Genomic DNA, 573,842 nt, shown 5'->3' with positions numbered 1-573,842 from the left:
ATCATTTAAATACTAACTTGATTTGCTATAATTTTTATTTTAAATTTATGAGTGTTTTAATAATGTTTTGTACGTGTTGTTGTTTTATCTCGTATATCTCTACATTTTACAACCTGTAGACGCGAATATGTATTTTAGACTTATCCTGTCACTGAAGTTCAAAATTGAAGAGTTTTTGTTTTCTCGTGGTAGTCAAATATTGAAAGGAAATTCAGTGTTCCATCACATCAACTTTGGTATGATTTTATTAACAACAAACTAGTGTTTATAAGTTTTAGTCAGTTTACAGGGCTGGATCAGTATATACGATAATGATACTCAATACAGTTTGTGTTATTTATTGAGTTTTTGATTTTCACACGAATTTCACGATTGTCAAAATTATTCTTACATAACTGATTTATAACCTAACCAACTAAACTAAAGATTAGATTAATTTACGTTAATGTAAATTATCTATGTTATCAATGATATTTAAAAAATAAAACAGTTTTAGAATTGATATTGTTGCTGTAAATAAAGTCTAGGATCTAGGCGGCGATTCTACTTAATTTTAGTAATAAAATTACTATTTTAACACACATGTCGTTTCATACGTATAATATTATTACGAGTTGAAATCTAGTTTACAGTCAAAATTGAAACGCTTGCCTCTATGCGCTATATAAAAATGAACTATTATTATGTTATGTTATTATGTTAACTAACATGCCTCAATAATAAAGACAATAAATGCATGGTCGATTGACAATAGGGAACAAAGATGGCATATTTCCAATTATAATGTTATTATGAGATTACATTGAATATTTCAATATTATTTTTATATAGTGCTTTCTTAAGGAATCTACTTCAATTTACGTATTTGTTTTAAGAAAAAATGATCTTAGTTCAGTTCAGTTTGAGTTGTAGGGCTTACTCGTCATCCAATTCTTGTAACCTAACGCTTTTGAAAAAAAGGCCATGTATCCTACTACTTTCAAGAAAGTCATAACTATTAGAGATGGTTTCAAAACAATTGTTGCTGTAATTGATGCCACCCAATTCTGCAGTTGCCATGAGATAGAACAGACGCATTTCATCAAGAAAGGAGTTTGCTGTACTAAATAGTATATTGTCTGACTCTGAAAGATAACTTAAAAGTACTTATACTATAGTTAGACTCGTTTCTGATGACTTGCGATAGTCAGTTAGAATCTATCTCATGACAGCTGCAGAATCACTCTGACAAAAGTTGACTCCTAATATTGTGGAGAACGCCATTTCAATGAAATAATCAGTGTGAGTATCTAAAGTTCAATATTTTAGCAACATTTCTTTTCAAATGAATATAGTCTGCATGGGTCTTATCAGGAATTCGGATATATATCTCTAACCATCATTAGGGGCATTCACTTTGCGATGACTAGGACCTATATTCAGATTTATTTTTTTCAGCGACGACCGTGTACATAGTCTGGGATACAGAATCATAGGTTATCACTTGGACCTAATAATCGACAAAACAGTACATTTATGAACGAAGTTATCGACCATGCAATAAGATTTGTAAGCAACTTGAATCTGTACAATGAATGAATTTAACGTAAATGAAATATAAACAAATTACATCAAAAGGATAATGTATATGTTTTATTGTTGCATCCTTAACATCGTCAATTCCACTCAAGTTATCACCTTAATCATGTTTGGTGTATTACTAGAATTAACAGATTAATAGAAATGAGTTATTACTCAAGTTCACAAACAAAGTTACTTGCACGTACTTATCAGATAATATCCATCAATATTGAGACTTTAAGGTTGCGTGTGTGTCACTTCATAAATAAACCATGTTTCTTTAAATTATTGTGAGTTAATTATCATTGCACCGTTGATTTAATTCAACGTAAATCAAAACATAAAATGACAATACCATCAATAGGACATCATAATGTTTTATTTTATATCCTGTTAAGCGGAAATATATACAGTGCTGTCTAAATTACACTGGCCTAGTGTACTACTAGAACGAATATATCAGACGACAACTATAAATCATGGTGAATCTGTTACATTACGTTATTATTTCAAGTCTAGCTATTGGCAATGTGTATTCAGGTTGGTATTCTGTAGTCATTTACCCATAATTTCTTTACCCGTGTATAGGTCCTGTTTCTGCTTCAAAAAAAATATTCGAATCTAGCATAGCTCATTGGCGAAAGTTCCGTATTTTTAGTTGTATAAAAAATGTCTCCCGCCGTCTCTGTAATGATGATGGAATTTTCAATTTAATTAGAGTATTATAATTATTATTTTCTGAATTATTAAAAAATGAAGCAGATTATGAGGTTGTGAATGGTTGTCCGGTGGATTTCACATTACCAACAGATGACGGCGAACCAGATCGAGTTACCTACTGGACAGAACCAACAGCAATCGATAACTCAGAAAGTGTTTCTGTCGCTCAGTCACACACAAATGGCTCAACATTTTATCTTGGTAACACTACAGTTACATATAATTTCACATACCGTCCAGGAAACATAGCTTTATGTGAATTCACAGTAACAATTATTGGTAAGATGTGAGCTTCGAAGTATTATATTAGTTTATTTCGATATCTATATATCTTGTATTTTATTGACGGTGCAATTCTTTGAATTGTGATTACTTATGCCTATACATATATGCAGATTGTAGTGTTTCTTATTTTATTTTTATCTGGACATTGAATTCAAATTTTGTTTAATTATAATACTTGTAATTACAGTATGAAATTTTTATATTTCAAGACACTGAAGATCCTATAGTAAGTTGCCCGAGTAACATCGTCGCCAACTCAAATGATGACAGTTCTACGATGACATATACAGCAGCGTCAACTGACAACGTTGGTGTAACTTCTGAAAGTTTTAATATTCCTTCTGGGTCGATCTTTGAATCTGGTGAAACTACTGTGATTTTTACGGCGTCAGATTCGTCTGGTAACCAGGCAACCTGTTCGTTCACTGTCACAGTCAAAGGTAGGGTTTGCGCTGGCAAGGTAAACGGTGTCAACATACATATACCGTCTACAAAAAAGTTGGTGGTGCTACTACTGTTATAACGACGACTTACAATAAAAAGAATGACGCTTCAAAATGCTGATGAACTTATTGTAGAAGGCTATGTGAGAGACTAAGACATTAACAAAGCAGTGGTCCGATTTTAGACAAATATAGTAGAACTATGATGCTACAGTTGTAGACGACACAAACTAGGTCTACTACAGTCACTGGCCTCACAAATCCTCTACAACGTTTAATCTGAACGTCTACTAGTACATAATCAGCATTAAATACCACTTTTCCGTTCAGTAGAACTAATACTGAACAGCACATGGTTTGTAATTAACCAATCAAATGGTGAAGTTCTGGTTTAGGCCTACCTGAGTAATTGCATAATAAAACATTTATGATACTGTAGACGTACCACAATATTAAAACTGAAAACCACAACAACTCTTGTGCAACTTTCACATATTTCCTTTTTACAGCTTCTTCAAGTTTGATAACAATAGTATTAGTATGGTTATTTGCTATTTTTATTATTGGAGTGTTGGTGGTTGTTGCTGGAATTGCATTTAAATGCAAAAAATCTACAAAGGAGGTTTGTCACTATTTGCATATCATTTGTCTAGAAGTAGACTAGACTAGATTTTACGTAACAAAATCGACTAGGCCTATTCAGAGTACAAGGTCGGGTTTGACAACACTTTCTGTACAATCCCACTTTATTCAAATTTGATACGTCATGTCAATCGAACAGTGTTGAATTGACAGACCATCATTTTGTCTTTTTTTAATTCACAATAAGAAAATATATTTGTAAATTCATGAAAAAAAGTATTTCAAATAATTTGTTATCCTCAGAGTAGGTAACGAGGATCTACTTATTTAAATCATTTTATTACTTTACATTAAAAACGGTACCTTATTCACATTACGTAACCCTTTTAAAATAAACATTCTACTCTTTCTATTTCTCTTCACACCTCGTTATTTACTGTAACCTTTATTTCAAATATTTTATTACAATGTTCTAAAACGTTTTTGTTTTAGCAAACGCCGCAAGTGGAGATTAAAGACACGACAACCATAGAACCATGTGAAATAGACAAAAATAGATCTACGAATTCAAGTTCAAGACAACCTGATGTAAGTTTATAACTTTACTCCACTCGGCCAGGTTAAACCACTGCGCCCCGCCCACTCAATTACATAATACAGAATACACGTTCCACCACTCTAGGTTACACAGAGTAATAAATACTTTCATTTAGATGCAATGTACAAGCGTCTCAATTGTTTTACTTTGTTGTCAAATGTTCACTTCAAAACAATTGAGGCATACAATCGGTGAAAATTCCGTCTTTCTTCTCATACAAATTTAAATTTCCTCCTTATCTCGTTCTTTAAAATAATAATTTTTATGATTCTTTCGACATTTTTTCGAACCTTTGATTTAATTATGTTCTAAATGTTCTATAACACATTTTTTAAAGCCACAGCCACACACAGCTGCACTGGTGCACATGGAGCCGGAGACTAGATCATTACATGAATACATGACAACTATTCAGCCAGGTGGCTTAGTCAATGCCACTTTATATATAACTGTAGAAGATACGGTTGAAGAAACAAAGAACAGGGAAACGGTTTACATTAATCTTAAGTCGACAAAGAAATGAACGCAATTCTGTAAAGAATTATAATTGTACTATTGTTTTTATTTTAGCATAAAGCATTACGGTTGTGAGCAATCTTTTTTCATTCATTCATTCAAGTTAACATTTTATTTTTTTCAAATCAATATAAAAATAAAAAACATTTCTTTCAATTTACAAATAATTGACATTAAAACAGACTTGAAAAGAAAGAAGTGGGAATAAATTTCTTTAAGTTTTTAAGTGGCAAAGTCCCAAAAAGTAAAATCAAAAGGAAAAACCAAGAGAAACTTGTGTTGTAAACAATAACTTGGCATACGTTTTATATTATAACTTTTCTACATATACAGTTTTAAAGCTACGTTTCGTCGTCGTTGTTACAGTATATCTCTTCTTTTTATGTTACATGTTTTCAGCTTAGGCAGCATAATACCCAGCAGATTATATTCCGGTGTTTTAAATTTGAATTTGGGAGTATTACAAAATTCTGAGACAAATATGTATATATAGATGGGTCACTGAAATCCGAAAATGAGGAATTTTTGTTTGCTCGATGGCCAACAATTAGGGAATACGATGAGGATTATCATTAAACTTTGATTAATGAAAATGTGATTGTTTTTCATATTTAATTCATGATCGTCATATTCTTACATCAGGTGCACAGTACAAACTGAAATTATAACTATAATTGATGTAGTTTTATTAAAATTTTGTTTTAGAATTTAGGTTATCAATTAGAAAATAGTTAATGCATTTTCATTTAATTGTAGTTATCTGTATATTATATTTTACTTCTCTTTACAGATATTAACTAGCTATAGAAGTAGGTTTCACGACATGTAAAAATTGTTATTTCACGGGAACTCAATCAAAATACATTTTGTCTTTCTTCTGTCTTTGCAAAAGGTTACATGATTCAGGGAGATGTATCTCTCTGCCTGATTTAACAGTAGTATACCTACAGTATACTGGATTTTACCTGTCACCTACATGTCTAAAATGTAGGCCCGAAGTCCGGAAAGATTTCACTTCGGTATATTCGTAGACTTTCAATGTTATTGTGTTGATATTTGTGTTAGAATTATAATGTTACTGTTTTATTAAGAATTATATAATTGTACCTATACTGTACTAATAATTGTATTCTTAACCAACTGACGTCACTAAAACACATGGCCCTACTAAAAGCAGGTTAAATTAACAGAAGGAAATACAAATGTGATAGCACCAAATATTTTTAAATGTTAAAACAATTTATATCTTATGAAAATGTGATATATAATGGAGTACTTCGATGACGATCAGCATTAAGTTTTTTTTTTTAATGTATTTAAATTGTCAGTACATATGGCAACAACAACAGCAGTATTTTGGAAAGATGCACACTAGATAGAGTTATTTGAACATTTTATAATCACAACCAAAAAAGTGCCAAAATAACAAAATACAGAGTATAGTATATACAATTGTGAAATTGTTAGATTATATCTTTGTGCGTTTTTTTAGTACAATAAAGAAGATAAAAACAATATAGTCGTCTTACAACCCTCGACTCGCCGAAGACAATTATGTATCCGTTAGAGGGGGTTATAAACAATTGTTAATAATACTGTACCATTATCTGACAATCGTTTGCGCCAATTAGCCAGTCGTCATAGAGAGCGCCCTTTCGATCACCACGGAGCATTGAGACAACATGTTGGCAATGAATCAAGAACCATGTCAATCACACTCAAGTTATCCTCAATATCATTACATATTGATCATTTTTAGTCTCGTGCAAACTATGTTGGTAAACGCTAAACTCAAATTTGTGTACGCGACCGCAGCCATGTATATGGCCTCGTTTTCGTTTATTTGAACTCGGGTTTTATTTTTAGAATTATTCATCAAAATAGTTACTTATATATAATTGGCTACTAAACACTATTATTGTAAGTCGATCATTGAAACAGTGATCATTATAACTTTATCATACTTGAAAGAGTAGGCCAACGAAGAGAAAGACAAATATGAAATATTCTACTTATGGACAAAGTGATAGCCCAAGCATATCTTATGCATTATTATTACTTTTTAAGCAAATTAAATATGCACAATATAAATCTAAATAAATAAACGAAATTACAAAGCTCAGATTAAAAGGACACAACGATGTTACTATAGGCCTATAGGGCCTATTATTTGACTATTTCCTGTAACGCCAGTGGAATGTTTGACGTTATATTAAGCTATATAAACATTATTCATCATTTGTACCGACAATTATCTTCAATATAGTTTGTTATCAGACGAAGAAAAGCAAATAAAATATGCTGGCTTTGTTACATTACATTATGCTAAGCCTAACTGTATATTATGTGTATGCAGGTAAGATTCTTCTTATTCGTTCAGCTATGTTTCTATAAATATAATACGAGTATCTAAATATATGCACTGTTTTTGTACAGCTCCTCCAGTATGGTCAAATTGCCCGTCAGATATTGAACAAAATACAGAACCTTATTCAAATCAGGCGACGGTCACGTGGACGGCATCAACTATAACTGATGATACTACACCATTGTCTAGACTTGTTATACAAGTAATATACAATCCAGCGTTGGCGACTCCAACTGTATTTTTTATTGGAACTACCGAAGTTCGTTATGTTGCTACTGATGAAGATTCAGAAGTTGGTTTATGCTCTTTTATGGTCACTGTCAATGGTGAGTGTTGTATTTATTTCTGCACTTTGAACACCATATTCCCAAGTTTAACATTGATACAATACCTTGTAGTGTGCCGTGGATTGTTAAATTTAGTGAACAAATGTTTGCTACACTGCACACCTACCCTGGACTACTGGATACACAATACTTATTCATTCATATATAAAGTTAATAATACGATCAGGTATACAAAGAACCATAAAGATAGAAAGAATAATGAGTAAGAGTCACAAATACATTTTTATAAGTGCGATGGTACAAATAATTTCACGAGGTGAAAGATGAAATTCCATTTTCACGAGGCGTGAAGTGAAAATTGAATTTTATATTTCACCTAAAAAAGACATTATTTGGACTAATACATGAATACATTATTTGTATACCTACATGTCAACAACCGAAAGGAATGCAATATGATACGCGCTGTGTAGATGCAATTACGTCAAAGCTCGCAAGTAAAATACACCTTGTTTTAAGCATCGTGTGAACGCTCATCGGAAGTAACGTGCGCGTAAAACTTTACGTTTGATGTAACTTTCTTCAGAGGTAAGGTCGTCTGAACCTAACTATTTATTCATGCCAAAGTCAAGAAAAACAACTGGCGGCGGAAAGGAGGATTTTGGCAGTTGGCCATGACATTTTTGTACACGAACAGATTTTTTTTTGTACAAACGAAGCTGGATAAAGACACGATCAGTGAAATTACTAATATACTACTTCTTTTGAATATCCTTTCATTTTTCAGATACATGTAGTGAATTCCAGTGTGTATCGGGTAAAACACCATGTGTTCCAGATAACTCTACATGTGATGAGAACATTGACTGTATAGATGGAGCAGATGAATCAATGTGCTTAGGTTTAAAACCATGGAACTTTGCTTCAATCAGTAAGTTTACAATAATCCTTAGAAAATGTAAAATTAGTTTAGTTCATATCCACTTATTACTTATACTAAGTTACAGTGTAGAGTACTTAGTTCACAACTGGGAAACGTTAATTTGCCGAATAAGTTTTACCTGCTAAGTTTCAGTTTGTGTACTATTTCTACAGTTTACAAATTTACTTCAAGTTTCAGCTGGTGAAAATAACATCATACTGACATTGGATCGTGAATACGGAGCAATATACGCAGGACGGTTAACCAACGGGACGTCTGAATTACAAACTTACTATTTCAACAGTACATATGGATTTTCTGGAATCGACTATGATCCAGTTTTACAAGAAATTTATTTAACAGATGTTGATAATGGACAGATACTAAAGACGCCCCTTAGCGGAGAAAGCTTAACTGTTGTTGTCAGTGAAAACATAACATGTAGGCCTAAGTATACCATATTTAATTGGAAGTAAATTTAATAATTTAAACTTTCACCAGAAATGAGTGAAGAGCAACATTATCATAAGAAACCCGATTTTTTTGTTTCAGATCCAGAGGGAGTTGCTATTGACCACGTATCAAGAACTATTTTTTGGACTGACTCAGCAACCGATAGCATTGAATCTGTGCAAATGGATGGAAGTAATCGCAAGACTATACTTACAGGCATTAATCCAAGAGCAATAGTTGTGCTTCCATCAAACAGGTAACTATAATGCTCAGCTTTATTGCTTCGTGTATAATTCCAGAAATAACACTAGGTCTTACAAACGTGTTGGTGTGTGTGATACGTGAATGAACGACCGTGAACAAATTATCTAGTCTGATACGCACAAACAAACTCATTCGAGTCGTGACTTTGGAATTGTTGTTTGCCTGACATTTTCAAAATATAAATGTAATTTATGAGAACCTACCAGCTCTATTTTTCAAAATGTTCTTAGCTCAGCCCCAATCATGGTAGGGCTGGTCTTGGAGACTTATATTTCGTTTCGTATTTCAAAGTATAAGTGCAATTTCTGGAGACCTAACAGCTCTATTTTTCAAAATGTTCTTAGCTCAGACCAAACCATGACAGGATGAGACTTAAGTATAATAATAATAATAAGTCCAATTTCCGGGGACCTAGCAGCTCTATTTTTCAAACTTTTCTCAGGTCATCCCCAAGAAGAGAGACGGTCAGGGGGAAAGTTCCGCATTTACAATTTTCACGCAGACAGCAACCAGCTTACTCCTCTGAAGTGGTAGCACATTACAGCAAGAGGGACAGTACTGTTTTTATTTAGGCCATATCAAAATGTGACATTTGTTTGTCCCCTTCCTACCAACGAACAACTGGACATATGTGCATAATTATTATTTATAATAATGTAGGACCAGTGAGCTGAAAGATTGGTTTAGCTGTAGAACTAGAAATAATTTACAATTATTTTAGTGATTGGAATGGATGACAATGGATGATGTTTTCGTTACTGAAGTAAACGTGCTACTAAAATTCCGAACGTAGGCAAGCAGTAAACAATATCGTGATAGTTGCACAAGGAATAAATAATGTTGGTTGATCCTTATTAATAACTAAAAAAGAAGGTCTTATGCTATAGAGTTGAAATATTCTGTATATTTTCTCTAGAACAGTATTTTGGTCTGAGGGTAGTTACGTTGATCGAAGTACATACGAGGGTCAAGATAGACTAGTGCTAGTAAACGAATTACTTGGATATTTTAATGGTCTATCATTGGATGAGCAAGGTACAGTATTTTATATCAAAGAAAGTTTTGAAAATATCGTGAAGGCCCGTTTAATGAACGACGATAAATGTAAATAAATGTCGTTTGTTTTATATATATAGTCCTAGCATTTAAACGTGACTTAATTCTTAAAAGATTCGGCGGAGGAAGAATGAAGGAGGCCTACATCACCTCCGACTACCTCTAAAAACAAGTCAAGATCATGGAAAGATTAACAATCCATATAATACTTTATCAAAAGCCATCCCATTCAATACAGGTTCCTGTGACTAATGTTATTAGTTCACTGTTGTAATTTATATAAACATTCACATTTTTACAGTGAAATACGGTTACAGTAGATCAATGTTATAATCGTGACGATTCTTACTCCAATCGATACAAAGATGCACTGTCAAGAAACACTTAACACATTGAATAATAATAATAATAATAATTGACCCACAAGAGAAAAAAAACAGTTGAGAACCTACAGATTTTCACACGCCACTGATGTCGCATTAGTCCGTATGCTTAATTTTAATGTTTTGTTGACCAATTTGAAGTTCATTATGACTAGTAAACAAGTATGCATATATATATATATATATAAAACTGTTTTCTTAATGTTGTATTTTAAGGTGGTTGGCTGTATTATAGCACTGCTTTTTTGGGTAATCATGGATCCGGTATTTATAGAAGTGATTACTGGGGTAATTTTTGGCAGATTGTTTATGAATCACCCGTTGGTAGATTCTTTGACGTGTTTTACTATCAAGGCTTCATTTATTATACGGATTTGGACGAAGAAGACGTGAAGATAGTTGCAGCAACCCAAAACGCTAATACACCAACACCAGTCACTACAAAGTTATTTCAACAAACTTCATCGAAAGCTGCAGGGGTTATCATTATACCTTACAAAGGTTTGTCATCATATTTTTTTGTTTAATAAATAATTTCATTCGTAATCTTGATTTTTTAATTTCAGTCAGTGTAGTGTTTTCAATTATATACTTTATTAATATTAGTAATGTATCAATACCAACAACACTTTCAACGAATGAAATTATTTTCACAACAACATACCTCCTAGGCTAGCAATGCGAAAAATCGCTAGGCAACTGAAACTGATGTAGGATACCTCTGTTTTTCCCCACCGTTTCCACGTACTTCTTTTAATTAAATCAAAATCATACAAACGATCTGAAGCTAATTGAAGTAATTTTTTGGTCAAAATAAGTATATCTATATCTGTTTTGACCAATGGCACCAGAGTTACTACTTGAGTCATTGATGACAAGATCATATTATCTTTAAAGTCGATCACGTTATTCCGAATCATTTTTATAATCCTAGTCCTGAATCATTATACAAAGTATATTTTTATTTAAGACACTGAGTATCCTGTTGTAACTTGCCCGAGTGACATCATCACCAACTCTAATAATGGCACCACTGCTCTAGTGGCATACACCGCAACGTCAACTGACAACGTTGGTATTGCTTCTGAAAGTTTTAATATTCCTTCTGGGTCGATCTTTGAGTTTGGTGAAACTACTGTAAATTTTACGGCGTTAGATTCATCTGGCAACCAAGGAACATGTTCATTTACTGTTAAAGTCGATAACGGTAGGTTATACTTTAGTTTTACAAAGTATCATAGGAATGTTCGGTAAAGTGGGGATTTTGTACGGATTAATCAGGTGTACACAATGTTTAGCATGGTTAGGCTGATGCTATATTAGTTTTAGACTGTACTAGCCTTCCCAATCTGATTAACAACTAGACCTAGGTTGGTACATATGATTTTCAAAACTTAATGGATACACTGTAACTATAACGTGATTGACAGTAAATTATCTATTTAATAGGCACGAATGCTCAGAATGTAACTGATTGTCTATGTCGCCGTCGGAACTCGTCTACAAAGTACAATTGAATAGAAGGAAGCGACAAATATGTGGTAGAAGAGAATGAGACTGACGAGTTCCTAGTTCAACTGGACAGATAGAGAAGGAGATTATCAAGTTTAGAATTTAGTTCCATAGTCGCTATTATTAATTTTATTAATTTACAAAGTTAGCTATTATCGCTAAAATAGAATCTTTTTTTTTCTTTGTAATGTATTATACCATAGGGACAATTGTCTGAAATAAAAGTTGAATTGAATTTAATTGAATAAACGGATGCCAACTAATAAGGTATTCAATGAACCAATTAACTTTATTCAACAAAAGCTATTTAGAATAAAACTATAATTCTATCAATATTTATTAAGTGTAGTTTCCAAATAAATTATATTTATTATTATTATTATTATTATTATTATTATTATTATTATTATTATTATTATTATTATTATTATTATTATTATTATTATTATTATTATTATTATTATTATTATTATTATTATTATTATTATTATTATTATTATTATTATTATTATTATTATTATTATTATTATTATTATTATTATTATTATTATTATTATTATTATTATTATTATTATTATTATTATTATTATTATGATTATTATTATTATTATTATTATTATTATTATTATTATTATTATTATTATTATTATTATTATTATTATTATTATTATTATTATTATTATTATTATTATTATTAAGAAAACTTAACATCTAAATTAGTTAAACCAACACAGACTAATTAAATAATACAACATTACATCATTATTGAGGAGCTCCGGTGACTTATAACATCGTTAAGCACAGATATCTTCCCAATACACTCTACAGTGTTCAGTATCATAATGTATATTATAACACACCTGAACTTTTCTTGTCATTTGACTGGACGATAGTGGGTCACGTGGTGTTTCTTCTTGCACATGAAAGAAAGCTCCTAAGTTAGCTTCAGATCGTTTGTATGATCGCTTGTGATTGGTCAATTCACTTGAGTTGCGCCTACGTCATTGAGAACCAAGCTTTAACAAATCATGTAAGTATAATGTTAGTATATCAAAAATAAATACACAGAATTAGTTTACTTTTATTTTGTTATATATTATTGAACATTCAAAGCGTCCAAGTGTTTATGTGCAATGCAAGCTGATCTGAGACTATACGCGAGATTAAAGAGAGGCAGATGTAATTATCAAATGGCAAATCTATCTCTAAATATCTTCAGTGCCTTCAATTTAAGGCACTTCTTTCGTACGAATAATAAAAATACGCTATATTCTCTATATTATTTTAAAATACTCTATAGCAGCAACGCAGAAAATATGAATTGGTTGATACGTTTATTTCCGAGATCTTATTCAAGTTCACAATTATTCATCTTACTCGCATAAAATAAGCTAACCACTATAGATTAGTCAATCATCAAACCAATGAAAATTACCATGTCATCACACGTGACAGAGCAATAAGAGAAGAGAGAAAAATATTGAAATATCGTACATGGATAAAGTGATCGTCGATGCATATGTCCATGTATTATGTTTTTTAAAAGAAATTTAAATATGTACAATACAAATCTACCAATTCCGAAATTACAATGCTCGGATTAAAAATTGAACCATGTATAGTATTTTATATATTATTTCCTGTTCTAAACGCCATAGGGAGTGGCATATATCAAAGGGTGTTGATTTAAAACGATTATTCATCATCGAATTAATTTACCTTTGATAAGTAGGCCTATTTGTAATCATGGTGGATTTGATACATTACATTATGTTAAGTCTAACTATAGGCAATGTTTATACAGGTAAGATTCTTCTTATTCGTTTTGCCATATTCATTTTATCGGTATTGTGACGTTTTCATTCACAGAATAAGCACTCGGGTTTGTTTTTCAGCTCCCCCTGTGTGGTATTGCCCATCAGAGATCCAACAAAATACAGAACCTGGTTCGAAAAACGCAATTGTCAAGTGGGCGGTACCAATCGTAAGTGATGATACTACACCGGTAGCAAGGCTTGTTACACAAGTATTATACAATCCTGCGTTAGCGACTCCAAATGTATTTTTAATAGGATCTACAGAGGTTCGTTATACTGCTACTGATGAAGATACAGAAGTTGGTTCATGTTCTTTTATGGTCACTGTCATTGGTGAGTATATACAGTTTTTAACACACATTGAACACCATATTATTCCCCAGTTCAACATTGGTATAATAAGTCATGGTTGGCCGTATGTAAATGTGCCGTGGATTGTTACTTTTAGTGACCGAATGGTTGAGGTTTTTATTTCATCATATCAATTTCATTCTTCAGCTACATGCAGTGAATTCGAGTGTGTCTCGGGTACAATACCATGTGTTCCAGATAATTCTACGTGTGATGAGAACATTGACTGTATAGATGGTGCAGATGAATCAATGTGCTTAGGTTTACAACCATGGAACTTTGCTTCAATCAGTAAGTTTACAATTATTGGTTTCTTAAAAAACAGATAGCGTGGAAAAGTTTATGCTGACCATGTAGTATAGTAATCCAGGGACTGATACTTTATACTACTTACACTTTAGAGTAATTAGTTCACAACCAGAGAACGTTACTTTACTGGGTAAGTTACAGTTTAGTGCGCCTAGTTCATAACCAGAACGTTACTTTACAAACTAAGCCCTACCCGCTAAGTTACAGTTTGTTTGCTATTTTTACTACAATTTCTAAGGTTTTTTACTTTTACATTTTTAAGTTTCAGCTGGAGAAAATGACATAATACTGACATTAGATCGTGAATACGGAGCAATATACGGAGGAAGGTTAAGCAACGGGACGTCTGAATTACAAACTTACTATTTCAACAGTACATATGGATTTTCTGGAATCGACTATGATCCGGTTTTACAAGAAATTTATTTGACAGATGTTGATAACGGACAAATACTAAAGACGCCCCTTAGCGGAGAAAGCTTAACTGTTGTTGTCAATGAAAATAACAATACATGTATGTTATTTTAATAAACACACAAAAGTGTAATTTATCATTAGTTACGGAATGAAGATAATGCTCTATTGGTTTTCATTTTATACAATTCTAATCGCCCACAAAGAGTGTGTGTTGGAAAATCCAAGTCGAAACCTGTTTCCTAGATTAAAACTCTGTTCAGCAGGGTCAATTTTGTATCTGTTTTCAAGCTATATTCTTCCTATCTCTGAGATTGTATATACGTTCAACCTGATTACACTCAAATACATGCTTTCTTTAAGCCCATGGCCCATGGTAACTGTATCTCTCAAAAACTGCTCTAGTGTCAAGACACTTTTTAAAGCTTCCAATAGGCCTACCTTGAAAGTCTTCACATACCCCATGAAATGCTCATGTGGTGTTACATGTCATCTCTTAGGTCGGCGATATTCTTCTACTTGTTGAACCCAGATTTACACGTTCCTTTGGTCTTTTTCTGTTGCAGCTCCTGTCTTTGGAAAGTTACCCCTTCACATTCGCAAATCTACTATCACATTTTTATGTTGTTGGCAATAAATAATTGTTTGTTTTAAATTGTCTTGTTAGATGCTCACATAAGTGAGAACACCTACGAGTTATATGTACCCGATGTAAGCATTCCTGGCAAACGTAATGCAGTTATGTGGGGTTTGTCAAGATTACGGTAGTTTTTAGGTTTACGGATTAGTTTCCTTTTTCATATGAGCACTTTGGTGGATAATGTATGTGCGTTAACAAATCTTATTTGAGTATTATAGAATTAGTATTATAACAAACGTGATTTTCAGGTCCAGAGGGAATCGCTATTGATGAAATATCTAGAACTATATTTTGGACTGACTCAGCAAACGATAGCATTGAATCTGTGCAAATGGATGGAAGTGAACGCAAAACTATATTTACAGGCATTAACAATCCAAGAGGAATTGCTGTGCTCACGTCAAACAGGTAACTAACACAACACAACATAGATTTATATCTCTACTGCATTGTATTTAAATAAATAAATAAATACAGAAAGAAATAACAATACTATTGTTAGTATTGTTAGTAATTGCATCCAGTCGTTTTAACTTGTATTTATTTAACTTTTTTATTGATACGTGAATAAACGAATTAATAAATTCATATATTCGTGACTTTTGAGGGTTTCACAATAATTAGAAATATCCAATTCAACAATTCACGCATACCGTGACGTGTACAAGTGAGGTTTTTTCACCGTTGCAAAGTTGAAATCACTTCACATACTGTATTCAATTGGAAACGGATACATGTTTTTTGTTACGTTTAGAACCATTTTTAGACGATTTCGTCATGCCGCTGTTTCAATACTAACTCATTTGTATTATTGACACTGAGAACCTTTAAAGTTGACCTATTGGGTGAAGAGATATTTTGAGTACTGTACTTTTCGTTAATTAGCAATAATATTTTCTATAGAACATTGTTTTGGTTTGATGACAGTTCTATTGAAAGAAGTACTTACGAGGGTCAAGATAGGCAAACGGTAACAATGCGAGAAGATATTAATGGTCTGTCATTGGATGTGCAAGGTACGGTAGATCAAGACAATTTGGTGAACATAAAAAGAAAAAAGGAACTTAGAATGAAACATTTGTAAATCCATATTATAAACCATCCAATTTTTCTATTTTATACGTTTCTATGATTTTGTTTAAATTATAGGCATTCAAACATTGTCCTGGTTTGAAATACTGTTAGGCCTACATCTAGACCCATTCTTTTTATTTCATTTATTTGGCACATCAATATATAATAAATATAAATACATTAAACATTAAAATACATCAATAAAAACAAATAAGGCGGTATTTATGAAGTTATAAGGGATTCACGCACAATCGTTAAAAAAGGCAACTTAGTTGAAATGTTTTCAATTTAATTTTAAAATTGAATTTGCCCATCTTTATCTTAGGTTTATAACTGTGTATCATTTAATAATTTTGTATTTTAAAGGTGATTGGCTGTATTATGCTGCCGTTGAACATTATTTTCATGATACCACGATTTATAGAAGTGATTACTGGGGTAATTTTAGGAAGTATGTTACTAGCATACCTTCTGAAAGAGTACTTGACGTGTTCTATTATAAAAGCTTTATTTATTATACGGATTGGGACGGAGATGACGTAAAGAAAGTTACAACCGGTAACGTTAACGGTTTCAAAATACACACACCAGTCACTACAAATGTATTTCAACGAACTTTATCTCAAGCAGCAGGGGTTACAATTATATCTTTCAAAGGTTTTTCATTCATGTTCTTTTGTTAATTATAAATAGGGCCTAAAACCCATACATAACACACTAAAGTGTATTATAGGCCTAGGCCTAGGTTTGTTGTGAATATTATTATAATAAATTGTACATTTTCATAACAATTGTGGGTAGGGAAAAATGTTTCAAATTGTTGAATTACTACTCGATGTTATGGTCCCTATCTAAGTATTTCAAACCCTATTTTAATTCTACTAATCCTAGTAAATTATTATAATAACATATTGTCTGGCAATTAAACAAATAATCAATGATTTATTCAAGACACTGAAAATCCTGTTGTAACTTGCTCGAGTGACATTGTCACAAACTCAAATGGGAATACTGCTCTAGTGACATCTACAGCAACATCAACTGACAACGTTGGTATTGCTTCTGAAAGTTTTAATATTCCTTCTGGATCAATCTTTGAATCTGGTGAAACTACTGTGATTTTTACGGCGTTGGATTCATCTGGTAATCAAGGAAACTGTTCGTTTACTGTCACAGTTGAAGGTAGGTTTCCGCACTCGTAGGTATACCCTTCAGTGGTGAACGTTTAAGCCTTTGTTTGATGACGATGCGTCGTAGCAAATGTGGAAATTGTGTGGACATTTTATATTACTAACAGATGATGATTTCAACATTGGTCCTTGGTACCCGAGTCATATTTTGTGAAAAAACTCTAAAAGTCTAAATAATATTTAGAATTTTATTCTAGTCAATCTACTAGAATTTTTTAGAAGATTACTTTTATGAATCGTTATACAAAATGAATTTCATTTAAGACACCGAGAATCCTGTTGTAACTTGTCCGAGTAACATCACCACCAACTCAACCGATGGTGGCACCACAACTGCTGGAGTGACATACAACGCAACCGCAACTGACAACGTTGGTATTGCTTCTGAAAGTTTTAATATTCCTTCTGGATCAATCTTTGAATCTGGTGAAACTACTGTGATTTTTACGGCGTTGGATTCATCTGGCAATCAGGGAACCTGTTCGTTCACTGTCACAGTTGAAGGTAGGTTTCCAGACTCGTAAGGTAGACTACTATACTCTTTAGTGGTGAACGTTTGTTTGATTGTAAATGTGGAAATTGTGTGGAATCAAAAGCTCTTCGTCTGTACTGTATATAATTTCTAAACTTTGTTTTACAGAACCCATCTGTGCTAAGAAATGCAGTAATGGTGGAACATGTATGGTAAACAATGGCGTAGAAGAATGCCAATGTGCGACGGACTTTAAGGGTGATAACTGTGAAAACAAAGAATGTACGTAATTCAATTAAATGTTTCAAAAAAATGTATAAAAATATAACCTATATTTTGATGTCCCTTCATTGACAATCCAGTAAGGCATTAATGATTCTTTCAAGGGACGTGCATGGCTTTTGTTACACTGCAAGGCCAAGACGAATACGCTTTTAAAATTCATCGTCTGTTACATGTCCTAGAATATGGAGCAAACTTCCAGAAGAAATTAGACAATGTTCTACAGTATCAGACTTTAGCTCACCAAACATGTTATCTTGAAGTACTAACATAAGTTTATGTGTTTTGGTTGAATTATTACTACTTTCTATGTATTTCAGTATATATGTTACTTGTGTTAATTTTTTAGTAAGATTACTCCTTGCAAATGTTTTAACCTACCGAAAAATATTTTTTCATCCAGTTCTTTCTTTCTGGCAACATTTAAAACGCTACTTGTTTAATTTCCTCTACACTCGTGTGGTGTTCATAACTTGGGGTCAAAGATCAAAAGAGGATTAGTATAGTACAAATTACAGAAAATTGATAAAAGACTACTCCTCCCCACAAATGACATACTAGTAAAGTTTTGTCTTTCGCACATGTGTATTGTTATGATAGTAGTGTATGAGAAAGAGTTTATATGGTGTTCAAAGATGTTGGATCAATTTCGATTTCAATTTTTCGATGGGTAAAGATATTTTCAATTTCATATACAACGTCATAATTTGAATGATAAATTATCGTATTTTACAGCTTCATCAAGTTCAATAGAGATTGCAATAGGATTGTTCTTTGCCGGCATTGTTATTGGACTGTTGGTTTCTGCTGGAGTCGTATTTAAACACAAATGGTCTACAAAGGTGCGTAAGAGCCCGTTCGGACGTAGCAATTTACACGTGTAATGGTTGCGTGTGGTGTAAATAATTGAGATAAACTTTCAGCAAGATAATGAACAATTTAAATTGCTAGTTTATCTCAAAATTTACACCACACGCGACCATTACACGTCTAAATTGTTACGTACGAACGGGCTTAAAGAAAGAAGAGGACGGAAATAAATTTCAAACATTATACAGAAAGGAAATTCTGCTATAAAAACACTACTATTTTTTTTCAGCAGTAGGTAGTTAACTGATCTTACCATATCTCGTGGTTCCTGAGAAAATGCAAACAAAAAATGTTGAGTATTTTTTATACAGCGCGAAAATTGAATGTGACTAACCGATACATAGTACCTTCATTTTGTCTTATTTGTGCTTCGAGATTCCAAGGTTCTAAAAAACTATGATTGTTCAGCTGGAGCGACGTGCACGCAATGAAGATTAACATCATGAAGTAGTAATTCATTTATTTAATTTTTTTTTTTATAATTCACAGAAGAAATCGGCCGAAAACGGATTTACTGATTCAAGCAATCCCGATGTAAGTTGTTAACTTTACAAAAACTATATTATATCCTATGCACACCATGTCATCCCTTTCTAAAATAAATCCATCCCTTTCGGATTCCGATTCTGTTGGTGAACCATTCTTCGCTCACTTTATCATTTACTGTATCCTTATTCTAATGATATTAATAATTATTTAACCATTTCTTCGGATCCTCATTAAGTGCAAGATCACATCCACACTTAGGTATCGTGTTATTAAAACGTTCTAATTGGCTGGGTTTTTTTTCAGGCACACACGGACACTGGGGAACTGCATGAATACATGGCAACCATACAGCCAGTTGGCATAGACAACAATGATACTCTGTATATGACTGTAGAAGACACGGTTGAAGAAGAAACAAAGGAAAGGGAAACTGTGTACATTAATGTAAATAAGTCGAAAAAGAAATGAACGTAATTCTGTAAAAGAATTATAATTGTACTATTGTTTTTATTTTTAGCATAAAGCGGTTTTGGGCAATCTTTTTTCATTCATTCATTCATTCAAGTTAACATTTATTTCTTTCAAATCAAAATAACAATAAAAAACATTTCTTTCAATTTACAAATAATTAATGAAATTAAAACAGACTGGAAAAGAAAGAAGTGGTAATAAATTTGTTTAAGTTTATAAGTGGCGAAGTTTCAAAAAGTAAAATCAAAAGGAAAAACCAATAGAAACTTGTGTTGTAAACAATAACTTGGCATACGTTTTATATTATAACTTTTCTACATATACAGTTTTAAAGCTACGTTTCGTCGTCGTTGTTACAGTATATCTCTTCTTTTTATGTTACATGTTTTCAGCTTAGGCAGCATAATACTCAGCAGATTATATTCCGGTGTTTTAAATTTGAATTTGGGAGTATTACAAAATTCTGAGACAAATATGTATTTTCATGTTTATCCTGGATAGATGGGTCACTGAAATCCGAAAATGACGAATTTTTGTTTGCTCGATGGCCAACAATTAGGGAATACGATGAGGATTATCATTGAACTTTGATTAATGAGAATGTGATTGTTTTTCATATTAAATTCATGATCGTCATAATATTCTTATTCAGGTGCACAGTACAAACTAAAATTATAACTATAATTGATGTAGTTTTATTAAAATTTTGTTTTAGAATTTAGGTTATCAATTAGAAAATAGTTAATGCATTTTCATTTAATTGTAGTTATCTGTATATTATATTTAACTTCTCTTTACAGATATTAACTAGCTATAGTAGTAGGTTTCACGACATGTAAAAATTGTTATTTCACGGGAACTCAATCAAAATACATTTTGTCTTTCTTCTGTCTTTGCAAAAGGTTAGATGATTCAGGGAGATGTATCTCTCTGCCTGATTTAACAGTAGTAGTCCTACAGTATACTGGATTTTACCCGTCACCTACATGTCTAAAATGTAGGCCCGAAGTCCGGAAAGATTTGACTTCGGTATATTCGTAGACTATCAATGTTGTTGACTATTGTGTTGATATTTGTGTTAAAATTATAATGTTACTGTTACTGTTTTATTAAGAATTATATAATTGCACTTATACTGTACTAATAATTGTATTCTTAACCAACTGACGTCACTAAAACACATGGCCTCACTAAAAACAGGTTAAATTAACAGAAGGAAATACAAATGTGATAGCACCAAACATTTAAAAAAAAATTATATTATAAAAATGTTATATATAATTGAGTACTTCGATGACGATCAGCATTAACTTTTTAAAATAAGGGTATTTAAATTGTCAGTACATATGGCAACAACAACAGTAGTTGTATTTTGGAAAGATGCACAATAGAGAGAGTTATTAGAAAATTTTATAAGAGGATATCAGCACTTAGGTCTACATAACAACGATGTGCCAAGCTCTCCAAAATAACAAAATACAGAGTACAGTATATACAATTGTGAAATTAAGATTCACAAGTTAAAATATATGCGTTTTTTAGTACAATAAAAAAGATAAAAACAATATAGTCGTCTTACAACACTCGACTAAGACAATTATCCGTAAGAGGGGGTTATAAACAATAGTTGTATATACCACAGTAAGGCAAATGCTCTGACAATCGTTTGCGCCAATTATCCAGTCGTCATAGAGAGCGCCCTTTCGATCACAGTGAATAAAATTGTTATTTTATTCATTTTTATTTCAACATTATTGAGTGTGGTCCATCCAGCTAAAACTGATCATCAGGGACTTCACAAAAATACAATATGACAAGACATAAACATGCAACAATTAAACATTAAAATTAATAGAATTTATAAAGTTTAACAAAATAAAATAATGCACAGAATGATAAGAATCAAAAGGGAAATCAATTAAAACATTGAATTAAATTAAATTGGCCATCTCAGAGAGAAAAGACAGGAAATAGGAAGTAACTAAACAAGGAGAAGATGGTTCTTGAGCAACAATTTGAAAGAAGAGTAAGATGAAGCAAGACGGGCATCTAAAGGAAGAGAAATAATCAAAATTGAAGCATTGAAGCTAAAAGACTGTTTGAAAAGTTCCAAGTAAAATCTGGGTATAAGAAGAGATCACTGTCTGCATGCATGAATCAAGACCCATGCCAATATCATTAACTACTGATCATGTTTATTCGACCATTTGATCCAGTTTTAATCTTTTTTCCCCTTATTCAATTTCACAATTATTCATCAAAATAGTTACTTGCATTATAATGACTACTAATCAAAGTTAAATAATTGTAGCGGTGCTCATTGTCACTTTATACGTGAGAGAGCATGGAGAGAGTACAAATATTCAGGAAACACTGTATCGTACAAAGTGATCATCCATGCATATATATATATAATATTTGGTAACTTTCAAGCAAATTAAATATGTACAATATAATTTTAAATAAACAACGAAATTACAATGCTCGGATGACAAGGACACAAACCATGTCTATTTGTATATTATTTCCTGTTCTCAACGTCAGATTGGTTTGAAGCTCATAATACAACATAGGGCCTATTTATCATTTTTGGAGCGCCTTTTATCTTTAATAATTAGTTTGTCATCAGGAAGAAAATGAACGTAAACATGCTGTTACATTACATTATGTTAACCCTAACTATAAGTAATGTGTATACAGGTAAGATATTGAACTCGTTTCAAAAGATAAAATCTCATATTTTATTAGCGGCGGACGATTGTGCAAACATGTACGGGAAACGTTTCCCCTCGTTAGTGTGAAGCTTTTTAAAATGGTGCATATATTTATACAAACTTCGACCGGTATTCAATTACGTTAATGCTTTGTTTTTAAAATTATCCAAACATCTGAATAGCTGCTGACAGCGTATTATAAATAATAAAAAGTGCTGTGTTTTAGTTGTGTAGATTGTTTATTTATAGCTCTGTCTATCAAACTAGTTTGAAAAAAGTGTGATGTGCCCAAATATGGTAGTGATATGCTTAAATATGGTAGTGATATGAAAGCATGTCCATATATCGGCACATCACATTTTTTCACATAAAGTTTGATAGTGTAGACAGAGTTTAAGCCAGTTAATATGTAGTTCTTTTAGTTTGAGTTGATAAGGTGTATTTGCAAAATCCCGAAGCAGCTTTTATCAGATTGCTGATGACACGTTTCTGAATTTTGCAAATGTTGGAAAGTTATAAGCTTCTTCTTATTCGTTCAGCCATATTTCTTATCGGTATCTACGTTTTCAATGACAACAAAATAAACATCATTTTTTGTTCAGCCCCTCCTGTATGGTCAAATTGCCCGTCAGATATCGAACAAAATACAGAACCTAATTCAAATCAGGCGACGGTCACGTGGACGGCACCAACTGTAAGTGATGATACTACACCATTGTCAGGACTTTCATTCAAGAAATATACAATCCTGCGTTGGCGACTCCAAGTGTATTTTTAATTGGAACTACTGAAGTTCGTTATACTGCTACTGATGGAGATACAGAAGTTGGCTCGTGTATTTTTAATGTCACTATCATCGGTGAGTATAATAATAATGCTAATAATTTATGTCATTTCAACACTATAGTAATTCGGGTGGTGTTTTAGAATGAATTAAAGAAGCCTTGCGTGTTATACTTAGATACATCGTATAATTGTATATACTGCTTCCGCCTGGAGAAAGACCCGGAACTTGACAATCATGGGCCAATATTATAAAGAAACTCGTACCATTTACAAAAATACTAAATGATTAAATTTAAAATGCTTATATAATTTATTTTTCCAGTACCATGCAGTGATTTCCAGTGTGTTCCGGGTACGATGCCATGTGTTTCAGATAGTTCTACGTGTGATGGGAATATTGACTGTATAGATGGAGCAGATGAATCAATGTGCTTAGGTTTAAAACCATGGAACTTTGCTTCACTCAGTAAGTTTACCATGTTTACACTCTATAAACTCTAGGCATACAAATCTATTTAAAGAACACCAAGAAAAGTGTATGTTAACTACAGTTTAGATAATTACTTCAGTTCACATCGTAGCCTAAGCTGATTAAGTTACCGATACAGCTTAGAGTAACTAAATACTTGAGATGTTTCTAATGAATAACTCGCTAAGTTACTGTGTCTGCTGCCCTTGATATTTAATGTCTAAATGTTACAAATTGTATCTAAGTTTCAGCAGGCGAAAATGACATCATACTGGCATTTGAATACGGAGCAATATACGGAGGGCGATTAAGCAACGGGATGTCTGAATTGCAAACTTACTATTTCAACAGTACATTTGAATTTTCTGGAATTGACTACGATCCAGTTTTACAAGAAATTTATATAACAGACGTTGCGAACGGACAGATACTAAAGACGCCTCTAAGCGGAGAAAGTTTTACTGTTGTTGTCAGTGAAATAAATAGTAAGTTCTAGTTCTTTAGTATAAATCACATTCTCCAAATTAAGTGAAACGTAACATTAATATATGAATATACATGATGATTATTTTACTATTTCAGATCCATGGAGTATTAGTATCGCAATTGACCATATATCTAGAACCATTTTTTGGGCGGGTGGTTATGACATTGAGTCTATGCAAATTGATGGAAGTGATCGTAAAACTATAATTACACAGATTAGTTCCGGAACCAGCATTGCTGTACTCACGTCAAACAGGTAACAACAATACTTGATTGATATCTTCGTGTAATTTCAATAATACCCAAAACAACAAAATAATTATGCTCTATACTGCAGTGCTAAATACATCCTGTTATATAAACCTGTCTACTTATTTATATCCACTTTTATACAACCAATTTTTTCTCAACGTAAAAAGCTGAAATTCATTGCTTGCCTTCAATTCAATCCAAATATATTCCAACCTAAGAAGTCTAAGTTCTGGTCAAGAAGGGCACAAAGGCATTGATTGTAACCATGTAATGGAAAACAAAATTAGCATAGTACGATGAGGGACCTCTATACAAAACAAAGCAGAGGACAGATATGTATAAACAAGGCCAACAGCCATTAAGTCGCGTGCTACAATGCATAGTGATACCGGACCGACAGACAGACCGACAGACCGACAGACAGACCGACCGACCGACCGACATAGTGAACTATAGAGTCGCGTCCACGCGACTAAAAACATACAAACAAAAAACCGATAATTTTTTATATTAAAATAATTCCCTTTTTTAAATATTTTTGAAAAGTCTTAGTGGTGGAATTTAAATTTGTAAATACCTATCCTTCAAATAAGCAAGATTTATTCAATTGGAAACGGGTCAAATTATGTTTTGTTATATTTTAATATTGTGTATTTTTTAGTACAGTTATTCGCTATGTTGTGTATATTAGTCTACTCTACTGCATTTGTAATCCTGGCATTGAAACTTCAAATTGAACCATTATAAGTTGACACAACATTGAACTGGACCTTTCTAGTACTGTATTTCTTGATATATAGGCCTATGTGATCAATGGTTTATATTAATATTTTTATAGAACATTATTTTGGTCTGGTGACAGTTCTATTGAACGAGGTACTTACGAGGGTCGAGATAAGCAGCGGATACTGGACCGATTGTATGGGGTTGATAGTATATCATTAGATGTGGAAGGTATAACCGATATGTTTCTTAAAGGATTTTGACAGATGCATGTACAGTAGACCTACGGATGATACATCCATATTCTGGTTATTTCAGTAGGCCAACAGTGGCACTAAATTAAAACCAATATAATAATAAATTTGAATTTTATAATTAGATAGTGACAGCATATGGTTTTTCCAAATGTGGCATACAACGTCTATGGTTGTCGATGCTAAAATATAACCACACAAAATTATACAGGCTTCGTTTGGGAATATCTCGTTTACAATAATTCAGTTTCAGTTTTATTATCCATTTTACAAATAATATAGACAAAACTCCAAACAAATAACAGTAACACCAAAATAAAGTGCAGATGCTCGAAGGAACTTCGCCGGAAAAAAATAAATATAACTATAATAGGCTGCATAGGCAATTGTTTTGAATTGATGATGTTCGGTAAAAGCTCATGTACAATTTCATCATAATTTCAATAACGACCTAAGCAAAAAAAGCATCTTCACAACTTTTTATTTTAATTAGGTGGTTGGCTGTATATTGTTAGTGACGTTTTGTATGATGATGGCAAATCCATAATTTATAGAACCGATTACTGGGGAAACTCAATGCAGAATGTTCATAAAACTGAACCGAATATATTCAACGTGTTTTATTATCAAGACTTCATTTATTATACGAGTTGGGGAAAGGATAACATAAAGAAAGTTAAAGCAACCATAAACGCAAATATATCCACATCAGTCACAACAAAGGTATTTCAGGACATTGAACTGAATTACTCACAAACTGGAGTTATCATTATATCTTACAAAGGTGTGTCATTATTATTATTATGTTCATTCCATTCGTAATCGTGTGTATTTGTTATTTATGTGTGTATTGTAATGTAATTAATGTAGGCCTAAATAATAAATATTGTTAAGCACTATTGGAAAACAACTTGACATTTTCCCTACGACAATTGTTTTGAAAAATACCATTCATATTCTCATCATACTTGCCGGTGTACAGTAATCAAGGCGATAAAGGGGTTTTCCGTGGCTGCATGCGGCATGATCAGTTTCACGCCCCTTACAGACAACGCGCGGAGAATATGTACATAGTACAGTACTGTTGGTATCAGACATAAGGTGAAAGGACTGTTACGTCGAGTTCCTATCTTGGCAAGGCGAGCTCATCAGGGTCCTGTTGTTATATTGCATTGGTGTATCCACATGAGATATCTGTGTACCATCAAAGACCAGTACGGTAACGACTACAAAATGTCATAATCCGAGATTAGCATGCATGTTCCTCAGAAATGAATGGTTGTCTGGAAGATTTTATATTACCAACAGATGATGGTAAAACCAATCGACCAGTAACCCATTGGATAGAACTAAAAGCAACATTATGTTCATTAGATAACACTACAGTAACATATATAATTCCACAGACACTTTCAAGAAAATATAGCGTCATAAAATGATATTGATAGTAATACATTTCTAGGAACCGTTTGAAGTAATCTTTAAGTTTGTTTGTTTTTCTACGGTAACCGTGTTCAAATTTTCATACCGTGTTCCATTTTTACCATTGGTCATTGGTACCCGAGTCATATTTGGTAAAAACTCTAAAAGTCTAAATAATATTTAGAATTTAATTCTAGTCAATCTACTAGAATTTTTTCTTGTATAAAATAGAAGATAACTTTCATGAATCGTTATGCAAAATGAATTTCATTTAAGATACCGAGAATCCTGTTGTAACTTGTCCGAGTGATGACATCATCACCAACTCGACCGATGACACCACAACTGCTGTAGTGACATACAACGCAACGTCAACTGACAACGTTGGTATTGCTTCTGAAAGTTTTAATATTCCTTCTGGATCAATCTTTGAATCTGGTGAAACTACTGTGATTTTTACGGCGTTGGATTCATCTGGTAATCAAGGAACCTGTTCGTTTACTGTCACAGTTGAAGGTAGGTTTCCAGACTCGTAAGGTAGACTACTATACTCTTCAGTGGTGAACGTTTGTTTGATTGTAAATGTGGAAATTGTGTGGAATCAAAAGCTCTTCGTCTGTACTGTATATAATTTATAAACTTTGTTTTACAGAACCCATCTGTGCTAAGAAATGCAGTAATGGTGGAACATGTATGGTAAACAATGGCGTAGAAGAATGTGCGACGGACTTTAAGGGTGATAACTGTGAAAACAAAGAATGTACGTAATTCAATTAAATGTTTCAAAAAAATGTATAAAAATATAACCTATATTTTGATGTCCCTTCATTGACAATCCAGTAAAGCATTAATGATTCTTTCAAGGGACGTGCATGGCTTTTGTTACACTGCAAGGCCAAGACGAATACGCTTTTAAAATTCATCGTCTGTTACATGTCCTAGAATATGGAGCAAACTTCCAGAAGAAATTAGACAATGTTCTACTGTGTTTTGGTTGAATTATTACTACTTTCTATGTATTTCAGTATATATGTTATTTGTGTTAATTTTTTAGTAAGATTACTCCTTGCAAATGTTTTAACCTACCGAAAAATATTTTTTCATCCAGTTCTTTCTTTCTGGCAACATTTAAAACGCTACTTGTTTAATTTCCTCTACACTCGTGTGGTGTTCATAACTTGGGGTCAAAGATCAAAAGAGGATTAGTATAGTACAAATTACAGAAAATTGATAAAAGACTACTCCTCCCCACAAATGACATACTAGTAAAGTTTTGTCTTTCGCACATGCGTATTGTTATGATAGTAGTGTATGAGAAAGAGTTTATATGGTGTTCAAAGATGTTGGATCAATTTCGATTTCAATTTTTCGATGGGTAAAGATATTTTCAATTTCATATACAACGTCATAATTGGAATGATAAATTATTGTATTTTACAGCTTCATCAAGTTCAATAGAGATTGCAATAGGATTGTTCTTTGCCGGCATTGTTATTGGACTGTTGGTTTCTGCTGGAGTCATATTTAAACACAAATGGTCTACAAAGGTGCGTAAGAGCCCATTCGGACGTAGCAATTTACACGTGTAATGGTCGCGTGTGGTGTAAATAATTGAGATAAACTTTCAGCAAGATAATGAACAATTTAAATTGCTAGTTTATCTCAAAATGTACACCACACGCAATCATTACACGTGGAAATTGTTACGTACGAACGGGCTTAAAGAAAGAAGAGGACGGAAATAAATTTCCAACATTATACAGAAAGGAAATTCTGCTATAAAAACACTAATATTTTTTTTCAGCAGTAGGTAGTTAGCTGATCTTACCATATCTCGTGGCTCCTGAGAAAATGCAAACAAAAAATGTTGAGTATTTTTTATACAGCGCGAAAATTGAATAAATACTGAGTATTTTGAACTATCGATCCACTGCTAAGAACGTGCAACACAAAAAAATATAGAAATAGAAATGTGACTAACCGATACATAGTACCTTCATTTTGCCTTATTTGTGCTTCGAGATTCCAAGTTTCTAAAAAACTATGGTTGTTCAGCTGAAGTGACGTGCACGCAATGAAGATTAACATCATAAAGTAGTAATTCATTTTTTTAATTTATTTTCATAATTCACAGAAGAAATCGGCCGAAAACGGATTTACTAATTCAAGTAATCCCGATGTAAGTTGTTACATTTACAAAAAACTATATTATATCCTATGCACACCATGTCATCCCTTTCTAAAATAAATCCATCCCTTTCCGATTCTGTTGGTGAACCATTCCTCGCTCACTTTATCATTTACTGTATCCTTATTCTAATGATATTAATAATTATTTAATCATTTCGGATCCTCATTAAGTGCAAGATCACATCCACACTTAGGTATCGCGTTATTAAAACGTTCTAATTGGCTGGGGGTTTTTTTTCAGGCACACACAGACACTGGGGAACTGCATGAATACATGGCAACCATACAGCCAGTTGGCATAGACAACAATGACACTCTGTATATGACTGTAGAAGACACGGTTGAAGAAGAAACAAAGGAAAGGGAAACTGTGTACATTAATGTAAATAAGTCGAAAAAGAAATGAACGTAATTCTGTAAAAGAATTATAATTGTACTATTGTTTTTATTTTTAGCATAAAGCGGTTTTGGGCAATCTTTTTTCATTCATTCATTCATTCAAGTTAACATTTATTTCTTTCAAATCAAAATAACAATAAAAAACATTTCTTTCAATTTACAAATAACTAATGAAATTAAAACAGACTGGAAAAGAAAGAAGTGGTAATACATTTGTTTAAGTTTATAAGTGACGAAGTTTCAAAAAGTAAAATCAAAAGGAAAAACCAATAGAAACTTGTGTTGTAAACAATAACTTGGCATACGTTTTATATTATAACTTTTCTACATATACAGTTTTAAAGCTACGTTTCGTCGTCGTTGTACAGTATATCTCTTCTTTTTATGTTACATGTTTTCAGCTTAGGCAGCATAATACTCAGCAGATTATATTCCGGTGTTTTAAATTTGAATTTGGGAGTATTACAAAATTCTGAGACAAATATGTATTTTCATGTTTATCCTGGATAGATGGGTCACTGAAATCCGAAAATGACGAATTTTTGTTTGCTCGATGGCCAACAATTAGGGAATACGATGAGGATTATCATTGAACTTTGATTAATGAGAATGTGATTGTTTTTCATATTAAATTCATGATCGTCATAATATTCTTATTCAGGTGCACAGTACAAACTAAAATTATAACTATAATTGATGTAGTTTTATTAAAATTTTGTTTTAGAATTTAGGTTATCAATTAGAACATAGTTAATGCATTTTCATTTAATTGTAGTTATCTGTATATTATATTTTACTTCTCTTTACAGATATTAACTAGCTATAGTAGTAGGTTTCACTACATGTAAAAATTGTTATTTCACGGGAACTCAATCAAAATACATTTTGTCTTTCTTCTGTCTTTGCAAAAGGTTACATGATTCAGGGAGATGTATCTCTCTGCCTGATTTAACAGTAGTAGGCCTACAGTATACTGGATTTTACCCGTCACCTACATGTCTAAAATGTAGGCCCGAAGTCCGGAAAGATTTGACTTCGGTATATTCGTAGACTATCAATGTTGTTGACTATTGTGTTGATATTTGTGTTAGAATTATAATGTTACTGTTACTGTTTTATTAAGAATTATATAATTGCACTTATACTGTACTAATAATTGTATTCTTAACCAACTGACGTCACTAAAACACATGGCCTCACTAAAAACAGGTTAAATTAACAGAAGAAAATACAAATGTGATAGCACCAAACATTTAAAAAAAATTATATTATGAAAATGTTATATATAATGGAGTACTTCGATGACGATCAGCATTAACTTTTTAAAAAATGTATTTAAATTTTCAGTACATATGGCAACAACAACAGTAGTTGTATTTTGGAAAGATGCACAATAGAGAGAGAGTTATTAGAAAATTTTATAAGAGGATATCAGCACTTAGGTCTACATAACAACGATGTGCCAAGCTCTCCAAAATAACAAAATACAGAGTACAGTATAGTATATACAATTGTGAAATTGAAATTCACAAGTTAGATTATATCTTTGTGCGTTTTTTTAGTACAACAAAGAAGATAAAAACAATATAGTCGTCTTACAACACTCGACTCGACTAAGACAATTATCCGTAAGAGGGGGCTATAAACAATAGTTGTTATATACAGTACCACACTACAGGAAGGCAAAATGCTCGGACAATCGTTTGCGCCAATTATCCAGTCGTCATAGAGAGCGCTCTTTCGATCACAGGGAATAATATTTTTATTTTATTCATTTTTATTTCAACATTATTTTACGAGTGTGGTCCATCCAGCCTGAAACTGATCATCAGTGACCTTCACAAAAATACAATATGACAAGACATAAACATGCAACAATTAAACATTAAAATTAATAGAATTTATAAAGATTAACAAAATAAAATAATGCACAGAATGATTAGAATCAAAAGGGAAATCAATTAAAACATTGAATTAAATTAAATTGGCCATCTCGGAGAGAAAAGACAGGAAATAGGAAGCAACTAAACAAGGCGACGATGGTTCTTGAGCAACAATTTGAATGAAGAGTAAAATAAAGCAAGACGGGCATCTAAAGGAAGAGAATAAAAAAAAGTTAAAGCATTGAAGCTAAAAGACTGTTTGAAAAGTTCCAAGTAAAGTTTGGAGATAAAGAGATCACGGTCTGCATGCAATGAATCAAGAGAACCAAGACAATCACGCTCAGGTTACCAATACCATTACCTCTGATCATTTTTGTTTATTTTGTCATTTGAACTCGGTTTAATCTTTTATTCCTTATTCAAATTATTCATCAAAATGGTTACTGGCATTCTAATAGTAGGTTACTAACCAAAGTAAATAATTGTACTGGTGATCATTGTCACTTTAAACGTGAGAGAGCATAGAGAGTAGGAAGACATATTGAGGAAACACTGTTTCGTACAAAGTGATCGACCATGCATATAATATTTGGCAACTTTTAAGCAATGTAAATATGCACAATATAAGTTTAAATAAACAACGAAATTACAATGCTCTGATTAAAAGGTAACCAAGTACATTTGTATGTTATTTCCTATTCTCAACGCCAGAGAGGTTTGAAGCTTATTATACAACATAGGGCATATTCAACATTTTTTGGAGCAGCTTTTATCTTTAATGATTAGTTTATCAGGAAGAAAATGAACGCAAACATGCTGGCATTGTTACATTACATTATGTTAAGCCTAACTATAAGTAATGTGTATACAGGTAAGGTATTGAAAAGGTTGTAACCTCATATTTTATTAGCGACCGACGATTGTGCAAAAATGTACGGAAACGTTTCCCCTCATCAGTGTGAAGCTTTTTAAAATGGTGCATATATTTGTACAAACTTGCACCGGTATTCAATTACGTTAATTCTTTGTTTTTAAAATTATCCGAACATCTGAATAGCTGCTGACAGCGTATTATAAATAAAACAAAGTGCTGTGTTTTAGGTGTGTAAATTATGTATTTATAGCTCTGTCTACACTATCAAACTAGTTTGACAAAAATGTGTGATGTGCCCAAATATGCTAGTGATATGCTTAAATATGGTAGTGATATAACATCATCGGCACATCACATTTTTTTGTCACATAAAGTTTGATAGACAGAGTTTAAGCCAGTTAATATGTTGTTCCTTTAGTTTGAGTTTGAAAAATCCGGAATCATGAAGCAGCTTACATCAGATTGCTGACGACACGATTCTGAATTTTGCAAATGTTGGAAATTTTAAGCTTCTTCTTATTCGTTCAGCCATATTTCTTATCGGTATCTACGTTTTCAATGACAACAAAATAAACATCATTTTTTGTTCAGCCCCTCCTGTATGGTCAAATTGCCCGTCAGATATCGAACACAATACAGAACCTAATTCAAATCAAGCGTCGGTCACGTGGACGGCACCAACTGTAACTGATGATACTACACCACAAGAAGGTCTTGTTACACTCGTAATATACAATCTTGCGTTGGCGATTCAAAATGTATTTTTGGTAGGAACTACAGAGGTTCGCCTACTCTGGCCGCATTTTTTTCCTATTAGGAAACTATAGAGGGCCTGAATCCACACACGGAAAACCCTGGAAATAGTTTTCACGCGGTAATAAGCCGCATCTACGTAATAATATATCGTAAATACGTAATGAAATTCAGGTTAGTACATATCGCTCTACAAAAATGTTGTACAATTCTGTAAATGCTACTAGAGACATCAAGACGAGTATGAGTAAGCTCTGAAGTATAAGTTTGTTTGTTGGAAGTCCTCGGTAGTGCCTGTGAAGACACTCTTGTGTTTTAAGCTAATGTAATTGTGCTACTTAGGCATACACATGGAATGTATTGATACGAGCTGTGGAGATTTTTTACTTCAAGCTCACAAGTAAAATGAGTGCACCGTGTAGTGTATTAAGCATCGTGTGGACGCTAATCAGAAGTAACGCGCGCGTATAATTTCATTTTTGACGTAAGTTTCCTCAGACGTAAGGCCGTCTGAACATAAAATAGTTTCTTGATCAAGCAAAGCAAGAGGATGTTCACAGTTGGTCCTAAAGAAGATGGACTGTACTTTACTTAGATCGCAAGATGCACCGTCGCAGACTGAGCGAAGAGAAAGTAATGTTATGCAAAATATTAATATGCGCATGCCCAGTATACGGTATTTGTGGTGGATTTAAATTGGCCGCTGAAGATGATAGCGTAAACAATGATGAATCAAGATGAGATGATTTCTGATAGACTGCTGGTAACCCGTTAGTTTCGTTGCCATAAAACAATCTGTAGAATAGAGCCGAAACGATTTTCACCTCCTCCTAAAATTCGACCGGTCTGTGAGTAGCACTTCCAATCACAAATGTGATATGCAAGTGACTTTGAGGGTGATAATTTGTGAAAATAAATAAATTCAACAAATGTTTCTAAAAATTTATGAAAATATAATTATAACATACTTGAGAAATTGTATAAAAATCAATTAAAGCAATAATGTTATACTCATTGTCTACATCATAATCTTCGTTGTCCAACGGAATTACCAAAGTTATCTATAACATTATTTATAAAATAATTATTTTCGTCTTATAGTGTGTACTAAGCAGTGTAACAATGGTGGAACATGTATGGTAAACAATGGCGTAGAAGAATGCAAATGTCCGACTGATTTTGCGGGTGAAAACTGTGAATGTACGTAATTAAACAAAACGTTTCAAAAAATATAAATATAACCTATACTTACACTTTTGGATGTATCCATTGACAGTCAAATGCAGCAAAGGTTCTGTCAAAAGGTTCGTGAAGGGCGTTTGTTACACTGAAGCCAAGCCAAATAACATACATTCATTTTTAACTTCTTATGTATTTTTGTATATTTTCTCAGAGAAGAGTGTTCACCGGCACTTTAACTATTATTATATATGATTTACGACACAATTTTATACAACTTCATTGTTGTCCAAAACGGAATTAATTATAAATTATCGTGTTTTACAGCTCCATTAATTTCGATAGACATTGCAATAGGATTGTTCTTTGCCGGCATTGTTATTGGACTCTTCGTTGCCGCTGGCGTCGCATTTACATACAAAATGCCTACAAAGGTATGTTAGTTATTCCATGCATGAAATAAAACAGGTCCGTTATAACATGGAGAAATAAGGGTCCTAACTTATTTCTCCATGGTTATAATTACGTGCGTTTTTAATGTAAGTTAATGATTAGCTCAGCTACAAGCGTTTCAGATATAATATTTTGTTAAATGTACAAATATTAGAAATGTGAAAGAGAAAAAATGAAATGATCAAATAAAATTGGTCAAAAAAAAAGGAAAATCTGATATTAAAGCATGCCAGACTTTTTCAGTAATTATGTAGTTACCTGATGATACCAAACCTGGTGAAATGTTTATTTATTTTATTATTTATTTCTTTATTCGAATTCACAAAATAATATGAATAAAAGTACCACAACCCTCAAATTCAATTACATCTGATAACGATTTTTGCCACACCATTTTTCTTTTCGTTTTTTTTTAATTCCTTTCCTTACATTAGTGTACAGAAGAATAGAGATTTGTGATGATGATGTGTGAAATGTTTTTCTCCATTGATAAGAAACTGGTTTTTTTTTTCATTTTTTTAATCGTGTAAAATAAAAAAAATATGAAATGTGACTTACCGTTCATGCATGGTGCTTTCACATTGCCTTCTTGGTGATTCGGGGTTCAAAGGTTCCAAAAAACTACGTACACGCAAATGGTTTATAAATCTAATTTCTTTTACGGACAGAGAAAATAATATAGTTGCATTATTAATTCACAAATATAGATATTATACTGTATATCTCTATAATAAACATTATAAAAGAAAGTGTTTTCAAACAAATCAAATTTGTTTTTACAATTCACTATTCACAGAAGAAACGGGCTGAAACCGGATTTACAAGTGAACAGGATGTAAGTTACTTTACACAATGTCATAAAAATAAATCCAACTTGTCTTCTTTTTTTGTTGATTCATCTCCGACTTTGTCATTTAGGCGCTATATAAATCCAGGATATTATTATTATTTTTTTTTTATATTTATTTATTTATTCATTAACTACTTTGAAACATATATACTTTTTGAATTTTTTTTTTGAAAATTTAAATAAAAGCCATCTGAGCGTAAGGTTCTCCATCATAAGTACATTCTTCTAATAAAATTGAATTGAAATTTACTGTACAACTCTTTATTCTAAACAGTAATTAGACATTCTTTCGTATTTTCCTTTAGGAACGTTCTAATTGCAGGCCACAATTTTATTTTCAGGCACACACGGACACTGGGGAATTGCATGAATACAAGGCAACCATAGAGCCAATTTGCATAGACAATGACATGTATATGACTGTAAAAGACACGGTATAAGAAACAAATGAAAGAGAAACAGTGTACATTAATGTAAATAAGTCGAAAAAGAAATGAACGTAATTCTGTAAAAGAATTGTACTATTGTTTTTATTTTAGCATAAAGCATTACGGTTTTGAGCAATCTTTTTTCATTCATTCATTCAAGTTAACATTTTATTTTTTTCAAATAAAAATAAAAATAAAAAACATTTCTTTCAATTTACAAATAATTTATGACATTAAAACAGACTGGAAAAGAAAGAAGTGGGAATAAATTTCTTTAAGTTTTTAAGTGGCAAAGTCCCAAAAAGTAAAATCAAAAGGAACACCCAATAGAAACTTGTGAACAATAACTTGGCATACGTTTTATATTATAACTTTTTTACATATACAGTTTTAAAGCTACGTTTCGTCGTCGTTGTTACAGTATATCTCTTCTTTTTATGTTACATGTTTTCAGCTTAGGCAGCATAATACTCAGCAGATTATATTCCGGTGTTTTAAATTTGAATTTGGGAGTATTACAAAATTCTGAGACAAACATGTATTTTCATGTTTATCCTGGATAGATGGGTCACTGAAATCCGAAAATGACGAATTTTTGTTTGCTCGATGGCCAACAATTAGGGAATACGATGAGGATTATCATTGAACTTTGATTAATGAGAATGTGATTGTTTTTCATATTTAATTCATGATCGTCATATTCTTACATCAGGTGCACAGTACAAACTGAAATTATAACTATAATTGTTTTATTAAAATTTTGTTTTAGAATTTAGGTTATCAATTAGAAAATAGTTAATGCATTTTCATTTAATTGTAGTTATCTGTATATTATATTTTACTTCTCTTTACAGATATTAACTAGCTATAGAAGTAGGTTTCACGACATGTAAAAATTGTTATTTCACGGGAACTCAATCAAAATACATTTTGTCTTTCTTCTGTCTTTGCAAAAGGTTACATGATTCAGGGAGATGTATCTCTCTGCCTGATTTAACAGTAGTAGGCCTACAGTATACAGGATTTTACCTGTCACCTACATGTCTAAAATGTAGGCCCGAAGTCCGGAAAGATTTGACTTCGGTATATTCGTAGATTATCAATGTTGTTGACTATATTGTTGATATTTGTGTTAGAATTATAATGTTACTGTTACTGTTTTATTAAGAATTATATAATTGCACTTATACTGTACTAATAATTGTATTCTTAACCAACTGACGTCACTAAAACAAATGGCCTCACTAAAAACAGGTTAAATTAACAGAAGGAAATACAAATGTGATAGCACCAAACATTTAAAAAAAAATTATATTATGAAAATGTTATATATAATGTAGTACTTCGATGACGATCAGCATTAACTTTTTAAAAAATGTATTTAAATTGTCAGTACATATGGCAACAACAACAGTAGTTGTATTTTGGAAAGATGCACAATAGAGAGAGTTATTAGAAAATTGAGGATATCAGCACTTAGGTCTACATAACAACGATGTGCCAAGCTCTCCAAAATAACAAAATACAGAGTACAGTACAGTATATACAATTGTGAAATTGAAATTCACAAGTTAGATTATATCTTTGTGCGTTTTTTTAGTACAACAAAGAAGATAAAAACAATATAGTCGTCTACTCGACTCGACTAAGACAATTATCCGTAAGAGGGGGCTATAAACAATAGTTGTTATATACAGTACCACACTACAGGAAGGCAAAATGCTCGGACAATCGTTTGCGCCAATTATCCAGTCGTCATAGAGAGCGCTCTTTCGATCGCAGGGAATAATATTTTTATTTTATTCATTTTTATTTCAACATTATTTTACGAGTGTGGTCCATCCAGCCTGAAACTGATCATCAGTGACCTTCACAAAAATACAATATGACAAGACATAAACATGCAACAATTAAACATTAAAATTAATAGAATTTATAAAGATTAACAAAATAAAATAATGCACAGAATGATTAGAATCAAAAGGGAAATCAATTAAAACATTGAATTAAATTAAATTGGCCATCTCGGAGAGAAAAGACAGGAAATAGGAAGCAACTAAACAAGGCGAAGATGGTTCTTGAGCAACAATTTGAATGAAGAGTAAAATAAAGCAAGACGGGCATCTAAAGGAAGAGAATAAAAAAAAGTTGGAGCATTGAAGCTAAAAGACTGATTGAAAAGTTCCAAGTAAAGTTTGGAGATAAGGAGAGATCACTGTCTGCATGCAATGAATCAAGAGAACCAAGACAATCACACTCAGGTTACCAATATCATTACCTACTGATCATTAATTGTTTATTTTATCATTTGAACTCGGTTTAATCTTTTATTCCTTATTCAAGTTCAAAATTATTCACCAAAATGTTTACTGGCATTATAATAGTAGGCCACTAACCAAAGTAAATAATTGTACTGGTGATCATTGTCACTTTAAACGTGAGAGAGCATAGAGAGTAGGAAGACATATTGAGGAAACACTGTTTCGTACAAAGTGATCGACCATGCATATAATATTTGGTAACTTTTAAGCAATGTAAATATGTACAATATAAGTTTAAATAAACAACGCAATTACAATGCTCGGATTAAAAGGTAACCAAGTACATTTGTATGTTATTTCCTGTTCTCAACGCCAGAGAGGTTTGAAGCTTATTATACAACATAGGGCATATTCAACATTTTTTTGGAGCAGCTTTTATCTTTAATTAGTTTATCAGGAAGAAAATGAGCGCAAACATGCTGGCATTGCTACATTACATTATGTTAAGCCTAACTATAAGTAATGTGTATACAGGTAAGAGTCGACCGACGATTGTGCGGGAAACATTTCCCCTTATCAGTATGAAGCTTTTTAAAATGGTGCATATATTTATACAAACTTGCACCGGTATTCAATTACGTTAATTCTTTGTTTTTAAAATTATCCGAACATCTGGCAGCGTATTATAAATAATACAAAGTGCTGTGTTTTAGGTGTGTAAATTGTTTACTTATAGTTCTGTCTACACTATCAAACTAGTTTGACAAAAATGTGTGATGTGCCCAAATATGGTAGTGATATGCGAGTTTAAGCCAGTTAATATGTAGTTCCTTTAGTTTGAGTTGTATTTGCAAAATCCAGAATCACGAAGCAGCTTTTATCAGATTGCTGACGACACGATTCTGAATTTTGCAAATGTTGAAAAGTTTTAAGCTTCTTCTTATTCGTTCAGCCATATTTCTTATCGGTATCTACGTTTTCAATGACAACAAAATAAACATCATTTTTTGTTCAGCCCCTCCTGTATGGTCAAATTGCCCGTCAGATATCGAACAAAATACAGAACCTAATTCAAATCAAGCGTCGGTCACGTGGACGGCACCAACTGTAACTGATGATACTACACCACAAGAAGGTCTTGTTACACTCGTAATATACAATCCTGCGTTGGCGATTCAAAATGTATTTTTGGTAGGAACTACAGAGGTTCGTTATACTGCCACTGATACAGATACGGAGGTTGGCACATGTTCTTTTATGGTCACTGTCATTAGTGAGTATTGTATTACCATATTATTCCCCAGTTCTACACTGATACAATAGGTAATTGGTCTTTTTTAAATAGTGTGCCGTAGATTGTTATTTTTTGTGACCAAATGCTAATACTTCACGCCTACCCTGGCCGCATTATTTTTTTTCCTATTAGGAAACTATAGAGGGCCTGAATCCACACACGGAAAACCCTGGAAATAGTTTTCACGCGGTAATAAGCCGCATCTACGTAATAATATATCGTAAATACCTAATGAAATTCAGGTTAGTACATATCGCTCTACAAAAATGTTGTACAATTCTGTAAATGCTACTAGAGACATCAAGACGAGTATGAGTAAGCTCTGAAGTATCAGTTTGTTTGTTGGAAGTCCTCGGTAGTGCCTGTGAAGACACTCTTGTGTTTTAAGCTAATGTAATTGTGCTACTTAGGCATACACATGGAATGTATTGATACGAGCTGTGGAGATTTTTTACTTCAAGCTCACCGTGAGTGCACCGTGTAGTGTATTAAGCATCGTGTGGACGCTAATCGGAAGTAACGCGCGCGTATAATTTCATTTTTGACGTAAATTTCCTCAGACGAAGGCCGTCTGAACATAAAATAGTTTCTTGATCAAGCAAAACAAGAGGATGTTCTCAGTTGGTCCTAAGCAACCAAGGAAAATGTTCGTTTACTGTTACAATCAAAGAAGATGGATTGTACTTTACTTAGATCGCAAGATGCACCGTCGCAGACTGAGCGAAGAGAAAGTAATGTTATGCAAAATATGCGCATGCCCAGTATACGGTATTTGTGGTGGATTTAAATTGGCCGCCGAAGATGATAGCGTAAACAATGATGAATCAAGATGAGATGATTTCTGATAGACTGCTGATAACCCGTTAGTTTCGTTGCCATAAAACAATCTGTAGAATAGAGCCGAAACGATTTTCACCTCCTCCTAAAATTCGACCGGTCTGTGAGTAGCACTTCCAATCACAAATGTGATATGCAAGTGACTTTGAGGGTGATAATTTGTGAAAATAAATAAATTCAACAAATGTTTCTAACAATTTATGAAAATATAATTATAACATACTTGAGAAATTGTATAAAAATCAATTAAAGCAATAATGTTATACTCATTGTCTACATCATAATCTTCGTTGTCCAACGGAATTACCAAAGTTATCTATAACATTATTTATAAAATAATTATTTTCGTCTTATAGTGTGTACTAAGCAGTGTAATAATGGTGGAACATGTATGGTAAACAATGGCGTAGAAGAATGCAAATGTCCGACTGATTTTGCGGGTGAAAACTGTGAATGTACGTAATTAAACAAAACGTTTCAAAAAATATAAATATAACCTATACTTACACTTTTGGATGTATCCATTGACAGTCAAATGCAGCAAAGGTTCTGTCAAAAGGTTCGTGAAGGGCGTTTGTTACACTGAAGCCAAGCCAAATAACATACATTCATTTTTAACTTCTTATGTATTTTTGTATATTTTCTCAGAGAAGAGTGTTCACCGGCACTTTAACTATTATTATATATGATTTACGACACAATTTTATACAACTTCATTGTTGTCCAAAACGGAATTAATTATAAATTATCGTGTTTTACAGCTCCATTAATTTCGATAGACATTGCAATAGGATTGTTCTTTGCCGGCATTGTTATTGGACTCTTCGTTGCCGCTGGCGTCGCATTTACATACAAAATGCCTACAAAGGTATGTTAGTTATTCCATGCATGAAATAAAACAGGTCCGTTATAACATGGAGAAATAAGGGTCCTAACTTATTTCTCCATGGTTATAATTACGTGCGTTTTTAATGTAAGTTAATGATTAGCTCAGCTACAAGCATTTCAGATATAATATTTTGTTAAATGTACAAATATTAGAAATGTGAAAGAGAAAAAATGAAATGATCAAATAAAATTGGTCAAAAAAAAAAGGAAAATCTGATATTAAAGCATGCCAGACTTTTTCAGTAATTATGTAGTTACCTGATGATACCAAACCTGGTGAAATGTTTATTTATTTTATTATTTATTTCTTTATTCGAATTCACAAAATAATATGAATAAAAGTACCACAACCCTCAAATTCAATTACATCTGATAACGATTTTTGCCACACCATTTTTCTTTTCGTTCTTTTTTAATTCCTTTCCTTACATTAGTGTACAGAAGAATAGAGATTTGTGATGATGATGTGTGAAATGTTTTTCTCCATTGATAAGAAACTGGTTTTTTTTTTCATTTTTTTAATCGTGTAAAATAAAAAAAATATGAAATGTGACTTACCGTTCATGCATGGTGCTTTCACATTGCCTTCTTGGTGATTCGGGGTTCAAAGGTTCCAAAAAACTACGTACACGCAAATGGTTTATAAATCTAATTTCTTTTACGGACAGAGAAAATAATATAGTTGCATTATTAATTCACAAATATAGATATTATACTGTATATCTCTATAATAAACATTATAAAAGAAAGTGTTTTCAAACAAATCAAATTTGTTTTTACAATTCACTATTCACAGAAGAAACGGGCTGAAACCGGATTTACAAGTGAACAGGATGTAAGTTACTTTACACAATGTCATAAAAATAAATCCAACTTGTCTTCTTTTTTTGTTGATTCATCTCCGACTTTGTCATTTAGGCGCTATATAAATCCAGGATATTATTATTATTTTTTTTTTTATATTTATTTATTTATTCAATAACTACTTTGAAACATATATACTTTTTGAATTTTTTTTTTGAAAATTTAAATAAAAGCCATCTGAGCGTAAGGTTCTCCATCATAAGTACATTCTACTTAGAAAAAACTCTTATGTTATTATAATGATGTATCTTATGAAAATAAAATTGAATTGAAATTTACTGTACAACTCTTTATTCTAAACAGTAATTAGACATTCTTTCGTATTTTCATTTAGGAACGTTCTAATTGCAGGCCACAATTTTATTTTCAGGCACACACGGACACTGGGGAATTGCATGAATACAAGGCAACCATAGAGCCAATTTGCATAGACAATGACATGTATATGACTGTAAAAGACACGGTATAAGAAACAAATGAAAGAGAAACAGTGTACATTAATGTAAATAAGTCGAAAAAGAAATGAACGTAATTCTGTAAAAGAATTGTACTATTGTTTTTATTTTAGCATAAAGCATTACGGTTTTGAGCAATCTTTTTTCATTCATTCATTCAAGTTAACATTTTATTTTTTTCAAATAAAAATAAAAATAAAAAACATTTCTTTCAATTTACAAATAATTTATGACATTAAAACAGACTGGAAAAGAAAGAAGTGGGAATAAATTTCTTTAAGTTTTTAAGTGGCAAAGTCCCAAAAAGTAAAATCAAAAGGAACACCCAATAGAAACTTGTGAACAATAACTTGGCATACGTTTTATATTATAACTTTTCTACATATACAGTTTTAAAGCTACGTTTCGTCGTCGTTGTTACAGTATATCTCTTCTTTTTATGTTACATGTTTTCAGCTTAGGCAGCATAATACTCAGCAGATTATATTCCGGTGTTTTAAATTTGAATTTGGGAGTATTACAAAATTCTGAGACAAATATGTATTTTCATGTTTATCCTGGATAGATGGGTCACTGAAATCCGAAAATGACGAATTTTTGTTTGCTCGATGGCCAACAATTAGGGAATACGATGAGGATTATCATTGAACTTTGATTAATGAGAATGTGATTGTTTTTCATATTTAATTCATGATCGTCATATTCTTACATCAGGTGCACAGTACAAACTGAAATTATAACTATAATTGATGTAGTTTTATTAAAATTTTGTTTTAGAATTTAGGTTATCAATTAGAAAATAGTTAATGCATTTTCATTTAATTGTAGTTATCTGTATATTATATTTTACTTCTCTTTACAGATATTAACTAGCTATAGAAGTAGGTTTCACGACATGTAAAAATTGTTATTTCACGGGAACTCAATCAAAATACATTTTGTCTTTCTTCTGTCTTTGCAAAAGGTTACATGATTCAGGGAGATGTATCTCTCTGCCTGATTTAACAGTAGTAGGCCTACAGTATACAGGATTTTACCTGTCACCTACATGTCTAAAATGTAGGCCCGAAGTCCGGAAAGATTTGACTTCGGTATATTCGTAGATTATCAATGTTGTTGACTATTGTGTTGATATTTGTGTTAGAATTATAATGTTACTGTTACTGTTTTATTAAGAATTATATAATTGCACTTATACTGTACTAATAATTGTATTCTTAACCAACTGACGTCACTAAAACAAATGGCCTCACTAAAAACAGGTTAAATTAACAGAAGGAAATACAAATGTGATAGCACCAAACATTTAAAAAAAAATTATATTATGAAAATGTTATATATAATGTAGTACTTCGATGACGATCAGCATTAACTTTTTAAAAAATGTATTTAAATTGTCAGTACATATGGCAACAACAACAGTAGTTGTATTTTGGAAAGATGCACAATAGAGAGAGTTATTAGAAAATTGAGGATATCAGCACTTAGGTCTACATAACAACGATGTGCCAAGCTCTCCAAAATAACAAAATACAGAGTACAGTACAGTATATACAATTGTGAAATTGAAATTCACAAGTTAGATTATATCTTTGTGCGTTTTTTTAGTACAACAAAGAAGATAAAAACAATATAGTCGTCTACTCGACTCGACTAAGACAATTATCCGTAAGAGGGGGCTATAAACAATAGTTGTTATATACAGTACCACACTACAGGAAGGCAAAATGCTCGGACAATCGTTTGCGCCAATTATCCAGTCGTCATAGAGAGCGCTCTTTCGATCGCAGGGAATAATATTTTTATTTTATTCATTTTTATTTCAACATTATTTTACGAGTGTGGTCCATCCAGCCTGAAACTGATCATCAGTGACCTTCACAAAAATACAATATGACAAGACATAAACATGCAACAATTAAACATTAAAATTAATAGAATTTATAAAGATTAGGCCTAACAAAATAAAATAATGCACAGAATGATTAGAATCAAAAGGGAAATCAATTAAAACATTGAATTAAATTAAATTGGCCATCTCGGAGAGAAAAGACAGGAAATAGGAAGCAACTAAACAAGGCGAAGATGGTTCTTGAGCAACAATTTGAATGAAGAGTAAAATAAAGCAAGACGGGCATCTAAAGGAAGAGAATAAAAAAAAGTTGGAGCATTGAAGCTAAAAGACTGATTGAAAAGTTCCAAGTAAAGTTTGGAGATAAGGAGAGATCACTGTCTGCATGCAATGAATCAAGAGAACCAAGACAATCACACTCAGGTTACCAATATCATTACCTACTGATCATTAATTGTTTATTTTATCATTTGAACTCGGTTTAATCTTTTATTCCTTATTCAAGTTCAAAATTATTCATCAAAATGGTTACTGGCATTTTAATAGTAGGTTACTAACCAAAGTAAATAATTGTACTATTGTCACTTTATACGTGAGAGAGCATAGAGAGTAGGAAGACATATTGAGGAAACACTGTTTCGTACAAAGTGATCGACCATGCATATAATATTTGGTAACTTTTAAGCAATGTAAATATGCACAATATAAGTTTAAATAAACAACGCAATTACAATGCTCGGATTAAAAGGTAACCAAGTACATTTGTATGTTATTTCCTATTCTCAACGCCAGAGAGGTTTGAAGCTTATTATACAACATAGGGCATATTCAACATTTTTTTGGAGCAGCTTTTATCTTTAATGATTAGTTTGTCAGGAAGAACATGAACGCAAACATGCTGGCTTTGTTACATTACATTATGTTAAGCCTAACTATAAGTAATGTGTATACAGGTAAGATATTGAACTCGTTTCAAAAGATAAAATCTCATATTTTATTAGCCACCGACGATTGTGCAAACATGTACGGGAAACGTTTCCCCTCGTTAGTGTGAAGCTTTTTAAAATAGTGCATATATTTATACAAACTTCGACCGGTATTCAATTACGTTAATGCTTTGTTTTTAAAATTATCCGAACATCTGAATAGCTGCTGACAGCGTATTATAAATAAAACAAAGTGCTGTGTTTTAGGTGTGTAAATTATTTATTTATAGCTCTGTCTACACTATCAAACTAGTTTGACAAAAATGTGTGATGTGCCCAAATATGGTAGTGATATGCTTAAATATGGTAGTGATATAACATCATCGGCACATCACATTTTTTTGTCACATAAAGTTTGATAGACAGAGTTTAAGCCAGTTAATATGTTGTTCCTTTAGTTTGAGTTTGAAAAATCCGGAATCATGAAGCAGCTTTCATCAGATTGCTGACGACACGATTCTGAATTTTGCAAATGTTGGAAATTTTAAGCTTCTTCTTATTCGTTCAGCCATATTTCTTATCGGTATCTACGTTTTCAATGACAACAAAATAAACATCATTTTTTGTTCAGCCCCTCCTGTATGGTCAAATTGCCCGTCAGATATCGAACAAAATACAGAACCTAATTCAAATCAAGCGTCGGTCACGTGGACGGCACCAACTGTAACTGATGATACTACACCACAAGAAGGTCTTGTTACACTCGTAATATACAATCCTGCGTTGGCGATTCAAAATGTATTTTTGGTAGAAACTACAGAGGTTCGCCTACCCTGGCCGCATTTTTTTCCTATTAGGAAACTATAGAGGGCCTGAATCCACACACGGAAAACCCTGGAAATAGATTTCACGCGGTAATCAGCCGCATCTAAGTAATAATATATCGTAAATACGTAATGAAATTCAGGTTAGTACATATCGCTCTACAAAAATGTTGTACAATTCTGTAAATGCTACTAGAGACATCAAGACGAGTATGAGTAAGCTCTGAAGTATCAGTTTGTTTGTTGGAAGTCCTCGGTAGTGCCTGTGAAGACACTCTTGTGTTTTAAGTTAATGTAATTGTGCTACTTACGCATACACATGGAATGTATTGATACGAGCTGTGGAGATTTTTTACTTCAAGCTCACAAGTAAAATGAGTGCACCGTGTAGTGTATTAAGCATCGTGTGGACGCTAATCAGAAGTAACGCGCGCGTATAATTTCATTTTTGACGTAAGTTTCCTCAGACGTAAGGCCGTCTGAACATAAAATAGTTTCATGATCAAGCAAAGCAAGAGGATGTTCACAGTTGGTCCTAAAGAAGATGGACTGTACTTTACTTAGATCGCAAGATGCACCGTCGCAGACTGAGCGAAGAGAAAGTAATGTTATGCAAAATATTAATATGCGCATGCCCAGTATACGGTATTTGTGGTGGATTTAAATTGGCCGCCGAAGATGATAGCGTAAACAATGATGAATCAAGATGAGATGATTTCTGATAGACTGCTGATAACCCGTTAGTTTCGTTGCCATAAAACAATCTGTAGAATAGAGCCGAAACGATTTTCACCTCCTCCTAAAATTCGACCGGTCTGTGAGTAGCACTTCCAATCACAAATGTGATATGCAAGTGACTTTGAGGGTGATAATTTGTGAAAATAAATAAATTCAACAAATGTTTCTAACAATTTATGAAAATATAATTATAACATACTTGAGAAATTGTATAAAAATCAATTAAAGCAATAATGTTATACTCATTGTCTACATCATAATCTTCGTTGTCCAACGGAATTACCAAAGTTATCTATAACATTATTTATAAAATAATTATTTTCGTCTTATAGTGTGTACTAAGCAGTGTAACAATGGTGGAACATGTATGGTAAACAATGGCGTAGAAGAATGCAAATGTCCGACTGATTTTGCGGGTGAAAACTGCGAATGTACGTAATTAAACAAAACGTTTCAAAAAATATAAATATAACCTATACTTACACTTTTGGATGTATCCATTGACAGTCAAATGCAGCAAAGGTTCTGTCAAAAGGTGCGTGAAGGGCGTTTATTACACTGGAAGGTCAAGCCAAATAACATACATTAATTTTTAACTTCTTATGTATTTTTGTATATTTTATCAGAGAAGAGTGTTCACCGGCACTTTAACTATTATTATATATGATTTACGACACAATTTTATACAACTTCATTGTTGTCCAAAACAGAATTATAAATTATCGTGTTTTACAGCTCCATTAATTTCGATAGACATTGCAATAGGATTGTTCTTTGCTGGCATTATTATTGGACTCTTCGTTGCCGCTGGCGTCGCATTTACATACAAAATGCCTACAAAGGTATGTTAGTTATTCCATGCATGAAGTAAAACAGGTCCGTTATAATTACGTGCGTTTTTAATGTAAGTTAATGATTAGCTCAGCTACAAGCATTTCAGATATAATATTTTGTTAAATGTACAAATATTAGAAATGTGAAAGAGAAAAAAATGAAATGATCAAATAAAAATGGTAAAATAAAAAAGGAGAATCTGATATAAAAACATGTCAGACTTTTTCAGTAATTATGTAGTTACCTGATGATACCAAACCTGGTGAAATGGGTATACAATGAATAATTTTGTTATAATAGCGCGAAAATTGAATAAAAGTACCATAACCCTTAAATTCAATTACATCTGATAACGATTTTTGCCACACCATTTTTCTTTTCGTTTTTTTTTTAATTCCTTTCCTTACATTAGTGTACAGAAGAATAGAGATTTTACTGTGTGAAATATTTTTCTCCATTGATAAGAAACTGTGGCCGTATTCACCAATCTCACTTAGGCTAAGGGAAATACTTACCCTTAAAATTTAAGAATTCCCTTAACAAAGGGAAACACTTAAGGGGTATTCACAAATGAGTTAAGGGATTCACTTACCTAAGGAAAACACTTAATTTAAGGGTAAAACTTAAGGGTAAAAATAATCATAAATATTCATGAGTTGTCCATTGTCCAATCACAGAGGATTTAATTCCTCTATGGTCCAATCACTTTCCTCTCTAAAACTAATTTGCATATTTAAAAAAAGAGTATGGGGTTGGGGGGACGGGGAGGATGAAGAGAAAAGTGTATGGACGATGATCAATAAAAAGAAAATGGCAGTCAAAACAAAAACAAGTAAATGAATATTAAACCTAGACTAATTTGTATGAGGATCAAGAAAAATAGGTCTAGCCTAGATGTTACTAACAAACCAACATTCTGTGTAGGCCTATGCATCCTAGGCTGGTTACTGGGCAGACCAACAGGGGGCCTAGCATCTCTACCTAGTAGGCCTAGCCTACTAGAATGGGGCTAATTTCTATTACAACGAAATGGGAAGCCATCTTCCACGAAAATAATGGCAGTCAAAACAAAACAAATAAATGAATATATAGGCATAGACTAATTTGTATGGTGGGGATCAGCAAAAAAAAGGTCTAGGCCTAGATGCTACTCAAACCAAACATGAGTCCTAGGCCGGTTAGTGGGCAGACCAACAGGGGGCCTAGCATCTCTACCTATCCTAGACTGGGGCCATCTACAAGTAGGCATAGTACTCGCACATACAGAATCGTCAGCACAACCAAGGTACTGAATAGTTAAGGGAACTTTTAAGGGACCTCTGAGGTCCCTTAAAAGTTAAGGGGAAAATAGACCAAGTTAAGGGTTTCCCTTAACCTTAAACCCTTTGTGAATACCACTTAAGTGAAACCCTTAATATTTTCTTGATTTAAGGGAAATTCTTAGGATTTAAGGGAAATATCTCACTTAAGTGTGATTGGTGAATACGGGCACTGGTTTTTTTTTCTTTTTTTTAGTCGTGTAAAACAAAAAAAAATATGAAATGTGACTTACCGTTCATGCATGGTGCTTTCACATTGCCTTCTTGGTGATTCAGGGTTCAAAGGTTCCAAAAAACTACGTACACGCAACTGATTTATAAATCTAATTTCTTTTACGGACAGAGCAAATAATATAGTTGCATTATTAATTCACAAATATAGATATTATACTGTATATCTCTATAAAAAACATTATAAAAGAAAGTGTTTTCAAACAAATCAAATTTGTTTTTACAATTCACTATTCACAGAAGAAACGGGCTGAAACCGGATTTACAAGTGAACAGGATGTAAGTTACTTTACACAATGTCATAAAAATAAATCCAACTTTTCTTCTTTTTTTGTTGATTCATCTCTGACTTTGTCATTTAGGCGCTATATAAATCCAGGATATTATTCTTATTATTTTTTTTTTTTTTGTTTTTTTTTTAAATATTTATTTATTTATTCATTAACTACATTGAAACATATATACTTTTTGAATTTTTTTTTTGAAAATTTAAATAAAAGCCACCTGAGCGTAAGTTTCTCCAGCATAAGTACATTCTACATTCTACTCATGTTATTATAATGATGTATCTTATGAAAATAAAATTGAATTGAAATTTACTGTACAACTCTTTATTCTAAACAGTAATTAGACATTCTTTCCTATTTTCATTTAGGAACGTTCTAATTGCAGGCCATAATTTTATTTTCAGGCACACACGGACACTGGGGAATTGCATGAATATAAGGCAACCATAGAGCCAATTTGCATAGACAATGACATGTATATATAGGTATAAGAAACAAATGAAAGAGAAACTGTGTACATTAATGTAAATAAGTCGAAAAAGAAATGAACGTAATTCTGTAAAAGAATTATAATTGTACTATTGTTTTTATTTTTATCATAAAGCATTACGGTTTTGAGCAATCTTTTTTCATTCATTCATTCAAGTTAACATTTTATTTTTTTCAAATCAAAATAAAAATAAAAAAACATTTCTTTCAATTTACAAATAATTTATGACATTAAAACAGACTGGAAAAGAAAGAAGTGGGAATAAATTTCTTTAAGTTTTTAAGTGGCAAAGTCCCAAAAAGTAAAATCAAAAGGAACACCCAATAGAAACTTGTGTTGTAAACAATAACTTGGCATACGTTTTATATTATAACTTTTCTACATATACAGTTTTAAAGCTACGTTTCGTCGTCGTTGTTACAGTATATCTCTTCTTTTTATGTTACATGTTTTCAGCTTAGGCAGGATAATACCCAGCAGATTATATTCCGGTGTTTTAAATTTGAATTTGGGAGTATTACAAAATTCTGAGACAAAATGTATTTTCATGTTTATCCTGGATAGATGGGTCACTGAAATCCGAAAATGAGGAATTTTTGTTTGCTCGATGGGCAAAAATTAGGGAATACGATGAGGATTATCATTAAACTTTAATTAAAGAGAATGTGATTGTTTTTCATATTAAATTCATGATCGTCATATTCTTACATCAGGTGCACAGTACAAACTAAAATTATAACTATGATTGATCATTGATCATTTTATTACATTTTTGTTTTAGAATTTAGGTTATCAATTAGAAAATATTTAATGCATGGTCATTTAATTGTAGTTATCTGAATATTTCACGACATGTAAAAATTGTTATTTCACGGGAACTCAATCAAAATACATTTTTTGTCTTTCTTCTGTCTTTACAAAAAGTTACATGATTCAGGGAGATGTATCTCTCTGCCTGATTTAACAGTAGTAAGCCTAAAGTATACTGGATTTTACCTGTCACCTACATGTCTAAAATGTAGGCCCGAAGTCCGGAAAGATTTCACTTCGGTATATTCGTAGACTTTCAATGTTATTGTGTTGATATTTGTGTTAGAATTATAATGTTACTGCTACTGTTTTATTAAGAATGATATAATTGTACCTATACTGTACTAATAATTGTATTCTTAACCAACTGACGTCACTAAAACACATGGCCCTACTAAAAGCAGGTTAAATTAACAGAAGGAAATACAAATGTGATAGCACCAAACATTTTTAAATGTTAAAACAATTTATATATTATGAAAATGTAATATATAATGGAGTACTTCGATGACGATCAGCATTAAGCTTTTTTTTAAATGTATTTAAATTGTCAGTACATATGGCAACAACAACAGCAGTATTTTGGAAAGATGCACAATAGATAGAGTTATTTGAACATTTTATAATCACAACCAAAAAAGTGCCAAAATAACAAAATACAGAGTATAGTATATACAATTGTGAAATTGTTAGATTATATCTTTGTGCGTTTTTGTTGTACAATAAAGAAGATAAAAACAATATAGTCGACTTACAACCCTCGACTCGCCGAAGACAATTATGTATCCGTAAGAGGGGGTTATAAACAATTGTTAATAATACTGTACCATTATCTGACAATCGTTTGCGCCAATTAGCCAGTCGTCATAGAGAGCGCCCTTTCGATCACCAAGGAGCATTGAGACAACATGTTGGCAATGAATCAAGAACCATGTCAATCACACTCAAGTTATCCTCAATATCATTACATATTGATCATTTTTAGTCTCGTGCAAACTATGTTGGTAAACGCTAAACTCAAATTTGTGTACGCGACCGCAGCCATGTATATGGCCTTGCTTTTGTTTATTTGAACTCCGGTTTTATTTTTAGAATTATTCATCAAAATAGTTACTTGTATATAATTGGCTACTAAACACTATTATTGTAAGTCAATCATTGAACCAGTGATCATTATAACTTCATCATACTTGAGAGAGTAGGCCAACGGAGAGAAAGACAAATATGAAATATTCTACTTATGGACAAAGTGATAGCCCAGGCATATCTTATGTATTATTATTACTTTTTAAGCAAATTAAATATGCACAATATAAATCTAAATAAATAAACGAAATTACAAAGCTCAGATTAAAAGGACACAACGATGTTACTGTAGGCCTATAGTGCCTATTATTTGCATATTTCCTGTAACGCCAGTGGAATGTTTGACGTTATATTAAGCTATATAAACATTATTCATCATTTGTACCGACAATTATCTTCAATATAGTTTGTTATCAGACGAAGAAAAGCAAAGAAAATATGCTGGCTTTGTTACATTACATTATGCTAAGCCTAACTGTATATAATGTGTATGCAGGTAAGATTCTTCTTATTCGTTCAGCTATGTTTCTATAAATATAATACGAGTATCTAAATATATGCACTGTTTTTGTACAGCTCCTCCAGTATGGTCAAATTGCCCGTCAGATATTGAACAAAATACAGAACCTAATTCAAATCAGGCGACGGTCACGTGGACGGCACCAACTGTAACTGATGATACTACACCATTGTCAGGACTTGTTATACAAGTAATATACAATCCAGCGTTGGCGACTCCAACTGTATTTTTTATTGGAACTACCGAAGTTCGTTATGTTGCTACTGATGAAGATACAGAAGTTGGTTTATGTTCTTTTATGGTCACTGTCAATGGTGAGTGTTGTATTTATTTCTGCACTTTGAACACCATATTCCCAAGTTTAACATTGATACAATACCTTGTAGTGTGCCGTGGATTGTTAAATTTAGTAAACAAATGTTTGCTACACTGCACACCTACCCTGGCCTATTGGATACACAATACTTATTCATTCATATATAAAGTTAATAATACGATCAGTTAGTATACAAGGAACCATAAAGATAGAAAGAGTAATGTTATACACAATTAATATATTTTTATAAGTGCGATGGTACAAATAATTTCACGAGGTGAAAGATGAAATTCCATTTTCACGAAGCGTGAAGTGAAAATTGAATTTTATATTTCACCGAATGACATTATTTGGACTATTGCATGAATAAAAAAACGTTCATGATTTGTTTTAAAAATCACGTATACCTGCTGTGTAAATGCAATTACGTCAAAGCTCGTAAAGTAAGTAAAATGCACCTTGTATTAAGCATCGTGTGAACGCTCATCGGAAGTAACGTGCGCGTAAAACTTCACGTTTGACGTAACTTTCCTCAGAGGTAAGGTCGTCTGAACCTAACTATTTATTCATGCCAAAGTCAAGAAAAACAACAGGCGGCGGAAATATATTTCACGATGGGAGGATTTTGGCAGTTGGCCATGACATTTTTTTTGTACACGAAAAGATTTTTTTTTGTACAAAAGAAGCTGGATAAAGACACGATCAGTGACATTACAAATATACTACTTCTTTTAAAAATCCTTTCATTTTTCAGATACATGTAGTGAATTCCAGTGTGTATCGGGTAAAACACCATGTGTTCCAGATAACTCTACGTGTGATGGGAATATTGACTGTATAGATGGTGCAGATGAATCAATGTGCTTAGGTTTAAAACCATGGAACTTTGCTTCAATCAGTAAGTTTACAATTATTCTTAGGTTTCTTTGAAAATGCAAAACTACTAAAAGAAGACATTGAAAGTTTATGTAGATTATAGTTTAGTATACTTAAATCACGGAATTTATACTAAGTTACAGTTTAGAGTAATTAGTTCACAACAAGAGAACGTTACTTTACTGAGTAAGTTACAGTTTAGTGTACTTAGTTCACAACAAGAGAACGTTACTTTACAAACTAAGCTCTACCGGCTAAGTTACAATTTATTTACTATTTTACTACAATTTCTAAAGTTTACCATTTTAATTTAAGTTTCAGGTGGAGAAAATAACATCATACTGACATTAGATCGTGAATACGGAGCAATATACGGAGGACGGTTAGGCAACGGGACGTCTGAATTACAAACTTACTATTTCAACAGTACATTTGGATTTTCGAGAATCGACTATGATCCGGTTTTACAAGAAATTTATTTGACAGATGTTGATAATGGACAGATACTAAAGACGCCCCTTAGTGGAGAAAGTTTAACTGTTGTTGTCAGTGAAAACGTAACATGTGAGTAATACCATATTTAATTGAAAGTTAATTTAATAATTTAAACTTTCACCAGAAATGAGTGAAGAGCAACATTATCATAAGAAACCCGATTTTTATGTTTCAGATCCATATGGAGTCGCTATTGACCAAATACATAGAACTATTTTTTGGTCAGAAACCCATAGCATTGAGTCTGTGCAGATGGATGGGAGTAATCGCAAAAGTATATTTGAAGGCAGAGCCAATCCAAGAGCAATTGTTGTGCTTCCATCAAACAGGTAACTATAATGCTCAGCTTTATTGCTTCGTGTATAATTCCAGAAATAACAATAGGTCTTACAAATGTGTTGGTGTCTGTGATACGTGAATGAACGACCGTGAACAAATTATCTAGTATGATACGCACAAACAAACTCATTCGAATCGTGACTTTGTAATTGTTGTTTGCCTGACATTTTCAAAATATAAATGTAATTTATGAGAACCTACCAGCTCTATTTTTCAAAATGTTCTTAGCTCAGCCCCAATCATGGTAGGGCTGGTCTTGGAGACTTATATTTCGTTTCGTATTTCAAAGTATAAGTGCAATTCCTGGAGACCTAACAGCTCTATTTTTCAAAATGTTCTTAGCTCAGACCAAACCATGACAGGATGAGACTTAAGTATAATAATAATAATAAGTCCAATTTCCGGGGACCTAGCAGCTCTATTTTTCAAACTTTTCTCAGGTCATCCCCAAGAAGAGAGACGGTCAGGGGGAAAGTTCCGCATTTACAATTTTCACGCAGACAGCAACCAGCTTACTCCTCTGAAGTGGTAGCACATTACAGCAAGAGGGACAGTACTGTTTTTATTTAGGCCATATCAAAATGTGACATTTGTTTGTCCCCTTCCTACCAACGAACAACTGGACATATGTGCATAATTATTATTTATAATAATGTAGGACCAGTGAGCTGAAAGATTGGTTTAGCTGTAGAACTAGAAATAATTTACAATTATTTTAGTGATTGGAATGGATGACAATGGATGATGTTTTCGTTACTGAAGTAAACGTGCTACTAAAATTCCGAACGTAGGCAAGCAGTAAACAATATCGTGATAGTTGCACAAGGAATAAATAATGTTGGTTGATCCTTATTAATAACTAAAAAAGAAGGTCTTATGCTATAGAGTTGAAATATTCTGTATATTTTCTCTAGAACAGTATTTTGGTCTGAGGGTAGTTACGTTGATCGAAGTACATACGAGGGTCAAGATAGACTAGTGCTAGTAAACGAATTACTTGGATATTTTAATGGTCTATCATTGGATGAGCAAGGTACAGTATTTTATATCAAAGAAAGTTTTGAAAATATCGTGAAGGCCCGTTTAATGAACGACGATAAATGTAAATAAATGTCGTTTGTTTTATATATATAGTCCTAGCATTTAAACGTGACTTAATTCTTAAAAGATTCGGCGGAGGAAGAATGAAGGAGGCCTACATCACCTCCGACTACCTCTAAAAACAAGTCAAGATCATGGAAAGATTAACAATCCATATAATACTTTATCAAAAGCCATCCCATTCAATACAGGTTCCTGTGACTAATGTTATTAGTTCACTGTTGTAATTTATATAAACATTCACATTTTTACAGTGAAATACGGTTACAGTAGATCAATGTTATAATCGTGACGATTCTTACTCCAATCGATACAAAGATGCACTGTCAAGAAACACTTAACACATTGAATAATAATAATAATAATAATTGACCCACAAGAGAAAAAAAACAGTTGAGAACCTACAGATTTTCACACGCCACTGATGTCGCATTAGTCCGTATGCTTAATTTTAATGTTTTGTTGACCAATTTGAAGTTCATTATGACTAGTAAACAAGTATGCATATATATATATATATAAAACTGTTTTCTTAATGTTGTATTTTAAGGTGGTTGGCTGTATTATAGCACTGCTTTTTTGGGTAATCATGGATCCGGTATTTATAGAAGTGATTACTGGGGTAATTTTTGGCAGATTGTTTATGAATCACCCGTTGGTAGATTCTTTGACGTGTTTTACTATCAAGGCTTCATTTATTATACGGATTTGGACGAAGAAGACGTGAAGATAGTTGCAGCAACCCAAAACGCTAATACACCAACACCAGTCACTACAAAGTTATTTCAACAAACTTCATCGAAAGCTGCAGGGGTTATCATTATACCTTACAAAGGTTTGTCATCATATTTTTTTGTTTAATAAATAATTTCATTCGTAATCTTGATTTTTTAATTTCAGTCAGTGTAGTGTTTTCAATTATATACTTTATTAATATTAGTAATGTATCAATACCAACAACACTTTCAACGAATGAAATTATTTTCACAACAACATACCTCCTAGGCTAGCAATGCGAAAAATCGCTAGGCAACTGAAACTGATGTAGGATACCTCTGTTTTTCCCCACCGTTTCCACGTACTTCTTTTAATTAAATCAAAATCATACAAACGATCTGAAGCTAATTGAAGTAATTTTTTGGTCAAAATAAGTATATCTATATCTGTTTTGACCAATGGCACCAGAGTTACTACTTGAGTCATTGATGACAAGATCATATTATCTTTAAAGTCGATCACGTTATCCCGAATCATTTTTATAATCCTAGTCCTGAATCATTATACAAAGTATATTTTTATTTAAGACACTGAGTATCCTGTTGTAACTTGCCCGAGTGACATCATCACCAACTCTAATAATGGCACCACTGCTCTAGTGGCATACACCGCAACGTCAACTGACAACGTTGGTATTGCTTCTGAAAGTTTTAATATTCCTTCTGGGTCGATCTTTGAGTTTGGTGAAACTACTGTAAATTTTACGGCGTTAGATTCATCTGGCAACCAAGGAACATGTTCATTTACTGTTAAAGTCGATAACGGTAGGTTATACTTTAGTTTTACAAAGTATCATAGGAATGTTCGGTAAAGTGGGGATTTTGTACGGATTAATCAGGTGTACACAATGTTTAGCATGGTTAGGCTGATGCTATATTAGTTTTAGACTGTACTAGCCTTCCCAATCTGATTAACAACTAGACCTAGGTTGGTACATATGATTTTCAAAACTTAATGGATACACTGTAACTATAACGTGATTGACAGTAAATTATCTATTTAATAGGCACGAATGCTCAGAATGTAACTGATTGTCTATGTCGCCGTCGGAACTCGTCTACAAAGTACAATTGAATAGAAGGAAGCGACAAATATGTGGTAGAAGAGAATGAGACTGACGAGTTCCTAGTTCAACTGGACAGATAGAGAAGGAGATTATCAAGTTTAGAATTTAGTTCCATAGTCGCTATTATTAATTTTATTAATTTACAAAGTTAGCTATTATCGCTAAAATAGAATCTTTTTTTTTTCTTTGTAATGTATTATACCATAGGGACAATTGTCTGAAATAAAAGTTGAATTGAATTTAATTGAATAAACGGATGCCAACTAATAAGGTATTCAATGAACCAATTAACTTTATTCAACAAAAGCTATTTAGAATAAAACTATAATTCTATCAATATTTATTAAGTGTAGTTTCCAAATAAATTATATTTATTATTATTATTATTATTATTATTATTATTATTATTATTATTATTATTATTATTATTATTATTATTATTATTATTATTATTATTATTATTATTATTATTATTATTATTATTATTATTATTATTATTATTATTATTATTATTATTATTATTATTATTATTATTATTATTATTATTATTATTAAGAAAACTTAACATCTAAATTAGTTAAACCAACACAGACTAATTAAATAATACAACATTACATCATTATTGAGGAGCTCCAGTGACTTATAACATCGTTAAGCACAGATATCTTCCCAATACACTCTACAGTGTTCAGTATCATAATGTATATTATAACACACCTGAACTTTTCTTGTCATTTGACTGGACGATAGTGGGTCACGTGGTGTTTCTTCTTGCACATGAAAGAAAGCTCCTAAGTTAGCTTCAGATCGTTTGTATGATCGCTTGTGATTGGTCAATTCACTTGAGTTGCGCCTACGTCATTGAGAACCAAGCTTTAACAAATCATGTAAGTATAATGTCAGTATATCAAAAATAAATACACAGAATTAGTTTACCTTTATTTTGTTATATATTATTAAACATTCAAAGCGTCCAAGTGTTTATGTGCAATGCAAACTGATCTGAGACTATACTCGAGATTTAAAGAGAGGCAGATATAATAATCAAAATGGCAAATCTATCTTTAAATATCTTCAGTGCCTTCACTTTAAGGCACTTCTTTCGTACGAATAATCAAAATACGCTATATTCTCTATATTATTTTTAAATATTCTATAGCAGCAACACAGAAAATATGAATTGATTGATAAGTTTATTTCCGAGATCTTATTCAAGTTCACAATTATTCATCTTACTTGCATAAAATAGGTCAGTCAATCATCAAACCAATGAAAATTGCCATGTCATCACACGTGACAGAGCAATAAGAGAGAAAGAAAAATATTGAAATATCCTACATGGATAAAGTGATCGTCGATGCATATGTCCATGTATTATGTGTTTTAAAAGAAATTTAAATATGTACAATACAAATCTACAAATTCCGAAATTACAATGCTCGGATTAAAAAATGAACCATGTATAAGGACCTTACAGTATTTTATATATTATTTCCTGTTCTAAACGCAATAGGGAGGGGCATAATATTAAAGGGTGTTGATTTAAAACGATTATTCTTTATCGAATTAAGTAAACATGGTGGATTTGTTACATTACATTATGTTAATTCTAACTATAGGCAATGTGTATACAGGTAAGATTCTTCTTATTCGTTTTGCCATATTCATTTTATCGGTGTTGTGACAGAATAAGCACTAACGTTTGTTTTTCAGCTCCCCCTTTGTGGTATTGCCCATCAGACATCCAACAAAATACAGAACCTGGTTCGAATAACGCAATTGTTACGTGGGCAGTACCAATCGTAATTGATGATACTACACCGGTAGCAAGGCTTGTTACACAAGTAATACACAATCCTGCGTTAGCGACTCCAAATGTATTTTTAATAGGATCTACCGAAGTTCGTTATGTTGCTACTGATGAAGATACAGAAGTTGGTTCATGTTCTTTTACAGTCACTGTCATTGGTGAGTATATAAAGTTTATACACACATTGAACACCATAATTATTATTCCCAAGTTCAACATTGGTATAATAAGTCATGGTTGGTCGTATGTAAATGTGCCGTGGATTGTTACTTTTAGTTACCAAATGGTTGGGGTTCTTATTTCATCATATCAATTTCATTTTTAAGCTACATGCAGTGAATTCCAGTGTGTCTTGGGTACAATACCATGTGTTCCAGATAACTCTACGTGTGATCAGAACATTGACTGTATAGATGGAGCAGATGAATCAATGTGCTTAGGTTTAAAACCATGGAACTTTGCTTCACTCAGTAAGTTTACCATGTTTACACTCTAGACTCTAGGCATACAAAGCTTTAAAGAACACCAAGAAACACAAGAAAAGTGTATGTTAACTACAGTTTAGATAATTACTAGTTCACATCGTAGCCTAAGCTGATTAAGTTACCGATACAGTTTAGAGTAACTAAATACATGAGATGTTTCTAATGATTAAATCGCTAAGTTACTGTGTCTGCTGCCCTCAAGATTTAATGTCTAAATGTTTTATTATTTATATATTATATATTTTATCTAAGTTTCAGCAGGCGAAAATGACATCATACTGGCATTTGATGGTATATACGGAGCAATATACGGAGGACGATTAAGCAACGGGATGTCTGAATTGCAAACTTACTATTTCAACAGTACATTTGAATTTTCTGGAATTGACTACGATCCAGTTTTACAAGAAATTTATATAACAGACGTTGCGAACGGACAGATACTAAAGACGCCTCTAAGCGGAGAAAGTTTTACTGTTGTTGTCAGTGAAATAAATAGTAAGTTCTAGTTCTTTAGTATAAATCACATTCTCCAAATTAAGTGAAACGTAACATTAATATATGAATATACATGATGATTTCTTTACTATTTCAGATCCATGGAGAATCGCAATTGATCATATATCTAGAACCATTTTTTGGGCGGGTAATAATAGCATTGAGTCTATGCAAATTGATGGAAGTGATCGTAAAACTATAATTACGGAGATTAGTTACGCAACCGGAATTGTTGTACTCACGTCAAACAGGTAACAACAATACTTGATTGATATCTTCGTGTAAGTTCAATAATACCAGAGAAGAGTTAAATTACCCAAAACAACAAAATAATTATGCTCTATACTGCAGTGCTAAATACATCCTGTTATATAAACCGTTCTACTTATTTATCTCCACTTTTATACAACCAATTTTTTGTCAACGTAAAAAGCTGAAATTCATTGCGCTGCCGTTTGCCTTCAATCCAAATATATTCCAACCTAAGAAGTCTAAGTTCTGGTCAAAAAGGGCACAAAGGCATTGATTGTAACCATGTAATGGAAACAAAAATACTATAGTACGATGAGGGACCTCTATACAAAACGAAGCAGAGGACAGATATTATATAAAAAGAGAACACATACAAACAAACAAAAAACGGATCATTTTTTAAATGTTTTGGTATATTAAAATAATTTTGAAAAGTCTAATTTTGTAAATACCTAACCTTCAAAATAATAAGCAAGATTTATTCAATTGGAGACGAGTCAAATTATGTTTTGTTATATTTTAATATTTTTTAGTACAGTTATTTGTATATTAGTCTACTCTACTGCATTTGTAATCCTGGCATTGAAACTTCAAATTGAACCATTATAAGTTGACAAAACATTGTACCGGACCTTTCTAGTATTTCTTAATATATAGGCCTATGTGATTAATAGTTTATATTAATATTTTTATAGAACATTATTTTGGTCTGGTGAAAGTTTTATTGGACGAGTTACTTACGAGGGTCAAGATGAGCAGCGGATACTGGATTATAGGTGGACTAGGATTGATAGTATATCATTAGATGTAGAAGGTATATCGATATGTTTCTTAAAGAATTTTGAAAGATGAATGTACAGTAGACCTACTGATGATACACCCATATTCTCGTTATTTCAGTAGGCCAACTGTTGCACCAAATTAAAACCAATATAATAATTAAGTTGAATTACATAATTAGATAGTGACAGAAAAAGTTTTTTTCCAAATGTGGCATACAACGTCTATGATTGTCGATGCTAAAATATAACCACACACAATTATACAGGCTTCGTTTCGGAATATCTCGTTTACAATAATTTCAGTTTCAGTTTTATTATCCATTTTACATATAATATAGATAAAACCCCAAACAAATAACAGTAACACCAAAATAAAGTGCAGATGCTCAAAGGAACTTTCGGCCACCCGAAAAAAAAATAGTATAAATATAACTATAAAACACAGGCAATTGTTTTTAATTGCAGATGTTCGGTAGAAGCTTATGTACAATTTCATCATAATTTCAATAACGACCTAAGCACAAAAAATCTTCACAACTTTTTATTTTAATTAGGTGGTTGGCTCTATTTTGCTTTTGTTGGTTTAAATGATGGCATAATTTATAGAACCGATTACTGGGGAAACTCGATGCACATTGTTAGTGGAACTTTCCTGATATCAAACATGTTTTATTATCAATACTTCATTTATTATACGGATTGGAATGAGGATAATATAAAGAAAGTTGAAGCAGCCATAAACGCAGAAATATCCACACCAGTCACAACAAAGGTATTTCAGGAATTTCAGAATTTCGAGATTTCACAAACTGGAGTTATCATTATATCTTACAAAGGTGTGTCATTATTATTGTTATGTTCATTCCATTCGTAACCGTGTGTATTTTAATGTAATTAATGTAGGCCTAAATAATAAATATTGTTCAGCACTATTGGAAACCAACTTGACATTTTCCTCACGACAATTGTTTTGAAAAATACCATTCATATTCTCATCATACTTGCCGGTGTACAGTAATCAAGGCGATAAAGGGGTTTTCCGTGGCTGCATGCGACATGATCAGTTTCACGCCCCTTACAAACAACGCGCTGAGAATATGTACATAGTACAGTACTGTTGGTATCAGATCAGACATAAGGTCAAAGGAATGTCACGTCGCGTTCCTACATCTTGGCAAGGCGAGCTCATCAGTGTCCTGTTCTTATATTGCCTTGGTGTATCCACATAAGACATCTGTGTACCATCAAAGACCAGTACGGTAACGACTAAAAAATGTCATAATCCGAGATAAGCATGCATGTTCGTCAGAAATGAATGGTTGTCTGGAAGATTTTATATTACTAACAGATGATTGTAAAACCATTTCACCATTGGTCACCCGAGTCATATTTGGTTAAAAAAAACTCTAATAGTCTAAATAATATTTAGAATTTAATTCTAGTCAATCTACTAGAATTTTTTAGAATTACTAGATTATTAGATTACTTTTATGAATCGTTAAACAAAATGAATTTCATTTAAGATACCGAAAATCCTGTTGTAACTTGTCCGAGTGACATTGTCACAAACTCAAATGGGAATACTGCTCTAGTGACATATACAGCAACATCAACTGACAACGTTGGTATTGCTTCTGAAAGTTTTAATATTCCTTCTGGATCAATCTTTGAATCTGGTGAAACTACTGTGATTTTTACGGCGTTGGATTCATCTGGTAATCAAGGAAACTGTTCGTTTACTGTCACAGTTGAAGGTAGGTTTCCGCACTCGTAGGTATACCCTTCAGTGGTGAACGTTTAAGCCTTTGTTTGATGACGATGCGTCGTAGCAAATGTGGAAATTGTGTGGACATTTTATATTACTAACAGATGATGATTTCACCATTGGTCATTGGTACCCGAGTCATATTTTGTGAAAAAACTCTAAAAGTCTAAATAATATTTAGAATTTAATTCTAGTCAATCTACTAGAATTTTTTAGAAGATTACTTTTATGAATCGTTATACAAAATGAATTTCATTTAAGACACCGAGAATCCTGTTGTAACTTGTCCGAGTAACATCATCACCAACTCTACCGATGGCACCACAACTGCTGTAGTGACATACAACGCAACGTCAACTGACAACGTTGGTATTGCTTCTGAAAGTTTTAATATTCCTTCTGGATCAATCTTTGAATCTGGTGAAACTACTGTGATTTTTACGGCGTTGGATTCATCTGGCAATCAGGGAACCTGTTCGTTCACTGTCACAGTTGAAGGTAGGTTTCCAGACTCGTAAGGTAGACTACTATACTCTTCAGTGGTGAACGTTTGTTTGATTGTAAATGTGGAAATTGTGTGGAATCAAAAGCTCTTCGTCTGTACTGTATATAATTTATCAATTTTGTTTTACAGAACCCATCTGTGCTAAGAAATGCAGTAATGGCGGAACATGTATGGTAAACAATGGCGTAAAAGAATGTCAATGTGCGACGGACTTTGAGGGTGATAACTGTGAAAACAAAGAATGTACGTAATTCAATTAAATGTTTCAAAAAAAATGTATAAAAATATAACCTATATTTTGATGTCCCTTCATTGACAATCCAGTAAAGCAGTAATGATTCTTTCAAGGGACGTGCATGGCTTTTGTTACACTGCAAGGTCAAGACGAATACGTTTTTAACATTCATCGTCTGTTACATATCCTAGAATATGGAGCAAACTTCCAAAGAAATTAGACAATGTTCTACAGTATCAGACTTTAGCTCACCAAACATGTTATCTTGAAGTACTAAGTTTATGTGTTTTGGTTTAATTATTACTACTTTCTATGTATTTCAGTATATATGTTATTTGTGTTAATGTTGGAGTATTACTCCTGGCAAATGTTTTAACCTATCGAAAATTATTTTTTTAGCCAGTTCTTTCTTTCTTTCTGGCAACATTTTAAAACGCTACTTGTTGCAAACGACTACTTTAATTTCCTCCACACTCGTGTGGTGTTCATAACTTGGGTTCAAAGATCAAAAGAGGATTGGTATAGTACAAATTACAGAAAATTAATAAAAGACTACTTCTCTCCACAAATGACATACTAGTAAAGTTTTGTCTTTCGCACATGTGTATTGTTATGATAGTAGTGTATTCGGGGTGTCCATAGAATTAGGATCAAAGGTCAGGAAGGGGATATTTGTTGTTGATATCAGTTCCATTCCATTATTTTTTTAATATACACTATACATATACACTGGACTCAGTCAGTGTGTTATGGGTCAACTCAAGATTAGAATGTGTTTAAAGTTTGTTCAAAGCAATAGATAGTACATTATTTTCCGTTGCGCATCATTCTCATGAGAAAGAGTTTATATGGTGTTCAAAGATGTTGGATCAATTTTGATTTCAATTTTTCGATGGGTAAAGATATTTTCAATTTCATATACAACGTCATAATTGGAATGATAAATTATCGTATTTTACAGCTTCATCAAGTTCAATAGAGATTGCAATAGGATTGTTCTTTGCCGGCATTGTTATTGGACTGTTGGTTTCTGCTGGAGTCGTATTTAAACACAAATGGTCTATAAAGGTGTGTAAGAGCCCGTTCGGACGTAATTTACACGTGTAATGGTCGCGTGTGGCGTAAATAATTGAGATAAACTTTCAGCAAGATAATGAACAATTTAAATGGCTAGTTTATCTCAAAATGTACACCACACGCGACCATTACACGTGGAAATTGTTACGTCCGAACGGGCTCAAAGAAAGAAGAGGAGGAATGAATTTCTAACATTATACAGAAAGGAAATTCTGCTATAAACACACTACTATTTTTTCAGTAGTAGGTAGTTAGCTGAGCTTACCATATCTCGTGGCTCCTGAGAAAATGCAAACAAAAAATGTTGAGTATTTTTTATACAGCGCGAAAATTGAATAAATACTGAGTATTTTGAACTATACGATCCACTGCTAAGAACGTGCAACACAAAAACTATAGAAATAGAAATGTGACTAACCGATACATAGTACCTTCATTTTGTCGAGATTCCAAGGTTCTAAAAAACGTGCACGCAATGAAGATTAACATCATAAAGTAGTAATTCATTTTTTAAATTTATTTTTATAATTCACAGAAGAAATCGGCCGAAAACGGATTTATTGATTCAAGTAATCCCGATGTAAGTTGTTAACTTTACAAAAAACTATATTATATCCTATGCACACCATGTCATCCCTTTCTAAAATAAATCCATCCCGATTCCGATTCTGTTGGTGAACCATTCCTCGCTCACTTTACCATTTACTGTATCCTTATTCTAATGATATTAATACTTATTTAACAATTTCTTCGGATCCTCATTAAGTGCAAGATCACATCCACACTTAGGTATCGTGTTATTAAAAAGTTCTAATCGGCTGGTGTTTTTTTTCAGGCACACACGGACACTAAGGAACTGCATGAATACATGGCAACCATAGAGCCAGTTGGCATAGACAACAATGACACTCTATATATGACTATAGAAGACACGGTTGAAGATTACATTAGTACATTAATGTAAATAAGTCGAAAAAGAAATGAACGTAATTCTGTTAAAGAATTATAATTGTACTATTGTTTTCATTTTTAGAATAAAGCATTACGGTTTGGGGCAATCTTTTATAATTTATTCATTCAAGTTAACATTTATTTCTTTCAAATCAAAATAAAAACATTTCTTTCAATTTACAAATGATTAATGAAATTATAACAGACTGGAAAAGAAAGAAGTGGTAATAAATATCTTTTAAGTTTTGAAAGTGACAAAGTCCCAAAAGTAAATATATGTCCTAAAAGTATATTATGGTGTTTTAAATTTGAATTTGGGAGTATTACAAAATTCTGACACAAATATGTATTTTCATGTTTATCCTGGATAGATGGGTCACTGATAGGTAATGGGTCATGGGTCATAGATGGGTCACTGAAATCCGAAAATGACGAATGTTTGTTTGCTCGATGGCCGACAATTAGGGAATACGATGAGGATTATCATTGAACTTTGATTAATGAGAATCTAAAAATCTAAAATTATAACTATAATTGATGTCATTTTGTTACATTTTTGTTTTAGAATTTAGGTTATCAATTAGAAAATACTGAATGCATGGTCATTTAGTTTTAGTTATCTGTATATTATATTTTACTTCTCTTTATAGAAATAGAGTACAGTACATATACAATTTTTAAATTGAGATTCACAGGTTGTACCGTTTTTTAGTATAATAAAGAAGATAAAAGCAATATAATCGTCTTACAACTCTCGACGAAGACAATGGTTCACAACAGGGGGTTATAACAACAGCAATCGTTTATCCCTTTCGAGAACTCAATATGCAGGAAATGAATAAAGAACATGACAATCACACTCAAGTTATCACCTGGAACAATATCATTACATATTGATTTTGTTTGTTTGTTTACATCATTATTTTGAACTCGGTTTTTTTAAATCAAATCCATAATTATTCATCAAGTACTTGCATACAATAAGCTAATCCCTATTACTGTAGGTAAATCATTATTCCGATTGTCATTGTCACTTGACAGAGAAATATCGTATATTATGGACAAAAATCATCGTCAATGCATATCATATGTTATTTTTAAGAAATTTAAATATATACAATAAAAAAAACGAAATTACAATGCTTAGATTAAAAGTACATGAAGCGTAGGGCCTATTATTTCTAAACGCCAGTGGAATGGTTGACGTTATATTGTAAGCTGATATTTGTAGCGTCTTTTTTCTTCAATTAGTTTGCTATCAAACAAAAAGAAAAGTAAAGATGCCGACTTTGTTACATTACATTATGCTAAGCCTAACTGTGTGTGATGTGTATGCAGGTAAGATTCTTCATATTCGTTGAACAATTTTTCTTTACCAGTATCTACGGTTTCTATGACAACAACATAAACACAGCCTTTTTGTTCAATACAACCTATAATTCAAATCAAGCGACGATCACGTGGACGCTGTAACTAAAAGTCTTGTTAAATATAGTGCACGCAAGTTTACTTCATAGACTCGTTTCTAGACGACGTGAAATAGTCAGTCAAATTCTTTCTCATGGCAGACGCAGAATCTGGTGGTGATGCTTTGACAAAAGTTGACTGTCAATATTTGATGGCCATCGTCTTCCTAGAGAACGCCATTCCTATAACAGAATCGCTTCGGGAATATCTTAAGTTCAATATTTTATCAAAAGATTAGTTCTGCACGAATAAATATAGTTTGCATGGATCTCACCAGGAATCTGTATACAAATCTAAACGTCAGTAGAGGAGAATTGAATTTGCGACAAGAAATACTATAGGAAAATGTTGATGCATTGCGTCATTTACCACAAAGCCATCTTCGTGTAGCTACCGTACACCAAACAAGGTTGAAAATTAAGGTTTTTGATACATTTCATTTATTGAAATGTTTGTGAATGATACACAGAATTATATTCAGATGAGCCTAAGAATAGAAAAAATGGAGTCCGCTCTTTCCCTTTTATTGATTTTTATCGTTTCCCTCTCGTTCGTGGAGAGAGGGAAACTACTATCGTACATTATAGGCCAAAATTTATGAACAAAGTGATCGCTCATGCATAGCGACTTTTAAGAAATTTGAATTGTGTACAATAATGCAATTTGACGTAAATAAAAGTGATACCAAAAAACCCTTGTAGTTTGTCACTGCATGAGCCAAGAACCACATCAATCCCATCTCAATGTATCACTTTAAATGGTTACATCTTAAAATGTTCGTGCTATGTTACATTCATTTAATACAATTAATTAGCTACTCAAGTTCACACAATGGTAATCATAGTTACTTGCATATACTTATCACACAATACCATCAATATTGAAACTTTGACGCTGCGTGTGTGTCACTCGATAAAGAACCTATATTGTTTATTAATTATTGTGAGTTAATTATCCTTGCACCGTTGATCATTGCCATGATGATCATCATCGTCATACAGAAGGGGAAATATGAAAAAAATTAAATAGTCTATTGTACAAAGTAATCACTCATGCATTGTTTAACTAACTTGACTTTGAACAATAAGATTTAATTCAACGTAAATCAAAACAAAATTACAATACTGGGATCAATAGGACATTTAATAATGTTTTATATTATACCTGTTCGTAACGACAATATATACAGTTACTGTCTAAATTACACTGACATTGGTGTACTACTAGAAGACGAACGACTATATCAGAAAACAACTATAAATCATGGTGAATCTGTTACATTACGTTATTATTTCAAGTCTAGCTATTGGCAATGTGTATTCAGGTTAGTATTCGTTATTCATTTACCCATGTCTCTTAACCCGTGTCTAAGGTCCTGTTTCTGCTGCAAAAAATTAACGGTTAAACAAAAACAGGACAAATGTTCAATAACTGGTTAAATTGCATAGTAAAAAGAACGGTTAAAACATCCAATCGATTGCGGGTATAACGCCATTTAACTTTGCAACTGTGCAACTTTTAGCTTTAACGCAAAATGACCGCCTGATCGGATCGAATTTGGGTAATGTTAACGTTTTTTGTCAACGATGATCTACCTATTATTTAAACGGTTATTTTTGGAGCAGAAATTTAGCAGAATGCGGTCGGCCTAAACATTAAAGGGGGATTCTGGGTTTAAAATTGCTTTTAAATATCGTTTATTTATTAAATAAAAAATATCATAACAATATAGACATGTCAGAATGAAGAAGTAATAACGAGAAATTAAAAAAATTAAATTTCATATACATTTTAGGGTAAATTCATGGAAAGTCTGTTTTTCAGCAGCTTAGGGAAGCTCATTAATATTCATGAGATATTCACAAAACACGTCATCAGTGGATCCCAAACTCGCGACGTCAACCGTGTACGTTGTGTTTGTCAACTTGCATCTCTCACCCGATCATTGTGAAATATATTTTTTGTAGATGTTCTAAGCTAGGCCTAAAGTGTAATAATAACAGTAGTAGCATATATTTATTTGACATTTAATACAAAATTTAGTACAGATTACGGAGTCATAAATTATACTATTTTTATACCTCGAATAGTATAGATCGTATATCGGCTTCACGTACTAGGCTAGGCCTAGCCTAAATCATTTTATTCATGGGTGAGAGCCATTTCCGACTAGGGATTCCATGCCACGATGGCTACGTTAAAACATTGGGGTCATCATGGGCCTAGCTAGCCTACTATAAACGATTGGCCCATAAATAACAAAACTCAGTGGATTCCAAACCCACCTTATCAACCAAACTCCTAAACAATCTAAACCTAAAACGTTCTACAAAATCGGCTGTAAATATTGAGGCAAAACGAGGTCCGATCGCCTTCCGCACGTATGGTGTCCCGATCGTCTAATAAGTAGGCCTAAAATAGGCATAGTTTACTCTCCAAAAAGCGGATACTGCATCAAGCAAGTAGACCAGGTAGTAGGAAGGAGACCTAGCCGATCCGGCACAGTTAAAAATTGAGCTAGCTAGTGTAGTAGAAGACCCTATGCGAATTGATACTACCAGGCCTTTTACTATATGCTACACTTTTTAAAATTAGCAATACTTATGTTTACAAATATTCCAACTCTCTCATTCGAGCTATATTATCTATACCATTCCGGTAGGTCGAGTCGACCTTCAATCAAATACTGTACATCGTTCATGTTGTGATTATAGACGGGGTATACTCGACCCGACCAGTTTGGTATTGTATATTGTATCTGCTTATCACGTGACGATGCCAGGCATGGGCAGAGAGAGCACGTGTATCGTAGTCTCGCTCTCCTCGCTCAGCAGGAATGTATACGTTACGCTTCATTGATTTTGAAGGCTTTCCCTAAGTCAGTGCGAAAATCGGCAAACGTAAAGTGCAAACATATCTAATGTTTCACTGTTTTGATGGATTTTCATAAAAAATTGACTTTATAAATGGGAAGACCGACTAAAATTACATCAGATAAGTATAATTTAACAAAAGTAATTGATATGGTTAGTGATAACGAGTCGTCGGAAGATTGACCATTTCACGAATTTCCTATTCTGTAACCACAGTGTGATTTTGCCGTAGCTGCACTTGTAATCTGGCCTCATTTCACAGCCTTCGTTCTGCTTCACTGGGCGCTTATATAAATTGAAACTTTTACCGTTCAAGAGACAAACAAATATATTTTACATTTTTTACTATTCATTTTAAACCCGGAACCCCCCTTTAACTTAAATTAATTTAACTAGAGGGTGAGCTCGCTTCGCTCGCTCCCCCTCTAGGAAGTGTAGACGATGGTTCTCGGAATGATATAAATGTTCTCCTTGTACGTTTTCTGTCGGTTACCATTATTGAAAATTCTTGACATTCGTAAAACTAAACTATACTCTGTTTCACAGTGTTTTAGATGATTAATAACATTTTAAAGTATAGTGTTTATTGTTTGGTAGGGCCCTTTGGGGAGGCGAGGTTCATTTGAGGGAGGTGCTTATTCGAGGGATATATGTTAATTTTTTTAGTTTTAATAATATGGTAACATTTATAATCAAATGAAATCCTCTATCTAATAGATATGACAAGTGGTAAAAAAGAATAACAAATGCTTGGTAAATTGTAACAGTGCGATGAATTCTACTAATAATAATTGTGTTATTATAAATGTGGATGGACGTTTATTAGATAGTTGGGTTGGCGGGGGATTATTATTCAAATGGATTTTTTATTGGAGAGACGTTTATTCAAATAAATACCATCCTAATAATTATTAATACATTATTTAATTTAAACACCTTTTGAAACTAACTGCCGTGACAGAGTGGGCCCAAGAAAGAAGACATTACGGCTTGCAACATGGGCAGACATCTCGGTCCTAACGGGACACAGATAGCCTACAGTTATTTCTGCCAGCTTACTCAATAAAACTCAGCTATCGGGATTTCACTTGATTTTAAACAAAATGTCTTATCATCAAATCTCCCTATGTAATTTTATAATACTATTTCCCATAATATATTCCGATTTTTATGGCATATATTTAATTTGATCTTTATTCATTTGCAGTATAATTTTTATTTTTTAACTACTGTACCTTCACACACGCGCGGTCCGTTCCTAAAATAAACAAAAAAACTGAAATGGCTATGACTAATGGCCAACTTAAGCTCCAGTCCTACTATCTGTTTTTGTCTTCCTTCTTCCAAAGGGACACTGTATTGATTGATGGAAAGTGCCTGTTTCCGGTCACCTTTAGGGTCAAGTCTATTATTTTAACTGCTCCTTTGTGTATAAAAGAGAGAAAATAGTTGAAACCAGGTTGTTGCAAGGTGAACCCGGAAATGACTTTGACCGCGAAGAATTGAGATTGAGTTGAAAATCTACTGTTGAAATCATAAATTTTGTTAAAAAACTATTTATAATAATAATAGATAGAAATATGGAACAATAGCGTCGAACTGAACACTAATGTTATAAAATCTACGTTTCGCGGTACATCTAAGATAGATAAGGTAGGTATCCAAGGCGGAGATTTGTACCGAAGTTTTTGCATTGTGCTCGCCTATGTCAGAATTAACCATAATTTATATATAGATAACGGTTATTCTGAGTTATGCAGCTTATAATTAAAGGTCATATTGTTTCCATAATAAACAAAATTTTTTTAATTCAGCTCCTCCTGTGTGGTCAAACTGCCCAACGGATATCACACGCAATGCAGATACTGACTCCAATAATGCGACGGTCACGTGGACGGCGCCAACTGCAACTGATGATATTACACCGTCTTCAGGACTTGTTATTCAAGAAATATATAATCCAACGTTGGAGACGCCAGATGTATTTTTAATAGGAACTACAGAGGTTCGTTATGTTGCTAGTGATACAGATACAGAGGTTGGATCGTGTATTTTTATGGTCACTATTGTGGGTAAGTTTTTAAATGTGTCAAAACCATGCTGCATAGTCGGATGCATGTTATAAATTGCGATTAGGAGGCCATCAATTTTGATCCCAATAATTGTGCTAGAAATACCAGCAACACTGAGGTGACGTTAACGACGACGCAGAGTTTCAGTGATCGTTACTAAAAAATGCATTACTTAAAATTGCGATTGAAAGATTAAATGGAAACAATATTTCGCACAAAGGCCAATTCAAATTCTTTGTATACTCTGGTGTTCCATTGTAAAATGAAGAAAAAATATGATTTATTTATATAGATATCCAGTTGCCGGATATCGAAGATTGTCCATCTAATATCGTAAATACAACAACCACTGGAACGCCGTCTCGTGCTGTTGAATGGGACAGTCCTACAGCGACTGACAACGATGGATTAACACCTTCAGAAACAACAACTCATACATCCGGTTGGTTGTTTAACGTCGGAACCGTCGGTGTAACAATTACGTTTACGGATGATTCGGGAAACGAGGCACTTTGTGAATTTAACGTTACCATAAGCGGTAAGATAGTTTTGGTTGAATTTGTTACTCTTGTTTTCTTAAATCTCTCTATTTTACTTGGTATTATGGTCACATAATATTGTGAGCATGCGTGAAAAATCTACTTTTTTTCAAAAAGTGTTTGTACTGAGTTTACACATTTAAGTACTACTTTGATACTATTGTGGTTTTATAGGCCTAAACCTCTGATCTAAATTCATCTCATTTGTATTCACCAATAAGTTCCATTTATTTTGCTTGACGCACAAAAGTGTTTAATTAAAGCTGCATTTGTGTTTACTGATATTGTTGTATCGATAATTCCTTTCAGATGAAGAAGCTCCAATGACGTCAAACTGTCCAACAGTTGATCTTAAAATCATACCAGGTTCTGAACCCGATAAAGTCGTGAGTTGGGATGAACCAATCTTTACAGACAACTCAGGTGATGCGCCTTCTGTAAACTCAACACATTCTTCAGATGACACGTTTGGGATTGGTGAAACAACTGTAACGTACACAGCTACCGATGGATCTGGAAATGAGGGTTACTGCTATATCAACGTGACAGTAGTCCAAGGTAACCGTGATTCCAATGTTTACGCCATATAGCAGTGGGAACGGGCAAGTTGTATTGAATTCGCATTTAAAAATGGCGACATCATACTTTTATATAAATTGAGAACAGAACCCTTTGTTACAATACTACACAATCAATTAAATTATCCAGTTAAATGTTGTTAAATTGTTCAGCAATGTATTGCATAATTCTTTATTCAACAACATATAATGTATTTCAAGTTCTGGGATGTTTACAATATGGTAAAAGAAAAGATACATTTTGTCAAAAAATATAAAGATTACCACCATTGTGTGAAAATAGAAATTCAAAAACGTTTTTATTTTCCCCACCCACAATCAGTACATTACAATAATTATACTGTATTTCTTTCACTTTAGTATAATATGGAAACAGGCTAGTGTGGACCTTAAACATAAATTATGCCCATGTTCTAACAATTCTTTTTTACTAATTATACAGCCCAAACAGTATTTGTTTTAACCTTTATGAATACAGATTATCAAGGTTAAACTTTGAATTATTTATTCTACTTTTAAACAAAAAAAAACTTTTTTTTAAACATATAGACACAGTACCAGCTGTATTTGTTTTATGTCCCAGTGACATAGTTGTGGACGCACTTGAAGGTAAAAATTATACAACAGTCAACTTTACTGAACCAGTTGCTACTGACAACATCGAACTACTTTCACTAGAGCAGGCTTTCACGACTTACGATCCAAGTGGTGATACTTACTATATTGGTACAACTACTATACGTTACATTGCGTTAGATACAGTAGATCAAGGAACCAGTTGTGTATTTACTATTACTGTTCAAGGTAAAGTAGAAAAGCATAATTTAGATGTTCTAGTGGCACCGGGGTCTGTCTATCTAATTCTAAATTTTTAGTCTTTCTCAGTATAGGAATGATTATTGTTATTGTTATATAATTAGTAACAGTCCCGTGTTGCAGCTACTGAGGTTAGTTATTCTTCTACTGATAAATATAGTACAGTGTTGCCTCGTGTATTTGTAGGCTTATTATAATTAGTTGGCATTGTATTTAAATATAGACACAATTAGGTTGACGAAGAATATAATTTCAGTGATCAATGCAACTACTGCATACCTAAAGCAACCGAAAGCGCATTATATTCAAAATGTAACTGGTTGTTCCGAAAATTTCTGATTTATACATCATCAGTACAAATACAACAATAAAAAGATCCCTACCTGTGCAAATGCTATTATAACAACAAGCAGTGGATGAAACTTATAAAGTTTAATTTTGGCTTAGTTCTCTGTAAATGAAAATGAACTTCGTAACTTTTGTAACTTATTGTAAAAATGTGTGGCAAAGTTGACAACTGAAATTAAATAAATTGTTTTCGATATCTCAAAGTTTAGTTATTTTAGACTGTTTAATTTTAACATTTTTACTATTTTTAAGAAACTATGTATTATATAATTTTTATAACATCTTTTTTAACTTGGATTTTTAATTATAATTTTGTATTTTTAATATATGGTTCTCACATTTTAGTATTATTTTAGACTGTTTAATTTTAGCATTTTTTAAGAAACTATGTATTATATAATTGTGTATGTTGTTATGTTTTATGCTGGACCTTTTGAAAAACAACAATGTCCCCTTTGTGGGACAACGTTGATATTGTCATCCAGTAGAAATATGTTTATAAATAAATAAAATAAAAAAATGATGATTTAAACTGAATTTATAGATACTGAGGCCCCGATTGTGAGTGATTGTCCTGAAGATTTCACATTGCCAACAGACGACGGCGAACCAGATCGAGTAACCTACTGGACAGAACCAACAGCAACGGATTACTCGGGAATGGTTTTTGTCTCTCGGTCACACACAAATGGCTCAACATTTGATCTGGACAACACTACAGTTACATACAATTTCACAGACTCTGCGGAAAATTTAGCCTCATGTGAATTCATAGTTACAATTATTGGTAAGTATAGTATAAGGACCCTGACACCAATTGGTTGGGTTCAATTACAGTGTAAAATGTATAACTAACAATACAAATGAATTATTTTAAGTTTTAATAGCAATCAAAAAACATGTACAAAATCAATCTTGTATATTAAATACATATTTATATACTGTATATCTGTAACAAGAAATAGACAAATTATTATATTATTATTCCTTATTAAATACTGAAAACCGTTCTAGATATATGCCAATGTACAGTACTTATTTATTCATAGATATTGAAGCTCCAGTACCTATTAGCTGTCCAGGTAATAGCACCTACAGTACAGATATGGGAGTGAGTACAAGGGATAATGTCGCATGGACGCCACCAGCATTCATTGATAACGTACCTGGGCTATTTATTGATTCAGGAAATAATATTTTTCCTAATACATATACATTTCAACTCGGAACTACAGAGGTGGAGTATTACGCTACAGATGCAGCAATGAACACTGGATATTGTACAATTTTTATAACAGTTATTGGTAAGGAAACATTTTTCAGACTTTTCAATTGATACCTTTGTGTACATTAACTTTGTGATATGAAACTGCTAACCATTATTGGTTATGGCCTTAATTCATTCATTATATAGAGATTTGCATATCATTTGAATATCATTTCCATATAAGCTTTTGACTAACCTCTATAAAACCTTTATTTCATTATGTACAATTCTATTCATTAATTCATTGAATAGGATTCTCTACATTTCCTACAATTGGTTTTTGTTTACGTTCATCGGCAGATTAAAAAGGGGTCAGATCAATAGCCTTTATTCATCACTGATTTTTCTATTAGGAATAATGCATCTTTAATTTTTATGCAAAATAAATTTTATTTTATTCAAGATACTGAGGATCCTGTTGTTACTTGCCCAAGTAATATAACAGCCAACTCAACTGAGGGCGCCGCAACAGCTATAGTAAACTACACAGCAACTGCAACGGACAATGTTAATGTAACTTCTCAAAGTTTTGACATTCCTTCTGGTTCAATGTTCAATTTTGGTGATACTGCTGTCACTTTTACTGCGTCTGATGCAGCTGGGAATGAGGCTAATTGCACATTTTTTGTCACAATTAAAGGTAAACACAAAACAGTTTTTTAATGTTAATCAAATATTTCTATTACATATAATGATATGTTCAATAAAATGTTCTCAAATCCATGCCAATGATGCTCTATCTTTACTTGCATATAAAAGTGCACTTGAATAGAATAATCTTGGGGCTGACATTCATTCGTCTACGACCCTACAATCATAAACTTAATCAGCACTTTTTTATATAATTATTTGAATTTAATTGAAGCATAGATAACTTAACACTACTTCTTATACATTTTTTTTTTGTAGATCTTGAACCTCCAGAGTTTACAAATTGTCCAGGTGAATTAAACGGAACTACTGATGCCACGGTTAATTACACAACTATAACATGGGACATGCTAGTAGCAACAGACAACTCGTTAGTTACACCCACAATTGCTAGTTCACACAATCCAGATGATGAATTCTACATTGGAAGTGTTACAGTTACAGCTACAGCTACAGATAGAGCTGGCAATGAAGCAACCTGTACCTTTGATGTATTGGTTATAGGTAGGCAAACTCCCCTTAAAAACCAGATTGCAATTATATTACCAATAATGTAGATGAAAGACTGGTTGGTTAACAAGCACATGCCAGCCAGGCGCCGTTACACATTAACTTTACAATCCCCATTTTGTTATTACTGCTAATGATAAGTATATGTTTGATATAGATGATGAAGTTCCAAGTATTATGAACTGTCCTGCTGACATGACACAAATGGCAGATATGGGAACAAATACCAGTAACGTCAACTGGACAGAACTGACAGCCACTGACAATTCATATGAAGAACCAATAATGATGTCGTCTCATTCACCAAATGATGTCTATGAATTTGGGATGACGACAGTGGAATATAACTTTACTGATGGATCTGGAAATCTCGCCCAATGCATATTTACCGTAACAATTTCAGGTACTGATAGATTGATATTACTTTCATTGAATGAATGTTTGAGAGATTGGAGTATAAAAAATTACAACCCTGACACTAGGTTAGGATTGAACCCTGGACATTGGGATTTGTAGGCAAGCACATTAACCACCAAGCTACTGCTCCACTAAAATGGGTGTTAATTGCCCGGTTCATAAGAAATAATATTATTATTTTAGATGATGAACCACCAGAGTTCCAAAATTGCCCTACTGATATTGAAGACACTACTGATTTTGATGAGAACACTTCCGAGCAAAGCTGGACTGCTCCTACAGCAACTGACAATAATGGTGTACCAGACGTTAACGCATCTCATACCTCTCCGTTCATGTTTGCCATTGGGGTTACTAATGTCACATATTTGGCTACTGATAATTCTGGAAACACAGCTGTGTGTTATTTTCTTGTCAACATTACAGGTAAGTTGTAACCTACAGTATGCACTATATATGATTATGTCATTTAATGATATTGAATTTCAAATCCATTCAATTTATTTTAAAATGGGGAAGTGGTGTATAGTACAAAATAACATTCAAACGGAAGTTTGAGGCTAGAAAAGGCTATGTTTTACCTATTATTAGCTTAGGCATTCCATAATTGTGTCGAGACTAATCTGACGAGTGACGTCTATACAATTTTAGACTAAATTTACATATAGTAGTAGGCCTAGGAAAGTCAATACTCAATGTCAAGTATGATAGTGAAAATCAAGGTAACATTTGTGGTGGGCAAGTTATGGGTATTAAGGGTAGAGATTTTTAAGTATAGAGGTATACTCAAATACATTATTATTTTCTTAATGATAACTAACTCACTTTCTTCACATTTTAAGATCAACAGAATCCAAATGTAACATGTCCTACAATCTCATCAATGGACACAGCTACTGGTGATGCCACAGTCTCTGTTATGTGGGCTACTCCAACAAACAGTGATAATGATGGAGTAGCTGATGTCACATCCTCCCCTTCATCTGGAACTGCTTTCGAAATCGGCGACACAAATGTTACGGTAACAGTGACTGACAACTCTGGCAACATTGAAATGTGTACCTTCACTGTGACTATAACTGGTATGTCATTCTCATTATTCTCATGATTGTGTCTTAAAATAATAAAGAAAAATTTATAATCTAAATTATGTGTTTAAACTAATTTCAAAACATAATCTAGAAATTGTTTGCATCAAATTTTTCAGATCCAGAATATCCAGTAATTGACGGCTGTCCTGATAATATAACACAAACAACGGAATTAAATCAAAATTATACTTCAGTAACATGGACTGAACCAACAGCAACTGATAACGATGGTACGCCAACGCAGGCAAATAATTTCAGTCCTGGGGATAATTTTGAAATTGGAGAGCATACAGTTGTCTACACATTTACTGACCCATCTGGAAATGAGGCTACATGCACGTTTTATATCAATATCACAGGTATTGTATTGTTTGCTTTGATTGTTGAATTGACTTGATTACCGATTAATTTGAGATTTATATTAATTGTTTGTGTTGTTTTTCATGTTATATGAATTACTCTAAATTGTATTTGTGGGACTGAATTATAAACAGCTCATAAAGTGATGCCAATATAATGCTGATTATTTATTTTATTTTATTCAATCAAAACCAACAGTGATAAGTACCGCCACTAACAGGTTTGAAACATAAAACAATACAACATAAAAAACGGTTAACAATAAAATACAGATAAAAATATATATAATGTATAAACATATATCAACATGTCATAAACAATTTCAATTTAAAATGTATATTAATCAAACAGGTTATGCAGGCTGTTCAAGAAGTGAACACATAATCTTCCTCTTAAAATAACCATTTTTTTTACAGTATATGAATGTATGTACCTGAATGCCACTGTATAAATCTACTATATCTACACTTTATGTGACAACAAAATGTGATGTGTCCATATATGGACATGATGATGTCACATCATTACCATATATCACTACTATATATGTGCACATTGTTTGTCAAACTAGTTTGATAGTGTAGACAGAGCTTTAAAGAAGAAGAAATTCTACTGTCAATAATTCTGAATGTACTTGCTGGAATGCAAATGGTATATTACAAAAATGCTTTCTTTGTCTCATCATCAATAAATATCTAAATATTGTGATGGTCTTTGTGATAATTAATGAAATAAATTATGTACATTTATTTTGCAGATGATGAACCACCTGTGACAATGGACTGTCCTGCTGACATCACAAACACTACTGATGATATGGACGACATGGCAAATAGTATCACATGGACGCCACCAACCTACACTGATAATTCTAACCAACCAGTGACTGTTGTGATATCGGGAAGTACTGACCCACCAGCTTTCTTTCCCATTGGAATAACTAATGTTACGTATACAGCGACGGATGAATCAGGAAATGTTGATGTATGCACATTCCAAGTGGAGATTACTGGTAAGAGCTCTAATAATACCTTAAGCTTGAGTTCTTACAAGTTAATTCCACAATTACCTTTAATAAGCCTTCATTAATTTTCAAATATCAAACAATATTTCAAGACTTTATTTCTTTATAAGGTAGAACCCTTCCTTTGGAACACCCCTATTCAGGGGATATCTCTAATAAAGAGACACTTTCCAGTTAAATGAATATAGCAATATATGTTTAAACACTATTGTTAACAACTATTCAGGGGATAATTTATTGGGTCCTAAAGGTGTTCCTTTCATAGAGGTTCTATTGTAATAGCATTAATATATTGTACACAATTTTGTTGCAAGTAATCATCGTCCATCATGTCAAGAGAAAAGTCAATAATTTATTTTTTATTTGATCTATCAGATGATGAACCTCCAGTTATAGATACACCATGTCCCGATGACATCACCAACACTACCGATCACTATGGCTCCATGCCTCGCGTCTTGTGGACGCCACCAACTGCAACAGACAACTCTGGTACAGTAGTCACAACATCCACTAATATGCCGAATGACACGTTCCCAGTCGGATACGGTATTTCAACAACTGTTACATATACTTTCACCGATCCAAGTGACAACTCTATCGATTGTTCATTTGTTGTCACAATTGAAGGTAAGTCAGTCAGTGATTCTAAATTCTGTATTTGATACAGTAATTCTGTAGTTACACAAATTTGTAACAATTTAGTCACTGCTGTTACTGCAGTAGGAAAATGTTTAAAAGTATCTTTTTAACATGATGTTTATGGCATTTAATTTCAAGAGAAAATTACTCTATATTACAATAACAATAAAAAAAACTCCCAAACTACTTACTGTAGTCTATTTTACAACCATGAATTGCTAAAATGAAATATGTATACAATGACATTTACCTAAAAAATTGATTTTTGTGTTTATTGCTAATTTGTTATGGCCATTACTGTATATACATTAGTTTTATCATTAGTTTGTTTCTCTTTCAGATCAGGAAAATCCTAATATTACATGTCCTGATAATATAACAGCACAAACAGTTGCAGGGACTTCATCGGGCTTTCAAGATTGGATAGTACCTGTACCTACTGACAATGTTGAACTTATGCCTACAAGTCCAGTAGCAAGTCCTGACGTCACTCCTCCTGTAAATATACCCATTACTGGTCACAGTACACCATATGAGCAAACCTACACAGCTGAAGATACTTCAGGGAACACAGCTTCTTGTACATTTTATATCATAATTGAAGGTAATTTACCATTAGTAGGCCTACTCTACCCTGTATCCTAATAACAGTAATGAACTCTAAGTAGCCTTAAAATACATTTTCTACGGTAAGATATTAAAAAGCCAGACTAAAGCTTGGTTCTCACTAGCGACGCAACGTAACGCAACCTATGCAACGGAAGAAAATGCCCTTCCAATAATTGTGTTTGGCCCCACCTGCGTGAAATCAAAACTGCGATTTTTGCAGCACTGTTGCGTCGTTGGTTCCCACTTGTGATTACGCAATACATCACCTCGCGTCAACACGTCGCTGCGTTGCGTTCTAGTGGGACCACGCTTTAAGGGCCTTTCACACCTGTTCCGGCACGGTTCCGGTCCGGCGAATCGAACATCAATGTTTCGTTTTCACGACGCTCCACGCGGCTATGCGCCAATCGATATGCGCGTAGCCGCGTAAAAACGAAACATTGACGTTCGATTGGATTTGCCGGCGCCGGACCGGAAGCGTGCCGGAACAGGTGTGAAAGACCCTTTAACCGTGGTTCCTACTAGCGACGCAACCTACGCAACGTAAGAAAATACCCTTCCAAACATTGTGTTTGCCCCCGCCTGCGTGAAATCAAACCTGCGATTTTTGCAGCACCAGTGGTGGCACCGAATTCCCCGACGGGGTGGGGGGGCGTACGCGCAAAAGAGAGGGTGGGTTTGGGAGGGGGTATCCCCCTCCTGAGCCTCAGAAAATTGTGAAAAAATAGATGCTTACACACTGTTTAATAGGCTAGAGCAACTGTTTCCATTACATTTAATAACAATGTCACATAATGTAAATTTAAATAGATCCTTCCTAAATACTCTACTATACGGATCTTTTTCGACGAACTAATAATAAACTTTGATCGAAAAACAATTCAAACGAAATGAACATTTGGTAATGCGGTACTCCGAAAATGCCTCGATAGTGCATGTGTTTAGTGTACGACTGTGCTTTGGTGGTCTGTTAACCTCAGATATATACCCTATAGCCGGGTGAATAACTCAATGTAATTTAGTATACAATGATTGCCGTAATCGCCGTGTCACAAATCAATAAAATGCCAAATACGCCACACACGTTTTTTCGGCCGTGTACATAGAAGACATTTCATGTTTATGTTATGCCTATGAAATAATAATAAAAAGAACATCATGTTTCTCGTTTTTTTATCGTTTATACTGCATACCATTATATAAAAAACCTTCATACGCGAGAAAAAAGTTCACGATATTACACTCTACTCTGTACAGGGGTGTAAATATACAGGTCCACGCTAACGCTTGCACACGGACCAGGGCGGAAAATGGTGTATTTTTGGAGAGTGATGACTTCAGCGTTCACACGAGGAGCAAGCTAAGACAACGTGATGCTGGTAGTGGGAGCATGCATGTGTTTTGAAAATAACTCAGTTGTGGGTATTTTCCGAAGATTTTAAATCGCGTTTTCTTTTTAAACTCTTGAATTCATAAATAGTAATTAAACTCTTAGCTCTTTCACTTTGTAGGCCTATTTACACAACTATAGCTCTAGCCTACTCTTCTTAATTAAAAGAGTCAAGTGCGTCGAATCCGCGTCTAGCGACGGTCGCGGGTTTGGTGCATCTTTTTTTTCCCTTTAGAATTAAGTGGGGTGGCTAGCCACCCTATTCACCCCCTAGATCGAGATTTATGCGCGAAAAGAAACGTGACCAGACCCTGTTTTATGGTTAGGGCCAACCGCTTCCTTTTTCCCAATCGAACCCCCACCCAAACCCCTTTAATCGACAGCGAACATATACGCGGTACACCAATGGTTATTGGTAAATTGAAACAATTCGTAAACTCAACCGTGAGAACATAACTCGTACCTTTATCCCTGTATGAACGTACGTCGATGCGTAGTTGCAAATGAATTTCCGATTTTCGCCTGGAATCTGAAAAATACACATTTTGGTCCCTGGATGTAATATGATGATACAGCCCAGATATGTCGACGCGTATACCGCAGTGAGCCGGCCGGGCCATGAAAGATTCGTACAAAGAGACACCGCCAGACAAATGCGTACCACATACTGTTTACTTCGCTGTCAGTGTATCGTACGTACGTCAAAAATGGAATGCCGCAATTACTTAAAATATATAGTACACTTAATATGGTTTTATTTGTTACCAGAAAAGAAATGATCATATTTTTCTCCCCGACAAATATGGCCAATACTCCCCGACGGGGGGGCCAGCTTTCCCCGACGGTGGGATACCCCCCCCCACCCCCCCCCCCCCCCCCCACCCCCCGCTGGCGTCACCACTGTGCAGCACTGTATACGTCGTCGGTTCCCACTCGTGATTACGCAATACGGCACTTTGCGTCGATACGTCGTTGCGTTACGTTCTAGTGGGAACCACGCTTAGGCACAACACGATTATGAAACAACATGGATATCTGTATACGTAACATCACAGTTACGTCTATAATAATGTAATGTTACAGGTTTATAAATATGCTTGATTATGATATCATGATCGAACAAGAAAATAAAGAAGAATTTAATTTCCAACGCAGTAGCAAACTATTACAAAACAATCTCTAAATGATTTAAACTGATTTGATAGATACTGAGGCCCCGTTTGTGAGTGATTGTCCTGAGGATTTCACATTGCCAACAGACGACGGCGAACCAGATCGAGTTACCTACTGGACAGAACCAACAGCAATGGATAATTCAGCAGTTGTTTCGACCTCATCATCACACGAACCAGGATTAACATTTCATCTGGATAACACTACAGTTACATATAATTTCACAGACTCTTCAGGAAATTTAGCGTCATGTACATTTATAGTAAACATTATTGGTAAGTAATATGGCTAGCCTAACGTTACCTGTGAATACATTTATTCCATTTCATTATCAATGTGTCAGTGACTCAGTATAAAATGAATAATCATGAAGACATTATTGACACGAATGTATCCCTAACCAGTCGGAGAGCCGCGTTGGTAACGCATCACTGATTTCATACATTGTGAGGGCGCTGTTTGTAAACGGTCTAATAATCTATCATAACCATTTCTTGATAATATTCATTATTGCATAGAAGATTGTTTTTTCCCTTTTAATCAGTATTATAACATGATATACATTTATACGATTTAAAGAAAATGAAAAACTCTAACTTGGACTTAAACTCGAGTCTTACCATAAACTACACTAAGAACCTTCAAGCCTAATTGGACAACTACAGTATTTCTCTTTCAGCAAGGTATCAGCGGAACATGAGTAGTTCTGAATTGATACGCCCTCATCTTTAATTCTGCATCGCAGCAGAAACAACATATATTATGTAAAACTGTTTTAGATGTTCTCTGTTGTAAAGATCAAACGCATTTGTTTATTCATAGATATTGAAGCTCCAGTACCTACTAGCTGTCCAAGTAATAGCACCTACAGTACGGATATGGGAGTGAGTACAAAGAATAATGTCGCATGGACGCCACCAGCATTCAATGATAACGTACCTGGGCTATTTCTTGATTCAGGAAATAATAATTTTCCTAATGCATATACATTTCAACTCGGAACTACAGAGGTGGAGTATTACGCTACAGATGCAGCAATGAACACTGGATATTGCACATTTTTTATAACAGTTATTGGTAAGGAAACATTATTCAAATTGTATACTGTACCTTCCTCTTCACCATCCACCATGGTAGGTACTTTTAGTGACAAAATGTATCTATTTATGAGTGTTTCAAATTCCCTTAATTTCTGGTACTTTTTTTCTGGAAAATATTCGTTAATGTATAGGCCTAGAAGATTGATTATTTTAAAACATTGTGCAACATTTTATAATCTTATTCTAGACATTGAGAATCCTGTTGTAACTTGCCTGAGTGACATCATCACCAACTCGACCGATGGCACCACAACTGCTGGAGTGACATACAACGCAACATCAACTGACAACGTTAATGTAACTTCTGAAAGTTTTAATATTCCTTCTGGGTCACTGTTTGAATCTGGTGAAACTACTGTGATATTTACGGCGTTGGATTCATCTGGTAATCAGGGAACATGTTCGTTTACTGTCACAGTCGTAGGTAAGGTGTACGCCACCCGTCTACGGCAAAAACATCAAATCCGTCTACGAAAATGTTGATTATATAATGACGATGAAGTAAACACTGATGTTTCGTTCTACAGATACAGATCTTTTATTGTCATACAAACCAAAATAGTACAGTATGAAATTGTCTTCTTGTTGCGAAAAAGAATACACTGAATTAATAGAAAAAAAGTTACAACGCATGCAAAATACAAAAACATTATCAACAATGTATATACTAATAATCTTATCTAAGTTTGTTTTTATTAAATACACTGACTGCTAGAGGTAGGAAAGGAATTCCTAAATCGAGTTGTTTTAATACGCATCATTCTTAATCTACCAGACTTATTAACTATAAACTCTCCATGCAAAGGATGCGTATATCATTAGATTTAACTTTCCTATTTATAAGATCATTCCACTTTTTTTTTTCTGAGGGGTTTAAGTTTACGTTTATGATTTTGCTAGCTGTCTTCACTACCCTATTCAGTCTATTGTAATCGGTTTTGGTAATACTGTTACCCCAAACAATGCAGCAAAAACAGAGTACAGATTGTATTACAGATTCATAAAAAAGTTTCATCAAAACATTACATACATTATCTATATATTGCATATGTAAATGTATCTTAAACAAACGTAGGCAAATCATACATTATACAACTTGTGTCTTACAGGACCACTGTGTACTAAGCAATGTAGTAATGGTGGGACATGTACACTCAACAACGACATAGAAGAATGCAAGTGTGAGAGTGATTTTGAGGGTGATAATTGTGAAAACAGAAAAGATGGTAATTGCACGTTTTTAAATCAACCGAATATTTCTAAAAAATATCACAACACTAATAGCAGATATTTTAGACATCTGTGTCTCTTCATTGACAGTGCAATGAAGCAATTATTCAATCATGGAGGGGACAAATTCACCGCCAATCACATTAGTTCATTTGCCTACGCCATAATAGGTTTAATAGTAGTTCTTCTTCCAAAAAAGGGATTACAAAAGCTATCATGTTTTACAGCTTCCTCTTCAATTTGGCTCAAGATTGCAATAGGATTGTTCTTTGCCGGTGTTGTTATTGGGGCGTTGGTTGCTGCTGGAGTCGCACTTCATTATAAAAAGTCTACAAAGGTTTGTAAGATACTATTTATTGGAGAATGTTTGCTCGTAAAACAAGTGACTTTCGCGTTGACTTTCGCATGCAACGTATTTATAATCAAGTATACGTCGGGTTATTACTCGTTATCATAATTTGAGAACACGCTAACTAACGCATTTAAAAATCTACGTTGGGTTAGGGACAATACTATATAGGCCTACAATACAACCATACTGTAGTACAATAGGCTACTGAACATTCAATCTTAAACTGTAACTAATAAAGTAGTTTATATCAAACGATGTTTTCAATACTAAAAAATATATATTGTTTACTGAATTTATCTGTTAATACTGTAGTTATGTTGATAATAAATTCGTTCTTCACAGACAACACCAGCTGAAAACGGAACTATTGATTCACGACAACCTGATGTAAGTTTGATAACTATACAACATATCATAAAAATTACCATACACCACTACTTATTTTTGTAATTTTCTAAACTTTTTTCTTTGCATTTTCATGCAACAGACACATACAGAAACTCGAGAATTGCATGAATACATGACAAGTATTGAGCCAGAGGGAATAGGCAATGACACACAGCATACGTATGCGACTATTGAAGATACGGTTGAAGAAACAACAGAAAATGAAACGATGTACATTAATGTTAAATCCAAAAAGAAATGAACGTACCAATTTTGCTGTTATCAATGAGTTATGAAAACCATCTTCCGCAGAGTCACAAACTGATATTGCAGCTTTATTGTTTTTATTTGTAAATCATACATTATTAAGTTGTCAAAAAAAATTAGAACTATAAATAATTGTATTATATAGTTATATTAGTAATTGTATAGTTTACTAAAAGTATACTGAACGCATGGTCGATTATCAGAAGAAATGAATACACATGTGATATAGACAATATAAAATGTTTAAAATGGATTCTTCAGTTGTTTTAAATATAATAATAATAGATATGTGATATTGTTTACATATAAAATATGTGATATTGTTTTAATTTTTTATAATGTTTTAATATATTTTATACTATAAATAGTATAACTATAAATAATTGTGTTGTATTATATATTTATATTAGTAATTGTATAGTTTACTAAAAGTATACTGAACGCATGGTCGATTATCAGAAGAAATGAATATACATTATACAATATAAAATGTTTTAAATGTATTCTCCGGTTGTTTTAAATATAATAATAATTTATAAGATATGTGATATTGTTTACTAAAAGTATACTGAACGCATGGTCGATTAGCAGAAGAAATGAATACACATGTGATATCGACAATATAAAATGTTTAAAATGGATTCTTCAGTTGTTTTAAATATAATAATAATTTATAAGATATGTGATATTGTTTACATATAAAATATGTGATATTGTTTTAATTTTTTATAATGTTTTAATATATTTTATACTATAAATAGTATAACTATAAATAATTGTGTTGTATTAATATATATTTATATTAGTAATTGTATAGTTTACTAAAAGTATACTGAACGCATGGTCGATTATCAGAAGAAATGAATATACATTATACAATATAAAATGTTTTAAATGTATTCTCAGGTTGTTTTAAATATAATAATAATTTATAAGATATGTGATATTGTTTACTAAAAGTATACTGAACGCATGGTCGATTAGCAGAAGAAATGAATACACATGTGATATCGACAATATAAAATGTTTAAAATGGATTCTCCAGTTGTTTTAAATATAATAATAATTTATAAGATATGTGATATTGTTTACATATAAAATATGTGATATTGTTTAAAGTTTTTATTATGTTTTAATATATTTTATATTAGTGACGGGTTTCCCGCTGTCATGATGACCTAAAAACTATAGCTATAAAACCAAAGGCAAATTACTGAAAATTTGCAATGCTATGGGTATCAGTAGCTGGATCTTATAGGAGATACAGCCACTCATAGTTGATATAAATATTGATATCACGTGATACCGATAGCCAAAGACAAGAATCATCGTATATCAACATTATTATTACATCAGTTATTTTTGTAATTTTACATCCATTCGAGCGATAGTTAAATAGTTATTACAAAGTTGAATTGCATTTTACCATCATAAATACTCATCAACATTATTGTGATTGAATTATCATTGGACCGCTGATGTCATTATAACAATTCTATACGAGGGGAGAGATAAACATTTATATATCTTACAGAATAAAGTAACCATCCAGGCATATTAGATAGTTCTGCAGCATTTTAAACTTGTACAATAAGAAATAGTTTAACGAAAATAAAATCACAAGGTTCGAATTAAAAGGACATAATCATGTGTAGGCCTGTGTAATGTTTCTTTTATTTCCAATCACTGGTGTTTATAAAACTAATAAGGATATAAGTATAATATTCTGTAGCGCCTTGCATTTAAGCATTAGATTCTATTCGGCAAAAGTTATGCTGACTTTGGTAAATTACATTATTTTAAGCCTAACTTTAGGCGTTGTTTATGCAGGTAAGTTTACTATTCGTTTGCCCGTTTGTTACCTGTGTCTTATAGGTTTTAAATTTCACAAAATTATCTAAGAATCTCATGTTCTTCTGAGATAAATTTTCCTAAAGAATTAGATACATAAACTGATTCAATAGTGTGATGGTCACATGAATGATTAACTGTAACTGATGACACTGTAAGCTAATTAATTTAGTTGATACAACTAAAAACATTTTTTTTTCTACTGAAATGAATAACTTTTTTTCTACTAAAGTGAATAACTGTATTAAAACTACAAAATAACCTATTCAAAATCTGATTTAATTAATCTTCTGATTGACTCATTCATCCATTAATTTAACTTTTAGTGAATGTTACTGTTTACTCTTTTTGTTAATGTTTATCTGAGGAACTGAGCTTTACACTGCGATGCGCTTCACCTGTACAAGATATTTTATAATAATACAAATCATTTGGAGACCAGGTGATTTAGTGTATGAAAAGACAAAATGACTCTGTTTGAATCATTCGATTGTATTTTGCAGGGCACTGAACGGAAATATCATTGACTTATATTCTTCTCTTTTTCTACTTATTTATTGCAAGTAGGTTGCCCACCTGCTTGGACAACATACGATGGAAGCTGTTATTTATTCGGTACTGCCGGTAGCCACAATTGGCAAACAGCTAGAACTAACTGTCAGAGTCTTGGAGCTGATCTTGTTGTGATAAGCAATCGAGCAGAAAATGATTTTGTCGGTTCACTTATTTCCACAAAAGCATGGATTGGCTATAGCGATATAGATGAAGAAGGTGAATTTATTTGGGTAGACACCTATGTTGAATGCTCCACTTATGAAAGTAATAACTTTTTTACTTTATTTTTTTTAATATAGTACGGTAGACCTATAGCAACAACATACAGTGTTTTAAAAATAAAGGGACATAATATGGGTATAGGGATACGTAGGTACGTAGTAATGTAATTGTTACCACCTATACATGACGTCATTTCATATAGGTCTAAGCAGCAAATAATCAAACAGCTATTAAATAATTACCAGATTTTCGTGCCGGTGAGCCAAATGACTTGAAAGTCTATGAAGATTGTGCTGTGATGCACATGGATACCCACGAATGGAATGATGTATGGTGTAATGGCACGGGTAATTTTATTGGTTATGTATGTGAAATATGTAAGTAGTTGTACAATTTGTTATTTTTGGGGGTTTTTTTATACGTTTGGTTTTGGTATAACTTAAATAAATGATTTTTTTTTTTAATGGAGGAAAAAAAATGTGTTTGTCCATATACCACCCACTCATCTTAAACCTATATATAAATAGTGCATAATACTGCATGAAAATAAAAAGCATGACTGTCTATGAAGGTTTGCTGCCAAAGACAACTAAATTGTTGGAAATTAAGAAGTAGGGTTCACTCGGCAAAATAAAATTGTATTGAACTCGAATGGGGCCTAGAGTAATTGCAAAGTCATCATCGTTCATATTTTGTCTGTAAAGTATGAAAAACGGACTTACGGTGTTTCACTATCATCACTTATTATATTTTACGTTTTTTCAGTTGATGATTCGGACAGTCCAACGTTCACTTACTGTCCACCAGATCAAACTGTTGCAACGGATCCCAATGAAAACTTTGCAACGCTATCATGGGATCTACCCACGGTTGATTTGGACAACCAATGTGGCATAGTATTGACCTCAAACTATGACATTGGAGATAAAGTTGCTTTGATTTCTGGCCATACTACTACTGTCAATAATACATACAGAGCAACAGATCCTAGTGGAAATATTGGAACATGTACATTTTCTATAACAGTAACAGGTAAGGCGTTTTTGTTTTATTACAATAATTAGTTTATCTGCAGTACTTCTAAGATTAACTGAAGTAACCTATTTCTTCAGTATGTTCGCAAAATGTCTCCTTGTTGGAACACATGTCTAAATACCATTTTTGAACGGGTTGCGACATCAATTTCATTAAAATCTCTGAATATTTTAAAGAAACATAACGATTGCTACAATCAAACTTTTTATTAGTAATAAAAAGTAAAATTTAAACCACACATTTATACCACAATACTATATTGAATCGAATTATATTAGATATAGAAGATCCCATGTATTCAATTGTCCGGAAGAAGACTTCGTAACTTTTGTAACTTATTGTAAAAATGTGTGACAACTGAAATTGAATAAATTGTTTGATGATGATTTAAACTGAATTAATAGATACTGAGGCCCCGATTGTGAGTGATTGTCCTGAAGATTTCACATTACCAACAGACGATGGCGAACCTAATCGAGTAACCTACTGGGAAGAACCAACGGCAACAGATAATTCAGGATATGTTTATTTCTCTCAGTCACATACGATCGGTTCAACATTTGATCTGGGTGAGACTACACTTACATACAATTTCACAGACCCTTCAGGAAATGTGGCATCATGTAAATTCAAAGTAAACATTATTGGTAAGTATTAATAAGGGACACCGGTATTAGGTATAAATGTGTTCCTGTCCATTTTGCAGCGTCAGGTTTACAGAGGCAATGGGAAGTTTGTTCCACTACTGCAGGATTGTGATCATGCAGTAAAGCTTGGTTCCCACTAGCGACGCCAAACTTCGTTTTACAGGACCAATGTGTACTAAGCAATGCAGAAATGGTGGAACGTGTAAGGTAAACAATGGCGTAGAAGAATGTCAATGTCTGGATAATTTTGAGGGCGATAATTGTGAAACAAATAAAGGTAATTTTACGTTTATTCACCAAAAAACGCAATAATTATGGTATACAGCAGAAGAACAATGATTCGCTCGCGGGTGGCGATTCACTCACCTCTAAGTGTCTCCGTCAAAGATGCTACGCGGCGGTCAAAATTGTTTGTTGGACCTAGACGTAATATAAAAATAATCGTTGGGGTTTTTTCAGCTTTTTCCTTCAGTTACCTTGAGATTGCAATAGCACTGTTGGTTACTGCCGTTATTGTTATTGGAGTGGTGGTTGCTGCCGGATTCGCATTTAAATGCAAACAGGTTTGTGAGATCACTATTTGCCTGCAAGTAGTTTTGCGAAACAACATACGCCAATTGTTTTAATTTAGGCTAAATTAGTGTGACGTAATACTAAATAGTATGACGTAAATTAATATATAATATGGCACACCAACAAGTATTGTATTCACTATAGGCCTACCACGTCAGATTTGGAACAATACAGTGTATAGGACTACATTACGGTATACCAAACAGACGACGAATTATCTTGTCAATAACTATCTATTCAAATATTCATCTTCTCTTTATTCACAGACGACACCTGATTCGGGACAACCTGATGTAAGTTTATTTGCTAAAATATTCTTCCATATTATATAATTTTCTCTTCGATGCTATATCTGCCATCCGCCTATCCGCAATTCTTGTTACACTTCTAAAACGTTGAAATTGTTTATTTCAAGGCAAATACGGAGACTGGAGAAATTCATGAATACTCACGAAACATTGCGCCAGAAGGCGTACCAGTAGTCAATGACGTCACACATACGTACACAACTTTGTAAATGAAAAGGTGCACAGTTACAGAACTAGAATGCCGAAAAATCGAATCGAATAAGTAGACGGAAGCAACGATTTAAGTTAAATCACATTTTCGTTTTTAGTATAATTGAATTTATATATTAAGGTTTCGGGTTAATGAACGTAACAAATTTGCTGAAGAGTTATCAACACATCTGCATAGTCATAGTGATATTGCAGCTGTATTATTGTTTTTATTTGTAAATCATATACATAATTAAGTTGTCAAAATAAATTAGAATTATAAATAATTGTATTGTATTATATATTTATATTAGTAATTGTATAGTTTACTAAAAGTATACTGAACGCATGGTCGATTAGCAGAAGAAATGAATACACATGGGATATCGCCAATATAAAAATGTTTAAAATGGATTCTCCAGTTTTTTAAATATAATAATAATTTATAAGATATGTGATATTGTTTCTTACATATACAATATGTAATATTGTTTAAATTAATGTTTGTAGTATTAAATATTTTAATCCATTATATTAGTGGCGGGTTTCCAGCTGTCGAAAATAAATAATAGACATTTCACTTACCATTTACCGTGTACTTTATATAGTAATCCACTTGCAATATACGGTATAAAAAATACGAATAAAATGGTTGTTTTAAAGTTTTAATCTATTCCAATTCAGTAGCCTATCTGAGCTTAGAAGAAAATTATCCTTTTGAAAAGTTTAGAATGCAGTTGAGTTAATATTACCAGACTCAATAAACTCAGGGAGTTTTGTTAGTATTGAATTTATTTAGAGTTCACAAACATTTAATTTGATAATTACTTACTCCAGAAGACGGTTTTAGCATACGAATACCGAAACGTCGACACAGTCTCAACTTCATATCCCTTTTGGAATCATATTGTATACCGCAAATCTTAAGTATTTATTCGCATTATTATTGTTACACAGACGTTACTCAAAGTTAATACAGTATACTGAATGCATAGTGGATTCAAAGGAGAGAATACATGTGATATCCCAAAATATATAAACTTAGAGGGAATGTTCCGCCACATGTTATCATTTCGTTTAAAATAGAAATGTGATTTTCCACCTTGATACATACTTTAAAATCGAATATAATTGCCAAAAAATTATTAAATGATTTTTACAACACAAATTATTACAAATGATGGCCTAAAAACTATAGCTATAAATCCAAAGGCTTACAGCATTAGCAATGCTGTTGATATCAGTAGCTGGATCTTAATGGAGAGACAAAATAACATAAGCACTGAAAAAATGACAATGCTGTGGGTATCAGTGGCTGGATCTTAATGTAGATACAGCCACTGATAAGTTGATATAAATATATTGATATCACGTGATACTGATTGAGCAAATGAAACAAGAATCATCATATATATTTTATCACCTATATCAAAATTATTATTACATCAGTTATCTTTGTAATTTTACATCCATTCGAGCGATAATGATAACTTCTTAATCAAGTTTACCATACCATTTATCGTGAAATCAAACCTGTGATGTTCCCACTTGTGATTACGCAATACAGCACTTTGTGTCGGTAGGCTTGAGGACAGAGCAACGCCGAGGTAGGTAAGGCTTTTAACTTGTGTTCGGCTAACTAACCACTATAAATCGTGATTTCCACAAGCGACGCAACGCAGCGACGTTTCGACGCAAAGTGCTGTATATATATTGTGCAATCACAAGTGGGAACCGACGACGCAACAATGCTGCAAACATCGCAGATTTGATTTCACGCTGGCGGGGGCAAACACAATTATTGGAAGGGCATTTTTTAAAAGTTGCGTAGGTTACGTTACGTTGCGTCGCTAGTGTGAACCACACCTTGCTGTAAGTAAATAATTAATCCGGTGAACATTGTCACTTCACCATACCTGAGAGAGCGCGGATAGAGAGAGAAATATTTAAATGCTGCCGTATATTATGGACAAAGTGATCGTCCATGCATACGTTCATGTATTTGGTAAAATTTAAAAAAAATTTAAATATGAACATAAATCTAAAATTATTGCAAAAAGAAATTACAATGCTAGGATTAACGTACATGAAGCGTAGGGCCTATTATTTCTAAACGCCAGTGGAATGGTTGATGTTATAGTGTAAGCTGATTATATAAAAAATATGTGTAGTGTCTTTTTTCTTCAATAATTAGTTTGTTATTAGAAAAAAGGGAAAGTAGGCCTAAAGATGCCGATGCCGTTACATTACATTATTCTAAGCCTAACTATATGTAATGTGTATGCAGGTAAGAGTCTTCTTATTCTGTAAACGATGTTTCTTTACCAGTATCTACGTTTTCTAAAATAAACAGTATTTTTGTTCAGCTCTCCCTGTGTGTATGGTAAAAATATCCGTCAGATATCGAACAAAATACAGAACCTAATTCAAATCAGGCGACGGTCATGTGGACACTGTAACTGATGATACTACACCGCTAGAAGATCTTGTTATACATGTAATATACAATCCTGCGTTGGCAACTCCAAATGTATTTTCTTTGATACAGAATTCAATGTAGTCACCCTGGACCAAAGAATAGACAAACTTGGGCCCGCTCTTCTTCCATTTAATGATTTGTATCGTTTACGTGGGAAGAGGAAAACTACTATCGTACATTATGAATGAAGTGATGCAAGTTAAGACTTTTAAGCAAGTTTAATTTCAAATTTCACCATGTAGAGGTCTATTATGGTTTGTCGTTGCATGATCCAAGAACCACGTCAACCCACTCAAGTTATCACCTTGTTACATCTTAATCATTAATTCTTGCTATCTCATTCAAACACAATAAAAAAGTAAAGTATGGCACTCAGAAAGCGCAAATCTCCACCCGGGACATATTATCTCATATTTAATTATAATTGTATATCTTCTGCCATATTTTATTGTTATGCGTGTTTCATTTGTATGTTTATTATTGTTTTTTATGATATTCTATGCTGTTTTTAAAGGACACCATTGGAATTAAGTTGATTTTTCTTTCAACTTTATGGGCTATCCTTGGTTTCTTATTTAATGGATTTGCTTTTAAATTGTTTGTATTCATATTGTCTTGTAATCTTGTGTTGAAACCAAATCAAATCAAATCACTGTTATTAAGCTGCTAATGGTTGTATTCGCATCAGATAAATGATTTGCGTTCATAGGTCTAATTTTTGCTTTGTTCAAACATAATTAACCCGTACTTCTTTCGTATCTTCGTCATGTGCTAAAAAAGTAGATCCCAGACCATTTTTTTAACATAAATAAAAAATAATACTTTTTATTACTGTACAAGGATACTACTACTATATGCATTTGTTTTATCAATTCATAGTATTATAGAATCCACTTCTATATTATATGCATTTAGCTTGCCCGGCTGATTGGACACCATATGATGGAAGCTGTTACATATTCGTTGCCGTTAGGCCTACAAACTGGCAAACATCTAGATCAGCCTGCCAGAATCATGGAGGTGATCTTGTTGTGATAAGCAGTCAAGCAGAAAATGATTTTGTTGGTTCACTTATTATTGCTCTACCAACAAACGACCATTGGGTTTCAGCGTATATTGGTTATAGAGATATAGATGAAGAAGGAGAATTTATTTGGGTAGAAACTACTGAATGCATCACCGCGTATACAAGTAAGAATGAAGAGGTTTTTACTGTTATCATTGCAAGTCAAAACACACAATTTATATTTGAAAATAAACGATTTAGGGAAGGCTATTATTATATTTGTTAGGAGTAGATCTATATAGTGCAGAACAAGCATATAAATATGGTAAGACCTGTGACGATGAAGTAATGATGTTTATCTATCGATGAAGTCATTTCATATTTATATAAAATTAAAAACAATAACGTTGTTATAAAATTCGCAGACTTTCGTGATGGTGAACCAAATAACCGAGCCAACGAAGATTGCGTTGACATGCACGCGGACACGCACGAATGGAATGATATATGGTGTAACGGGACTCATACTGACGGTTATATTTGTGAAATATGTGAGTAATCTGTAGGCCTAAGTTCTTTATCAGAAAGAACATTTGTAGTGGTGCAATTATTCCTGTATTGGTTAATGTTGTTAGTTGTCTGAATTATTTTTATTATATTGTTAATGTTCTCTACTGAACGACTTTGGAAATCAATGCTAATCAATCAGTATAAAGACGTCAGAATAGATAAATAAATAAAAAAAATTATGTACTGGTATACGGTACCGAGTTTTGCTTTACAATTACGTTTTTGATAATTAATATACCACCTACTATTATTGTTAAGAAAATGTTCCGATATTTACCACCTCCGAGATCCTACTTTTTTGGGGGGATCGAGGTAATCATGTCAGTAAGACCTGTAGTGACGACTCACTTAATGATAGAGGTTACCTAAATGTATTCATTGCTAATTTTCAAATAAACTCAAATAGTTGCAAACGTCATCATCATTTTAATTTTCTACAATATTATCTGCTAAAAAATGGAAATACAGTAGATCCTCTAAAGACACCTTCGGGACCCCAAACATATGTCCTCTTAATAGGGCCCTCAATTCAACAAACTAACATCGTTTTCTCGGAAAAAAGGAAGAAATAAATACCAAACTGAACAGTAATTGATATTGAATAACGAAATTGAGAATAATTGAAAATTAGCAGCCAATCTTTGAACAATATATATTATTGTTATCATTTTATTTCACATTTTTTCAGTTAATGATTCGGATAGTCCAACATTTACTTACTGTCCGCCAGATCAAACAGTTGCAACAGATCCCAATGAAAACTTTGCAACGCTATCATGGGTTGAACCAACGGTAGATGAGGACAACCAATGTGGTATATCGATTGTCTCAAACTATGACATTGGAGATCAAGTTGCTTTGATTTCTGGCCTTACTACTACTATTACTAATACATACACAGCAACAGATCCAAGTGGTAATATTGGAACATGTACATTTTCTATAACAGTAACAGGTAAGACGATTTGTTTTATTATAGTACTTTAATAATTGATTGCAGTAACCCATTATGTTTGTAAACTACCACTAGTAAACTTTTGGAAAAACTCTGCCTAGTTTTTGACGACTAGATAATCTAATATTGTGCACAATTAGATGTCAGGGTAGTCATATATTCTTTTTTTATATTTTATTTTTTTTTTTAGGTTTAAAAACCTACCGTTAGATTAAATAAATTGGATTTCATAGATTTGGAAGCTCCTAATGTATTCAATTGAAAAACAAAATAATTTAATTTTCAACGCAGTATAGCAAACTATTACAAAACAATCTCTCTAAATGATTTAAACTGAATTAATAGATACTGAGGCCCCGATTGTGAGTTATTGTCCTGAAGATTTCACATTGCCAACAGACGACGGTGAACCACATCGAGTAACCTACTGGACAGAACCAACAGCAACGGATAACTCAGGAAGTGTTTCTGTCTCTTCGCCACACACATCCGGATCAACATTTGATCTGGGTGAAACTACAGTTACGTATAGGTTTATAGACCCTTCAGGAAACGTGGCATTATGTACATTTACAGTAACAATAATAGGTAAGCATTAATAACAACAAGTATATGTTGTTTTACAACAGTCAAAAGAAGGATACCGCTGTCAAGTTAGTGTCACCTGACATCAAGAGATCCGCCTACTATCATATTTAAATATCATTATTAACGAAAACATTGTCTGTGATATGATTATATCGATAACGGAGATCATGAAAACGTTAAAGGATTCAAATTGTTTGTCAGTACGTACTACGTTAATAGCTTCGCTTCTCTCAACTTCAATACCGCTAAACACATATAAGTTTTAAATTATATGGCACTGCTCTCAATGTCATTAAGCATTAACTAATCACATTCTTATCTATCATCAGTAATGATAGGCCTATAACAACATTTTAGTGTTTAGTGTTTGTACTGTCACATGACTTTGTAAATCTATGTGACAGAAACTTATCAATTATTTATTGAATAGATACATATGCTCCTGATATAATCGGTTGTCCACTGAGCTTCATATTGCCCACCGACGATAATGAACCAGATGGAGTAACCACCTGGACAGAACCAATAGCAACGGATAATTCAGGAAGTGTTCCGGTCAGATCACGGTCACACGCACCTGGATCAACATTTGATCTTGGTGAAACTACAGTTACGTATACGTTCACAGACTTTTCAGGAAACGTGGCATCGTGTACATTTACAGTAACAATTGTTGGTAAGTATATCTTAGGTTCCTAGCATTTATAAAGGTACGGTACCTCTGTCTTTTTTTTACGGCGTTCGATTATTTTGCGAAGGAAGGACATTTGTCCAACTGTCGCAGTTGAGGGTAGGGTTGTATTTGTCAGGCAGTGTAACTTGACATATTTAGTGATATATCGCTGGTGGTGAGACACACGTCAAAGCCGTAATGAACACGTTGGAGGTGATACGATCATAACGAAGGCAAAGATAGATGACAACGTTACAAAATGATTTTTGTTATTATTAATTTCGTATTATAACACCATTATATAGACACGTATTTTCCTAATGTTATCGACTGTCCACAAGACCTGACATTACCAACCGACGATAACGAACCAAGTCGAGTAACCACCTGGACAGAACCAACAGCAACGGATAATTCAGGAAGAGTTTCGGACGTAATACGGTCACACGCACCTGGATCAACATTTGATCTTGGTGAAACTACAGTTACGTATACGTTCACAGACTTTTCAGGAAACGTGGAATCGTGTACATTTACAGTAACAATTGTTGGTAAGTATATCTTATGTTCCTGGCATTTATAAAGGTACGGTACCTCTGTCTTTTTTTACGGCGTTCGATTATTTTGCCAACGAAGGAACATGTTTGTCCAACTGTCGAAATTGAAGGTAGGGTTGTATTTGTCAGGCAGTGTAACTTGACATATTTAGAGATATATCGTTGGTGGTGAGACACGCGTCAAAGCCGTTATGAACACGTTGGAGGTGATACGATCATAACGAAGGCAAAGATAGATGACAACGTTACAAAATGATTTTTGTTATTATTAATTTCGTATTATAACACCATTATATAGACACGTATTTTCCTAATGTTATCGGCTGTCCACAAGACCTGACATTACCAACCGACCATAACGAACCAAGTCGAGTAACCACCTGGACAGAACCAACAGCAACGGATAATTCAGGAAGAGTTCCGGTCAGATCACGGTCACACGTACCTGGATCAACATTTGATCTTGGTGAAACTACAGTTACGTATACGTTCACAGACTTTTCAGGAAACGTGGCATCGTGTACATTTACAGTAACAATTGTTGGTAAGTTTCTATTGTGACAATTACGCAACGACGACAATGATCGTCCAAAACGAAGATTTAACTGACGATAAACAGTTACTATTTTTAAATAAGGAAGTAAAATAACTCGTACATATTTCTGACGAGCACAATTTTGAAAGCTCGCATTTGCAATCTCTCCAAGACTGATATAGCAACACCAGGGAACCAAATGTACGCATGTACAATCAATATAAACCAAACCCTAAAGCTCTGTCTACACTATCAAACTTTATGTGACAAAAAAAGATTCATATATGGACATGATGATGTCATATCACTACCATATTTGGTCATATCACTACCATATTTGGCACATCACACTTTTTCTGTAAACTAGTTTGATAGTGTAGACATAGATTAGATTAAGTATAATCTTCAAACTTCGTCTTACAGGATCAATGTGTACTAAGCAATGTAGTAATGGTGGCACGTGTAAGGTAAACAATGGCGTAGAAGAATGCCAATGTGCAACGGACTTTGAGGGCGATAATTGTGAAAATAAAGATAGGCCTAATTGTACGTAATTTAAACAAAATATTTCAAAAAAAAATCAAATATAACTTAAAATTTAGAAAAATGTTAATATAATCCAGTCAATAATTCATGAATCATTACCATTGTCATTAACATGAGTAACCAGCTCGTGGGTCAAAGTTTTATTTTAAACTGTGATTATTCCTTGCCCTCTCAGATTGTGTATTTTTAAATTTTTATGGCTAGTAAAGAAATGAAATGTTCAATGTTCCAGGAATTACAAAAGTTAGCTTTATACAATGTATTTATATTATACAAACGAGGTTTTTTTTAGCATTGTTTTTTACAAACTTCGTAGTATTCAAAGATACAGTAGAATGTTTACTAAACAATGTAGACATGTTTGAACGTCTAGAATAATGAATACCAATGACTTTAAGGACAAATTATGAAACCAATAAGAGTATAATTAAATTCTACCATGTTCTAAATATTGTGTTTTATGTCTATTCAATAAAATTGCAAAATATGTTAAAACTGATAGAACCTGGTACAATTTGTTGTATAGATTCCTTCCATGCCCAAGACGTAATTATAAAAACTCTTTTTTACAGCTTTTTCTTTAAGTTTGATAGAGCTTATAATATGGGTTTTGTTTGCATGCACTATTACTGGGGTGTTGGTTGGCATCGCATTTAAGTGTAAAAGGGTTTGTAAAATATTTTGGCAATTATTACTCTTTTAACTATTATCATACAGTAGGCCTATATATACCAAACAGATGATCTAGTAAATAATATTAATTCACATCATAGGCCTAAAGTAATTGTAGTTTTGTAAATTTCACAAAATAGAAAATCAAATTAAAGACTTACTTTAGAAGACGATTTTAGCATAACAACCAAAACGTCGACATATTCTCGACTTAATTTATATCCTTTTTTTTGGAAACACGTGTACACGTGTACATGTGCAAATGTTACTTTATTATTACCGTAGGCCTATATAGTATGCACATTTTTATAATAACTCGTTTACTTACCTTTTATTTACAGACAACACCAGCTGATTCAAGAAAAACTGATGTAAGTTGCTAAACATGTACCACATTATCCCTTCTTCACACACTACCCTTATTATTGAATAATTTCTTATACTGAACTTCTAGTAGGCCTACTTCTCATACTCTGCGCAATGCGCATGACAGTTGTTGTTAGCGCAGAAACGTTGTAAAACGCTAAATCTGTTTTGTTTCATGCAAAAGGCACACACGGAGACTCGAGAATTAAACGAATACGCAAGGAACATTGAGTCAGCGGTCATAGTTCATGACAACCCACATACGTATGCAACTTTGCAACTGCCGAAGACGCAGTAGGGCAGTGGTTGAGATTCCGGGATTTTCACTCTGTTCGGCGTTTTCACCTTTAAAATGGAGGCAACACCGAATAAGTCGAATAAACCACAGATGTATTTTCATTTAAGCAGATAATTAAATTTGGTTTCAGGTGATTATTTAACTTGGTATATTTTTATATTTTAACTTTCTTATAATTACTATATAATATATTGAATTAGTAGGTCTACAAATTACTCGGAATCTTAATTTGAGAACACGCTAACTAATATTTAAAAATGGCAGCTGGTAGTAGGCATATAACAATTCTTATACAGTACTGTATGTGCAGTTCTATATTATTCGTGCGACGCATGATACGGTAGTACAGAACTTTGTGTTATGCACTGCAGTATAACTGTATTCATGTCGATTTTGTTTTTCTGAAAGATGAGCTAATACAAATAGTTTTATATGCATTACCAGTCTATAATAGTTTATACTAAAAAATTGGTGTTTGTATTTTAATTATAAAGTCTTCCATTTTAAAGAAAGACTTTGAGGATTACGATAATGTTGATGATAACAATAACCACAGCGTCACGTAACGATCATGGAACTGGAGTTTTGTAAGATTTGAAAACTATACAACAAATGTCATCAAATAATTTTTTAATGAATGAGATATACAGTATTACCCTATCCATGTGAAGAGGTCATCAAACCAAACAACACACTGTGAAACACATCTTTTTAAAGTAATTGCAGACTGTTTATGTACATTGCCTAGAATATTTTAATTAATTCATTCATTTCTCTAAAGTTCAAAGATCAATTCGAGGTTGCTGTTGCTTGTGACTTGGTTTCATGAAACTTTTTCATTCTGGTTTCAAGTTCAGGTCTAAAGTGACGAATTAAACCCTACAAAATAAAAAGAACAAATTATTAATGATACCAATATTGGTAATAAACAGTCAAAATTGTTTTGAATTAATTTTAGAAATTTAGTTTTTAGTAGGCCTATATTTCTTTCATTCTATATACAGTATACATTAATAATCAGACAAACATATTGGCAAGGGTTATGACAATGTTGTGGTTATCCATGGCTGGATCTCAATAGAAAAACACTAAATCTCTGTCAGGGCAAATGATAATAAAAAGACATATCTTTCTGGTAAGGTAGGGCCTATATGCTTCTATTGTTAGTGTTATTGTTTTTTTATTGCTCAACAGACTGTATTCACAAATAATTTTTCTATAGTACGAATAAAAAGGCTTTGATACCAATGACATAACATAACAAAAAGACAAGAATGTTTTCAGTCATATCGATTTTATACACAGTATATATATATAATATAGAAAGCATTGGCAACTTACTTGAACGGGCCAAGCAGCACCATCCCCCAAAGCACAAATGGTATGGCCCTCAATCTGTTTTGTTAGTTCCTGTAACATGTCTATCTCAGTTGGCTTAGCATTTCCAACAACTATAGAGTAGAAATGGTTAAACAAATAATTAAGAAAATATAAGACCCTACAGCAGTAATAATGTAACATAATATGGCATTGTTGTTGTTATTTAAAAACACTAGTAGTAGTATATTTCACACAGATCTAACAAACTGACACATCTGGTTCATCTTGCATTCATTTACATTTGAATGAGTAGCACAGATAAACCAGACGCCTGCAGGAACCGAGGTTCCTATTTGTGTGAAGTTTAATTAATGTTAAAGGTTTGTGTTTAGGTGTATAACATATTATTTTCTGTACAATGGTGAAGCAGGTTTTTGTAAATTGTGTCAGTGGGGTAATGCAGAGCCCTGAGGCCCCTGGTTTAGGAACCCTAAGTGGCCCTCCAATGCTGGTGGTCTTGGGCGTTTTTAGCTTTTTTCTTCCCAGATTTTTTCCACTGGGCACTGCTCAGGAGTCCCTGGGTTTAGTCAGTGAGCGCTCATAGCCGTTATGCCACTGACAAGTGTATTGGAACTGTGAAAGGTGTACAGATTCAGATTTGTTGGTAATAGAGCTGAAAAAACACATACAGATCATACAAAGGAAATATATATTTATTGATGGCTGACAATGTTTCAAAAAGTTACTTACTAAACCTATCCATAACTTGTTTCATCCAACCCATTCCTTCTCTACAAGGTGTGCACTGTAAAACAATCAAATTGACAATTACGTAACTGAATGAAATATATTTAACTGTTATTGTATAATAAACAAATAATAATAATAATACAAATTTGTAATGCGCCAATTCCAGCAGTAAGTGATCAAAGGCGCAGAGTATGAGAGAGCTCAATTTGAAAGAAAAAGACGAGTTTTCAAGGCAGATTTGACCTAATAGAGGCTGGTAGGTCATTCCATAAGCGAGAGGCAGCAGAAGTAAATGCACTACTGCATTAGCTCAATAAACACTGAGAATGTTTCTACATCAAAAGTTGTGTTTTCTGAAGAAAATAGAGCAATATTTGGTATAAAGTATTTTACCAAGATTATTTCATCTTTGATGTAAAATATCAACTTACTGCATTCCATTATGTACAATAATAATATTATTAATTCACATTATATTTAGTAAAAAATATATATTATTGTTATTGGCTTTTCTTGTATGTAAAGAATAAAAAAAATGATTATGACGTAACCTGTCCACAGCTTTCATGTTTGTAGAAGTCTATCAGTCTAGCAATGCAGTCAACTATATCGGCTTGCTTATCAATAACAATCAATGCAGCAGTTCCTAGAGCGGTCTGTGCTGCCACCAACGCGTCAAAGTCCATCATGACGTCATCACAAACGCTAGGATTGAAATTAAAATAATGATAATTCAGAATTTACATCATAAAATATATATGTGTACCTACAGTATGATAAACCAATATAAATCAAAAAAAATGTCTAAACTTTATTTTATATAAGTTATAAACTAGTAAGGTCAAATTGCTCCTTATCTTGTGGTTAATCAGCTTTCAATTTAAGGTTTAATTGAAAAATCCACCTCATGAGTTGAGTTTTTGAAACAGCTGGTTTATCTCAAAATTTAAATCACATGCGACCATTACATGGGCTCTTTGTGTATTTATATGCCTAAAGCAGAAAACTTACTGTTTTGGTATAAGTGGTGTTGAAGATCCGCCCGGAATGACAGCAGCAAGGTTGTCCCAGCCTCCTTTAACTCCTCCAGCGTGTCTCTCAATCAACTCCTTCAATGGTATGGACATCTCCTCTTCCACGGTACACGGTGCATTTACATTGCCCGAGATGTTGAAGAGCTTGGTACCCGAGTTACGTTCACGGCCAAACGATACAAACCATGAAGATCCGCGACGACAAATGGCCTTATATAATAATAATAACATTTTATAAAGCACTATTTACTGATGTCTCACATCGCTAAAAGACCAACAAGAATTATTGAAAAGGAGATTTACATTGACGTATATGAAGTGGAAGCTGGTTCCAAACCAGTGGCAATTGGGGTAAGATTTAAGGTGTGTTTTTGGAGTAGATAACATAAGCATATTAGCATTATATGTATTTGCATCAAATTTTTTTTTTTATTTCATACGCATCCAACAGCAAGTAACTCGCCAATTACAGGATGGATAAACTATTTTATAATTTAACATGCTTATAAACTAAGTCACATTTAAGGCTTAGGGAGTGGAATTGAAAGAGTCATGAGTTACAACCCTATCACTAGGTCAGGATTGAACACTGGCACTAGGTCAGGATTGAACACTGGCTCTAGTTCAGGATTGAACCCTAGACCTTGGTAATTGGAAAGCAAGCATATTAACCACCAACTATAGCTCCACTCCAATATGACTATGATATTGTCTCATTCTAATATTTATTCTATTAGTATTAGGAAATAAAAGACGTATGAATATTCATGAATTAGTTTGTCTCATACCGGCGCCACTGCTACTGTCTCAACATTAGCAACAGTTGTTGGGCAGCCAAACACACCGACGTCAGCAGGAAAAGGAGGTTTCAATCGGGGTTTCCCTTGTTTCCCTTCTAGGCTCTCAATCAATGCAGTCTCCTCACCGCATATGTACGCTCCAGCGCCTCGATGCATGTATACATCAAAGTCATATCCTGAACCGCAGGCATTCTTCCCAATAAGACCAGCATCATACGCCTAAATAGCAAATACCAGTTTAATAATTAGGCTGTTCATCCAAAAAAGGTAAAATGAGGTAATTTATAATTATGTTATTATTATTATAAAGAAGATTGTGATACACACATGTGCCATGTATCATGCAATGTGTCTATGATACTGCAGATTGTATCAAGGTATTTATAATATAAACTCTCAAATGCCCAATTCATTGAAATGCTATGACAAATACCATTAAATTAGTTTACTAACTTCTTGAATTGCAACTTGCATGTTGGTTCCTTCATTGTAGAATTCACCTCTAATGTAGATGTAAGCTAAAAAGATCAATTCAGTAAAAATGAATTAATTAAAATATATTAAAAATCAAAATAACTACATTATTATCAGTATGTATTTACGTGTATCATTTTATCTGTTAAGTTATAATCATGAGCCAAGTCTTCTACTTCTAATTTTGATTTTAAGCAAAGTTCAAAACTGTATTTACAAGGTAAGCATAGAATGGCAATTTGGAATTCATAAAACCATCAAGACAAGGACCAATCAATAACCTTTCTTTATTGCAATTCATATACAAATTAACATTTTATCATACATCAAAGGAAAAAATAGTCTGATAAAAAGTTATATACAGCAAATGATCAATGATCTATGAGTAAAGTAAAGCCTACATCTGATTAGGATATTAGACCTGTCATAATTTGATTGGCATATCACTATGTTACTGTTATTAACTGCAAGGCAACCTAACAGTTTTTACTTACCTGCTCTAGCCCCCATAGACATGCCTGCTACTAGGCAGCCCTCAACCAGTTTATGTGGGTCATGACGCATAATCTCCCTGTCTTTGCATGTACCAGGCTCCCCTTCATCAGCATTCACAACAAGATATTTGGGCCTAGAAAAAAGTTTAGATTTTTTAGTGAAAAGAATGTTTGAAACTCTAGGCATAAATTGCAACAAAAAAAACAAAACAAAAAAACATCTAGTTGCCATAGTTACCTGCCATCATCAGGTTTATTCATAAAGCTCCATTTCAAACCAGTCGGAAATCCTGCACCCCCACGACCTCTCAACCCTGACCCCTTTATTTCACTTAAGATCCATTCATGACCTTTTAAAAGAATTTCTTTTGTTTTATACCAGTCACCCTATTGAGATAAACACATTGAGATAAATAATAATAATAAAGTGTTAAAGTACATTAGGTTTAGTATGTTCTAAAAAATTATCATGATTTTAAGCATGTCATCCAGTCTTGGCGAGAAATATTTTGAAAAATAACTAACCCTTGCTAAAGCTCCTTTGAGTCTAAAGTCGTGACGTCCATATAGATTTGTAAAAATTCTATCCTCATCCTTTAAATTACCATATGACTGAAAAAAAAAACAACATTATTAAAAACATAATAAAACTAAAATATTGAAATAGAAATAAAAAATCACCATAATAATATTATTAGTAATACTAAGTAAGTTAAATAAACAACCAACACACAGCTAATACACTGCTAATACTAAAGATGTATTGTCTCCCAAAAACATGAAAAAGGAAGATTAATAATAAAATTAAACTCTAAATAGGCCATTTTAGTTTTAAAAAGTTAATCACTTCCGTGGAAAAGAAAACCCAAAACAAATTATTTCTCTTATCTTATAAAAAAAACAACAAAAAGTTAATTTTAATAAAAAACCTCATTAAAATATTTTTTTGCTTTAAATTACATTTTTTCAGGTAAATAATTTTGTTTTCGATCCACTTTTGGTTAAAGTGAATAACTATTATGTGATATTAAAGATGTATTGTCCCTTTGACTAATTCCAAAAAAAATGTAAAAAAAAGATTTCGAAAAAAAGTGGGTCATTTTGAAGTATCATAATACTGTATATACTCTATATAGCAGAATGAAAGAACTAAAATGGTCAAACATAATAAGGAAAAGAAAATACAAATGGACCGGACATATGCTAAGGCTTCTGATGGACACTCCAGCCAAATTAGCGTTGACAGAATCCATTCGAAAAGTTAAAAGACCAGTGGGCAGACCAAAAACTACCTGGATAGGAAACATAAATAAAGAACTCAAAAAAGCAAATACATCGATCGCAAAATTAATGACAGACCATCAGACCACCGAAAGAGAGTCATGGAAACGATTAGCGTACGCAATGTCTACCCAAGACGAATAGCGTAACGGATGATGATGATGATAATACTGTAGTTATTAACTTTCACCAAAAATTAGTCGAAAAAAAAATCATTTAACTGAAATACAGACGTTTTTTTTGTACAAAAAATAACTTTGACTTCCAGTCAAAGTTTTCAATCAAAACATATCTCATAATGCAACGCGCTTGTTTGGCTACTCTGTATGGATAATCATAAAACTTCCTCGCGATCTGTGTGAAAACACCTTCTCAACCGTGACGGGTTGTAAACAATCCTAATTAGCATATGCATAATGCATACTCATGGTTTGAAATCTTTGTTTACTTTCGCTCGCGACAATTTTCCAGACGAAATGTAATCAAATTACTTTACCTGTTAATTACGTAAACTTGTTGTTTTTGGCTCAAATTTTTGACTTAAAGTGCATAACTTTAATATTACCTTGATATGGCCAATTTAAATTTAAAATATTTTGACTTTCATTTTTTTGTGTTTCAAGGGACAATACATCTTTAAAATGGAATATTCAATTAAAACAAAATTTTCCGGTGGACAATATATTATAAAAGTTAAAGAAAGAATTGTTGTAAAGCCTCTAAAGGAGTTAATTAATTAATAATGTATAATTATTAATATTACCTTATTGTTACATCTATGTGAAGTACTTATGGATCGGGCTGCAAATGAGTTTAAACATCCTGAATAGCCTAGTAGTATAAAATGACAAAGAGCAACTCATAGAAAACAAATTCAAAATATATGTTAAAGACACTTTACCTGCTTAATTGACTTCATTAGCCTACTAGTGCTATGTCCTAATAACAATACTAGTTAGGGGGATTCCCTACCAAAATAGGGCTAGGCGCAGCTAAGGGCCTAGGCCTCTGATTGAATGAAGACAACACCAACATATCATCATCCCATATAGCCCTACACCCACAACGTAGGCAGCCTAGCCTAGCGTTTAATAGTAGGCAAGAAACAATGACAATGACAAAAGTATACAAACCAAAACTTCCTCTTGTGTAAGGTAATAATTTTCTTAATGATGCCATTGCCTCTAATAATGATTATACTATAGTTTTAAATATATTTTGCTTGACTAAACAACACAATTATAATTTAGGCCTCTCGTATTGCGGCCATTTTATTCTAGCAGCTTTGCTGGAGAACTATAGGTGGCGCTCATTATTGTTATTTACTGTATTTTCCTTTATTATCACCCCCAAAATAAAACTTTCAATACAATGCAATTTAGACAGAGTTTAAATGTATTCTTTAATACACAAAATAAGAACAATGTAGAGATTAACTGAAATAATTTATTTAATGAATTAATTTTTTTTTTACTATCGTCATATCTGAAAGTAGGGTTTGCGGGTGACTTACGTTTATGGCGTTATATTTGTTGAACTCCTTGACCGCTTTAGCCTACTTGTGTAAATGAAATGAAAATTGTGGATATCAAAAAAAATGAAAAAAATGATATCAAATACTTTATATTGTTAATAATGCAGCCGATTATTATAGGCCTACATCTACATAGATTTTTATTAGCGACATTATTAAGCTCTGTCTACACTACCAAACTTTATGTGATTGAAAAAATGTGATGTGCCCATATATGGACATGATGATGTCATATCGCTACCATATTTGGGAATATTACTACCATATTTGGGCACATTAAACTAGTTTGACAGTGTAGAAGACAGAGCTTTATAAACCTTTCTTATTTATTTTAATTTATACTAATAGACCACCAACTACACAGTTGCACTTTCTAGGTTAGACAGTTTAAAAATATTGACACGTTTTTCTTACCAAACTTCGTCGTCTCGAATATCCTTTGTCTGTCCCACGGTATAACAAGTTTATAATAAGTTATACTGTATTGTTGATTGTTTGATATTCGTCACATCACTAACCACAGAGAATGACGGATCTATTCTAGAAACATAATAGGCCTTTCATCATAGTGGCTCGCTCAGAGGCGTAAGTGGCAACACTCTTACCAAAGGTGTTCTATGTAGGCTATACCATGTTATTCTAGTCAAAATAAGGATGTATATAGGTGGTAACGTACGTAGTATTCCTCGAGAGATATGTTACACGAGGATGGATTAGTTCCTCTGTTGCCATAAGGAGAACATCCTCTTTAGACTTGCAAACCATCTAGATTAAGGACCTAGGCATGTTTACCTATACAAAACTACATTAATCGTATTATTTCGTGATAATCAGTCAATCAGTTAGTTTATAGTAGTGTAGTGTATACTTATTTATGCCTCAATTCAATAACAACACTTTAATATTTATCTTTTATTTATTTTATTTTAACACTCATTTATTTATTAAATCATATCCTGTTAGAGGACCAAACAACGGTTTTCTAAAGCTCTGTCTACACTATTATATTATATAGTTTGACCAAAGTGGTAGTGATGTGCCCAAATATGGTAGTGACATAACATCACCATGTCCATATATGGGCACATCACATGTTTTTGTCACATAAAGTTTGATAGTGTAGACAGAGCTTTACATATTTGTAATTTGTATTTTGTAAGAAACATATAGCTATTAATTAACTTTATACATTTGAAAGTCTGTTTATTCATATTCCCATATATAGCTTGATCTTTTTTTTATTTCGGTTCTTATTATTAAAGATCATTTTCGGATCCAACGGCGGCCTAATAATATAAAAGTATTTTACGCTTAAACTATAATACAATGCAGTATTTTACGCCTTACACTATTACAATGTAGGCTCTACAGTACAGTTCTTCCGATGTTCTACGATCCATGTATAGTACAGTAAGGTAAATATGAATATTTTTACTGCTAAGCAAAAATAACAGATTTAAGAGGTATGATGGTGTTTTATACAAATACATGCCTCAGCTTTAACAAAACAAAGTTCAGAATGTATACATTCAGAACTTTGTTTTGTGTAGGTACTTTCGTGTTGACACTAATAATTGAACAAATAAACACTAGGATACCTTGTTATTGCAAAGTTGTTTTGATCAATAAACAATATTTTACAATCTTTAATTCGAGATTAAAATATGTGGTATTATAAAATTACACATTCAGCCCAATACAGTAATAATTACTTAAAGATGTATTGTCCCCCAAAAACATGAAAAAATAAAGATTAATAAAATCAGATTTTGAATAGGCAATTTCACAGTTTTAACAAAGTTATTCACTTCTGTAGAAAAAAAATCATTAACAAAAATTATTTCACTTATAAAAAGACAAAAGAAATGGTTAATTTCAACCAAAAACCATTGTCTTCCAGACAATTTAGGTATATTTTGCTTTAAATTACATTTTTTTGGTGGAAAATGTTTTTTTTTTGGATCAAGTTTTTGGTCATAGTGAATAACTATTATGTGATATTAAAATGGCATATTCAACAACAAAAAATTAAATAATTATTTTTTAGGGGGACAATATATCTTTAAAATAAAATAAATTTATATTAACAATAACAGGTGACACTCGCACCTTGCACAACGTATTGTCATAATATTATAATTGAAGATTTTATTATTAGCAATATCAAAATATTGTGTGTGGGAGTATGTATCAGACTAAACTTTTTTAAAATACAAAATAAATACAATAATAATAGTTGTTTCGCTCTTTGTATTTTTGGTAGTCGTTTTTAACGTGTTTTTTAATGAATTAAATTCTATTTCCAGTAGCCACACACAGGACGGTATTACTTTAACATACGGTAATGGTAGATATATTATAATATAATACACAAAAAAACAACAAAACACCTTTTAAAATATGATAATTAATAGTATTAAATACAACAGAAATTAATAATAATAATAACAAATATGTTTTAAGCAATAAAAAAAACAAATATTATAGATAAATTAGAAGCATTAGAATTATTGTTATTGCAAAAACAGCAAGAATAACCTTGGGAGTTTTTTTCCTCTCTCTCTCTTCGTCTCTTTCTGACTCAACCCAAAGATGTTAGACAGCAGTGACGTAACGGCTATGAACGCTCACTGGCTAAACCCAAAGGCCCCGGATCTTAAAGGGCCACTGAGCAGTGCCCAGAGGAAAAAACAGCAAGAATAACTTTGGGAGTTTTTTCCTCTCTCTCTCTTCGTCTCTTTCAATGACAAGCCACTGTTCGAATGATCCATCGCTTGTGATGCATTTGTCAAATCACTTAAGCTTGGTTCCCACTAGCGACGCAATGTAACGCAACCGACGCAACGTAAGAAAATGCCCTTTCAATGATTGTGCTTGCCCCCGCCTGCGTGAAATCAAACCTGCGATGTTTCCAGCATTGTGATTGCGCAATACAGCACTTTGCGTCAATACGTCGCTGCGTTGCGTTCTAGTGGGAACCACGCATTACGTTGCGTTACGTCCTTGCGTTTACGTCGCTAGTGGGAACTAAGCTTTACATCACTATTACGTCGTCAGTTCCCACTTGTGATTACGCAATACAGCACTTTGCGTCGATACGTCGCTGCGTTACGTTGCGTTGCGTTCTAGTGGGAACCACGCTTAAGGGTTCATAAACCAGGGGCCTCAGGTCTCTATGTTACGCCACTGAGCAGCAGCATGCTTACTTCTTTTCCCCTGGCAGTACACATTGGTCGCAGCTATCCATACTATTCGTATGTTCTTCGATCTGCACCGTACAGTCGCTGATTCCGTACTTGTGTCGCATAAGACCTCGAACATCGTTAAGTAGCGTTTGTTGATTTCCGTTTGCATCATCTAAAATGTATTATAAAAATATCACATTATAAGTTTTTTGATTGACAAACAAGTATAAAAGATCAGTGGAACAAAAGCAGACATATTATTATAGGCAGTTGCGCAACGCAGAGGCCTAAGGCCCCTGGTTTAGGGACCCTAAGTGGCACTTCAACGCTGGAGGTCTCGGGCGTTTTTAGCCTTTTTGACATGTTTTAATGCCTCTGGGCATTCCCCTCCCCCTTAAGCTCAGGGGCCCCTGGGTTTAGCCAGTGAGCGCTCATAAGCCGTTACGCCACTGATTATAGAATTTAGAGTGGAAATCGAAGTGGTAACATTTATAGTAGGCCTACGTCAGGTCTAATGGACAGTAGTAAGATTGTAACGAAATCCCTATACAAAACAATAAAAATGAGAACACATATGATCTGAGTAGATAGTGGGAATGAATGTTCTTACCAATTGTAACATGAACGGAGCAAGCCACTACTTCAGTAGTGATCATCCATATTCGAAGGTCATGGAGTGACCTTACCCCCCTCATTTTTCTAATTGAACTAGACACTTCTGGGAAATCTATTCCATCTGGTTTTGCTGAAAAAACAAAATATCGACTAATGATAAACATAGTAGTTCGCAGCCGATTTGTTTCTAATATAAACAGATTTCGGAGTACATTTTGTATGATCCAATAACCGGTGTACAGCTGACATTAAATTAAAAAACATCAGGCATACATAAACTGAAAAACATCTTTTGGCTACAAATTAAATAACTTCTTAGGCTTATAATAGAATAAACGTACGTACACGCATGCGCACGTAATCGATTAATTTTTTTTGAAGGCGATCACACGTTCATAACGCTCATTATGTCTATGAGATGGCGCGTTAAATCGAAAACATTACCTTCCATTAAAACGTTGACTATGTCTTTACTGATAGTTATTGTCGTTCCAAGTACAAGTATGGAGAATACAAAGGTACATATTGGATCTGCAAGTTTATATTCAGGCTATAAAAACAGATTGAAATGTCATTAATTTTAATAAGCAGTCTACAGAAAATTACCTGAAATATTATACAAACACAATGTTCAAATTGTCGTAACTCTTTCTTATGTAAGAAAGACTTACATTATGAAAAAATGTGATATAAAAATGACAAATTGTCAACACTGATGTAGGTGAAGGCCAATTTACACAGACGAGCGGTAACGGGAAAGCGGTAACGAAAAGCGGTAACGGTAAGCGGTAACGGGAAGCGGAAAACCGCGTAGTTTGTCCCACGTAGAATCGGTAGATCTATCCTGAGCGGAAACCAGCTGTCCGCTCCGCGTTGTGTGTAAACAGTCATAAGGAATAACATACACTCTATATTATTTATTATCGTTACCGCTCGTCTGTGTAAATTGGACTTATTAGTGGAATTTTTTATAGAGATACGAATAAATAGGCAAAATTCAAAACAAAAAAGCCACATGATGAGAGAAAACACTATTCGTTCTCTTTTCTGCGAAAAAAAACTTCAGATTTTCCAGTCTGACGCATTTGCATGTAGACGTGATGCATGTGTTTATTCGTAAAGCCACTGGTGACTTATTGAGTAATTTTAATTAAGGAGGCATTATCCAATATTCAAACATCGAACAATACCAACTTGTTACTTCACCATGTAGAGGTGATCCAACAGCTGTTTCAATTCCAACGTAAAACACACATGAAACGCTTCAATTTGAAGTTGGTAAATTTGAACAGAATTCTTAAGTCGAGGCTAAATTACTCAGGCCTGCTGTTGACCACCAAAAGCCAGTTTTGTATACAGAATATATGTTGTAAAAAGGTTGTCACGTGTGTAACGTACCGTGAAGCAGATTGCCTTTTTTTTTTTTTTTGCTACAGTAATAATTTTATCAAAAATTGTTCAGCTTATTAGGGTTAGGAAGAAGAATACCTTTTATAGATCGATCATCATTTTGCAAAGATGAATAACTTATTAAAACTATATAATATGGCATATTCAACGTTTGATTTTAATCATCAGGATATAGTTTTCATTCTAATCATTTGCAAAATGAAAAAGAAGATGATGAGAAAAAGTTCCACAGATCATCATTGCCAAGTCCTTGTGGTTTTCGTCTGCAAATTTATTAAAATCGTTTAATGACACGAAAAACTATATTAAATAGCATGCATTGTGAAGTAAATATAATTATAAATATAGTTTACCTTGACATATATAATAACAGCAGCAATAAAAACTGCTAGACTTTGAAAGAAGTCACCAATGACGTGTAATATTGCAGCTCGGACATTCACATTATTTGATACAGTGTGTCCTTTCCCATTCCCTTCCTCTTGATCTATAAGATTGTGTTTGTCCCCCGTGTCGTGCCCTCCATGTGAATGCCCGTGGCCCCCATGCGAATGCCCATGACCACTGCAAGGATTGTGTAAAACTAAAAGCATACTGGAAATAAAAAAAGAAACATTTAGGCTACTAAATTAATGTCGAGATACTTGGCTGGAATAAACAGTGGTCATACAGTATAACTATTAATTAAAATTCAAAATCACATCTTCTATAAGTACAATTTGGTATACTTCAGGTAGTCCATTAAAGTGATAATGATTTTAAATAATTTTCAAGAAATGATAGAAGACTAAAGAAAGATACCCATAACTGGATCTATATCAATACTTTTTTTTTTATCTTTTGTGGTTAACCACCACCTTTATTCATTCAATGTTACATAAACAACAATTATAGAATCTCATATATGTTTACATTATTTCCTGCATATTTTTTGTTATGTTATCTATTACAAAATATATTGCATATTTAATAAAAAAGTTGTTTACTTATGAAACGTTTGTTAAATTATTTATCATAATTTGTGTGTCTTTCAGTTTATATATTTGTATATATATATATATAATACCAATACATTCATACGTATATATATATAAATACATACTATATATCAAATATATATATATATATACATACACATACGGTTGGGGCGACTTTTTCTCATTCTCACAGATTTCCTCATCTTTATCGTTTCAAATTAATTAATTAAATTTCAGTATATCACCGGGCGGTTTAGAATTAATGTTCTTTGCCTGATTTGTCTATATACATACACACATATATACCCATACAATACATACACATATGCATAAAATTAACATTAAAACCAAGAACGATAAAAAATATACACAAATATAATACATTAGACCTATATACACTGGCATAAAAAAAACTATATCAATACTTACACAACATTGGCAAAGATGGCAAACCCTGCAGTCATCATCATTATCTTAGCATTTATGGAATAAGTGTTTTTAACTATCTTCAAAATGGCCAATACAACTAAAACTGCGGTGATTGCCCAAATCATCATTACAGAAAGCAGGGCCCCGAGAATCTCTAAAAGAAGAAAAATTGGTGAATATAGTTTATACATCTCACGGCTCACCCTAAACAAGGAAGGAAGGATACATGATGCACCAGTAATTTGTGAGAATCCCAAGAAGAGTGAGACCAATCTTTGGATCCAGTCAATTTGGGCAAAGGATTCATTTGTCCTACATAATAAGGAAGGAAGGAGGTACATGATGTACCAGTAATTTGTGAGAATCCCAAGAAGAGTGAGACCACTCTATGGATCCAGTCAATTCAGGCAAAGGATTCATTTAATACATTAATGTTTCATCTATTACTAATGTAAACCTAGAAACTTAAAATATAGAAGAGTCCTTGTCCACAATGGCAAATGTGCACATTGTACTGGAAAACTAGTTTATTAGCTTAGCTATCTCATATCTTTAAAAGATAAATATTTTCACCACAGATACACTTAAGCAAATATAATTGATGGTGGGTGTGTTTGGTAAGTCGGCCTACGACTCTTCAGATATTGGTATTGTTTGTATGGTTGAGGCTATCATTCATCCCATTTTAGATGTATTGACATTAGGAATATTATCATTATTATTTATACATTGATGATAATGATATTAAGAAACAGTATCGAGCTCTGTGTATCAGAGCTAATAGATTATGCAGGTCATTCTCCAAATGTTCCGTTGAAATTTAATGTCAGTTATTTAAAACGTATTGCTTTAATGTAGTAAGTGAGTAAATTCAATGAAGGTACTGTGAACTCATTTAGAGTTTGCTTTAATAACGGGTTGCGTAAGCTACTGAAATTGCCTAGTTATAATAACGCAAGCATGATGCTTGTTACGAATAACGTTCCCTCATTCTATGAATTTTGGAAGAACTCTATACATAGTTTTAATAACAGAATTCATGACAGTTGCAATAGTCTGATTCAAACCATAGTCAATGTACTTCCACAATCCAACCTACATCAGCGTTGGTGAAAATGGTATTTTAGGATATTGTAGGTTGGTTTTGTGGAAGTTGCTTATATTGTTTTCTGTTGAAATTGTTTCTCTTTTTGTTTTTGTATGATTTGTATATGGATGTACTATCCGAAATAAAGAAAATGAATGAATTACGAATTTTATTGTTATACACAGCACAATACATATAGAGTTGATTCTACATATGCATATAATTATTATTATCTTATCCTAAATACTGTATGCAAATAAATCCTTTACTTATATAAATATATTTTTGTACGTTATTGAATGTGGAAAATAACGAACAAAAAACAAGCAAAACCCTCTTTTCGTATTTCAATCTGATAATGATGATGATTTTCTGTGAGAATGTTGGTCAATTTCGAAATTGTATTGACGATAACAAATTTGATTGCATCTAAATATTTACAGTTATTTAAATGCAGTCTTTTTGTTAATATCACCTCACAAAAATTCACTTAGATCATTCTAAAAAAGTGGAGATTACTCGATATCGGTTTAGTTAAAAGTCAAGTTATGTAGGCCTATTGTTACTTCTATGATGACAGTAGATTACAGAAATATTACATGCTTTTGATCCAGCTCAGACATTTGTATATCGTTTTAACTAATTATTGTAATTGAACAACAACACAAAAATATTGATTTTATATTACGATAGCCTAACAATATAATTATTGTTGTGACCTTGACGTATTTATAAATTCTTTTAAAGGAGAGTTTCTCGTCAATCATATAACTTTTGTGAATTACAAAGAAACTACAAACTCACCTGCTCGATGCCAACCCCATGTTAAACGTTTACTGGGGCGTTTGTCAGCAAGAATTAATGCGAAATAGCTGATAAGAAAACTTGAGAAGTCTGACAGTAAATGTGCAGCATCTGTTAATATAGCCAGACTTCCAGCTAATATTCCACCTGTAAATAGGTAGACGTATGTCGTAACAAACGTGGTAGGCCTACCCACATGCAATGTAACGACGTAGACGCAATACAAGTTACTTTCGCCCAAATAGAAACCAAACTTCAAAGTGTATTAGGTCTACGGCGTTTGATTGGGCTACACTTGGTAAGGGCATACGCATTATATACCAGTCTTCTTACCTAAAGCTCTACACTATAGTTTGAAAAGTGTGATGTGCCCAAATATGGTAGTGATATGATGTCATCATGTCCATAATGGGCACATTACATTTATTTTTCACATAAAATTTGATAGTGTAGACAAATTATAACTAAGTTTAGATTAGGTGTTCTTGATCTCGAAATGAAAAAGGACGGTGGACAAGAACACCAAAAGAGGAAAGAATTTGTAAAGTTTGTAACAATAATTTAGTTGAAAAAACGAGTTTGATTTTTTATTACAATATAAAGGAAAGAAAGAAAGAGTAGACAGAGCTTTAAATGGTTGCGCAATGTAAATGACCCAGATGAACGCGCTTCAAGCACGCAATCCAGCATTCTTAACTTATTTTTGTCTCTATTTAGTTTGAGTATAAGCCCTGTTGTTACTTGATACTATTTGTCCATACCTGTTACTTCTATGGCAATGAATAATATGCATACAATTGAAGCATATATGAGTTTTTTTCTAGCTGTTTTTCTACTAATTGAATCCAATTCCAATGCCATGCTACTATGACAATGGTCTTCTTTTCCATCAGAATGGACGGTTTCTGAGCCATTTTCATTAACTGAACCTGGTGGACTATTCGACCCATATTTGGTATGGTTTACCACGCCATTGACTTCTTCCAACTCTATATAACCATCTTTCTTTGTTGACATCTTTTCTGTAATATATAAAAATGAATTAATTTGTGGTTGGTAAAGTTTGAGAGATAGTACATTTTGAGATCATGTGCACACTTTGAGCGATTGGTGTACATTTTGAGATCAAAGGCACACTTTGAGAAGTGTAAAGATCAAAGTACACTCTCGAGGTGTGGGTGTACATTTTGAGATCACGGGTACTTCAGCATGTGGGTGTACACTATGAAATGAAAGGCATAAACTTTTTTAATTTATTTATTTGTGAACACAAGAAAAATAATAGTCAGAAAAATGATGTTAACTTAAACGAAACATTATTTTCATTCGAATTTGAACTATCGTGACCGCTTAACCAAACAACAATCGACTGATGACCTCAAAACTTGACCAGACAATAAATAGGCCTACCATACGCTTGAATTTACACTTAGGTCCATGTTTATACTATGGTGTACCTCTGTTACATCCGTGATCGTAAATGTATTACTACATTTTAAAAAAACTAATAAAACCTGTGATAAACAGTAATATCAACATGGATAAAACAACTCTTTTCATATATGTATAGGCAGACACAAGAGCAAATAATGCGGACGGAAATGTATGTTCTAACATGGTGGGGTGGGGGGATAGAGTTGGCGTACATCCCAATTTAAGAATTTAAAGAAAACAATATTTAATACGACCCTGGCGTACGTGTATTTATACAATACGGAATGCTAGGGTTAATAGATCATGGGATGACTGTAAAGACTTTTGTATATGTATCTTTATTATATTATATTGTATTGTGTCCTGTCTTGTTTGAGTTCCAAACATTGACCTCATTCATTCCAGAATAAAGAAAGTTATTTATACTTTTTTTTTAAATATAATATTATTCGGTTGTGACTTGTTAAACTGGTTAAATCACTAAAAGTATTAATACCAACAACGTTAAATAATGACTGTGGAATATCTAAGTTACTAACTTAAAGTTATGATTGTGCCACCACCAGTACCACATAACAGTATACAACGTATACAACTTGCTTTACCTAGCTTGTTTATTGTCAAGTGTTTATGAAACAAATATATCAACAAAACCGACTGTGTACATTACTACAAGACTGGTTAACACTATCAAACACTATTATCAAACAACTTTATTGAATAGATTAAGGTTATGTCCATATAATTATGAATCAATAAATATGTGTATCTCAGTTAAAGTCCTTCTCCCAAAACCATAACAAAATCTCTCTTACTTAAAATGCATTCTTAAAATGGACTTTTTAGAAAACAATTGTGTGGGAACGGACAGGTGTAATAGATGATGGTATCTGAAGTAGAGATAGTGTGTGTCGCGAGGTCGACAGCATGCCTTAACTTTGTTGTTCCGTAGGTGTAAGTAAACATTGCAGAATATTTAAAAGGATAAGGGTGGTTAGTTTAAGATAAGATAATTGTTGTCATGAAAACTGTTATTATGTTAATGATAATCAAACAAACCTCTGTAGATCTCTGTTAATAATCTTCACATTTTAGTTTTAATCAAAAATAAGGAGATTTTAAGTATTATTGAGAGAAAGAATAACTAATTCTGTAGATAATTCGAGTCTCTCGCGCGTAATACGTTATGAACATTATACTCGTATTATTGGTGTTTACGCATTAAAACTATTACTAGGCCTATAGGGTAAAGATAAATAAAATGAATGAAAATACAATATTGTTTGTACATGTTTAACTAACCTTAAATACTCTTGTTTGTAGGCAGCAGGGCCTGTGGTATACCATAAGGTAGGCCTACATGGCCGACTACCAATAATGTTTATCTAATCAAGGAGGTATGAGCTAATTGTTATTGTTAGTACTTAGACCTACTAAGGCACTTACCTCCAGTTAGTTGATGATGATACAACGTTCCTATCGTAAGAAAATGGGTGTAAGTCCTTTCACACCATGGGTTATTTAAACTTTAACATAACTTCTCTGATAATCATACCTTTATAATAATACAATATTTGTGTAAGTGCCGTGTGCACATTCATTGTCGGGACTGCATCCATTATTAATTCGTTCATGAAATACGCATTGTGTACGGTACTTTATATTATTACAACAACTTTGACAGAGGAGGGCGCTACTTTAATCACTCAAATCCTAATCCTGAAAAGTCAATTCAAATGAGTTAAATTAATAAGGACACGAAATTTCGCTAACGATGAAAATTATTACACGCGCGCATACCCATTACACGCGCGCGTACGAATGTAAGCGTTTCTATACGATCAAGACAAAGTACTCACTGTGAAGCTTGGTTCTCACTAGTACATAAACACAGTAGTTCAATATTGATTAACATCGCTACATTTTGTTGTCTAGATTTGTTGTCTAATTAGAATTTGTCCTAAACGTTGCAATCCCCGTCGGGTTACTGAACGGCTTGAAACACTTGTTGGATAGGCGCGCCTACACATCGGAGTTTTTTTTAAAGGTAATTTTTAATTCATACATAATATAATACATAATATTGTACATGATCATTGTTAATTATAAACTTGATTTCCACGAGGAGGCAGCGTAACGAATCGAAATCGCGAGCTTATACGCATGCGTATTTATGTTTCCAGCTTCCAATTCCCTCGCTACGCATGCGTAAAAGCTGACGTTTTCGATTCACGCAAATAAATTCGCCTAGTGGGAAAATCACAATGCACACCACTTACTACTACAGCTTGATTCACACTAAGTTCTAGTGGAAACTAAGCTTTAAACTTAGATGATGGTGGTAAAGGCAAATTATTGGAAAATGACAATGCTCCATGCGTATGCGTGGGTTAGAAAAAAATAATATAAAGCAGGAAGTGATGCCTGGGTAGAGACTGCTGAATAATAAGAGAAAGTACAATTACAATGGCGTCACAGGCTGGTGGAGATGATAAGAGAAATAATTAATATATCATTGTGAAAAATCGGCTCTCTACTCTACGTCATTTATTGAAAATATAGTATACATTATTCAATTTGTCAAACGTCAATTAATCACACTTTTGCGTCAATTATATCAAGCGAGTTCTTCTATCAAACTGAATTGTAAAAATGACAATGCTGTGGGTATGAGACGTGACTTAGGAAAAAAAGGAAGTAGCTGCCTGAGTGGGTGGACTGGATAATAAAAGGGCCGGGAAGTAGTAGGCTTAGTCGAGTCACAGGCTGGTGGAGATGAAAGATAGAAAAAAAACAATATACATTGATGTGCACTAGAAACCAAAATCGGCTCTCTTACGTCACATTTAATTTATTATGTCAAATGTCCAAATATGGTAGCGATATTCCCAAATATGGTAGCGATATGACATAATTATTTTTTACATCCAACATAAACGTTGATTAGAAAGAAATAGACAAAGTTTTTTTATTTCATTTGGGTAGGGGATGTTTCGCGAATGTTTTTGTTTTTTTATTGCGTGTTTCGATATTTTTCCGATTCGGTTTTTGTGTTGAAAGAAGAACTTAATGACTTGGTTAGTGAAAGCATTGAACCACATACCTTGTTTGATGACTCTTGTCTATACACGTTGAACCCGGATGTTCGGTTATTTTAACATGTTGTACATTCGTCTCCTCATCCGACTCTCCTAATTTGCAAATTAAACGTCACAATTTTGTTTTTAATATGAAGTATTCAGTTGTAAATAAAACGGTAGAAAATATAAAATAAGCATTTGAATATTTTATCAATTAAACTCAACCAAACGTATACTGCGAGTGCTTGAGAAAGATGGCGTATTTAGTTACTATGACGCTTGGGTTTGACTTGGACTGAAAGTAACTGGTTCGAGTCCTCCATGGTCTTCTTTCATTTCTTTTTTTTTTATTTTTGTAATGAAATGTTGAGCAATCGAAATGATTTTTTACAATGTTTTTTAGTCTGTCTCAAATTCAAACAAAAACAATACATCATAATAATAATAATGTTAAACACAGCTGCTAACTACATACAAATACATCATATAAATAATCATTAATAACCATAAATTAATATCATTTAGTAAACCTTGGTTCCCTTATGCGCGCGCGTCAGTGCTGGATGGTACGTGCTTGACAGTGCCCTAAATAAACTTTTTAGACTTGAGCAAAACTTACTTGTTCCAGTCGTTTCAAGGCCGTCTACGTTATAATTTCATGAACGTATAACTCCAAGCAAGTTGGCAGTTTCGTAACAGACTAGACAGATTTGTCAGCTTACACTATTAACCATTCACACTGAATGGATTTACGGTAGGTTTATTACAAGAATTAACACTATCCTATCGACACACTATGTGTTAATATAATCGATTAGGCCTAGTATGACATTACAAACAACACATAGGTCTACCAAGCCTACAGACAAAATTAATAATAAATTTCAATGTCCAGTTGCATACAATAGGTAGTTATGAATTTCTAAAAAAAATTTCTTTCTCAATTGTATCCATTGAGGTCATTCGTTCAATCAGCATAATTTATATTTTATTATTTATACACAACACCGAGTGTATCAAACATATAAAGGGACAATGGAGAGATGAACACCCTAACCCCATACATTATCTACACTACTAATTCAGCCTTCACAGAATTTGGGCCACATTTCCACCGTTCCCAGATTATACTCCCTCCAGATCCCCTCCTCGCTGATGAACTGTTTACGGGGGAGTGGACATGCCAGAAGCTTAGGCCTCTCTGATTCGGTTTCCTTTTGCTGTAAAAATAGTAATCATAGGGAGGTTGGCGTAGCCTACGTACGTACGTAGATCACTCTTTTCAACTTTCTTTCAAAATGATATTGAAAATAAGAGGACGCTCTGATTACAATAAGAGGGCGCTCTGATTACAATATGAGGGCGCTCTCATCCTCAAGTTTGTTTTTTTTTTTTATATATCGAAATACATATAAGAGAACGAGCCAAAACATTATTGATTTTGTTCTTGTTTGTTCTCATTTATCGGCGGGCAATGTGCATAGTTCACAGTTTATCATACTTCTACGGTGTTTTTCTATTTGTATTGTTGAATCCGATATGTTGAATTTTACACGAAATATACGACGAATATCACTCAAAAGCATTTCCTGGTTTATATCTTCATTTGAATCTGAAGAAAAAAAATTATTTTAGCGAGATTGTTGTTTATTCTGTACATAAATGCCCCTCAAGTTACCAACTGTACATAAATGCCCCTCAAGTTACCAACTGTACATAAATGCCCCTTAAGTTACCAACTGTACATAAATGCCCCTCAAGTTACCAACTGTACATAATGTGTCCCTTACCAACTGTTAAATGTACTGAACAGACAACATGGTCTGTTGTGATCATCCATATTCGTAGATCATGCAATGACGTCACACCTTTCAACTCCAGGATCGAGTTAGACACTTCACCAAAGTTGATGGCGTCTGGTTTAGCTGCATTGAAAAATACATATAGATAAAGCCACTCGTGAAATTTGTTATCTCTTAAAATGGGCCCTACACAATCAGTGACGTAACGCACAGAGGGCAAAGGCCACTGGTTTAGCACTCCATTGAACTGCTCACGCTCTGGGGCCACTTGAGTTCGGGACCCTTGGGGGGTGAGCGCTCATAGCTGTTACAAAATCCTAGCTTTCTCTTGCTGCTGTTGTTTAACTACTGGGTATAACTTACCTTCCATAAGTATGTTTATTATTTCTTTGCTTATATGTATCGTTGTTGCTAGAACTAGCCCGGAAAATATAAACGTACATATTGGATCTGCTATTTTATATTTAGGCTGAAAAGAAAGTAAGATAAAGTAAAATAAGAAAGCGTACCTCCGTAACATGCCCAGAATAACTTTTTTTACTCGACAACTGCGTTGCTTGTTGGTGTTATTCGCGTCGTGAAAACGAAATGTCGGTAGTGCCTCCCTCAAAACATAGCGCGCGTCTTCAAGGTGGACGTACGCGCGCGTCAAAAACAATTATTAACACAATTTGAACGCGCGCGTCAAATTATGTCTTTTTGTGTGGAGTAAAATACGTACCTGAATGTATATTATTAGAGCAGCTATGAAAACAGCTATGCTTTGAATAAAGTCACCAACAACGTGCAATATGGCTACACGTATGTTGACATTGTTCTCAGAAGCTTCATTACTACGATTCGCTGTATCGTCACTCTCCGCGTTCAAGTTATGCAAATGAATATGTCCATGACTGCCATGCGCATGCCTGCCCTTACACTGATTTTGCAGAACTACTAGCATACTGAAATTATAAAAACAAATTCGATCAGTTATATAGTTCTGAACTATTCTATACTGTGGTTATTTCAATAGTTTAGTTTATAAAGCTCTGTCTACACTATCAAACGAGTTTGACAAAAAAAAAGTGTGATGTGCCCAAATATGGTAGTGATATAATGTCATCGTGTCCATGTATGGGCACATCACATTTTTTGTCACATAAAGTTTGATAGTGTAGACAGAACATGGTGTGGGTTGAAAGCGTGAATAATAAAATAAATTCATTCCAAACTTTAAAGAACGGACGGGAAAAAAAAACTTACATAACATTTACAAAGATTGCAAACGCGGCAGTGATCATCATTATGGTAGCGTTTATTTCGTAGTTGTTTTTCATAATTTTTATGACGGCTAGAGTGACTAGTACTGCTGTAATCGACCACATCATCAGTACGGATAACAACCCACCAAGTATCTCTAAAATAAACATTCAAGAACATTTAGCAATACTTTTGTAACAGTCACACTTTATAAAGACATAGATATTTGACAATTAATTTATTATGGCGTCGCTTAATTTATTACCGTGCTACTGAAAATAATATCTGATTCATTTTACTTTTTTTTATATGTTTTATTATAACTTACAATAATAATAATGTATAATTACATTTCTATTTGTTTATTAATTTGTCCTATTTTCAAAAATGGCTAATAAAAACATAAAACGAATATCTGACACTGGAGCATCCCTTTAAGGTTTTTGAGCCTGAAACGCGGTAATTTGTACGGAATCAATGATTTTATGTCTACCTCCCTCTATATATGAAGTTTAGTTTCGCTTGAGCTGCTGGGTTTTATGTCTATCATCCCCCCCCCTCTGTCGTCACATGGTTTTTAAACTTCAGTAACCATTCTATTCCGATCCTCTGATGGTATTAAACTTAGTACTAGTAGGCTGACTTTTGCATTCTTGTTCTGCTGCGCTGCTATTGTAGGCCTATTATTTGTTTCTACATTATTTTATGTGAACTATTTTACCTGCCCTGTGCCATCCCCACGTCAATCGTCGTGTTGGACCCTTTTCTGCAACCACCAGAGCAAAATAACTGATTACAAAACTAGCAAAGTCCGAGAAAAGATGAGCAGCGTCTGTCAAAATTGATAAGCTGCCCGCTAACAAACCACCTATTAAAAAAACAATAACATGCTATATTATTATTAGGTTAATGAGACAAAGGTGTACAACTGAAAGCGTATGATCGGCATTTGAGCGCGCGCGTCAAATATAGTCGTGTTTTACGCGCAGAAATAAAAACTCACTAGCCACGTTCACATAAGATTTTATCGTGCTCTCGTATCGTGATATTGAATATCACGTTAGCAGGAAGAGCGTTCACATAGAATTGGACATCATGATATAAGTATGTTAATGAGGTGCAATGTTGCGTGACAGAGGTCAAACGTTGAAAACATGGTGTGTGACGTGGTGCGGTAGCTTCTTTGTTGGTTTGTTGTTGTTTGCGTTGCGTGAGTTCAGTTTTATACAGCAGTTATCCGAAGATTTTCGCAATGTTGCCGAAACATTTAAAAAAGAATATAACGCGCTGTCAAAATTATTGTTGTTGTTGTTGGGGTCGTCTGCTTCCGGTTGGGTCGATGAGCAACCGAGCGCTGATTGGTTGAATTTCGTCTCTTATCATGATAACTTCGTAAGATCATGATAATTAACGTGCTCTCCGAGAGCACGTTAGCCGGAATTAACGTGATATCCAAGATCACGTTAACGACTTCCTGCAGGTTCACATTGAACATCATGATAAAGAAACTCACGATAATTTCTGAATGTGAACCTAACTACTGTGAGAGAGTGTATAGGCCTAGGCCTAGTGTGAGACGGGAAGTAGTTTTTGGAAGTCGTGATTGGTCAACTTGCGTATAATTTATAAGTACGTCCTTACGTTGCGTCTAGGCCTGGGCCCTAGTGTGAACCAAACTTTAGGCCTACCTATAATTTCGATGACAATGAATGATAAACATACAATAGATGCATACACCAGTTGACGTCTGGCAGTTTGTCTTTGTACTGCATGGTCATGCCCTGCTGTCATGTTAGAATGGCAATGTGCCGATAGTTTCCGGTTCAATACATTATTACCATTTTCTCCTGCTCCATATCTGACATGTCCGTCCTCTGTTGCCCCGTATGTTGCCACATTTTTCGCGTGCCCATTCTGGTCTTCTTGTTTGATAATCATGATTGGTGTTCTTGTTGGCATTATGAATTCTGAAATAGGCCTAGCCTAGGCCTAGGTAGGTATTTTAATCATTATTAATACTTTGACATGCCTAACTAAAAAGTATCATTATTATTCAATTATTAATATAATTTATTTATTTCAACAATATTTTACGTGGGCGATCCATCTAGGCTAGCCGAAGCTGATCATTATAGGGACCCTCACAAAAATACAACATGATGAGACATAAACATGTAACAATAAAAATCAAATTAAAATAAATATAATTTATAAAGATAAAATAAAGCACAAAATATTTAGAATCAAAATAAAATTAAAACAGAAAGACGGAAGGATTCTCACAAAAACGATCAGTAAAACAAAATCACAAACAAATATGAATTATAACACTGCTGCAGAGAAACAATAATGAGAAAATATAAAATAATGCATTGAATTGTGTGTTTGTAGAATGCGTAGAAAATGAACGCGCGCGTAAACGTACACCCACCACCAACACCACCACACCACATTCCCCACGTCGCCTTTATTTTCATCCATATTATAAACAAAAAGGCAATAAAGTTAGATATGTATACATTGATTTGTGATTTGTAAACTTAGGCCTATAGTGACCAAAACTTAATATTAAATTCATTCTTGGTTGTGTGTGACGATTTATCAAAAAGTTATGTAACAAGTTGTACAGCGCCCTCATAATTTAATATTAAAAGAAAAAATTGTAATGGCTTCAATTGGAGTTCTTGCTAAAAATGCCCTGCAAAAGTCGGCAGTTTCAAAGTTGGTCAGTTATAAGCAAAATGCTTTTAAAAAGTTGATTATTACAAAGTTATTAGTTAATCATTTATGTTATAGTTCATTTGCTTGGGCAATGAATAATGTAATTGTAGGCTAGGCCGGACAGGTTATTGCCTTGTTGTCTGTGAGTGAGGAGTGAGGTTGAGGTACGGCGAGTGCATCATGAAGGGTGCCCAAACCCATTCTGCGTGGGTTTGATATACCAGGCCTAGTCTAAGTGATTTATTGATCTAATGAGTGTGTTAAGAAGTCTGATTCAGTTTTAAATACCATGCATTGGCATTGTTGATATGATATTTATTGTGTTTTTATTTATTTTATTATTTCATAATATTATAATGACATCATTTGTTACTGTATTTTTATTATCTAAAAACAGGGACAAGCCAGTGGTGCAGCGGCAGGGACTCGTTTCTTTCACTTCAACGTGAATGGCAGTCTTTCATCATCCACAGGGACTACAGCTGATAAAGTAAGACATGACGGTGAACTCAAAATATTAAATTTTACCTTTTGCATTAAAAATTTAGGGGGGCCTGGACCAGCTGGCCCCCCTCACCCTTGGATCCGCCCCTGATGTGATCATAAATATGCCTAAATCATGGTGATTAGATTAAGCTTGGTTCCCACTAGGACGGAATGCAAGGACGTACATCTCTTGCATTGCATTATGTCATATTGTATTGGGTCTCTAGTGGGAACCAAGCATTACCTCTCTGTGTGAAAAAAAGAACCCTAGTATGAAACCTTGGTTATGGGCTTTTTTAGCCATCTAGCAGTGTCTAGTAGTAGAGTTTATGCACTTGTCAATTGTATGACCCACTATACCACCCCCGGGAGAGGTGCGTCATTTGTCCGATGTGTGTCATACCTTATGAATACCATGACGCACTCATGCGTCAATAATGTGACTTACCTTTAGGTGACCATGACGCACCCATTTTGACACACTGTGACCATGGTTTTTATGATATTTTGGGTGATAAAGTGACGGACATTGACACACCATTGGTCATTGATTTGACGTACCATCTAGGTTTTTTGACGCACCCCTGCGTCAGTAATTATTTGTAAATGACGCACCTCTCCCGGGGGTCGTATAGTGGGTCATACAATTGACAAGTGCATTAGTAGTTCTTGAATAGTTTATTGTATAAAACTATAATTTTTTTTTATGTTTTAAAGATATCAAGGGATTACCCTGTGGTTGATCATACATATGATGCGGTAGTAGTAGGTGCTGGAGGGGCAGGATTACGTGCTGCATTTGGCCTAGCACATGAGGGTTTCAAGACAGCTTGTATTAGTAAATTATTCCCAACAAGGTCACACACAGTAGCAGCACAAGTAAGTCTGTTGATGTGTTTCTTAAGCCCTGTCTATACTTATCAAATAAAAGTGTATGTGCCCAAATATGGTAGTGATATGCCAAAATATGGTAGTGATAAGACATCATTATGTTCATATATGGGCACATCATATTTTGTAGATAGAGCTTTAGTGAACAATAAATTTTTTATTATTTCACTTTATTTCGGAAAACAATTATCATTATACTATGTATGAATGACTTAATAAATCGAATCTGAATCTGACTTCAAATTTATAGAAAACATTACATACAGTATAATAAGTTAATCCACAAACTAAATATGAGTTGATTTTACTAAATAAAACAACAGCTTGTTCCATTTTAATGTGTTTTTTGTTTGTTTTTGTGGAAATAAAGATTGGTTGATTTAGATAAGTGTCTAAGCTTATATTCTATATAATAACAAAATACTGTCATTTATGCTAGCAAAGCTTGTTATATAAGTTAGTCAATTATGACACCATAAGAAAAAAGTTCATTTTATACTACAGTAGGTAGGAACACCTAATGGATACTTCACTATGCAAGCTTTTAAGCTATATGATAATATTGAGTAATTCAATTCTTTATTAATACATCAAAACAAATTTTCAAATTAATAAGAAGTGAATGTGTTCCTTTGATTCCAGGGTGGGATAAATGCCGCTTTAGGAAATATGGAACCAGATGACTGGAGGTGGCATATGTAAGTAGACAAAACAAGTACATGGATTAGGATACCTACCTGGATAAAACAGAAAATGCCATTGCTTTCAAACTAGTCAACCTCTCAACAATAAATAATACCAGCCTTCAAAATTCATATTCTTATCAAAGTACCATCATTTGTTGTACAATTTACTGCATGTTTTTGACTAAACTAACTTTTTTTAAGCTCTGTCTACACTATCAAACTAGTTTGACAAAAAAAAGTGTGATGCGCCCAAATATGGTAATATGACATCATCATGTCCATATATGGGTACATCAAATTTTTTGTCACATAAAGTGTGATAGTGTAGACAGAGCTTAAACACATAAGAGAGTATCTCAAATTTGAGTACTAATAGTATTTTCTAAAGCTCTGTCTACACTATCAAACTATTTTGATGTTATGTGCCTAAATATGGTAGTGATATGCCCAAATATGGTAGTGATATGCCCAAATATGGTAGTGCTATGACATCATCATTTATATGGCGTATGTTGTTTATTAGGTATGACACCGTGAAGGGTTCTGATTGGTTGGGTGATCAAGATGCTATACATTACATGACAGAAGAAGCTCCAAAAGCTGTTATTGAGGTACTGTACAAATATTGTGATATTTTAAAGCCCTGTCTACACTATTAAACTAGTTTGACAACAAAGTGTGATGTGCCCAAATATGGTGGTGATATGACATCATCATGTCCATACATAGGCACATCACATTTTTTTGTCACAATAAGTTTGATAGTGTAGAAAAAGCTTAATGTGTGTTATAACTATTTCCTTTGAAACTTTAAATAAAGAAAAGAAAATATTCTGGGATTCTCTGACTGTTATTTAAAATTTTAAAAATTAAATTAAAGTGATAATGATATATGACTGTACCTCTGCATGAACCTGCTCTTTGATGGTAAAATGAAAAGCAACCTCTATTTTTTAACAGCTGGAAAACTATGGGATGCCGTTCAGCCGGACTGAAGAAGGTTTGATATACCAAAGAGCATTTGGAGGTGGTAGCTATGACTATGGTAAAGGTGGACAGGCACACAGATGTTGTTGTGTTGCGGACAGGACGGGACATTCACTGCTACACACACTATATGGTCAGGTATGTTAAGCTCTGTCTACACACATTATGTGACAAAAAAATGTGATGTGCCCATATATGAACATGATGATGTCATATCACTACCATATTTGGGCATATCACTACCATATTTAGGCATATCACTAGACTTGCCCCAAGTCTGTATTTATTGTCTTTTTTTTTTATTTATTTGTTTTTATTTCGACCGCGATTTTTGTCTGAAAATACAGACTTGTGAAACACGTATAGAAATCGATTTGCAGACCGCAAACATCCGATAAGAATGACGTAGATTATCATACCGTATTTGGCTATATGGGGCGGGCGGTATGTAAATATGGATTTCGAATCAACCAATGATCATTTTGTTTCAAAATGAAAAAGATCGAGTACGTACGTACAGTGCTGAATATACGATCGAGACTGAACATCTGTTGAAATATAAAATCGTGTTACCAAGTTGTTTTGTTTATTAATTGTTTAGTCCTGGCCTAGGCCTCCTTCGTAGGGCTACTCAACTCGTACGTGTGACCTGCCAAATAAAACGCCAATAAGGTACATACCACTACCGACCGGCACACAACAGGGCTACACCACCACACAGAACAGGACAGGGTCTGGACTGGGTGGGAATTAAATCAAATTTTCTCCGCATAATAAATGATCCATTCAAAGTTTGATTTGGCGGAGAAGCTAGCCTATCATATCAAGACGAGTTTTCATGTTCTTGGGAAAAATCTCATCAAATGTTTACCAGACTACTAGGCATATAAAATCATTTCTAGCCTTCAGAAACTTTCATCAATGTACCCAACCAAGTACACATTGTCTAACGTAACATACAGTAGCGCATGCGCATCGTCTTAGATGTTGAGTCTTTGAAAGTCTGAAATATGAATATTAAAACGACGTACGAGTGAGTAGCCAATGGCATGCGGCTGAAACTAGTCAACTGGATAATTTATGCACCAAGAATTCTTGGTGTCAAACCACGTGACTTATGCGTGTTTCCCCAGACGGAGTATCCAAACTCAAGTAATACACATATGAAACGCCATATGTGCAAAAATATTTATATTTTTACAAAACTCCGTCTGGAGCCCAGACTAGCATATCACTACCATATTTAGGTATATCACTACTATATTTGGGCACATCACTACTAAATTCTTTCCTGTGAAACGAACAACGGCTAATATATGTTTTTAAACTATGACCAAACCCTATTTAGGGGACACCCCTTTTATGGCGATGCTATGGATCCACAGTGACGAAAATGTCCCCTTGATTAATGATAGTTGTTACTGTATCTATAGAAACAATATTTTTTCTTTAACTTCTTGTTTAATTTCTTCAATTAAATCCTTAATAATTAAACATATACTATTTAAATTAAATAAATAGTGAAAAATTTAATTATATTTACATATTATATGTTTATCTAATTTTTGATTAAGATGTTGATATATAAGTAAATAAATATGACTTACCTTACTAAACAAACAGCTACAGGGTGAGTATGAAATTGTGTATACAACTGCCAGTAATTATGTACAGAAAATTGACACTTTATGCATCATTATAATTAGAGTTCTTCTTCCAACAGCTTATGTAAACTAATTAAAGTTACACACGACATGTATTGTTATTTAGGTGTTTTGTATGTTTGTTGTCATAGTAACTAAAAAGGTAACAATAGCGAGGTACCTCAAAGACTATAATGAATGTATAGTATTAATAGTAATTAGATGTATTGCTTTATTAGTATCAATTGTAAAGGAGATGTTCTTAGAATAATATGAACATTAAACAACTTATTAAATATTCTATTTTCTAGTTTGTCATAAATAATACAGGGTAATAAAAACCATTTGTACTTGCTTATCAAACTAGTTTGACAAAAAAAAAGAAGTATGATGTATCTAAATATGGTAGTAATATGGTCAAATATGGTAGTGATATGACATCATCATGTGTATTACTATAATGCTCTGTGTACACTATCAAACTAGTTTGACAAAAAAAGTGTGATGTGCCTAAATATGATAGTGATGTGCCCAAATATGGTAGTGATGACATCATCATGTCACATAAAGTTTGATAGTGTAGACAGAGCTTAAGAATAAAGTTGTGAGTTAAGGTAATCTCATTGGATGAAGAGTTAGTGGTGCTCTGCTTTCACATTGCGTCCGGCCGCCTGAGGAAAATATCGTGATCGTTGAGCGCGTTTTTACATCGAGCACGAATTGGTTATCCGTTGTCAAGCAGGGTCATTCATGCTCACTGTTGATTGGTCAAAAGAAAAAAAATGTACGATTTCAGCAAACAAATGGCTTCTTGATCCATTGCACCAGTTCGAATCAGATACGAATTTAAATCGTACAAATTTACTACTGAACCCATTTTCAATGATATCTTTTTCAGAGAAAGTAATAAAACAAGTTGATAATTTTTGTTTGTCTGTTATTACATACTAGTTAGTATCTGTTGGTACAATTTTCTTGAAGATGATAACGAGAAATTTTCTTTTTTTAAATTGTAATTTGATTGCCGTATATTTATTTTTACTTCTGTAATAATGGGATAAAATTACCATGCGATGATGAGAATGATATTAATGAGAATTTTAATTTGTTTTCAGTCGCTGAGATACGATACCAATTACTTTATAGAGTACTTCGCCTTGGACCTTCTTTTTGAGAAAGGAGAATGTGTTGGGGTGATTGCACTGTGTTTGGAGGACGGGTCCATTCATCGTTTCCGCTCAAAGAGCACAATTATCGCGACAGGGTGAGATTTATGGTTTTTTTTGAATAATTAAGTATTTGGTATTAGTTATTATTTTAAATGAATAAATAATAATATTAATTTTTTATTTGTTATTTTAGAGGATACGGTAGATCATATTTCAGCTGTACCTCGGCCCATACATGCACAGGGGATGGTACAGCAATGGTCAGTCGAGCTGGTCTGCCTAACCAGGACATGGAGTTTGTCCAGTTTCATCCAACAGGTAAGGGTATTATTAAAATGTTTACAATGATCACATGTCAACATTACAAATCTTAAAGATATATTGTCTTCCAAAAGCATGAAAAATAAAGATTAATAAAATCAGACTTTGAATAGGCCATTTTGCAGTTTTAATAAAGTTAATCACTTCTGTAGAAAAAAAAATTATTATTTCACTTATAAAAAGGCAAAATAAACGGTAAATTTTAACCAAAAACCATTGTCTGACAGACAATTTTTTAAGTATTTTTTGCTTCAAATTACATTTTTTCAGGTAATTTTTTTTTTTCGATCCAGTTTGTGGTCAAAGTGAATAATTATTATGTGACATTAAAATGGCATATTAAAAAAAAAAATTCAAAAAAACTATATTTTTAGGGTGACAATATATCTTTAAAATGAGATTGATATAAAATCTAAATCATAAGTGTGAAAAGAACTCTAGATACAATGCTGTCTATGGTTTGAATCCAGTGTGAATGCATCACAATGGGACAAAATGTGTGCATCAAAATGTCTTAAGCTCTGTCTACACTACACATAACATTTGATAGTGCAGACAGAGCTTTAATGTAATGTTAGTGAATGGCGTGTGTGAATGCAGCCTTCACAATGTTAATTATAATGAATGGTGTGAGGATGCATGTTATGAAGCTTATTAGCAACAAAAACAGACAATATGTGTTCAATTGATAATACCAAGTTATTGTATTAGATAGCCTGAAGCATTCATCATTATACACACTTATTCTTGTTCTTGTTAATAATACTCAAGGACAATTATTAGAAGAACAATGTTCAACTCAACTTGTACTCTTTTGAAATATAATTAGATATTCATTTTCTTGCCCATAAAAATACATTCTTTTCATAAAAATTTATCTAATTACCTGTAGTGAGTTTAGAAGATATAGAGGGAGCTATTTGCCCTCTGTGTACTTCCATTCTAATCATTTGATATTTAGATAAGTGTCAATTACCTGTAGTGAGTTTACATTATATAGAGGGAGCTATTTACCATCTGCGTACTTCCATTCGATATTTAGATAAGTGTCAATTGTCACTTTGTTTTGAAAGGTATATATGGAGCTGGTTGCTTGATAACTGAGGGTTGTCGAGGTGAGGGCGGTATATTGATTAATAGCGAAGGTGAGCGGTTTATGGAGCGCTACGCCCCGACTGCGAAGGATTTAGCTTCAAGGGACGTAGTCTCGAGGTCAATGACAATTGAAATTAGGGAAGGCCGGTAAGACACAAGTTTAATATACTGTACTTTTAATTTTGAAATTTTAACCTGTTTGGAAAAAGCACAAATTAGTATTATGCAAGCAATGTGGCTAAGTTGCAATGATTGGCTATTTATAATATGCAATATTCAAATGAGATATTGTACTGTATAAAGCTTTGTCTACACTATTAAAACAGTTTGACAAAAAAGGTGTGATGTGCCCAAATATGGTAGTGATATGCCCAAAGATGGTAGTGATATCACATCATCATGTCCATATATGGGCACATCACATTTTGTTATCACATAAAGTTTGATAGTGTAGACAGAGCTTTACAATGGTAAATTATTTTGGTCAGATGTTTTGTACTACTCTAAATTATATTCTTATAGAGGTGTCGGTCCAAAGAAGGACCATGTATACCTACAGCTGTATCATCTGTCACCAGAGCAGCTTAAGACTAGACTACCAGGCATCTCAGAGACTGCTATGATCTTTGCTGGTGTAGACGTCACAAAGGAACCAATCCCTGTGCTGCCTACTGTCCACTACAACATGGGTGGAATTCCTACCAACCGCAAAGGAGAGGTTCGTGTTAATTTAACTTTTGATGAATTAGTTTTAATGGATGTACTAGTGGTTTAAGCTGAGATAGCTACTCATTGGTTTTATAAACATGCCTAAAGCCTCGTCTACACAATCAAACTTTATGTGACAAACAAAGGTGATGTGCCTATATATGGACATGATGATGTCATATTACTGCCAGTGCCATATTTGGGCATATATCTTTTTTGTCAAACTAGTTTGATAATTTAGACAAACCTTTAAGCCTTCTGTACACTATCAAACTTTATGTGTCATCACTACTATATTTGGGTACTAGTTTTGTCAAACTAGTTTAATAGTGTAGACAGAGCTTGACTGATTTCTTCCAAAAAAAATCATATTTAAGTTTTCTGACTGTATCTTCTGTTTTATTTGATAGGTTATTTACTATGAGAATGGAGAAGATAAAGTTGTGCCAGGGTTGTATTCGTGTGGAGAGTCAGCGTGTGCATCCGTTCACGGCGCCAACCGTCTCGGAGCCAATTCACTTCTGGATCTAGTTGTCTTTGGCAGAGCCTGTGCCTTGACCATCGCTGAAAACCACAAACCTGGAGAGAGTATTCCAGATATTAAAGCGGTATTTAAACGCTACTTTAATTTTCAAATGAACTATCAACATATGAACAAAACCCTGTTAATAAATCGCACTACACATATTTCAGCTGATTCTCGGCACTCTATCTATTTCCGAAGCATCATAGGAATATTTGGTAAATACAACATCACATGTGTTTCACATGTATCTAGTAGTAACCTATAACCGTACATGATACAGGAACCACATGTGATGTAAATGAGATGCTGTATTACCAAATAATCCTACGATACTTCGGAAATAGATAGTATGTGGAGATTCAGCACTGGGAATCGGGTGCATATTTATGCATTGTTGTATTTGACTGAAAAAATAAATTATAAGTTATTTTATTTTTAGAATTCTGGTGAAGAATCTGTAGCAAATCTTGATAAGCTACGATATGCAGATGGCAAGCTACCAGTAGCAGAAGTACGCGCCAACATGCAGTGGGTGAGCAACCTTATAATAATAAAAACTTTAAATGGTGGTGGCACTATTACTCCCCATTCCTTCCCATAATGCATCGCTCACGCTATTTGCGATAAAGCTTATTAAAGTGTCTATTAAGATGTTGAACAAATCATTACATTTCAATTTCTTTTGAACCAGGTAATGCAAAATAATGCTGCAGTGTTCCGCACTGGAGAAATCCTAAAAGAGGGCGTCAAGAAAATTGATGATGTTTACCAACAATTAAACGACGTCAAGGTAAATCAGTCTTTTTTATACCTTAGATAAAATCTGTCCCATTTTATTGCAGTTTTTTAATTTATTATTTTTACAATACTTTTCGTATTTGTTTATCTGCATTAAGCTATGTTAAAACTTATTCCAGACGGTCCATAATAAAAAATGTGTGTAGTGTTTAAGAATAGAACGCATTCTGTATTCTGTATATTGAATCGAAAACGTAACGCTCTGTCTACACTATCAAACTAGTTTGACAAAAAAGTGTGATGTGCCCAAATATGGTAGTGATATGCCCAAATATGATATGACAACATCATGTATGGGCACATCACATTTTTTTTGTCACTTAAAGTGAACTATTCTGTACCAAGCAATCCTGGTTGCTTGCATATAATGTAACTAATGTGTATTACATATGTTGTTTTTCAGTTGTACGACCGAGGCATTGTGTGGAACACAGATCTAGTTGAAGCGCTAGAGCTACAAAATCTGCTTTTAAATTCTGCTCAAACCATGCATTCTGCTGAGAACCGAGAGGAGAGTCGTGGCGCTCATGCACGAGAGGACTTTCCTGTAAGATCTATTAACATTCTATCTATTATCAAGATTAAGTATAATGTAATTTACATATGTCTGAGCATTGTTGGAATTCTGTTTTTTCTCAGGATCGCATTGATGAGTATGATTATTCCAAACCATTAGAAGGTCAACAAAGAAGATCGTATGAGGAACATTGGCGAAAACACACATTAGCATATATGAATAAAGAATCGGGAAAAGTAAGTACACAACAACACATATTTAGACAGTGTCTGTATTCTGTGGTGAACCAGGGGTGTATCCCCTTCCCAAAACCCCTTCTATCTCCTCCACTTGTTTTTTTCAACTTAAGTGACATGAACTGTGTGGATCTGCCCCTGTGAATATACAGCTGGACTGCATGTCTTGTGGTTAATTGTATATGTATAAAGGTCTATCTTTATAAATAACAAAAACTGGTAATAAAAGTGCTCTTTATAAAAGCCTAGTGTATTTCATTGTAATATGTTCATTGTAATATGTTCATTTTAATACTGTATTTTCATTGTGATATGTTCATTGTGATATGTTCATTGTAATATGTTCATTTTAATACTGTATTTTCATTGTGATATGTTCATTGTGATATGTTCATTGCAATATGTTCATTGCGATATGTTCATTGCGATATGTTCATTGTGATATGTTCATTGCGATATGTTCATTGCGATATGTTCATTGCGATATGTTCATTGTGATGTGTTTATCATTGTGATGTGTTTATCATTGTTTTCTTTTCAGGTTAAATTAGATTATAGGCCAGTAATTGATGAAACGTTAGATCAAGAAGATTGCGCAACGGTTCCACCAGCAGTTAGATCGTACTAATCGCAGATCGTACTACAGTAATCGCAGCAGATGAACATCACAAACATGTACTCCCTATGATATGGCAGTGTCAGTTATTAATGACCTTTTAGCTTTCATGGCATGCCACTAGACTATGCAGCTATTGAGTCTAAAATTCATTCTGCATATGCTCATATGTTTCTAGGTGTGTGTAGAATGACCTTTTGACTCAACAGCTGTTTAGTCATGGCACATGAAAACAAAAGGTTGGTATATGTTATGGCAACCAATTTATTGTTTCCTTCTTATTTGCGTGTGGGTGGGTGGGGGCCAGAGTTGCGGGGGGTGGGGGCGGATAGTTTGTTGTGATTTGACCAATCATCAGGTAAAAAATTGATTTATTTTGTGTTTATTAAGTTTCAATACAACAATAATGTTTGATTGAATATTTTGCTCATAAATTAACTAATGTTAAAACGGAATAGTAAATTTCACAAAATATAATAATTATTTACTTACATAATATGAGTATCATAGGGGGAAATATCTGTTTTTAGTCGCTGTGTTGGTTTGAAATGTACAGTATAAAAAATTACTTTATGAATACATTAAGACGTGAAATATTCTTATTTCTTCCTTCCTCAATCAATATTACTAAAGCTCTGTCTACACTATCAAACTTTATGTGACAACAAAAACGTGATGTGCCCATATATGGACATGATGATGTCATATCACTACCACATTTGTGCACATCACACTTTTTTTGTCAAACTAGTTTGATAGTGTAGACAGAGCTTAAAAGCATATTTATAACCTGACCTGTAGTATGCTTTCCATTGGCCTGCACGATTTCATCTTAATTCGCCGTCTTAAAAAATTGCTGACTAGCATATTTCTTTACCTGTAGTGTACGCTACAAAAGCATACATAATATCACATTTCTTAATTTAGACTTTGTATGGTTTATCATTTTCTGTCGTTTTTTTAGTCTACACGATTAAATAATGACCTAATATTGAAATGTCTATTCACCCTTTTGATTAGAAGTTGGTCCCTAGGAACCACGCGCCCTGTGTCACCTGGAAACACAGCCACGTTCTTCTTCCTTTTTACGTCTAAACTCCATCCTGCCGTTTAACTTATCGTTTCATTCTCGGGTTCAAAAATGTGTGTCACGAGTTATTTGCCGATGTGTTAGGCCTACAAGTAAAATACCACCAATGACTAAAGTGGTCCAAATCGGGTCATTAGTTGGAGGTTTATCCATCGACTATAGTCATTTTGGAGGCTAAGTTTAACTGAATTGCCTATTCTATAATAGGATCAAATAAGATAGTACTTCACTGCAATGTTAAAGGATGCATTAAGCTAAGGCTAAAAAACAATAGCCGTTAAAATCATGGATAAAATAAAAGCATAAACTTCATAAGCCATGGATCAAGAATGACCAGGATCTGATCAAAAACATAGTTGAACCTTGCAAGGAAACAATTAAATTAATTTATACCGATAATACATACGATAACTGCATTCCCTTATAATATAATGATTATAATTAACCAGTGGCGAATCCAGGATTTTTTAAATCATGGGTGAGGCGTGGTTTGAAAAAAAATGTATGGACCGGATGAGTCCCCATTGGATCCGCCTGGTCAGTAGTAGAACATGACTTGTTCATGACACTTGAAGTATAGTCTACTACTAGTCACGTGGCTGGTGTTCTGTTGCTTCATGTCAACCAATGAATAAATTTGAGACTGGTGTTCGTCAAATCACGAACATTAATCAAACATGATAAGTAATAGATACATTTGTGACATTTCGTTTCTTGGAATTCTATTAATGTATTTCGTTCCGTCCTGCATCTATTATCCGTAAAGTGCGTTACTAATATACTTGGTTCCAAAAATCATAAGTAATTAATAATAATCATACGTGATTAATAATAATCTGTTCATCACGTCACGTGATTAATCTGTCATTGTTTATGAAGAATACTTACTTCTTAGAATCCTGAATAGATGACTAATTAGAATCAGTGCTTTCCATACAAAATAAATTAAAGATACAGAATATCTTTAAACGTTGGTTCCCACTAGTGCCGCAATGACGTTGACGCAACTCAGTGACGTAGACGCAACGCAAGCGAGTTGGACCAGTCACAGGCGACGACAAAACTTAATTTTAAAATCGACACCAATTACCACGGATTCAACCAATTAACATCGTTGTAATCTCGAGTGCGATCTCGTTGTAATTATCGGATTCTTGTCCGAATTCCGATATGATCATTATCATTTTGCATATCATAATTAATCCGGAGTGTTTGAAATTCCTTGACAGGACTTGGTATATTACCATTACATGGGGAATACTTAATACTCTGATGGTATGGTCACTGTGAACTGCATGCCAAATCCAGTGTACCTATAAATGGAGTAGAAATTAATTAAGGTTAATTACTTTATAAGTAAGGTTACGACTTTAAGAAAAATCATTTGACAAACACACAGAATGATAATTGTTTTCTAAATTATACCATAGATGATAGTACTGTAATATCTCTGATTATTCAAAGCGTAATACATAGGCCTATATGCTAGTTTTTAAAAAGCTCTGTCTACACATAAGGAGGCATTTATACCTCCATGGTCTACACTATCAAACTGTATGTGACAAAAAAAATGTGATGTGCCCATATATGGACATGATTATGTCATCACTATCACAGCGCTTTGAAACCTTTGTCTCTTGCGCTTTATAAATGTTATTTATTATTATTATTATTATTATCACTACCGTATTTGGGCATGTCACTACCATAGTTAGGCATATCATACTTTTTTGGTCAAACTAGTTTGATAGTGTAGACAGAGCTTAAGGCACATCTTCTATAACATCTTCAACCTATTACTAACATTAATGTTCTTTTATTAGTAATGGTTGTGGTGCACCACATCCCCTCTTCTTTCCCCCTTCTCATCGCATACTCACTTTTCCCTCTTCACACTCTGAGTCAGTCGTCGAGTATAGGCCTAGGACTACTTATCTTAACCTACATTATTTATAATCGTCCGGTTCATTCCTCGATAGATTGATGGAGGAAATTATTAATCGTCTGTAATTGCAATGATGATTTGACAGGAAAATGAACATTTAGACCTAAATAGTGCTTGAATACGTTCTTCTAACTTTTAGGAATTATAATTATTATGATTAATATAATATTAGTGTAGGCCAGTCTGTATCATGTGTTTGTTTAAAACATTTTGTTATTTTGGTAAAACCTAGTCAATAGAAAGTCTATTGACAATGTACAAAATTACGGCTCTTAAAGCTACAAAAACAAAATGCCTACAGTACAACAGTATACGTTGATTATCGTCCATAAATTGATTTTGTTTTCTCTCGTGTTATAATCCATGCCTTGTCGGACAAACGTGTAGCATATGATGTTTGTATACGTTGTGAATAATTTGTTTTTCGTTAAATCGATTTTGTTGCACAATTTGTTACGATTCGGCTGATGATATTCCCAGGTATGATCTTTCCCAGGTGCACAGAAAGTGAGGTTCTGGGGTGGGGAAAAGTCCCTTCCATCGTGTCACCTAGATATACCATGATGTTTCCAGATACTCAAATGTAAACGATAGTACCATTTCTCATTAAGAATTAGCGCGTCATCAGGTCGCATGTTTTTTTCGAATAGGGCTAAATTTAATTCGCATGATGTGATTGCCCTTACGTTCCTAAATATATAATAATTAGGTATATATCAATGAAAAACAAACAGTTGTTGACAAGCAAACAGGTAATTCGGGGAAACAACACGATACTGTGAGGGGAAGTCATATGGAACACCGAAAAGGACAATTTGATCGACTTTCACGCTCACCGCGTGGCCAATTGAATAACAAAATATCAATTATGATAAATAATTATTGTATTATCATCAGGTTAACTTATGTGTCATCTCCATTTATTTTTTCCATGCTGAACTTCATTTTGCATTTAGAAGCAACGAAGCAGTTAACTTGAACTTAAATTTCGTATGCCCTACGGGTGGTGCAAGAAGAATACAGAGGAATTATAATAATAATAGCGTGGTTCCCACTCTGGAACGCAACGTGTTGTATTGTGGGAACCGACGACGCAACAGTGCTGCAAACATCGCAGGTTTGACTTCACGCAGGCGGGGGAAAACACAATTATTAGAAGGGCATTTGCTAATGTTGCGTAGATTGCGTTACGTTGCATCGCTAGTGGGAACCAAGCTTTATAAAGCGCATATAAGCAAATACGCTGCACAAAACGCTTCTTGAATGTAGAGAGATGAATGTATTTTCATACATACTTTATTTGCATACATTTTCGTTATTTATGTTTAAACACAATCTTGAACAGCTTCCTGTGACAATGTTATCGCATGATTTGGACCACAGTGTGTACGTGCGCAATGTGGGCGTCCTGATCGAATCGGGTTAATTAACCGTAACATCACTTAAATAAGAATCACTTGCTCCGTAAAGTTAAAACGAAACTTTAATTTAGCTGTTTTTTACTTGCTATTATGTGTCAATTTCCATCTATCTTAACCTTGAGATTGTTTTCAACACTTACCAGACGGTCATCACACGCCCCTTTTGGCGCCAAAACTTATTTATAAAAATAAATAAAACTATTATATTTGATTTCGCGTGATTAAAGTCATTCAAGATCACTAAGGATTCCTGCTAGTTTCGTTGTTTACATACGAATACATTGTCAAGAGTTTATACAAGATCAATACAATGACAAGGGGTGCTTGACGGGGAACCTAGAGTGACGTCACACCAGTTATTGATTCACACTCGTTATTCTTCAAAGTCGCGTCTTGAAATTAATGGCACGTTTTTCCCTATTTGTATAGTCGGTCCCCACCACCACTAGGGGCCTACACCAACCCTAGAAATTGATCTTATGTGTATAGTCGGTCCCAACACTAGGAGATTACACCAACCCTAGCACTTGATCTTATTTGTAGGCCTATAGTCGGTCCCCACACTACTAGGGGCCTACACTAACCAATGGCAATTGATCTTATGTGTATAGTCGGTCCCCACTACTAGGGGCCTACACTACCAGTAGCAATTGATCTTATTTGTATAGTCGGTTCCCACTACTAGGGGCCTACACTAACCAGTGGCAATTGATCTTATGTGTATAGTCGGTCCCCACTACTAGGGGCCTACACTACCAGTAGCAATTGATCTTATTTGTATAGTCGGTTCCCACTAATAGGGCCTACACTAACCAGTGGCAATTGATTTAGATGGCGCAGCATTGAAGACAATTTATAATAGATTATATGGCCGGATGGATACCTGCAACGTGTTGTGGTTGCGCGCGCATAAACACGCACGCCATAACATAAATATAATTGATACATGTGCCTAAATGCAACTGACACCAAATCATTTCAATTTCCTCCTCTCTACACGTTGTAGTTTAATAAACGCAATATGGTATGTTTACATCCGTCATACCTTCAGGCGAGGTATTCAAGTTTACAACTCGACGACCGTGAATCATTCATACCTCAGAGACAGGAAGCCCATATTAGGTTTGTCAGGTATCTCAATATAGTTTGCAACAGCTCGCATTTATTTCTTGACAAGCGTGAAGCTTAGCATGCACACCATAAGAATGTGTAATGATATTAGTTCATGATATTAAAGCTGTGACACTGTGTTTAAGCGCGCGTAAAAGAACAAAATGTAAACGCGCGCATGTAAAAGAACAAAATGTAGACGCACGCGTGTAAAAGAACAAAATGTAGACGCGAGCGCGTAAAAGAATAACATGTAGACGCGCGCGTGTAAAAGTCGTACCATTGTTTATCAACATTTAAATGCGTGTGTCAAAATTTGTTTGATTCAGCCGCCATATGCTAGTATAGGTCGCTCTTATTTGTTTTTCCCATAGTATTATTTACAGTAAACGCAATTGGCTTCCTCCTCATCAATTGGACGTTAATCAAATGTTGTCATTTTGAGAAGTCACCATATCTCGTTAATCAAACTGAAGTAATTACCTCTATCATATTCATTCCTATGATGATTGTTCACCGCAGTTGTGGTATAGTGGCAATTAATATTGATAAATATCGAATTAAATTAACCTATTTGAATACTGTACATTGTCAGTAACGACGTAGGCCCTATCAAAAAAGTTAACACGCGCGCGAACAAAAGCTGTACCATTATTATCACAATTTGGACGCGCATATCATCCTTGCAATGCTTCTAAATATGGCATGAAAGTAAAATCGAGCATGGACACGTTTGCTGTGAATAGACGCACAGACGGTTGTTGATTTTTTATTTCCTTCCTTTTAAACAACACTAATTAATTTGTTTGCGAATCTTTGTTCCTAAAGTCATTTAGGAAATAGGTTTTACGCATGCCAATAAGTCATCCCATGGGTATGTGCGCCGAACGCGACAGATGATGTTGTATTACGCGATGACGTGTGACTAAGCCATATTATATATAGATTATAAAGTTTGTTTTCAACAGAAATATGAGTCATTCTTCCTTAAAACTAAACAGAAATATTTTTCTTCAATAGTTTACTTGTATTGTATCAATCACTAAAGAAATGCAATAAGACATTTTTTTCTGTAATCATTTTACAGAGAGTTTTCACAACATGATTCTGCAGCCGCAGACAGGTTATAAAAGAAACATAAACAACATCTGATACTATGAACATTTATAGACAAATTATTTACTGTCATTTTATTCTATAGTACCAATAGTCAAGTTGCTTTATGTACAATAATAAAGCTGTTTATTTCTACAGTACAAATAGTCAAGTTGCTTATTATTCTATAAGTACCAATAGTCAAGTTGTTAAGTACAATATTAATAAAAGCTGCTTATTTCTACAGTACAAATAGTCAAGTTGCTTATTATTCTATAAGTACCAATAGTCAAGTTGCTTTAAGTACAATATTAATAAAAGCTATTTATTTCTACAGTACAAATAGTCAAGTTGCTTATTCTATCGTACCAATAGTCAAGCTGTTAAGTATAATAATAAAGCTGTTTATTTTCTACAGTACAAATAGTCAAGTTGCTTAAATTCTACAGTACCAATAGTCAAGTTGCTTATATATTCTATAGTACCAATAGTCATTTTGCACAAGGTGAGTGAATACACTTTTAATCAACACACAATATTTAATGCACCAGTGATATATTTTATGTTTATATAAAGTTATATATTAATCTCAGCCAATAAATATTGGCAATAAGTGTATTTTAAATAATTATACATAATATATTAATAAATTAATTATACTGTATTTACATTTATAATTTATTTATAGTCAAAAATAAATAAATATATTTATTTTAATCTGTATAATATTTTACTATTTCACACAACTTCATCTGAAAGAATGCGTTACCCTGTAATGTTGGACTATGCTATAAAACAAGTTGACTTAATATATAGGATGTTACATGATAATACAAACAACAATTTGGACTACTTGACACTCTCTAGAAGTTCAAGATATTTTTGCACCGTGTGAACCGCTTTTTTACGGGCGGTCCTAATGTCCATTTTACCGTTTGTCTCTATTTTGTCAAGTTCCAGAAGATTTCGCATCAGCATTTCTTCCAACCTAAGATATTCCTTATCAGATTTACTTCCGCTGAAACCAACAACTAGTTTACCGAGGTTGTCAGCGTCCGCTTGAATTTTGCTGATACTAACAAGTACGGGATCTATATCCTTCGTCTTATCAGATCCTGAATCGCTAGTATTTGATTGGCTGTTTTCAGCAGAACTATTTTTCGTTCGTCTTGGTGAATTTGAACCTTTTGAATTCGGGCTGGAAGGCTCTGTAGTAGTTTTTGTACTATTTCTTGGTATGTCTGCAGTTGACAAAAATGTTTTACTTTTTGGAGATTTTGCCCTCCGAATATCTAAAGGTATACTTTGGGCACTTGGAGGTATGTGAGCTGACGAGAGAAAGGATCGTCTTTTGTTTGACATTGGTGACATAGGTGACACCGGTGACATGGGCTCTGGTGTCGATTGTTTGTCGTTCTTTGGTGACGAAGAATGTCCATTTGCAAACAAATAATTGGAATCGACTGGAGGGCGTTTTGGGATATGCAGAGCTCCACTGCGTAATTTCCTTGACAATGGCGGCGATACTATTCCTTCCGTTTTATCAAAACCATTTCTTTGTTGTTTATAATCGTCTTCAACTTCGGGAAAAATAGTACTGTTTTTACGTTCGTGAAATTGAGCATTTGAATAGACTTGAGATTGGTCATCTCCACCGTTTCTTTGTTTGGATTTTGGGTTCATTTTTTTCCAGTTTCTATCTTGAAGAACGTTATTTGAAAAAATATCACATTCGGGTATTTTTCTATCCTTACTGCGCATTCCCCTTTCATGTTGGGTATGTCCATGATGACTTTTATAGTTTCCGTTTGGTTTGAAAGGCATACTGAATCTAACGTCATCCAACACCATACCACGCCTACGTAATTCAGGGCTTTCCACGCGGAGTGGCGCTGGCGTTTCATTGCTATAAATCGCATTTGGAGATTTTGCGTTAGCTTGTCTTCTGTGAACAAGCGGATTATTCGTCGTGTTCCTATCTTCTTTCGATCTTGTTATTGGTCGATTTTTCCAATGGAAAGAGTCGGAAAACATATCCTCAAATATGTCATTTTTATCACTGAGCATTGTCTGAAAAAAAAATATTTTGATATTTAAAGAGACAACTAATAAATATTAAAACTAACATTAGTACTAGGTAGGGCATACCTAATACTGTAGGTCTATTATACTCTATAGATAGGGCCTAGGGCTAAGTAAACCAGTAACTCTAATTTTAATAATACACTTAATACTCACAGGCATAGGTTTTAACCGATCTATTTCGCCAACCATCAAAGGTCTATTCAACAATGCAGTCATGATGAATATAAGGTTCACTAACTAGTTAAGCAACTGATTGGAAAGTTCTAACCACACTTTTATATAAGTTTGTCATGCCCGAATAAGTTTAATAGTTGCTGTTTACTGATTGGTTGAGGAGAAAAGTGGGTGTTACCACTGCACTTTCTTGAACCATAAAGTTACATACAGTACTACCCAATGTTTGTTTTATTCCAAAATTCCAAACACTTTAGAAAATGTTATAAATGGTCTTTGAAATGAGTTTAGGGTAGATTTTGGTATTATTTATTGACATCATTCTTGTTTGGCCTTGAACTAGTATATGCTATTCATCAAATCATAAACCTTTACGGTCATACAGATAGCAATTCAAATACTTTGAACAATAGCACTTTGTGTTGTTTGTTAATTCTATAATATTGTATTATTGTGTGGGCATGGATCAAACAAAAATTCAGCATTTTCATACCTCCTACACCCGGGCCATGGTGAATATGGTTTAGGCTATGAATGAGTATGGAGCTTTTGTATTCGATAATATTAATATCATTATTATTATTATTACTATTAATTTATTTAATATTATAAATAACATGTTTTATTTTATTTTTTTTTTCTTTTACTTACTACTACTAGGCTAGTACTATAGTAGTAGACAGATAAATCACAATATTTTTTATTTTATCAATAGCGATTGAGGCCTAGGCCTCAATTAAATCCTAGGCCTATATTAGCTAGCGTATGAAACTAAAACAAAAGGAGAAAAAACGTGACAACCTTACCTTGTCTGAATGTGATCGAGGGTCTTCCCACGATGTTGTTTGCGAGTTGTGATCAACAAAAAATGGGCAGTTCGTTTTCTGATCAATTAGCATTTCCCAACCGGAAGGTAGTGGATCTCGTACAGATACTGGTCTGTGTAGCTTTGCTTCACGAAGATTTTGATAAACCGATTCATCATCACTCATTTTTTATACCTTTTAGCCTCTGAAGTTGAGAACATTCAAGAAACTTCGTGGGACTCCCAGCTGTTTGTGGTAATTCGAGAATCCACTGGATTAAACTCGAGCGGATGTTTATGTCGAGCGTATAAAATATAGCACGTGTGCGATTACCAAGTTAGACGAAAAAAAACTGTGCGAACAATAATATTTTCTGTTTGTCGCCCTCTCAATATTTGAAAGATTAAGTTTTCTGGCGTTTCGTATTTTTTTATGATTAATTATTAATTACAGTAATAATAATTTTCTTTTTGTAAGTTTAATATTTCGTTAATAGGAATCTATTTGTCTAATAATTAAAACAGAGGTTAGAATAAATAACTGTACGTGACACTATACGAGATAGAAACTAGGGCTAGGCCTGGCCCTGGCCCTCTACTCTAGGCCTAGCTAGCTAGCTGGAATCCTGGCAAGGCTACCGGAGCTAGCTAGGCCTAGACCGCGCCGGGTAGCACTTCTGGCTTTGCGGAAGTCTTATGCACTGCCAATAATAGTGTAGGGGTGTTGCTGTGGACTTTGCAGATTCATATTCCTACGTTATGGTGTAGGGTAGGCCTAGCTAGGGCCCTATTCCATCTAACTAAATAATAAGAAAATGATTTGTGATGATTGAATGAAGTCGCTTTTAATTTTCAGGTATAAAACTCCATAATGACTGCGAGTTTAGATTTATCCATGTCAAGTTCATTTGATGACATGGACCATCAATATAGTGCTGACTTCAGTGAAGAAATCAACACTAAAATGAGGATACCAGATCGGCTTAGCATGGGAGCTGGAGATGATTCAATGAATATGTACGACATGGACAATGATCATCACACAGGTGGCGGGATGGAGGTACCTGATAGGATCATTATAGCTGGTAAGAATGGTGGTACTCTAGGCCATGTACAGTATGTAGCCCATGTCATGATGATAGTTTTACCAAGGCAATCTAACAACAGGACTCGGAGCTCACCCTGCCAAGATAGGAAGTCGTAACAGTCCTTTGATCTTATGTCTGGCTGCAACAAATACCAATTTCCTAATTTCTTTATTCCATTTTCAGGTTCAGATGAACACGTAGGTTTGAAGCGCCCTCCGCAGTTATTAGACTTTGACACACCGAATCCAGGTAAAAAGGTTATAGTTTAAAAAAGCAATACAGTCTACTCAACCAATACCGGAATCTCTAAAAACCGGGAAAAACAGTCCAAATCCTGAATTTTCATGAGGTCGTCCAAAAACACAGAATTTCAGAATACCAGTATCAGGCCAGCCAATATTGGAAAGGGTTTACTGTACTTGTATACTATTCGTAATTCAAGCATTATATTATTCCATGAAATAATATTCTATTACAAAATGTGTGAGCTGTTTCTGCTGATTTTGTTTATTGTCATTTTCATGTTTCTGTAGTGCACACTGTTGTCGGTTTGACCACTCCACCTCGGACGCTAACGTTAGATGAATTCAACTTTCCAACAGCTGGTGAAACTGCCACCAAATCAAAACCTTCGGGTGAAAATCAGAGTAGACTAATACCGTGAGTGGCATTATTATAATCTGTTCTGTCTGCACTATCAAACTAGTTTGACAAAAAAGTGTGATGCTCCCAAATATGGTGGTGATATGCTCAAATATGGTAGTGATATAACATCATGTCTATATATGTGAACATCACGTTTTTTTGGCACATAAAGTTTGATAGTGTAGACAGAGCTTTAGTGTTCCTTTGTCTATGTATTCAGGACTTACTGTACAGTGTTCAGTAAAAGATCAGGGCTGACATTTATCAATAAGGTTTTATTTATCAAACAAGTTCTTCCTCAGTTAAAACCCCTAAACAATAAGTAAACCTCACATTACAGATACAAAATGAGGGAAAATATTCATTTTTTAGACCACTAAAATACCATGTATGTTACCTTGGAAGTACTGTGGCCGAGTGACCAAGCAGGGAAACAAAGACAAAACTTATCTTGTCTAAGTTAATACAACTTAAGGAATCCTTAAATATTATACTGACTTAAGTGAAATACATATTATTTAAGAGTGATTGGTGAATATTTATATTATTAATTTTTATGTATATGTTTATATTTAAATATTTTTAAGGCATCCTATAATTGGCGATTTTTCGCTGTTGGATGTGGTTGAAAGAAAATAAATAAATATCATCATTAGTATTATTAATGTTTATTGAATCTAATTACAGCGCTGTTGAAGAATCAAGTATTGATACAAGCCAACTACATCAACACATACTACTTCTGTCGCACAGGTTATCGCAGTTAGAATGTGAAAACGACCAGCGCCGCCAACGGGAAAAATACCTCTACATAACTGGTGCTGTATATCTAGTATATAAAGCAATGAAATATCTCTTTGCGTCAACTTGAAATCTGGCTTTTACAGTATTTACTAATGAACAATGGTGTATAATTGATGATTTTGAAATCAAAATATATTGAGACAGTCTGGTAGATGTATCTTCACATAAAGCTCTATCTAACTTTATGTGACAACAAAAATGTGATGTGCCCATATATGGATATGATGATATCATATCACTACCATATTTGGGCATATCACTACCATATTTAGGCACATCACACTTTTTTGTCAAACTAGTTTGATAGTGTACACAGGTGTTTTTTTTTTGTTGCATTCAAAAATGCTTGATGTTTAGGATTTTATCATTTCTGTGTATTTGGTTTTGTACAAACAATATGAGTATATACTATTTCTCTTTAAAGTATGTAAACATTAATATAACAGGGTTCTTTACTCAGCAGTGGAAAGTTTAGCCTAAAATATTTGGCCCCATTTCTGTGTTGCGTTGCCCTTAAAAATGCGAAATCTTTATTCCACGACATCTCAGGCAGAAATCATGATTATTGCATGAGATATATTTCCTAAATAGCCGACCTACTTCTTAAATATATTATACTTATAAATAAAATACTGTATACTTAACTTAACCCTCTAAATAATCTCTCATATTAAAAATCTTTTTCGTGCTTATTATAGCGCCCTCTATGATGTCCTAATTTTCGATAATTTATCTCATGAATTATTCATGATTTCTACCTCAGACGTCAAGGAATAAAACTTTCGCGGCCAGGTACACTATCAGGGGACACTTCTCATCCATTTTATCTCTCAAGCTCTGTCTACACATCAAACTCTATGTGACAACAAAAATGTGATGTGCCCCATATATAGACATGATGATGTCATATCACTACCATGTTTGGGCACATCACACTTTTTTTTATCATACTAGTTTGATAGTGTAGACAGAGCTTTAGGGTGAGTCGGTAACTGCAGGAAGGTCGTTACATACACATAATATAATCATAATGTATGGTAATGTCTGACACAATATTTATTAATTGATGTTTATAATTAGGAAGAGTTTGTGGTTCTGAAATTCCATTTTATATTCCTCAACCTTCATTGATTATTATAATTAAACCAAACTTTGAACTCGTTCTTCATACAATTGTTACTGAACACCTCATTTATTCACTTTAAGCATTGTTTATTCATTCGACATGAGTATACACTCTAACAATAATCCTGGTGAAATTTCACCAAGAACTGGTTTAATTGCCTGGTCCCAACCACACCTACATAATTCTGGTAAATTTCACCAGGAAATCCTGGTATAATAACCAGAATATGGTAAATTTTCCTGGTTATTTTAACCAATTTTCCTGGTAAAATTCATCAGGTTATTTTAACCAGAATTATGTATGCTCCTACAGTTATACCAGGAAAGACATAAGTAATATGCCTGGGTATTACTGTTCATACATAGCAATACGGTCTATCAAATAATGAAGTACTGTGTACATTAGAATACATTTCTCTCTTACTTCTTAAACTGCTTGATACGCTTTATTACTATATTTATAAAGTGTAAAATTGAGCGTACAAGAACGAAAATAAAACCGTACTGGGCCGTGATATTTCTTCGTACATAAGTTGGGGAACACTCATGAAAAGTCATCGAGCCGCTTAGGTAGTCGAATGGATTTTGCTTGTCCTGAATCTCATGAGCAACTTCTTTTGACTTATTGAGATTATTAAGGGGTTGGTTATTGAAGGTATATTTAGGATGTAGTTCAAGTCCCCAACGTATGTACAAAAAAAAAATCACGATCGGGTACTTTTTTTAGTATAGTGGATCCGCCGCTAAATATAATGGTATGGTACTATGTTGATGGTGATAATGATGGCAATTGTGACCAGAGTGGTGATTTTCATCATGATATATTGGTGTTCTAACGCGCGCGTAATAATATTGTTATGATCCAACACCTAATGTATCAACAATTTGTGTATCGATTGCTTATCCAGACAAAATACAAACAATTTAAATATCATTTAGAAATAGCTAAACCGAGATTATATCAACAATAAATAACATCGATTTTAACACCTATCGACGTGAATGCCTTTTTGCATTACATTGGGTTATAATCATTTCGCCCTTCGGTTCTTTTATGTGTCAATAATAATCGATAGTAATCGATAGGGTAAAATATTGTCATTTTTTTTCGTATTTGGGTTCCAGTATCGGAATGCTTAGATCCAAGCGGTTAAGTAACTAAACATGGTAGTTGGTGCTTGTGAGTTGGATTGATAATGACCTTATTTCCGGTAAGTTTTGTTATCAGTTTGATATTATTTAATAAATATTCTATCGTTCGCATTTTAAATTAGTTTGCATGAAACTTGAATCAAATGCGTATCAAAGGGGCGTCACGTAACCAGCTTTTTGTCGGAGCTAAACGCCGGTGCGGTTAAGGGGATTGGCCATATTTGCCGCCACAGATGATTTGAAGATATTTTGTTTTGGTGGGGGGTGGGGGGAGGGACAATACATCACATCTTGAATGGTTCTGTTACGAAAATAAACGAGTCGGATTTCTTTTTTTATTTTATTTGTTCAGAAAATGGACTCGGAAACGACTGATAAAGAGGATAAACCGGATAATACGTCATTGAAAGGGGTCACTGACCGAACCAAAGAAGAGGACGAAGAGTACAAAGTTATACAGCTCTTTAGAGAAATAATCGCAAAGTTTTCAAGTGAGGATGATAAGAAGGAAGAGGGAGATGCATCGAAAAATGATGACGTAACGACGTCAGACGATGTGTTAAGTCCTGACGGGTCAAGGGTCAACAGCCCTGTGCCTAACGGGGGAGGGGACGGGCAGTATGGGGTGGCCATGCCCGATGATAACAACACAATGGCACAAGATGAAACCGCTATTGATGATTCAGGTATGTTTTGTGTTCTCAATTTTAAATAGACGTGACATAAACTTTTAGAATACAGGGTTCTGATTTAAGTTGGAGAACCAATTCTGTTCTGATATGACATCATCCTGTCCATATTATATGGGCACATTACATTTGTTGTCATATAAAGTTTGATAGTGTATACAGAGTTTTACAGGATGAAATATTCACTATATCAAGGAACATAATTGTAAAAGAATGTCCCTTTCATTAACATATTAACCATTTTTCTCAGAAATTAAACAAACGGAATACGTAATGCCCAATATTCTACCGGATAAAATATTAAACTTCCTGAAAGGTAGGCTTGGTGGTTTTCCGTTATAGGTTATTCCTACCGCTCACCACCACCCCCCCCCCCCCCCCTCCAAGCGTCCCCACCTTTTTCCCACTCCTATTTTTTTACTGAAAAGTTCATCCTAATCGCACCTGCACTCTCAGTGGTATTTATTTCACCTTTCATCATATCTACGCTTTACTACCCCACCCATCCATTCCCATTTTCCACATTTTTTGTATCATTCCGAATGCTTCCATTCCAATAATTTCTTATTTTAAAAAAGAAAAATGTTATTTTGTTGTTTTTTTGTTAATCTGATGATCAAGCATTTCAAGCAATCTTAGCGCGGCTGATGATTAATATTAGTGAGCTGTAATAATGTATATGATACTTGTTTGTATCCATGTAATTCACACAACATCATACAGACCACCGTCATCATAGTCATCATCATTATCGTCTCATATTATAATGACTTAGTTTACGATTGTTTCAGCTGAAGATGGCGGAATTAGTCTAGTGTGCGTCATTTTAAACGCATCCATAATGCAACTGATATTCGGTGTAATATGCATCAGTCTCGGAATTGCGGCAATCGTCATCAAAATTCCCGCTTACCACATTGGTGATCCGATCTGGACCGGATTTCTTGTACGTATACTTTTTGTATTAAACATTGTTTTATAGGACGAATGTCGCAATTCATGAAATTAAAATAATAAGATAATATATTAGATAACACCGTAGCATAGGCTAGGATATAGGGGAAGGGTTCAGCTTGGTTCCCACTAGGACGCAACACAATGACATAAGCGCAACGTACGTAAGTGAGTTGACCAATCACAAGCGATGGATTATTCGAACTGTCGCTTGTCATTGCAACTCGATTGCGTTGCGTACGATCCTAGTGGGAAAAAAGCATTGGAAAGAAATTCACTTAATGATTAGCATGAATAACATTTTATTTTCCAGTTTTATGTAGTAACTGGATTGATTGGAGTTGTCACGTGGAGATTTCCAAAAGATGGATTGGTAAGGTTTAATAATTTACTCTTACCAATTTATACGGTGAGTGACGCGCGACACGAAAGCACGTTGGTGCGGGCATCTATGCGTCAACATCCGCGATCATCATTCGTATACGCGTCATAATATGACGCTAAACGAATCAAACTGTGTGATATCATGATAGGTATCCAAAGATGGTTTCTTATATATTTATGTTACTTACTATAAGCCTATTTTCCGCTAGGCGAATTTGCTTGTAATATTTCCAATCCTGTGACGCGAAAAATGGTTAATGTTGTCGGCGTTCCATAGGTTGTGAGCTACCTAGTAATGTCCTTCTTATCGTCGTTCCATAGGTTGTGAGCTACCTAGTAATGTCCATCTTATCAACGTTTGCTTCGATTCAATTGATGTCGATTGCGGCATTTTCTATGAGTATGGAAACCTTTTTCGACGGTGAAAATAACAGTGGGACCGCTGAGCAATTGATTCGATATCAACTATACGGTCAACAGATAGCAGATAGTAATGCAGATGGGTTTTCAGTAAGTTTTTATAGGTTATTTTAAAGCTCTGTCTACACTATCAAACTTTATGTGACAAAAAAAATGTCCATAATTATATGGACATGATGATGTCATATCACTACCATTTTTTTTGGTATCGCTATACTACTATATTTGTTGTCAAACTAGTTTGATATTGTAGACAGAGCTTAAACGAGAGACTACTTAGAGTAGAGAAAGCGGACGGCAATACGTCATTTTATGACATAGTACTTATCCGGTGTTCGAGTTGTCGAAGATCGACGCTCGCGTACAAAAGCAGACCACCTATATCAATTCATCAGTAATTTAACGCACGAACGCGCGTACGCGCAGAACAGATGGCGTGGTAAATGAGTCTTAATGATGATGGCAATGACGGTGGCTGCAACATTAATGTGTATTTATAATATTATGTTTTTATTAGTATTTTTATAATTGTTCATTTCAGAAATCTGAACGTTTGGCACTAGAAATTCTAATTTTCTTCATAGCTTTTGTAGAGATGGTATTCGTAATTATAATGGCAGTTGCTACTTGTAGTTTGTGGCCAACAAAATCCACAGTAAGTAATATACATCTCTGATCGTATGAAGCAATAAGACGTTTCTCCAAAAGTAAAATATCGGCCACCTGTCACAATATGTTAATTAAAACTATACGCAACTTGACAAACACAATGCCTTTGCTTGGTTCCCACTAGGACGCAACGAAAGAACATAGACGCAACGCAAACGAGTTGACCAATCATACGCGACTGTTCGATTAATCCATCGCTTGTGATTGGTCATAAATCACTGTGCGTTGCGTTACGTCCTTGCGTTGCGTCCTAATGGGAACCAAGCTTTAAACAGTATAGTAACAGTATTATTGCATTGATTGTGACGGCGAAGAAGGTGGCATTGCGGTATTGTTTAATACCAAAGGTAAGGGCATGCCTAAGACTAATCCCCGGTTAATTTAAAATTGAAGATACTTGCCGACATGGCGATATTAGAACGTACGTATTAATGAGATATTACATTGTGTATTTTAAGCTCTGTCTACACTATCAAACTTTATGTGACAAACAAATGTGATGTGCCCATATGAACATGATGATATCATATCATTACCATATTTGGGGATTTCACTACCATATTTGGTCACATCATCTTTTTTGTCACACAAGTTTGATAGCGTATACAGATCTAAGACATGTTGTTCTCGTTCGTCGTTTATAAGACCATACTTTCGTTTTACTTCCCAGAATGAGAAGAAAGATGAAAATCATGCTATTGATGATAAGAAAAATGATTTCGATTTAAAAAGCGACGCCATAGAAAAACCAGCATTCATTTATTAGTAGTGGTAGTAGTATTAGTACTGGCCAGGGTGTGGTTGGCCTGAATGGGGTGGGTCTGGGTGGGGTAGGAAGGCGAGATGGATAATGGCAGAAATTACTGCCTTTAACTCACCAGCTTTCCATTTTAAATGGGAACTTCTTTCTTCATAACGTGCTGTAAATTGTTTTATGGACATTATTCATTTGATATATTTTTACATAATTACCACTGTAACAGCCTCTACTGTTGGGCGTAGGTTTTTACTTGAACGATCAAATAAACAATCTCAGACAACTTGTAACGCATCAAACACTTTATTCAATTCTCAATGGCGATGGCCATGGCAACTTGCCGATGTGATGAAGATCACGATAATGACGCTGATGATGATCAGCTATTGAATAAAGACTGACTTTACTGATGGTGATGATGGTTTCAACTAGAAACAAAAGATAATAACATGTTTGTTATTATAACAAGCATTTACGTTTAAATAACTCTTACGGAGCTCCAAACATAACAATAACAAACACTTCCGTGTAAATAGCTCTTGAATAGAGCCGTGCTCAATCAAGCGGAACGACCACTGTCCGCACATCCTTCATCATCCCATGACAACCGCGGGAGAATGATTACGAACGTTACAACATTATACAACGAGCATGAACATGCTTTCAATCTTGGCCATAGATAGGCCTACACTCCACGCACCATTTAGACGGCGTTCGGAGTAAAAATTAACTATAATATAACTTCAATCAACTACTGCATTAATCATAATTTCTTATTATTATCACAATATTATTCATTAGATGATTAAACTTACGTTTGTGTCTCTTCTAGATAGACCTACGCATAGAACACATTATCTTTGTGAGCGGACATATTAGACAACTTTTAATTATAGAGGGCGAAAAAATAACAGATGAGCCGTAACATCCCGGCCCCTTAAAGGCGATTAAATCGAGCCTTTACTATATATATACACATATGTTACGGGTAACGACAAACAATAAAAAGTAATAAGTCAATAAGTCTCTTATAAAGTTCACATAAGTCAAAATCCAAATATATCACTGGCAAACATCTCACAATGTGCATGTCTAATCATTTCCGTTGACTTCTAGAAGTATGATCTTAGTGATTGGTCTTACTAGCGTTCCAACCGACGTTTTCAATCTCACAGAACGCACCATTCCATCTGAATCATTCTGGAGCACTTCTATCACTCGAGCAAGCGGCCACGAGCATCGTGGAACCGATGGGTCATGAACCAAAACAATGTCGCCATTCGCAACATTCTGCTGTTTCTTACACCATTTCTGTCGCTCTTGAAGTGCAGGCAAATATTCTCGAAGCCAGCGACGCCAGAAAACATCTGCGAGATACTGAGTTTGGCGCCAGCGCCTTCTCACGTAGCAATCGTCTGCAACAAATCGTCCTGGTGGAAGGCTGGGTCCTGCTCGCAATAGTAAAAGATGATTCGGTGTTAATGCCTCATTGTCTTTTGGGTCATCTGACACCTTTGTTATTGGTCTCCCATTCACTATTGTTTCGACTTCACAGAAAAGCGTCTGCAATGTTTCATCGTTGATTGTTTGTTCTTCCATCAGCGAGCTGAGCACCTTGCGTACCGTGCGAATGCATCTTTCCCAAACCCCGCCTTGATGGGAAGCTGCCGGAGGATTGAATTTCCATTCCACGTGATTCTGTGAGAGGTACTGGTGTATCTGTCCTTGATTCCAATCATTAATGGCCGATCGAAGCTCCTTTTGCCCCATAACAAAATTTCCTCCATTGTCAGACCGGATATGCTTCGGTACGCCTCTCCTAGCAACGAAACGTCGATAAGCATTTAAGAATGAGTTTGTGTCCAATGATGACGCCACTTCCAGATGCACTGCTCTGATTGATAAGCAGGTAAAAATCACTCCATATCTTTTCAGCACTGATCTAGCATTCTTAACCTTAAATGGTCCAAAGCAATCAATCCCCACAAAGGTAAAAGGTGGGTGGGCTGGTGTAACTCTCTCAGCTGGCAGATCAGCCATTTTCTGATGTGCTGTCGGAGCATTTCTTCTTCTGCATTGAACGCATTTCCTACTGATCCCTTTGATCATTGTTCGTCCTCCTACTGGCCAGTAAATTTGCCTTAGCTCAGATAGAACATGATTGACGCCTGAGTGCCCAGTACAGTTGTGGTAGTGTCTTAAGATGAGTATAGTCAGATCACTGGACTTTGGTAGTATGATTTGATGTTTGAGATCTTCACTAACATTGGCCATACTCAGTCGACCTCCAACCTTCAATACACCATTTTCTAATTTCGGGTCCAACTTAATTAGTGGACTAGTTGACTTTATTGTCTTGCCTGTCTCTAAGCTTCTGAATTCCTCAGAATACGAACGCTTCTGGGCACGTCTGATGAGTACCAGTTCTGCTTCCTTCAATTCATCCACTGAGAGAGGTTCCACAACTTGATTGCTTGTCCTCTTCTGGACTGTCGTTTTCTTGTGTTTGACATTCTTTAAGTTATTCGTGAATCGTAGCACCCAGCCAGTAACTCTTGACAGTGTCTTCCAACTTGAAAACTGTGAAGTTAGTTCATCCAAAGTGGTGTTGATTTCGGCCACAACTAACGCTGTTACGGCCTTCACTTCGGGGTCATTCATTCTGAGGGCGAGATCGTCTGGCATCTCTGGCCACTTGGAATCATTTTGTGTGAGGAATTTTGGACCGCAATACCACATTTCACTCGTCATCATTTCTTCTGCCGTCATCCCACGGGAAGCTAGGTCGGCCGGATTTTCAGCTGAATTCACGAACCTCCATTGGTCCTTGTTCGTCCTACTTAGGATTGCCGAAACTCGATTTCCCACGTATGTTTTGAACCTGGTTTCGTCGTTGCTCAGATATTTGAGCACACACGTGCTGTCGGTCCAGCACACGGACTGGTCAATTTTAATTTCCTTAAGCTCTTCTCTTATCATTGTGTCCAAGCGTGCTGCTAACAGTGCAGCCTGCAACTCCAGTCTGGGAATTGTTTGAGCTTTAAGAGGAGCCAATCTGGACTTTGCTGCAACAAGGGTGCGGTTTATGTTGCCAGATTCATCCTTCTGATAGAGATATGATGCTGCTCCATAACTTGTGGATGACGCATCTCCAAAGCTATGCAGTTCACGACGCACTACGGTCCCAAACTCTGCAGATTTGTAGCATCGTTGAATTCGAATAGTCTCCAACTTCTTCAGATCAAATAACCACTGTTGCCATCTAGTCTCATATTCAATTGGGATTGTTGAATCCCAATCATAACCAAGTCGACAGAGCTCCTGCATCAATAACTTTGCCTTGAGGATAAACGGTGATACCAGCCCTAACGGGTCAAATACAGACGAAACAACTGACAGGATACCCCTTCGAGTCGCAGGCTTTGTTGTTGGAGATATGGTATATCCCAAGCTATCTTCACTGACAAACCAGCGAACACCCAAGGCACGTTGCTGGTCTCCACCACATAAGGAAACTGAGTTTGAATCTCCCTTATCTCTCAGCGTGCTCACTAATTTACTCGAGTTTGAAACCCATTTCGTCAGGTTGAAGCCTCCTCTTGCCAGCAACTGTTTCACTTGAATGGCTATATCAATAGCACATTGTTCATCGTCTGTCGCATATAGAAGATCGTCAACATAAAAATGCCTATCTGCTATCTGCGTGATTATTGGATCGTAGTCCTTTCCATGGTCCTTTATTGTTTTCTTCAACGCAAAGTTGGCGCAACTCGGAGATGATCGGCCACCAAACAGGTGCACTAGCATCTGGTATTCCTGTGGTGCCTTCTTCAGATCTCCCATTTCCCACCACAAGTAGCGAAGAAAGTCTGAGTCCTGTTCCTTTACCTTGACCTGGTAAAACATTTTCTCAATATCGGCACAAAAGGCAACTGGAGAGCTACGGAATCTCATTAAAACTCCAACTAATGAATTGGTAAGGTCCGGTCCCTGGTTTAACTTGTCATTTAGGCATACTCCATGAAACTTGGCAGAGCAGTCAAAAACAACCCTTAGCTTTCCCGGTTTCTGCGGGTGTAAAACTGGGTGGTGCGGAAGATACCATTTTGGAATTGATCCATCGATGACCTCTGAAACCTTCCTGGAATATCCCTTGTCCACTAACGTTTCCATAAATTCTGTGTACTTCCTGTGGGTGTCATTACTCCTTTCCAGGCGAGCCTGCAACGTTTTGAGTCGGCGCTCGGCCAATACACGATTGTTTGGTAATGTTGATGGGGAAGCCTTCCAAGGCATAGCAACATGGTAATGTCCATCCTTGTATGTCACAGATTCCTCCATACTTGTTAATGCCTGTATGTCACTCTGTGACATTGTCACCTGATCTGATTCGAGGTCATTGAACTCGATGCTGCAGAATTTTCTGAACTGCTCGTCTAGATTCCCAACGAAGCCGCATGTCTTGTTTTCTTGCCAAGAACTCAAAGGGCCATTGACCACCCAGCCAAACAGAGTTCGAGTGGCATATGGACCGCCATTTTGCATGGCTCGCACTTCATAAGGTTGGTGTACCTCCGGTACATCTTGACCAATTAATAACTCTATTTCTGCAGTGATAGACGGAATATATATTCCTTGCAGGTGAGGCCACCTATCAACTTCTGCCTGACTTGCAATAGTGTTTGTTGACACTGGTATGGATTGTCTGGTATAAACTCTTGGAATCTTTACTTGACTTGATCCATCTAGATTTGCCACTTCTAGAGATATTGTTGTCGATTTAGTGACAGATTGACCATCCATTGTCATAAGGTTAAGGTTAACGCCTTTGCCCTTGACACCTAACTTCTGCGCAAGTGCTTCTGTACAAAATGTAATATTCGAGCCATTGTCTAGAAAAGCATAAGTTGAAATTATTGATTTTCCTCCCTCCGCCTTAACCTGGACTGGTACAACTGACAAGCCAATTCTTTGGTAGCTGCCTGCAACTGCCAATGACGTGGACGTGGCTGGTAACAAATTTGCTTGCGTCTCAGGAGGTGCTGCCTTCTGATTTTCGACAGACTGTGTTGTGGTATGTTCACCCTTTGGAGGAGAGACTGGATGTAAGAAGGACGAATGCTTTTCTGCACACATCTTACAAAAACTTGGTTTCGGACAAGACGATGCATAGTGTCCCTTATTAAAACAATTCCAACAAAGCTTCTTTTCTCTTACGAATTTCCTTCTGCTATCCACAGACTTAGCCTTAAAACCAGGGCAACGCGACAGCCAGTGTTCCTCTTGACAATAATGACACGACATCTTGGGTTTGGCTGTGTTGGATGACTGAACGCTAAATGTGGTATTTGAGCGTTTGTTCTTTTGTAGCTCTGTGGTCTCACGAGATACCGGGGTTTTGCCATAAACTGGATCATTAAGCTTTTTGGCTTCTTTCTGTGTAAAGTCTACAATGTCACTGAAGCATATGGGCCTTTGTTGATTTCGGTGAACCTCCACCACATTTCTCCAACGATCATGCAAGTATTGTGGAAGCTTCTCCATGATCATCCTTATGTTTTCAGAGAACTCTAACACACCTAGACTCCCAACGCAGAGTGTAGCAGCCTTACATTCCATAAGGAACACTGAAAACTCATCTAGAGCCTTCGGATCATTTGCCTTGATGGGTGCCCAAGATAGCAGCTTTTTTACATATGAGTTTGCGATCACCTCTGGATCCCCATAACGTCTTTTCAGCTCTTTCATTGCAGCTGGATAACCAACTTCCGCTTCCAGGTAGGAGTATCCAATAACGATTTGTTGAGCCTCTCCTGTAGTGAATTGTTCTAAATATGCCATTCTGTCATCGTTGGTGCAGCCACTTTCTATTCGTGTTTTGAATTGTCGCATGAATTTGTTAAAGTCCATACAATTCCCATTAAACTTCTTTATTTCTAATTTGGGCTTCCGCATTTCTACTATGGCGTCATTAACTCTCTTCTCTGGTTTTTTAGCAGCGGGTTGCTTGACCTTGTTAACCTTGGGTGACACTGCAACTGAAGGTATCCTTGCAGTTTGCTTCACGGAGGACTGGTCATCGCCTGACGATGGCCCACTCAAGTTGCTTGCTACTTCTTCCTCCAAATCTTGACTAAGAGAAATTTCCTCAGCTTCCAGTTCTTCTAGCATCTCTTGTCTGGCCTCTGACCTTGCCATTTCCTTATCTAGAGCATTTCTCTCTTTCTCTTGCTCTAGTTCGATTTCCAACAATTTAACTTTCTTCTCACTTTCCTGTTTTTCTTTCAGAATCCGACTCTGCTTCTTCAATTCTTCTAACCGCTTCAACTCTTCCTGTCTTCTAGCCACAGATCCCATACTACTACGAGACTTGGATGTCTTTGCCTTCCTTGCCACAGGCTGTACTACTTCCTTACTCAAGAACCACTTTTCTGCTTCCGACTTTCTATTTTCTGCATAAACAGTTTTTTCACAAAACCAATCATTGTCATGATCTTGCAGGGCATCTTCGTTAAGTGTGTTGCAATATTGGTCATTAGCCAGGATGAATGCTTCATAAGAAGTCATCCACTTTGTGTATCGTAATCTTGCTTCTGTCACTGGCGGATTCTCATTCATATAGTTTCTCAGCTCCTCCGAACCCTTCTGTAGGTTCTTCCAGGCTATACCAAGAGCTTTATACTTCATTTCGGTTGCATATTCTTGTCCCTTGATAGTGGACTTGCGTTCTCGTTCATCTGATAACGCCATCGTACTTTAGAATATAAACTTGAAACTGTAACAGCCTCTACTGTTGGGCGTAGGTTTTTACTTGAACGATCAAATAAACAATCTCAGACAACTTGTAACGCATCAAACACTTTATTCAATTCTCAATGGCGATGGCCATGGCAACTTGCCGATGTGATGAAGATCACGATAATGACGCTGATGATGATCAGCTATTGAATAAAGACTGACTTTACTGATGGTGATGATGGTTTCAACTAGAAACAAAAGATAATAACATGTTTGTTATTATAACAAGCATTTACGTTTAAATAACTCTTACGGAGCTCCAAACATAACAATAACAAACACTTCCGTGTAAATAGCTCTTGAATAGAGCCGTGCTCAATCAAGCGGAACGACCACTGTCCGCACATCCTTCATCATCCCATGACAACCGCGGGAGAATGATTACGAACGTTACAACATTATACAACGAGCATGAACATGCTTTCAATCTTGGCCATAGATAGGCCTACACTCCACGCACCATTTAGACGGCGTTCGGAGTAAAAATTAACTATAATATAACTTCAATCAACTACTGCATTAATCATAATTTCTTATTATTATCACAATATTATTCATTAGATGATTAAACTTACGTTTGTGTCTCTTCTAGATAGACCTACGCATAGAACACATTATCTTTGTGAGCGGACATATTAGACAACTTTTAATTATAGAGGGCGAAAAAATAACAGATGAGCCGTAACAACCACAAAAATAATGGACATTCGCTTTTTTTTTTTGCGAGAAATGACCGTGCAAAAAGTGCCTTTTTTACAATCGAAATGGACATTTTGCGGATTCGCCTGTTCGTGTGATGAGCGACTATATGTATATAGTTTAAAACATTAATTGATTGTATTGATTTATGCAAATGACTGTTTATTCAATCAATTATCGATTACAATCGATAAATATGGATTAATCATTGATTGATTTAATCACTCAATCGATTGATTCCAAAGTGGACAAACTTTTCGAATCAAAGAGATTTTAAAGGAATTATTTTAATTCATCCAAGATCTGAGTACTAATATAGTTCATCAGGGAGGGGGTAAATAGTCATCGGTCAATGACGTCATTGCTGATATGCCCATATTCATACGTTTATATGCAACGCCGTTTACGCAACATTTCGATGCGTTTGCGTGATTAAGCCAAAACATAACCATTATCTTATACAAAACAGTAACCAATTATTACCTTTGTGCAATATTAATTTATTGAAAATAAATGTGTTACCCATTATTTAACATTTTATGAAAAGTATTGTTAATTAAATTAAGGCCCTTTGTGCAATATTAATTTAATGAAAATAATTGTGTAACATTCTATAAAAAGTACCGTTAATTAAATTAAAGTTAAATAATATTTTTAATTAGATTAAAGTTGCTAATGAGTATACAGTATAATTTAAATAATTAACTTGTAATTAAAAGTGATACAAAGTCTGTGTATAGTACCTAAATATTGTATTATGCTCTATCTATATTATCAAACTAGTTAAGACAAAAAAAATGTGCCCAAATAAGAAAAAAAAATGTTAAATGTTAAATATGGTAGTGATATGCTTAAATATGGTAATGATATGAAATCATCATGTCCATATATGGGCACATCACATTTTTTTGTCACATTAGTGTAGACAGAGCTTTATAACCAATATTGTTGCGTTTATAATGTTAACATTGTGTTATAAGATGAATGCATAAAATCATGAAGGCATAATTAATAATCAAATATTCGTCAATGATTAAAGCTGCTACTTAATGGAATGTTGTTTCTGAATGGTATGGGCCTACTAGGTCATAGGTCCATAACCATACAGTAGTGCATAATTGTCTGCTTGTTTTCACTCAAAAGAGCATCATATCACTGCACTGGTAAAATGCTGGTGGGGCCTGCGGGTTGTTGGTTTCATAGACAACCTAAATGAACATTAAGTAGATTAGAAATAATAATTCATTTTTTTTTTCATATATTGATAGCCATCTTTATCAAGATTTAAAGTGTTTTTAAGCTCTGTCTACACTATCAAAGTTTATGTGACAAAAAAACATGATGTGCCCATATATGGACATGATGATGTCCATATCACTACCATTTGAGAATATCACAACCATATACAATTTGGGCACATCACACTTTTTTGTCCAACTATTGATAGTGTAGACAGAGCTTTATTTTGATCAAACAGACTCTGTCCAATGTTGTAATACAAAAATTAAAAGTGCAACAATATTGAATAATGATGATATGTGGTGATGAAAAAATGGTAGATAAATAAAACATACCTGCATTATAACTTTAGTATTTGGTGGTCTGTGAAAAGAAGAAAATGATTAAAATAAATTAAATAATAGTTATACATCTTTTATAATCTAATATACAGTACATGCTTTCCATTGGACTCTACAGGTGCCATAACCTGCAATGGGCTGGCATCTCATTCAGGGGCGAGTTGACCCCAGCTTGACCCTCCCATTCGCTTCATGCTAGGGAACTCTGCAACTAATCAAACAACATAGCTTAAGCTCTGTCTACACTATCAAACTAGTTTGACAACAAAGGTGTGATGTGCCAAAATGGTAGTGATATGCTCAAATATGGTAGTGATACGACATCATCATGTCCATCACATTTGTTGTCACATAAAGTTTGATAGTGTAGACAGAGCTTTAGGCAAGGATGTATAGGCTTACTCTTTTATTATAGGAATACAGAATAGAACTAAAACAACCACATAATAAATACTACTTTTTACCTGGTTGGCAATGTAACATTGACAGAGTAGACTGTTAAAGATGGCTCCCCCTTATCTGCTACTTTGGCCAAGAGTTTGAAATCCATTGTCTTGGTATCACTCATCATCACTGTAAATTGACCCTAAAAACAGAACATTTTTAAATAGACATTTAGCAAAACATGAATGTAATTATTGTGCTGGGCGGAAATGGGTGGGGACACTTACACCCAGCAAATTAATTTTGATACCACCCATCATAATTTTAACACCACACCCACACCAGAAAAACTAATCTACTATTTTCTAAATTGAAATGTTATTTATTTGTAATTTATGATTATCAGATGATTTCACAATTAATTTTCCAAATGAATGTATTGAATATATTTACTGGTGTTGCAGCTGTCCAATGGTCAAGGTTCTTCTGAAAGGAGACAGTGTAGTTACCACCAGATCTGAGTGTATTAAAAAACCAAACTTGAATTATTGATATTTAAAGAAATTTGTCAAAACTTGAGACGTCTTGGGAATTTACATAAAAGAGGATACGGACGTATTATAGAGGTCTATATGAGATACAAAACATTGAGTTAAAGCTCTGTTTACACTATCAAAGTTTTGTTTACACTATCAAAGTTTGTAACAACAAAAATGATCCCCACCATCTTTGGGCACAAAGCCACAATTTTTTTTGTCAAACTAGTTTGATAGTGTAGACAGAGCTTTATAGTTTGCACTTTATAGGTGAGCTTATATAATTATAAACTACTAATCTATACACATTTAATGAGTTTTAGATCTACATACTTTGCTCCATATTGTGGAGACATTTGGTTGCGTCCTCCACATGGTCCCTGTTCCAAACCACAGTCACTTGCCGCTAAAAATATTAAAATTAAAATATTAATATTTCCTCAATCAATATAAATCCAATCCAAACTATTTTTACTAATCAATTAAATCTGTTTTGGTTTGGTGATATTTAGGCTACCTTATATATTTTGTAAAGTTACATAAGCACGCTTTGCAGTGCAAACACAAGGCATACGTCAATACTACTGTTTAGTTAGGCCTACAGTACTTCATTCAGCCAGGCCGGCTGCTCTGGCTGTGTGAGCGCTCTAGCTGGCGGCGCATTCAGAACGCTGCAGCAGGCCTGCCAATTTGCAAAACACAAGCAAACCTTTGTTGTTGATGCCTATCATCGACCCCCGTTGTGGAGGACTTAACATGCACATATGTGCAGTTATACATCCGATAATTGTGCAAAGGATTACAAGCACACGAAGCATGTTTCCGTTTTCGTTCTTGCAAAGTACAGAAATAAAATGAGTGACCGACCAACGTTGTAGTTTGTTTTGATAAACTTCTGGTCAGGTGCTAATTACGTAACGTAAGTCCACGTGCCATGACATTAGATCGCTGATTGGCTGAAAAGTTTCTGTTATGTAATATGAGAAATTTCCAGGCACCGTCCGTGCATGCCGCGCCCACGTGATGCATGTTACCGTACTTTATTTTGATTTACTATGAAAATTATATAATTAAATGAATGATGAAGAGAACATATGAGAATAATCATTAATGAAATAGAACATAATATGAGAATAACGAAAAGAAATGTAAAAAAAAGTAAAGCAGATGTTTTATTTCATAAAACGTTTGTAATCGACATCAAATGAATATAAACAGACGTGATTATTATAGTACAGTAATGCTGTTGGTCGGTGTCTTGTCATAGAGTGACGTTCTGACATCTGATTGGTCAGTTATGGCTGTTCCAAGTTACCCCCTGGAGTAAAAGGAACTACTAACTAACTAAATCTCACTTTTCAGCTTAATATTATAACTTATTGAGAGAATGTTTTCTGTTATTAACAATTATATCCTTCATTTGTATAATAAAGAAACTTAAACTCTATCATGACAATATTAATTTAAAATTGGCAAAGTATGAATACACCAGGCTACTCTACTTGTAAGTTTAACTCCAGTCAGAGGGAGTAAGTATGTCATATTCAACCATCCCCAACCAACAGAAAAATATGACAAAAGAAAACATATTACAAAAATATATAAAGAAAAATATCTGAAAAGAGAATATATACAATTCATATTAAAAAGTCCAATGAAATCCATACTCAATATGGTCAGTTGGTCAATTCCGGTCAGTAGTCCTAACAAGGTGAGTTTCAGATGGAAGACCTTTATCTACCAAATTTTGCTTTTTTTTAAATGCACCAAATTTATATCCAATTATAATTTGTCAAAAAAATAAGTGTGTTAATAAATGATTAATGGATATTTATATGATTTATATACATAAACACAGCAGGCAAAGAACATTAATTCTAAACCGCCCGGTGATATACTGAAATTTAAATAATTAATTTTAAACGATAAAGATGATTTATATACAGTTACATATACAACAAATTTAATTTAAAAATACCTTATTTATAGTTTGTCCATAACTTTAGTACTGAGTAGACTTTATGTCCTAAAGTCTTGTTTTTTTTCTTTTATTATTTTTAAAACAGCATATCACATAAACATTCTAATAATTAGTTATTATGGAAGTACATTCAGTTAAATAAGTTTATTTTAACAAGCAGAAATATGGTGTACAGTATTTTATATTACAATATACAGTAAAATAAATGTGCTTTTACACTTTTATTCAATATATAAAATTATTTAAGTCAACATAATATTCCTTTTTATTTCTTTTCACAGGCTTCATCTTTCACACTTCAAATGTTTTTTTTTTCAAAATTTTGCTCGAAAAAAAATTTAATTTAAATCATTTTCTTAGAAAATGAATATTCAACAAGCTGCTGGAGTACTGAATCTTAATGTGTATGCACATTCACTTTCCTCATGAATATTCAACAAGCTGCTGGAGTGCTGAATCTTAATGTGTATACACATTCACTCTCCTCATGAATATTCAACAAGCTGCTGGAGTACTGAATCTTAATGTGTATACACATTCACTCTCCTCATGAATATTCATTACATGGTCATTAAGACCACATAAAAATTCAACCTGTAAAGATAAAACAAAATTGTCAAAGTCAGAATGATTCATGAAATAAAAAAAAAATTATTTTCCTTTTTTCTGTTAAGAGTTTTGGGGGACAATACATCTTTAATGTATCCTAATAATAATTCTACAGTATTTGTATTACCTAATACTCACCTGTGTTTTCCTTTGTACTCCCTCAGGGCAATGTCTTGAATCACCATTGACCATTACAACTATATTAGTACCGTCTTCCTTATTTCCTTTAATCACCGTTCTACGTCCCATGTTATAGTAGAACTCTCCATTATCTTCTCTTACATACCGATATGGACACACAAGGTAGTTACTTTTTGCAGTGTTATACTGGTAACACTCCTTGCTTAACCTATAAAACTCTCCTTCTTTTCCATAAATCTGTTTTAAATATAAGAAAAAACGTAATATTTTTTATTACCAGGATGGGAGATTTAGGTCCAACAGTGAGATTCCAATTTGTGATGACCTGTTAATCCATTGTGTGCATGTGTGGACACGACCTATGAACTGTTACGCCCTGTTAAATTATTGTGCGCATGTGTGGACACAACCTATGAACTGTTACGGCCTGTTAATTCATTGTGCGCATATGTGGACACGAAGAGCTTGCTTAGTCGATTCTATGACACAGTTTGGCTGATTCAAGTTCCAGATGATGAACAGGAACACAATAATGGGTAGGTCAAAGGTCGTCAGCTTTCACCAATCGAAAGCTTTCTACTGTTGTAACCATGAATGAAACGAGTCCTGTGATTGGTTAACTTACCCCCTCTCTGTGTCCTTTTCCAGCCTCAACATACTTTTTCTTTAGTCTCATACCAAGTCTTTGTTGTGCACTTATATACTTGTGTTCAAATAAGTCTTTACACACATTACCACATGGTGAGATTTCCAGACCTTTTACTGTTGGATTACCTAAACAAAGGGTGAAAAAGCCCAAATGTGGTAGTGATATGACATCATCATGTCCATATATGGGCACGTCACATTTTGTTGTCACATAAAGGTTGATAGTGTTGATAAAGCTTTATATAATAACCTGCTCCAAACAGTCTGGTTGTCAGTAGCATTAGAAATGAATGAACAAATAGTGAGTAATTAATAACTATATAGAAATGAGGCCAGTGATATATTAATATCATTGGTACATGCTAACCTTTGACCTTGTTAAGACTAAATGGTCTATCCCACTCATCGGAACCATCACAACAGTCGCATATCCCATCATTCACTCTGCTTGCTACGATATACTCACCACTCCCTTGGCAGTAAAACCTGAAACATTTTGAATGAAATGAATTTAGTATGCAGTATTTTTTGGAGGGAACCCCAATCATCCCCAAATACTAGGACACATTCGGTTTGTAACGACCTGATGACCTAGGAACAAGATAAGCACTGTCTACACTATCAAACTAGTTTGACAAAAAAAGTGTGATGTACCCAAATATGGTAGTGATATGCTTAAATATGGTAGTGATATGACATCATCGTGTCCATATATGGGCACATCACATTTCTTTCAGTTTCACATGATAATGTAGACAGAGCTTTAGGTCATGTTAATTCACTGTGCGCATAAAGGGAAGTTGGGACGTTCTTGCTCACTCCGTTTTTTGACACAGTTCTGTTGGTTTCCAGGTTCAGACATCAAATGATGACACATCAATGCGTACTGTAGGTCTTAGGTAGTCGCAAAGCGAAAGTGACTACATGTGATTTATTGATGGTATTGGTATTCTGCAGCGCAATAAGATTTTGTTACCTTCCATTGGAGCAGGCTGCTGTACCAGGCTCATCAGAACCATCTGTGGTACAATCACAATAGTCATCATTCACACTAGCCCATGGTACAGTCTTACCATCAACAAAACACTGAAACCCACGGTTTGACTTGGGCCTATACAATTCTTTATCCTCTAAGCGAATTCCTCTAGGTGCTTCAAAATCAAGTTCTGCCTTCCTTTGGTTCATTAGTTCCAATTGTTTCTTGGAGTCCTTACTGATAATGCGCAAGATTATGGCTTGGAATATGAAGTAGCAGATGGCCAGACCTAACAGCAATGTTAGCCATTGAAGAGATCGACTTTTTTTACGTACAAATTTCATCATTCATCTAAATTCAGTACCTTCCATTGATAAATGATAACTTTGTCTGTAAAAGGAAATAATTATTTGTGATGAAACAATTACTGTATGGTTTTATTAAACATAAACATTCACGGTACAGATTTTATTTAGAAAGATATTTAAATAAAAATGTCTAAATTCTAGGCCTATGTGTTATTAATCTAATCTATGAATGAGGACAAAGGTTTTAATTGTTTGGCTATATGAAATGATATTTATTTAAAAGACAATAGGCCCTAGTAGTAGTACATCCCCTTTTAGGCTATCTAGGCCCAGGGGTGGGACGGACTACTAAAAAAGGCTTTTACCCTAATACTAGTACAAGGATCATACTAGGCCTAGCTAGGCTATGTATGTAGTAGCAGGCAAGCTAGTTATCCGAGATGAGATAGGCTAGGGCCTAGGCCTAATAGCTAGGATAGGCTAGGCCTAGCCTAGGCCTAGTCTAGAAGTAGCCTACTAGTACTACTAGCCTAGTAGTACTACTACCCTACTAGGCCTACCTAGGCCTAGGCTAGATAAGAAAGATAGATAGGGGGAGGCCTAACTTTTTTTAAATTATAGATCTGCTAAAATTTATTAGTTTACATGGATTTCGTTTAGTTTTTATAATTTTATAAAACAAAAATATAGGTATTAAGAAATCAAAAGAACATTATAAATCACATTATAAGCGCATACACGTCACGTACGTTGTTTACGTCGAACCTCCTGTGCGCCGCCATATTGGTTAAGTTCTGCCTTTTTTATATGCAACAACCATATAATATTATAGAATTCGCAATATTACTTTTATAACTAACTAAAATATAAAATGTTAACAAAAAAATATATTCATAAATCAGTAAGTATTTATTTTAAAGATATCTGTCTGATTTGTAATATATATTTAGGCATTTTCAAGTAATAAATAAAAATACAAACAGATCCTGATTTATGATTGATTGTTGATGACGTCATAGTACTCCCACAACATTATCAAGGTTACACGAAATCGGATGACTTTTAAAACAGGTTTTCCTTGTTTAAATCATCACTTATGGTGGTGTACCGGTTTTGTACATAATCATTATTACATCAATTAACTTCACTGTAGCAAATGTAAGTATACAGGATTTATTTAACGGTATTATTAAGCCAAAATATAATTCGCCTTGTTCGGTTTAGTTAGTAGAGAAATCATGAGATGCCGAATACCCATCATGATGCTGCCCTTCTAGGCTATTGCAATCTCTCTGGCTCTGCTGCTGACCTAAATTAGAGTGACCAAACCAGCCTAGACTAGGCTCTGTATGTGTAAGGCTAGGCCGCCTATGCCTATTTTTATTACTAACCTAGAGAATGTGGCGAAGAGGCTAGCCTAGGCCTAGTTACTTTATAATTAACAACTCCCTGCTTTAACTGAGTAGTGGAAGCCACTTAAATTTGATAAATTAAAACCGTTTAATATTATTATTAATTAGCTCTACTAAAAATAATAGTATACAAAAATAGTCCATTATCTGCTTGTAAAAACGAAATGTTATACTAGAAAACAAATAACTAACACTGGAGGCCTTGTAGCTTATTTTATTTAATATTTGTTTAAATTGTGACTGTCATTGTCATTCATTGATGAATATATGTATACGGTAGTACTATAGCCCAGTACCAGGAAATAAGTATTTGTTGTTTTTAATCAATTTTATAATTTATGCAAATAAATAAATAAACGATAGATGTTATACATGCTTTAAACACTACCAGTAAATAATAGATAAAGTCTTTCTTTCATAAAGTAATGATTCAATATTTAGAATGAAAATGTGTGTACGGAAATTATTTTTAGTAAATGTTGATAATAATCTCATCATCAGGTAATAAAACAGGACTTTCGATTTCTTTCAAATGTATTAATTAATATGGTAGTGATATGCCCAAATACAGTATGGTACTTATATGCCTACATATCGTAGTGATACAATGACATCATCATGTCCATATATGAGCACATCACATAAAATTTGATAGTGTAGACAGAGCTTAAACTACTGTATCTACAGTTTATTAATTTACCAACAGATTTTTTTTAACATTTCAGACAATTCCTTTATAGATTTTCATTATCATAAACTAGTTTTTAGTTAAATTGTCACAAATGTATACTATACACTCTATACATTAAAGACATAAATAACAAGCAATTTACTAAAAGTCATATGATACTAGTACAGTGGAATGTTGGTCAACTGTCATACAGTACAGTGGTCACACAGTATTCAAATCACCAAATTCACACTAAGGGACACATTAAGGGAAACACTTTTTATTATTTTGTTATATTATTAAGTGAATTTAAGGATAATCATTAAATTAAATACTATTGACGTTTTGCGTCCCATTTCGTAGGTTACTTTTTTTTTAGAATCGTACTGTAGTGCTTTTGTCAAATGAGTAAATTTAAATACTATATGCACTGATAAGGAAATTGAAAAGAGACTAAGCCAGTAGACATAGTATTTGCATGTCTATTGTGTGGATAAATTGATCCAACAAATACAAGTAGTGGTGTGATCTGATACATGAGGTACTGTACAGTATGGTGTGAGGTCATGCATCACAATAATCCTATATTTTCAAAAAACTACAGTATGATATGTAAACACAGTAATATAATTTTCATTTAATTTGATTCTGCTGTATAATTTTTGCTTGTATTTGATTTCAATATCATACAGTACAAAAATGAAAGCCATTTTTATCTGAATACAAAATGTCCTGATTCTAAAGTATTTCCTTTTTCCTCCAATATGTAACAATTCATTTATAATTATTCTATTTTTGTATGATGTACAGTAGTACACTACAGTTACTGTAGTATTGTACACTACAGTATACCAATGTTTTGCAAACTTGGGTCACAAGCCATTTTTAAGCGCCACCAGGGTGGTACGATACTGTTCTATCATCTGAAGCGCTTTTTTTTTTTTTAACAATATGGTTTGATCTTGCCGAAAATGTTCGTAAACAAACCAAATTGATATGTCGGACTCTTTTATTTTACATTTATTACAGCTTGGTACCAGGAACAAAATAAGTAGTTTGCGGAATGCTATGCCCACTATACTAAATAATGGCCTAATTTTAACATTGTACTTCCATCAACAGAAAAATAGAAAAAGGTGAAAATTAAAAATGCATGTTTATTCAGTTTGAACTCCGTATTGCTGCACTTGTGTCTGTCTAATCATGCCAGCAGTTTACAGTGTGCACAGCATACTGATAATACATCTCATTAAAAATATGCAAATATTTATTTACTGTACATAATCTGTTCTTTCATAAAATTGTTGCGTTAGTATTTATTTTTTATTTAAATGAAAAAGAATTGATCAAATTGATACATTGCTCACTTGATTGTGCAATAAGGCAAGTAGAGAATGTACAGTAACATACTGTCATTGATGGACTTTACTATTTACCCATTCTGTATAAATAATGGTCACTCTGGATTCTTGTATATTATAAGCATCGTATTTAATTAAAAACTTGTCATGTCAGAGTTATTAATCATTTTGTAGGGCCTAATTTAGATTAATGAAATGGTAAGTGATGTATTCTGTCTGATTAAAATACACATGAGCTTTAAGATGCTGATTTAATTTTATTCTTAGCCTAGCCCCTTTGCGATTTTGTAGTTATATTAGCTTTCACTTCAGTGCCAGGCAGACAAGATGGTGTTGCCTCGTCTGAAAATCTGAGACCTTTTCATAAAAAAAAAATCTGCGTAGCTCCATCTCTATGGCCCTGGCTCACTGTAGTACTGTACTACTACTGTAGTACTGTGACTGTCCTAACTACTAGTAGTATTTCTAACATACTTTTTATAAAGCTATTTTAAAGATGTATTGTCCCTTGAAACACAAAAAATGAAGGTCAAAATATTCTAAATTTAAATTGGCCATATCAAAGTAATATTAAAGTTATTCACTTTAAGTCGAAAATTCGAGCCAAAAACAACAAGTTTACGTAATTAACAGGTAAATTAATTTGATTACATTTCGTCTGAAAAATCTTAGTGAGCGAAAGTAAACAAAGATTTCAAATCACAAGTATGCATTATGCATGATACTAATTAGGATTGTTTACAACTCGTCACGGTTGAGAAGGTGTTTTCACACAGATCGCAAGGAAGTTTTATGATTATGCATACAGAGTATTATGAGATATGTTTTGATCGAAAACTTTGACTGGAAGTCAAAGTTATTTTTTGAACAAAAAAACATCTGTATTTCAGTTAAATGATTTTTTTTTTTCGACTAATTTTTGGTGAAAGTTAATAACTATTATGATACTTCAAAATGACCCACTTTTTTTCGAAATATTTTTCTAAAATTTTTTTTGGAATTAGTCAAAGGGGCAATACATCTTTAAACTACTTTACATACTGTAGCTACTAACAATTCAGATACAAATAAAGTGTAGGAATTCTCATATTTTTAATGTTTTAAAAACAGATACAGCTGAGTATATAACAAACATTGATCTGTTTGTCTCACATTGTGTATTTATCTGTGTCAATGTGCTTGCAGATTGATAATTGGCAGACACAATGTATTATTAAATCTAAAGCTCTGTCTACACTATCAAACTTTATGTGAAAAAAAAATGTGATGTGCCCATGTATGGACATGATGATGTAATATCACTACCATATTTGGGCACATCACTACCAAAACATATTTGGGCACATCACACTTTTTTTGTCAAACTAGTTTGATAGTGTATAATATAGAGCTTACTGTTGTAAGCCTCTTATGTGATCGTAACAATAAAATTCTTATTGTTTGTTCATTTGAGTAAAAATCTTCCTTAATTGGTATGGACAGTAAAACATTCAAATGCTATAAAATGCGAATAAACGAATGACCATGTTTTTATTGACCATTTCACTTACTTGTGGTCATGCCTACATTACAGTATACTGTAGTAATAAAATGCTAGTAAAATTAATTACAATTTTCTAAGAAAGACCTGAAGGTATGTTTTTTTCTGACTGAATTACGTAAGCATTGGGAAAAAAAGATGTGACAAAAATAATAATAAGTGGTAAATGACCAGTAGAATAATTATTTAGATAATGAAAAGATTCATTGATACTATTTTTGTATTATCATCATGTAAAAACATTAAATGCTGTGTGGTGCTAATCAATCTATTTTCTTGTTTTAGCAGATGTAGAATTGTTTGAAATTCAACTATGGCCTAAATTGACTCAATCAATCAACGGCTCTCATTTTAATCTACGACGTCAACGACTAGTTCTTTGAAAACTACTAGTCGTAACGCTAACTGTATTAGTTGGAGTCAAGAATATTCAATCAAACATTTTAAAGAGATTATATTGTAGCAAAACAACTAAAACATTTATTAATTTGAAGTTCTTGAACCGAATAAATATGGGTAAAGGGGAGCCAGACACGAAGTCGATCCAGTCAACCGCCTCACAGACTACGACAAGTTCCGTGCATAGTAAAAAGCAAGGAGGGTTTTTAACAAGGATGATGTCACGTCGATCTAAGTCGCGTGGAAGCTTCGACATAGAGACCGGTAACGGAACTCCGGCTCATATACGCAAAGGAGGTTCCAGCAAAGGCGCAGGAGAGTACATCAGTTCGTCATCTAAAAGAGGAAATGCGATGGAGTGCCCGCTGTGCCTTATGGAACGACCGAAAGATCAATTCCCGGAGATAATCACGTGCGAACACCGGTCGTGTCAGGAGTGCCTGCGTCAATATTTAAAGATTGAAATCACAGAAAGTCGTGTGAACATTGCGTGTCCGGAATGCGCAGAAGTTTTCCATCCTAACGACATCAAGCGAATTCTTAACGATAATATGCTAATGAGTAAATATGAGGAGTTTGCGCTTCGCCGCGTACTTATGATGGATCCAGACTGTCGGTGGTGTCCTGCTCCAGACTGTGGGTAAGTAAACATCTGATGTAATTGTAGTCTATTTCGTGCCTAGCTTACCTGGATAAACTGACAATAGCCCATGCTCTGCAGAGTGAGGGCTTAGGTACTGAAAGTAAAAAGTTCATAGAACACCCCTGTACCATAATGGACTAGTCCACAACCACGCCCTCATGTAGAAATGTTTGGGGAAAAAAAGGAATTCTCAAGTAGGATTCGAACCCACGACCTCCTGATCACTAGCCTGCCATAACTTTATTTACAATTTGTCAATTTCACAGCAATATTAGTATTATTACTGTAGTTTTCATATTCGATAATACAATGTTTAGACTCTTCAAATATCTGAAGATCCACTGAATAATTTAAGATGGAATAAAACAAGATTCAAACAAATGCTGTTTGATAAAAAATAGAAAATAGTTTTCCTTATGTTTATGATGCTGTATTTCAGATATGCCGTGATAGCTGCCGGATGTGCAAGTTGTCCAGAGGTAGCCTGTGAGAGGAGTGGCTGTAACACTAGCTTCTGCTACCACTGTAAACAAACCTGGCACCCAAACCAGACTTGTGATGCTGCAAGACAACAGAGATCTGGACGCGCTAGGAAGTCATCACTTTCGTGCAGCCAAGGTTCCATATCTCGTAAGTAGTAACTAATATATTTTAATGTTAAACTTTGATTAACAAAAGTTGTCCACAGGATCATGATGCGTTTTTAGCAACATGGTATGTTCACAGCACCATGTCGCGTTGAAAGCACCATGGCACATTCATATCACTGTAATTTTGTGATGCTTTGCATTTAAAAATGCTTTTCAAAGGTGCTTGGTAATTGTTTTGCAATTAGTAGTGTAGGCAGAGCTTAAAATGGGTACAGTGCAGTCAACTCTCCTTTGGGCGCGCCTGAAGTGTGGTTACTGTATTTTGAACGTCAGAATGAATTGAATCCTGTTTAGCGTACATCCTTGTCACCTTTCTCCTACTAGCCTTTACTTTACATTTTACTGGATACAAATGATTTTCTACATCAAGTTGTTTTACAATTTAAAATAAATACCTTTTTCTACAGTACACTTGCCCAATATGGTAGTGATATGCTCAAATATGGTAGTGATATGACATCATCATGTCCATATATGGGCACATAACATTTTTTTGTCATAAGGTTTTTTATAGTGTAGATAGTGCTTTACATACAGTAGCCTTTACTTTATAAACACAGCCAATGTATGTTATTTTGATTACGTTTTTATCTACGCTTGCTATTTTTATGACCAACATAACTGGTATTTTGATTACCTTTTTATTCGAGGTGAAAATAATATTATATTTCATGAATAACTAGCATATTGTTGTTTTTATTACTTTTTACAAAAACTAGTAGGTACTTAATAGTATAAAAATACATGATTGAATTCTTTGAATATTGTGTCATGATACATGAGCTACTAGATGCTATTTGTCAAGAGAATGTAATCAACTTGTATGCAATGTTCTTAATGTATTTTGACGCCATAATCTATTTAACTTCACATTCAAAATAATCTAGTCAGTCATCTGACTAAAACAGTACAGCAAATCAAAAAAAGGAATTTAAATTTTTTCTCTCAAATGTACAGTACTGTACATCTTTAAAAACAATATCCAGGTCTAATACTGTGCTGTATGTATTGAATATAGACATGGTAAAAAGTCTATTGAAAAAACTTCAGAATGAAGTCAGTGTTTCCGCATTCACTATTCACACTAAAACAAGAAGATTAGAATTTTAAAAGCCATATTCTTCATGGCACCTTCTTTTTGAGATCTTAAGGTCTACACTATCAAACTAGTTTGAAAAAAAAAGTGTGATATGCTCAAACATTGTACAGTAGTGATATGACATCATCATGTCCATATATGGGCACATCACATTTTTTTGTCACATAAAGTTTAATAGTGTAGACAGAGCTTTACTGTTATAGTCTTGTTGTTTACAGTAGTACAATAGAACCACTATTCTTAAGGGGTCATGTTTCCCCCTTAAGAAGCGTGGTTTCCACTGAATAGGCCTCAGACGTAGTGTTCCCCTCATTCGTTTCGGGGTGTCCCCCTAATTATGGGTGTCCCAAAGTAAGAGAGTCCTGACATTTTAAGCTAGTCAAATTTTGAGAGAGTGGAATGATAGAACATTTGTACAGTGCAGTATAGATAGTTTATACAATATGGTAATTGTACAGTTAGTCGTCGTTTGTATTGAGTCATCGATTGTCGAATGCAAGGCAAAACATCTTTACTGTGTGAGAGATACAGGCTTTGTTGTACAAATCAGGCGGCGACGACGTTTAATATTTGATTAGTGATAACATTGCAAGGTTTATGTAATAAAGGTGTGCTAATTATGCCATTGCATCATGCATCGCAGCATACTTATCTATTCCTCCCTATTTTGTAAATGGTATGATCCTTATACCTCCATGGTATGATATAATATTTGTATAAAGCTCTGTCTACACTATCAAACTAGTTTGACAAAAAAAGTTGTGATGTGCTCAAATATGGTAATGATATGACATCATCATGTCCATATATGGGCAGAAATCCCCTTTTTTGTCACATAAAGTTTGATAGTGTAGATAGAACTTAAGGTTTAAAATGGAATAGTTTTGATTTGAATACTTTCTTGTTATACTCAATGTATAATTTGTCCAGTAATCATAGACGAATTCTGTAATAGTGTACAGTGTCGCGTACATGTATGTAATTGTGATGCCTATATTGTAGGGTAGGCCAAGCCTAAACTAAGTTTTACTATAAACATACAATTAATATTGCTGCCAGTAAAACTGTATTATTAAATAATTTGTCTTTTATACTAGACAAATTAAGCCAGAATTGGCTAGTTATACTCTGGAAAATGTTTTTTTTTTCAATTAAATTTTTCTGGGCAGCTGTCTATACAGTCCAACACTTGAATGTGTAGCCTACACTACTTGACCATGCAGATGATGTGCGCCTTAGTGAATATAGCATTATGGGGTAATAACCTTACAGTACATTTACACAATGGAAGAGAGTAGCCGCTATCTGTCTTAGTCATTTTTGTTTCTGTATATAAGTTCATATTGAGGGTAACAAACTATAGATTGTTATGATCAGGTGCAGTGTTAGTCATATCATATAATGATGAGCTATCTGTCTCAAGTAATTATGTTGACCATTTGAGTGGAAACCGTCTTATCTTAATTGAAATCTTACTATATTAACAACTAAGTTAGAATCAAGAGTTTCAGGAAATGTTACAAAGTGTAAAACTCTGTCTACACTATCATATGTGACAAAAAAATGTGATGTGCCCATATATGGACACGATGATGTTATATCAATATCATATTTGGCCATATCACTACTATATTTGGGCACACCACACCTTTTTGTCAAACTTTTTGATAGTATAGACAGAGCTTAAAGTTCTACACAAAAAAAAATGTTCTATAGAAATAATACATTAAAATATCTTAAAAGCATATCACTGTGGTATTTCACAGTTACTTTTAACAATGTGTAATTATTTATAATTTTCACTATTCTTTTGCAATTATTTAGATCAAGTAAAACCCTGCCCACGATGCACTGCTTTGATAATCAAAATGGACGACGGTTCGTGCAATCATATGACTTGCGCTGTGTGCGGTGCCGAATTCTGTTGGTTATGCATGAAAGAGATATCAGATCTACATTACTTAAGGTATGTTGTTTACTAGGGTGTTCTATTGTGTATTATTATTTTGTATTGTGTATGGAATAGGTTGTCTAAAGAAAAATAACAAATAAATTGCATGCATCCTTACATAATGGGTTTCAAAATCAATAAACACAATCGTACTGGGAATTTTTTTAACTATATATAACTAACTGTATATGGGGGCATTCTAATTTAGGAGCTTAAATTATATCCAAAACAATCTTAATAGCATTCAAAATATTAGGAATTTCCTATACGTTTTTAACCTTTTTAAAGATTATTAATATTTAATGTTTTATACATTTTTAGTCCGTTTATATATGTATCTTTTAATCGGATTTGCTGACAACCGACATTTCTTTGTTTTTTACAAATAAAGTTTCTTGTATCAATAACCAGACGATTTATTTTATCAACACTGCTGATCCAATATCTTTTTTTAAATAAGAATAACTCACTTCACTTTATAAATAGAAGATGCTGTCATATGTACGAAAAGTTTGACTTTTGTCATAGAATCTTCAGGGGTTACAGTACAGTACATTTACAGAAGCTAATAAAGTAACATTCTGTTTACGGTGCTTACAATAACAGAATAAATAACATAGAGAGACTAAGTACGAAGAGTGGTGAATATTTAAGTATGCAGCCACATGACAGCATAAGCACTTGAGTAGCTTATCGGCAAACCACTTTGTACTAAATCCCTCAAATTTTACATACATCAAATACATTATCAGTAAATCTTGTAACAATCAAATTGTTTCCCTGTCATTTTTATCCATCGCAGCTAGGCCTAGATTTTTTCATTTTTTGTATGTATGTAACTGTACATAGTAGTTACTGTAGTAGGTACAGAGCTAGAAATTTACTTTGTTGTATAAAATATTACTTACTGTAGCAAAACAACTAGCAAACAAGCAAATTTTTTAAAATGATTAATTATTATAAAATTGAATATAGAAATTGGCAGATCAAGTCTTACATTGTGTACAGTACGTTTGCTGAACTAAACAAAAACTATTTGTTATTTACTATTTATTACAACCAGCAAATATTACAGTAGGCCTAGCTATAATTAATATTAATTTTGACATGTTGTCAGGTCATAAGGTCAACTCTCCCAATATCACCGGACACCTTTGGGCTGGCCCAATATGTCTGGTTTTCTGGAAATCCTAGTATTTGGAATGTGTTTTTAGTGGTAAAAACATTTTTGGTACCTTTTGGGCCTCAAGAAAAGTCTGGTTTTGGGCGAATTTCCAGTTTTGAGAGAGTTCGGTATTGGGAGAGTTTACAAATACTACAGTATATTACTAGCAATTATTTAGTAAGAATGTTTTGTTCTTCTTATTCAGCCCTTCTGGTTGTACATTCTGGGGTAAGAAGCCATGGAGCAGAAAGAAGAAGATTTTGTGGCAGCTTGGGACATTAGTTGGTGCACCAGTTGGCATTGCACTGATAGCTGGCATTGCTGTACCTGCTATGGTCATTGGAATACCAGTTTATGTTGGACGCAAGGTAAAGGCTTGTCGGATACACTATCAAACTTTATGTGACAGAAAAATGTGATGTGCCCATATATGGACATGATGTCATATCACTACCATATTTGGGAGCATCATACTTTTTTTGTCAAACTAGTTTGAGAGCTAAGATTTTGTTGATTAATGAATTATCCAATCAAATGCTACCTTTAGTAAAAATTCACAATTGCATTTTGTCCATAAATCATGTGTAGTTAAAATATATAAAAATGGAAATATTTTGTTGGTATTGAATCGAGTCTAAAGGAGGGAACTGGTGCTTAATTTGTTACTAGCCCAGCGGGTAAAAACATAGAGAAAGCAAAGAGACCTGGCTAGTACTGAAGCCTACTATAGCCTACCCTGTAGTTTGTACTAATGGCATTGAAGTCATTAAACGTTGTCAACAACATTGAAAAACAGAGGTTAAGATCCATTTGATCCATAACATGATGTTAATATCCGTTGTAACGACTTTTAAATTCCATAATGTGCTTGCTATTGTCACTATTCAATGTGAAACACATAAAAGCTTGTATGCGCTAAAAACTGTTAAATGCAGTCATGATTTAAACGAATGTATTAATGTCATGAGCCGAGGAAGCCATTGAAGCTTTTAAAGGTTCATAAGTTGTGTCATGTCTTTAAAAAAAAAAACAATTATTTGGGAACTGTTAGACATGGTGATTACAAAAAACATTTAAAAAATACTAGGAAACATACAAATAAAATCCGTATATCCTCGGGTAAAATCCCACTTCGTGTTTAATCCCACATCCTCCTCTGATTTCACAAACAGGCATTTCCCCGGGCATAGTCCCAGTATTGACTTTTGGTCTGAATGTAGGCTTCTCTCTAGACAGTTCAGATGAGTTTTTACAAGAAATGCTTACCAATAATTTTTTATCCTGAACCAGGATTCCCTGGGTATAGTCCTACCCTCAAAGTTGGCCCAATTTTGTGTTCTACAGTAGGTGGGTGGGATTATACCACAGGATATACGGTATTTGAATTGTTGAAGTTTCAGTAGATCAAACAATTATAATACAGTATATACTGTACGCATTTGTTTTTATCTATTAATATCGTTTCAAATTAATTAATTAAATTTCAGTATATCACCGGGCGGTTTAGAATTAATGTTCTTTGCCTCTTGTGTTTAATATTATATGCTATATATATTATTACAGTACTACTATATAACTACATACTGTACATTATAATTTAACGGCATATCTTAAGTGAACTTGTGTACGCACCAATGACATTGATGACGGAACAGGCTTATCCATCTAGCACTATTTGAATTCTACCATGTTTCCTCTAAAGGTCATTCCATCTGCCTCATCTACAGGTCGTGACCTGTAAAGGTCAAAGTCTGATTGAGATAACTTTATAAGCAAAGCCTTGTCTACACTATGAAACTTGTATGTGTCAAAAAAAATATAGACATATATGGACATGATGATGTCATATCACTGCCATATTTAGGCACATCCCACTTTTTTTTTTTTTGTCAAACTACAGTAGTTCTGATAGTGTAGATAGGGCTTTAGAAAATCTTCAATGTCAATGTCTTATTTATTTTGATTTCAGAACATTGATTAAAGCATGCATAGTATAGGTTAAGAGAGGGTACTGTAACTCCCATTATAACCCCAACCATACTGTACCTAGTCTGAATACATAAAGGCTGCATTAAGCATAAACCATATCACTCCATTCAACAACATGTATTTAGAAACAGTTCAAGAAATAAAAGAAGCATACATGTACAATAACTTAAATGGTAACAATAAATAAGAACTGTTTCGGAAAAAAGAATAGATCAGAGTTTTCTCCATTATCTAGATTATTTTGACTATGTGCACTTAATTGATTTCATGTCATCATGTCTCTATAGAGAACAAGACAATTATTACTATGGGAACATATTAATACACATTAAGTAACATTGAAATTACTTCAGCATGTGTAGACTTTAATCATGCATCATCTCTGCTTACAGGTGTATTGGAAATATAGCAATGCCTCAAAACATAGGAGAAATCTAGCAATTGTTGGTAGTGTGTCCTTATCTATAGTAGCAGCTCCTGTATTGGCAGCATTGACTGTTGGTAAGTAGCATAGTGTTGAATTACAATAATATAAGTACAATATTGTTTAAATGTTTGCATAGCAAATAAACATACAGTAGTACAGTTATGTTCGCCATATCGGTTTTCCATAATGGAAATATAGTTGAGAATGTCTAAACGTTTCGGTTGTTCTGGAGGAGAACTGCCAGTGGAGTTACCAATCAAAGGGTCCTGGGTTCAAGTCCTGTCATATGTCAGGATTTTTCCTAATGACAATTTACAACTCCACTCCATAAGACTTTTTAATAAGATGTAGAGCATCTTGTGTATATTTGTCTTGTGAACGTGATTGCCACCTTTAAAAAGAATAGTGAATGAATTCGCTTATGGTTATTCTTGGCAATTTGCCTAAATATATAAAACAAAACAAAAAAAACAAAATGTTAATCTTATCGAAAAGTTAATTTATTGCACTATTTTATTTTATTTTTGTTCTTTTTCTAGGTATTGGTGTTCCTATTATGCTAACCTATGTCTATGGAGTGGTACCATTCTCTCTATGTCGTAGCGGTGGGTGCGGTGTAACAACTAGTCAAGGAGGAGGTGTCCGAATTGAATTTGACGACGATGATAATGCCACTGCTGGAGTTACCAATGCTTCTGGTAAGCTTAATCGTTTTCTGTTTTGAAATTTTATTTTTTTACCACTTTTGGTAATTTCATGGAACAGTGCAATTGAATAGTGTATGCTGTTTAACTTTAAATGGTGTGTATTTTTTTTGGTTGGATCTTGTGGACCATGTTGATGTTCTTTTGTCTTGTTTTTTATGTATTCCAGTCTGTAAATGACGGGCTCCCCCGCTGTTGATTGCGAATTGAAATAAAATAAATAAATATTATAGAAAAAATGCTTACATAACTAAAAATAAACAGAAGAAATAATAATTTTTATAGTACAGCTAAAATCATCAGACCTCATAATGTGTGACATTCCTTTCTATGACTTGTGATCTATTTATATCTGCTGCGCTTCCCTGCCAGATATCCAAGGTCAAATTGTATGCATCGCTGCACAAAGGCATGAACGCTCACAGTATGATTAAGAGTACCTTAGTCATACTGTATTGCAAGTGTGTGTCTTTGTACCGGTATGAGTGCGTCCTATTGGTGGATAATATTAAATGATCATGCATGTGTGCTGGGCTGCTACTACGAGGGTGAGATGACAAAGAGGAAGTACCCGGAATATTTGAACAGTTGCGCCATTAAGCTCTGTCTACACTATCAAACTAGTTTGACAAAAATAAGTGTGATGTGCCTGAATATGGTAGTGATATGACATCATCATGTCCATATATGAGCACATCACATTTTTTTGTCACATAAAGTTTGATAGTGTAAACAAGACCTTATACTGCTTATGATTATCAGTCGCCGTGTTGTAGCCATTATGTAAAACTCATGATCATCTTTTATGCATTCGCTCTGTACTATGACAGGATGTTGTCTGTTATAATAATTATTGTAAATGTGTAATGTACTAATTTCCCAGGAAAACAGATAAAATATGCATATCTCACCATTATATTGTTATCTATATTTTATAGAATGTCTATATATAAAATGACAAGAATAATTAATGGTTAAGGCTTAGGTCAAAAAAACGAGAATTAAACGTATAATTATATCCCTAAAGGGTAGCACAAATTTAACCTTAAAGTTAATACTAAATGTTTTATTGAGGAAGAGAAGAACAGATGCCAAAATACAGAGACAGATGTCCTCAACCTGAACCAGATGAAGAGGATAACTAACTAATACTTTACATTATGTAACACATATAAATAAACAATAAAGATTGTTTATTTACAATACAATATACATAGGAGACCCATTTTTTAAGACCTCCAACTACTAAATCAACTCTAAAGGCATTGCTAGTACCCTAAAGCTCTGTCTACACTATCAAACTAGTTTGACAAAAAAAGTGATGTGCCCAATGTGGTAGTGATATGACATCATCACTGTATGTCCATATATGGGCCTATCATATTTTGTTGTCACCTATTAAGTTTATGTAGTGTAGACCTTAAGTATAAATATATATATATCATAATGAAACACTTCTCTAAATTCTTACACTACAGATATAAACGCAGAGGTCAACAGTGCTGTTGGCAACCCAAGTATAGGAGAAGCAAGTGTAGCTCGTGAAAGCCATCTAGAGGTTGTAGGAGTCCTACACGATGACACAGTTAGTGACAGCGCTAGTACCAGAGCCATTGCTGGTTCAAGTCTTACTGGTAGTTTGTCTGGAAGTGGTGGTATTGGACCCAGCGTTATTGGACAAAATAAGTAAGTCAAAGTTTATTCATAGAAATTCAAATAAATTTTGGGATTTTTTCTTCAGAAATGAAAGGTGAAGTGCTTACCTTAAGTGATGCTTATCTTAGTGAAATAAGGAGGCAAAGAGTATTACTCGTATAGGCTGCCTCCTCTCATAGTGTTTATGTGTAAGTCATATGTTCGTTTCAAAGAGTTGAGTGTTGAAACAATGTGGTAAGGTAATGAATTCCATGTGTTTATTTATACTAAAGGTATTGAACCAAGATTTACACAGCTTAAAATGATGCCTCGTGTAAAGTTGTATAGCTTTCTTCTTCTTCCTTGTTTGCCTCATTTGGAGGTCGTGGGTTCATTCCTAAGAACGAATTTGTAGAATTGCTTTAAATCGTATGTTTAAAAGTAGCACATGGCGTGTATATGTAGTAATGTTATGTTTTTGACCAAGTTGCAATTATTATATTACTAGCATTTTTAATTAGAATTAAGTGCTGTATATGTTAGACTACCTTAGCGTATCTAGGATGCATAGACAATGAAAATTGAAGTATGTGATTTCAGTCCATGCTCATTTGCATTTGTTGCTGATATTGCTCAAAGTAAAAATATAATAGGATTAGGACTAGATATAGAACACTTGTATACAACAATCTTGAAAGACATCCATCAGTGTTGTAATTAAAAATTCCATGTTGTATGACGTTATTTGTTTTACATCAGTCTTCACTTTTTAAGGTTTAATTTTGTGTGCTAACCTTTATCGTTTTTCTTAATGATGATCATGTCATATCACTACTATATTGGGGCATATCACTACCATATTTGGGTACATCACACTTTTTTTGTCAAACTAGTTTGATAGTGTAGACTGTACTCTCCTGAAATATTGATTTGAGGAAAAAACAATAGTGTATTGTAGACAAGAGTTTTACTGTTTACATAACCAAAATGATAATTCATTAAAATTGATTGATACATTTTTAAATATTAAACTCAGTATTGCATTTAGATGACAGGATATGATCTTAATTAAGTTTTCAAATAAGTATATTTGTGTGCAATAGGTCACTGGTATTGTATTATTTTTGTACTTCTTTCAGATGATATTCTTTTCACATACATACTACTACTCAGTAGTTTGATGTATTTTTAATAAATGACATATTATATTAGTTGTTGTTATCTTTTTTTGGGATGTGACAAGAAACTTTGTTTTCTTCTACTATAGGATCCCCAATAATGGTATTTAAAATCTCTGAATTATATTATATGTATTGTTATTTTGCCATTAAAGAAATTAATGTAATTTATCAACTCATATTTCATTCCCATTGGAGTATTTTTGCTCAACATGGGTGCAACATGTCATAGTGCGTAAGACTTGTGAATGGCTATCTGATTGGTCAATTTGAGACAGCTACAGAATATTAGATGTTCCCTCTCCACAGTGATTGCATTAGAGTTGACCATTGTCTATTGTTGTACTCCATCTATTTCTACCTCATTAAGTATCCTTATTAAATACTGCTAACTAATTCAGAGTGATCAGTCTTGCTAAAAACCTCACATTTAATGAATGGTGTGACATGAAGTAATTACATGGCTATTTATAGCACATTTTCTGTCAATTACAATAGATGTGTAAGAATACAACTGATTACATAATTCACATCATGTCTCTGTTTCCTTGTTACGTATTGCGTAAATCACAATTAGTGACGTACGTTGAAAGTGCAGTTAAATTTCCCATAAATCAATCCATTATTAGTATTATATTTTCTGACATAATATTCTGTGAATATACTGAAGAACTTTTACTTTTAAATAGCTATTAAAGCTCTGTCTACATTATCAAATTTTATGTGACAAACAAAACTTGAGGAAACCACTATTCTAATTAAAGGAATACTTTCCTCCTGTGGAACAACCTAAATCACTGTCTACACTATTAAACTAGTGTGACAAAAAACATGTGATGTGCCCAATATTGTAGTGATATACCCAAATATGGTAGTGATATACCCAAATATAGTAGTAAGTGATATGACATCATGTCCATATATGGGCACATCACATTTTTTTCTCACATAAAATTTGATAGTGCAGACAAAGCTTAAGAATAGGATGGGTTTGTGACGCTAAAAACAATCGTTTAGTTTTTGATATGAATTTTATATCTGTATCATCTAATGCCTCACACTTTCCCATCATTTTATGCCATCCATATTTTTCACAATTTTTTTGTTCTATTCAATTGTTCACTCCCTCTCTTTTTCACTCTTTCAAAGCTCTGTCTACACTGTCAAACGTTATGTGACAAAAACATGTGATGTGCCCATATACATGGATATGATGATGTCATAGCACTACCATATTTTGGAATATCACTACTGGCTTGATAGTGTAAACAGAGATTTACTCTCACTCCACAATTTTTAATACTACAATACAATTATATAAAAAAACGAAAAATGCTGGGCATGGCAGCTTAAGCAAAATACATAAATACAAAATACACTGTATTTTACACATTTTATCATATTTTTAATGTTTTTATATACGTGACAAGCAATTTTTAAGCCAGAGTGCTTGATGGAATATAATAATTGAATTGAATTTGTACTGTATAAAAACAAATTTAATTTATAAATTTTATTTATTTTAATTTTTATTTTGCAGGTTGGATGTACACTTTGAAGTGAGCAGTAAGCGATGCAGCGTGAGCAGTGAGAGTACGTCGTTAAACCTACCTGACAACGCAAGTATGACCGCCATGGCAGGATCAATTAGCGAAGAAAAAGGTTAATTGATATTCTTTATTTCTACATACACTTTGTTTCCCTTTCATTATGTAATACATAATTTGTTTTCAATGTCGTCATTGCTAATTATTTTTCAATTTGATAATCACTTTTTTAGTTTTTGTTGCTTACGTATTTATAGTTTATAGTGCAGAGAAGTAATTGTTTTTCATTGAATTCACTTCAATTCACGTCTTCTACAGTACCTCATCATTTGAAGCTGTATAACTTAGCTATTTTTGAAATTATAGTTACTTAATTAATATAAATTTAAAGAAATATTTCATGCTGGTACATCAAAATAGCTTATAATAATAGTCAAGTACTATATAGAGTAAAATGTTATTTTCTCTTATTATTAATAGTAGTGGGACTTTATCCTAGGGGTTGAAGTGTTTAGATTTCAATTCTATTTATGTTCAAGTCCTGGCATACATAGGTTTAAATATCATACAGTACCTTGTACCTCATAATGATGCTTAACTTCCCATTTTTCTTTTTGAATGATGTGTTTTCAAATTTAATGATTGATATTTCTTATCAATTCCAGTATGTTAAAAATATCATAAATTAAATTATTTTGTCATAGGTATAACTAACATTTCATCAATTGTCCACGGCCCATTTGACATGCACGCTGAGGTGGTTGATAGAATCACCAAGTCACGACATTCCAGTGGAGGAAGCAGTAACGTAGACGTTGGCCAAAATGGACTCAACCCGTGGGAACCACACAAAGGGGACCGAGTAGGAGCAGGGGACAGAGTTGGGGCAATAAAGAAAAGTAAAGGTAGATCCAGAAGCAGTAAGAAAAATACTGTTAAGATCAGTGACCACGTCACGGAGACGTCATACCACGATAACGATAGCATAAATGATTCGATCCATTCGGAATTGAGTGGGAACATAGCCGATTGCGAGACACCGTCGGAGTGCGGCTCGATCGTGGTCGGTGACATCACTACCGGGAACGAAGATAAGCTATCTACCGGCGTGATCTCTCCCGTGGACAAACTGCGTAGTAATTCTGTTGACTCGACGAATTCAGCGAGCACCAATCACAAAACGTACGTGCAAGAACCGATCTCAAGTATGACCGAAGTTGAAAACGACAAACCAACAAACCATATTTTAACAATCGCACCAAAACAGAAACTGATGTCTACTGATTTATAAATGTACATTTTTTTATTTATGATAATGTCAAGATATATAATGTTATTATGTAATTAACTCGCTATTTTAGCTATATTTGTAGATAATAGTTGTAAATCAAACATTTATTTAATGAGAATTGATTGTGTAGTAAATTGTATATTCTGTCGGCGGCGGGGATAACAAAATAAAAGTTGATGTTGCAAAATTTATATGAAGAAAAAAAAAATTATTTATGTTGCCGCTTTACTGTAAGTAAAATTCCCAGTTACTACAAAAAGGTATTCAGTGTAGAGATAAAATATTAATAGTAGATGCTCCTTATTTAGGATGGTTCAGGTATCAAAGTAAACAAACAACCACAATAATGCGTATTGATGATGTAGATTAAAAACAGTCCATTTATGATGACGTATGACTTAAATTATGCATTTAGTCGTTTTCCAGTTTCTAAAAAATTTGATTTTTACACGACAAACATGCACCCAAAAATTATTAAAATGTGTGTGATGAGAGAATCCAATGTCATCGCATGGCCCTAAAATACGACCAGGTTAGGTCTGACGACGTGACATTAAACTAATTGTACCTACATGACCTCATAAGTCAAAGGTCATACTAGGTCATCCAAAGCTCTCAAGTAATGCTTTTTATTTTGATCCTAAAATCAATTGTTCAGTAATCAAAGTGTGTTGAATTGAATTTAATCAGGGAAATACTATAAGTATTTAATCTATTATTTTAAAATCTAAAATATGAATTTTAAGACAATCAAATACAATAGCATTCATTAAATATTAAAATTTAAAAAATTATAAATATACGGTATTTTTTCGGCATAAATTTTTTTTAGTTGTAAAATTATCTTAATTCTTAAACATAAAAAAAAAATAATAAAAAAATTTTTTTTTTTCTAATAGTTTTGTTTTCACACTTTTTTTCCCAACACCTTTAGTCAATCAGTGTAAACATTAATTATGAATATGTTATAAATATACAATTATACATAATGGAATGAAACTAATTGTATCATAATATTTTGAGGTAAAATTTGGTGATGGTTTTATTCATAATTACATTGGGTGTATACATGTGGATACAATGCCCAATTCCATATTATGTCCCTGCATTTCATTACTTTATCTGGAATGAATGCAAGGGATTATGTCAAATTTATTCTACTGCAGATACTGCAGTAATATATAACAATAATAATGTGTTATTTTAGTTTATTTAAATCTCAAAGATTATGAGGTGTTAACTAAAATAAACAGTGTGTATGATCACACAAAAAGGGTTTGCTAAATACATTGCATAAAGAAGTTGAGTAAAAAAAGAGGAGTGGTTACTGCAGTAACTGCAATAAAATAACTTTGACATGGTCCTTAATAGTATTCAAATACATACAACAATAATTATGTCAACATACAAAATGATTAATATTTATTTATTAAATTAAATATAACAAATATGTCCTCCTAAGTAAAGATGTATTTGCTTAATATTCAAGCACGTACTCTACACCTCCACGGACGTGCTGTTTATATTTAGCACGCTAATGACGTACTTAAAATACATTAAACGACAAAGTGGTGTTTATGCGTCATCTAATGATGTGACACTAGTACACATATAAAACACTCTACATAATATGTATAACACGTAATGTTAATGGTTTTATAACACTATGGTTAAACACTATGGCTATCGTAATTTAAAATGTAAAATAATTACATGTTCACATGTGTATATCTTTTTGTTTAAATGTTTGCTGTGTTTGAATTTTGTTTTCATTTTATTTTGTTTTCTTTTTATCAGTCTTGTGTGTATGTTATCCTTTGCTTTACCTTTCATTTATTTACTTTTATATTTCTTAACATACATCCTTTATACATATATTACCATACTTAATAAATTATCACATCATTTATACAATAATTATAAGGCTACTATTACAAGCTAAAACATATACCATTTGGCCAAAGAACATGACATAACCTATTTGATCTATGTCCATTTCTTCATTACGCATTATTCATATGTGCCCCCTATTAAGCTTTATGTGACAACAATATGTGATGTGCCTATATATGGACACAATGATGTCATATCACTACCATATTTGGGTATATTACTACCATATTTGCGCATATTCACACTTTTTCTTAATTTCTTGTGTGTTTACTGTCATGTGTAAATTATTATAATATGCCGTGCCTTTTGTTGTTTTCAATAAAAAAAATTAAAAAATTCAAACTTTACAGATGGTTTCAGTATCAAACCTATAACGTATGTTTCAAACCAATTGTATATTTATTGTATTCTAAATACATAGTAATCATCCACAAATTGATTCCATTACATATAAATATCGGGTTATTTTTCAATTGTTTCCTAAATACACAATAAAACATCACTAAACAAATCTTCAATTTAAAATATGAAAAGTATAATACCTTGATTGACGATTGAAGAGCGTTTGAGTTTGCTAGATAGATTTAAGTATAGCTATATTTGAGTTATAGTTTGTATAATTTGGGTTTATTATTATTTATATATTAGTTGAATTATGAGGATTTCTCTATGGTAATATGGAGTTTTTTTATAACCTCTATGTGGAATCTTTTATAACCTCTATGGTAATATTTAGACATGATTCAATAGGAACGTATATTCTACTACACCTTGGTTACAGTGGTGTAATACTGTAATTGGAAACCACTCGTGTTTTAATATTTTCTGTACTGTATCTAGGCAGATGGCATAATATGTGTATACAGTATCTAGGGAAATGCTATGATAGGTCTAACAGTGCATGTCACATATGACCAATTTATCAAGAATTTGTTAAATAAATACTGTGTCACTGTACTGTATGTGGCAAAAAATAGTATGGAAAAACACATGTTTTGCTGTATCACTGAATTTGCCTAGATATAATTGCTGAATCTAGATACAGTACTGAGAATCTTTTTAAGGAAGACTAGCATACTGTACTGGTTTATATGCTACATAAATATTTTGGCATATATGGCGTTTCATATGTATACTACTTGAGAACAAAAATCGAAATGTCGAGTTGTGGACTCTGTGTGTGGACCTTGGTTGTTATTGCTGCATTGTCAAATTACTGTTGAGAATTCTATTAATTACCTTTTTGAGTAAAGAAAACAGCTCAACCTTCATTTCACAATTGATGCATTTAGCGCATTTAGTTGCCATGGCAAACTGCATCTTAATAGAGAATGTATTAATAGGTTTCAATTAATTTCCAAGAAATGTGAATTTTTTCTATTTTTGATCCGCATAAATACTTCATAATCATATGGGGTGCATTGTCATATCAATGATATACAGCAGAATATAAGATTATAGTTATTATAGTGTTATATACTATTGTTAAGCTCTGTCCCACACTATCAAACTTTATGCGACAAAAAAATATGATGTGCCCATCTATGGACATGATGATGTCATATCACTAGCATTTGAGCATATCACTACCATATTTCGGCACATCACACTTTTTTGATAGTGTAGACAGAGCTTTAGATATTATATTCATCTAGTTGTTTTTTTAATCCCACCAAAAAAGTGTTACTTTTCTTTGTAAGCAAATATAAGGTTATAATTATATTTATTCATATTGTAAAGTTTAAGAGGAGAAAAAAAATATGCTCCTCATTATTAGTTATCATCCCTTTGTTTCTTAAGATCTGTCCACACTATCAAAATAGTTTGATGTGCCCAAATATGGTAGTGATATGCCCAAAAATGGTAGTGATATGACATCATCGTGTCCATATATGGGAACATTAAAAAATATGAGCACATCACATTTTCTTTGTCACATAAAGTTTGATAGTGTAGACAGAGCTTTAGAGGTTCAAATCATTGGTGGGATTGAGTTGGGGTAGGTCCCATGCTTCCACTTTTGAAGGTCCAAAACAAGAAAAGGGTTGGGGGAGGGGAGAGGACTGGAAAGAACTCCCCCCACCAATATCCCCCTTTCAAACATCTTAAATCCACCATTGCCTTTTAAACCTAGTTCAATGATCTTAAAACACAACTGAACATATTATTTTTTAAACAACAAATGTGTCTAAATTATGTTCAATGAAAAAGTTATATTTCTAGCCTTTCTATTGCATAGATAATACATAATTATAATACATTATATAAGTTATATTATTAATATGTAATTATGTAATACTCATAATTGAAAAAAATGTCCTGATTGTAGGGGGTGGGGGACTGTGCCTCCTGCTAATATTTCTTGCAGTATTTTGTTTACTACACTGATGATAAATGATATGCCTACCTGTTGTGGGAATTATGTTTATTTTTATTATCCAATATACCTTTGCACATTGATTTAAAAATTAGAAGAAAAAAAATGTTTTTGACAAAACAAATTAAAAGATATATACAAATATTTTATAGTTTGCATTTATTTTATATATTTCTCATAGATTTTGAAATAGACTGATATTACATGAATCATTTAAACATGATTGACGTTGACAATAAAATATCACCTGTCCTGATAGACACGTGACTACGTTTGATGACAGAGATCAAATGATTGACAGAAATGAATAATTTCATTTACTGAAACTAGAAGTTAATTAAACGCTTTGGATAATCTACGTTCTTTTGTTAATCATTATCTTATCAGTTTTGTTGTTACAAAATATTAAACCGATTCCCCGAAAACAATAGATAAATCGCGACCATTGAACGACATGTGGCGCGTCGAAAATCGGGTCATAGTTACGGTTGCTAGGGAATTGTTGTGGAGTCCACATGCTTGTGTTGTTATGGTGGTAAGAATCGTACTGTGTTTGTTACTTAAAAAAAGGTGTAACAAATATTTATTAAAACACTTTTGAGACCCAATTAAAGTCGGCTGTGTATGCTTAGCATCGGACACGACTGTACGAGATGTCCAGTGAAGAAAATGAGCAGGTAAGTATCGATTTTAGTCCCAGTTTTAAGTGTTAACTAGGCCTAAATACAAACTAAGTTGTGGGTACTGTGTTTGTTACACGGTATTGCATTGTTAGGCCTTGTTTGTTACAATACGTAGTGGGTATGGTGGTGTTTACTGCACCTAACTGAGGCTGAAAACAGCTTACTTACTGTTCTAGTGGGCCTGCTGTTTTTGTTGTAGGCCTCCCACCAGGATTGGAGTTATAGGCATGAAAAACAAATATTTATATGCAATGAATATTTTATCTATTAATTAAAAATGTATTGTCCCCCAAAAAACATGAAAAATGAAGATTATTTAAAAAAAAAACTTTGAATAGGTCATTTTATATTTTAATACACTTCCGTAGAAAAAAAGTAAAAATAATATATTTTTACTTTTACAAAATAAACCTGGCCTGTCAATTTGACCATTTATTGCTTTTTAAATTTAAAAATTACAGTTTTTTCAGATAAATAATTTTTTTTTTCCAGTTCCTGGTCAAAGTGAATAACTACATTAAAATGGCATATTCATTTTCAGGGAATTGTGAATTTTATATTAATTAATAATTAATATTTTATTTTAATTATTTTAGGTGCAATCAACTGAAGGGGAAACGGAGGAACCAACACAGGAACCAGCAGCACCAAGTGAAAAAAATGATGGTACACATTCAAAATAATATTTTAATAATAAAATAATACTACATACAGTAACTTGGGACGATCTTAGAATGTTTAGATTTTCAGAAAGCAAACAATTTGTTACAATACATTTTTTAAATATTGTATGTGAATCAAATATGCCCAAATATGGTAGTGATATGCCCAAATATGGTAGTGATATGACATCATCATGTCCATATATGGGCACATCACATTGTTTTTTTGTTGCATAAAGTTTGATAGTGTAGACAGAGATTAAGAAAGATTTGCTTTGCTTTCCTAGATTCAGCTCAAAATTCACCAAGAGATAAGAAGATGGAGCAACAATTCTTAGCCGAAATGAAAAGGTTGAAAACAAGTCTGGAAAGAGAGTCTACCAAAATTATGAAACCAGAATTGTAAATATTGTTTTAAATTTCTTTCACTCCTTTTTGTTAAGTGTATTGTTTTTTTTTGTTTGTTTTTGTTTTTTTATGAGATGAACAAAAAGACATTAATTTGATGTTATTATGTTTTTCAGTAAGCCATATTCACCCTTTATCTGGAGTAGTTTGGAACCTTATTACAATACATATCTGATGCAGTACATGGCTGACATGGTAAGAGAGAGAACCCTTGTAAGCCTAGGGTTCATTACTCAGTAGCAATTTAACATTCTTTGCTGGTTTAAAATGTTTACAGTAATTAATACTATTTCTGCAATTACATTTAGCCTCCTGCAGTGCGACATGGGTATATCACAAGAAAGACGGCAATAGGCCTTGTTGATCCAGAAGTCTCGCATTCAATGGACATGTAAGTCAACTCATGTGTAAAGCTCTGTCTACACTATCAAACATTATGGGATGCTAATGGTTTCTACTTTAATAACAATATACTTTTGTCCTTTTTAAAATTGTAATAATTTGGTGTTTTTCTTTTCAGAGTGGTAGACCCAGTTCCTGCATCAGTTCCATGTCCCACAAGACCAGACATTAAGAAAATGTAAGTTTATTTTTAATGTGACTTGGGATAGGATTAGAGTATTACCGTATTTATTCAAATAAACGCCACCCACCCTCCCTCTCATAGAACATCACTCCCCTTGAATAAACGCCCCAGGACCTTTATTTATTTCCTCAAATAAACGCATGATTATAAACATCATTTGGGGGAGAACCCTGACTACTGTAGACTGAACTTCAGGTAATTATTTTTGTAGCGTGTTGACAAGAAGCAGTGATAAGAAGGAGGGCAGTACACGTCTTCCAAAGTGGCCGGTTGTTTCCATCAAACGACCTGTGGCAAATAACACGGAATTAAACTGGGGAGACGTTCCTTCTCTCAGGTAAGCATATTACATACTGTTGTGTATAATAAAGTCATTCAAGTTTACAGTACTCTATTTAGATATTGTTTTGGAGTTATATTGTAGAAGAGACACTGTGGGAACCGAACAAAGCTCTTAATTACGGGTCTTTCACACCTGTTCCGGCACGGTTCCAATCCAGAGCCGGCAAATCAAATTGAACGTACATGTTTCGTTTTAAACGGCTATGCACCAATCAATGTGCGCATAGCTGTGTGAAAACAAAGCACGTTGAATTTGCCGGCGCCAGACTGTAACCGTGCCAGAACAGGTGTGAAAGACCCTTTAGTGGTGTGTATACTGAATAGGTGTATTATATATTTCCTCTTATTTGTAACACAGGAATAATTTATAGGGGTGTCCAAAAGTAGGGGCTTTACTATTTTTTATTATACTTACTTTTATCTTTATTCAAAATCATTTCAATAAATTAGGAGTGAGCTTGGAACTAAGTACAGCAGCAACGCTCATGAGCGTAAACAGAAAGATTACACGAGAACAAAACAAGATTGGAGCCGAATGGAATTATTTAAACTTAAAGAACTGCACGAAATCAACCGCGAACACATGCGAATGACGTGTAATGCTTATCTGGGGACTTCCCCCGGATCAAGGAAGGCGGTGGAAGAGCTTGCCCAAGTGTTAGAATGACAACCATTTACTATGCTTTACTTTGTTTGCAAGACAGTGTGTGAAATATTGGACTTTCTATCAAATTGAAAGACTGGATGTTAGAAAGGGATTATATATTAAAATACTGTAAATATGATGTTTTCATTCTTTTTAGATTCAAGTAGTTTTATTTTTTCATAACTGGTTATCATAATGTGACCTGCGCAGAATAACATAATCATGTGAAAAAAGCGCATGTTTCCTGAATACCAAGTTATTTTGGGCATTTTTAGTAAAAAAATGGCTATATATTGCTTTGTATCATTTTATAGAGCCATAGTAACTAGTTTTGTCGAAAAATTAAAGGGTCGAAATTTTGCCATTTTTCGAAAAAATCCTGTACTATAGTACAGGGATTTTTTCGAAAAATGCCCAAAATATGACCTTTTTAAAATTCAATTTTTATGCGATAATATGGCTATATATTGCTTTATATCATCTTATAGAGTCATAGTAACTAGTTTTGTCGAAAAATAAAAGGGTCGAAATTTTGCCATTTTTTCAAAAAATCCCTATACTACAGTACAGGGATTTTTTCGAAAAATGCCCAAAATATCACCTTTTTAAAATTCAATTATTATGCGATAATATGGCTATATATTGCTTTGTATCATTTTATAGAGCCATAGTAACTAGTTTTGTCGAAAAATAAAAGGGTCGAAATTTTGCCATTTTTTGGAAAAAATCCCTGTACTATAGTACAGGGATTTTTTCGAAAAATGCCCAAAATATCACCTTTTTAAAATTCAATTATTATGCGATAATGTATCTATATATTGTTTTGTATCATCTCATAGAGCCATAGTAACTAGTTTTGTTGAAAACTAAAAGGGTCGAAATTTTGCCATTTTTTGGAAAAAATCCCTGTACTATAGTACAGGGATTTTTTCGAAAAATGACCAAAATATCACCTTTTTAAAATTCAATTATTATGCGATAATATGGCTATATATTGCTTTATATCATTTTATAGAGCCATAGTAACTAGTTTTGTCGAAAAATAAAAGGGTCGAAATTTTGGGATTTTTTCGAAAAATGCCCAAAATATCACCTTTTTAAAATTCAATTTTTATGCGATAATATGGCTATATATTGCTTTATATCATCTTATAGAGTCATAGTAACTAGTTTTGTCGAAAAATAAAAGGGTCGAAATTTTGCCATTTTTTCAAAAAATCCCTATACTATAGTACAGGGATTTTTTCGAAAAATGCCCAAAATATCACCTTTTTAAAATTCAATATTTATGCGATAATATGGCTATATATTGCTTTATATCATCTTATAGAGCCATAGTAACTAGTTTTGTCGAAAAATAAAAGGGTCGAAATTTTGCCATTTTTGGAAAAAATCCCTGTACTATAGTACAGGGATTTTTTCGAAAAATGCCCAAAATATCACCTTTTTAAAATTCAATTTTTATGCGATAATATGGCTATATATTGCTTTATATCATCTTATAGAGTCATAGTAACTAGTTTTGTCGAAAAATAAAAGGGTCGAAATTTTGCCATTTTTTCAAAAAATCCCTATACTATAGTACAGGGATTTTTTCGAAAATTGCCCAAAATATCACCTTTTTAAAATTCAATATTTATGCGATAATATGGCTATATATTGCTTTGTATCATTTTATAGAGCCATAGTAACTAGTTTTGTCGAAAAATAAAAGGGTCGAAATGTTGCCATTTTTTCGAAAAATGCCCAAAATATCACCTTTTTAAAATTCAATTATTATGCGATAATGTATCTATATATTGTTTTGTATCATCTTATAGAGCCATAGTAACTAGTTTTGTTGAAAAATAAAAGGGTCGAAATTTTGCCATTTTTTTTTTCCATCATCTCATAGCGTCAAAGTAACCAAAATAAAAATGTTGTTACACCATAAAACGTGCACACATATCAATACAGGTATTACTATTAGTGCGTAATAAGATGATGTTTGAAAAGCGCATATATTGGCCATTTTATGTAAAAATTCCTTGTACTAAAAAATTGCCATATTTTGACCTTTTTATTTGTACACTGGTTACTATGACACCACATGATAACACATTGTACATATAGCAATATTTGTAGATGCGATTTGTCAACAAAAATTAAACGAATTGAAACACATATCCATTTAAGTATGTTTTTATTTATTTTTTTCTTATAATTTACACTACACATGTTGATTGAAGATGTAGTATCATTTTAGATATGGTAGCGACACCTACCCATTACTGTCGACGTTTGGCGGAAAATAAATGCAGTTATCAATGTTGTTTGAAATTATTTGCCTGGAAGCAGAATACCATCATACTGAAGAAAAGAATATTTTTATATATTACAATGCAATAATTGTAATTAATTTGATGCTAAAGCTCTGTCTACACTATCAAACTTTATGACAAAAAAATGTGACGTACCATATCACTACCATATTTGGGTATATCACTACCATATTTGGGTATATCACTACCATATTTGGGTATATCACTACCATATTTGGGTATATCCCTACCATATTTGGGTACATCACTACCATATTTGGGCACATCACAAACTAGTTTGATAGTGTAGACAGTGCTTAACAATGAATGGATACATACAATGATCACATGGATTTTAAAATCTGTATTTATTTTATTGTATATTTGTATTATAACTATTCTCATCTTAATAATATATGTATAGAATTTAAATTGCAATTTGTTGTGTGTTGTACCATACAGTATTTCCATCTTTAAAAAAAAATTTACTGTAAAACAAGAAACTTTTGCGCGCATTAAACGTTCGCTAATTTTGTGACTGACTAAATACACAAAAATTTCCTGCCACAAATAATTTTCAAAATGTACTGTACTATATACAATAGCTTATGCATTAGCGTCTTTATAATGCAAATGTCGCGTATATGCGATCTTGTTATAGTACTTCTTTTTCTCAAAATTGCGAAAGTTTTATGTCGCAAAAATGGTCGATGTGTAACCGATTCGCAAAAGTTTCATGTCATGAAAGCTTCTGGTTTTACAGTATATGGACATGAATGAATGCAATGAACAAATTAGTAAATGAATATGGATAAGAATGAATGCAAGATTAAATACAAGAAAGAATGAATGTACATTACCTTTTGCTGGAACCACTTCATAGCTTCCTCTTTTGATACATTATGTTTTGGTCCAACACGACCTCTCTTCTTTTTACGATGTCTTACGTTGAACCCTGGTCGTCCAAGCACGACATAGAAGTCCATACCGTAGATACCGATGCCAGGATCGTATTTGATTCCCAAATCGATGTGTTCTTGAATTCCAAAACCAAAGTTGCCGGTCTGAGAGAAGTTGCCTTTCCTCAATTCATATTCACGAACCTGTAGAGATTACAATCCATAATTTAACCATAATAAAAGTATAAGCTTTTTTTTAATAAAATGTTAAAACCGGGTAACTAGGCCTAGGCTATATTTAGAACACTATTATTTTCACTATTAGTTAAGTGTGGACAGAACCATATATATATATTACTCAAAAAGTTATTGCTCGATTTTCATAAGATGGTTTCATAGCTGTATGCCTAGGCCGAGGTTTTCGCTATCTGAGTGGCCTTCTAGTTAATAACTGTTAGTAATTAGTACATTTCAGTACCTTTTCATCATTTTAAATTTGTTTTTTGTTTGTTGGTTATCCGCACTTGGCGGATAACCCCTTATTAATATTATGTGTTCTGTTTGTTTATGATATGAATATACTGAGCAATCATGAACAACTTTATGCTGAGCTTTCATTTGAAGAAAGGGTATTCCAGTAGGTAAGATGAATTTCTAAAACAATATACCATAAGGTGAATTACCTTTAGACCTTTTTCCAAGATTTCTTCTGCCTTAGCTCCACGTACAGTACAGTGTACAGCGATCTTTTCATTTCTACGGATACCGAAAGATCTGACAGTGTAGCGGGCTGCAAATATATGTAAGAAAATAAATGAGTGTTGTGCATAAAATCAATATAAAGCTCTGTCTATACTATCCAACTTTATGTGACAAAAAAATGTGATGCGCCCATATATGGACATGATTATGTCATATAACTACCATATTTGGGCATATCACTACCATATTTGGACACAATAGTACAGATACTATATATCCACTTAAGCGGAACATACATAAGATCTTTTGTAGATGTATCTCTTAATTTGTAACACCATCATTATGGTCAATGATCATGAGTTGCAAAAGAGAATTTTCTATAGCACAGATATTTTAAAATTCTGTCAAAATCAATCAATTGAAGTTGCAGTATGCCTCTGTGCAAATGACATTATATGAACAATTCAGTTTCAATCAAGTATAGTTATTGTAGTGATACATTAAAAGAGATAGTGTCCAATTAATAAGCCACTCCTCAAACGCCTTCCTTGTGGAGTATTCAAGAGGACAGCCACAAGTACAACAAATAGGCCTAGATAGCGAGTCAAATGGCCGAGCGGTTAAGGCAGGGGCGCCATTTACCGTACCTAAAGAGCCAACAACATCGGCAAGGGTTTGAGGCCGACTCGCTCCTAGTTCTGGTGGTGGAACAAGTCTTCTCGGATAAGGACTATAAACCATAGGTCCAGTGTACACAGTTATAACCTGTGTGCACTTTAAAGAACCCAGTTCATTATTCGAAAAGAGTAGGAGGTTACCCCGGTGAACTGGTTCACAAAATAGCCCCTTTATCAGGGGGATTACCACCATCTGATAGGACAGTGATTAATTCACTATTGGTAATCCTTGGCCACATTGCCTAAAGACAGAAAAAAAAAAAAAATAAATAAAAAAGAGTTACCTTTGGAAAACACAGGTGTTTGTCCAGTAAGCTGTTCCAGCACCTTAGCAGCTCTGGTCAGCCTGTCACCGCTTTCACCTACACAAATATTGAGGCACAATTTACGAATGCGCAATTCGCGCATGACATTGACTTTCTCATTCGTCTTGTCCTATGAAAGAAAAATAATTTTGTATTAGTTTATGTCGTAAAAATGCTTAGGCCTAGTATTTAGGCTAAGCTAAGTACTTACTGTACTCCTAGGTAACTGAAAATCTGGGTTCACAAACCATGACATTAATATAGGCCTACGGCCAGGTACCAGTAATAAATTATAGTTTAGGGCCATTGTAGCCTGTAGGCCTACCAAACCCTGAGATCTCTAAACTGACCACTACTCACATCAACATTAAATGCTAGCGTAAAAGAAGAGCCTAGGCTAGCCATCACGCCACCCTACTACAGTACTACACTACACGGTACGTCGTTCGTGCGACGTTTTTCCATCCATCCATCGATCGAGTGAGCCTAGCTAGCTCGCTACGACCGGTGCAATAGTATAATACTGCAGTTGTAATGTTTCGGAAAATACTTGGAAAAATGCATAAACAATCAGGACCTGGGAAGGCCTAGCCCTTAAAACACTATTTTTTATATTAAAGTAACACTTTATCTATTTAATATCAACACAATTACTTTCTTTATTTATTCAAATTTATCATCAACTTTCATTTTTAAAGATATGAAATATATAACATGTAGATTTATTCGGATTTAAATATAGTATTATGTACAGCAATACCACTCACCGCCATGTTGGATGTCGAAAAGGCTGTTGCAATGTAACGGATGGTGAAAGACGGCTACTTCATACGACGTATGGAGGTAGAAGACTACTTGAAACTAAGCAACCCTCTAGAATTGTAAATAATTCTTACAAAAGTTATATTATTGTAGGCCAAATCTTAATTGTTTATTTCTTGATTTAACACTTATTTCATAACGAAATATGAATGTAAATGATGAAGAAGAAGATCAAGGTCCTTCGGTCGATTCCAATGATCAAGAGGAGCGTATTGCAGCAAGAAGAATAAGAATAAAGAAGAGAATTGAAGCTGCAAAACGGTAAAGCAGGTCACCTCAATATTCACACCAACATGCCCCCGAAAAACAAGCCCGAGATCGATAGTGTTAGGATCTAAACTATGCCTAGCCTAGCTAGTCAAAGCCTAGATTATAGCAATCCCCTAGTATTATCAGTAATAGTTATACACCACCAGATCCCTTTATGATTAACAGCATCAGTCTCTTTCTTTTATTGGTTGACGACGATTGTTGTTATTTATTATTATTTTATTAATTTTAAATAAAAATGAATTTTGTTTTTAATATTTTTAGACAAGCGCTGGGAGAAGATCCAAATGCTAAGAAGAAAGAAGACAAGGAGGAGCAAAGTAAAAGTAGGAAACAGATAGAAGAAAGCAGACAGGTATCTTTAAAAAAAAAAGTTTAACCAATACAACTGCCGATCCTGAAAAAAAAAATCATTATTTTAATTTTATAGCCATAACATTGTTCTGTTTTTTTTTTAGCGATTAACAAAGTTGAAGTCTGATGGGAATGAACTTGTTAGCAATGTTAGAGTGGCTGCTGATTCAAGGGAAACTCAACGTAGAAATGATGATGAAGAAAACATACGCCAAAGGTGGGTAACTGGCCATCCCCATCTCACCTTCCAAACAGGCTTTTCTTTGTATTTATCAATTCTACAAATATATCTACCATTTATTGTTGTTTATTTTAATATTCTGATGGCATCTTTTCAGGCTTGAAAGACTTGAGGCAGAAGCGAAGGCAGCTATTGAAAAGTTTGATGAAATCACAAAGAAATGGGAAAATGCAAATGGAAAAGATATTCCACAAGAATTACACGAAGTGCTGATCTCACAGAGGGCGCTGTGTGATGCAATGATAGACGAAAAAAACAAACTTATCAATGATTTCCAAATGGTAAAATAATACAATACAAGTATGGGTTACGCCGGCCTTGCAGTAGTTTGGAGAAGGCACTAACAGACTGCTTGATGAAGGAGATAAAAATCTCTAAAGCTCTATCTATACTACCAAACATTATGGACATGATGACATATCACTACCATATTTGTGCACATCACACCTTTTTGTGAACTAGTTTAATAGTGTAGACAGAGTTTTAATAACACCTGAAGAGTTATCTCCTCTCCATTGTGTAGTTTTCAATAAATGTTTGACATTTTAACTCCTTTATTTATCTGTATTGCTTTGCTTATCTATCAAGTCTAATTGGCTGATGATTATTCCATATATCTATCTGTTATTTTTTACAGGAATTAAAATCAAAAGATGACCAGTATGTAAAAGATCTTAAGAAGCAAGCAGAAGATACGGACATAATGATTGAGAGGATGGAGGAACAAATCAAGAACTTAACAAGAGCTTATCGAGATGAAATTATACAAATTGAGGTTAGTGGTACAATTGCCCAGTGAAGGCCGATTTACACAGACGAACGGTAACGGTAATAAAAATATAGAACCTATATTCTTTATCACCATTTACACACAATGTGAGGCGGATGGGCAGCTTCAGCTGAGGATGGATATAGATTCTACGTGGGATAAGCTATGTGGTTTTCTGCTAACTTACTATCAAACTTTATGTAACAAAAAATGTGCCCATATATGGACATGATAATGTCATATCACTACCATATTTGGGTATATCACTACCATATTTGGGCACATCATACCTTTTTTGTTAAACTAGTTTGATAGTGTAGACAGAGCTTAAAACTTCAATTACTTTGTTTTAGAAATCATTTGATACGGAAAGATTTGAGCTGTTGGAGAACCACAAGAAAAAGTGGGATCAAGGAATGCAGGGAAGACGAGATCAAGAAGTAGAGTATATGAAACAGAGGGACAAACGAGTGGAAGATTACGAACAACAAATCCAACATTTAAGAATACAAGATGCTGAGGAGTATAACATGGTGAAGATAAAGCTGGAGACAGATGTACAGGTAATACACTCATAAGCAGAAGAATGTCATTTCAGTATTGACATTTCATCTTATACCCTTTTCACACCCGCAAAGTTCTTAAATCTATGCCATTTTTTGTATGTTTTCATGTTTATATTTATGTCTAAATATTTTTAAGGCATCCTATAATTGGTGATTTTTTGCTGTTGGATCTGGTTGAAATAACATAAAAATAAAATGAAACAAGTTGTAACCAGGTTTGCATAGTGTGAAGACAATTTTTTTGAAAATCTCCAGAGATTTCCCCTGTGAAATCTCAAAACAAAAATTACATTAAAAAATCACACTGATGAGAGGCTTGTTTTTGCTCTGAGATGTTCCGAGTTCTTACTGCGTGCATGTGTAGTGCCCTGGTATTAAACTGACCAATCGTAGTAATCAAATAGTGTTAAGGTTGTAACTCACAGCTCTTTTTTTCTACTCCACTTTGAGATTTTATGAATAATCTCAACATTTACTAAATATTTTAATTGAAGAATTCTTCGTTTCACCTGTAATACTGTTGCATACTGTATACTACAAATTAACAATAACAATCAAGAATGATTTGTCGTATTCGAGTGGACCGTTGAGTAGTTTTTCCGTTGAGTACTTTTTAACGGAGTATTTTGAGCGTTGAGATTGTTCTTAACGAAAAAGCTTTCGTTGTCAACGTTTTCTATTCGAATGACTTTCTGTTGAGCACAAATTTACAATTCGAATACAAAAAGTACTCAACGAATCTTTACGTTGACAACGAAAGTTCCCAATCGACTACGACAATTATTAGTACAGTGCAGTAATCTTCTGTTATTTTATTGGCTGTAGGTTTTGGAGCAACAACTTCAACAAATGAAAGCTACTTACCAATTAAATCAGGAAAAACTTGAGTATAACTTCCAGGTTCTAAAAAAGCGCGATGAGGAAAATACAATCACTAAATCACAACAAAAAAGGAAAATCACCAGGTAACATTTATTACTATAACAGAATGCTTTCGCTGTCAGAAATGATTTTAATGACATAAACCCACTTTGGATTATTGCAATGGATTGCGACCTATCTTAAAGCTCTGTCTACACTATCAAACTAGTTTGACAAAAAAGGTGTTATATGGCCATATAGTGATATGATGTCATTGTGTCCATATATGGGCACATCACATTTTTTTTTTGTCACATAAAGTTTGATAGTGTAGACAAGGCTTAAGATGTTCAAATATGGTAGTCATAATGACATCATGTCCATAATATGAGCAAATCACAAAGTTTGATAGTGTAGACAGAGTTTAAAGCTCTGTCTACACTATCAAACTAGTTTGACAAAAAAAGTGTTATATGCCCAAATATAGTGATATGATGTCATTGTGTCCATATATGGGCACATCACATTTTTTTTTGTCACATAAAGTTTGATAGTGTAGACAAGGCTTAAGATGTTCAAATATGGTAGTCATAATGACATCATGTCCATAATATGAGCAAATCACATAAAGTTTGATAGTGTAGACAGAGTTTAAAGCTCTGTCTACACTATCAAACTAGTTTGACAAAAAAAGTGTTATATGCCCAAATATAGTGATATGATGTCATTGTGTCCATATATGGGCACATCACATTTTTTTTTTGTCACATAAAGTTTGATAGTGTAGACAAGGCTTAAGATGTTCAAATATGGTAGTCATAATGACATCATGTCCATAATATGAGCAAATCACATAAAGTTTGATAGTGTAGACAGAGTTTAAAGCTCTGTCTACACTATCAAACTAGTTTGACAAAAAAAGTGTTATATGCCCAAATATAGTGATATGATGTCATTGTGTCCATATATGGGCACATCACATTCACATAAAGTTTGATAGTGTAGACAAAGCTTTTTGTTTGTACACTCCATAAAATGTACCTATATAAATAAAGTCTAAAACTCTACCCAACAACAAATTATATTTTAATTTCAATATGTTTCTGTTTAGATTGCAAGATGTTTTGAACAATTTGAAAATGAAACTCGCAAAACAAGAGAAATCATACCGAGAAGAAAATCAAGCTCTTGCTGATGACTATAAAAGAATCACAGAACAATTTAAAGAACTACAAAAAAAGTCAAAGTATGACATCATTATGACATCATTGAGCTGCCACAACTCTTGTCCTTCCTCTCTTCTAATTTACACTGCATTTTTAGTACAAGTTTGTCCCAAATAATTTATCTTTAGGTAAACTTCTGTATTAAAATGTCTTCTAAAGATTGGTTCCCACATCTCACAACGTAACGCAACGTAAGAAAATGCTCTTCCAATAATTGTGTTTGCCCCCGCCTGCGTGAAATCAAACATGTAATGTTTGCAGCATTGTTACGTCGTCAGTGATTATGCAATACAGCACTTTGTGTCAATACGTTGCTGCCTAGCGTTGCGTCACTTGTGGGAACCACACCTTATATCTGGAGCTTTATAGCCATCTTTATTTTAATTTTTTCTAGACACTTCCAAGCAACTGATACTCGTAAATTTCACGATATTTGGTTAATGAATGAAGATCTTGTAAAAGAACAGGCTGATAAGGTTCTAGAACAAGATCGCATTATAATGGGACAGCAACTTGGACTGCCTTGGAAACCACCAGTTGATATGTAAGTCTAATGACTGGGGTAATAATGTGAAGTTTGTTTGTTATTTATTTATACATCTTGGGTGACCTCTTCAGTCAAAGACTTTTCTCGGCCACTCACTCCCTTAAGTGCTTTCCAAATATGGGGAATGCATCGTTCAAAGACGTATGTATTTTGTTTTTGTGCCAATTTTATTTGCAGCTCCAAGAACTCTATTATTGCATTACCTGGAGAATGGATGATACAGACTATCGTAAAATGTTCAGATATCAATACTAATTAGATACATTTATTCTCATTCATTCTACACTTCCAGCAGTACTTACTGTATTCCTATCATTTACAGGTGGTTCATGGAGAATGTTGGTCCATTATCATCAACAAAAGAGAAGCAGAAATCTGTGTCCGCCCAACAAGTCCTCATGGAAGTAATGTCAACAGAAGGCAGTGAAAAAGAAGGAGGGAGTGAGACTGATTCTGAGCACAGCCAAGTGCAGACAACAGATGAAGGACAGTTGGATGATGGTGCTGAGGAGCATGAGAGTAAAAGTTCTAAATTGTCAGTTAAAACAATTAAGCGGGTTTTGGAACTCATTTGTGATGAATCCGTAAGTATGAGGTTTATAAAATAAATGAAATGGATAAAATAAATAAAATATTATTAATTTTGTACATTTCTTGCTATTCCTAGAATGAGAAGTAATTTAATTTTAACCACCGCCTTCTTTTTTTACCTTATAATATATTTATTGTTTTGCAGGGTTTTCTAGTTGAAGCTAAGCTTAACAAGTTATTGCTTCCTCTTGAAAGAGATGAAAGGTCGCTGATGAAACTTGATGCCATATTTGCTGTAAGTAAACAGAAACTACAAGTTTAATAAAATTTACCGTCAATAAATCAAATATGCTGATTGAGAACGCCTATAGTCATGAATGAATAAATGCGCTGCTTGCACAGCATTTATTGTCAAATATATAAATATTTAAAACTTGTTGTTTGTACACAGACAAAGCTCTTAGGAATAAATATAAAAAAGTATAATAAACATAAAAAAAACATGATAATGAAAAACACATCAAAAGATACAAAAGCATACAAGCAAAAGAGAAAAGTAAAAAAGACTCTAATTAATGTTTAATTTTCTCCAATTTTGTTAGGCCTTGAATATTGAGACAGAAGAAGATATCCACCGCCTTGTACAGTACTTCCTCACAACCAGACAAGTAGGTCAGGATCTAGAATCAGAATACCTGCATCCGTTAGATGGCGTTGGTACTCCAGCTGGTGAGATACTGCCATCAGAAGATCAACAATCTGAACTGGATCAGTCTTTTACTAAGCATGTGTCAATTGCGTCGGAGAAAAGAGTTCCGACCAATGGCGAAGATGCTAGCCAGGAAGTAACTGATCAAGAAAAGGTATCAAAAATGATTTTTTTTTTAAAACCTGTGCCAGTTCATCTTTCTTTTTTGCTTCCTATCACTTACCAAAAAAAATGTTATTGTTTGGTAGGGAGACGAGGATGAGGATGCTATGACTTCCAGCAACAAACAGGACGATGCAGCATCGACACGGTCACACCGATCAACTGTCAGTGACCTTATCCACCCGAATGATGTGATCCAAGCATTGAGAGCTTTCGTTGAAGATCATAGACAGCCAGCAAAGTATGTGAAACATAAAAAATACTGGTAGCTCTATGGAAAAAAAAAACTAAACTAAAACCTGGCCATATGCAATGTTTGTGAAATACTTTATTTTTCGTTAAACTTTTTGTTTCAGGGACAAACTAAGACAACAAACATTCAATGTGATTTCAGCAGAGGAAAGAGATGACAGTAGAGATGCCGAGTACTGGGCTAGTTTCCCAACTGTACTCTTAGGACAGAAAGAGAAAGTCTGGACGGCATTGTTAGACGGATTGCAGCGATACAGGTAAAGTATTTTTTAACAATATTTTTGGGTAAACTCTTCATTTAAAAACTGGTCTCCCATAGGGCCCAGTTATGATCAGTGGCTGTGATGTACTAGTACATCGGGGTAACCTCTTCAGTCAAAGACTGGTCTCCCATAGTGCCCAGTTATGATCAGTGGCTGTGAGTGACAGTGTGTGTACGGGGTAACCACCTACTCATCTCGAAAGATGTACTAGGTTCTTTTAAAGTGCACATGAGCTAGATGGACTGGACTGGTTTATAGTCCTAATCTGAAAAGATTCGTTCTACCTCCAGAACCAACCATGGAATGAGTGAACCTTGAACCCTTGCTGATATTATGCAAAGGATACCAAATATTGTACTGTACTTCTATTTCAGACTACGCCTAATAGTTTACGCCATGTCTGAAATTTCTATGCGGAAACAACCAGTGTAAAATTTTAATTTAAACTGATGAAAGATTTTAAGCAGAAGTCTGACTACTATGTAACATAAATTTATCTATTGGTTTTTTTTCAGTGATGTTTTGACAGAGAGATCTAAGCTATTAACGGAGACGGAGTATTACCAACAACAAAATGCCGAATTACGAATGTTACTTCACCAGTATATAAACTCGCGGGTTAATAAAGAGCTTGAAATACCACCGACAAGAGTTCTCAATCTAGATATCCAATAAAATCGCCTTAATTTTTTTTAACGACTGCCGAAAATGAAAGGAACACTGTATATTTAAAAACATTTATTGTATGTAGTGTAGTTCCTGTAATTCAATAAATCTAAATTAATATTGTGTGTTAATTTTGAGACTCTTTTTTTGCGCGATTAACATGCGGAACTGGTATGTGCGGAAAAACATTTTAATTACAAAGATCCTGAGATGTAAACTGTTCATATTGGGATTTTAAAATAACGAGACACACAAAAGTTTCAGCAGAAATATGTACAAGCTTTATTAGAAAATGTACAAAATAAACAGGTTGTAAAATGAACAATATGTCAGAGCCTGCCGTCTAGTGGTCAGTTTCTGAATTAAGCATCTTGAATATGGAAGGTTGTTATACAGTGGAGAAAAAAAAAGATTATTTTGGGGCCAAACTTTGCAGCATGGTATAAAAATATATAGTCTATAATGTACATATATAACCATAGTATATATAGTATAGTATCTCTATGATATAACTAGGCCACACACAATTTTCAGATTCCTATGGTAAATATCTCTGTAATCTTCTAAGATAATAATAATAATAATAACTGGTACTTGATATAGCGCATTATGCTGAAAGCCTCAATGCGCTTTACAAAGACAGAAAATTTTGAAAAATTACAAATTAAAAAGGTGGGTTTTGAGGAGAGATTTGAAGACACTGGTGGAAGTAGCCTGACGGATTTCAATAGGCAACGCATTCCATAGAGAAACGGATGCCGAAGAAAATGAACGATTTCCATAAAACTTAGTGGAGGGATGAAATATATGGGCAAGAAGAGACTCAGATCGAGATCTCAGAGACCGCTTAGGAACATAAGGTTGAATAAGTTCAGAAATGAACTTAGATGAAGAATTATGAAGAGCTTTGAAAACAAAGAGCAGGATCTTGAATGTAATTCTATTTCCTGTTAACCCCAAAATAAACCATAAGGCTCTATAATATTGTGATATCATTATCAATATTGATGCTACACTATCTGCTGCATACACATATTTCAGGCACTGTAATTGATGTAAAGCTCTGACAAAAAATGTATGTGCCCATGTATAAAAATGATGTCATATTACTACCAATTTTGGGCATATCACACCTTTTTTGTCAAACTAGTTTGATAGTGTAGATAGAGCTTAAGTAAAGCACAAGCATGCATGCTCCACAAACATCCACTGTTCACTACTATGGCCTACAACTGTCCATCTATAGTGCATAGATGGCACAAACAATTATGATGCTAAAAAAACCTACTATTGCACAGTTTAAATATTTACTATACATCTATCTTAAAATCAGATGCTACATAATATCTATATATCAATAAATTTGTTTTTGTAAGCGGCCAAAAGGACAATTTGTCTGTGGCACTGATTGAACAAGAGGCGAGTATGATTGTCTATTTCGGTACCCAATCATTCAAAATTATTGCTTAATTCTGTCTTTGATTATCGTATTAAATATTATTTTATTTTTCTAGTTGAATCATCATTAATTAACGTCATTAAAATTAAGAGAAGACAACATCTTGCATAATTGTCAAAATCAATATTGGATTAAAGCTTTCACATTTTGGTCAAAAATCACAAAGATGTATTTATTATACTGAATATACTGTAAATTTACAATGTAGATATGTACATCAATAGAATCATTTTTTATGCGTTGATATAGTATTGTTTAAAGGTTTACATGGAGAAGACAAGTCAGGGTGGTTGTGGTGTACAATCTGTTCCAATGGGAAATAAATTTTAAGTTAAGAATGTCTTGTTTCGGTTGACTACAAAAGATTGTTGTTGAAGCGTTGAAAGTGAGGCATTCTCAACTTTACTTTACACATCTGTAGTGTACCACAAACCAGACTTTACTAATGATTTGCAGTGATGGATCCAGGATTTTGAAATAGGGGGGCCCAGGGCCTAAAAAAGGGAAATTTTAGGTGCCGAACTGAAATTAGTATCCTAATGCAATTAGCAATATTTGCTGCCACCCTTGAATCCACCTATGATTTGAATATGTAAGTAAATGTTTTTGTACTGTACTTGTAAATGTAATTTAAATAGATTTAATTGGTAAACAGTTGATTGATTGAAATATTAATTTAATTTAAGAATCATTATTTGATTGTCATACCTGAGAATTAAATGTATAGAAATGATTAATCAAAAAATAACTATTATTAACATATTTACAACTGTATAAATTGCATGACAATACAATTAAACGACGACATCCAAGAAGCCTGATAAATAACATTGAATATAATGTAGTGTCTTAGCAACAACTTGATGTTCTTTATCTCTCAGTCTTTAAGAGTTTCTTATGATCAGATTCCGAAACCAAGGCAAAGCTGGTTCAATCCGTTTTGTTCTTCTGTTTTGGTAATAACTTCCAGTAGGCCCAAGTGTTTTTCCGAACATCATGCCATCTACAAGACCATCCAATATTACAAGTTAAAATAACTGGTTCACAATACGGTTGTTCTCTTGTTTTGGCAAACAACATCCAGTAGGCCTAAGAGTTTTTCCAATTGTGATATTATTAGAGGAAGACCATGTCATCTACAAGCCCATTCCATATTACAAGTAAGTTGAAATAACTGGTTCAGTCAGTACTGTTGTTCTTCTGTCTGGCACATAACATCCAGTAAGCCTAAGTTTGTTTTTCCAATTGTGATATTATTAGAGGAACATCAACATATCACAAGAAAGTTCAAATAACTGGTTCAATCAATCAGTACTGTTGTTCTATTGTTTTGGCAAAATAACATCCAGTAAGTGTTTTCCTGTGAAATTTAAGATCACCCTCATAGTAATAGGGAAAAAGCTGTTCTATTTTGACATTGTAGGGGTTTCATTCTTTCCTAGGTACTGCGAGAATTTGCGTGCCCCATATCGTAGGTCATGGGTTGTCTAGACGCCATATTTGAACCATGTTCATCAAGCCGATACACCTATCGTTCTCAGACCACATAATTCCTCTATGTTTTGTTCTTCATCTATTATACTTTACCCTAGTAAAGTAAAGTACTACACAATTTTTTGTAGTTTTAACTGGAAAATTGATACAAAGATCAGAAATTGAAATAAATTAAGAAAATGCAGCAAAACAAGATGTCTTCTTTACAAACAATTCCATTATCTTAAAAAAAATGTTTTTGTTGAGATGTTCTGGATGAATTACTGGTATTTGATGTTTCTTTGTTCAACATGTGTTTTTATCAGCGTGTATTCATAGTTCAAAATTATCATGTGTCCCATACACTGATGTCATCCAACAGTGTGTAAGGTTACATGTGCCAACATTGTACTTTCTCTTTAAAAAAAAAATTGAGTTGAATTTATTTGCCGTCCACCCACCGTGTCTCCGAACCTGCAGACACAGACTCTACACATTTGTCAACATCATATACTAATTTATGTCCTGCACATAAAAATTAATAATAAATTTAAAAGGCACATAATTTTGGAAGTCCTGAATGAGGAAGAAGTATTTGGTTTAGTTGATGCAAATACTGCAAAACTACTGTTTGACGGCGATTCAGCATTACACACATTCCAATCACAACATGAAACACAGCGCTGAAAAAAAAACAAACAATAAATTCATGTTAATATATTTCATTACATAATATATTGTTCTGTGGTATGTTTATTAATAACTATTTTATGCCATTTTGGAGCAGGAATATACACTGATATAGCCATATATAACCATATTTCAAATCAAATTTAAATTCTTTATTGCAACAAAGTAAACATTGTTGAATAGCAATTAATAAATAATTGAAAATACAAGTTCACATTACAACATAAAAAATAATGCTTTTTCATGGTCTATATACAAAAAAAAAATTTTAAATTACACAAACCAAAAGTGGTGTTAGGCTATGAGTGCTAGCTTACCTGGATAAATCGACATTGGCCTATTCTCACTGAGAAGAGAGCTACAACTCGAATTTATAAAAAAATTACGAAACACACCTGTCAGATAATGGTACATTCCAGGTAAGCCAGACACGAAATAGACAAATGTATAGGTAACATGACTTACTTTGACGCCTGGGATGCCTGTATCAACACAGCCCACACTATTCGGTGAACACTCCCCTCCAATATCACACTTCTTGGTGATCGTCACGCTCCCCGTCGCTTCGTCAACGTGATGAGATGAGTGACAAAATTTAGTACCTGAAATGTACAATGAAATCCCTTGATTGAAATATGTGTCACTCTACATAATCAAACATCTTTTCTATAATTTATAATTGTGTTAATAAATTTAAAATACCGTAAGGTATACCACAAGCATAAATAAAGCAGGCTACATTGATATGTAGTTCATTGATTATACACCAGTAATTTTAACTTGCGTTTCAAGACAGTTTCGAAACCAGAGGAAAATGTTTTCACTAAAAGCAGCCTACATATTTTATAAAAACCGAAGAATGTCATGCATCTATTTAAAGCATTCAAACTAGTAATTCTAAAGAGCTAACTATAAAGATGTGTCTCTCTGTAGATAAAACAACATAAATTGTCAACTACTATCCACAGGGCACACCGTTTAAAACTCTCTTTCAGCTGAAGGAAATAGTAAAACTAACTTACCTCTAGGACAGAACATGTCATACGCTTTACTATTACATTCATGATTGCTGGATTTATTATCACACGTGAAACATTTCAGTGCGTTTGGAAATGGTGTACCTACAGAAAAAAATATTAAATAAATTAAGCACTGGAGATATTTGGCAAAATACAGAAGCAGAGCAGCAAAGGACGAAGTATTTAAAAAAAAAATTTAATGAGCTTTTGTGAAATCATAAATATGTATCAATTGTTGGTATGCTATGGTCTATCTATTGACAAAAATGTTGGATTTTATTGTGCAAACACACATACTACAAAAGCAATATACTTTACTTGGCATTTTTCCAAAGACAAAATAATTTATGCAAAAATGCACTGAAATTATGTGAAAATAACAATAACACATAATTTTGCATATATTCATTTAAAAACAGTATTTGAGAGTCGAGATTTACATTTTCTTTAGTATTGTTAGTTTGTAAAGCGTAAACAATAGAAATGTAGAATGGTAGTACAAACAAGATAATAAAACAAACTGTAACTGATTTGTCAGCATTGAAAGAAGCATAACATCATAAATTCAAGATATAAATATATATAAAGTTGAAAGAATTTGTTTATATAACATTTGACATAGAATTTTACGACAAATGTTGTGTATTATGCTACTTGTAACCTTTTAACCTCAAATTGAGATTTAAATATAAAGGTGTACCATACAAAGATCAAAACTATAAATTATTATATTTTTCATACTGTAGGATTTGGGTAATTCACTTTTTTTTCGATCCAATTTTCAGTCTAAGTGGATAACTATTATTATGTTACAATAAAATGGCATATTAAAAAAAAAAATTGTTGCTATTGTAATTTTGCAAATATATAGTACGTTTAGAGAGATTTTGAAACAGGTGACGCGGCAGTGTGCGATGCGCAACTGAGCGCACAATTTACAGTGCGCATGAGGATACAATAATTTCTGCGGACTGTTCAACAGACAACATGATTTGGTCGATTTGGTGTTGCCTGGCGTGCCCCGTCGCTTGTTTTCTAAAGCTCTCTATAGTAAGATATAATTAACTGTATCATATTGTACATATGTTTTTAATAGTTTATATTTTTTTTAACATTGTCATAAAAAGCGTATGTGGGAAAAATGCAGATGTTAAAAGTGCAAGTGTATTGATTATAAATAAAGTATAATATTAATACTACAAATGTTTGAAAGGAAATCAAACTGCATGTTATTGTAAGCATATACAGTAACACATACATAAAAATTTACAACATGGATATTAAACTAAATTAGTAATGCAAGAACTTTACACTCAGCATTCAAATCTAAAGAAATTAGTATTGATTGATATAATCAAATATACTGTACTCACTATCATCATATGAGAGAAGTGTCATGTCCTTGCTGGGGGCAGCAGATGACATCAATAGGGTTATCAAACCCAATAATATCACACACAGACATCTGTTAAGCATCTTGTGTTATAAGGTTTTAAATCTTCAACTATGTCGACTGGCCACAATGCATGCTCTGAAAATGACATAAATTAATGTACAAATGTAAATGGAGATATATCCTAGTAGTGGAAGAATGAGAACATATTTTCTATGATTGATGTACATGTTTATACAAAACATTCAATTCAAAATTTATTTCTCAAAAATAAGAAAATACAATGTAAACTTCAATAACTTATATTTTCACTCTCCCTGCTTATATCATGAAAAAAAGTTACCCCACTACATTCATATAGCTCCATGAATCTAGCATAACTGTTAATTTAAATAGCCAAACTCCCTCGTGAGTTTACGTTCTTTTAATATCATAAACGACATCCATCTTCATTGAAACACGGTGTGTATATCATTTTAGATTAGGAATTATCAGCAGTAGCAGAGTTAATAATTAATAGAGTAAGACAAATGGCACATATAGGATGCAATGTTTTATTCACTTAACCTTTGAAAAACATAACATCACTATAGACTGAACAAATTTGTAGTACTGTAGCATATGTTTTATTCATTTCAATACTGCATTTACAATTTAATACAGTATATAACATTAGTAATTGTATACATTATGTAAAACAGACAATACAGTATAATGACTGCACAGCAGACCCCTACATGAGGACACATTTAGGAGCCAACAGGTGTACCCTTACTAGGGGTATCCCTTCAATAGTAGTTGGTCATAGTGTTAAAACATACATTGTTTCACAGGAGGGGTTGGGCTACTGTAATTAGCAGTATTTCTTCAACAGATTATAAATATTTGGCCTAATATTAATGATAATCTTTAATGTGGATTAAATGGATTATCTAAGATTAGTTAAGTACATGTACTGGTCTAGCCATCCAGCTAATCTGCAAGTTTGGAATGTATCAATAATGTGCAAGTAGGATTAAGATAAAGAATAAGTGTGGGATTAACATGTATTAATTAAATTATTTAAAACTAGTATAGTAATAAGTGTAAGAAATACAAAATGAGCAAACTAGATAGAAAAGGCAGCTAAGATAATCCAAAAGCTATACATATGAACATTCCAGACAATCTTTAACACATCCAGAAACACCTTCTTTATGGAACAACCATCTGAACATTTTTAATTAAAATTACTTTTTTGGATCTTTAATTTGTAGGGCCTCGATAAAGCGGTTTTATAGCAATGTCCTTAAAACCAGCTCAATAAATGTCACCGATCAGGGTTTATGGAGTGAATTGAGATGTACTATGTAGGCCTAGTTCATTAATTTCGCCTGTAGATGAAATAGCTTACAGTATTTGTTTGTTTTTTAAATCCTGTATTACTTTGTTAATGTTATTTTTTATATTTTGTACATAATTTAGTTTAAGTTTCCTTGTAAATAGGCCTATTGTTAAATAATTTTTTTCTTTAACTTTTATTTTACTTACTCTGGACGCCACTGTTTCAAAAGTGTGGCTACCAAATGAATTATTTTTAGCAACAATATGGTAAAATTATATTCAAAAGTTTTATCAAACTATGCTTAAAATTAAGTAAGCCAATGCATGTTTGGTTGCTTACCAAGTAACACTCACAGATTAATAACTTTAAATATGTAATATTGTAAACCTTCAGAATTTTGTAAACAATTTTTTTTGCTCTTTTCTGCCAGTTGTTCTCATTTGTAAGACTTTCATAATTCCTACTGGATCATTTCATTAGGCCACTGTCTCGTATTGATGAGGTTTGACATTTCTCCAGGGTGTGTGCCTGTTGTTGACATCTCCCCAGGGGGTGTGTATTGTTGACGTCTCCCCAGGGTGTATAATTAGAATGACCATAGGTCACCAGACCGACTGTCACCTGTTTGACCGTCTGGAGGGAACTATCAAAGTTTTTTTTTATTCTTTGCAAATATCTTCACATTTAAAGTATGTTTTATTAAATTACGACAAAATCGGGCCTACACAGTACATGCAGATTTAAAATGGCAACTTTATATTTATAGAATAATTATATAGAACTACTGTACTCTTTTAAAAGTTGGCTGTATGATAATAATTACAGCAAATTAAAGTATTTATTTGAAAAGAACTGTAACTTCTAGATTCTTCTAACCTTGTCATAGACCACCGTATGCTTTTAAAATCCTATCAGCCTTCCATCACATACTATAACCAAGATCATTAAAACCTATGATATAATTAATTACATTTGAGTTTAATTTTGAGCCACCATCAAGTCTGGCTTGAGAACAAGTTTGTAAAGGTTAGCAAGCCGCACACCTTTCTGTGTGGTGAGCCTACCGCCTGCCTCGGGGTAACAACGGATGATTTGGTTAGATTTTATTTACCTTAAACAATATTTATGTTATGGTACAGAACCTTGCAATGAAAACCACTAAGAACACTGTCTCCAAATCACATTTAAAATAGAAAAATGAACAATCAAAATATTGTACACTCAATAGAGAAAATGATAAAATATTATTAAGTAAAGTATTCAATCAACTTTTATGCTGCAGGCCCTAACACACCCCTGGTTGTACTAATGCACCCCTAGTCGTACTAATGCATCCCTGGTTGTACTAATGCACCCCTGGTTGTACTAATACACCCCTGGTTGTACTAATGCACCCCTGGTTTAATAGGACTACTAATGCAGTACAGTAAAGGACCAAACATGGGACTGACAGACAAACCAACCTTTTATAGTAGATGTCTCTAAATTTACAGAAATATCTTTAATATTGCTGAAACATGTGAAAAGGATTAGCGATACAAAACTTAAAGGTCAGCTTATTCAACACAACATTTTGTAGAGTGTTGCAATTTGTTATATTAAATTGATTTCAAATAAAAACATGAATTACATAATGGCAATAATGCCATTAATAATATGCAGAATTTTTTTCAAAAAAAAATACCTGAAATGCAGAACAGTTATTTGCAATGTGTGAGAGCAGAAATTTCTTGAATGAAGCAAATGAGATGAGATCAGGGACGTGTTTACCAAACTAATCCGATGAAATGAAATGATAAATTTGAACTTAAATCTGATTATTATAAGGCCATCAGATTCATTTGCTTTTGTTTATTATCAACCAATCAGAACGCAGGTCTCATGGGAGTATGTTAACACCTCCATGTTTGATCAATAACATTGCAAATTGTGAATAAACAATCTTTAGAAATACAGCTAGCATCAAACAGGGTTATGTAAGCATTGTTTGTATTATGGTTTCTGATGTAGGTGCAATTGGGAAGCTACAGTTATCAAGATATAATATGTAGGCCTACAGTTTACACAAAGTTAAATTTATTTTTTTTGGCCAGTTTTAATTTTTTATAATGTTCAATCAAATGAATTTGAAATTTAGCAAGCTTTTGACATGTTTGTAATAGTTTTTATTAATTTTAATCTTAACTTTTTATCATTCTGTAATAAATCAAAATCAAAGAAAATTGAATTGATTTTTACAAAATTGCATGAAACATCATGATAAAAAAAACTATAAATTACATCATAAAATAAATATTAAGAAAAAATATTGCATAGATAAAAAAAATTAACAAATCATTTTGACAATTGTGTACTGTATATCACTATATAATACTAGGCCTATTATAGTTTAAATAATTGCAACCAATAACAATAATATACCACATTTCTATAGAGCCCTTTTCATAAATATTCATACTCAAAGGCGTTTTACATAGCACATTATTACCCTGGTAATTTTTTTAATCAAACACATATGGAAACATACTCCCATAATGCAGCTAGTAATCAGCGCAAAGTTGTGTCTTGATCTAACCAGGTACCCATTTTATACACCAATAAAGATTGCTTATAAACCAGTGGAAACATTTAAAAAACAGGATTAGTAAATGAGCAAACATGGCTATAACGTTGAATATGATTAAGCACAGCGGCCTAAAAACTACATCAAAAAAGTTAAATATTTTACCTTAGTAACCCAGGTATGAATTACATGGACACTATCAACAGCATTGACATTCTACCTTCTTATTATTATCTTATAACAAAGGATTTTTAAATGTCATATTGGACCTTGGTATAATTGCAACCAAATCGGTGGCTGATAACCAATGATTATTTGTCATAAACAAATTCAACTATAATATTTCAAACATAACATACAAACACTGATTTCATGTGGATTAATTTCGGTCACCCTCACACATTGTTGTTGTTGGTAGGCTTAGCTTTCTGGGAAATACTAACAATTTGGGTTTTTAATCATGAGGTGCATGGTTTAAATTCATTATTATTAAATGTACTAATGTACTAAAATAATTTTTCCCACTTTTATTATGTCTTGCCTCTTTTAGTAGTAAGGGATGTTCACATCACTGTTGATGGCTTTTATGCTGCTCTTGGATCTTCCTAGCAACTACTATTTAAACCTGTTTGATATGCTTGTATTGTTTTTCCTGAATAAACCTAAATTAGTGAGAAGTACATCAAGTAACCAAGATATATATTTTATGTTCTAAGCCAGTTTGCCAACTCAATTCTTAATATCTTGTATTACTTAACTTATTTGTACATCAAAGACCTTGTGGATAGGGCAGTACTACATCTAGCTTGCCTTTGATGTGAGTATGAACAATTAAATTACAAACTTCAAAGAAGCAGCCACCATTGTGGTGTTTTAGACCACACCCATACTGAGGGCTGGGTAGGGTGTGGCCAAGCAGTCAATATGATGGTACTGTACATGCTGGCTTCATTGTCCTCATTATAACGTATATAGACTTACTGTTTAGTAGTGCAGATAAATAACATCTTAAATGTTTTAAACAAAATTAATTTTGATTTTTTATGGTTTTAATTAATGTTCTTTAGATAATTCCTATTCTATTTTCCTTTTTTGTGGGAATTTCACTCAACTTTATTTCTTAGATAAATACAAATATTTAAAAGGATATTTTGGAAATTATGACTGTATAAAAATGTAAATAAAACTACTCCATTCAGGGGCGGATACAAGGTAGCAAAAATAAAATTACTAAATTGAACCTACTTTTTGATACCTATTTTTAACTGACTTAATAAAACTGTATGTTGGATTATCCCCTGCCATTATAATATAATACATAAGTAGATCATTCATTATTATAGAGGCTTAGGTAACCCAGAAATTCCAAAAAATTCCGGTTTCATGTAATAAACAACACTTACTAAGCTTAACTATTCAAACATGACAGACACATATCTCTGGTGTCAATTATTATTTTTGGGTAATTTTAGCGTCAAAGTCATTTTCAGCTTGACTGAATGTTGATCTAAAACCAGTTGAGTTATTATTCTTTACCAAATATATGATCGCCTTTATTGTCAAAATAACAAAGCCATTTAACTGTTACTCTACCTGTACTTAAAAAATAAATTCAATTGACATATTGTCCAATATTTTTATTACATTGAATTAATGTATTTTGAAGACAGTAGTCTTCGCCTGCATTGTGAATCTACGTAACTTTATATTTGAGGTTATGGTTGCTAGTTTTTTACTTCTTGTATTGATCTTCTTTCCCTTAGGGCATAGTTTAGCAGAACGAGAACAATAAAAAGCAAATAATTATTATATTTAAATGACGATTGTTGGTTAATGATGTCAATGACACAGTGTACTTTGGTATAGTCTGTAAAAAGCCACCACTGTAAAATGAATGAACTATGAATAGGTTCCATGCGGCAGCCATCAATGAATCAAAAATGCCTTTGTTGCTAAAAAATACTGCTTGAGTGAAAAGTCCAAGTAAATCTTATTACAGTTTATCCTATACTCTGCAGTACAGTAATTTCAATGGTTTTGAGTCAATTCAAACAATCTATATTACTGCAGCATGGAAATGAACTGTCCACCCTACCATATAATGCCAAGGCTTAGAAAAATGAGCTCCTAACAGCCCATTCCCCTACGTTCAGAAAAAAATATGGGACAACTCGTCTTTACCACCATAATACATACATACTATATATGAGTACTTTAGTTAGTAGAAAAGCTGTGGAATTGATTGAAATAAATAAGGGAAGACCAACCTATAGAAATATAGCACAATGAACACTTTATCAGCTCATTCCCCTATGTTAAGTCTCACCTTTGGGACTCGTCTTTACCACCATAATACATACAAACTATTTTTTGTTGTTGCTATAAGTAACAGTACTTTAGTTAGTAGAAAACTGTTGGTTGTGGCAACCGGTGGAATTGAAATAAATAAGAGAAAACCTACCTATATATTATTTGCTAAACAAGAGTAGTATAATATTAGCCAGGTGAATATGGCCTACCAAGCTCACCTATGGTATTTGCTACTATTGACAATTGCAATCATTTTTATTTATAGGCCTTGTGTAAATGTGTAGAACTATAATCTAATCGAGCATGAAGTATAATTAATTTCCAGAACCATGAATCAAAGTCACCTATGTGCCTACGTGCATTCGTGTTATTGATGTCAGGCTTGTTTCCATATGCCACTATGTTATACCACATCAAACGGAATCTTACAAAAACACTCTGAATGATGAATGGTGTTGAAACGACATCACACTCCCGAAAAATGTAGAGATAACTCACACTCTAAGATGATGGACTTATTAGCGATTAAAAAAGGCTATATTTGAACAAAGTCTTGCAGGGTAATCCGTCATTAACTGGTTTAGTATACCTATATCAACATTTGGTCCTTTCTGTCGCTAATAATAGACATTTCAAAACGTTTGGTGATACAGTATTAATGATAAAATTCAATGTGTTAAGCTCTGTCTACACAGTTATGAAACTTTATGTGACAAAAAAATGTCACCATATATAAATATAATGATGTCATATCACTACCATATTTGGGGATATCACTACCATATTTGGGGATATCACTACCATATTTGGGTACATAACATTTTTTGTCACATAAAATTTGATAGTGTAGACAGAGATTTATGATAAAAACTAGAAAATTTATGAGAGAAAGAAAGTAGGGTCACTCAAACTGGACATTCTTTGATGTATGTAAGTTTTTTACTTTGTATACAACCACTTCAGATAATGCTGTTTTGAATGTGACAGAATGTACTACAAGACCACACATTGATGAAGAGACAATTGTTACTGTATTGATGTATTTAAGCACCATCTCTAAGAAACATCATGGCAGTCTCAAAGGTTCATATTTTCCACATTACTTATCAAGTTTGTTGACACTTTCTGCCATGCAATGCATATATCCTGTGATCTTAAAGCTCTGTCCACACTATCCAACTAGTTTGACAAAAAATGTGATGTGCCCATATATGGACATGATGATGTCATATCACTACCATATTTAAGCATATCACTACCATATTTGGGCACATCACATTTTTTTGTCAAACTACTTTAGATAGACAGAGCTACAGTATGACAAACAATAGCATTAGTGGAAAGGGTACACAGTTTGCAATTGACTTTAGGAATTTAGCCCACATCATTGGAACCCTAAAATGACTACCACCACTAATGGGTCATTAAAGTCTCATAACCCCAATATTACAGCCCCATATGTCATCATCAATAAAAACAAATTGTACTTTAATCTCCTCTGAAGTGGTATCTTGGGGGCTTTTGGGAATCGCCTAGTTAAAAAGAAAATGAAGGCTTAATAGCATGAAGGAGCCAGGGTGGGTTAAGGGTGGAAGAAGTGTGGTATATCAACTGGTATGTAGGCCTAGGCCAATCTTTAAATTTATTCAGTTGTTGTGAAGGAGAAGAAGGCATATCCAAATCAATCAAAAAACCATTAAAAGTAGTTAAGTGGTTTGGGTGACTGTGGTTAAGCTAGGCCACTGGGTACTTTTAATTCCTCTTGGTAGGTAGGGAGAGGTTGTCACAGATGGGATTGTACATTTGTCAGTGACAGTTTTGGGCATTTTTAAATCAATCAAAGGGCTATTAGAACAACTTAGTGTATGTTCAGACTCACAGGATCGTTAGCGTAATTAAATATACCCCTCTGCTAGTAGAGATATAGTAATGCCGGCGGTGAGGTGCCTAATGCTAATCCGCGGCGTATTTCAGACACAAATTTTACAAAACTCTACCGTAACGCAGTGAGTCTGAACATAACCTTAGCAATTTTTGTAGTATATTCTAAAACTGCATATTTGAGATGTACAGATTGGCAAGAATTTGACTTGACTGATTCACAGGCAATAATTCGGAAGATCATTCATTCACTTGCGATTGTCAAATTACTTACTCTGCATATACAGTACATTATTACAACTCCATGATTATACATTTGGAAAACAGGTTTAGGAAACAACCAAGTCAGAACACTGGACCCCCTTGTATCAGTCCATATATTAAGTTTATAGAACAATATTGAAATAGTCAGACACAAACCCAATTACAAGCAAGATTTACGACACAAACCAATCTCAAATTCTGTACCTGAGAATTCAACCATAAATAAAGAATGGAACTATGTAAATCAACTGACATTGTTTTAACCTCAGAAATAAATATTTAACTCACTTTACATTCAGGTCTGGTATGTAGGCTACTTTTGCAGGTTCGTTGAGGGATATCCCAAGCTTTCCCAAGTGGTACAGTACATGCAAATATTACATTTTTACTCCCCGTGTTTTAGAAGTTATCAACAAACATTTTCTTAAATTATTTTTACAAATAATTATTTAAAATAACTAATTTTCAGTAAGTACAGGACATCTTATATAATGTTTACTCATTTTTACATTATGGTAAAGACATTTCCAAAAATCATATGTACCGTATTCATCAGATAAAGACATTATACAGCTTGTCAGAAGACTGTTGAGAATGGAAGCCTGGGGATTTGGGGGAGGTGGAAGAAAAGGAAATAATGACATTTTCGTTCTAAAGTTCTGTCTACACTACTGTATCAAACTAGTTTGCCAAAAAAAAGTGTGAGTTTGATAGTGTAGACAAAGCTTAACATTTGTTATCCAAGGCCATTCAGACATAACCACAAAGGTATTGACAAAAAAGGAACATATTTAAAGAAAACAGGGTCCAACCCTCCCCTGCCTTAGGTTTTCCTTTACCTTAAACTTTCGCTTAATAAACTTAGTTTCTCACTCTACAGGTCTAGTAGTAGTATGTGTAACAGTCAAATAACACAGTCACTTTGGAAAAAAAAAAAAAAACATCAATCATATAAACCTAAAAATAGTAAAAAATGTAAGTTGGAACCAAAATGATTTGGATATGAATGAAAGTGACAATAACAACACCACCTGTTTGGCAGTTCTCATTTATAATACTGTTATATGATCAACAAGATGAAAGACAAACCTATAATTGTAACTGTAGCACAGAGCTTGTAACCAAAACACAAAAGCAGGTCAGCTGGTTAAGCACCCTATGCTGCATATAACAGTACATGGCTTGGTTCAAATCCCATGCCAATTCAAAATCATTGGAAGTATGCAAAGGGCCGCATTGAATATCTCGGCCTCAGTGGCAGATCCTACTCCGCCATTTTTTTTTGTATTAATGACAATTTACTTCATAACATTGGGTAATTTTCTCAGAATGACAGGGCCTAAACATTTTTAAATGAAGTATCTTTTTCCTTGAAATTTCAGCTGGAATTTTAGGTTGTGAGTGGAGAGAAGAAAACCAACATCCCCACCCCCCCTTCGTGTCCCAATCCATCCCACTACTGTAGCCCATGGCCATAATTATTTCCCTTCTATCTGTCCCTCACTTTAGATAAGAAAAATATCCTTGGTGAAACTGTACTTTATTAAAGATCACGTTGAACTTGAAAACATTGCAGATGTAGACAAAACATAATTACGCTCACTATATGACAGAGACAAGACTGGACGTTAATCTACAAACAGTTACAAACATCAGTTGGAAAAACCTTCAAAAAGTTTCTACAAGCCGATAAAAACCAACAAGACACCAATTTGTATACCTACAAAATATGTCGCTAATTTACAACATGCTAGGATAACATTACACTTGTTACGACCCCGCACGATTTGATATGCAAACCATTTGTACTAATCAACCTCCTGCTTGTAAAAACACCATTGGATATCCTGGTACTAGGGGAGGTGTGTGTGGACAGTATGGGATGCCAACTGTGTCAATGTAACTAACAGTTTTTGGTCCAGCATGGTGTATTTCAATCTAAAAGATTAAATTCCTACCTTCAAAGTATGTTTAATAGTAAGTTACTAACGATGTTACAGGGGTTACCCTGCTTCTAACCCTCAAGAATAAAAGATTGAACAACAGCAAAAGGTAGCCTAGTCTTAATATGAATACTTCACTCTAAATCAGAGTGCCTCAAATCAGGAAAAACCTCATTTACCCTTCATTCATGTACTACAGTATCAATTTGCACCGTATTCAAGATTTGATGTTTTTTTCAAGAGGGGCTTATAGGCATAGCCTAGCCTTCGACTGCGGATCAAGCAAATGCTGAGCTCCGGAAACAAGTAAACAAGTAAGTAATACGTATTAATATCACAGCATATTTATCATATTTATTAAAATTTTACATTTTTAAATAGGAACATTTCACTAAATATCAGTTCCTCAGAAACCATTTTTAGAAAACAAAGCTATTCAACTGACGTTTATTGATCATTTCAAATGCATAAAAGAAATGGACAACATACTGTAGAGGCTGAGCTCTACACAAACTCAATAAAACCTACCAAACTAAACAAAGCATTTGACAACCACACACGGTGAAAAAAAAAGTGTATTTACAAAATGCGCCACCACCCCCAAGGGAAGGCGAGGCAACAGGGGTCTACGGGGATTTGGCAAAAATAATACAGCAACAAAGAAACGCAAACTATGATTACTTGATGACGTCTGATTATCATGAAATATTTGTAAGCCTCGAGTAAAGTAAACAAGTTGTTAATTTACTTGCTGTAAAATTTGATGAAGACATATTATTATAGGAACTACGCTTTAATTGAAAATACTTCTTCTTAAAATTTGTAGGGTAAACAAATAATCAATGTAAATTGATAAAAATAGACACTAATAGTATTTGTTCAAATGTTGTTTATACAGTTATTTAAATATTATTGCTTGCACACATTTTAAATTTTTATTGATAAATTATTAAGCTTGGGGTGTACTTAAGCAACTTTCCCATGGTTCTGAGTGCTGTTGGAGTCCATGTTGGTTTAGGAGCTATTTTTGGTCTTATTGATAAATTCGTAATTAGTTTGAAAACTCAAACAAGTTAGGGAAATAATAGTATAGTATATTTACATTTGTCTTGATTTGAATTTTCAACTTAGCCGAACCATCTTTGGACACCAACAACTTACATTTCTCTTCAATGATATCTATATTTTAAAAAAAATGACATTAGTAAATGTAGTCTACAAATTATATTAATTAATAAACATACTTATAAATCATTATTACATAAATATTAATAAAATGCAATTTAAGTCTCTTCTTAAATAAACTGCCTTCAAGTTCAAAATACTTTTGGTCTTATAGCGTTGTGAGGCAGCATGTTAAGAGCACTTATTCTGAATAAATATTATTATTTTAAAAAAAATTGAAAAGGAAGAAAAATACTTACATTTAGCGTCGCTCTTGATGTTACAACTTAAATCCAGGTTATGTTGGTAAACGATAAAATGTAATTGTTCCAATGACAACTTGCTCCTTGGCCTCTATGAAATGTTTCGGATTCTTTACAGGTAGTAAAAAGTGACTATTCCCTGGATATGATGCGTAAGTAGGACTTTACTCCAATACACTCATGTGCACTCTGCAAGAGAAAGCAAGTAAATGATTATAAAAACCAGAGTACAGTAACATTCACAAAAGGCAGTGGATTCAACCATTATTTCACAGGGGTGATGGTTTAATCATACAGATGATGTTTCTCTATTGTACAAAACACTATTTGATATGGTTGTAAGACCGGCAAAGTTTGTGCATTTTGACAAAATGGTATCAGGAATTTTTAAACAAAATCATAATTTGTAGATCAAATTACAAATATTAATATACAGTATCTTTTGATGACAATTCATGTAGGGAATTACTTGACACCAATGTGGAGCTAATTGATGATACCATGCTGTGCTAAGTATTCCAGCTCACTTTAAGCACAAGTGAAACGCACTCTTACGATATTGATACTTTGAAAAATATCTTGTCAAAGTTAAGTATGTGGATTTTTGCTTTAAGTACTACATAACTTCATCAACTTTGAAAGTGGTCATTGTATTATCAAGTGTAGCATAACAGATGACAGATACAGGATTTTGAAATAGAGGGGTAGGGGTGGGGGTGGGTGGGGGGGGGGGGATTTTCCTGGTCCTAAAAATTGTAAAATTAAGTCTTGAGCTTACCTAATGTCCTATCTTTTGCAATATATTTTTTTTCAAAATTTAGGGGAGGGGGACTCGGCCGGTTGGGATACAATTCAGTACTGTATATCAATTTATTTATTACGGTATTATTAAATAAGCAATAATGTATTAATAATGGTGATGGGTACATATATAGCCTCTGGGGTTGGTCTTTGTAAGGATTGACCACCAAGTAAATACAGCTTTACATTATGGTGAACTGTTTGTACAACAAAAACTGACCATACCTATCACGCATTATCAATATCAATTTCATGAATTTGTTGTACAACACCCCCATGTACCCCAGATAATCAGCCTTCCTACTTAGTGTATGCATGGAGTTGGTGTATGTTAGTTGCCTCAATGTAGGCCTACATATACAGTAGGGTGACTGTCCATAAACGTTTATGACATGATTACAAAGATTCAAGGAATGTACTCATTGACACACCAATCTCGCTGAAAGCATTTAAGATTTCTACCACATCCCACCTCCAAACAATCCTAATAAGTGGGACTCTATCATGAATGGGAGATGTAGTTAATTGAAAAATAATGATAATGATATGAAAATAAACATTAAACTGCCAAGGCTACAAAAGTCTATTTAAATGATTTCAAAATAAAATACTAGCTGAATACACAAATAAAAGGACAGCTGCAATCTATGAATTCAATTTATTTCTTCCTCACTTAAAATCAATTATTCACAAGTTTGTCTGCTAATTGGATGTTGAGGAAGACTAATTAAAAAATACTCTTGACAATATACAATACAGTATTGCTACTGTATTCAAATATGTGGGGCAAGGAAAAGGAGGAAAACAGTAATTAGAAAATCTATACCAGGAATAATACAGTATAAATTATATATTTATGTACATCTTTAAAAAATAGATACATTAATTTCCTGGTACAAACTGAGTAGGGGTAGATGAAAGGAGTATCGCCCGACCACTTTTTTACAAATAAAAATAATGTAGTAATATAAATTTATAATTACCATGACATTCAATATTACAATTTTTTATTACTGGTATATGTATTTATAAATAAAAAGAGTAAGGCTATTTTAAAGAAATATGCGAAATTTTCAATAGTCACGCACCTAATGCGTGAGACTTGGAAGGTATGAATCATTAATGTACTTTCTATTCTTTTGTTTAAATTTTGATTATATTGATAATTATATTTATAGCCTTTCTCTCGGTATTATCAATTCTTTCGTTTGGTATTTAGTACTTATAAGCCTTAATCGTTTATACATACATTTTCTGACTATTAAATCTCTAAGAATATCATGACTGTAATACAATATCAATAGAGCTTTTAAAACTGCCTTGATTTCAATGTTTATGCAAAGATTATAAATTCTCAGATTATAACTAATAAGTTAAAGCAACACTTTTCATCAACAGAAATTAAACTTAAGTCACATACTATAGGGCATTATCCTGCTATATATAATCCATGCTTTAAGCAACTAAGTACAGTACTTAAGAACCTAATTAGCTATTTTATACTCTAGTGAATTTACTTAATACTTTCAGCTCATGGTTCAAATCACTGCTAGCACAAAGTGATATACATGGGCCTGAATAATTGAAAAGGTGTTAAATTATGAAATAGACCGGAATTTTGCGAAAATATTAAGACCTTTTATGCCAATCATTTAAGACAGTGACCTTATTAAAATAACCTGGAATACCCTCATTATGCCCAACAGTACTTGCATTTGTTTATTGTTTTTGGAAACTCACAAATCAATTAGTAGCTGATACAGGAAATCTTCAGCATCACTTTACTACATGAAACTAGTGGCATATCATCATATAGACTTGCCCCAAGTCTGTATTCATTGTCTTTTTTTTTTATTTATCTGTTTTTATTTCGATTTTTGTCTGAAAATACAATCCAAAATCAAGTAGTATATGTATGAAACGCCATATGTGCCAAAATATTTATCTTTTTACTAATATTAAGACAAAACTCCATCTGGAACCCAGACTAATCATCATACTATGGTATTTTGAAATAATGGGAGAGGTGAGGAAGGTTGGTGGTGCAGATGAATTATTGGAAATTTATAAAACTGCTGAACTTACCTAATGCCCTATATTTTACAAAAGGTTCAATGGGAGGTGTCTCTTTTCATACCTCCACAATTTACTGGTTCATCAGAACTTTTTATTATTTATATATTGTAAAGTTTTCAATTTCAAGTTCCAGCAATATTTAAAAACAGCATTGTTGTACTGCTAAAGAAATTCAACATTTAATCAATTTAACTTATCAAAGAGTGCCTTTGTAAGAGTTATATAAACACACAAAAGTGTCTCTATTTGATAACTAATTTCCGTTTAATTCAATTTAGCAAATGAGCATCACGACTTCCAATTTAAGATATTCATTGTGAAAAAGAAAAACAAATCAATTCACATTCAAAAAAAATCAGCTAATTAAAAATACACACAAAATAAAAGATATTACAGGCCAGGGAAAATAAATATTTTGTTGGGGTTCCAGTTTGAGAGAAAACATGAAATGCAATGAACTGAAAAGTCAGAGAAGAATGAGGACAATTAACTTTCCAAATGATCTATAATAATAAAAAAATAAAAGTTAATTTTCACTTTAAAAAGTACAAATTCCAAAGGTAAAGTTCAAGATCAAATGTTATTATAATAACTTCAAGGTTAATACTGTCATGGCTACCATTAAAATATTCTATGGTTTCTTAGGACATAAAATTTAATTGGATAGTTTATGAGGTTTTAAAGAATTTTATACAGAATTAATTTGTGAGTTCAGCTTTATAATATGACACTAGGAAATATTGAATCAGAAATAATTATACATGTTGTATGGATATAAAATAATGCCAATAAAAGTATAACCTATCTTCTTTTTTCTTCAAGAGAATGAAAGCATTATGAAACAGTTACCATGTGGTAGCTTATATTTTACTACAAGAAAAAATGCGTATTTGGAAACTTGGACTTGGTATGCGCACATCCCAAAGCACGTCTGAGAAAAAGAGAGTCTATGAAAACATTTTCTGATAAATATTAAGATGCATGTAGATGGTAGTTATGGTGAGATGAGCAGTGTTTTTTGTAAGAAATATTTCTTGTTTATTCTTTATTTCAAAACTGAAACTGTGGCTTGCTCATAGCTCACATCTAATTTTTGTGGGTGATTTGAGGTTGCAAATTAAAAAAAATGAAGTTGTGAAGTCTAACCATTTTTAGATATTTCTATTTTTAAATATATAAAATTAAAATGATAAAATCATAAAATATTTGAATATTGAAATTTCTTTTTTTATCAAACCAATGGTAAAATACAAATTTAGATGGTAAATACAGACAGTTTATTAGTTTCTTTTTAAAAGTGAAATATTGAAAATTCGTAAATTTTGGTGATTTAGAGATAAAAAAGTGTCTGTCTTGTCCATCATCCATCCACTGGACAATGAATTCTGTATTGTATTCTAATTCTTTCTATCTACTTCACCACACAATAACCTGATTTGAGGCCTGTTGTCTGGCGGTACCAGCACCCTGTAAGCTGTTGGGAACAATGGTAAGATCGAGGACCCTAGCAAGAGTAGAATACAGTGCAAATATAATATAGAGACTTGTATAAACATTATATCATCCTTTAGATTGTTAACAACAATGGTAAGTGATGGATCTTGTTATTCACAATATACAAAGTAAACATTCATGTAACGCATACAATGGTTGGTAAGGGCTATGTTACTTAAAATGAACAAAATAATGTGAAGGATATTGTGCAATGTAAAAAATAGACTAACATAGGCTGCACATATATATAAAAGTAATTCATGATAAAATTTTTCTTTACTGCATTAAAAATTAATTTAAGTCTGTAGTGTAGTATTTTCACCATTTTTTTATTTGTTTATAAAAAGTATAAAATGTTTTATATAATAAGCTATAATCTTTCCGATATGTGAACGCTTGGACTTCGCAATTAAACCAAGTTTACAGAGAGGTACCATTTTCCTTACGTTATTTTTTAGAAATTTTACATTGTATTTTCTTCAAATAAATGTGTTCAATATTTTATCTTCTTGAATATGTTGATTTAATAGCTTGATTTATTAAGACATTTAACTTGTGATGCATTTAAACACGCTTTATGCACAGCATATTTTAATATATTTGCAGGTATATTAACGACATTTACAACAAGCTAATGTATTGATTTGTTTATCAATTATTATTAGTTATTTCAAAAATACCTCCAAAGGGAGAAGCAGTACATAAACAGTACATACATTTACAAAATACATAAATTGTTAATATTACACATATGATTATTTTAAAATACTTCAATTATCCATGCTTTAATGTATAGGCTACAATAAAAAAAATCTTCAAAAAAAAAAAAATATACATACAAATCTGTAGAAGTAGCCTACCTTTGGTATTTGCGGATTCCAATGATTTAAGTAATGAGCATAAAAAAACTACCTCAAAAGGAACGTTTGTGTGGAACATATCAAGGCTAACAATAACCTACAAATGGCAGTCAACCTCACGTTCACAAACACTGGGTGATCACATGTTCCGGATTGTTCATTGTCATTGGCCTGGGAAACAACACTGTGTAGTTTGTATTTACTTAAGTGATAAATGTTTGTAACAAGCATTTACTGAGTGTTGGGTGTTGTGTTAAATCTTACATGCGATTATAACACCCTAAGGCACACATAGTGTACTACCAACAGTATGTACTTTGAGGTTATAGTACTTTGTACTGTACTTAAGTACCAGGTAAAGGCCATTCTAGTTGGCCCGGTAGTCTAACATACAAAAACAGTACAATACATGCATTGTAATTTAATTATGTTGTGATGATAACGTCTGGTGTATAATAGTTCTAACTTTCGTATGTCTTATGTATTATAATTTAAGAATAATCTACCATTTACAAAGAAAATACAGACTTTTAAAAAAATGTGTAACAGTACAATTATGCATTGTAATTCAATTACGTTGTGATGATAACGCCTGGTCTATAATAGTTCTTTACTATGTCTTATGTATTATAATTTAAGAATAATCTACCATTTTACAAAGAACATATAGACTATCATACAAGTATGTGTCTTGCAAACTTTTGAAAATTTGTAATAAAATGTTTAAAAGAATAGGAAGAAAAAATGTAATATATCTTCAATGAATTAACATCTTTATGACAGCTGATGGGTCAATAGTATAAAACTCTTCCACCAAAACTTCTTCCACAACTGTATAATATTTGTCCTTAATCAGGCAACTATATTTTTCAATGAGATTAAATGAGGCTTAAATCTAGCATAGTAAATTCAAAATTCTGCAGTTACGCTTGAAATTAAGACTTTATTTCTGGTACATTACGCGCTACACCAGTCCAAGTCAACTTTAACACCAACGTTTAATTAAGCATGCCTTTACAGTTATTTGTAAACAAACACAATGGACTTTGATATGCCGACTTAGAAACACACACTAAGGGGAAATAACGCAATTATCATCTAAAGAGAAGTTGCTCTTTTGCAGTTTTTGCGGATTATATTATCATCGGTAACTTTTATTTTAAAATGCATATAAATTAAATTGTAACTATTGGAGCCAATGCTGAATTGGAAATACAATGTTTAAAATAAAACTAGAAAGAAATACATATTAAAAACAACTGGTAATCATTGAAGATTCGAACCTGGATTTCTGCTTGATATGCAGACATTCTACCTATTATGCTATTGGATAGATCTTTAACTTTGTTGTACAAACAAAAACATCTATTATGCCATTTCGGAAACACGCCATTCTTGAAAAAATCTGAAAACAGCAGATGATATAAACTACTTTAAAAATTGAAAAACCAGAGACTCCTCCACCCCTAAACAACCCAGCGGATCATCATTTATGAAATATTTAGAAACACAACTCCCCCACCCCCTAATCTAATGCTGGATTCGCCCTGAAAACATATGTCACAAAAAATGTTTAAATTGACTGTACAGTTAAACACAGAACTTTTACACATAATAAAAGTGGGTGGGACTGGGCTACCAATGTTGAATACACAGTGTACCTTCCCTGATTTCTTAACATTAATACATAACAAGCAAACATACACCGGAAATTTGCAAACACTTGTATGTATTGAGTATGAGACAAGGTGACATCAAATTGGGTTACAATGTTGAGACTTAAGAAACGTGGCACTCTAACCTTAAATTCACCTTTACCCGATTCAGCGACATCAAACCAAAGTTCATTAACTAAGTCCCTGTGCTTACACATACATTCTTCAAGGATTAAAAGCCCAGACTTAAATTAAAGCTATTCATTATAATAATAGTATTACAACCTGTGGAACTAAAACCTAAGAACATATAGAAATTTTACCAAGTCCTCCGGCCTAAGAATACCTTCTTGTTTGTTGTGCTGTGCTTTGAGCAATGCAAGTTAGTACGTTCAATGCCTAACAGCAACATTCTTATACAGTTAATGCCCTAACTATTGTTGGGAGCAAATAAAGTTGTGGTTTAGATTAATGAATTTTAGGCAAATCTTTTTTAATGACATCCTAATGCCTAAAAGCTTTAAAGCTATAAAATCTGTAAAACCTATGCAAATAAAAAGTTTATTAATAAAAAAATGCTTTTTAGCAGAATTATCTAAATTTAAACTGTTTTCATCAGAGTAATTTGTACCTCTGTTATATCATTTAAAATGAATTATTGCTGTAGTTTTAAGTATTTAGAAAATTGTATGTCAAATAAAAGTGAATTTCCTCTTAGACAAAATAAAGTTAACTCATAGTTGATAGAATTCAATTTTAAATTGTAGAAATTAATATAAATGAATAATTACTTATTGATCAATAAAATATAAATTTTAGGTTGAAAGCATGTAGGCCTACATAATATTTTTAAAAACAAAATCATACAATTTCTACACTAGTGTATTGGATTTCAAATCAAGTTTAAATTACGAAATGGTATCAAAAGAGAAATTATTTGTTCACGCCAAATTTGTTGTGATATCAAACTGGAAATAAAGCGTTAAATTGTTGGCACGAAAGCAAATCAAATTGCTGTATAATTATGTTAATATGACTCATTGTGTATCAAATTAAGGGCGGATGGATTTCTAAAACGATATTTTCATTGACAGAAATGGATGGGCTATGAAATACCACAATGACACGTTATATAAACATTGACACCATCTGAATCAATTTCTGTCGCCTTTAGTGATAAAATCTTTAAATATAATATCAATACATTGTGTGTACCATTATTCCTCGGTTGTCAAAACAAAAATACACTGTTTTTAGATTCCAAATAGGCTGAGTGAGGGCATGACTATTTGTTCTCACTATTTTGTGTACAATTGCAACAATTTAGGGTCCCTGAAAGTAAAAGTACGTTTCTTGTGAACTTTATTCAATCAATCATGAATTCATAATAATAACCATAAGAACGTGTATAGTATAGTGATTTTTACAAAAAATATTAATTATAAAAACATATATGATTATATATAATATGAATATTTACAGTAATGATAAATAAAAAAAATACTGACTATTAATTGAATTATACTGACTATTATTGAAAGAAAATACAGAATTTGAATAAAAAAAATACAAAGTTTCATTAGAGGTCTACAATCAATGGAAAAGATGAATACATATAATATTGTATCAAAAATAGCAGATTTCTAATGATGTTTAAAAAGATTATATTGGCAAAGGCCTACAAATGAAATATATATTTATTGAATCACTATAATCGCAAATACCTTTCATGATGGTATAAAACATATTCATATTACTAATATACTCCAAAAACAAAGAAATGGATTCACGCAGAAAGCCATTCCTGAATAACCTAAGAATATTTTTTTCTCTGCTACACAGCCCCTGGGAAGGTAGAGCGTGCTGAGCACACGACTTCGACCACGCCACCTGGGCGACTAATCGACGAAGTTATTCAAATTAGGTAATTCACGCCTGGCGTTTAGCTTCAAAACAATTCAATTCAATTCACATTTGATGTATGTAATAAGCAATATGTAAATATAACGACACTTACCAAAATGCAGAGTAAGGCCCACAAATCAAGGAAAACAATTCCAACTTCTTATTATTGTTCGTGAGTAAGGAGTTTGCAGTATTAGTAAGCCTTCCAATTCCAAAAATTAGGCCGAGAGCAGACTAACACGGCACACGAGCTAAGTAAAAAAACTAGCGTCCGTGACCTTTGGATTTAGAACAGACTGCTCACGTGATACAGGTGGTATTGCGCGAGCGTTTAATATTAAAACGTTTTCACACTTTGTAATTCAGCCCGAAATGTATTTTCGATTTGGTTTTCGTAGGACTTAACAATGGGATATGTACAGGAAAGCGAAGGAAATTAAAAGAATAAATTCTCTTATAAAATAAAGCAATGTTATGTTGACTATCGTAGCCACACCATAGCCTACTGTCTGTAGGCATATATCAATAAAAATATGATGATACTAATATAGATAATAATATTTATGCCTATTGTATAGATCATTCAGAGTGGATACTATTAATTATGTTTCGTTGTTGACTACCGTAGCCTATACTGTACATATATCAATAATATGAAATAATAAATAAATAAATATAAAATACAAATATGAAGCAGATGAAATGTATACCTATTTATTCGGAGAGGATACTATTATTATCTACGTAAACTTTAGTTGGTACATTACTGGAACAACTTTGTGTATAATTAATGATAAGCAAAACAATCTAATCAACCACTTTGATGATTATAATACGCGTCCTATGTGTCGACTTAAGCAAATAAGGTGACTACTTAAAGGTACCGAAACATTGGTTGAATAAATAGCAGATATAAGGCCTACTACTACTACATGGCATACATCTATCAGAATATTAGAAATACGTTTGTAGTTTATTCAGTGGCGTAACGCAGAGGCCTGATGCCCTTTTTAGCCTTTAATTTTCGAATTTGAATGCCTGTTTTTCCTCTGAACACTGCTCAGGATCCCGGGCCCCTGAGTTTAGCCAGTGAGCACTCATAGCCGTTACGCCACTGAGTTTATTATTGGAGTAGGTTGGGTATATGATTGTATTAGGTCTTATTTGCCAAATGTAGTTTATTTTCTTTATCTGATTCTTCTTCCCACCCCCTCCCCACCCGCTCTACTCAAAGTTAAATTTGTTTCCTTCTTCTCACTCTTTTTGTCTTCATATTCTCACTATCGTTGTTTGCGTCTACTAAGAAGTACACCCGGCAAGGTGGGCCTATATTTTTTAGGCCTAAAAAACTGCCATAAACCACGGTTAAGTAGATTACGCACGGAAGTGTAAATATTTGATTAAGATAAAAACAACTATAGGGCTCAACAACCCCGAGTTTCGACCGATAATATTCCTAATACTTGTCCCTGATACTAAGTGCGTTATCGGTGATAAACTTTAAATGTGTTTACTTTATAATGCTTGTCTGTGTCCAATATTTTAATTTTCATTATTTAACTTGTAAAAATCTTATTTAAAGTAGGCTAATGTCTTCTGTTCAGCCATAACTTACTTATTTCTTCATGGTTTAGCAGTAGAACTAAATTTATGTATTATAATATATAATAGCTTCGTATTTTTTAACAGCCTGTGCGATACAATTGGCCCGCCGGCGGTAAAGAAAACTTTTTGAAAAATATAGATGGCGCTATTTGTGAAAAAGAGAGCACATGTGTGTTGTGTTTACAAACCAAACCAAAACAAACATAAACTTTGGCCTGGTGTCCTCTCTCTTTATTTTTCGTGTTTATTACTACTACTAGCCATCAGCATGGGAGTGGACAAAAGAAATATATTAATGCAAAAATTGGATCATGAACGGTATTTTTGCAACTATAAATCATTTTTTCTAGAATTAGATATAGTTATTTTTAGAGGTTTAAAGTTAGGCCTAGCTATCCGTCCTAATAATACTATAGGCCTGCTCTACAGCCAGCATGCAGCAGGCCTTGCCGGTCAGTAAGCCGAGCGAGGCCTATCTTGAGCACATTAGCTGGCTCAAAGGGAGGAGCACCTCATCTTCGTGTCAAACAGGCTCCTAGTATTTGTGTTTTACCGTACTGAAGAGTATTAATTATATCAGTAATATTTATAAAATGTAAAGTTTAAATAAATGATAATATAATATGATTTATTAATTAATATTAAAAATATTATATAGGCCTATATTAATTATTTTAATGTAATACTTGCCAACAGAGTGATATATTGGACTGCTTGTGCTTGTATAGCATTTTGTACACTTTACACAATCTATTGGCTTCGTAATCAGTTTTTCATCGCAAGACGCGGAAAGTATGTGCTGATAACTGGATGTGACACAGGATTTGGAAATAAATTAGCACGAGCGCTTGATAAACAAGAATGCCATGTGTTTGCTATGTGTTTCACCGAAGATGGCATGCAGAAATTAAACGCGGATACATCAGAGAGGTTGCATTGTATTCAGCTTGATGTTAGAAAGCATGACAGTGTTTTAAAGGCATATGATGAAGTAAAACAAATCCTTCCAGCTCATAAAGGTACTCTACAAGCTTGGATTAAAGTCTCTAGTAGCCTCCTCTTTCAGGACACTGCTATTAAGGGGACACTTTCTGACCATAAAATGAACGAGGGCCAAGCCGCAATATTTATCAACACTACACAACCAACCTCTATGCAGGGGACAACCCCTATTTCTCGGGTCCCTTAATAAGAGTTCTACTGTACATCAAATAAACTAAAGTGTAAATCAAAGATAGACAATTAAAGCCCATTTACCTACAACTTGATAATGAATTTTTAAATTCTTACTCGTTTTAAAAAGAAGTCCTATAGTATCACGTATATGTTTATACATACATGTTATTAATAATTTTGTCAAACTTTATGTGACAAAACAATGTGATGTGCCCATATATGGACATGATGATGTCATATCACTACCATATTTTGGAATATCACTACCATATTTGGGCACTGTCACATTGTTTTGGTCAAACTAGTTTGATAATGTAGACAGAACTTTAGCAGTTACAAACACACTCATTCCACTAACAATTCTAAAAATCCCCTTTTTTAAAAGGTTTATGGGGGTTGGTTAACAATGCTGGAATAACAGGACTTGTTGGCATGTATGATTGGTGGACGAAGGAAGAGCTACAAAATGTGTTTGACGTTCACCTGCTTGGTGCTATAGACGTAACAAACACGTTTCTACCACTCGTTAAAAAGGCCAAAGGTCGGGTCGTCAATATGTGTAGTAGCTTAGGAATCAATCCTATTCCAAGTGGTGGATATGGAATCGCAAAACTCGGACTAATGGCGTTCTCAGATGGTTTGCGGTAAGAAACCCTCAATGATGATGTGCCATTTTCTAAAGCTCTGTCCACACTATAAAACTAGTTTGACAAAAAAATGTGATGTGCCAAAATATGGTAGTGATATGCCCAAATATGGTAGTGGTATGACATGTCCTTACATGGGTACATCACTTTTTTTGTCAATAGTTTCGATAGTGTAGACAGAGCTTAAGACAGTAATTTAACCTTTTGACCTACTGCATTGCAGTGCACATTTACAGTTTCATAAAAGTTAAGTCATATCTATTTAGAAAATAAAATATAAAATTTATAGATATCACCATTCATTAGAAGTCAAAAATCCCTATAAATACGAATGAGTCTTTATAATATACATTAACATACAGACACTACATGTGCTTCTTTGAACAAAAACAATTTTGATGAAAAAAATGTGATGTGCCCATATATGGACATGATGATGTCCTATCACTACCATATTTGGTACATCACACTTTCTTTGTTTGATGGTATAGACAGAGCTTATGTACAATTAAAACTGACTCTTGTAAATGTTTTGTTTATTGCAGAATTACCTTGAAGAAGCATGGAGTATCCATTCACATAATTGAGCCAGGTTACTTCCGCACATTTGTAGCTGATGCCAAAAGGAACATTTTACCGTCTATGAAGAAAGCGTGGGATAGATTAAGCACAGAAGAAAAGGAGGCGTATGGGCCAGATTACGTAGAAGAGTGTAAGAGATCTTTTGTTATTTCACAAAATGAAAGGTTAAAAACCAGCCATTCTGGTCTTTTAAAATTTCCTATGCTAAAGAAAATCAAAACTGTACCATACTTACCAAGCAACCGTTTGTGGTAAAGCTCTGTCTACACTATTCAATTAGTTTGACAAAAAACGGGTGATGTGCTCAAATATGGTACTGAAGACATCACAACATTCTACCCAAATTTATTTTTAAAAAAAATTTCTGTTATTTTCAGATTCGAATAAAGTTGAAGATGCGATGAAGTTGCTTTGTTCTCCACGTTTGCACTACGTTACCGACGACATACAGCACGCCCTCTTTGCACGATGGCCGTACAATCGCTACGCACCAGGCATTGATGCTAAACTAGTTTGGCAACCGTTGCAGTACTTTCCGAGTTTTATAACCGATAGGCTTTTCGAGACATTTAATCCAATCCCAAAATGTGCAAAAGAATAAAGAGTAAAACAACACATCAATACAAGACAACGAGAACAAGTTGTTTCCAAAGTTTGCTAGTGTAAACCGGTTGACACCGGTTGACAAGCATCAACAAATTGTAGAAAACTGGTTTGCTCAAGTCTACACAAGCAAACTTTATTTTGCAAAAAAAGTTTGTTAGTGCGCTGAATTTGAATGATTTTACAGATAAAGGAAACATTTTTTTAATAGAAATATACTAGATTTAATGATGATACTAAGCAGTTTTTATAATAATGAAGAATATAAATCATTCCTAGTTCAATAAACATTTCATAACATACTCGGTATTAATTATAATTCTTTATCAGGCAAAGAACTTATCTACCCTACAAAATACTTGATTGATGTATAAATCTTAGAAAAGATAGTGGTAATGTGACATAAACAGAAGTACTGTATGGTATAAAAATGGTCACCACACAAGGATACAATGTTACAGAACCGGATACAATGTTACAGAACCGGATACAATGTTACAGAACCGGATACAATGTTACAGAACCGGAAAGAAAACTATACAGAAAAGTGATTCACACTGAATAAAAATTTTTTTTTCAAGATTTCCAACTTAATTTGGCAAATGTTACCACTGTTTTTAATTAATTAATTTGACACAAGTGTTTATATATAAACTAGGAAGGTCAGTAAGATTGATCTCATGGTTAGTCTTACTGTCCAGTTAGGTAACTAACCTTACGATTTGGGTAAGTTTTGGAAGTTTACAAGGCCGTACTTCTGGTAATAAACTTTAAATAAATTGAGTATGAATAGGTATTACTAAATTATATTCTTTTTTTTTTGCATTATTATAAAGTGATTATATCCTGCAATTACATTTTGTAATTAAGCTATATTTTTTACATTAATTCTTTAAGACAAAACAAATTTATATATCATTTTAATTCTGTATTAGGCAAAACAATTACCAAAGGTTAAATTCTTTTAATAAAGTAAATACAATTTTGATCTTACTTCTGCTCATTTCTTTAAAAAAAACATAACATAAAGATATTACTTAAGAACAATTGTTAAAATGAAATAACTGAAGTATTCTATATGATAAACAAAACATACCCAGTCGTCAAAATCCTTATCATCACGGAAGCGTTTTAGAGTCTGGCAGGCACAAGGGATTTTTAATTATTTTGATTCAATTTAGATGGTTAAATATTATGATTTCTAAAACACACAAAGAATACCGTATTCCATCACATTTTGATTGGTTACCAGTCAGCGGCGTAACGCAGAGACCTGTGGCCCCCTGGTTTAGGAACTCAAAGTGGCCCTCCAACGCTGGATGCCTCGGGAGTTTTTACCCATTTTTGACATATTTTAATGTCTTTTTTCCTCTGGGCACTGCTCAGGAGCCCCCATACAATCCGGGGCCCGTGGGTTTAGTCAGTGAGCGCTCATAGCCATTACGCCACTGCTACCAGTACATACATATATTATTTTTGTCTACCGTGGTAGGTAATATATATTTGGTCACATGATGGGTTTGTATTCAAAGACTCTGCCACATTGTATTCAATCCATGTCTATAATATGCCTATATATGGGAATAACATAACCAAATATGGTCACATTATGAACAAACAGACCAATCACAAACAAATGTGAAATCAATAGCAAATAAATGATAACAATCAGCAAGATTGCTTCTTTATTTGCACAATTTTAAAATTTATTAATTTTAGTTAGTTTCCCCATAAATGGAAAAAGAAATGATTATAAGTGCTTCTGCCAATTTTAAATGATTTCCAACAAAATGGTGTTAACCAAGACTGCATTTAACTTCTGGTAAACGATCGTCCACTGAAAACAGAACAGAACAGAATTTGAATATCATAGCTTTAATTGATCGCAGAATAATACAGTCACATATGGTTACACTATCAAAATATATGTGACAACAAATGTGATGTGCCCATATATGGACATTATGATGTCATATCACTTCCATATTTAAGCATATCACTACCATATTTAAGCATATCACTACCATATTTGGGCACATCACACTTTTTTTTGTTAAACTAGTTTGATAGTGTAGACAGAGCTTAAAGATGTGTTGTCCCCCAAAAACATGAAAAATGAAGATTAATTAAATCAGACTTTGAATAGGTTATTTTGTAGTTTTAATCAAGTGAATCACTTCCGTAGAAAAAAAATCGGAAAAAATAATGTTTTCACTTATAAAATAACATGAAAAATGGTTAAATTCAACTAAAAATCCATTGGCTGGCAGCCAATTTGACCATTTTTTGCTTTAAATTCCAGTTTTTTCAGGTAAATAATTTTTTTTTTCGATCCAATTTTTGGTCGAAGTCAATAACTATTATGTGGCATTAAAATGGCATATTCAACAACAAAAATTGAAAAAAAATATTTTTCAGGGGGACAATACATCTTTAAGTCTTGTGTGCTATCAGGCTATTTCTTAATTATATGTGTCTTATAAAGCCATATTTTATATTAATTCAACATTATTGTTTAGTTGTACTTACGTTATAGTCTTCTTTTCTTTGTTCTGTGATTCTGGCCGTGCTCTGTTTAGAACTTTGAGGAACTGAGAGGTTTGTGCGCGCATTCTTGAGTGTATGTAGGCCTGAAAACAAGCATAAAAACACAAAAAATGATGATACAATCTACTAAAACTGAGACAGAAGAATTCTTACATAAAATGAATGAAGACTCTCTCTCTCAAAAAAAGTGTGCTGTGCCCAAATATGGTAGTAATATGACATTATCATGTCCATATATGGGCACATCACATATTTTTGTCACATAAAGTTTGATAGTGTAGATGGAGCTTTAGGCATTCAGTTGCTATTGACATTAGTACTGATACAACTTATTATATTATCAAATATTAAACAGGATTTTGGGACTAACAGTTAGGTAAGTACTTTACCTTTGAGCACTTGATGTGGTAGTGTAAGTATGTTCTAAATGTGTGAATCAGGTCGATTGTGTTCTCTCTCACTTTTGCATTTGTATGTCTTGATTCAAGCACTGTAAAAAATAGGTAACGTATTATTATAGATAAAACTATTGCCGAACATGGAAGCCATTAACAATAACAAGGTACATTAGTGGCTGTAGCATTTTATCGACCCATAACAGGGAATGATGGAAAGAAATCCAGAGGAAAGCAGAGAATCATGTTTATGAAGCTCCATCTACACTATCAAACTTTATGTGACAAAAATATTTGATGTGCCCATATGGACATGATGTTGTCATATCATATTTTGGCACATCACACTTTTTTTGTCAAACTAGTTTGATAGTGTAGACAGAGCTTAAGAAGCATTGCAAAGGAACTCAAAACTGAATTTGGAAATCCGTAACGTCCAACGTTCTTGTAGGATATGGAACATGAAGAAGAAGATCCATAATTATTACATGCAGAGTAGAGCATTGTCTCTCTCTGTGGTTTTGCAGGCCGCTTACCAAATGTAATATAGCCAATATTTTCTCCGGTTGCTGCATTTGTATTGCTCAGTTCAGTTGGGGGGTCCTTGTGGCTGAACAAGACTTGAGGTGCTGTCTGACTTGCCTTGCGTCCTTCTTTAAACTCCTATAACAAAAAATAATAATACAAATATCATTTGCATATTCTGTCAAAAGAAAAGAATTTTCCATGCAATTTCTGGTCTTTAAACGAACAAAGTTTTATTTGATTTGTTATATTTATATGGAGCACAAGTATAATACGTGGGTATGTGCTGAAAAGTATTGGTTTCATATATTTCATAATAATCTCTTCCTAAACATTTGGTGCATCAACATGTTTACGCTATTGATAAGGCTTAGCCGATTCTCTGTATGTATCTATCATTTGTCAAAGGCAAATTGTTTAATACAGTGTACCACATGTGATGCCTGTATCATAGGTCATGAGCCTAACCTAACACAATACAATATCATATGTGATACACCTGTGGCACTGTATTACAGAATTTGCCTACAATATTGGTAATGAAATGCAATAATGTGAAGATACAGGACAGAGTGTAAAGACATGCTTACCTGCATAAAAACTTTACCAAAAATGATGTCAACAGAGTCTTTGAACACAGTACTAAACACCACTGTCACTCTGTCCTTCCTGGCATTCACATACCTGAAATATGAAATACATTCATTAGTCTTGAAACACAATAAACAAACACATATTATTTTATAATTTATTTTTATATGGCAGTGATATGACATCATTGTGGGCATATATGGGCACATCACATTTTTTGTCACATAAAATTTGATAGTGTAGACAGAGGTTTACACTTATAAGCAGCAAATACATATCTTTTTCAATATTTATCTAAAATAAGATAACTTTTTGTCTTCAAATGTATTAAATGCACATTGATATAAAACCAAAATATAAAGTTTGTAATATCTTTCTTAATTTAGTATTCACTATATGTTAACATAATACAGTATATAAAATCCAACCACATATTTTTGGAAAATTCAATGGCAAGCTTCCATGGTTTCACACTAGTTAAAATCAAGTAATTCAAAAGTTAAGCTTTGTCTACACTACTATAAAACTTTATGCGACAAAAAAATGTGATGTGCCCATATATGGAAATGATGATGTCATATCACTACCATATTTGGGCATATCACTACCATATTTGGGCACATTACATTTTTTTTATAGTATGGACAGAGCTTAATCAAAGTATTCTTACATTGTTTCATCATCCCTGTAATGTATAACAGCCGTATCAATTGGTTTCTCCTTTTGTTGACATTCAAAGTATTTTTCAAAAACAGCAGAGAAGCAGTTACGTTTGAGGAGCGAAGCTTTAGCGACGAGATCACTGGTGTCTGCTGGAAGATTTTCCAAATCAAACTGTATTGTGAAGCTGTAGCTTTCTTCTGTACTTGTTATCCATTGCTTGTATATATTCTCTAAAAGCTTTTTGTCAAAACAAAACAAAATGAATTTTAATCTATCACTTTTTTTTTAAATCCACACAAAAGTGAAATCTAAAATTTGAATATTACTGTTCAATTTATATTCATATTTCACTTTTGGCCCATTCAGGCTTAGTTACTTCACCAGCTAAGTTGGCAGTTATTACTAACTGTTTGGTAGATAATCAACTTAACTGGAAAAATTACAATTAAGCCTGCATGCACTCTACATATCTCCTCACAAAAAATTCTAGAGACGAGTAAAAATTTGTAAAAAAACTCAGCATTTTAAATGGTCTATTAAGCTCTATCTACACTATCAAACTTTATGTGATAAAAATGTGATGTATATACATATATGGACATGATGATGTCATATCACTACCATATTTGGGAATATCACACTTTTGTTGTCAAATTAGTTTGATAGTATAGACAGAGATTTAGCATTCTTATATTTATTTGAAAAGGATTTTTAATATTAGAATAATCCATAACAAGTACCTCTTGTGCTCCATATTTTGCCAATTCATTAAAAAATTTAAGAGAAATACTGAGGTTGATTTTATTTTTCTCTCCATTTGGGTTATACAGGTGATAAAGAACACCATCAAAATCTGTGAATAAAACAAGAAAAAATGTTATCTGTAGCCTTTCACACTTCATGGATATTTGTGTGTGGAGGAGATCGGCTCAAGCTCTGTCTACACTATCAAACTTTATGTGAAAAAAAAATGTGATGTACCCATATATGGACACGATGATGTCATATCACTATCATATTTGGGCACAACACACTTTTTTTGTCAAACTAGTTTGATAGTCTAGACAGAGCTTAAGTCATGTCAAACCATTTATGATTTTATACATCCATAGTTACAGTAAACTTAAATTAAGCTTCCATGAGCCTTTTTTCAACACCACTCACTGTACCAGGATTGTCTATGTATACTAAATTACATACAATTACATACATTATAGATACATACTGTACACTCTCTATCAGTGGCAGATTTAGAGCCTAAAAGTAGTGTTGAAGTGCTGAACTTAATTTGGTGTCCTATCTTTTGCATTACAATTTGTGAAATTTAGTCCATTTTAAATATCTCCAGACAATAAAAACATCACACACTATGTATTTTAATAGGAATATGTATGTTGTATTCATATTCAATATTAGGCCTATTGGAATATGTACATTGGTGTGAACATTTACCTGCTATTGTCATATCAATGCTTTCTGGTTTACCTCTGAAACAAAATTAAACATAGAATTAAACATAAAACAAATGAAATATTGGTGTACACCAATTGCAGCCTATTTTTTTATATATACATTTTACCTTTGATATATATTTTATCTTATTCTTTACTCCATGATTTTATCTTTGTACTTTTTTTTTTCAATTTCTTATTCTATATTTTGTAAAGAATATAATTTATATATATTGTTTTATTGAATAAAGATACCGAGCATTAAAAAAGTAGTTTTCATAAAGTGACTAGATCTCAAGAAATTAAATCCTTGGATATCCACTTCCTCTTGCTGATTCATTCAAGCTGTCTACTTTACTTTTAAGTTAGTTTTAGGCTAGGCAAATTTTATTTAAAATGAACTTTTACAAACTACTGCTGAGAGTATTCAAACGGTATACTGGTGTGTAGCAAGTTAAAAACATTAAATAGTCCAACAGTTGGAAGAAGTTGAGTGTAGCCCTTGCTTGCTTTATTAAATAAAAAAAAATAAAATAAAATTAAAATAAATAGGCCTAGCTAGGCCCTCTAGCTATTATTTAGAATAAACCAACTTCCATTCATTGGGCAAATATCCTGCTAAGAAATCAATGTACATTTAAGTTATTTGTATTGATCTAGGCCTAGTAATAACGTACACGGAAGCAGAAGACTACCCTGGACACTGATCTGTCTCCCCACATGACTGTTCGTTCTCTCTGTCACCCGCACAAACCAGACAACAGAAAAGCCTAGCAAAATTTTAAAAAATTGGGTACTCACCCATCCTTTGCCGTCTTGAATTTATGAGATAATGCTTCTTCTATGATTTTGTTTTTAATTTCTAAAAGAATCATTTTTACTATTTCAGAAATATGGTATTTTAGGCCTAGAATAAATGAATGTTTTTAGCTCACGGCTACTTCCTGGGTTGGGTTGGTTTTTACACACGACGATCTCGAGCGGAAAACCAGGAAGTTCCTATTCCAATTAATGAAAAGGGTTCCAAGATCATCGTCGTCATAAACCGGCGTTTTATTATTAAATAGAACCACTGAAGCGTGACGGATTCTAGGCTGCGTTTTGAATCACTTTCATGCGCGTCTGAGTAATCGAAGGTAACGGTAGTGTTGCAATTTGAGACGGAGGATCCATCATTATAAATTTAAGCTAGCCTACAATTAAACTCTCTCTACTACCAAGCAAGGTAGGCAGGCAGGTACGGTGTGGGTAGGAATAGAAATGAGTCAGTAAATTAGGCTTGGCCAGTATAAATTAAGAATAGAGTAAACAACAATTATTACAGCAGATCCTAGGCCTAGGCCTAATTGGTAGCAATGCCTATTTTTATATAACAATTATAATAATATTTAGTAAGTACTTTTAGGACCTTAGAAGCCTAGGCATATGCCTCTCTATAAGCAAGTGGGGATACATAAACTTCATCCACCATTAATGTAATAAATGTTTTTTTACTTATCAATTATGTTTTTATTATTATTATTATTATTATGTATACTAACTAAGCCTACATACATATAGTTTTTTTCTCAGGGGTTTTGGGTTGTTTTACTAAAAAATGTTGACACCACTTAAAAACTCATAAATTAAGAAAGGTATTTGTAAATTATTACATAAAAAGTAAGTTTTGAAAGAGCCATAAACCAGAGAGGTATACAAATATTTTATACTTAATTTAACAAAAACTGTTTTTATTTTACTGTCATCATTTTGACAAAGTCACATGGAATTTATGTTTTATGGGAACATTAAATATTTACTTAAACTGGCCCTATTAGTTTTACAATTGTTTAACTTTTCGCAATGTTTTTCACATGGGCATCTCATGTTAGGGGTAAATAGGTGAATGCACAATCAATGGGGACAACAGTATCTATCTTTCTCAAAAATCCATTGTTGTACACATTTACTTTGACCTTATGCCTTTGTACAGACTACAGGCAACTGATACCAGACATTTCTTTTAGTGTAATTAAAACTGTTTTTTTTAAAAAACAAAAATGACAAATTATCACAAGGAATATTACAATGTTAACAAGAGTGATCTAATACTACAATAGAAAAATAAACCACACCCATTTTTCATTTTCATTGGTTAATAAGTTATGAAAGAAACAAATGTGTTTATTCATTACATGTTTTCACAGACTAATGTTTTAATTTTGTTGACAGGCTGAAGAGGTGTTAAGTTATGCATGATAAAAAAAGATATAGGTTATAGTGGAAATTGGTAATACAATGGTTAGTACTAATACTTGGGCAAAAAAATGTACTTGTTACTTCCTCCCCTGATTTTCCAACTGCCTCTGTTTTTAAAAAAATTAATAAATGACAAAAAATTGTGATAAAATCACAGAGGTTGATGCTGAACAAGTACTTTTTTGGCCTTACTAGAATTACTACTGAGTAATTAGAAGTTAATTATTAGACAATACATGATTTGTAGATTGTTACTTTTTTTTAACACTTTTATGCTTTTCAAATTAATTTCCTAATGAAATCTACTGTAAATGACTTGATGTGTCACAAACAATGCAGAATGCTCATATCATAATCCTCTTACAATTACACAATATTACATTAAAATTACAATTAACTTTATTTAAATTAAATTCTTTAGGCCACCTATGAACAAAATACTATTTTATTTGTTTCAGTTATTTAGAACTTTTTCTTCTTACATTCTATTTTTAACTTGATGTTAATTTTCTTTTATAAATTGGCTTCCCAATACTAAGACTGCCTTGAATGAAATATTCAATATAAACATTCTTAAATGCAATTTATCAATCAACAAATACATAAATTAATACATAATTAATATTATATGTAGCAATGTGCAACTAATTAACATTAGTCGGACAGACTATACTATTTCCTAGAACTGTTTTTCACAATTTCCCATTATGTAACAAACTTTACCCAAATATGACCCAGCGGTGCACCTCTTTAAACCACTTTATTTAAAAGCATAGATAATAAAAGCATTGTCATTGCTCTGGTGGTATTGTGCAATGGGTTGAAGGTTTCAACTATAAAAAGATAAGATCATATTCTCAACAATAGTTTCTATTTGAGCGACTTCAAAACTGGGTTCACATTCCTGCTGCACCAGTTTAGAATTATTTAGAAGTTCGCAAGCAACGGACTGGCAGTGATACAAATAGACTTTCGTATTAACAATAACATTGAACTTCTTTTGTTGATGTGAAATAAATACTGTAGCTGCAGTTTAAAACATTCATTTTGGATGGAGGTATAGACAGTTATACTTGCGTGTCAAATTGGGAGAATTTGATTGAAAATAAATTACTTCTAATCTTATTTTGTTTTTCTATGAATACCAGAATGGTAACTGAGCAGTAATTGGAAATGGATGAAAACAAGCAGAAAGGAACGGCAAATGATATATGGCTTAAGAGATCAGATTTGCAACAAGAAGGTGATGCTACAGAAAATACGGCATTAAATGAAGAGGATGTGCCAGAAGAGGAGGGGCCATGGTATAGACGGCCTGGTTTCAAGGAGGTTGAGCAAGGAGTTGAGCCAGATGCTGAGGATGTTGCAGGACATGATGATAATGTCGAATCAGGTAGGAAGATTTTAAAAAGAGGCAAGGAGGTTGGTACTTTGGTAGCAAGATTTAAAAAGATGGCAGGGAGGGTGGTAGCAAGATTTTAAAAGGTGGCAGGGAGGGTGGTAGCAAGATTTAAAAAGGTGGCAGGGAGGGTGGTAGCAAGATTTAAAAAGGTGGCAGGGAGGGTGGTAGCAAGATTTAAAAAGGTGGCAGGGTTGGTTGTGACACTTAAAATAAATGCTATATACAGTATGTATTGGTGTCACCTTGTTTTCTGAATTATGGATTTGTCCTACGCTAAAAACAGTTTTTGAAAACAAAAAATATACAAGGGTTAATCCAAGTTTATTAATTTTCAGGCTATTTTTTTTTTTGCATTTTGTAGTTTATTTTAAATAACTGTTTTATGAACAAATGTATAATTGAGTCATTAAAAATGTAAGCTTTGTTCGAATGAAGGTTAGCTAAGTTTAAGTCGGGGCTATACTTTGTAATGATTATATTTTTTATTTTAGATTGTAAAAGGATCCCAATGGAAATAAGCTGATAAGCTTTTTGGGCTATCCTGGAAAATCTCTTATAAATGTATTATTTGTAATGTCCGTAATTTATGTTATCACTTTGTATGTTTTTTTTTTATGATGATTTTCCAAATAAATTCAAATCAAATCAAATCAACTTTTCCTTCTGACTAAAAAACAACAATTGGGCAGTTATAATAGTACAGGTTAATTGAGGTTACAAGTTCAAGTAACAGTATGAGCATCCATCCATAAAACTTCAGCTTACATAGTAAGAAATCTACCTCAATTGAGAAAACTCTTTCTCAATAGTTGAACAAAATTTTGCCACACAATACCCGTCTCCCGCAGTGGTGTAACGCAGAGGCCTGGGGTATAGGAACCCTCAGTAGCCCTCCAACACTTGAGTCCTTGGCGTTTTTAGCCTTTTTTTACATATTTTAATGCATGTTTTTTTTCTTCTGGGCACTTCTCAGGAGCCCCTATAAGCTGCGGGGCCCCTGGGTCTAGCCAGTGAGCGCTCATAGCCGTTACGCCACTGGTCTCCCGTGAAGGCTATCCAACAATCTGCATGGATAGATTCAGAAAGTGTTTTATTGCTAACATACAACTTTGTCCAAATATTCGACGATTGACATTGATTAGTAGTATCCCTATTATAAGTCTAAAAAGGGCCAATCTGGCAAGTGTTTCTCAACTGATAAATACTATCAATATCAAGTTGATTACCTCTTATCATGTATGGTAGCTACTAGACCATGTAAATGACAATATTATCTTGTCTAGGTACATTATTGTACCAATACATGATAAGTGTTAGCCAATCAGAACAGAGCAGAGGTCTTGTAAGCCAAAGGCATGATGGTTAAACTCCATTACACTATTGAACAGAACTATGATGTGTTATTGTATCAACAAGTGACCTATGTCAGTCATGTTGATGTTTAGCATTAATGCATGTATGATATCAATAATTGACAAGTTTATGACCACATGACAGGTGTCAATCATGCCCCCTAAAATGTCATTTTTAACACTGGTTGGTTGTATGTCAGATTTGAGTAACAGCCAATAAATAAGTAAGCTTTAAGCCTTTTCTACACTATCAAACTTTATGTGACAAAAAAAGTATGATGTGCCCAAATATGGTAGTGATATGACATCATCATGTCCACATATATGGGCACATCACATTTTTTTTATCACATAAAGTTTGATAGTGTAGACAGCGCTTTACTCTTACTTGCCACTCCAGAAAAGGAGTATATAAAAGAGTAAAAAAACAAAAAAATTCCTGTTAGTTTTACACACAGTATAATTAAACAAACTTTCAATATAAGAATTTTACAAGATGTATTTTGTTTTAGTTGCAAGCTCCGGGAGGTGTTCAAATTTACAAGATTGGCTTCACAGCAACGCATTTCTTATCTACTGTAGCCAAGCATTATCATCATGGGTATGTTAGTGATAAACTTATAGATACAAAAATACTGTTGAAATACAAAATGTGTAATGCAGATTCAGTGAGCACCACAACTGCAACAGAGCAATGATTACCAAGATTACCCTGCAAGACGAATATAATAATCCCTAGAACATTTTTCCAATTAAATTTCATAAATTATATATCATTTATTAATATTTTTATGTAATCTTTAGCCAGCCTCATTAGATTCTTGTGTAAACAGCGTATAGAGACTATTTGTATTTTGCGCTATACAAATTTAAAACCATTAACCAATCTGTATTATCTTTTTTCAATACAATTATTTTACTCTCATTTATTTAATTTATTCTAGTAATAAAAACTTATCGAACATTTCTGAAAGTATTATATAAACACTTATATTAAGGCTTATCTGAGAATTTAACACACATCTTCTATGTTATTGTTAACCAGTAATTAAACCATGTAAAATTAAATTTTGTTTTTGTAGGGAGATCGGATGTGGTCTTTTGGAGTGGCACTTTACTTAGTACAGTTTGAAGATGGCCTACTACGGCTTACCTCAATATTTGGCTTGGCTCGTACAATTTCTGTTTTATTATTTGGTGCTATTGTTGGCGAATGGGTCGACCGGACTCCAAGACTTCGAGGTTTGATTATGTTCTGTAATAATAGTTTAAAAACATTGCAGTAATTAGAAGAAAGTTTATTCAAAATAAGATTTAAGTGGTAACTGAAATTAAATCTATCACTATTGGCTGGTTTGCATCCATAGTTAATTTCAAAACATCCTAATAATTGTTCAGAAATGTCTAATTTCTAAATTAATTTGTGTCACAAATTAATTACCATTATTATTAATTGAACTTCAAGTGCATTTATCCTGCAATAGGAAACATTTGGAACGTGTGGAAGTTCCTGAATAAAGCTTTAATATCCATAAATCAACTTATGAAAAAAACATTTTTGGATGATTCATAAGGATTAGTTCACACATTTCTTAGTGAAATACTTTAATTCGCTTTCATCCTGTTTATTTTTTTCCAAATTGAAAGATGTGTAAAGCTCTGTTTACACTATCAAACTTTAAAAAAAAAATGTGATGTGCCCATATGGACATGATAATGTCATACCACTACCATTGAGTACAACACCCTTTTTTTGTCAGACTAGTTTGATAGTGTGGACATTGCTTTATGAATGGGTAAAAATATGCATTTTGGTTTACTATACAATTTATTTAAGAAATAAATGACAATATTATTGATTTTATTCATGCAAGAAAGTTTCAAAAACCTACTATTTTTGCTAGTTATTGCGAACAAAATACATCACTTGTATTCATACAATGGTATTTTCTTAATATAGAATGATGTATGAATTCATTGATTTTTAAAAACTTTTTTCCTTGTTTTACTTTAGCTACAAGGACGTCGCTTATCATCCAGAACTCTTCCGTTATGATATGCGCCCTCTTTCTGCTCTTCTTCCTTTTATTTGAAAGCTGGCTGAAGGACCAGTTAGGTGGCGCTCTTGCCATTATAACTCTCGGGTTCATTATTGTTATCGGTTGCATTGCGGATATCGCAAGTGTAGCGCTGAAAATTTGTATTCAGAAAGATTGGGTTGTTGTAATTGCTGGCGGTGACGGAACCAGGCTTGCAGGTACTGTTGTTTTGTAGCCAATTCTTAATAATGTATCTAAATTTGCCCAATACCGTGATACAACAACACATTTATCATAGACCCTTTATTTTTTTGATTGCGCAATAACGGGACAAGTAAATTTTTTTTGGGACAAGTTAATTTTTCATATGTACTGGGAAAGTGAAAAAAAATGAAATTCTCTCAGTCCTGATGATACAGGCAACACATGTGATACATACAGTATGCTGTATTATGGCCTATGATACTGGACAAACGGCAATAGGATGTGTCTCAACATGTATTCTACTCTACTCCCAGTCTCTCAAATATTTGTAGCTCAGCATTTAAACATAGCTTCAACTAATGTCAAAATGAATTTCCTCTTGGAAAAATAAAATGAAAAAAACTATGAACAATGATATTAAAGCTCTGTCTACATCATCAAACTTTATGTGACAAAAAAAGTGTTGTGTCCATATATGGACAGAGGACGTCATATCACTACTATATTCGGGCACATCACACTTTTGTTGTCAAACGAGTTATAGTGTAGAGCTTTAGAATGATATTTTAAGGTCACAAAATGTTACAAATATCCTCACCTGATTTCTGTAGCCGCTTTGTGTTTGACGCGTACTCAACTTTTGTTAACTCAACAGAAATCAACTCGGTAATCCGCCGTATCGATCTTCTTGCCAACATCTTGGCACCAATCCTGGTTGGTTGCATAATGACGTCACTGTCATTAGAAATTGCCGCCATGTTTCTAGCTGGCTGGAATTTGGTGTCCATGTTTGTGGAATATTTTCAACTGCATAGGGTCTACAAAGCTGTACCTCAACTTGCTGTGAAACAAGTTAAGACAAATCAAGGTATTTAAATAACATCTGAATAAATTATATTAATCATTTTTAAATACTATTACAATTTTAGGCCTTATGGTGATAATGGAATTTAGCATGGAAATCACATCCCAACTAAAGCAGACTATTTAAGAAACTATAAATTGATGAAGAATTATTATACAACTTTATTATTTCAATTCTTTAGGTGATTACAATCCAATTAATTGTGTAGAGAATAGTGACATACCTCCAGGCGATTCGGGCAAGCAGGAAGGCAACGTAAGCCGCCAGAGAAGTGAAGAGCAGAAGCCGTTACTGTGGCGTATAACACAGTGGTTCACCACCACGTATCAAGGCTTCAAAACGTACAACTCATATCAAGTAGCGTGGGCCGGAATCAGTCTCTCGTTTCTCTACATGACCGTTCTTGGATTTGATGCCGTTTCTAGCGGTTACGGGTACAGTCAAGGTTTATCAGGAACAGTATTAGGCGTATTCATGGGTCTTGGATCAGTGATGGGCGTTTTGGGAACCATTATTTATCCTATCGTACAAAAAAGGCTTGGCGTGGTACGAACTGGTATATATGCAAATGCAGAGCAAGTTTTATGTCTTATGTTGTGTGTTGCATCTATATATGCACCCGGGTCATCGTTTGATCTCGGTTATAGACGGCGCCCTCCTGTACCGACGGACGAGCCCATGTATTACACAGATCCATACAATAACATTACTTCTAGTAACGTACAAGAAAGTGATGCCAATCAACATTCCTACTGGTCAGTTGGTTTGCTATTTGCTGGAATGATTTTGTCAAGAACAGGTTAGTGGCAAATATTTTTAAACATTTAACCGTTACCACACACACATTGCTGTCACAGGTTCCCCAAGAAAACCACAAAGTATATACAAAGTTAGTTAATTAGTATTTATTAGAACACAAAAATAAAACCTACTTAATAGACTTGCTTGAAATCTTGGTTCTTGTTTCTGTTCACATTGTATTCCTTTATTAGAGTCGCCAGAGTACTGTATGACACGCTATGTGTGCAAAAATGTTTCTCTTCTATTAAATCAAATTGCTTCTAGAACTAGGTCTACTTTCTACTTAACTATGTACTCAATTTTGTTCAACATTTCTTCTTTTAGGTCTGTGGATGTTTGACCTGACAGTGACACAGCTCTTGCAAGAAAATGTCGCAGAGAGCGAACGTGGTGTTGTTGGCGGCATTCAGAACTCCCTCAACTGTTTCATGGACATGTTACATTTTGTTGTAGTAATCATAGCACCGCAACCAGAATCATTCGGTGTGCTTATTTTCATATCTGTTATGTTTGTAACCATGGCAGGTATTTTGTATTCCGCATATGTCTATAGGGTCAGAGGTCATTTATTCCACCCAGAAAAACTTATTCCTTGTAAAAATGTGGTACAAAGTGAATTAAGAACGGATAAGACGGTAAGTGACGGTAAATCTGGTTATAGCGATGCTAATAAGAGTGCTAATTGTGAACCTGTATGAGAGAGCGAGTTACTGCACTTTTGTTTTTAGAATTTATATCGTGCTGCAAGAAGTGCCAAAACATTGTTTAAAAAAAAGCTTTAATTTTGGAATCACTTTAACTGTGTAACACTTTCTTAAATATGATGCACGAGTTTAACCACAGTCACAAGTACATTACATACGGAGAGCGCAATAATGAAAAGAGTCCCAATTCGAGGCAGCTCGGTGGATATTAGTGAAATAAAAGTATGTTAAAACTGTAAATATCTGTAAAATATTAGAGAAAGAATGTGAAAAGCAATAGAATCTCGAAATCACAACACTTTGAGAGTGAAAAATAATAATTCAAGGAATAAATCAGGTATTTATGTCACATTAAGTGCCTAGATCTACCAATTTATAGGTTACATACTGTATTATAATTATTTCCAATTTCTATGATCATGGAGGAAAAAATCAATATATTTATATAAATAAAAATGAATTTTTTTCTTTGTGTTAATTGTTATGATAAACATTTTGTATAATCTTGTTTTGTTACTAATGAAGCCAATTTACTGAAAAGCATAATGTAATATAATGTTATAATATATAACAATAATATATTTTTTGTAAGATATTGTAAAAATGTGCATTTAGTGTTAGTTTTAGTATACTTGATCAGTGTGTATCACATTTACCTTGGGCCTGCAATAGCTTATCAAGATATTGAGCTGTAAATCTTCATTTTATCAACATAGTCATTTCTGCAATTTCTTTTTTTGTTTATTTCATAATCATATTAATACAAAAAAAACAAAAATTTAAAGGAAAAGAAAAAATAAAAATGTTTTTTTATTGATATCGTGAATGTGTAGTGCTCTGTAATTTCCTTTATTTTCAAATGTCACAATTGCTGTATTATCATAGTATGTAAGTATGTATTTTATATTTAGAGGAAAAATTAAGTTTATGGGTGTTAATGTAAGTATTATTGTATTATGACAAATAAATGTTTAAATGCACTGCATTGCTTCTATTTTATGTTTGTTTGCTTGATGATGAAACACAATAATGAAAACATTTTTTTATTAAGTTATTTGTTTTTATTAGAAAAATAAAATGTGCTAAAATTACGATAAGTATGATACACATAAGCTTATTGAATCAATGACCGTCCCTTAAGCTCTGTCTACACTATCAAACTAGTTTGACAAAAAAAGTGTGATGTGCCCATATATGGCAGTGATATGCTTAAATTGTATAGTGATATGTCCATATATGGGCACATCACATTTTGTTGTCACATAAAGTTTGATAGTGTAGACAGAGCTTAAAGCATCTTTCACACCTCCTCCAGTCCGGATCCAGTAAATAAAACTGGAGCGGAGCAGGTGTGAAAGACTCTTTACTCTAAAGGTGCCTTTAAGCTGACATGGAACTCAACACAACTGCCTCGACATAAGCGCTCCGAGCTGACGCAACTGACAGGCACAAGAAAACATGTTGACATAAGACTAGTTGCTTTCAGTTGCCCATGTTCTATTTTTTCCGTAACTGAAAACTTTGAATCGAGTAACACGTGCGGTATGGGTAACCAAGTCCAGTAGGGATTGTACCGTAAAGTGTTCGCGCATACTGGTTTGTTGTGCGTGCTCAGAATGTCAAAATTAGTTCTTTTCAGTTGAGTTGAGTTTCGTGTCGATGGATAAAGGGCCACTTTATGTAACATAATTTTTAACTCAACACCATGAGTAATAAATAATGTTAATTGATATTTCACAATAGTTTTAGGAGAGTTAACAATGTGAGAAAAAACTGAAAACAAATTAGTATAAGTCACAAAAACAAGAGTGGATGTTATGATGAACAACTAACTTTAATTTTGGAAGCCCAACTTGGCGGCCTACTTGCCCATCCTTTGACTTCAGCAACTTCTTGTTCTTGAAACGGATTTTGAAGAACTCTAGACAAAAGTTGAACGTCACTGAAATCATCCTTTTCGGCTTTGGATATTGCAGCCTGAGCAATCCAGTTACGCAGTACGTATCGTGGATTTATATCTGAAATAGAGAATAGAGTATGAGAAAACTTAAGTGAAAAATGTTACCTAATCATAGAATTTAAACTACTCCTAATGGAAACAAGCTTTTTATTGTGGGCTATCCTGGAAAATCTTTTATAAATGTATTTACTTGTAATGTCAGCAATTTATGTTATCACTTTGTATGTATTTTTTATGATTTTCCTAATAAATTCAAATCAAAATCAAATTCGTATGCAAACACCCTACCATTATACCACTGGAATCTTTAAGATAAGATCAATAACACAGGTGTATCATTAACAACTACCTGGTGTATATATCCAGTTAAAGGTTCAGCAGTTGTTTGTTAAATTGGATAATTAGTTGACTAAAACTCTGTCTACACTATCAAACTAGTTTTACAAAACAAGGTGTGATGTGCCCAAATACGGTAGTGATATGCCCAACTATGGTAGTGATATGACATTAACATGTCCATATAGTTTGATAGTGTAGATGGAGCTTAATATGGGCACATCACATTTTTTTTGTCACATAAAGTTTGATAGTGTAGACAGAACTTTGAGGCTACTAAACATAAAACAGACACAGTAGAACTAGTGTTAAGGGGAAATGTTCAGGACCAAATAGTGACCCTTAATAGGGGTACACGTCCCATAGTGGTGACATATGTTGCGTCTCGTTTGTTATAACTCTTACTGTTCATCCTTTCTTGACGTTGTTTGTCATCATCCTGATCACCATTGAGCTTAATTCTTTCAGCATATAAAATCATCCATTCTTCAAAATCCTCATGTTTCTCAATTTGTTCCAATGCCCAAAGGCCTTCTGGGATTGACGCTGATACGATGTCATTAAAGGTCAATGAACTCATCTGTCGAAATGTCATGGTAAAATCAGCTTTGGTATCTTCCATCATCTGGCGGTAATAGAATAATTGAAATCATTTTGCAGAGCGATTGTTGTTTTAGATAAAAAATGTTTTGCCGACTTTGAATAAAATGTTGAATTGTACTGTAGTACAGTATATATGGACAGCAAAATCTCATTTTAATATATACAAAATACTGCAACTCTTCAATCTTAAGCTCTGTCTACACTATCAAACTTTATGTGACAACAAAATGTGATGTGCCCATATATGGACATGATGATGTCATTTCACTACCATATTTGGGTATATCACTACCATATTTGGGCACAAACTAGTTTGATAGTGTAGACAGAGCTTTACTTTACAAAATATTAATCCTTTACCTTATACAGAATGTTTATTAATTTGATGTCCTGGTCATGGTATTCATTTATTAACCCCAGTTTTTGACGATTTATCACGATCCACTTTGACTTATAAATATCTATGAAATACGACGATATCTCACTCAACCTTTCAATAAAAAAAATATTAATTCCACTACAGTTTCATTAACTTCTTTAAATATTCTTAATTAAAGCTCTGTCTACACTATCAAACTTTATGTGACAAAAAATGTGATGTGCCCATATATGGACATGATGATGTCATATCACTACCATGTTTGAGCACATCACATTTCTTTTGTCAAACTAGTTTGATAGTGTAAACAGAGCATTAGAATTATTGAATACTTTACGTGTTGTGTTGTTCAGCTGGCAGTAACACTTGCAGGGCTTTTTCTAACTTTTGTAAATTGTACCGCGCAACTAACGGTTGATTTTCAAAACTATATCTAGCTTCGTCATCGGAGTAGTTTGGCACAAATTTAGGATTGTAGTCATCAAGGAATCCAAACGGTCCGTAGTCAATAGTGAGTGATAGAATGCTGAAATTATCTGTATTCATTACACCTAGGAGTAAATCAAAGGAAACATACATTCACTGTTTTCTATTTGATTGAAGATATATTTTCCCCCCAACAATTTTTTTTTTAATGTGCCATTTTAATGTCACCTAATAGTTATTCACATTGACCAAAAACTGGATTGAAGAAAAAAAATTATTTAACTGAAAAAAAAATGTAATTTAAAGCAAAAAATACTTAAATTGTCTGTCAGTCAGACAATGAGTTTTTGGTTAAAATTAACAGTTTATTTTGTCTTTTTATAAACAAAATTATTACTTTTTTTTGTTTTTTTTTCTACAGAAGTGAATAACTTCAATAAAACTGCAAACTGGTCTATTTAAAGTCTGATTTTATTAATCTTCCTTTTTCATGTTTTTGGGGGACAATGCAAAAAGAAACTATTATTCAGACAAAAATGTACTCACCATGTGCAAATCCAACAGATTGCCATCGTGCAATCATATCTGCTGTCATGTTTACAACATTATAATAAAACATTAAATATTTGTCTGGATCTAGAATGTCTATGTCTTGAAAATACTGCACTAGGATAAAATCCACAAGCTTCCTATAAAAAAAATAAATATAACACATATGTAATGATGGAAACCATGGGAATGTGTTTGATGATACAGTAGTACTCACATAGTGGTGTTATACCCATACCCATACTTTAGTATTATTTTGTGGTTCACCGGGGTCACAAATAAAGATAAGTCTGATCTACAACGTGTTGTTAAGTATGCATCACGTCTTATTGGAATAGAACAGAGCACTATTGAATTCATTTTCGGGAAGCGTTTAATTAAGAAAACGCATTGTATATTGCTAGATTCAAGCCATCCCATGCATAATGTATTTGAGATGTTACGTAGTGGTAGACGATACCGGTCCATCACTTCTCGTACTAATAGGTTTCGCAACAGCTTCTATCCAGTTGCCATTCGGGTACTGAATGCTAGTTGGGAAACCGTACGAGAGTGATGTGACATAATATCATTGTAATTGTGTTTTTCTTTTTTTTATATCTGAATTTTGTGTCCCAGAGCAAACACAATTTCTATGTATATATTTTGTTTTACTGTATATGCAAATGACAATAAAAGGAAATGATGATTTCCACTAATTAATGAATGAATGAATATAGTGGCGTTATACCCATATATAGTGGTGTTATACCCATATATAGTGGTTTTATACCCATATATAGTGATGGTATACCCATATATAGTGGTGGTAAACCCATATATGGTGTTGTACCATTATGATAATAAAGCACTTCACCTATGCTAGTTCAGTAAATGAACCACATACTTAAGCAAATGTTTCTCTCCACTGCTAGCAAGTATCTCAAGCGATCCAAATCGGAACCATGTTGGAGCGAGACGAAGGACGACTGCTGCCCTCTCTTGTTTGGGATGTCCATTATAGAACTGGTCTCTTATCACAGGATCATTACTTACAATGAGGCTAAAAGAATTTAAAAACAAGTTACTGTATTGTTGCATTTGTCTGTCATTTTGTCATGTGCTACTATACTATCTCTTCGCTTCTATCTATATTGTGCCTCATTTTTCATCTCATCTTTCAAGACATGCATTTTTGGTTATGTCTTTTAATCAACTACAAGTTACTGTACTGTCCTATGCTACTATACTATCGTCTTCACTTCTTTCTATATAATGCCTCATTTTCCAACAGTCCATTTCTCAGGCTGTTTTTTCATCCCATCTTTTCTAGACATACATCTTGTAAGTGAACATTAGCCAGATGTGTACACTGGTGCTCCAGTTGTAAGTCATAAAGCTCTGTCTACACATGGAGTAAAGCACTACTGCTTCAAACTTTATGTGACAAAAAAAAATATGATGTGCCCATACATGGACATGATGATGTCATATCACTACCATATTTGGTCATATCACTACCATATTTGTGCACATTACACTTTTTTTTGTCAAACTAGTTTGATAGTGTAGACAGAGCTTTACTCTAAATATGACTGAGAAGTGCCTTGATCCTGTGGAGATATTTTGGCTCTGAGCTGGACTGCCGTACCCTGTCTAACCACTCAGGAATTTAAGTAGACTATTAATTGTACTGATAACTAAATTACCTAAGTGCTCTACTTGTTGGTATATTAAGGTAATGCATTGCTTCACTGCAAAGAAATTCTCTGACCGATGACCTTAATACGGCTCGGCCATCCCCACGCCTCGAGTAGGGGGTCAAACCAGACCCCTTTAACTGCAACTCCCAGGTTTCATTGTTCCTTTAAACAAAGATAAATAAATAATTTATTGTAAGTTAGGCCATTGGAAATTAACTCTTCTGTATCTATATATAACAGAATAATTAGCCGATTACAGCATAGACTTTATTCAGCAGTTTTTCTATGTAACCAACAGATTAATATTGAGCTGTATTTTTTTTAAACATTACCTATTTGTGTATTCACCAAGCAAATGTGCCCTTCCATCACCTAGCTGGCCAGCCCAACTGCCAAACTGAAAATTTAATTACAAAGAATTACAAATAAATCAATTTATTTATTTATTTATTTATTTAGTAGTGATTGGTTGGAGGCACATACCTAATTGGCGACTGTGGCTTAGGCTGCTTTTGTGCTTTCCTGGCAGCTAGTGACTATGATTATAGGTTTTCTCTTTGCATCGTGTTTTTTTAATTTGTTGATTTGAATTATATTTTGTAAAATGTATCTTTGCCTGAATAAATAATAATAATGTGTGCTCTAGAATTGAATGCTCTAGAATGATAATTATTTCACACCTATGTCAAGAAGACTTTTTACCTGGTGACCCCCGTAACGGTGTGCTAAAGGAGGAACATGCTGTAGGACAGTATTTCCAGACACAAATGCACGAAAGAACTCCTCTGTTGCTACTTCTGGATCTAAATCCAGTATTTTCTCCATGGCGTCGTCTGCTACAGCAACAACCTGTGTTTGTGTTTTTAATGGTGTTGGTTGTACTTTTGAGAATACTACATTCTTTACTTGTCTTACATAATTCTTGTCAATTGAATCAATTGGAAAATTTTCTATAAACAAAAGGAATATTAAAGGAATATATTAATATTATTACTGTCCCCCTAAAAATGTATTTTTTTAACATTTTTTGTTGGATATTCCATTTTAATGTCACGTAATAGTTATTCACTTTGACCAAAAACTAGATAGAAAAAAAATTATTCACCTGAAAAAAAAGTAATTTAAAGCAAAAAATACTTAAAATTAAATTGTATGTCAGTGTCACTGTCAGACAATGGTTTTTGGTTAAAATGAATCGATTCGTTTTGTCTTTTTATAAGTGAAATAATAATTTTGTTTTGTTTTTACAGAAGTGAATAACTTGATTAAAACTACACAATATGACCTATTTAAATTATAGTAAATTCCATATATTGGCCTATTATTTAATATTATCAAATATCAAAACTAGCGGTTGGCACGAATGGCGTTTCATACTACAGATAATCAAAAGTGATTAATTCATCCTTTCTATCTTTATTAACGCAATTAAATGTTTACTTACCTCGGACAGATTTGCAAGGTTTTACATTCAAAACCCAATCTCCAAAAGATGTAAATAATGGTAACTCTAGGCCTAGACCACCTGCACATTCTGAAGCTGCGTGCAGGTGCTGCTGACTGGTTTCCTCCTGCGAGCAAGTTTCGGTTGAATCGTCCGCTTTCGAGCAAAATTTACCGTCCTTATTTTCATTTGTCAATGAACAATAAATACATGATATGAATACTAACGTAAATACATTAGTTTCAAGACCACCTTTAGGACAATATATTTTCATCATCTATGTTCATAATTTGTTATTTTAAACAGTTAATTACAATCTGTCAACTTCCATTGCCAGGCCTAAATTTGCATTCCGCGAAGGTAAGAATTCCTAAAACTATGGAACGCCAAACGTGAAATATAACAGTGTATAGATGAATTTTTTTTTATCACAATATAAAATGTTTATTGATAATCTTTAAAATACACAATTAAGGAATAACATGCATACAACAATTTTGAAAGATATATAGGCCTATATGTATATTCTTATCTATACCCCATCTTGGGGGTATATTTGAATAAATTGAAAAATTAAAATCAGGTTAAAAAGCATCCAGGGCTAAAAATGACAGCAAACAGCAAAAAACATTTAGTACTTGTTAATTCCTAAACAATTAAAACTAGAAGACTCAATTAATTGTGCGATATATAAATGGTTAGCACCAGGCCAACCAGTTGAAAGAATTTCCATTGTTAGAAAACAAAATTGTTATCTTTAAAAATTAAACATCTAATGATAAACAATATCAATGCATAATAATTAATATAATATTACTCTCCCAAAACCAGACACCCTCAAGCTAGCTCACAGACAATTCTTATTGGAGCAGAGCTTCTAGTAGCCTGATAATCTATGGCCGTATTCACCATTTAAACTTAGGATAGGGAAACACCCGTAACAATTAAAAATTCCCTTAAAATTAAATATTCATGCAAATTGTAAATACCAACAATGTATTATATATTTATTTCTTTATAATTTATGTAGTACAGTACTGTTTATAGTACTGTATTGTAATTAAATAATATTTTATATATAATTAAATGATAAACAAGATAGATAAAATGAGGCTCTTGACTGGTCCACAGCAAGCACACAGATTTAAATGGATTTACTTCACTATACTTCAGCAACAACAACTTTAGTTGCAAAGGCTAGGGCAATGGCTAAGATAGCACCAACCACAGTTGCATAGTTTAGAGCCATTCCAAAAATCTGTTGAAAAAAGACAATGCACATTAGTAAAATTGTTTTACGGTGTTGCGGGTGCTAAAACCATGGGGCTCTCGGCCTCTGCGTTACGCCACTGCCCGCCTACCAAGCTTGGATTCCTTTCCAATACTGCGATAAGGTACATACCGTAAACGACAATGGAGCCTTCATAATGAAGCTGATTAGTGGCATCCTCTCTTCAGTGGGAACAATACTCTGAAATGGTACATACAAAATTGCTATTATCATGGGGGTTAAAGTTCAATCATAAAACATAAATAAAATTTATAGCAGGAACTCAAATGGGCTAAGCTACTGACAAGATATTTCAAACTATGTTTAATTAAACTTAAACTTATAGACTTATAAGCACTACAACAAATTCATCAGAGTTTTGGAAAAATGAAAGATGTTTTTCAATGTAAAGCTCTGTTTACACTATGAAACTAGTTTAACAAAAAAGTGTGATGTGCCTAAACCTGGTAGTGATATGACATCATCATGTCCATATATGGGAACATCACATTATTTTGTCACATAAAATTTGATAGTGTAAACAAGACTTTATGAAAGTCAAATACCATCAAACCACCCTAGCTGGTTTACCTTGGCAACTCTTTGACCTTCTCCGTTGACCTCTGTGGGAGCTGAGCACAAGAGTGGAAGACAAAACAATGGTATGAAGAAGATGACCATGTCCGAGACGGTAGCGTTATGGTCAATCCAATAGATCAAGTAGAATACACTCCACGATATCAAGAGAACAATCCAAGTGGCTAGCCAACGTTGGAGGTACATAGATGTTGTACGAAGGCGACACTATAATGCAAAGAATATAACAAATTATATTGGTGTTGTCATTATTAGATTATTCATAGGGAGCTTTTGTGTTTTACCAACTTATGACCTATGACATCATCTTAATTTATTTTCATCAAAATCGACAACAACAAAACAAAAGACGTAATGCATAATTTACGCAAGTCCTAAATCTATGTCTACACTATCAAACTTGATGTGACAAAAAAATGTGATGTGCCCATGGACATGATGATGTCATATCACTACCATATTTGGACACATCATTACCATATTTGGGCACATCACAGCTTTTTTTTTTGTCAAACTAGTTTGATGGTGTAGACAGAGTTTAAGTTGTTGCAGATCCAAAACTTTTTTCTTATAAAATATAGGATTTCAGATTTTCATATTATTTCTTGTGCTAACCTGTAATTTCCAATATTTGTTCAGTATTTCTTCATTTGTAAGCATCTCCATGTGTATTTCAGCTACATCAAAATCTACTTCATCTGTTCCTTCTCCATCGATACTTTTCTCTATCCTCTCTTCTGTTGACTGTAAACACAACAGAACAGTTTTATAATAAAATAAAAAAACATCAGAAACAAAGTAGAAAAGTACATTGATATAAAATAAAAATATATAAACATATACAGAAAGCATACAAACATTACTTTATTTGCATTATGTATTCTTACATTTGATTGGTTGATTTTGTATCACATGCCATTATAATGGTTCTATTAAATGGTTCTATTGAATGGTTCTATTGAATGGTTCTACATTTTACGATTCAGTTAATTACCAACCTGTATAGAATGGTTATTGCGATATTCTTGTAGATATTTGTACGGAGGTTGTGACACGTCACCAACCTTTTGAAGTAGACCGTACGATTCAAAGCTACGAGCTAATACTGCCACCGATCTACGTCGTCTAGCTCTCTCATTATGATCCCATTCAACTGAAAAGAAAAGATTTGCTTGAACTATGACCCTAATTGTAGCAAGATATGCTATTCACACAGAAAATGAAAGGCAATTGATGGCATAGATGTAGACTTGTCACTGTAATTATTGTTACGTTTTTATATAATGTTTTTTAGGCAATTTTAGCTCAAGTTATAGTTATGACATGCCATGTGTGCCAAAATGAATACTTAAAGATATATTGTTACCCTAAAAAAATAATTTTTTTAACATTTTTTGTTGAATATGCCATTTTAATGTCAAATAATAGTTATTCAATTTGACCAAAAACTGGATCGAAAAAAAAAATTATTTTCCTGAAAAAATGTAATTTAAAGCAAAAAATACCTAAATTGTCTGTCCGACCATGGTTTTTGGTTAAAATTAACCATTTCTTTTGTCTTTTTTTGATTTAGTTCGCTTTTGGGAATCCTGTCTCTCTCTATTGTTTGTTATTTTTTGTTATAAGTATATGAGACGAAATAAATGAAATGAAAATAATATTTATATATTTAAATAAATATAATAATTATTTTTGTTGATTTTTTCTTCTACAGAAGTGAATAACTGTATTAAAACTGCAAAATGGCCTATTCAAAGTATGATTTTTTCTTTATTTTTTGGGGGGACAATACATCTTTAAAGCTGAATCTGTCTGAAACCTAAAGCCTGGTTTCCATAAAATCGCTACACCGTGTCGCCGACTGCTGTCGCCGACAGAGCGTATCGATTCTATGGAAACGCTAGAATTTATCGGAGATCTAGTACGCGAGCGCTAAATATTCTTTGGTACACGCGTATACGATTCATCGGCGAAAAAAATCGGCAAAGTTGAACATGGTTGAACTTTGCCGATTTGTCTGCGATGAATCGGGGACACCTCCCCGATGCGTGTCGGCGACATCTGCGCGTGTAGCGATTTCAATGGAAACGGTGTAGCGATTTTATGGAAACCAGGCTTAAACTAAACATGATGTTGACATCTGACATAACTTACCTTCTAAATCCTGAGTGGACTGTACAGTAACATTTCTTTTTCGTTTGTTACAGTGAGCGTTGTTACTAGTCTCAAGGGTGTCCATTTGATGTATGCTCCTATCAATAGCCTTAGCATTGTCTGTTGCGTCAATACTCATCTTCTTCTTTATCTGCTTCAGTTCATACGCCATCACATCCATGTCTAATTCCATCAGGAATCTACGAATACCTGGAAATTAACAAAAATAAGTAATATGGTTACACTATTGCTTTTGGGAGTAAGCATACAGTTTTAAAATACCATGATTTACTCATCAAAGGCTGGGTAATTAACAATTTGATAATTAAAATGAATAATATTTTTGTTCTATTTTAAGATGATCTAGCATCAGACTCATTTTGCTAAATGCACTAATTTTGTTCTTAAAAATCACAATGAATGGCAGCTGGTATTTTTCGCAGTTGTTTTTCAAAATACCACAAATATTTGATTTTGTTATTTTGAATTATTTTTCAGGTGCATTTAAAGCTAAGGCGTTAGAGCAGAACTTGAATAACTTACTGTGGGTATGTGTACGACAGACAGACAAACAGACGATGCCAACAAGTAGATTCCACAACAGACAGAATACCGATAGAGTCGCATGACTTGGGTACATGATATGGCAGATGATAACAGGAGTTGAGACGTTTCGGCAATGAGCAGTCTGGAAATTCATGAATAGTTGATAATCATAAAGACCGATGAACACCAAACCTAGCACCAGGATGAGAATACCGACGTTCACCTTGAATACAGTTTTAGAATGAAGACGGACGCTAGCGGCAAGAACGTTACTCGTGAACAGTTTATAAGCGAGTTGGTTTGCGTACAAAGCGACTGCACAATACGCATAGGCCATGGTCAAATTCACTGTCCCACTTAAGACATCAAATTTTGTATATAAACTTTTAACATCAGCGCAAGTATACCATGTATTCGAGACAGCATACATCAACGCGCTGGTTAGTGTCAACATGTACAGGAAAGTGGCAAACCATGGTTTGTCTTTTTCGTGAGTTTTGATTCCCAAGGATTTAAATATGATCCAGCGGATCCACGGGGGCAAGGGTTTGGATTCGGAGACGTTATTCATGTGAATATCATAATATGAAACAGCTGTTTTATTCAGGATGGGGTCAGCATCTCCCTCATCATTGGTCAGTAGAGTAGGCATACCGTCCATCTTGCATTAATCTGAAAAAGAAATATAAATATTATAACCACGGAGAAATAATTTCTCCCGGATGTTTTATTATAATAAAATTTAAAAATGATTTTATAATAATATGTAAGAAAATATTCAGTGAGTGAGTCATGTTTTATTCAACAAGACAAACATTAAAGCATTATTAAAACATAAGGAAGTCATTTTAATATGATACTAAATAGGATAATATTCATCAGCAATTTCAGAATAAGTAACTATACTAAATTCAGTACTGGCTGTCAGCAATCTGAGACTTTGTTAGTTATAGGTGTAGTGTAGCTCATTGAGCCTAAAAGGATGGTAAACACTGCCTTAATATCCTAAGACTAGGCCTTAAAGCCTTATAGTCGGTTCCTTATATTATATTCTAGGCCTACTAGGCTAGCTATGGGGCCTCTCTAGTCTAGCATAGCATTATTAGCAAGTGGCGGTTTGGCATGAATGAGTATAAACTAGCCTAGGCATAATCTAACAAATTGCAAACTTCTCTCTAAAACCTGGCTAGGTCTACTTACCATCAGCCTCAGGTAGTCTTTTGACAAAATTATAAATTATTATTTGGCTTTCAAGGACGCTGTGTTGGTTACAAAAACGTGACAAATGCGCTAATCTCTCGACCACACAATCGATTGTTGTTGATCGATGATGATCTGTCAATATACCACAAAAAAATGACAATATGCAACAACGCCCTCTAATATTACACTAAAAAGAGAGATCAAAGATTTAAACACGCGTACCGCCACCACACCACCACCGCCCACTTTTACGTCACACGCGCTATGACTGTTACGGATGGGTGACTGCATAAATTTACGTTTAAAGATGTATTGTTCCCCCAAAAACACGAACAATCAAGGTGAATAAAATCAGACTTTAAATAGGCCATTTTGCAGTTTTAATAAAGTTTAACAAAAGAATAATTATTTCACTTATAAAAAGACAAAAGAAACAATTAATTTTAACCAAAAAAAAACCATTGTCTCTGACACTGACAGACAATTTAAGTAATTTTTACATTTTTTCAGGTAAATAATTTTTTTTCCGATCCAATTTTTGGTCAAAGTGAATAATTATTATGTGACATTAAAATGGCATATTAAAAAAAATGTGAAAAAAAAAATGTTTTAGGGGGACAATATATCTTTAATTATAAACTCATGCTTATTATTTTGCGAATCACTAAGCTTGGCTCTGCAGACAGTGAAACAATATCAAACTTTAATTTCTTTAAAATTTCTTTTTTTTTCCATTATTTGTTAATAAACTATTTTTATTAAATAACATTATATAATTACTGATAAATAAAATATTTTAACAATACATATTTCTTAATACTGCCTTCTAGGCAAAAAATAAACAGTATATCTATAGACTAATAATTATTACTGTACAAATAATATGTAACTATTTTATTAAACATATGATTAAGTTTATCTTATTGCACTCCACCCTTACTTATATTTGTTTATGATACTAGGTACTATAAAATCAGTACCTTTTTATAATAAAGTATTACAAAATGTAATACTATTGTATTTAATGCACGTTAACTTAAATAATGTATTTGTTAATTTCTCACCACCATTTTTAAATATGCAATTAAATCTTTTGTTCAATCACTATACGATAAATTATGTTTATTTAAAATTAAGGGTGTGTGGCTCAGTGTGTTGGACGTCGGATTACTGATCATGATATCATGGTTCGAATCCAACTCTCGCCACATTGCTTGTATCCTTAGGCAAGTTACTTTATTTGGGCTACACTTGCCTCTCTCCACCCAGGAGTATAAATGAGTACCCGGTTAGATCAAGACACACCTTTGCGCTGATTACTAGCTGCATTATGGGAGTATATGTTTCCATATGTTTGATCCAAAAAATGACCGGGGTAATAATGTGCAGCAGCACATTGAGAGCTTGCTTATAATGAACTATTATTATTATTATTATTAGAAAACAATGAATCATTTACTAAAACTCAAACCATTTGTCGTTTTGCCAAATGACACCTGGTTATTGTTTGAACTGTGTCGCCTCAAGTCTGTGTTTGTGTTTGTAACCGTGCCATTTCCATGCGAAGTGGATGAAAAGTCTGACACTTTTTTAGAAGCTGCAAAAGAACTGTTCTTACGATCACTGGAATACCAAGTACTACTTCTGGTTCCTCGGAAAGTCGACGATAGTGATTTGAAACGTCTCCTGGTCTGGCCTGTCCATTGCCTATACTGACGTTTCCAATATTTACGAACATCTCTACTTCTCAAACAATACATGACAAATATAAAGAAACCTTGAAGAGAATTCAGGATACAGAAGAGTATCTGGATCATCGTAGAGGCCGTACCGATTGCAAAGAACCCAATAAGCCACGTCATTCCCATCACTACAGATATACAAACTGCGTTCTGCAGTAGTTGCATGCCTTTATTTTTTTTCTGAGTTTGGTGAGCTTGTTTTGATACTTTGCCCAGTTTACTTAGACTGTATAACACCATCACAAATATTACCACGTTGAAGAGCAATAGGATTGCTATGGGTATCGCTACGCTGTAGTACATGCGGGTTAGAACAAGGAAACAACTGCAACAAAACAAAAACAACTAACAACATTGATGAAAATAGTGAAAATATTTCAGAAAGAAGAAGAAGAAAATGTTTTCACAACTAATAACATGTATTACAAAACCAGAAGTGGATGATTCAGCAGACAAGGCCTAAAAATGGTAAAATGTACTGGAAATGCTGAACTAAGCCTAATGTTCTATCCTTTTGTATTTTAAATTTCAACATTTGAGAATTAATTTGTAGTAATTTTGGGGTTTAAATAATTCAGAAATTATTCACTTACTAGTTGTCTGTATTTGCATAATTATCGACATCAATAGCTATAGTTACAACAACAATCACAACTGGTATGCCTGTAAAATAAAGATTATAACATGAATGTCATCATTATGGTCAGATGGTACTGTAATAATGATGTCATTATCATCTCTATTTTGATTTGTCATATTAAAAAAAAAATTGTTTCATTTCATACGCATCCAACAGCGAGCACAAACTCGCCAATTACAGGTAAAACTATTTTATAATTTATCATGCTTATAAACTAAGTCTCATCTGAGGCTTAGGGATTGGAGTTGAAAGAGTTGTGAGTTACAACTCTGGCACTAGGTCAGGATTGAACTCTGGACCTTTGGATTTAGAGGCAAGCACGTTAACCACCAAGCTATAGCTCCACTACTAATTATCATCAACTTAACACAAATCAGTTAGTGCACAACTGATCAACAATTTTAAATTACATAAAATACGTTTGAGTATTCCACAAATATATACGCCTTTGGATGTCTTAAGCAGCACTGATTGAATACATGGCAAAGACTTACCCCAACCAAAGAGACACGCTTTTAGGAAAAATCTAGAAACATGCGTATCCAGAACTTTAACAAATGAATAATACATATTGATAGCTTGTACAGTCATCCAAAAGATTGACGTCAGTAAAAAGTAGTGAATTAGTCCGGCAATAGCTATGCAAGAGCCCTCTTTATCATTTTTGTCAATCCCTACGAGAAAGATGATGTATAAACAGAGTAGCGATACACACAGGTGGCACAGAATCTGTTGAGGTTTACTTTTACGTAGCTTCCTGAAATAAGAAATAGTAATCATGCAAGTTAGTTTAAACTGTGAATTGGAACTTGATATTATGTAAGAGAGCTGTACAGTTGATATAAAGTTTGCGGTACACCACGTTAATTAGTTCTGAAAAGGACTGTTGAGTTTCTCGACGTTTCGATCAATATGCTTTGATCGTCCTCAGGAGCGAGAATATAAGAGATTTATTAAAGTTTAATTTAAGATATTTTATAGAGGGTACTATAACATGACCGAGTAGATTCTTGTCATTTGATTGGAGGATTGTGACATTCCATAACTACTCCATTGAACTCTTACGTCATCAAGACATCAATTTCGTTATATGTCAATTGAATTTTGTTGCCCGTTCATTCATGTTTTTTTATACACGGCCTTGCAGAAAAACAACTGCTAGTTGAGCCAAGATTTTGTGTTTAAATAAAGCATATTATTATTATAGCATTTTGGTATGCACGACACAAGACTAGGCTGTTGACTGATCGTGTATGAAAATCAACCTCTAGTGTGAGCCTTTTACTGCCTCTCCAAAGAGTTTTAGGTCTTTTCTCTCAATAAAAATAGGTGTGTTATAAAACAAATAATGAATATTTTATATACCTGCAATGGCACAAATAATTTCATTCGGTGAAAGATGGAAAATGTTCTATTTTCACCTAATTTTTTTACGCTTAGTGCACAAATATAAAAATAATTTTACAGATTTCAAACAGATCCAAATGCTTAGAGAGGGTCCTACTTATTAATGTGATATTTGTTCTAAATTACCTGTTGCTTGTGAAAGTAAAAATAGTTGCAATCAAGCAAGCAATTGATATACCAAGACCAATATATGTGATGTATTCTGCTATTTCGTTTTCCACTATTGAATCCGAATAAAAATTCTGAAAAGGAAAAAAATATAAATCAACAAATTCACTAATGACAGGAATGGGTTAACATTTGACCTTGAACCCCTGTAGGTATACAGGAAAAACCAATGAATGTCTATCATGACATATCCCTCTTTATTGTGTCCAACCAAAAATAGCTACAGCTCTGTCAAACACTATCAAACTAGTTTGACCAAAAAGTGTGATGTGGTAAAATATGGTAGTGATATGACATCATCATGTCCATCACATTTGTTTGTCACATAAAGTTTGATACTGTAGACAGGGCTTGATGACTAACCATAAGAACAGCAAAATTTGTTAAGTGATCACACTGGCAAACTTGTCTGTCACTGCCATCCATTGAGCCATTGGCTAAGTAGCAGCCATCACTTGACCAGCCACCAACATCATCGTAAAGTTTGAAATCCCAAAACACACAGGTGGTCTCATTATTATTCATGGATATCTACATACAAGAAAAATATACAGGTGGTCTCATGTTATTATGGATATCTACATACAAAGAAAAAACACAGGTGGTCTAATTATTATTCATAGATATCTACATACAAGAAAAAGCACAGACAGGTGGTCACATTATAATTCATAGATATTTACATACAAAAAATACAGGTGGTCTTATTATTATTATATATTGTCTACCATATTACCTCAGATGGTATAAATGTTGTTGTAATTGGTTCTGGTAAATTGTTCAATTCAACTCCAGGTATAGAAAGTGAAATGACTTGACCGTTGGGTCGTCTGGTTTCAGTATCAAACTGAGTGGTGGGAAACAGTGAGCTATCATTATATACTACTGTAATCACACGGAACTCGTCGCTGCCTGATACAAAAAAAAAAAGAGAAGCAATATTATATTTGCACATTAAGAAAATGAGGTAACAAAATATGTATATTTATTCACTGTGTGTATCTAGGGACGTGTTTCCTTGGTCACACAGTTTTGATAATTTCTACGTTTCATACGTGTATGATCCAAAAAATGACCGGGGTGAGAATGTGCAGGCCATTGAGAGCTTGATTATATGTGCTATATAACAATGAACTATTATTATTATTGTTCAAATAATTTAATTTGGCTTCGTATGATTATTTTTTGATGAAGTTTCTTTTTTTCTAAGCCAAAAAGTATTGTTACATATATATAAATATTATTATTATTATTTGATGTTCAGTGTCTCTCTGTGTGTTTAATAATAACACTAATATTCTAACATACCAGATGAGGTTGTAATCATTGACGAAACCCCTGGAGGAATATAAATACTGACAGACGCCAAGTTATCCAACTGTTCACTGAACTCTGTAACGTCCGTGATTTCATTGTTGTCTGATGATTGGAAAGACGCGAACCCAAAACCAAGGTCAAGTTCGTCCATGTTTAATATTTGCGCTTGTACTGCCACGTTGCTGGTAACCATTTCGTATTTATCGTTTTCTAAATCAACGATTGCTAATTGTTCTTCTAGGGATTCAATAATTCTGCTTGGAGCGTTTGATTCCATCTGACTCTCTAAGAGGACATCATCCTCAATTTCAAACAGACTAGCAACAGTGTCAACTAATGTTGATGTCACCTGTACAGGAATTATAACAAAATAAATAAAATTACTATTTCATTCGAAACTTTCTACGAGAACATCATCATACGATAAAATATTGTCACTGATGGACCATGATGCCAAAGTCATGCTAATATGTATTTAGGCAAAAAGAAGGAATGTATAAAGAAATAAAAAAAGGAAGTATTGATAGTGATAGCAGAGGCGGATTCAGGATTTTTGAAATGGGGGACAGTTAATATTAATATTCCGATTAAAATAGATATTAGGAAAGCGCTTCAAATTTAATTTTAGATGTCAAAAGGGTGGCGGGAGTGGGTGGGGAGGGGCAAAATTCTATTTTGCCAAGTAACAATGGAAACTCACTTGAGGTGATGTTGAATTTACAGCAACAATACTTTCTATAATATCTGCAGTGGTTGTTAAACCATCTGATGTAATGTTGTCTGATCCACTTGTAATGTTGTTTACTGCAGTAATTACCTCTTCTGCATTTTCTTCAGTAACTTCCACCTGGAAATAATCATTTAGGTTAGATAAAATGGGAAATATGATGTATGATGTCTCCTGAAAAAATAATTTTATTTTATTTCATATGTATCCAACAGCGAGCACAAACTCGCCAATTACAGTATGGATCAACTATTTTATAATTTATCGTGCTTATAAAGTCTCTCATTTGAGGCGTAGGGAGTGGAGTTGAAAGGGTCGTGAGTTACAACCCTGGCACTAGGTTAGGATTGAACCCCGGACCTTGAGATTGGAAGGCAAGCAAGTTCACCACCAAGCTACAGCTCCACTTTATCAATGAATCTGAAAATCTTTTGGTACAACTAACCTCATTCAATCGTTCCAAAAGTTCGTCTGCCGTAGCATCTCGACCGCAGTTTTGGTATTCAACCTGACAAGTAGCGGCTGATAGACCATCGCTATAGCAAGTACAATTGGCTTGCATCTTGTCATCTATATTAGAAAGATATATATTTTAATTTCCAATTTCAAATGTCAATTATTAGTGGTTATTGTGAGATTGGATCAAGGCTCGTTGCTTTTACTTGTGTCTTTAGGTAAAACATTTTATGTTTGCCTCTCACCACAAATTGGTGTCAATCACAACTGCAACACAGTGGGAGCAGTATGTGTTCCATATGTGTTTGATTAACAACATGGGTAATGATATGACGCACTTAGAGGCTATATGAAGCTCTGTCTACACTATCAAACTTTATGTGACAACAAATATGTGACATGATAATGTCACTACTTTTTTTAAAAAAAACTGTCATGCTGAAAAACATCTTTCATTTTCCAAAACTCTGATGAATTTGTTGTAGTGTAAACATATGCTTGTGATAACATGTCTATAAATTAAAAAAGTATATAGTTTGAAATATCTTGTCAGTAGCTTAGCCCAACATGTGCACTTGGGTCCCAATATCAATATGAAATCTCAGTTCCAAATTGTAACTTACAATTCACTGTACTTTGTGGGCAAAATTCTTGAGACGCTACGGTTTGACCGACATCAGCAGGCTCAAATGTTACATCACCTATCATTCCTCCGCTACAACGCTCTGTAAGTTAATTGAGTTTACTTAAATAATTGAATACAATTTAAGGGAAGTACTTAGATATTTATTGAGTTAAGTGAAATACCTCACTTATGGCTGATTGGTGAATACGGCCACATGTATTTCTGTAGGCCCTATGATAGTATCTTTACCATGTCTTACCAGTGCTAAATACAGCAATACTATCAGCATCTATAAACCCTTCTGTTTCAGCTAACAATGTCAATTCGTTGAATAAACCATCACTGAATTCAGTGTACGATACGTCTCCACTTGGCGTGTAGATGTTGACGTCAGCAATCACGCTTCCAGAACTTAACTTACGAACTTGTACATATATATCGCTTAATGTGCTTAGACCATTCGTTAACTTAAAAAAAAAGAAGTATATTTAGAAATTGTCAAATAGATCAAAACTGTTTTAATTACTTATTTTCATTTAAAACATTTTTAATTGGAGTAACCTGTTTAGTACATCTTTCCTAAGAGAAGACCAGATATTTTTGAGCGATTGACATTATTTATTGTCTTTAAATGTTTTTTTTTTCTGCACAAATGATTACTAACATCACTGATCAAGATTTTAAAACCAAACTTACCAAATTTGCAATGAGTGTAGATGTGTTTTTAAATTCTTCAGACGTAGTATCGGCCAATGCTGAATTATATATTAAATTCAGAAATGACATTACCACCGGTACTGTGTATGCATCTAAATGATTTTTAGAACAAATAAAAGTTAACAATGAGGTAATAATGCCAATTAAGTGGTTCCCACTCAACAAAACGCTGCGATGTATTGAAGCAAAGTGTTGTTGTTGCGTAATCACAAGTGGGAACCAACAACGCAACAGTGCTACAAACAGCGCTACGGGAAATCGAATCAGATTTCATGCAGGCGGGGGAAACATGATTATTGGAAGGGCATTTTCTTACGTTGTGTCGCTAGTGTACTGTATTTATTCAAATAATGCCCAGGGTTGAATATAAATGATATTATGGGTTTTTGATTCGAGAGCAGTATTTATTCAAAGCGGGACATTTATTTGAATAAATTCATGTTATATTTGAATTTTCTTCTAGTACTGAAAGCTTCTTTGAACATTTCACAATATTCATTCATTCAGTCATCAGTGGAAAATGACTTCCATTTATTGTCATTTGCATATAAAATTTGCATATAAAATTTGCATATAAAATTTGCATATAAAATATACATAAAAATTATGTTATAAAAAGTAGTAACCTGCAGCAATGAGAATTGCTTCCTCTGACGTTGCAGTTTCGGCCTCGTGTGGCGACACTCCAAATGCTTTGCAGTAATAATAACCTTGATTATCCAAACTCAATTCTTCAATTGTGAGATATTCTAGACTCTGTGTTTCAGATGGAAGTTCATTGTCGTCTTTATACCAACGCCAATCAACTGAGTATGTTATGTTGCAATGGAAAGTGACTGTACTTTGAAGGTCCTCTCTCACGGCTAGTGGCTGAATTTCGGCAGTGGGTGTACCTAAAACATTTAAAACAAAAATGGAGTTATATAGTTAAACAAAATGTTTTCCTTTAAGATGTAATGGTGATGTGCTTGCCTTCCAACCTTAAGGTCTAGGGTTCAATCCGGACATAGTGCCAAGGGTCAATCTTGACATAGTGTCAAGGTTCAATTCTGACATAGTGTCAAGGTTCAATCCTAACATAGTGCCAGAGGGTTCAATCCTGACATAGTGCCAGGGTTCAATCCTGACATAGTGTCAAGGTTCAATCCTAACATAGTGCCAGAGGGTTGAATCCTGACATAGTGTCAAGGTTCAATCCTGACATAGTGTCAAGGTTCAATGACATAGTGTCAAGGTTCAATCTTTACATAGTGTCAAGGTTCAATCCTGACATAGTACCAGTGTTGTAACTGATTCTACTCCACTCCCTAACCTCAATTGAGACTTAGTTTAAATGTTTTGATTAGCCATCTTTAAATTGGTGAGTTACTTGCTGTTGGATGTGTGTATGAAATAAAAAATAATGCTAATTTAAACTATGTTTAGCAGGTGTACAATTGAGAACTAGTGCTTTTCCACCAGGAAAACAGTACTATCATGTAAAATATCTACCTGGTTCAATTTCACAGTTGTCACCCTCGTACAATATCGGACATTTGCATACAAATTCTGACTCTAATTGCGCACATGTTCCACCATTCATACAAGGATTCGAAGTACAAGAATCTGGTGAAACAAATAAATTTGAATTAGACACAATCAAACAATTCTAAAGCTCTGTCTACACTATCAAACTAGTTTGACTAAAAAAGTGTGATGTGCCCAAATATGGTAGTAATATATATATGGGCACATCACATTCTTTTGTCACATAAAATTTGATAGTGTAAACAGAGCTTTATATAAGAGAATGAAAAATGGACAAAAAAGACAAGCATCTTTAAATCTAACCAATACCTCCTACTGTGATTTCAAATTGACAGGTAGCGTTGTTTCCTGATTGGTCAACTCCAGTGTATGTCACTATATACTGACCAACAGTAAATACATTCCCTGAAATTTCAGTTGAACTTAGCAGCACAGTTTCTCCAGAATTATCGGTATACTCCGGATCTTCCCAAGTAACATTTATTCCAGAGGGAGAGGTTGCCACAACAATGATTTCGCCAGGGCAGTCTAAAACTGGTGATTCTTTATCTATCAAGAAATAAACAGTGGTAAAAAGTTCAGTAGAATTATAAACTTTTTACAGAAATGTTTATGCGGTCATGCATGTAGCCGCATGAAAACAAAATATTGACGCTCTATTTGAGTGGAACCGCGTCGGAACAGGTGTGCAAGATCCTCAACAAATGCAAAAATAAAGAGTGAATTACCTTCAACAGTGACATTAAATGTACATTCGGCGGTGTTACTGCTGTTATCACTGGCAGTGTAAATGACGAGAGTAGTTCCTATTTCAAATGAACTACCAGGACTTGCTGAAGCTACAAGAGTTGCTTGACCTGAATTGTCTTCAATTACAGGAGTTTCCCAAGTTACTTGAGTGGTAGACAACATTAAATCAGTTTCCTCAACGATACTAACTGGACAAGTTTGAAATATTGGATCTTGATCATCTAGAATGAATCAATTTAAACGTCTGATTTAGTCATCAAATCAAGAGATAAATATACTTGTATTTGATTGGTTGAAGACGGTGAAATAGAAGGGCATGTGTTAGTTCTTGAAAGAGTGGGTATGGAAATCCACCATCACCACTATCAAACTTTATGTGACAAAATAATGTGATATGCCCATATATGGATATCATTATGTCATAATGTTATTTGGGCACATCACACTTTTATTGTCAAACTAGTTTGATAGTGTAGACAGGCGGGAGACAGACCTTTAGAAAGTGTGGGTTCTTATTCTGCAAGTGGCAGGTAAGTTCTACCTTACACATGGGCTAAAATAAACATGTTACCTTTGACAATAATGTTAAAAGAGCACTTGTCCATGTTTCCAAACACATCTGTAACAACATATTCTAAAGTGGTGACACCGATAGCAAACATTTGTCCAGATTGGTTGTACTGAGTACCGGACCCAGACACGCTCAAGTCTTCAGTGTTGTCTGTGATGTTAAATGACCAGCTGCTGACCCATGCAAAAGCTGACCCATCGTCAGCAAAGATATCAATATTGTCAGGACAAAATATACTTGGGTTTTCTTCATCTATACAAATTTGTCAAAATGTCAAATAGAAGATTACTATTCATAGTTAATTTTTATTTTTTGAATTTTTTTATTTTATTCAATCGAAACCAACAGCGATAATTACCGCCACTAACAGAGACAATAAAGACAATATAAATAATAATTACGCCTACCACCATTGGTAAAAAAAATTAAGTTTATAGTATGATAATGCAGACGTTGATAATAACAATATACAAATAAAGTTAGTACCAACAACTGTTGTAAGTCCTGGTACACTAAAATATAACTATAATAAAAATAGTATATCATATAATTTTAAAAAGTCATTATTATTTGTGTACATGACAATACTAAATATTCAATTCCCTAAACATTTTATTCTATAGTAGTATCTACACAGACATTCAAAGACATTAAAGTGAAGAAAGCTGAAAATCTATAGAAATGTGGAGAAGTCAGTCAGCACAATTTCCATTTTGTCAACAAAATAGCATTTAGTAGCAAACTTTGTTTCAAACTTTCTCCTGTAAAATTAAGAAATAAGAAGAAAAACACAATGCATGCTGGTATACAAACCTGTGTTTGAAAGTTATAAAACAGCTTATAAAACCGTCTTGTACAACTTTGACAAGATAATACTTGATTATCTTCCCGTAAAATGACCAAATAAAAGAAGCAATAGCAAGCCGGTCGCGCGCAAAACAAAACAGAGCGAAAAGAATAATAATATACTCGCATACAGTTATATGGCTACAAACAAAAAACTATCAGCCAGTAAATCTACACCATAACCACAACAGTAGTAGTAGTCTATGTCTACTGACAAATATGTCTCTAATTTTACGCATTCTCCACAAATAAGAACCAAACAATTGAACTTTATACCTTATATACCTCATACACATAAGTAATAAGTATAAGGATTATACTCTTCAAATATGTATTTTTCTTTATTGTTCTGATATTAATTACAATCAATGCTTTATAATGAATTTTCTTTTTTTTTTAACTCGCCATTGAAAATTCATTATTTACTGATTAATGGTAATCATATCAGAATCTATAAAAAATGTTATTTGATTGAAAACCCTGTGATCAATTCAGAAGGATAGAATAGATCACACAGTCGAAAAAAGACACTAAATATTTGGCACCATGTGTGCAGTTGGTGCCTCCTCTCCTATCTCTAAGGATAGCTAAGTATATATAGGTAGAACAGAAAATATGTAAAACAGGACAATTTTCCACCTTAAGTATTGATTTTAGACGGACTTAGAATTATCATTTTATTATAGTAAGCAAATTTAAATTCCTTACCAAACACCTTTATATAGAAAGTACATTCTGCCATATTCCCATACACATCAATAGCTTCACAAGTTACATTTTGTCTTGTCACTGGCCAGATGACATCAAATTGATCACCAGATTCTCTACTACAGGTCCAAGTTACATTGCCTGAGTTGTCACTTACTGATACATTCCATGAGACAGTGGAATATGCTTGACCAGGATCGGTTAATGCTACATCAATGTTGTCAGGACATGTTAACATAGGTTCATCATCATCTAAGAACACAAAAAAAGTTTGTTATGTATTACTAACACTGTCAAAGCCAAATTCACCTTCTGAGTCAAAAAGTAAGTTACTTGCCTGCAACATTTACTGTAAAAGAACAATTGGCCGAGTTGCCAAATATGTCTTCAGCAACATATTCAATTGTTGTTTTGCCAACATAAAATTCTTGTCCTGAACTATCGTAGTTTGTACCAGAGCCAGTCACAATTACATCATACATCTCTGGACTGTTGTCTGTGATGCTCACTGACCAGCTGACCATTGCCTTATTTGACCCATTGGTAGTGAAGACATCAACATCACTGGGACACGAAACAACTGGTTCTTCTTTATCTAAAAATATTGGACAAAAAACGAATGTGTATAAAAAAGACGATAGTAGAATTTTCAGGTGTAAAATGTTAGTTACATAATTATTAAGTGAAAAAGTAGAAAAGTCTTACCAATTACAATAACATAAAAAGTACATTCTGCCATATTTCCATACACATCAGTAGCTTCACATGTTACATTCTGTCTTGTCACTGGCCAGATGACATCAAATTGATCACCAGATTCTCTACTACAGGTCCAAGTTACATTGCCTGAGTTGTCACTTACTGATACATTCCATGAGACAGTGGAATATGCTTGACCAGGATCGGTTAATGCTACATCAATGTTGTCAGGACATGTTAACATAGGTTCATCATCATCTAAGAACACAAAAAAAGTTTGTTATGTATTACTAACACTGTCAAAGCCAAATTCACCTTCTGAGTCAAAAAGTAAGTTACTTGCCTGCAACATTTACTGTAAAAGAACAATTGGCCGAGTTGCCAAATATGTCTTCAGCAACATATTCAATTGTTGTTTTGCCAACATAAAATTCTTGTCCTGAACTATCGTAGTTTGTACCAGAGCCAGTCACAATTACATCATACATCTCTGGACTGTTGTCTGTGATGCTCACTGACCAGCTGACCATTGCCTTATTTGACCCATTGGTAGTGAAGACATCAACATCACTGGGACACGAAACAACTGGTTCTTCTTTATCTAAAAATATTGGACAAAAAACGAATGTGTATAAAAAAGACGATAGTAGAATTTTCAGGTGTAAAATGTTAGTTACATAATTATTAAGTGAAAAAGTAGAAAAGTCTTACCAATTACAATAACATAAAAAGTACATTCTGCCATATTTCCATACACATCAGTAGCTTCACATGTTACATTCTGTCTTGTCACTGGCCAGATGACATCAAATTGATCACCAGATTCTCTACTACAGGTCCAAGTTACATTGCCTGAGTTGTCACTTACTGATACATTCCATGAGACAGTGGAATATGCTTGACCAAGATCAGTTAATGCTACATCAATGTTGTCAGGACATTCTAACATAGGTTCATCGTCATCTAATAACAAAAAAAACCCTAAAAAGTTGTAAAATATATGCATTCACATTTATGGTTACCAACTCCGTCAAAGCCACATTAACTAAATTTCCAATAACACCTCAAATTAAAAAATGTTACTTGCCTAGAACATTTACTGTAAAAGAACAACTGGCCGAGTTGCCAAATATGTCTTCAGCAAAATATTCTATAGTTGTTATGCCAACGTAAAATTCTTGTCCTGAACTATCATAGTTTGTACCAGAGCCAGTCACAATTACATCATACATCTCTGGACTGTTGTCTGTGATGCTCACTGACCAGCTGACCATTGCTTTATTTGACCCATTGGTAGTGAAGACATCAATATCACTGGGACATGAAAGAACTGGTGGTTCTTTATCTAAAAACATTGGACAAAAAATGAATGTGAATAAAAAAAGATGATATTAGAATTTTCAGGTGTAAAAAGTTAGTTATATAATTATTGAGTGAAGTAGAAAAGTCTTACCAATTACAATGACATAAAAAGTACATTCTGCCATATTTCCATACACATCAGTAGCTTCACATGTTACATTCTGTCTTGTCACTGGCCAGATCGCATCAAATTGATCACCAGATTCTCTACTACAGGTCCAAGTTACATTCCCAGAGTTGTCACTTACTGATACATTCCATGAGACAGTGGAATATGCTTGACCAGCATCAGTTATTGCTACATCAATGTTGTCAGGACATGTTAACATAGGTTCATCATCATCTAAGGACAAAAAAACCCAAAATGTTTTAAATATATGCATTCACATTTAATAATACTAACAACTGTCAAAGCCACAATCCGCTTTAATTTACCAATAACCTCAGAGAAAAAAAGTATGTTACTTGCCTGTAACATTTACTGCAAAAGAACAATTGGCCGAGTTGCCAAATATGTCTTCAGCAAAATATTCTATTGTTGTTGTGCCAACATAAAATTCTTGTCCTGAACTATCATAGTTTGTACCAGAGCCAGTCACAATTACATCATACATTTCTGGACTGTTGTCTGTGATGCTCACTGACCAGCTGACCATTGCTTTATTTGACCCATTGGTAGTGAAGACATCAATATCACTGGGACACGAAACAACTGGTTGTTCTTTATCTAAAAATATTTGACAAAAAATGAATGTGTATAAAAAGACGATAGTAGAATTTTTTTCAGGTGTAAAAATTTAGTTTTATAATTATTAAGTGAAGTAGAAAAGTCTTACCAATTACAATGACATAAAAAGTACATTCTGCCATATTTCCATACACATCAGTAGCTTCACATGTTACATTTTGTCTTGTCACTGGCCAGATGACATCAAATTGATCACCAGATTCTCTACTACAGGTCCAAGTGACATTGCCTGAGTTGTCACTTACTGATACATTCCATGAGACAGTGGAATATGCTTGACCAGGATCAGTTAATGCTACATCAATGTTGTCAGGACATGTTAACATAGGTTCATCGTCATCTAAGAACAAATAAAAAAAAAATGTAATATATGCATTTACCTTTATTGATACCAAATCTGTCAAAGCCACAATCAGCTTATTTACCAATAACCTCGGAGTAAAAAAGTATGTTACTTGCCTAGAACATTTACTGTAAAAGAACAACTGGCCGAGTTGCCAAATATGTCTTCAGCAAAATATTCTATAGTTGTTGTGCCAACATAAAATTCTTGTCCTGAACTATCGTAGTTTGTACCAGAGCCCGTCACAACTACATCATACTTTTCTGGACTGTTGTCTGTGATGCTCACTGACCAGCTGACCATTGCTTTATTTGACCCATTGGTAGTGAAGACATCAATATCACTGGGACACGAAACAACTGGTTGTTCTTTATCTAAAAATATTTGACAAAAAATGAATGTGTATAAAAAAGACGATAGTAGAATTTTTCAGGAGCAAAATTTTACTTATATAATTATTAAGTGAAGTAGAAAGGTCTTACCAATTACAATGACATAAAAAGTACATTCTGCCATATTTCCATACACATCAGTAGCTTCACATGTTACATTCTGTCTTGTCACTGGCCAGATGACATCAAATTGATCACCAGATTCTCTACTACAGGTCCAAGTTACATTGCCTGAGTTGTCACTTACTGATACATTCCATGAGACAGTAGAATATGCTTGACCAGGATCAGTTAATGCTACATCAATGTTGTCAGGACATGTTAACATAGGTTCATCATCATCTAAGGACAAAAAAACCCAAAATGTTTTAAATATATGCATTCACATTTAATAATACTAACAACTGTCAAAGCCACAATCCGCTTTAATTTACCAATAACCTCAGAGAAAAAAAGTATGTTACTTGCCTGTAACATTTACTGTAAAATAACAATTGGCCGAGTTGCCAAATATATCTTCAGCAAAATATTCTATTGTTGTTGTGCCAACATAAAATTCTTGTCCTGAACTATCATAGTTTGTACCAGAGCCAGTCACAATTACATCATACATTTCTGGACTGTTGTCTGTGATGCTCACTGACCAGCTGACCATTGCTTTATTTGACCCATTGGTAGTGAAGACATCAATATCACTGGGACACGAAACAACTGGTTGTTCTTTATCTAAAAATATTTGACAAAAAATGAATGTGTATAAAAAGACGATAGTAGAATTTTTTTCAGGTGTAAAAATTTAGTTTTATAATTATTAAGTGAAGTAGAAAAGTCTTACCAATTACAATGACATAAAAAGTACATTCTGCCATATTTCCATACACATCAGTAGCTTCACATGTTACATTCTGTCTTGTCACTGGCCAGATGACATCAAATTGATCACCAGATTCTCTACTACAGGTCCAAGTGACATTGCCTGAGTTGTCACTTACTGATACATTCCATGAGACAGTGGAATATGCTTGACCAGGATCAGTTAATGCTACATCAATGTTGTCAGGACATGTTAACATAGGTTCATCGTCATCTAAGAACAAATAAAAAAAAAATGTAATATATGCATTTACCTTTATTGATACCAAATCTGTCAAAGCCACAATCAGCTTATTTACCAATAACCTCGGAGTAAAAAAGTATGTTACTTGCCTGCAACATTTACTGTAAAAGAACAATTGGCCGAGTTGCCAAATATGTCTTCAGCAAAATATTCTATTGTTGTTGTGCCAACATAAAATTCTTGTCCTGAACTATCGTAGTTTGTACCAGAGCCAGTCACAATTACATCATACATTTCTGGACTGTTGTCTGTGATGCTCACTGACCAGCTGACCATTGCTTTATTTGACCCATTGGTAGTGAAGACATCAATATCACTGGGACACGAAACAACTGGTTGTTCTTTATCTAAAAATATTGGACAAAAAATGAATGTGTATAAAAAAGACGATATTAGAATTTTCAGGTGTAAAAAGTTAGTTATATAATTATTAAGTGAAGTAGAAAAGTCTTACCAATTACAATGACATAAAAAGTACATTCTGCCATATTTCCATACACATCAGTAGCTTCACATGTTACATTTTGTCTTGTCACTGGCCAGATCGCATCAAATTGATCACCAGATTCTCTACTACAGGTCCAAGTTACATTCCCAGAGTTGTCACTTACTGATACATTCCATGAGACAGTGGAATATGCTTGACCAGCATCAGTTATTGCTACATCAATGTTGTCAGGACATGTTAACATAGGTTCATCATCATCTAAGGACAAAAAAACCCAAAATGTTTTAAATATATGCATTCACATTTAATAATACTAACAACTGTCAAAGCCACAATCCGCTTTAATTTACCAATAACCTCAGAGAAAAAAAGTATGTTACTTGCCTGTAACATTTACTGCAAAAGAACAATTGGCCGAGTTGCCAAATATGTCTTCAGCAAAATATTCTATTGTTGTTGTGCCAACATAAAATTCTTGTCCTGAACTATCATAGTTTGTACCAGAGCCAGTCACAATTACATCATACATCTCTGGACTGTTGTCTGTGATGCTCACTGACCAGCTGACCATTGCTTTATTTGACCCATTGGTAGTGAAGACATCAATATCACTGGGACACGAAACAACTGGTTGTTCTTTATCTAAAAATATTGGACAAAAAATGAATGTGTATAAAAAAAGATGATATTAGAATTTTCAGGTGTAAAGAGTTAGTTATATAATTATTGAGTGAAGTAGAAAAGTCTTACCAATTACAATAACATAAAAAGTACATTCTGCCATATTTCCATACACATCAGTAGCTTCACATGTTACATTTTGTCTTGTCACTGGCCAGATCGCATCAAATTGATCACCAGATTCTCTACTACAGGTCCAAGTTACATTCCCAGAGTTGTCACTTACTGATACATTCCATGAGACAGTGGAATATGCTTGACCAGGATCAGTTAATGCTACATCAATGTTGTCAGGACATTCTAACATAGGTTCATCATCGTCTAAGAACAAAAAGACCCAAAAAAGTTGTAATATATATGCATTCAAATGTTACCAACTCTGGCAAAGTCACAATTAGCTAAATTAGCAATAATACCTCACATTAAAAAATGTTACTTGCCTGCAACATTTACTGTAAAAGAACAATTGGCCGAGTTGCCAAATATATCTTCAGCAACATATTCTATTGTTGTTGTGCCAACATAAAATTCTTGTCCTGAACTATCATAGTTTGTACCAGAGCCATTCACAATTACATCATACATTTCTGGACTGTTGTCTGTGATGCTCACTGACCAGCTGACCATTGCTTTATTGGACCCATTGGTAGTGAAGACATCAATATCATTAGGACAGGAAAGAACTGGTTGTTCTTCATCTAAAAACATTTGACAATATCATTCATATATATTTAAAAAAAACATAAAGGGATATTTTGCTTGGTATAAAATTCATGATTAGGTAAAGTACTTACCAATTACAATAACATAGAAAGTACATTCTGCCGTATTTCCATACACATCAGTAGCTTCACATGTTACATTCTGTCTTGTCACTGGCCAGATGACATCAAATTGATCACCAGATTCTCTACTACAGGTCCAAGTTACATTGCCCGAGTTGTCACTTACTGATACATTCCATGAGACAGTGGAATATGCTTGACCAGGATCAGTTAATGCTACATCAATGTTGTCAGGACATGTTAACATAGGTTCATCATCATCTAAGAACATAAAAACCCAAAATGTTTTAAATATATGCATTCACATTTAATAATACTAACAACTGTTAAAGCCACAATCCGCTTTAATTTACCAATAACCTCAGAGAAAAAAAGTATGTTACTTGCCTGTAACATTTACTGTAAAAGAACAATTGGCCGAGTTGCCAAATATGTCTTCAGCAAAATATTCTATTGTTGTTGTGCCAACATAAAATTCTTGTCCTGAACTATCATAGTTTGTACCAGAGCCAGTCACAATTACATCATACATCTCTGGACTGTTGTCTGTGATGCTGACTGACCAGCTGACCATTGCTTTATTGGACCCATTGGTAGTGAAGACATCAATATCACTGGGACACGAAACAACTGGTTGTTCTTTATCTAAATGGAATGAAACAAATGCAATAGATGGTGATGAAGAAACCTGAAAGTGCATAGTATAGATATTTTGAAAACACATTAGGATGGAATAAAGAAAAGAAGTTTGGTTAAAAAACATAAACAAACGATTTTAAAGAACCTAGTACATCTTTCGAGACGAGTAGGGAGTTACCATTACCATTGAAATAAGCTAAAATTAAATCACAAACTACTTTTTGATATCTATTTTTGAGACACAATTTATATGTTAGTGCTCCTCCGTTTAACAAATCTTGGATCCACCCATACCTTGTAATTTTGGATTCAATCAGTGGCGTAACATAGAGACCTGAAGCCCCTGGTTTAGTAACCCCAAGTTTTAGCCTTTTCCGACATATTTTAATGCCTGATTTTTCCTCTGGGCTCTGCTAAGGGCCCCTGGGTTTAGCCAATGCTGTAATATATAAAACAGATTGCTTGTAAATAAATCTGTGTAGAAATCATGATTGTGATCAAGAACAACTGATTCAAACGGCGAGTAATTTGAAGCAGTCCTCCTTTTCAACATAATGCACAATTCTACATTGCAGATTCAAAGCAGTTTGCTGAATTTATATTACAATTTGGATAATTCTAACTGGTTGTCTTTACACAATGGCAATGGCCAAACAAAAATTACAGCCTAATGAAAGATATTTGCCATGTAAGTTCACCAAGGTGTATTCCTGAACTAACAACTAAAGACATATAGCAAAATTTAGCTCTAATTAAAGATGAAACTTTTAAGATTAATCAGAATTTGACAATGTAAATGATAGTTCTCCTATGATGCCCCAAATAGGCATGAGTATAGTGTGTGCAGCTACAATACATAAAGACTAAAATGTTTGCAATATCTCTCTGGAACACTGTGTTTACGTAATTCAAGTTTTAAAAAAACAACACAAACAAATAATTGTACTTTTATTAAACATATTACAAACATATGGAAAAACTGAAAGGCACTATACATACGAAATACTGAACGTATTATAAGATTTTAAACAAAGCAATGGTTTTTATTAAGAAGATTAACAACAACACACAATCTATACCAATAATACATGGTAATCTTTATTAATAAAAGGTTATCTCAAACTTCTTCATGATAATGAACTTGTCAGTAACCACCTACCAAACACTTTAACATAGAAAGTACAATCTGCCGTATTTCCATACACATCAGTGGCTTCACATGTTACATTTTGTCTTGTCACTGGCCAGATCACATCAAATTGATCACCAGATTCTCTACTACAGGTCCAAGTTACACTTCCAGAGTTGTCACTTACTGATACATTCCATGAGACAGTGGAATATGCTTGACCAGGATCAGTTAATGCTACATCAATGTTGTCAGGACATTCTAACATAGGTTCATTGGCATCTAAAAAAAATAAAGATTCTTATTTCTCTTTCTATTAAATTGTCTGTTGTAAGATATTTAATGATTAAATTAATTAAAAACACAATCAATGACTGTACTTCACATATAAAAAGCAAAAGTTTAACATTAAGTCAAGAAAACAAGTCTTCAGGGCAATAACTTTTTGTTATAACTTTATAGTATGACTACATCCATTACCAGTAATCTCCACCTGGAATGTGCATACATCAACATTTCCAGATTCATCCGTCGCTGTATACGTAACAGTAGTTATTCCAACAGGAAACGAAGCTGGTGGGTCACTACTTCCTGATATCACAACAGTCACTGGTTGGTTAGAATTATCTGTGTAGGTTGGTGGCGTCCAGGTGATACCATTTGCTATGTTGTCCATATCATCAGTAGTGTTTGTGATGTCACTGGGACAGTCCATTGTTACAGGTGGTTGGTCATCTGTAAAACAATGTATGTATGATTAAGTGTAGGTTTGCTATTATAAACCAATTACTCATGTTAGCAAACAATTAATAACTTACCTGTGATATTGATATAAAACGTGCAGGTAGCCTCATTTCCAGATGGGTCAGTAAATGTGTAGACAACTGTATGCTCTCCAGTTTCAAAATTATCTCCAGGACTAAAATAACTTGACTGCATTGGCGTACCATCGTTATCAGTTGCTGTGGGTTCCGTCCATGTTACTGAAGTATAATTTTGATTTAGATCCGTTGTTTGTGTTATATTATCAGGACAGTTTGAAATTACTGGATCTTCTGGATCTGAAAAGTTGATATAGAATATTTAATTTCAATCCACTTATTAAGCTTCTTTGTGATGTTAAGCCACAACTAAGAAAAATTAGAATTGAATAAAAATAAACTAAGTTTATGCACTCTCTCACCTTCATCCTTTGACATTAATGTAAAGTATACATACCAGTTATAGTCACAGTGAAGGCACACATTTCAATGTTGCCAGAGTTGTCAGTCACCGTTACCATAACATTTGTGTCGCCAATTTCGAAAGCGGTTCCAGATGGAGGGGAAGATGTGACATCAGCTACTCCATCATTATCACTGTTTGTTGGAGTAGACCATAAAACAGAGACTGTGTCATCACCAGTAGCTGTGTCCATTGATGCGATTGTAGGACATGTAACATTTGGATTCTGTTGATCTTAAAATGTAAAGAAAACAAATTAGTTATCCTTAGGAAAATAATACTGTATTTTGAGTACACCCCTATACTTGAAATCTCTACCCTTAAACTTTAACTAGGCCTACTACTACAATTGATGAATTTAGTCTAAATTTGTATAGACATCAATCATCAGATCAGCCATTATGGCAGAATGGCTGAGCTTAAAGGTTAAAAACCCTCAAACTTTCTTTTGAATGTTATTTTTAAAATAAATTGAATGGATTTGAAATTCAATATCATAGATGTGAAAATAAACACCATCATAATAATGTAGTCATGCATTGGTTTTTGAAAGAACTTACCTGTAATGTTGACAAGAAAATAACACACAACTGTGTTTCCAGAGCTATCAGTAGCCAAATATGTGACATTGGTAACCCCAATGGCAAACATGAACGGAGAGGTGTGAGATGAGCTAACGTCTGGTACACCATTATTGTCAGTTGCTGTAGGAGCAGTCCAGCTTTGCTCAGAAGTGTTCTCATCAAAATCAGTAGTGTCTTCAATATCAGTAGGGCAATTTTGGAACTCTGGTGGTTCATCATCTAAAATAATAATGATATTTCTTATAAACCGGGCAGTTAACACACATTTACAACATATTTTAATGGAGCAGTAGCTTGGTGGTTAATGTGCTTACCTACCAATCCCAATGCCCAGGGTTCAATCCTAACCTAGTGTCAGGGTTGTAATTTTTTCTACTCCAATCTCTCAAACATTCATTCAATGAAAGTAATATCAATCTATCAGTACCTGAAATTGTTACGGTAAATATACATTGGCCGAGATTTCCAGATCCATCAGTAAAGTTATATTCCACTGTTGCCATTCCAAATTCAAAGACATCGTTTGGTGAATGAGATGACATTATCATTGGTTCTTCATATGAATTGTCAGTGGCTGTTGGTTCTGTCCAGTTGACGTTACTGGTATTTGTTCCTATATCTACCATTTGTGTTATGTCAGCTGGACAGTTCATAATACTTGGAACTTCATCATCTATATCAAACATATACTTATCATTAGTAATAATTAGAAATTGGGGATTGTAAAGTTAATGTGTAACAGCTCCTGGATGGCATGTGCTTATTAACGAACCACTCCTCATTTTATGGTATAGTGCATGTCTTTCATCTACATTATTGGTAATATAATTGCAATATTTTCTGGTTTTTAAGGGGAGTTTGCCTACCTATAACCAATACATCAAAAGTACAGGTTGCTTCATTGCCAGCTCCATCTGTAGCTGTGGCTGTCACTGTAACAGTTCCAATGTAGAATTCATCATTTGGATTGTTTGAACTAGCAATTGTGGGTGTAACTAACGAGTTGTCTATTGCTACTAGCATGTCCCATGTTATAGTTGTGTAATTAACTGTGGCATCAGTAGTTCCATTTAGTTCACCTGGACAATTTATAAACTCCGGTGGTTCCATATCTAGAAAAAATGTACAAGAAGCAGTGTCTAATTATCTATGGTAAAATTAAATATATTATTAAAAAGTGTTAAGTTTATGATTAAACAGTAGGGAAGAATGAATGTCAACACCAAGATCTTCTCAGATAGTCTCTGTGTACTGTACCTTGAATCCAATCACTCTTCTAACTGTTAACCTTGTTGTATTGGTCCATTCTTGGCATGGATTTGACAACATACCACTGTATCATGCAATAGAAATATTTGATTATCATTTGTGTTTAAATCATTTAGCTTTACCTCCAATTGTGACAACAAATGTACAATTAGCCTCATTCCCAGCCGCATCCGACGCAGTAAAAGTGACAGCAGTATCACCAAAATTGAACATTGAACCCGAAGGAATGTCAAAACTTTGAGAAGTTACATTAACGTTGTCAGTTACAGTTGCTGTGTAGTTTACTATAGCTGTTGCGGCGCCCTCAGTTGAGTTGGCGGTTATATTACTTGGGCAAGTAACAACAGGATCCTCAGTATCTTGAATCAAACAAGTTAATTTTGCATAAAAATTAAAGATTATTATTTCTAATAGAAAAATCAGTGATGAATAAAGGCTATTAATCTGACCCCTTTAAATCTGCCAATGAAAGTAAACAAAAATAAAGAGAGAACCCTATTAAATTTCAAGAAATGAATTACTAGAATTGTACATAATAAAATAAAGTTTTTATAGAGGTTATTCAAAAGCTTATATGCAAATGATATGCAAATCTCTATATAATGAATAAATTAAGGCCATAACCAATAATTTCACAAATTTCATAAGTAAATGTACACAAAGGTATCAATTCAAAAGTCTGAAAAATTTTTCCTTACCAATAATTGTTATAAAAAATGTGCAATATCCAATGTTCATTGCTGCATCTGTAGCGTAATACTCCACCTCTGTAGTTCCGAGTTGAAATGTATATGTATTAGAAAAAATATTATTTCCTGAATCAATAAATAGCCCAGGTACGTTATCATTGAATGCTGGTGGCGTCCATGCGACATTATCCCTTGTACTCACTCCCATATCTGTACGGTAGGTGCTATTGCCTGGACAGCTAGTAGGTACTGGAGCTTCAATATCTATGAATAAATAAGTACTGTACATTGGCATATATCTGGAATGGTTTTCAGTAGTTATCAAGGAACCGCAAAAACATTGCAGGGGTTTAGATTTGTTCTGCTTGATTAAAACTTTAATCATTAATTCATTTGTATAGGTATACATTTTACACTGTGATAAACATAGTGACTATAAACCAATTGGCATCATGGTCCTTATAATGTACTTACCAATAATTGTAACTATGAATTCACATGAGGCTAAATTTCCTGAAGGGTCTGTGAAATTATATGTAACTGTAGTGTTATCCAGATCAAATGTTGAGCCATTTGTGTGTGACTGAGAGACAAAAACACTTCCTGAGTTTTCTGTTACTGTTGGTTCTATCCAGTAGGTAACTCGATCTGGTTCGCCCTCGTCTGTTGACAATGTGAAATCCTCAGGACAATCACTCACAAACGGGGCCTCAGTATCTATTAATTCAGATTAAATCATCATCAAACAATTAATTTAATTTCAGTTGTCAACTTTCTACTTTACCACACATTTTTACAATAAGTTACAAAAGTTACAAATCTTTATTTACAGAGAACTAGGCAAAAACTTTAACTAAGTTGCAAAGCAAGTTTCAAGCCGCTGCTGTTAATTCCGCTGCTGGTCTGAAAGAAAGAATAGTATATTGGTCTATTGACATACCTTCAACGGTTATGTTAAATGTACAGTTTTCCATGTTACCACTTGGATCAGTTGCTTGATAAGAGACAACTGTGGTACCAATTGAAAAGGTGCTTCCATTCATATAGTCTACAGCTAGATCAACATTGCCATTACTGTTATCAGTGGTAGTTGGTGAACTCCATGTAACAGACGTGTCTAGTTGTCCTGCATCAGCACTAACCGTTACATCCGCTGGACAGTTTATAACTGGTTTTTCAATATCTTAATGTTTAAAAAAAATGTATTCACTGTGAGTTTATTGCAATTATTTTGTTATTATTATTATTATTATTATTTATTGAGGAATTCGATTTTTAGGAACCAGCATTGGGCTGTCAATATTGAATTAAGAAAGAGGATTTAAAACAAACAAGAGCCAGAATTAGCCAAAAAAAAAATCATCTTAACTTAGTTTTTTTCCAAAATACCAATTTTAAATATTTATGGATGAAGTCCACTCATCATAAAAAGAACTTCATAACCTCATTAAGCAAAAAAGATATTAATTGTCAGCCCATGCCCTGCCATTGGCAGGTAACCAATTAGGTGCAATAGGTTATATAGAAATAATACTAAGAAAAAGAATACATACCTGTAATGTTGACAATGAACATGCATTCATTCATATTCATATTTGCATCAGTAAATGTAAAAGTAACCGTTTCAAATCCAATACCAAATCCATCACCTGACGTTGCTGTTTGAACTGTTGTAAAGAAACCACTGTTGTCTTCAGCAACAGGTGGCAACCATGTGATGTTCGCATAGGGTAGACCAGGTTCAGTGTTATTGTGTATATCGTCTGGGCAGAACGTTACTTCTGGGTCTTCAAAATCTAAAAACAGTATGATAAATTTTATTTCACAAATTAAATTTGTTCAACCATATTTATATACACACATCAACTATAAGAACAATTTTGTGACCTGTACCTACCATTAATAGTTATAGTGAAGGAGCAAGAGTCTTCATTTGAGTATATATCTTCAAATGAATAAGTTACTTCATGCACTCCAATTTCAAAAACGGTTGGAATGGTATGACTTTCTGTTACAGTAACCATTTCGTAGGAATTATCCATAAATGTTGGATACTGCCAAGTAATATTGGTAGAGTTTGCATTCATAGATGTGTTGACATTGAAACTTGCTGGACAATTGAATGTTGGTGGCTCATCATCTGGAATATTAAAGAATAGTACATTTTTAATAAAAGGTCAAGTATCAACTGTGGTTAATAGGGAGCTTTCGATTTGATGTGTCGTGAGTTGTCACCTGGACCTAGAAACCAACCAAATAAAGTGGGGAAGCACATCCTAACTTCTCCATATACAATAGCCAAACTTGCCCCTATGTTGTCAATCATCACAAATCAAAATCTCCCTTTTTGTTTAATAATCTAATCAATCAATCTCCGGTTCAAGGGTTCAAATTCTTGCTCAGAATTTTCCTTATGGAAATCTGTATTTTTTTTACATTGTGTAATTGGTGCTTAAAGGGTGTTTAATTGGTGTTTGACTGATGTTTAATTGGTGTTTAACTGGTATTTAATAAGTGTATAATTGTGGGATGTGTATGTATTTGTATTTCAATCTTGTACGAGCTAACCTGTTACGTTTACTGTAAAATTACAAGTTGCAGTATTTTCATATATATCTTCAGCTGTGTATGTCACCAAAGTTTCACCAATGTAGAAATCACTACCACTACTGTGTGTTGAGACAAGGCTTCCTATTCCTGTATTGTCAGTTGCTGTGGGTTCTGTCCAGGTGGCAGCAGTGTAGTTCACACCAGAAGACGTTGTCAGATTCTGATCAGGAGGACAGTCATTAATAACAGGAGGTTCCTTGTCTGTAAAATTATTTTTACACTGTTAGTGGCGATATAACATAAATCTATCAAAGATATACAAAAGTACTGTTGAATTCAGTACTATTGAGCAACATAAACTTTATTATCCTGAATAAGGGCAACTTGCAGTGCAGTAACAAGATAACTACTATTTTTATTTTAGTATACTTTACATTAATGACACATGTACAAACATATGAAGTTATTTTAATTGGCAATTGACATAAGACGGCTAAGATATTGTGTTACACCTATTCTTACCACTACTGCGATTGTGGAAACAATCCACTTTGTTCAATTCTAGTAAAAAGGACAGTTACCTTCAACTATGATATAAAATGTACAGGAAGCTAGGTTCCCTGCAGTATCTTCAGCTGTGTAGGTTTGCTCAAATGGTGTACTACCAGTAACAGCAATATTTACAGGAGGAGTGATGTCAGGACTTGCTATTGGACTTGTAGGGAGAAGTTCTACATTGTCAGTGGGTACAGGTACTGTCCAATATAGAAAGCCTGATGAAGTCCCTGGTTGTGTTTCTGCTGTTATATTATCAGGGCATGTAATATTAGGATTTTCCTGATCTGAAAGAGAAACAAACTAAGATAATAACACATACAACATAAATTTGTCATACTAAAAGAAACACATAATTCAATTTCTTTTGTGGTTTTATTCTACATAAAATAATATTTTTTTAGGAAAATGTCATTATATTAGCATAAATATTATTTTAGGAAATCATGGTTGTAAAATAGAATACAGTACAGTAGTAGAAGAAGTTTAGGAGAAGTAGAAGTTTGGGAGATGATTTACAGGTTGTTATTGTAAATATAGAGTAATTGTCTCTTGAAATTAATGCCATAAATATTATGTTAAAAAGATACTTATAAACAACATCTTTAAAATATATTATCAATACCAATCGCATATTATGGGATCAAACCAGAATTAGTCCGACTGCAGTTAATGCAGTAACTACATTTTTAAAGATTGTTTCATTGTAGAAGTTTATGAGGCAGTCACTGCAATAAATAAACAGTGTATAAACTTATAAAAAATGAAACAAATTGTAGTTACTGCAGTATCTGCAGTAGAATCATATTGACATGATCTGGACGCACCTTCAACTGTAATGACAAATTCACAGGTTGCATTGTTATTGGAATCATCATAAGCGACGTACACAACAGTGTATGTAGAAATATTGTAAATCTGATTGGGGTAATAATTCTGTACAGTTCTGTTGACACCATTGTTGTCCATGGCAACAGGTTCAACCCAAGACACAACTGCTGTTGCTAATCCAGGATCTGTTCCAACAGTAAACGATTCAGTACAGTTTTCAAAATAAGGCGATTCAAAATCTAGTCAAAGAAAAAAAAACATGTTGCATGAAACATGAGCATAAAGCCCAAGAACTGATAAGGGCAATGGTGCTAACTAGCTTTAGGTCTGGCTAACTGAGCATCAGGGCTGGCTAACTACAGTAGCAACAGGTATAGCTAACTAGCATCAGCGCTGATTAACTAGCACCAAGTATAGTCAACTAGCATCAGAATTAATAACAAAGATCATATTGTAATTTCAACATTTACCTCTAACAGTTACTACAAATGTGCATGTAGCCACATTGCCATAAACATCAATTGCTGTATATATTATAACAAATGTTCCAATATTAAACTCGTCACCACTCATCTTTCGAGAAGAAAAAAGTAATACAGCCAACCCAGAATTGTCAGATACTTCAGCTTCCGTCCAGTTGACAAAAGCGGTTGAACTTCCATTTCGAAGCATAATAAGTGTATCATTTGGACAGGTAAGATCCGGCATAACATTATCTATAACATATAGAAAAAATGTCAATTTTGTAATCTTGTGATTGTACAAAACCAGTATAGGAAAGCATAATACAGTAATGTTAGAGTATAATAAATATAAATCAAACATTTGTAAAAAACTACTTTACTGTTTATAAACCCCTAGAATATGGAATTTATTTTAATTTCTGCCTAGAACAAAATAATCAAGGCAAACACCTAGAAAATGAAATCAAGTTTGTGGAATGTCTTTACTAGAAATGTGTATGTGCACCTTTGTCAATATAGTACTTTACGCTGTACAGCAGTTGTGTTCAGTTCTAGTGGGAACTACATTTAACACAGTTAATAGTCTAATGTATGTTCCATTACCTATAACTTCAATGTTAAAAGAACATGTAGTGTTCACATTGCCCGAACCATCTGTAGCATTAACATAAACGGTGTGATTGCCAATAGACAATGTTGCGCCTTGCTGTATACTGGTGGTGATGTTAGGGTTTACACCAGAGTTATCTGTAGCGGTAGTAGTTGGTGACCACATTACAGATGTAGAATCCATTGTGGTGTCTGTGTAGTCCACAACATCGCTAGGACACAACGTAATTATTGGTGCTTCATTATCTGTACAAAAAATAAATTGCAATCTTAAAAAACAATTTTTTGACTTTTGTGAATCTTTCTGATATTTATGACGACACCACCATTAAAGCTTCTTATAATGGGGTACCTTTTATATATAAGTTGATTAAAAAGTACAAAATATCATGAGAAACTTTAATTGATTGTTCTACTGGCCAATACAAATACAATTCCTGATTTCATGTTAAAAATAACGCCACACTACTTCTATACATCTAATATTTTAATACTTGACTAAAAAACATACCTTCAACAGTAATGGTAAAAGTACATGTTGTATTAACATTATCATATGGGTCAGTGGCTGTGTACTCTACTACTGTTTCACCAGCTGGGAATTCAAACGTGGTTTGGTTGTGAGTGCCAACGATGTCTGGTATAGCTCCAGAGTTGTCTGTAGCTGTTGGTTCCATCCAGGTTGCCAGGCCTGTAGGTTCTCCCTCTGTTGTGTTAACTGACTGATCATCAGGACACATTGTAAACACTGGGGCTTCTTCATCTGTAATTAAAAACAGCATTTTCAGTTAATGCAGTATGTTTGTTTATTGGCCTACTTACATTGCTGTATTTGAGTTATCGGACCATCAAAATGATTTTTACTTAAATTGTATATCTTTGCAAAACTGTACTACATACCTGTGACATATATGTTAAATGTACACATTCCTGTATTCATTGACAAGTCAGTTGCATTTATAGTTATCATTGTTGCTCCTATACTAAATTCAGTGGCAGCGTTGCTGATCTGTGATTCACTGATACTAAGATCGATAGTAGAATCAACGTTATCCGTGAATGTTGGTGAAGTCCACGTCACATCAGTGGCAACATCGTCGCCGCTATCTGTAGTTACGTTCTGATCATTTGGACAATCATCTGTCATGGGCATCTCATCATCTGTTGTTTTAAAAAATACATTTTGATTATTTGGTTATAGGACTATCTTATAATATTTTGAGAATGATAGCATTTTTGTTAATAGGGAGGTTTCGCAACCTTACGAATACGATAACGAAAACGGATACGTCATACATTTGTGAAACTTTTGAGCTGATCCCCATTTCATATTCGTAAAGCGTATCACCAGTCATATTCGTAACTACAAAACGAGTATAGTTTTTTATCTATTTTGCACATTTTGCATTTGAATTAGGAATGATTCATGATTATAATATAATTATAGATTTATTGAAAGTAATTTACTAAAGTAATTTACTAAAATGCCAGGTCAATTTAGATAAATAGCAGTTTTTAAAGTCCTCACTCGCTTTGATGTTACGCTAGGCATAGGCAGCCAAGCACCAAGCAACACGTACCTGCGCTTCGCTCAAATTTACCGCAGTCATATTTTGGATGCGCCTCGATATTTCGTTGCCACGCGAAACAGATTTTTTTATGGCTTACGAAAACGAATACGTGTGCGTGACGTATCCGTTTTCGTTATCGTATTCGTAAGATTGCGAAACCTCTCTATTATATGTAAACTAAACTACTTTAGTATATACAATTGCAACTTTAGGAAAGGATCTTCTCTAGGGTATAATCAGAGAGAATGCATTTATTGTAATGTTGTTTTTTTTATTTTTATTGTCATTGAATGTTGTTTTGAGGGATTTGATTGAGGACATCTTTTATGTTAAAACTCATATTTATCTGAAGATATTAATTAAACTATATAAACCTAAAATTAAATACCTGTTATAGTAATGACAAAAACGCATGTATAATTCATGTTCCCGGCAGCATCCGATGCATTTATCTGCACGACAGTGTCACCAAATTCAAAGATATCGCCTGAGTTGTGACTACGCATATACATTGGAGTTTCGTTGGAATTATCCATAGCCTCTGCACTCATCCATTCCACAGTTGTTGAGTTTACTCCTTGATCTGTTGTAGATGTGTTGTCCGACGGACAAAAGGTAAACACCGGAGCTTCATCATCTAAACAACGATTATAAACGTTTTTGAAATAAATATGGAATATGTTTTCATTTTGCAAAGGTGATACATACTGATGTCATGTGGCAACGGAACAGTAACGGCACAATCTTCCGTTCCATGAAACAGAAAATATGAATGTAGCTTTACCTGTAACATTAACAAAGAACTGGCATGTTGTATTAACGTTTTCCGCCATGTCAGTTGCATTATATTTGACAAGAGTAGATCCAATTGGGAATGTGCCACCACCATAAAAGTTTGATAGAATCGTCGGAGGGTCACCAGAGTTATCGGTTGCTTCTACAGTTGTCCAGTTGACAACTGCTGATGGAAGATCTGGATCGGTTCCTATCATTATATCCGATGGACATTCCTTGAATACTGGCGGTTCATTATCTACAAAAGAAACGTTTGTAAATATTGGTTTACAGTTTAATATTATCTCCAGTGCCCTCTTATGTGTTGCATAGTTGAATAGTTCCTATTGCGCTTCTCAATTCTGAGAAGAACTATACTGTAGCAACAACCACACTGTGTTTTTATTATTGCTTCAACAGAGTAATTACTGCAGCAACCACAGACGGTGCTTCAGGTAAACTACAGGTATATTATATTGCGAATACTACACCAAAATGGTATTACAGCAAATGATATACTGCTGTGACCAAAGAAGAATTACCTATGCAACTATAACAGCAGTATTACAGCAGAAAGATACAATTTCTGCAAAAAAAAGTTAATTTCTCAAACAAAATGATTGGCTCACCATTAATAGTAATTGAAAATTCGCAGGAAGTGTTGACATTACATCATAACACCAAATTGTTAAAAAAACAATTTCTGCAAAAAAAAAGTTAATTTCTCAAACAAAATGATTGGCTCACCATTAATAGTAACTGAAAATTCGCAGGAAGTGTTGACATTACCGGCAGGATCAGTAGCATTGAACATAACATCAGTTGTGCCAATTGGAAAGGTTGCTCCAGATTCATGAGAACCATCTATCGTAACAGTCAGCAGAGAGTTATCAACAGCAGTTACATCTGACCAGGTGACTACAGCAGTTGGGAGACTAGGATCGGTTTCACTCGTAATGTCACTCGGGCAACTTGTAAACTCTGGAGGCTCCATGTCTGTAACAAAAATAATAATATAGTATTATTTCAAAGTTATTCTTTTCACTGTAAATAGAAGATTTTTACAAAGACTCGTAGTAGATTTTATTTATTAGTTGCTTCCAAAAATGTACATATATTTTCTATTTTATTTACCCATGATTGTAATATTGAAAGAACATGTTTCATTAACATTGCCGGCTGCATCTGTTGCATTGTATTCTACTGTAGTAACACCAATTGGAAATGCAAAACCACTGTCATAGTTTGATAAAATGGTTGGTTGCTCATTTGAGTTGTCTGTAGCTGTCACGTTATCCCATGTTTCAACATATGTTGAAGATCCCGGATCGGTCTCAGATGTAATGTCAACTGGACATGAGGTAAATACCGGGGCTTCGTTATCTAATAGTAAAGAAATTAAAAACATAAGGTAATCAATATCTCATACGGTACAAATATTAATCATAAAATAACAATATCTGGGAAAATTATGTTTAATTTTATCTTACCTGTTATATTAACTCTGAATGAGCAGGAATCGTTAGTGTTGCCTGACATATCTGTAGCATTGTACATGACCAGAGTTGAGCCAATCGGAAAGCTTGTACCATTCTCGTAATTACTGTCTATTGTAGGTTTGACACCAGAATTGTCCGTAGCTTCGACGGCACCCCACGTGATTGCTGCGTCTGCAGAGCCGGGGTCAGTGGTATTCATGATGTCACCCGGACAGTCCGTGAAATCTGGTTTTTCATCATCTAATTTTCATTAATAAAAAAAAATTATTACATTATTTTAACATTTTGAACCGACTGATTACTGGGAATGACATTTTTATAAACAAAACTTTATACCTTTGACTGTTACAGAAAATGTACACGTTCCAGTATTTCCACTAGGATCTGTTGCTATGTATGTATTAGTAATAGTAGTAGTAAGGCCGGACGTCAAAGCAACTTGATCTCCAATGTCATAGTTTGAGACAATCGATATAGCACATTGGTTGTCCTCATCTACCGTTGGTTCAACCCATGATAGCGTTGCAAAGTTTTCATTGGGATCTGTTGCAACAGTTTGATCTGGCGGACAGTAAGTGAACGTTGGACTATCCGAATCATCAACTGAAAACGACAAAGGGAAAAAAAAGCTCAATATTATAAATAAAACTTGAAGAAATATGGTGGTGATATGCCCAAATACGGTAGTGTTATGTCCATATATGGGCACATCACTTTTTTTTGTCACATAAAGTTTGATAGTGTAGACAGAGCTTTAGCGTAAAAGAATGATGTATAAACACGTGGTCAATAATCTATGCATGCAAAAAAGAAGGGAGCTTCACGATAGGAGTAGAAGTTTGACAACATGGAACAATATCTAACTTCAAATTAAATATAAATGGGTGTTATTGTTTACCTCACATTACAGACTAAAAATTATTATCTTATACCAGAAAAAAAGTAAAAAGGCGATTGAACCACCGAAGAACATACTTACATATTTCACATACAAAAGATAGAATATCATTACAGCTTTGATCGTTCCAGCCCCACTGGTTTGCATACATTTCAATACAATCTTCATCACCTAAGTTATTTGGTTCAGCAGTACGAAAATCTGCAAATTTCCATTAATTTGGTATTTATATTACAAAAAATTACGTTATAGTAGATACTTAAATATATGATTATCAGTGGTGGTTACATTACTTTGAAATAGTGGTGGGGAAGGAGAGAAAAAATAAAAAAAGTGTTTTTTTACACATTTAGATTTTAAAGTAATTCCAATTGTGCTACAGGCTATTCATAGACCATTTTAAAGTAATTCCAATTGTGCTGCAGGCTATTCATAGACCATTTTAAAGTAATTCCAATTGTGCTACAGGCTATTCATAGACCATTTTAAAGTAATTCCAATTGTGCTACAGGCTATTCATAGACCATTTTAAAGTAATTCCAATTGTGCTACAGGCTATTCATAGACCATTTTAAAGTAATTCCAATTGTGCTGCAGGATATTCATAGACCATCTTAACCAAGTTGTTCAAATATATTTGTTTACTTTAACACTGTATAATATTGTAAATGTCAAGTCTTACTTGTATAATTGGTGCATTCCCCAGTTTCTACCCAAACAAATAGCCCTTCTTCATCTTTATCTCTTAAACCAATCCATGCTTTTGAGGAAATAAGTGAACCAATAAAATCATTTTCTGCTTGACTGCTTATCACAACAAGATCAGCTCCATGATTCTGGCAGGTTGATCTAGCTGTTTGCCAATTAGCGTTATCATCGCTAAAGTATCTATAACAGCTTCCATTGTATGCTGTCCAATCAGGTGGGCAAGCTAAATATAAACAGTAGAATAGTATAAAATGTGAATTTAATAATAATACTGTATTTATTAGGTCAGCAATGAAAAATAAACATGAGGGGAAATGGGCTAAAGCCCAAATGGATTCTGCACTCACTCCATACAATAGTTAAATAAACGATGTTATTATACATCCATGAAACCTTTATATCAAAGGAGATTAAACAATTGTAATACAAATATAACTATACATAAATAAAGTGTTTTGTTAGAGCAGCCTTAAATATTGAAATTGTTGGTGAACTCTTTATGTATATAAAGGCCAACTCAGACAGCATCGTACGACGAAACGTCTTGACTTGTCTGTCTTCGGGAGAACTTTAAACATGTCACCCGACGAGATGACTCATCAGGGCTCGTTGTACGATGCTGTCTGAGGTGGCATATCAACAATAAGTACTTTTGCATGAATGACAAACCTCCATATGAAATAATTATAAGTCCTGTGGGTTCAGATATAGATCCTTCAAACACATTTGCAGTGACTGGCGTGGTTGTGTTGGCCCCTTCAACTGCTTCAACTCTCACTACTTCGTGTTCTTCCCAATCCGTATAATAAACGAATCCTTGGTGATAAAATACGTCGAACGGCCTTCCTTGAGCGATTTCATAAACTAGTTGATTCAAATTCCCCCAGTAATCCATTCTTCGTATCATAGACCCAAGTCCAGTAGAAGTTGATATAGCAACATACAACCAACCACCTTTAAAAACAACATTACATGTTATAACACACCTGATAGTATTCTTGCAATTTGATTGGTTAATTACACATCACATGTCATTTGGAATTAGCCTTACCTAACAAAACAGTTATATCTGATGGTGATAATTAACAAGCTCTAATGCACGTTCAACATTCTGTAAACATTTTGAGGATTGTTGCCATGCGACACGTTGTGCGCACCGTTTATAACTGTCAAAATTCAAGGGCGAGTTGATGATAAAGGTCTTAAGCTTTGCTGGAGTTGGAGTTCCATGAATGTGCAGAACTAACATACCTTCGACATCCAATGACAGACCATTAAACCACCCATTTACGTCCATTGCTATAGTAGTCCTATCTTGGCCCTCATAAGAACTACGTTCAATTTTATTAGTCTGCCAGTCACTCCAAAATAATGTTCTAAAAAAACATACACAATGTGTTTTAATTTTTTGCCCCTACAGTATACCTTCCCATTTACATACCCCTTGGTGTGAAAGCAGCTTGTTCAGAAAGAAAACTCTAGTATCAAAATATAAGTAGTTTATTTTAATATAACTATTATTGTTAATGTACAGTACCTATTTTACAAACAAACTTTTGGACAAAACGTAATTCAATGACCTAATTGATGCCACAAAGTGGAAACAGTTTAAACTTTTGTTATCAGTGAATATATCATTAAGTTATTTCACTGTAAGTGGAAAACTGCGTAGATTGTCCCATGTAGAATCTGTATCTCTCCTGAGCGGAAACCGCCCATCCACTCCGCATTTTGTGAATGGTCATAAGGAATAACAGATTCTATATATATACCTGTTTGAAATAAGTGCCACAATTCCTCTTGGTTTTTGCAGACCGGTATTGATTATAATTTTGCGATCACTTCCATCAATTTGTACAGACTCAATTGTATCGTTTGTTGAGTCAGTCCAAAAGATGGTTCTAGTTAAATGATCAACCGCTACTGCCTCTGGATCTAAAACGGAACAACACATTTCTTTTAATTTTATTTCACTTTACTAATAACTTAAATAAAGTGGAGAAGCGTAAATGAAACTTGCTTAAGTAAAATTTTCCACTAATGAAATAACTTACATGTTATGTTTTCACTGACAACAATAGTAAAACTGCTTCTGCTGAGTGGCGTCCTTAGTATCAGCCCGTTCTCAACGTCTGTTATGTAAATCTCTTGTAACACTGGATCATAGTCGATTCCAGTAAATGCGTATGTACTGTTATAATAATAAATTTGTAAATCAGTTTCATTACTATTTAATCTTCCGCCATAAATTGCTCCGGGTACACCATCTAAAACCATGAGTATGTCATTGGTCTCGCTATCTGAAACTAGATAAAAAAAATATTTTAGGCTTTGAATTATTCACTGCAGTTACAGGTTAAAATTTTAGGTGATTAAAGTTTCATTGGTTACATCCTAGGCCTATAAAACTTTTGAGTCAGTCTCAGTATCATAATTGTCAACCATTTTCACATCTGCAGATAGTAACATTATATAACAATTTGTAACCAAGTGCATGTGAAGACAATTTGATAAAATTCTCCAGAGATTTTCCGGCTAGAGGCCTGATTTTTGGTAAGAGATTGATACAGTGCAACTTGCACTGGGAATTAGCTGACCAATCACTACATTATGCTGAAAAGTGCTTCCAACTTTTATGAATATACTTGCGCAAGGTTCGCAAAATAATATGCTTGAAAACATGGATTAAAAATATATGTTACAATGTTTAACAATTTAGTGATGTAACTTAACTTACTGAGTGATGTAACTTAACTTACTGAGTGATGTAACTTAACTTACTGAGTGATGTAACTTAACTTACTGAGTGATGTAACTTAACTAGACTGAGTGATGTAACTTAACGTACTGAGTAATGTAGCTTAACTTACTGAGTGATGTAACTTAATTTACTGAGTGATGTAACTTAACTTACTGGGTGATGTAACTTAACTTACTGAGTGATGTAACTTAACTTACTGAGTGATGTAACTTAACTTACTGGGTGATGTAACTTAACTTACTGAGTGATGTAGCTTAACTTACTGAGTGATGTAACTTAATTTACTGAGTGATGTAACTTAACTTACTGGGTGATGTAACTTAACTTACTGAGTGATGTAAATTAACTTACTGAGTGATGTTAAGTTCCATGGTTGTAATCCTAAACACATTGATTCATCAGAACCGTCTGAACAATCAATATATTGAGAATCACACTCAAAACTTCCTGGGAGACACGACACTGAACCGGAAGTACACTGGAACTCATCTGCATTGCATGTGGCTGCAAAATGATAACAAAATCAGTTAAATGGAATGATATGACATTTGGTTGGACATTGGAATTTGAAGAGACAGGCCATTTTCATAAATTGTTATATCAAACTTTAATGATTTTACTGACATACAAACACTAAGATTGGGTAACAATTCCAATAAAATATTTTCCTGTAAAATTAATTCTTCTTTTGATTTATATACTTTCTACCTACGAAAAATGCCACAAATGTACATACATGAGAGTCAAATTGTGTGACTTTCCTATCTTATAAACATAAAAAAAGTACTGTGTAGCTATATATATTTTATAATCAACAAACGCACTTTTAAACCTGGAGCTACCCTTTAACTTTTTTTAACCCAACTGCTGATTAGCTACCTTCTTGCTTGACACAAGGTCAACATCTTGACATGCATGGGTGGGTAGCTAGCTGCAGGAGAAGTGAGCGCCTGTCTATTTTCTACACCTTTTTACAATGTTTCAAAGTATCAAACTGAACTTACTACAATTGACTTCATCAGATAAATCGCTACAGTCACCTGTGCCGTCACATCTTCTTCTATAATTCGAAATACATTCACCATCCTGGCAGGTGAAACCATTAGAACAGGATTGACATTCTATTAAAAACAAATAATAATACGTCAGAGACGGTAGTTCAAAAGATGGATCACCTTGGCATGCACTGTGATGGTATATCCTACCTCCAGCCAGCTCTCTCCCCTAGTTCGATAAATCTCCCGCTTTTTCGCTGAAATGTAATTTCTCCCGATATTTTAAATAAAGCAAACATTATCCCGACATGATATAGGGCCTATAACTATAATTTTGACTACTAAAATACTACTAACTCTAGATTTAGAAAAGAGAATGACATCGATGATAGCGCCCTCTAACGGCTGATTTATTATTATAATAGCACCCTCTATAGTTTCATAAAACTTATATCGTTTTCCAAGTTAAGTTGAGAGGCCGCAACAACGGTATTTTTCAATCAAGCGGCTAGCTTGTTATACACAATTTAAAAAAACTTCTCTTTTTAAAAATCCTCATGCATGGTTCTCTTTCGGTGTTGGACATTTTACAAAAAAAACAGACAGAAGCCTTGTGAAACCTTGGTCTCCACTACATTTTAGAAACTTTTGTTGAGGCCAAAGTTAATTTCTGTGCCTCCTTGTGTTTTTTCGTAATTCAAATTGTTATGATTTACACAATTGAATAAATCAATAAGAAGCAAAGAAATCTCAGTGATTCAGCAAATGTACAAACTTTTTATATAAAAGTATTGACGACTTGACAGCGAGTGCAATCATCCGATAAGTAAAGAAAAAGTGAATACAAAATTATAAGATCAAAGAGCCGATATTTACGCTTGTGGACAAAATATTTTGATTTGACCTTTTTACTTGGTATTTAAAAAAATGTCAAAATAGTTTAGGTTGCTAAATGTAAATAGTGTATGGCATAACAAGAACGTCATGCTAAGTATAAAAACAACATTTCCACCAAAGTTTGTTTTTGCAATTTTTCGCTTTTTTACAGCAACAAAAACAGTTTATTCGGTAAATAAGTGATACAGAACTTACGTAACGGCTTACTATTGCTTTAATATGGGCGCTACTATCCCATGAACTAGTTCATGATTATCAAGTAATGTGACAAATCACGACACGATGCAACACCCGAACTGTCGCCTGATTGGTCAACTTGCTTTGCGCCTAGTATACAGTTATATACATGGCCTTATTTGGTCTGATATCGTGTTTTTTTTTGTTTAATTTATTTATTTATTTATGTATTTATTTATTATGTATTTATATGTTTTGCTTTCAACAGGAACTTCTGTCACTGTCACGTTTTTTATTCGCGTGCAACGCGACTCTACAGCTCACTATGTCGGTTGGTTGGTTGGTAAACACTAACTTGAGCACGCGACTGCAGCCATGTATATGGCCTTGTTAGGCCTACCATAGGCTAGCTATTAATTTCCTTTTGAAGTAGTAGTTTAAAAGGCAGTATAGAACAATTTTTCGAAATATAAAAATATATAAAACAAGGTTTTCTTTCTTTAAAAACTGCTGAGTCGTCTTCAATTATTTAACTTAATTCCTCGGCTGTAAGTTTACACAATAAGGATTATTTTTTTTATTTCAGGAAAGGAGACGTATTGTTACGAATCTTGTATCGGAATATTGTATCACTCAATAGCCATTATACTTTTTTAGAAAAAAATGTTTTTGGAAAATGACACAGCTATAAATGTAATTGACTAAAGTCAGTAGTTTCTATTAAACAACAATTGCATTAGCCTAAGGATAACGACTGTCAGAATCAAATTCAATATTCGAAGAATTTTCTGTTGGTTATTTTTTAAAGAGTATGATCATTTACAAAAACGTTCTATAGTATTCTATAGAGTTTTATAGAAAATTGTATAGAGCTCTGTGGTATTTAAGAAGTACAAAATTTCCATGAAAACCTATTTCAATTTCTATAGAATTTATTTCATCATCCGCATAATAAACATGTAGGCTATTTCTAATAAAAGTGGCGGCACCAAGAAAGCAAATGCTTTTGTCAGGGACGCCTAACAAAACAGGAGGACAAAATAGTATATACTAAATATCACAGAAATGAAACTAATCCTAACACGTCAAGTGGTACATTTCAATTGCAGTATAAATCATATTAATACATTCGCTATTGGTAAAGGTAAATATATTTAAAAAAACAAACAAAACATGGTCACTAAGTATTGTTTGATAATAAATAATTTATTGTCTATAGAATGTTTCTTCTTTTCTATAGAATCTATATGGCCGCGCAACTAATCTTAACATCCATTAAATGGAGAATTGCAATACAGTGAATTGGTTTATGCGCATGTATTAATATAAGTTCCTGACGCGAAAAAAAAATGCGCAACCAATCGAAGTCAAGATAAATGTTTGATTGGCGCGAAATATATTGATTCCTGTAAAAGAAAAACATGCTGTGTCTGGAAATATAACGGAAGATATTCAAACAAACAAAATGTTTTTCTAAAATATTGTTTGCGATATACTGTAAATATAGTCACTGAAATATTTATATTGTAGTAATACATGCTGAAATAATCTGCTGTGTGTTTCAAAAATCCTACAATGATCCGAGTAGTAGGTAGGTCATTGCTTGCCGAGATGGCTTCCATGCCGTTGAAAAGAGATACGTATTCGCGCGCACGTACCATATGGTCTTCATTCAATCAACTGTATGGCTCTTATTGACATAACCATAAGGAAACTTTTTAACAATAGTGTTTTTACAGTGTTTACGATATCACAAATTAATATTTTATTAAATTTAATAACAGTTTTAATATAGGACTTATCGATCAGGAGCAAATTCAATGATGATGACGGTGGTAGGTTGCTTCATTAAAATTAAGTGACATAACCTCAATGAGTTGTATTGGGACAGATACAAAAGTTGACTCCACGCGAGTTGGAGGCCTACGTGCACGCACCATATCAACTCCACGAAATGCTCCCTATTATAACCGCCAGGGACGCATACAATTACATACAGTAGTTTTCAATCAATTGAAGGATTCTTAAAAAAAGGATTACGATGTAAAAGGGAGATTTGGTTAAAGCTTAAGAATAAATCACCAGTGCTGATTTTCTATAGCTATGTTAATCACAATACTAAAAATAAAAAAACAAGGTACGACTTTAAGTCCGGCGATTCAAATAGGTATTATAGCACACCCAAAATTTGGTGAATAAAAACGTTTTGAATCGAAAGTATGCATTTTCAAAAATCAATTGTTAATTTTAGTTAGTTTTATGAAATCTAACTTGCCTTACCCTAATATGATACAAGTGGTAAAGACATAAAAAATATAGAATTTTACTTCCGCCGCGAGTCCCGTGCTTCTCCGGCTCTCAGTGTATTCATTCTTTACACATATGAATAAACATACTTGTTTTGTTTGATGATTTCGTCTTTGTATTTTTTAACCGGAATAAATGAAAAAAATTCAATCCGGATGCATCGGATCCGGAATTTAGAAACATCAATAATTATAGTAAAAATACACAACACCCTTTTCCTGGAATTGAAAACCACTAAATTTCCCATTTTAATCTTTGGAAAAAGTGAATAGGCCTAAAAGATATCTACATGAACGTCGTATTGTGTATCTTCATAAAGGAAACCAATTGATATAGGCTACACATAATTTGAATATACAACAACGTGATTCACTACGTATCATTATCAATCAAGTTCGTCTAACAATTATAGTTGCCACTTAAACTAAGGTTCTTTTTTTAAATACGAATCAGTGTAACAATTAGGAAAATACTAATTTATACAAAAGAGAGAAAAATACAATACGATATCTATGTAATGAAATCAAATGTCTACTGTAGCTAATTATAAAAGAATGTTTGTTGTAAAGCAAAGGGACACTCAAGTGGGTACACATTGCAAAAACAGGATTCAGATGAGTCAACCTACGTGAACAGAGGACACACTAAAAGTATAGGCGATTGAATCTTACAATAAGATAACCTCAAATTATCTTGAAATCGTAAAATATATGAATTATTCAAAACACTTACTAATTAATACAGGTAAAAGCAATCCAAATATCACACAAAACGTAAACTTGCTTGGTGCCATTGCTACGACATACCTATACTGTCTTTAGGTTACGATTGTTCAAATTCAGAATTACACAGCTATTAATTAGAGGTATGTACGTGAACGATAAAATATAACCGCTTTTGAAAAGACTCGCTGAAGCGATTCATTAAACTAACTTTCTATAGCGGGATTATCAATAAAGCCACGGTCTGTCAATTCACCAACAGTGAAAGCGGTGTCTCCACCCATTGTGGATTTAGTGTCGCAAAATAGAACACTATAATGAATAGGGTCGGTACGTCACTTTTTGACGTAGACGATCTTAACACGGGGAGGATATAAATAAATCCCGTCGCGTTTTCCGCATGCATTCGACCTCAGTATTTCAGTATTTTATTGGTACTCACTTTAGAATCTGTGGAACACACCTTTCGGTGATGCGTTCATACAAAATAAACAACAACATTTAAAAAAGTAAATGATGATTAAACTTACATGACAAATCGTCATGAACACATTGATAAACAAACAAAAACACAAAAAAAAAGATAAATTAAAAAAAAATAATACATTGTAGCAATCATACTAATCAAATGAAACAAAATAAATAAATAAAAACATTTAAAAAAAAAATGAAATCCTCTTCATCATTCGAATCTTGCAAACAGGGAAGATCTACCCTAATGCAACATATAAAGCCTTACACTATCAAACTTTATGTGACTATAAAATGTGATGTGCCTATATATGGACATGATGATGTCACATCACTACCATATTTGACCACATAACTACCATATTTGACCATATCACTAGCATATTTGGGCACATCGCACTATTTTTGTCAACTAGTTTGTATGTTCACTTTTTAATATGCTATTTTTTTTAATGTATGTGCAATTGATGATGTCGTGTGTACAGCACAATATAGCCTAGTTGTGTTCATCATATAATAGGATATTGTGTAATTACTACTATGAATATTTTTAATTAAACAAAATAATAACCGTCTGTTTTTATAAACATGCTGTAAATTATTCATACGGCATCATAATAATATTAATTGAATATTTTACCAATATATCAGTCCCTGTCACCATATTCGTTATAATATTCCATATGTTTTACATAAATCCATAATATTAAATTTTTATTAAACCGTCGTTTCTATTTGGTGCATTGCGAGGTTTCGTGACAGATGTTTTAGCTAATAAACTTAATGAAAGCACGAACGGTTCAATCTTCACGACGTAATACTACGATTCACGTAGTACACAAAAAAGTGCGCGTAAGCGTGGTTCCCACTAGAGACACAACGCAAGGACGTACGCGCAACGCAAGCGAGTTGACCAATGATAAGCCACTGTTCGAATAATCCATCGCTTGTGATTGGTCAAATCACTTACGTTGCGTTACGTCCTTGCGTTGCGTCGCTAGTGGGAACCAAGCTGTACTGCGCACAAAGCAAATTTTCATTAAATAAAAAATTGTTTGCATTCTTTATTTTCTTTCACATTAATGAATTTGTGAATTATGTCATACGAATTTACTATCATGTCGTACACAGTAGGCTTAAGAAAAGATTCGTAGGGAGGTTGGACGCGCAATTTTCGTCGTCAGTTTTTTAACGTGCTTCACTGTCAGTGCGATTCACAGAACTAAACTTTTTTCCTCATTTTTTTTTCGTATTCAAGACAGGATCACAATGCAAAACAGGTTTTATTTTACCTGATTGTGTAATCCTGTATAAAGATAAATAAATAAAGATTCGATATCTTAGGAGTGTTTCACTCTTCCCTGTTTTTTTTCCATACATTTTAATTGTGTAGTAGGTCATCTATATTTTAAGATAGTCAATAAGATTACTGTTTCAAAACACAGTGTCATTATAAATAATATTTAAAAATGCCATTCAATCAAATTTTCCATAACAAGGCGAAAGTATATAATAAATTGAACAAAAAAACCCCCACACCCCATAACTTACTTTATGAAATAATATTTTTAAAAACCTTTAACACAAATCTCTGAGAACCGTAAAAACATCATTACAAGACAACAAGACATACATTTTATTTTTGCACTTAATATTCAGAACAAAGTAATACTGTAATTGACAATTGCCTGAAATAAAAATATGTGTTTTCAAGTTAAAATTCAATAGAAATTAGTTTTGGCTTATGAATTTTTGTAAAATTATAAAAAAAAACAGATTATTAAGACAATTTCAATATTTAATTGATCTTTTGTGACACTATGAAGAGAAGTTTGACGCGCTTCACAAAAGTTGTTTCAAAGTAAATCTTGGGTTTCCTGCAAAGACGCAATCAATGACGTCATGCAACGCCCGCGCGCGTAAACTTCGTTACTTCAGGTGCCAATGATTATTTGAATTTGATTAAACTACTCTCTAGTTGTTTTTGTTGTCTTTGTCTGAAGGTTTAGTGAAACATTTAAAGTACTAATTATTTGTAATAATTCCATTGATCCAGGAGATGTAGTTGGTGACCTTTGTGTATACACCAGGTTGTCGTGCATCAGCACAGCCATAGCCCCAACTTACAACTCCTGCAAGGTCATATGCTCCATCAGAATCAATACAAACAAATGGTCCACCACTGTCTCCCTGTTAAATAAAAATAAACCCCAAAATATTACGGTAGCTGCTTCTAAAGGAAGTAAACAGTTAAACAGTTAAACAATAGACAATTAACAGTTGATAACAATTAATAATATAAAACTAATTTGTTTAAATATTTTTGTTGCATATGCCATTTTAATGACACGTAAATAGTTATTCACTTTGACCAAAAATTGAATTTAAAAAATTGTTCTCTGAAAAAACTGTAATTTAAAGCAAAGAAAAATAGCCAAATTGAATGGAAGTCAATGGCGGTTATTTTGTCTTTTTACAAATAAAAACATTATTTTTTGGGGTTTTTTTTCTATGGAAGAATACATCTTTAAAGTAAAAGTTAAAAAACAGTGTGCAATAAGAACAATTATTAATTAAAAATGGTAGATAATCTACGTACTTGACAGGAATCCTTGCCACCATTTGCATATCCTGCACAAAACATGTTGTCGGTTATTTCGCCACCATACCACAACGGCTGATTACACGTAGCAGTGTCTATGATAGGTACACTAACCTGTTGCAGTGTTTTATGTTCAACCACAGCTGATTGAAAATCAAAGAATTGTTATGTTATATAATAATATATAATAATTTATTTGGAATAATAATTACTAACTAATAGTTATCCACTTTGACCAAAAATTGGATCGAAAAAAAAATGTATTTACCTAAAAAACTGTAATTTAATTGGCTGCCACCAATGTTTTTTTGGTTGAATTTAACCATTTATTTTGTCATTTGATAAGTGAAAACATTTATTTTTTCGGTTTCTATACCTCACTATGTCGGTCGGTTGGTCGGTAAACACTAACTTGAGAACGCTACTGCAGCCATGCATATTTTAGTTTTACAGTAATCACTTTCGTATAAAGTAACTTTATTAATACTAAATAAACAAGGCCATATACATGGCTGCAGTCGTGTGCTCAAGTTAGTGTTTACCGACCAACCGACCGAACAACCGACAGACATAGTGAGCTGTAGAGTAAAAATAATCTATTCAAAGTCTGATTTTATCATGTTTTTGGGGGACAATATACATCTTTAAATCTTTTATTATCAAGCTTTAAATAAAGTTTATATAATACTAGATAAATAAGTTCAACGTACTTTCAGTATCACCCCATCCCGTAATAACGCAATCAGTTCCAGTTGGAAAATCTTTGTCCGGTAGACATACAGGGGAGATATAGTCGGTGAACTCTACCGTACTGTCAAGTTTCAACAAAGCAATATCATTATCCAGTGTTCGGTCATTGTAGTTCTCGTGAAGGAATACGTTGGAAACTCCATACGATGTTTGGGTAAAGTCTGTGGCGTCTCTCTCGTGAGCTCCCAATACAACTTCATAATTCTCTACCTTTGGCTTTTGCTTCCTTAAAAAGCGAAAAAATATATATATTCCTTCATTCTTTATGCTAATGAATACATCAAGAATTGATTTTAATTCTAGTAGAAGGCTCAAATCATTATAACTAATGGAACATTTTTTATTGGACTTTAAAATGTCAAAAATCATTACGGAATAGTTTGTAGGCCTATAGCTTAAGCGTGGTTCCCACTAGCGACTCAACGCAAGGACGTAACGCAACGCAAGTGAATTGACCAATCACAAGCGATGACTTATTTGCTTGTGATTGCTAACTGTCTATAACTTCGCTTGTCATTGGTCAACACGCTTGCGTTGCGTTTACGTCCTTGCGTTACGTTCTAGTGGGAACCAAGCTTTATGCATTCATGTACGCAAGTGCGTCTATGGTTTTAGAATAAGTTTTGAATAGTGAAAATGATCTTGTTATGTGCATTACGTTACGATCTTCAAATCTCTTCACTAAATGGGAGAAAATCCTATTTTAGTGCGATTTCCGTTTTGTATTGTTTGTTGTATACATGTAATATTTATTCTGAAATAAAGTAATCAATCAGTTATGGCCTATCCCTATTCTTCGAAATCGAAACAGGCAACATACGCCTAGCTATTTGGGTCTATATTGTTGCCTACGTACCCTATGCAATGACCAGCAGTTACAACCCATTTATCATTGATGAGCGACCCACCACAGAACTGGTAGCTGCCAGATCCAAAGGTATACTTCTGACGAAAGTTTACTTGCCAGGGCCAGCTTCCAGGTTTCGCTTGCACACCACCAACAATCTTGAGGTTTGTAGGAGATATTGCCTGTTTCCCACAACCTAGAAATAATATATGCAAAATATAAATACCAAACTTCTCAGAAAAATGTATGAAAATATTTCATTATCTTCGATTTTAATTATTTCAACGAACAAAACACCGTGGATATAAATTCAACCTGTCCGCAACATGTTGGTTGAATGGAGCACATGGTATACAACAACCGTTGCATTTTATTTTTAAGCCTACCCAACTAAGCGATTTGATCTCGCATAGCAAGGCAATCTAACAACAGGATGCCGAGCTTTCGAGATCAAAGGGTTTATCTGTGCAGGGGCGGACCCAGGGGTGTTGCCCTATAGTGGCCCGGGCAACACCCTTAATTTCATACTAAATGTTGTTTCTGCCACTAAATTAAAATTGAGTCCCATTTCATCGTATACAATATCCATCCGGACCCGGAACTTGATAAGTCATAAAGTAGTTACAGAGTTGCAGGGCATTTATCATTGTTGAATATTTTGATGTTCGCTTAAAAGAAGTGATGCTGACGCCGACGAATTTAACGACGTTCACAACCAAAATATTTCTTTGTAACAACATTTATTTTAAATGGAACGCTATAAAAATAATCCTCCGCTTCATCACTGCATGAATACCTAATAACCAGACAAGAACATGTTTGTTACGTTTTACTATCAATCCATTTTCATATCACGCAATCCATTTTTCAACAATATAGTAGTATAATAATAACATTTTGATTGAATAGTAAGGGATTAGTTAAATAATAAACCATTGGTAATTTACTGAAAATCCCGTATGTTTTATTACCGGCGGAATAATATAGGCTACAATCCTCTGTTTGCTAACGCACTATAGAATGAGTGACATTTCCGGCGAACTAGAGGTGCAATTTATCATTGAACAATTTGCTTGCTCAAATACTCAGTGTCTACAGCCCTGGGCAACCCCCTTAAAATAGTCCTGCGACCGCCCCTGTGTGCCTGGCTGCGACACGATCAGTTCCACGCGATCCAAGCGGAGAATAAGTACATAGTACAGTACTGTTGGTATTTGTCGCAGCCAGACATAAGATCAAAGTTAAAGCTAACGACCGATGATGATGACTTACACAGTTTTGGTGCGCCAGTTACATGCAAAGTGTGCGCATACCTATATAATTTTAAAGAGTCTAAAAAACATCTAAAATGAATACATTACCTGCTGCTGCTGCAGCGACGATCAGACAGCTGAGTAAAGCGAGTTTTGCGAACATCATGTACCAGTACGGGTCTTCGTTCCGGAAAGAGTAACGAATGGCTCCACGCGAGCTTTATTTAAAGCATCGGGCAAGCTGTTTTCGTCAATTAGTTCGGTTTTATCAAGATGCATTATTACGCTATCTACATATTGCTGACGCAAATGAAAGAAACAGTTGTCGTTTTTCCCATATCTTCACCCCTCAGCAGTAGAGTCATCGCTTTGAAAAATACCCTAGATGTCCTAGATATATTTTCAATCAAACCAATGTGCACTAAGGTTGGCCTTGCCATATTGTATGTAAAATACATACATTTACATATATATTATCAATTTTAGCGATTATTTTTAATATATAAGTATTTTTTAAGGATTTGAAACGGTGCTGTAAACTGTAAATCCCGGGAAGAGATAAAATTGCACTCTTCCCTGCTAAAACTTTAACTATTATAAAAGCTGAAAAAAAAAATGAAAGGCCGAATTAACAAACATTAAAAACATTTGTAACATGTGCCAAAAACGCAATGATGAATAATTAAAAGGAAATTTTAAAATTAATTCTAAACAAAGCTTGGTCCCGATTCGACGCAAGTGATTTGACCAATCACAAGCGATGGATTAATCGAACTGTTACTTGTCATTGGTCAACTGGCTTTCGTAAGTTGCGTCTACGTTCTTGCGTTGCGCGTCTCTCGTGGGAACCAAGCTTTACGTCTGTGGGTCTAGAAACATGACTCGGTGTCCTAAAAAAGTATATTCTATTTTAGTTAGAAGCAGCTCTCTTTTGTATATTGTTCTGGAAGCACTTCAACATGTAGTGCCATTTCTAAACAATCACGTAGTCTCCAAATACCGACACTTTAGCTTGCTGTCCACTAGGGGATTTTTTTTTCTATTCTATCGCGTTTCTGACACGTAGTGGAAAATTGTGCAGCGCGACCAAATTCCAAAAAAACAAGCTTTATCAAAGATAATTCAAAATTAAACTCGATATAGGCCTATGTAATCATGATGTAATCTTTTAGGTAGTTCAGGTGTTGTGTTCCCAGTTCAAATCAGCTTAATTATGTTTGTTAAATTAATCAGTACTAATTGTTTCAATGATTGGATTAAAATTGTAATACAGGCAAACAAACATACTGCCACATTGTCTATTTCCAAAAGATAAGCACTTTTCAAAGAGGGAGAGTGGCCATGAGAAAGAGACAAAGACAAGAAGGGGGAGGAGTTGGATTTCATATATATATTTAACTTTGGTGCCACTTAATGACATGATTTGAAGACTACAAGCAGCTTGTTCTTAGTGCATTCAATGACAGCTAAATTATAGTGCAGTTTTATTGCAATAACAAACATTTATAGTTAAGTTATTCACATACAAGACAAGATTTGTGAGTGTGATGAGTGCTTTTTAATACATATGAAATATAACATCATAACAATTATTGTTTAACCTGGCTACACGATAAACACCTTTTTGCACCAAGGGTAGAATCCATTTTTACATAAATAAATTACAAAACTTTCCTATCATGGAGCTATATTCATGCTCCTATTCAGAATAATTATATATATACATATATGTTAGTATGAGCACCTACACACATTGTTAAAATAACCATGGATTGGTTTGATTCCTCCACAATCTCTGACCTGGGTCATGTTATGACTATTGGCTTGTCATCAGCTTAATATTGCCCAATCAGTGGCTGCTAAGCTTGTCAGCAGCTTAATATTGACCAATCAGTGACTGTTGAGTATGTCTGAGCTGCATTGATAGCCATAAAAGCTGTAGGGGTGTGTCATTTAAGGCAGCAGGTGTATCATCAGTACAATAATGCATTATCAGGTATATTATCAGTACAACAAACTACCGTCTACGATGTCGTCGTAAATTCTGGGGCCAGTTCGGATCTGAAACCACGACAGTTCGACAAATAACATCATAAGCTGCGCGAAAATTAGGATTAAAAAACACAGTAATACATACAGGAAAAAAGAATGCCATAGAAAAGTTCTTGATAAATGCCCGCAGAAATGACCTGAAATAACGAAGGATATTAAACAAATTAACAATTAAAGACAATTAAAGATGTATTGTCCTCCAAAAACATGAAAAATAAAGATTATTAAAATCAGACTTTAAATAGTCCATATTGCAGTTTTGTGAAAAAAAACACATAAAAATAATGATTTCACTTTAAAAACGAAATGGTTAATTTTAACCAAAACCCATTGTCTGACAGACAATTTAAGTATTTTTTGCTTTAAATGAATAAATCTACACTATCAAACCAGATAGACCAAAAAAGTGTGATGTGCCCAAATATGGTAGTGATATGACATCATCTTGTCCATATATGGGCACATCACATTTTTTTGTCACATAAAGTTTGATAGTGTAGACAGAGCTTTTAAAAATGATACATACTGAGTGAAGCTGACATTTCCTGCAGGGTGTACAAGCACTTTGTTACCCCCTACACTTTGTACTCTATCACAAGTGACAACACGTAACCCCATAAAGTATTTGCCAGGAGTTGCACCTCCAAATCTTAAAGTTGTCTTTACAAAAATTGTCTGGAAGAGAACACGGTCAATGAACATTAGAATACAAAATCAACAAAAGACATTCTTCACCTAATTTGGCTTTTAAACGACTTAAAATAGGTGCTAAACAGTTTTTCTTGGAATTTGGAGGTTAACTTACCAAGGCTTTTCAGGATGGATGATAAATAAAATATATACCAGTACTAGGTTATTAAGGGCCTGTTCAGACCTACGTAGTTAAGCTCTCTTTCGTACGCGGCGTACAACTCCATAGGTCTGAACCAGGAAAAGATTAGTGGAAGCCACCTCTTACGACAATGATCTTTTTTTCATTACGAAAGCTCAAAATACAAGATTAGTAAACGATGCTTACGATACGAAAGTCAGGCATCAACGATTTTGACCTCTAACCAATAAAATTTACTCCTGCATACCAGATGTTCACCTAAAATCGGTGAAACTTCAGTTCCTAAAGAAAACCTGCTTCGCTGTTACGACACTAATTATAATATGACATTGCTTCCGATACAAAAGCATAACTCCATGGATCTGAACATACCCTAGGATGCATTTTTGGGTGGCTGATTAAATACAATTAAGACAGGTAGGTCCTAAAATGAATGGTAGCCCATCACTACCATACATCATCATGCATCCTTGCATTACTTACCTCATACATGCAAACAAAGAGACGGTACAGGAGCGCCATCACCAACATCTGTTGTAAATCCTCCATTGTTGCCTGTTCATCTAGCTCTTCTACAAGGAATTTCATCATGAAACTCGACGTGTCTCTTTTAAAACAAAAATTATATGAAATAATATATTATATGTTATTATTATTACTTTATGATTGAATAATAAATACTTTTTATTCATATTTAATACAACAACCTTATAAAGTCGACGTCCCCAATACTGGACTCTCTGAAAACCAGAAACTTTTCCAATACCAGACTTTTCTCAAGGTTCAAAAGGCCCCAAATTAATTTTTATCATTAATAACACATTCCGAATACAAGACTTTCCGGAAAACCAGACATATTTGTCCAAAGTTGTCCAGTATTGGGAGGGAGAATTGACTGTATAAAGCTGATTTTCCACTAGGCGAAAGCGTCAGCTTGTACACATGCGTATTCATGTTTCCATCTTCCAAATCCTTCTCTATGTATGCATCTTAGCTGACGCATTCGATTCGTGCGAACAAATTCGCCTAGTGGAAAATCTGCTTCACATCCACATTTGATGTTTTAACTTACGATACTCCAATGTATTCAATGATAAACACAGAGACAACCAGCTTCATTGTAAATAAAAATAAGAAGTCTATAAATTCTGCCAGCAATCTACGATGCAGTGAGGGTACAGTAAACTCTTGACCTATAAATAAAACAGATATTCAATTACAATTGCTCATAGAATGGTGGTCAGACTTTTCCTGGACCTCATATAAAATATCAAGTGAACTTCCTCAGAAAACCCTGAAAAACTATCCCCATACTAGAAAAATGGTTGCATGGTCAGGCAATACCCATTTGTTTGTGACCTAATTCATTGTATTGCCAATGATTAAAAAATGAATTGGCTAAATAAAATATAAACAAACAAAAAAGCATAGGCCTAGTAAAAAGTTTTCGATGAAACCAGTCGATTTAATTAAAATATGATGAGACTTTGTGTGTTTATATAATTGAAGTAAATAGGTATAATGAAAAACTGCATAGCCTACCAATGGATTGATCTGTATTTTGGTGGGTGTTGTCAGTTCTTGCATCATGATGGACTGCCTGGGGTGGTGGTGGGGTTAGAAAAGGTGGGTTAGGTAATACAGGATTTCCATTTAAAGAAGAACTTGGTGATGTTACGTTTGCATTTAGATTATTATTACTACTGGCTGCATTAGCCCTAAAGTGTAGCCCTCCCGTCGAAGCAAAGTCAGTGTAAGCTGGAAAGTTTGTACGGGAGAAATAATGCATCTGATACTGCCAAACCCATTCTGCAACTGCTCTACTGAATTCTCTTGAGCTGGGCCTAGGCGATCCTAGGTTTGTAAAGCCATTTCCAATGGTTTGTCGACAATGGTTATTTACTTGACTTCTGTCAGGTAAGCCAGTTGTGTCTTTATTATGTGCTTTCATGTTAACCTACTGCTGATCACCTACTAGCATGTTTTAATTACTACTAGGAAGGCTAGGCCTAGAAAATCTCCTCACGTACGTACGTTCGCCGCGCTACAACACCACCACCGACCGTATTCTTGGTAACCTTTGACATAATTATGACGTAATGATAAAGAGATATTTAGCCGGTCGCGGGTTTTCGAGTAAAACGTGCGGGTTTTCGAGTAAAAACGTGCAAAGACAAAATAAGGAACTCTATGCGTACCTATACTGTTGATAATTTATTTGTATTTTCATTTCACTTTATTCCCGTCATATTCACTTAAATAACAATAATAAACTACACATTATGTGAAGATCCCTATAGGCTAAACTTGTATCGAAAGTATAGTTGAATCAAACCAGTTATTTCTCGGCACATAATTTTACCAATACAGTAATAATAAGTATAAAAATATTTCAAATGCCCTAATCTTTTTTATGTTTAATAGTGCAAGAGAATTTGGGGACAAACACTGGATTGTTTATAATAAAAAGACCATCTGCACTCTCTCAGAAACATATTTTGTATCATTATAAAAAAGATATTTACATTATAGTTTAATTTACATAAATGCTAAAGAAGTAAAATCTGTTTCTAATAACGATGAAAAAAAATCATCCTGATTTGTCTCTAATAATGCAGTTTCTGGAAAGGTCATTGGATGACCTTCTGATGTGTTCAGAAGAGAGACATTTTTCTTGAGACAGGCATCACCTTGACTGTCGATACTGCACTCTGAGGGCGTGTCCGTTTCTAGCCGAGAGAGAGTTTCTGTAGTACCACTTAAGTCGGACGAACTACTTATTCCTGATTCAACACTTGGGTTAGGAGATGGAACAATTGAGTCTATATTAGATTTCTTTGAGAATCCATTACATAATTTTACATTGTCTTCTACGTTGTGACCGTAAGACGGAAACATTGTTTTATGTCGCACGTTGAACTGTCTTGCTCTCCTACGTAAGGGTTGTGTCCCAGACACGCGTCCTACAGCTTCCGTTCGGTTCAAATTCCTGTTTTTCGTACACGCTTGTGATAAAAGACGATCTGGAATTGTTGCCATTACAACTGAAACTGCATCGTTTTTCTTATCAGTTAGTTTCATTTTTTTTCTACTACTACTACTTTGTTTGTTGGATTTGGATTTTGCTTTAGTGTTACGAATGTTTGAGGTATTAAGTGCTATATTATCCTTCACACAAGTATTAAGGTATTTATCAAGAAGCGCATTATCTGTAATTGCATTCCTATTTGTAAGTGATAAGTCCTTGTTCTTTTGTTTACTTTCCTGAAATCCTAAGAACTTTGTTTTATTCATTGAGTGTATACTTGGCATATGCAATACGATTGGCGTTGCTGGCTTAGGCAGGTCTGCTAGCCTGCAACTTTGACTACTAGGGACAGCCAGTGGTGTTAGCAGAGGCAAGTCTTCCGATCCTTTCATTTCAGTCTTTGAACCTTGAGATGTAGTTAGCATAGAAACTGCTGTAGATATGTTTTGAAAATTTGAGTTTGGAAAGTCTAACACAATATGTTGGGTGGGACATTCGCCCATAATTTCCCGACTTGAAGATGATTGCTTTACCGCTCCCTGATTGGAGGATGGGTGATTTACCGCTCCCTGATTGGAGGATGGCTGCCTAACTGCTCTTTGATTCGATGATGGCTGCTTTACAGTTTCATTAGCGAGTTTTGTTGATTTAGATAAAACAGTAGAATGCATCAAACTGTTGACATAGTCCGCTTGCTTGAAGCAGTTGATACACTGTTTATGTTGTCTTTCTAACACTATCATATGGATTTGGTTAGCTGGGATGTTTGGCACATCTCTGCTCCACTTGCATTCACTTAACTTTAAGTCATCACACTCCATCCATATATCCTCTAGAAAATACAAAGATATTTCATGACCGCAAATTTGTAATGACATTCGACACTTTAAATAAATAATTTCACATTCTCTAAAGCTCTGTCTACACTATCAAACTAGTTTCACAAAAAAGTGTGATGTGCCCAAATATGGTAGTGATTTGTCCAAATATGGTAGTGATATGTCCAAATATGGCAGTGATATTGATGGAGCTTAAATTAAAATTAAATATATGACAGTCACCATCATAAAATTAAGGATGAATAACTGCGGGTGGCATATAACAATTCTATTTTTGATCATTCAATTATGATCTTTGTCATTAGTCACCCAAGGTAGCTTGTTCTGTTAACCTTTGCTAAAGGATGTTTGACCTATGACATTTCACATACACAGGGTACTCCTTTTGATGAAATTTGATGAAAAAATACAGCGACAATCAATGCAATTACAAATAAAAGGTAGAATACAAGTTGAACGAACAAGGACGAACGATTGAGTGCACAAATTAGAAGACGTCCAAAATTTACACGACAGCCAGCCGATGAACAATATTGCGAATAAATTGTTCTTACCTTGTATGTCTTTGATCCACACCACAAAATGTTTAGGAGAAGGCTTATACTGCACAACTGCTGTAAGTTTATACACACATCCATCAATGTACATTTGTAACTGATCCAGATTATTATGAGGAAGACCATCAACAAATTGCATAATTAAACACTGTGATAACCTGTAAGAGGAAATAAATATTAAGTATAACATAGTGGAATGAAAAAGAATGTAACTTAGATATCATAAAGCTCTGTCTACACTATCAAACTTTATGTGACAAAAAAAATGTGATGTGCCCATATATGGACATGATGATGTCATATCACTACCATATTTGGGCACGTCACACTTTTTTTGTCAAACTAGCTTTATACATTTAGACTTACTTGTGATATATTAGCTGACATTGCTGTTTTGTTGCTTTACATTTAGGACAAGTCATCAGCATTACTGGACGGTTAACATCAAATCCACTTGATAGATTTAGAAAACTTATACACGATTTCTGAAAACTAAAGAAAAAAAATGAATCAAATAAAATAAATATAAAATGAGGATTTTTTTACTTTTATTTAAAATTTGCTTTATTTTCATCAAAACCACTGGTTTTTTAATATTTTTATAAATTCAGATCAATAAAATTACAATAAATTATATTTACCAGGTTATTTGAATGTGTCCACAGAGGGCGCAATTGAATTCCAGGTGATAACGTGCTAAAAAATGCTCAGCGAACGATTTACTTTTATCGAGTAACGCAAGCAGGGCAAACAATGGGCCATCCTCGCTTCCAACATCACAATTCAATCTAGGTTGTAACTCTTCAAATAATTTGTTCCTTATATCATTTAAAATGTCCACTGCTTCTTCTAACTTCGCAAGCTTTGGATCTGACAAGCAAGCAGGTTTTGAATTGTTGCATAGTCCATCCAAAAAGTTATCAAGATTATTTATATCGTCCATATGTGTAAGGTTTCTATTGTCATCTACTAACTTTCCGCAATAAACACCCATTGCTTTGTTATACTTCACAACAAGTTGTTTTATTATACAGTTAGTATTCACTTTGTTGATACATTCACGCAGGCTTTTTAGGTTGACAAGAAGACTCATAGTTACATCAAGCCAACATAGTGAATCTCTATTGCTCCATTGTAACATTTGTTGCTCTAGATTGGGTTGACAATAATCAAATTTGATTGGTGGTTGTAATGTTGACTTCTCTTCAAGCGGTGTACTTGAAAGTCGGGCATTTTGATGATATGAACACTGAAATTAAGAAAAGTAGTTTAATTAAACTTTCTAAAAAATAAAAGCAATATCAATCTTATTAACAAATTATAAACAAAGTATGTTTAATGTATCTATTTTTATTCATATCCATTTTAGTTTTTGGTTTAAATCGAAATCAAAATTGTTATGGATACTGTACCCATTTTCGAGAACAACAACAAACAACTTCATGAAGATTTAAATAATAAGATGTCAATGGTGTCGCTTCTCCAGCTTCTTTACATCTCGGACAGGTTCCTAGATCAGCTTCCATTATTCTATTAAAAAATAAATAAGTTACTATTAATAATAATTAGTTCCATGCTCAGACAAGGCCTTTCGCACCACTACTCTCGAGCTTACTCAATTTAAAAACATTCACCCGCTCTGCACAGCAGTGATGGTGAGTGACCGTGAAGTCTTATGCCCAGTTTTTGGTGCTCAGCCTCTCTAGACTAGGCTATGTCTAGATTAATATGATGGTTTTAATTCAATTAAAGAAACCAAAAGCCAAACATAATAATCGAAAACCATTCAAGTCAACACAGTCCTAACTAGGCAAGTCCATAATAAAAGCCTATAATATTAAGTAGACTGGGTGGGACAGAAATATTATAGGCTAGCTTTTAAAAATAGATTTTTTAGCTACCTAGTCTAGCCTAGGGCCTAGAGAGGAGGCCTAGCCTAGAGGCCTATATATAAGTAAACGAAAAGGTAGGCCTAGCTAGCCTTTTAATTATCAATATTATTATTAGAAACAAGTTAATATCAATTATCATAAACATGATATGCTCTTTCTAGACCTAATCCAAGCTAGGCTGAGTACGCTAGGCCTACGTCCTCCACTCTAGCTCTCATCCAGTCAGTGTATAAGGCCAGCATGTGTTAGGTTGTAATCACTTTATCAGCCTCTCTTGATCATCATCTAGCCTAGCCTAGGTAGCCTAGGCCTAGAGGCTTAGTTAAATTTTACTAATTTCTCGCCAATTTTATCAAGTGTACTTAAGATAAAGTTGAACTAGTATTTGTTGAGATATAGAATTACGATAAAAATTTAACTTTACCTCATTAAAATCCGGAAAAACCATTGTAAATGTTACTATACTACCACCACGAGACACCGGTTTTTCGCCCGTGTGGTGGTTCGCGTAAACAAAACGTTTGGTGCTGGTTGGTTGGCTATATGAACGGTGGCAGGGAATGCAGCAATTTTATAACCGCATCTCTTGTGTGTGTGTGTAAAATCAAAGACACTACAATACAGTATCTTTTAAAAATTTTAGATAGGCCGTGAAAACGAATCCCGCTCCGGGCTCCAATTTCAATATATTCTGATATATAACCAAGTGTTTATTTTTATTTGAGAACTGATCGATTATGAAAAATATTGATGCGCAATGATCCATTCGTTGGAATTCGGCGCTATACAAGAAAACTCATATATTTTATTATTATTCTTAATATTAATCATTTATGAAGGTGCGCTTATGTCGACACCGAATTTTCGACTCAAATATAAGCGCTTTGAGCAACGGACCACAACTGACAGGCGCGAAAAAAATGTTGACATGATAAGAGTACGGCGATAATCTTAAATTGTTCAAGCTAAAGTTACCAAATAAAAATGAAATCAATCAAAAACATAACAAATAAAATTGAGGCAGATTCCTTTCAGTTTTTTTTTAAAGGTCACATATGTTGTAAATATATAATTAGAAATTGAAATTTGGAATCCAAAATTCATTTAAAGCTATCAGAAAACACTGCACATTGAAGAAATGCTGCGGAACTCCAAATGAATAACATTAGTCTAAACATCATAAGGACAAAACATTATTACTAAAAAATTATTGATAATAAGTCATTTATTTCAAGTACAAATTAGATCTCAAATATTTTATGTCAATGAAAATATCAAATAGAAGTAAAAGATAGTAAAACTAATTAATTATTAAAAAATAATTATTTCTATAATTGCACTGCTTTAAATGAGATAAAACATACATCATGCGTATGTCTATGATTAAACTTTCATGTCAACATTACTAATAATATGTACAGTACATTGTTAATGAATATGATAATAGGGACAGAGGGAAGGTAATTCATAATCAAATATGATATACAACAAATGAGAAGAAAAACAAAAGAAACAATTACAGGTATCAGTAAAACAAACAATAAGTATGGTAATATGTATTGATCACTAAGATCAATATTAATACATTGAAACCAGATAAAATTGTTTTCACAAATTAGAATGGTATTAGTTTAGAGTAGTAGAGGTATGTGAAGTGGTCTCGTATTAGAAACAAGGATAAACCCTTAGTTTCACAATAGAAATAATTAATTAACAAAAGACATGATTAAAACATGATGAAAGACATTATTTCCATCTGCATATTCTCATTCTCATTCATTAGTTGACTTTGAATGTAATATTTGAATGTATGCAGATCTAAAATAAAAACTACTTACTTAACTTACTACTACTTAATTACTAAATTTCTCTCCCAAGGTCTGTTTATGACTTTTAGAACTTTATTTATTTAGTTTCTTATGTATATTTGTGATGCATACTGTTGTCCAACATGATTGATATTTTAGTTGTTTGTAATATAGTTTTAGTCATTTATCTAATCAACACAATATATGAATCACCAACATTCTTTCAGATTGCCATTTTCTCTCATAATTAATTTATATATGAATACAAAATAGAAAGCTGAATTGTTGCCAACAAGTATTATTATGAATGAAAATGAATAGAATTGAACCTACATTCATTTTTATGTAGGTCTATAATGTATTTATGCATTTTAAAATTATAATTCAAGACTGAAACAATGTGTATCATAAAAATGTTTCACTATTTAAAAATAATAGTCTAGGCTATTTACTATCTACTAAAGGAGTAAAGATGAGCAATGGTCTTTGATGTGTCCACAGCATGGCTTAGGGTTACGGTGTCTGGTAAACTGTCCAGTCCAGTAATTTCTACATCACTCCTGTGTAGAGTAAAGTTGAGCAATGGTCTTCCATGCGTCTACGGCATGGCTTAGGGTTATGTTCTCTGGTAAACTGTCCAGTCCAGTAATTTCAGCATACGCATGTTTATCATCATAGTATGGTTCCAAGGTCTCAGAAATTCTGAAAATATACATTTCGTTAGAGAAGTTTTCACATGACCTGTGAGCAAAATAACCTATGTGTGCGAGTTAGTGATTGTATGTTATGTATGATATATGTGTAAGTTTGCGAGTATGAGTAGGTGTGCGCGTATGTTTAGAAGTGAGTTTAAGTAAGTGTGTGAGTATGAGTAAATGTGTGAGTGTGTATACGAGTATGTTTAAGAGTGAGTTGAAGTAAGTGTGTACGTATGAGTATTAAATGGCCCCTGACCAATTCGAGGAAGCCTTGGGGAACAATATAAACTTACGTCCATTTGGTCCTGTCTTCTTCTGATTGGTGACTTAGATTCAATACAATATACTCATAAAGTTCCCCACAAAGCTGATCCAATTTAGTGAACCTTAGTTCAACTATCAGATTATTTTTGTCTTCATCGTTCAGTTTTTGTCGATAATCTTCACCAATCCCATCAAAAGGATCCTGAAAGTTGCAAAAATATCTTGTTCTAAACTGGTATATGGTTAAAGAAAGCTAAGAGTACTAAGCTAAGCATGACAGCACAGACTGGGATTTTTCATGTTCCTTTTCATTGCTAATTCCTATCTATGTTTACCTGAGAGTTATTGATAAGTCTCACAGCTTTTTCCATTGCAAGTAGCTGCCAAAGGGCCAGTACATGTTTCAGGCTGCATTGGCGGGATGCCTATAAAGATAATGGTAATGTGATAAAAGCTAAAGTTTTTCCTAATTAAGCGTAATTTTTTGATTCAGTGATTAAAGATGTCGATTGTCTAAATTTATCAATCACAAAGTTATGTAATCCAAGAGATTTAAACCGTCTTGAGAGATTTGAAAAAGATCTTTTTCTTACTTGAAACAAGGTAATAGATGAAGATCAAAGAACTCTCATGTTTAAGTTTATTCACGCGAATGAATGAAATGATCAGTTGTAATATTATTGGAGAAATTATAGCCTATGAAGTTGTTAATAATTGTACTAATAAAGGTTGGTACAAACAGGAGAATCTTTTACAATAGACGTTTTGAGTTCCCGGCTCAACCAAGCGTGCCAGGTTGTTGCAACTTTAACAAGTCAACTGGAGAAGTTATACATGTTAGTAAAAATATGTACAAAATCAAAACTTTATGTAATTCTGAAGGTGACCGGAAAATGAAAATAACTGCTGGAAATAGAAATATCAAGGGATCACCAATAGATATTATAGTTGATATGAGATAAGATTTCAATTTACATGGGTGAGAAAAACACTAAAAGAGTGGTTTGTTCAATTGTGATTCGATTCACTTATGATAATCCTTGTATAATACAGTACTTCGAATTTGTATACTGTTAATGCTACTTTCTTGTTTTTGTATTCTAAATAAAATAACATCGAACAATAATAAAGTAAAAAGTAATTAATTAAAAGAAAAGTATATTTCTTACTGTAGCACTTTTTAGTCCTTTGTTCTGTGGCATAGCAAGTTTATCTCGTAAGTAGTCATTGATTAACATGCCGCCCTCTGGCTTGTAGTTGGCAAGGAAACCAATAGCAATGTCCAATGAAGCTAAGCATCCACATAGGTCTTGGTATGACTTAAGTTCAGCTAGGATACTGCATTGTAGAGCCTTTGATGAAAATTCTTCCTGCAAGTTGAAAATAAAGTTTTTTAGGAGTAGAAAATGGTACTCTTTTACAAGATTTTCAAAATCTTGATTGATCAAAACCTTGTATTTTAGCAGGGTGAAATCAATTTATACTTGTATATAATTTGGTATAAATACAGTAAAATAATAACAAAAATATATAGTATTTGTATTTGTAACCTTAAAGAAAGTCACTACAAAAAAGCTCCATTTTACCTGAGGGATATTATTTCGCAAATTCTCAAAGATAGCAGCATTTCGAACATCTCGGCGGAATAAAAGTTGGTCAAATTTGCAATTGATAAATGCACGTCCCCTTATAAATCTTTCGATTACTTGGAGCTCCAGACCAGTCAGGTTATATTCAACTCGGTTTCCTACCATTGGTCTTACTATATACTGACATTGCGACAAAATTAACGGTAGCAAATCACGGTCTGGGTCATAGGCAATCAAATGCGATTGTAGTAAGTCCGCTTTCTTTTCAACTTTGCTGAAACAATAAAAATGACAAAAAAAGAAATCAGAAAAAAAAAATGGTTCAGGGATACAGGTTAGGCTGTCCAGAAATTATCTGGTAAATAATAAATGCTGTTTGATACAGTAGTTATATTGCATTGCTAACTCTTAAGATCTATAATACTATTAAAATACCAGACGACAGACTAACCTTAGATGCTCATTTCGGATGTTTTGATATCTTCCAAGAAATTCATTTTGTGTAGCTACAAGAAAATCTACAAGACCAATACAACAGAGTCCATATTCCTGTCTTGTTGGCAACAGTATTGCTATTTCGCTGTTGTACGTCACATTTTCCAAAAAGCATTCCTTTGGAACTGGTAGTTTTACTGAAATTATTAATTAACAGTCAATATTTTTTCTTTTATTCAAGTATTAAAACAATTCAGTTTTGTTGGGCCTTACATCACAAGAAATAATATACAGTAAGAAATATAATATAAACAGTTTTAATATAAAGGGAGAATTTTACCTATTGCTGCAACATCTTGTCTAAGAGAATTCCATGCATGGATGAACGTGTCAATCAAACGTTTAAACTCTGCCTTTTCCAACCCTAAAACAAACAACTTTTATTATTATAAACTGTATCTAATGGAAATTTACCAAAAATGTGACCAATAAAATTCAGTTTTATGATATCTATGTAAAGATCACACTGAGATGGAGAATAATATCAAATAGTTAAATAACAGATAAAAATAGATAGAAATAAATATCAATTAATTCAGCTTATTAATAAGTTTAATAAAAAAAACAAATATAAGGAAAAATAATTACCAGAGAGTTGGTTCATAAATGTTGAAATGGTTAAGTTGATTGCTTCAGATGCATCAATATGTCGGTTGAACTTGTTGATTAGTAGACGTTGTAATTGTACAATGTCTGGTAGATATCGCACAAATCTTAAATGCTTTTCCTGCACAAAAAAAACATTAGTAATACCCTACACTTATATTTTTTTTTAAATGTTGGTCAGCATTAATGACAATATGTTTCATAGTGAACAAAAATGAATTACTGTACTACTGCAAGAACCTAACAGTTTTAACGATTTATACAAGTTGCTTAGTAAATGTCCATGGTTACTTACATAGCACTAGAAAGTATCAATGTGACTTTTGAGGCCAGAGAACTCTTAAATTAATTAATAATTACAGCACCATTAGTTTTACTTTTGTCATCATCTTACAAACCTTTTCCATGAAATGTTTAAGTACAAGCAAGTTATCATCATCTTGTTCATTTTCCAAAGCTTGATGGATGCTGTATATTGTGATGCGACTACGATGCTGCCAAACGTGGGATGTGTCAGTCAGTTTACCAAGGTCTTCAGGCTCAATTGTTGCATTCAGCAGACACATTAAGGGGTCGTTGCTAAGGCGTTTGTCCTCGCTTAATGTCTTGTTTGATTCATTGATCATTTCGTCAAGATCCTAGATAGAGATAGGAAACAAAACAAATATTAATTTTGAGGGACAAAGCTAAATTAAAAGAGTGAGTGCAGGTGGGGTGGTAAATCAGATAGAAGAAACTGGTTGCGAGAAAAAAACTTCATGAAAATAAGAGGCTAGTTGGCTATTCCACTTCAACCAAGACCAATTACATTCCTGGTAACAAAAAAGTCATCAGCATCTTGTTATTTTCTTCATTCTGTTACCTGAAGTGCAGGTTTTATGTATGCTGCTGTAAAGTTTTCTTCCCAAGCTTTTCTACAATTCTTTGATGTTAGCAGTTGATGAAAACCAGATTGTAAATCATCTACAAAAAATGAACAATATTTATCAATGTGACCTAACCTACATTCAAATGCATGTTGATTATTGAAATCAAATCTTGGTACTATACACTTGGTGTATTAAACAAATAAAGTTATGTTATCAGAAATTCATTGGCAATTTACATGATAATATATCATTACTGTAATGGTTGAAACAAGAATTTATCTGTACCCTCACCCTTATGTTGCTACTGACTGACTATTTCATATTTTCTAACCTCTGACCATACCCTGACCAAAACCCAAAATGTTGATTATACCTGCAACTTTTGTTTGGAAAATGTTGTCAATGACTTTATGCAGAATAAAGATACAGTCATCCCTGCTTTTGCCTGTTGCTACTGACAACAGTCGCACATCATTATGTAGATGTCTCCATAGAAACTCAAGGACATTATGTGGATCTGGTTGAATTATACGGTTTATTGGCTTAAAAAAAAACACAAGAAACACAAGGTTATTATGAAAAAAATGAAAATGTTAGGTTTCTGTTCAGATACACAATATGGCATATTTTATCAAATTATATTATAGGCCTATATCAATTGTTTAAAATAAAAACCAGATTTTAAGCAATTTATATTAAAGTGAAAAGGAAGAAGTCAATAGACGATAATAACAATTTAGAAGAGTTTCAATAATGACTAAAATGAAATTTAATCGGCCGATTTATTTACACATATATATTCCTGTAATTGTAATAGTTCTCTGCAGCATTCATACAGTATGACCTTCTCCAAGATTGGTAAAAATTAGAAAATATTATAAAGAATAAGCCCATCATTATATATCGTTATGTTTATTTTGTTGCAACCTTTCCATTCATGATCGTACTATAATAATATTCATATTGTGTTGAAATGTAATTTTGCACATGCTCAGAAAAATATGAGCATGCTCCGTTAGACTCAATAATAGTCATGTAGTGCTATGTGAAATCAAAATGTTGCTATTGTATTTGAAAGAAGAAAGTAATGTTATATTTTATATAAAGATTCTACCTGAGGTCCATGTTCACATTCTGTACCCAGTAGCATGCTGCTATGCAACAGGAATCGCACAATAGCAGTTGTTACACAGTTCATTGTTCTTTCACAAACTATCTGGTTACCATGTGACTGTGCGTCGCCAAGCACATGACCTTTTGATGTTTTATCACACCTAAAAAAAGTTTCATTTTAGTAATTGCTATACTGATTAATTAAGTTTAATTTGATTAGTATTAACTATTATTATTTTGAGTATAACACAAGATTAAAAAGTAAAAGCAATTTTGAGCAGCAAGGGTTATATTTAACAGACTGATCTCTCTCTAAAATTCTATCAATTGCAGATATGAAGTATGATTTGGCTGTATGCTATATAAATTGTAGTGTTAAATTGTTTACTATTATGGTTGACAACAATATACCACTATACTACCAGTCTAGGCCTAGAAAAAGTGAACAATTTGCTAAACATATGTTCAAACTTACATTGAAGCTATGTCCTTTTTCTTGTTGCCATCATGCAATTGATATGAGCTCCCTCCTATAGGTAAGTTACATTCCGGACAATTTCCACTAGAAGTTGGCTCGCCACACTAAAAAAGGTAAAAAAATTGTATTAGATGTCATAACATAATAATAAATGTTGTAGTAAGATTTGGCAAACTGACCAAGATGGAACAAAATATTGTTTATTATACAATCTATATATCAACAACATAAAATCATCCTGTCATGATATACAATTTTGTGACTCTATTGTAATATTGTTATTGTAGTATTGACATCTTTAATTTTGTTTAGATATTAATGTTTACTTACATTTCCTATAGCATAAATGTGACCATTTGGGCATTCTATATAAAACAAAACAACAGATTTAATCAAAACACTATTATTTGTCAGTGTCAGACAGTATGAACCAGCACTTGTACCTGGACCATTAACCTTATAAATCCTATAGAAGTGGTCTTTATATTGACTTACCATACCAGGTCAAGTTCTGATCATTACTTGATTGGCGAATTGCTTTCACAGATTCCATTCTCTCATCTTGTGGCATTGCTGGTAAATATGAATTCTGCAATGAAATAAGATTAAAAAAAGCTTTAAATTCCAGTACAGCAGGTGGTAACCGAGTCATAAGGAGACTTATATTGACTCACAGGTGGTAACTGCAGTTCATTAGTTCGAACTCTATTTAGCAACAAAGGCGTATCCCCATTCTTTGGTTTGGGTGCTGGCATAGACTTTAGCTTTCTCCATTTTCACCTGTTTTTTACACCACTTTGAGACTCTGTGCTTTTTTGCAGCTTATAAATTAAACAATTTAGCAGTAATTTGTTGGATGTATTGTGAGAATTTAATCAATTCAAACTGTGTGTGATGCAACAAAACATAAGCATTATGACTTCTAAATGTACAAGATATCTGACCAGATTTCCATACCTTAACTGTAAATAAATTTTGAAATAATAGAATAATGGCTTGCCTCATTGTTTGTTTTTATATTAATTTGTTTTAATAGAAAATTCTGATCTAATATAGATATAAAAAATTACAGTGTGAACGGTACAATTAATATTATTATTTGTCAATGCCAAAAAAAAAGAAAGAAATAATCTTACCTGCATTTGTGATGGATCTCTCATCAATGTAGCAAGGCACTGTGTTAGTGATTTCCGATCAACTACACTAAGAACAATTTGGAGGTGAGTCACAGCCCCCTGAATACAGTAGTCTTGATGGCTCGAATCTGGCATAACTCTAAGAACATGATGCTCATTCCTGTTCATTAACAGTGTGTCTGCTACAACCTGCAAACAATGAGAAAATTGTCCAAACATTGTATATTTGTATTAAAGATGTATTCTCTCCCAAAAATCAATAAAATCAGATTTTGAATAGGCCATTTTTGTAGTTTTAATAAAACAAATTGTGTTCTTAATTACTTATAAAAAGACAAAACAAACACAAAAACAAAAACCCATTGGCTAGCAGCCAATTTGACTATTTTTTTGTGTAAAAAAAAATACAAAAACATTATTATTTCAGGGAGACAATATATCTTTAATATACACCGGTTGAACATCTCATAGACTAAGTAAATTTAGCGAGCATCTTTGCCAAAGACACAAAAAAGCAACAGTAGGCCTAGACATGTAAATCAACTATAAAAAGTATTTTCATTTTAAAAATCTACCTTATTTCTGAGGAATGGAAAATTCTGAAGCACTTTTCCGAAGTTCTGTTTTACATAAAAAAAAAAAAAATGTCACTTTATTAAAACAATATATGATGGCACATTTGTACATTGGACACTTTTGTCTCAATTGAAGTTAAAATAAAAAATGAATATGTCAGACAGGTCACACAGTAAGTACAATATATTGCATGATGCAGAAATTGTAGCTCTGTACCTCTAAACTGATCATTTTAGCTTCTACTTGTGTTGCAGCGTTCATTGTTATCTCTCTAAACAAGGAAAGAAGCAAGCAGACTTCTTTTTGTTTTTCTTCTCCTTTTACATTCTACATGAATAAAAACAGCTAAATTAAACAAAATTAATCAATGATATATAAAACATTTCTTTTAATAAAATATTTCATAGACTAGTAGACTATGTTAGCCATTACCAAAATCATCAGATTCCAAACCAATATTACCAAAATATTATATAATGAAATAGAGTGCAATAGGAACTAACTGTAGAATTAAAAAGTGTAAATGTTTTAAACATACCAGAATCACTTTAGACATTTTCTTAAAGTCTTTGTCCACCACACATTCACCAACAGCTTCCCGAATGCTTTTGTACGTATCGCCAACAATGACAAAATAATCTGGAATACTCTGTTCCTGTGGTAATCAATTAAATCTTAAAGTAAGACTTTTCTTAATTATAAGTCAAAGGTGGAAATGGTTTCCAGATCAAGAAAATATTTTTTTTTTAAATAGAAATGTTCTGAAGCAGGAATATACTTATGTAAGAATTTCACACTTTGTATACTTATCTTGTCCTATTGTAAGCATAATTAGTATTAAGGAGATATATTATCCATCAAATGTAACATCTGAGAAAAAAACCCAAATAAACAAACCTGAACTTTCAGCTCATCTGGTAAGATCCAGTCTAACTGGACATCATCTTTGAGTTGGTTTATAGCATCTCTACCATAAGCCTTGTACATGTATCTCACTAAGTACAGTTGAGCTTGCTTGTTCTCCTTGCAAAACTCACATGCTTCATTAAGTAGCTTGCTTAACTAAAAAAAAAAAAAAATAAATAAACATCCCATAATATTGATTATTCCTATTCATTTCAAGAATTAAAAAACAATGTATAATATGCAAAACCAGATCCTATATCTACATATATTCTAAATTTAAAATGCTTTGATAATTACATCATTATTTTCAGTGCTTGTTGTACTATAATAATACTAATGATGATATTTTATTGGATAAGACTTTTGCATCAGCCGATGTTAGACAATACCTAATGGTGCATCCAAAGAAAGAAAAGTAAAAACTTAAACGAAACTAAGCATACACTAATATCAAGCATTGTGACTATACCTAAAGAATGGTGCATAAAAAAAGTAATTATATTATCTTAAATTTGTGACTATCATAAAATTTACCTGACGTTTGATGTTTATAAAATCATGATGTTGCTTTACGACATCAATAAGAATTGTAAAAGCAAACCGTATCTGTGCTATGGCTTCAAGTAATTGAACACTTAATGAACCCCTATCATCAGTATTCGGTCTTGTAAAGAATACTTGAGCACTTTGAAGTTTGTTATGAGCATCTTGTATGAGCTCACAGATTTGATTATCAGCAGAGTCTTGAGACACGCCTGAATAGTATGTGTCCTAAAAAAAAAAAATTAGGTTAACATTTTAAACGAAAAGACATAGTTCATTGTGACAGTGACTCATGTAAGTGTACAGTGGCTTAACTGTAATAACTGGAGGAGGGGGGGGGGGGGGGTGGAGTTGTGCCAAATGCAGTTATTCAATTAACATGGGGGTAATCTTAAGTCTAAACAAATCTTAAAATGACAATGAAGAATATCTAATAAGGTAAAAACAACGAGTAAAGCAGCAAATGTTCTCATGGTCATTTAGCTGATTGCAATAGATACTGTACATACCTCTAAACAGTTTATAAACAATGTGCAGATGCTAACAGCATTAGAGTCTTTCATAAATGATTTGCAATTTTTAAGATATCCTTCTACATGTTCTTTTACTTGTTCAAGGCTGTGAAATGTCACAATAATGTTTTATCAGTGATAATATAATAAAGCTTTTTTTAATCACGGAAACTTAACTCAATTAAATTTATTTTTCAGTAAGGCCATGCTTAAAAGAAAACTAACACAAAAAAAAGACCTTAAAAATACTTTCTGTTTTTTCAATCTAATTACTTAAGGTCACAAACTACATTTTACGTAAAAATAATACTATATAGACATATGATCATTTTTTCTGTCTTTAACGGTTAAAAATGTGAAAAATAAATCGATTCTAATCATTTAAGCGGCCCGCTTTTAATCGATCGTCAAACAAATAGATTTAACCGTAACTTTTCAGTGAAAATACCAGGTCTTTTTCTCTTTTTATCATAATTAACCTTCACTTTTTAGCTCATTCCAAACCTCTATATGATAAGCTTCTTTTTTGTAGTTTTTTTTGGTACTATTAAATTTGACTTAGTTATAGTAATTGTTTTTAAATTTATTTATTAAATATGGAGGTGCAAGAAGTTATTCATAATTTTAAACATAGTAATAGCTTCATTTATATACAGTCTTTTATTTAGGTTCAACCAATTCAGGCTTTGCAGAGTTTGTGTACTAGAGTCAGTTAAATATTTGTTTGTTACAATTTTTGCTATAATTTTATTTCAAGAGTTTGATGCAAAAAATGAGAGGTAAACTAATTGCTTTGAAATTGTAATACCCTTTATTGTCACTAATGCTATCATAACAAATACATATTTAAGAACTCACTTTGACTGAAGTAAGAGCTGAAGTAGAAACGATCTGACAACAGGATTTGGATCGATGCAATCCTCTGGAAATGGTGACACCTTCTTGGTGGCAGGTTGCTTCTGTTTCTTTGAATCGATTGTAACATATCCTAGCAACCTCTTGATGACCTCTTTACTTGGTGGCGTTCCATCCGCAAAACAAAGCTGCGAGATGACTTCCATGAAGAACGAGTTACAGCACTGTCTAAATGTGTTGTGCTTTGCAATAACCTCACTAAAATTCAAAGGAAAAAATCTATATACTAAGTTTGTTTCAATACATTATATTTCAATTTCACACAATTTTTAAACATTTCCAGTAGAATGGATTGACTGAATACCTTAAATTTTGAATAAGTCTGCTCAACACAGATTTATATGATAATATGTCGGTGGCAAAACAAGTAAAAATTGTATGACATGTCCTTACCTTACTTGAGATTTTACTTTACATACAAAATCTCGAGGATATTCTGTCTTGCATGTTGGACATCTTTTAGCTTTTGCTGTTTTGAAGTATTCTTCTACGCACTTCTTACAGAATACATGTTGTTTTGGCTTACATGGGAGCATGACAGGATCTGCAATGCTTTCTTCACAAAATCCACATTCATGGATTCCACTCCTTAGAAATTAATAGCAGTTTTAAACAATAAAAGTATAACTAGTAAATGTTAATTTTTTATGGTTCAATCACAAGTTTAAATTCATTTGAATTGTTCTGTATTTTCAACCACACTGTACTAGAGTCTATGACTTTTTCCTCTACTTTTGCTCAAAATCAATACACTGCATGGTTTAATTGGCGCACATGCGTCTTTCCCACAGATGATAATCAGGTTCAATGGCCACAATCCACCAATTCTTCTTCTAAAGTTGGTATTAGTAAATTATATTACAATGATATTTCACCTAACCTATTTATGTCTATGCTTACATAGCACCCTATAAAAGTATAATTTTCACCAAAGATCTTGTGATTGATGAAAACTCTCCTCAAAGCTGTCAATATCCTCGGAAATAGCAAAAATAGGTTTAAATCTTTAAATGAAGATGCATTTCTCAGGACTATATATAATATATAGGACTGTATTTCCCTTCAGCTTCGCACCTCGACCAAATCACTGCCTAGCCTAGGCCTAGCAAAACAGTTGTGTACCAGAAATGACAAGATATATTAGTGGTATGTTTGTTTTGATTTTAAAAGGGGCTGCGGAACAGATGAAAATTAGTGCGATTGATAATCTGCCATACGCGATACTGTTATGCTATTTTGCTGCGCACCTTTGAGCGCTCTGATTGGCTTCATCCTTGAATGCATTTTATAAATAATAATATTGCAAATGAGAAAATCACAATCACAGTAAAATTGTTAATATGTAAATAAAATAAATGAATCCGTAAATAAAATAGTTACTTACTCATAATAAGCTTTACCAGCTTTCTTGTTCATGCCATTCAGGATATTAACCAAAATGACTATCGACTTATCTGTCTTCAAATTTGCTTGTTCTCCTAGTGCCTGCAATAAAACTCACAATTTTGAATGATTAATATAAATATTAATTGTTATAATACATCTGCTTGTATTCTTGCCGTTTGATTGGTTAATTACGCATCATGTGTCGATATTAGTGACCGAAAAATGATATATAATTATCGCATAAGTTTGTTATGTAATCATTGTATTCACTCTGTTATTTCTTTTATTGTCATTTTTATACAAATTTGTTTATTATTTTTATTACTTCAAAGGAGTTAAACTAAGCTGTAAACAAACAATATTCTAGAAAAGTCTATACATACCATCCACATTGTCTTGCACTGTTGTGAGATCAATTGTGCAAACTCATCATTTGGCAAAGAGACATGCTCAAAGAAAAGCTTCATCACTGTTATCCTCGACCATAAACATCTGACAAAATGTTGAAATATGGCTATTACAAAAAGACCTGAACTTTTGACATGGTAGGGTCATTTATAGCTGAGCTTATTTTGCATCCCTACCCCACTTACTTTTCTACCTATCCTTTACCATCAAATTTGGAAAATGAATTGTGTATTTTATTGTTTTACATAAATACAATTGTGTTATATAAAAGTTCCCCCTGATCCTGCAACATGAGGAAGAATCATTTGTTAGGTAGTTAGTTAATGTACCTGCATTCATCTAGAATTATTTCGTTTCTTTCACTGTAAATCCCATTGTCTTTCTTAAACAATTCCATCACTCTCTGAACCAATGGAAACACAATATGTATTTCTTTCAGCCATTTCCGTTGTCCTTCTTGTGTGCGAAAATCTTGATTGAGACTCTTTTCTTTATACTTGAAACTGTCCAATACATATTTTAGACTTGTTATGTCGAGTGTCTACAACACAAACAAATATATTTAATTTTAAATTCAGTAGGTTTGGTGCTAATTCCACACTGCACCTTCAATTATAATGCTATTTCAAAATGAGCATACTGTCCCTTCATGTTACTGACAGTCTCTAAAAAAAAAGTAAAATGTGGCAACTTTATTATTAAATGATTCATACCATTTCTCCTTCACTTTTAATCTCTTCTTCTTCTTCTAGTTTTGTCAAAACACCTGGGCATAGTTCAACGATCTGTGAAAAGTGTTCAAATCTTGCTTGCAACTTGATAAAGGCCAAATGCACACCAGCAACAAGGTCAACACTTTCAACTCGACCACCAAGGTTTTGTACAATTGACAAAGATGAGTTACTTAACTGTTGGCAGATAAGCTATTGATATAAAATTAAGAAAGGTTAGCCATTGATTACTTTAATCATTCCACCATTCACTTAAAGATGTATTGTCCCCCTGAAAAAATAATTCGTAAACAATTTTTTTTTTAATATTCCATTTTAATGTAACATAATAGTTATCCACTTTGACCAAAAAATTGGATCCAAAAAAATTGTGTTTACCTGAAAAAATGTAATTTAAAGCAAAAAATGGTCAATTGCCAGCCAATGGATTTTTGGTTGAATTTAACCATTTATTTTGTCATTTTACAAGTGAAAACATAATTTTTTTTCGTTTTTTTTCTATGGAAGTGATTAACTTTATTAAAACTACAAAATAACATATTCAAAGTCTGATTTAATTAATCTTCATTTTTCATGTTTTTGGGGGACAATACATCTTTAAATTACAGAACTGACAGTACGTCATTATGTATTGTATTGTGACTTCTTGATTATAGGTATAAAACAAATCAAAATTAAATTTTGGATTTATAGAAGCAAACAGTGCAATACTGAGGAAAAGCTACATTTAAATGCCACAGTTGATTAAATAATGGAAAATTGAATGATGTCGCATATTTCATGTGAATGTAGCTTTTCAAAAAAATTCATAAACACATAAACAAAAACAAAAATCCACCGAAATTGTGGCAACAAAATAAAAAAAAATGAGAAGGTTAGATTCATCAAAATTAAAGCTACATTCACACTTTACTCAACAGAAGATGGTGCTATCTTCCATTCTGTGAAACGAAACAAATTTGAATGTAGATTAATTTTTGATCACCTACAAGATTCCAAGAATGTTAAATACATACCATGTATTCATCAACTTGTGTCGTCTTGCAAGCCATGCTGACAAAGTCCGAGATGTAGCTTTGAATAACATCTTTACTGCTACCAGTAGTCATGGCAACATGGAGGAATTTTCCAATCTCTGATTCTTGTATGTTCCGCAAGAACTGCTGATCTGCTGATTTTTCTGCTCCACCTATCAAACATAATTTATTTTGTGTAAATATTATCTTTAAACTTGTTGGCTTCAAAATATTATAACTTGGCCTTAATTACATTGCAAGTATCAAATTGAAGTGTACAGTAGGTTTACAAGAAACTACCTTTTGCTTCAGATGCAAATTTCCAAATGTCATCCAATTTTCTCTTCACAATCCAAGAGAATGGGAATTTGGCTGTGAATGATTTACCACCAAATCCTTGCTCCAAGACCGGTACTTCTGACCTCTGGATTTTTTTCTCAGGAGAAAGGCACATGTCATAGGTCATATTCATCAAGTCTTTGGAAGAGAATATATTAAGCCAAAGACGGTGAGCCCAATGATGGTCTGTTTGGTCAGACATCAGAAGGTGGAGGTTGTTACTGGTGTCACAGGCAGCAATTACTTCAGCCAGAAATGAGGCCACAGTTGATGTTAAACGTTGCCAACATGCTTGTCTGCGTCAAGGAAAACAGCAATTAACATTAAAAAGCCAATGTCAAAGCTAAACTTTTTTAAATGATTATTATATAAGATATGAAACAATGAGTTAAACAAGTTAATGGCACTTTTTAATTCCAAAATAATTACTGTATAATAATGGTGTCAAATGAATACTCACCTAAATGTCCCGCTCTCCTGAACCTCCTTGATGTCTAGACCTTTTCTGCTTAACCAATCTGAAGGATTTAGTCCTCTGCCTTCTTTCTCTTTGCCTTCTTTCTCTTTTATGAGACTGGCAATAAGATGTTTCATTGAATTTATAAATTCTGAACAAAAGATTAATATAAGTAAAAACAAAAAAGAGAATGAAACCAAAAAATCATCATGACATGGGCATGCTGTTGGTTTTTCTAAACTACAACATGAACAATAGCTAGCCAAACAGGTTGTTTCAGCTTTCTTAACATACTATTGTATTGTGTTTGTATGAGGAATTAATTTCCAGTTTCCATTAAAAATAAATAAATGTGAATAACTAAATTTAACTGTGTGTTTATATTCAGTTATTGTGTTTATACAGATCAATTACCTTAAATTTCTCATGCATTGTTTTGCGTATCTACAGAAGTGAATCATGCATGGTAAGCACTCTTGGGTAGGCCTAATTACCACCACCGGTTGTAAAAGGGGTGGGCCGATGCGAAATTACTCAGTGGATAGGTCTTAAAAGTTTGAAATTGATAAAAACATAAGAAAGACTTAATAAATTTGTACCATGTGCACAGGCTCCTTCTATAAGTTGCACTAACAGACGGACACGCTCTGTCGATCTATGTCGTTGATCAGAAGGATCAATAATTCTTGCCATAGCTGGATGAATACAGTCAACAAGAACTGCTGCGAAATTGACAAGAGAAACTTCATCATGTGGAGAACTTTCTAGATCCATTATTGGGACATCTTCATCTTCACGACTCTTGCCGATACTTTCAATTTCTTTATTCTGCTGTTCTTTTTGAACTGAAAGTAGTAATACACTTATTGGTCGGCCTAAAAGTTTGGAAACATCTGGACAATTTTTTTTAGGCGGTTGAAGGTGATCGATGTGAGCAGATGACCATAGTCCACCTAAAAAAAACAGTTATAAAGATATTATCCGCTGTCTTCCTGCTTTCTTGAAATGAAAATTATCTGACTGCACTCAATCTCGAGGCCAATTTGACTTTACTTCCAAAACCTCCTCAGCAACTAAAAATCAATTAATTTGTTCAGTTTATGTTTTATTGAACCTAAAATATTGTTAAATCACAGTATATACAGTACCTTGAAATCCATTAAAGCATCTCTTAACCCGAGGAAGCTGAATAACAAAGACTACATGAGCTTTGCTTCTTTTCTTCTTCTTCTCTTCTTCCACGGCACGAGCTCTGGCTGCAGTAAATGCATTCTCTCGTTCATCTTGCACTCGATAGGAAGCGCAGGAAATCAGATTTGTTGTGTCACTACTTGCATCGCATTGCACTAATAATAATCTGTCTTTTGCAGTATCCGCATCAAAAAATTTCCTTAGAAAAATATTAGATATTATTGTATTTATGTTTGCAAAGAACAGTATGTATAGTACAGAAAAAGTATTAAAAAAATAAAAAAGGATGTTTTTAACTCACTGTACTCTAACAGAAAACTGTTGTTCATACTGGAACTCTTGTAGGGAGACCAAACTGATGTCAGACATATCAAGCTGTGTAGATTCCGCAAGAGCTTTGTTATCTTGCTCAGTCAGAAGACGTGAATATGTGGTTACCTAAATTTAATACATTATTTGTTTTAAAAATGTTGATAATTAAATTTTAACATTGATTTGAATGCTAAAGAATGTAAAAATCCATTTTTAAACAAATTTTTTTCAGATTTCTTTTGCACATTTCAAGAATCTAAACGGGGAAAAAAAAAAATCCTTTATACTGATCTTGGTTGCCATAGATACATAAAGTTAATCAGAAATGTTAGGTTAGGACTATATACCTCACCTGAGCTAAAATGCCTTCATTACCAGGATTGTTTCTAAGCTGATCCTCAAGATAGTCTTCTAGGCATGAATGTTTCTGAACATTAAAGTATGTATCCTGTAATGCCTTTTTCTCTTCTTCTGTCATTCTTGTATCTGATAATCTGGTGACAGATTCAGGGGTAGCACACATCAACAGCTGGGTTTGAACATTTTTAAAGACCTTTTGAAATAATTAATTTAATAATAATTTGAACAATTACAATGTCAATAAGTTATAATCATAAACATAGATAAAAGCATGATGAATAAATGCACTTTCGTACATTGCTTGTAGCATGTCGTTTGAATCTGTGTAGTCTGCAAAAACTGAGATTAGTAACATTAATATTAAAGAAAGAAACTTTGGAACTGAACAAAAACTAACATAAACATTATGACAACGGAAGAAAGGAGATGTGTATAACATTAAATACCTTTTCAGCAGTACCAAAAGATGCCCATGTTTGATAAACAAGTGCGGCAACTGTATCACCATGATAACCAACAAAAGCATCACTTTTCTTAAAAGCATCTTCTGATGACCTAATGAAGAAATGAAATATGTATTTTAACATTATTTTCTAGTTGCTTGTAAGTTGACATAAGGGCTCTTGCCTAACTGGTTCCTTTCAGTTAAGTGAGCTGCTTTCAGTTCCAGATCAACATAGCCTACCTTTACTGTGCGCACTACACATCTTTTATTTTTTTATTCCTATACAAGCATGCAAACATTTTTAAAACTCTTATGACAGCTTTCATTATTTGGAGAGTGCTCATGAATAAACGTTTGGTGAACACTTTAAACTTACTTTACAGGATGAAACTGTCGTTTGCTAGCAATAAAACTTTCTACCCAATCTTCAAGTCTTTTGACAACTCGCTGTTGCTCGTCACTCAACATTGTTGTCATCGCCAAAAAGTGTTTCTCAAGACGGTTGATGAGAGGGATTGGAAAGCGTGTACGTACAACTTCTTTGTCAGCTACTACTATCAACCTAGAAAAAGTGTTCAGAACTTATTTATTATCAAGATATTTCAATTTTTGATAAGACCAATGAATCAACATCACATGTTCACGAAGCTCAGGAACAGTCAAACAAGTAGAAAACCTTATGTTAATATTACTGTACTATACCCAATGCCAATAGAGCTGTAGATATTTACCACCTTTGTATTGGCGTCTTCTTTTTTTTATATGAAAGTCTCGTGGAGAGACCAGATAGCAACATATCCGTTAAGGCTTGTGGCTAATAAACATATACACAAGATGCTCTTTGGGAGTGGAGTTGTTCTGTCATGACAAAAAAATCATGGCATCTGAAAGGATTTGAACACAGGACTTTGGGATTGGTGTTTGAGCATCTAAACCACTAAGCTACAACCCAACTTCTTTCATGTTTTATTACAAATTAATTAATAATATAGAAATCTATCAAGGTTTTCATAATAGTTCTTGCACTGGTAAATTTGCATAATTAAAACCTTATTATTTACCTGAATGAATCATGAACACGGCATTTAACACGGTGTGTGCCTAGTCCAAGATCTACATATCGTTGTCCGCCGAAGTAAACATAGTACTGGTTGAGGGCGTCATACAAACTCTCGTAGAGGTTCTCAAGATTCAAAAGGACAACTGTCTTTCCTGCCTCCATATAGAGTTTAATGCGGTTGATGTTTCTACACACCTGTTATAATTATAATGATCATTTATACAAAATATTATCTATTGAACAATCTGTAATTGTTTCTGAATGCTTATGTGTTACAAATTGAAGTGTTTAGAAACATAAATTTCTTTATAATACTTTTAGATTTGTGGAGCATAGACTGTAATAAGTGCAAAGCAATCAAATTAAAGGAGTAACTCACCAACTTTTTAGCCCATCACTGGCATTGACAACCTACCTACCAATGAAATGTAAATACAAAAGCATAACAAAAAAATAGAGAAATACCTGTGTGTATTCTTGATCAAATGGAAAACTGCTTCCATAGATAATGACTGCATCTTTCATCTTATTCAGGTGCTGTTGTAAAATTGGAAGAGCAGCAAACTTTTCAGTTAATACAAGAAGGTATCTGCTGTCTCTATAATGACAAACAGATAGATATTTCATGTTTTTAGAGAATGTGTAAAAAGTAATCATATTCATAGAAAACACTGAAACCAGTAAGTTACCATTTAAAAAAAAATGAGGATGTTTTGGCTTGTTAACTTACCCATCTGAAGTACCATGTCCAACTTTTTTATTTCCTCCAGCCTGTGTCTGACCTTGAGCATCTAAGCTTGCTTTTATAAGGCCAGATGGAGTACAATCTGGATCATTGGCATTCTAGAAAAGATTAATCTACATATTAATATATAATCTGTTAAAAGCAGTAAGTTGCATTTTCATAATGTATGGATCTCACAGTAGGTAATAGCCCTATTTTGGCCATAAGAAAGTAATGAAAATTTACATCAAGTTTTAAAGTACTCTAATGATATTTACAATTATAAAGCAGCAGATAGGTGTTAGTGACTTTACCACGTTTAAACACCAGTTCTTAAGTAATGTTGTGCCCAGTTAGAAATTGGATGGGAGACCATCTGGCAATATCGGGTGCTGAATATACCTTTCATAGAGCAATATACTGTAATATAACACACACACACACACAAGTAGATTTTTGTCAATTGATTGGACGATTGTGGGTCACATGATGTAAAAATGTTGTATCATGTTCTTTTTTGTTACACAGTGAGTGAGCAAAAACATGCGCTAGGCTGTTGTTGACTGATCATGTTCGGTCAAGCTGTTCATGATTGTTAAATAGTATGTACTATTGCATATAATGTGACCCACCATCGTTAAACCAAATGACAGGAATTTATTAAGGTGTTATATAATATGGAATATCAGACTAGTATGTGAGAGGCATAGGACCTGTCATACATACTGCTTGTATCTTTAGGCAAGATCCCGGACAAGATACTTTACTGTCATAAAGAAGTTGGTTCTGTGTATATACATTGCTTATGTGCATGATAAAGAACTTGGTACACAATTCGAAAAAGAGGATGGGATCGTCTCATTGTGTGCTGGTCATATCATAGTCCTGTACACTGGGTAATCTGGGAGAACAGTCTTGTAACAAAGAGGTCACCCAGTATTAAGAATAGATAATAATAAAAAAATTCTCAATATAAAAGTGCAAATCTATTGTAACCACCTTCTCTTTTTTTATGTATGCTTCAAGTTTCTTTCCAAATATTTCGATATACTCTTCTGTTCCTTCCATTCCACCAAAGTTCCGTCTAATTGCGTGCTCAATTTCAGCCCAAGTGGGTGGCGCTCCTGATTTCTTAGAGAATTGATTCACCATCTTAATTAAACTGTAACAAAATAAACTTAAACTAAAGTTAAACCAAACCAATTGTGAGATAAGTATATAGTATTTAATGAGGTAATAGAAACTCAATAAAACGTTTACAATTAAACCAACTTGTTTAATATATACATATGTATTATGTATGATTATTGACAATGTTAAAATAGAATTGATAAAATAATGGTAATGCTAATAAATGCTAAACAGATTTACTTACCTATAGAAATCTCTAAGTCCAAAGAAGTCATGTCTTTGTTCTTGATAGATCATAAGGTATCCTTCTGCGAGTGGTCTTAAGATTTGACTGACATTATCCGAAGTTATGTTATCTAATACACATATGCCCCTAATAAATAATCAAAATACAATGCAGAGAAGTGCCATTGGCCAAGAACACAAACAAATATGTATGAGGAATGAATATCCAATAATGTGTAGAATAAACAAGAAACCTTCTGAATTTAAACCAATTTAATTTCAACTTATTACAGTGGTGTAGAAGCCTTATACTTACTTGGCACTTTCAATTAGTTCAGCTTCGTCTGGAACTCCTCTAGAAACCAATATGCCTCTATTCATCTTGGCAGGATCAAGGGCCCAGTTTGAGATTCCTATGAATGCAACTTTTTTATAGTCTGGTGGATTATCTTCTTCATCAGAGCCATACTCTAGCAACGGATGTAGTGTCTAGAAAAGAATCAGAGAGTATTAGAATACTATAAATGTAATAAGTGAGTTTATCTAGTGTAATATTTACATCCCATCTTCAAAAGTTTGGATAAATATTCTCCATTTTTTTAAAAGCTAATATGTTCATAAAAGTCAATAAAAAGGATATATACCTTTAAAGGCATCCTTGGAGAGTCTTCAGCAAGTCCAACTTCATCAAGAACGACAACTGACACAAATTTGTTCAGATCTTTGCTTTGCTGGAATCGGCTACATTGACGAAAAGTTCCCACAATTCCATCTGGTGTCGACAATGGGCTGCACTGATACGATATCATGTGTACCTGACATAAAATAGAGTAAAATAAAATCAGAATTGTAAAAAAAAACATATAAATAAAATGGCTTGCTTTTGACAGAATTAACAAAAACCATACCTGTTTGAGTTCTTTGAAAAGCTCAGATGCTGATGAGTCTCCTTGCATGGCATCAGCCACAATTGTCTTGGCCAAGGATTTGGAACTTCCAGGTTTGCCGACCAAAAATAACGGGATCTTCAACTCAATGCAAATAATCATCATGAAGATGTTTTCCTTCAGTGCCATGTTACGAGCAATGTTTGGCCCCAATTCTATTTTATCTAAGAATATGTCTTGACAGCTGACAAAAGAGAAAAATGCTTAAAGATGTATTGTTCCCCAAAAACATGAAGAATAAAGATTAATAAAATCAGACTTTGAATATGCCATTTTGCAGTTTTAATAAAGTTATTCACTTCGGTAGAAAAAAACAATCAACAAAAATAATTATTTCACTTATAAAAAGACAAAAGAAACGGTTAATTTTAACAAAAAACCATTGTCTGACAGAAAAGTTAGGTATTTTTTGCTTTAAAATACATTTTTTCAATTACATTTTTTTTTTTTCGATCCAGTTTTTGGTCAAAGTGAATAAATATTATGTAACATTAAAATGGCATATTCAACAAAAAAATGCTTAAAAATTATTTTTTTAGGGGGACAATATATCTTTAACTGACTACCAATCAAACCGACTTGATCAAATTAAGCTATGGTGGTTAACTCTAATAACACATTTTGTTTTCATTTCTTTGTTCATTTTTTTAAAAACTGTAAATATGTTTCTAACTTAATGTAGGCTTTTGTCCATCTGGAACTGAAAGCAACAAAATATAATAATAATAACAACATTAGAATCGAAGTAATACATAATTTTTGGTTCAGGAACATTTTCTGTAAATTGTCATGACACACTTCCATTTTTAAAATGGTTTATTTTATGTTTGAAATAGTAAACTGGATGAATAAATAATACATAAATATCTAACCTGTTAATTTCTTTGTATATCGTTCCATGACCTCCATGTAAATTCAGTGGGTTCTTAAAGCTGTTGGCTACAGTTCTTCTGAAGTCCTCTCGCTTTTTGTCTAAGCATGCATGGTAGCAGACACCAAGAGCAAGAACCAATGCCCATGTAAGGTCATCAATGTCAATATCCTTTAATAACAATGAGACACAATTAAACTAGCATAGGCTATTGCTTGAAGCATATTTCAGATAAAATAAAACAGATAAATAAAATTGTACACCAATAAACAAATACAATGCAGATAATAATAAATTCCTTACCTATTGACATTCCATTAATTTGATTTGAAACCCCCAATTCCACCCACCCCTAAAAAGCTATGTTTAAATTTAAAAAGTATCCTCTCTCACACAACTCTTAATAGAAACAAGTGATTATTATCTTATGACGAACCTTCTCAAATTGAGAATGTTCATTCTCAGAATCTTCTACATCCTCATATTCATCATCGAATTCATCTTCTATTATAATCTTATGACGAAGCTTCTCTAATTGAGAATGTTCATCCTCAGAATCTTCTACATCATCATATAATTTATAATCCAATTCATCTTCATCCTCTTCCCTTGCTATATCTTCCGCTTCAATGTTAACTTTCTTCTTTTTGTTAATCAATGGTCGTAGCAAATCTCGCTTGTCAAGGAACCACATCATCACATTTAGTGTTCTCTCAACATCCCTTAGGCTTACAAAGCTGCACTCATTCTAAATAAGACATAAATTAATTAATATATAAATGCAAAGGCAAATCACTGAAAAAAATGACAATGCTGTGGGTATAAGTGGCTGGATCTCAATGGAGATACAAAATAAAATAAGCAAAAAAGTAAATCAAAATGATAAAGAAAAACAGACAGAAAAATTAGCAGAGCTTTCGGCAACACTAGCCCTTCATAAATGCAAGTGAGAGTACTAAGACATATTGGCATTAAAAATGTCTATTCAATTTTAACAGGAAGGAAGAAAAAAACATTGTACAAAATGCTTAACATGACATGATTCTTAAATTTATTAAAACACACCTTCTGTTCCCTCATAAAGGTCTGCGCAGCGGATAATACCTCACACACAACTTCTACTACCTGCTGTTGCTTGACAATATCCTGAAAATAAATCATCAATTTAATATATTAAATTTGTTAAATACAACTGATCACATTAAACTCATTAAACACTCTTATTCTTTAAAAATTCTCTGTGGGTTGATTACTGTGGGGCATTATATTGTCATAACAACAATTATGGTAATCAGTACAACCCATAGACAAGTGGAAGAATAATTGTAGATGGCGCACACTACCAGTTGATTGAATGTTATCAACCTGTCTTTGCTGCATGTGTGTTTGCCCACTTTGTAACAAAAGGTACATGCAAAAGGAAATTGCAGTACTCGCAACGACATCGCATTTTTGATGATGTTATTAAGAGTGCAATAGAACATTTATTTAATATCATGTGACCCACAATCCTCCAATCATATGACAAGAATCTACTAATTTGTGTTATAATAGAAAATGTCATATCCGGTTAAACAGGAAATGATACAAGGTACTAAAAATACATTTCAATCTACCAATTTTATTTTGGATTTTCAATGAAATGTAAGAGTTACTACTACTTACAAAGCGTTGAACAATTTGCCTAATGTACATCTTTTCCACATCCTGGTTAAGCTGTCCAAAATCCCAAACCAATGGTAGCATGCTCGGAGGTAGAGCTTGGACTCGGTAAACAAGTTGACGTAAAGGTATGCGACCTGAATACATAGAAAAAGAATGGCAATTAGCTCAGTGTCAAATCTGGTGTTTCTTGTGTGTTGTACAATGGCTATTTGAATTCCTTACCTAGTCTATCTGTTGTTTTACTTGTTTTAATGTGGTAACCAAGACCAGCTGCTTCTAATCTTTCAATCATTTTATCTGTGTGCCTAAAAATTTGTAAATAAAACACATTTTTCATTTATAAATAATTATAAATTACAGAATCAATGAATGGTGACATCAAGAGTTATGGAGCTCAACAACGTAGAAGCGAAGACAGCAACTGAAATCGTACTAGAAGAAGGTACATGAAGATTATGATGAAAAAATAATATTCAAATTAATTTTTTTTTTAATAGTGGAACATAGAACAAAAATAATAGATTTATTACTAAATTTGTGCTAAGTTGTGCAATGTTCTGTGATTATATTCCAACTTTATTCCAAAAACTTCTGTGCATGGCTCAAAGTTTGCAAAAACAAAAAAGAAGTTTTGTTAAAAACCTTTTGTAAGGGTTGCAAGCAGCAACAATCTTCAGACCACTGCCTTTGAAGTCAATTTTCTGACCGTTCATTCGACCATCACACATGATCTCTTTTATGATTCCAATCGCTTCTGTTGTATTCGCTTCATCAAAAAACAGAATTGTGTCAATTTGATAGCGTGACTTGTTTTCTTTAGCAAGTTCTTGAGCTTTGCGTACACGATCAGCAATATACTTAGAAGAAGTGCCTCCATGTATCTTAATATAGAAAAAAGGATTATAGGGTTTTTTTATAATTTAATAAATTGAAAAGAGACTTGTATTATTATTATTTGCTAATTGTAAATTGTAAAAGGAATACATTATTATACACAGGATGGAAACATTGAAAACATTTATACCTCTTAATATAAATTTTGTAATATTTTATTGTTTTAAGTCTGTAGAATTTGTCTTATTTATGTATTATTGTAAATGTAAATTTGTTGTGTAAATGTAATGTGTTGTAATTTAATAATATAGAATTTAATTTATTGTTTGTTTTAATACAGTAATAATAGAACTGTTACTCTAAAAATGACACATACATGGATGCCATTCTTTGAAACCTGTGAAAATGAAACAAAGTTGAGGAAACATATACACAAGCTTCACATTTATTCAGTTAAAACTAGGGCCCCACTAGAAGCGTAAGCTTGTCTCATGAGGACCCCAAAAGTACATAATAATATTAGATAATAAATATGAATTGTTACCTTCATAAGAATCATGTTTTGGACCTCTTCATCAACTACAATGCCACCTGCTTGCAATTGACACATGAAACGAACTAGACGCGTCTTACCACAACCTGTTTCTCCCATAACAATCACAGGGATACCACACCTATACGAAATCGAGGAATGATTTGTTATTTTTATGTTAATAATGTATGGTACAAGAGGTTCTTTGTATTTCAAAAAATTTGTTTAGGTGAAAGGTTTTTAATTACAGAAAAATAAGAGCCAAAATTCATAAATGGCATGCCTGAACTTAAAATAGCCTTTCAGCTCGATTTATTTAAAAAACCAACCAATTTTTATTTTGTTTTAAGTGTTTACCTGAATCTCATGTGTATCGCTAAGATCTTCTTAACATTATCTGTGGTCAGCTCATATGTTTCGTCAGGGTTACTAACATACTTGATTCCCATTACCATGCACAATTTTTTCAACTTCTCGTCCCTTTTGAATAAAAATTTAAAATTTTTTTTTTTGATTAGTAGTACTCTAATACTATCTTGTATTAAAAATGTGTCTAATCTAGTCCCTAGTTAAAACTGTCCTCTTTTGTTACTACTGGCCATATGAATTAGAAATTAACATGTAAGCTAAAGTGTAGTCCTGAAAAAGACAAAACAAACATTAATGTTCAAAGTTTTAAAATATGATGAAAATCACCTTGGTAATGAATTGAAATCTTCTGAAAGATTAACTCTTTGATTTTGAAGTGCTCGCATCAAATTCTTTGTCATCACATTGGTTTGAAGTATCTGTCCATTCACATCCAAAAGTGTCCCGTTGCGATCAATACTAAACCCCATAAATGTCATGGTCTGATTGTCTTGATTAAAGAAAATGTACGGATGTGGGCTAGAAAAAAAAAAGTTTAGTTGTTCAATTCAGTGTGTGAAATGTACAAATACATTATATTTTGGTTAGCTTGAGTTGGGAAAGGTAGTTTATAATTACCTGCTTTCCCATCGTCTGCGAAGCTGTAAAGCTTGTAGGCTGTCATCTGCTTCTTGACCGAGATCTACACGGTAACTCTCATCACTCATTTGAAGAGATGGAGTAGCAAAATCCTGATAATATAAAACAACAACTAAGTTCTCTCTTATACCAAAAAACCTCCATTGGTGGAGATAAATAATACTTCTATTGAATTACTAAAAACATTTGATCTAGCCTTGAAGACCAAAGACTTTAATTAAAAGAGAAATAACAAGCGTGAAATGAAAAATAATTAATAAATTGTAACCTTTGACATCTGTAACATGAATCTGACAACAAATGCTTTAAAGCCATCCAGTCCAGTGTCAGCCAGCATGTCAGGGTCACAAAAATTAGAGTTTTCACAAGCTTCTAATTGTTTGTCAAGAAAACAAGCAAAGTGACATAACTCAGACCATGATGGATCAGGAAGGCCGCAATGTCTATAAAAATAAACAAAACAGTAACAAAATATTTGACTTGATTTTGGATATAATTGTTTTTAAGTCACTATCATCTTAAAGCTCAGGTACAGGCATGAATTTTAAATGTAATATCTGGTTAATTGTACATAAATCAAATATTTGTAACAGAAATCAAGATGAAAAAACATGAATTTTCCTTAATATGGTCAAATACAAAATTGGGCAAAATTCTGCCATAAAAACCAGGAAGACTTTTTTTTAGTAGTTAGGTAGTTAACCTAATGTAATAAGATGTCTGGTGACCCCCTAGAAGGTGAAAAAAGATGGTGGATATACGGTGGATAATTTTTGCTATTGCATGAAAATAAAAATCTGAAGTTGAATAAAAATACCAGAAATGTAAAATTCAAGTTATATTACCTATATTTAGTCATCTGATAACATTTTTTACCACACCGTTTAGTTTTCATAGCTTTTTAAAATGCCTCTCTATTTACAAAATGTGTGTACAAAAGAATAGAGATTTTACTGTGTAATTTGAACTATCCCCCCACTGATAAGAAAGTGCTTATTTTTAACAAGCTCGTGTAACACAAATAAAATCCAAAAAATTATGAAACATAGGGGAAACTATAGATCGATAATTATTGGAATGTATGATCAATAGACATTTTTTGCCTGCACCTGGCCTTTAAGTTCAGGTAGCTTGTTAAAATCAAATGTTTGAGATGTTTCAGTACATATAGCATACAAGTCTTTTAGTATTTATTGCAAAAGCTGTTCTAATAATAATAATATAAACCATTAGTCTGGTCAAAACCAAAACCACCATACCACAAAAAAAAATTGCAAGAAAAGGTTTTTGACATATTTATAACGTTGGTAAACACAAAAAAAGTTTACTGAAAACTGACTGCCTAATACATTTTTACCTTAGTAGTGTTACCAGGCACTCTGCATGAGTTCCGGACACATCTCCCTTAAATGTAAATTCATCTAAATGAGCACCCTCATCAAGTTCTCTTAAATAACGATACGGACGCTGAAAGCTTGAACTTCTAAAAAGCTGAACATCCATCAGGGGATCCTTAAAATCTTCTACAAAATAAAATTAACATGTATAATTACTGATAATTAAAGTTATCCAAAGCAAAAAGATCAATGGTAGATGTTACTAACAGGAATTTGATTTTACTATTTTGCAGAATTTTGGTATGGTTGTTTATTAAGGGATACATAGCTGGCTAACTGATGCAATTGCAAAGACATTTAATACAGGCCTTTAGTTTTTTGTTAAGACGTATTATATACCGGCACCTTTCAATATGGCATTTGATTGGTTAATCACCGGTCTATAGTTAATAGAGAGGTTTCGCAACGCTACGAATACAATAACGAAAACGAATACGTCACGCACATGTATTCGTTTTCGTAAGCCTGCAAAAATCGAGGGCGCCGTCGATCCAGAAAAAAAATGTGACTGCGGTAAATTCGAAGCGCAGCAGGTACGTGTTGCTTGGCTGCCTAGGCCTAGCGTAACATCAAAGCGAGTGAGCACTTTAAAAACTGCTATTTATCAAAATCGACTTGTTATTTTAGTAAATTACTTTTAGTAAATTACTTTCAATAAATCTATAATTATATTATAATCATGAATCATTTCTGATTCAAATGCAAAATGTGGAAAATAATCAAAAACTATACTCGTTTTGTAGTTACGAATATGACTGATGATATTCGTCAACACAAACACGCTTTACGAATATGAAATGGGGATCAGCTCAAAAGTTTCATAAATGTATGACGTATCCGTTTTCGTTATCGTATTCGTAGCGTTGCGAAACCTCCCTATTGCCATGCTAAACTGTACATGTATGTTTCTTCTATCTTTCTTCAATACAATCAGATCAACACATGTGACGCGATGATTAGCTATCCCCAGCCTAACCTACGATGTTTAACTTGTGTAGATGGAGCGGACTTTAGCTGGATTTAGTAAGTTAAAGCCAGTTAAAATATAAAGAAACAAATAAACTATGCTTTGGGAAAATTTATTGCATATATGGAAGTGATGAATTATTAAATGCAGGCCTGTTGTTGATGCTTGCTTCTTCGCAGCGAACTGTGCCATGCTATGGCACTAGCTAGCCTAGGCCTACTCCAACCAAGTCCATGTCATGCGTTTTTAGGCTTAGCCTACAGCCGAATTGCGTGGTATGGAATATAAAACAAATATTTACTGGACTTTTGGGACACGAAAAAAAAATACAGCCCTTGGTGACCTGGAGACTTCATCCCAGGATATATTATAATCCCAGATCACCTTGGGCTATATTTTTAACCATGCGCCTATAATGTATTGCAATGAAATAGTAGAGAGCTTTTCATTTGCGACGACCAATGACCTAGGAACAAGAGGTTACGTAAATTGATGTGTCGTAGGTTGTCTGGACCTAGAAACCATCAAAACTGTGTCGTGGTGAGGAGAAAAGAAACATGTCCCAACTTCTCCGCATACACACAATGAATTGACATGACATTGGTGGTGGATAAAGCTCCGTAATGCCATCTGTTTACAGGCATTCAGTAAATCGGTCATTAAAACTGGGGGTATATGAACCGTTTTAGTCTTTAGTTTTTTTGTCAATTGGTTGTCTGTATAATAAATGTCTTGCCTCTTAATAGTTTTTGAGATTTGTCTACTTCTAACTGGTGTACCTCTCTTGGTGGTCGACACAGAACAGTTGGGAGACTCTCATAGAAACATTGTGTGATGAATTTCTGATCACTCTAAATCATGTAAATAAAAATAAAAAACAATTTGGTGAAGTAGACTAATAATATCATTGCTAGGCACATTAACCTGTAGTTACAGATGTTAATTTCAAAACAACAAACTATAGTTAACAAACCTTCCCATCATCCTTAGATTCTGTATCTTTTGGGTCAAGAGTGACCTCTACTAGATAAAGGTCGTAGAATTGTCTTCGCCAGACAAAGCCATCAGAGCAACATATTGTGTTTAGCACAAGAAGATTGAAGAGAAAGTGGTTCAAACCTCCACACACCTACATTAAAATAATACGGCAATAAATAGTAGATAGTAAAAAGTGTGTTAGGAACATACAAACTAAGTAAACGTACAGTAAAATGTTTGAAACTTGAATCAAAGCATGAAAGAATACTCACATTTGGTGAAATATCAAGATGAAAAATTCGAGGAAAGCATAAGTCATTACTTTGAATTTCTCTGATAAACATTTTTGCAATGTCATGCTCTTGGACAGTCAGTGTCTGTAATGGGACAGTGATGCAGCAATCTTGCCTCCTGCCAGCATCTTGAAGTTTCTCTTTGTATCGTTGAATTAGAAGTGATTTTCCAACACCAGGTCTTTTAGAAGATACAGTCTGTACACATGTTCTACAAAGGTTGGACATTAAAATGTTATAAACTTAATATATATTAATTAAATGTCAGTATATCACCGGGTGGTTTAAATTTATTGTTGTGTTTATATATATATATATATATGTGTGTATGCATGTTAGTGGTTAGGACATTTGCATATCAAGCAGAAGGTTCCGGGTTCTAATCTCGGTTGAGGCGACCTCTTTCTCTTTTTTCTCACAGATTTCCTCATCTTTATCGTTTCAAATTACCGTACTGACGCGGGTATAAGCCCACCCCCCTTGAACATGAAATCACGTCAAGTTTTGGGGGTGGGCTTATACCCGAAGATCCAAAAATGCAGATCATCAAAAACAGCACATGTACTGTGTATTCCATCATGGATATTCTTCCTCTGAAACCACCATGCAAGCGCCCTCACAAGGTGTTGCGACGTGTACCGACGTTGCAAAATACACGAGGTGTAGAGTGTCGGAAAATTAAGCTTATAGTTCGTGTAATTTATCGTAGAATATCTTATTTTAAACATCAATTGAACAAGAATTTATCAAGTAGAAAAGCAAGTATACAATGTTCGTTAAATAGAAATGTACCAAAGAAATTTAATAAGCTTGTTTATGGCAGCCGATACCAAATAGGGGTTTTCCGTTTTGGTGACTTGTGAGCGTCGTGTGTGAAGCGACCTTCGACCACGATGGAATGTAAGCAAAACAGGACCGCTAGGCCTCATATGGCCTAGAGTAGCCTAGCTTGGTTATGATCAAAGGTAGGTAAGGTGTATGCGGTGTATGGACGTCGCCAAATACAAAATAATGTATTAAGGCACACACTGTAGATCTTCGAATTAATGGGTGGGCTTATACCCATTTTTCATGAAAATTAGTCAAAAGTCGGGGGTGGGCTAGACCCGAGTATGGGCTTATACCCGCGTCAGTACGGTATATATATATATATTTATATATGCTTTTTCTCATTCTCACAGATTTCCTCATCTCATCGTTTTTAAATTAATTAATTAAATTTCAGTATATCTGTAGGTGTGTTATAAAACAAATAATTACTGTTTTGTATTTGTGGTAATGATACAAATAATTTCATGAGGTGAAATTCCATTTGCACTCGGCTTTGCCTCGTGAAAATACAATGAAATTATTTGAACACTCAAAAACACTATTATTTGTATAGTATCATATAAATACAGTTTCAATGCAATAACAAGCTAACCTCTGATTAGTTAAATCAGCTGCTGGCATCAATCCTTGGTTTGTTAGGTTAACTTGTTGAATGAACTGTCTACAAATGTAATCTTGGATTTCCTCTCGGTTTTGGCAAGTTAATTTGTTTGATGAAATGCGGTCAGAGTTCAATGCTGCCACCATGTGAGATTGGTCTTCTCTTTCCTGATTACAAATTATCACAAGTTGGAAATCTAAAACATAATTAAACAATAAACTTTCATGTTTAAGAATAGTATAAATCAAAAACTCTGTTAATGAATAAGAAGAGTTTTGCCATAACACCATTTTAAAGAACTTTATTTTATGTACAATAAATATATTTGAACTTAAGCACTCATGGCTGAAATTTGTTATAAATTTGTATTGATTGTTATTTTATTCTATTTACATACAAACATTCTAAAGTTTGCCTGTCACTCCACTGTCATTTGGTATACTACTAATACTACTACTACTACTACTACTGCATTGTTTGTTTACTTACCATATTTTCCCTTCATTAAGTGAGTAAGCTTATTAACAGCCTCAACACTGACATCGTAATTTAAGGCATCGGCATTCACAAGGCAATATGTCTTTTTATCATCACCATTTAACGCCCGTCGCCATAACAACACAACCTTTTTAAAATATTAATGTTAATTATTATGATAATGCATAAAGACAATTATTATAATATAATAATATACTTTATTTATACACTTGATTCACCCAAGGGTGTTTTTCATCAAGGCTATGCAAGGCCATTAATTAATTAATTATTAATTAATTAAAAACAAAAGAAAGCATTTAAATTTACAATTATACAGATAATTTAGATTATAGGTAGTAAACTGGTCGTGATAGTAAGGTACTTTCTATTCTACACCATTAGAATGTGAATGTTGATGTATTTTGAACAACAAATAATTATACATAATTGTTACTGTAATTGTACTGTAACAATTACTTCCTCTACCTCTTCTAGACTGGTTGTAGATTTGCATAGTAGTACTTCATCATAGCTTGGTAAATTTCCATTGTTTTCCATGTAAACAGAGAGAACTGTGTTAAGAACATTTTCTATGAAATAAAACAAAAACTTTGTGTAAATAACACAACTTGGTATTATAAATGACATGAAAAATAAAGTTCAATTTCCTTTTATTAAAATCTATTTTATAAAAATATTTAAGACATATTTGAAAGTAAAAGACTGAAGAAGCACCTTAATGTAAAGTTATATAGTCAATAATTTCATTATTAATCAAGAATTTTCACTTCTATCCACCAAAAAACCCTTACATTTTCAATCAAAAGCAATCATAGATACTTACTTGCAGGGCTAACAATGAGATTAGGATGGCCTTTTTTAAAAACCTGAGGGAAACTTCTTGTTGTTTCTAAAAAATGAAAAAGACAAAAAAAGATAATACATATACACAAAAATAAAAATTTCATCTTGATACAAAAAAGTTCAGATATTTTTTCTGAACTCATGACCTTTTTTTTACCATCCTTTTTACCAGCTCACCATAATCATTGTAAACTTACCATCAGATGAAGCCAGATACTGTAGAAGCTTTCCAAGTGTCTCAAGACTAGCATAATCAGATAAGTCTACAGCCTTTGTTTTACTTAGATAGTTTTTCCATAGAATATTCAGCTTTTCCACAAGAGTTCTGAGAAAAAGGATCATGAATAGAAACTTTAGAAAACGTAGCTACTTTAAATCACTAATGATCATTTTGGAACATACAACCAACAACCATGAACTTACGCATTCTTTGTTTCCATTCCTTTTAACAAGTTATTCCTGACGTTACGAGTTCCCAAACCTTGATTTTTAAGACTGATTGGTCCTACTACCTCTTTTTCTATCTTTTCATCTTGAACTACTTTGTTCTGTAATTCTTCATCATCATTACATTGAAGATCGGACAGGTTACAACCAACTCTAGCAACAAATCTCGTCACAAACTCTTTTAAGATTTCTTCTTCATAAGGAGTACTAAATAGGAACTCAGCTGCCTTTCCAACATTAAGTGATCCTTTGTCTTCTATAAATGCCATTGTCTGCTGTTCATCGTCATACATTTTTTTAAACTCATTCCAGAACTCAATCAGTTCTTCCTTACTTTCATCTACTACATCTTCTGGTGTGACATCTTCTTTTACATTTTCCTCCTCAATACTTGACTCAATTTCCTCAGAAACCTTTACAACTGATCTTCTCAAATCCCGAACTGTGCAATTTGGTCTCACAAGGCTTAATAGTGCATATATTTCTGGACTGACATCTTCATTTCCAAACTTTGCTAGAGCATGTTGTAGAATCACAAGTTGTTTAGTTGTGTAAACATTCAGGTGATAGAACTTTTCTCTTTTTTCATCAATATAATCATACCAATGCTTCAGACTTTCTTTCATAAAAAGAAGCAGCTCTCTTAAAATATCAGTAAGCTTTTGCTTATTACCAAACAGAGCCTTCTGGTCATTGACACAGAAGTCCACTTGAACTGGGGAACTGCTTTCCTTATCACAATTTAGAATGATTTTAAGGTCGGTGAAGAGCACATTTCCTGAAGCACACATTTTGTGATAGTATGTTTCCAGTTCCTGAGCCCCATCAAATACCTAAAAAAATTAATAATTAAGTAAGTTTATGAAAGTGAAAGTGTGGTTAAGTAAGTTTCAGTACACATTATGTATCAATAAAGAGATAAGTAACATTAAACTAAATGTTCAAATAGGAACATATTGAAATAATAGACATACTGTACTGTATAATAATAACAAACAATTATAAAGTGCTCTTTACTGGAGTCTCAACAGTGCAACATGAAAAGAATAACTATTGAAATAGGTGAGTTTTCAGGAGAGATTTGAATTGAAAAGGCGATGTATGAGTGTAACAGATGGGACAAGGAAGTTGGTTCCAGATCTCTGGTGCCTGAGCAAAGGAGCCCTTAGGAATGGAATTTAGGTTGGTTCTAGGTGGTGTTAACATAAGAGGATCCATTTCAGAACGAAGACCTCTGCATAGTGGAACATATGATTTAATAAGTTTGTGAAGATAATGTGGAGCAGTGGAATAAAGACACTTAGAGGAAAAGGTTGCAATCTTATACTGTATACGCTCTTTAACAGGCAACAAGTGAAGTTGTGAAAGCAAAGACATGATCAAGCTTCCTTGCCTGAAAAACAAGTTTAGCAGCCCTGTTTTGAAGAAGTTGGAGACTTAATATCTTTCTCAGAACAACCATGGAGCAGAGAATCACAATAATCAAGACGGGACAACACCAGACAGTGTATAGCAGCATGACAGGTGGACTGATCAATGTACTTTCGAATTTGGTAAATATTGCGAAGATTGTAGTTAAATTTGTATACCAAATTAATTGTGCTATTAATTTTAATTAGAGATGAACTATAAAAGATTTGATGTTCAATTTCAGCTCTTTGTCACTGCAGTAATCTTAAGACTTTTCTTGCATGCAGTACAGTGTAGTAATTCTAAGACTTTTCTTTTTTTCTTGGTAGGGCGCCATACAAAAGCTAAATAGAATAGTATATAAATAATGAATATTTATGAGTTCGATAATGAGAACATTTCATGAGTTGAAAAATTGACTGCTCTATTTTAAATGAGGCGGAGCCGAGAATTCAGCCATGAATGAAATATTGTCTCCATTCAACGAATACAAAACGGGCATTAGAGTGCATTAATTATTACCATTAGATATCACTTTTCCATTAGGTAGGACTAATGACAAATGAACTTAATTAACCAATAAAATTGCAAGATTACAATCGGGTTAAAATAGAATTTTGTAAAAAAAAATTGTCCAGATTTAAAAAATTGTATATCTTTAGTCTACCACAACCAGAGCAATTTCCTTTGGTAAATAAAGTTGTTTTAAATAATCTTTCATGACTGTAAAAAAACTAGCACAACTAAACCTATACACCATTACCTCTACAAAGCGATCAACTTGTTCTTTGGCATCAGTGGTTTTGTGGGCCTTGCCAGCAACAAGCATCAACTTACTCTGTAGGTCTTTCAGTTGCTGTACCGTGTAAATCTTCTCCTCATCAATTTCCTCACTATTTTCAACTGAAACTCGAAGCTGTAAACTCCCCTGAAATTAAAAAATTGTTTGTTATATGTTAGTGCTTTATTGAAATACATAAATCAATTGCTAGACCAGTAAATTTGATTTCCATTTATTTTACTGTCTGTAGTAACAGGAATACAATAACAAAAACTGTATCATAATTACATACAAAAGGCACAAATCTACAAACAAATCTTGGCTATAGCATGGCTGGTACCATGTTGCATAAGAGATCATTTTTAATAACACACTTGAGTCTTTACTATTTAAATGGTTAATTACATAAGTTAATTACAGAGTGCCGTGCATCATTAAATTAACAAATTTAACAATAATTGTAATCACAATTGTTGTCATTCATCCAGGTCAGCTTAGTTTATTTTCCAAAGAATTGTTTGATTGATTTAAATACAAATGAGAAGTAATACCTCAGCTAGTTTGCCAATTTCATAAATGCCATCTGCATTAATTCTTTCCACTTGACGTAATGAAGTCACTTCTACAGCTCCATGTGATTCCTTAATACCCTGCAACCATTCCTTTTGACGAGAAACATCTCGCTAGTAATTAAAGAACCAAAATAGGTAATTACATGACAAAAGTCTACCTTAATAAATAGAATAGTTTTCAAAATTCAATATATATTAGTAATTTAGGTACTTGATTCAAAGGGTTGAAACCCAGGCTGTTTCACAATACAAAATGCATGACCAGAGGTAGTGTAATAGTAGCAATAATAATTATAATATCAAATTATATAACACCTAGTAGATTCTTGACATTTGATTAAACAACTGGAATTCTGAAAGCCATCCTAAATCACAAGATGTATAGGCAGAGGATTGGTTGGCCAAACACCACTTGACCATGGACCTGACAATCCCACCTTCTGGAGTCCAATTTATATAATAGTATACAATAAAAAAAAATAAATAAAAATATATATATGAAAGGTGAAATTAAACAAGAAAAGGGAGAAGAAGGAAGAAAAACGGAAAGAAAAGGAAAGAGGAAAAAAGGAGGAAAAAAGGAGGAAAAAGGGAAAAAGAAAGAAACAAAATTTTAAAAAAAGGGAAAAGGGGAAGATAAACGGAAAAGAGAAATGGAGAAAAAGGAAGAAAAACGGGAAAGAAAGGGAAAAAAGAAAGAAATCAAGGGAGAAATACAACTGAAAGCTCATGACTGCTGGCAACTTCCGCATAGTTGAAAAATCTAAATAGAAGGAGAAAGAAGAAAATATTTCCATGGTCCTGTAACTATTATACTAAGTAAATTTACTGTACTAAAATAAACTGATAAATGGTAAACATGTTTGCAAAAAATGTTGTCATAAAACTCAAGTTTATCTTAATTCTACTATGCTGTCGAAAGTTTGTGTTTAAGTTTCACCTTACACTTCGGTGCCAACCAAGGACTTACGCAAGTTGGAAAAGCTCTCCAAAAATCCATAAAAGCAGCAGCTGACATAAACTACTTTAAAAATAAATACATCTTTCAATCTCAATCAAATACTTTTCATTCAATCTTAATCAAATGACAAGAATCCACTTAGATGTTATATAAAACAAGTAATGAATGTTTCGAATTTTATCTTTCACCTAATAAAATTATTTGTACAATTGCACTTATAAATTGTATATTATGTTATATTCCTATGTTCTATGAATATCTGGAATAATGTTGATAAATTAAGCGTTTGATTGTGCCAGACATTACCAGTTTCTCTGACAATTGTGGATCGTTCTTTAAAGCTTTCCATGTTTGGTTGCAGATGTTCATAAGCTCTTTATAACCAGTTTTTTCATTTAGATCAAAAATGAAAGCTGAATAGCCAGTTGCAGCCTGATGGAGACAAGCAACTCTGTCCACTTCTATTGGAGTTTCTCCAGCTTGGATCATTGCCAGGTCCACAAACACCTTCAATTCCTGCATACCTACAAAAAAGGATTGTCAATTTAAAGTAAATTCAACTATCTGAAATTTATCTCTTTAAACGCATTTTTTGGCAAGTGAGTGAACCAGCACATTGGTGTTTTGTTTTGGATGGGTAACGCATTAAATATTATTATATCAATAACTGTTTATTTACCTTTGATGAAATTTTACCAACCTCCAATAATTAGTTGACAGTAAATAACAACATAAATATGACAGCATCTTTACAAATAACCAAAAACCGTGTTTTTACTTACTTTTAATTTCCTTTTTTATCCAACTAATAAGAGTTTCACTTTTCAGTAATGTTTTCAAACATTCGCTCTCTTCGTTGGTCACCTTTTCAAGCTCTTTACAGGCATTTTCCACGCCAATATCTAATTCTTTTAGGCATTTTTTCTCGAAATCTTTGTTGGTCTGAAATTACAAATACTAATCAAAATTTTCAGGTCAATTATTGTTTTTTTAATATTTAAAAACATTTAACTGTTTTTAAGTAAGATGTCTTTCAAGCTAAAGCTGACTTCTTGCAATTGAAAATGAATTTGTACTTCAATTAAATATTTAATAACAAAAATAATAACTTAACATTTTTAGAAGTAGAGTTAACTAGATTCAAAATATTTTCTGGACATAAACAAATTTCAGATTTAGTCTTTACCGTTGAACACAAAATATCGACGGCTTTGAAGTCACCTTTAAGTTGGAAAGTTTCTCGAATCTCTTGTATAGTGTCTGCTGTATTAAAACATCGGGCAATTTGTCGATAGAGACGGATTTGGTTACAACGCTCTTTGATCCAATTATTTTGATGGCTGTCTGATTCAAAGATTTTGAAATGTGACTTCAAGGTTTCATCAGAGATAGATGATAAGTTGTTGTCAACAGACTGTAATGTGATATTACCAGAAACCAAGGATTTACCAAAGCCTTCTAATTCTTTCTTGACATTTTGCCATATTCTCTTCTCTACATCATCCAATGTCATCAGTTCTTCACTTTCTCCTCGTTGCATTAACACATCATCAATAGTTCTTTGCCAGAACTGTCGGAATATCCGACTCAGGTGAACTTTTTGAATTTCTGGAAGCATTTTAACAACTTCATTTGAAAATTTGAAGTACATAATTTTTAGTGACGGCCTCGACGTGTAAGTTTCGAAAACTTCAGATGGATAGCATAGCACATTTAATTGTAGTGGGTCTCTATCAGTGTTAACTAATTTCTTTGTTTCTTCGATGTCCACAGCCAGCTTCTTCTTTCCATTTCTGTCTTCTACAAACAGATAAAACATTAAAAAGGTAAAAAGGACTCTCTTTATTTTTGATAACAATTGGCTTTCAAACAGCAATGCTCATTTTTTTTTCAAGAATACCAGTGTAGTAATTGTGCATAAAGTACAAAATTAAGATATATTAGTAGACATGTATGCTATTAAGTAAATTAAAATCCATCTTTTAGACAATACAGTAGTTATTACTCAGAGTGCAATGACCCTAAAGAAAACCCATCAATGACCACAGTTTAGCACTGTAGCAAGGAAATCTCACCAATACTGAATGATATCGAACCTACATAATTCAAATTACAGGTCAGACTCAAATTCCCACTTTGAAGAAAAGTTCAATATTCTAGAATCTAAACTTACCCTTTACTATATCACTGCACATTGTCATCATTACGCCAACACTAATCGAAAAATCGTCTAAAGAATTTAGTTCACATTCTCGCTGATGAAGTACTTTCTGGATTAAAACATTAAACTTTATTTTGGTCACGTCAGGTGGCAAGTAGTTCTTTGCTATTCTTGCAACATCCATGAAATTACAGAGTTTAATGAACTGGTCTCTCTCTTGCCGAATCAATTTAAGATCTTTTACTGTAATTGAGCCACTGAAAATGCTGTTAAGTACACAATCTTCCATCAAAGTTTTAGCTTCAATGAGCAAAGACTGGGCATCTGGTGTTAGAGCAATACTGCTTTTGCCCTCGCCTGAAAAATATAACAAAATAGAAGCTTTAAAAAAAACTAATTGCTTATCTTGAAAAACAATTAGCAGAAACTGCAGAATTAAAATTTAATTATTTCTATTCTCTTAGGAGCATGATTTTAATTTATTTTAGTTTAGGAAAATTATGTTCAAAATTGCATCTTTCTACCTATTTATTTTTATTTCAGCACAAATGTTATATTATATCACTCTGAGGTAAGGAAGTGGAACCAAGAATATGAGATTGGAAATGAAGCATGAAAGCATCAAACTATGGTAACACTTGATGTGTAAGTTTGAAAGGAAAAATGCATTACCAGTCATTCTAAAAAAAACAGCAAGTGGTTTCCATTTTAGTAGGTATTGAAGTTCCATGGCATTTTTTTGTGACAGCGATTCCTTAAGTAGATGAGAGAATATTGCCCCATATGTAGCTGCTTTATGTGGCAGACGAAGTGATCTATGTGAGAGTTCATTGACAAATTTCTCTCCAGAAGCACCCTGAAGAATAAAAACATAAATTTATGAAATAATCAAATTAAAGTATTTATTGACATATAAAATATCTCCTACCGAAAAAAAATGAGAAAATGTTGTTTTAGCTATTCAAATTTGCGGTAAACAAAAAAAAAACAAAATAGAGAAAATGTAAGCTATTTGTAATTTGTGCTGAAATAAATAGTAAACTTTTAAGAACTGGCTTGGCATTTATCAATATTTGCTTATATTTTTGCTTAAGCTGAAATATTTAAGTGCTTAAGCAAATTATCAAACCATCTTAGCAGAAAAATTATCTTAGCGATGGTGGCGCTGTAACATTTTATCTCTGCATTTTCACTCCCAACAAGAGACTAGGGTGCATTCTTGTTACTAAGCTCAGAGCCATATATATAAAGAGTTACGTCATTGAAGATTAGAAGCCATTTTGACTTTGCACGCTGCGGGCGTGCGTGTTTATTTTGTATAGCATTTTCCTGTAGTTCATGCATTATTTTTAGATTTTTTTGTCTATGAAATAATGCTTACATTCCGTTTTTTTTTTAGTAATTTATTTTATTAATGGTCTTAATTAGGTAGCCTATATATTTTTTGTATAATAAAAAAAAATAAATGTTACATGCAAGTTGGGATAAATCAAAACAATACACGTCATATAACACACAAATTCACCCCTCTCATATTATTTTTGACACAAACTGCGCTGCCAACATTATCAAATTTCAGAGACTCGTTCATCATTTCATTTCCGATAATTCACCTTTATTATTTTAATTTGTTCATACTCATTTCAGTATATTACCAAATATATCCACGACACTTTACTATTTTATTTAGTCATCAAAGCATGCATTATGAATTGAAAATATTACATAACTGTTATTAATAAAATGTGATGTTTGTTCCAGAATCAATCAAACTTTATAATGTACTAGCACATGCGCGCAATTAGTTTTTCCCGCAAGTACTTCTTTGCACATCGATAATAACCATCAAATATGCAATTAAATATGTTTATATATAAGAAAACGTAGAAATTTGAAAAAAAGTAATTTGTTGCTCCTATACTTTACATGCATCAATGGAGATGATTTTGACACAAATTGATCTGCATATCACGTGACTATAATTCAATGTCATAACTCTTTATATATATATGGCTCTGACTAAGCTTTTATTACTTGAAATAGAGAAAGAGCACAAAAGTCGGAAATACATACTAAAATCATTCGCTCTAAACTTGAATCAATTATCAACATGAAGATCGATATCATTGTTTTAGCGCACTAGAGTAGCCTTTCAGAACGTTCAATGTTCCGGCCTAGCGAGCTCACGTCAAAACATTTTTCATCTTAAAGGCCAATTTACATGTTACGTTACGGGGAAAACAAAAAAATAGAATATATGTTACTTCTTATGACCATTTACACAGAACGCGTAGCGGACAGGCGGTTGAGCGGAAAAACGCTCAGGATAGAAACAGATTCAATTTTATGAAAATACTGCGCTGTAATTGTGGATTCTGGCCAATTAACGACATGATTGATGTGACGTCATCTATTAACAACTTTTTTGCTAGAGTTCCATAGTAGGCCTAACGTAGGCCGTAGCAGTGACTGTATAAGGATTGCAACATGCAGTAGTCTCAAGGCCTACAAGCACCTACTTTCCACCACACACCACTCGCAAGCAAGCAATTCAGTTTTACGCTTACCATTACCGCTCGTCTGTGTAAATTGGCCTTAAAGCAGGGTGTTGTTCGTCTTAGATTTAAGACAAAATTAAGAAAATATTTTTGCCTAGATATATTAATAATCTGACTTAACTTGACTTTCACTAGTCAAAGTTTTCGATCAAAACATATCTCATAATGCAACGCGCTTATATTTGGCTACTCTGTATGCATAATCATAAACTTCCTCGCGATCTGTGTGAAAACACCTTCTAAACCGTGACAAGTTCTAAACAATCCTAATTAGCATCATGCATATATGTATACTCATGGTTTAAAATCTTTGTTTACTTTCGCTCGCGACGATTTTCCAGACGAAATGTAATCAAATTAATTTAGCTGTTAATTACGTAAAATTGTTGTTTTTTGCTCAAATTTTCGACTTAAAGTGAATAACTTTAATCATTAGGCGCAGGAGCCCCGGATAGCGTTACGAAGTCGTTAACTCTGTCAGCCCATGGTCAGCCCAACTAATGTGTTTTTCCCAAGGACAATTTATCAATAACTAAACTTTGTCACCACCCATAAGTGTGCTGTTCATTTCCTATTGACCAATGAACAACAATGTAACTGGACCTTAGTTTCTTGCTATTCGACCTTGGGTGCAAATTATACAATTAATTGATGTTAAGGCCACTGACTACTCTTTTCTGTATAGAAACACTGAATTGACTGAATAATAAGAAAACCCTACAATAATTTCTACTACTGTACTACTTGATATGGTGTTATACAAGAACTATATTAAAAGAATTGAATGTATGGAGAATAAAAAAAAAAAGTTAAACGTTATATGTAAAACATCACTTAGATGATATCATTTTCTAAACATTGTTTCATTAGTTATATCACGGAAAAATAAGTTAGTTATAAATAAGTAAGTTATTTCTCCATGAAAGATTCTCCATTGTTATATTCACATCACATATATTTATATTTGGTTTTACACGTAATATTTCATTAAGAATTTCATTTTCTGACAATGTGATTGAAAAAATAGCCAATTATATTGGCGACCCTAAACGATGATGTTTACTGTTGGGCCTACAGAAATGATACAAATTCTCAGTTGATATGACACAAAATTTACAGAATTCAGCACTAACAACATACCATATTCTTCAGTTCAGGTCACAAGTTTCAGGGGCGACAATGCAAATCCCGCCAAAATTGTCCTTCTAATATATCTCTGTATTGCCAAGTAACACACGGGAAAAGAACAAATAAAAAATAAAAACCATTCAAAACAGACCTGTTTCTGTTTTAAAAAAGATTGAAATGAAATAATTCTTTTTAAACACTGTACTGTACTTGGAAACACGTACTTGATTTGTGATATCCTCCGTTAAAAATACAGTAGAACCTTTTTTCTGAAAGTGTCCCCTTAATAGGGGTTCTACTGCCCCTGGAACACTTCCTAAAAAAACTTGTCCTCTTCATAGAGGTTTCGCAGAAAAAAACCAATACCAATACTGATCTGGACTCGGAAATTTAAAATGTAGCAGGCAACGTTTCACCAATGAAAACTTTCAAGACAGACAAAGTATCATAATTATTATGATATCCATTTTTATTTAATAACGATAAATGGATATAATTATTTCGTGTTTTTTGTTATTTTGTGATGGAAAAAATATTGAGTGAACATTGGCACTGAGCTTAAATGTTCCCCGTCCCCTTAATGTCCCCTTTATAGGAGTGTCCCTTCAGTAAAGATTGGCTGTTTCGCTCCTTAATAATAAATTATGGTGTCCATCTTATGTCCTCTCAATTTTAATGTACTACACCCGATAATAGAATACACATCTAGCTCGTGTGCACTTTAAAGAACCTAGTACATCTTTCGAGACGAGTAGGGGGTTACCCCGGTGTATTAGTACATCACAGCCACTGATCATAACTGGGCCCTCTGGGAGACCAGTCTTTGGCTGAAGAGGTTACCCAGTATAAATATATATTTCAATTCAATTCAATTCAATAGAATAACTGTACAGTAGGCTCCCATTTGATGCAATGTGTTACCCAATGTGCTCAATTTGATTGTGCTACCCAATCCATGCTATCCATTTGAAATAATGTGCTATCCATTTGAAAGAATGTGCTACCCGATAATCCGTAAAGAATAATGTACAGTACAATTATATCCATTTGATTGTGCTACCTAATGTGCTATCCATTTGAAATAATGTGCTATCTATTTGAAAGAATGTGCTACCCGATAATCCTTATAGAATAATGTACAGTACTATATCCATTTGATTGTGCTACCCAATGTGCTATCCATTTGAAATAATGTGCTATCCATTTGAAAGAATGTGCTACCCGATAATCCGCATAGAATGTACAGTACAGTTATATCCATTTGATTGTGCTATCTATTGTGCTATCCGTTTGAACTAATGTGCTGTCTGTTTGAAATAATTCAGGTTTTTTATTTTGAATATGTTTTGCTATCCATTTTAAACGTGCTAAACAAGTTACATATTTGTTGATATAAGTTTGCGGTACACCACGTATAGGCCTATTAGTTCTGAAAAGAACTGTTGAGTTGCTCGACGTTTCGATTTACTCCAAAAGCTATTCCATCATGCCGTATTCGGAGAATCGCCCACAAGTGTTTTCTCAGTGCAGGGTATGTTCCGTATGGGGTTTTGTATGCTATTTTTTAATAATGTACAAAAAATGAAATGAATAATCATAATAAGTATCGGTATGTACGGAGAAAGCTCGAGCGGAAGTCAAGAGTTACTTTTGCCAACAAGACGAAGCGCGAAACAAATAAAAACGCAGCGCGAAACATCTGAAATGATATACAATTTCTTAAAACATGAAAACACAGAATATTATATTAATATAACTTTTTAATATTTCCAAAGGCTCGGACATGGAAGAAGGGCCTTAAAAACTGAATTGCTTTATGTTAGACCACATTTCCATAACTTTTCAAAACTCATCGAACCCTCTGCTAGTAGGCCTAATAGGAGCGTATCGCCAAATCATTAGAAAAAAAAACATGGCATGAAGATGTAATTAATCAAACAACGGCCAAAGAATACCAACAATTTTAATTTAGGTTTCAATTCTTAATTAATTGGTGGACTAAGCCTAGTTTGAAACTGTAGTGACCATTTATTTTAGAAAGAAAGATAGAAAAATTTGTTTCCATCTCCATGTTAATACCAAGGCACTTTTCAATAAAAAATTCGGGCCTAGTATTCTTGCAAGGTCGTCACAGCTCCAGTTACAAAGGTCGTCACAGCTCCAGTTACAAACGGTGATACAAAGTGTCAATCATTTGACCAGTGAACAGCCCACTGGTAGGATAGTCCTTGAAACTGTCCGTAAAACACATTAATCACTCACATCAGTCATGCCGCTAATGGTTGAAAACCTCCCTTTTTGGGGTTTTCAAACGTAACGCTATCCGGGGCTCCTGCGCCTAATGTATTACTTTGATATAGCCAATTTAAATTTAGAATATTTTGACCTTCATTTTTTTGTGTTTCAAGGGACAATACATCTTTAAGATGTTTTTTTGAAAAATCCGCCCCCTGGTATACAGCACAAACATAGTGCAGTGCTGGCCTGTTGGGTTGTCGCATTAAGTACAAAGAAAATCAAGATGACTAATGGTTTTAAGTGCAAGAAAAATAAATAATGGTGTTGCACAATTGTGAGTAATAGTGCAATTTTCATAGTAAAAGATATATAAATAAATGTAACATAAAATTCTAGAAATAAAGGTGCCCATTTTCTATACAGCATAAACCTTGGTTCTCACTAGGACGCAATGCAAGGACGTAAGCGCAACACAAGTAATTTGACAAGTCACAAGTGATGGATTATTCAAGCTGTCATTGTCATTGGTAAATTCACTTGTTTTGCACTTATATCCTTGCATTGCATTCCATTTGGAAAATCTTAAAAAAAAAAAAAATGTTACCTCCATAACTTTATCTATGATACCAAATGCTGCTTCAGAAAAGGCTGCCTCAATACTTTGATGTAAATTGCTGAAATCTGTATCGCAATACAATTTCACTACATCTTCTTCTCCATAATATTTCAATTTCTATAATCAATAAAATGTTCACATGGTAAGACTTACAATTATACTGTAAACATTTCTATTCTCATACACACTTATATGATATATTGAATATCCCAAAACAAGAGAAAGAAAACAAAAGAGCGCCTAGATGATTTTTCTATTGTGTTTTAGACAAGCTGCACAAACAGTCTACAATTACAACAAAAATAAAAACCCATTTTATAATCAAGAAATTTACGAAACATAATACAACATTACAACACTAGAATTAACCTGTGTTAAAATCATTAATAATCATTAGATGATTTAATGAGAACATCCACCATTTTTAGCCTAATTTGCCTAAACACGTTTTTTTCGTTTGGAATATTTGATATCACAGCTAAACTAGAGAACACTTAAATCTAATCTGGTTATAAAATTCTGATGATTCTCTGATTTGTCGGAAGTACAATGGAAATTCTATTCTAGTCTCTAGTCTAGGTATTTTTTTGTACAACATTACAAAATTGAACAACCCAAAAAAAAACAGTGACTTAATTATTAGTGTGTAGAGGTATAAATAATAATAAGTATAAGTATAATAAAGGTGGCTGGAGAAAATTAAAAATGAAGATTTGTATAAAAGAACATTAGAGATTGAGTGGAGAAAAGGTTGCAAAGAAAAGAAGGCTGACATGGTATGGTCATATGCTCCGATTAAATGAAAACACACCAGAGACTCAGTGAAAGACCAAAAGACCAAAAGGAAGACCAAAAACAACATGGATGACAAACATAAAAAAGGAAACAGAACTTTTCACATGCAGACCTATACAATGCTTGCTAAAAAATGAGTTGTGAACACTAATAAATGAAAGCATCGATAAGATTCCAATTTTTATAACCTTCAACAATGGTCTACTATTTAGGCTCTGTTTAAATAAAATTTCATTCATTCATAGAAAGGGACTCTATTAGTGACAGTTGACTCAAGACTAAACTGATTAAAAAATATATTGATTGATTAATTAAAATAGTAAAATATACAAAGTATATAATATAGATATGAGATTAGAAAAATACAATAAAATTATTTCTCAGAAAGGAGCCAAGATAAATTTGACCAAAAATAATTACCTGTTGGATGTTTTCTTGTAAACTCTCATATAAAGATTTGTTCCATGTTTGGTTGAACACATCACATTTAAACATTAAGAATAAGCTATTCAAACATTTCAGCTGGTAAAATAATTTATAAATAAAAAATTGATAAAAAACAACTAAAAATATTTTATTTTTGCCTATGTTGCTGAATGCTTAAATTTTGGTATTTCTAGTTTTGGTGAATTTATGCGCAAGTCTATTTATAGTTTTTTGTTACTGTGAATACTGTGTGTGAAAAACTGCTTTTTAATTCCAAATTGTATGCCAGCTGGTCTGGCATTTTACATTAATCTTTTACTATTATATATTTTTGATACTTCATGTTATTTTTATATGCTAATATGCGAAATAAAAGTTGTTATTTCGAAGATAAGTTGTATACAATATACAATAGATATAATTAGATTGAAGTTCCGCAAACTACGGGCGGCCTGGCCTAAAAGCAAACAAAACTTAAACTAGATTTAATTCGTCAATATGACAAATTATAGGTTATATGCATTGATTTATATAAAGATAATTGATTTTTAAAAGATATATTGATTGATTGATTTTGTCAGAATCTTTAATTATTTATAATATATGAAGATATGATCTTGCTAACGCAAATACAATAGCCGGTGTCAAAATCCGATCAAAAAGATCCCTCTGAGTATAATGTCATAAACCACATTTATTACATAATAATAAAGACATAAGTTACTTTTTATCTAGATTTCATTATAAATCATGTGTATAATCTATACACTAAGAAATAAAATACAATACGGATAATAAAAAATCTTATTTCGTTTCGTTTCCCAGCTGAGACTCGATCTCGGTACCTTGAATGCTAAAGACACGAGCACAGACCACCGAGCCATACACAACTGATAAACCTTGAAGAAAGATTCCTCCGTGTATTTACTATACAGTAACCACTGTTGTGCAGATAGATTATTGCATACCGCAATGAATTATAATTTTTTACTATGATGACATCTTTAACAATTTAAAAAATTGACGCACTTTAAAAGTATATACTTTTACCTTTAATATATGAACATTTTAAAGAATAAAGTTAATGTTAAGTTTGTTATTTCGGCCCAAGAAAATATCATAGTTTGTTTGATTGTCGAAATTGATTAAAAAAAATTTAATATGCAATTAATGATGACTTAATCAAATAAATCATACAGTTGATACATACACTTTAAGAAAATGAAATGCAAAATAGGGGTTCCCGAGCATTCTGATCTATATTAATTTAAAAATTTAGCATATTTTCACCATTTTGTTAACTTACATGTGCGTAGCCTGTCACTTTTGACGTGCTCGTATAACATAATTTCGAGTTGAAAAGTGAATAAAATATGATGAAATTATTAAAGAAAGGTTGTAAAACAGAAATCGGGAAAAAGAGTGCGCATTAACCTGAAATGTACTTTAATTTCATAGAAAATCAATTTAGACAATTTTGAAAATTTTAAGCGCGTGTACGCATGCGTTATATGCGCTACGCACGTAAATGTATTGCCATATTATGAAATATGACCTGAAATTTATGAGTTTCAATTTGGTTTAATTATGGTACATGATTGTGAAGATATGATTCCAAATGTGATTTCGTTAAATCATGCGTAAACCACGTAATTTTTGATTGCACACTATGAAAAGACAACCACATCGATTCCTGGCCATAAGGAATATACTCTGAAAAATTTACTTAGCTAGATGAAATTGATGACAAGATAATTGACGGACAAAATAGTGCTAAGGAAAGAATAAATAAAGAAAAAAAGATTCTGACAAAATCAATAATATGCATGATAAATGCATATAACCTAGTTATTGGCAGTATTTATTTATTTTTCTAAGTCCACAAATTCATTCAATTTCCATTTAGGCCTACCAAAAGCAAGCCTACTAAATATCATGTTTTTATTGAAAATAATAATTACACTTTGCTAGCTTCAGTAAGAATTACAGTACTTACCATACTATCAGCATAATACCAATTAGCAGTTTCAAACAAACTCTTTATCAGAATATTCATATGTTGTGCAGCATCAAAAACATATTCTTGAGTTGTCTCCATCCAATCAGTCGAATGAGTCGCACATTTGTTTACACTGGCAACAAACAATTGCAGCAGCAATACAACTGTTGTAATTCTGTCTTTTTTAGGAGATTGTTCCAGACAAATTTTCAACGCTTCTAAGACAATTAGTGTTGTATTATAGTTGTTTGAACTGCAATTTAATTAAAACCAACAATTTTAAAAATAATTATTCTGTGTTACACCTCTTTTTAACCTATGTTGTCACTCTCATTTATTGGAAGGAATTTACTTATTATAGTTATAGCAATTAGAATATCTTGTAAAATATTGATTGACCTCCGCGACACAGTGGGCCATTTCGGCCCAAGGAAGACATTTTTAAACGGCTTCAACATGGGCCGAATCATCTTGGGTCTAATAACTACTTTCCATTTAAAATTAGTTTTTGTAGTTACAAATCCTTGTACATCGAATCCATGGTATTATAGCATTTAAAAACAAGGTGTCTAGGATAATGACTTTAAAGGGAATTGAAATGAACAGATACCTTACATATTTAATATTTTTTATCTATAGATACAATATACAGGATCAGATTATTTGGAAAGCTGTAACTGGCAACATGAAGAAAAAAAAAGGTGACGATGACATTTAAACAAATCATGCATATTTTAAAAACATCATTAAACAAAAATGTTAATAAGGAATGTGTTTTTAAACATATATTTCAAGTGGTTAAAATATTATTTGAATGAGAAACACCACTGAAAGATACAGAACAGACTGTTACTGGTTTCATGTGTCATTCAAGAAAAAGAGGGTTAAATTTCAACCTAAGCTACCGCCAGTGCGCCCTCATGGGCTAGAGTTGCTCGTGCTTTGTGGCTTTGATTTCCTTGTTGTTGTATTGAGTTATTGATTGTTATTAAAATACATTATTCGCATTACATCGGTCTATGTGTGATCTGTAGAGTTGTGGCATATAAACATCAACCTTATTGGCGTGGTGGCAGCCCAAGATATTCGGACCTTCCGCTTAAAACCAGTGAGTTATTAGTTGTTGAACTTAGGCCTAGCCTAGGCCCATCCATACCATTATCTACGAGATCGCACTAACGCACAGAGGCGTACGACCAGCCAGCACATATAGCTGGTAGGATGGCGAACGTTAACAGAGCTCCTAAACAGTGGAGCTTAACCAAAACTGAAACAATAAACTCATTTGAGTCATGGCGGCAGAACATTATTTATACACTTTCGTTGGATGAAAATTTTGCTCCATTCTTGATGGAAGGCACACAATGGGGCCCCAAAACCAGAGCATCTCCACTCCGCCTATTTGAGGACGATGATGACACTGTCCCTAGAGCACGTCGACGTACTGCTCAGCAAAAGGTACACATGCTCGAGCTCATGCTAGGCCAGATCGCAAACTTCTGTCCTGTTATTTCTCGAAGCACAATTGTTAAAAGCTCCACGTCCATCTCGCATATCTGGCAGGCCATCCGACTTCACTATGGTTTCCAAACGACCGGAGGTCACTTCTTAGACTTTGCCACTATTCACCTCGAGGCTGGTGAACGTCCAGAAGATTTGTATCAACGACTATTGGCATTTGCTGACGATAATTTGCTACGCACTGGAGGCGGAATTAATCATCACGGCGTCGCGATCACAGAGGATGAAGAAATGACACCTACTGTGGAGAACTTTATTGTGTTAACCTGGTTATCCCTTATCCATAAAGACCTCCCGCGTCTAGTCAAGCAACGATATGGAACTGATCTGCGAGATCGTACCCTGGCGACAATAAAGCCCGAAATTTCGCAAGCGATGGATTCCCTTCTCGATGAATTGCATGCTACAGAAGACACACGCGCAATGCGTACTTTCGCAACACCTCCCACGGTCAACTATCAACGCGCTTCTCGCACGTCTCGTAATACTACTAGTCATATTCGTCGACAGCTAAAGTCTTGTCCTCTTTGCAAACAGGCTGGTCGAAAGCATGACACCCACTTTCTCAGTGGATGCATTCACTTACCTGAACAGGACCGGAAGTACATGGTCAGGGCTAGACAGGTCATCGGAATCATTGAAGGTATCGAGGAGACTGACGTTAGCTATGACGCCAGTTTAGCAGATAACCAGACAGAACAGGCTGCACTACGCGTGCAGATCAGACAGTCGCCCTATCTCGACGTTTTCCACAATCACTACACGGCACGTATTACTATCGACAGTGGTGCCACCGGTAATATGATCTCCCTTGCCGCAGCGACAGCCCTATCGGCCGAAATTAGAGAATCATCTCAATCAGCCCACCAAGCAGATGGCTCATCTCCATTAAAGGTTGTCGGCGAGACAACAATTACATTTTCCCGCGACCATATTGAACTTCTTTTTGACGGCCTCGTAGTCGAACGACTCGATGTGGATATTCTGGCAGGCACACCCTTTATGGAAAACAATGACATCGCCATTCGTCCAGCGAAACGTCAAGTAGTCATAGGGAACACTTCTTCTTATACGTACGGTTCTAAGGACACTACTAAGACCCCTGCCATTCGTCGCGCTCAAGTATTACGCGCTCCTAGCAGCTTAACTACTCTGTGGCCCGGTGACTTCATAGAGTTACAAATCCCAGAAGGTGTTTCGACTCATGATAATGAGCTCGCCCTTGAACCTCGCAGCTATACTCATCGACCTCCTACCTGGCCAGAGTATGGTACTATTCACAGCATTGACGCATTGAAATTGAAATAGTACCATACTCTGGCCAGGTACAGGAGGTCGATGAGTATAGCTGCGAGGTTCAAGGGCGAGCTCATTATCATGAGTCGAAACACCTTCTGGGATTTGTAACTCTAAATTGAATTGAAATTCGCATTGAAAATAACACATCATTACCTCAGGTTCTTAAACGAAACGAACACTTCTGTCAGATACGCCCTGTCTTTGTCCCGGACGACTGTAATACCAATGACCACACTTGTAAACCTCCTGTGAAAACCAGTTCATTACCACGCCCCACACAATCGACACTACATTCATTGCAAATTCACCTTGACCCTGATCGTATCATTCCCCCTACAATCCGACAAAGATTTAAATCTCTTAACGAAGAGTTCGATGTTGTTTTTGATCCGCATATCAAATGCTATAATGGCGCAGCCGGTCCCTTCCAAGCCGTCGTTAATATGGGCCCTGTACAGCCACCACAGCGAAAAGGCAGACTTCCACAGTATTCGCGAGACAAACTTGTTGAGCTTCAAGAGAAGTTCGACGACTTAGAGAAGATGGGTGTTTTTGTGCGACCTGAAGATGCGGGTATTCAAGTAGAATATTTAAACCCATCATTCTTAGTAAAGAAAGACAGCGGAGGATTCTGCCTTGTAACCGCCTTTGCGGATGTCGGTCGATACGCGAAACCTCAGCCTTCACTAATGCCCGACGTCAACTCTGTACTTCGTCATATCGCTAGGTGGAAGTACATTATCTCTACAGACCTCACTAAGGCATTTTATCAGATACCGCTTTCACGCGAATCGATGAAGTACTGCGGAGTGGCCACGCCCTTCAGAGGAATCCGTGTATACGCCAGGTCTGCTATGGGAATGCCGGGATCTGAAACAGCGCTGGAGGAACTAACCTGCCGCGTCTTGGGAGAGCTTCTCTCTGAAGGCGTCATTGCCAAGATTGCAGACGACCTCTACTGCGGAGGAGACACCCTAGATGAGTTACTTTGCAACTGGCGCCGACTGCTGTCCGAACTTTATAGATGCGGGCTCAGTCTCTCAGCAAGTAAAACATTTATCTGCCCAAAAACTACCACTATACTCGGGTGGACATGGTCCCTTGGCACGTTAAGAGCCAATCCACATCGTATTTCGACGCTCGCTACGTGTTCTCCCCCTAAGACTGTAAAGGGCCTCCGATCGTTCATTGGGGCGTATAAAGTGCTCGCACGGGTTATCCCCAACTGCGCTTCCATCCTCACACCTTTAGACGATGCTGTGGCTGGCCGACAGTCCCAAGACAAAATCACGTGGTGTGATGCCCTTTGTGAAGATTTTCAGACTGCTCAAAAGTTGCTCACAACCAGCCAAACAATCACGTTACCCCATCCAGATGACCAGCTTTGGATAGTCACTGATGGTTCAGTAAAAAGACACGGAATTGGGGCAACACTATACATTAGACGAGACGATAGTCTGCGGATCTCCGGATTCTTTAGTGCAAAACTTAGAGCTCGACAGCTTACGTGGCTCCCGTGTGAGATCGAAGCCCTGGCAATCGCTGTCGCAGTTAAGCATTTTAGTCCATATGTTGTTCAATCTACTAAACGAGCTTGTGTTTTAACTGACAGTAAACCGTGCGTGCAGGCTTTTGAAAAGCTTTGCCGGGGTGAATTTTCCGTGAGCCCCAGAGTATCAACTTTCCTGTCCTCCGCTAGCCGATACCAGGTTTCCGTTCGACACCTAGCTGGTTCCGCGAATGTTCCCTCAGACTTTGCAAGCCGCAATGCTCCTGAATGCATTGATGCCAATTGCCAGGTATGTTCCTTTGTTCAGCGCTCTGAGGAATCAGTTGTACTCAGAATCGCTTCACACGATTTCATCACAGGTCAATCCAAGCTGCCCTTCACAAGTAGGTCCGCATGGCTTTCACTACAATCTGAATGCCCTGATTTACGTAGGGTACATGCCCACTTAATCCAAGGTACGCGTCCTTCTAAAAAGGTTACCGATAAGAGAGATGTCAAACGCTACCTCGCTGTCGCATCACTTAGCAAAGACAACCTTCTCGTGTCTCTCGTTCATGAGCCACTTGCTCCTCCACGAGAAAGAATTATTGTTCCACGCCCGTTTTTGCATGGCCTGCTTACTGCCTTACACATCCGATTAGACCACCCGACTTGTCACCAACTCAAACAAATGGCACATCGATATTTTTATGCCCTCGACATGGATAAATCGATCGAAGTCACCACCTCATCTTGCCACCAATGCGCCACCCTTCGCCGAATTCCTAAGGCCTCTATCGATCAGTCTACTGGCGACCCACCGGAAACTGTGGGTGTTACATTCGCTGCAGATGTCATGAAGCGCAATCGTCAATTCATTCTGATTGTGAGAGAAGCGGTAACGTCATTCACAGTCGCTTGTTTTCTTGACAACGAACAGCGTAACTCACTTCGTGACGCTCTTATCCGAATGTGCGTTGAGCTCCGTCCCCTTGATGGTCCCCACGCCATTATCCGTGCCGACGGGGCACCCGGATTCCAAGCACTTGTTAATGACTCATTACTCAAGCAGGAACGCATCTGTATTGAAATAGGCCGACTTAAAAATGTTAATAAAAATCCAGTTGCCGAGAAGGCTATTCAAGAACTGGAAGATGAGCTACTTCGTTTGGATCCTGACGCTGGTTTTATCTCGCCTATTGCACTCGCTCGTGCAACCGCACAACTCAACTCACGCATTCGCTCCCGTGGTTTATCCGCTCGTGAGATGTGGACCCAGCGTGACCAGTTTTCCCACGAACAGATCCCACTCTCTGACCTCGAGCTTATCCGCGAACAGCACTCATCACGCACCTCTAATCACAAATACAGTCGAATTTCAAAAGCTCCCACTCGTGAACTTGCTCCTGCAACTCTTGTGGAGGTGGGTGATCTTGTATACCTGTATGCAGATCTTAACAAGTCTAACGCTCGTAAGAGATACCTTGTCGTATCCGTTGATGGTACATGGTGTTGCGTTCGCAAGTTCAGTGGAACCCAGTTACGAAACACATCGTACCGTGTTAAGCGATCCGAATGCTTTAAAGTTCCTAGCTCTATACTTGCTCCTAGTACACTTACCTCACGAAAGTACCAGAGTGAGGGATCGGACAATGAGGATAATACATTTGGACCTACCGTGGTTGCCCCTGTTCAGCCTGTCATTCCTGTTGAGATATCTTCTCCGCTTGTCGACGGTGCCACAAACACCGTCCTTGAAGATGTTCATGATTCTGATCCGCCCTACAACCAGATTCGCGATGAACCAACTTCTCAGTCTTGTTCAAGACCTCAACGCTCTCACCACCTACCAAACCGATTTTCTGAGTTTATTATGGACTAGTGGTTTTACGATCTTGCACGATATTTTATTTTTTTTAAAAGTTTCACTCAGAATAACATGATTTTATTTTTTGCTTTGATTTTGTGATGCCGGTTCCCATATGTTTTGCTTTTCTTATGTTTTGCTTTAAAGGATATTGTTTTAGATTAAAACTGATTAAGAAAGAAGAGGAAAGAAAAGTAGTCACGCCAGTGCGCCCTCATGGGCTAGAGTTGCTCGTGCTTTGTGGCTTTGATTTTCTTGTTGTTGTATTGAGTTATTGATTGTTATTAAAATACATTATTCGCATTACATCGGTCTATGTGTGATCTGTAGAGTTGTGGCATATAAACATCAACCTTATTGGCGTACTGTATTCTTATAATCTATATATAAATTATGCTTAATTTTGAAATAGGCGAGCACAATGGAAAACTATTGTAAAGATCTCCGCCTTGGATATCTACCTTATCTATCTCAGATGTACCGCGAAACGTAGATTTGATAACATTAGTGTTCACTATTACGATATTCTTCCATATTTCTATCTTAGGAAGATATTATTATTAAAAATCGTGTGAACGCAAGTAGTAATTGCTTGATCATGGCCATTAATCGCCACGTTCTTAATGTGTCAAGAATGCACATACAATGGAATGCTTTGTTGCATTGACTTTTTATATTTACATATCTTTGTTTTTGTTCTATGAGCTGTTAGATTAAGATTTTTTTTTCTCTCTTTTGCTATCGATATAATATTATGTCACCATGATATTCCGAAATAAAAAGATAAATGAAAAAAATGAAATTATAAAGGGTTTTAAAAAAATATTTCATCGTTAGATTTTCAACCGTACGTAGAAGTAATTCCCGGGTTGTTGAGTCATCACTTTGCGACTTTCTGGTTTTAACTAAGTATTTGCTGCCGTTGGTGGCGATATTAATTTTTGCTGTTTTGTTTATTTTTCGTGAAGACAGCAAAAAAAAAATTACACAAGCATATTTTGTGGAAATTGTAAAATCAGTATATAAGATTACATTGAGAGAACTGATAAGGCCTATATTTGAAATTGGGTAAAACCCTGATAGTCGAATAATGGTGGCCGAGTTGCTGTGTTAGGTCTGTAACTGCGTGTCCCGTTAAGACCCAGGATGATTCGGGCCATGTTGAAAGTGGTTTAAAAATGTCTTCCTTGGGCCGAAATGGCCTACTGTGTCACGGATGTCAATCAATATTTTACAAGATGTTTAGGTGCCAAAATAATGACTACCAATTAGGCCTACCGTATTTATTTGATGATAAAAAAAATAAATAAAGCAGCCCGCCTCTTGCCCCCACCATAAAAATCCATCTAATCCAACGCCCATACATATCAGTATTGTATTATAACACAATTTACCAAGCATTTCTTATTGTAATTTTGTTGTATTTGTTCATATCTAGAGGAATTTATTTGATTATAAATGTTACCATATTACCCTAACAAATTTAAGGCCTCTCTCGAATAAGCACCTCCCTCAAATGAATGCATCCCCCCTAAAACCCTACCAAACAATAAACACTGTACTTTAAAAATGTTATAATTATATTCATCATCTAATTAGATGCATTTCAATAATGGTAACCGACCTCCGAAAATTTCCAGGCCAGAACGTCCTTCTACAACCTGTAGAGGGGGAGCGAGCGAAGCGTGCTCACCCTCTAGTAATAATAATAATATAATAATGATAAAAATTACCTTTCTACGTCATCTTTCATATTTTCATTTATTACGGTGAGGACAGTCTGAAATTCCTAATTGGCCAAAAAAAGTTCATTTTAGATTTTGGTTATTTATAGAAATTAGGGAGCTTTTGATTTGCAACATAAGAACATTATTGTACGAATACAGGGAAGTTAGGATGTGCTTCTCTCTATTTATTCCTCAACACAATTTTGGTGGTTTATAGGTCCAAATGAGCACCGATGACACATCAATGCATAGGTCACAGATCATTGGGGTGGGGGATGGTGTTTGCTAAATCTCGCAAATTGTAATGTAAAAGATAGGACATTAAATTAAGCTCAGCCATTAATTTCACCATTTTTAGGCCCTGGGTCCCCCTATTTCAAAATCCTGGATCAGCCACTGTAAAGCATCATTGTCATTCGCCACTTTTTCAACAAAAATTGCTTTACCTTTATTGTATCAGAACGAGGATGACGGCAAACAAAAATCTGGTGAACCCAATTTGCAACTGCACAGCATGTTATATGAAAATCAAACTTGGCAATAGCGAATATCTCAGTCAGCTGAATTAAGCTAAACGATGATAAAAATGTACACTGAAGCAGAATATCAACTTGGAAAAGAAACTGAAGATCTTTCAATATTCCTGGTAATTGCTGCCTATATAAAAATAAAAATGAATGTTGTATCAATATACAAATGCAGTTCACCCCCTTAAATTATAGGGAAGTTTAGTTCTGGTTTATAGAACGTCATGGATGCAAAAACGTATCATAAAATAATAAGACACTTATTCATTCAATACTGTTTATTGGAAAAATCAGTTAGGCTACTATAATTTACTAGTAGGTCTACTAGGTTTAATGTGTATTGTTGTACCCGAACAGGTTTTTGCAGTAGATATGGTTACATGCATGTTTTTTTTCAAATGATTGAAATACATTTATATGTATAAAATATTTTATTATATAAAATATACCGTTCCTGCTTGCAACAGGTCAACCAATAGTACATAATAAGAAAGTTTATTTGAATACTTATTTGTAGGGTTTCTATTTATTAAACATTATACCACACCAGAATGCTGCTTAGAACTAAAAATATTCTCAATGATCAATAAATATGAATAAACATTCAAACTAAACTAACTAATCAACTTAAATGTATGAAGAAGATACTTACATAGTTCTATTTTGCTGCATTTTACTTTCCCTAACCTCCAGGCAGTTATATCCCCACAACCGTTCATCATTGTAACTATGATTATGCAAACTTGCAGGCCATTCCATTGGCTTTGAGTCACCACGCAAGAAGTGCAGAAGAGGCATCACCAGCAACCAAGATGCATTAACATTGGTGTCTGATGTTATAATCATGTTGCACCAATCCTCAAGCGATTTGATTATATCACTGAGAAAAAATGATGGCATTTTATACAGAAAATAGCAATTTTTTTACAAACATCTTATTATCAAAATCATCAATATAATATTTTACTTACTGAAGTATAGGATTAAACTCTTCCTTGATTTGTTCAATAATACAGTCATACTGTTCTTTGCTAATATTTGGTGGTAGAACTAATGCATGTAGTAAGACTTCTGGTTGATTCAAATAGATTTTAAAGTTCACAAGTATGTGGACTATAGCTAAGGCAGACATTAATGCATTAACAATTACATCACTGTCAGTATCGTTGGAAGCAGAATAACTTCCCAACTGGTTGACCTTTGGCTCAAGATATTGAAAAATAACCTGTGATTAAAAAAAACAACACACATAGGTGTTTCTATAAATGTTGGCCTCATATTTTAAAGTGGTGGTATAATAGAGGGAGAGATGACATCACTTTAAAATTGATAATACAAACTGTTTTGCAATAAAATAAATAAGATTGAAAATAAATATTTAAAAAATAATACAACATATGCTATATAATATACAATAAACTGATCATAAATATATAATGAAACATACTTGACAATAAAAAAAAACAACATAGTGTGTTCAAGAGCTATACCTCAAATGATGAATACCCAGCAGGAACCCAAAATACTGTTGATGAATATTGTGTCTGTGTTGATACTCCTTCCATACATTTAGCAACATGAATGAACTTCTGAAGAGCTTCACAAGGCTTCATTGGTTTACTATTTTCACACACAAAACCTTCCCAAGCAGGAAGGTATGACAACAAACCAACTTTATAGTCTGCTGCTATACGCTCATTACGATTTGACACTGTATCACCACGAAAAAATCCTTTGACATTTTTAAATGCTTGTGAAAATGACCATTTTTGATCACCTGATTTTTCTTTCATGGGGGATGTTAGATTAACCTGGTGTATCATGTTGTCATATTGATGCCACACTCCTAAAATAAACATTTCAAGATTTTGAGATGTAACAAAAAAATATTATTATTACTTTTGTCCTTATGCATAGTACCACATGTAACTAAAATATCCAAAGACAAATAAACTGTACCTTCTGCACATGGGTTCATCCTTTTTGTTATCAGTGCTCTGTTAGTAATTAAATAGCTAGATTGATTGTAGAGATGTTCATATTCATACACTTCTTTCCCATCCTTGTCCTTTCTAACATGACAATATTTGTATGGAATATTGTACTTGAGATAAGATGGTTTAATTTCAAGCATGCCTTTCATAAAAACATAGTTGTTTTCAGTTCTGGAACAGAGAATATTCAATATTTTATTATTTTTTAATTGGGTCAGCATGTTCTAATGAAATACAAAATATTAATAAGAATTGCTATCTCAAGAATTGGACAAAAATGCCTATCTCAAGAATTGGACAAAAATGCATTATTTTTCACAAACACTGAGTTTCCTCTGTGAATACACTAAAAGTGTGCGATCTTTTTTCATTTCAAGAATATATGAGAAAATTGGTCTATAGCTTCCTACAAAAAGTTATTTAGTACGTTCTGTAAACAACCATTTTCTTGAAACTAGGGAATGTAAGTGAAACTGGGTGGGACTGGGTGTGAAAGCTAAAACAATATTAAGTGGGAGGGATTGAAACTAGACATAGAAAAGTATTGTTTATTTAGAGGTGTGAACAACAAAAACCATGTGTCTAGAAAGAGTTTTGAAATAATGTAAATTGGCCAAAGACTATGGCATGATTTACTGTTGATGTACATTCAGGTTAAATGAAGATAGACAAATATCACTTATAAGAATTCCAATGTCTTGTGTTTGTAGATTTCAATAGCTTCTCTGGTGTGTCTGGAATTCCAAGAAGGAACAGTAGCAATCAGTTTAGGATCTTTCCAATTAACTCGGTTGTTGTTTGTGAGAATGTGTAATGATGTAATGATTTATCTTGCTCTCCTCTTCTGGCATGGCTTGATGTTCTTTGTGCCTGGCTTGAAGGTCAGGTCCAGTTTCCCCAATGGAGGCCTCCTTTCCAACATAAAAAAGTTATGCTTAAATAATTAAATTATTTATCGAACTTCTTTATGTTATGACCTTCAGTTTTGACCTTGACTTTTATGTCAGCATTTTGCAGTACTCGCTAGATACGACGAGAAAGCTGTCTCAAATATGGTAAACATGCAGACTTTCTAAACTCTGCCGAATCGTTACCGGTTGATGATATCCTGAAGTTCTCTTTGTTGTAGCCATTGAGCTTCAAAGCTTGTATTTCTTTTTTTAAAAGAGTGCAACCTCTATTTATGAAGACAGTAACCTTTCAATATTGCGCCTTTCATTGTGACCTTTCACACAGAAAACCGTAAAATTTCCGTAATATTACCTTCTAGACCGGCAATAATACCAACTTGCTTACTGGGATATTGCCACAATTCTATGTGAGAAGGGCTCAAGTCCCACCTAATTTCACTTATATTCCCCAGTTTACTGAACTTTCTACATTCTCACTCCTGAGGATGATCGAATTTAACAGAATAACATTAAGGACTTTTTTTTTTGAAGCACAATATGGTATAATTAACTGATTGTTCCATGGGTCAAACCCATTTTCATTCATTCTGCAAAAATTACACACTGTAACATTTATAAATAAAAATGACAATTTGATCCAGTAAAACCTTGGACAGATAACAAAGAAAGAGACTTAACAGTTACAATAGTGCAAATCACCTAAATGAAGAAACATTTTTAACTAAAAAACAGACAAATATCAGATAACATTGCCACTTTTTATATGTAGTCTATCTCTTACCTCTGTAGCTTCATTTCAACAGCATTATACTTAAAATCACCAAGACCATTTGATCCAAAACGCATATACACTGCATCAGTCTTGGTGTTGAATTCAAATTCAGGTGTAAGAACAGCATGGAAGTATATTTTCATCATTTTTCCCCCTTTACAATCCTTCAAAGCCTTTGGTTTTTCAAGTTGCTTTTGTGAACTAGCATCTCCTGCACTTTGGTGATCATTCTAATTTTTTTTTAAAAATCATACATTTATGTTTGTTGTTACATTTAAAATTGTTTGTGTTTTTGCTTTTTAAACTTTAAGGTGAATTTCAAAAGTCTTACTTTATTTGCGCTAGCAACTTTAGCATATGTAGAACATTTACCGTCTGCTTTCTGGGTTGTTAACTGGTTACAAATAATACATTGTTAGATCACCATTGAGGCAATGTTGGGTTTGCAGTGATTTTGAAAACTATTGTTAGGCATTTTCAGAAGTTATGCATTTAGTAGTAAGTTAGACTGATAATTTATGTACATTTTTGTTCACAATATGGCTAATGATATATGATATGATTTAACAAAAGTAACACTCCAATTTGCGTGTGGGAGAATTTGATCAAATTAGCAATAATAAATACATTTATTTACAAAGAAACAAATTGTCATACTTTATCTACTGATGAACCATCACATCCTGATTTTTGTTGATAACCATCTTGACGATTTGACGAATGACCTTGTCTTGCCCGGAGATTATGCCCTACTGAAGGAGTAGAAGTAGACTCGTTCAGACTACCAGAAACTGAAGCCTGAGTTGTTGGTACATTCTCTGTTGCAGCTGTCTGATTTGCCATAGTTTTCTGCTCTAGTGCTGAAGTTCTCTCATTTGGAATTCCCTTCTCTACATTTTTTTGATTTGCTGCATTTGGCACCTCTGTTGCAGTTTTCTGCTCTTGTGTCATTCCATTATTTGAATCAGCTGTCTTTTCGTCAGTTTTCTGCTCTGGCTCTGAAGTAATTTTCTGATCTCTAGGAGGTTCCTTCCCTACAACATCTTTCATATTTCCTGTATTAGGCAGTTTTGCCACAGCTGTCTGCTCTGCCTTTATAGATTCTCTTGGAGATCCTACCACAGTAGTTTTCTGATTTGTTTCATTTGGTAGCTCTGTTACTCTTGTCTGCTCCCCTGGAGTTGTTGTCCTCTTTGAATCAGCTGTCTGCTCTGTCTTTATAGTTTCTTGATCTCGTGGAGTTGTTGTCCTCGTTGAATCATTTGTATGTTCTTCTGGAATTGGCTGGCCTGCTACAATATGTTGATTATCATGATTTACACCTTCACAACCTCGATGATCAACAATGTTTTCATGCATGTCCAATTCTTTTATGTGATCCATCTCTCCACTTCTAAGGTTTAGGAGTGTTTCACTTACTGTATCATCATATTGTGTTGTTCTTCTATTAGATTGATTTTTTGAATCTGCCATTTTTTGGTTTTCTACCTCTATTAGTACACTGTGACGAGGTTCTCCAGACTTGTCAGCATATGAAGGATCCTCTTGTCCAGGAGGTGGAGGAGGTTGTGTCTCGATATGGTTTTCTGAAAACACACAGTGTACCTTTTTTTGCTTTATGGCAGCAATGTCTTCTGCAGGAGGTCTCTTGATTGAAGCTTCTGTTTAGGAAAAAACACAATTTACTATAAACCGAGTCTCATTCATGCAACTATACAATTTAACAGTGGTGTTCAGGGAGGAAAACACCCTTAATTTCATGCTAAATATTTTTTTCTGTCACTTAATTAAAATTTTGATCTAATTTTATCATATATAATAACCATTAACATAATAGAAGTCCAGTTTTGGAAGAGCCTATATGTGATTTGACAGACTTCAGCGTAAAATTAACCAGCATTACCGCGCACAATTTACCGCCAGATGTCAGCATATTTTTTTGTGTGGATATATTTCTGAACATGCTCAGAATGAATTTCTGACTGTTTGGATTGCTTGTGTGGGTCATGAGAAGGTACGAAAGGCCACTATACACTGTGTTCTTGGAAAGCTCCATCATATGGGCCATTGATTTGTCCATAATTATTGCATTTTGCCGGAGATTCCCCATCATTTATGTATTTCCATAGTACCCTATTTATCATCATCTTATGTCCGTGATATTGGACTAAATTTCCAAACTTTGAAATAACAGTGTTTAATTGCTTCTTTTTAGAAATTTCGATTATATTTTCTTTTCTGAATTGTAGTTTAATTTAAGCAACACTGTTGTACAGTTTATAGTGGATAAATGAAAATGAATTTTGGAAATTGTGGTTTTACTGACTTATTGATCAAAATAATACAATTTAACGTTTTGCTCAATATATTTATAGCAGCAGCTTCATATTTTTTTACTTTTTAAAATTATTAATTGATAATAATAATTAATTTGTATTTATTGATTATAATTGCCAGAATGTATTAGCTTACCTTCGTCGGGGACATCCTCTGACGTTAAAAATGTTGCGTGTGTTTTACCGGCAGAAAAAATAGGCAGGATACGATGGTATTGCTGTTTAGTAGCCCGATATAGAGTGTCATTTTCCAGTGAACTATAGGTGTCATTTATCATGACTTTTACGTGCGAGAGTACTATATCCGGTTATTTCGGGATGTCATTTAACAAAATTCGCTTTGCCACAGGCCCCACTATCTATACGGCCGGTTCTATATCTATTAGCCTTATAAGTTATCGCCTTAATAGATATAGCTCTATTACCTATTAAGCACCTACTAATAAGTAGATTTCAGGTAGATTTTAGATAGTTCCTAATAGGTTTTACCTCATTAGCATAATTCAAAACCCCCACTAATAGTATTAGATAGATTTTTCACTATTTTTAATCTTTGAGTAATACAGTTGTATACATCTATTGTCTACTTATAACAGCTATACAAAGGGCAACCTATTAATAGACATAAACAAACTGATAATAGCCAGTAACTGTTAATAAACTATCTACTTTATACAATAGATAGATATGGTCTACCATGTCTGTGAAGTTGGTTACTATGTTCCTAGTTCCTTATTCAAATTCAATTAAAGGGACAGTCACAAATATTTTTATATGATTTTAATACGTAATAACTGTCTAATTGAGTTGTTATTGCATCAACATGTTAGTTCTGCAAACTTTTTTGCGTCTACACCCTCTACGGCGAATAAGTAACTGGCTTTACAAACGTTATAACACTTGACCTACTTGATTTTTTCAAAATGTTTTATATATTTAGGTATATTTATTCATAAAAAAAGACATCAAAATACAACGGCAGCCAAAAGGCTGAAAAGTAGTATTTTACAAAATTTGATAAAAATATATAAATACAGTATGTATAAAAGGTAAAACTAGTTTTAAAAAATTAACACATTAAAATTGGTCCACCTGTAAGTTAAAATAGTGCCAGCCTATTCAATATTCATCATTAATGAGTCGGACTAAAAAAGGGACTGGTGAAGATCTAAATCTTTCTGTACGACCAAACGGGATTTCGAGTAGAGGCTTACTTGCAGACCTCAGGGTTCTGCTAATGTCACGAACAGGGGGAAGAATGCTTCTAAATGTATCAGACTTTAATATTCTTTTACCAAATTTCAGTAAGAGTTGGACTCTTCTGTTAACTAGCGATGGAAGGTCTGACAATTTAAGAGCAGACTCGTAGGATACATAGTTCATGCCATAAATGATTCGTAGAGCTCTTTTTTGAACTCTTTCTATTGACTTAGTTTGGCCTTTCGTAATTGAACTGTGCCACACAGGGCATGCATATTCAACTAAAGGACGTATATAGCAAGTATATACTTGTAGTAGATCTTTAGAAGGCGCCTTGGCTTTCTTAAGTATAATCAAAGTGTACAAACGTCGACATGCTTTAGCAACGATATCATGAATATGCATCTCCCATTTAAGGTTATCCTGCAAGGTAACACTCAGCAGTTTAATGTGATTTACACATTTAAGATCATGGCCATTTAGATTGAAACTGGGAGGAGGACATTCGGACTTTAGGAAGGAAATACGCATCACATTGCACTTGGATGGCTTGGGAAGGACTCTATTTATCAAACACCAATCATCAAGTTGATTTAAAGTGTCCTGCAACAATTGGCTATTACTACTTCTAACTACTTCACTAAGAGTGAGGTCGTCCACATATTTCCACCGCCTGTCAGTTCCCTCAGCAACATCATTGACTAATACCAAAAAGAGAAGGGGGCCCAACTTCGTGCCCTGGGGCACCCCACAAGTAATATTAGAATTTGAAGAGGTGGCTCCCTTAACTTTGGTATTGCATGTGCGATTTAAGAGGAAACTACAAACGGTAGGAAGAATGGACGGCCTCACTCCTATAGATATTAATTTATTTATGATTTGGTATGGATCGATCACCCTTGACCTACTTTACCATTTGCCACCCCAGTTCCGCGAACTTTTATGCATCTACGCCCTCTACGGCGAATAAGTATCTGGCTTTACGAACATTATAACACTTGAAAATGTTATTGAACTTTGACCGGAAGAAGTAGAGGAGGTCAAGGCTAACAAGTTGATGCAATAACAACTCAATTAGACAGTTATTACGTATTAAAATCAGTTTTTGTATATATTTGTGACTGTCCCTTTAATTGAATTTGAATAAGGAACTAGGAACTAGTAACCAACTTCACAGACATATGGACTACCAGATCTATTAGAAATCTATGAGTATCATATCTATCTGCTGTCTACTTATTATAGCTATACAAGGGCTACCAATGACCTATCAATAGACTATAAACAAAATGATAATAGCCAGTTAAATATTAACTATCAATCTAATTTATATAGCTGGGAAGTATATAATTCCATCGTTGACTCATTGAGTTAAAATCCTTAGTAGGCGAGATAAAAAGGTCTACTAAAAACTATTAGGGCTACTAAAAATAGAGCTATTTCTACTTAAGTTTACTTAAATCTACTAATTTTTTTTGCTATGGGTGGTGTTGGTTGGTAGTCTATAGGTGAGATACCTACATATGCCATTATTCCCAAATATGGACACCCCTCGAAGAAAAATGGAATAGTTCAGACTTCGTAGTGGGCCCAGAATAAATGTATCTCAGGAATGACATCTTCTTCATATTCTGAGCAACATTAGTGTATATATATATCAAAAAGATTTGTTTTTATATATGCATAAATAAAATCACTAAAACCATAAAAAAAATTCATACCTGATGTTTGCTTAACACCACATTCTGGACAAAATTTATGAGATGAAAGAATTAGATTTCGACAGTTTATGCATTGAAGCTCGTGTTTTACTTCTTGATTATCTGCAGAATCCTCTATTTCGTCTTCGCAGTCTGAGACCAAGGATTTTAGTGATTCCACTTTCTGAGCTTCTTCATTAGATTTTGACGTTTCATAAAACTTTTTATTTTGATTTTTAATTTCATGTGTGCAATCTGGAGATGCACAAGCAGCCAAGCATTCTTCTTCTTCCCTTTTCTCATCGTCAGATTTTGTTTTACACTTATCACAAAATGGATAGTTTTTGTTTTTCAGTTTAGTTTTACAGCCTGGAAATGCGCAACGATCTAACTTTTTTAAACACTTTTCACAATACAATTTTGTTGACTTTTTTGTTTTTTTATTACAGCCATCAGATTGACAAGTATTTTTCTTCTGAGGCATGGTGATGTGCCGATACTATTGAAAAGAACAAACAAAAAAAAATTATTTCCAAAGCTTACCAAATCCAAGCTATTCTAATACATATTCTCTGCAAAAGAAACTACTGATCTTACCAGTAACCATGACAGCATATTAGGGATGTACATTAAATTGATATAATTATAAGAACAAAGTCAAATTAGCAATTGAACTGAATATGCAAATAGATCTACTTGTTTTTAACGAAAACTCCTCAGGTAGAATTTTCTATTCATTAGCGACGTCACAGCCATTTCACTGTGATAGTGATATAATGTATAATATATGATAGTGTATAAATGAGCATGAAATCACAAAATTTTTCTATCATATACTCCTCTAATAATACATAACCAGGGTTTGTAGTGTTTCATAATTGCAATCAAGATTTAGCTGTATGCTGCAATTTATCATGTAGCACACTAAAAATAAAATCTTTTACACAGTCCAACCAAAGAATATATCTCAGAAAAATGAGCAATCTGCGATTTTGCATTGGAAATTTGTATCGCTTTTAACAGAACATGGATACCCCCCCCCCCCCTCACACGAGCGAGGTACTATACAGATTATAGAAGATTTTATTTATATATAGACATATAATGGTCACAATAAATAGAATTATAATATATTTTGCAATTATATAACATTTCACAGAAAATATTTAATAACAAACTATTTATGATTGTACATTTACTTTTTTTAGAAAAAATTATTTTATCACCATGCTAAATTATTTCACAACAAAAATCAACCTTGTTACCCAGCATGGCCTATGCTTTGTATTATATTGTCTGCCAAAAACATGAAAAATGAAAATAAATAAAATCAAACTTTGGCCACTTTTGTAGTTTTAATAAAGTTAATCACTTTCAAAGAAAACAAAAATTATGTTTTCATTTATGAAGACAAAATAAACGGTTAAATTCAACCGAAAAATCGTTGGCTGGCAGCAATTTTTTGCTTTAAATTTTGTTTGTAGAGGTAATTCAATAACTACACGACATAATAAAACACATAAAATCAACAAAACTTCCTTAATAATAACATTTTAAAATTGTTCGAATCAAATTGCGCAATTTAAAATTGCGTAATTTAAAATTGCGCAAGAAAAACATTGCACAATCCAAGAAATTTATTGCGCAACAAAATTCTTGGCAATTTGAAATTGCGCAAGGAAAATAAGCTAATTAATAAAATTACATCAGTCCTAGTCATACAAAACAATTACCCAATCCTCTTAATATAATGTACAAAAATGTTTACCTTGTCACTTGAACGAGTGGTACAAAACGCACGATTTCACAGTCACACTTTGATCCTACTACATCAGCGGAGGCAAGCCCTGCTGCTGCTTGCTGTTGAAGCCAGGCAGGGAAGTAAATAGTTTGTAAAATAAACTCTCTAATGCTTATTTCAACTGCTCGTACGATAAATGTTGGTCTTCCTTCGAATTCAACACTTTTCAGAATGAAGGTATTTCTGTCGGGTTTTCCATGTTCTCCGAAAACTGGAAATTCCCTTGTTTGTCATGTTAGTTCGGCGATAATAAAATGGAATAATCCACAATAATTGACGGTTCTGGGATTTATAATCTTCGAAATTTTTAATTATTATACATTTTAATTGAATGTATAGATTTAAAATATTTAATATCTCGTATTGTAATTGAAACCGGATACAAATTTACTATTAAGTGCATGTATTTTATTTTAGAAAATATTTATTGCACCTATTTGCTAATGAATTAACCCAAATCGGAGTATTATTGGTCAGAACACATCAACTAATCAGAACGCGTATAGATTACATCGTGGGTTATGTTTGGTTAACGTTGAATTCGTATTCATATGACGTCATCGTTTAATTCCGCCCATAATTTTCAAACCCCTCCCCCTCACCTATCATAGCCTATCTAAAAAGTTCACACCAACCCCCCAACACCCCACCCCCATTACATATGCAGTATGTGTAGTTTAACGATGGTGGTTGTGGGGAGGAGAAATAATGTTTCGTCAGGCTAGTGGACGGAACAAAAACATTATTAATGAAAATATAGCAAAAAAATAGAAGTGGAAAGGAATTATGAATGGTTGAAAGAAAGGCCTATGCCTGTATAGTCAGGGTCCTCGTGTATTTCCGTAGGATTTTAATGCCCAAAGTGAGATTTCACTTGATTTCACTTTATTATGGTGCTAGGATACCAAAAATGCTAGGTAACAAATTTTCACGATCCCGTAACCATGGTAATAGCCCAAGTTCAAAATGGCGACCAAATGGCAAATGACCATACAGAAAACCTATTTTCATACATGAGGAACCTGACTAGTACTGATCATGTAAGTTGCGTACCGGTAAGTAGTCGTGGCATCCTACTGTACCTACCCCAGGCTCTAGAATAGATTAGTAGAAAGGAGTATCATCATAGAGTGATGACGCTAAAAAGATAGTATTGTACAGAGTACTGTAGATATAAAAATATATAGTACTGCAGACATTAACATTTTGAAAAAGAATTGATTCAATCATGGATTCTATTCTTTAATCCATGATTCAATTTATTAATTTAAATTTAAACCTGTATAAAATTAGATAGTAGCTACTACCTGATTGTATTATAAAAAAAAAATCAATAATTTATAATGAATGTTAAAGCATGGCATCCAACTGATTTTAATGAACTAAAGTCACAAGTTTATTCATGGGTGTTTAAAATAATATCATATCCTTACTCAAACATTTCATAGCACAATTTTATTTTAAATAAGGTAGGACGGATTTGTAATGCAAGGGTGAATATCTACACTTTGATTGAGACGCCTTGTAGATGCCAGAAATAGGTATTGCAATGTTAGTGGGAATAGTTCTATACCTTAAAGACCATAGGTGTTCAGCTGTAACTGATCATTTGAGCTGTTCACATGATCATTTGAGCTGATCACATGATCATTTTGAGCTGATCACATGATCATTTGAGCTGATCGCATGATCATTTGAGCTGATCACGTAATCATTTGAGTTGTATACATACTTTATATTGCCAATAAAACACATTTAAAAGACATTATTTCCTCCCATGGTTAATTTGTTTTCTACAATGCTATTGCATTAAAAGTAAAGATACAGCACCTATTGCATAGACTTACTTTATAGACTGTAGATAAGCATTAAAAAAATATCTTTTTAGGCAATAAAAAAAAACTAACTACAATATATTAGGGTTATAAAATTATTACAAAAATAGTATTCTAAAGACAGACAAAAAATACTTTAGACTTGCAATGACAGGAACATAGAGGTGATAGCAAAAAAGTTTTACTGATTTACTCAATTTTATGATAATTGATAACGACTTAAGCTGTGGAACTTTCAGTTGCGACACCCTAGAATTTATTTTGCACATTAGTTTGGTTTAGCAATTTATGTTGTTGGACCCAATTTAAATTCTAGGTATAGGTTGGATTCTGTATCACAACAATGCACATTTCCAACCTTTTTTTTGGATGTATGGTCATAAAAAAAAAGTGAAACCGATTTTAGTCTTAGGTCGTTGCAAATCAAAAGCTCCCTCTATTATCATTTGATCTGTATTCATCTCGTTTGTACATTGATTGAACGCTCCTTATGATGACGTGCATGTCATGCATCATTGCTCTTACATGGTACTGTAGTACCTTTATTTTATATATTTCATCTCGTAGAGATCATCTCAGATACAAAAGTAAAGAAAAAACAGAAATCCTATGTAAGCATACCGAATTAAATTACAACAAAATGTAGTAGACAAAAAGTTCACAAGACATACTGTATAAAGTGATGTGTTGAATAAAACACACAAGACATCTTAAGTAAAAAGTTAGTCATTTTTAGAGTTTAGTAAATTAACTTAAACTATCACTTTTTTTTACCTCGGTGCAAGAACTAATTCTGCTCCTTTTTCATTAAATAAAATGTTATTTTCATATTTTCTTTTCTGTACACAAATTTAGACCAAAAATATAGCAGTATATTTCATTTAAAAATAAAAATTTAAACAATTTTTATTTTCAGTTTAAATTATCAATTACTACTTAGCTGCCATAATTGCATATTACTGTAACAATTCATTGAAAAATGATTTACAAATTAGTGCTGTGACTTGTGAATGTTGACATCAACAATATCCAGTGGCTGTATTCAGCTTTTCTCTTAAGTTAATAAGTGATAGTCAATTAGATAAGAGACTTTTTAAGGGTGTTTCCTTAGTGTGTGCAAATGGTGAATATGGCCACTGGAGATGGGTAAAAACAGGTGTGGTATTCGTCTTCAACACTGCTCTAAAATAGATAAACAAGATCTATTTAAGTTCTGGAGACTGATCTAATTTCTACTTAGAGTCATATATTTCTACACCAGCAGAGCCATATATAAAGAGTTGAACAATTAGAAAGTCATTTAGTGCCAAGCAAACTACTATTTGACAATATTAAGCTACACTATCAAAACTTTATGTGACAAAATAATGTGATGTGCCCATAATGATGTCATATCACTACCACAATACATCAAACCTTTTGTCAAAATAGTTTGATAGTGTAGACAGAGCCTTTAGAGTACTTTGTTGTTGTTTATCATCATCTTATGTACTGTAATACACACATTTTGAGATTCCCAGAGCTGAACTTTCTAGATTATGGTTCTGATTACCATGATTCACACTCATTTTCTATCTATTACCAAACCACTAATAATCTATCAAAACATAGCATATTCTTAGTTTCTGCCTTCTAATTCAAGTGAGTGCATCGTTGTCATCTGAGCTTTCTAATTTGAACATTGTTATTGCCTAAATGGTAGCACCCTCATCTATCGAATCATAGAAACCTGCAGAGAGAAAAAGAAAGTTTCAAGGTACATGTATCAGCAAACGAAAGTCCCTTTCCTCTTGTCATTAGTTCTCAAACCTGAATATTCAACACTAAATCTCAGATCTATAAAAGTTTTACCAAACTATTCAATTCCATAAATAAGCCTATTTTGTCTAAGCAAAAATGATATCATCATTTCACAATATACTTTTAGTCGTCTTTTTTAACCATATTTAATGAGGGTGATCCATCCAGCTATTGCTGATCATTAGGGACCCTCAGAGGTTCACAAGACAAACATATACACAAGATGCTCTACATAAACAAAGTCTTATTACAAGTCTTTGGGAGTGGAGTAATTTGGTCCTTAGAAAAAATCCTGACATGTGACGGGACTTGAACCCAGGACCCTTGGAGTGGTAGCCAAGCATCATAACCACCAAGCCACAACTTTCTAAACTAGCAATGTGTTGGTTGTTGTACATGTATGCTATTTATACATACTTGATTACAATCGTCGTCAAGATCCGTTCCTTTTTTTTTGTTTTTTATTGGTTGCTGTAAATAAAAAGAATTGAACATTTTTATTTCAAGTTTTAAGTAGTAATAACTAGATCTGTACTATGCATTGACAAAGACTACAGTATGTGCTTCCTGTCAGAGTGTATGTGCCACATTATTTGAAATGTTGCAGACAAACATTTGTTCATTGGGTTTACCTTTTTGTTTTTTATTATAATTTAACGATTTTGTTGTACAATCTTTACTGCCTACACATGCTTTCATGTCTGCCAGCTGTTCATGAAGCTGCCGCCTTATACCAGTGTCTAATAAATGTGCTAAATTAGTGGTCTGAAAGATAAGCACAAAACTTTAAAACAAAATGTCAATAAATATCATTGAAATCAAATAAATATTAAGGATGAATAGCATGCCTGATGAATAGAATAAGATTTATTTTAATTTTCATTCAATCTTATTGAAATCAAATTAATATTAAGGTTGAATAGAATAATTAACATTTATTTTAATTAGTTGATGATAGAATTCAAAGAGACTTACCTGGTGTGGGTCTGTTCGGTGGTTAAAAAACTCCACAAACTTTGTAATGAATTCACAGTAGAGAAAATCATGTGTTTTATTTATAGTTCTTAAGCACCAGTAAGTGTTGTTATTGGACTGAGTGCAGCCACAGATCATCTCATCTTTAGAGAAAAACATGAAACATACATTTTAAAACATTTTTTTGTGCTAAATACATAAAGTATAGTTAGAAAATGTCAAATGACCAGGTAGGTTTTCAAATAAAGATGAATAAAAGATTTCTTTGAAAATTTCAAAACAAGCTTTGTAAGGCTCAACTTGCTTCATAGAACAGGTTCAGCGATACTTCAAAAAATACTAAAGTACGTACAACCCATAACAATGGTTTACTTTTGTACAAAATCATACCTGTCCAATATGGCGGAGTCCTCCAGTGATCTCGGTCATGTTGCCAGCAGTTCATATTTGGTTTGTTGCAAACTAACTCTTTTCTTCCTTTTCTTCCTCGCCTTTTAGATCTGCTGGTTTCAACAGACTTCGACTCTCTGTATATTAAAGGTTGTATCTTTATTAAGATGTGCAAAAACAGCCATGGCATATTTGTTCTTAATTTATTTTATCCTTTTGAAAGAGAGGCTGATTAAATGAAACATGGAGAAGAACAGTAGATCAGTAAATGGAATGTATTAACCAGACATGGAACTGCCTAGGACGACTTGACCAAAACAGATGGAACAGACCAGAACAGAGGGAACTGACCAGAACCAAGGGAATTGCCCAGAACAGAGGGAACTACCCAGAAGAGAGGTAACTGCCCAGAACACAGGGAACTGATCAGAACAGAGGAAACTGACCAGAACAGAGGAAACTGACCAGAACAGAGGTAACTGACCAAAACATAGGGAACTGACATTCAGCTATGGATCCTCTATGTACTGTAAAGCATAAAGAGGATAAGAAAGTAAGATTTCAAATCCCTACCTTTCTTGGGTTTTTTGGTTTTTCTTTCGTTTTGGTGTCTGTCTCTCTTCTGCATATCTGAGAAAAAAAAAGTGAATTTTAATTGTGAACTAAATGTTTGTATTCTTGTCATGGAGTAATATTAATCTTGATATATTTATAGAATAATAATCTGAATATTGAATCTTGTCAGTTACACTGTCATACTTATATTGTCAAATTAATTATGAAATTCAGTCGACACTACAACTTACATATTTTCTGTTTTATCATTTTCTTTAGGACAAACACATAGTTTTTCTTTCTTTATAACTTTTGCATCTTTGAGCGAGTTTTTGATAACTCTTAAATATTTTAGTTGTGTTTGCACGCTATCAATCTGTCGCTGGAGAAAAGCTTTGTGCTCTTGTATTGACTTTCTGGATGAGAATACCTAAAAAAAGATCAAACAGAAACAATTTGAATAACTTCTGATGATGTTATAGCATAATACAGTCAACTCTCCCAATACCGGACTCTCTGAAAACCGGAAACCCTCCCAAGACTTTTCTTGGGGTCCAAAAAGATACCAAATTCTTCTTTATCATTAAAAACATATTGTGAATACCAGAATTTACAGAAAACAAGACATATTTGGCCAGCCCAAAGGTGTCTGGTATTGCGAGAGTTTGATATTTATGATGAATGGAACCTAGAACCCCTAGATTGTTAGTGTTATGCTCTATCAAATTGTATTTACTGATGCCACCAATTCTTAATAAAACCCTTAGCTTCACTAGTAGTATAAATTGTCATTTTTACATTCAACTTCACTTACATCTGAAATGCAATAAACGGTAGAATTGGGAAATACTTGGCATTTAGGATCAACAACTACATGATTAAGTAGTGAGCTATCAGCTTGGTAAATATTGGAGTCATCATTTACGAGAGCAACCGTTCCTAAGGTTGGTGTTTCTATTGATGGTTCTTCGCCCTCTATGAATCGGCCAAGTTTTATGTTCTCTGAAAGGAGATAAAAAGTTAACGAAATTACTGTACCAGGGCCGTAGCCAGCAAGAGGCAATTTTCACTACCCACCCCAATTTCCCAGCAGAGATATTAATAATTATATTAAGTATCTTTGCATCATCTGTTTTTAACCTCTCGCTACGGCCTTGAGTAAAGTACTCCAAAAGTTGATCAACAGATCAATGTGAATAATAAGATGTTTGTAAAAAATGAACCATAAAACAATACAAAGTTAACTAAGAAGTAGACAGATTTATGTTTATGGTTTAGGTTCTTCATAAACAAAATATGTTCCTTTGAACATACAAAAACGACATGCATAGAAAGAATAATTTAAAAAAAACATTTTTTTTTCTTGCATAAAACCATTGACTTTTGATTTAGGTTCTTCTTAAGCAAAACATTTACAATGGCTTAATTAGTATACACATACGTGCTTGGAAAGAAGAATTAAGCACACACAACTGATGACTAATATACATCAAAGTTTGAAGCCAAAATAGAATCAAATCATTCACAAACAACGAAGAATAATCGTAATTATTCACCGTGTCTGAAAATGTTCAGACTGTAGTCTGCTTGATGGAATAATATTAGTCATTACTTAATAACTAACTCCTGCACTTAAAATTGACCTTAAGTACTCGGGCAGGTGTGTGTGTGTAGTAAAGTGAGGGAGTAGTTTAGATGAACTGGCAGTAGGAAGAAGGATTTAAGAATAGGTGAATGAACTGCTGTTGTGAAGTGTAACTTTTTTTAAATAATAAAATGATAAAGATGCAATAGAAATAAAGTATAGATTAAAATTTGCACAAATGGAAAATGTATTACATAGTTATATTTTAAACATGTAAAGATAAATGAAAATACCATTTTAAAGTTTAATAAAGTTTAATTTTGCATATTATATATATCTTCTTCATTCTTTTACATTTACCTTTATTTACATGTTGTTTTAAAAATGTTCTTTGTTGCTTTTTCTCTTCTTTATTCATTCGACCTTTTTTCTTTTCATTAGGACAGACACATTTTCTATTATTTTCATTTGTTGGTGGCAGTTCCCTTTTTCTACATTTTCTGATTTGAAATGATCCATCTGCCAGTAAAATACATTCTTTTGCCTGCAGAATTAAAATAAACAGTAAGATAAGTCTTGAACCCAATGATGTTGCAAGCCGGCCTGAAATGGAAGATCTGTGCATCTTTGACTATAAAGTGAATAAATTAGATTGAAGTTTGTTGGGATCACATATTTTTTTAATGAATAGAAATTCAAGATACAAGAAATTTTATTGGTCCACTTTAAAATTCATTTTGCTTGGCATAATAGACAATAAAACAATAAAGAAAAATACATCAAATTGCAAAAGGCAATGTTAAATTACTGTTACTGAGCAGATCTAGTTCTAGCAACAGACATATGGTTAGAAAGATAGATTAGGCCTAATATACTGTAAGTTCTAGCAGGAGAATGTTAGTATGAAGTGACCTGTTTTGGCTTGCAAGGTGGTTGGTATTCAGGTTTTTCACACTCTTCTCTTAATTTATCTCCTTTTGTAACTTGCATTCCTAGCCTAGCTGTCTTGTTGTAATAACGCTCTAGTTCTTCATCAGTTCTCCTGAAAAATTAGAGATTGTTTTTATAATTCAGTAAGCAAATTTAACTATATACTTGTAACACCCATGTAGGCTACCTCTCCAAATGTATGAATTGAAGGAAATAAAATTAGCATTTTCAATGTGTATACTGTACTTACGATCTTTCAACAAGAAAGGTATCTCTCCAAGGTTCAGTTCCTACGTAACGGAATACTTTCTTCTTTTTACCATTTGGACCTCGTTTATTTCTAAATAAATTATGTCAGTAAAGTAATGGTTTAAAGTACAAACAAGTTAGGAACCTTTAATCAAGTATATAAATGTTGCACATATATATAACGACAATTTAATTTAGATTTAAGAATACAAATTTGTGATTTATTTTTATCATTTTTTATTCTCAAGTAGTCTACAATGAATCTAACAAATACTGGTTTAAGTACACACAACTTTAGATATAAATTTTCGCTAGATGCATGCTATGTGGTTATTGAATGTAGGATGCATCATGCTCCATCCAAGTGATGTATATCAAGCTCCAAGTGATGTATATCATGCACAAGTTCTGCATTACATTAGATCACTGACCTCTGTCAAGACCACTTAGTTTATATCCGACGAGACTTTAAGCATAGTAGTATTATTTTGGGTTCTTTATTTATATTCCACAACATCTTTAAATATCAATTCACCTTTTGCCTTATCTTACACGTACACTTATTGGGATCATAGTTGACAAATTGTTTGTAAGATGGGAGTCAACAACCTCCTCATCCTATCATCCTTTCATCACCTTCTATTCGTGATGTCTTTAACTTTTCTTATTGCATTCTTACCTGCCAATATATGTACTGTATAGTGCAAGCTATCATTTTGTATTTTTTTTTAAAGTTATAGGGTATTTTATGGATAAAGCAACAAACATGATTTGAAAAACATCCGGTCAGAGGTTGATAATTAACTTCAAAACAAAGTAAGTTTAACAAGTGTTCTTGTTTATTCTACCCAAGTAGTGTTGATACTTTCTGATTAACTTTATTTTTATTAAAGAATATTACTTCTCTTAAAATAAAATTACTAGAATGAAGTGCATAAAATAAACAATAAAACCTTAGAGTTGGCCTCTTTACAGGCTAATTTTCAATGCAGATGTAAAAAGTCTACCCAACCTAAAGCTAACCAATTTGAATGGTCACTATACTAAAATCCTATTTATACTAGGACAATAACAATTAGATGATTAAACCAGACAAATATGCATTTTTCTTACATAAAAGAAAAGAAATTAGAAAAGTTTTTATCCTAGAACTATACGATAATCTTTTATTGTGCGTTCAATCATGACCAAAACCAAAAACGATTTCATTGTTTGTACTGATCATGACATCATTTGATTGGATTTAAAAAAATAATATTTTTATCAAAGACAGCATTAATTGTTATCCTATAGTTCTAGAATAAAAACTTTTCTATTTTTTTTTTTATGTAAGAAAAAAAATCTATTTATTCTTGATCATTATCGTCCTAGTGTATAGAGCGTTCGTATAAGGTATTAAAACGACCACAATTTAGAAAGGTTTTTAAATAACATTTGACTGAACTGGTATGATAACATGTGGATTATTATTAGATTTGTACTATATTTTGCATGAAATTTATTTCACATTTTAGCATTAAACCCCTCTGAATGTCTACTGTGTACACTGTAAACTTGTGTAAACTTTCAACTGTGTAAATGTGTGTTTTAAAAGTCTAATTAACAGTATGACATCATTAACATGTTGAAACACAAACATCGGAATGTGTGAGAAATGTTGCAGTGAGAATGATTCAAACAAAAGCTGTGTGATTAATTTCCTTATAAAATATGAGAAAATACAGAATAAATTCATCTAATAAACAGTTCTTATTTAATGTTACCATAAAAGTTATTGTAATTAATGTATATTGATTTTATTTCTTGAACTGTTTCTAAATAAATGTTAATGTCCCTACTGTATTAGATTGTTAAAAACATTTTCACATATGCAAACTTTGGAAAAAAAGGTAAATTTTAACAAGTTTAAACCATGCTCTCTATAAGGAATTTTAAGTGTTGCTTCATTGTTTTAGGTGTAAACCGTAACAGAATTCATTTGTACCTGTTGCCATTAGACTATTATATTAAAGATATATTGTCCCCCTAAAAAATAATTTTTTGTTGTTGAATATGCCATTTTAATATCACATAATAGTTATTCACTATGACCAAAAACTTGATCCAAAAAAAAAACATTTTCCACCAAAAAAATGTAATTTAAAGCAAAATATACCTAAATTGTCTGGAAGACAATGGTTTTTGGTTGAAATTAACCATTTCTTTTGTCTTTTTATAAGTGAAATAATTTTTTTTGATGATTTTTTTTTCTACAGAAGTGAATAACTTTATTAAAACTGTGAAATTGCCTATTCAAAATCTGATTTTATTAATCTTTATTTTTTCATGTTTTTGGGGGACAATACATCTTTAAACAAACTTCAACATAATAATCTTAAATTGTATTTTCATAAATTAATATATTTTATCTTATTTGATGTTGTAATTTGTACTGTACACTGATGTATCAATACATCTCCTTTTTTAAATTGGCCCAAGAGGTTAGAATAATATTATGAGGTTATATAGATTATGTATTTGGTTAAATAATGAAATGGATAAAGGCATTCATTGTTAAACACATATCTGATAATAATAATGAAAGATAAAACAAATTTAAAAACGAAAGAAAACAAAACAAAAGTAGCATTAGCTTGAATGTGGGCATTATGTTAGAAAATGTCATAGAACTTAAATTTATGCAAATTAGAGGTTTGATGTGAATAATTATTGTGGATTGAGTGGAAATTATGCAAATTATGCAAATTAGAAGTTTGATGTGAATAATTATTGTGGATTGAGTGGAAATTATGCAAATTATGCAAATTAGAAGTTTGATGTGAATAATTATTGTGGATTGAGTGGAAATTATGCAAATTATGCGAATTATGCAAATAAGAAGTTTGATGTGAATAATTATTGTGGATTGAGTGGAAATTATGCAAATTATGCGAATTATGCAAATTAGAAGTTTGATGTGAATAATTATTGTGGATTGAGTGGAATGCAGCTAGCCAACCTACTTGTATTTCCAGCATTTTTGTTCCAACATTCCAAGATGTTTCCACTTACATTGCCTGTGCAGCAAAAGCTAAATAATAAGCGGACTACCACACTACGGTCTAATAATTGCTTGGCTATGTTCAGATTAATTTCAGCACTTGATAGCATATTTATTTGCAAAACTATATTTTTTTAAAAATCAAAAATCACTTTTTACACAAGTGACATGGTTTTTCTCACACACATTTTGCCAAGAAAAGTGCTGTTATATGAATTACGTTTTTGTTCTGTTTAAGTAAGAAATTAGTCTGAACATTACCAACATCGTTTTTTGGCGCTATTTCAAGATTTTTGCTCTTTTTCCGTGCCATACAACAAGTGAAATACAAATCAAATAGCATCCTAAGCATTTAGTGCATTTAATGTGCAAACCAAATAAACCCAGCATGCAAGTAAAATTAACTTAAAAGTAACTTGAATCCAATTCCATTAGTTGTGAGCAAGTAGACACAACATTAAATCTTAATGCATTTATGTTTGTTTAGAAACAGTTGAAATATAACTAACAATGTCTTGTTATGTTTCTTGTTAAACTTTACCCATGTGTAATGGTGTGTGCTGGATAATCAACGATCCACTTGAGAGCAAGTTAATGGATCAAAATATAAGACCTAAAGTGATTGCTTATTAACTTTTAAGCATCCTTTTGGGACTTAACTATGGTTTATATTCAGAAATAAGTGTTCTAAAAATATTACATTACTCATTACTCAAGATATTTCGGACATAATATTTGTTTAAATTACAAATTATCTTCAGACTTAATAGTCTGAACATTTTAAATAGATTAGTTAAATGTGTTTTTTCTTCAACTTACAAGCTATTAGTATCATGGTGAACAGATGTCTACATTAAAATCATAATAAACCATTGAAGGCCCAAATTTTCATATGTTTTTGCATAGAAAGTTGTAAAACTAAAACTTTTAAGTAAAATTTTCTGAATGTTTTAGCTAAAACCACATACGTTATTTACATTTTGAGTTAATAAAAAGTGAAATAAATATTCAGATTTACATTTTCTACATTAGGATGGTAAGAGACATTGCAAACAATTTGTTATTTCTATTTAGTATATGGTTTTTTACATGTTTTTATTAATTCCTCGCATTAAAAAACATGGGGATATATCTGCTAAAACCGACAGTATACCCAGTGACATCATCGCAATTCATCATTTCTCTTTATTAAGAGTTCGCTAAACATTGATTTCAAATATATTGAAAAACAAATTTACAGAAAAAGAGCACATACCGATTGCCTGGCTGTTCAAATAGTTTCAAGATGGACACCCCGTCCATGTGATCTGGTATTAAAATGCCCGCCATGTCCAATATAGTTGGTGCTAAGTCTATACTCAGAACCATATTTGGAACTCTGAAAATGGTTAAAAAATTATTTAAATAAATTAAATAAAATTGGAGAGAAAAGTAAAATTCATGTTTTTTTTTTTACAGTATAAATACATGAAGAGTCAGAATGCAATCTAGAACAGATCACAACAAATTATGAAAAAGGTCAGTAAATTAGAATTACAAAAAAAGTAGAATAAATACTTACTCAACCCCTTGTGGAATGCCGGGTCCACGGATAAGGAATGGTACTCGCAAATCAAAGTCATACGGCATCGACTTGCCCTTCACTAGTCCAAATTGCCCAAGATGGTAACCATGGTCTGATGTGAATATTATATACGTATTGTCCAATTCTCCAATTGATTCCAATTCCAGGCACAACTGTGAAAATGCAACATTTGCTCTGTCTAGCTACACTATCAAACTCTATGTGATGTGCCCATATATGGACATGATGATGTCATATTACTACAATATTTGGGCATACCACTACCATATTTGGGTATACCACACTTTTTTTGTCAATCTAGTTTGAAGTGTAGACAGAGCTTTAGATACTCATCTTGCTATGACTAGTTCAAGAAGAGAAAGGAGTAGAGCAAACAATTGAAAAAGCAGTGTGTATGAGAGATTAGATTTTGTCGATGGTGGAATTGTCAGGTATGGCATAACAGGTAAAAATTGATATATAATATTCTTCTTCTCAGAACTAGTACCATTGATTTGTATTCAATAACCATCACTGTCATTGCACTCAAAATAACATTAATCAAGTTTTAAATGCCAATATATCAAAATAAATTAGCCTGTAATAGGTGATAACAAAAACTCAACAAGAAGTCAAAAAACATCAATCAACAACTCAGTATTACCCCAAAATAGCCACTATGATATAGTGCCAGCCATTAGGGAATCATCTCTAATGGATCTAGCAACAAATCATGATATTGTTATATGAATTGACAGTTACAGTAACTAAATACATATGTATGCATGTACTGTAGGAATGTGAGTGCATTGCTAGTGCTCATTAAATCAATGAACCTTTGATCTTGGGAAATATAAATCTTGTGTTGGTCCAATACAGATTCTGTGGGGGTTTGTATAACTTACAGGCTTTTGTAGACAGTGTTTGTCTACAGCTACTTTAGTTGGAAACATGCTATGACATTTTCTGTTTATAAAATGGATATTTAATGATTGAAAAATAGTGAGTTTAGTTTCATTTTGCAACAGAATCTTTGTACTGTATCCCACATATGGCATTATTTGTCTAGTATCATATAAATTCTGTAGAAATATAATATGTAATATATATCCCATCACATTTGGTGCCTAATTATGGTTAGGCTTATGTACTATATGATACATGTGACACTGTATCACAGAATTTGCCTACAGGTATGATACTGGCCAAAGTATAGATACAGTACTGAGAATCGGCTAGTTTAAGGTGGACATGGATGGACAGATCATTTGCTATAAATTAATCTAAAGCTCTGTCTACACTATCAAACTTTATGTGACAACAAAATGTCATATGCCCATGGACATGATGATGTCATATCACTAAAACATATGGGCATATCACTACCATATTTAGGCACCACACCTTTTTTGTCGAATTAGTTTGATAGTGTAGACATAGCCTTACTTTGGGGTGCACTTATTTTGCCCTTCCGTTTTTATTTTCAAACAATGTTCTTACCTTTTGAATAGCATCATCAACAGACACAAGAGTTATGAGCCTCTTGCGCTGCAAGGCATCAGTGAAGGCCATCTCTAAATCTGACATTGGTTCCATCACCTGGATAATCCAATGTTTGTCAGGATTTGGCACATGATTCCATGTAGTTGTTCTTCAAAAAAAATGTTAGTATTCAAATAATGCACAAGTCAGAGTGCAATAGTGGAGATGCGGCACACTCGAGGGTATTTACAATGTTGCGAAATGCACGACCTTGTGAATATCCGTGAATACACTCAAGTGCATGATAGTGAAAAAATAAAGAGCGCACATGTGACTCATTTCAGCGCGTCTGATTGGCTACATCCTTGAACCCATGTTATAATAAATATTAATCAACAAGACAAACTTTAGACCAACAGAGGAGATTTGTTAAAAAAATGTTTTTTCCCTTCTGTAAGTTTAGGATCTGAAAATTTGTTTCTAAGTCCCTGTATAACTCTTTCATTAATCATTCTTAAGATTTTAATGACTGTCGCGGGATTTAGCGCCAAATTTTCGGGGTACAAACCGGTCTTTATTCAAATCAGGGCCTATTTTGAATTGGACTGATATAACCTAAAGTAGTTTTTACTTGTCTTACTGCATACTTGCAACTTACCGATGTAGTTGGTTACCTTCAAAGAGATGCTGGTAGCGTGGGGCGCCATCTTCAGGCCCGTGGGGTCCAGGAAATGATACTACCATAGCAACTGGAAGTTCTGGGTAATTCATCTTTGATAGACGAAAGAAAGTTAAGCTGTCGTTTGCTATTAAATCTGGAAAATAATCTCTGAAAAAAAAGTTTTAAATTTAGGGAAAAAAAACTTTTAATAATTACTGTACTTTATAGATACAGTCAAAAGTCTCCCAATACTGAACTCTATGAAAACTGTAAACTCTCCCGATACGAGAATTTTCTTGGGGACCAAAAGGTCCCAAATACAAGACTTTCCAGAAAAACCAGTATTTGGCCAGTCCAAAAGTGTCCAGTATTGGAGAGTTGACAGTACAAAGATTGTAAATTAACCACTTATCCGTGATTGTACAGAATACATACAAGTACAGTACATTAGATAACGAAAAGAAAAATCTTAGTTTAAGCAACTTTTACGTCCATACTGTGTTTTCTCAATTGTTTATTGGGAAGTTTATGCTTCTCTCTTTTCACTGATAGGCAATATTTACATGGATACATGATTGTATAATAGATGAAAATGTAATACAGTATGTCTAACTAACTTGAGAGTATGCAAGTTTAATGCGAGACAGGATACAATGGATGTCAGAGGTCATGGACAGCTATCAGCAAGCTGACCGAGTATGGAGTAAAAAAACAGCCAATGGCAAATTAGAAGAAGTTAAACAAGAAAACAAGGGTAAGAAGTCAAGCAAAGCCACAGGGCCAACTTAAGTTTCCTCATACCATCACTTGTATCACAACACCTGTGATCATTCAAACTAAGTCTCAATGATGCATGAAGTTATCCCAGAGGGATAAAAATAGCAGTTTACTCTGCCATTAAAACTCATTTTAAACTCATTTTCTTGTGGCAATATGTATTATTCCAAGATGAGTTCAATATGGCATGACATGCAATATCATTCATTCCCGACGATAAACAAAGGAATCAATGTTGTGAATTTAAATATTTATTGACTTTATGTTCAAAATAAACTTCATGTTCGAAAACATTTTCATCTGGTGTTTATATTAACTATCTGTATATAATTAAAACCACTAACATCTAGTCATTGCCAGATGAAGGTTTATTGGAAACAAGTCGAAACGTCGCAAACATACATATTAACATAAACAATTATATATACAGATCCGTGTTACTTATATTTTCTAATGCCTATTATTGTACTATGTAACTGGAGAGGTACTATGCTGATAGCGAGAACAAAATGATTGAAGAATAGCTGTTTATGTCATCACAAAGAACTGATAAAATTTGGTTACAAAATTCCAAATTAAATTACTTATAATAAATTCTTACAGAAGTGTACTGTAGAAGCACTGTGAGAAAGTGGAGATAAATGTTGAAAAGTCATCAAAGAAACTAGGACATTTGCTATTAAATGGAATTTTTTAAAACAAAATCAAAAGACCTAATGGCAGTTAACAAACTCCTACTATACTGTGAAAACTAGTACAGCAAATCTAAAGGTAAAGCTTTCTTCCTATATTGTGCCTCAATTTTATTTTGCTTAAATTAAAATACACATAAATAATTCACACATTAGGGAATGTCTGGTCAAAGGTCATTGTCTGGTCAGAGGTAACTCCAATGTTTTTGAAAACCACATCATCAACTAATAAAGTTCACTTTGTGGTTAAAGTGCAAGGAGGATACAGACCTATGCTTCTTCAAAGTTTTTCAACTTCCTAAAAATAGCTACTACTAAACTTGGCCTACAGTATACAATTTTTTGTACACTACTAGATACTTTGATTTGATTTATTTTCAGTATTTGGAACTAATTGTTTCCTTGAAAAGTGTTTAAAATGGTTATTAAAAACCACAATGTATTTATACTAGTAAGAAAACTGTGTTCACTCAACCTTAATAATGACATTATTACATTTTACGCTATGTTCTAATTTCTTGAAAAGCCAAGATTGAAAATACAGCAGAAAATTAGGATGTATTTGCTCTTTAAAATTAGATTACCAGGCATAATACGAAATCCAATCTTGTGTGAATTACTCTTGTTAAAACTGTCAATCAAGTGCAACCATGCGTGACCAATTGCTTATCAGACCAACTTGTGAATGATGTACCTAAGTTCTTTTTATTTTCTTATTTTCTCCAATTTACAAACTTTGCCATATTTTTAGCTTTACAGTATAATAAGCAACAGCATTTTTGAAATTAATGTTTTGTGAAAAAAACAAAACATTCATACAGCTGGTTGTGTTTTGTGGTAAGACAGTATGGTTCCTATATAGGAAGTCATATTACATCCAGATACAAACATTTTTTTTCACTTCACAAGTTCTTAAACCATCCTAAAGCTTTATCTACACTATCAAACTAGTTGGACAAAAAAGTGTGATGTGCCCAAATATGGTAGTTATATGACATCATCATGTTCACATATATGGGCACATCACATTTTTTTTGTCACATAAAGTTTGATAGTGTAAACAGAGCTTAAGAATACAGGTGTGAATTTAATTAAAACCTACCTGTAGTAATTGTCACCATGTCTGTGTATATTTCCATTACGATTAATAGAGTAATTGTAGTATCTTGAATTTTGTAAAAGAGATACCCATTCCCCCCAGCCATCGGGTATATGAGAACCATTGTAGCGGTTTAAATATTTTCCAAAATATCCTGAAAAAATTAACCACATAATAGAAAATGACAATAAAAACCATGCAAATATGCAGTATGATAATAATGCACAATTGAAAAAACTCTCACTAAGCTGTTGTACACAATAGCATCAATCTTAAGAATTTGTTATGAAGTTGTGATAAAATACAGAAAAAAATATGATGAATGAATTTGAATGATTCAACTCTAGATTATCTGATGCCACATCCATCTTTCAAAAAAAAAAAAAAACGAAAGTCTGAAGATTGCTTGAATTCCTACACAAAATAAATCTTTCTGTTTTATGGCAATTATCGCCTGCAGTACTACGACATCCCATTATAAAAATGTCCGCTGAGGCATTCTATATTTTACAGGGGTGGTTATTCAAAGATTTTGATCAATAATACAACACTAACACCTCGGAACAAGATTCTTTCCAGTAAAAAAAAAAACAAATCTGAATATGACCATTTTTTTTTGTAAAATGCAACTAGTAAAAAAGTCATTACAAAATTGGTTTTTGTTTGGCTTAAAGCTCTATCTACACTATCAAACTTTATGTGAAAAAAAAAATGTGCCCAAATATGGACATGATGATGTCATATCACCACCATATTTGGGAATATCACTACCATATATGGGCACATCACATTTTTTTTTCACACTTGTTTGATAGTGTAGACAGAGCTTTACAGTACATACCTGTTCTATACTGATTCTGCTGAAGATAGGCACCAAAGTTCCTTTTTTCTGGGCCTTCAATCCACTCTTTGGATACACATGTCTCTTGGTTGTCAAACACACCAGTGTTATGCTCATACATCCCTGTCAGTATGCTGCTTCTAGACGGGCAACACAACGGTGTCGTCACAAATGCGTTGATGAAATTTGCACCATTTCTGGCAAGATGGTGGTTGGTTTTGTTCATAGCTGACATCGAACCTTTTAAATTTATAACAATTTCAATTATAAAAGATATACAGTAGGTCTATATAAAATCCAATCCGTTATAATTGTGCTTAAAGATGTATTATCTCCCAAAAAAATAATTTCTTACATTTTTTTGTTGATTGTGCCATTTTAATGTCACATAGTTATTCAATTTATCAAAACTGGATCGAAAAAAAAATGTAATTTAAAGAAAAAATACCTATAAATTGTCTGTCAGACAATGATTTTTAGTTAAATAATAATAATAACAATCATTTTTGTTGACTTTTTCTACAGAAGTGAATAACTTTATTAAAACTACAAAATAATCTATTCAACCTATAATTAATCTTTATTTTTCATGCTTTTAGGGGACAATACATCTGTACAAAGGAGGACACATTAAACTTACAAATCTGCCATTCACGAAAACCTTTAACGCTAATGAAAACAATTTTAAATGCATGATTTTCATAGAATTCTCAGAAAAATATAGAATGTATGTGCGTAGAATTGTTTATTGGAGAATTTTGCCCATGCAAACTGTAGCAAAAGAGGTTTTGAATTACTGTACAGCAGTACTACTCACTCATGTATAATTTGCTAATTGCCAGCATTATGTAGATCACAAATATACACACAATAAATTAGTTTACAGAGTACTTTTATATACTGTAACAACAGTTAGTTATACTGTACTGTAAATTGGAATACACATTCAAACATAATTTAGTTGAATCATTCACACCAAAAAATATTCTATAAATAAATTAAACATACAGTAATGCATACACAATTGACAAGGCTTCATTAATGATAAATGTACCTTATTTAATGTCATTTAAAAAGTAAAAGTAGAAAAGCAATCAATAATTCAATGTAATTTAATGTTTGAAGGCTTGTATGGTGAGAATTGTACAAATGTTTATGATAATACCATGTACAGTACTTACTGCATATAAACTCATATTTCGGTAAAATACTAGGCCTTACAGTATGACTGTCTTGTGTTTGATGTACTGTTAAGCTCTGTCTACACTATCAAACTTTAAAACTGTGATGTGCCCATATATGGACATGATGATGTCATACTACCATATTTGAGCATATCACTACCATATTTGGGTACATCACACGTTTTTTGGCAAACAAGTTTGATAGTGTACACAGAGCTTTACTGTATTCTTTATTAGGTAATTTCTACTTTACATGCATTTGTTTACAAAATGAATAAATATTTTAACTTGAATGACGCAATTCATAAAAAACTTACCTAGCACAACGTCCTGGTCATCTGTCAAAATGAGTATAATGTTCGGCGGCTTACGAGGACGAGATTGCACAAACTTACAACTGATAACTATAAATACTACTGTCCAAGTAACAATGTCAGGCTTCATAATTCCTGCAAAATAAGAACAATAAGATATAGTATAAAGTACTGTACACTGTATTTATGTCGAACATCATCAGTGCAATGAAATACGGCCACGACATCACCTTTAACACTTCGGTGTCAATCAAGGACTTACAAAAGTTGGAAAAGCTCTCGAAAAAATCCTTAAAAGCAGCAGCTGATATAAACTGCAAACATTCAGCGTGTTTCCAAAATGTACAATTATTGTTATATTAAATTATAACCAGTACTGTACGTAGGACCTACTGTACAGTAACAGTTACAGTATCCTTCTTGTCTAACTGTAGAAAAGTAGGAATACAGTATTAAAATATTAGCTTAAAAATCCAAATACTGTATAAACAACTATTATATTATACCTACAGGTTAATCTTTTCTACAGATGTTAAATGATCATACAATTCACCAATTCTATTACCTAAAAACTCATTGCCAACATTTCATTACTGTAAATTTAATTATAAAAACACTTCAAAGAACTGATCTCACTTTTGTAGTTTGAGAAATTTGGACAAAAGCTATTGTAGTAAATGTGTCTACACAGGGTTCTTGCTATAATTAACTTCAGTTGTCCTGATAAAAAATGTTGGTAGGTGAATTGAAAATGTGATAATGTAAAAAAAAAACCCAAATTTTTTCAGATGTTGTATATATTACGTATGCATATCATTGGTACATAATCTTGTTTCTTCTGATTAATTACATTATTTTGCTTGATACTGTTTTGAAAACCCAAAAGCAGTGTTTTTCATTGTTTGGTCGTTTTACTATGTGATTTTCCATGAATCTTCTGTAGGCCAAATTAATTTTTTGCGTAGTTAAGTACAATATGTACAGTACTGTAGTAATATATTTATAACAGATTTACATAATCTATAACTGGCCTAAATTTCTGTACTAATTAGAAGTATTTCATACAAAAGTACTAGATACACCTGGTCTAATACTGTACACGTATTGATACTGTAAACAGACAAACAATATCAAAACTATTACCTACCCCCTAATTCGGATATTAAAAATCGATTTTCTAATATTATCCTGTATAAATTATTTGATCAGACCATAATAAGCAAATTAAATCTGTAAACCTTAATATGATGTACAGTAACTATGCACAGGCCACGTCGTACCACCATGGTGTCAGTACTGCATGGCGTCCCAATACCACAGCCCTAGCCTCTGTAACATATTGTAAACCACTCGAAGCTCACAGCAAGTGGTACGACACTGAACTTTAGCACAAATATTGCCAATGGGAAAAATCGTTTTAAAGCAATTAAGTTCACGGTGAGAAATCTTAGCATTTGGTAGTCTAAATGACTATTAAAGTTATTAAAAGCAGAAGAACTCAATGTGGCTGGTTGTCTATTTACTATTAATCATAATAAATCTATGAATAGCACAATTAACTCTTTGTTATTACTAGACAATGTTCTTTATATACTAGAGTTACCTAAGCAAAGAACTTTTCTCTTTTGTCTTGCTGTATGACCTGTACAGACAGAGTAGAAGGAACTCCCTGTCTGTGTGCAATAGAGATATTAATGAACTATACTGTAAATAAAAACAAGAGTGGCTATTATGTCTAGTCACAAATTAACGTAACGGAACATGGTAAGAAGTAATAATAATTAAGACTCCCTCAAGACCAGAACTCACACACACACACACACACAAAATTCCACAGTAAATGCTTTCCTAATTATTTCTAATAAAAAAAAAGATTTTAGGTAATAAGAAAAGTTAGTAGGCATAATCATAGAAAATATTATAAAAATATTATTAAATTTTTTTATTAAAATATTATTAAAGTTTTTATTAAAATATTATTAAATTTTTTTTATTAAAATATTAAAATTTTATTATTATTTTGATGGAGTAAGAGCAGTTTTCTGTTTGGGCTCAAGTCTATTAATTGCTCCTAGCAAGATGAAATGTAAAACGCACTTTTAAGAAATATGGCCGAATAAATATTATTATTATTATATATTCCTTTAGCTTTTGCTTGACTGTCTAGGATGGATAGTCTCTCACTCCTTACTACTGATGAAAAACCTGGAATATGCCATTAAAAAAATGCTGTGTAACCTGTGTGTGTAATTATGTAAATAGTTCGGTCTAGTATATTCATAATTCCACACTGCCATAGTAAGTATTTCAAGTAATAGGAAATACTTAGAAAGTAAGTTGCTACTAAAATAACAACTTGTACAGTGATGAATGCATGGATCTGATAAATGTATAATTAATTACATTACTGTATGCATAAATTGTTAAGTTCATATTAAGTTTGTACTTAAAAAACAAACTTGATATCAATGTTTATGGCATACTGTACAGTAGTGAACAAATACAATACAGTCAACTCTCCTTATTACGGTACCGTCTGAAAACCAACAATTCTCCCAAAACCAGACTTTGTTTGTCTTTGTTGTCCAAAAGGGCTGGCAACTCCATTTCTTACCATTTGAAATAGAATACAAGACTTTTCAGAAAACCAGACATATTACGCACTGTCTACACTAAAAAATGTGATGTGCCCATATATGGATATGATGATGTCATACAGTCACTACCCTATTTGAGCATATCACTACCATATTTGGGCACATCACACTTTTTTTTGTCAAACTAGTTTGATAGTGTAGACAGAGCTTTAGGCCAGTAGTCCAAGGGTTTCCGGTGAGATGACTGTCACAATATATTCTGATACCTGTACTAGTATACTGTATCTATTTTTTTTCCTTTTACTATTCTACTGTACTAAATCGGGTTTGTTTCTATTTATTTTAAGCACTTTCAAGGGACATTTCAGTACAGTACCTTGGTGCAGCACCTTAAAATGGAGGTGTGAAAAGGTTTGTTAGAATTTGTTTTCCATTCATGAAAGTCACACTGTAAGCCGAACTACAGTACTGTACAATGTAGAATGAAGTAGAATGAATGCTATTTAATATGTAAACACTCTCCTATCCTTTAGCATACAACTTGGGATGTTTGTTATGTCTAATACAATATTGATTCAAGGTTGATCAATAATGGGCATGTTTCTACTAAAACTAAATCTCGGTCTACACTATCAAACTAGTTTGACCAAAAAAGTGTGTGGCCAAATATGGTAGTGATAAGACATCATGCACATTACTTTTTTTTCACATAAAGTTTGATAGTGTAAATACACAAAAATTGCCTGTACACTGAAAAATTGTTTAACATTTAATAATTATCAATGTACTTTAAATGGATTAAATTTACAGTACAATATTTCATAAATTCATTGTGTCTTTTCAAATAAAAGTTTTAAAAGTATGCTAAAATCATTTGTTATACAGTTGAATAGATTGCCTTTTCTTCCATAATGCTATAATTGAAGTTACTGTACTGTCACAGTACTTTGAACTGTAAAAAAAACATACAGTACACAAATGATGGTAATCAAATTAATGTTTACACCGATTACAGTACTTTACACAATATGGTATGTAATTATACCAAATAGACAGTGATTTATTATAATTTATTGCCTCAAGTTCTAAGAAGACTGAAATATGAGGATCCTGGAACAATGACCGAACGTGTACATAATTTGGTGTACACATGCAGACATTTTTTGGGGTTTTTTGTTTTTTGCTGTGGCAGCTCCAGCTCTGTGGAATTCCCTTCCAATTTCAATCAGACATTGTGCCACTCTAAACTCTTTCAAGACCCAGTTGAAGTTTTTCTTTTTCAAACAAGTTTTTCATTAATTTAAATTATTGCCACTCGTATGTTTTAATTTATGTACAGCGCATTGGAAGCTTGCTTATATGTGCTACTGTATATAAGAATGAACTATTATTAATTATTAGTCCTAACTTACTGTATTTCTCTATGGTGAACACTATGCATTACAGTAAATATGACCACAGTATCAAATTAGATCAGCTTGCTTATCTACCCTACAGTAGCTACCTACAGTATGTACTGTAGATGATTTTTGCTCTTTTTGTGGAAAACATCTTCTGTGAAAAAAAGCCTGGCTATTGATCTTGACATTACTGTATACTACCACATACTGAAGTATTGCTATAGCTTGACCTTGAAGTGTGATTGATATTAAAATAATAACAGTTGAGTAAACAATAGTATGTCAGTAGTAATAGATCATCTGCAGACTTTTTAAATTTTAAAAAAGCAGGGCAATGGACAAACCAAAAATATAGTAATCTACTGTACTCCTATTCCTTATCTGTTTTGTACAGCATGACAGTAGTATATTTATTTTGACTATCTTTTTATTTTTATTAATGATATTTATATAACCTAGACAACAACAGGTGCAATGTATGATGCGTATACAAAACAAAGTACAAATATTATGCAATTTTATTTTAAAATCAATGAACTTTGGAAGTTGAGAATTTACAGTCTACTGTGGTAGCTACTACAGTGGGTACAACAGTATGTACTTGTATCTGAATGCATTCATCAAGGCCATAGCGAGAGGTTAAAAACAGATGATGCAAAGATGCTTTAAATATAATTATTAATGTAAAATATGACCACCTCTACCGGGGAATTAGGGTGGGTGGAGAAAATTGCTGCCTACAGTACTGTACCCTAATCCTGTTCATAATAAAAAAAAGATATACAAGGCATCGTCTTCATGTCTGTAGGGATAGTAATTATGGTATTCAGCAGCGCTAACAGTCTGTTCTTTGCTGTGCCTAAAAGTTCTCTGTCAGATTTATGACGTATGTAAATGTCACAAAAATAGTCTACTGAGAAGTAATTGGAACTAATTTGTTTATACTAGAAAGTCTGACATAAGTGTTCTTAGTAACTCAATACATCTTGAAAATTGGTGTGTAAATGGAATTTGAGTGCAGATGCCAATGGTACTGTTGAGTTAAATACTAATATTAGATTTTGAATCATTGTTTGTTTTACAGCAATTTGAAAGATGTTAAATTAATTTCCAATAAAATAGTTTAACTTCTTGGGATTCTGCCCGCCGTCATCCATATTTTCATCCCCACGCCGTCATCCCTATTTACTGTACATTGCTATTTGTGTAATTTTTGTTCTTACATTTTATCTTCTGGACGTAAGGCTTACCCACCAGAACAAGATAAAAATAATCTATAAAAAAAATTATAACTGCAAATTTAAGTTAAATAAATTAAGTCTTACACAAAAGTAAGAATTATCTCGTGCGACGTGTACAGTATGTAACAATTGGCAATGTTTTTTGAATTGCTGAAAAAGTAGGATATCAAATGCAGTTCTATGTAAACCTACTGTAAACATGAATACAAATACTAAAACTCAACATCATGATATAAATCCAAAGGCAAATTACTGAAAAAATTACAATTCTTTGGGTATCAGTGGTTGGATCTCAATGGAGGTATACAAAATAAAATAAGAAAAAAAAAGCTAAATCATAACGATAAATTAAAACAGACAAAAAAAAATTAGCAGACCTTTCGGCCAACGTACTTCTTCATGCAAGTGAGACTACTTGGACAAAATTGAGAATATAAAGCAGACAAGCGCTGACAACATCATGATATAGTTACAAAGTGCAGCCTACATTGTACAGTACAATGTTTAAAGTAGTGTTTTTAGTATCCTCATTAGGGAACTCCAAAATATCCGGTATATTGTTGACTTTCACTTTTTAAAGTTCATAAGTGTTTTACATTATTTATTATATTCAGCAACATCACTTCAAATCTCACTTTGTGTAACATTTATAGCTTGGTTTAAAAGGAAATTAACTTTCCGCATTAAACAAAAAGCAAGGTCAATACTAATTATTGGAAATAACATTTTAATCATTTGCTTTGATACAAATTCTTATCACTTGTTTAACTTAACTTAACTTAACTCCAGGTGCTCTGAAAGATGGCCATGAATCCAGGTGTTCACAGGGAAGGCAACCAAATTAAGAATATTTTACAGGTGTCATGGGAAGGTGGCAGAAATCCAGGTGGTTAAAATGTTTGTTATATCCAGGTGATCAGGAAGTTACTCAGAAATTGCAGGATCTTAGTATGGAAGAGTTGAGATTCCTGCCACCAACAATCTGACTAAGTACAATAGAAAATCCTTAAGCGGCCATCCACCTCATTTTTTTTCCAAAAGCATGAGACACTTAAAATGGCTCAGCAAGAGGAACGAGACTGATTATAAATCAGTTCTATTTACCAACAAAAGTTTGTTTGAACAATTCAATTGATTCCATACCATTTGCCTAGCTTTACAAAACTTCAATTAATGTTTTATTTAGAAATTAAAAAACATTTTTTTCACAGAATATTTAAATTCTAAGATAGTCAGTCACGATGGATAATAATAATTTAAAAGAACTTACCTCTAAACCTTGGACAATGAAGGATAAAATTCAGTTCGGCCTCCGAACACCGGTATAAAAGAATGAAACTTAGGCAATAGAAAGCAGTGCAGTGTATGCTTAGCCTGACTAGTCGGTTTGTTTATTCAAAACTTCAAAATCAGCACCAAAACAAATCAAAGCACACGTCGGTAGTAGGCCTAGTACAATCAGGCCTATAATAACTCCATTTTATCAAGAAGATATTATTAGTTGAATGCTTAACATTCGTTACTTTTCAACAGTCAGATCGATCTATTTATGTTTTATGACTGAGAGATCTCCGGTAATTAACTGAAGAACCGGCGTGTAAAAAGATTCCAAAGTTCTGCTGATTAGTTCCGAACTTCTCTCCGCTCGCGATGCAGTAATTGCTAAAAATGCCCAACAAGACAAAGAACGTCTGTCTCCAAGATGGCAAAAGAGGGCGCTATTTAATTTAATAACTTCACCAAAACGATTTTTTTGCTAAAAATTGTGATCTTATTAATTTGTTCGAAATTATTTACAATTTTACTCGCTGATAATATTTTCTAATAAGTTTAATTTTAGCCGTCAGAAATGAATAAATAAATTACTTATTAATATATTAGTCTAGTCGTTATTAATTCTAATAATGGAGAACTTGACTTGCTGAGTATAAGATCACAATAAAAAATGTAACTAAAAACAGGACACATTCTAATATAAATTTCTGTTCATATATTACTTTTTAAATGTATCTTTATATATCATTTTTTTAATATAACTACACAACTAATACTGTACATGAAACAGTGATGTCAGGACCCACATCTGTAATAAAATAGGAAGATTAAACCAGACTTACCTGTAAGTTGAAGTTTGATCACTATTTTATGAATAATGTGAGTGAGGTGTAAACAAACATGTCCAGAGTAATAATTTGCAGCGATAAGTATATATATGATATATAATTGTTTTACTTGGGGTGGGTTGAGGCGTGCAGTTTACACCTCACTCACATATTCATAAAATAGTGATCAAACTTCAACTTACAGGTAAGTCTCGTTTAATCTTCCTATTTTATTTCATATACGTTCGCTGTAAACTGAGATGTTTAAAGCCAACTCTGGAAACATGTTTGAACTAATACTGTACATGAAACAATGATGCCAGGACCCACATCTGTAATCAAATGTATAACTGTGTATACTGTAGTCAAGTAGATTAGATATTTGGAGTTGCTGATAGCATCGTGCTCATGTTTGCCTCAATTTCAAATCCTGTAATTTGTGCTTGTTGTCCTCAATCGTGACGATAACAAGACGATCGTGATGATAACAAGATGATCGTGACAATAACAAGACGATCGTGATGATAACAAGATGATCGTGATGATAACAAGACGACACTGCTGCCAAGTCAAAGTTATAGCCATAAAATCCCAAAGAGCAAAAGATAATGTATTTATGCGATGTATTCATGAATAATTTTTAAAGAAAAGAAATAAAAATCCTTTTCCATTTTAAAGGATTCAATAAAACAAAACCTGATTCTGTACAATAAATATCGTAGGTCAAAGTTAATCATGTTTTTTCAACTTTTGATATAGGTAAACATGTCCATGTGACAACGCCAAGTTTGAGGCTGTGCTATGTGTACATGTCATCAAATCCAGGAGGTGGTAAATGGTCTGGATTTGGTGTTTGGTAGTTCATGATCGGTGCCACAGGATCAAATCTTGCTCCAGGAAGTCCCGATCCTCTGTGAAAACATACAATGAATACAAGAGTACTCATCAGTATTTTTTATTACGCTATAAAGCTCTGTCTACACTATCAAACTAGTTTGACAAAAAAGTCTGATGTGCCCAAATATTGTAGTGATGTGTCCAAATATGATAGTGGTATGACATCATCATGTCCATATATGGTCACATCATCATTATTTAAATGTAATAATCGAAAGATGGCACACATGATGATGATGACATATATGATCTTGGTTGTGTATGCCATACCTACCTTGGCATCCTGTTTGGTAAAGGTTGTATTCCAAATCCACTCCTTGCTGGATCCATTAACATACCAGATGAATGACTTGAAAATGGATCCAAGTCAGACACCCCAACAGAGAACGGGTCTAGACGAGGTACCCCCATAGAATATGGGTCAGACCTTCCTGTAGAATATGGATTAGGTTGTCTGTGAGGTACACCTTGTCTACAAAAAATATAAAGATATTTTTATTTGTAAAGCTCTGTCTACACTATCATCACATACATGAATCATTTATAACACACATGTGTAGTGTATCTTACCCGCCAAAGTTATCATCAGTAAATATGCCGGTGAAACAAACTTTATTCGGGTGAATAACGGAAGCTCTGTCTACACTCACTATCAAACTAATTTAACAAAAAAAATGTGATAGCCCCAAATACGGTAGGTGATATGATGTCATCATGTCCTTATATGGGCACATCACAGTTTGATAGTGTAAACAGAGCTTGAGTCTAAAGCATGCCTATTGTTATGTCTACTTACCTATGAATGTAGTGTGAATCCTCTCTATTGTTTCTTGACTGTGAATCTTCTAGTAAACTACTACTACAGCTTTCGCTTGATTTTTTCTTTTCTGTTTTAAAAACTTGTGCCAGATTTTGTTCAAGTTCTTTTTGGAGCTTTGATAAGTTTTTGTATGTACTGAAAAAAATTATAAATCACTGGTTGGCATCAGCAAAAATAAATGTTTTTTCCCCCAATTTATTAGCAACAAATAACGTTTCAAAATGATGTAATATAGAAAGAAACATTTGCGTATGTGGCAATAAATTTAAATAATGAGTTGTTAGTTTACGTGGGAGATACTGAATTCATAGTAAATAATATTCTAGAAAATGTATTAATTCAAGCCTACCCGTCAAAACACCAATTGCTACTTTCATTAACAAAATTACTTGTTTCAAAGGACCAACTGCAGACCTTATCATCCTTTAATCTCTGCAAACAAGACACAGTACAAAAAACATTATGAATTACACATTTTTACCAATAAAATATTAATTTAAGATATATTGTCCCCCAAAAACATGACAAATAAAGATTAATAAAAATAATTAGACTTGGATAGGCAATTTTGTAGAAAAATCAACAAAGATAATTATTTCACTAATATAAAAAGACAAACGAAACAGGTAATTTTAACCAAAATCCATTGTCTGACAGACAATTTAGGTTTTTGTTGCTTTAAATTACATTTTTTCAGGAAAATAATTTTGTTTTCGATACAGTTTTTGGTCAAAGTGAATAATAATATTATGTAACATTAAAATGGCATAAAAACAAAAAAAAATAATTTAAAATACATTTTTTAGGGGGACAATATATAATATCTTTATCTATCTAAAAACTACTGATAAAAAATGTCCAGTTTAAAACATAGTTATAGTTACCTTATATTAGGCATTGTGTTTCTATATGTACTGTAGGCAAAAATAATAATTAATACCTGGATGTTGACCAACAGAGTATCCTCGACTCGTAATATTTTCAAGATGAAATCTTCAGTGGTTTTTGACTGATACATTAATGTATACAAATCATTGTCATTATTCCATCCGCCTGGTAGTAACTCACTCAGTTTTGGTGAAGTTTCATCTTCATTCTTAAAAAATGTAGGTAAACTGTGATTTAGTTTTTCTATTCTATTGCAATATTACATCAAAATTAAAATGCATTACTCCAAAATATAAATAAAATAGCCTACTTACTAAAAAAGGTAGGTGGTGAGCATTATTTACAAATAGAAGGCTAAACAAATAGTGTATACGATTCTTTGTTGGTCCAATTCTTATACCAGTTAAATAATAATACCTAGGCCTAGAGGCTACTGTAGATGATATTATGCTATCTCTAAAAATGCAATGCAATAATAGATGATATGCCCTACTACTTAATGGGGATTTCCCCCGGGCGGCCTATTATTAGGCCCTAGGCCTAGACCTAGGTAGGCCTATATAAACTAACCTAGGCCTAGGCCTAAAAAGGTGGGTATGGTTCGGACTAGCGTAGGCTATTCAGATAAGAATAAAAACTTACATTCAATAAACCTTTACACTTGTATTGATTCTGTAATAAACACCAGTGTAAAAAACAAACTGACGCGTCGTATTTTGACCGAACATTTGACGCAGCAAACAAAACTTCCAGACCGATGAATTTCTCCATCTTTTATTCTCTTTTTTAAAAGGGAAGCGTGCCCTCATCGTCCATAATTATGATTTTATATGTAAAATGACTTACCCGAGTGCGCTACCCGAGTCGTAGTTGATTCAAAATGTACTAATAATTTATGTTTACTCATTGTTAGGTTTTTCCTAGAATGTTGCCATTGCCACCGTTTATTTTAAACAACAAACCAGGGAGTTAATTACAACTCACTGAACAAACTATAGCATTTTATTACAAAAATATACAATTAGTGTATAACAATTATTCTGATGATATACATTTTATTCTTACACAACCATTTTCGAATTTTAAAAATGTTTATTTCCAGGCAATTGTTAGGCTTAACAAATCAAAATTAAAATTTCCATAACATACTGTAAGTAATATTTTAAAAACTGTAGGCCAACTGCAGACGTACAAGTTTTACATTTATCAAATAAACTGTTGGGAACTAGCTAAATTATAAATATCTTGTAGCATTTTAGGCCTGTTTTTCTAAAAAATGTTTATGTTTTAAATGTATCGGAAATGGAAATAATACATTGTATTCATTCATTCATCAGTGGAAAATTACTTCCATTTATTGTCATTTGCATATCAATACATAGAAAATATGTTTGCTCTAAATAACAGCCTAAATGAAATACTAACAAAACAATGACAAAGTATCACATCACTCTCGTATGGATACTGACAAGCATTCAGTGCCTGATTGGCAGCTGGATAAAAGCTGTTATGGAACCTAATATTTGTCTACCGCTACGTACCACTTCAAACACATTATCGGGCACATTATGCATGGAATGAGTAGAATATTGCAATAGAATGTGTTTTCTTAATTAATCGATTTTCAAAAACGGGAGTCAATAGAACTCTGATCAATTCCAATCGTGGAGGTATCCAATGACACGTGATGCTGCATACTTACAACACGTTGTAGATCTGACTTTACTATTGTGGCCCCTGTGCACCACACAATGAAAGATTATTATGGCTACTCAAGTCAGTAAAAAAAGATTATTATGGCTACTCAAGTCAGTAAAAAAAGATTATTATGGCTACTCAAGTCAGTAAAAAAAGATTATTATGGCTACTCAAGTCAGTAAAAAAAATTGGTTTTCCCACGTCCTTGGGATCCATTTAGTCACCTATAGAAAATATAATAAAAGGAAATATTCGGCAGATTACTGCTATCATGTAAATAGCACATAAACAACAATAACATGGACCGTAAATTGTAGGTCTTTGGTAAAAATAAGGAATTGTGTGCCCAACAATATAGATAGACAATACCGGATTTAACTTCTATCCATTCATACACTAATTATTTGGTACGGTTGGTTGACAGCCTTCCTACATTCGTTTTATGAGGTCCCCACGCAAAAGTTTGAATACGTTTTTCAATTACTACTCTGTAATATAACAAACGCTGACAGAATTGATTTGTATCTTTGTCAACTCAATGAATGGATATAACAAAAGTTTGATATGCTAAAAAACTGGTCGCTGTACTCCTACTATACTTATATATTAGGGAGTTAAAACGACTGCAATATATATTTAATTATATGCCTAGATTATATATTAAGTGTGGTGAGAGCATGGATGTGGTACTTTCTCCACTTGTTGGACGCAACGCACTTGTGATTGGTAAAGCTCGGTTCTCACTAGAGACGCAACGCAAGGAAGTAACGTATAAGTGATTTGACCAATCACAAGTGATGGATTATTCAAACAGTGGCTTGTCATTGGTCAACTCGCTTGCGTTGCGCGTACGTCCTAGTGGCAACCAAGCTTTGGTGGGAATCAAGCCTTAGTGATGAGTGGTATTAAAATAGATTTTAAGTACTGTAATTATTTTTTACTTTATACAAAAACTTTCGAAGTGGTAAAATGTATACTGGTTGAAGTATCAACGAAGGCTGGATTTACGGCTACTGGTGGTGTATCAGGGCTTTCAGGTAATTCAGATTCATTTAATTCAATTTTGTCAATGTTATGGCCGTTAATTTCATCAACGATTCCGTATACATGTTCATGATTGTCATTCATTATTGCTTTTAAATTGCCATTCATGTTTGACTTGTTAATCTTAGTTTCTGATTTACACTTTATCATAGATTCAAACACTTCTATTGGTGAAAGTGATAAAACCACAGGTAGAAAAAACAACCCATGAATTAAACCTATTGTTATAACTAGAAACAGTGTTTTGAAAAATGAAATAAAAATTCCAGTTGGGGAATTAACTAGCACGAGTATACCAAGTAAGGTAGAGATTGCGGCTTGTGAGATCGGCATCCCGATTGTATAGTACGCGTCAATAAGTTTATCGTTACGAGATGGGAATGGGGACACGGTGTATACGTACGACATATGAGCAGTAAAATCAACACTAAACCCTATACACAAAATTATATTAATCATTGTAACGGTATCAAGACGAACTCCCCAAAATGTCATAAACCCTAATACTCCAAGCTCTATGGAAGCTATGGATACAACCACCCAGATGGAGCAGATTGGTTTTGGAACAAACAAAATAGAAACAATCATCATGGCAATCAAGGCAATTACCAGATTGGTAAGAGTTGCCGGTAAAATAGTTTTGAACTGGTCATATAAGAAAAAATGTGTACTAAACGCAAAAGTTTCAAACCCAAAATCTGCAACAATTTCTCTAAAATTCTCCATAAATTCCACATCTTCTGAAGTGTCAATTCCCACATGATGTCTTATCGAACCAATTAAAAACCGCGAGTTTGTTATACGTGTTCTGTCTTTGTTAAATACTATATCAAGTTCGAATTCTTTAAACTTATTTTGTACAAGAAATTGATTTTGAAGTATGTTGAGAAAAATAGTGCGGTTAGAACTTGTCTGTTCAGTAACGGAAAGGTGTTCGTTAAACGATCGAATCCAGGAATCTGTAAAGTATTCGGAATTTAACCCATATTTACTAGTTTCTAAATGTTTATGTAATTTCATGATGTTTTCGTTTACATCAGGTTTCCAATACTCAATTTCCTCTGTGAAAACTATTTGTATAAAGGGACCAAAAGTTTGAAAATAACTTTGTTCTATATCTAGAAATTGTTTCAGATAAGAATCTTTTAAAACAATATCTCGTAAATCTAACCCTTGTTTTAGTTGGCTGACACCCCACGTTGAAAAACTTATATACATAACATACACAAGAAGTGTAGCAATTTGCATCCAAGTTTTTCCCATTAGTGGCCCAACGTAATCCCTAAAAAATTCCATAATAATGTGAGATGAATCGGAGCTTTCTACAGTTTTAGAAGGACCTCCAGCACAGAAAAGTCTGTAACGTGAAGAAGGAGCTTCATCAACGGGAACGACCCTTTTCCAAGTAATACAATGTTTATTACCAGCTTCTCTTCGTCCTGTTATCACCATACACGAAAGAAAGAATGTTAACACGTAGATGTACACAAATACAATTGAAACAGCATTATAAACACAGAAATAGGCAACTCCCGGAAATACGCTAGTACAACCAACAGCAAATGCAAGGAAATCTGTAAGTGAGGTGATAGAAATGGACAATGCTGCTTCTGCTAACGTTTCTGATAAACGATCTTCTACCGATGAACGTACATTTGTTTTCCGCCAAGAAGCAACCAATATATACACGTCATCTATACCAATAGCTGAAATAATTTTAAAAAGGGATATCATTTCGATTTTGTTAACATAAGTATACCGATTAGTACAGTAATATAATTTGCAACAATTACAGTTCATCCAAATTGTTTTGACCACAATCATAGAAACGGTTATTTTGTATATCAAATGTCTACTAAATATAACAAGGTCTATATCATATTTAGGTATTTATTAATCTTACCCATAATAATGATTGGCGTCAATGCACTTATAGGAGTGAATATCACGTCAAAGTACAATAGAAGTCCATTTGCAGCAAGACCAGCAAGGACGGCAGACAGCACACCAAGTAATATTAAAATAGGCTTATTCACTACCCAGTCCATTGTTGCTGATGATATCAACGAAAATAACACAATGAGTAGGCCAGCGACTGGTATCAATGGCAAAACACTGAAGGTAGCTGCCGTAAATTCCTCTGAAAGTGTCGATGCCGTGTCACGTGCGATGTATATCAATTCTGAGTGAAATCCTTCCATGGCTTTTAGAAACTCTTTCTCCCAAAGTTCAGAGATGGTTTCAGACGTCTCCAGATGGTACGACAACATTATATACTTCGTTGATTTCACAATTGTAGTTTCACCAACAAGCTCCACACCTCCTAAGTTTTTACCGATTTCAAATATTTCTCCAGTCTGTAGGACAGTAAGTGGGTAGCTGATATCAATTAGCGGTACTCTCGTGGCATCGTATTTGTATATCTCTAGTATTGCATTGTTTTCACAGTTACCCATCCACGCGAGGCAAATATTACTAAATGTGTATTCTGAACCAGCATTCTTGATCGAGATGTTCATAATGGTTTCATGGACTCGAATCACTTCTAAGAACTCTTTAGTTTGTAAGATATTCTGTTTTTGACTACCACCGATTATAACTCGACCGTATGAAAAGGACGCAGGCTGGCGGCTGACTGTCATTCCATGTTCATGTTTATTATTGTAGACATCATTAATATAATCCCTATTTTCTATAGATTCAGCGTCTGTTGGTGTAAATAAATAATCGACGTCGTTGAACAATTTAATTCGTAAAATACCAGTTCCCAGACTTAGGCTGATAACAATCGGTAAAAGAAGAAACGGTAGTGGATGTCGATAGACTACTCTGGCGTAACGTCCATAAGTGTTACTCAATGGCCGAGTAATGCAATCAAAATTAACACCCATCTTGCTGAAATTTAAATTAAAAAATATATTAGTAAAGGTATTTAAAGAAATTCACTAGAAATAAATATGGTTGTTGCTCAATGGTCCATTCTGTAAGGTAAAACGAACTCATGGTTCGATAATAAAGCAGTTTTTAACTTAAGATAACTTATTGACTTAAAATATAAAATCCAACCACTGGTACCATATTCCATTCGTAAAAATAAGGATATTGTTAGTAAAGCCAGTGAAGAGTGAAATTGTAATTTCACTCTTCCCTGGTAAAGATGTTAAAAGTCGAGAGTAAATGAAGTGAACTGGACATGATGTTTAAGATTTAATTAGTAATTTAAAAAGTCGGAAGTAAATGAAATGAATGGTACGTCTAATATTTAGTATATGGTAGCCAGAAATGGTACCATGCTTATAGGTCGTCGAGATACAGTCGCGTTTGGTTGAAGACAAAATATATTTTCGGGGAAGGGGACATGCATCAATCAATCAAATAAACATTTATTTCATTCATTTTTAAATTGAAATGGATACATTATAAATTTTAACGAGATTTTCTTTTTCAGAGAGAAAAAAAAAACCAATCTCAAGTAACATGAACACGAAATAATACAACATGTTACTTACCACCTATCCACTATGGTACTAGACCTACGCAATTCAACTTAATACGTGTAGGCTTTAGCAATGCGATATTCATTCTTATCCCTTCCAAGTACAGTTCAAAGGACGGACTCAAATTACAATATTGTAGTCAGCAGGTTATGCATGGATGGGTAATACAATGTATTCAGTGGTGTAGAAATTGTTTGTCAATAATTATTGTCTGAACGGCTTGCGTGTTTATAATTATAACAGAGAGAGGTAGTCTGTTTCTTTACATACTGCATGATTCCTACCTTTGTTGTCTATGATTAAGAACATTATTTGTTGTGGATTGCGGATTTTTTCTTTTATCATTGATACAAAAACATAAGCTTGTTATGAATAGTGCACGCTTTGTTGAGCTGTAATTTGTGCTAGGTTTACTAGGCCAAACTTGAGGCTCAACTTTTCCCTCATATAAGCAAGAAACTCGGAAAAACCAAGAGGCATAATTGAGTACGAAATTATATATATGGACTTAATGGATAATTAAGATTTACAGTACTATAAACAATTGGCCTGTTGTGTGAAAGTATAGCCTATAAAAGATAACTATTATGTGACATTAAAATCACATATATTCAAAACAAAATAACTTTTTTCAGGGGAACAATATATCTTTAAATACGGTAAATTATGGCTATATAGGGTAAATTGAAAATGATAATACAATTATATACATGGTAGGATTAAAGTTTTTAGCTGTGGTAAAATAATGAGGGCGCCCTGCAATAACAACTTTCAACTACAATCGGACGAAAAGGAGGTTGCTGCAAGATATCTGAAATATTTATATAATATTATGGCTATATAGGGTAAATTGAAAATGATAATACAATTACATACATGGTAGGCTAAAAAATAGCCTACTCAAAAAAGGATATGATAATAATGCTCGCGCATGTTAAAGTTTTTAGCTGTGGTAAAATAATGAGGACGCCCTGCAATAACAACTTTCAACTACAATCGGACGAAATGGAGGTTGCTGCAAGATATCTGAAATATTTATATAATATTATGGCTATATGGGTAAATTGAAAATAATAATAACAATTGCATACATGCTAGGCTAAAAGATAGCCTACTTAAAAGAGAATATGACAATACTCGATTGCGCATGTTAAAGTTTTTAGCTGTGGTAAAATAATGAGGGCGCCCTGATACCAGATAATCATGACAAAAAACTTACATCCAACAAAATGTTACGCTTGTATTGATTGATTGGTTACACCAGTGTAAAAAACAAACTGACGCGTCGTATTTTGACCGAACATTTGACGCAGCAAACAAAACTTCAAGACTGATGAATTTCTCCATCTTTATTTTAGATCCCTTGAAGAGAAGCATGCCAAGCGTTCACCACCAAAGTATCTTAGCTTAAAATTACGCCTAAACTAATTTATGTTAGAAAAATTGCCAATGAAGTATTAAACATGAGCTAATTATATAATAATATAATATTATTCTAAAAAATATATATTTTATTCTTAACTAACAATTTTAAAATTCTTAATTATTCCGTATTATATTATTGAATATTTCAGGCATTTGTCTTTGTTCGATCTCAATCCATTTGTTAGGCTACTATTATTCCAAAATTTATTGTACTGTATAGGTAAATACGTCATAACCCCCCCCCCCCCACCCCAACCTAAAATAACAAAAAGAGAAACAAAAAACAAGTTATTTACCACATTTTAGTTGAAAATTTCATCAAATTTAAAATAAAATGTGGCTGAATTTATAACTACATGTCACTTTTTTCCCTATCTCTCAAATTTTTTCTCATATTTTAAATGGAAATTGTACTATTATATTGTTGGTATTTATTCAGAGTAATATTGTAACCGAATGATAGAGTTTAGCTTATTGTTTTTCATGTCCTTGAAATATAATAATAGAATAGAAAATTTCAGATTACTACATATCACCAAAATAGCATATAAACAGCAAAAATGGTAAAAGTATAAACATGTTGTTTACCCCAACAAATAATAGATAGCCGGATTTAAAGTGTAGCCATTCTTACACTACAGTAGTTTGGGATAGGGTTGACAGCCTTCCTACATGTTTATGAGCTACCCACGTCATTTAAATAATAAAATTGACTAATATTGTAAGAAATATTTATATCTTTGTCAAATCAATATGAATGGATATAACAAAATAAGAATTTAAATTCTACACTAACAAACTTGTGGTCGCTTATCTTAGCTATTATTAGTGAGTTGTAAAATAACAAGGCCATATAGATGGCTGCAGTCACGTGCTCAAATTTGAGTTAGTGTTTACCGACCGACCAAACGACCGACATAGTGAGCTGTAGAGTCTTGCACGCGACAAAAAATGGTTTAACGCCATGTCTAGATTGTGCTTATTGCCTTAGAGTGGGAGGCGCGAAAGGATGCGGTACATAAGCTTTGCTTCCATTGGGACGCAACGACGCAAGAACGTTAAGGCGAAAGGAAAGTAATTCGACCGAGTCATAATGATGGATACATTGCGTTACGTTCTTGCGTTGCGTCCTAGTGAGAACCTAACTGAAGTGATGAGGCGTGATATCGAAACAGAGATTTTGAGTAATGTTTAGGTCTACTTTATACCAAAACTGTCGGTGTGGTAAAATGTAGAATGGTTGAAGTATCAGTGAATGCTGAATTTGTGGCATCAATTAAATCTATCGATTGTGTATCGGGGCTTTCGGTTAATTTAAACTCGTTTAATTCAATGTTGTCCATTTTATGGGCGTTCTCATCTGCGATTCCATTTACATGTTCATGGTTGTTATTCATTATTGCTTCTGAATTGCCATTCAATTTTGACTTATTAATCTTAGTTTCTGATTTACACTTCATCATAGATTCAAACACTTCTATTGGAGAAAGTGATAAAACCACAGGTAGAAAAAACAACCCATGAATTAAACCTATTGTTATAACTAGAAACAGTGTTTTGAAAAATGAAACAAAAATTCCAGTTGGGGAATTAACTAGCACGAGGATACCAAGTAAGGTAGAGATTGCGGCTTGTGAGATCGGCATCCCGATTGTATAGTACGCGTCAATAAGCTTGTCGTTACAAGATGGGAATGGAGACACTGTGTATACGTACGACATATGAGCTGTAAAATCAACACTAAACCCTATACACAAAATTATATTAATCATTGTAACAGTATCAAGACGAACTCCCCAAAATGTCATAAACCCTAATACTCCCAGCTCTATGGAAGCTATGGATACAACCACCCAGATGGAGCAGATTGGTTTTGGAACAAACAAAATAGAAACAATCATCATAGCGACTAAAGCAATTGCGAGATTGGTAAGAGTTGCCGGCAAAATAGTTTTGTACTGGTCATATAATAAAAAATAAGTACTAAACGCAAAAGTTTCAAACTCAAAATCTGCAACAATTTCTCTAAAATTCTTCATAAATTCCACATCTTCTGAAGTGTCAAGTCCGACATGATGTCTTATCGAACCAATTAAAAACCGCGAGCTTGTTATACGTGTTCTGTCTTTGTTAAATACTATATCAAGTTTAAATTCTTTAAACTTTTTTTGTACAAGAAATTGATTTTGAAGTATGTCGAGAAAAATAGTGCGGTTAGAACTTGTCTGTTCAGTAACGGAAAGGTATTCGTTAAACGATCGAATCCAGGAATCTGTAAAGTATTCGGAATTTAACCCATATTTACTAGTTTCTAAATGTTTATGTAATTTCATGATGTTTTCGTTTACGTCAGGTTTCCAATACTCAATTTCCTCTGTGAAAACTATTTGTATAAAGGGACCAAAAGTTTGAAAATAACTTTGTTCTATATCTAGAAATTGTTTCAGATAAGAATCTTTTAAAACAATATCTCGTAAATCTAACCCTTGTTTAAGTTGGCTGACACCCCACGTTGAAAAACCTATATACATAACATACACAAGAAGTGTAGCAATTTGCATCCAAGTTTTTCCCATTAGTGGCCCAACGTAATCCCTAAAAAATTCCATAATAATGTGAGATGAATCGGAGCTTTCTACAGTTTTAGAAGGACCTCCAGCACAGAAAAGTCTGTAACGTGAAGAAGGAGCTTCATCAACGGGAACGACCCTTTTCCAAGTAATACAATGTTTATTACCAGCTTCTCTTCGTCCTGTTATCACCATACACGAAAGAAAGAATGTTAACACGTAGATGTACACAAATACAATTGAAACAGCATTATAAACACAGAAATAGGCAACTCCCGGAAATACGCTAGTACAACCAACAGCAAATGCAAGGAAATCTGTAAGTGAGGTGATAGAAATGGACAATGCTGCTTCTGCTAACGTTTCTGATAAACGATCTTCTACCGATGAACGTACATTTGTTTTCCGCCAAGAAGCAACCAATATATACACGTCATCTATACCAATAGCTGAAATAATATTAAAAAGGGATATCATTTCGATTTTGTTAACATAAGAATACCGATTAGTACAGTAATATAATTTGCAACAATTACAGTTCATCCAAATTGTTTTGACCACAATCATAGAAACGGTTATTTTGTATATCAAATGTCTACTAAATATAACTAGGCCTATATCCTATTTAGGTATTTATTAATCTTACCCATAATAATGATTGGCGTCAATGCACTTATAGGAGTGAATATCACGTCAAAGTACAATAGAAGTCCATTTGCTGCAAGACCAGCAAGGACGGCAGACAGCACACCAAGTAATGTTAAAATAGGTTTATTCACTACCCAGTCCATTGTTGCTGAAGATATCAACGAAAATAACACAATGAGTAGGCCGGCGACTGGTATCAATGGCAAAACACTGAAGGTAGCTGCCGTAAATTCATCTGAAAGTGTCGATGCCGTGTCACGTGCGATGTATATCAATTCTGAGTGAAATCTTTCCATGGCTTTTAGAAACTCTTTCTCCCAAAGTTCAGAGATGGTTTCAGACGTCTCCAGATGGTACGACAACATTATATACTTCGTTGATTTCACAATTGTAGTTTCACCAACAAGCTCCACACCTCCTAAGTTTTTACCGATTTCAAATATTTCTCCAGTCTGTAGGACAGTAAGTGGGTAGCTGATATCAATTAGCGGTACTCTCGTGGCATCGTAATTGTATATCTCTAGTATTGCATTGTTTTCACAGTTACCCATCCACGCGAGGCAAATATTACTAAATGTGTATTTTGAACCAGCACTCTTGATCGAGATGTTCATAATGGTTTCATGGACTCTGATCACTTCTAAGAACTCTTTAGTTTGTAAGATATTCTGTTTTTGACTACCACCGATTATGACTCGACCGTATCAAGTGGGCATAGACTGGCGGCTGACTGTCATTCCATTTCCATTTTCATGTTTATTATTGTAGACATCATCAATATAATCCCTATTTTCTATAGATTCAGCGTCTGTTGGTGTAAATAAAAACTCGACGTCGTTGAACAATTCAATTCGTAAACAACCAGTTCCCAGACTTAGGCTGAAAACGATCGGTAAAAGAAGAAACGGTAGTGGATGTCGACAAACTACTCTGGCGTATTGCCCATAAATGTTACTCAAAGGCCGAGTAATGCAATCAAAATTAACACCCATCTTGCTGAAATTTAAATTTATACATTAAATTCTGACGAGATTTTCTTTTTGAGAAAGAGAAAAAAAACAATCTCACTTGGTCTCACCTTGGTGTAAATAAGTAACATGAACATAAGCTGTCATATTATATTGCATAATAAAAATAAAAACAATACAACAGGGTTACTTACTACCTGTCCTGTTTGGTACTAGACCTACGCAATTCAACTTAATACGTGTAGGCTTTAGCAGCAATGTGACACAAATGTTCGGTTTTTCTCAAAGGACGGACTCCAATGATATCTATAAAATGTGCAGGTTATGCATGGATGGTTAAAAGCCTCGTAAAATGCATTCAGTGATGTAGAAATTGTTTGTCAATATTTTCTGAAAAGCTTACATGCATGGGTTATAATTATAACAGAGGGAGAAATAACAAAGTCTGTTTATTTACATGTTGTATGATTTCTACTTGTGTTGTCTATGTTTCAGAACATTTTTGAGTACGAAATGATATATATGGACTTAATGTATAATAAGTTGTACAGTACTATAAACAATAGGCCTGTTGTGCGAGAGTATATTCAAGATGTATTGTCCCGGGATTAAAGTACTAGTAGGTTAACATTTACAAGTTCGATAAAAGTGTGACGAGTGAGGGCGCATTTTATTTTATGGAAGGCCTTTTTTATCTGGACACATATCTGTAAATAGTTTTATTTGGGTTTCTTTATATGTTTATGTATTTTATTATATAATGTTCTGTAAACTACATTTAAGTCTTTCTACAAAACAGTTAATTAGCGTAAGTTGTATAGATTTGTTAATGTATTTTTCAACGGGCGCTAATGGCATCTCGTAATTTCAGTCACGCTTCGTGTCAATTTACGACATAAGGTCGTTAAAATTGGGTATAAAAGTCAAATTTTCTCGTTAAATCCCAAATTTTGAACGACGCAAAGTTTGATAGTGTAGACAGAGCTTAATAGAAATACAATACAAATCATAGCTGCATGGTAGGCTACTCCATACATAGACCTAATGCATCATCATTTTTTGTTAATTATTCGATTTAGAATGGAATGTTTTCCTGGAATAAATAATTGCCAATGAATTAAAATAATTGAAAATAAAATTATACTTTTATTGGTAACAAAGGAATTATTATACAAAAAGTAATAAAAAATGGTCTACAGGTGGTATACTTACATACTCTGATTTAAGACTAATTTTCTTAATTTAAACTAAAATCCGTTTCATTTTTTAATACTATAGAAATGTGGGCATTGTTTTGGACAGAAAGATACTATTGGTATTGAACATTTACTCTTCAAAAATGTACTTCAGTCCAAACGCGATAAGTTTTTTTTCGTACACGAAAAAAGTACTATTGAACGACCGTTCATGATTTGTCAAATTATTTCCATTGCGTAATTGTAATCTTAGTGTGAACCTAACTTAGAAAACAAAGCTTTAGTGAGAGGGGCGTATGAAGTAATGTTTAGGTCTACTTTATACCAAAACTGTCGGTGTGGTAAAATGTAGAATGGTTGAAGTATCAGTGAATGCTGGATTTGTGGCATCAATTAAATCTATCGATTGTGTATCAGGCCTTTCGGTTAATCCAATGTTGTACATTTTAAGGGTGTTCATTTCATCTACTCCATATACATGTCCGTGGTTGTCATTCATTATTGCTTCTGAATTTCCATTCATTTTTGACTTATTAATCTTAGTTTCTGATTTACTCTTTATCATAGATTCAAACATTTCTATTGGTGAAAGTGATAACAACACAGGTAGAAAAAACAACCCATGAATTAAACCTATTGTTATAACCAGAAACAGTGTTTTGAAAAATGAAATAAAAATTCCAGTTGGGGAATTAACTAGCACGAGGATACCAAGTAAGGTAGAGATCGCAGCTTGTGAGATCGGCATCCCGATTGTATAGTACGCGTCAATAAGCTTGTCGTTACGAGATGGGAATGGGGACACTGTGTATACGTACGACATATGAGCTGTAAAATCAACACTAAATCCTATACACAAAATAATATTAATCATTGTAACCGTATCAAGACGAACTCCCCAAAATGTCATAAACCCTAAAACTCCAAGCTCTATGGAAGCAATGGATACAACCACCCAGATGGAGCAGATTGGTTTTGGAACAAACAAAATAGAAACAATCATCATAGCGACCAAGGCAATTGCAAGATTGGTAAGAGTTGCTGGCAAAATAGTTTTGTACTGGTCATATAATAAAAAATAAGTACTAAACGCAAAAGTTTCAAACTCAAAATCTGCAACAATTTCTCTAAAAGTCTCCATTAATTCCACATCTTCTGAAGTGTCAAGTCCCACGTGATGTCTTATCGAACCGACTAAAAACCGCGAGCTTGTTATACCTGTTCTGTCTTTGTTAAATACTATGTCAAGTTCGAATTGTTTAAACTGATTTTGTACAAGAAAATGATTTTGAAGTATGTTGAGAAAAATAGTGCGGTTAGAACTTGTCTGTTCAGTAACGGAAAGGTATTCGTTAAACGACCGAATCCAGGAATCTGTAAAGTATTCGGAGTTTAACCCATATTTACTAGTTTCTAAATGTTTATGTAAATTCATGATGTTTTTGGTTACATCAGGTTTCCAATACTCAATTTCCTCTGTGAAAACTATTTGTATAAAGGGACCAAAAGTTTGAAAAGAACTTTGTTCTATATCTTGAAATCGAATAAGATACGAATCTTTTAAAACAACATCTCGAGAATCTAATCCTTGTTTTAGTTGGGTGACACCCCACGTTGAAAAACCTATGTACATAACGTACACAAGAAGTGTAGCCATTTTTATCCAATGTTTTCCCATTATTGGCCCAACGTAATCCCTAAAAAATGCCATCATAATGTGAGATGAATCGGAGCTTTCTAAATTTTTAGAAGGACCTCCAGCACAGAAAAGTCTGTAACGTGAAGAAGGAGCTTCATCAACGGGAACGACCCTTTTCCAAGTAATACAATGTTTATTACCAGCTTCTCTTCGTCCTGTTATCACCATACACGAAAGAAAGAATGTTAAAACGTAGATGTACACAAATACAATTGAAACAGCATTGTAAATACAGAAATAGGCAATTCCTGGAAATACGCTGGTGCAACCAACAGCAAATGCAAGGAAATCTGTAAGTGAGGTGATAGTGATGGACAATGCTGCTTCTGCTAACGTTTCTGATAAACGATCTTCAACCGATGAACGTACATTCGTTTTCCGCCAAGAAGCAACCAATATATACACATCATCTATACCAATAGCTGAAATAATAAAAAGGGGATATCATTTCTCAAACAAATACCGTTTAGTACAGTAATATAATTTGCAAAAATTATAGTTCTTTTAAATTGTTTTGAAACTTGATTATAGAAACGGTTATTTTGTATAAAATGTCTACTAAATATAACTATAGGCCTATCATATTTAGATAATTATTAATCTTACCCATAATAATGAGTGGAGTCAATGCACTTATAGGAGTGAATTTAACTCCAATGTACAATAGAAGTCCATTTGCAGCAAAACCAGCAAGAATCGCAGACATCACACCAAGTAATGTTAAAATAGGCTTATTCACTACCCAGTCCATTGTTGCTGAAGATATTACCGAAAATGACACAATAAGTAAGAAAGCAACTGGTATCAATGGCACAACACTGAAGGTAGCTGCCGTAAATTCGTCTTCAAGTGTCGATGACGTGTCACGTGCGATGTATATCACTTCTGAATGAAATTCTTCCATAACTTTTAGAAACTCTTTCTCCCAAAGTTCAGAGATGATGTCAGATGTCTCCAGATGGTACGACAACATTATATACTTCGTTGATTTTACAATTTGAGTTTCACCGACAAGTTCCACATCTCCTAAGTTTTGTCCGATTTCAAATATTTCTCCAGTCTGTAGGACAGTAAGTGGGTAGCTGATGTTAATTTGCGGTACTCTCGTGGCATCGTAATTGTAAATCTTTAGTATTGCATTGTTTTTACAGTTACCCATCCACGCGAGGCAAATATTACTAAATGTGTATTCTGAACCAGCATTCGGGATCGAGATGTTCATAATGGTTTCGTGGACTCGAATCACTTCTAAGAACTCTTCAGTTTGTAAGATATTCTGTTTTTGAGCACCGCCGATTATAACTCGACCGTATGAAATGGACGTAGACTGGCGGCTGACTGTCATTCCATTTTCACGTATACCATTGTAGACATCATCAATATAATCCCTATTTTCTATAGATTCAGCGTCTGTTGGTGTAAATAAATAGTCGGCGTCGTTGAACAATTTAATTCGTAAACACCCAGATCCCAGACCTAGACTGATGGCAATCGGTAAAAGAAGAAACGGTAGTGGATGTCGACAGACTACTCTGGCGTAATGTCCATAAATGTTACTCAAAGGCTGAGTAATGCAATCAAAATGAAACCCCATCTTGCTGAAATTTAAATTTAAAGTATGTTAGTGAAACGTATCTTTATAAGTGACCACTATAAATTAATAAGTAAAATAGTTTAATTTTTTTCTTAAAGTTTTTAAATGAATCCATTTTTTAAATGAATTAAAACAAACTGGGTTGATAAATAAAGTAGCCTTTTTCAATTAAGCAATGCTTACCTATGATTAAAAGCAAGACATAATAAATGCCAACTATAGCCTCTTTTTATTTATCGTATTGTAAAGCTAGATTAGTAAAGTAAATTCAATGAAGTGATGGCATAATGTGTAATTAAGGCCTAGGATAGGCAGAGGTTGTTGCCATGCATAGGCCTAGTTTCTTCGATAGGAGAAAGGAACAATTACAGCTGCAGAAAGTAAACATGGGTCCCTGTTGTCTAGCCTATGGTCGAGATACAGACACATTGTCTGGAGACTAGTGTTTAAAAAAATAGTCCGAAGAATTGAAGGGGACTGTCAAAAAATTTAAAAATTCCTTTTCTCTCGACAAATTGAATGCGCTGGGTCTAAACAGAGAAGAGTGTAATCACATGATCTAAAGGGGCTGTCATACAATGCAACATGCCACTATAGGGAGTAGGCCTACACACTATAGTTATAGTCTTTGTTTGTTTAGCAACAAAGTCAAAGCAAATAGGCCTAGACCTTATAGTTTTTATACAACATTCATTTTTTTTACGCAAAGAGTGGTTGAAGCAATGATCTGCCTGTTGAAAGACATCATCTCTTACCCGTCTATAAATGTATTCAAAAACAGTTTGGACAATTTCTGAAGAGACTAAAACCTATAAAAACCCCATCGAATCTCATGGCTAACTTACTTGTCCACTGGTATGCCCACGTAACATGTAGTTCCAGTCAATTCTTAAACTAATGTATAATGTTGGCTTCAGCAATGTACAGTTTGTGACAAATTGATCCTTATCCATTTCAACATATCAGCAATTATCTCTCTTCGCTTCCATGTTGCCTCATAGTACGGAATTCATCGATATTATATAATATTTCGTCAGCAGGTTATGCATGGATGGTTACACGCCTCGTACAATGCATTCAGTGATGTAGACATAATTTTTTTGTCAATATTGTTTCAGTTAAACTTGAATGCATGACGGGATAACAGAGGGAGGAATGTGTTTCTTTATGATTCCTATACCTGTTGGCTATTTTGTTGGTTTTTTTTGTTTGGATCATTGCTTTTTTCTCGGAGAAACAAACTGCTTTCTGTGGATAGGTCACGCCTGAAGCGTTTAAATATAGTTTTCAATTTAGTAGGCTTACTAGGCCCAACTCTGAGCCAGTGGGTCTTTAACATTTTCCCTCACATGCAAGAAACTGTGAACAAATCGAGTTGTTTGAGTGTAATGATTGGACTATGTAGGCCTACTTAGATATACAGTAGCCGGCCATCGGGCCTGTTGTTGCATATGAACTAACTTGTGGCTATAATATGCTGTAGCAGACCTACTACACAGCTTTTTAGTTTCTTTACCATTGACTATGTAGGCCTACTTAGATATACAGTAGCCGGCCATCGGGCCTGTTGTTGCATATGAACTAACTTGTGGCTATAATATGCCGTAGCAGACCTACTACACAGCTTTTTAGTTTCTTTACCATTGACTATGTAGGCCTACTTAAATATACAGTAGCCGGCCATCGGGCCTGTTGTTGCATATGAACTAACTTGTGGCTATAATATGCCGTAGCAGACCGACTACATAGCTTTTTAATTTCTTTACCATTTTTTACTTTAAATTTGAATATTAATTTTATTACATCCTGTAATATCTGCTTATTTAACCTCACATTGGCAGATTACCAATTCGCTTTTCTAACTAATGGATTTAAAGAATAATAACCATTAATTAAAATGATTCAAACAGAATTAATTCCCTTAATCCTAATTGATCAGATGGGCCCAGTCCAATATCCCCATGCACTGACCACATTTTTGTCAACTAGCATCTTAGCTACACCTTTCATTGCACTCTCTTTACCAAATATTTGATATTGTATCTTTTAGGGATCTATTTATTGAGAATTCTCACTTGATTCACTTGGAATAACTTGAATAGTTTACTTGATACACTTAGTAGTTTTATTTTACCGCTGCGGTAAGAATGACTAAAATGAATACGGCCTATAATAGAGGTATTATAGTTCACTAATATCTCTATGCCTACAACAATTGCGTACATGCATATAGCACTATAATATCTCTATGGTATATGCTAGGATAAAAGATAGCCTACTTGAAATGAGGATTTGACGCGCGCATATGTTAAATTTAAGATTTGGTCATAAGCATAAAGATAGTGAACTACAATATCTCTATTGTCATAGATGTGAGATCTAAGAAAGCCGGCGATGGTTTTTTATGCTATGGTTTTGGTTGTGCTGCTATAAAAGTAATGAGGGCGCCCTGCAATAACAACTTTCAACAACAATCGGAAGAAAAGAAATGGAGGCTGCTGCAAGATATCTTAAATATTTTAGCTCAGTTCTTCGTTATTCTACCAGTGATTTTTCTATTTGAGTGTTGTTTTTAACGTATTAGTAAGCAGGTACAATGGTGCGTATAAATTTATATATTTTCCTTGTAATTCGGCTTTCTGATAACAGTTCTACTCTAGGCCTAGCTAGGGCCTAGGCCTAGCCTAAACTAGCTAGAGAGTAGGCCCTCAACAAGCTTCCGAATCCTAGCTAGACAAGGTGGGTAGGCGTCTTGATTAGATTAAACTACTCCCTGGTTAGGCTACCTTGTTTAGCCTTCCTAAATATATAGGCCAGTAGTACGTCTATGTTATTATTAGTGTTACTAATTATTACTGCTAGGCCTAGTGCTACAGTACCATATGTAGGCCTAGGCGTAGGCCCTAGGCCTATTCCACGTTGTATGTATGGGTTAGTTAGCTTACAACGTTACAGGATCATGCGTTTATTTAGTAGATAGCCTACTTAGAGTATATTTTTAGTGGGAATACTATTTATTATTATTATTCATGTAAATAAATGCTTACCAAAATCACCTACTTAGGCATTTTATCTACCTTGATTGATTGATTGATTGATTAAATGATACCCAACCATATATAGCGTTTTTATGATATAAATGTACGAGCGAATGTTATATAATATAATAATATTGTATCTATTTTGATTTAAGTCGTCGGGTGAAAGAGATTTCATTATCCCAGTGATAGATGATGATGAAAGAGAGGAAGAGTATGAAGAAGAAGTGAGTGTCGAGCAGCAGTTAGTAGAGTTCAGGAACAGATGGAAAGAAGAATTGAATTTAGACACGATGAAAGAGAATGAGGAACAAGAAAAAAAGAAGCACGAGGAATCTACAAAAGAACAAAAGGTAAAGAAGTAATTCTCTAGGTTTTGATTTTTATTTGATTATTATAAAGTTGAAGTAAAATTGGTAAAGTATTTTAAAATAATTTATCATAATTTCATTTTCAGGCTGAAAAACTGTTTCTTGAAGGAGTAGCTGCTGAAAGAGTTGGTCATCTGTATGATGGTAGGACAAATAAGAAGTCTTTGTACATTTTGTACTCGCATCAGTATATAAGCCAACCCCATATGGCAAAATGGCACTTAAGCCCTGTCTACACTATCGAACTAGTTTGACAAAAAAGTGTGATATGCCGAAATATGGTGGCGATATGATGTCATCATGTCCATATTGACATATCACATTTGTTGTTACATAAAGTTTGATCATGTAGACAGAGATTTAGGACTGTAGTCATGGCCTGACTGCAGCAATATTGATTAATTTAAAATTTTTTTTTATTTTCAGCAATCTCATTTTATAGTCAAGCAATTAAGCTTGTTCCTGATATTGAATCAAAAATTCAATTTCAAACTGGAGGTAAGTAATCATGCCATGTGTGCTTTCATATAAGTATTTAGCAGGATACATGATTTGACAATAATAATTGTGTTTTTTTTTATAGAATGTTCAAGTGAAGATGAGAATGAAGAGTAAGTGTAATATATGTTGGAAGTCAGTGCTTTAGCCTGATTAGAGTTTAAATTATCAACTTGGCTAATGTATGGTCAACACATGATGCATTTTCACCAGTATATTAAACTTAAATCTATGGAATTTGAAAACTAGCACAATTCATATACTGTACTGTATCATATTTCTAATAATTTCTTTCTCATTTTCAACAACTTTTAGGACGGATACTATTGGGGAAGATGTGGATAATATCATTAGCACTCTTAACAATATGACAATAGATAATGTCAAAAGCCATTGTGAACCTGAATGTGAGCAAAAGGTTGGTTGAACAATCCTAGGCCCCTGAATTTAAATCCCTGAATTGTGCCTGTATAATAGGCCTCATTTAAATCATGGGTTTAATGCTATAACAGTCAGGGGAAAATGGGAAAAGGCTTCCTACTTTCTAGGAGTGTTTTGACAACTCTTGTAACCAAACATGAGCACAGTTCTCATTTTTCCCATAACTGATATGATAACCAATTTTGTATTGAATTGTATTAACCTACTGTACAGTTGGGTTTTTACCAAAAATAAAACCTTTAATTGTGCTTGTCTAAGCCCTGTAAATAAGTACCTGGTTAAAATACTAGGGTGGATATGGCAGTGTGGAAAGGAACTGGCCACCCTACCAGGCCCGTAGCCAGCATGAAGTAGACAAGGTTTTTAACCTCTTGTTACAGCCTTGCCTATCCCATAATGCTGAAGCTTAGTACAATGAGCTACAACAGCTCATTCCCCTACAGATGTTCAGTTCAGAATGATAGTTTAAAATGTTAACTTGTTTTTTCAGGAAACTCACATTTCCAGCCTACCTGTTGAGTTACTTCTTTACATCTTTAGATGGGTTGTTAGCGATGAACTTGACTTGCGTAGTCTGGAACAACTTTCCTGTGTTTGTCACGGATTTTATGTTTGTTCACGTGATCCGGAACTATGGAGACTTTCGTGCCAAAGGTGGATAGGATTGGATACTTTTTTATATTACTTGTCTGCCTTATTCCAATAAAGTCAGCCAGTTCATGTTTGCCTTATATTGCTAACCTCTCTCTTATTACTCTCATTAACTGCGGTGATTATTCTCTGTGATTCTTTCTGGCTATTTTACTTTATAGATTTAGCTTTTTGATTGTTTTGTCTATTTGTATCTCTGAAATCCAGCCACTGATACAAACAGCGTTTGTTAGTTTGTCAGTACTTTGCCTTTAGATATATTACTATATATAATATATATTTTTAATATCTGAACCTTTTAATAATGAAATCTAAACTCCAGTATGACTCATTTAAACTGATATAGAAAGTTAAATAAGGCTATATTAAATTATAGAGTATGGGGAAAGACTGCATGGCTTACCAAGGAATTTCCAAGCTGGCGTGATATGTTTGTGCGTCGGCCTCACCTTCGTTTTGATGGTATCTATATTAGTAAGATTCAGTATTATCGTTTTGGTGAGGCTGGTCTTGATCACTTCTACAAACCATTTCATTTGGTGGAGTATTACCGATATCTTCGGGTTTTTCCAGATGGTAAGGACCTTCAATTTATCTGCAATGTAAATGTAGCATTAGTAGACTAGTGTAATTGGAGCAATAATGTAAAAAGTATTTTGTAAAGGTTTCACCAAAAGGGCATGGGAAAAGAGAAGGGAAAGCAACAATAAAAATGATTAGTTCTTTGTTTTTAAATCCTGTATTACATTTTTAATGTTATTTTTTTATATTTTGTACATAATTTATTATAGTATAAGTTTCCTTGTAAATAGGCCTTTTTTTTCTTTCATTTTACTTCCTCTGGACGCACCTTCATTCAAGTAGTGTGCCACAGTTTCAAAAGTGTAGCTTCAAAATAAATTATTATTAGGCCTAATAATATGTTTGTTGTTTACAAATAGGCCATGTGATAATGCTGACCACAGCAGAGGAACCAAGCATAATGGTTATGAAACTGCGTTCAAAGACGACATCTTTTGAAGGGATCCAAGTTGGCAAATATAAGATGATAGGGGATTTGGTATGCTGCACAGTTTTCTGTTAAAGATATATTGTCCCCCAAAAAACATGAAAAATGAAGATTAATAAAATCATACTTTAAATAGGCCATTTTGCAGTTTTAATAAAGTTATTCACTTCTGTAAAAAAAAAAAACCCCAAAATTTATTTCATTTATAAAAAGACAAACGAAATGGTTAATTTTAACTAAAAACCATTGTCTGACGACAGACAATTTTACAGTATTTTTTGCTTTAAATTACATTTTTCAGGAAAATAATTTTTTTTTCGATCCAGTTTTATGTGACATTAAAATGGCATATTCAACAAAAAAATTGAAAAAGAAAAATGTTTAGGGGGACAATATATCGTTAAACAATATAAACATAATTCTCAAGTATGAAATATATGGATAGAAACAAATACTTACATTACCATTCAGAAAAACCTTGGATATTTTCCTGTGTATATTAAAATGTGTTATAATGTTGTTGCAATCCTTGCTAAGAAATGTTTAAATAATCAATAATAGATTTACAATAGAGGGAAATGGCGAAGCACGATGATGTCACTGAAAATTGCCGATCGGATTTCCTTTATGTTACTTTAGGTGTATATACAACACCTTTGAAAAACATAATATACAAAATAGAATAAAGAAAAAATATATATAATAACTCAGTGGCGTAACGAAGAGAACTGAGGCCCGTGGTTTACCCTAAGTGGCCCTCCAACATTGGAGACCTCGGGCCTTTTTATCCTTTTCCGACATATATTAATGCCTGTTTTTTTCTCTGGGCACTGCTCAGGGGCCCCCATAAGCTCAGGGGCCCCCATAAGCTCAGGGGCCCCTGGGTTCAGTCAGTGAGCGCTCATTTATTGTCATTTTAACAATGAGGAACTCGTTGATCCTATGTCTGACTGCGACAAATACCAACAGTACTGTTATATGTACATATTCTCCGCGGCGCGCGGTGTCTGTTAGGGGCCGTGGAACGGATCATGTCGCAGCCACAAATAAACCATTTGATCTCCGGAGCTCAGCGTTCTGTTTATGTAGTCATATACTTATGTGATTTGTGTTTCGCGATGTCCTTCGAGTTCAAGCTGCTCCTAGAGTAATACGCCTAATACAACATTTCTTATTGTAGATGACGTGTGTGATGCAACGCGAAAATCTGAAGGTGTACGACAATAAAATGAAACGATATCGTAAATGTAGAAGCCAAGACTCTAATAAGAACAGCTACAATCAGACATTCCATATGGTATGAACACTTACTTGTTATTTCATAAAAACGTATCTTGATTCTAATTGTATTCTTGCCATCAAAATAAAATGCCTTGGTACAATAACAAGGTGTATAATAAATAAATAAAATCGATTTTCAGGAATTCAAAGTGAGCGGTTCCATTCAAAGACCAAACACGCGGTTGGAATGGCGACGCTATACGGTTGAAACGCATCAAAGGTACAAGCAAAATATTTTCTGTTTTAGGCTATTTTTTATACACGTAAAAGAAACCGTATTCCGATTTATTTTATAATAGTGTGGATATCTAGTACGGTATTCTTAAAACCAGATACAGGGATACTTCTATTATTTAAAATTATACATTTAAACTTTTTAATTATTTACGTAATGAAGTATAACACACAAGTTAATATAATAATATTAATAATTATATTATACATTTTTAGAAACACGCCTAACGCGGTAGCTGATATAAATTACTTAAAAAATAATTATATTATTTACATTATTTCTGTCTTACAGACGTTCTGGTAGAAACACTTTCGGAGAAATTGATATCAACAACACATTTCCAACAATGTTCTTCTCACGTGTTAAGAGTTACTTAGCCATTTCAAGTAATCCACTGTAGAATAGGTTTGAGCACGGAAAAATAAGTATCATGATTTGAGTGAATTTTAAAAATGTTTTAGAAGTCGAAATTAGTATAAACGTATCAATGCCTTATGATAAATTGCCTTCGTTGAAACAGACAGTGTGACGCAAAGTTTTATTTCTGGTTCATTCGAAAAGACTACTATCGAAAAAAAAAACTTTTGAAAGAATTCGAAGAAGTTATAGAAGAAAAGAAAAAAAGATTATATTTAATGTTTGTAAATTTAAAAAATAGAACGTCTTTTTCATTTGTCATCCGTGATTTGTTTCTGCTGTGGTTGTTTTAACTTTAGTTTGACGAGATGTCTGTATAAAACATCAACTACTAAAACTGCGATTTGATCTGTATTACCAATATATATATACTTTTTTAACAACCAGATCAGCTGTTTAAATATATCTGTTATTATATGTGTATAGGTATTATCAATGATTTACTTATTATTTACATCATGGAGAAATAACTTATTTCTCCATGTTTACACTTACCATGTCTAACAAAATTTAACTTACTAATTATACATATCATTTTACTAAAATACCGTAGTCCACACAGATGTGTTGGTTTAAGTTGTGTAGTACACAAACACGGTTAAACCTATACAAGTTTTATATTAAAATTATTTTAATTTGTGTGCAAATTATGTTTTATATTTGTTTCGGTGTCAACGAGCTAACCAATCTCCCAATCAAATACTACTGGATTTAATACTAGTATTCTGAGACGATCTTTTATTTCTCTGCGATGTTAGTATTCTCTTCGTTGAATAGGTGATGTTGAACGCAATGAATATGAACAAGCCTTGAAGGGAGTTTAGAATGACGAAGAGATACCAGAGGATCACGTGATCAAAAAACGACGCAAGAAATCCAAATATCCACGATAATCCCATAACTGTTGAAATCTGAAAATGTTAATAATTCACACAAATTTAATTTGTTGGAGATTACAATAATTATATTCAATTTATGCCTATAAGGTTTATCGCAAATAGCGTAAATGCACGGCGGAAACGGGTTGGGAGGAAACGTCACGACGCGTACGTACAAATAGCAAATCACGTACGTGCGCGTCGTGACGTTTGCTCCCAAACCCTTCCCACCATGCGTCGAGCACGCTATTTGCGATAAACCTTATTTTTAGAAACACGTTATCTACTAGGCCTAGACTATAGGCCTACTGTATTATTCAAATGCTATAGCATGCCGCGCCTATGGCCTACTATATAGTAATAATATGGCATCATAGGCCTAATGTAATATTTGTTACCCGTATGTAGACGACAAGTTCTTCAGCTAGCTGCTTTTGCTTTGACTTGTCACCACTGACAACGGCAGTGGATTGTTTACTTTCTCTGATTCCGCAAATCGTTGCAACAAATAGTATAGCGTTTGGTAAAAGAACGACAGCCAAAGGAATGCCGAATACGTACAACAATGCAACCTCGTCCCGAATCCAACAAATAGAATCATCACCGTATATCACGTTTAAGCCCGTACACTCACAATGATGCAAGCACATAAGTGCTCCAATGTAAACTGCAGGAATTCCCCAACTATAAATAAAGTAGTACATGAACGATTTCTTCTTTGAACGCTTACTTCTAGGTGCCGCTCTAAAAACCAAGAATGTTCTAGAAAGTTCAAACGCAATGGTATTCATCCATAAGAAACAAACCAGCCAAAGGTAAAGCAAAACCACAGCCAATACTGTGCAAAGCGTTTCCCATCTAGTAAAATTGCCTTGAATGAGTGTCAGTAACAACGAGCCAAACAACGAGACGGATATATTTATAAGAATGTTCCCAGACAATGTTCTAAGTTCTGCGAAGATTATACGTAAAATAATCGTCAAGAGAAGACCAAGGAGCGACAGAATGGTCCCAATAACACTGATGTACGATAAGATTCCATCATACTTGAAAAATTGATTTATTTTCAATACAATCTTCTCTCCAGTTTGATTCTGAAAAGAACACACTCGAACAGTGTCTGTTGTGTTCGAGAAAATAATCTCATCTTCTTGAAATACTTTTCCTGATGAATCATTGTAAATATAAGTCCCATTCCCTTGATCGATGAAAGCCGATGCAGGCAGTGACGTTTGTGGACAAAATTGACATGTTGCTACTGACAGACTTCTACAACTGTAAGATTCATTACTGAACTGGTGAACAACCTCTAATAGATACCCACCATTAGGAACCAGTACAGTATGGTTGTTGTCGTAATCAAGAAATGCATCTGTGATGTTTTCACGAGGACAGAATAAATTCTCGGGTAGTTTTGTTGTTGAACAGTTGTGTGTAAAGGTCACAAGATTCAACTGAGTAGTGTTAGTGTTGTTGATTCCAGTAATTACCAAGTTATAGATAGCATACACTAAATCGCAATGATTTGCCGACATTGAGATTGACATTACTGAATTGTTCATCTTCTGCGTCAATACTTTGTGATGATATTTAACTTGAAGTATTTTAAGATTTTCAGTAAATTCATCAATAGATGTAACATTTTGAACACCTTGATAATGATAATCGACTGTTACTGATTGTTCTTGTAGACTGCAAGAACAAAATGTTTGTTGACGTATCTTCGTGTCACTTTTTGTGCAATCTGTGAGATTGAATGGCGCGTGCGCGTCGACGCATTGGGAATCTTGAAGTGACAATCCAGGACTACACGATAGCGTAAGACACTCGCTCGTGAATGGGTCGAAAACCTCGCCAGTAGCACAGGTGACTCCTTCTGTGACGTAAGACCCTGACTCAGAGTCAATGCGGACAGAGCTTTGGGCAGAAAAGTCAACTACAACTGTTAGTGGTGTAAGTGCAACTTCTGAACCTCTACCAAACGAAGAATCTTCACATGAATATTCGTTCATATCGTTACAAATTGCACAATATTGGTTTTTATAGACACGTGGACGTAGACGTGGTCCATTACCATCATAAACAATAGCTGTGTAGTTCCGTTCTTCACATGCGTAAATCACACTTTCATTAGAATAGCTTTCTTTACAATGCCCGACTGCTTTCCAATTGCAAGCCCGCCTTGTATCGTTAGTACCTAATAGCTTAAACTCCTTTTCCCAATTGGCAATAACACCTTCGTCGATATTTTGTAATTGAGGTGATTCATTTTGTGAAGGGGTTTGGGATGAAGACATTTCTGAACAACCGCTACAATAAAACGTCACTTCCCATGCCGTTACGTTGGTGATATGTACACCATTGCAAAGAGCGCAATACACGTTTCTATATATATTATCGTCTTGATCTGAGACGATAATCGTCAACAGAATATCATCTTCTCTTGGATGTTCACATCTTTCAGCATAAACGGAACTTGTCTCTCTACATAAACCTATTGCGTAAAAGCCAGATGTAAATGTTCTGTCTCCTGGAATACATTTTAATAATAGATTCGAGTACGGTGCTTCTACAAATTGTGAAGATGGGCAGGTTGACCCATAGTCGTAGCAACAATCTTCAAAGTATTGGCAAGCTGGATCACATCCACATTCAACTCCTACGTTGGTTGGTGGCGATCCACAACGATTTTCACACTGATGGTGTACACACACTACATCAAAACACCGGGAAGGAAAAGGTAAAAATGAAAAATTAGACAAAGTGTGTGTGAATTTGTACATTTGTAGAATTTCTTTTGCACATTCAACGTCAAAACTGATCGTTTTTTACATTTAACGACGTGATGTTTGCATTTTACTGAATTACAAATTTTTACAGATTTGCACATTTGAGGGTGCCATGTTTGCACAAATGTGGTTGTTTGCACAAATGTGACGTTTTGCACTTTCCACAGCCCATCAAGGCCTAAGCCTACCAACATAAACCCAAGTTCTATTTTCATCCCATTTGATTGTGCAACAAATTGGTCAGAAGTCATGCTAATACGCTGCGCTGCTGTAATACTTACTTTCATGGCAGATCACGATATATGATAACAGGCCCACTGTTACAAAGACTGCAATATACGTTGTGGAACACATGTTTATTAATCTGTGAAACACGGTTATGTTATCAGCAGACGGATATTCCTTCCCCTTCCTAAATTGAAAAAATATAATGTAAAAGTTAGTTCAGGGCCCTATATTATTAAAATCAAGGATCTGCATTATAATTTGGTCAACCATAGAGGTATTATAGTGAACTATAATATCTCTATGGTAAAACCAGGGAATTTAACTCTTCCCTGGTAAAAGAACCAGACAGTGACTTGGCACTGGCATTTTAATGATGGACTAATTGTTTGCAATTGGCCCAATTTTATACTCATTTCATTTTAAAATTCGTTGCTCGACAAGAAATTATATATTTTTACCTAATTTAATGTAATCAATAGCCTAAAACTACGATATTTATTATATTTAAAAAATTAAAATATTATTTTAAAATGAATTAAAATACGTAATTGCTCATTGACGAATTGGGAATTTAAGTCTGCCTTACCTCCTAGACTCAAGTGGACACCTCCTGTAATAATTTAAGTCTACCTTACCCCCTAAACTCAAGTGGACACCTCGTGCAAACGGTGATCAACGATCAACTGGTCATCGTTGATCATGAGTCGTTTAATAAACGATCAATTCGTATTCCAATTTGACATTTGAGCGACACTTGATTGACGCTGCGTTATTGGCTAACATCTTGATTTCCCTAGATTGTTTGCAAAAAAAGCAGCATTTTGAGTACTTATTTTAGAAAATTTTCGGAATTAACTTTGAAATTTAATATTTTCAGTATTCAGTAATAAATGGCGGTAATAATTGGTGAAATCATATAATATTGATCGGACTAATTTAAAAGTCAGATCACAGAGTTGTATATTATTCAAAATACGCCACTACTCATTGTTAAATATTCAAAACCCTCGAACGAAAACGTAATTATGGCTTAATATTACCTTGCATATGGTGATTGGCAGTTAATAAAAATGCCGTTAAAGTATACAATTTACGTTGAGCAGCATAAAACGTAAGAACAAAAGAACCTAATATAAAGATCGAGTGTTATAGGAAATGTCAATCATGAACATAATATATATACTGTATACTTTATCTGATTACATACTTATACCAGGCAAGAGTGAAATTAATGTAAATCTTTCTTGATTACTTCCTACTTATACCGGATCAGAATACAATACAGATTTTGCAGTATTTGATAAATTAAAAATGAGGATGGGGTGGGGGGAAGTGCTACTTACTAGTAAGTAAGGTTAAAAATGTATTGTCCCCTGAAAAATAATTTTACAATTTTAATGTCAATAGTAGTCTTTCACTTTGACCAAAAAATTGGATCAAAAGAAAAAATTATTTACCGGGAAAACCGTAGGCCTAATTTAAATCAAATTGGCTACCAGCAATGGGGTTTTGGTTGAATTTAACCAATTATTTGTTTTTTTGAAAACATTATTAGGCCTATTGCATTTTTTAAAAATGAATTAATTCATTTTTACTTCAATCCTTTGATTCAGGGATCATTCTTGGATTAAGAGATTATAAAATCAGAATTTAAATAGGCCATTTATAGTTTTAATAACGTTATTCACTTCTGTAAAAAAAAACGAGGAAAAAAAACCCAATGATTTTACTTATAAAAAAATACAAAAGAAACGTTTAATTTTAACCAAAAGCCATTGTCTGACACACAATTTTGGTATATTTGGCTTTAAATTACATTTTTTTGCAGGGAAAATTGTTTTTTTTCGATCCAGTTTTTGGTCAAAGTGAATAACTATTATGTGACATTAAAATGGCATATTCACCAAAAAAAATTTTGTAGGGGGACAATATATCTTTAAACATAACTTCATATAAATCACAGTAGTACCTGTATACACAGAAAACCCAGCGGCGATTACACCAACTCGTTATCAAATTCTTTTACAGTCACGTGATAGGGGTCTGGTTTCACTTTAAGCCCAGCAGTGAAAACCAACGGTTGAGTTGACGAAAACAAAGCAGCAGAATTTGGTAAAATGGAATAAAACAACTTGATTTTAATTGTAATTGAATGGTTCTTCATTTAAAAACTTTAAGTTAGGTTACGTTGAGGTACGTTATTACTTAATCATGTTATGTATTCTTAAGAATTTAAAGATATTGTTGATGTTGTTCTGTGTTTGTTTGGCGTGGTGGATGAGTGATGTTGGGAAGATGTTTATCCTCTGCCTCATCGTCTTATACCGGAAGTGACATAATACACTGTAGGCCTACTGTATTTACATATGTTAATATGAATCTTATTTTCATGTTAAACGGTTGGAACTTTAATTTAGGAATATTAACTGTGTTATTAGCAAGACATCTATCAAGATATCATTGATAGATCTGAAAAAAACTGTCAAGATTATTAAATGTTGAAATGAATACTTTTCCTAACTGTTGTGTTCTTGGCGCTGTGTTGTTTTGTTTGATAATAGACTATAGTATAATACTGTATGTTGTGGATATCATTTTTCATTTGTTTACTGGATCGACTGCTACCAATAAGGTTATTATTATTATTATTATAAGATTATTTAACCAATATTGTAAATGTAATTACAAATTTCAAAGATGTGAATTCATCATTCTTTTACTCAGGGCATATTTGTGTTATTTCAACAGATCAACCTGATGATATCCAATGAAAGAGAAAACAAGTCAAACACGAAAGAAACTTTTGCTTGTACTTTGAAATTAAGATAATACAGTACAGTAGTATGTGAGAAGTAAATTGGTTGGTTGATAAAGGGATTTGTAGCCTTTGTTTATATTTGCTGATCTTTGTTCTACTTTCTTCAAAGTTATATCCAATTCTTACAGTTCACCGAACACTGGATAAAAACAATTGACTAGGGAAGATAGTGATTTATGGAAAAAGATCTATTGGAATATTGGAAATATGTGTAATAAGTGAAATAACAGAATTTTTACAATGCAGAAATATTAGTTCAGTACAATTTAAAAAACAAAGAGTAATATTGATGTGTCCGGATTGGCTATCAAAATTGAACCTGTAAAGTGACGTATACATTGTTCATAATGGAAGTTTCTTTAAATATGTCTGCTTTGTTGTTACTTCTTCAACTAGTATCTATCACATCCACTTTAAATATATCGCTATTCAACGAAGGACGTTGTAGTAAAACGGTTTCTAAATGTATCCCAGTTGAAGTACCGGATTGTTTGGGCAACTCCATTGGATTCTCCCACACTTCCCTCGTTTTAGCCAATGACTCATCAAGTCAGGATGACATCCAGAAGCGTCTAAACCAATGGAAGGCCATCCAGTATGTTCCCAGATGCTGGGAAGTCATTCAGCCGTTGCTATGCTCAGTTTATCTTCCAAAGTGTGTGAATGGAACTGTGGAATTGCCAAGTATGGATATGTGCACCGTCACTAGACTGCCATGTAAAGTTGTGGAAACTCAGCAAGGATGGCCAGACTTTCTGAAATGTAAAACTGACAATTTTCCTGAAAGTTGTTCTGTAAGTTTATTTATTTAAAGCAATGAGGCCTCTTCTGTATATTCGTTGTCTACATGGATTATTATTTTATATTTATAAATATTTTTCTGTTTCTAGAATTCATACAAAGAACTGACTTTTAACAGTAGTGGTAAATGTGAACCTCCATTGGTAGCGACAGAAAACGAAAAAAGTTGGTACGAGGGTGTAGACGGTTGCGGAATACAATGTCAGAATCCTCTTTATTCTGAAAAGCAACACCAGAGTATGCATACATTCATAGCTGTGTTTGCATCCATTTGTGCCATCTGTACATTCTTTACTCTTGTAAGTACAAATGCTGTGTCAGCGGTGTTATTTTCTCTCAATGGCATCTGTGTAGAAAGGGGGTTTCAGGGTTTAAACAACAACCCTACTCCCCTTTTTTCTCTCCTGAAGTGCTCTTTTCAAACCAGAGACTAGCAGCATGTATGTTTGTTTTCTAGGTGACATTCTTTGCAGACTGGAAGAATTCCAGCAAGTATCCAGCATTGATTCTCTTCTATATGAATGGTTGTTTCTTTGTTGGTAGCATTGGTTGGTTAGCTCAGTTCTCAAATGGCGGTAGAGAGGATATTGTCTGCAGAAAAGATGGAACAATGAGGCAATCTGAACCCAGGTAAACGTTTGTTTTTTTTCTGCTTAGATAGTAATCTGTACATTTACTTTCTTCATACCTCGAAATTGCAATGGTCTTGATAAAAAAAGTGAAGCTGTAGCTTAGTGGTTAACATGCTTGCCTTCCAATCTCAAGGTCCAAGGTTTAATCCTGTTAAGGTTGTGATTCAAGACTCTTTCTACTCCACTAAGCCTCCAATGAGATTTAGTTTTTAAGCATGAGATATAATAGTTTATCCATCCTGTAATTTGGCAAATGTCTCTTGTCTCAGAATGAAAAATAAATGTTATCTTTCAGCGAGGGTGAGAACCTTTCTTGTGTCATCATCTTCATCATAGTGTACTACTTCCTGATGGCTGGTGTAATCTGGTTCGTCATGTTGGCATTTGCTTGGCATATCTCCTTCAAGGCACTTGGAACTCCGGTAGATGCTTTGCATGGCAAGACCTCATATTTTCATCTTTTTTCTTGGAGCATACCTTTCTTTTTGGTGGTTGTCATCATGGCATTTAATCAGGTTTGTATTCTATTAATTGTTGCTGAAACCAGGGAAGGGTGAAACTAAAAGAACTATCCGCATATACAGTTATAAAACTATACTTTTATCAAGTGATATTTTAAAGTTAAATTTATTCATTTACAAGAGTTAACCTAGAGATACAGTAGTATTAACTATTTCTATTTAATAATTTAATGTTGAATTAAAATATTTCATCAGACCGTACATTTTATTTTTATAGATTGATGGCGATTCTCTCTCTGGTATTTGTTTCGTTGGTTATAAGAATTTGAGCTACAGAGCAATATTCCTATTGGCACCAATTGGTATTGCTCTTTTTATCGGTGCATTCTTTCTAATAAATGGTATGTATATCGACAATAACAATTTATTATTATATAACTTCATTTCAATTTTTTGGCACAGACATGCTCTCTATGAGTTGGATATCTATATCAATATATTTTAACACGCAAATTAACATGCAGAATGAATAATACAAAACCCATGTTAGTTGCATTTGGTGGTGGTTATAAACAAAAATTGAGTTACAGTTACCTCTGGATAATTGAATGGCAAGCTTAGGTATCCAGTGGCATAACGCAGAGGCCTGAGGCCCCTGGGCGTTTTTAGCCCTTTTCAACATATTTTAATGTCTATATTTTCCTCTTTTCTTGCCCCTGAGTTTACCAGTGAGCGCTCATAGCCGTTACGCCACTGAAGGTATCAGTTAATAGAGGCACATTTTTGTTATCATGTTTATTTGTACTTTGAAGGTTTAATGACACTATGTGGCTTGCAGCGCGGAGGTCAAAGTTTACTAAATGAGAAAGCTGCGGCAAGAATTTCAAGAACAATTGTGAGAATTGGTAAGATTTATTTTAATTGTATGCATGTTTTATAGCTGCCAAATCTTGACACATTAAGAGAATAACAATTAAAATGTTACAGCCATTAAAAGTGTTTGTACTTACTGATTAATTAAGACATTTTAAACTTAAGTTCTGTCTACACTATCAAACTTTATGTGACAAAAAAATTGTAATGTTCCCAAATATGGTAGTGATATGCTTAAATATGGTAGTGATATGACATCATCATGTCTATATATGGCACATCACATTTTTTTGTCACATAAAGTTTGATAGTGTAGACAAAGCCTTAAAAACATATTTCTTTTGATAGCGTTAAAAATCTTTTTTTATTTAGGTGTGTTTGCGGTTTTGGCATTTACGTTTATCTTTATGAGTTTTGCTTGTCATCTTTACGAGTTCACCAATCACAAAGCTTGGGAGAAAGGATTTAGAGATTTCATGGTGTAAGTAAATTTATACTTGTTTAAAAATCTGGTTAGCATGTGATAGGCATGGGTTCGAGCCTATCTGTACCATACCGATTGCATCCTTAGGCAAGATGCTTTACTGTTATTGCCTCGTCCTTCGGATCGTGGGATGTAAAGCTGTTGGTCCCTTGTACATCTAGTGCACGTTAAAGAACTTGGTACACTATTTGAAAAGAGTAGGGGATCGTCTTCCAGTGTGCTTATCTGGTAGGCGCTGTACTGCTGGCTGTCGTGGAGGGCCCAATCCGAATTTCCTCATATAAGCTTGAGGACGAATAATTACATTTAACATTAACATTTTCAATTAGGTGCGAAGCAAATGTCAGTTCATTGAGACTGAAGGAGGAGACAGGCACATTACCGCTGTGTTCAATGAGTTCCAAGCCAAACCTGACCGTTGTTATGCTCCACATATTCTCGTTGTTTGGGGCTGGAATAGCCATGAGTATGTGGGTTTGGACACCATCAACAATTGCTATCTGGCGCAGAACTTGGCGAAGGTAACTTGTTTACATCACTAAGGCTGTGTATTTACAACACCCTTCTTACTTTACACGCCTACTATGTATATGCATGTTTTCACAGACAAGGGTCAATCCCCTGAACTGAGCCGTTCATACATGAATGTTAACTGCCATGTTATGAACAGGAAGGTCAGTCACAGCCAAACGTCTGCTGCTATAATAAAGGGCAACTTGCATATGGCAGTTTATGGAGAATGGAACTTTAAATCTTCATAAATATAGACTTTACTTATATTGCATATATTATTTTCTGATTGGTTACAGGGTAACTAGACAACCAATCAACGAACCACAAAAATTGAAGAAGTGTCGCATGATAGCGAAAGCATTTGCCAAGAAGGACCAACTAAAAGGAGACTATGATGATGCAGACGGGATGTCTGTCAGCTTTGAATCTGCATCACATGATGACCCATTAGGTACATCTTTCATAATACAGTACTACTAGTACAATATATAATAATGGCTATGAGCGCTCACTGGCTTAACCCAGAGCATAAGCAGCCCCAATGTAACTACCCAGCATTGGAGGGCCACTTAAGAGCGGTAAATTAGGGCCTTTTCTTCTTGCGTTACAATACGGATCAGTTAAAAAGGAATGCAGTAGTGTACAATACTTGACCGATTTCTTATAGTTCATATTGTCAACAGTTCTGCACAGAATTGCTTTTTCGTAGTCCAGTTTCTATTTAATATAGCTTTGTATTATTAGCTACCGTATGTTCTTCTTGTACTGTAGACATATCCAGGAGTGTCTCAAGACATATTTACCATGACATTTGTGTCTTTCTTTCAATCCAAGGGAAACATCCAACTGATATTGAAATCTTTTATCTAAACAGATATGCGGCTTGATATTCCTCCATCAAGTGTCACAGATGAAACGTCGTCAGCAAATTGGGGTCACAATGTACCAACGCGAATGTTAACAAGAAGGGGTGCAGCTGTACCCGTACCCCTTATCTCGGCTATCTCTCAATCAAGTTCATCTGGTATTGGTAAGTTGATATTTTTAATACAATATCAGTTGCCCGTATTGAATGCTTGAGGGTGGGGAGAAAACACCAGAATTCAAGAAGAAAACACATTTAGGGGTTTGCTGACAACAAATATTGGGGGAGGGGGTGACAATTCCCCTATAAAAGCATTTGCACCAGTATCAGGTTCTCCAAATGTATATAAATCAAGAAAATTTGAGCATTATGTGAATCTATAATGGAGAAAGAAAGCTACTTTAGATATGAATGCAATATTTGATATTTTTACAAAAGAATTCTTCTGCTTCAGATCCATCAATGTACAGACGACAACGCACAGGTCGTCGTAACAACCTGATCCAAGCAGAAGTCACTGTAGAACCACCGCCATCAAACCAACAAGGACCAAGTAGATTACAACGAAAGAAACGACTTACACCAGTTTACCATCGCCCCAGTGGTCTTGAAACACCAATTGCAGACAAGCAGCTGTCCTTGCATGGAAATGGAATCAATCGATATGGCAGCTCCGTACAGGATGATCCACTTGGGTTACTGGCACAGAAACAATCATCTGTGCCAAAACTTCCAGCGATTTCTAAGCAAAAGCGGGTCATGATGATACAGCAGCCATTTGATATCGACTGTGAAGATCTTAGCCATAAAGACTGGTTTTAATTTTGAATGTAAATAATAATGTATATTTTTATTTTAGCGATTCTACCATTTCAGTATTAAAGCATTATATTGCTACTTCCACCACCTCACAGAATTGTAAGAATTTGTATAGTTTTATTTAAGTACAACTACATTATTTAACATTTTAAGTGCATGTGCTTAATAGTTGTAAAAAAAATATTTCTTATTTTTAAAAATTGTTTACTGTAAAGTGCTTTTTTAAGAGTTGTGCCGGTGATTTTAAGTTGGAAGATTGATGTTGACAATTAAGTGTTTTGCTTATGTACTGTACTTAGATTAGTTCATGAGTAAATAATGTTATTAGTCAAATAAAACACAATTAGTAGAACACAACTAATAAAGTTTGGATGCCTGATAAGCACCAATTATGCTTTTTTGTCTTTGTTTATTACACCACAATTAAAGATTATTATTGGTTCATTCGGTTGGTGTCAAGTATGTGCCATAATGATAACTTTTAAGAAATAAAAAACAATAATAATAAAAAGTGCAGTTAACAAAGTCTTTGTGCAAATATTCCAACCAATTTACTTTGATGACAACTTATCTTGTCCTAGACTCCAACTTCCAGCTACTATACCACAATCTTTTCTTAAGACTCCATTCCAGCTACTGTACCACAACTCGTTAAGTCCTAGACTCCCACAATTCATCTACTTGTCCTAGACTCCACTTACAGCTACTAGTCTTGTACCACCATAATTATCCTGTCCTCCTTAATTATTTAGGTAGTAAAGGCAATACTTGAATACTGGATTAGAAATATTTGTTTTAAATATTCTCATGACTTGACTGAATTCTTTAACTCATCTTCTTCACATCTTAGCTTTTGCAATTTTTGGTGACATTTGCTTATCATCTTTGGTTGGTCACTCAAAAAGAATATGCTACTGTTGCCTAGCTGCTCGTACACCCTCTGTATAAAATCAATATAATAATTATATAATAATCAGTATCACTACCCCATCAAAATAAAATAAATTGAAGATGTTTTGAGATAAATTAAATAAGAATCAAAGGGGAATGGAGGTATGTACACTAATAAACTTACACTCCCTTTCTTTAACGATGACAATTCATTTTTCAACACAGTCTGTTCACTAATCTGCAAGAACAAATGAAATGCAATATCAATATAATTTTTTAAAGCAAGAATCTTTTTTATTTGAAGTACTGTAGTTTACATTTTTAGGATTGAAGAGACCAGCAGTAGTAGTAAAGTTTCAGATTCTTCGCGCCAGTGGCAGCGTACGGTACTACTACACTCTAGGCCCCAAGCTCTGTCCAACAATTCTGTGACTGTGTGATGATCATGTAGGCCTAAAACCAGACGAACGATACCCTAGCTTTAGCCATATTCCATCTACCTACTCTACTGGCCTACTCTTCTCTGAGTTGAGTAGGCCTAGACTAGGCCTAAGTCTGAGCACTGATATAGTATTAGTAGCCTAGCTTGCTATACTTTTTTCTGACCTCCTTCGAAATGCTAATTAATCTGTGTTGCTCCATTCTTGTTTCATGGAAAAGGAAAAAAATCGAATACCAAGTTCCCGTCCCCCTTCAAAAAGCTCAAATCACCACGTGCGGTTTTGGCGCGCGGCCGGCCTAGTTGTTCTCTATTAATATTATTAATTTTCGCTCGACTTCTTCTTTACTTTCTTAGCATGATGATTGAGTGCGCTCTAGCACCAAACAACTCGAGCGTGCTTCTTTAACGCATGATTGAGCATGTAAATTTACAAACAACCGGTGGTGTTTGAATTGAATCGATCACGCTTTTTCTGCGTGTAAACGATGAATTAACACTTTTTAATTGCCCTGTAGCCTAGGCTAAGCCTAAACCCATTTTACACTAATATTATGTAGTAAGGTTATCAGAATTGGTAAGTAATACAGTAATAAACTCATTGACTAGACTAGATAGACGACTAGACTATATACCATCATCATCGGTAAGCTTATTTATTGGCCCAGCCCACCAGGAATTTCCCCACCACCAGAGTGTACCAGCAGGCCTTCTTCTTGATGTACTGTAGGCGGGAATCCATGTAGGCTGGTACTATTTAAATACAGTATAAGATAATATTTAAATAGGCCTAGCCTAGATATTTAGAGTAAGGTATAGCCTAGTTGTAGTACTATGGACCAAATGACAATGTAGCAGTACTAGGCTAGTGTACTCTTTTTTTAGTAGATCGAGGAGAGAGAGGTGCCAGCAGATGAGAGCTACGTGCTGCTGGTACTAAACTAAACTGCTTTATGTTATATACTCCGTATGTATTGTTTGTAGTAGCCTATGCCTCTAGTAGTAGTACAGTATAAAAGGACGCTAGTTAATGATGAATAAAACTTACTTCTATCATTTGTATTTATTTTTATTGTTATCACATCATATTATTTATTCTACTCAGGTACAAAACATATCTCGAAATTGTTAGTAATTTTGACAATAAAGTGATCTTGTATCTTGTATTAAGGGGAACCTCATTTATTGGTCACCTCCCTGCACAAACACATATAAATTAAAATAATGTTCATTTATTACAGATACCACAATCACTTTAAATCAGTAATTAATAAATTATCAAATCATGGCAGCTAAAAGATATTCTGAAAATGGATCCCATACAAATAATAACTGTGAAACTTCAAATTATAAACCAGACTTGTTCACAAACCATGCCATCAACTTGCTGTCAACAATTGGTACACTACGATCCCACGAAAACCTCTGTGATGTCACTCTTGTTGTTAAAGGAAAGATGATCCATGCTCATAAGCTAATATTAGCTGCATCATCACCTTACTTCAACGCTATGTTCACGAGCGAATTAAAAGAATGTCGGGAGAAGGTGATAGAAATCAAGGACTTAGAAGCGGATGCTGTTGATTCAATTGTTGATTTTATGTATACAACGAAAATTAATGTAACTGAAAGTAACGTACAGAACATACTTATAGGAGCCAGTCTGTTACAATTAGAAAACCTTCTTGAAATATGCTGCACATTCCTACAGGATCAGTTGCATCCTACGAACTCCATCGGTATACACAACTTCGCTCGAAGACATGGTTGTAGCAAATTACAAGCTTCAGCACAAAAATACACAAAACAAAACTTTACAAAGGTTGCAGACAATGAAGAGTTCATTAACCTCGCTGTCAATGACCTTATAGATATTATTGAAGCAGACGACATTAATGTACAGAAAGAAGCCGATGTCTACGAACCGGTAGTCAAATGGATCAGATTCGACGATGCACGACAGAAGTATGCTGCAAAAGTTTTCGAGCACGTCCGATTTCCAATGATGGCGTGGAAATTCCTTACGAATAAAGTTGTTCAGGATAAAATTGTGACAGTAGTTGCTGATTGCCAGCGGTTTTATGATGAAGCTCGAAGGTATCATGGAAGCCAGTTTTACCCTGGTCTGCATTGGGAAGTAAGCATCAGAACTGTGCCTAGGATTTCTTACAATTCCCGCTATATCTATGTCATTGGTCAGTTTAATCATTTATTTTTGTATTCATTTTCATTACCACAAACATCATCATCTTAATTGTTCTCCATTACTTCAAATTATAAAAAGTATATTTATTTGAATCAACAAATCAAAAAAACTGTTTTTTTAGGAGGCGAACTGAATCCTGGAAGAAGCACTACACCCGTTATGGAACGATACAGCCCTTCCTTAGACTGTTGGTGTACTCTACCATCAATGAAAGTTTCCAGACGTGCATTTGGTGCTGTGACGGTGGACGATATAATTTACTGCGTAGGTGGTTCGAATTCCTCCGTCCTCAACGTGAACGAGTGTTTTGATCCTCAGACCAACTGTTGGCGGACAGTGTCGCCGATGCAGGCCTGTCGTAGCAGTGTTGCTGTCACAACATTGATGGGTTTTGTGTTCGCTTGTGGTGGCTATGATGGGTACTCTAGTTTAAGTTCTGCTGAGAAGTTTGACCCTGTTGCTAATGAATGGACTAGTATAGCTGGTAAGGTACATCTTAATTGGTTATAGTGCATAAATTTACCATAGGCTTTCTAACAATGGTTTCATAATGCACATCAGCATATGCCACACTTGGAAAGTATCTGGCATAACTAATAGATAAGGGAACTTAATGCTCTTTCTACACTTTATCACAATATATTTGGTCACATCACTACCATATTTGGGCACATCACACTTTTTTGTCAAGTTTGATAGTGTAGACAGAGTGAAATTTCACTCTTCCCTGCTGCAGATGCTGATACCTGGGATTTCTTAAATAGCCCCCTCTATGTTTAGGTGTATTTTTTTAACATAGTGCCCTCAATAGTTTGAGTGCACTTTTATAAGATTTCCCTATTCAACTTTTGCCAAATAGGGACCTCTATATCAAACAAGTTTTGCTTATGTTTTGTGTAGAAATTAATAATATTTAATATTGTTGGTTTTCAGAAATGAATGGGCCAAGAAGCATGGCATGTGCAGTTACCTTTGCAGGCTCAATCTTTGTGATTGGTGGTTATGATGGAATTACAGATTTAAATACTGTAGAAAGATATTCTCCCGTGGTAATGCAGTTTGTTTTCTTATCCATCCACAGCCACATATGTACAACTGCATAATTACTGTAATACACCAAATGTACTCCAGTGTTATTGTCATGATCCTGAAAATAATATATACTGTATAGTCTATTTCGTGCCAAGCTTATACCTGGATAAACCTACAATAGCCCATGCTCTCCAGAGGGAGGGGTTAGATACGAAAGTAAAGTTCCTAGAACACTCCTGTACCATAATGGACTAGTCCGCAAGACAAGTAAAGCCATTGTTATAATCCCATACCATGCCCCCTGGGACTATACTCGAAAATATACAGTAATCGGAATGATTTGATGTTTCTTTCGTCTAGCAAAATAGATGGACAGAATTGGCACCAATGTCTTGTAGCAGGTCAATGCTCGGTGGAGTTGTTTTTAATCATAAAATCTACGTAGCTGGAGGATGTAATCATAGTCAATGGTATGTTTTGCATTATAATTATACCATCAAATTAATTTGCCCATCAAATTAATTTGGCCATCAAAGATGCTTTTATTTGCAATTAGATAGTATTAAAGTACAGTATCTTGCTTGTCATGCTAGGCCCAAAGCTGCTCAAACAATGAATTAATTAATTTTCATTTCTAAATATATAAAAGAATATGAACAATTAGTCTAGGTTTTAATTAGACAGCGGTTCTATTATCTTTAGATACTTGCGGCAAGTCTATTATTATTTTTTGTAATTAAATGTCCATTATTACGTTAATTTCTTTGCTATTGCTATTGTTCGTACTGTATACATTGTATTTGTTAGTATAGGGGCAAAATCTCGATTAGCGAAAGCTGTTTTTGTGTGCTCCATCCAATTAATTTCTATTTGTGAATAAATAAAGAAAATATATTATCAATTAACAATAACTAACTTCAATATTAATGATGTTCTCATTCTTTTAGCCTTGATAGTGTAGAAGTGTATGAACCTAGTACTAATATATGGCGTTCTGTGACTCCATTAACGATTCCCCGAAGTGGACTTGCACTTGCTATTGTCAGACAGCACATATACGCCATCGGGGGTTACGATGGTATAAATAATCTAAGCAGTGTTGAGAAGTTTGATGAACAAACGCAAGTGTGGACCAAAGTAAAAAGCATGGAAGTAGCAAGGAGAAGATTCGCTTGTTGCTCTTGAGGCAATACATATACAGTCAACTCTCCCAATACTGGACACCTTTGGGCTGGCCAAATATGTCTGGTTTTCTGGAAATTCTGGCATTTGGAATGTTTTTAATGTAAAAATTAATTTGGGTCTGTTTGGACTTCAAGAAAAGTCTGGTATTGGGAGAATTTCTGGTTTTCAGAGAGCTTAATGTATTCCACTAAATTATTTTGCAGTACTATATTCACAAACACCTTTGTGTCTGTATTTATTGTCTTTTTTATGTTAGTCCACCAGTCGACTTTTCGATTTTTGTCTGAAAATACAAGAAAGCTCAAGTAATATACGTATGAAATGCCATATGCCAAAATATTTATCTTTTTACTAATATTAAGTCAAAACTCAGTCAGACTATATACAATTATTCACAACAAAAATGGCTGCAGATTTGCAAAATTATCTTTCAATTAAAATCTCCACTAGAAAGTATACATATGATGTATATCGAACCAAGTATTGACTTGGAAAAGGGGAATTTTCAGAGAATGCAATATTGTTATTATTGCAAGTTGAATTATCAAATTAGACAAAATAGATTCATAGTGGATACTGTAATAGCGTAATACCTTATTATAGAAGTGTAATGTGATGTGATTTTCTATTTAAAATTAAATACTCTGGGTATATTATGCTGAAGTATATAAAAAATATTTAAAAAAAACAATACAGTACAACTTATTGTTATTTGTTCCTATTTAATAATAATTAATGATATATAAAAATAATGTTATATGATAAATACAGTAATTACGCCGTTTCTGAAATTGTTTTATATTATTGTTATTAAATAAACGTATACAGTATTGAAGTTTAATGGCCAGTAAAATAAAGACAAACTTGATTTAAAATATATTTTATTTATATTAGAGGTCATAATAGAGGAACATTATAAACGTTTTAAAATTGTAAAATAAACAAGATTTTGGTGAAATTTTTAGTATCATATGAAATTTGTGTTTATATAAAATATCAAACTATACATTTTAAAAGCTATAATAATAATGAGCTATTATTAGATTTATTCTGCAATAAAAACACTTTCTTCTACAATTAGGCATGTTTCCCACTAGGCAAAATTCACGCGAATTTAAAGCGTTTGCTAATGCGCATGCGTTTTATTCATATCATTTCTTCTCTATCCACTTCCTGACGCGCGTGAAAATGCGCAACCAATCAGAGCTCTGTTCGCGCGCGCGAATTGAATATATCTAGTCAGCTTATACGCATGCGCAAACAAATTCGCCCAGTGAAAATCGGATACTTTAATTTACAGCTACGAAGTTTATATCACGTGTGACATTCTAAATAATTATATTACATTTGAAAAGTCAGATAAATTGTGTTCCAGTATGCATGTCCTTCCCGTATTCATCATTCCTTTAGGCGTATTTATTATACGATCGAGAATTTTCCCCTAACCCCCACCCCATTCTGATGAGTGTAAATAGCTCCGTGCATCCTATTAGCAATGTTCAACAAAATTGCAGATCAATGTCGACATTTAAATTACTCTATCGATCAGTCATTTATTTATTGTTTGATTTACCTGACAATAGCTCTCGGCTAATTGTGTGGGGAAGCTTGATGGATTGGCTAGAAAATTGACTTTTTAACAAAACTTAACGATAAAAAATGTTTAAAAATAGTTTCCCTGCACGTTTTAAAAAATATAATTAGTTTCAATCGATGAGAATTAAATACTCTATTTAATAAATTGCAATATCTTGCTTATGGGATTATTCTTTAACTGATATCAAATGGGTTTCATCAATGTTTTTATGATTTTAATTATTTATTTATTACCAATATATTCACGCAGCGGTGACTCACTCTGCGGTCGGCGGCGCGGCGCGCGCGTGGAAATGTTCGACTGGAATATTAAATGCTTAAATGTACGCAGAAATATAAATTGCTCAAAGGAAAAAATTCAACAAAATTTACCATACCAAGTCTACTCTTTGATTCTATTTATTTGTGCTTTAAAATGGTTGTAGGAATTTTCGGAAGCTGGGATGTAACTTTTTTTGCAAAAGCCGAAGAAACTTTCCAATCAAAATTGGAGAAAAATTCTGTTTATCCGTTTGATGAGATAGGAAAAGATCGTGAGAATTTTACATTATTCTAGTAGGCCATACATAGCCTAACAAGACCTAGGCCTATACCAGGGCGTAAGGGTAGACCTAGGCATAAGTTCTTTTTTATTATTATACCTACTAGGGCCCTAGGCCTACTCATGTGTTTTAAAAAAAAACAGATGATGATTTTCACTGTACAAAGCCCTAGGCCTATATTTTACTGATAACTTTTTGTTTGGTAGGATAATCACGGGGCGCCTACTTTTTTTTCTTGTGTCTCAAATTAAGCCTACACAAAACAATATTAACCGTTTAAATAGGACCTAGGCCTCGCTAGGCTATTTCATTTTCTTAAAGATAGTGTAAACTAATTATTATATAGGGCCTAGGCCTAATTCAATATTAATTTAGGCCTTTCCCATGACCCCTTAGGACTACAGGTGCACAAAATCACATGAATCATAAATAGGAATCGGTTATAGTTTCTTCAATTATTCTAGCCTACAGTTAGTACGGCAATTCACAATAAAGTGATTACCATAACATTTATCATTTATCATGATTATTTATCTAGGATACGAGATTATATTCCGTTCACCTTGGCTAGGAATCTCTGCAGGTATTTTAACAGGCCTCACACTCAGCATGGTTATATTCTACGCTTCAACGAAACCCGACGTAAATTACATTTCGATTTATTTAACCCACTTATTTACAGTGTTATGTGTTATGCAATATTCGACGAAAATCTGCCTTTGTAACCCTTCGGGCATATACTTAAAATAATAGGTTTTGAAGAGTCATCAGTTTCCATTAAGCCTATTAATTGACGACACAATATCCCACTTAAAACTGGTTGCTTAATTTAGTGTGTACGCATTTCATACCACGAAGAGAGAGCATTAATAACATTAATGTTGTACAGAGAGTTGGCACCAAAAAAAATCATATTATACGGTAATTCAAAAACTAACAGTTACATTTGATTAACTAAATAATGCCTCCCATAATTGCTGAAATGTCTCTTAGATCAGAAATACAAATTAGGCCAACTACTACCAGTCCATTATAAAATTCGAAATCTACGCTAATGAGCTGCAACAAAGATAATCGTAAACAGTTCTTAGAAAATATTTGTAAATATTTATGCTAAATGAACTAATATAATACGTTTCTTGACATGTTTGAAAGCCTGCGTTGCTCAGTGAATGCTCTTTCCTCAAATTATTTATTTTTTTAGCAATGGGCTTCGAAATTATAGGCCTATTCGTTTTTTAGGTTGTAGCCTCGTAAGGATGGGAATCTATAATAATTGATTGAAAATTACAAATAAAATGGGTATTAAAATCTTGAAATGCTCAATGATTTCTTGTATCAGTGAATCAACGTCAGATAAGCGCGTATAATCTGACGCGCGCGAGTGCCAACGCTGATAAGATACGGGTTGCTAAGCACACGCGCGTCCACATTCTGATCATTATTAAACATTTCCAATATTCACTCAAATACCTTTTTTTTTATTTAACAGCAATACATAACGTTTTTCTTCATCGCAATGGCCGTTATGCTGTACACAACTTACACGTATAAAGCTATACGAAAGATAACATTGGATATGGCAAATTCAAGATACGAGTTTCGCATTAATAATAGACTGATATACAGAGGGCACGTTCATAACATCTACATACGCCTTGTGGGACAAAACAGTGGTAAGCTGCAGATAGTTAAGTTCACTAGTAGAAATGTGTTGAAATAAATCATTCTAGACCTCGGAAGTTCAGTTTAAACGGTTTCTTATCGTTGAAAGTCTGATATATTGAATCAATATACCTTGAAATATTCTTTGATTAGAATGTAAATGTTTAATCGTGTGATCACGGTGTCATGGTTGGGGGAAATAGATATGGCTTCACGACTCTGTGGTTGGTTAAATGGCTGTAAAAGTATTTAACTTCTAAATTTAATATTATTATTATTGTTGAATGTTAATAATTTCCAAACATGATGGATGGGTGGATGCTATTTCCATACTCTGGCTGCATGTCTCGAATGACTTTTAAAAATCCCGGTACTGTATTTCAATTTGTCAAGTAATAAAATATCCGTGAAACCAAGACCGTAACAACCTTCCATCGATACAGGCAACATAATAATGTTTTAATTTCGTAGGTGCCGGTGACGTTTATTACAAAGTTGTACTAAACGGTTATCATTCCGAAGAGTTACCACTGACTTCATCAACGGTCCGTAAAGAGGTAAATATTCTGTGTTGGTATAGATTAATTATACAGCTCTTTCTACAATATCAAACTTTATGTGACAAAAAATGTGATGTGCTCATTATGGACATGATGAAGTCATATCACTACCGTATTTAAGCATATCACAACCATATTTGGGCCCATCACACTTTTTTTGTCAAACTATAGTTTGATAGTGTAGACAGAGCTTAACATTTAAATAAACGTTTATTTCTCTTATCGTGATAACTAAACAAACCACTGAAAGCAAAAGCTCTGAAAAGTATATTTTAAAATAATAATTCGTAAATAAGGTAGAAAATAATACACGGTTAAGGGAAACAAGAAAAGACAAATTCATTTGTCAAAAATAAATCGCATTAACAAAAAGAAAGTTGGAATCTAAATTGCATATCTATTTGAAAAGAGTAACTGTTGTTATATTGTCTATACAGAAATTAGAGAAGTTAGGAAAACGGTTAGCAGCTAGGCTAAACTTGAACTACTTTGACTGGCTAGATAAATCAACGAAACATGTGATTAGACATCGATGTCCCTACGAGACTCCCCCTTCACCGATTGCTGCTGACTCAAGTTAAGATGTTAACTAGGAAAGAAGTTAAGTTACAATTGCCATCAACATGAACGAAGCATTCGAGAACACGACATTTCACGAGAAACGTATTTATTACTTAAATTAAACACTTTCAATAATGAGAATATGTCCCTCTATACTAATAAATGGCTGATGACAGTTTTAATAGAATATTTTCATACACTAATTGTGCATAATCATGTGCGTTTGGTTCTTTCTGTATGGGTATTTTATATTAATTGAATATGCCAATCTGTTCAGATTATAAATAACACATACGACATCGGTACAAAAAAATAGAGACAATGTAAACCATCTAAAGCATTGCCTACACTATCAAACTAGTTTGACATGATGTGATGTGCCAAAATATGGTAGTGATATGCTTAAATATGGTAGTGATATGATTATGTCCATATATGGGCACATCACATTTTTTGTCACATAAAGTTTGATAGTGTAGACAGAGCTTTATATACAGTAGAATTCCTATTGAGGGGACACCAACAAAGAGCCTCCTTGGGTTGAGTAGGTTGGCCGTTTAGTGTTAAAACATTATTATAGGCCTATCTCTCTTTTGTTTCACGGAAAAGGGGTGTCCCGAAAGAATACACTCCCTGATTAATCATCATGACCTGAAAAGAAAGTAAAAACACCACCAGGAAGACCAAAAAAAAATAGATAAGCCAAATAAAAAATATTTAAAAGGAAAAAATGTAGACTTTAGCACAATAACAAACCATCCTGCCCAAAACAGAACAATACATGGCTGCAGTCGCGTGATTAGTGTTTACCGACCAACCGACCGACATAGTGAGCTGTAGAAATATGGAAACAAATCGTTGAAAGCGTCATGTCTAAAAGACGGAAAACGTTTTCAAAAGAAGAAGAAGAAGAAGAAGAAGAAGAAGAACTATTGGGATGTATTTGTAATCAATCTAAAATAGAGTTATATTCTGATGCATAATGAGCGTTCCCACGTCGTCAACAAGGAGATACATCAGTATAGCAAAGTGTTGATTATTGATTGCTTTTAAGTTTTGTTTGATAACGTCTACTGTGTTACAATTCAAACTGTTTGTGCACGGTCCAGGGAGAGAAGATATGTTTCAAACCGCTTAAGTAAATACTCGGCAATTTGAAGAGCTATTCAAATTTCAAATGCAGATATATTGATGAAATAATTGCAGTCACGTGGTCACTTTTAATGTACTGGGATCATAACGAAAGAGATGGTAATTTGATTAAAAAGCTTTTCAATTTGTATCGTATTGCAAAATGTTTGATCTAATAAGTAAACAATATGTGATTCATATAACTGAAGATATTGGGGGGAATGATGATGATGTAGATGACGATGATGATGATGAAGATGACGATGATGATTCATTGGTGGATCATGATTATGACAACAGAAATAATTTTCACAAGAAGTTCTCAATAATAATTAACAGTTATGTAATAGTAATAGTGTAAGTTTGGTTCGCTAGGACGCAACGCGAGAACGTAAGCGCATGACTAACTAGTTTTAGCTTGGCTCCTACTAGAACGTACCGCAAAGACATAAGTGCATCACACGCTACCTACTGTAGTTTTAACTTATTTCCCGTTCTAGAACGCAACGCAAGCGCACATCACAAGCTAGTTTTACTCTAAAGCTCTCTCTACTATCAAACTAGTTTAACAAAAAAAGTGTGATGTGCCCAAATATGGTAGTGATATGCCCGAATATGGTAGTGATATGACATTATCGTGTCCATATAAGGGCACATCACATTTTTTGTCACATAAAGTTTGATACAGTAGTGTAGACAGAGCTTTAGAACGCAACACACGCAAAAAAGTTTTGAGATTAATTATTATTTTCGTGACTTTGATGGTATGTACATAACAAATAAATAGAAAACGTCAGCGGCTTTAGTTCATGATCGGTACTAATCCTATTTGTCCTGTAAGTAACCGTACAATACACTTTGGCATTACAGACGGATCAAGTAGTCTTAACCAGCTACAGTAAAAACAATCTATTCAATTCCAATCGCGCATGAATTATGAACGATGTTTACATTATCAACGTTTGCAAGCAACGTCACTTTAGAACCATAGAATTTACCTCAACTGTAGGAGGACCTTGAGAACTATGCTCGTTTGTCCCCAATTTAAATGATCATTTTCTTTAAAATCTTGCGGAAGTGAGTTCTTCAATCCTCAAAAAAGTTTCTCTTATTTCGAATCTTGGTGTGAGCCTTGACAACTTTAAAATAATTATCGTGTTTTTGTGAAAGTTGATTTCCTAAATAGTTTGTCGCTTTCTATGCGATCTATATTGTTTATAGTCACTAAATCTTCCACGTGACGCAACATGAGAAATACGCGCATCGTAAGTAATAGGAAGATGATGAGGATGAAACAAGAAGTCGACGCGGGCATACACAAGACGCTTAAACGCGGGCGTACACAAGACGCTTAAACGCGGGCGTACACAAGACGCTTAAACGCGGGCGTACACAAGACGCTTAAACGCGGGCGTACACAAGATGTTTAAACGCGAGTGTCCAATTTGTGTCTGACGAATTATTTGACCACTCTAGTAGTCTAAAGGGTATTTAAACTAAAGCAGTTAGAGAATAACTTGATTAACTATGATGTGCTCTGTATTCGTACGTGGCTAATTTATTATGACCCAACTGAATTTATATATTGGTAACTAAATTTTCTTGCAATTTATGTTAAAATAAAACACACTTTAGAGAATAAAATCGTCTTCGTTTACAAGGCAAATGTAAACTTTAATGGATGGTATACACAAAAGTTTATCGTTCAATTTGTGTTGAGAGCGTCTTGGAGAATTTAATTAAAGACTGTGATATAAATCATGCATTTTCTTCATTTCTAACGCTAACGAAAGAACCATAAATTATGTTTAAAATATAACAATGCGACTGTAATGATGTCACAGAGAGATTCTATCAGTCATTTTAACTTACTATTTCAATTTAATCTCATTTCAATGTTAATTTTCGTTTAAACATCTTGAGTGAACTCGTTGTAAACTGTACTAACGGCCATGTGGTGAATATGTTTCAATTGCAACTGTTTGCAGCCTTTATCAGCAGAAAGCAGTTTTGTTAGATTTATGAATTATATATATTTATTGTCTTTTTTATGTTAGTCCACCAGTGGACGTTTCGATTTTTGTCCGGAGTTTACAAGCTCAAGTAGTATACGTATGAAACGCCATATGTGCCAAAATATTTATCTTTTTACTAAATTAAGTCAAAACTCCGTCTGGAACCCATACTACTTACTACTACTTACTGAGTACTGTATGTAAAAACAAGGCCATATACATGGCTGCAGTCGCGGGCTCAAATTTGAGTTAGTGTTTACCGACCGACCGACCGACCGACCAACCGACCGACATAGTGAGCTGCATCTTTCGCAGCGCGCAAATATGTAGGCCTAATAGGTCTTAATGTAAACTTTCCCCTTCGAATAACCGTTTCTATATTTATCGGAACCCTAGGCCTAGTTATTAGACTATGCAACACGTTAGTTACAACACGTTCGCGTCAGAACATTTGAGTATTGCGTTAACAGGCTGGAGGTTAGTTGGTTACTATATCATATGATTATTTTTTACTAATCATAAATTTACATGATTTTTGTCTAAGCTGATAATGTGGAATGTGAATTTAGATTATACTTGAAATACTGACATAATCCTGATTTATGTTGGGAAATGGTAAACTTCATTTGGTACAAGAATAACATCATCTAAATTGTAATATACAATTGTACATTAACTATATAATAATACACAACACAACATAATAATATAAGTTCATTGTATATTAAAGTTTACATGAAAATGTATATTATTTTTCTTTATTCAAATTAGTTTATTGTTCCAATTGGCATACATGTGGTAATCAACCGTATTAAATTTGTTTGTAATTAAGTTTAATAATATAAGTTTAATATTAGTTTAATATAATGTGTATTATATGTACAACATGTAAATTATAAAATAGGGAACCAGATACATTACTAGCATGTAAATAATGGTATAAGTATCGTGTTCCAACGTATCCATTTAAATGACTTTGTAAAGTGACCATGTAAGGCAATTGAACATAACACAACAAACCTATCATATATTAAACATTTTAAAGGCAGACGAAGATGATAATATTCAGACAATAAAATATAAGGTCATAACTGTGTAAGCCTATAAAAATGCAAACATTATAATTATACTTGTATCATATATCGTCTCGTAACACATACCGGTACCTTGCAAAAATAGTAAATTATACTACTATCTCGAGAAGCTTCACCAGATCTAACAACATAAAACTCTAAAACATTTAAATCAATAAAAAAAAAACACTTCCCTTTATTGCTTGGTCTTCTTATTCAACAATATAGGCTAAATCCAAAGAAAATAATTCCAAAATAAATCTATAAGCGGATCAAAGATACAAACATCTTAGAAGCACAGTGTACAAATAACCGAATTTAATACGTTTAGTTTCCACGTGTATGCATATGTAGAGCAATAAACTAATTTGAATAAAGGAAGATAATACATTTCATGTATTTGTACAAACAAATAAATTGTGTATATAGTCTGGGACTACTAATAATTATGATGAATAAAAATAAAACCCATATTTATTATGAAAAGTATTATTAATCGCCTACGGCATCGAATATTCCTTTGATTTGTCATGATATAACTTTTATAGATTGGTTTGACATCGTTTTCCAGAGGTCACAGTTCAACATCATCCAGCAACAAACCGCCGACGTGCTATAAATAAATGAGAAACTGTGTCAAAATTATTCTAATGTTACCGAAGTACTATTTATCTGTAAATGAACTACGGTATACTTTTCAAAGTCGTTAACTTTTTCCATATTCCCTGTTGTTATATTAGTTTAATGTACGACTTTACAGTATAATCCATAAGACAGAAATTATAAGACACAAATGCAAACCCCTTCATTATATGAGAAGGCCGGATGAAAGGACTTAATTATTTTAATAGCTAAAAAATAATTATAATTAAATCAGAGGACTCTGAACAATTGTGTATAATACAGTATTGCATTATTGATATCAGCAAAACTGTGATATCAGCGTTGTACAATATCAAATTTTTTTTTTTAATATCCGGAAGGTATTTATATTTAATTATGAGCAATGTGTTTACAAGGTATCATATTAAACAAAATAATGTCATAATATCTCCTTTCACGCTTGATTAAGCACTACAGGCATGTTGGGAACCTTTTACATGTAGGCCGGTGACGAAAAAATCGATACATTGAAAAAACATCAAGTAAAGTGAATGGAGCAAGCTCGATGAGCATGAGTCGATGTACGGGCTTTAATTAAAAGACAGAAACTGTTCCTTACAAATCAGTTGTTGATATAACAAGAAGAAATGACGTAGATGAAATTGATTCTTACCTGAGTGAGTGGTGAGGTGAAATCTCCCGGGCTTTGCGAGTGTTCAATCCAACTCCTTACAACTATCGCTTGAACAAATGCAGTAAAAAACAGTGGTGATTAGGAAAAAGATTTGTAAAAGCAAATATCAGCTGATGCAGACAAGTTGGCGAGCGATAAAACACTTTTATAATCTTCTTTACAGTTTGGCTCGAGTCAGCGTCGAGTTCAAATGTGCGCCGCCGCCACAAGTCATTTTTACCGACGACGACATTTCAGGTATATTTCTTATTAACAGCATATCTTTAACAGCAAGAATCAGATTCTTGAAGTTTGCCACAGCGGTATTTTCAATTAAACGTAGAAATGGTTAAGTTATAAGTTATATTTATATACTTTATAAGTTATATAGTTTAGCAGAGCCTGTGGAACACGATCGGTGAACGGTAAATTTATAGGGTGTTGAAACTCTGTATCTACTTGTATTGCACTTACGTTACATATTGTATGCATACTGACTAAGAATCAAACCGAGCCAGCAAACTCATCCGAGGATCATTACTGGACTGTATTAAATGTTGAACTTTATTATCGTTTTTCATAGAAAATATTGATTATAACACTTAGGAGGATAATAATTCCTTGAAAATCTATAATGTGATGATGTTTCAAAATGAAAATATCGGAATGCGATTTATAATATGACATATGTTTTCAATTTGCGATTAGCATCCAGCGTTCAACGTGTTTTGCAAGATTGATATCATCAAATCAATTTCACAAAAGCTGCGAGACTCGATACTGATATTACTGTACGATATTTGGAACAACTTCGTGTGATACAAGGGACACTGAACGAAGCTGGAATGTTGTTGGTCTTATGTCTTCGAAATTTATAAATGCTGTATTTATATAATGTATTCTGATGTATGCCATTTTTATCCTCAAGGGAAACACATAATTTTAAATTTTGCTATATGCCAACAAGAAATTGACGAAAGATGAATTCGAGTGCAGTTGTAGATTCGTACATACAAAACGTTACGGTATATTATTCGCAATTTTAGAATTGCACTGATTGGTAATTTGTATTTATATATAAGTAATTCCTGCGGAAACCATCGTGAAAAATTACTGTTATGTTTCAGAAAATTTTGATTTAGAAAGTTTTGTTGTCTAAACATTGGACTAAAAATTTGGACAGCTTAATTAAATCTAAAATATGGCATCTAATGAACACCATCACCCCATAGCTGAAGTTATTACGGTAGAACAGCGTACTATATTAAATGCCACCACCGAAACATCTGATGAGCATAATGATGAATTAACCCTTGGTATTATTTATACCATATCTATAGCAATTATCACCGGTGTGTTCGTAATTGCTGCTTTAGCCTTCATGCTTATAATATGGTAAGTACGATAAGATCATTATGTGATGCATGTAAACAGTTTACTGCAGTTACTGCAGAGTCATCATAGATGACAATTTCTCATTTAAATGATTATAAAGGGCCAGTTAACTGACCCTTTAAAGCCACATTTTATAGATAATACTTAATAGTTTAAGTACGGAGACTACCGTACTTAAAGTTCCGTTTAAGAAATCTTCTGCTCATCTTGTATAACTTTGATTAACCCGACTCGTTAATATAACACAGGACTCGTTAAATTAATTCCTTGCTTATGACCTAACTTTATACAAAACATTGCTGAATCGACCTCACCATTCACAGACATTAGACATCATAACGGAACCAATAATTGAGAGGTAGTTAGTCAACATTAATTTGTTTGCGTGCATTTTCATTTCATTTTGATAAATGGTCATAGATAGTTCCTTATTATTTATTACTACGCCTAAACTTCACCAACAAACAAGGGGAGTCTGAACCAGGAAAAATATATGCGAAATCTGAATACAAATACATACCTATAATGATAATTAATTTTGTGGTAAATTGAATGTGCATTTGCAAGGATTTACCACAACATTAATTGGATATCCACAAAATACTACACAATGGAAAAGTAACCTATTTTACAATAATATATAGAAAAAAAAACTGTTTGCTGATGTCACAATAGCGAGAGACACCCTACTTTGCTAACTACTGTGGAATTACCAACATAAAATAGATTTCTTAAGCTCTGTCTACACTATCAAACTGTATGTGACAATGTGATGTGCCCATATATGGATATGATGATGTCATATCACTACCATATTTGGGCATATCACTACCATTTGGGGAACATCACTTTTTTTTTGTCAAACGAGTTTGATAGTGTAGACAGAGAGCTTTATGCGTATTTTGATAACATTAAAATGTTTCTTCGCGGTGTTAATGAACTGATCATATACTAAATGTTGCGATCTTTTTTTTTATATCTTTAATAGGAAAAGACGCCAGACCCTAGTCCATGACCATCGAGTTGCTAGGAGACTAATGATTGACAGTGTGTCATCATGTCAGACATCTTATCAACGATTTGACGTTAATGACTCAACTGATGTTTTATTTTCAACAAACATTAGTTTATGTGATTCTGCGAGACATGACGTCCCTGCTGTGCTTACAATATGACGACGACGGAGAGATGGATTCGTTTCGTTAAGCCGTTAAAATCTCGACGATCGATGCCTCCTTGAGATGGTGATTTACTTTCTTTGTATCAATGTTTTAAAATGGTAAACAATGACTTTTCAGAAATATGGAAAAAATTACGAAACTGCTTATCTTGTGGGCTGTGACAACACGAAAGATACATACTTTTTATACGCGCGTACACATCCTGTCACAGTCTTCGTGTAAAACTGTAAATATTGTAGACTATACTGAATTTGATTGTGTAACTATTGTATATATTTTCTAAGATACATCTTCAATATGTGGTTACATATTTAATGATTTGTGATGACTATTTTTGTCAGTGACGTCACAAAGGACACACAGCTCTAGGGCCTGATGTCAAAATGTGTGTCTATGTGGTGTCGCTGAAGACGCGCGTGAGAGTGTGCTATTCTCTTCAGTAAGAGATAGTATCATAACGTAAAGCTCTGTCTACACTATCAAACAAGTTTGATGTGCCCAAATATGGTAGGGATATGCTCAGATATGGTAGTGATATGTACATCATGTACATATATGGGCACATCACATTTTTTTTGTCACATAAAGTTTGATATTGTCGACAAGGCTTTAACATCCTAAATAACCCATATGTATTTCATTTACTAATGTAGTAAGAGGGGATGATCTATCTAGAAATTGACATGACAGTTTGAAAAAGTAGAGACTCGCGTATGTCAATAAAATCCAATTGCTTTGTGGAGTTAATCAACGAAATTGGATATAATTTAAAAGGTTACCTAGATAGGTATACTACCACATCACCGAACCACAGGCAAAAAATGTCAAAAGTAAATCTGTATTTTCTATTAAATAAAATCATATTAGTTCTTTTTTTAGTTGAAGTATACTAATCCTCCACTTTGAGTCGAACCTGTATGTTAAGAACCACAATATACCACAAGGCAAAATAAAATTAATGAACATTTTTAACAGTAAATCTCTGTTTTCTAAATAAAATATATTAGTTTTTTTAATAGTAAAATTGTACTTGAGGCAGCAGCAGAATCGCAATATTTAATTAGTTGAAGGACTAATCCTTTATGATGAATATATATTACTGTGCCTAAATGTAAGATGATATTTACTTTAATGTTGTGTTATAAATTCTAAGCACGTGTTTAATCCACATTGCTCTGAACCTGTAAATATGTTATAGTGTGAAACATTAACTTTATTTCAAATAATAACATTCATAATCCAAAGAATCATAGACGAATATCACGTGATACGTTGTGTCAATATTTTTGTAATAAATTTAATGAAATGACAAGAATTGTTCCATATTTTATAATTCAAATATTTGTTTTCTACTTTTCGTATGACATTAATTACTTTCGAATTTTGAGTTTATTGAACGCAATTTTTACTATTTGACTTGACGTAAACGGGTTTACGTCACCAGTCCGTTTGCGCATATTACAAACGCGTCAGCCAGTAACACAAACGACACGTCACGTCACCAGTCCGTTTGTCATAGCACAAACGCGTCAACGAGCAACGCAAACCACCGAAATACGTTATGAACAGCCGATGTCGTCGTCGCCGCATGTCTGTATCAATTCGGTTGCCACAATGGTTTGATGAGAGACCGGTAAAATCATATTAATTGCAATCGATTTACAGTAATTTAGAGACATGCCATATTAAAACGTGACATGACATGCGCCGACAATAATTATTCTAAAGTATCTTTCGTTTGGTTTATATATCTACACTAGATATATCGTAATTCAACACTATCAATAGATGATATACAACTCGTGTGTGAATACACCTTTAGGTATATCAAACTATCATGTGACTCGTTTAATGTACAATGAAAAAATGGTTATGCATTGTGTTATCACATTTAATTTGCATATGACATTTCGTCGGCGCGAGCGCGCAACAAAACAAATACGCGCATATGATGCGTACACATATCAGCAGCACTTAAACATTGTGTATACACATCTAGCTTGCTTTCCTTTCGTCGTATCGTCTTTTTTTTTCTTTATCTATGAAGCCGCGCCAATATGGTTCACATCCATATTATTTCGATTAGGTTGCAATCAGAATATAAATATTATATTTCCAGATATTCATTATTTTTATAATCGAAAAGCTTGCCTATTTTCTCTTTCAATGAATTCCTTCTTAAATGTTCTGATCGTTTACCACATCATTATTTTATAATTTTCCGATCGTCATATCTTCTAGTACATTCAGTCAATGTTGAAAACCTGACCCACTTGTGTCGAAACCTTCCATAATTTACAGAATAATCACCACTCAATGACGTCCTCGGTAAAATATCAATGCCAGCATAAATATTCCATAACGGCGAAGGGACAAGAATACAGTTTATCCGACGATTTTATACAGTAGAACCTCTGTTTTACGTACCCTGATTTTACGTACGCTTAAAATGACCGATGACGTCATCATTTTTAGTAATTTATTACATATAGTGTGTTATTTGTAATATTAAAATGCATATTCAACAAAATAAATAATTTTTCCTCTATATAAATACATTATACAAATTCATGACATAAAATAGACGAAGGAAAACAATCATCTCATTGGTTGTATTTTATTTGTTACAAGGTAAACCAGTCTAAAACCGTTTTCAGTTCACCACGGCGGCGGAGCAAGCACATTTCCATTAATATTTATGCTAAGAAAAATATAATTTCAAGGTTAAACATAACATCATTTCACATAGTAGCAGTGTGATCAGTAGGTCGCAAAATGACGACTTCACAATGGACACGGTGTAACTACTTGGTTCCCACTAGCGACGCAAGGACGTGACGCAACGCAAGTGATTTGACCAATTACAAGCGATGGATTATTCGAACAGTGGCTTGTCATTGGTCAACTCGCGTGCGTTGCGTCTCTAGTGGGAACCACGCTTCATAACGCTGGGTGCATTTCTCCTGTGTTATCAATTAACTAACAATGTTAATACTATTTTGGTGGGTCTATTCTGCTTAAAACAAGATTATATATTCTGAACCATATAAATAACATAACGTTTATATTTATATGCAAATAATTGTAGAGTGACAGAATCCATGTCAAATGACTTCGAGATCTTAATTAAAATAAAAATAAAACGTATTAACTTAGTACAGTACAATATTATTATACTATAAATTTAATTTAACCATATTCTGAGTAAATATATAACACCACTTATCAACAAAATACCACTTGTTTCTACATAGGCGTGTAAAATATTAATACGTCTCAGCCAATGAGAAGTAATCTAGAAACTTGACTTATGTTAATTATGACGTATTACTATTGACGTAAGCAAAGTCGTCCCACACACATGTCACGCAGACAAGATCTAGGCTCAACAACTAGCTCCCTCCTCGCATAAAAATAAGCACCCAATAGTCCATTCCAACCAACCTGGGCCCAGAATTGAATACATCGGATCATGATAAGCCTAGGCCTAGACGATAACAACGTTTATTCTAGCTCAATAGTTTAGGCTCGATGCTATGGAAGGAAGCAAAATAACTCTATACAATTAGGGTACAATGAATTCAGCAATTAATGTTTAAAAACTTACAATTTCATATCCATTTTTGTATTCTGATGATCGGTCGTGAGCCGGAGTGGTTGTGGTACGGGTGTTGGACGTGGTTTGATTAATGGATGGATGTCGTTTCTGATTGGTCAGTAGTTCCTTTTATTGGGAGTTCGCGCGACGGATTGTCGTCTGATTTTACGTTACGATTACGCATGCGCATACGTGTTACAAAGATTGTCGCGCAAATCTGAACTATAAGTCGAAACCACAGTTAAACACTGGAATAAAAATAATTTATAAACGACGAAGGTTGAAAAAAAAATCCCTGAACTTTCTGCTTAATATGCAGACAATAAACACGTCTGCAGATTGAGTATTATATGCACGGAGAAGGATTGCAAAAAGGCTAAATGCTACATAAATAATTATAGATTATAATACACCCATATTAAATTGACAAATATTGCTTCAACATAATAACAAATGATACGAACAACAGGTTAAAATACATACAATTCAAAGGTGTATAATATAGACTAATAAATATTAGAGGGCGCTACCACATTTTTAGTAAGTTTTCAACATAGAGAAATGACAAGATAGAGGGCAGCACATTGCTTTCTTCTGCAAGTTCTATACTGTAATCTATTCTTTTCTAGTCAAGTTATACTAAATCTGTTACCCTACTTATACTCTTACTTGTAGAGGTGGGGTGCGGAAGTATAATATTATTTATACATTTTTTATAATAAAAGTGTTGTCAAGAAATTCTAGAATCATGAAGGACATAGCAATAACTTATAATATCCTGTGTTTGATTGTGGTAATACTGTCGTTGACTTGTGTCCAGACACGATCACCATCACTTGGAACTTTTATAAACCAACAATCAAGATTTTAATGCCTGGGTTAGGCCCTACTGTTGCATGGCACAGACCTATTTATCAAGGACTACTATGGAGGGGATCTTATTTTACTGTTTTTCAATTCTCAATACCATTTTTTAAATTAGCCTTATTGTTGTTCAGTATCAGCAGCTGCCTCACTTGCTTGGTAAGCTTTCATTTCGGATGTTGAAGATGTTAGAGGGCGGACTTCTTCATCAACGGGTTCATCGACTCGTTTGAAGTCTGAATGTGTAACAATAAAGGCAACAAGACCTCCAAAGAGACAGATCATTAAACCAAGGAAATTTCCAATCATGGCTCCTGTTGGCAGGGTACTATATGGCTCTTCAGCACTATGAATAAAAAGAAGTCATTTAAATATATTTCAAAAACTGTACAATTTTTAAATCCAAGTTTCTGAGCCTAAAAATGTTAAAATAAAGTATATAGAGTGGAGGTGACAGTGGTACTATAAATATTAAAAAACTAAGTCTTTTTAATGGGGAGACCTGGACAACAACATGTTAAACGAAAAGCTAATGGTATTGTTGGGATTGTGTTTTTCAATGACATAATTTCTTCTCTGTCTACAATATCAAACTAGTTCATCATGTCCATATATGGGGACATCAAATTTTTTTCTCACATGAAGTTTAATAGTGTAGACAAAGCTTTAGGGCCCTCCAAGGTTGGAGGCTTCTGGCGTTTTTAGTCTTTCTAACATATTTTAATGCTTGTTGTTTATTTTGGGCCCTGCTTAGAGACCCCTGCGTTTAGCCAGAGAGTGCTGACAGCTGCTATACCACTGCTTTTTCTTAGATATGCTGTAAAGCTCTGTCAACACTATCAAACTAGTTGGAAACTGGTTACAAAAACAGAATTCATCTGTAAAAATGTCTTACTCATTAGGGTATTGAAAGCCAAGTTTCTCCAGAAGGCCCATACAGGCAACGGCTATAGCACCAACAAAAATTGCAATTCCAAAGAAACGATGAACAACTAAGTATGATTTACGTAAGGATTCACTTGCTTTTGGGAAGAAGAAGAAGAGGAAGCCAAAAAGAAGCTGAAAAAGAAAATATATAGAATAAGAAATTTGTTAGAAAAAATAGCAAAATATTGATATGTTACATATTGAACGCGATGTATGAAGAAATCGCAAATTTGGTAAATTAAAAATTGAATTACTCACCATTTAAATTAATCAAATGGATTTAAAACGAAAAATTAAAGAGAATTCAGTGAATTAATTAGAAAGTAAGCTTATTATCATGAGATTAGAGCCTTAATTTGCTATCACACATTTGGAAATTAATTGGGCTGGGCGAAGTGTCTGGCGAGTCTGACCTACAAATACAATACAATAAGCATGATAATGGAATGAGATACAGAATAAGCACAGATTAAGTGCTTTAAACATGAAAAAATGTTTAAAGATATATTGTCCCCCTAAACATTTTTTTTTTAATGTCACGTAATAGTTATTCACTTTGATGAAAAACTGGATCGAAAATAAAAATGATTTACCTGAAAAAAATGCAATTTAAAGCCAAAAAAAAACTTAAATTGTCTGTCAGACAATGGTTTTTGGTTAAAATTAACTAATTCGTCTAATAATGTCTTTTTGTGAAATAGTTGTTTTTTTTTACTTTTTTTTTCACAGAAGTGAATAACTTTATTAAAACAGAAAAATTGCCTATTAAAGTCTGATATTAATATTCATTTTTCATGTTTTTGGGGACAATACATCTTTAAGTACATTTGAAATGTACTTTTAATTTGGGACTATAATAAAGTCTCATTTTGAGATTTTCTAGTTTTCAGAGAGATTTGGAGAGTTAACAGTTCTAAATTTGCTTTAATTTCATGGAAGTATAAAATATTACCTGACAAGTAAACAATGTGAAGACGACAATACCAGCCCAGCTATGTATGGAATACATGTTCGCTATACCATTAACGTTATGATTCCGAAAGACTGCTTTGAGGCCGATACATGCACATATGAACCCAAAGATTTGAGTCAATAAGTGCATTGTCTTGATTACAATCTTACTCTCCTTGTTAAATACACGAAACACCATTATAGCTGTAAGCAAGTTGAAAAATTATTACAACACTTGTCCCGCCATTGTCAAGCAAGTATCAATAAAAGAACAAAGAATGATCAATATATATAAAGTAAGCCCACCAAAAATGTAAAGATTAGAGCAAAGAAACCAGGTTCAGGTTCAAGTTATCTTAATTGTGTTTTCACAAACAGGTATAAAAACAAAATTGGTTGCTGGTTATAAAACAGAACAGAACATTTTAAGTTCAAGGCATATAGAAAACTTAATGCCATAGACTTCTACAGTCTCCCTAAAAACTATTAAAAAACCCTTATACATTAAGAGAAATTTACTTTGTAATCCACTAGCAAACGTATTCTTATAGTTCTAAAAATCTAACTAGCAAATTTTGAGCCACGAGACTAGATGATAAAAAAACTTATGGCTTTAGATATTTAAAAAGTTTTCTTTTTACCTTGACCATACATATAAACAAGGCCAATAACCATCAGTAATGGATGAAGGTTGAATTCTTGTGAAGATCCATCCCATGCAAAGCCGCCAAGAATGTTACCGGTCCAGTAACCAAGTAAAACTAGCATCACCACGCCGACGACTTGAGCACATGTCACGCAGACAAACAAAAAGCTTGGCATTTTCAATGATGGTTTCTGGTGGAAAAAAGATAAATTATATGATTATTTATTGAAGTAACAGGGCAGAAAAATGGAGCATTGACATTAATATTAACAGTCTGTCAAAAATAGATATCAGAAATTATGTAGGTCATAATTAATAAATAGGGGGAGCATGCACACCTAGCGCTACCTCTGGAATGGATTCAGGATTCACTATTAATTTTTTGTTGTGACCTAAAACAGGAATTCCTGTATATTTACCTGATCAAAATTATTGTTGAATTAAACTCCAGTGCCTAATTTAAACTGACACTGTACACAAATGTGTGAGTTACTTAAAAACAAGACAGTTTTATACTGGTAGTACTTATATTCATGATGGTTCTTAATGAACTTTCGGCAAAACATTTCAAAGGTAAAAATGTACATTTTTAGCATATTATTATCATACAATATTTTTTATAAAGCATACTTAAAAGAATAAAATTCTTATAATTATTACATACCACATATTGGCATGAATATTATTAAATATATTAATATTTAAATTTACTTTTTTTTTAATATTTAAATTTACTTTGTTTCAATATAGCATAATTTAAATTTCATTAATTATATGTATCTTTATGAAGACATGGCCTTGGGGTGGGAATGTTTTCAATTTAAAATTATTTCATACATAAATTTGCATTGATAAACTTTATTTTAATAAATAATATAATTATAAAGCAGAATAGAAGCACTTTAAACGTAAGTATTGCACACAAGAAAAAGGGTTGTGAAAAACAATGCATAAATGCACTGTCAAATGTCATTTGAATTATTGCTTAATAAATGTTATGGACACTCAAGTTTATTTTTTATATAAGTCGGTATTTATCTCTAGTTGATTCTGGTGCTGTATATATATTTTCTCCAGTATCATAGGAAAATTCTGCAATACAGTGTCACATGTTACATAACCATACCATATACAGGGATCACATGTGATACAAATGTGACGCTGTATTATAAGTTGATTATGATACTAGACAGATAATGTCATACATGGAGATACAGTACAAGTAATTGGATGCCGCCCCTGCAATACATGTCTATAAATAAACAATACCCTTTAAATTGTAATGTACTTTCGCTATTAACATAATAAGCCTAGAGCTTACGGTAGACGTCTCAGATTTGCGATTGCGTGTATCTCGCGGGATTGCGTATACACCAAAATCCTTACTACATTAAATATTCAACAAATGTAGAGGTGGGTGGCATGCAATCAAATTGTTATCAATCAAATATATTTTTAAATAACTAATATATAAACAACATATTTTTTATACATTTTCCTTATCAATAATTTATATGCTTATTTCTGGAATACCTAGACACAATGTAAAACACATATCACCAACTCCATGTCGGTTACTCACCCTAGCTGTTCCATGTGTACCGCGATAGGTATATTCTACAACATTTTAGCAGGCCTATATACGATATTGTTCCATATTTCTGTCTTAACCCTCTAGTTTGTTAACAATTTAGTTTTAAAACACAATTTTAGCAATTTGACTATCATTTCATTATGATTCTGCATGAAAACTTTCAATAAAGTCAAAATAAGAGAATGTTTGTGTTTGATAATTGTAAATTTCATGATTAACCTTTTGACATGAGTGGGTGTAATCAATTGAACAAGATTGTGCCAGTTTGATTATTACAGAGCTCCCTCGTGTTTACGAGCACAAGGGCTTGTAGACGGGAAATGTCAGTGCATAAAAGACACAACATGTATTGATGAAACAATATTATAAAAAGAGTTTCCATATGGTTATGATGCCTTGATATTATTCACTACAACAACGCTGTCTTGTGTGAGGATTATAAAACAATTTGTTCTGATAATGTACTGTTGATACTGATGATGATGATCGTAAAGAAGATTACTGTTGAAAAATATAATGATAATTTTGTACAGCTTTGATAATATTAAAAATGAAAGTAATGACATATACCAGTGATAATGGTTTGTTGATAATAATGATGATGGTTTGTTGATAATAATGATGATGACTTGTTGATAATAATGATGATGATTTGTTGATGATAATAATGATGATGATTTGTTGATAATAATAATGATGATGATTTGTTGATAATATTGGTAATGATTTGTTGATAATTAAATGATGATGGTTTCTTGATAATAATGAAAATGGTGATAATGGTAATGATGAAAATGGTGATAATAATGTTGATAATGATGAAGATGACAATACTGTTAATATTGATAAATTTGTTCATTCGTTATATTTCACAATGCATCAATCAAATGAATACAGATTAATATTAAAATTATTGTATTTGGCAGAAAACCCAAATATGCTCAAGGGAGCTGGTTAACTTGGTTTTACCAGAACATGATTAAATGATAGTGACGATTATAATCAGATGTCAATGATGACAGCAAATAAAAGGAAATGTACAACATAAAAATAATTAGCTCACCTGTCAGTGTTAGCAATAGTGAATCCACAGATGTGTAGCGGTGTTCGTATACTCTAGATATCTGCAGAGAGATGAACTATTCATTATGTATGTAAACACACAACTATGTCAAAATATATGCAGGTTGGGTTATTCAAAATACTACCAGTGGTTATAAAGCCACTGAATAATATTATATTTATTAAAATTAATGTATTTTGCATTTGATGGTAGGATTCTCTCTACTATTGAACAAATTTAGGATATAATCAATGGTTAACATTGACCAGTATGTAAATGATAATGTATATCATAATATATATAATGTATATAATAGGAAATCATTTGTCAACATTTCAAAGATAGTGGTTTTCCTTCTGTAAATATAACTTGTTTACTTATATAGTTTTAATGTATTGTATTGATATTTTTAATGTTTTATATATTGTATGTGTTTTTAAGCATCAAGGAAAACCAATTTCATGTTCACCTTGTTGTGTTCATGACAATAAAGATTTATCTTATCTTATATGATATTCACTATTTACTGTACATAGTGGTTTATAGCTACTGTACATGCTGTGCATCCATTTGTGTACTCGTTTTAGGAAGGTGGTTGAATGAAGAAGTATTACAAATTACAGAAAGCAGTCCAAGGTGTTATTGATCCTAGATATTAGAGGAGTTAAAACTTGAGTTTATATATTTAAGAATACGGTGGATCTCACAATAAAAATTCAATGTTGAAGTTTATTTGGTTTCACTTTAAAAGATCAGCAGCAGATAGGATTAAAGAAAATATATATACAAACCTACTATATAAAAACATACATTGATAAAGACTCTTTTCAATATATATATATCTCAGTTTTCTTAATCAGATAATTTATGATTCCTACAAGACATGGACAGCATTATCAACTTTCAAGATTAATATGGAATATTAATCAAACGTATGCTTTATTAGACAACTCACAAAGAGCAAACATAACAAATACATACAGAAGAAGAGTAATGTATTAAAAGAAAATATTCAGGAATGAACATTTCTAGAGTTAGTAGTAAATATTCCTTACAACAAACGCCGCTCATCTCAATCTCAACTACTGTCTAGTAGTAATGCATCTCAATATTTATCAGCAAATGTTTTCATAGATTCTCTTTCTTCCCAGACGTGCTTTGTGTTGTGCGCATGCCCAGTCCAAGTTTTCAAATACCTATTTTTTCCACCGCAGTAAACTATAAGCTACTGCATGGTAACTGTTTCCTAATGCGATTCTGTTATCTTGAATATAACTGCCTAAAGGAGCGGCGCGAAAATCTTTATACAGACTGACTGAGTCTGATTTACAATGGTTTAAAAAAAAAAAAAATTTTTGCAATTTTTAAATAAAATGCGGGTTAAAACAGAATCTTTATGTTGCATAAATAAATAAACCGCTTTTTCCATATTATTTTATAATGATTTATTCTGTTAAATTTTAAATAGATGCAGCCTAGTTATTCATGCAAAAATATCCAATATATTAAGACGCAATTTAAATACTTGTAATTCTATATTATGTTGTCCGAAGGCTGTTTTTAAGATGAAAGTAATGCTAAGGATCGTAGTATCAAATACAATGCATTCTCATATTGCTGATTTTAAGTGATAGTGAAAGTATAATAGTGCTATACAATACAGTGAATTATGAGGAAATAACAATTGATAACTTGAAACTGGATAAACACAGAACATACTGTGGACACATACTTTCACAGACAATACCCAGACAACAATGCAAACGAAAAATCAAACAAAATGACGTAGACATTAAGGCATCAACGACATGAATTGAACTTAAATGGAAAAATAACTCGCTTACAATTTGCTTTATTTTAAGGTACTTAAATACTATTATTCTAGAGCCAACATATTCACAGGACATACTTAAACGGTGAGCTCCATTCTTTAAGAATATGGGTGGGTGGGTTTATTTATTGTATTTGAACCAGACATTTAAACGGTTTGTCATGACCTTATTTTCTTTTATACATAATTATTTACAAATGCAAATCTTTTCTCTTTGTTTTTGGGAAAGAAATTTCTTCTTGCAAGATCCTCTATTAATGGTATTGTTGTATTATTTTTGTATTCATTATTATATATTATCATTTTCTATTGTATTGTTTATCATTGATAGAAATTAATAAATGATGAATGAGTCCAGTACCCATGAATTCATTAACTATTGAAACTCCATTCTAAGATTTCCAGAAATCTAATGTTACATTACTTTATCTGCGCTTTAAAACAAATGTATTGCCTTAAATGGCTTCAAACCAACATTGACACAAGAGCAGTATTGAGAGAACTTGAAATTTAACTTATATTATCAATTTGATTTCGGTTATATAACATTTTGGCTATTTGTTTACATTAGTAATAGTACAGTAATTACTGGTAGTAGATAGACTATTCTCAGTTGAATAGTACTTTAATACAGAATAAACACCTGATAACCTCTAATCATTGCAAGCCAGCATATTCATCCACTGTAAACCTTTCACTTACATTTCTGCTACACGCTGATGGATTCATATATTATGTATAGCTTCTTTTTTTGTGTATAATAATAATCAATGCTTATTATTAAAGTCAATTTGTGCATCTTTATTAGGGATCACATTGGCGAATCCAGGATTTTGAAATACACAGTTTATGAAACTGTCTAAATTGACCTTTTTGCAGTAAAATATGTAGTTACTGCAGTAACTGCTGAAGAATGACATAATCCATTATGATACAAACAAAATGTGAATGAATTAATGTACAAGATAACAATTAAAACATATGAATGAATTACGTAAATGAACAAATGAAATGTGAATATATTAGGATTTAAACAAAATCAATTATTTTATAAATCATCAAATAAAAAAAATAAATTAAAAACATTTTTTTAAATTTTAAATCAACTGACAGAGATAACAACCTCCACTAATAAGTTGATAATTAAAAAAAATTAATAAAACTAAAATTATGAATATAAACCAATTTAAGCAAAGGCATAGTAATTTTTTTTTAAATTATACTGTAGTATGAGTGAAAAAAATTAAAGAAATGACAGAAATAAAATGAGATAAGATACATGACATTCTAACATTATACATTAAAGGTCAAACACAGTTTACTATCAAGCCTCTGATCAGCTTTCATCAAGAATCCAAATAAATTATTTAAAATAATAATTAGCTTTTATAATGGATTTAATTACAGCCACTCACGAAAAGCTTACTGTAATACAATCATAAGCTCCTATTTCACAATTAGCATAATACTACAGAAAACCTTATATTTAAAGGCTTATGTATAAAGAATTTCGTTGCCGTATTATGCAGCAGCAGCAGTATAGCGGCATAACCTTTGCTATCTCAGTAGTACAAAGCCACCCTCGTCGACAAACCATATTGTAACTAGTAGTACACTTATACAATTTCAAATGATAAATACTGTATAATTTTATTTGTTTCCATTTTAAAATTAAGAAGTAATATCATTTTGGTAAATATATTATTTTATCAAAATAATGTATAAATTAAATTGCCAGTTGTGCTTCTTGATGTCTAATGTAAATTTCCTTAAAGCTCTGTTAAAACACTATCAAGCTTTATGTGACAAAAAATATAATGTGCCCATATATGGACATGATGATGTCTTACCACTACCATAGTTGGGCATACCACTACTATATTTGGGCATATCACTACCATTTGTCAAACTAGTTTGATAGTGTAGACAGAGATTTTTACAATTGGACATTGAACAGGGTATAAATGTTGGTAACTCTAAAACTTTAGCCTTGGTTGTCTGCATTTCCTCCGATATGCTTTAATTTGACTTGGAAAATAACGGTATCTTAGAATAGTATTGTAGTTAGTATTTCTTATTAATAATAGTTCTTATTATTTCCTTTAAAAAACACAATTCTTTCCTGTTATTTCAGAGAGAGCCATAAAGAAGAAAACCTAAAATCTATATATAGAAAACCATAGATATCATAGTTCACTATAATATCTCTATGAGAAAACCAAGCTATATTATCTGAACCGATAAATTCAATTTCTTTTATAGCAATATAAAATATTAGTGTCAAAATTTATTATTGTAAAATTTAACAACAACTTTTATTGACACTACAGATATATAACAGAATTTATTGGTCAGATGTTTTGCCCTGCACTAACGTATGTAAACATTAATTTTCTGGTTGGATTGAAACTGAAATAATGACAATTCCATGGGTATCGGTGGCTGGATCTCAATGGAGATACAAAATAAAATAAGCAAAAAGCTAAATCAAAACGATGAAGTAAAACAGCCAGAAAAATTAGCAGAGCTTTCGGGCAACACTAGCCCTTCATCAGTGCATTTATAACATAACATTTATTATATAATAAAATAGAGGCTAAATAAAAGAAATAAAGTGATTTAATTACTTGTAATAAGTATTTACCAATCTATATTACAATATGCACGGGCATGGTTAGCAAGCACGCTCAGCAAACTACTATAAAAAATGGAATGCATGGACGGGTAAATCAATAATGCCTTGCTAGGAATCACGATTTGACTCAAGCAGGTCATTTTACATTGAAAACAAAGTTACAAGTGCTGCAGTTAATAGATTCATTTCCTGTATACAAATATGGTAGTGATGTGCCTTAAATATGGTAGTGATATGCCCAAATATGGTAGTAGATTATTTTCTATTTCAAACCAACAGTGTAAAACACCAATAAAAGGTCAAATATAAAAACAATATGTGGGTAAAGAGAATTTTTAAGGACAGTCCAACTATGGATTAAATAATTATTTAATCAATACATGGTTCAACTGATAATCTATATTTCAGTCCATCTGTGTCACACATTTTGAAAGTTATCTACCCAAGCAAACCCACCCTTTCTCATCCTAGACATTTTTGTAATGAGACATTATAGAATACTTCAGTATATATTTATAATGAATCAGCATTTATGCAAATATCATACCAGTAAATTAGCATGTTTGTATTATGCAAAAAGTATATTTGTCTGTTGTTTAATATGGTAATGTATTATGCCACTGGATAAATCTAATTCCATACTTTCTAAATAATGATTCTTAAAAAATTCATTGGAATTAATTAGTAAGGTCTTAGTCAAAATGGATTCTAATCAAATGCAATTTAAGTTAAAGCTTATTAAATCTTATCAAAATAGGATGACCCTGAAATCACATCCACAAACGTCCAAATGTTAATTATTTTAATATTAGTTCTATCTATATTAGAATTTATTATTTCCAATGTAATGCGTCCAATATTATCTCTCTTATTATTAGACAGTATTAGAGTAATTTTCAATAGTATTAACTATTATTTTTATACTCAATTTTCAAAAATGAATTTCTTGTAAACAATATAACATAATTCCAGACACCGCTCTATATTATAAAATCCATTGCTTTATAAAAAAAATATTTTTTTTTAATAATAAATTCTCTAGGTTCAAATAATTCTTAATTCCTATAAAAAAAGAATAATGAAATGATAGAATGCAAAAATAAAGTATAAAACACACAGCTCTATAATAAAACATTACCTAAATTCCTTGTTTTTTAAATGTTTTTATAAAATGTGTTTGAAGTAGAAACTAGAATAATATTGAAATGATAAAACGTTGCGAACATAAAAAATAAAGTATAGAACACACAGCTGTATAATAAAACAGTACCTAAATTCCTTGTTTTTTAAAGCAAAATAAATTCTTTAGATCAAATAAATCCTAAAATGTGTTGCATGTAGAGACTAGAATAATATGAAAGTATAAAACACACAGCTCTATAATAAAACAGTACCTAAATTCCTTGTTTTTTAAAGCAAAATAAATTCTTTAGATGAAATAATAATGTGTTTCACGTAGAGACTAGAATAATGGAATGTTGTTGGAAATGCAACAAATATAGTATAGAACGCACAGCTGTATAATAAAACAGTACCTAAATTCCTTTTCTTCAGATCGAATAATTCCTGAAATGTGTTTCACGTAGAAACTGGAATAATAATGAAATGATTGAATGTTGCGAATGCAAACAACAGTAGATAATGGATTATTAATCACACTGTGAAAGACATCAATTCAGAAGAAACCTTGATAAAAATTGTCTGCAAGACGCACACAAAGACAAGGTATATTCACAATGGCTGGTTTCATCATTTTTAACATATAAATTACTTCAATAAGTGAATTAGAAATCATAGTTTTAGCTGTTTTTTATTTGAATAAATTGAAGGGATAATAAAGAATGAATGCTACATTTTGTATGTTATGTTGAAAGATTTTATGCTCTGCATTATTTGTATGGCATTTGATTAAATAAATGTTTGTTGAATTGGATTGAATGGAATAATAAAGAATGGATGCTATATTTTGTACCTTATGCATAAACATTTTATGCTCTGTATTATTTGTATGGCATTTGATGAAGTAAATGTTTGTTGAATTAAAAAGAACAATAAATGTTATATTTGATTATAAACAATAATATCATACCAGTAAATTAGCATGTTTATATTATTATGTAAATTGTCTATTGTCTATTGTTGAATATGGTAATTTATTATGCCACTGAATAAATCTAATTCTTTACTTTTTAAATAATGATTCTTGATAAATTGGAATTAATTAGCTAAGTTCTTAGTTAAAATGGATTCTGATTAAATGCACTTAAAGTAATAAAGCTTATTAAATCCTATCAAAACAGGATATTCTGAAATCACATCACAAACATGCACATGTTATTTATTTTAATATTTATAAGTTCTTTGTTATCTTTGTTATTTCCAATTTGTAATGAATAAATGCGCCCAATAAAGAAGGAAGGTGTACCTTATGTTGAAAGAAGGAATTATAAATGTTATGATTTAATTTAATGAACATTATTTGAGCACATTTTCTTGGAATTCACAATGGCTACATTCTCTATAACCTAATTACAAATTCAAAAAAGATTTGAATTACAAATAAAAATTGTAGAACTTTTCTACCATAATTTCAAACTAATAAACATACTGAAATGCAACACGCGAGCAAATGTGAAGAACAGATCAAATGCTGAAACTAGAACCATCTACTTTAAATACTTAAATGTAGAAATTTAAGCCAAAAAAATAACAAAATATGTTTGATATTCTGAACATTTAGACTTAAGATTATCTTAAGGGATCACGTCAACATTTTTTTACTGCAGTTACTACAGTAACTACATTTTTTACTGAAATACTGTAACATATGGTTCCAGTTATGAGGCATGTGTATGACCGCATTACCCCAAAAAAGCAGGTTACAATATTGTTTGCAATGCTACGAATGTTAGGTTTGCCGTACACAAAAGGAAAAATAGTATGGTTGAGACGTTTCGGTAATGGTATGCAATAACCATGTTCTTGAGAATAAGCAAAAGGTAGTTACTGCAGTACAACTGAAGTAGAATAATTTTGATATGAACCCTATGAATACAAGACATAGTATGTGCTCAATCCAATCCTTCTTACAAGAACATTTCATTAAATTTATACTTTTGGGATTTGAGTATTTCTTCTTACGTAGTTAGTCGTATTAATGTATGACAACATACGGTAGATACATTAGTTTCACAAACAAAAATAACATAGCCAAGAAGAGCACTTCAATTAATAATTCACCACTTGATTTTGTAATCATTTCCACTTGAAAGTCCCCTTTAAAAATGAATCAGCAAAATATTTTCCTTTTATTATCGGCATTTACATATTTTCAAATTTCTTTCTAAACACAATAAGCTTAAAAAATCCCCTGAAAAGAACTATACAATCATTTTAATATTACAAAAACCAAAATTGTAAATTGAAAAAAAAAAAATCTTTTTTTGTGTTCAAAGCCTCTATAGTATATTTGATGTATATTTTATTTATATAGCTCCACCTGGAAATACCTTCTTTCTCAGTAGAAAGCAGGCCCTAATTATCAAGGTGGCTACTGTATATCGTCCAGTTTGCGGTCTTTATTTCAACCCCTATTTTTCAAGTTGGGACATCTGCCAAAACCAGTCCTTCAATTTCGAAAAATGAAATGAAACAAATGAAGAATTGATTGGTGATTGTTGTACTAAAATAATTACCGAACAAATCATATATAATATACCGAACAAATCATCGAAAAAAAAAATGTTTGGAAAAAGAATGATGCGGATGAAAAAAATGTAAACATTTTAAAAACAATGAACAGTTGTTTTACTCATAATGTACAGAAAATCCTAGAAAAAAGATTTGAATTACAAATAAAAATTGTATTTTCTACTGTAATTTCTACAGACATAGAACAAAGGTTTAGCATTTGACATTGCTAATGCAAAACAAAACTCCACTGATAAACAAAGAGGTCATTTCGATCACTGTACTGAACATGTATACACTACTGTATATCATAATTCCAGGTTAATTAATAACAATCTTAACAAGAGACAATGAGTGATTCACTATCCATATGTTACACAACATAGACCATATAAATTACTGTTATTACCACTGTTGCTAAACACTATCATGAAAAACTAAAACCAGCTTAATTTTACTTAAATGGTACATTATTACCACCCACCTGTAGTGTGATTTGTACTCCCCGGTGATGGATCCGACGACACGTCAAAAATTAATGTATCAAGCCGGCAATGAAAATATCGTAATATCGTTATTTGGTCACACAATGCAGAAGCTGCCCAATCTCTATAATTTATCTAACACACTCCTCTCAGACCGGCAAATTTATCACTAGCCAATCCAAAACCTGCCTCACAGAAATCTATTTTCTTCACATCTGCGAAGAAAAGATCACTATGGCAACAGGAGAATGATGAGATCTAACAAACATATAATGAGCAAGTTGCTACTTAAAAGTGATTCGCTGATGTAATTGCGAATCACTCATGCATGTAGAATGAAATTTCCATAGCAACAATAATACTTACAAGAGCAGAGTTAGAATCTGAATGGTAGGATTGTATGTACATAATTCTTAATTAGTTAATATGAGACTGGTTGCCTCATTATGATATGCATGACTGAGCATTACCATTATAGCGTAGTCATTTGTCCGATTAACTAGCTGATTAGCTAAAGTCAATGACTTTGACACAAATAATATTGGAAAAATTATTTCTTATAATCAAATTTCACAATTGCATAACAAATCAAATTATTATCCATCATGACAAATAAAAATTGATTGAATAAATACATTTTTTACTTTTACTTTCAACTGTAATTTCACTTATTACTTTTAGAATTTTGTTTTTCTAAAATTCGCTGTCAATGTTTTGCACAAAGTGCACACAACCAATATCAAATAATGTTTATATTTTATTTCAATTTTATTGAATTATATATCTAGGCCTACTGTATATATGGAAATAGACAATGAATATTTAACAACATTTTTTATCTTTTGAATTAGTATCTACTAAGTATTATTTGTCACATTTTGATTTTTTATGGATAGTTTTTTAAAAATAATTATTTTGTATGCTTGGTATAAGTTCATTTTTCCTTAAATAGCATGTATTATTACCTCTAGTATTTATCACTTAACATGATTTAGTATTATGATAATAAAAAGAAGAATTAACATTTTATTTCTCTATTAACATGCAAACAACTAAAATCTTATAATTCCATTACAGCATTCTTTGTTGATGCGTAGTTATTATACTAGATTACTAGCTTAACTCATAGAGGTATAAAAATGCCATGCTTAAGTTAATTCTGTAATCTTCTTAATGGATAGTCAAGTGTTTTCTGACGGTACTTTGTGATAACCAGAAGATAGTAAGAACTATGAATATACAGTATATTTTGGTATAAACGTTGTGAGGTGTTTTCCCGATTAATCTTATGATCAAAACGGTACTGGGTATGATCAACTAGCGTTCATGTGCCCACCTAATCATTCATTCATAGAAGTACTGATGAAGAAGTCAATTTGTGGCGATTTTTTTAGTTTTTATATAATAAGTTGTAGGTAATATTTTGCATACCATTTCAATGATCACTACATAATAGCAATTTATAGATTTGACATTTTACAAACATTCCACAAATTTGATTATTAACATTTTTTGTTTCTATTCTTAAATAGAAATAAAAATGTTAATAATCAAATTAATTTGCACATTATCCATCACTTTCACTTTGCATCACAAAGTGCTTATTTTATCAAAATTGAAACATGTTATGAACTGTTCCCAATAAATAATACACAATGCACAGTGGCGTAATGGCTATGAGTGCTCACTGGCTAAACCCAAGGACCGTGAGCTTAAGGGGCCCCAGGGCATGAGCAGTCCAATGCAATTACCCAGTGTTGGAGAAGACTCTTAGGAGTGCTACACCAGGGGCCTTCTTTTCCCTGCGCATTATGCCCCTGACAATGCATAGAGAATGTATTTTACTCTTTAAGAATTGTCAATAATATAAGGATTGAAATAAAGGCCGCAAACTCTAGAAGATATAGCCACCTTGATAATTAGGGCCTGTTTCCACTAAGCAAGAAAATGCCAGATTGAATATAGTGTTTTGAAAGAACAGTATTTTCTTACCACCAAAACAGGTTCATATAAAAAGAACAGATATTTTTTATTCTTGTCTTGATCATAAAAACAGTTTCAGTGGAGCATTTTAGCTGCAATGAAATCGGTTTCGAATAATAATGTTGTTCTTGGATTTTTCAATACTAGAAACAGGCCCTGGATGGATAACAATGTACTGTAAAGTGCTATGAATGTTACTATGGTTGTTTGAAGTCAAGTGCAAAATTGCAATCAAGGGTGTGCAAAAACAAACTGGCTGTAAAAGCCCCTGGACCAAACTTGCACAAAGAAGTTGGATTTGAAGAAAGTGTAAATCAGTGAAGCATGTCCAATGTCATTCAAAGCCTGTTTACATCATTTAGCTACTAATCCATAAAGCAGATACTTAATGTAAGATATGCTTACCTAAACTCGATACCTCCATGAGCTACTTAGCAGGAAATTATGAATAAGTATTGTAGTTTGTTAAATGAAATCATTCAACTCTGAAGCCAGTAGTTTATTAAAATATAGTACACATACCAGTGTACTTCAATTCAACCATCAATCTGTATGGAATAATTGTCCAGGAATGTATTATTACAATAAAACCAAGCTTATTATTAAGCATTTTACAGCTTTAAATTTATATACAACACAGGTAAACGTATTAGTTTATTATTTATTTTATGTATTGAATCAAACCATTGATTAGAGATTTCAGTGTATATACTGGTAAATATTCTTTTACTGTTTAATATTATAATGGCATTCTTTCTGGTAAACTTTTTAGTGTTTATTATTTAGGATCGTATCAGAATCTTGTTAAGCCATTTATGAAACTATTGATTACAGATTACGTACTGGTAAATGTTTAAAGCTCTGTCTACACTATCGAACTTTATGACAAAAAAATGTGATGTGCCCATATATGGACATAATGATGTCATATAACTACCATATTTGGGTATATCACTACCATATTTGAGCACATCACACTTTTTTTGTCCAACTACTTTGATAGAGTAGACCATGGAGTAAGAGTAGACAGAGCTTAAGTGTTTAAGATTGTTTTCAATATCTTTCAATCTAAACTCTGTCTACACTATCAAACTAATTTGACAAAAAAAGTGTGCTGTGCCCAAATATGGTTGTAGTGATATGACATCATCATGTCCATATATGGGCACATCACATTTCCACATAAAGTTTGATAGTGTAGACAGAGCTTTTTTAGAATTCATTATTCTGACACAAAGTAAGGTTTGCATTAATGAGATTTTGTGTTACATTATTATTGCCACAATCTGATTGGTATTCATAACATGTTAGCATGCTATTTATAAGTGTTGAGAATGTGAATTATTTATTTTAAAAGGAACAAGTCTTCTTCATATTTAATTAGTCTGGGAACACTCAGAATGCGGTGTTTACTCTTATCATAGCATTTTGCATGTTAGAATCATTTGAATTGACGTCATAGAAATCATTGATACAAATCACATGCTAGCCTAGATTGTGGTACACAAACAAGCATTACTGTATAATTGGTGTTTATATATATCGGCATCTTTCAATTCATAGCATCTGATTGGTTAATCGTTAGTTATTTATTGCCATGCCCGGGAACTATAAACCACCTTAACTGCACGTGTTTCACCCTCAACAACTATATATTCGTCGTATAATCTCCTTGGGCTATATGTTGTACCATGCCCTTCAACCAAATAAATATTTGCAATATATTTTTAGTATTTTTCCTTTATCGTCTTTTTATCAGAAACCAATTATACATTACATTAATGTCAGGGTTCTCCCAATTTATAAATCAATTCCAGGAAATTAAGGGGTACCGGAATGAGGTGGTACACTGTATAGTATAAGATGTATACAAAAAAAAAGTATTGTACTTTATTAATCCAACTGACAAAATAGCCTTTAATTACTGTTGTGTAATGGTTTCATGTTATTTTATTAAATTTTCCTACACTCTTTTTAAATACCGTTTGGGAAGCAATTTATACCGGTAAATCTTGCTGGTAAAACTGGGAGAACACAGAGTGTAACCTTTAGAAAAGCTACAATGCCAAGTTGGCACGAACACTCATATCTTTGCATTGGTCATATGACTGCACAAGTTACGGTTCTGAAACAATGTTATAATTGCACGGTAAATTGTGTTATACTGTCTAGCTTTCTTACCACCTTAAGTTGGAGCATCCTGAGTTGGAGCATCCTGAGTTGGAGCATACTCAATTGTCTCTTCAACTTGTTCTGAAATGTTAGTTTTGAGTAGTCTATCTTTCTTACATTCACCAAGCTCCTGTTCCTTTTGTATGTTTTCATCTTTCTTTTGGTATTCCTCCCTCCTTTTAAGATTCACCTTATCTTTCTTCTTTGATTCATGACATACTGCAGAATCGCCATCAAAGTCTGCTTCAACTATTCCTGTTGTTTTCCCAGCAATTCCAATATCATTTTTGGGTTTTTTATCTTTCTTTATATTTGTAGGTTTTTCTACATGTTTTTTCACTAGTTTTTGTTTGTCATGGAACTGTCGTTTGCGATTTCTTCCAGACTGTTTTCGCTTCTGTTTATCGGTGTCCAATGTGGACCACAATGCATCATAAACACCAGCAGCTTGGTATCTGAATTGAAAATCATAACATTTCAGGAAAAAATGGAAAACACCATTTTTTAAACAAATTACATTAAAGATGTACAGTATTATCCCCCCAAAACATGAAAAATGAAGATTAATAAAATAGGCCATTTTGCAGTTTTAAGTTATTCAGTTCTGTATAACCTCCCCTCAGCCCCCTAATAAAAAGACAGAAAAATTTAAGTATTTTTTTATTTAAATTAAATTTTTTCAGATAAATAATTTTTTTCAGATCCAGTTTTTAGTGAATAACTATTATGTGAAATTAAAATGGCATATTAAACAACAAATTTAACTACAAATATTTTTAGGGGGACAATATATCTTTAATATATCAACTTACTGCATGCTGTATACCTACCCGGGTTGTGATGCATCTAATGAATCCTTAGAAAGTAGAATACATATGCCTGGTATATTTCTAGTTACTTTCAATCTGAAACAAATAATTAGGATTATCTACATATACACATCCTATAGCTTATAGATTGATATGCAAATCAAAATAGTTTTAAGGATTATGCACAGTATTGTATGTTAAGCTCTGTGTACACTATCAAACTAGTTTGACAAAAAAGTGTGATGTGTTCAAATATTGCAGTGATATGCCCAAATATGGTGGTGATATTATGTCATCATGTTCATATATGGGCACATCACATTTTTTTTGTCACATAAAGTTTGATAGTGTGGACAGAGCCTTAGTAGTTCAGAATTATGATTCCATACAGGTATATAGATAATCTAGACTTAATTGTTGGTCCATCTTTCAAATTGCAATTATGCCTCAATAAGTTTGAGTTGAAACAAATGAAAATGTCAGATTTCTTATAATGTAATAATATAATAATATTGTAGAAGACAGTCAGATCTTTTCAGCAATCAAACATCAATGTCTGCCAGTCAAACGCTGTACAGACTCTAGTTATCGCTTCATCATCACACTGTCCTTAAGTTTAACATTTAATAATGTACATACAGTACCTATCCAAGCCTTCTTTTAGTGGCTCCCAATACTCTTCAATTCTATGAATGAAAAAAAAAGGGTTAACTTTTCAACTAACCAATTGTTAATCTTTTACAAAAAGTGAGGGTAAATATAATAGTAAAAGTTGCAGCCAGTAATCAGCACAGTTGTGTTTTAGCCTATACCTAATATGAAAGGTTCATCTATAAATCTCTGTCTACACTTTCAAAATGTATGTGACAAAAAAATGCAATATGCCCATATATAGACATGATGATAGTAGCACTACCATATTTGGAAATATCACACCTTTTTTTTGTCAAACTAGTCTGATAGTGTAGACAGAGCTTAATACAATGTAGTTATCTTCTTCTATAAAATATATGTAGTACATACTCTTTTCTGAATAACTTTGTAATCTGATGAATATTTTTAAATTTTCTTTTCATAATTTCTGCACAAGTAATTGTTTTACTGACAGCTGGCCCGGCTCCTGTAAATGTTATTTGCCGTGTCTTGTCATCCTACAAATAAATTTCAGAAAATATTTTATGCAATGTATGTAGAATAGGAGATTTAATAAACATAATTAAAGATAAAGGCAAATTATTGAAAAAATGTTGTGGGTATCAGTGGCTGGATCCCAATGGAGATACAAAATAAAATAAGCAAAAAGTCAAAACATTAAAGTAAAACAGCTAGAAAAATAGATAAATAAATTAAAATTAGACAGACGATTCCAGTACTGCTGAGCAGTGAGGAAAAACAAGCATTGAAATATTTCGAAAAAGGTTAAAAACGCCCGAGGTCTCCAGTTGCGTAACATGTTATTCTGTTTTCTATTTTACTTTTATGGGCCGCCTCAAACAACCATTGCTTTTTTTGTAATTTTGCCCCTCTTATTTAAATCAAATTATTGTTAATTTGTTATTATGAACTTATAAGAGAAATAAATGTTACTTTGATTGATTAATATTTACCTTGAAGTTTCTGATTGCAAAGCCAATGAGGTTTTTAACTCTGCTTCCATTCTTAACTCTCATTACAACTGCATCATCTTTCATATCATTATTGAACAAAGTCGGTATATCAACATTCAGCTCTAGCAATTCTCCTTTCTTGTAATACTCCACTAAGATTGAATAAGATGTTAAACATATTGTGTAAAAATAGCCCTACCTAGTCTAGAGGCCCTAACTAGGCTAGTGACTAGTTATTCATATTATAAAAGGCCTATTTATTTTTAAAATTTGTCAAAATGTTTATTATTATTTATGACACTAACTAGGCCTAGTTAGCTATACAGTACTACTGTATATCAAAGGATTTTTTCGGCCTTTGTGTCGGACGTGTCTAGCTAGCTAGGCCGGGATGCGATTTTTCGCCTACCAGCTTGCCTGTCTGTGTTGGGTGGTGGTGGTAGGCCTAGGCCTCTAGCAATAGTTCACTAATTTAGGCTAGCTAGACGGCCCTACTACTACTAGCACTCTACTAGGGCCTAGCCTAGCAGCCTTAGTGTGTAGTAAGGTGGTACACTGGGCTAGCCTAAGCCTAGGTATTTTATTACTAAAATTGTTTGACAGACTTAGTCTGGCTAGGCCTAGTGAATGACTAGTTAATACTAGGCCTAAATAGAGTTACGGCGTTGAAAATAAAAAATAAATGCTAACTTTATTTCGTGTTTGAATTATACACGCAACAAAATCGTGAAATCATTTCGGTTATAGCGCCACCAACGTTTCCAAATGGTACGCCAAAGTCGCCAGAGAATTAAAATTATTAAAAGTGAAATCAGTAGGATCTAAAATAGCAGGCTGTACAAAAATACAAATGAGTCCTAAATAGATAATATTGATTACTTAGGATGTCTTGAATTCTGTAGTACTCATATTTAATTGAAATCTGGTCTATAATCAGTTATTAGCTGTATTAAAACAGGATCGGAATCTGCAGTTTTTAAAGTTTTGGAATTTCCCTGCCAATTAACACAACTGACTGGTTTTGTATTGTTCATTATACTCGATTTTTATTTGATTAATTTGTAATTTGCTGTAAATGTACCCCTACTTAATGTGTATACTACATCCATTGTTTATCTTCATGTCAAGTGTTTACATAATTAATATGCTGAATGCCTGTTGACCACTGCATAAGTGTGATGTGAAGAATAACACAGTCGGTGGCACGTGACTATTAGAAGGGACTTTCCCGTTTGTCTTGAGACTTCGCAAACCGGTATTCTGCTTGTTGATACAGTCAAATAGAAATCTTGATCATTTTAAGGAAAGTACTCGTTCAAATCAGATTAATGTGGTGTCACAAACGACGTGTCATTTTGAATTATTTTCATATATGAGATGGTAAGTAGGCGCGCCTATATAGGATTTGTTTTTTAACCATCTTTATTATTTTCGTAACTTGTCTTCAGTTAAGAGAACCACACTGGAATAACGTTTTATAGAGACATAATGGTATGTCGATACCGCAAGTTTTACTTTAGTTTTACATTACCATTGCAACTCTGCATCAGATATATGTTTGGACAGTCGTAAAGTGTGAGCAACATGGCTGGGTTTTAGGATTAGGTTAATGTTAGATTTAATGTTGTTGGCCCTTCCCATATATCATTGATCCTGTTTTAATTTTAATAGTTCGAATATAGTTCCTCAATTGAACTTGGAAATTTTCACAATCATGTGATCATCAGTGACAAGTTATACAAACATGTCATCATCATCATCATCATCACCATCATCATCATCATCATCACCATCATCGGCATCATCATCATTATACATCATCATTATACTGTACATCATCATCTTACATCATTAGATCATCATCTTCATTCATCATCATCATCACATATTAATAATTAATAATATTTATATTAATAATGCTTAAAATGAAAATAGAGTGACGTGTACAATCAATCAATCAATCAGACTTATATAGCGCCGGTATCCATAAAATAATGTTCAGGGGCGCTTGACAAAGTTAAACAGGATGCTTCTGAGTACAAGTGGGTTTTCAGTGGTATTTTGAAGGTATTGACGTTTTCTGATGTCTTTATATAATATATTGGCAGTTTATTCCACAAAATCATACTAAAATGACAAAACGATTGCACCCTGCCCTCCATCCATTGTTAGATATACCACCGTAAGTGAGTATGATTTGTTTCCTCTGTGTGTGCTTATTTGTCTAAGTTTTAAAACCGAGAGTTTACTTGACACAGACATAATAGGAAAAGCCACAAGGGAAAGTCCCGAAAATTTAATTTTCACGGTTGAATGATTCCTAGCATCAAAGTGTTTCTTTTAGATTTCCACCTTTTGTAATCATAAATATCTAACGGTATTTGATTGAAATATTGGATTATTGTGGGGAATTGTGGGCCACTGAGATGTAGTAGTAGCCTATTTTACCTGGGACTCGGTTTGGATGAGTGGGCATGCATTTGTCTCCTTTTCAATTCACATGATCTCTCACCAGGAAAATCTGTCTTTGTAATGACATTGCATTTTTTCTTTCAGTCTGAAATATCTACATACAAAATTCAAATAGCGTTTCTTCTTGTAAAGAAATAAACGTGTCAGAATTTTCACATATTTATATATATATATTTTATATAATAATTTTTGATAATCAAACCATGTCATCCAGTTTCTGACGACCCTGATCATTCTCAAACAAAAAAATTAATAACATGCCTCTATGTTTTTATTACTAAAACAAAATAGTGTGCATTATTTCATCAGCTGCTCGATTAGTTTGTTAGTTGTTAGTTTGTTCATGGAGGTATAGTTTGTTAGTTGAGTTTGTTAGTTAATTGGTCAGATGTTTTGCCCTACTCTGACGTAATTTGTACTTAATACTAAGTACATTGAGAATACTTTATATATTTATATATTTATTGAGAATACGCAAGTAATTCTCGGGTGGGACTCGATCCCACGACCTCAAGATCACTAGCTTGCGGGCAAAACATCTGACCAATTACTCAACACCCTGACGCAATGCTACTCCACAGTAGTTACAAACAATTACAATCCAGTGTGTTAGTTTGTTTTTCATGGAGGTATAGTTTGTTAGTTGTTATTTGTTAGTAGTTGTTAGTTTGTTAGTTAGTTATCTACTTTATTAGTTAGACATCTTGTCTGTTGATTTATAACTCCAAGTTTGAGTTTAGCATCTCTGTACATTTTGTTTGTTTACGTAATAATTTATTCACTTTTCCCCCCAAATCATTTGTAGAGATAAATATTAGATTGTATAATATAGTTTCAGCATGGAGTAAAGAATAGTGATCGTTTTTTAAGTGCCTCGACTTAGTCTATTATTATGATTATTTATCTAGATAATTCATCTAATCCATGGTCTATAATAGCATGGATACATTATTTATCCATGATTATACCATTATAATTCATGATTACTGTATAGGTTGTTCTAAAACATTTCAACAACGTCATGGAATAAGCTACCAGTAAGACACGATGACGTAATAGGCATGTATACTTTATTAAACCAATCAGATTTGGTACATACGCCATTTAAGGTCAAGTTACTAATCAGGACTGTAAGGTCATATTGAGAGGTTTTTGTTGAAACTTTCATGCGACAACCGATCTGTATGTGTCTATATGAATCATGATTTGAAGACAATTCTAAAATAACAGTGACGTGTACTTTGGCGTACTAAGGTAAAATATACAAACATCTGGAGCATTAGTAAATCGACAGGCTTTAGGCTTTCTCCGGAGAAGGTAAGTTATCTTCATGTTACAAGTAAAACCAGTGTCCTGAGCATAGCTTTAATAAGTTTATAAGGAAACGTTTAGAAGTGTGACCTCGAGCCTATTTAACCTGTTAGGCTTCATGGGAGCTGGAATGTAACTAAGCACATGATTGTTCCCACAGCGAAATGCCATGACGTTTGTCTGTAGTGTAACTAGAATACTTACTATACAATGGAGGTAAAAAATGTTACCTCCATGCTATTAACGTGGATTTTATACCTCCATGCTATTACATTATATCATATTACTGTATATAGTTTACAAGTCAACATTTTTATACAAATACACAAAAGTCAAAAGTCTTTCCTTATGCCATTTTTTCCTATTATTGCTGCTATCTTGGCGATTGATTGATTTTTTTTCTAATTCTACTCTAGTTCGTCTGTATTGTATTGTCTGCCGAAGATTACAAATCAAATATTTATATATACAACTCTCGATTCAAATCCGTAATGAAAATCTGATTAAGAATTAGGCCTATTGTTACAGGTAATTGTGTTTGCATACATAGATCAGTGAGGGCGACAAGTGTTTGTCTAAATGAATATTGGTTCCTTCATTTCCTTCTGTTATGTGTTACTATAGGCTACTAGTACTAAGCATGAGTTACTCACAAATATTATTTTTATTGCATAAGACTGAGTGGGTAGTTTGAGTTCATTCCCAAAATTACACATGCACGTGTGGTTGTATAGATAGGCAGTGAGGGCGACAAGTTTGTGTCTAAATGCATATTGGTTCCTTCATTTCCTTCTGTTATGTGTTACTATAGGCTACTAGTACTAAGCATGAGTTACTCACAAATATTATTTTTATTGCATAAGACTGAGTGGGTAGTTTGAGTTCACTCCAAAATTACACATGCACGGCAGATTTAATAGAAAACAAGTTTAGTCTGTGCTCACATCACATGACTCTCCTGCAGCAAATATCCTGGCCGATCTAACACATAAGCCTACACAAAGTGCAATATATTAATATTATACCCGACATAATTTATGCTGCAAAATAAAACCATATTCCGTGGTATGGTGACATATATATTTTTTCTTGTAGGGAGAAAATGCTACCAGAAGACGTCCGGGAAATCCTATCACAATCAATAATATCTTCCGTTCACATAGTGTAGTTTGGATAATATAATGAAGTGTGGAACGCCATGTCATCTGGCTGCAATAGCTGTCAAAATGTAGACGAAATCATTTGTAACATGGGTTCGCACCTGACGTGGGACGAACTGAAAGACATTCAGCAAGATATTTTGAGAAGGGAGGAAACAATCTTAAGTGTCAGACGTGTAGACTTTGATACACTCCCCACATATTTCATTTCAATCAAAAACTTGTACGGATATATCTTGTTTAAGTTACATAAAGTAAATGAGAGTATAGATATATTTAAAGAGGTACTGCAGAAAGACCCCGACAATCTGAACGCAGTTAGTAATCTGTTTACGATATATACGCGTCAAGGAAGAATTACAATTGCAAATGTCTACAAGAGAGACTTGCAGAGACTATGCAAAAACAAAGAAGACATCATTATTACGCGTGCATTTTGTGAGCGAGCGCACGCGGTGCGTCATTTTCAACAAGATTGTCGCGAATTTACGTACATGCCTTATTTATGCCAAGCATTGGAGTTTAGCAACAATATCACAATTCCCGAAAAGGGTGAATGGTTGTTTGATTATGGCTTAGCATTATTTAGAAAGGATTTCCAATTTCTGCTTGCTCGTGCTAGTTTGGAGGAAAAGGATCCAAATTTTAATGAGGCTATTGACACGTTCTATAAGGTTATCCAGGTGGAAGGAGGTTGTGAGGTATATAAAGCATTGTCGTGGGTTTTTATGGGGATTTTACTAAGACATGATGCGACGCGATCATTAGATCGTTGCTTTCCGAAAAATGCTGAAATTCACGGACTGAACTCCATTGACTGTATTGAAAAAGGTCTGGAAATATCGCCTGAAAATCAAATCGTTACTAGGAGAGTTGCATCTGAATTCTCGCGCGTTGGTCGCCATGAAGAAGCTGCGAAGCTATTCACTAAATCGCTCAGCCTAGAGAAATCGTGGTTTGCGTACCGGCACCAGGGACTAATGTATATACGCATGTATGAGGAGACGCATGATACAAACTTACTGACAAAAGCCGAAGGTAGTTTAAAGCAAGCTATTGAAAAGAAGGACGTACACGCCGATCACTCTGATCTTGGCTACGTGTATTTCTTAAAACGAGAATGGGACAATGCTCTTCAAGAATTTCTTCGTGCTAAATATAACCAGAATAATGACAACTTTGACACAACAGAAACTCACAGACGTTGGGCTGAATGTTTAAAAGCATGTGGAGAATACGAGAGTGCTACGTTACAGCAGGAACTTGCTGACGCTTTGACGACAGAGTTACGAAGTATGATTGATGAGATAGAAAAACGTGGCAAAAAACACGGAACAGATTGCAATGGCAATGAATGCAACCGCCATCATTCTCAATATAGACATGACGAACGAGAAGGATTTGTTAGTATTAAAACTGCACATGAAATCGCCTACAGACCACGAATATCCGGCGATCGGAAACCATTCCGTTACGATTTTTTTCTCAGTTTTTGTCACATAGACCACAAGTGGGCTAGTGCACTGTTGAAGAAACTCGAAAATGACTTTGACCTTATAGGATGCATACGGTATAGAGACTATGGGCTTGGTTATACAATAATTGAAAATATAATGACGTCAATTAAAGAAAGTCATAAAACAATTATTATTATGTCTCCTGACTCAATAAAAAGTCACTATTGTAACGAGGAAATCCGTCGAGCTTTAGACCAAAACGTTAAAAGGAAGTGCATCATTCCAATAATGCTACGAGAATGTGAGGTACCTGAAACATTAGAAACAATGCAAAGGATTGAGTGTGTCAGCGGTCAATTTCACAAGCATCATTGGCACAAATTAGCGGAAGATCTTAAATACCAGGCTTGATATGTTACGAAGCAGGACATTTAAAAGTAAACAAGGATATACCATGGAGGAAATACAGTAATACTGATGATTAATATCCTGATAGACCTGAATGAGTACATTCACCAGTCGGCGATGACTCGACAATTGTGACGTCACATGAAGTAATTCATGCATCGGCACACTTGCCAATACATATTAATAATAATGATCAATAGAAATAACCATAACATATGTCTATAAATGTGTTATGACGTCACTTGGTTTGAAACCAAACTATTCCTATGAAGACTTTAATTCTCGTAAACATTAGGACAATTACAAATTAATAGATGATTTGGAAGTTGGTTATGGTCTTTGTATACGAGGCGAGTTGGTTTAATTTGGAAGTTGGTTATGGTCTTTGTATACATTGGCGAGTTGGTTTAATTTCTTTACTACTGTATACAATAGGCCTACAGTATTCAATGTATGTACTATATTATTGTGTGTGAGCAGAAATAAAAACAAAAATAAAGAAATTTCACCTAATGTTTGAAACTTTGCATTTAAAAAATGTTTTACCTCTACCTCATGAAGTTTAGAGCCGCATTACTTTATTGTGCTATTTTAAAAAGAAATGTTCGTATTCTTTAACAAAGATGAAAAGATAATTCGATTTATTATACAAATTGTTAAAACAAGGCAATCTAACAACTAACTTGGTTTAAAACAATGAGAATAATGGTTACATATCAGCATTTTTAGTTTGTCAAAAAATAGATAATAAGTCCCTTCTTAAAAATCAGATCCCGGACGTGAAACTAACAATTGTTTTTATTTGGCATAATAAGAAGACCAACTTAAAACAAGACGCAATAAGAAGCTGAAAAACAACCAGTTTAAAGATCATGTCAAAATTATTATATTACTCTGTAGTAACTACATTACTGCAGTAACTACAGTACTGCAAATAGTACTTACTGCAATAAACAGTGTATGATTAACTAAAAACTTGCTAAATAATTGCATAAGCACGTTTTAACAGTAAAAAATGTATTTACTGCAGTAACTGCAATAAAAACATTTGTTTGGTCCATTACGTTATTGAATACAGTAATGGTAATGGTATTGTTGTGTTTGATTGTCCATACCAGTTAACAAATGCATTTCTATTGATACAGATCTTAGGCTAATTACTCGCCAAAAAAAAATAAACAAACATTTTGTTTCAGCTAATCATGTACTACTTTTTACAAAAACCTCATTACAATTTGTAAGAAGTTATTAAGGACGCATAATGAATGTACAATTTTAAATAAACATCAAAAGGTCGAACATAGTAAAAAACAAACACACACACACACCGGAGAACGTTATGAGAATATAGACCGTTGTTTATATTGTGATACAAATCTGCTATTTAACGAGTGTTCAGTTTCGAAAAGTTGGTAATTCTACCGAAACTATACCGTTTGTTGAATTACTCAAAACGTTACTATAATATTGACATTGAAGCATGAGTAGATACCTTTGCGTTTGATTATTGAAGCAAAAAAATGTTTTCAAAAAGTGATGAAAAAGAGCATGTTCATTATTCAATTGGTTAAAATGTACAGGGTTTTGCCCGGTGGGTGCCAAACAACTCCAAAAACGGTTCCTTTTTAACCAGTACAGTACAGTACTATGAATACAAAGTGCTGCCAGCTACCTGTTATCATGCTGAGACATAAATGCTGTGTCATTCATGGATTTCCTTAGCCATAATAAACAGATCAGACAACAAGGGTGTACTTTATTACACTTCATTAAGTTTAGATAAAAAATTGTCTGACGTTATTTCTAAACAGTGCGCGTTTCCAGGGTATTTAATATTTCTGATAAATAGTGTAACGTATGACTGTGCATGCAGGTTGCAATCCGCCTACTAGCATCCAAATATCCTAGCTTAGTCCCAATTACTTTATCAAAAAAGTATAAGCAATAAGTAAAGCCCTGTCTACACTATCAAACTAGTTTGACAAAAAAAAGTGTGATATGCCCAAAGAATGGTAGTGATATTCCTAAATATGGTAGTGATATGACATCATCATGTCCATATATGGGCACATCACATTTTTTGTCACATAAAGTTTGATAGTGTAGACGGAGCTTAAGTAGGCCTATACCATGAGCCTGGTTGTCATATTTGATAACCTCAATATGTACACGAGGATGTCATCCTGCATAACTATTGCATAATCATAGGCCAATGTTCACTGTTCATATTTGCATAATTTAAAGATGTATTGTCCCTTGAAACACAAAAAATGAGGGTCAAAATATTCTAAATTTAAATTGACCATATGAAAGTAATATTAAAGTTATTCACTTTAAGTTGAAAACAACAAGTTTACGTAATTAACAGGTAAATTAATTTGATTATATTCGTCTGGAAAATCGTCGCGAGCGAAAGTAAACAAAGATTTCAAACCGTGAGTATGCATTATGCATGATGCTAATTAGGATTGTTTACAACTCGTCACGGTTGAGAAGGTGTTCTCACACAGATCGCGAGGAAGTTTTATGATTATGCATACAGAGTAGCCAAACAAGCGCGTAACATTATGAGATATGTTTCGATTGAAAACTTTGACTGGAAGTCAAAGTTATTTTTTGAACAAAAAAACGTCTGTATTTCAGTTAAATGATTTTTTTTTCGACTAATTTTTGGTGAAAGTTAATAACTATTATGATACTTCAAAATGACCAACTTTTTTTCGAAATCTTTTTTTTTAAATTTTTTTGGAATTTGACAAAGGGACAATACATCGTTAAGCAAACAATGTGACCAATATTTATCACAACCTCATTATTGTGGCCTGTAGGTGACATACATACCGAAAGAGGAAATAAATGTCTATCCTATTGTAGGCCTATAGGGCACTTGATTGTTAATCAGACAGTATAGGGCTAAAGTGCAATACAACCGATGAAAGGAGATCTCTCTCATTATGCACCGTACTGCGTATTACTATCCCACCATCAAGTAACTTAGGACGAAACATAATTGACAAGTATATAGTATAAGTATAACACCTCATTTGGGAGAAACGAACGAAGAAAAATCCAATCCTTATTCAGGAGACACCCCTATTAAGGGGAAACTTGGTTGGGTCCCAAAGATGACCCCTTAAAATGTGATCTATTTAAATACTCATTCAGAATATTCACTGCATTTATATTCATGCATTATCCGTTGGTAAACATGCCCATCATGACGTAAATTTCAAACAAAACAGACATACAATTTCAGTCTCAATGAATACCTAGGCCCTTACAATGAATAATCGGGTTACAATGGTGAATACATCACGAGATTGATGGGTTGGCAGTATCGGAAAATCCACGAATCTGTTTCAGACGGAACGACTGACACATCGGTTATATATTTACCAAAAAAGAGAAGTTATTATTATATGTATTGAAAAATGTGTATACAGAATGATTCAACTCAACACGATTTGTAGCCCATATGTAATTTTGGATTATGGATTGATGGACCAGGACATTTGTGACAAACCAATCGAGGTGAATGGAGTTTAGTAATATTGTACATAGTTTTATAAGCGTAATACAACCGTGTCAACTACTGATATTTTAGCTGTACAATTTCCTTTCTCATACAAGCAAGCGTGACGTGCTTCACTGAAACATTAATTGTGTGGATACGGTATTTTACAAAGATGGCGTCACTTGATGATGTCGAGTTGGAATTTGGGCATTGTCAGATTTTAGATAAAGTTTCATTGGACCGGATTAAAAATGGAGTACGTGAAATGAGTCAAGATCACGAAGAGACTCTAGCAATTCATCGACAATCAAATACATACGGGCAACTAATTAGCAAGGTTAGTCCGGCAACTCATGTCAAACCAAACTACAAACACGATTTCTATGTAATATCATGTGAATCTGATCGAGATTGGGTCGTTGACAATCTTGTACCAAAGCTAGAATCTGAACATAAATTGAAAGGCTACTTAATTTGGAGAGATAGCAAATTCGGGGATTACAAACTAGACGCAAGGGCTGACGCAATGTTTAATAGTAGATATATTATAGTTATATTATCACCTAACTTTAAAGTGTCTTTTTGGATTAAGTATGAACTTAATTTTACTTTACATGATGCTATAGAACGTTTACCAGATTACAAAGTGTTACAAATAATGATCGAACAGTGTGAAGTTCCCAATGAACTGCAGCCCCTTAGTGAAACGTTGATAAGATGCAGTGATGGCGTCATGGATGAACGTGGTTGGAAGCGACTTACTGGATTGCTTGGCATTGCCAAATCGGATTTCACCGAAGCTGACAAATTGAAAGATAGCAACGATTATTTTAACCCTATAGAAACGTACAAACGGAGGGAAAGGTGCTTAGAGTTAACGGATGAACAAAGAGGTATACAATTAGAAATAAAAATTAGTGAAAACTACTAATCTAACATGCTGTGCTTAAGATGCTGAAACTGCTAATAAATTACTTGCTTAATCTGTTACAACTTATAGGCCTAATACTGTATGTCCTGAAATTGCTAAATGTATTCTGACACGCTGTAATGTATTGCTTAAGTTGTTACAACTTTTAATATGTGCTGAAACTGCTAATATATTATGACATGATGTAAAGTGTTGTTTAAGCTGCTGAAACTGAACTCAGAGAAAATAGTCTTTGCACATTAGCAATTATTCAACTCACCGTTGCATCTTACTGTGATTAAGCAAAATTAACAGCTTAAGCACAATCGCAATAAAGTCCAGCAGCAAAATGTAAGTAAGTGTACATCATGTAAGAATAGAGCAGCATTAAGCTAAGTAGTAAATTTCCTCCTATTTTTTAACACTGTCAATAGCAGTGACTACCGGCAAAAGGACCAATACTGCGCCTTGGTTCTCGGTGAACTGTATCTATGTTTACTCCACTGTTTCAATTCATCCTTTTTTTTGTATAAAAAACCGTATTTTAATGATTGAATGGATGGAATTCAGTATAGAAACGAATCAAATTTTCTCTCACTATTTCCGTATGAACCAGTAAAACCATGGAAGAATTATCTAATAATTTAGATTTTGAACCACCAGAGCCTATTCAAGACGAGCAAGGCACTGTTTATGAAAAGACGCTTCGAAAGGATGGATGGCAGTCATCATACGAAGATGAAATGGTAAGAAAGCGGTTTAATCTTTGCATTTTTGTTCTGACGACGACGCGGCCAGTATGTTGAAATAAAACTTTGTAGATTTCTGGGCATACGTATTGTAATAGACTGGTTATTTAGTCAGATCGAAATATTTTTTGTCAAAATGTCAAAATCAGCACGATATGAAAGTGAAACAAAACGGTAATACCGATGAATATTGCTGCAAATCAAATAGTAGGAAAACAGTACAGAATTAACTGAAACAAAAATTAGATGTCTAAAGCTCTGTCTACACTATCAAACTATTTTGACAAAAAAAGTGTGATGTGACCAAATAAAGTAGTGATATGCCCAAATATAGTAGTGATATGACATCCTCATGTCCATATATGGGCACATCACATTTTTAAACTAATCTGGCTCCTCTTTTTTTTAAAGAAAATGTAAAGCTTGCTAAGCCTGATATTATTCCAACAAAAACTGACTAAAGCCTCATTCACACTGTATTATTAATAATAACCACCTCAAACTTTTTTGTATATAAGCCTTTTTGGCATTAATGTACTTGAGTATCATGGTACATTTAGTGTTGTATCATTCAATTCTTTCAGGTACCGCCGCCTGCCGATGATGTTGACTTCAATCTTCAAATGTGCCGTCGAATTGCCGGAGATACACAACATTCCTTTTATACTAAACTCCCAGAAGAAGTCTGTCACCGTTTAATGACAAATCTTGACGTGGAAAGGGAAGGTAAAAATGGCCCACTTGATTGGAGAGCTTTAGCTGACGCAATGGGAATCAAAGCTGACACGATCGAAAAGATGAGAATTAATGTTAAAGACCCAACATTAAACCTGCTAATGTTATTAGACAAAACATACAAAACTCCTTACGAGTTTTGTAATATGTTAAATGAAAAACTGAGACAAGCAGAACTTCTTAGGGAAGCTGAATGGGTATCGCCGTACACATCAGGTGTCGTGCGAAGTTAAGTTACATTGTAATGTATAGTATACATCTTTAGTTACTTTAATACTGTTTATTAGTATAAATTCAATCAACAACTTTGAAAACTGCCACTAAGGGGTTATGGATTGGGAGTGATGGCTCGAAATCATTTGTAGTGGAAACGTCTTAAACACATCACCCAGTATAAGGTGTGTAGGGAGGGGGAGGGCGGTGTTACTGGCGTTTCGTGGGTAATGAAGTACAACATGATTGGAATTGTACTGGGAACAGTTACTACATTTAAACTATGTCCTGGGAGCAGTTAAGGTTTGTTGATTGTGGTGGGGATGGGGAGAGGAGAAAAAAGGCTGGAGCAGAGGTAATTCAGCTGTATCAAAATTAGATATGTTAATCAGTAGCCAATATGACACCTATTCATATAAACAATTTGCAAAGTGAACCATAGTATAGCTATGTATCATCCTCTTGGCCTATCATTGTGAAGGTAAAGTTGTTGAACATTGTACTGGGAAGGAATTTTTTTTTTAAATCACCCAAGTGTGAGGGGGTGATTGTAGAGGGGTGGAGGTCAAACTAAATTTGAAACCTGCCTGGGCGGGGATAATTGCTAGTGTAAGTTTGTGTGGACCTTATATACCAAGCGTGATATGTTACTAAGACATTTAAAAGTAAAAAGGATAACTGATGATTAATATCCTAATAAACCTGAATGCGTATATCATCAGTCGGTGATGACGCTCGACAATTGTGATGTCACATGAAGTAATTCATGCATCGGTACACTTGCTAATAAATATTAATAATAATGATCAATAGAAATAACCATAACATATATCTATAAATGTGTTATGATATCAGTTGAAACATAATGGTTACGTAGCACCATTTTTAGTTTGTCAAAAGATAGATAATAACTAATAAGTAAAGTCCCTCCTAAAAACAAACTTTCAAATCCCGGACGTGAAACTAACAATTGTTTTTATTTGGCATAATAAGAAGACCAACTTAAAACAAGACGCAATAAGAAGCTGAAAAACAAACTATCAACAGTTTAACGATCATGTCAAAAATAGTCTGACGTTATTTCTAAACAGTGCGTTTCCAGGGTATAAGTTGTGTAAAGTATAACTGAGAATGCTGGTTGCATGGGCACATCACATTTTTGTCACATAAAGTTTGATAGTGTAGACAGAGCTTTACTTTACTATCCCACCATCAAGTAACTTAGGACGAAACATAGTTGGCAAGTTGGGACACCTCTTTCAAAGGAACACCTTCCTGAAACGAACTAAGGAAAATCCAATACCTATTCTGGAGACACCCCTATTAAAGGACAAGAACCATATTTTAACAGCGTATGTGATGACGCCATGGAATCACTCAACCATATCACACTCAAAACGTTCCTGTGGTGTGACACGCGACGGGTCATGTCGGTGTGTGTAGATGATTCTGCAGCCTATTGATATGCCTACTCGGTTGCCGTATGCCTAGCCTCCTAGGCCTAGGCTAGGCACACTACTAGCTAGGTATCGAGTCGGTCTGATTATTTTGGCCGCCGGTTGATTTCTATAAACATCATCGTCTTTATTATTTAATATTCACCAACAATCGCAGCGCGATCGTATTAAAAAAAATCGATATGGTTGAATGATTCCAGGGCATCATGCGTCATGTTTTTGGCCAAGCGCGAAAATGTCTAGTTAAACACATTTTTTAAAATCAATCGTAAAAAATATAAATTTTGAAATGTTTTATTGTTTCTTTTGTATATCTGGATAATGAAGTGTTTCTTCAAACTACCAGACTAAACATTTTGGCAAATGTAAGCCTAATACAGGTCAAATCAGCAATTGAAGTGACGGTACCTATCTATTCTATGTTAACAACAGTGAAAACTCATGAGGTAGATTTTGCTATACACTTGTGACGTCACATCAATTTGCGGCGACGGCTGTACGGTGAGCGCGTACGGCGATATCGTAAATATCGCGATTATTCTGAAATCATATGTACATCCTTAATAAGTTGTTAAAATATGGTTCTCGGTAAAGTTGTCCTTTAAGGAGAAACTTGGTTGGGTCCCAAAGATCTATTTCAATACACATTCAGAATATTCACTGCATTAATTATATGCATCATTAACCGTTTGGTCTTGGTAACCAAATCGTCACGCATGCCCATCATGACGTAAATTTCAAACAAAACAGAAATCCCATTTCCACAAAACTATGTCTCAATATAAAATAAATACCTACACAATGAATAATCAAGTTACCAACAACGATGAATACATCACGAGTTTGATGGGTTGGAAGGAAGAAAAGGTTAGGTAAACTATTTATATCAGTGTCGGAAAAACCAGGTTTGTTTCAGACGGAACGACTGACTCATCGGTGTATAGGCCTATTTACCGAACAAGCATGAGTTATTGAGTAAAATTGAAAAGAGATGTTAGTATTAGTAAAATGTGTCTACTTTGTAGTCCATATGTTATTGTGGATTATGGGTGGATGGACCAGGCCACAATCGACAAACAAATCGAGGTGAATGGATTCAGAAATACATAGTTTATATATAAGCGTAATACATCCGTGTCAACTACCGATATTTTAGCTGTACAATTTCCTTTGAATCGGATGTGTATATACAACTCCATGAATGACATTAAAGAAGTGTATCCATACTGATACAAGCAGACGTGATGTGCTTCACCGAAATATTAATTGTGTTGATATTTTACAAAGATGGCGTCACTTGATGATGTCGAGTGTGAATTCGGGCATTTTAAAATTTTAGATAAAGATGTTCCATTGGACCGGATTAAAAACGATATTGAGACAAGATCAGTGTATAACAAGTTAGAAAAACTAAAGGAACGTTGTAAACTTAGACCACTGTACTATCAGACTATGAAAACTATGTATGCAGCTATTTTATTTAAAGCAGCTAAAGACTCCGAAACAAAACAAGAAAGTGAAACGTATTTACTACAAGTACTAAAAGATGATGAAGAAAATATTACAGCATTGGCGGATATTACATATTATTATGAACATACACTCGACCACATCAAAGCTAAAGACTATAGTAGGAAGTTGAAGAAAATTATGAATGACAAATGTGATTTGGCGCTGGCGAGGGCCTACTGCGATAAAGCCCATATCATACGTCATTTTGAACAGGATAAGCGCCAATTCACCTATTTTGAATTTCTAGAAAAGGCGAAATATCACATTGGAAAGGTAAAACGGAATGAAGATTCCGACATAGAAATAGAACGAGGGGAGATTATGTTTGATTATAGTTTGGGGTTGTATCGCCAATATGCTCAGAAAACTGAATTTGCTATTTTGGATGATACTGAAATACAGCATTCAAATGAATTACTCGGTGAAACTATAAATAGTTTCCTTGATGTTATAGATATTCCTAAATCTCCGAAAGACTGTAAAGCACTATCGTATATTTTCATTGCTATACTATTGCGGCTTAAGACATCATTTGATGACAAAATAGGAGAAAGTACTCCATACTTAGAGTACTGCAAGCGGTTCGCGGACCTTAACTTGGATCCATGTGGATGTCTAGCCAAGGGTCTCTCAATAGATAAGACGGATGCTAATGTTCTCCGACGCGTTGCATCAGAGTACATTCACCTGGACAATTTGGAAGAAGCCGAAAAGTTGTTCGAAGAATCACTTAAAGAGGAAGAATCGTGGTTTGGGCATAGACATATGGGTAGGCTTTACTTAAAAATGTACGAAGGTTCTGAAGATGTGAAACACTTGTTATCTGCCAAAGATTCTTTTAAACAAGCGTATACATTAAAAACTACACACGCTGATTACTCTGATCACGGCTACGTTTGTTTACTACAAGCAAAAGAAATACTTTCAAAGAATCCTAGAGATTCAGAAGCAGCTAAAAAATTGCTTGGCATGGCCAAATTGGATTTCGCCGAAGCTGTCAAATTGACGGATAGTGACGATTATTTTAACCCTATAGAAACGTACAAACGGTGGGAAAGATGCTTAAAGTTAACGGATGAAGATGGAGGTATACAATTATTACGTAGAATGAGTGAAGATCACGGAGATACTCTAGCAAGTCATCGACAATCAAATAGGCCTACATACAGGCAGCTAATTAGCGAAGTTAGTCAAACTACTCATGAATCGCCAACCTACAAACATGATTTCTATGTAATATCATGTGAATATGATCAAAAGTGGGTCATTGAAAATCTTATACCAAAGCTAGAATCTGAACATAATTTGAAAGGTTACTTACATTGGAGAGATAGAGAAGTCGGGAAATACAATGTATACGCAAGGGTTGATGCAATGTTTAATAGTAGATATATTATAGTTATCTTATCACCTAATTTTAAAGTATCTTCTTGGATTAAGTATGAACTTAGTTTTGCTTTACATGATGCTATAGACCGTTTACCAAATTACAAAGTGTTACAAATAATGATCGAACAGTGTGAAGTTCCCAATGAACTGCAGCCCTTTAGTGAAAGGTTGATAAGATGTAATGATGGCGTCATAGATTGGCAGCGACTTTACGACTTTGTAACAACTCAAATTAGCCAATTAAAAACATCGTAACGAATTAGAAATGTAATGTTGTTTATTATTGGTTGATGAAAATACTTGATCAAAAAATTGATAATCAAACGACCTCTGTTTATCTGTCGACTCTTTATTCCTCAGTAAAAATATTAAATGTGGCCATTCATAATTTGGTCACGTGTCCATGTGATTGTGCACTTCTTAATGATCTCTAAGTGTGATGTGCCCAAATATGGTAGTGATATGCTTAAATATGGTAGTGGTATGACATCATCATATCCATATATGGCAACAGTACATTTTTTTGTCATATAAAGTTTGATAGTGTAAACAGAGCTTAAGATTTATTCATATATTTATATACATTTATTTCACTGCCATGACTGGTTTTAGGTTAGAAATGTGTACATTTTGTGCTATTTTCGTATGATAATCAATCAACTAGATAGAATTTAAATTTGAAATATTTTGTTCAAACCAAACTGTATTTACATATACAGGCATGATTGAGAGATATTATATAAATTACATCGGATAGGCTAATGCTGAAAAATACTTGCACACTCAAATTTTGAAAAACACAAACTACAAATTAAAATAATTATTATGGTTAGTTAAAAGACAAACATTCAATCTCACTACTGTAAAACAATTATAAAATCTCCCTTCATTTATTTCATAATTCATTAACTTTTTTCTTCATAAATACACATTATTACCATAGTTAAAATCATGACTTAAAATACAAGGTGGATGAGAATGTTTTTTCTATTCACGACTCACTAGCAAAGTTTTGAATGAGAGAACAATTGAATAAAGCAAAGACAGCCGTATACACATGATCATCTTATATTGTTCACTAACATGTTTGTGTTTTTCATGCTATTCTGAGAATTGTGAAATAGAAGCTAAAATAAATTGAGGGATTGAAAAAAATTAACCAATCAGGAGGTACCTGATCCTAATGGTCTGAGGGTAGAGTACCTGCTAAGTGTCCTTTAGTATTTATAATATTTATTAATTTAACTACTTATTAAATGTAAATAAGATATTATTAAGCAATGCATACGTCAACTGAAACCAGTCAATGATGACCTGATGAAATCAGTAGTGAGGACGAGTAATGCTTGGTTCCCACTAGAGACGCAGCACACAGGGACGTAATGATATGTAAGTGAGTTGACAAATCCCAAGCGATGGATTATTTAAACTGTCGCTTGTCATTGGTCAATAAGCTTGTCTTTGCGGTGCGTCCTAGTGGGAACCAAGCTTTAGCGAGTCAAGTTACAAGTAATTGCTTTACTGTGTTTAGTACAGGACTGCAATTCATTAGCAAAAGCAGGGCTAAACTCAGTTGGATGGAATTGCATTTTCTTGTCCTACTTTTAGCTACAAATGTAATCTAACAGAAAGAAGTACGAACAAGTATAGATTCTCTGCTTTTGTATATTAATTTAAAACAATTAAAAATCATTTCTTTTTCTTTTTAGAAAAAAAAGTTACTCTCTTTATGGTCATTTTCCTGTTTAGTGTACATCATTTTTTTTTTACGTTAAAAATGATAAATTGAATGCAGTGCAAATAAATTTTATATTGAACTAAGAATATAAAAAAGACCTGTAGTCATTATTTGGAGAAGAGGAGTTTTGATTAGTATTTTGCCATGATAAATCTAGATTGTATTCAAGCTCTTATAACACCTCTTTTACACTGCCTAGCTTAGAACAAACCTGTGTCGTGTTCGGATAATTTCACACACATTCATTAACCTGGGAATGACACAGGTTTCGTATATTTACACTGCAAAATACCAACCCGTGTAAATGTTCTGGAGAATGAAGAAACACCCTAGTAACCGTTCATTATACCTGCTACTTAATAATACAAAAAAACTATGCGGGACTGTTTACACCGTGAACATGCAAGTACACAGGTACTTAAATTATTAAACTGTTTGTTTATACTGGCCTACATTTCCGCGTCTCTGGTACAAATCGGGTTACACAATTCCGGATAAAATCCGCATTTTTGCTGCCATTGTAAAAGAGGTATAAGTTGATATTTATGTTTGTTATCGCATAGTACATTTGCAACCATATTTTACAAAGGCATTTCAAATAGCTGTTGTTCATTTGCACTTTATTGTTAGTGGCCAGCAAGTATCTATATCTGTCATGATTTGGAAATATAAAATTACCTATACAGTTTAATCAGGTCAGCTTAAACCAATATAAATGTTATTTTAGACCGAAGTTAGACCATGATGATATGATGATATTACTCTGAGCACCTCTTTTTATAATTTCTTATTTATTGATTAAAACATTTGCAACTGTAAAGACTTTGTTTTTATAGACTGATTTGAAAGACTATTGAGAAACCACAATAGATTCATCTGTTTAAAATGTCTTATCAAATAATATATATTTAAGAATTTACTTAGCTCTGGTGAATTTAAGACAAAGTTAACTGAGCAAAACCAATTAATGCTTTATCATCCGGTGCTTCGTTTGGTGCTGATTTCTGTAAGATTAAACATATGATAACCAATATATAAAAACAAACAAACAAAATAAACAATCTAAAATTAAATCATTTTAAACTAGGAAGCTTTAAAATTGCAGTGACCTTTGACCTATGTGTCGTTGGTCATTGCTTAGACCAAGAATCTCCCAAAAGTGTGATGAGGAATAAGAACGTACTAATTTCCCTACATGTACACAATGAATGAACATGATGTAACTAGGTCATTGGTTGAAAGCTCCATATTATAAGTAATCATTATAATATTATTCTCAACCTTAAAAGTAATGTAATTTAATATATTGTACACCAAGCATTAAAAACTCATGCTATTGTACACAACTTGGTTTTTACACTCTATTATTTAAAATGTAACTAGAGGCAATAGCATTTCAAAGAAAAATAAAAGTACACTTACAAGTTTAAAGACGAACGATTTAGTATCTGGTTGCTCAACAACCTTCCGGAGGTTAGCAGCAACTACAATAAATAATAAATAAATATAAAATTTGTTCAATATGTTTAAATTTGACATTGTGGATCATTCCGTGGATGAGTCAATTGTAAATTTATGAATATAGTATCCAACATATGACAATATTGTTGGGAAATAAACAAATTACTTTACTAAACCAAAGATACTAAAGATCTGTCTACACTATCAACTTTTATGTGACAAAAAAATGTGATGTGCTCTTGTATGGACATGATGATATCATATCACTACCATATACGGGCACACTTTTTTTGTTAAACTAGTTTGATAGTGTAGACAGAGCTTTAAACCACTAAACTAAACTAAAGGATACTTTCAAATTGTACAAAGCTTGTGCTCAAGATGGTATCTTACCAACAACAAAATCTTGACCATCTATGAGGTCAGCATTAACAAGTTCCTGGGAAAGTCCTTCTGGCGTGTCCTTCTCTGGTGTGAATTCAAAACGTATGTCATGTAACTCCTTCTTTTCATTTCTGTAGCCGAAAAAGAAATCAGTAATTAAAGAACTATTTTTCACCAGTAGTATTAGAAAATAGTGCTCTTCATCATCATGCTTAACTTCTAATATTTTATTTCATTTATTGTTTGCTTCATTTGTTATTTGTTGACTCCACTTGCAAGAAGCATCTCTCAACAATAGAACACATTAATCAACATCACAACACACACTAAAGCTTGGTTCTCACTAGAATGCAACGCAAGGACGTAACGCAATGTGATTTGATCAGTCACAAGCGATGGATTATTCAAACAGTCGCGTGTGATTGATCAACTCGCTTGCATTGCATCTACGTCCGTTTTTCGATAATGGGAACCACGCTTAAGTTATACAAGGTTAAAAGACGGAAATTAGAAATGCCACAATTGGAAAGTATGGCATAATAGAACAAGGTGAAGAATAAAGTGAATAATATAAAGGATTTTTGAAAAATTCCATACCCATCCAACAGAGAGTAACTCACCAATTACAGGATGGATAAACTATTTAATAATTTATCGTGCTTAGGAAGTGGAGTTGAAAGAGTTGTGAGTTACAACCCTGGCACTAGGTCAGGATTGAACCCTGGACATTGGAATTGGAAGGCTAGCATGTTAACCACCAAGATTCAGCTACACTACAATTTTTACCTTAGCCTAAGAACAAGCGATATAGTCTTCATCCCTTCACTTGTTGGTGCTGACTCTTTAACGCTCTCTTTCACTTCATGATGAGTTTCAACCGCCGGCTTTTCTGGAGGTTGTTCGTCTTTACTAGATTCTGAATTATCGTCATTCGCTTCTCGTTTCGCTTCGTCCAACTGCCTTTTAATCTCAGCGTGGTCGATTTTAACACGGGGTGAACGACCTATACTAGCAGCACGCCCTTCTTCACTTTCGCTGTCCAATTCTTCATCAGACCATTCCCAACTGCCATCTTCTGTGCGATGAAGTCGACCACTAGATCCTGGGACACGTTTCACCTTAAAATATTATAAAACAAAGTACTATAATCAATATCAAACTGCATAAAGGCCAATGGTAATTCAAATATAGAATCTATGTTATTCTTTATGACCATTTACACACAATGCGGAGCAGACGGGTGGGCGGGCGGTTCCCGCTCAGGGTAGATACAGATTCTATGTGGGAAAAGCTATGCAATTTTTTTGTCACTTAAATAGTGTAGTTAGATAGATAGTGTAGACAGAGCTTAAGACAACAAAAACTGACTCACTCACACTGGATTAAATTACAGACATATTTTAAAGATGCAGGATTAAGTGCAGTGTTAATGCGGCTTTATAGCATATTATTCTTACCTTTTGACTCCTGTCTTGTAAAGAAGGTCCCTGGTCTAATAAATTTTCTTCTAGAAATTGTTTACCTTTAGCTTTCTTGAAAAATGGCATTTTAAGCAATTCTGCAGCAGTAGGTCTGCAAAACAATGAAAAGGTTGCATATAGCAGTCATATATTTACATAATATTCATACATATTTAAGTAATCTGACTACTCTATTTTCTTTAGAAAAGTTAAAGGTGAATCCTGTAATCTTTCTGAACGTATGGGAATGAGATGTTATTAGCTCATTGTACCAAGTCTCAGCATTATGTGGTAGGGATGGCCAGTTTCTTTCTATGCCACCTTTTCCTCCCTAGTATTTTCAACCAGGTACTCATTTACAACTGAATGGCCCCTGGAAATTGTTCTTCTCGGGAATTGAATCCGGGATACTCTACAAAGGGAAGATCATCCTGATACCTAATGATGACAATTTGCTTAATGCTTACCTTAACGTAGGCGTCTTTTGCAGACATTTACTGATCATTTTCTTAAATTCTTTACTATATTTCTTTTGGTCATCCTTGTTGTCAATACCGTACTCTAATGTTGGTGGATCATTTTGCAAAGTTAACATAAGTACCTTAAAATATAAAATATTGTAATTAAAATGAATGGTAATACTGTACATGCAGTCCAGTATATGAAAATAAGGAAAAAACAAACTTCAATGCTTTTTAAAGTGTATGTATAAATAAAATAATGCTCTGCAAACTAAAGCTCTGTCTACACTATCAAATTTTATGTGACAAAAATATAAATGGACATGATGATGTCTTATCACTAACATATTTAGGCATATCACTACTATATTTGGGCACATCACACTTTTTTTTCGTCAAACTAGTTAAATAGTGTAGATAGAGCTTTAGACAGTAAGGCAAAGCTCACCAAACATTGTACATAAAAAATTGTTTTTGTAAGGTTGTATGCAAAACATTATTTCAAACTTATACTACTTTTGATTATATGATTTTGATTAAATATACTGACTGTCAACTCTGTCAATACCAGACACCTTTGGGCAGGTCAAATATGTCTGGTTTTCCGGAAAGTCTGGTATTCGGAATGTGTTTTTAATGTTAAAAACAAATTTGGAACCTTTTGGACAACAAGAAAAGTCAGGTATTGGGAGAGCTGACTGTATAACTACATTAAGAAACAAACCTTCATTGGAGGAAACTTGGAGTAGGGTGCTGTACCAGTAGCCAACTCAATTGCCGTTATACCAAAACTCCAGATATCAGCTTTAAAATCATACCCAGAAATCTGAAGAAAAAAATGAGCAATGGTTTTTGATTTGTTCAAGTATCGAATCAGTCTATCAATTACGACCGAAAAAACAATTTAATGTAAGAGGTGAGTTCATATTATGGTGTAGCAGTTAGTTGGAATAATTGATGCATTTTATGTAAGACTCAAAACTCGAGTAGCGAAAACAGATTTATTTTGGTCTTGTTTATTATATTTGTTTTATTGAAGTTTCTATATTATGTTATGAAAGTGACAATAAAGTATTACACACAATATAGCAAGATCCGTTTCAGTGGCGGATCAAGGATTTTAAAATAGGGGGGCCTAAAATTGGTGAAATGAAGGGCTGAGCTTAATTTGATGTCCTATCTTTTGCATTACAATTTGCGAAATTAGGGTGGGCCAGGGCTGGCTGCCCCCCTCCCCTTGAATCTTCCCCCTGCATTTTGAATGTTAGGGTGTGTGTACACCGAGCAATTGGGATAAGCAACAACAAAAACCTAAAACAGTGAGAGGGGTTGTTGAGGGGGGATGGGGGTTGTTGGGGCAAGGTGTTGTTACCTGCTCCATGACCTCAGGGGCCATCCAGCAAGGTGTTCCTACAAACGTTGTACGATATTTATCTCTTGACATGTCACCACTCGTAGCCAACCAGCTACTAACTCCAAAGTCAGCTAACTTAACTGACCCATCATCACCCAACAAGATGTTACCAGCTTTCACATCCCTAATAAACAAAAGGACATATTGATAAATATCACTTCCTGACCGACTGACCGCTCATTTTCCGTAGCTTGACCAAGAATTTATAATCAGTTTAAAAAACAATTAAAGATGTTTTACTTCAACCAATGTTATGACAGTATGTAAAGCGCCGCTAGATTATCTTAAGCTCTGTCTAGACACTAGCATCAAACTAGTTTGACAAAAAAAGGTGTGACGTGCCCAAATATGGTAGTTGTATGCCCAAATATGGTAAGACATCATGGCTATATTTGGGGACTTCATATTTTTTTGTCAAACAAAATTGAATAGTGTAGACAAGGCTTTAGATATGTTAAATAATATAAACATATTACACATTTATTTAATGGCCTCTTTCTCATCTATTATAAACAAAACTATTGCATAATAACAAAAATGTCTATCAAATTGGTGAACTATAAATTGTAATGTTGTGCTTAGAATATTTCTATTCCAAAATATGAATTTCCATTCATCCCTATTTTACCAACATACCTATGGATTTGACCACTTTCATGTAAATACTCCAATCCTTTCAAAACTTCTCGTAAAATCGTTGCTATAGTAATTTCATCTAATAATTCTCCTTTATTTTTACCCTTCTTTATCTTGTGTTTTATAATATCTAACACAGACCCTGTAAAGAAAAAACAGAATATATACATAATTAAAATGTACAGAACACGATGAGATGGGATTACACAACTAATGCTCAATTGCTATTTTTAAAAAGAATGACGCAGATAAATCTAGTGAAAATCATCTTTTTATTCTGAAGCTCTTTCTACACTATTAAACTTTATGTGACAAAAAAATGTGATGTGTCCATATATGGACATGATGATGTCATATCACTACCATATTTGGGCTTATCACTACCATATTTGGGCACATCACACTTTTTTTGTCAAACTAGTTTGATAGTGTAGACAGAGCTTTTGTGTAGTTTGTATACAATGTCATTTATAACACTAATAGTAATTTTTTGGTTAAAATAGTATTTTACCTGCAGATAACAATTTCATTACAAGCCATAGTTCTTCATTAAACACAAATGATGTGTAGTATGTGACGACATTCTCATGTTTGCAATGCCCCATAAACTGGATTTCTTTCTAAAAAATGGATGATTGATGGGGTTTAATTTATTGATGAATTGATTGACTAAAAAATACATTAATGACATATTGAGAGGTTACCAAACAGCACTCATTGGTCTGTCCACGACAGGGCCTGAGATGAATCAAACACCTGGGTACATCCTTAAGTCCAACGCGCCGCCCCCTCCCCCAAGCCTTTTCCAACATATTTTAATGCCTGTTTTTTCGTCTGGGAACAGCTCAGGGGCTTACTGTAGTACATAAGCTCCGGGGCCCCTGGGTTTAGCTAGTGAGCTCTCATAGCTGTTACGCCACTGGGTACTCACTACCCTTCAGATAGAAGCATCAAGTTCTTTCAAGTGCACACAACTTGATTATGTAGTACAGTGTACCTCTAGTTTTAAGCCCTTATCACAGAAGACTTTAAATAAAAATAAAATAAAATGACTCTTTTTTTTTGGCTTTAAAGTTTGCTGCCTTAAACTGCTCGGCCACTTGAATAATACGAAATAATTAAAAGCATTGTTTGCTACTTACCCAGAGTTCATCCATGGATGTCATGCATTTTTCCAAATTAATTCTTTTGATCGCAACCTTTTCTTCCCGTGCTTTACAGTAGGCCTCCTGCACATATGCAGTTGCCCCATGACCTGCAAGAAAACAACCATTCAAGTAGTAAATTCAAATTAGTATTCCTTGGTTTTTACGCACAATATTGATTATACTTTCCAATATGGTAAGTAGGCTAATGTCAGGTACCTACTTACAATAACATGATTTATTACCTATTGCAATGTTAACCTAAATAATCTTCTGAATTATTAAGTAAGATGTGTATGAAACTCAAATGCATGAAACAATTGCCAATAATATTACGAAAAAACATTGCATAATAAAAAAACTATAACCTAACAATAGAAACCAGAATTTAAAAAGCATATACTGTACTCAAGAAAAAACACCTGAAATAATTTAATTTAATTTTAACAACATAATTTTTAAAAAAATCCATTTAAAATTAACATACAGTAAAACTAACTCAAATTAATAAAGAATAAGGTTTTTCTTTTCTTTTTGTTGTAATAAGTAATTCTAATATCACCATAGTACTATCTTACAGTACTGTATAATCATAGAGGTAGAAACCTATAATTATGATACAATACACCACTGTGAACAAAATTTATTTTTATACTAAAAATACTTGATATTTAGTTGAATAAATGTAGAGTAAGATAGAATTAAAAAATAGGGAAAAAATATAATTTAATGTAACACTTGGTACTATAGTATAAAATGCTATAAATAGCATACAGTAATAGGTAAAAAATATAATTCTATCATTGTATAGTAAATATCACTTAATTGTTAGGCAAACTAGCAATATATATTATAAAAATTGTACAAATATAATAAGTGGAAGCACTATTGTCATAATTCTAATTGTTAATTCATAAATAGAATAAACAAAAAAACTTGTTTGGAAATAAAGAAACGATTGAAAACAAACCAATGTTGAAAAAAAAATCAAGCTGGCAGTTGCAGCAGAACTTTGCATCCTCAGAGGTGAGTAATTGAGGAAGGAAGTGTTTGTAATAATATTACTAAAATGATAGCAGTTTGAAGAATATGCAAGCGAGCAGTGCCATCAGAAGAAAAAAAAGCACTGCGTCATGCTACTATGTGCAACACGTGTGTAGTGCACCTGACTAAAAGGGTATTGTCTCACAAAAGACAACAAAATAAAAGGGCATTCTAGTATCATTGTTCTGATAAACTCAAGTAAATAATAATAAATAATAAGATTTGATAAGCGCACATATCCAACAAAATGATCAAGGCGCTTGTGGAAAAAAATTAAAACTAATCCAAGTCTGTCAACCTAAACTTAAAGTTAATATTTTATAAATTCCAGAAGTGCATAGTATTATGCAAGTTTGATCTGAAAAATGTTTGAAAAAAGTTTGATAAATCAGGAAAAAGATGAAAAACTAAGGCTCTGTCTACACTATCAAACTTTATGTGACAAAAAAAAATTTTAAGTGTCCATGGACATGAGGATGTCATATCATCACCATTATTTATGCATATCACTACCATATTTGGGCACATCACACTTTTTTTGTCAAACTAGTTCGATGGTGTAGATAGAGCTTAATAATTAAATACTGAAATAATATGAAACATAGAAATAAGCTAATTTTCTAAAATGTATGCACTTAGTATGTCGCAAGATTGTGAAATGAAGTTACAGAAAAATGAACAACATAAATAAATGTTTAAAGAAATGTAAATTGAATATACATGAATAATTTTTAAAAGATTATTGAATATTGAATTATAAGACAGATCATGAGTCACTACTTAAATGTAGAAGGGCTGGGCTGGCCATTAATTAGCTTCAAGGTGAACTTAGTTTTAAGTTTATACTTATTTTGACCATCAAACTAAATAGTGAAGTCAATTTAATAAATCCAATGGAAATTTACTGAACAAAACTATAATATAATGTGAAAAAGGTTAATATTATATATGGACCAAACCATTCTACTGTCAGTAGGCTATCGTAGTACTAACTACATTTTACTTTTTATTTCAACTGCTTATGCAATTATTTAGCAAGTGTTTTTAGGTAATTGATTATACAAATGGTTTATTAATAGTACAGTCATTGCCTAATAAACTTATGTATAAAAACAAACTAAAATAATAGTATTATACATTACATAATAAAAAGTGTAGTTACTGTACATTCAAATTATTTTGGCATCATCCCAATACATTAAAAAAGCAAACAGAGACGGAGAAATACCAACATTTTGAAAACACATTCTTTTTAATAAAAAAATGTTAATATAGATAGGCCTAGGCCTGTGTGAAAAATTGAACTCCGGAGTAAAGAGGATGGTCTTCAAATCAATCCTCAGTCAGTTCAATACAAGAAAAGGAACCAGGAATAGAAAGAAGGATTTTAAAATTAAAAAGCATTTATTTTTACAGTATTAAATAACAATAAAAATAATAATATTTAATACATATTAATTATTATTATATGTCATGCATGCCTCATCCTGCGGCTTATTAATATCATATAGGCCTGTCATCACCAGAGACAAAATGAAAGTAGCCATAGGCCGAGTCCACTCCTTAAGTCTAGGCCTAGCCTCTTCTAAGTCTAGGCCTAGCCTAGCCTCTGGGGCCGGCTAGCCTGGCTAGCTGGCCTTGTAAGTTTAAGTAGATATTTACGTTAAAGTAACTGTTTAGTAGGTAGGCCTACGGCCTAGCCTAGGCTACTGTTGTAATACATAAATTACAAATTACCTATAATATCTCCTAACTCGTAATCATCTCTTTTATTGGGCCACGGTACATTTTGGACAGGAGGTGTTGCAGCGACTCCGCCACCTTCCGCCATGATGAACCAAGTTGCATTTGGTTGTTGTGAAGACATTTGGACCCGTATAAAATCAATTAATTACCGCCACCGTGCCACCACCGTGTGTCGGTCGTTTCGTACCGTTCGCTTGTATGTTACTTCTGCTCCCCGCTTTTGGTTTCGTTTACGCATGTCCACAAATATAATACGTCATACTGTATATCAGATCGTTCGCGGCGAATCGGCTCTCAGTCTCATCGTCGCACTTATATTATAATTATAGTACTAAAGTAAGATCATACTTAAACATCCTATAAAATTAAAATTTCCAAAAATCTTTCGTCCCAATAACTACTAGCCAATCAAAAACAATATGCGCATAACTCAAATTCCACATGCGCCACATTGTCTCACAAGAGAAGTCTGATAAAACAATATAGCAAAAATATTAATCGTTTAAAATAATATTGGTTTTAATTATTGTCAATTAGTTTATTGTTAAAATTAATACAGCAATAATTAGTATGACGTCATCATTACGTATAGAATATGGCAGCTGAATTTAAGATTAATTTTGATCTCTGTAAGATATGACCGTCCTGATGTAAATGGCATAGAAGATATGTCACTCAGACACCTGCTGAACAATATACCGTTTCTGCAAGTCGATAATATTTTCTTAATACTTCGATTTCTATCATCAACCCAAACAAGATGAATGATAATTGTTTCATAAGCTCAAATAATAACAAAGCACTTATGACGTATGCCATATCGTTTCTATGCCAACGTGAGTGCGAATGCTTTTTGACCAATCAGAAGAGGGTGTACTGTGAGTGAACCCTGATGTTGGTTGTAAAGTTATAAAAAGTGAATTGGGAGCATTTCATTAGAAATTGAGTAAGGGTTTGGTTAGGTACGGAACCACTGCAACGGCAACGGTAAGTTTCTGCTTATTTTGTTCATTCTTATTAGAAGTAAAATTAAAATTGCCGCCATCCTTTTGAGGTAAGTTTATACATATTTTACAAGTTGGTTTAATATTAGGCCACTATGCCTACATGATTTTGTAGCCTATGCACGGTACTTTCCCTCTACTTTCTGGAACTTCACTAAAGCTCTGTCTACACTCAAACTAGTTTGACCAAAAAAAGGTAGTGATGCTCAAATGACGTGGTAGTGATATGACATTATCATGTCCATTAATGGCACGGGCACATCATATTTTTTACATAAGATAGTTTGATTGGAGACAAGGCTTCCTTATTAACAGACTGTTAAAATATAGCTTGGAAGTAAAAGCTTGACCATTTTATTTAATAAATTAGGCTACATATAAGTATTTTGTTTTAACTTTTTTTCTGCGATAATAATATTTAAGCGATTGTATCAAAGTGTCCGAAACCAAAGACTTATAGTCCACACTTTATCGGCGTCATATTTTTAACTATTGCTAGAATTATCAGATGGCTTTAACGAATATACCAATTCTGAATTGAATGTTTTTGTTTTCATTTAATTACAGACTAAAAATGCAAAAATTAGTGCTACTCTGCCTTGTTGTCATGATAGTGGCGACGAGCGCGGTATTTGCAGCAGCAGCAGACGACTGGTCTTTGCCGCCTAAATTTGACGACAGACCCCTTACTGATGCTACCGCGGCTGAGGCAACTAAGGTTAGTATCATCAATTATCCATACTAGGTCACAGTGTGATAACCTAAATAATGCAGCATTCATTCATTTTGTATATTTCTTAATATAGTTCACCACCTCCAGAGGTTTAAATTGGAATTCTAAATCGTTTCTATATATATTTCCTAATTTGTGAAAACAAATGATTTAAAGAGACTTTAATGATTTTGTCAAATAATCGCTGTCTCGAATTCATTCCCATCATACACGTCTACACTATAAACTTTACTTAAGCTTAAACTTTAAGTGACGATAGGCTTAGTATCGTTTCTGTTTCTGTGTCATTTTTTAAAAATGTATGGACGCGACGCAACGAAGAGGCGCAACGCAACCTGACCAATCACATTAAGCAACCATTAGGAAGACCCATCTTGGTCAAATTACTTGCATTGCGTCTAAGCTCTGTCTACACTATCAACCTTTATGTTACAAATAAAATTGATGTGCCCATATATGGACATGATGATGTCATATCACTATAGTATTTAGGCATATCACTACCATATTTGGGCACATCACACAGTTTTGTCAAACAAGTTTGATAGTGTAGACACAGCTTAAGTGGGAACGCGATGTAAATATTTGAATTCAAGTTTTTAAAAATGGTTAACTTTTTTAAAGGATAATGTTGGTTCACACACATCCAGTATCCTGAAGCGAAGCAGAAACTCATCCGTGCGACTTGTTCCCTGTATGGACTGGCTTCGAAAAAGATGGCGATATTGCTGGGTTAGATCAAAGGTATTTAAATCTCTAGTTTCATTTCATTTCATTTATTTGTTCGACCAATACACAGATACAGAACAGAAACAAAGCACAATGGTCAGGGGCAACAAAGCAAAACAATTACTATAACTCAAAGAGTCAGTTACCCCTTCTTTAGTCAAAGAATTATTTGCATTTGCAGTAAACCGGACTTGTTCGAGTCCAATTTCGCGAGCTGAGATGACTGTAAGCATTATTGAAGAAGTTTCTCTAAATGAAAATAATCTCAAATGTTATTAAGTTACTAATTTTCCTATGGAAACACTTTCATTTCAATAATAGACCCTATCACTTCCTTTAGATTGCACGAATTTGAAATCTTTATTTAACATGTAATTCCTTTTCGTTGAGATAACGAGAGAAGGCAACAAACACAGTTAAATTAACCAAATTCTTGTTAAAGATGAAGAAAACCAAATCGTCCAATGGGATTGTTAAACCGCGTGAATATACTGCTGCTTCCTCCCGTTTAAGTGTACCACAACGCGTCTCTAGAGAACGTTAAACGGAGTATGTTCGCACGGATAACGCGGTTTAAACTGATTCACGTATTTAGAATGCACAGAGGGAATGTTTACCGGTTGGTAACCAACATTTTGTAACCTGCGATAATTAACCCCATTGCGTATAATGTAAAGGAAAGATTGGAATAATTCGAATTAAACTTAATACATTTGAATTATTTGTTGCAAATGTCAATGAAATACGATATACCGCAACATTTCCTATTCTGCTTCATTTATCCAGTAAATCGTTGTGATATAACTAATGCATTTTAGCCCATGATATAACCCATTAAAACTGTATGCATTTCTATGCTACGTTTAATATTACCATCTGCATCTAGACACCATGCGGGAATCAAATCATTATTTAAACAAAAAATATCTTCCGTACGTGATATAATATTGTAACGATTATTGTTATTTCAGTCAAGCTAAACGCAATAAAAGCATGATGTCACAATGATGTCCACTCATACCCGAAACAGTCTAGTCCGATATCCTGGCAGCGAACCAAAGAGAATAGGAGGGGAACATCGTCAAAGGAACACAACATTATCAGGATTGAACCCGAAACCGTACAAATACAACTCATGAATATATAGAAACCAAAGGACTCTGATGCAGTTACGCGCTTGTGCCTGGTTACGGGCGCTTTCCTCTTCGCCTTTATTTTAGTTTTTTTTTCTAGTTCTAATCGAATTTTGATTTTGAACATTTTGGCCTAAAGAACAATTTACACAGACAAGCGGTAACGGTAAGCGGATAACCGCGTAGAATCTGTATATATCCTGAGCAGAAACCGCCAGTCCGCTCCGCCTTGTGTGCAACTGGTCATAAGGAATACCATAGATTCTATATTTTGATTACCGCTATCGGTCGTCTGTGTAAATTGGCCTTAAGACGGTATATTTAAGGTTGTAAAGAATCATGTACAGGTAAAACCGTTCGTATGCCCATTTTATCGGTGTATTTTATGCATTAAAAAGAGCTTCTTTAAACTAAGGATGCGATTGCGATTTTTTTTTGTGCAATCAACTGAAACGTAACTCAAGAAACCGGTGGAGCGAGTGAACGTTGCTATAAGCTGCCGAGTTCCGAAGATCAAAGGGTTTATCTGTGGCTGCGACACGATCAGATCCACGCTCATTAACAGACACCACCGCGCTGCGGAGTATTATGTACGTAGTAGTACAGTGTTGGTTGGTATTTGTCGTAGCCAGACATAAGATCAAAGGACTGTTACGAGTTCTTATCTTGACAAGACGAGCTCAGTGTCCTGTTGTTAGATTTCTTTGCTGTAAGCATATCGACTATAATTATCAAACTAATGTGTGAATGTGAATGAATGATGAATATACCATGCACAATTGCGACTGTAATAATTAATGAACCTAGATTTATACTGCAATTGTTTCAGTAGTCACTTGACGTTCGTCCGCACAACAATAGCAGGTGATAGTTCAAGATGCTGACATTAAGTTGAGTTATTTACTTAACCGGTGACAGTAAACAACATCGCCATCTGCAACAATAAGTTTGTAATCTTTGTGTTCAATGGTATTGTATTTAACACGTGTATCGATCAGTCTAATAATAGTAAATAGCTTAAAAATCAAAACAATGTCTCTTACAGAAAACAAAAACAGTCAGATGGGTTTGATGAACAATCAATAACGTATGTACTAACTTACAAAATATTAGTATAGTATTTTTTAAATGGCGCATGGCACATAAACACAATGTTGACGCGCGCGTACAAAAGCTGTATCATTACCAGTGTTCCAGTCAAACGCGCGCGTACGAAAGAAGTACCATTATTATCAGTATTTCATTCAACGCGCGCGCGTACAATAGCTGAACCATTATTATCGGTGTTTCAACGCGCGCGTACGAAAGAAGTACCATTATTATTAGTGTTTCTGCGCGCGCGTACAAAACCTGTACTATTATCATCACTTTTCACTCACAAAAAACCCCACAAAAATATAATTTTGGAACGAAAAAGCTCTATAAACTCTATAGTGCTTGATCATTTATACTACTGGTATATTATTCGTTTAAATTGTTTTCCTATTCATAATAATATTTTCACTGCGTCACAATACAGTTACGATATTCTCATAAGACTTAAATATGTTTAAGGCATTAACTTTTAAGACGTGCATTAATAATTGATAGATGTTTTGCAGCAGATTTTACAGCAGTAAGAATAAATGAACGTTCAATAAGGCTCATTTATTAAGCGTTTAATATGATAAACAAGAAGCATTGGATTACACGAAATAACATTTTACAACATATGATAAACTACACATGGTCAATGACATAGACAGACATGTGACCAACACGTTCAAACCCCCCAGCTCACAAAGCCTAATTAAGATTACCCGAAACTGTATACTGCATATTTCCGATAGCGGATTCACGAGGGGTTTACGCTTTGAACGAAGAGCCTCTACATTGATGTAAACAAGTAAACACGTTTTACCTTTGTGGTTTGACTGACGACAATGTATACATAATAAATCATAAGATAAAAGTGGAATATTTTAATGACTCATAAACTGAAGCATCATCATCACAATTTTTATCACCTCGCTACTCTAAGGAATTAATCATTTGTTTTCTTGAAATAATAATTTGTCAGGCTTAGCAATTTTAGAAAATGTACAGACATAAAAAGTAAAGATTTTAGTCTAGAAAAACCTGTTTTTGGATTAATGAACGTCAGTTGACCTTAGAGAGCTCATGTTTTACTCAATCAATAAAACATAAGTTTATAAGTTTATTTGGATTTGACCACAATTTTTGCTTGACAACTAACAAAGTTTCAGAAATCAACATCATTAGTGTTGAAATATTAAATCTAAGCAAATACTCAAATGTTTCTGAGCTTTCAAGTAGGAAGATTTTTCCACTCAATAGTGTAAAAAGAAAAGTATTGAAATCAGATGGAATTTTGGTATAAAAATGCACATATGAAATCTTTAGCTTGATTATCATCTGCAACAAAATGATTGTATTGGTCTGGTTTCTGTGACCCCCAGGTATTTGAAGAAAGCTGCTATTGTCCCAAACATGGTAGTGATATGTCCAAATATGGTAGATAGATGACATCATCATGTACATAGACAGAGCGTTATAGCCGCCATGACGGTGTAGGATAGACACCAATATTGGTACAGCAGTTTAACGTAGAGGTGATTTACTTGCCAGCTGCTCCAGCAGCGCCCGTCGTTTCTGTTCAAGTTCGCCCTCACTCATTTCGCTTTCGGATGTATCCCATCCAGTCTAGTATAGGAATACAAAAAAACATTTGTTAGTTGATGTGAAGAGACATGGTTTTCAACAAAAGCATGGTTCTGAAGAACCTTGGTGTTTTGACTGAGTGACGATTTTGTAGCTTTATTCACATGATTTGTGTGCCTTGTTTTATCATGAATTTCACTGACTGAAGTTGTGTGCTGGATAATTTGGTGAGGGCTGGACAAATTTGGAGAGGGTTGAGAAATTTACTGATGGATGGGAAAGTTGGCAATGATGTGATGTGCCCAAATATGATAGTGATGTGCCCAAATATGACAGTGATATGACATCATCATGTACATGGGCACATCACATTTTTTTGTCACATAAAGTTTGATAGTGTAGATATAGTGTAGACAAGGCTTTACAGTACCTTGCTTTTCTTTGATGCTGCATTCGATCCACTTTTCTCCTTTTTTCTTGATGACTCTTGACGGACTTCCTTTACGTCGTTTCGATCATCACGGTCAGATTCAGACTCAGAATTTGGCTGCAATTTAAAATACCACAAATTGCAAGATGCTCTACATAAAGTCTTATGCTCTGTCTACACTATCAAACTAGTTTGACAAAAAAAAAATGTGATGTGCCCAAATATGGTAGTGGTATGAACTCATCATGTTCATATATAGGCACATCACATTTTTTGTTACATAAAGTTTGATAGTGGAGACAAGGCTTTAAATATTTCTTTATGAGCTACAACACCACGTTTTCTGATTTATAAAATATTAAACTATAATCAAAAGACAAGTATAAACTTACAGTCCTCCTTCTCTTCTTCTTTGACTTCTTTTTATGCTTCTTAGATTTATAACTGCTGTGTTCTCCTGATTCATCTGACGATACTGACGGAGACTTTGATCGTTTCTTTCTACTACGATGTCTCTTGGATTCACGCTCGTCTTCAGACTCAGATAACTACAAAACAAACATCACATGATCATATTCTATAGATACCCAACGTAGTTATTTAATGATGTTATTCTATAAATATATGTAACTATAGCTAATATCAATATTGCAAATAGTGTATAGGAATATAAACACAATGCTGTGTAGTACAAATAGATTATACTAAAAACAAATCATACTATAAACAGAAATATACTCACAGATCTTGATCGGGAACGTCGACTTCTATGTTTCTTGGCTTTTTTAGCCTTTTTGTGCGACGACCCAGAAGTTTTACTGTGGTGGTGACTACATGCCTCCTACAATAAAAAAAATGTCCATATTCTAAATTCTAATTTTTCAAAAACAATCACACTGTAAAAATAAATGGCTTCCATTAGCTAATAATAACACTGGGATCAATACCTGTGCATCTTAACCAAAAGGAAATTATGAAATGATGAGAGAATTACACTGGGCAATGAAATATTTTTATTTGTAAATTACAAACATTTAAAGATGTATTGACCCCATCCCCCCCCCCCCCCCCCACAAATATAAAAAATTAAGATTAATATAATCAGACTTTTAATAGGCCATTTTGCAATTTTAATGAAGTTATTCACTTCTGTAATAGAAAAAAAAACACAAAAAAATAATTATTTTACTTATAAAAAGACAAAATAAACTATTTACTTTAACCAAAAACTCATTGTCTGATAGTCAATTTGACTATTTTTTTTGCTTTAAATTACAGTTTTTCCGGTAAATATATTTTTTTTCCCGATCCAATTTTTGGTCAAAGAGAATAACTATTATGTGACATATTTAAATTTAATGGCATATTAAAAAAAAATGTAAAAACAATTATTTTTCAGGGGACCATATATCTTTACGGTCACTAGAAACAGACAGCATCATGACATACAGTTTAGGGGTTACCCGCGAATAATCAATAATTAGTATTGTTTGAGATTGGTTTTACATCATCATCATTCATATGTCATTGTACCCAAGCAGTAATTATTTAACGTCATCACATTTAGACCTTTTACCATTTTAACACATTCATTCTTATTAATGGGGTCAACTTATGTGTAAGTAGTAATGAAAAAAAAAAGGGAGGAAATGATAAAGGTGGGTTGTTCCCATGAAAGCCAAAAAAAACGTCATCACATTTATTTCTCATCAATTTCATATCATCTATTTCTAATAACTGTACATCATTAATAAGAAAATGATCAACTACTTAATTTATTCGGAATGTTTAGGTGAAATTTGTTTCAATATCAGTCAATCGTCATATATCGTAATTTTCATGAAAAAATAGAGAGGAAAAAAGACTGTAGTAGTTACATAAAATAATGTATTATGTTTGAACCAAGTCATGTAGGCACAATTGCTCAAGCAATTCAGAGCAGAAAAATAGAAATATATAGTCAAAGGCTATTTGTATATAATTCTTTATGTTAAACCATTCATGAATGCGTACGTGTGCTAGCAACCACTAACATCTAGTCATTGCCAGATGAAGATTTGTTGAAAACAAGTCAAAACGTCGCACACATACGTATTCACGAATGGTTTAACGTAAAGAATTATATACAGATAGTTAATATAAAACCAGATAAAAACATTTTTCGAAGATTATAGTCAAAGACGTTACTATAAGTTGAACATTTTAATGCACTAAAGGCTGTTCCATGAGGAGTACCTCAATGGTGCTTGGCTCTGAATTAAAATAATCTGAGACACTTACTTCTAAGGAATGAAGGAACTCCTTAAAAAGGCGAATTCTCTCTGATTCAACCGTTATTCCATCAAACGGCATTTCGTTTACAAACCGATCACGAACCTGAAGTCAAAGGTGAATAATTAAAACATAAAAGTAAATAGTGTATAGATTTGAATTACATGGATTGTTTAATTCATCTGTTTTGGATTGTTCAATTGATATATTCTTAAGCAAGTACAAGTATTGTATTTTAAATTAATTAATTTGATTACCATATTTATTATTTCTTTGATACCTGCTTACTAAATTTGTACTATTTGAAGTGTGAACAATTAAATAAAAGAAAAGAAAGAATAAAAGCACTTTCTACACTATCAAACTAGTTTGACAAAAAAAAAATGTGATGTGCCCAAATATGGTATTAATATGTCATCGTATCCATATATGGGCACGTCACATTTTTGTCACACAATTTGTTTTGATTTAAATCTAAACATTAAAGGTTTTGAGCAGATACATCAAGTGCTTCCTGTTTAATGTATTTCATTTCACAAATGGCAGACTCCTTGTCGTTACATTTGAATTGAAATAAAGTTACATTTGAAGAAAAAAATGTTTGTGTCTATTCTCACCTCATCCCAATTAGAACTAGTATCCAGCGGAGGGGCAGCCTGTTTAAGCATCGCTTTGAACGCACTCTCCTTTCTTCTTTGTTTTCTAGCTTCTTCTTTTAACCTCTCCTTTTCTCTTGCTTCTGCCTTTTCGCGTAACTATAAAGATAGGAAACGTCATCGTAATTTGACAAAAGCTTGCAAAAGATTTTGTTATATTTTTGGTATATTGTTATAAAGCTCACATTAAGTCTAAATAACATGGTTACACCTCTAAAGCTCTGTCTACACTATCAAACTGTATGTGACAACAAAAATGTGACGTGCCCATAATATGGACACGACGATGTCATGACCATATTTGGGCACATCACACTTGTTTTGATAGTGTAGACAGAGCTTAAAGCTTTGTCTACACTTTCAAAATAGTTTGAGATAAAAAGTGTGATGTGCCCAAATATGGTAGTGATATTCATGTCCATATATGGGCTAAGCACATTTTTTTGTCACATAAAGTTTGATAGTGTAGACAGAGCTCTATTCTTGTTTTTAAGTTATGGGTAAATATGGCTACTACATATGGATATTCAAGTTCCTTCACAAGCTGCATTGCCATCAAGCACGGCAAAATAAGTAGCAACACTTATTTCTAACAGGTTCTTACACTATTGAAGGCTTGCTTAATGTTTCCAGCATCTAGAGTTGTGGCTCGCTTATCCTGACTAACAGCAGTCGCAAAGTTTTCAAACGATGTTTCCACCTCTACTATCATGTTTTTATCTCGTAAGATGTCTTTTATAATTCGCCGTTCATCACTAAATCTTGCCTTTAGATCATCTACTGCAAATTTGAACAGATCTAAGGGTGTAGAACCTGAAAAAACAATGTAATTATATAATTTGAATTAACAGTTTTAAAAAACGAGATTCCAAAATATAATCTAAATACATAATATATGTTTATTTGTAGAACCTCAATTAAGGGAAACTTTGTTGGGTTGGCCGTAGTGTTCAAATATATATTGATGTATTGTCCCAAATTTGTATTTGAATATGTCATTTTAATGTCACATAATAGTTATCCATTTTGACAAAAAGTTGGATGGAAAAGAAATGTATTTTTATGAAAACTGTAATTTAAAGCAAAAATAGTCAAATTGGCTGCCAGCCAATGGGGTTTGGTTGAATTTAACCATTTATTATGTTATTTTATAAGTGAAAACATTATTTTGTTTGGGTTTTTTTTTCTAAGAAGATTACCTTTATTAAAACTACAAAATAATTTATTCAATGTCTGATTATACATCTTTAATAGGGGCTCTAATACTATACTGTATTAACAACAACTTGATAAACTGTACCAGGGTTTCCCAGCATGCTGTGAAAGCGTTTATCAGCACTGATGATAGGATACAGACTCATCCAGCTAGATAGTGAGTTGATTTGACCTTTCTCATGAAGCTCATCCAAAAGAACCTAAACCAAACAAACAAAACTGTTTAAAGCTCTGTCTACACTATCAAACTGTATGTGACAAAGAAATGTGATGTGCCCATATATGGACATGATGATGTCATATCACTACCATATTTGACCATATCACTACCATATTTTTTATTTTATTTTTTTTGTCAAACTAGTTTGATAGTGTAGACATAGCTTAAGTTTATGTCTTTATACAAATACTTTATGATTGAAATGTCTATTTATGAAATAAAACACCAACATTTCAATACTTATAAATCCTAAATTTGATTCATTTTTTACACCATCAAATTAAACTGAAGAAGAAGCATACCAACATTTCTATGTTATTAGGTAGTTTTTTGTTATGCTTATAAACCCTAAAATACAGCCATCATCATATAAAACTTAAAGCTCTGTCTACACTATCAACTGTATGTGACAAAAAAGTGTGATGTGCCCATACATGGACATGATGATGTCATATCACTACCATATTTGTGAACATCACTTTTTTTTGTCAAACTAGTTTGATAGTGTAGACTGAGCTAAAAGAAGAAGCATACAACACCAATATTTCTATTTTATTATAGTTTGTTGTTATACTTTTAAACCATAAAATACACCATCATCATATAAGATGAAATCTTAAGAAGAAATATGCACCAAAAAAGCTTCTCTGTGTTTCCTATGATGCCGTCTTTGCAGCATCTTTTCCCTTTCTCTTTCTTCCTCCTCTTCTTTCTCCATCTGTCGGATGTGCACCTGAAATGTAATCAGGGCATCCTCTTTATCCATATCTGAATAAACAAAAAGCAATTAGTGGAGCTGTTAGTGTAGTGCCAGGGTTGTAACTCACAACTCTTTCTTTCAACTCCACTCCCTAAGCCTCAAATGAAACTTAGTTTATAAGCACGATAAATTATTAAATAGTTTATCCATCCTGTAATTGATGAGTTATTTGCTGTTGGATGCGTATGAAAAAAAAACGCAAAAAAAAACACAAAAGTAACATATACATGGCTGAAGTCGTGTGCGAAAATTTGAGTTAGTGTTTACCGACCGACCGACATAGTGAGTTGTAGAGTCGCGTGGGAATCATTGTAACTACTCTCATTCTCACGTTTCTCATTGTCACCCAGATTGTAACTTACGTTGCAGTTCATCGTCCTCAGCAAATGCTGGATTGTCCATCAGGTACTGTTGGCATTCAGACCAAGTTGTCCTATAGGTAATGTTGGGCATATTATTCAAGATATTGTGTAAGGATTCAATGTTTCGACTTCTTAAGGCCTTACTGTCTTCCTTCTCCTTACGATCCAAATAAAAGATTACATCCTCATACAACTCCTTTCTGTCTCTTTCAGGAACAACTTTCCATATCTCTTCATCTTCAAACATTGTCTCCGCTTTTCTAAAAAAAAATGATAAATTTAAGTTATTTCTATCCTTAGGACAATTATCATACATTTACAGTTTGGAACTTTAATTTTCTTATGAAAATGGTTTTTTTTATAAAACAACTTTTCTTTAAAAAAAAATTCACCTCTTCCAATTCTAAAAACAATAATTAAAATATCTTGCCTGCTATTGTTATGACCAGGCCAACAAGGGTGTTTATTAATGGCAGAAAAAAAGTTTTCGAAATGGTTAGAAGTACAAACATTTATTTACCGGTATCTCACAGTTGATGTAACCTTTTCATGATTTTCAAGGAATTTTTGAAGATCTTCTTTTGCTTTCTTTGCTCTTATTCTTTGCTCGTCCTAAAAAAGAAAAAAAAAATTAGTAAGGATTTTTTTATTTTATGTCTTTAGGCACATGTGGCCAAAGATTACCAATAGTAAATGAATCACTGTCCTATCAGATAGGTGGTAATCCCCCTTTAAGGAGCTTAATAACAGGGGGAAAACAGAAATAAATTGACTAATGATTAACCTTTAGCTACCAGGGATGTAACCACGCTGGTCGACGCAGGACAGGCCCATCCAGCACTCAACATTTTAGACTAGGATTTACAGGCTGTCCACCACCACTATTAATTACGATATTTATATAGGCCTAATAATAACAAAAAGCTGGTGACATCCCTGAGTTCAGTTATTAACAATGTTTGTTTCAAGAACTGCAATATTTTTACCTTTTCTTCCTTAGCTCGTTGCGTCTTATAATCATTAAAAACTTGTTTCTTCTCACTTAGTTTTGTCAGTGCTCTGAAAAATTTAAATTACAATTTAAAATACAATGATCAGACCTTCCACAACACTCAATAATTGTAGGAATTTCGAGGTTTTTTTTTAACCTTCAACTAATGTATATTGGCATTTCACGCTTGGAAAGTACATAACATACAGATTGTTTATTATAGATACTGATGCCCCCGATTTTTGTAATAGCACCCTCTATGTTTGGATGTATCTTCAAATTATAGCATCCTCTATAGTTTGGCCACACTTTTAATATTTTTTTTTCCAAGTTAAATAATTATAAAATTATCAAACTTCAACTGGCAATAATCTTACCTGTAACGACCATCATTTATAATCAACTTCATAGCTGTTTCCCATGATGCATTTGAGGGCACTTCCTGTAAAATTTAAAGAGAGTAAAATGACCATACATTATCTTTTCAAAATTTATAAACTGTTGCATTATGATGGCTTATTACCATGTTTTCTTTTTAAAAATGTACACACCTATATATTATTCTGTTAAAAAATATGCCATTATTGAACAAATAAATGTTTTTTGAACTTGAACTTGAAGGTAACTCGCCTGATTCTCTTTACTGTATCTCCACATAATAGAAAATTATGTAATAGTGTCGCATATATCATTTGTGTAAATGTAAAGGTTAGTCTTATGGTATATATAAGCATAACATAAGCAGATATGTGACACTATCGAATTGAAATATACTAGACAAAGTATAGATACAGAAGTGAGAGTAATAAGCTAAAATACTGATATATTACCTTGTCTTTGAGAAGCTTCTTAAATGCGTTCTTAGCCTCCTCCTTGGATGCGTAAACAACTTCCTGTGGTTCAGACACAGTCTCGCTGTAAAGAACATATTAACACTTAACTGTGTGAGTAACTAGTAATCATAAATAAATACTAAATAATAACTAAGAATACCGCATACAAACATAAACAATGTAACAGCTTTAATTGATAATAATAATCTTTTGGAAACACATTAAAGCCTTGTCTACACTATCAAACTTCATGTGACCAAAAAATGTGATGTGCCCATATATGGAAATGATGATGTCATATCACTACCATCTTTGGGCATACCACTACCATATATGAGCATATCACTACCATATTTGGGCACATCACACTTTTTTGATAGTGTAAAAAGAGCTTTACGCATACCTTGGTGTGCCGTCATCACTTTTAGGCGTACTAGCAGCAGTAGACTCAGTCTTAGGCAACATGGCAGCGCCAAAGCCTTGAGCTGCAAACATAGCCTGCATCTGTGCCTGCATGGCTGTAGGGTCCGTGCCAATGGCCTGCTGCATCTGCATCATAGCCATTTGCTGCTGGAACAACTGTTGTTGGAATGCCATAGCTTGGATAGTCTCTGGTGCAAGTTGCTGTGGCATGGCTGCTTGGGGTTGGCTAGTGGCTGCAGCGGACTCTGTAGCTTCTTCTTGCTTTGCTAATTCTGCTGCAGCTTTAACCTCTTTGTCTTTGGCCTCCATTGCCTCTTTACTACGTAACTCTTCTAGTCTCATTCTCTCCTTTTCCTCTTCTACTTTCTTTTGTTTTTCAAGTTCTTCTGCTTCTTTTCTTTCTTTCTCTTTTTGTTCCTGCTCTTTTGCATCCAAGTATAATACACTAAAATGATTTTAAATGAATAATAATAATATTTGTACTTAATTTCTTTTTAAAAACAGGTGAACTTTTGTTTTATATATATACCAAATATACATTTAAATAGTATAGTGCTGTGTTAATTCTGTGTTTTTATTACATTCATATTTAGTATTTACCAACATGTTTTTTGTTATTATTTATTCAGGCAAAAGATACATTTTACAAAATATAATACAAATCAACAAATTAAACAAACACAACGCAAGAAGAAAAAATAAAATCATAGTCACTAGCTGCCAGGAAAGCACAAAAGCAGGCTAAGCCACTGTCACCAATTAGGTGTGTACCTCCAACTAATGATTACTAAATAAGTAATATAAATAATATAAACAACATAGATGATAAATGACTAAAAGTTAAATCTTAAAATCTTACGAATCCAAGCCTTCTGTTTGAATCCTGTTCTTTAAATCTTCTAATTCCTTGGGGATTGTCCATTTGGATTCCTTACTGGTGTTGTTGTGAAAGTATATTTTACCAGAATCTGATTTGAACTCTTTCCATGCACACTGGGATAGAAGGAACTAAAAAGGGAGAGAGAGAATGTCAGTAACGTAATGTAAAGCTCTGTCTACACTATCAAACTGTATGTGTCAAAAAAATGTGATGTGTCCATATGGACACGATGATGTCATATCACTACCATATTTGGGCACATCACACTTTTTTTGTAAAAATAGTTTGATAGTGTAGACAGAGCTTTAGATATGAAGAATTCCTTAGTAAGTAACGTTTCAGGAGAGGATTCAGGATATTGTAATACTGTAGTGGGATGGGTATAGGAGTCAGCTGATATAGGGTTCTCTCTAGAAAACTTCAAAGAAAAACAACATTTTTCTATTTTGAACCTTTAAACAGGTGGGAAATGATGGAGCATATACTCAGCCACCTACTAAATCAGCCTTTGAGTTTGTAATAAGAGTTTAAGTTTTTTTACTGGTAAGCAGCATGCTTGTTAGTACTTACCTCAGCATGGGTTTTAAGATCATCGGGTTTTTCCCAGCTGGACTGTTTAGTCTGTGTGTTATAGTAGTACACCCTGCCATCTGGTGACTTGTGTTCTGTCCAAGAACTCTTTTTTGCAGCTGCCTTGGACTCTTTCGCACTTTCTGATGTCTTCTCACCTGACTTGTCTTGTGCAGGAACAAAGCCTGGCACTTTAGTAGAACTTAAACTGCTGTTCTCATCTTTTAAAAAAAGAGGTTATATTAGAGAATAACATATGAATTACTGGCCATTATGACACCTATTCACTAGGAATAGGGTGTCTCTTTATATAGGCATATCTAAATATAAAGTCTCTTCACCTTTGTTCACTGGCTATAATAGTAACTGCACAATAAATGTATCGGTAACCAAATAGTCTTGAGAATTATTTATGAAATAATCATTAAAATAATATAAATAATAAATTCAAATGTTCTGTATTTGATCAGATATTATCAAATGTTATTTTTACAGTATAACTTATTTTAATTTAAAAAGTAGATACAGATATAAATTACAAATTTAAATTATTTGATTATCAGACATTATTGTTTGTTTTATAACTAATGTTTATTTATTGAAGTGTCCCAACCTTGCTTTTCCTGGTTCATTCCTGACATAGTGTTGCCCATGCCCATGGGAGGAGGCATACCAGGTGGAATCATTGGAGGAGGACCCATACCAGGTGGCGGCATGAAGTTTGGAGGTGGCATTGCCATATGTGGCATGTTACCATGGGGCTGAAATGCTGGAGGTGGCATATTCATAGGAGGCTGACCAGACGTTTGGTTTGGCATTGGCATAAATGGAGGTGGTGGCATGTTTGGTGGCCCCTGAAAGACAAAATTAACATTGTTATTAATTTATCAAACATAATGAAACAGAAATGTATATTTGTAAAACAGGTGCAATATCTATACCTGATATGTTTTTTTATCCTGTATAAATATGTTTTTAAATAAATAAAAAATAAATATTATAGACCACATACTTAAATTTTTATTAAAATTCTAACCATTGCCCTTCAAAATTGGGCATAAGAAAGAATGTACAGTGTGTAGTAGTTAGTATGTGGTGTAACAAGACAAAGTATGTCATGAGAAGATGATTGTACCTGCATGTGAAATATATGTTTCAGTACTAGGCCTACAGAATTTTCTCAAAATAGTAAACCATACAATAAATAAAATAATCAGGGTGCACTTGATGAGAAGGAGCTCTATCTTACCCTGTTAAATGGAGGCATCATCATCGGAGGCTGATTTCCAAATGAAGAACCTTGTTGCTGGGCTGGGCCTTGATTTCTCTGATTTGAAGACTTGTGATAAACAAAAGAAGGATCAGTACAGTAGGAATTGTACATTTTAAATTATTTTAATTTTGTATTCATTGAAATTGACATGATATAAAATAAAATGCAACTCTCTGTTTGTGTAACATACATTATGCAATACAAGAAAGAATGTAAACATTTTCGAGGATTTTTGCTTTTATTTATTTTATGCCTAGCTACAAAATGAACAGAATTTACTTCGGCCGAAACGACTCCACTCAGGAGATCCTTCCTGCCTGCTTGCTGAACAACTGTGCACCACACACACATGTCGCTCTACTCTAGGCCTATCCCTCCAATTGACTAAACATTTCTGCTAGTTTTACAATAGCCCAGAATTGATTATATAAGCAAATATGATTTTATATGCACTCCTTTAAACATATACGTATTACTAAGCTTACCATCGAAGTTATTATTACTTAAATTCACTTTCTGTTACAATAATTTCGATCGTGCGGCCGGTGAATCGACGCCGAACCACCATGTTCTCTTGATGTCAATATAGAGGGCGGCAAACAAACAAACAAGAAAAGTATGGAGCGCGAGTAGAGTCTTCTCGGGTTGTGTCCATTGTCATGCTCTGAGCATGGAATCGGTAAGTCTATTATAATAAGTATTATAATAATATATGTTTAGTAATAACGTAATAATTAAATTGCATATTATTTTATACGCTATTATTTTAGAAATCTGAGCATTCAAGCCAAGACAAATTGTCAGATTTGTATGATATTATTCAGTGGGTGTTACTGTGTCCGAACCTCGTCATCTTTTCCAAGAGGGCGTGGGTGTGGTTTATCATTAAATACAATTGCTAGTAATAGGCCCATAGGTCATTAAAGCTTCGGATAAATGTTCATTTTCTCAAAGATAAATAAGTAGTACTCAAAATACAATTCACAAAATATATTTATTGATTATGTGCATTTTGTTTTTCCAAACAAAACAATATTCAACATCATGGTGTATATACATTTTATTAAAAAGTAAATATATGCATACAATTAATTAACAATAAAAACATCAAAAAGTTCGACAATAGGTCGTACACAAAGTTTCGTTTATACTCAAGCTTTAAACTATCATGACAGTTCATAGTGACAGATTCAAGATTCAAGAAATTGTATTGTCCACTTTAAAATGGAAATTCATTTTGCTTGGCATAATAGACAATAAAACAACAAAGAAAAATACATCAAATTGCAAAAGGCAATGTAAAAATAATGTTTATATGTTAAAATACAGTTTAAAATAATGTTAAAAAACTATTAACAGCTTGAATAAAAGTTAGCAGTAGTCGGTTAGATTAGGTTAATGTATTTTTACCATTCTGTATTTTAATTCTTGGTTCCCACTAGAACGCAATGCAAGGACGTAAACGCAACGCAAGAGAGTTGACCAATGACAAGCGAAAGTTTAAATAATCCATCGCTTGTGATTGGTCAACTCGCTTACGTTGCGCTTACGTCCTTGCGTTGCGTTCTAGTGGGAACCACGCTTAAGCAGACATTTGTCAATATTGTTGCTATGGTTTGAAGTAGGGCTTACAGTATTAGCTTTTCCAAATTAAAAACCATTATGTATTAAAACATTAATCGTTATTGTCTTTAAAAAATCACTTAAATATCATAACTTAAGACAAAAGACCAACAAATAAAGCTTTCGCTTATCGCGTTTTAAATAATAGAAAAATAACACTTAAAAAAGAACGACGTTTCGACTCCATCATGGGGTCATTATCAAGTCCCATGAAGAAAATAAATCTACCCTTAGCGAGTTTTGGCCTTTAAAAGACTGAAACTAGAACGTATATCATTTCTTAAAATAGATAAACATAAAGAAGAATAAAATTACATAAAATTAATAAATCACTGACATTATAATATGAAATAAGTAATTGAAGAGATGGCATTATTAGAAATCAATTACAGTATATCAGTTCTCGAATCTGAGGGGAAAACTAGAGTTCTGGTCTACCCTAGCAAATTACGTAATCGATACACGCAATAATATTGTGATTCCTATTTTCAAAATATAATACAATAAAATAAAATAATATATGATTCGTGTACAACAAATGTAGACCGAAATTATGCAGATATAAATCGTGGTCATTATAACAAACGTTATAGCCTACTCTTAATTGATTTGGATCGATTATTAAATTCAAAATTCAATTTGTGATTTCTCCTGGTGTATGATTGGATGTTAACAGACAGTACTCGAGTTGTGCGTGATAAAGAGATTACCATAACAACGGATTAAGTGCACTAATCACATAAAGAGATTGGTTGTTAGACATATTGAAGTGGTCGATTAATACAATCCTCCGACCTGTAATGGTGTTTATCAAATTCGTTAAAAGGGATTGCATTCTATACAAAAAAAAAAAAACCACAATGAAATATAGAAAATTAGCAGCAGTTTTCTTTCACTTAAAGCTCTGTTTACACTATCAAACTTTATGTGGCAACACAATGTGATGTGTCCATATTATAGACATGGTGATGTCATATCACTACCATTGTAAATATCACTACCACGTTTGGGCACATCATACTTTTTTTGTCAAACTAGTTTGATAAGTGTAAACAGAGCTTATAAGACGAGTCGCTTAAAACCTCATCACGTGTTCTTCTAACCTGGTCAGCTGACAATGATCTGCGGTAACTGTTGCGCTATATTTGACGTTTTTCGTTCATAACCGGTACAATTTGGGTATATTGCATATTCACCCGCGTGACGGGTGGGTAGTGGAGAGTTTGGACAGGACCTCCACCCACGTTGTGACGTCAGAGAAGCGTCATTCTCCTTCTCTGTGTCCTCTTCATCCTCAGTAATTCTGCTCAATGTTAACAATGACTTAGATAATTTCTTGGTTTTAAGTGATGCGTTCTGTGGGTTGTTGTTGTTAACAGAGTTCAAATGTTTAATAGGCATTGTTTCGTCTTTTATAGTCTTTTTCTTTTGTATAATTCTATGTCTTTTTTCGATTCTTTTTGGTATTTGTTCCTCTCGTTTTTTACGTATTTCGGCATCATTTGGATGCAGTAGGTTGTCACAGTCAATCAAAACTCCGTTGAACCTCGTCTCCATGTTCTGAAATTGAATAAAATATGGGCACATTAGTCAATAGTCATTGGTTAATTGCTGATATTAAGCTCTGTCTACACTACCAAACTAGTTTGACAAAAAAAAAACGTAACGTGCCCAAATATGGCAGTGATGTGCCCAAATATGGTAGTGATATGACATCATCATATATGGGCATATCACATTGTCTGATAGTGTAGACAAGGCTTTAAGCTTGATTCCCGCAACGCAACGACGTAGGCGCGATGCAAGTGAATTGACCAATCACAAGCGACAGTGATCCATCGCGCGTTGGTCAAATTAAGCTTGATTCCCTAGCGACGCAACGCAAGGACGTAACGCAATTACAAGTGGTGGATTATTCAGTTGCTTGTCATTGGTCAACTCGTTTGTGTTGCGCGTACGTCCTTGCATTGCGTTTCTAGTAGGAACCACGCTTTACTTGTGTTGCGTCTTGGTGTGAATTATAAACTTTAACAGGGTAACGGTGTGGGGAACGTAATTATGAGTTGATTATTAATACTATTACTAAAAATTATTCCTACCATTAATATCAAGACCTCCAGGTTCGATGATTTACATTAATTTGTTAATCCATAAATTTTGTTATAAATTATTCATATCATTTCTGTAAAATATATTAAAGAATCGTGAATCCTGTTGAAATGATAACTGTATGAATGTATTTATGGCGAAAATAAACCGTTCCTTGTTAAGACTAATGGGATCACCACCGTAGCCTTCGCTCTCATGGGATCTGGTGCTCAAGAATCGATATCCACTGATGAATGAATGAATGAATATAAAAATTAGTTCCCACAATCAATTACAAAAATAGTATTAGTAAAAATTTTCCAAACGATTTGCCTCAAAATCGTATTCTTGTTCACATTTTCACGTTTTCAATAAATTACAAATGGTATTGATATTTTTTTGAAATAACGTCAATTCAATTCAATTCACATTTATGCAGCAATATAAATATTTACATTATAGAGCTTTTACAGAGACAAGTAATTGTCTGCAGTCGTAAGACCCTTTGGTAAAAACTAATATCACAAAGAAAAAAAACGTGAAAAAAGGAAAGAAATCGATTGGCGCATAGCCGCGTGGAGCGTCGTGAAAACGGAACATTAATGTTCGATTCGCCGGACCTGAACCGTGCCGGAACAGGTGTGAAAGACCCTTTAGTTAGATTCACGATAAACACACAATGACATCTAAATAATGTTAATAGCAATATAATTTCCTGAAATATTGTATCAATATTACTAGTGTCTAAATCAACCAGGCCTTTCAATTCATCACCGGACATTATAAAGGGCATCCGGGACGTGTCTAGGCCACCAAACGATGAATATTACGGTATACTTACAGCTGGTTAAAATACTGCTTACGAGTCTGCCTGTGTTTAAATATGAACAATGCGATTCCTACTTTTTTAAACAAAACCCTGACTCGACTGTGACACAATACGACACAACTGATGAGGAAATAAATAAACAACATGTTCATTCCAATGGAGAAGCTCCTACTAATCAATCTATCAACAACCGTCCGTATGTAAATTATTTCCGGACAGGAAAATACATAATTAAAACGGTAATCAAACGCTATATGTTACCATAGCTATCAAATGATATTTGATGTCGATGAAACTGCTTGCATCACTATAGTTAGATTCTTCATACTGATGAATATGAATGAATATCGTGTAGACGTAAACAGAAGTGCGAATTGAAAACACCATAATATTAATTTAAACATGTTGCATGTTTGTGACATGATATACATTATTACGTCATCATCTTTACATCATGTTGGAATTTCACATAACGAACACGAAAGTTAAAGATGTATTGTCCCCCTGAAAAAATAATTTTTAAATTTTTCTTGTTAAATATGCCATTTTAATGTCACATAATAGTTATCCACTTTGACCAAAAATTGGATCTAAACAATTATTTACCTGAAAAAACTGTAATTTAAGGCAAAATAATAGTCAAAATTAACTGCCAGCCAATGGGTTTTTGGTTGAATTTAACCCCTTTAACATTTTTTTTTTCGTTTTGCTTTACAGAAGTGATTAACTTTACTAAAACTAGAAAATAGGCTATTTAAAGTCTGATTTAGTTGATCTTAATTTTTCATCTTTTTGTGGGACAATACATCTTTAAACATGGATGTTGCGAAATGGTACATCATTACGTCATCATCTTTACATCAGGGTTATTGCATGTTAGAATTTCACATAAACGAACACGAAAGTTAACGTTAACAGAAATTAGTCCCGTAGGAGAATACAGAATGATGATCATCTTACTGATATAATTATTTGATGCTCAAGTTTCAAAATGCAATATATGCTTGTTAACAACAAGACATAACATTCTGTTCTTTAGCTTTCGTTCAAACTCATAAATTTCGTTGACAAAATATTGTATAGGCATCACAATATTATGACGTCATGTGTGTTTATAATGCCGTCATATTTATTTATATATAAACTATTTTTTTCATGATATGATATAAACAATAAACTATACAATGCTCTATGACTGCTCTGTTCAACGTCAATGTAAAGCGTGGTTCCTACTAGGGGGCCTAGAGACGCAACGCAAGGACTTACGCGCAACGCAAGCGACTTGACCAATGACAAGCCACTGTTCGAATAATCCATCGCTTGTGATTGGTCAAATCACTTACGTTGCGTTACGTCCTTGCGTTGCGTCTCTAGGCAACCAAGCTTTACATTATAGTAAAGACCATATAGATCGTGGGCTTAATATTAAAATCTCATCTATTAGACTAGTCTAAGATCTCTTGCATCTGTAAGCTCAAGAAACACCTTTTTATTTATTATTTTGGGAACAACTAGTTTTTCACACTTCATACGCCTTTGTTGGATTGTGCTAATCGTTCCTATGTTATTTTGATATATTATTAAATGGCATGTTGCATATTACAGCGTGTTTCTTAATAACAGCTGTATTGTTATTTTGTTTTGCTTATTTATGGTTGCTATGACTAACATCTTGATGAATGCTGTTGCCAGGGACACTCATCTTCCGATTGTTAAACGGTTCAATGATGTATATCTTAAATGGAAGCACGAATTTGATTACAACACACTGGTGATTTATTGAACAATCAAGCTCTGACAATATGGTACACCAATCAATCTGTCATCTTTCTCACTCAGAGATTAGACAAACAGTAAAATACCAATTTTAAAAATGTAATAAAAAAAAGGTTATTTTTTCTTGTGTGAATAAACATATTACAATCGTCAGGAAAACGTTGATTTTAGAAAATTATCCAGGCATTCAAGCCACACTTACCACCACGGAGAGTAAAGGCCAATATACACAGATGATGAGCGGCAACGGTAATAAAAAATATAGAATCTATGACCATTTACACACAACGCGGGGCGGGCGGGCGGTTTCCATTCAAGATAGATGCAGATTCTACGTGAGTCAATTTACGCGGTTTTCCGCTTACCGTTACCGCTCGTCTGTGTAAATTGGGCTTTACAAACAACGCGAAGCGCACGGGCGATTTCCGCTTAAGATAGATGCAGATTCTACAAGCTACGCGGTTTTCCACTTACCGTTACCGCTTTTCTGTGTAAATTGGCCGTACGACGGCGTCGTTCGTTTCCATTATTTTAACAAAACGGCGGCACCGTCTTCTCCGCCGTCGTTCCGTGAAACAGAACCAAGTGTGAATGCACCTTTATAGTGTGCGAGTAGTCTGTACTCATAACACACCTTGTAAATGTGTTAAAAAAATATAGATATAACAAATTGGAAAGACCTATAGAGACAACTAATGAATTGTTTTTTGCGACGATAACCTTTTCCTTTCGTACTTTCGTTGACTCATTGGTTGACCTGTACATTAGCAGATTAAACTTGCAACAAAACGACTGTAATGGCCAGTGAAGCCCAACGGCAACAAAATGCTTCTCCAAGTCGACTATATAGCTGATTAACATTGAGGGATTCTAATGAAAATGTGTGCTAGGAAGCGTTAAACAATCTTAATTACAACCCTAAAGGTATTGTTGTAATATGCATTTCAACAATAATATGCATTAAGATACATGATTAACAGTATATGAATACAAATACCTGAAGACGATCAATATAAAAATTAATACTGAGAAGACGGAATAATATCGCGTATTGTGCTTTTAATTGAAACCGATTCTACACTTGTATTAAACTGACTGTCAACAGTCGGTTAGATATTATTCAATGACAGAATCATACTGTAAAGCTCTCTGTCTACACTATAAAACTATTTATAATGTGACAAAAAATGTGATGTGCCCATATATACAACAAATTTGAATCAGAACATCAGAATTCTTTATCTTAATATCAGAATGGTATCAACGACCGGCAGGCTACGACCGGCAGGCTACGACCGGCAGGCTACGACCAGCAGACTACGACCGACAGGCTACGACCGGCAGGCTACGACCGGCAGACTACGACCGACAGGCTACGACCGGCAGACTACGACCGACAGGTTACGACCGGCAGGCTACGACCGACGATTTATCATTCTCTAGGCCTATTTGAAATCTTTATATAACTCGAAAAACTAAGGTGAATTTAACAAGAGTACAAATCCACACTTACCTTTTTATTAGTTTCACCATGCATAAAAGTCAAATTCATATGCTTTTATAACTCTATTGAATTTACTCCAAATTCAGATTGTCTTTACACTAAAATGAAATCATGCGATCAAAGTAAATCACGGAATGATTGAGAGGCATTGTGATCTTTGATCACGACCTTTAAACGGATTGCGTTTATACAAATCTCAACAGCAATGAACTCTATAGTTCGATTCAGCAGTGTTACCACAAAGAGAGACACTTAAGCTTGGCTCTTATACAAAGACGCAACGTAATAGGCACAGCGCGCAATAATAATTTGACCAATCACAATGAATGTTTTAAGTGGAGATGGACGAGCATCACTGACAATTTTGTTACAGTAAAATATAAATCTGAATTTTTTTTATTACCAGGGTTTGCGATAATTATATTCAATGGGACACAACATTAGGCATATTAAATTTTGATAACTATAATGGATATACGTATAATAAGCCCAAAGTTGCAAAAAATAAACATAATACATTGAAATTGGGCAGTATCCACTAGTACGTTTTAACGCCACTTACAGAAGGGCGTAAGCTACGCTAGTCGTGCGCCGTATGTGTGAACATACCTTGAGGTATTCATTTATTATCGGATACAGGCGACACCTGCTATGCGTAAAGCAGTCTGATGAATGCCACTTACACGCAAAACGGCGTACGATACGCCGGTCTTGCGCCGCTACGTGTGAACATACCCGGGGTTATTAAGAAAATATCGGATACAAGCGACACCTACTAAGAAAAAAGCAGTTTGGAGGACGTTACAACGCTACTTACACACAAGGCGTACGATACGCCGGTCTTGCGCCGTATACGTGTGAACATACCCTGAGTTACAACGCCACATACACACAAGGCGTACGATACGTCAGTCTATGCAGTTTATGCAATAGTTATCTCAGACAGGTTTACACTTAAGGGTAACAGTCTGGAGAACAAGGAACGAACTAATATTGAGCTACTAGGTCGAAATATCATCCTTATTGTACTGAGTATTTTGTATTGAATTAAAGATGTGTTTTTGGCCATATCATTATTAATTATTTGGACACTGAATGATTTCTGTTTCAGCGTAGGTGTTTCCCAGACAGGAAATCGCTGAAAGCCTATAGTAGCTTATAGCACTGTACGTGGTATACTCTGTAATCAGTAGGTTCATTTGATAATAATATTGTCTGGTAATAAAATGAGCAAGATATAATGCAAGGTAATGCTTAGGCCTACATCATGGGTAGGCTGATTTGACTATGGAGGGGTTCGTCTGTATAAATTATAGTTAACTACTTACCGAAGAGTAGTATTTGATTAATGATATTAATTAAAATATTAGCTAATGTAAGCACTGTCACCGCTAATTGAAGACTGCATTATGTGAGTAGATTTTATAGCCTACTCATTTCCCATTGCGATATAGATGTACATTAACCATCGAACCAACAGAGATATCGGTTTGTGTAACCGCCGCACATATGGACATTAATATACATTTAGTTGAATTTTAAAGTACAGTAATAATAATGATAATAAAAAATAATTTAGGTATTTGTATAGCGCCAGTATCAACTAAACCGAAGTAAAAATCAAAGGCGCTTGTATTAGATATTAAAAAGATGCGTTCTAAGTTCTTTTTTCAAAATAGCAAAATAAGTTGATTTAGTAATTATGTCGAGGGAGAGAATTCGAAAGAGAAGCAGCAGAGAACAAAAACACCATATTGATTTATAAGTATTTTTGCTAAGGGGATATAATCTTAAGATAAAGTGACTAAATGCAAGGTCCTTGTGTCATTGATTGTTCTTTATTCTCGGAAATAAGTAGCATCATTATCATCAGTGTCTAATTAGTACTATTGACCATAATGTAATAATGTACAAGTATATCAAATCAATATTATGACGTAAATACCTCTAATTTACGTAATCGTTGGAATATTTATAAGAATTGTTATCGTGAATTCCGAGAATGATCTTCTAATGGGCTTGAGTGCGGACGACTTGCGTCTAAAGCTCTGTCTACACTATCAAACTTTATGTGACCAAAAATGTGATGTGCTCATATATGGACATGATGATGTCATATCACTACTATATTTGGAAATATCACTACCATATTTGGGCACATCACACTTTTTTTGTCACTAGTTTGATAGTGTAGACAGAGCTTAATCTTAATTTAACAGACATTTTTTATGGTAAACCATTATACAGTAGTACCGGTATTTCAGTGTCGTTCTTTATAGTAGGTATTCAACTAATTACCTCATGAACATGACGAAAGAAGAAGAAGAAGTCGTATACACATCATTCGTCTCATATTTGAATATTTCAGAGTTATAAACTCAGATATTATATTAGTAAAAATCAGATATTAAACCAAAAAAATCCTTACACATGGAACATTTAAAATATTAATTATTAATTAAATTAAACAAGAACAGATAGGCTTACTTGGGTTTAGGCCTACCATCCTATACCCGAGTGTGACGAGCAAATGGAGGCGAGTTTCAACTGTAAGCGAGAGATACTCTATGTCTAAAACAAAATATCTGTTATAACAGTATCATTTAAATTAAATCTATTCAATTAATTGATAAACTTGTTCATACGTACCTTACAGAATGCATAACCAAACTGGTGTAAATCTAAGAGAGTGAGCGCGTACGTCAAACACGTTATTCCATTCAAGACGCAGCTATCGCTAATAACACTATATACACTGCACTGCAGCCTACTGAGACGTGACAGCGAACTCAACACAATGGTTTCACACTCCAGTTTCACAAACAATACGTCAACAAGCTTTTGTTATTTTTTTACGGTCAATTTATAACCAATATTCCAGGCAGATAAGTAATAATTCATATATTAAGCGCCAAAACCAGATTGAACATGCTTTAACCTTTTTGAGATATTAATAAACTCAACACAGGATTTTATTCGCATTTATGTGAATGATTTATGATATTTGTTAGCCTACTAATGGAAAGCAATCAATTTTAATTGAATGTGTGGTTGGTTAAGTTATAAAATTTTAATAAATATCAACATTCGATAAAAACAACTTCTAAATACTGTTTCCAATGTGACATGGTCAATGACGTAGGAGGGGGGCGCAATAGTTGTGATGACGGTAATAATTCATTTAGATCATTCGTTCATGAACAATTAAAAAAACATGAATTCAGAAAATAACCCGTGTAGCTTGGAGACTTTATTACACAAAGCACAAGACAAATATTGTGTTGGCGTGTTTACAATATTGATGTTGAAGATTATGATAATGATTTTGAAGACACCTTGACATTAGTGTACGATTTTGTAATGTGCGTACAATACGAATCATAATTTTAATATCACCGTTTTTGTTTGTACGAACTGGAAAATGTACTTCGCTTCGTCGTTGGTGTCGCTGATGCTTAGTTTAGATACTTTAATTTACTTATTAGGTACTCAGAATTCTTTAGAATACCTATAGAAATACGTAATTAGTTTTCTATGGAGTATCTATATCACAGAGATAGTTTGTTATAAAGTACCTATACAGCGATGTACTTAGTTAGAGATAGGTACCTGTTATTAGTTTGGTATAGAGTACCTGTAAGAGGCGTACTTAGTTTGCTATAGAGTACCTATACAGAGATAGGTACTTGTACTTAGTTTGCTATAGAGTACCTATACAGAGATAGGTACTTGTAGTTTGCTATAAAGTACCTAAAAAGAGATAACGTGTACTTAGTTTGCTATGAGTACCTCAGAGATAGGAACTTTTACTACTTAGTTTGCTATAGAGTACCTATACAGAGATAGGTACTTGTACTTAGTTTGCTATAGAGTACAAAAACAGAGATAGGTACGTGTACTTAATTTGCTATAAAGTACATATAAGACATGTACTTAGTTATTTGCTATATAGTACCTATATAGGAATAGGTACTTATAAGGTAGGGCCTACTTAGTTTGGTATAGTTTTGACGTGCAAATTATTGCACTAAATAAACAAATTAGTGAGATTTTAGATTTTTGATTTATTTTTTTCTAAACAGAACACTGTTAAATTGAGAACATCAGCTGAAGAAAGACAATAAAGTCAACAGTGATCATGAAAATAAAAATCTAGCCTAGATTTTAATTTTTTAATTGATTTATTATAAAAATTATATTTTAATGTCTTTAGTAGACTAATAATTATGTAATTTAGATGATAAAATGTTTGTTGTTGACAGTTATTATGAAGAACTCAACACGGCACTTTTTCTGTATCTGTTTCATGACAAATTGTCAAATAATAATGCACAACTGTTTTCCTTATTGAAATAAGAATAAGAAAAATAATAATAAAAAAATATGAATTTCGTGAATTAAACTTAAAATGTCGCAATCGCGATTTCACTTTCGCGTCCCGCTGTATCGCTTCGTTCCCACTAGAGACGCAACGTAATGACGTAAGCGCAACGATCAAGTTGACCAATCACAACTATCTTGCCATGCGTTACGTCAATTAGTTGCGTCTTGTTTGGGAATGAAGCTTTAAATGGAATGCCGATGGCACCAATAGAGATTTTAGATAGTAACTTAGGATAAAAACTATAATATTCATGGGACATCTTTACAGGATGTATCGAACTGATTTCATAAATTATTTTAAAAAAATTCAATGTGGACACGATCTTCTATTGATGATGTACTGATGGTTTAATATGTATATTATACATCCGCAGTCCACTTTAATAAACTATAATATATGCATCCTGTTATTAGTATTTCAACTCCAATTAAGAGTAAACATGTGATGATAAAAATCAATCCAGACATTTATAGCTTATATAACATATATGATTTGTTTATTATTTGTGTACTGCACATAAACGCACATATACTTATACATAGTCTAAGTCATTTATTTGATAGTTTACATAAATTAATACTTATTTATAGTATGTGTGCGGTACATAATTAAAGCCTAACAACTCGGCTTAGGATATGTTTATTGTGTCTACAAATGTTTAAGTTGATAAGTAAACGCGGTGGTAGTTTAGTACTGGCACTGTCAATGTGGTAAGCAGTACACCCGAGAGGACACTTTCAACAAGAAGAAGCCAAGATACGAGGTAATTTACACCAGAAGAAGTTAGATTATATTTAGCGATTCGTGATTCATCGTTGGAAGATCCTTCGTGGATTTCCGAAACGACAAACGACCTTTTCAAAATCTCAAGTTATTTGGAATTGCTAATTGGAGAAGTTGAAGGTTTGGAACATTCGTCAAGTTACGAACAACATTGAAGCTGAAGTACTAGTAAAACTATTTTCAGCAACTGTCTACAAAATGGCGATGACAACAGAGAACTATGACGTGGCTACTACAGCAGAAGATGAAGTGACGTCTGCACCAGAAATACCGAGACTTCTAAACCTGTTCTTGGTAGCGTACCTGCTAATAGTCGGACTCATCGGCTTCTTTGGCAATCTATCAGTCATCAGTGTTTTTAGAACGTGAGTATATGCGGTATAATGGTTGGTCACCTTGCACTGATGCAACGTATAGCATTTTGTATCTGTAAAATCTTCAGAATCTTTATTTACATCGCCCGGTTCACTATTTTAAAAGTAGTTTATATTTCAAGTTTTAATTTATTTTCAAAATTGCATGTTTATAAGATAATTTGAAGAGATAAGTGGTAAAGATAAAGCAAAAATGGATGAAAAGAAACCAAAATAGCAATGCTCGTTGTTATGGCTACCCTTGTACATACAACCTTTTAAAAATACACCTTTTCCCTATAAGTAATTTTCACCAGATGATAGATGATATTTTAAAGCGCTTTGATCATTGTCAAAGGCTCTATACAAATGGCAATGTTATATTGCAATGAGATTGCAGTTTTCCATCATTTTAACTCCATCTTATGTGTATTGCTTGTTACTTGTTTTTTGTTATCTTATATACATATTGTTGACAACGATTTGGACCAAATAAAATTAATTAATGAATTCGTCATGTGTGCATCATAAATGAAGCAATGGTCTTCTTATTCCAAATAATGGAGATTAAATTATATTAATAATAGTTCGAATATCGATCGATATATATTTTTCATCCATCCAAAATTGTTCTTATCTTTCATTTTACTCATTGATACACAAAATTTGAAAATCCAAAATGGCGGCTTTCTCCAGGCCAGAGATGAGCTGGAACTTTTTTTGGTGGATATATAAACCCCATACGACATTAATCAGTTAAGAAACACTTGTTTCTAATTTTGTCCCAGAGACAGTAGAAAATGGGGATACTAAGAGGCTAGGCTTATTCTTATAATGTACATAGGCCTATTAATACATGTATCCTTAACTTCTGGATGATCGCGAACTAGCATCTAAAATTGTTCGTCTTATCTTTTCATTTTACTCATGTATATTGATTCACAGAACAAGATCTTTACAAACACCAGGCAACATGCTGATCATAAATCTAGCTACAAGTGATATTCTGATGGTTATCACTCAGTTCCCTGCAATGCTTCTGAATACAGTAGCTGGCAAGTTTCTTTTGGGAGATATAGGTAAGAATAGTTCGTAGACGACAAGACATATTTGAGTTACTATATCTTATTTTTGTAATGGAAACAACATTGAAAATCATTAGTGCGGCCTACACATTTATAATAGTATGTGAGTACCATAGTAGGAGTTAGTGGCCGAGCGGTTACGACAGTGGAATCGTAATTACGTAGCCATAACGAGGCTCACTCGCTCTATGGTTCTAATTGTAGAACGAGTCTTCTAAATAAGGACTATACACCGAGGTCCAGTGTACACATCTAGCTCTTGTGTACTCTAAAGAACCTAGTACATCTTTCGAGACGAGTAGGGGGTTACTCCGGTGTATTAGTACATCACAGCCCGTGATCATAACTGGGTCCTCTGGGAGACCATTCTGTGACTGAAGAGGTCGCCGAGTATGTAAATAAATAAGAAATAAAATTCTACGGAGAATTAATTAACACAATTGAATTAGTTTTATTTCAAACTTTTAAATATTCTTCTACACAGGTTGTCAGATATATGCTTTTTTCGGTTCCACATTCGGTATCATGTCCATTACGTCGATGGCGACCATAGCACTTGACCGTTATTACGTAATATGTAACGCAATGAGAGCAACCCGAACGGTGACCAAGAAACGCTCAAGGTACATCATACTGTTCGTGTGGGTATACTCGTTGACGTGGTCAGTTCCTCCTTTATTTGGATTCGGAAGATACACATCTGAAGGATACGATCTAAGCTGTACATTTGATTATCAAGATCAAGCTACCAACAACATGATCTTCGTTGGCTTGATATTTGTAACGGATTTTTTCCTTCCTCTTATTGTGATCATCTGCTGCTACACAAAGATTGTAGTATCAGTTAGAAAACATCGAATAGGTATGAAGAAAATTGTCGATAGCAAACGTGAAAGCACAAAGTCAAAGCAAATCGCAGAGGAGAAAAAAGAATTCAAAATCGCTAAAATTGGTATGATCATAACAGCTCTATTCTGTATAGCGTGGCTACCATATGCCACCGTTGCTTTTATTGGTCAGTTTATAGACGAAGAAATACCGACACCGCTTCTGCAGACTCTGCCGGTCGTCTTCGCGAAGAGCTCGTGCGTCGTAAATCCAATCGTATACGCCATAACGCACGATAAGTTTAAAGCAGCCCTCACACAAAAATACATAAAAATGTGTTGCAGTCAGTATGAGAAAGAAAGGGCGAGTCAGAATAAAGGCGGACGTAGCATGGCCAAACGAGAGTCATCTATTGCTAGCACGGTCAACAGCATGGAGTTTAATCTAGAGGATAACCCACCGAAGGTGGATACTAAACAGCCAAATGTTGTCGAAAAAGGCAACACTGACGTACAGCAACCGTCGTCCAACACGGAGAAGCCAGTGGTGGTTGCAGCAATCAGTGGTGGAATAGACAACCCAGCACAACTAGACAACACCGACCTATAGGTTTAAGTTTGGTTCCCACTAGCGACGCAACGCAAGGACATACGCAACGTAAATGATTTGACCAATCACAAGCGATGGATTATTGGAACAGTGGCTTGTCATTGGTCAACTCGCTTGCGTTGCGCGTACGTCCTTTTGTTGCGTCTAGTAGGAACCAAGCTTAACCATCAACATCAGGAGGATAGAGTCGGGATCGGAACACTACTATTATCCATTATGTTAATATATTCCTCATGTTAAATCCTAAACTGAATCCGATTCAGTGTTTGTATCCTAGAGCTTCGGCAATAATAAATCATCTAGCGTATGCTAAATAATTTATATACTACATTCACAAGGCCAATTCCAGACAAGCGAAAGCTTTTTATTTGGTCTTTTTGTCAAATAAATTTAGCAATGTAATTATTATTATTATTTTACATTTTGACAATAAAGAGATATGTAAAATGTAGTAGGTCAAATTCTGAAGTTTATCAAGCAAATCAATCTACGGCAACTTTAGATCTTGGCCAATCCTAAAGTCTTCGAAAATGTGCCAATTTTAATCTTCACTAATCCTGAATTTATTTTAATCCTAATCTGAGACTAATCCCACCACACCTTGTAAATAGATAAGTTATCGAATGTGTGATTCTATATATATGTATATTTGTATTTGATTGTACCTAAATAATAATGTTTTAATTATAGGATTTAGTTCCCTTTTGTGATTCCTGCCATGTTGTAGTTGTTTGTTGTTATTTTTATTGGAAATAAAGAATAAGAATTATTAGGTCTGCAAGAGACAATTCAAAAGTAACATTTTTTAACCACAAATGAATACAATAATGCATGTGTTTAAGATTAGAAAAAAGAAACTATTATTCACACCTATTCGTTAAACTGGTTAAGATTTGACAATTAAGACAACAAGATAATTTTCGATTCCCGATGACCTAGGGCCTAGGATGTTACGATAATTTATTGTGCGCATGTGTTTAGTTTGGTTTGGCAATTTTTGTCGCGTTGTCGGGACGCAATTTCGTCGTCGATCGTAGGTTCAGGTGACGAGCTTCTTTGATTCTAGGATCACAGAATACACATTTGAACTTTTTTGGGTGCAGCGGGGTTGGTAGTGAACGATGACTTGAAACTACCTGATGGTTTGTAGCAAAGATGGCATAGCGACACATTGACTGAACTAGCCTAGGTCGTGGTTTGTTTCAAATCGAAAGATCACTAAAGCTGTGTCGACACTATCAAACTTCATGTGACAAAAAAGTGTGATGTGCCCATATATGGACATGATGATTTCATATCACTACCATATTTGGGCACATCACACTTTTTTCTAACTAGTTTGATAGTGTAGACAGAACTAAAAGCATATCAAAAGGAAGTTTTCATTAGAATACTATATAAACACTGTTTCACACTATACTACTTTATGCAAAATGTAATTCACTAAAAGCATGTTTTGATCAGTGTGTCTAAAGTTTCAGGTTTCTATCAATAAAATATCCATTCACTTTAGTATATGGATTCGTTTCTCTTTATGTTTCTTTTTCCGTAGTTCCATCTACAATTTGGTCCCATTCTTTTTTTTGAGATAGATAGATTGTGTTATTAGGATGTTGGACCAAGGCAATCTCACAACTTGTTAAGCTCTGTCTACACTGTCCAAATATGGTAGTGATATGACCAAATATGGCAGTGTTATGACATCATCAAGTCCTTATATGGGCACATAACATTGTTTTTGTCACATAAAGTTTGATAGTGTAGACATAGCTTCAGATTGCCTTGGTTTTTTCTTA

At 33.5% G+C, this 573,842-nt stretch overlaps 53 protein-coding genes and 1 long non-coding RNA gene across 70 annotated transcripts; 23 read left to right on the top strand and 31 right to left on the bottom strand.

Moving 5' to 3' along the window:
* Positions 1–23,820: 23,820 nt before the first annotated feature.
* Positions 23,821–24,579, top strand: LOC144840427 (uncharacterized). The gene is made up of 3 exons (XR_013611913.1): positions 23,821–23,901; positions 24,151–24,294; positions 24,543–24,579. It is a non-coding gene; the product is annotated as an uncharacterized LOC144840427 (long non-coding RNA).
* Positions 24,580–24,582: 3 nt separating this feature from the next.
* On the top strand, positions 24,583–66,453 carry LOC144840393 (uncharacterized). Its single transcript, XM_078696199.1, has 10 exons — positions 24,583–24,782; positions 24,880–25,039; positions 25,874–25,989; positions 26,506–26,796; positions 27,711–27,950; positions 63,783–64,019; positions 64,156–64,269; positions 65,223–65,329; positions 65,874–65,918; positions 66,174–66,453. Exons 1-10 carry the CDS (start codon positions 24,617–24,619, stop codon positions 66,300–66,302), a joined length of 1,605 nt encoding a protein of 534 aa, XP_078552325.1. The 5' UTR covers positions 24,583–24,616; the 3' UTR covers positions 66,303–66,453.
* On the top strand, positions 28,128–37,526 carry LOC144840854 (uncharacterized). The gene is made up of 5 exons (XM_078696901.1): positions 28,128–28,194; positions 28,875–28,981; positions 29,569–29,613; positions 29,866–30,076; positions 36,553–37,526. The coding sequence occupies exons 1-4, from the start codon at positions 28,128–28,130 to the stop codon at positions 30,028–30,030; spliced, it is 384 nt and encodes a 127-aa protein (XP_078553027.1). The 3' UTR covers positions 30,031–30,076; positions 36,553–37,526.
* Positions 32,582–44,133, top strand: LOC144840417 (uncharacterized). 2 transcript variants are annotated; one of them, XM_078696227.1, is made up of 6 exons: positions 32,582–32,777; positions 39,720–39,977; positions 41,192–41,290; positions 41,597–41,703; positions 42,520–42,558; positions 42,958–44,133. In XM_078696227.1, the coding sequence occupies exons 1-6, from the start codon at positions 32,708–32,710 to the stop codon at positions 43,054–43,056; spliced, it is 672 nt and encodes a 223-aa protein (XP_078552353.1). In that variant the 5' UTR covers positions 32,582–32,707; the 3' UTR covers positions 43,057–44,133. The 2 variants fall into 2 exon arrangements, with proteins under 2 accessions (XP_078552353.1, XP_078552354.1); XM_078696228.1 differs by lacking the exon at positions 32,582–32,777 and adding an exon at positions 39,101–39,238.
* On the top strand, positions 45,724–67,306 carry LOC144840423 (uncharacterized). Its single transcript, XM_078696235.1, has 6 exons — positions 45,724–45,847; positions 47,715–47,813; positions 48,118–48,224; positions 50,007–50,045; positions 50,458–51,057; positions 66,611–67,306. Exons 1-5 carry the CDS (start codon positions 45,778–45,780, stop codon positions 50,536–50,538), a joined length of 396 nt encoding a protein of 131 aa, XP_078552361.1. The 5' UTR covers positions 45,724–45,777; the 3' UTR covers positions 50,539–51,057; positions 66,611–67,306.
* Positions 67,307–68,997: 1,691 nt separating this feature from the next.
* Positions 68,998–87,465, top strand: LOC144841375 (hyalin-like). Its single transcript, XM_078697694.1, has 23 exons — positions 68,998–69,080; positions 72,444–72,701; positions 72,994–73,239; positions 73,550–73,798; positions 74,368–74,622; positions 75,527–75,769; positions 76,032–76,286; positions 76,653–76,889; positions 77,159–77,404; positions 77,568–77,813; positions 78,011–78,253; positions 78,670–78,909; positions 79,035–79,277; positions 80,036–80,290; positions 80,678–80,932; positions 81,285–81,548; positions 84,149–84,391; positions 84,939–85,193; positions 85,404–85,640; positions 86,326–86,442; positions 86,674–86,783; positions 87,141–87,185; positions 87,286–87,465. Exons 1-23 carry the CDS (start codon positions 69,020–69,022, stop codon positions 87,445–87,447), a joined length of 4,965 nt encoding a protein of 1,654 aa, XP_078553820.1. The 5' UTR covers positions 68,998–69,019; the 3' UTR covers positions 87,448–87,465.
* An 8,751-nt stretch (positions 87,466–96,216) lies between these two features.
* On the top strand, positions 96,217–102,321 carry LOC144841335 (hyalin-like). The gene is made up of 11 exons (XM_078697635.1): positions 96,217–96,502; positions 96,743–96,868; positions 97,576–97,842; positions 98,188–98,430; positions 98,861–99,106; positions 99,409–99,654; positions 99,959–100,204; positions 100,619–100,741; positions 101,314–101,408; positions 101,755–101,784; positions 101,964–102,321. Exons 1-11 carry the CDS (start codon positions 96,217–96,219, stop codon positions 102,075–102,077), a joined length of 2,022 nt encoding a protein of 673 aa, XP_078553761.1. The 3' UTR covers positions 102,078–102,321.
* A 369-nt stretch (positions 102,322–102,690) lies between these two features.
* LOC144840395 (NADH dehydrogenase [ubiquinone] flavoprotein 1, mitochondrial-like) lies at positions 102,691–109,514 on the bottom strand. Its single transcript, XM_078696201.1, has 12 exons — positions 109,364–109,514; positions 108,994–109,061; positions 107,475–107,561; positions 107,188–107,336; positions 106,950–107,083; positions 106,435–106,499; positions 105,970–106,200; positions 105,159–105,391; positions 104,699–104,852; positions 104,148–104,202; positions 103,419–103,528; positions 102,691–102,956 (listed from the first exon to the last, which is right to left on the bottom strand). Exons 1-12 carry the CDS (start codon positions 109,407–109,409, stop codon positions 102,867–102,869), a joined length of 1,422 nt encoding a protein of 473 aa, XP_078552327.1. The 5' UTR covers positions 109,410–109,514; the 3' UTR covers positions 102,691–102,866.
* A 3,314-nt stretch (positions 109,515–112,828) lies between these two features.
* Positions 112,829–119,288, bottom strand: LOC144841334 (proton-coupled zinc antiporter SLC30A2-like). Its single transcript, XM_078697634.1, has 7 exons — positions 119,033–119,288; positions 118,272–118,418; positions 116,381–116,534; positions 115,328–115,568; positions 114,009–114,114; positions 113,560–113,694; positions 112,829–113,121 (listed from the first exon to the last, which is right to left on the bottom strand). The coding sequence occupies exons 1-7, from the start codon at positions 119,286–119,288 to the stop codon at positions 112,967–112,969; spliced, it is 1,194 nt and encodes a 397-aa protein (XP_078553760.1). The 3' UTR covers positions 112,829–112,966.
* Positions 119,289–124,242: 4,954 nt separating this feature from the next.
* Positions 124,243–128,145, bottom strand: LOC144841333 (proton-coupled zinc antiporter SLC30A2-like). Its single transcript, XM_078697633.1, has 8 exons — positions 128,113–128,145; positions 127,518–127,796; positions 126,551–126,697; positions 125,833–125,986; positions 125,309–125,531; positions 124,951–125,056; positions 124,576–124,710; positions 124,243–124,397 (listed from the first exon to the last, which is right to left on the bottom strand). The coding sequence occupies exons 2-8, from the start codon at positions 127,786–127,788 to the stop codon at positions 124,243–124,245; spliced, it is 1,191 nt and encodes a 396-aa protein (XP_078553759.1). The 5' UTR covers positions 127,789–127,796; positions 128,113–128,145.
* A 335-nt stretch (positions 128,146–128,480) lies between these two features.
* On the top strand, positions 128,481–139,526 carry LOC144841192 (succinate dehydrogenase [ubiquinone] flavoprotein subunit, mitochondrial-like). The gene is made up of 16 exons (XM_078697436.1): positions 128,481–128,554; positions 128,948–129,040; positions 129,754–129,915; positions 130,570–130,625; positions 131,137–131,224; positions 131,574–131,738; positions 134,359–134,507; positions 134,606–134,730; positions 135,807–135,975; positions 136,351–136,546; positions 136,947–137,144; positions 137,502–137,594; positions 137,754–137,852; positions 138,264–138,407; positions 138,500–138,613; positions 139,155–139,526. Exons 1-16 carry the CDS (start codon positions 128,495–128,497, stop codon positions 139,239–139,241), a joined length of 1,998 nt encoding a protein of 665 aa, XP_078553562.1. The 5' UTR covers positions 128,481–128,494; the 3' UTR covers positions 139,242–139,526.
* A 6,421-nt stretch (positions 139,527–145,947) lies between these two features.
* Positions 145,948–149,141, bottom strand: LOC144841199 (uncharacterized). 2 transcript variants are annotated; one of them, XM_078697445.1, is made up of 2 exons: positions 148,956–149,141; positions 145,948–147,960 (listed from the first exon to the last, which is right to left on the bottom strand). In XM_078697445.1, exons 1-2 carry the CDS (start codon positions 149,139–149,141, stop codon positions 146,740–146,742), a joined length of 1,407 nt encoding a protein of 468 aa, XP_078553571.1. In that variant the 3' UTR covers positions 145,948–146,739. The 2 variants fall into 2 exon arrangements, with proteins under 2 accessions (XP_078553571.1, XP_078553572.1); XM_078697446.1 differs by lacking the exon at positions 148,956–149,141 and adding an exon at positions 148,129–148,626.
* LOC144841213 (uncharacterized) lies at positions 149,080–152,762 on the top strand. 3 transcript variants are annotated; one of them, XM_078697468.1, is made up of 5 exons: positions 149,080–149,210; positions 149,811–150,039; positions 150,226–150,291; positions 150,576–150,702; positions 151,375–152,762. In XM_078697468.1, the coding sequence occupies exons 2-5, from the start codon at positions 149,826–149,828 to the stop codon at positions 151,556–151,558; spliced, it is 591 nt and encodes a 196-aa protein (XP_078553594.1). In that variant the 5' UTR covers positions 149,080–149,210; positions 149,811–149,825; the 3' UTR covers positions 151,559–152,762. The 3 variants fall into 3 exon arrangements, with proteins under 3 accessions (XP_078553594.1, XP_078553593.1, XP_078553592.1); XM_078697467.1 differs by lacking the exon at positions 149,080–149,210 and adding an exon at positions 149,301–149,407; XM_078697466.1 differs by lacking the exon at positions 149,080–149,210 and adding an exon at positions 149,301–149,427.
* LOC144841196 (protein nucleotidyltransferase YdiU-like) lies at positions 151,597–267,350 on the bottom strand. The gene is made up of 11 exons (XM_078697442.1): positions 266,988–267,350; positions 266,246–266,493; positions 265,876–265,940; positions 265,550–265,705; positions 264,748–264,903; positions 263,859–264,001; positions 263,224–263,437; positions 262,868–262,997; positions 262,310–262,529; positions 260,760–261,626; positions 151,597–151,661 (listed from the first exon to the last, which is right to left on the bottom strand). The coding sequence occupies exons 1-10, from the start codon at positions 267,262–267,264 to the stop codon at positions 261,424–261,426; spliced, it is 1,812 nt and encodes a 603-aa protein (XP_078553568.1). The 5' UTR covers positions 267,265–267,350; the 3' UTR covers positions 151,597–151,661; positions 260,760–261,423.
* LOC144840850 (uncharacterized) lies at positions 153,739–157,685 on the top strand. 2 transcript variants are annotated; one of them, XM_078696896.1, is made up of 8 exons: positions 153,739–153,827; positions 154,121–154,439; positions 154,696–154,773; positions 155,249–155,403; positions 155,725–155,784; positions 156,117–156,305; positions 156,757–156,870; positions 157,555–157,685. In XM_078696896.1, exons 1-8 carry the CDS (start codon positions 153,813–153,815, stop codon positions 157,648–157,650), a joined length of 1,026 nt encoding a protein of 341 aa, XP_078553022.1. In that variant the 5' UTR covers positions 153,739–153,812; the 3' UTR covers positions 157,651–157,685. The 2 variants fall into 2 exon arrangements, with proteins under 2 accessions (XP_078553022.1, XP_078553023.1); XM_078696897.1 differs by lacking the exon at positions 154,696–154,773 and having other exon boundaries at positions 154,121–154,454.
* On the bottom strand, positions 157,870–165,100 carry LOC144839457 (uncharacterized). Its single transcript, XM_078694817.1, has 3 exons — positions 165,015–165,100; positions 158,457–164,627; positions 157,870–158,069 (listed from the first exon to the last, which is right to left on the bottom strand). Exon 2 carries the CDS (start codon positions 164,389–164,391, stop codon positions 158,734–158,736), a length of 5,658 nt encoding a protein of 1,885 aa, XP_078550943.1. The 5' UTR covers positions 164,392–164,627; positions 165,015–165,100; the 3' UTR covers positions 157,870–158,069; positions 158,457–158,733.
* LOC144841217 (uncharacterized) lies at positions 165,652–168,538 on the bottom strand. Its single transcript, XM_078697474.1, has 6 exons — positions 168,348–168,538; positions 167,972–168,044; positions 167,556–167,619; positions 167,183–167,304; positions 166,713–166,740; positions 165,652–166,346 (listed from the first exon to the last, which is right to left on the bottom strand). Exons 1-6 carry the CDS (start codon positions 168,454–168,456, stop codon positions 166,275–166,277), a joined length of 468 nt encoding a protein of 155 aa, XP_078553600.1. The 5' UTR covers positions 168,457–168,538; the 3' UTR covers positions 165,652–166,274.
* On the bottom strand, positions 168,786–173,094 carry LOC144839761 (uncharacterized). The gene is made up of 6 exons (XM_078695236.1): positions 173,051–173,094; positions 171,994–172,383; positions 171,385–171,503; positions 170,995–171,143; positions 170,367–170,606; positions 168,786–170,213 (listed from the first exon to the last, which is right to left on the bottom strand). The coding sequence occupies exons 2-6, from the start codon at positions 172,338–172,340 to the stop codon at positions 170,115–170,117; spliced, it is 954 nt and encodes a 317-aa protein (XP_078551362.1). The 5' UTR covers positions 172,341–172,383; positions 173,051–173,094; the 3' UTR covers positions 168,786–170,114.
* LOC144841191 (E3 ubiquitin-protein ligase RNF19A-like) lies at positions 173,338–192,767 on the top strand. 3 transcript variants are annotated; one of them, XM_078697433.1, is made up of 10 exons: positions 173,338–173,459; positions 177,573–178,323; positions 178,766–178,956; positions 181,900–182,041; positions 183,397–183,559; positions 185,573–185,681; positions 186,147–186,305; positions 187,790–187,997; positions 190,665–190,786; positions 191,376–192,767. In XM_078697433.1, the coding sequence occupies exons 2-10, from the start codon at positions 177,797–177,799 to the stop codon at positions 191,960–191,962; spliced, it is 2,208 nt and encodes a 735-aa protein (XP_078553559.1). In that variant the 5' UTR covers positions 173,338–173,459; positions 177,573–177,796; the 3' UTR covers positions 191,963–192,767. The 3 variants fall into 3 exon arrangements, with proteins under 3 accessions (XP_078553559.1, XP_078553561.1, XP_078553560.1); XM_078697435.1 differs by having other exon boundaries at positions 177,570–178,323; XM_078697434.1 differs by lacking the exon at positions 173,338–173,459 and having other exon boundaries at positions 177,501–178,323.
* On the top strand, positions 196,735–199,706 carry LOC144840361 (uncharacterized). Its single transcript, XM_078696149.1, has 8 exons — positions 196,735–196,909; positions 197,512–197,581; positions 197,865–197,979; positions 198,102–198,180; positions 198,294–198,376; positions 198,506–198,565; positions 198,783–198,908; positions 199,364–199,706. Exons 1-8 carry the CDS (start codon positions 196,886–196,888, stop codon positions 199,578–199,580), a joined length of 774 nt encoding a protein of 257 aa, XP_078552275.1. The 5' UTR covers positions 196,735–196,885; the 3' UTR covers positions 199,581–199,706.
* LOC144841214 (large ribosomal subunit protein uL5) lies at positions 201,725–205,280 on the bottom strand. Of its 2 annotated transcripts, none has more exons than XM_078697471.1 (5): positions 205,210–205,280; positions 204,422–204,572; positions 203,442–203,548; positions 202,720–202,962; positions 201,725–201,908 (listed from the first exon to the last, which is right to left on the bottom strand). In XM_078697471.1, the coding sequence occupies exons 1-5, from the start codon at positions 205,213–205,215 to the stop codon at positions 201,879–201,881; spliced, it is 537 nt and encodes a 178-aa protein (XP_078553597.1). In that variant the 5' UTR covers positions 205,216–205,280; the 3' UTR covers positions 201,725–201,878. The 2 variants fall into 2 exon arrangements, with proteins under 2 accessions (XP_078553597.1, XP_078553596.1); XM_078697470.1 differs by lacking the exon at positions 205,210–205,280 and adding an exon at positions 204,803–204,862.
* Positions 205,334–212,804, top strand: LOC144841189 (dynein regulatory complex protein 1-like). The gene is made up of 15 exons (XM_078697431.1): positions 205,334–205,525; positions 205,799–205,889; positions 205,993–206,105; positions 206,227–206,410; positions 206,767–206,904; positions 207,252–207,461; positions 208,290–208,429; positions 209,437–209,571; positions 209,946–210,095; positions 210,421–210,682; positions 210,835–210,924; positions 211,232–211,492; positions 211,587–211,741; positions 211,857–212,009; positions 212,531–212,804. Exons 1-15 carry the CDS (start codon positions 205,410–205,412, stop codon positions 212,688–212,690), a joined length of 2,358 nt encoding a protein of 785 aa, XP_078553557.1. The 5' UTR covers positions 205,334–205,409; the 3' UTR covers positions 212,691–212,804.
* Positions 215,189–235,735, bottom strand: LOC144841216 (ly6/PLAUR domain-containing protein 6-like). The gene is made up of 7 exons (XM_078697473.1): positions 235,659–235,735; positions 230,425–230,616; positions 230,103–230,179; positions 218,696–218,853; positions 217,326–217,424; positions 216,769–216,905; positions 215,189–216,296 (listed from the first exon to the last, which is right to left on the bottom strand). The coding sequence occupies exons 4-7, from the start codon at positions 218,796–218,798 to the stop codon at positions 216,132–216,134; spliced, it is 504 nt and encodes a 167-aa protein (XP_078553599.1). The 5' UTR covers positions 218,799–218,853; positions 230,103–230,179; positions 230,425–230,616; positions 235,659–235,735; the 3' UTR covers positions 215,189–216,131.
* On the top strand, positions 241,020–243,950 carry LOC144839127 (retinol dehydrogenase 16-like). The gene is made up of 5 exons (XM_078694439.1): positions 241,020–241,141; positions 241,520–241,842; positions 242,385–242,643; positions 243,192–243,358; positions 243,606–243,950. The coding sequence occupies exons 1-5, from the start codon at positions 241,092–241,094 to the stop codon at positions 243,827–243,829; spliced, it is 1,023 nt and encodes a 340-aa protein (XP_078550565.1). The 5' UTR covers positions 241,020–241,091; the 3' UTR covers positions 243,830–243,950.
* On the bottom strand, positions 244,799–250,969 carry LOC144839129 (actin-related protein 2/3 complex subunit 2-like). The gene is made up of 9 exons (XM_078694440.1): positions 250,805–250,969; positions 250,005–250,039; positions 249,293–249,405; positions 248,560–248,789; positions 247,889–247,982; positions 247,310–247,436; positions 246,768–246,868; positions 246,361–246,461; positions 244,799–245,668 (listed from the first exon to the last, which is right to left on the bottom strand). Exons 1-9 carry the CDS (start codon positions 250,876–250,878, stop codon positions 245,644–245,646), a joined length of 900 nt encoding a protein of 299 aa, XP_078550566.1. The 5' UTR covers positions 250,879–250,969; the 3' UTR covers positions 244,799–245,643.
* LOC144841194 (solute carrier family 40 member 1-like) lies at positions 251,121–260,340 on the top strand. 3 transcript variants are annotated; one of them, XM_078697437.1, is made up of 9 exons: positions 251,121–251,240; positions 252,215–252,283; positions 253,390–253,634; positions 255,508–255,596; positions 256,078–256,237; positions 257,010–257,252; positions 257,894–258,106; positions 258,285–258,902; positions 259,229–260,340. In XM_078697437.1, exons 3-9 carry the CDS (start codon positions 253,415–253,417, stop codon positions 259,600–259,602), a joined length of 1,917 nt encoding a protein of 638 aa, XP_078553563.1. In that variant the 5' UTR covers positions 251,121–251,240; positions 252,215–252,283; positions 253,390–253,414; the 3' UTR covers positions 259,603–260,340. The 3 variants fall into 3 exon arrangements, with proteins under 3 accessions (XP_078553563.1, XP_078553564.1, XP_078553565.1); XM_078697438.1 differs by having other exon boundaries at positions 251,132–251,228; XM_078697439.1 differs by lacking the exon at positions 252,215–252,283 and having other exon boundaries at positions 251,210–251,228.
* Positions 267,351–267,482: 132 nt separating the features above from the next.
* LOC144839650 (uncharacterized) lies at positions 267,483–272,880 on the bottom strand. The gene is made up of 8 exons (XM_078695105.1): positions 272,755–272,880; positions 271,552–272,226; positions 271,009–271,218; positions 269,853–270,007; positions 269,470–269,598; positions 268,849–269,061; positions 268,390–268,458; positions 267,483–268,245 (listed from the first exon to the last, which is right to left on the bottom strand). Exons 2-8 carry the CDS (start codon positions 272,213–272,215, stop codon positions 268,150–268,152), a joined length of 1,536 nt encoding a protein of 511 aa, XP_078551231.1. The 5' UTR covers positions 272,216–272,226; positions 272,755–272,880; the 3' UTR covers positions 267,483–268,149.
* Positions 272,881–273,582: 702 nt separating this feature from the next.
* Positions 273,583–315,610, bottom strand: LOC144840853 (uncharacterized). The gene is made up of 72 exons (XM_078696900.1): positions 315,396–315,610; positions 311,292–311,408; positions 310,639–310,791; positions 309,581–309,832; positions 309,299–309,461; positions 308,778–308,902; positions 308,196–308,480; positions 307,501–307,749; positions 306,900–307,019; positions 306,257–306,523; positions 305,912–306,160; positions 305,556–305,804; positions 305,169–305,417; positions 304,432–304,680; positions 304,036–304,284; positions 302,977–303,237; positions 302,588–302,839; positions 302,071–302,322; positions 301,474–301,719; positions 301,000–301,242; positions 300,199–300,459; positions 299,636–299,878; positions 298,965–299,207; positions 298,621–298,863; positions 298,008–298,250; positions 297,542–297,784; positions 297,077–297,331; positions 296,501–296,737; positions 295,976–296,221; positions 295,537–295,782; positions 295,086–295,328; positions 294,520–294,759; positions 294,120–294,362; positions 293,782–294,036; positions 293,332–293,583; positions 291,921–292,178; positions 291,543–291,794; positions 291,189–291,446; positions 290,818–291,105; positions 290,452–290,709; positions 290,074–290,325; positions 289,709–289,966; positions 289,338–289,589; positions 288,971–289,228; positions 288,593–288,844; positions 288,344–288,484; positions 287,856–288,107; positions 287,489–287,746; positions 287,111–287,362; positions 286,862–287,002; positions 286,369–286,620; positions 286,001–286,258; positions 285,664–285,915; positions 285,296–285,553; positions 284,959–285,210; positions 283,405–283,656; positions 282,812–283,054; positions 282,393–282,632; positions 282,048–282,161; positions 281,183–281,449; positions 280,536–280,648; positions 280,099–280,306; positions 279,838–279,939; positions 279,204–279,328; positions 278,732–278,878; positions 278,023–278,380; positions 277,451–277,626; positions 277,078–277,245; positions 276,673–276,788; positions 275,634–275,896; positions 275,093–275,162; positions 273,583–274,824 (listed from the first exon to the last, which is right to left on the bottom strand). Exons 1-72 carry the CDS (start codon positions 315,454–315,456, stop codon positions 274,209–274,211), a joined length of 16,464 nt encoding a protein of 5,487 aa, XP_078553026.1. The 5' UTR covers positions 315,457–315,610; the 3' UTR covers positions 273,583–274,208.
* Positions 315,611–317,540: 1,930 nt separating this feature from the next.
* On the bottom strand, positions 317,541–321,569 carry LOC144839787 (trypsin-3-like). Its single transcript, XM_078695277.1, has 5 exons — positions 321,417–321,569; positions 320,065–320,251; positions 319,169–319,434; positions 318,456–318,601; positions 317,541–318,046 (listed from the first exon to the last, which is right to left on the bottom strand). The coding sequence occupies exons 1-5, from the start codon at positions 321,472–321,474 to the stop codon at positions 317,882–317,884; spliced, it is 822 nt and encodes a 273-aa protein (XP_078551403.1). The 5' UTR covers positions 321,475–321,569; the 3' UTR covers positions 317,541–317,881.
* Positions 321,570–322,843: 1,274 nt separating this feature from the next.
* On the bottom strand, positions 322,844–326,245 carry LOC144839717 (protein FAM8A1-like). Its single transcript, XM_078695181.1, has 5 exons — positions 325,735–326,245; positions 325,265–325,385; positions 324,676–324,799; positions 323,887–324,035; positions 322,844–323,497 (listed from the first exon to the last, which is right to left on the bottom strand). The coding sequence occupies exons 1-5, from the start codon at positions 326,141–326,143 to the stop codon at positions 323,326–323,328; spliced, it is 975 nt and encodes a 324-aa protein (XP_078551307.1). The 5' UTR covers positions 326,144–326,245; the 3' UTR covers positions 322,844–323,325.
* A 142-nt stretch (positions 326,246–326,387) lies between these two features.
* Positions 326,388–331,039, bottom strand: LOC144839716 (uncharacterized). Its single transcript, XM_078695180.1, has 6 exons — positions 330,933–331,039; positions 330,029–330,146; positions 329,258–329,865; positions 328,983–329,108; positions 328,614–328,774; positions 326,388–328,052 (listed from the first exon to the last, which is right to left on the bottom strand). The coding sequence occupies exons 1-6, from the start codon at positions 330,935–330,937 to the stop codon at positions 326,731–326,733; spliced, it is 2,340 nt and encodes a 779-aa protein (XP_078551306.1). The 5' UTR covers positions 330,938–331,039; the 3' UTR covers positions 326,388–326,730.
* Positions 331,040–332,515: 1,476 nt separating this feature from the next.
* Positions 332,516–339,636, bottom strand: LOC144840621 (E3 ubiquitin-protein ligase rnf213-alpha-like). The gene is made up of 16 exons (XM_078696501.1): positions 339,565–339,636; positions 338,924–339,017; positions 338,759–338,793; positions 338,426–338,532; positions 337,952–338,111; positions 337,211–337,379; positions 336,831–336,931; positions 336,367–336,606; positions 335,951–336,089; positions 335,643–335,726; positions 335,319–335,499; positions 334,865–335,141; positions 334,448–334,648; positions 333,614–333,703; positions 333,308–333,480; positions 332,516–333,018 (listed from the first exon to the last, which is right to left on the bottom strand). Exons 1-16 carry the CDS (start codon positions 339,586–339,588, stop codon positions 332,871–332,873), a joined length of 2,223 nt encoding a protein of 740 aa, XP_078552627.1. The 5' UTR covers positions 339,589–339,636; the 3' UTR covers positions 332,516–332,870.
* A 6,137-nt stretch (positions 339,637–345,773) lies between these two features.
* LOC144840852 (E3 ubiquitin-protein ligase RNF213-like) lies at positions 345,774–348,127 on the bottom strand. The gene is made up of 5 exons (XM_078696899.1): positions 347,953–348,127; positions 347,357–347,504; positions 346,858–347,192; positions 346,558–346,730; positions 345,774–345,812 (listed from the first exon to the last, which is right to left on the bottom strand). The coding sequence occupies exons 1-5, from the start codon at positions 348,125–348,127 to the stop codon at positions 345,774–345,776; spliced, it is 870 nt and encodes a 289-aa protein (XP_078553025.1).
* Positions 348,128–349,445: 1,318 nt separating this feature from the next.
* Positions 349,446–353,491, bottom strand: LOC144840851 (E3 ubiquitin-protein ligase rnf213-alpha-like). The gene is made up of 10 exons (XM_078696898.1): positions 353,446–353,491; positions 353,118–353,290; positions 352,821–352,949; positions 352,445–352,607; positions 351,452–351,564; positions 351,187–351,319; positions 350,723–350,916; positions 350,038–350,223; positions 349,677–349,771; positions 349,446–349,555 (listed from the first exon to the last, which is right to left on the bottom strand). Exons 1-10 carry the CDS (start codon positions 353,455–353,457, stop codon positions 349,446–349,448), a joined length of 1,308 nt encoding a protein of 435 aa, XP_078553024.1. The 5' UTR covers positions 353,458–353,491.
* Positions 353,492–365,231: 11,740 nt separating this feature from the next.
* On the bottom strand, positions 365,232–381,257 carry LOC144840849 (E3 ubiquitin-protein ligase rnf213-alpha-like). The gene is made up of 12 exons (XM_078696895.1): positions 381,156–381,257; positions 379,154–379,255; positions 377,927–378,055; positions 372,071–372,254; positions 371,411–371,755; positions 370,424–371,037; positions 370,020–370,179; positions 369,544–369,761; positions 368,256–368,387; positions 367,687–367,851; positions 365,490–366,346; positions 365,232–365,391 (listed from the first exon to the last, which is right to left on the bottom strand). Exons 1-12 carry the CDS (start codon positions 381,255–381,257, stop codon positions 365,232–365,234), a joined length of 3,168 nt encoding a protein of 1,055 aa, XP_078553021.1.
* Positions 381,258–401,574: 20,317 nt separating this feature from the next.
* On the bottom strand, positions 401,575–427,192 carry LOC144841186 (extracellular sulfatase Sulf-1-like). 3 transcript variants are annotated; one of them, XM_078697425.1, is made up of 20 exons: positions 426,784–427,192; positions 420,279–420,410; positions 418,778–419,017; positions 417,940–418,090; positions 415,366–415,536; positions 414,726–414,876; positions 413,223–413,398; positions 412,917–413,039; positions 411,624–411,677; positions 408,623–408,712; positions 408,355–408,484; positions 407,803–407,986; positions 406,672–406,859; positions 406,109–406,287; positions 405,876–405,932; positions 405,303–405,439; positions 404,913–405,055; positions 404,570–404,702; positions 404,355–404,408; positions 401,575–403,866 (listed from the first exon to the last, which is right to left on the bottom strand). In XM_078697425.1, exons 2-19 carry the CDS (start codon positions 420,403–420,405, stop codon positions 404,371–404,373), a joined length of 2,472 nt encoding a protein of 823 aa, XP_078553551.1. In that variant the 5' UTR covers positions 420,406–420,410; positions 426,784–427,192; the 3' UTR covers positions 401,575–403,866; positions 404,355–404,370. The 3 variants fall into 3 exon arrangements, with proteins under 3 accessions (XP_078553551.1, XP_078553552.1, XP_078553553.1); XM_078697426.1 differs by having other exon boundaries at positions 401,575–403,893; positions 404,376–404,408; XM_078697427.1 differs by lacking the exon at positions 411,624–411,677 and having other exon boundaries at positions 401,576–403,866; positions 426,784–427,191.
* A 219-nt stretch (positions 427,193–427,411) lies between these two features.
* LOC144840098 (proteasome inhibitor PI31 subunit-like) lies at positions 427,412–430,998 on the bottom strand. Its single transcript, XM_078695758.1, has 6 exons — positions 430,863–430,998; positions 430,273–430,428; positions 429,682–429,764; positions 429,309–429,467; positions 428,787–428,984; positions 427,412–428,526 (listed from the first exon to the last, which is right to left on the bottom strand). Exons 1-6 carry the CDS (start codon positions 430,989–430,991, stop codon positions 428,415–428,417), a joined length of 837 nt encoding a protein of 278 aa, XP_078551884.1. The 5' UTR covers positions 430,992–430,998; the 3' UTR covers positions 427,412–428,414.
* A 945-nt stretch (positions 430,999–431,943) lies between these two features.
* LOC144841188 (patched domain-containing protein 3-like) lies at positions 431,944–435,501 on the bottom strand. The gene is made up of 2 exons (XM_078697430.1): positions 434,866–435,501; positions 431,944–434,668 (listed from the first exon to the last, which is right to left on the bottom strand). Exons 1-2 carry the CDS (start codon positions 435,479–435,481, stop codon positions 432,861–432,863), a joined length of 2,424 nt encoding a protein of 807 aa, XP_078553556.1. The 5' UTR covers positions 435,482–435,501; the 3' UTR covers positions 431,944–432,860.
* Positions 435,502–439,086: 3,585 nt separating this feature from the next.
* On the bottom strand, positions 439,087–441,716 carry LOC144840848 (patched domain-containing protein 3-like). The gene is made up of 2 exons (XM_078696893.1): positions 441,101–441,716; positions 439,087–440,903 (listed from the first exon to the last, which is right to left on the bottom strand). The coding sequence occupies exons 1-2, from the start codon at positions 441,714–441,716 to the stop codon at positions 439,087–439,089; spliced, it is 2,433 nt and encodes an 810-aa protein (XP_078553019.1).
* Positions 441,717–443,585: 1,869 nt separating this feature from the next.
* On the bottom strand, positions 443,586–446,559 carry LOC144840847 (patched domain-containing protein 3-like). The gene is made up of 2 exons (XM_078696892.1): positions 445,572–446,559; positions 443,586–445,387 (listed from the first exon to the last, which is right to left on the bottom strand). The coding sequence occupies exons 1-2, from the start codon at positions 446,557–446,559 to the stop codon at positions 443,586–443,588; spliced, it is 2,790 nt and encodes a 929-aa protein (XP_078553018.1).
* A 2,468-nt stretch (positions 446,560–449,027) lies between these two features.
* LOC144841201 (F-box only protein 9-like) lies at positions 449,028–454,527 on the top strand. The gene is made up of 12 exons (XM_078697448.1): positions 449,028–449,158; positions 449,753–449,950; positions 450,055–450,112; positions 450,395–450,466; positions 450,552–450,579; positions 450,782–450,884; positions 451,398–451,561; positions 451,935–452,134; positions 452,500–452,618; positions 453,748–453,864; positions 453,989–454,068; positions 454,375–454,527. Exons 1-12 carry the CDS (start codon positions 449,156–449,158, stop codon positions 454,481–454,483), a joined length of 1,251 nt encoding a protein of 416 aa, XP_078553574.1. The 5' UTR covers positions 449,028–449,155; the 3' UTR covers positions 454,484–454,527.
* A 632-nt stretch (positions 454,528–455,159) lies between these two features.
* Positions 455,160–458,418, bottom strand: LOC144840843 (uncharacterized). The gene is made up of 3 exons (XM_078696882.1): positions 458,356–458,418; positions 455,777–458,074; positions 455,160–455,411 (listed from the first exon to the last, which is right to left on the bottom strand). The coding sequence occupies exons 1-3, from the start codon at positions 458,416–458,418 to the stop codon at positions 455,196–455,198; spliced, it is 2,577 nt and encodes an 858-aa protein (XP_078553008.1). The 3' UTR covers positions 455,160–455,195.
* Positions 458,419–460,461: 2,043 nt separating this feature from the next.
* LOC144841190 (protein smoothened-like) lies at positions 460,462–466,941 on the top strand. Its single transcript, XM_078697432.1, has 12 exons — positions 460,462–460,588; positions 461,144–462,007; positions 462,104–462,313; positions 462,472–462,644; positions 462,942–463,161; positions 463,385–463,508; positions 463,920–464,012; positions 464,353–464,461; positions 464,794–464,985; positions 465,274–465,428; positions 465,852–466,007; positions 466,297–466,941. The coding sequence occupies exons 2-12, from the start codon at positions 461,561–461,563 to the stop codon at positions 466,662–466,664; spliced, it is 2,247 nt and encodes a 748-aa protein (XP_078553558.1). The 5' UTR covers positions 460,462–460,588; positions 461,144–461,560; the 3' UTR covers positions 466,665–466,941.
* Positions 466,942–467,022: 81 nt separating this feature from the next.
* On the bottom strand, positions 467,023–468,326 carry LOC144841219 (ASNSD1 upstream open reading frame protein-like). Its single transcript, XM_078697476.1, has 3 exons — positions 468,159–468,326; positions 467,737–467,790; positions 467,023–467,601 (listed from the first exon to the last, which is right to left on the bottom strand). Exons 1-3 carry the CDS (start codon positions 468,192–468,194, stop codon positions 467,467–467,469), a joined length of 225 nt encoding a protein of 74 aa, XP_078553602.1. The 5' UTR covers positions 468,195–468,326; the 3' UTR covers positions 467,023–467,466.
* A 114-nt stretch (positions 468,327–468,440) lies between these two features.
* On the top strand, positions 468,441–473,254 carry LOC144839712 (kelch-like protein 20). Its single transcript, XM_078695178.1, has 6 exons — positions 468,441–468,568; positions 469,233–470,186; positions 470,319–470,681; positions 471,131–471,246; positions 471,590–471,699; positions 472,177–473,254. The coding sequence occupies exons 2-6, from the start codon at positions 469,277–469,279 to the stop codon at positions 472,412–472,414; spliced, it is 1,737 nt and encodes a 578-aa protein (XP_078551304.1). The 5' UTR covers positions 468,441–468,568; positions 469,233–469,276; the 3' UTR covers positions 472,415–473,254.
* Positions 473,255–474,405: 1,151 nt separating this feature from the next.
* LOC144840767 (cation channel sperm-associated auxiliary subunit TMEM249-like) lies at positions 474,406–477,497 on the top strand. The gene is made up of 5 exons (XM_078696781.1): positions 474,406–474,543; positions 475,091–475,194; positions 476,045–476,228; positions 476,689–476,774; positions 477,215–477,497. Exons 1-5 carry the CDS (start codon positions 474,426–474,428, stop codon positions 477,356–477,358), a joined length of 636 nt encoding a protein of 211 aa, XP_078552907.1. The 5' UTR covers positions 474,406–474,425; the 3' UTR covers positions 477,359–477,497.
* A 5,893-nt stretch (positions 477,498–483,390) lies between these two features.
* LOC144841218 (uncharacterized) lies at positions 483,391–485,719 on the top strand. Its single transcript, XM_078697475.1, has 2 exons — positions 483,391–484,228; positions 485,217–485,719. The coding sequence occupies exons 1-2, from the start codon at positions 484,035–484,037 to the stop codon at positions 485,401–485,403; spliced, it is 381 nt and encodes a 126-aa protein (XP_078553601.1). The 5' UTR covers positions 483,391–484,034; the 3' UTR covers positions 485,404–485,719.
* Positions 485,720–488,010: 2,291 nt separating this feature from the next.
* LOC144841210 (transmembrane ascorbate-dependent reductase CYB561-like) lies at positions 488,011–506,217 on the bottom strand. Of its 2 annotated transcripts, none has more exons than XM_078697463.1 (6): positions 506,082–506,217; positions 495,053–495,113; positions 492,391–492,586; positions 491,751–491,953; positions 490,767–490,930; positions 488,011–490,217 (listed from the first exon to the last, which is right to left on the bottom strand). In XM_078697463.1, the coding sequence occupies exons 3-6, from the start codon at positions 492,569–492,571 to the stop codon at positions 489,992–489,994; spliced, it is 774 nt and encodes a 257-aa protein (XP_078553589.1). In that variant the 5' UTR covers positions 492,572–492,586; positions 495,053–495,113; positions 506,082–506,217; the 3' UTR covers positions 488,011–489,991. The 2 variants fall into 2 exon arrangements, with proteins under 2 accessions (XP_078553589.1, XP_078553588.1); XM_078697462.1 differs by lacking the exon at positions 506,082–506,217 and adding an exon at positions 503,693–504,015.
* Positions 506,218–506,864: 647 nt separating this feature from the next.
* LOC144841206 (ribonuclease P protein subunit p25-like protein) lies at positions 506,865–511,022 on the bottom strand. Of its 2 annotated transcripts, none has more exons than XM_078697458.1 (6): positions 510,870–510,937; positions 510,265–510,416; positions 509,681–509,808; positions 509,302–509,343; positions 508,679–508,753; positions 506,865–508,303 (listed from the first exon to the last, which is right to left on the bottom strand). In XM_078697458.1, coding segments are annotated over exons 1-6 (840 nt in total). In that variant the 5' UTR covers positions 510,871–510,937; the 3' UTR covers positions 506,865–507,861. The 2 variants fall into 2 exon arrangements, with proteins under 2 accessions (XP_078553584.1, XP_078553583.1); XM_078697457.1 differs by lacking the exon at positions 510,870–510,937 and adding an exon at positions 510,955–511,022 and having other exon boundaries at positions 506,867–508,303.
* Positions 511,023–513,885: 2,863 nt separating this feature from the next.
* LOC144841332 (uncharacterized) lies at positions 513,886–523,378 on the top strand. The gene is made up of 6 exons (XM_078697632.1): positions 513,886–514,053; positions 514,464–514,575; positions 515,143–517,069; positions 520,672–521,479; positions 522,145–522,242; positions 522,830–523,378. The coding sequence occupies exons 3-6, from the start codon at positions 515,246–515,248 to the stop codon at positions 523,211–523,213; spliced, it is 3,114 nt and encodes a 1,037-aa protein (XP_078553758.1). The 5' UTR covers positions 513,886–514,053; positions 514,464–514,575; positions 515,143–515,245; the 3' UTR covers positions 523,214–523,378.
* A 2,327-nt stretch (positions 523,379–525,705) lies between these two features.
* On the top strand, positions 525,706–529,545 carry LOC144841195 (uncharacterized). The gene has a single exon (XM_078697440.1). The coding sequence runs from the start codon at positions 525,938–525,940 to the stop codon at positions 527,804–527,806; it is 1,869 nt and encodes a 622-aa protein (XP_078553566.1). The 5' UTR covers positions 525,706–525,937; the 3' UTR covers positions 527,807–529,545.
* Positions 529,546–530,127: 582 nt separating this feature from the next.
* On the bottom strand, positions 530,128–556,769 carry LOC144841331 (uncharacterized). The gene is made up of 32 exons (XM_078697631.1): positions 556,670–556,769; positions 556,161–556,250; positions 555,525–555,765; positions 554,912–555,132; positions 554,321–554,469; positions 553,442–553,906; positions 553,036–553,120; positions 552,583–552,647; positions 552,201–552,273; positions 551,735–551,826; positions 551,215–551,474; positions 550,727–550,860; positions 549,958–550,072; positions 549,262–549,470; positions 548,619–548,756; positions 548,011–548,106; positions 546,473–546,571; positions 546,123–546,278; positions 545,731–545,847; positions 545,246–545,342; positions 539,032–539,184; positions 536,248–536,360; positions 535,617–535,725; positions 535,106–535,247; positions 534,428–534,593; positions 533,780–533,881; positions 533,062–533,195; positions 532,592–532,706; positions 531,921–532,252; positions 531,144–531,265; positions 530,712–530,773; positions 530,128–530,293 (listed from the first exon to the last, which is right to left on the bottom strand). The coding sequence occupies exons 1-32, from the start codon at positions 556,670–556,672 to the stop codon at positions 530,225–530,227; spliced, it is 4,524 nt and encodes a 1,507-aa protein (XP_078553757.1). The 5' UTR covers positions 556,673–556,769; the 3' UTR covers positions 530,128–530,224.
* An 845-nt stretch (positions 556,770–557,614) lies between these two features.
* Positions 557,615–564,046, bottom strand: LOC144840643 (uncharacterized). 3 transcript variants are annotated; one of them, XM_078696539.1, is made up of 3 exons: positions 560,737–560,800; positions 559,907–559,989; positions 557,615–559,367 (listed from the first exon to the last, which is right to left on the bottom strand). In XM_078696539.1, the coding sequence occupies exons 2-3, from the start codon at positions 559,907–559,909 to the stop codon at positions 558,915–558,917; spliced, it is 456 nt and encodes a 151-aa protein (XP_078552665.1). In that variant the 5' UTR covers positions 559,910–559,989; positions 560,737–560,800; the 3' UTR covers positions 557,615–558,914. The 3 variants fall into 3 exon arrangements, with proteins under 3 accessions (XP_078552665.1, XP_078552664.1, XP_078552666.1); XM_078696538.1 differs by lacking the exons at positions 559,907–559,989; positions 560,737–560,800 and adding an exon at positions 564,014–564,046; XM_078696540.1 differs by lacking the exon at positions 559,907–559,989 and having other exon boundaries at positions 560,737–560,844.
* A 6,987-nt stretch (positions 564,047–571,033) lies between these two features.
* LOC144840462 (rhodopsin, GQ-coupled-like) lies at positions 571,034–572,364 on the top strand. The gene has a single exon (XM_078696280.1). The coding sequence runs from the start codon at positions 571,135–571,137 to the stop codon at positions 572,044–572,046; it is 912 nt and encodes a 303-aa protein (XP_078552406.1). The 5' UTR covers positions 571,034–571,134; the 3' UTR covers positions 572,047–572,364.
* The last annotated feature ends 1,478 nt before the right edge of the window (positions 572,365–573,842 follow it).

Source organism: Antedon bifida, chromosome 4 (assembly GCF_963402885.1).
Source record: "Antedon bifida chromosome 4, ecAntBifi1.1, whole genome shotgun sequence".
NCBI lineage: Eukaryota > Metazoa > Echinodermata > Crinoidea > Comatulida > Antedonidae > Antedon > Antedon bifida.
This window is presented reverse-complemented; position numbering and strand designations above follow the sequence as displayed.

Coding starts and splice junctions, on each gene's coding strand:
- LOC144839650 (XM_078695105.1), bottom strand. CDS start 272,215: ATGGACGGTATGCCTACTCTACTGACCAATGATGAGGGAGATGCTGAC. Junction 269,062..269,469: donor ACAAATATTGGAAATTACAG/GTTAGCACAAGA, acceptor TTTGCATTATAG/TGTCGCCTTCGTACAACATC. Junction 268,246..268,389: donor AGGCTCCATTGTCGTTTACG/GTATGTACCTTA, acceptor TTTTTTCAACAG/ATTTTTGGAATGGCTCTAAA.
- LOC144839716 (XM_078695180.1), bottom strand. Junction 329,866..330,028: donor GTTGTTGTTCTCGAAAATGG/GTACAGTATCCA, acceptor TCTTAATTTCAG/TGTTCATATCATCAAAATGC. Junction 328,775..328,982: donor TGTCAGCTAATATATCACAA/GTAAGTCTAAAT, acceptor TTCCTCTTACAG/GTTATCACAGTGTTTAATTA.
- LOC144839127 (XM_078694439.1), top strand. CDS start 241,092: ATGGGAGTGGACAAAAGAAATATATTAATGCAAAAATTGGATCATGAA. Junction 241,142..241,519: donor CAAAAATTGGATCATGAACG/GTATTTTTGCAA, acceptor ACTTGCCAACAG/AGTGATATATTGGACTGCTT. Junction 241,843..242,384: donor AATCCTTCCAGCTCATAAAG/GTACTCTACAAG, acceptor CTTTTTTAAAAG/GTTTATGGGGGTTGGTTAAC.
- LOC144840361 (XM_078696149.1), top strand. CDS start 196,886: ATGTCCAGTGAAGAAAATGAGCAG. Junction 197,980..198,101: donor AAAATTATGAAACCAGAATT/GTAAATATTGTT, acceptor TATGTTTTTCAG/TAAGCCATATTCACCCTTTA. Junction 198,181..198,293: donor TGCAGTACATGGCTGACATG/GTAAGAGAGAGA, acceptor AATTACATTTAG/CCTCCTGCAGTGCGACATGG.
- LOC144840395 (XM_078696201.1), bottom strand. CDS start 109,409: ATGGCATCATTAAGAAAATTATTACCTTACACAAGAGGAAGTTTTG. Junction 106,500..106,949: donor GTCTATGGGGGCTAGAGCAG/GTAAGTAAAAAC, acceptor TGATCTTTTTAG/CTTACATCTACATTAGAGGT. Junction 104,853..105,158: donor ACACCACTTATACCAAAACA/GTAAGTTTTCTG, acceptor TTTCAATCCTAG/CGTTTGTGATGACGTCATGA.
- LOC144841213 (XM_078697468.1), top strand. CDS start 149,826: ATGACTGCGAGTTTAGATTTATCCATGTCAAGTTCATTTGATGACATG. Junction 150,040..150,225: donor TGATAGGATCATTATAGCTG/GTAAGAATGGTG, acceptor TTCCATTTTCAG/GTTCAGATGAACACGTAGGT. Junction 150,292..150,575: donor CTTTGACACACCGAATCCAG/GTAAAAAGGTTA, acceptor ATGTTTCTGTAG/TGCACACTGTTGTCGGTTTG.
- LOC144839761 (XM_078695236.1), bottom strand. CDS start 172,340: ATGATGAAATTTGTACGTAAAAAAAGTCGATCTCTTCAATGGCTAACA. Junction 171,144..171,384: donor TAGTCTTAACAAGGTCAAAG/GTTAGCATGTAC, acceptor CCCTTTGTTTAG/GTAATCCAACAGTAAAAGGT. Junction 170,607..170,994: donor GAAAAGGACACAGAGAGGGG/GTAAGTTAACCA, acceptor TATTTAAAACAG/ATTTATGGAAAAGAAGGAGA.
- LOC144841333 (XM_078697633.1), bottom strand. CDS start 127,788: ATGCCAACAAGAACACCAATCATGATTATCAAACAAGAAGACCAGAAT. Junction 125,987..126,550: donor GTGGGGATGGCACAGGGCAG/GTAAAATAGTTC, acceptor TGTTTATTTTAG/AGATACTTGGTGGGTTGTTA. Junction 124,398..124,575: donor TTCAGTACATTTAACAGTTG/GTAAGGGACACA, acceptor TTTTTTCTTCAG/ATTCAAATGAAGATATAAAC.
- LOC144841375 (XM_078697694.1), top strand. CDS start 69,020: ATGGTGAATCTGTTACATTACGTTATTATTTCAAGTCTAGCTATTGGC. Junction 73,240..73,549: donor ATTTAACGTTACCATAAGCG/GTAAGATAGTTT, acceptor AATTCCTTTCAG/ATGAAGAAGCTCCAATGACG. Junction 75,770..76,031: donor ATTCATAGTTACAATTATTG/GTAAGTATAGTA, acceptor ATTTATTCATAG/ATATTGAAGCTCCAGTACCT.
- LOC144840850 (XM_078696896.1), top strand. Junction 154,440..154,695: donor AATGGCACAAGATGAAACCG/CTATTGATGATT, acceptor TAACATATTAAC/CATTTTTCTCAGAAATTAAA. Junction 156,871..157,554: donor TGTGGCCAACAAAATCCACA/GTAAGTAATATA, acceptor TTTACTTCCCAG/AATGAGAAGAAAGATGAAAA.
- LOC144840854 (XM_078696901.1), top strand. CDS start 28,128: ATGGTAAACAATGGCGTAGAAGAATGTGCGACGGACTTTAAGGGTGAT. Junction 28,195..28,874: donor TAACTGTGAAAACAAAGAAT/GTACGTAATTCA, acceptor TGTATTTTACAG/CTTCATCAAGTTCAATAGAG. Junction 29,614..29,865: donor CTAATTCAAGTAATCCCGAT/GTAAGTTGTTAC, acceptor GTTTTTTTTCAG/GCACACACAGACACTGGGGA.
- LOC144841189 (XM_078697431.1), top strand. CDS start 205,410: ATGAATGTAAATGATGAAGAAGAAGATCAAGGTCCTTCGGTCGATTCC. Junction 206,905..207,251: donor ATGAAATTATACAAATTGAG/GTTAGTGGTACA, acceptor ACTTTGTTTTAG/AAATCATTTGATACGGAAAG. Junction 208,430..209,436: donor CAAAAAAGGAAAATCACCAG/GTAACATTTATT, acceptor GTTTCTGTTTAG/ATTGCAAGATGTTTTGAACA.
- LOC144841206 (XM_078697457.1), bottom strand. Junction 509,809..510,264: donor TTGCAATCAGAAACTTCAAG/GTAAATATTAAT, acceptor ATTTATTTGTAG/GATGACAAGACACGGCAAAT. Junction 509,344..509,680: donor ACAAAGTTATTCAGAAAAGA/GTATGTACTACA, acceptor TTTCATTCATAG/AATTGAAGAGTATTGGGAGC.
- LOC144841332 (XM_078697632.1), top strand. CDS start 515,246: ATGTCATCTGGCTGCAATAGCTGTCAAAATGTAGACGAAATCATTTGT. Junction 517,070..520,671: donor CGGAAGATCTTAAATACCAG/GCTTGATATGTT, acceptor AACTACTGATAT/TTTAGCTGTACAATTTCCTT. Junction 521,480..522,144: donor GTTAACGGATGAACAAAGAG/GTATACAATTAG, acceptor CTAATAATTTAG/ATTTTGAACCACCAGAGCCT.
- LOC144840843 (XM_078696882.1), bottom strand. CDS start 458,418: ATGACTTCTGACCAATTTGTTGCACAATCAAATGGGATGAAAATAGAA. Junction 458,075..458,355: donor TAGAACTTGGGTTTATGTTG/GTAGGCTTAGGC, acceptor GTACACCATCAG/TGTGAAAATCGTTGTGGATC. Junction 455,412..455,776: donor AACTTGTCGTCTACATACGG/GTAACAAATATT, acceptor TAACATTTTCAG/ATTTCAACAGTTATGGGATT.
- LOC144840853 (XM_078696900.1), bottom strand. CDS start 315,456: ATGGCACCAAGCAAGTTTACGTTTTGTGTGATATTTGGATTGCTTTTA. Junction 301,720..302,070: donor TTTTAACATTGAAGTTATAG/GTAATGGAACAT, acceptor TATATGTTATAG/ATAATGTTATGCCGGATCTT. Junction 286,621..286,861: donor TGTAATTGTGACTGGCTCTG/GTACAAACTATG, acceptor TTTTGTTATTAG/ATGACGATGAACCTATGTTA.
- LOC144840417 (XM_078696227.1), top strand. CDS start 32,708: ATGAACGCAAACATGCTGGCATTGTTACATTACATTATGTTAAGCCTA. Junction 39,978..41,191: donor TTTTATGGTCACTGTCATTA/GTGAGTATTGTA, acceptor TTCGTCTTATAG/TGTGTACTAAGCAGTGTAAT. Junction 42,559..42,957: donor GATTTACAAGTGAACAGGAT/GTAAGTTACTTT, acceptor TTTTATTTTCAG/GCACACACGGACACTGGGGA.
- LOC144840423 (XM_078696235.1), top strand. CDS start 45,778: ATGAACGCAAACATGCTGGCTTTGTTACATTACATTATGTTAAGCCTA. Junction 45,848..47,714: donor TATAAGTAATGTGTATACAG/GTAAGATATTGA, acceptor TTCGTCTTATAG/TGTGTACTAAGCAGTGTAAC. Junction 50,046..50,457: donor GATTTACAAGTGAACAGGAT/GTAAGTTACTTT, acceptor TTTTATTTTCAG/GCACACACGGACACTGGGGA.
- LOC144839457 (XM_078694817.1), bottom strand. CDS start 164,391: ATGGCGTTATCAGATGAACGAGAACGCAAGTCCACTATCAAGGGACAA.
- LOC144839129 (XM_078694440.1), bottom strand. CDS start 250,878: ATGATTCTTTTAGAAATTAAAAACAAAATCATAGAAGAAGCATTATCT. Junction 247,983..248,559: donor TACAGGGATGATGAAACAAT/GTAAGAATACTT, acceptor TTCATATTTCAG/GTATGTGAATGCCAGGAAGG. Junction 247,437..247,888: donor TTGGTAAAGTTTTTATGCAG/GTAAGCATGTCT, acceptor TTTTTGTTATAG/GAGTTTAAAGAAGGACGCAA.
- LOC144841199 (XM_078697445.1), bottom strand. CDS start 149,141: ATGAGTGATGATGAATCGGTTTATCAAAATCTTCGTGAAGCAAAGCTA. Junction 147,961..148,955: donor CTCGATCACATTCAGACAAG/GTAAGGTTGTCA, acceptor TTTTTTTTTCAG/ACAATGCTCAGTGATAAAAA.
- LOC144840098 (XM_078695758.1), bottom strand. CDS start 430,991: ATGGAGAAATTCATCGGTCTGGAAGTTTTGTTTGCTGCGTCAAATGTT. Junction 430,429..430,862: donor AGTGTAAAGGTTTATTGAAT/GTAAGTTTTTAT, acceptor ACATTTTTTAAG/AATGAAGATGAAACTTCACC. Junction 428,985..429,308: donor GATTCACACTACATTCATAG/GTAAGTAGACAT, acceptor TATTTTTTGTAG/ACAAGGTGTACCTCACAGAC.
- LOC144840848 (XM_078696893.1), bottom strand. CDS start 441,716: ATGAACATCTCGATCAAGAGTGCTGGTTCAAAATACACATTTAGTAAT. Junction 440,904..441,100: donor GACGCCAATCATTATTATGG/GTAAGATTAATA, acceptor ATATTATTTCAG/CTATTGGTATAGATGACGTG.
- LOC144841217 (XM_078697474.1), bottom strand. CDS start 168,456: ATGCTTCGTGTGCTTGTAATCCTTTGCACAATTATCGGATGTATAACT. Junction 167,620..167,971: donor TCTCCACAATATGGAGCAAA/GTATGTAGATCT, acceptor TAATACACTCAG/ATCTGGTGGTAACTACACTG. Junction 167,305..167,555: donor ATTGGACAGCTGCAACACCA/GTAAATATATTC, acceptor TTCTGTTTTTAG/GGTCAATTTACAGTGATGAT.
- LOC144840462 (XM_078696280.1), top strand. CDS start 571,135: ATGTCCATTACGTCGATGGCGACCATAGCACTTGACCGTTATTACGTA.
- LOC144841194 (XM_078697437.1), top strand. CDS start 253,415: ATGGATGAAAACAAGCAGAAAGGAACGGCAAATGATATATGGCTTAAG. Junction 253,635..255,507: donor TGATGATAATGTCGAATCAG/GTAGGAAGATTT, acceptor ATTTTGTTTTAG/TTGCAAGCTCCGGGAGGTGT. Junction 257,253..257,893: donor TGACGGAACCAGGCTTGCAG/GTACTGTTGTTT, acceptor TTAACTCAACAG/AAATCAACTCGGTAATCCGC.
- LOC144840767 (XM_078696781.1), top strand. CDS start 474,426: ATGGTTGTAGGAATTTTCGGAAGCTGGGATGTAACTTTTTTTGCAAAA. Junction 475,195..476,044: donor ACGCTTCAACGAAACCCGAC/GTAAATTACATT, acceptor TTTATTTAACAG/CAATACATAACGTTTTTCTT. Junction 476,775..477,214: donor CATCAACGGTCCGTAAAGAG/GTAAATATTCTG, acceptor TTGTCTATACAG/AAATTAGAGAAGTTAGGAAA.
- LOC144841188 (XM_078697430.1), bottom strand. CDS start 435,481: ATGAACATCTCGATCAAGAATGCTGGTTCAGAATACACATTTAGTAAT. Junction 434,669..434,865: donor GACGCCAATCATTATTATGG/GTAAGATTAATA, acceptor AAATTATTTCAG/CTATTGGTATAGATGACGTG.
- LOC144841216 (XM_078697473.1), bottom strand. CDS start 218,798: ATGCTTAACAGATGTCTGTGTGTGATATTATTGGGTTTGATAACCCTA. Junction 217,425..218,695: donor ACTTCTCTCATATGATGATA/GTGAGTACAGTA, acceptor TTTTTTCTGTAG/GTACACCATTTCCAAACGCA. Junction 216,297..216,768: donor CAGGCATCCCAGGCGTCAAA/GTAAGTCATGTT, acceptor TTTTTTTTTCAG/CGCTGTGTTTCATGTTGTGA.
- LOC144841334 (XM_078697634.1), bottom strand. CDS start 119,288: ATGTCAACAAAGAAAGATGGTTATATAGAGTTGGAAGAAGTCAATGGC. Junction 118,419..119,032: donor CATTGCCATAGAAGTAACAG/GTATGGACAAAT, acceptor ACCTATTTACAG/GTGGAATATTAGCTGGAAGT. Junction 113,122..113,559: donor CTCCGTTCATGTTACAATTG/GTAAGAACATTC, acceptor AATACATTTTAG/ATGATGCAAACGGAAATCAA.
- LOC144841195 (XM_078697440.1), top strand. CDS start 525,938: ATGGCGTCACTTGATGATGTCGAGTGTGAATTCGGGCATTTTAAAATT.
- LOC144841190 (XM_078697432.1), top strand. CDS start 461,561: ATGGAAGTTTCTTTAAATATGTCTGCTTTGTTGTTACTTCTTCAACTA. Junction 463,162..463,384: donor TCATCATGGCATTTAATCAG/GTTTGTATTCTA, acceptor TTATTTTTATAG/ATTGATGGCGATTCTCTCTC. Junction 464,462..464,793: donor GGATTTAGAGATTTCATGGT/GTAAGTAAATTT, acceptor ATTTTCAATTAG/GTGCGAAGCAAATGTCAGTT.
- LOC144839717 (XM_078695181.1), bottom strand. CDS start 326,143: ATGAAAGCACATAATAAAGACACAACTGGCTTACCTGACAGAAGTCAA. Junction 324,036..324,675: donor TCTTTGTTTGCATGTATGAG/GTAAGTAATGCA, acceptor GTTCTCTTCCAG/ACAATTTTTGTAAAGACAAC. Junction 323,498..323,886: donor GGAAATGTCAGCTTCACTCA/GTATGTATCATT, acceptor TCGTTATTTCAG/GTCATTTCTGCGGGCATTTA.
- LOC144841201 (XM_078697448.1), top strand. Junction 450,113..450,394: donor AGTTGGTCATCTGTATGATG/GTAGGACAAATA, acceptor TTTTATTTTCAG/CAATCTCATTTTATAGTCAA. Junction 450,467..450,551: donor AATTCAATTTCAAACTGGAG/GTAAGTAATCAT, acceptor TTTTTTTTATAG/AATGTTCAAGTGAAGATGAG.
- LOC144841331 (XM_078697631.1), bottom strand. Junction 533,882..534,427: donor CCCCTGAGGTCATGGAGCAG/GTAACAACACCT, acceptor TTTTTTCTTCAG/ATTTCTGGGTATGATTTTAA. Junction 530,774..531,143: donor TGGTCAAGATTTTGTTGTTG/GTAAGATACCAT, acceptor TATTTATTGTAG/TTGCTGCTAACCTCCGGAAG.
- LOC144839787 (XM_078695277.1), bottom strand. CDS start 321,474: ATGATGTTCGCAAAACTCGCTTTACTCAGCTGTCTGATCGTCGCTGCA. Junction 320,252..321,416: donor CGTCGCTGCAGCAGCAGCAG/GTAATGTATTCA, acceptor TATTATTTCTAG/GTTGTGGGAAACAGGCAATA. Junction 319,435..320,064: donor ACTGCTGGTCATTGCATAGG/GTACGTAGGCAA, acceptor TCGCTTTTTAAG/GAAGCAAAAGCCAAAGGTAG.
- LOC144841218 (XM_078697475.1), top strand. CDS start 484,035: ATGGCATCTAATGAACACCATCACCCCATAGCTGAAGTTATTACGGTA. Junction 484,229..485,216: donor GCCTTCATGCTTATAATATG/GTAAGTACGATA, acceptor TATCTTTAATAG/GAAAAGACGCCAGACCCTAG.
- LOC144841210 (XM_078697463.1), bottom strand. CDS start 492,571: ATGCCAAGCTTTTTGTTTGTCTGCGTGACATGTGCTCAAGTCGTCGGC. Junction 490,931..491,750: donor TCACATTGTTTACTTGTCAG/GTAATATTTTAT, acceptor TTTCTTTTTCAG/CTTCTTTTTGGCTTCCTCTT. Junction 490,218..490,766: donor GGCTTTCAATACCCTAATGA/GTAAGACATTTT, acceptor TTTTATTCATAG/TGCTGAAGAGCCATATAGTA.
- LOC144841196 (XM_078697442.1), bottom strand. CDS start 267,264: ATGATGAAAATATATTGTCCTAAAGGTGGTCTTGAAACTAATGTATTT. Junction 265,706..265,875: donor CTTGGTGAATACACAAATAG/GTAATGTTTAAA, acceptor CTTTGTTTAAAG/GAACAATGAAACCTGGGAGT. Junction 261,627..262,309: donor ACGTCAAGAAAGGATGAACA/GTAAGAGTTATA, acceptor TCTCTATTTCAG/ATATAAATCCACGATACGTA.
- LOC144841186 (XM_078697425.1), bottom strand. CDS start 420,405: ATGAAGCCTGACATTGTTACTTGGACAGTAGTATTTATAGTTATCAGT. Junction 413,040..413,222: donor GGCATTCCACAAGGGGTTGA/GTAAGTATTTAT, acceptor AACCATTTTCAG/AGTTCCAAATATGGTTCTGA. Junction 408,713..411,623: donor CAAAAATGCTGGAAATACAA/GTAGGTTGGCTA, acceptor TAATTTATTTAG/AAATAAACGAGGTCCAAATG.
- LOC144840621 (XM_078696501.1), bottom strand. CDS start 339,588: ATGAGAGATCCATCACAAATGCAG. Junction 336,090..336,366: donor TTAAACATTTCATGGAAAAG/GTTTGTAAGATG, acceptor TTTTTTGTGCAG/GAAAAGCATTTAAGATTTGT. Junction 335,500..335,642: donor ACAAGATGTTGCAGCAATAG/GTAAAATTCTCC, acceptor TAATAATTTCAG/TAAAACTACCAGTTCCAAAG.
- LOC144841335 (XM_078697635.1), top strand. CDS start 96,217: ATGCATTTAGCTTGCCCGGCTGATTGGACACCATATGATGGAAGCTGT. Junction 96,869..97,575: donor CGGTTATATTTGTGAAATAT/GTGAGTAATCTG, acceptor ACATTTTTTCAG/TTAATGATTCGGATAGTCCA. Junction 101,409..101,754: donor TCGCATTTAAGTGTAAAAGG/GTTTGTAAAATA, acceptor TTTTATTTACAG/ACAACACCAGCTGATTCAAG.
- LOC144840851 (XM_078696898.1), bottom strand. Junction 350,224..350,722: donor CGTGTTCATGATTCATTCAG/GTAAATAATAAG, acceptor CACTTTTTCTAG/GTTGATAGTAGTAGCTGACA. Junction 349,772..350,037: donor CGACAGTTTCATCCTGTAAA/GTAAGTTTAAAG, acceptor TTTCTTCATTAG/GTCATCAGAAGATGCTTTTA.
- LOC144841191 (XM_078697433.1), top strand. CDS start 177,797: ATGGGTAAAGGGGAGCCAGACACGAAGTCGATCCAGTCAACCGCCTCA. Junction 178,957..181,899: donor CAGCCAAGGTTCCATATCTC/GTAAGTAGTAAC, acceptor GCAATTATTTAG/ATCAAGTAAAACCCTGCCCA. Junction 190,787..191,375: donor ATCAATTAGCGAAGAAAAAG/GTTAATTGATAT, acceptor ATTTTGTCATAG/GTATAACTAACATTTCATCA.
- LOC144840393 (XM_078696199.1), top strand. CDS start 24,617: ATGTCTGAATTGCAAACTTACTATTTCAACAGTACATTTGAATTTTCT. Junction 64,020..64,155: donor GTTCACTGTCACAGTTGAAG/GTAGGTTTCCAG, acceptor TTTGTTTTACAG/AACCCATCTGTGCTAAGAAA. Junction 65,330..65,873: donor AACACAAATGGTCTATAAAG/GTGTGTAAGAGC, acceptor TATAATTCACAG/AAGAAATCGGCCGAAAACGG.
- LOC144841192 (XM_078697436.1), top strand. CDS start 128,495: ATGGCTTCAATTGGAGTTCTTGCTAAAAATGCCCTGCAAAAGTCGGCA. Junction 137,145..137,501: donor GTATTCCAGATATTAAAGCG/GTATTTAAACGC, acceptor TTTTATTTTTAG/AATTCTGGTGAAGAATCTGT. Junction 137,595..137,753: donor TACGCGCCAACATGCAGTGG/GTGAGCAACCTT, acceptor CTTTTGAACCAG/GTAATGCAAAATAATGCTGC.
- LOC144840643 (XM_078696538.1), bottom strand. CDS start 564,037: ATGCATGGTGAAACTAATAAAAAG. Junction 559,368..564,013: donor ATGGTGAAACTAATAAAAAG/GTAAGTGTGGAT, acceptor ATTCAATTTCAG/AACATGGAGACGAGGTTCAA.
- LOC144839712 (XM_078695178.1), top strand. CDS start 469,277: ATGGCAGCTAAAAGATATTCTGAAAATGGATCCCATACAAATAATAAC. Junction 470,187..470,318: donor CCGCTATATCTATGTCATTG/GTCAGTTTAATC, acceptor CTGTTTTTTTAG/GAGGCGAACTGAATCCTGGA. Junction 471,700..472,176: donor GGATGTAATCATAGTCAATG/GTATGTTTTGCA, acceptor TCATTCTTTTAG/CCTTGATAGTGTAGAAGTGT.
- LOC144840847 (XM_078696892.1), bottom strand. CDS start 446,559: ATGGGGTTTCATTTTGATTGCATTACTCAGCCTTTGAGTAACATTTAT. Junction 445,388..445,571: donor GACTCCACTCATTATTATGG/GTAAGATTAATA, acceptor TTATTATTTCAG/CTATTGGTATAGATGATGTG.
- LOC144840852 (XM_078696899.1), bottom strand. CDS start 348,127: ATGGATCTAGAAAGTTCTCCACATGATGAAGTTTCTCTTGTCAATTTC. Junction 347,505..347,952: donor AGAAGGAGCCTGTGCACATG/GTACAAATTTAT, acceptor TCTTTTGTTCAG/AATTTATAAATTCAATGAAA. Junction 346,731..346,857: donor ATTTGCATCTGAAGCAAAAG/GTAGTTTCTTGT, acceptor TATGTTTGATAG/GTGGAGCAGAAAAATCAGCA.
- LOC144840849 (XM_078696895.1), bottom strand. CDS start 381,257: ATGGAGACAACTCAAGAATATGTTTTTGATGCTGCACAACATATGAAT. Junction 371,756..372,070: donor TGTTTTTTTTAGAATGACTG/GTAATGCATTTT, acceptor TATATTTTTCAG/GCGAGGGCAAAAGCAGTATT. Junction 368,388..369,543: donor CACAATTGTCAGAGAAACTG/GTAATGTCTGGC, acceptor TTTAATTACTAG/CGAGATGTTTCTCGTCAAAA.
- LOC144841219 (XM_078697476.1), bottom strand. CDS start 468,194: ATGGAGCAACACAGATTAATTAGCATTTCGAAGGAG. Junction 467,791..468,158: donor TAATTAGCATTTCGAAGGAG/GTCAGAAAAAAG, acceptor TTGTTCTTGCAG/ATTAGTGAACAGACTGTGTT. Junction 467,602..467,736: donor CATCGTTAAAGAAAGGGAGT/GTAAGTTTATTA, acceptor GATTTTATACAG/AGGGTGTACGAGCAGCTAGG.
- LOC144841214 (XM_078697470.1), bottom strand. CDS start 204,847: ATGGCTAGCCTAGGCTCTTCTTTTACGCTAGCATTTAATGTTGAT. Junction 202,963..203,441: donor TCTTGGAAAAAGGTCTAAAG/GTAATTCACCTT, acceptor TAATCTCTACAG/GTTCGTGAATATGAATTGAG. Junction 201,909..202,719: donor TGAAGTGGTTCCAGCAAAAG/GTAATGTACATT, acceptor TCTTTTCTTCAG/TATGATGGTATTCTGCTTCC.